A 472,092-nucleotide genomic window follows, 5' to 3' on the forward strand; every position below is an offset into this window, starting at 1 on the left:
TGCATCCCTTGATAAAACCTTCCATCTACAAAACAATCTCCGATCCAGCTCTCCAAAAAACAAACAACCTTGATCCTAAAAAGTACCACGGCAGAACGAACAAGACAAGGTGGCATTCCCCTTCCCCCCCAAATTAGCCAGTCAAAATATTTTTCTCTTTTTTTCAAATCCAGATTCTTGTAAAAATTCTTCAATAATTATTATTTTAATTATTATTTATAAAAATAGATTTTATTCTCTTTATTTTTCTTTTTTTCTAAACGCATTTTCAAGCAAAGAGATTTTCTCTTTGGCAACAGTGTTTTTTTTTTAAATCACTTAACGTGTCATCAGGAAAGCTAACCCATCCCTTCCCTCTCCCCTTCTCCCAATCCCCAGTGAGGAAAGACGTGTTTCGTTTGCAATACAAAACAAAAAGTGTTAGAAATTCTTTTTTTTCTGCATCAGAGAAAAAAGCTTTGTGTTATCCCTTCTACTTTAAATGGGGGTTTTAATATAAATTGGAAATGAATGAATGGTTACCTATTTTAAAAAGAGCCCCCTCCCTGTATTTGCCAGGGAGGCATTATTCTAAACGACAGTGGATCCGGATTTAAAAAAGAAATCCTAAAACAAGAAAAAAAAAATAGAATTTAAGAAAGGACAGTCTCTTCTTTGAAATAAGGGGGATTGGTTTTGCTACTGTTTACAGAGAAGAGAAAACAAAACAACAACAACAGTAACTAAAAAGATACACAACAGAAATCCTGCAATAATTACAGGGTTTCCAAATCATGTCATATTTTTTCTCTTTTTTCATTTTGTAATACTTAGGCAGCATTGGCTTATAGGTCCAAAGTTATATTATAAGCCATGTCCAGTCCTGTTTGTTTGTTTTTCTTTATGTTTGTTTTCCTGTTGCTGTTTTTGGGTGACTGTCGGGTGGTGGTTAGTAGTGAAAGGGGGTATTTTTTAGGGTGCGGGTAAGGATGTTCAGGACTTGTGGGTCTTGTTGGTTTTGAAGGAGACTTGCAAGACGCGGTCGCCCAGCCGGTACCCATTCAAGCTCGCGATGGCCATGGCCGCCTCGTCGTAGTTCGTCATGGTTACGAAGCCGAAGCCCTTGCACTTGTTGGTGTTGAAGTCGCGGATGACCTTGACGTTGTTGACCGCGCCGAAGGGCCCGAACAGCTGCCAGAGCACGCTCTCGTCCGAGTCTGGGGACAGGTTGTAGACGAAGATGCACCAGCCAGTGCCTGTGTGGCCCGGGATGTTCATGCCGACCAGACTGGTCATGCTGTCAATGGTTATGGGGGAGAACCTAAAAAACAGGGGAGAGCAAGAAGAGAAAGAGAGAGAGGGAGAGGGAAAGAGAGAGGAAAAGAGAGAGGAAAAGGAAGTGAAAGAGAAAGAGAAAGGGAGAAAGAGAGAGATCTCAGTTAAAGCTAAACCAAACCACTGGAGAGGCCCACTACTAGGCAGCTGTTAAAACAGACAAAGTTCCCACCTGGGTTTGCTTTGTGCTTGGACACATGCCTTCACACATTGCTTTTGCATTCTGAAAACACATCCAGTGCACTGGACATCTAATGTTCGCCTTTACCTTACTATGAGCTTGTGCTCCGTTGACATTTTTGGCAGACGTCAAACAACATTACCTCCCGACTGAGTCAGAGTCATGTTTTCTCATTTCTCGTATCATATCATTTTAGAAGAAAAAAAAACAAACCCATTTGCTATTAATGATATGATTAAAATCTGACAAAGCTGAATGTGTTAGGCATTGGCGAAAAATAGCAACAGTGGTTCTGCTGATAGCTTCACTACAGGTCTTTTGGTGTTTTAATTTCAACAATCATGTGAGACCCAGCATCATTGGTCGATGTTATCAGATGTGCATGCGATTTAATAGTCGCCTGAGTCTGAAAGGCATTAAACTGCTGCTCTTCCACCGCTCCTTTGCCATACGAAATGAAGACACTAAACTGGTGCTGACTACATGGGGATTGTCATAAAATCCCATAAAGCAAGTTTTTAGCTCTCCTCCCACTTCCTTTCTAAGTGTATTATAAGTGAACTAAATTACAAGAACTTGCTGAATTAAAACATTTAAAATTAATCAGAGATTTTGCATGCACCAAATAAATTTTTATTATTCTCGTAATCTTTTCTTCTTTTTTTTTTAGTGATACATAAGATTTGAATGCTCAGTTGACTTCACTTAATTGCCTTTCCGCTTAAAAGAAATTTCCACTTTAAATAAAAGGTAAATTGCATAAAACGTTCATTTCTTATGCCACCTCTGTGGGAATGACTATAGGCATTATTAGATATCCTGTAAATGAGATTTCCGCTTTGCTGAAGATATCTCTGAAGAACTCTCTCTCTATACCCCTTACAGAGACTTAATGGAAAGTGCACTTTACATTTCCGCAGCAGAAGGAACTCTGGATTCCACCCACTCCTGCAGTCATCTGTTCTGTGACGGCCTGACACTGATCAATAGTTCTGCACAGACCAACAGGACCGGCCAAATCTCTGGCTCTCTTTATGCCCACCGGTATTCCAGACTCCTCATCTGCGCCTTGGCCAGCCCTCGAGCTTCACCTCACAAAGTTGGGGAAAACCTTGCAAAATGTTGTGCACCCCCTGCCACCCTATTCCTCACAGAAATCTTCTCTCCACTCCTGGGCATAAACGCACACCTTCACAACAATTTGCCTGCTCTTGTCCAGTTTTGGCTCGTGTATAATAATCCAATGCTGTGATTTGTAAAGAGGTAGTACCAAGGTGTGTTTTAGTTATGTTCACGTTCAAGTTATGCCCTCATTGGTCAAACAGATGCACACACATGGCACTGAGAGAGGGCGAGAGAGAGAAAGAGAGAGAGAGAGAGAGGGGCTGAACTCACAGACAATGTCTGAGGTATCTAACAGGCCAGGACCAAACACAGTCTGTTTCTCCTCCACAGAGAATAGGGAGGCAAAGAGTTGCATAGCAACAAGCAAGCTGACCTACAGCCGCCGCCTCCTCCCCCCCCCCCAACTCCCACCTCCACCTTGTGATGCTCACTTCTTCGGCACACTGACTGGAAACTTGCCTTTGTTCATTAATTATGTTCAGCAACGTGCCCAGCAAGCGAGAAGCCTTTTAACAGAAGGCTGGCTCGTGTGATTGCAATATTTGACTCGCTAACAGTCTGATGGCAGATCACAATGAATAAATAATCTGAGCTCCTTGTCTTTTATGTATGTATATGTATATGTCCACTTTTTTTAAAAAATACACATCATAGCTGGGAGGGGTATAGGAGGAAGCGCAAGTGGATTTTAGTTTATTGTGCTTAGAGTTCAGTCTTCTACAGATTTGACATTTTCTCTGTTGGATCATTTGCATTTCCATTTCCGTTGGAGTGAATAAATTATTATATTTTCAATATATAATTCATGTTGCCTTGACAGAGTGCACTGGACAAATGAGCTTCTGGGACAATGAGGGAGATCTAGGTATGTAAGAACCTTTAACATGCATCACAGCATTCTGCAAGGCAGGAAACGCAGCTAATCAGTGTTACCAAAACCAATGAATTTAAATGATTTGTTCTTTTCGAGGCGCTATCTGTTTGTTCAGTTCGTTTGAAAAATAAAATGCAACGCTTCTCTTTCCTCTTTCCACAGATCTGCTTCGTCACAGACTGTCCAGTGTTTTATGTGGACATCTGAGGAACTCACAAAGAACAATACACAACAAAATGTCATACACTGTTGCACTCGTCTGAAAACCCAATGTTCCCCCCTCCCCATCAGATTATATAACATCAACAATAGCCCAAAAAAAAAGAAAAAAGAAAAGGAAAAACATGAGAAAAAACCAAGTGACCAGAGGCTTCTCTGCCTGCAGTGAAACACAACATTTCCTGCAGGGATCCAGGTGTCTCAAGCCTCGCCCCTCCGACCTCTGACCTGGCGACCCGGCCCCGGCTCCCTCCTCCCCAAGAGAACATTAGGACGGCTATGTCTGTCCCCAAGCAGGGAAATTTATCATTTCTGGTCCAAAGCAAGCTCTCGCTTGTGATTGAGGGATCTCTGCAATCACTGAAGGACTGAGAGATGCGGCAATGTACACAGGCTCGCTGATGTGACGCACAGGCCTTATGAAACGCTTCGGCGTAAAGCTGCGTCTCAGGGCAGATATGCAACAGTCTGACTGAGGGCATGACAGCAGGGTTCGGCTTAGAGCACCTGAATCCAGTGAACAACAAAGCCTGCAAACAAGAGCTACGCACAAGAAAAAACAAACATACACACAAATCCAAACGAGTCAAATCCAAAAAAATAAAGTCAGCAGTCATCAAACAACGCAAAATTCAACGTCTGAAAAATAAAAGGCGATTTGATTTTTTTTTTTTCCTGTTTGTTTGGTGGTTGGTGGTTTTAAAATGAAACAGAACCAACAAAATAATAATAATAAAAAAAGAATCAAGGAGAAACCTTGAACTGAATCCAATGCAGGTGACTTTCAAAAAATAAATAAAAAGAGGATAGAAATAATTTTGTCAACATGGACATCTGGCATTCGGTGAAGTTTTAATTACCTCTTTACGCCATAGGCCATATTAAGCAAATTGTCCAGCCTGTAAAGAGAAGGAGGGTTCTGGGGTTAATGCCAGGCAGATGGTCGACTCACTCAATGGAACTAATGCTACATCCCTGCCTCATTCAAGAAAGAAACACATCCAGAATCCCATTACACTGAGGAGCCCCACCAGACTGGGGGTGAGAGTCATTCACATGGCAGCGAGAGGCAGCAGGCCGGAGCGGAGCTTAGCACAGGCCGCTCACTCCACACACTGCAGCCTGCACACCTTTTAGCACATATTTCCAGTGTGTAATTCTGCACTAGTGTGGGCGAGCATCATCTGAAGGATCCTGCCACTTTTTTTTAGGTTTTCTTTTTCTAATTATTATTGTTAGATATGATTATTGATTTTGTTTGTAGGGGTGTTTTTCTTCAAGTCTGTGTGAATAATTATTGACGATTTAACAGAATGGTAAATGACACAGTTAATATTGATTCTGAAAAAAATAAGGATTAAGGAACAAATCATAAAGCAAGTATTTCTTTAAGAAAAATGAGTTGCACCATATTAAACACACAACTCTGATTGTTCCTTTGGGTGACAGAGTGGTTGCGTAGAACTTCAGGAGAAAATAAAAACTTTATACTTGGCTGTTTTTAATTAATAACCAGCAGAATTGCTCACCACATAGGGTTCTGTCAGTGTAATGGTTTTGCACTTGAAGGAGATGAACAGAATGAGTGCTTTAAGGAGGAGATAATGGCGTATCAGTTTACAGTGTTTTGTGAAAAAAGGGAAACAAAAAAAAAACAACTCATAGTTCTGATGGATTATTTTGACACGTATATTGATACACCTAGATACATGTATACTTTAGTACCAACGCATTTTGTCTAATAAATCTGTGACATTTAAAAAACATTTTAGACTTTACTAGGCTTCCATGCGATCTGATTTACAATGATATTGAGACAGTTTAAACAAAATGAGGTAAAATATAAAATTGAAGTGCGTTTTTTTTTCTGTGCCTGTCCTGCTGGCCAGGGCAGGGTGCTCCTGCAGTCTGTACTATTAGCAGCACCAGCCCAGTGGGCCAGGGAAACCACTCATCCGCACAAATCAGACTCTGTTTGGATCCGGTCTGCTTGGCGCCTCAACGACCTTCATTTCTCACAGGCTCTTCGCTGTCTCACGTCTTATTAAGTTCTCTGAAGATGGTGGTGTGTGTGGGGGGGGGGGGGGGGGGGGGGGGGGGGGGGGGGGGGTGGGGCGGGGTGATTGAGGTTTTTAGGCTTTTTAATATAACTTTTTTTTTCCACCCGTGAACACACACAAAAAAAAAGTAGTCGGCACTACAGGTCAACAGTCGGCAGAAGGAACATCTGTGAACTTGACAAAACAAAGCAAAACAAAGCATAACAAAACAAAGGAAGGGAAAAAAAAAAAACGGCAAATCATTAAAGCGGCAATTACCCTATTATCTGGGCAGGGACTGAACAATCTGCTTTGTGGGTAAATGAGTAAATTGGAGTGGAGGCGCAGAGGAGCCTCTGCAGGCCGCTGTGCAGGAGACATCTGCTGATCTGCTGGAACCAACCTGGCTTCAGCACTGCCTCTCCACACACTCTCTCCAAACCCCCCCCCCCCCCCCCGGCACACAATGGAGCCTTTGTGCCGCACTTTAATGCATGCAGATGGGAGACTTCCCTTTTTCAAATCAGTTCAATTATTACAAGTCCTGGCCCGGACAATAATAATGCACGTTTGGTAATGGTCATTATTGGCTATACTAAAACCTACATGAAATGTACTTTTTTTTTTTTTGCTTAGCAGGTGCTAGACTTTAGAGGTAAACAGAACACTACAGGCCAACGAGCAATTGATACGAACATTAAAAAAAAAAAAAAAGTAACGTGGGAAGCTTGTCAATGCACCGTGTCAGCTTTGTCAGCACTGAGTGTTTTTCAATGTTGTTCAGGTTTAGATAATGTTTTATCCTGTGGTTTATAGTTGCAGGGAAGGCAATATTCCCTGGCTGTAGACAGTGTTCCTGCCGAGGTTGAAATGGGCTATGTGCATTTGTGTTGCAATAGTGCCTCTGCCGGGTTTTATGGACAAGCTGTTCCAGCAATACTTTCTTCTCCCGCTAATTTCGTTGTGGTATTTGTATAAGCCACTACAAAATGGTCATGTGCGTTAGTTTGTGTTCACAAGTATTAGGTCATCATGAGTTGGAATCAAGAGAACTGAAGATCATTCGTTCTATTTTTTCTTTACATTAAAATTTAAATCAGGAATACTAGGTTATATTTCATCATTATCCTTTACAGCACTGACACAGACAAAGAAAATCTACAATCATACAATCACTCGATATCTATTCTTATTGGGGAAACACACACAACGCCACAAATCACATCAGAGAACTGTGCAACCGCGGTGCAAGTGGGGTGTGTGCTCAAAACCGCACACAAGACAGAAATGATGTTGCTTCACTAGTTTATTGAGCTTAACTGTTCTGTGACGAGTATGTGTTTAATTACGGTACGGGCTCCACCATTAAAATGCGGGGCTGAGAATGAGATGGACGTATGGGCATGGGAAGGAAATGAAATGGGGCTCCATGGAATTCCAGTGAAGCTGCTGTGGGCGACAGAACCCTGCTGTCTCTTGTGTACGGCACCTCCCTCACATTTATGGAGCTGGGAAAAAAAACCCAAGCTTTCCGTGTCTGACACCACACTCTTCTCTTGTATAAACAGGGCTTTGAAATGCACTGGGGACCTAAGATGATATTTTTTGCCATCCCTCATGGCCTGCTGGATAAACCACAGGGGCACAGCTGGGAGAGAACTCTTTTTCCTGACAGGACATCTAGAAGCTTGAATAAGACATCATAATCCTGTACTTGACATTACAGGTGACTAATTGTCACATCACGTTTTAAGCCCTGTAATTATATTTGTGAAAAGCCCTGTTATCCGCAGAACGCCCGGTTGTTATTGTTGTAAGGCATGTAACAGTCCACAGCTGTGGCTCCCGTCTCCCAGGGTATTTACCTGAACCTCTGGGCCTGGTGGTGCAGGGGGCCTGGGTATCGGCGATTCGGGGACTGGTAGAGCTGGGAGAGGAGGGCCTGGCTGGTCTTCTGGCTGGGGTTGTTAGCGAACTTGACGGTGATGGGCTCGGCAGCGCCCGAGGGCTTCTGGCCGTTCAGGCCCTTGATGGCCTCCTCTGCCTCTATCCTCTTATCAAAGCGGATGAACCCCACGCCCCGCGAGCCACCTGAGGGGCCAGCACAGCAGAAACAGGAGAGGGATACGTTCACTTCACCACGCTCCAAATGGGCAAGCAGCACACACACACACACACATATATACACACACACATCCCCACACGCATGCATGCACACACACACACACACATATATACACACACACATCCCCACACGCATGCATGCACACACACATATGCACATACACGCACAGACACCCACAAACCCACACACACATACACACATAGGTACATCAGAAACGCATACAAAAACAGTATTTGGATGAGCTATATCAGCCACATGTACAAAGTTGATTATCACAAACCAAGTACCATTTTGTTTTGGATGTTATATTAAAAATTATTTGGTTATTGTTACATAACAACATTTAATGACATTTCAGCACTTCCTTTGCGATTTACCTAATTTAGTGGCTTGATGAAAAGAAAATGAGAAATGAGAAAACTGAATCATACAAAGAGGAGTCTAAATAAATTAAAAGCACAACAAGCAACCCCAACAAAAAAAAATCAGGATCCAGCATCCTGAACATCTCTTCTGTTTAGAGAAAACACCGAGAGGGGAGGAACAGCAAGAGCTGGTGTGTGCTGAGCAGGGCCTGAGCGTGCTTTGGAGTGTGTAATGTGTAGCTGTTCCACTGCGTGTAGATGCGTGATGTGCTGGCTGTGATGATAGCTATTGCTGTGGGCCACATGCCTCCCCCCATTCCCATGTCACGTGATATGAGGAGCGACATTTGAGTGAGTTCCGAATGACTGTTTCTAACTGCCACCTGAAAGTAACATTTAAAAGCGGGACTGCCCGGGAGGTCTTTTGTTGGTCCGCATAAATGCGAGAGGCTTGGTTTTAATGAGGCTGCTCCACTGGCCCTGGGGAGGCACATTAGATGACAGCACACTGGGAGAGTTATTTGCATAACACTGTGCACGGACTGGCATCTCCACGAGCGCAGAGAAACATTTCTTATTGTCGTCTCCCTCTCTCTCTCCTCTCACCATGCTGCTTTTGCTTATTGATGTTTTATCTTCCGCTGTCTTATTGTCTATTCAAATCAGGCTCTTTTGATACGCGCGGCCCCCGAACAAACATTTGCACACAATCTTTTCAATGCAGAGCGCTTTCATTCACCCAAACGCTGCGGCATTCGAGCATACAGCATGCGCCGCTCTTGACAGTTATTCATGTGGTTCCATCTTCCCTTCCCGCACCTGTAGTTTTTAATTATGCCTGCAGCAGTTTTTTTTTCCCCAGAGTATATGCATACATTGAATCAAAAGCATTTGAGGACCCTATTGATGGCTGCTTTCAGGGTGAAAGTTGGGTCAGTGTGGATGTGCCAGTAAATGGAGCAAGCTTAGGGAGCTGCACCCGGATCGCACTTTGTCCATCCTGCACCGCATGCTGAGCCACACCCTGTGCCACACGGTGGCATCGGAGAAACAAACATTACACAGTAACGCTGGGGATGCCATGTGTTCTGCTGTATGGGAGACATCTTAAAAGATGATAAAATAGAGAGCTAACAGTGTGGGAGTTTAGATATGCTATCCCTAATACATGTGGTATGTCAAGTATATGAATGTCATACTGACACAGACATACAGTGTGCTAACGGTTGCGTTCCTACTTCTGAAGTTTTCAATTTGTTACCTTTCTGGTGTACTTAAAGATGAACTCATATGATGATTAGCATATAGGCTATTTTTGCGCGCATTTTAATCTGCTATCTACTTGTAATATGGATGTTATGCAAAAAAAGGCTTGGGGAAGTATAAATATTTTTAGATGAAAGGTGTCTGTTTATCAGAGGCTGGACACACGCCTTCCCTGCTGGTCTCCCCGGGGACTCTCCGGCGCATGAGTGGGCAGAGAGGCGGCTCTGCTCCTCACAGGCTCAAGGGCAGTGGCGGCGGGCTGCGCAGGTGCTTTTTAATCAGTGAGGAAAAACACTCCGAGCCTAAACTCCGGTAATGACTTGAAGAGGGAAATCGCAACCTTGAGGCTGGGAGTTAGATGTGGAGGGCCCCTGCGCGCTCCCTGTGGAGTTTTCGCCGTCTGCGTGGAGGGGATGAAAACGCACCCTGCTCTAGTCAAAGGATGGCCTTCGACCAGTCGCTGCGCAAACCTGACGCTGTATGTCAAAGTCGGTGACGCAGTTATGTCTGGGTGTGTGCGCGCACGGGGCAGCGGATCGAACAGACAGACGGGGGGCAGATCCTCGGGCTAAAAGGAGAAAAAGGGACGCTAAGCTCGTGACTGAAAAAAACGCATCGCGATCTGTTGTTTTTCCCAGAGATGTGCTGACAACTCTCATTTCCAAAAGGGGAGCTTGTTCGGGGGGCCGCCTATCTGTCGCCGCATCCCTGTCAGGCTGAACAGTAATGAAAGCAGAGAACAGTCGAGCCTGAAAATGCAAGTTTGAGCCTTCTACTTTGTAGCGGAGAGGGAAAATGGAAATGGCTGTCTTAATGTTGACTGTGGTATTTATTTATTTTTTTCCCCACACGCTTTTCCCACATTAACATAATGAGCTCCCAGCTGTTTTTTTCTTAACAGCTAAACAAAACAAAGAAAAGAAGCCGGGTACACTGGTAGACCCTGGCAGCCTCAGCTGGTTTCAGCACTTATCACAGCCAGCCAGTGCAGCATTAGGCTGCAGTGTGCTCCCGCTAAAGGCACTTTCCTACGCTGTAATCACTCGTAGCTTACGTAACTCCACCTGTACTTATCTCGGCCCACCACACATGTACATCGAGAATAGCCGGTTTATTAATAATCTGGGAGAACGAGTGAAGACGGGCGGCGAGGATGCCGACGGTGCCCCGGCGACGTTTTTTCCCGCACGCCCACCGCGCCGCTCCCTCAGCACTTACGGTGAAAATGAAAACATTCCTCTGGGAAATCTGGAAAGATCTCAGAGAGAGCCCGGGATGTTAATGAAAGCCTTCTCTCTCGCTCTCTCAAAAACCCGAGCGCTCTAATGTCACTCCTCATTTTCACTCTTTCATCCGGCTGTGCCAACAGTGCACAGCGTTTATTGGACCTGCGCATTAAATACATTACAAAAAAAAAAAAACCAAAAAACCCAGAAACCAACTCCAGGTTTTGCCTCCTCCTAGTCAGATTACAAAAAAACTTCCTTGTTTTATGTAACTTAGTTTGTGCTGATGCAGATGGTCTTTGAAAAGTCGTGGGAGGGAAGTCTTTGTAGAAGAGAGGTGCAATAAGGAGGGTTTTTATAAATGCGCAGTGAAAAACCATCTGGTTGCTTATTTTGGGAACTCAAGGCCAAGGGGACTGTGTCATGTACTGTATGTTTTGTTGTGATGTTGGTCATAGCAGAACGCCTTTGGCAGAAAGAACAGAAAGAACACCTTCAGCGTCATGGATGGAAGACACCCTTGTGGTGAAAGCCATGAGGGATTATGTGCTACATTTATAAATTACAGTGCAGAAAAATGCAAGAAAATGCATTCACACCTGTGATAAATAAAGATCTCTTGTTATTTGATTAATCTATTCCCTGTACCAAACCGTTTATGAGGAGTTTAAGTACTATATTAGGTACTACCCTAAGTACTTGGGTCTGTATCTTTATACATCCTGCATCTACACGTGTGTGTGTGCATGTGTGCGTGTATGCGTGTCTTGTGCTTGTGATTTTCAGAGCACAGGTGTGCTTGTTAATATGTGTGTGCTTGTATTATGTGTGACTGTAATTCTCTCTCTGTGGCATGTGTGCATTCATGCTGCCTCTCTCTCAACCTCTCTTGCTTTCTGCGTATACTGTGTTTGTGTTATGTACCATTGTGTGTGTATGTGTGTGTGCGCGCGTGTGTGTATGTGTGTGTGGGTGTGTGTATTTGTGTCTTAGCGATGTGTGCGACTCCTCTGAAAAAGGTTTTGCAGGGACAGCCCTTGGGAGCTGCGGAGAAGCAGTCATTTTTCACTTATGAAGAGCAGCTTGTAAAAGGCAGCTCTGTGGATCAATTGTATTTGCTCTCATTGATGAGAGGCATATTGACTGCTATGCGCAGGGCCCTGCAGAGCTGCTCTGAATATTTTACTATTGATCAAAGCCTAACAGATATTATATTTTCATTCCCACTGATGTTAGTTTAAACTGGCTGCTTCTATTGAACCTCATGATCTAAAAATGCTCCCTAAAGGTTAGACACTGATCTAATATAAAAATGCTGCTCTTTGGTGTTTGGTCATGTCCACCCATTCAAGAGGTACAGAAACGTGTGCTGGTGTTCTGACCAAATCAATGGAAAAAAGAGAGCGGTACAAAAAGGAGAGCGGTCTCTCAGTGACTAAACTGCTCCTCCTTTGTCACCAATAAAATGTCTTGCAGATTTCCAGCAAATAATGAAAAGAAACTTTATGATTATGTTGCCACCGAGGCAACAGAAAAGAGCCTTACAACAATTAAACGTAATCATTCTGTTATTCTCTTGCATGTTTCACTGGGGGTGGCATGTACATCATACCTCTTCAGATTATTTCAACTCAGAACAACTAATCAAAATGACTCATTACGATCTTTGTAAATGTTCATGTCACGTTAGCTGGTGTGACTTTAAATTCTGGAAAGCTTTTCTCGGGTGTTCTAATATCCACCCCCGAATTCCCAATAGTCTTTGTATGACATTGAGATGCGCAGCACTTCGTGTTCACTTTCATTAACAGATCTAGACATTTCAGGCATTCAAAAATAGCCAAACCCTTTCGCTGTGAAGGACAAAGGTAAACCTTTTACACTAAAGTGTGTGAAAGACAGAGAGCAGAAAAGTGCTTACTGTCTCTCTCTCTCTCTCCCCCTCCCTTGCTCTTTCTTTCCCTCTCTCCAGCAAATCGCTTGAGAGTTTTAATTTTCGGTCCATTTCTCTTTATTGCAGCATGAACTGAAAAGATCTGCCAGCTCTGAGCTCTCTGGGTCCTCTAAAATCCTCCTTGTTTCTTAATCACCGGCAACTAAAATTTAATTAGTCATTAAAATTCCTCCAGCGGATCCCCCTGCCTCCAGGGAGGCGTCTCTGGGCTGGGCAGGGGCTGGCTGTGTCAGGGGGAGGAGGAGCACACAAGCAAAGAGCGCTCCCTCACACTGCGGTGCCGTCCTGCCACTGCTGCTGGCCCTGCCAGCTGTTGTGAATTACGCTGTGGTTGGGCTGTGCAGGGGGACACAACTCAAAGGCGTGTCAGCTTGTGAAAAAGCCGTGTTGCTCTAATAAATACCTGCGGAAATGTTCAAAATCTGAGAAGAGTGATATGGTTCGAAAACAAAGGGATCTCTTGAATTATTGAAATGTTTTGAACAGATTGCTCCGCTGAATGCATCAGCAATTCCATTCTATGACTAGATAAGCTCGGGTGGGGTTTATTTATTGATGACCGCGGTTTGGAACAAGGTTAAAGGAGCATCCAGCTGTTATCAGTGTGCATATTTTTCTTTGCCTTTGACTTTTGGTCTGTTTGTTTCTCCCCATGTGCCACGCACCAGCTCATGTAGACACAAAAAAACACTAAACGTCCTTAAAGCTCGATCCGTTTCTCCTTCTAAAGGACCGGTTACCAGGAGAAGACTGAATCTGCATAGGCAAATGAATGTGGATTTAAAGTGGCATACAATGCGCTGTTTCCTTTCTGCTTCATCAGTGCACATTACACATTACACTGGAGCCTGCCACAGGGGGAGAAATCCTCTGAAATGGATCTAAGCACTGTGGGACAGGACTCAGCTGCCATGGAAATGGTGCATCCTTCTGCGTGTGTGTTTAGTGTGTCACTGTGCTTGCTTGAAGGGATGTGTGCATTTGCGTGCATTCAAATCTTGAAGGGATGTGTGTGTGTGTATATATGTGTGTGCATTCATGCTTGAGTGCTCGTCCCCCTGCTTGCCTTTCTGTGTGTGTGTGTGTGTGTGTGTGTGTGTGTGTGTGTGTGTGTGTAAGAGTGTGATTTTGCGTGTATGTGTGTGTACGAGAGTATGAATTTGTGTGCGTGTGTCTGTGTGCATATGCGTCTGTCTGTGTGCGTGTACATTTTTCTGTTGTTTTAATTGAAAAGCTATTCCATGGATACCTGTGATCTGGTCCACCTATGTGTGTGTGTGCGTGTGTGTGTGTGTATGTGCGTATGCATTTTTCCTTGGTTCTAAATGAAAAGCTATCCCATGGATACCTGTGACCTGGTCCACCAGGATGCGTGAGGTGATGATGCGGCCATACTGGGAGAAAAGCTGCTCCAGCTCCTTCTGGGTCATGGTCTTGGGCAGGCCACTGACATACAGGTTAGCGTCTCGAATGGAGGCCGAGCTGGGCCGTGCATACGACACCTGGGCAGGACAGGTGAGAGGGGAACAGAGAAATACAGTATTCACATGTGAACACAAGCTAATGACATTCCCAACCTTCTGTGGCAGTTTCTGCCAATATCCTGAAACATTAAGCAGACAACATTACATTACCATCATTTAGCAGACGCTCTTGTTCAGAACAACTTCCAGCACAATAGAGAGCGACTTCCAGCACAATGCACAAGCAACAGACACAGCAATAGGCAAGCAACATTTCTAGTTACAATTAAAAAGGTGGAAAAAAGAAGAGCACTGAATATTGACCTTTTAGATCATGTTTACGTATCCTAGTAGAACATATGCTCTCTAATGTATGTGACAGAAATATGTTTTTTTTTTCAAAAGCGGATATATTACTGAGAGCTTGTTATGAGGAGCTTGATGTAAGTGAACTTGCAACAGTCAGCAGCAATCATGTTCAAGCCTCTGCATCTTTTGCATAGTTTTGTGGCACACGCTCCTGCCACTCATTATACATGTGCATAATGAGTGTTATTAGGTCTGACACAGACGTTTTGCTTTTCACTTGCATTTATTCATGTGACTCCCGTGTGCTTGTCGTTAGTCTGTCTGAGTGTAGGATGTGCGAAGCAAGCCATAACAATCAACAGACGCACAAATGCAATGTGTGTGTACATGTGAAAGTTCCTGTGAAAATATGCCTGCATATGGGTGTGCGTGAGTGTAAGTATAATATGTGTGTATGTGTGTGTGTGTTTGTGAATGTGAGAGAGCATAAGAATGTACAGTCAGGGTGTGAGCTCTTCCAGATCTCCCTGTCTGAATCACGCAGGAAACCTTCTGCTTGTGGTCCTAGCTGTGAGAGCTGAGTGAGAGTGCCGTCTGCACAGAGGCCACAGTCAGTCATTATACCAGCTGCCCCTTTACAGCTCCCACAGCCTGCTGCACTCTTCAGAACCATGGACAGTGCCGGCACACACTCTCTCTCCCCAATCCTCCCCCTCTCTCTGTTCCACCCTTTCTCTCTCCTTCTTTCCCACTCTCTCCATCTCACTCCCTCCCTCTGTCTGTATCACTCTCTCTCTCTCTCTCTCTCAGTCCCACTCCTTTCCTCTCTTCTTCTCTCTCCTTCTCTCTCTCCCTTTCTTTCTCAGTCCCCCCCACATCTTTCTCTCACTCTCTTTGTCTCTCTCTCCTTCTCTCTTGCCTTGCTCTCTCTCTCTCTCTCTTTCTCTCTCTCTCTCTCTCGCTCTCTCTCTCTCACTTTTCCTGTTTTCTTTAAATTCCATCTCCCAAGTGATTCTAGTGTATAATTAGAACAATTATTTGACTGGGATGTATCTTTATCAGCAGTATTTGGATGTTTTTTTTATGTCAGAGTGACGACTTGTTGTTTTGGTTGTATTCAATTCAGTATAATGGGTTGGTGGAGAATTTGTCCTAGGTATTGGTTACTACATCATTGTTGAAGACTGATCTAGTTTTCCTTTTACTAGTTCATCTTCACTACAGCTCATCTACCACTGCATACTCATGGAGAGATTTGTCCTTGTATTTGCATTTTTTTGTCTTTTTTTTGGCATTTGAACCCATCAACTGTTAATACTGCAAAACACTAATACATCAAACAACCCACGATTCTGGTTACAAATAAAAAGACGAAAAAAGAAGAGTGCCGCTTGTGTCCTCCACTCCTCGTCCTTCTTTTACTTTCTCATTTTACTTTCTCTTTTCTGACTTTCCCCTCCCTCCCCTCCTCTCCCTCTTTTTCTGTCCTTGTCATCCAGCTCCAGATGTCTGATCCATCAACACCTCATCTGGCTGTGAGGAGCGCGTGTTGCCCCTCCCTGCGTGGGGGCTCCGCTCTTCTCACCTCCAGCGGCTCCTTCCTGCCACACCTCGCAGGATATCAGCGGGAAAATCGAGACGGGAAACTGAGAAGCGCCGCGGAGGCGGAATCCACGAGAATAAAAAAAGGAGAGACGCCACCTGCGTGTGTGAAAGCTGGAGATCGGGGGGGTGAAATACTTCTCTCCTTTATTTTTAACCCGGTGTGAAAGAGTGCTGTTGGTGGAGGGGAGGTGCTGTAGCCATAGCTGCCTGCTCTCGGTGAGTTCTCCCGAGTCTGTGGGGCGGGTGCCGTGGCGACAGCCTCTCAGCTCCCTGCCACCAGGGTCCCTGTCACCTCACTCACCCTCTGAGATCCACACTGACAGCACTCAGCCAGCACCCCACTGTCACTGCCACTAACGTGTCACACACACACAGACACACACACACACGCACACACACACACAGACACACACAATCACACACGCACACACACACACACACACACACACACACAAACACACACGCAAGGACACACTCACACATGCTAACAACACACCCACATGCTCTGTCTCTCATACACAACTCAAACTGGGAGAAAGTGTTTCGACTCCCTAAACATTTCAAACTTTCCTTTTTTTCCTGTGTGAGGATCTGAGTGTATCAGTGCATGGAGAGCACTTCAGTGATACCAAAAGCTAGCACTCTGCCCTTTCCACAAGAGAGCCCCACACAGGGCTGCAAGACAGAGCTGTCTGCTGTTATTAGGGAGTCTGTCTTCATTTTCATGGCTGCTTAAGATAACCTCTGGTGCAGAAAGAAAGGCCTGTGGCAGTGAATGGATATTTCGAGACAATAATGACCTTGAACACAGTTATTAGAAGTTGTAAAAGGTTTTTTTTGTCAGTATTTGGGGGAGATGCTTTATTTAAATCGATTTAAAATTGTATTTTACATTACACTGAGAATTAAAGGGAGCAAACACAAATCAATAGGACAGTTATGATGATAGGTCTTTGTTTTTCACACAGGGTGCGACTCTGTCACTATCTTTGAAGTGGATATCACATTGAGCTGAAGCCAGTGGCCACGGTGAACTGGACGGTGTGGGCCACGTGTAGGAGGAGGAAAGGACTGCAGACAGTGCGTGCGAGGAGAACAGACACCGCTCGCTGGTGTGACGCTCCGCACACCACACGTACGAGCAGGGCAGACACGGAAGATTGCCCCCGCTTCATTACACACAAGCTGGAGAGCGAGGAAAGGGAAAAAAACCCACACTGTGCGAATCAAGAAAGCGCAGGAGCCCTTAACGTTCTCGGTTTTGACAGCGGCGTTCAGAAAACAACCGTCGTGCTTAACTCTGCCCCCGGGGAGCGGCGGCCGTGGTCCGCTGATCCTCTGCGCGTGTCACACGCCCACTGTGTGCCCCCCGCCCTCCTCACGCTGCAGGTTTGGGCCTTGCCGCTATGTCACCTTGATTCCCCCTACCCCGGCCCTCTTCGCTCGGGAACGCACAGGAGGGCCCGAAATGGGAGGGGCAGTGCTGACAGAACTGTGACAGCGTGACTCATTTTGTTTGGTGCGAGTTAGCGGTAGTTAGCGAAAGCGTGGATGAGGTAAGCGCGGGTCCTGCAGATTGCCGCTGTGGCTGTCTCCTACGCTCTTCAAACCCAACTTGAGCACAGGCTTCAAAGAGCCCGAGTTGATTTAAAAACAGCTCTGGCTGTTTTATTTATTTTTTTTTTCCTCAAATGCTTCCCTTCACCGGGTCGACTTGTCATGTTCAGGACTGTCGAGGGACTGGGACTGTTTCCACCTTGTCAGGCGAAATTCAGCACGATTATATTTAGAACAATAAAGCCGAGATCATTATTATAGAAAACAAGGGCAGGCGTGGTTTATTGTAAGACAAGAAGCGCAGAGCTCATACAAAACTGCGCCACAGAGTATCATGATGCAACGTGATTGTATGAGAGTTGCTCCAGAGAAGAGCGATAGCTGTTTCCATGCAGAGACAATAACTTTCAGGACTGTGGGAAAGGTGTTACGAGCCATTACAAGATGACATGGCTCTCTCCCTGTTTCCTGTTGCCTGTCCCCATCTCAGCAAAACCCCAAGCAAAAGCTCTTTGCTCCTTTGTGACCCCTGTTCCTACGAACAGAATTTAATTAGAGTTTGTCGTTATTTGGCAGGCTTCTTTTCAAACTTTATTACTTTCACAATATCACCTTTATATTTTGACATTTGGAAGTTCGTTAGCGTATCCCCCCCCCCCCCCCATATTGCTTCATCCAGTATTTCATTTCCATATCCGTCCATATGTAAATCAGTGATTCTCCTCTCCACTTGTTCAATCGCTCTTTCCACACATCTGACCGAGCGCAACCACAGAGAATGTACAAACGGATGTACAATGGGACTGTATTGACAGGAAGTATCTGTTGGTCTAATATTTGTTGTAGTTTGGAAATAAATCACTGTGTCACTGTGGAAGCCAGCAGCGCGTGAGATTAGCGCCGATTCCCTTATCCCCCCGGCTCCCCTCACCCGGCCAGTTCAGATAGCTCTCAGATTTCGGGGGTTTGTTTACCCTGCTGCACTATGTCTGCGAAAGCCTTGTGCGGTTATTCGTTTTTGCTCAGTCTACCTGAACGTGTGTGATTAGAGGGATGAAAGCATTGAGGTCCATTGGTGTTTTTCTCCTCATGTACCACGGCAAGTGTGGTTTTCTTTTCCCAGTGAACATGGGAGCCCTTTGGACTCACGAGAGGAGAGGTTTCCCTCATGCTTACCTTGATAGTTTTGGTTTGAAGTCTGAGACCGTTTAACGTGTTGATGGCTTTCTCTGCATCCTTTGGGTCAATGTAGTTAACAAAGCCATAACCCAAACTCTGTCCTGAAAACAAGAAAAAAAGAGAGAGGGGGGGATGTCACAAAGCTGAAGAGCATGAGCCTTTCTTACATCTCACTTGAATGACAGAATGAAGGTACTTATGACTATCCAATAGTAATATTTTCTAACAGTATCTGTCTCTTTCTGTCCCTCAATTCTTCACTCACATATGTCTTGACATTGTGGCTCAGTATCAGTGAGAGCTCTGCTTGAGAACCCAAATAGTAGTAAAAGTATGGCTGTAAGATTGAAGGTTCTAGGAGTCTTGCCACACAAGTGCCTGGTTACTCCTAGTGGAGCGGCACAGTTATCCCTGTTAATTGAAACAGACAGCAGAAAGTCCACAGTGTAAAGACAAAGTGAATCACAAATGTGGAACAGCACTACTCCACCAAATAAACACAATCCGAGCTGCAGCTTTGGGCCAAAAGGGAGCTGTATTCCTCACATCAAACACGGAAGCTTCTCCCTCACTTTCACTGGATTACCCCGGATTATCATCTCCCATTGTTAATTAAAAACCTCCTGTCCTGAAGAGAATCTTTCCCCTTCAACTCTATTTTTACACTTGTCTCTCTGACACTGATCTGACAGCTGTGCTCCAAAGTAACGTTTCAAAAAAAGGAATACAAAAATATCAACGGGCCTACATGGATATATTTAATATCAAAATGTCTTGTGAGAGACTTCACTCCTCACACTCGGTATATAGATGATAATTAGCCCAAACAGAGTACACTGCACCTCTGTCATCCTCCCGCTGCAGGCTCACGGAGCACAGCTTACAAAAAGTTAGCTGCAGTGAAGTGTGCTTCCAGAGAGCACTCATGCACAGCACTCTAGATGTGCTGGGTGGTGTGTTAATGACACAGTCATGTAGCACCCAGAGATCCAGTCAAACCACACCACCACTACCCCCTCCACACTGGGGCTGACAGTAAGCAGGGACCCTCAGCAGTCACCTTCCCCCATGTGCATGCCCCTGTCCTGCATGAAGCACGTACCCCTGAGCGCTGTCACCTGATTGGCTCTGATTTCCACCAAACAAATTCTGACACGCGCTCTTGCCAGAACGTTGTCCGCCACACGCGCGGCACTCCTGCCGCACACGACGTTGGTGAATTTGCCCCCCGCACACACGCCCCGCTCTCTGAGGCCTGGCACCCGTCCCTCCCGCCCCCAACCGCACCTTGGCGTAGCTGGCAGGGAGAGCTCGCTTCCTCCTGCCTGGCATCTCTCCCCAGGTGAACAGAGAAGTAGGACGGAGCAGCTGTTTCCAGGCAGGGATTCCGCCCGGCAGTGGCCAGAACCAGCAGCGTCGCGCGCGGGCGGGGGAGGGGGCTGGGGGTGGGGGGCGGCTGCTTCTAAGAGACACACCGGCAGCTGACACGCACACCGGAGAGCTCCCCTCCACACGCTACCTGCGTGGGGGACTCTCCCGGTGTTTAACATTTCTGGCGAATCAATTTCTCAACACAATTATAAAGCCGACCATTTCAAGTGTGACTTGTAAAACTGTAATTATTCGATTAGATTCATTATGAAATGAAATGTTTTACATTCTACTCCATGGCAATGTGTGCTCACAGGACTACGAAGTGAAGACGGTAACGTCAGCAGTGAAGCGCCCCCCCCCCCCCCCCCCTTCTCCCTGCCCACTCCCGCGGTAACAGCCCCTTCCCCCCCATGCGCGCTGACGTGGGCAGAGAGCTGCGGCACAGACTGTGGGCCAACACAGGCAGGCAGGCTTGGCACAGCCTGTCATAACAACGGCTCACTGCGTGTGTACACAGCTCAGCAGGTCCGGCCTGCCTCGCTGTGAGCCTGAAATAACCAGTGCAGCACAGGTGCGTCAGCTGCAGTCTCACGCTCCCCCCAGCCTGGGGGGGGGGACCAAGGGTGGGTAGAACAAACACCCAGTACCTGCGAGTATACACACCACCAATGAAACAACACCACAGGTGACACAACAACATATCAGGTCTGAGACGCTTAAAGTCCATGTTTATCTATGGTCACTGCTGTGTAATTGACGACTGAGTGTTTTGTTTCGAGCGTGTCACCACAACTAGCTGGTACATTTATTCATTCTTCTTGGCTGATGGGAAAAACCCTCCATCTTAGCTTACAGTGGAGCATGGTTTCCTTTGCTGTCTGTGTAATTCTTGGAACTTTCTTTCAATCTGCATAGTGGGAAAAGCGAGGGTACTGGTCCAATTTATGACTGCTAAACAACCTGTTAAAAAGATGGAGCACCCATCCAAGATACCAGCCAAATACCATTAAAATGACCCAAAGCAACAAATATGTAAAAAAGATTTAAAGAAAACCAAGAAAAGCCATTAAAATAACAGAATAAATACACCCTAATGGGGGAGCAAAAACAGAAAATTAGCCCTATGCAGTTTAATTATACTAATGGTTACATTTACTTATATTTTTTAATTGTCAATTAAAATTGCAAACAGAAATGATGCATTGCTGTTTTAACGAGCTTTTAATGAGGGTAGATCTTTATTTTCCTTCCTTTCAATTCCCAAGCATGGTTGTGAAAGTCCCAAAATCTGAAAGCATTTGAAAGGCATTTATAAGGGCAATACTTAACAGCAATTAAAATGAAATTATAGACAAAAACAGATTACAAATATTAATACAAGTAATTTGACAGGCAATTTATAGAGACCAGGTTAGTTAGCTCCACAAAGCCTATTTTCACAGTGATTCTGCATGACTCCACTTCTTCCTCTTTGTGACCTTTGGCGCACAGTGTGAAGGTCATTGATCTTATTAGCCGTGACATTACTACTGTTGCATAATAATATACTTTATAATAGCTGTCCCTTTCAACCAGCTCCTACTATATCTGACAGATTTTGGCAGTGACTGAGTGAAGTCGCAGGGACTTGAATATTCCTTCTGTGATTCAAAACATCAAATTCCTGAGAAAAAAATATCCACCAAATGCATTTTCCCAGCAATTCGTGTTATTTGCAGTGAGTGGCCACACTTGGAGGTGCTATGACTAAGCCATTAGTTGTTTCCTGAAAAGCAGCAGGGTCTTGAATGTGTGAGAGGAGAAAATGAGTGTGTTTGCATTGAGTGTCCTGCTGCTCACAGTGTGGACACTCTGCTCCATGCATATATATATATACACACACACACACACACACACACACAAATGCACACAGGGGGAAGGGGACTCTCCCCCCCCCCCCAACACCCCCTGAGGGGCTTTGGGTACTTCGGCATCCTTGCCATTCCTTTCCCCATCTCTCTGCCTTTGTGGCTAAATATGCGTGCTCCAATTTAACGTTCCATTCTAATCACACACGGTTTGGCTCAGTGCTTTTATACACGGCTGTGCATATTTGTAAAGGCATCTGAATGACTACAATCTGTGACAAAGTCGCAGGGCTCTTTTTTCTGGATGGACGAGAAACAAAAATTCCTCCAAATAATAAAATAGTTGCCATCAGCGCCATGTACCACTGGGCTCTTCCTCATTACTGACAACACATCACTTTCTATTCCTTTTGGTTCACTTTCATCTATGGCCTATTATCATTCACAGGGCAAGAAGTCAATGCTGTTGCCTGGAGAGAGGAGAGGTAAGGAAAAGCCCTCAACTGTAGGCCAAGTCAGATGGCCGCGCTGAGAACAGCTGATGATAACATACCTTGATGGTATGAAGCTCCTGTGCCACAAGCAGGCAAATCTGTTTGGTCAGTCTTAAATTTCATCACATTGAATTTAAAAAGAAAGAAAGGAAAATACTTTTCAGTTTGTCACAACAAATGTATTCTGCTCTGACATTTTGCCCCTGCTGCAATAGCAGCTAGGGACATGCTGCTGCTCTGTGGAACCGAGGTGCACTTTGTGAAACACGTGGAAAAAAACAGTATTCAGACAGCAAGGCATCAGTATGACTAGTTGCAAACAGACCCTGCAGAAAAATCTGTTCAGTGGGAGCTGTTATAGTTATGGGCATAATTGAAAAATAAGATACCTATCAATAATTCAGGACTGTTTTGAATCCACATCGTAGTTAAAGTCGTAAAATGATATGTGGATTCCTTGCTATATGTACACGGCTGGATTCACAGAGGTGTGATAAAGCCCCATACAGGTTGTTAGAGGAGGAAGGAACTGGAACATTGAATTTTCACAGACAAGGGGATGCCTTCACCTTCGGTAAGCATTAACAACACTGTACAACACGGTATTGACATTAACAACACTGATGTAAAATAAAACAGCATTTTGTAGACTGCGTCTTAATACCATGGAAGGGTAAGGTACTATAAATGTAACCGTACAGTTGTAAATAATACCAATATGACCATTCAATCATTTATGATTAGGTTTTATGATTGAGGAACACAAACTATTTTCTCAAATGGCATACTTTGAAATTTAACTGAAAAACACTTCACTTCACTACAATATTTTATGTATCTAATACAAAATACCTCAAAACCTATACAGTACATATACAGTACACGTGCTAGTGAATTAACGGGTGAGAATATGGGGATCCATGGGTGGTGTAGAGATTGACAGTGAGAGTGAAAGAGTTTGAATTAGAAATCTGTCCTAAACTAGGCTGAAGCTATAGCCTAAGGCAAATCTGTATGTAACATTGTAACATTTGGCAACATAATTTCTTTTACAGAAGAAATTCAAATAAAAATTGTATAAAAATGTAACTTAGCAATTAAACTAAAATGATAAAATGTTAAATAAGTACATACAGTACATATGATTATGAAAATGTTTGTCTTTTATGAAGCAAAAAGGAAAATATATGTTTCAGCAATGGATTTGTTATGATTAAAACATTTTATTTGTTTGAATGCAAGGTATGTAATAATTATAATCACATACCATTAAGTAGAAATATTGAAACATGTAACGGCAGAGATTAGTTAAATGTTTACCTTCCCTGAGAATACTTGAGTATTTTCTGGTTCTGCTGGAAAACTCCATGCAGAAGCTGTGCATTTACGTCATGAAATTTAGCATTCATCTCTGGAATCATTCGTTCACTATCTATTCTGCGAAGAATAGGAGAGTAATGCAGCTCATTATTCATGACATGTTTTTTTCGATCTTAAAAATAGTGTGCGTCCTTCCATACACAGGGAGCTGAGAGGTAAAAGAGACAAGGGAGTCACATTTGCTCTAATGTGTTGTGTCAGTTAAAGCAAGCTCATGGCTTTTGTTTACAGACGATGTGGGCTCAAAGCGGGATGCTTTATTGAACTTTTAAATGTAATGCATTATCTGTTTAGTCACTGCCATTCTGTCTGCTTTATTAGAATTTATGTTGAATAATTATGGGGAAATGACCTTAAATAGATAAAAAATTAATGATTTGAACACACATAACAACACTGGTAATTGTGGCATTAGTGTTACTGAAATTCTACGACCGTTTTAACCTGCATATGACCTCAGATTAAAGGCTGTCACTTGACTTCAGGGGCCTCCCCGCATTCAGGGATTGTACGCTAGATTTGGTCGAATTAGGATTCAGACATTCACAGGCTGGGGCAAGGTGTTACAATATCCTTGGGTGAGAGGTATTATTGCTGGTGGGCTGCACACCTTGGCTGTCATATCAATGCAAGGATAATGTTGAGGGAAATTATTAGGTCTAAAAGAAAATAAAATAGTACACATAGTTTTACGTTCCAGCTCCTGAAATCCTTCAGTAAAATCATCTCTTTTCAATTACCAGCCTTTACTAAACATGGTGCTAAGAAAATAAAAATAAAGTCGATAAAATGCCATGAATCATCTTATAATCATTTAAAGGCTTGCTGTGTATCCAATGCCTGATCAAATTATTCCGTATGTAACAGTCACGGAACTTGGTGTGAATGAGAAAAATAGAACGACTAATTCAAGACGACGTTTGGCAACATTTTACAGGCATTTCAAGGCTTCTGTGTATCCTAACATATGTCTAACCGAATTTCCTCCGGTATAACATTCAAGTAATGAAGAAGATTTCAAAAATGTCTTAGTTTCTACGCAGAAATAAAATATTTCAGTGAGTATGATACGGACAGGTTTCTCTGCAGTCACCGGGGTAGTGCCAACTGTACTACGCTGGAGCTTCCCACCCCCGGTCCCTCCTCCTGCGTGAGGTGGTTGCTGCCGGAGGCAAATTGGACAGGAGCCCGAAATGTGTGGGTTGTCTGTGAGGATTGTGGGAAAAGGAGCCCCGGCGTATCTGGGACACCCCGACTACGTCAGGCCTAGAAATGACAACACTGACGGCAAGCAGGAGCCCTGCTGGGAACCCGCAGCTCCTAGGCCCTCCCGGTCCTTAAGATCCAGGGCCAAACTGCAGCTCAGACAGGTGCAGCGCATCGGATCAGAGCAAAGGTAGAACAAAAAAGTGTGTATGCGCTTGAAACTAGGAAATGTCTGTCTCCTGTTGAACGAGGTGTTTTTTCCCCGACTTCCGTAGCTATAACAGGCCTGTCTTTTGATATCCAGCTTGAGGGAACATTTTAATGTTATATTTGTCCTGTCACACGTCAGCCGCAATTGTCTCTTTTTATACTTTATGTAATTTCTATTGTATTCTAACGTATAGTGCAGGTTCAACAAGATGTCTATGCACTGTAATAAAGCTCAATGTAATAAACCTAGGTGGCTGGCATGACTGGCAGTATTTTGCAGACTGCACTGACTGTAATGTGTTTTTTTTTGCTTATGCAGTTTGCCAGGCCCAAAAGAGCGCTGCTCAACTTTGCTGTCACACAGGGCAAAGCGGTTTACAATGTTACAAATTGGAACTGAAATTATTCAAAGATTATGCGCTCTCTGTGCTCAATTTTTCACTGAGGGAGCGATTTTATGCATCTTTGCATTGTATTAATTGCCATACAAAACAGCGAGATGCATCGTTTCCAATGGGGAAGGGAGAATTCCACAATGCTTTCCTTTATCAGCGCACAGGCTTTTATTTATGAGTCTAAATTCAGGAGGGAGCACAAAAGAGAAGATTGATTATGCAACAGGAATTAATTGTTACAGTGAAAGAGCCGCTTAAATGTATCCAATTCCATTGCTTGCTTCATTTTACTTTTAACTTGTGCTCAGTCAAGTAAATGCAAGGCTGAGGTTGCAGTATTTATGCATAAATGTGGGTTATTAATTCTGATACAAAGTCAATGACAGGAAATTATTTAGGATTTTAACTAAAACTAATGCTGGCAGTGTTATACACAGGCAGAGAGAGTGCAAGTACATTTCCACCCATTCTGCGGCTGATCACTCTAATTTAAATGCATAAAATCACACACTTGCAATCAATTGCTCTTGTCTTTAAAAGGCGTTCCATTAAAACAGCCAATGTTTTCCAAATGCTATTCTCAATCAACTGAGCTTAGCATTGCTGAATTGTTGCCATCAGTAAAAGCTGAAAATGCTATGGGCTACCTCGTCAACTTAGCTGATGTGTTATGATTCGCCTCATTTCTACAATGTTTACTACTAAAATTCAGACAATAGTGATCAATTTACAGTAGGCTTTGCCTATGATAACACACTGACAAGCTGCATCTTAAGAAATACTCATAAGTAATGTAGACAATAATGCCTCTAGATAAATGGCATAGAAGAGGTTACAGACAGCTAAGACAATTAAAACACTTCCTCCGAATAAAATGGTTTTCACTTGGCAAAACTGGAACGCACATATTATCATTTATGCAACTGCTCATTTGTAAAGACAATATGTCTCCATTTTTACAGCATTACACACACAACAAGTAAAACGTATTAAAAAGGAGCTTTGATTAAACAGGCAAATTATTCCAAAGCCATTAATGACAGATTTGCATATATTGTACCTAATGCCAAAGTGTTTATCTTTTTATGTTAAGCCTTATTTGAATAAACAACAATAATAATCAAAATAATTACTTCAATGACTGTCAGAAAAAAAAACAATTAATTTAAAATTGAAAACATCAGCATTAGAAAAATAATTAAGTTCCTTTAAAAGCAGTTTACAGACTTCACCTAGAACAGAAAACATTTGTTGATATGTATCTGCTACGTTGAATAAGTCACACATTTCCAGCACAGGACTGTATAATAAAATCTCCTTCCATTAACAGGGGTTCAAGTCACACCAGGTTTTCCCCACGCTGAGAGTTTCTCGGAGGGGAAGCCACAACACGTGGCGAGGTATTTCAGGCATCAATCATGATTAATATTTCATAGCCTACATCTGTTCATTGTTCATTGTTTTTTTGCTTTGTCAGTGTATCGTGTTTGAGAGACAGCACGGTTGGTGCAACCTTAGGAGATGGACTGTGCCGGACTCCCCCATCTCTGGCCACTCCGTGTGGCCACCCCTCGCGGGGGTGGGGGGAGAGAACACGAGAGCAGATGGGCAGAAAGAGCCACACGCGATGTGTGTGATGTGTACCTGAAGAAATCGCACCGTGATACGGGGGGGATTCATGAATCTTTCAGCGCCAAAAGAGGCAAAAATAGAGGAGCTACCTGACAGAGCAACCAGTGCCGTAAGAGCAGAGCGGCAGGGGGGGGGGGGGGGGATAAATGGGAGTGGTAGGCGAAGCCCTCATTGACAGACTGGTAAGTAATTAGCAAAAATAAGGATAGGCACACTTGCTTCTTCACCCTGGGCTTCCCATCATAGAGCAATTGTCAATCTGCATTTACAACACAAGAAAATGAAGGGAAGGGAAAGGAAACAATGAAGACAGAGGAAGACTGCTACAGCTCCTGCTAGGCTTTCCAGTGCTGACCTGGGACAGTGAAACATACTAAGATTTCTACATTTCTACATATTGCTAATAATAATCTGGGAAGTGATGATCAACTGAGCGCTGCATTTGAGCAGATGATTATGTAGAGATCTCTATCAGCCAAAAAAAAAAACATCCCAGATGCAATCTACTCATGTTCCTGCATGCAAGTGTTATTCTCTTTTTTCTGCCATGTCATTATAAATACAAATGCATTCATTTTCCTGGAGAAATGCAGTCGGAGGCAAAACATGATCCAGAATAACTGGGTAACTGACAAGGATCCAATTCTTGCCCAGCTGGCGCTTGATCAGTCATTTCCATTTTCTGTGTGCTGAGGGCCAGAAGCACTAACACTTTCTTAATGTATTCCATTAAAAGTTTTCATTCAAGATGTTGCCTGGCTCACAAGAAAATCACTACCTCTCCCCAAGGGCTATATGTTTATTTATGTTATTAGTGGCTAACAGAGGCATTTCGGTGGCAGAGCTGGCTCGAGATGCATAAATATGACCATGGATTTTCAGCTTTCTTCATGCCTTTTAAGATACACACAGAGTCTGCCGCAGAACCATCTGCTTTGTCCCTAGCCTCGAACGCAGCCTGTCCAGAATTTTTCAGTGACGTTTATAACTAGCGTTTTCCTTCACAAAGCAGAGATGCCCATGTTTGCGCAAACAAATATGCTGCTTTTAACATACATGTTACCTATACAAAAAAATTATATCGTGAGAATATTTATTAAAAAATAAATTTTCTGGTTCAATGAACATATTTAAAATATGTAAATTATTGCTCCTGTGGTACGTTGCAATATATTTCTGCTTCGCATTGGGCTGAACAACATGCTTCTCAATATATATTTATATATTTCATTTAATCAGGTATGGACAGCACTATCTTTTATTATTATTATTACTATTTTTTTTTTACAGAAAAAACAAACATGTTTTTCCCCTTTTATTTATGCCACAGAGTAAAATCAAGTGGTGATTTGCCAGCCGATGGATCATATGCGCAAGCTTGCTCTGGGGCGTGCACCTTTGCATTAAATAAAAGATTAACCTGTGGGTCCCTGGCATATTACGCGCATAGTGGGAAGGCTGGGGGAGCAGTGTAAACAATCGGCGGTGGCACTTCAACTGCACCGAACACAGCGGCGCTGACAAGACAAGCGCGCGCGGTCGCCAGCGCCGGCTGGTACCTGAGATGGCTTTCACTTCATCAAAGCTGACAGGATCGAGTCAAAAGAGGGAGAGACCCATTTATTAGAACGCAAAGGCCTAGATGTTCGCACCCATGTCAACGCTGACATCTCCCTCTCTTATGAACCTGTTTGTAAGGGAATTTCGCGCACATCTAAATGCTGTCAGAGAGCCGGTTTGAGGGGAAATAATGGGTTGGATTCTGTAGCAGAGCTTCGTGCACTACTCACAGCCTTGTATCTAAAAGCAGGGTGTAGCAGAGTCATTAGTCATTGGAATTCTGGGTGAGATTCTGCGCTGGAGCTTACTGCGCTTCCAAACAACCATTAAGTCACGGATTGTAAATATCTTACATGTAGCGTAAAACATATAAAATTAGAGATCGGCACTCGGCTTTAAAAATAACTCAGGGGAAAGGAGGAGGTAGCTGGATGCTATTCCTGTCATATAAACACATTATTTCCCCAGGTATTTTGTGCCCATTATTGGAAAAGCTACCCTGTACTTATATCTGACTGCTTGCTGCCTGATCTATAGCCTGCATGCTGTGGTCAAGAGTCAATGTTACCCACGAATGCTGGCGGCTCAGTGCTCTTTCCGTTAAAATCACCGGCTTTAGCCTGGCCCTTTTTAATGAGATTATCAAGAGCGAAGTGTCACTAAGTAGGATATAAAATGGAAGCCATTATCTGGCATTATCTCAGAGCAGCCTCCCCATCCATCTGCTTGCCACCCACACAGCCACTAGTCCAGGATTAGAGGCGTGATTAGCTGGGGAGCGCTGCTTAAACACCTCTGCTCCGCGTCCCGCTCCACGGCTCACCGGCCAGCTGAAGCCTCCTGCTCTGCAGTAATGAGCTGGAGCTCCGCCCGGGAGAGCAGGCCACCAAGTGCCACGCCCGCCAAATCCCGGTGCGTTCCGAGCCGCCTGCCTGCTGGCCGCGCAGAGGGTATTTCCTTAGAGGTCGAGCCCGACGTCACGGAGGTTCTGACCGGATCAATAACACATTAGATTCCGAGTCGCTCGGCCGTAAAGCGTTCGCATTCTGATAAATGATATCCTGAAAAACTGACTAACGGCCGCTGATCCGTGCCGCAGGTGTCTTACCTGTGATCTTGTCCCGCACCAGCTTGCAGGACTCGATCTCGCCGATGCTGCCGAAGAGGCTGCGGAACTCCTCCTGGGTCATGTTCTGCGGCAGGTAGTTGACTATGAGGTTGGTCTTGCTGTCGTCGGTGGAGCTGCCGGTCTGCATGGGCGAGGGGCAGCTCCGGCTGTTGCTGGAGGGTCCGTTGGCCGTGGTTGCGTTCGGCCCATTTGTGACCTGAGGCTCCATGTTGCTGATTATCTGCGGGGGGGGGGGAGGGTGGGGAAAGAGAGCAGAAGAGGGCCTCTCAATCTATGGAACTGGAGGACAATGCGGATGATTAGGTGTTTTAACCTAAGAGGTTACACTCCAGCTGCCTGCCAACACCAAGGGACAAATATGCAAAAGCAGCCTACAAAATTAAATAACACGATAATTTCTGAATATATATTAAACATCCAGGCACTGGCAGCTTTTAAAACATTATTTTTTTTCTCCTTTCAGATATATTTGAATTCCTCTTTCTGCTTTGATAGTTGGCACATTCGGGGAAGGTAAAAAACGTGAGCCCTTCAGCGTGGCACTGCTGTCGTGGGGAACAATATTTGCAGCTCGTTTAGCAATGCGGTTGAAGAGCAGGTGTTTGAAGTAGAGCTTGCTGGCCCTGGGGGAAGAGGAGCAGAGCAGAGGAAGACAGAGTCTGCTGTGCTTATCTACCAGCAAAGACTTATTTTAAGATTCCAACTGCCACCAAATGTATTCAGTCATTAGCATAAAATGTGTGTTTAATTTAATAATTTGCCTCTTCGTTACAGTCAGTTGATTTCCATCATCCACTTACTGAGATTGTGGAAGCTAAAGAGGTTTACGCCATTACGCCGGGGTGTGTGTCGTATTTTTTTGTTTTGAAATCTGCAGACAGGGCACAGTCCTCAGGGTGCCTGCTGTTAAAAGCTCCTCTGCTGTCAACCTCGTACATGGGGGGTGGGGGGCTTGGGGGGGAGAACCACGAAACTAGAGCGAGAGGAGCCCCTTGAAAGGTGCTTGATGTGTTCTAATACAAAGCAGTGGAAAGGAGGGCCTCTCAGAGTGAGGCTGAGCCCGTGCGCCCAGTGCATCAGAGCCCTGACAATTTTCTCGGTTTACTGCGCTTAAATTCGGCTAGGGCAGGGGTAGCTTATGAGGGAGGTTTCTCAACGGTGCCTATAAATTCTGTAGATGTACAAACTGGGGGAACTGTCAAGCCATTATATAAAAAACAGCCTTTGAAAAAGTAAGCACAGGCATTAGCAGTGAAATATGGACTGATTTAGTTTCTCAGCACTGTAATGGTGACCTCTAATGACATCGTTTAATATTCCACTCAGGCTAATGTACTGTGAGGTTATTTTGACTTAAGATCTAAAAGATTAAGAAATGGCTCATGTTTTCTGCTGATAGATTCAAAAGCATAGAATAATATAGCAGGGGGTGAAAAAGGAAAGATCTTAGCTGAAAATTCAGAGACAACATTTATTTTTAGCTTTTCAAAAATATATTCAGCTTGTATAAGAAAAAACACACATCCCAAAAATAAAATCTCCCTCCAGACACATTAGAAATGATAATATAGCAAACTATATTATTCCCTCCCAATTTGATTTGCACATTTGACATGTGCATATAATATTGTATACATATCGTATACACACATGTACAGAAAAGCAAAGTACATGCAATTGACTTATTCAGTACTGGCAATTTAACTGCTACCCACTCCACCCCACTGCTTCTGCTCCCAGATATTCTACAAGTGATAAATTGTTGTTGAAAAATAACAACAATAATATGAGTAAAGTTAAGAGGAGCCATAAAGCCTGATTCTAAAACACAGGCAATATATATGAAGAAAGGAATATTTTTTGTGCTTTTAACATTGTGCTGTCAAAAATTTCTGAGGAGACACCAATGTAGGAACACAAGGTCACTCGAGGATAAAACCACTGGGCAATAAAGAAAAAGTTGATTAACTTTATTATGAAGCCTTTCTTCAGACCTTATTAAATCTGTTTACAGTACCTGCTGAGCACCATTCTGTCAAATATACTTTCAACTCAACTGGAGGTGAACATTAGGGTTGCTAAAAAATACAAGAAAACAACACATCTCACACTTTTAATTACAACAGACCTGTCAAGTCACATCTGCCAGTTATGATTTTTCACTCCCTGCCACCGCGATCAGTCTGAAATAACTTCCTGTTATACGCTAAGATTTCACTTCTCTGCAGCCCAGCTGTGTTCCAGTGCTGAAGAAGGCAATGTCTGCATCCTGCAAGTCAAGTGTGGTAAACACATCCCTCATCTGTCCTGATTGAGGTACTGTAGCATGGAGGCAGACCTATCAGTGGGCCTGTAACATTATCCTAAGGAGAGACACAGCTCTTACTGATTCAACACAACTGCAGCTGTTGGATTATACTTTAACTATCTGAATTTATGGTCACTCAATGCTGGATTTGTTGGCATTTTTAATGTGTCTAGGCAGGCTGCGTGGGTCGAATTTGTCTTTGTTTTTGCAGTTTAAATACAGCTTCAAAACATGTCATCATTCAAAAAAAATCTACAGATCTACTGTCATAAATTGAATTTCTCTGAGTCACGTAGGAAGAGAGCAGAATTGTTTCTGGAGGCTTCGTGTCTGTGGGAGGCGGTGCAAGGGGGAATCTGGGTTCGCAGGGAATGGCTGGGAATCAGGTGGGATTCGCCCTGCATTTGTGTCCACAGAAGTCTTCATGAAGGGCCTTTCTTTCATACTGCTGTGGCTGAACTTTAGGCATGTATACATAATGGTGAACTCTGACTCTTACATCACTGTCTCAGGTAGAATAAAATCAGGAACTCAGACTTGTATCTGATGTGCTTTGTCTGCATAGAAACTTCAGGGCACATAACCCTTAAAAAAGCAGGTAAAAAGAGTATGAAAGAGAGACCAAAACAAGAAAAAATGGAAATCAACAAAACTGTCCAAAAATAAATAAAAAACAATAAAAATCAAATACAAAACAATACATGAGCATTTATGTTTTAAAATATTTTTCCACTGCGTTTTGCTTTAAATAAGATACTGCAAAGCCACATTTGTATCTCTTAAAAAAAAAAAAAAGCTGAAAAAATTTCGTCAACTGCAATCATAATCGCATGTCCAGAACAGGCTGTGTGCAAAAATTAAGAGTGTGAGCAGTGCCACAGCGTTAGGGCAGCCCCTCCCCCATCAGCTCAGCAGACAGCCCCCGTTCCCTCGGCAGCACTGTCATCAGCATTGTTAATGTCGGGTAAAAGGCCATTTGTGGCTGTCTCCTTACCATCTTTGGCTGTGTCAGCAATCCCTTCTCTGCCCAGCCCTGTAGCTGCGGGAGTTCTGCCTGACGCCACTGTGTCTCTGTCGATCCCTAGGAGGTTTCAGGGTCAAGATTTAACATGCTGATCTCTACAAGGCCTTACGGTCACCAGTCACACTAAAACACGCAGGTGGCTCTCCTCTCAGGTTGGTTCATCAATTTAAAATCTGGAGTCATCCTGAATGGATGAATATCAATTAATCGTATATATAATCATGTTTGGGATTGTACAGAATTAGGTAGTTAGTTAGGGAAAATTAGTTAGGGAAAATAAAAAATATAGACACTAGTGACCTGTGTAGAGTTAATACCATGGGTTCTAGGCTCTGCTAGCTTGGTAAACAAGGCCTTTGACAAAGACAGCTCCTCAGATCAGCAAATATGGGCTGTTGCATTCAGAGAAGAATTGAGCTAAAGCTGTACAGCTGTAGCTAAAACAGCCAATTTAGGAGAAATGGGAGACTATGAGGATGACCTTTTCCTTCATTTACTCTTGCAGACAGATAAAATGGTAGAGGAATGCAATGTGAGGCATCCAGGACTAGATGATGGAGGAGAAACTTCACCATCAGAGAGGGGGAGGGACACAAAGTCGCCCATGTCTCTTTAAACATTAGGAGGATGCTCATTTACCATGGCGTCTCTAATGGAAACAGACTCTCAGCCGGAGTAGGGAGGGGGAAAAGGGAGCTTTGTCTACCTACAGGTCTGAGAGAAGCAACATTTTGGTCTATATTCTAGGTAATGAAAGCAGGCCAGAAATTGTGGGGGACCTTTTGTTTACCAGATGCCACCTTTGTTTTAGTTTCAGTGAGGACCGAAGGTTATAACATCACAGTCTTATTACTATAAAATGTAAATACATTGTACACATACATTTTTAAGGGGAGGGATGGTCAAGTGAATCTGCATTTGATTTCTTGTGAGATAATGAGAGACATTTAAAGCTATGAGGGATCAACGAAGCTGCTCAAATGAACTAACACAGATACCAGTACTGCACATGCACCTGTTCCAGCAAGGGGACTGCAAGTATGATGCAGTCTGCAGCTCTCCTCTTGTGCAGTTCACCATATACCGCACAGGCATGGGGCTCTCAGTTTATATCAGCAAACAACATGAATCCACCTCTTAGACAGCCTCAATGTCCCTTTCAGGGGGGAAATGAGAAAGCATTTAAGTGGCCCCACCCTCCATTTTCTGAGGTCAAATGACTTTCAATACAGCTGAATATTTAATGGGTAACAAACACGGGCCAGAGCAGATGTGACTTTTTCAAGAACGTTTTGACCCCATCTGGTACTGGTGCCTCAGTAGTAACGATTCTAAAGGAGCAGTTCTCTGGAGACAAACACACTGGTCCATTCAAGCATTTTAAAATGGCACTCCAGAATGTGCTATTATACAAAAGCAGCAAGGCGTGTTAGAGCATATGGAGGAGCTAAGATGTAGGCACTGGTGATTAATAATCAGTCATATGATCTCCACGTCTCCATCCACAAAATACTGTATGAGGAAGAATCTCATATTCTTGAGGGAGAGGCAGTGGGGACAAAATGGGGCATTATAGCACATCATTCTGTGTCTGCTAGCACATATTCATGGCAGGTAAGTGCCTAATCTGTGATGTCTAAAAAGGGTCAAATGTACTGGTCAGGTGGGCAAAAGATATTTTCTAATGCGGAAAACCCTGCATAGCAATGAATATGAACGCTACAGACTGAAAGCAACACATGCTAACTGAGAAGATTTTTTTTTCTAAAGCATTTGCTCAAAAAGCTTGGCGTTAGCAGGATGCAAGCATGGCGTTGATGGTGCAGCGGGTAAGACACATTGTTATATATTACAACCATATACATGCTGCTCATAATCTTAAAAGAGAAACAAACGGACAATTCCTCAAAGACATTTTGCCATATAATTTCTCTCACTCCGGCACTCACTCACTCACACACGCAGACATATGTGCTCACACACATCATTCACACACAGCAGAGGCTTGGAAAAAAAAACAAAAGAATAAAATTACAATACTTGATTGACATAACTACAAAATAGGCAAAACGGTTCTTCTTAATGTGCCTCCAATGCCGACTGTAAACATTCTACATCATGACATCAAGATATTACATGTGGACTGATCAACATTCGTGCTCTCACCAAGGTTGAAATGTGTCGGTAATAAAACAAAATACGTTATTAGTGTAAATGGCATCTGTGAATAACATTTTAGGATTGTATTGGTATCTGTATTCTGTCACAATGGTAACAGGAGGACGATGCCCTTTGCCTGGGCCTGAAACCACTACCCCTGCAGTCCCTTGTGTGTGAGCGAGCAGCATTTCCTGCAGGGCAGTGATACAGGACACGGGTCAAAAACACCCAAGGAGGTAGACATTATCTCCCTCTGCAGCCTGCGTCATCGAGCGAGCCTCGCGCGGCCAGATGCCTCTCCCCTCTGCTGCGTTGACACTGTAAAAACCGCCTTTTTACTGCAAGCAAAAACCCTCGCCGACCCAAACGAGCTTAGACAATCAATTTCCCGTGACTTTGCCGGGATAGATGAGGCGACACTGCAGTGGATCAGGGATGCGGCAGTATCGTTTAACTGATAGCACCTGGCACAAAATGGAGGTCATCTTTGCAGTGCTTGTTTGTGATTTAAACATCTCTCCAGATTTTCCGCCTTTTCTTTGTGTGGGTTGAGATCCACTAAAAGGCTGATGTTATTCACGTCCCTGAGGAGGATGAATGCAGCATCATGGAATGTCTGAACATTTTTCCTCCATTTGAATTTTGGCTTCTGCTCTGATGTGCTTGTTGACATCATTGTTTTTTTAGAGGGCTACGTACAGAGACATGATTCATAAATAAATCACTGGAACTGTGTCCTCAATAGGCAGTAAGCAATAACGGAAATTAACAATGATAACAGAAATTTAAAAACATTTGAAAATGTCATTACATATATCTTCTATAGCATTACCCCTACATTTTAAAGGGGATGCCCTGTCCAAGGGAATCAAATCCCCCCAAATATCACTAGTCTGCACCCAAGTCAGTGGTAGGACCGTATCTGTGTCTACTCAAGCAAATAGCTTTAGGTACTAAAACCATTCGGACACCAGGAATTACATGTTTGTTCTCTTTACACTGGGTCAGTAAACTTCCCTTTTTGACATTGATTTTTATTTTTCAAATTTTTTTTATCTCTCTCTCTCTCTCCATCAGACAGGCCGCATCTCCTACAGATCCTGCAGGTCAGGCGGAAGCAGCAGCAGATCAATCAGGAAAGTAATCTGGGACACCTCTCACCACAGCCGCCTGCCCGCACTCCCATCGATCCGCATCTGCTTTGCCAAATGGATTTTTTTGTGACTCAGAATAATAAATGTTTCAGTATGTAAGCAATTTTTCATTTAACTTTGCTTTACTTTCTTCCCTATGAACTCCGGTGTTTCTCTCGATCGATATATTCTCTTTTTTTTCAGACCCTCTTTTCTTCTCTGCTCTCTGGAAACAATGCAGCCTTTACTGGGTCAAAGGTCAGTAGATGGGAGAGCATCAACACTGGGGTACGTAGATTACATGATAGACATCAGTGGTCACAGGTTAGAAGCCACTATGGATGCAAGCAATTTTATCAGACAATATTTTTCATATTGTCTCTCCATGACTCTGTTTTTAATACAGTACAGGAATAAATAAAACACTTTTAACAATAACATTTTTGATTGCATTTACTCTTTTGATCACATTTTCAAACACTATGCTCGAAAAATAACATTTTCCAGCTACTCACATGTTGGAGTAACATGCCTAAGAATTATTGTTTATTTCCATTCAAATAATTGCTAATACAATAATTCAGGTCAAGATCTGAACCCCTTTTCAAAAGGTCATGCTTCCAGAACATAATTTCATGAACAGAAATGATTTTTCACTAAGTCACTAATCTCAACTATATGCAACTACAGCAGTTCAATCTTAAGTATGTCTGTTTCTAATCTTTTTTGTTTTTGGAATGCTATACCACAGTTTAAAGCTGTAATAATTTTTCATGAAGCAAATTGACCACAATATGTTCTGAACCGGAAGATTTGGTCTTTGTCTTCAAAAAAGGGATAAAAAGCACACTACATAGGTGCTCCTCTGATTGCATTCAGCCTGCGATTACTGCGGCCCAGTGAATGACCTGACGCCTGAACTGTTCTTCCTGAGAGCTCCCTATCAGCCAATACACTGCATGCGAGCTGCTTCGTCCTTCTGTTCTACCTCACCAGACTGCAACGGTCTTCTCTCACAGTGACTGTCTTCAGTTCCTTGACCTTAATATCAACCATTGCAAACAGAAATATCTTTGTACTTTAGACACACATTTTCATAAAAGACCAATGTGAAACCACAAAAAAGCTATCAGACCAGACTCTCCCTGGAAAAGAGTGCTTTGCTTCCTTTTCAGAAAAGAGATGTGATTAACATCCAGACACCAATTTTGTTTTCAAGTTGCAGAGAAAGTTTTAAATAAATAGGCCACTGGGTAACTTTAAAGCCCAGTGCTGAGCACAGCTTGGTTTAAAGAGTTTATTTACAACAGAGTCTACCACCTCGGCAGACTTCTTATACACCCAAATGCAAATCTCTTTGCTAGGAAACAAATAAAAAAATCAGTGCTTCTTCATTCCCTCTTTCAAATGCAGAACTAAATTTGTACTGGTGCTGTATATCCACAGAATTATAACAGACATCTTTCAGTGCTGTGTGCATATTTTTATGCAATAGACTTACACAAGTCTCAATTTCTTTGTTGTCTGCCCTCAACTGAAAGAAGCAACCTCCACTTAGTCCAACAAATAAGACGAGCCTGGACAATGACATCCTAAAGAGTTAAAGTCTCATGCCACAGTCAAACCTAACTGCAAGGACAACCTAAACCACTTGCACACTGGCTCCACCTCACATTCTACACCAAAGAAAATTGGTGCTTGGTTTAAATTTACTTGTGGTACCCTATCTTCCTGCAGAAAGGTGAAATTTCCTGGATCCCAGCCTGACAGCTTGTCTGTGCTCTGGCCCTCCCATCCCGCACTGACCCTGGAGTTCCTGTCCTTCAGACAGCATGGGACATGCTTCCTGCACTCCACAGGCTCCAGCTACCTGCTGGGTCTGAGCTCTGCAGACAGCGCCACTCACAGCATGCTTCTCATTACTAGATCCGCACCACTATGGAAAAGAACCTCCTTTGACTACTGCATGTAAATGCTGTGTATAATTGCATGTATGTGTATGTATGTGTTGGAGTTCTTGCCTCTAAGTTTCTTATAAAGGCACTTTTATAACTGATGTTGAAGTACTGACTGTTACAACAAAATAAATTTTTAAATCAAATATTATATAGCCTGATTCATATAGTATAGTCCCTGATAAGCTGATTCATTCGTTTATATGGGGTTCACTTCTGCCGCATTGTTGTATTTCAGTCCATGAAATTCAATACACTGTTCACTGCTCACTGCGATGCATATTTGCATTTCATAATTTGAATGTAGATTGGACACAAAATCTGTAAAGTAAAACCAGGGTTCTTCTAAAGGAGGAACTGTGGGTGGTAGTTCCTGTGCAGGATGAGATGTGTTTGAGATCATTGGCTGAGAGACACTGAGTGCTGCCCTTGTCTGTCAGGCAGCCTGGCCCTCTCACTGATTCACTGTGACAGGCTCACAGGCGCTCTGCCGCCTTACACACCATCACACTGAAGCCGGACTCGAAGCCGGAGCTGGAGCCGGAGCAAGAGCTTGAGCTAGGGCTAAATTCAGAGCCAGAGCTGGAGCTACAGCTGGAGCCTGACCCAAAGCCAGAGCTAGAACCGGACATGGACCCAAAGTTAGAGCTAGAGCCAGAGCTGAGAGCTGCGCACATTCTCCCCTCAGCTGCACACGCCCACACGGGACTCTTCTCATTTTGAATAAAGGTGACCTTGCCTTGGAAGATCCAGGCACTCTCTACACTGAAAGGGAGGCCTTGGTGTGTATTACGTTCGGTTCCAGCGCATGACAGGGAGAAAATAGGCATTTTGTTGTTGTTTTTAGCAAGCGCGGATCGTTCCACTGCGTCAGCACCAGGTGTCGTGAGGACATCCCTACAGGTAGCTGGCAGGCTGTGTATCGGTGCACCTGTGCAGGCCACGGTGTTTCCAACCGTCAGCTACTTTCTCAGCTGATGAATTCAGACCTACTGTGCTCCACGCTGGAGTGTGTGATGTGCTGGCTATTAACGTCACTCAAATGATGGAAAACTTTTTTTTTTTCACAAAACAAAAGCATGCAGCCTCATAAACTAAGCCCTTTCAGTGAGATTACATGAGGTCTTCACGAATGAAATTATTATTTGTTGTTTTGTTTTGTGTATATAGTCCATTCTCTAAAGTCAAAAATCAATTCTGATATCCACAAACCAAACTAGGGCTAGAATGTGTAGGTCATAATATGTGCTCCTTGATAGTTTGTTGCTTTGATGGAAGATTTGGCTTGTCACTGAACAACATTCCTATGAAGTGACAGATTGAGGCCCTATGCTAACATGACATTGACTTGATTTGTATTTCAACAGATTCTGAAGGAAGCAAGTGGATGCATTGCCTGTGAGATACACTCCCAACTGAACACAAATTTTAGCGACAGAATCCAACTGAAATTAGGTGTTTGAGAAAATGGCCTATGTCGACACTTTTAGGATGTAGTTCTGGCTGTTCTTAATTAATTCACAACAGATGACAGAGAATATATACTATTTTCTAAATACAAAATATATTTAATACTATATAGAAGATATGGTCGTTTCACCAAGAAGCCATAATTCATTTTGCTAGAAAAACAACAGAATTCTTTCATTTTAAGGTCACAGATAAGAATTTGTTTTCAGGTGTCGATTGATAAAAGTCTAATGCACATCCATAATCCAACTTTAAGAGAAGTGGTCCCCCTGTCTATTTATTCAGTAGACCAACTGACGAAAAATACCTGTCATTTGGTGCACAAAGTGCATGAACTGCATTGAAGACAAGACAGTAAATTGACTCATTAGCATTAAGACTTGCATGTGTGTATGAAAGAAGAGAGATGTACAAAGAGACAAGGAGATATGACATCATACTATTGACAGTTAAGACAGGCCAGCATTATTCTGTATAAAGAAGATATGGGTTCTGAAATGTAGTGCTGAATAACATATTTGAGTTATGATGTTAATATTTAGCCTATTTTATTATTCAAAACTATGTTTCCTTTCCATACATAATTTTAAAGAAATGAGAGTTCAGACACTAAAAAAACTTTAAATTCTGACATCCAAATAAATTACATTGTTTGATGTTATTCACACAAGCTAAGACTGACCTTTCTTGTTTACGCTGTGCATTAAATGATATTATTTTCCATAAATACATTGCTCTATATTAGTGTCTACTCATAAAGAAGCAAAATAAGCGTTATACTTATTAATAAAAGTGCAGTGTCAGTGTTAAAGAGCCTGTTATAATAAACAATGCAGATTGCACAGTTAGTGGCCATCAATCATGTGTAAATATGGATGCAAAACAAGGAGGCTCACACATTCGTGCGAACACACATACACACATGAACATGTTAGCATACACACACACACACACACACACACATATTCAGACACACACAAAAATATACACAAACCTACACACACGTACACATGCTTAAAACTGCAAAAGCCTGTATTTTCTAATGATCTACCTGAAGAATCTCCAGAAAGTAAAAGCACTCTACCAGGAGTACGTGAAGCAGGGATTTCTCTTGCACGGTAAACAATATGTGTGTGGAATGTGAAGTCTGTCTTTTGCTTCTGGGTCACACTCTGCACTTAATGAACGACGATCGAATATAAAATAGCCCCAGCAGAAAAAAAAAAAACACCAGGAAAATTAATGTTTCAATTGATCAATGGAGTTTCAAGGATTTGCTTGGAGGTCAAACTGTGTTTTTCTTTTCCCAGGAGGCTTGCTCCATGCAACATCTACACACTCCCAATCACCACCAAGCAGACAAAGCCCATCAATAAGACCAAAAAAAAAAAGTAATTTATACACACAGCGAGAGTATAATGCCCTGCCAGGACATCAACCAAAGCATAAAATGTGAAATGCATTCACAATACAAGATTAATTTCCAACAGTACCTTGTGGGTATTGTCTTAATTGAAAAAGCTCACGGGGGACTCTCTGTCTTCATATTATAGGTTGCAGAAGATATACTGCAGGGTGATCCCCATGAAAAATTCGGGGATGGAATTTTAGTTCAATGCTCTATGATGCAAAATACACACACATTTGAAGGGGGTTGCATGCATCTTCCTCTCTTGATAACAACACAATTGTTTGGTGTATAATGTGACAATATTCCATTTACAATCCTGTATAATTACAATGCATACAATATGCTTGTTCTTTTTTTGTTTTGGGAAAATAGAGAAAAAACAACATGTTTGGAATCATTAAAAAGCTGAACAAGTCAATTACATTTCCATGCATTCTATCAGTTTTTTAATCTATTTTTGAAGCAGGGGACAGTAAGACCCCTTGCAGATATGTATTTTCCCCATTTTTCTGTCTTCTCCAGCTGAGACAAGCTCTCCAGGCAGTGATTAAATGTGCCCACAAAATTCCACCTCATTCTGCATTATGCAGCTCTCGTCAGAGAGAAAGACAGCCCCAAAAGTCAAGGCGGAGGTTATTGTATTTCCTTTATATGTGATGTGAACAACAAAGACATTTTCTCTTACATGGTCTGATGTACACAAAAAAGGTTTTTGCATCCATAGCTGTCACACCCAATCTGCCAAATCTACCATTTTAAGATGCCCGAAAATCCTCCCTCTCCCCTCTTTCTGTTATGAGCTGTGAAAGCTGCTGTCAGCTGTGGAGCCATGACCCCTGACCTCTGTGCGCTTTCTACACCCAGGCTTGGTTTGCAGATCTGCCGATCAAATGTGTTCTCTCCCCATCTCCCTTTCTTCACCTCTCCTTCCTCTGCCATCTTTTTCTTCCTCTCTCGCGCCCCCTTCGGTGCAAATGAGTGTGAATTTTATTTCTTTTTCTCCCCTCAAGAGGATTTTTTTTCCCTAGAATTTGACGAGGTAGCTTTCGCAAAAGACACATCAACCGATATTTTTCGTTCTCCAAGTAATGTTTTATGCAGTCAAACCAGCGGTGTCATTTTGCAGTATGTTACGTTGCATGTTTAATGTATAATTCATCCTGCAACAGAAATATAAATGTTTAATTTCTTTGATGCTGTTGTGCGAGTGACCTTGAAACGTCCTCGAACATCACAGCACCAGACCACTTTACTAGCATTTAAACACGACACACTAACCGCTAATGATACTGAGCCCACTGCTGCCGCCGCCGCTGCTGCTGCTTTTTTCTTGTTCTTGGGCAAAATGTAGATCAGAGGAGCATGCAGCCTGTGCACAGTCTCCAGAGGAGCTGCCACTCAAACCCAAATGTCTGTGTGAATATCACAACACAGGGGACAGAGTGGTGGAAGAGGATGGGGAAACAGACAAAACGAGAGAGCTGGGAAGACACAATGAGAAATGCTACTTTCTCCTGAGTTCAAAATAATGTGTAATATATGACCAGCAATTTAAAAAATACACATCTAAAGAAAGTCTCGCTAGTGTCTGCTGGCTGGTGGGGTATGTAGAAAATCCGTCTTGTTATCATCTTGGGAGTTTTGTGATGAAATTCTTTAGGATGTCCCTGCATATTGACCTCTTTATTTTGTTTCGATTTATTCCGTACCATTTCTTTTAAAATATTTATCTAAAAATGTGACAGTGAGCAGTGGGAGCATAGCCCTGTGTTTATTAGCAGGTTGTGTATGATAAGCATTTCCAGCTGATTATCGTCTGTCTGTGGCACTTTGAATTACCACCAAAGGAATTAGGCTTGCATTTGCAAAGCTAGTTCCCCCTTACAGCAGAATCTCTTCATTTCAGCTTTCTGAAGAAAAAGAAGGAATATAAATAAATAAATAAAAAATCACTCTAGAAGCCTATTAAATTATTAACTAAAATGTTTCTTTGATACTCATGTATATTTAGCCTTCACACAAAAGGAACACTTAAAATAAGACAGCTCGTAATTGAGACAATGGTTTGAGAGCAGCTTATTTAAATACTATTAGCTAGTAAACCCGTTTTTACCCCAGGTATGGTATCTAGATGAAATACTTACAAAACTACTGTATTGAGATATGAAAATCAATTTCAGTATTGTTTACGGTATCAGTGTTGTTGTACTTATTCATTACATTTATGAGGACATGGAAAACTACTGATATCTTATGAAGCTTACAATACCTTACCATAACAGGTCTCCTCAAATATGGCAATACAAGAGGTATTAAATTTTTTTTATCAGTGGGAAAACAATCTGTTTTATATGTTTAACAATGTAAAGCACATATTGAGGGCTAATGCAAAATGTGCATTATGAGCAATTCTCATAATCAATTATGCTTTGTGATTACCCATAAGCTATATATACGTTTGTAGATATAAATGGGTGTTGCATCTACCAGAGAAGTCTTCCCTTAAAAAAAAAAAAACTATAGTAATGGCAACACAAAGCCATTAAATGGCACTATCAAAGCCATTAAATTAGATTGTTTCCAGAGATGCAGCACACAAACATTATTTTGATTTTAAGGATATAGATTATTTTAAAGTACTCCTGACTTCTAATTCTGACACAGATGGCAACCCTATGGTGTCAGACTCGAGAAAGTGCCTGGGAGTAAACTCCGACACCATATGCTGGCAATGCATAGTCAGGAAACAGACACCCAGGTATCCAGCTATCCATTGTTTTTCAACAGTGACCTTCTTAAGTGCTGAACAGTGAGGCTGGAGACCATGCTGCAACCACAGCACAGTAATCACCAACACATTCTGTTTAAATAAAACACTGAGGAACAGAAATGTCTTTTCTGACACGTGTAGAGTGGCGCATAATTCAACTTTACATCAGTGACAATTAAAAATCGGAGGTAGAAAGGGTGACTGTGGGAGACTGCTTATATAATGTGGTAGCTGGGATGTTTCTGTGAATAGTAAGATCCAGCTGTGTCCATCATGGAAAGCTGAAAGGCCCCTGGTATGACAAAGAAATGCTGTACAGCATCATGGCTCCACTGTCTACTCCAGTCAGCCTCGCTCCTCGATTCATTTGTCTAACTCTTAATCTGGCTCCCATTCGCCTTGTCTCTCTACATCCGGCCACTTGTCAGTTATTTCCATGTCGCTGTCCACTACCACATCTCCAGCGTAACAATGGGTGAAACACATGAGAAACAGCAGCAATGAGAAGGAAGCTATGACTTCAAACACACACACACACAGTCAAAACAGCCATTTGTTCTTGAGTAATTTGTCAACTGTTTCTTATCTATTCTGATTATTAAATTAAGCTAATCTAAACGAGACAACAGCATTTATAACTGTTAATTGTTTTGTTAAAACAACAAGCAGGAAATGTATGATCACTTCTTTATACGTGTGTGTGTGTATATTGAATATTACCTCTGCTACACGGAGAATTTCAACATTTGAATAATTTCAAATTTCGAATATTCACGACTTCATACTTGAGAAAAGGAAAACGGTAAATATCTTGAAGTGGAGACTGCAAACCCATAACGGGAAAAGCCAAAATTACAGGCCCGTTTTGTTTCCAGCATGTTCTAGCTGGGTGAGAAAAGCATGCACGAACCATCACAAATAAAACCTGCGCAGCGACAACCAATGTTGGGCTGTGCTATTCATTCCCATCGAAGCCCACCTGCGCCGCCACCAGATGCAGATTAAATTTCGAACGGCAAGGACAGTTAAATAAATTGCCGTGTTCCTGTTGTGCATCAAGATGCCATATAGCTGTGACGTTCCCCTGAGACTCTGCCTGCTTAACTGGAAACCAGACCGGCGGAAAAGCGCTGAGACAGTTCCTGGAAGACAGCGCTCTTCCCAGCACCTGATACCCTGGCGCTGAAAGCAAACACCAAACCAATACCCCTCTTCCTCTTTGAGACAGCGAGGCTGTGCTTTCCATTTGCCTATCTCTTTTTTTCTCTTCGCTCTCCCCGCTAACCCTCTCTCTCTCGCTCGTGGTCTTGAGTTGACACGGCCTCAGTGTCACTCTCGTGCCAAGTCTGTTCACACCGCAGTGAGAGGTGCAAACCCCGCCACCCTCGGATCACGCACCTCACAGCTCTTTTCTCACCCCTCCCTTTTTGCATTTCAACCTTCCGCCGCACGCTCTGCACTCTCTGCACCTGCCTCCTGCTACCCCTCCACCTGCTGGCCTTTCCTTTAATATTAAACTTCTGCATCTTGACTTATTAGCATTAATACATCACCCTGGCCCGGAAGGTCAACAACGAACCATGAGGTTCTTCTCTTCCTCCTTTAGGAGTAAGTCAGCCCCTGAACGCAGCTCACTGCCCACTGCCTCAGTCAGGCAGCTCTGACAGGCAGCAGTGCAGGCGTGTGATGACTGTGCAGATGGGGTGGGGGGGGGGGGGGGTGTGGGGCTACCGAGGAAGGCTGAACGCATGCAGTTCCGCACCATAAACATTGCATCTCTCTCTCGCCCTTCCTCTCACTTTAACTCCCCCCTCTCTCTGGGGCTGAGTGACAGGCAAGCCCCTCTCCTGCAAAGCTGCAGCATCAGTAAGTGGTAGAAGGTGCCTTCGGTCTTCTGCACAGAGAATATTTCTATTGCTTTTGACGGGGTTTTACGTTCTTTTAAAATACCATTTTGATTAAATAGAAAGACATCTTGCAAACAGAAATACGGATTATGCTTCCCACTTCTTTGGAGGCAATAGGTCCCCTCCATGAATGAAATGCCTTTCCAAATCCATCAGAGCAAACACCCTGAGAAATGTTTGCCTTTTACAATGAATATTCAAAACGCTTGGCCTGAATGAACAATTGCGTAGATTTTTGCAACGCTTGACCACAGCCGAACCCCTTCCGGTCACTGCGACGGGCGAGAGGGTTTTCTGATACGGCGTACTCGCCCTGGTGTTCGCCTGCCCCGCCGCTTGGTCCCCCCCGCTCTTGATGGACGTGAGTTTAACTCAGCCCCTGGCAGGCACTGCCTCCCACCAGTCCGGTGACAGCTGGGCGAAGCTGCGACTCTGAGCCCACAGTCAACAATGAATGCACGTCTCAGAGAGAGAGGAGAGCGAGAGTAGAGAAACATGCCTCGCATGCAGAGGAGAGGCTTCCATTACCACAGGAGTCCGAGAGCTGCGCCGAGATGTTTGGAAAACATTTTAGTACGAGTACACACACACACGCACACACACACACACACACACAAGCATGCTCGCTCAGACACACACAGCTAATATTCTACTGTATCATTTTCGCAGTTCACCTATTTGTAACACATTATAGAAAATGCAAAATAAATAAACACACATGTGTTCAGAAAGGAAAGAGGATATTAAAGATGAAATACGTAAAATATCTAGAAAATTGAGTCAGACCTCACCACAACAAATAGCAAATAAAATCCATCTATACATGCTGGCACCAGATGTGATATGAATACTTAACAAAGACATGCAATAAGCCTGAAATACTGCTTCTGCGTGTCAGCCATAAATGGGTGTTCAGCCCCGACTTCTCCCTCCACTGCCTCTGGCCTCCATGCCCACTCTTCCATAGCACTCCCCAGAATCTCAAACAAAAAAGCCCCACACCTATACCCTCCTATCCCCCAGAATTTTTCATAAATCACGCCCATCAATCTAAAGAGAGAAGGAGAAAGCACAGTGAGAGTGAGACAGAGTGCTGCTGCCGCCGCTGCTGCTGCTGCTGCAGGCTGTCAGATGCAAGGGCATAACAAACGGGCTGCTGCCTCCTTACCATTTTAAACCCATTCCACTCCATTTGTGAGCCGGCAGCCGTTTTCTCTCCCACCCGAGCAAATTTTCCCCCACTTGGAGCCCTCTCTCAGTGACCGGGAGACAGAAGGCGGCTTGTGAAAGCAGGCATTCCTCCTTCCAGAGAGGCTGGGCGAGAATGCACAGGCTTCGGCATGAGCGGTGCACTGCAGCCCACTCCCAGTCTCCTCCTCATCTGTGAGGTCAGAACTGCCCCCTCTTTGGAGGAGCGCGCTGCAGTGCTCTCACTGGCTCCCGCAGCCATCCATCCCCCTGCTCTGGAAAATTAACACCTTCGCTCAGGCAGGGGCGCAGATGCACAACTGTTTGGCGAGGGGAAGATTGTGGTGCCAGCGAGCAATCAATCGCTGCTGAGCTCTTCGCTTGAGTGAGCGCAAAAGCTGATGGTTTCATAGTCACTGATGGTAACACAATGCTGGCACACCGCTGTGTAGGTAAACTAAGTGCACATGCTTTCATATTAAATTCCAACAGAAATGTACACGCATGCATGTTACTATTGACTGTGCTTTACTTGTTTCGGTGAGAGGTTCGTTTATCATTTATTTTTTACTAGTTTTTAACACACACGTTTAAAAGGGCACTACACCATTTGATCACAAACGGTTAAAAATACAAAAGGTGGATGCAATCCTTGCTCATTGTTCATTCAATGGATTTCGCTTGTGTGTGGGTTGAAATAGGTCAGTTATACCTCAATTTTAACATTCAGAAGATTTCTCTCACTGTGTAACCCATTACCCATTTAATACTTCGCTAAGAATAGCTACTCGTGTTTAATAGTGGTAATACGGAGAAAATGTGCATATTATCAGATACGCATGCCTCTCTCCTGCGCTAGGTATGCTGTTTACTGATTTTAAATCTTGCACAAATCAATGCATAGTAGAACCACGAGCGCGCGTTTCGCCTAATACTCGGTCCGTCAGTTGCATCTGATGGTATTCGCACCTTATCTTTTATACCGGCCACGGACGACGACTTGGAACCGAACAACGTGAGATTCACGCGCGTGCGTGTTTAAACACACACACACACACACACACACACGGACCCCACTATTGCAACGCGCTGCTCACCTGCAGGATCCAAACGCCAGAATCCAAAGTACATTTAACCTCTCAATAGGCAATGCGCAACCAGTAAATTACGTGAGGAAACCATTCCTACTTTTAGCATTTTAATATTGCCAAGCACAGACACTTACATTATTATTATCATCGACACAAAGTAGATATTTATAAATAACAATTATTCATTCGGAATGGAAAGGTAATTTGTAGTTTTGCGGGAGGCAAACATAAGCTTAAGTAGAATAGTACTCACCATGACCATTCTTGTTCAGCGACGTTGGAAGATGAAAAATAAAAACGAGTGGAAAAGCTTGCGGATCTTCGTTGTAGGATGAGAAATAAAGGATATGGGTACGGGGGTGGCAATCAGACCGCTGACGGAGCGCTCGATGTCCCGAGGACAGTCGGGTGTAGAGAGAGCGAATGTGAGTGAATGAACGAGAGCATGCGGCGTGTGCCCCTTCTAAGAAGCTGAGTCGTGGGTGGAATATCTCGTCCCACCTCTATTTAGGGGCTTTGCGGGAAAGAAATGGTACAAAATAAAACAAAAAAACAAAAAGGAGGAACCCTCACTGAAACGGAATTGCAAGTGCTAGCGTCCCTTTTTTCTACACCCCATTTATGGACCCATCTGTCAGTTGGGTGTAGAATCTCATTGGCTGCTCCAAAGCGGAGTAGGGGAGGTGCGCTCGTGTATGTTTTGGAGGAGGGGAGAAAAAGAGCAGGGAGAAGGGGATGCTGCGGGGGCTGAAGGGGAGGGGAGGGGGGTGATGCCGATGGGACGACTAAACCTCAGGTGCCATTGATACTTGCCGCTACAGATTGACAATGTTAATTTGACCTTTTTCTACCGACGTAAGGAGAAGGGGAGCAGCAGAGCGCTTCGCTCCCTCCGTTGAAGGCTGTGTAATGAGGATAAAACTATCATCACGGTATCCACGCGGCGAGCGCGTGGTAGCCTTATGCAAGCACACGCGAAAAAGTGGCGTGGAAACTTGAATTTTGCTCTTAAAACCTGAGCGTGACCGCCGTGTTCTTCTCTGACTGCTAGGCACCACTGCGCAATATGCACTAATTTAACCTTGATTTGAAACGATTTAATTATATCAAAACTGAAAGACATTGGATATCAATATTCTCAAACGACGCGTTAACGGACTGTGTGATATATTTAACTGCGTAAATGTACATCATTTGATGTCGGGCTGATTACTGACACCTCTGCTTCAAGGCCTGAGTTCCCTGATGATCAGAAGTACTCCGAGATTCAAAGAAACGCATTCTACAAATAAACCCTGGCTCCTACTGACTGCGGACGCATCTTCCCTTCGCTGCGAGTTTTACCATCCATCAGACGTGGGCGATGAGATGTTGCTCATGTTGCAGCGTAACCCCCTCTCCTTCTGCTCCGTTCCCCACTCCCTCCTGTCTGTTCCGTACGCTTCAACCACATTTGCTCTCCATCGCAGCTGCACGCAAGCAGCATCAATAATTAACACGCAGCCCCAGAGCTCCCACCACTGACAAAACCCATTTCGCGTCTCTGGCGGTCAGGGCTGAGGATGTTTTTTTTTTTTTTTTTTTTTTTGAGGGGGGATTAGGAGGGGTTGGAAGGATAACAGATCTCCTTTACGTTGATTCGGAAATCATCCCCGGCCCTAGCATATCTTCCTATTAGCTTTACGTCTGTAATCCTGGTGCACGCAGTACCTCTCACCACATGCTTTACTGAAGTTTCTTCTCTGTGGATAATATATTATCATTGGGGGAGGTGAGGGGATGTGGGATGATTTATCCTTTGCCTTTTTGTTAGCATTATTGTGATCGTTTATGCATATATGAATCATTTATGCATCATTTAGCTTTAAGATTAATTTGAAAGAAAAAAAAAAACTGGTGGCTTGTTTTGGTGGAAATATAGATATTTAAGTTTTTCAATTAGAAGACCACCCACTCATGCAGTTGTAAAGAAACAAATACAAAAATCTACACCATTTTTTTACACAGACAGTAATATAAAGGTTTGTTTTAGTCTCTTTTTCAATCACAATTTACTTTTAAAATCTATCTCATAAACCTTTTTTTGTCAATCATTAGCCATAATGTCCCTCCCAGGTGGCTTGATAAGAATGGCTTTTGGCATGAGAGAGCTGCAGTGACCAAGAAAGTCATAAAATATGAAGCAGATGCACCTTGTCTGGTTCCAGGCCCAGAGCGGGACAGGGCGGGTGAGCTCCAGCACGGCCTAATTCAATAACTTGGTCTGCTACATCAGCTTGGGCCTAATGCAGTCTTTTATGCAGCAGGGGCACATTTAGAGGTGTCTTACAGCAAATAATAGTGGTAACAAAAGTGTACTAAAAATGGGTGTTTTGTAAGAAAAGAAAACATGCAAAAATAATCTTATAGATTTTTCATTTTGATGTAAAACCCTGTTTGAATAATTTTTCTTAAGAAGTGTGGCCATCCGTATTCACAATAAAGTTACTCATTGTACTTAACTGATTCAATTGCTTAAAAGCCTTTAGGTCCCCATTTCTCAGTGTATTTTGCTTGTTGCAAATTCTACCACTGATACTGAAATTCATCAGCTAGTTTATTTTTTTATTCATTCAGTTTTTTTCCCTGTCCCAGACAGTTAAGACAGGGAGAAACTAGTTAGCTTCCTGATATCCATGCAGGTATTTTTTTTTTTTTTTTCAATTACAGGGCGATACTCATCGCATGCAGAAACTTGAGTCAGTCCATTAACCCCGGTGCGAGTTCAACAAACTCCAGTTTAACAAGCACTTATGGAAAATATTATAGCACTCTTCACAGCCTCCAAACTCTCCAGCACTGTTAACCCAAACCTTAATGAGCCGCAATGTTCTCAGCAGCAGCGCGTTCTGAAGCATGCATTTAATGACCGCCACAGATTTTCAATTTTTCTATTCCAATATGTATTTGGACACCGGGACCGCTCCGACACCCTTTTGCTAGGGACTAAGTACACCCAACCCTTGCTTGCACAAAAAAATGTAACTATACTGAACTGCTCTGAAGTACTCCATTCTCCACACTTCACCTCTGGCCCCTCCACCTTATTGAGTACTAAAGCCTTTCAAAACAATGTGCTTGAAATATTAACGAGCACTAAAACGGCCGCCAAAGCCTTGCTACACCCTCAATTAAAAAACAAAAGCTATGGTGTTTTCAAACCTGGAAATGCATCTGCCGGGTGACTTTTTTTTTTTTTTTTTTAGAAAAGAATTAAGAAAAGAATAAAATTTCTAATCCTATTTCTTTTTTTTTACATGGGCTACAAGAGACAAAGGACTGGAATTTTCAGTGTCACTTAGAGTTAATAATCCTGGGCCAGCTCCTTGTTCCACCTGCTATTGAACAAGGAGGGGAAAAAGCAGCCAGCTACAACCATTGAGTGCTGAGGATTTCAATTTGCCATGGTGCCATGAATGTCATGCTGCAGTTTAGTTTTAATATCCCTTTTCTCCTCCAAAGAATACACTTATTCCAACCAATAGGTAAAGATGAAATGAAGTTGTACCATGTGCAAGCAGGAAAAAATATTGCCATTTATCTGAAGTTGACTGAATTTAATGTTCTGTCTAGCTCATATTTTATGACTGCTTTTCTAATGCCTTACAGAAAATAATAACAGACAATAGAACATGAATGCTACTTTTTCATACTTCTGGATCTAGGTACCCATTGAAACAGCAAGCAGTAAATTAAAGAGGAGATTGAATCACTGTATTGCACTACAATGGCATCTACCTCCTCTGCCTCTCACAGTAGTTGAGGCCCTTACACAAGGATTCAGAAGAAGTAAATATGCTAATATAATGGAAGTTTTTGTACCACAGTTTCATGTGTGACAATAACAAATTGTCAGACACCAGAGATATAACGTACCACCTTCTGGTATTCAATGTTATTGTTATTTATCAATGACTGAGTGATATTTAGCTAGTACAGATTTTTTAAATAAATGGTTTCAAACAGTGAATTAAAAACTGCTAAATACATTATTGATGTTTTTTTGAAGATGTTTTGAAAGTTTTTTTTTTTTTTTTTGTCAGTTTTTATTGCCTCTTTCAACTAACTCTTCCAGTGCACCTGTGCAGTACTTGAATTAACCAGGTACTGCTATTGTTCCTTACGGAGAAGAAAATCAAAAGTAAATTAAATGAGAGAAATTAACAAAAGGGAAAAAAAGAATAATAAAATACCAGAAACATATTTTTTGTTATTATTTTTGTTTATATCTATGTTTTAAGTATGCCTATGATATATTATTATTTACACACATTTATTTTGTATTGATTTATCTGTTGTTATATTATAATGTTATATTATAGGGCTCAGTATATATATTGTGTTTTATAGGACTTTAATATTGGCTATTAAGAACTACAGGCCAAGTGCAAAGAGTCATATTCAGCTTTTTAGAAGGCTTTTGTGTACGTGTGTGTATGTGTATGTGTGTGGCGGATCTTTCCTCATTGGCGACTCAGACTGGATTGAAAGATTTCAATAGGCAGTCCACCCATGCGGGGACATTTTTGCTTGGGTCACCAGAAGTGCTGAGCAAGACGATCTGTGCAGTTCTAGTTTCCCATGGGGATCTTCTCCTCTGAAAACACACTCAATCACCTCTGCTTGAGACAGCGCAGGAAAAATACTCTTGATACTGAACTGCAAGGTTGGGTAGCATCCCATGGATGCAAACAAGACAAAGGCCCAATGCCATAATGTGCGAAATGAAATTTGTAAAACTAAGCATTATTTATAAATGCAACAAAAATGATTTTGTGGTTTATTTTCCCCAGACCTAGTCTGCGTCTGCTCCTTAATCACATCTTTCTGCAAATCAGTCATTTCCTGGATGATCTTGCTTCATGTTTCTTACTTCCTGTTTCTGAATCTGATGAGACACACTTGGGAAGGCTAGTTTGCTACAATAGAATAGAATAGAGTAGAACTGAAAAACATGCCTTTATTGTAACTGTTGTTTTCATCTATTTTTTCATGAAACAATTGTATTTCATTCAATATAAATAAAAGCATGCCTTTATTTAAAATAAATAAAAACATCAATGTGAAAATAGTAGTCATGGTAAAGTCACCATTATATCAATAACAGACTGGCTGACCAGCACTGTATCATTGATACAGTATATTGAGTGCAACTGAAAAAAATACAATTTGATTTAAACCATTTAAACCAATCCAATGTTTGCTTTCAGTGTATTTTATTGTATTATTAATGTATTATGGCCTCTAGAAAAAGTCAACAAATATTGAGAAATTAAAGCTAGGACTAGGCAATATCAAACATCGGAGGTGCTGTATAGAGCCTTCATGAATTCCATGTTCCAATAAGACATATACGATCAAAGGTCATTGCAAGGGCAGCTATTTTCAGAAAGGCCTTTAATCTCTCAAGCATCCTATTTTTCGATAAGTTTAAATGTTTCTGTGGGATGCACCTCAGGAGGTTGACCATCTGCGTTTTTTGCTGCCTGCAAACGTCAATGTAAACACCTTTTCATCGATTGCTCCTGCAAGGATAGGTGCAGATACCCTGTCTCTCAACCACACATGCCTTATTGCTGATATAGCTCTCATCTGATACATTCTCTGTCCTTGGTAAGATCCCTTCTAGCATGGATCTCACATCCATTTAGATCTTAGCATTTTTACCTGAATCTGGCTAATTTCTCTCAACTTTTTCTTGCCTATGTTCACTTGCATGTACAAAACAAATTCCCTTTTAAGGGTGAGTTTAAGGATGTATGTGTACATATGTATCTATCTGTGTATCTGTCTGTCTGTCTCCCCACATTTTAGTCAGCAATATATTTTACAGAATCCCCAGACACAGATTATTGATGAGGAATTTGCTGTCAATCCTGAGTCCAACACTCCATTTTAGCATGTTGCTGCAAAAGCAGTGAACCAATCACAGCAGAGAATGCTTTGTTGAGGCAGAAATTAGATTATTGAAATCAGTAAATCTATTTGCAAATATAATATTTTATAAATTGTATGTAACTTTTAAAACATAAGAGGTGTCTTTACTTGTTCAGAGCTTATGTACACATGAAAGAATTCCATGATAAGTTAAAATAACTGATGTGATTTGGAATCAACAGAGATAAGAAAAAAAAAACATATTTTTTCCATCTCCTTTTCACTTTCTGTCTGGTGTGTTTAAACACACAGGAGGCACAATGATAATGTTTAAAGTCTATAATTTAGTGTGGCATTACCCTTGGATGCAGTGTGTATGCACCTGTTTAATTATTCACTCTGAATCATCACAGGCTTATAAAAAGCTAGAGAAGTGTAGATTCAAAGCAAGCTGTGATCAGAAATGTATGAAGATCATGTCTTTTACTATTCATCTAAACTGAATAGCAATCAAATACTTCATAACATTTAGGATGACGTTTGATTTAAAAGTGTTTGTTTACGGACATGACTGATCCATACCATGCTCTTAATTGCACAAGTCATAAACAGTGTGAAAGTGTGGCTACGAACATTTTAATAATTAGCCTTGATTTAAAGCTTGAAATATAGATTGCAGTGGAATTCATGTGTACGTACGTAGAATAGCTAGGGACAAAAGGTTGATTTTCTTAAATCAAAATGTTTAATCCATTGAAATAACTGACAACGCAAAGTTACCAAAGCATCCAAAAGACAGCCAAAATCCAACGACAGACACAAATTAATGCTGAGTAGCCTCCTAATGTCCAGGCTGGGTTTGGATCCTTCCAGCTTTGTCTCTTTTCAGAGAATGAAAAACACACAGGACCTCTCCTGCTTCACCTCTGTATACATGCTGTGACATTTCTTATGATGAACACTAACCGGATTGGAAGTGTCATATGCCACCTGCTTTCCTGGCCCGCTCGGTCCAGAGCCCGCAGTGGCACCGACGCTTCCACTGCAATCTGTTCACCACTCACTTCCTCCCCCTGCACTTAACCATAGAATTATAGTCTGCCAGCAGAAAAGTACAGTATGTCCTCTGTTTCGAAACAAACAAATAAACAGGGCTGACAGGAACAAATAGAGTACAGCGCTCGTGAAATAAACATTAGCAGCTGATATTAATATTAAAGATTAGGTCAAACCACTGTGTTGATCTCGTCTGCTGGGCTGCACACAGAGAGAAAGCTTGTGTGCTACGCTTTGTTCTCTGACACAGACCTCTGGCAGGCCCCTTGCAGGATCAATTCTCTTTTTGAGGGATACGATTTGGAGGTACTTGGTGGCGCAATGTAGATTGACCGTCATCAGCGCACTGGCATATGTCCATTCTCCACAAGTACACAATCAATACACTGGTGTCAAAGACAGGCCATTTCTCTTAGTGCCTCTGGACAGCCAGATTACTGCATCCTCAGACAAATCAGAAAAGAGATCCAGAGCTGTACTGCAGGGACAGGGGTCCCTTCAGCTTGCCTTGCAATTTAACAGTTGTCTTAAGACCACAACCAACCATTTCAAAATCCTTATGACTTTCTGGAAGAACTGCAGAGTAAAGTTTTGTCCTCTACATGCACATCTTTTTTTGTCAGAGGACATGAATCACAACCATTTGAACTCATGTTCTTGTCATCACCTAGAGAAGCCCTTCAACAAGACATGAATACTTCATGGTGACTTCAGGACAAGGCAATGCTACATTTGTCACAGACACGTGTCATCCCCTTTAACTCAGAGCCATTTTCTACAGAGATTCTGTTTAGATCTGAGATGCGGCATGGGCTTGTCAACGAACTCAAGCCATTTTGTCTGTTGGGCAAAATTTTAGAAAAATAAAACCTGTGCAACAACAAGTAAAGATACCTCTCTGTACATGTGTATTCCATTGTTCTTTAAAAAGTGAGGCCTATTTGTAAGAAATAAACATTACTTTCTTTACTTTAATATTTGAAATGAAATTGCCTGGTCTTAACAGTGTTAGCTGGTGTGGTGCATCTACATACACAAGTTACTTCGGACTTTAATTTTTATATTTTTTACAGCACTGAAATATGAAGCCATTATGATCTAAAGTATGAATCAAAGAGAGGTAGCTGTGCATTGCTGATATGAACCCTGGCCCTGAGGTGACAGGCACAGCAAGCATTTTGGATTTGTGCTCCTTTGAGGAACAGAGGAAGCCATGCGACCTGGTATATATTACAACACAAACACCATGTTTGTTTTTGTTCTTTGTTCTTCTTCTGTTCTTCTTATTCTTTATTAATAAAAATCAGAATTATTCACATTCTCGTCTTCATTCTCTCTTATCAGGGTCAGAATGGCAGTGTTGTGGTATGCTGCAGAGAAGCCTGCTCAGTGTTTGATCCTAGCCGGAACCCCTCCATGCTCTTAGGCTGACCGCTGCGGCCCATCTGGCCAAGGGTTTAGTCTGGGGTTACTGTGGTTCCCCCTGGAGCAGGGAATTCACACTCCCTCCCAGACTGGATTGGAACAGGAGGGAAGTTTTAATCAGGAGCTGGCAGAACAGAACACTGTACCCCACTCAGGGCCTGGTCACATGGGTACCAAGAAGGAAGGGGAGGAGTCTAAGCAAAGAAGACGCCCGATTGGTGAGGTGTTATTTATCAGGCAGGGAAAGCAAAATCCCCTGAAATTGTGCTGCTATGAGAAATTATGAACCTGAAATAATGCACCCGGAAAGACCACTGTTAGTCAGCTTAATCATGATGTGAAATGATAATTGTATTTTTGGTATTGATGCTATATTGTTCCAGAGTATCAGGGTGTCAGGTTGCAGCAGAGTTGTAGTGTCCCTCCCTGGAAACTTTGGTTACGTTGGTGTGACAGTGGTAACATACTTATTTCTTTTTTCTATATGTCTTCTCTCACTCTCGCACCTCTCTCTCCCCCCTCTCTCTTTGGCTCAGGGTTGTAACTACAGCTGGTGTTGCCAGCCCCTTATGTTATTTGCCCTAACTTCCCTCCTACCGATCCAGGAAACCATGCCAGCCACCCCCCTGCACGCACATACAGACTTCTCTATGTGTGTCGAAGGGATGGGGTGGGGAGAGAGACAGAAGCCTTAATGCCTCAAGGAATAATTACCATACATAAATGCATTTTTCCCCTTCTTTAAATTGGGTTATTTCAGAAACTTGCCATTGATGTCCCAGGCAGGCTCTATGGCAGACCATTTAAACCTGAATGCCGCTGTTAGAATGGATGAATTATTTATGGCTCAGAAAACTGGTGGGGATGGTGCTTTCCCAGGGCTGTAGAAAGAAGTGTTGTGCCTCCAAGAAGTAACACTGCACTGCTGGGGACTTTCTCAATGATGCCTACAAGTAAAGGTTATACTGTATAATTAATTTATGGCAACATGTACTTTCCTGAAATATCACAAATAAATAAGTAAATTTCCAAGGATTGACAAAGGCAATTTTCGTCAGTCGGTGATAGTTTTCTCCAGTCTGTCTATCGAAATAACATGATATTTTGTGCTTTTAAGCATGACAATCCATTCCAAGATATTATTGCCCTCGTCGAAGGAAACATGGAGTGAGGCCTTGGACCCAGGCCTGACACTCACTGGAGATGAATTCCTTCCTAAAGTTAGTTCCTAAATTACCTTTTGGCTAAATGTTTCACATCTATTATACAGATCTAAGCTGAATACTGTAATTCATTGGGTTGTTTTTATTGAAGTCATGTACCTAAAGCAGTTGAGAAAATTCTAGAAAGTGTGTTGGAAGTGCCAGTATTGGAGGGTTTCCTGGAAGCTTTAATATGGAGCTAATAAAGAGATTACTTTGGGACTGCCCCAGTCAGGGTATGGCTAAGAACTACTAATGTCCCTACTGTTAGTTCTGGTCTGACTCCTGTTTGTCGGATAGGGTTTGTGCAGTGTGCATGTGTGTGTGTGTGTGTGTGCGTGTGTGTGTGTGTGTGTGTGTGCGCGTGCGTGTCATGCATGTCTGTGTGTGAGCAGTATAAACTGTGGCTCATTCCCTTAGTGCCCTTTCTCAGTTCCACTCTAATTAACAAAAATATGGCACTTATGCAGACAAGACTAAACCTTGCTGTTAGGCATCCATAAAATCAACATAACTCAGTTTTTTAAAAAAAAAATCCACATTCCTTTTTAATTACTCTGCTAACAACCGTAAAACAATTCTGAACGAATTTAAACAATAACCAAAATAATACAATTGTTTCCCACTCAGATTAACTGCACTTGAATTTTCTTAGAAATAAAAATATTAATGCTTTTATTAGTGCAGTGGTGTTTCTCCAGCTAATTTATTCAAAATCTAAAAGAAAAACACAGAAACGAAAAGGGAATCACATCTGTTAAATGTACCCGCACATGTGTCTGTTGGATAGACATCATTCACACAGCACGCAGCTTGAATTCTACCCTTGAAATGATTTCCAGAACGAACACCTAAATACATTAATCATGTAAATGTGCTGGCCGACGTGAAAGGCTATTCACCAAGAGCAACGCAGCTTGCCATTCACCTCTTTGCAGGGAGAAAGCAATGGCTGTTACTTCCAGGTCAGGGTATGCATATCCAGATGGTTGACCCTTGTCTGAGCCAGGGTTTTAGCTATTTCTCTACTACTGGCTCACAACCATCTCATTTTATATAACCATCCCCACAGGAGCACAGAGAAACACTGAAGGCCTCGTTGCACCTTTTTATGGCCGAGTTCAAGAAAGGACCACAACAAATAATTAAATGTATAATGCCAAAGTGTGACAGCCGAGTTACGTGTGCACCGCAACAGAGGGCTGTAGGGTTCCTGCTTTTAGAAGGCCTGCGCGGTGACGTGATCTCACTTCAGTCCTCCCGCCGGTAGATTATTTTAAAAAAAGCCATGCTGAGGGCCCCTGGAGGGAGCGCTGTAAAGCGTGTCTGCGGAGAGAGGGCCACCTGCCCTCCCTGGGCACAGAGCGTACCGGCCAGCCCGGTCCTCTCCTGGCTTTGGGAGGCTCTTTGCCTGGCTGGAGACACCTGCTCCTCTCAGCGGTGAGGGCTCCCCGCGGGACTCTGGCTCAGCTGTTCACAAGGCCTCCTGCAGCACCAGACCTTTTTCGCAGCGCGGCTGCCAGCTTGCCCTCGCAGCCGCCTGACGGAGATACCCATCAGTGAAATGCTGCAACAAAGAGAGGTGGGGGGGGGATTTGGAAACTATCTGGATCTCCCCTCCTCAGCCTTTTGGGGCGCAGCCAATTACGGCGTCATGTGTCAGTCAGCATCAGCGAAGGCAGCTGTTGCTGTGTCATATTTGATTGTGTGCGACGCATAAGATTCGCAGTTGTGGTAAACGGCATAAAGAAGCATAGTCTAGTTATCTTGCTCTGATTATTTCCCTGATTATCCAGCTCTTCTACAAGCTCTGCGTCAGAGTAACGTGATGTCTCGGGAATAAAACGGAGGTGACAATGACAGATTTACCGCACAATGCCGTTCAAGATGACTGTCTTTTGGGCATGTTTTGTTTTTTTGTCTCACTAATTTGGTGGGTTGCCTAATTTAAAGTGATGGTTCTTTTAAAGTAGATACTTGGCTATGTTTTGTTTGTTGCCAGCTCCATTCAGGTCAAAGAAAGGACCCCATTCATGTCTAGTCTAACAAACACAAATTGATCTAGAACTCAGTGTTCTTTTGTTCTGTGTAATTGAAAATGGAAGAATTAAATTACCATCAAGTTGACAGCATTGTCTCAGGTGATGTTAGTGACATGACATAGGCGTAGAGACAATGTCGCCATTGGATCATTATTTATTTCTTTACATGATGTAAACAAAGCTTATCGAACCTTACAGGCAACCTGACAGCTATTGCTTTCCAATAAGTGAAGTAAGCACTATCTTCTTTCCTCTTTTTCAACCACTCAGACCCAGCCCAACAGCATCATCACAACACCATCATTAGGCAACTTCAAACAAAAGCAGAAAAAAACATTATAAACACTGTTCTGCATTTAGACAATTTCTGTAGTTTACTGATGGCCTAAAAAGGGAATACGAACTTTTATGAGATGAGGAGCACAAATTAATTATAGTGTGGATTTATGGGAAGAACGCAACCTCTAACTCTTCTTCTAAATCTAGTAAAAGACTGCTAAAAGTACACATAATATCTACTCAACAGTGAGATACAGTGACCAGAAAATTAGGCTTAGAGTTTCACACAATGAATGAAACAGAAATTGTTATTTTGAATAGCTTATATTCTGCATTGTGGATTGCTGTTAAAAGAAGAGAAAAGGCAGTGGTACAGTTCACATGTACAACGCTAATGGCAAAAGTGTTTCTCGTCTCTACTTCTTTTTTTTTTTAGCTTGTAGAGGCACACGTTTCACTGCAGTTGGAGATATGCTCTCGCAGCTGTGTGGAGGTGACCGCTGATTGACCTGCAGGATAAATAGCACTTTCATATGCGGCCCTACCAAAATTGAAGATCGCTCTGCCAAAGAGCATTACCCCAGCCACAGATGACTGAGCAAGGTTTCACAACCTCTGCTGTGGGAGGGACTGCTTTATTTTCCGAGTAGTGAGATGCACCAAATGGAGACTGTATCTCCTTGCTACGGGTATAGTTTAAGAGCCTCTTCATACACTCTGTTAAATGCATGACATTGCTAAAATTGGTGATGCTATCCAATATTAATTTGATTGAAATTAAGGCATTACTCAAAAATTGGATAATTATACTGGGCTTTATCTGAGGGCTAGTTGCAAAGGTGCACTGAAAGGGTGCACTTAGCTTATTTTTCATATTGCAGAAGTGTATCAAACCAAATATATTCTTATATTATTATTTTGTCCTGCACACCCATCACGACACCCAGTATGTGGTCTTGCTTTCCAGATCTTTTAGTCTTTTTTATAGGATTTTTCCTTTCTTGCATACTGTACTTCCTCTCTCACATAAATGACAGCCTCTCAGTCTCTCTTTGTGCTGAGGAGAATGCTGCACCTGTTTGTGCAGCTTCGAGGCAGGGGTTGCGCAGCACAAATGAACTAATTTCCTGGGGTACATTAACCAGAGAAACACCGCAATCAAGAATGGAGGAAACGATGGAAACGGCAGATGGAAAGAGCTAATCATTGTTGTGAAATAGAGATGACCCTTGCAATCTCTGGAACGACAATAGGCGTTTGCCAGTCGCTAGACTATTCCCTCTCCTGTCTCCGTGTGCCGTGCTTGTTGTTGTGACGCTTCAAATGAGTTTGCGGGAAACTTTAACCCTTTTGTAATGACTGGGGAGAAAGTTAGCAAAACAGACCATAATATGACAAACAACAGCTGTATTAAAACAGACAGTCATGAAACCTGGATGGAAAACAAGAGTTTGCTTAGGGTTTTTTTCAGTTTCATTATTAGAATATTTTTTAGCAAATAATTATTTGTTATTTATCAGACTGGGTTGTGCAGTTCTGTTATACACTCATTTCCAGCTGTACTGCAGCTGTTAGCAGGAATTGAACACAGTGGCTGCTCATCTCTTCTGCAGTGGAGTGTCACTAAGCATTGATACAGAGCTAATGTCTTATAATTGCGGCTGAAGATAATTTCAAAACAATAACAGTGGGCAAAAAAGGCCACACGACTATAAAAAAACACACAAAAGAGTATCCTTGGATTTACTGAATGTCTTCGTTCCTCTTCTGAATTACAGAAAATGACTTGACTACCTGCGTCACAACAGGTACAATGCATTTACTCAATTATGGTCTTCCTTGGGCAGCTCCACCATGGTCTCCTAAATTAAAACTGGTGTGACTTAAGGTTGTATGCACATGCCACAATGGTACCTAAGAGAGACAACACTTCAGATCATTATAAACATAATGTGCAGCAGCTCTCCGACATGCGGCCGATGCACAAACTGCCATTATAGGGACATCAGTATTGGTCTGCGTGGTCCCAAACTGTGTTGCAAGTCCATTTTTTTTGATAATTTTAAAAGAAAGATAAAATCTGCCCCTCTTTGCTAGGCTTGTGAAAATTTTGTTTGTTGCCCTAGTTAAACTAGCTAGCTGAACAAGACATTCACTAAATAGGGAAATATATAGTTTGTTTTTTTTAAAACATTAATATATGGCATACACATCTGTGCGGAAAGAACTCGAAAGCTGGTCATTGTCACAGGTACCAATGTATTTTACATACTGTGTAGAGACAGAAGTCAACAGAAAGTCAGCAGCTACAGCTCCCTGAGCTACCGGTTATAGATGTTCAAAACAGAGGGCCCCTCACATCCCCAAGTAATATGCGTATGCAATGCATACAGGGGTGGGCTCCTGCCCTCCTCTGGCACAGAGCTAATATATGCAAATGATCTAGCTTTGGCTAATGCTGCACCATTAATCATAGTTGCAATGGTCTGTTCCTACTTGGTTAATCACAGTCAGTGCCACACATGCATACTGGGTTATATAAAACTCATATCTGCTGTGTTCAGTATGAAATTGAAAAGTGACACTCTGCAGTTTATCAATTTTGGGAATGAAATATGACACTGAGTGAAAACGTAACACCCTGCAGTTGTTCTTTTACAGTACTGATCATGATTCCTCCACAGCCGATGTTGTGTTGGGACACATTTACCATGGTAAAATAATGCAAAGTCATATAACCCTGTGATATAATGATCACCTGCAGCTTACAGGAAAGGTCTCACCAGTTTGATTGTGAAAGGAGCAAAGCAAAAGATCCTACCAAACAAACTGTGATCTCCATGATAATTATTACAGTGCGTCATTCCATTGTCCTTTGATATACCAATCTCAGTTCATTCCTAGTAACATCCAAATAATCAGCCGCCCCCGACACCAACATACTCCGTAACCTGGATCAATTGGAACGAACAAAGCAAGTTCTTTTATTAGCTAATGATCCCATTGATATGTTTAAAGTAGGTCCATTCTACTCTATCACCTTCTCATCCTGTGAGTCAGAAAAATTAATAAAATTCGCAATGGCTGTCAACATAAACCTAACAGGGTGTTATTGGGACTGATTGTCCTTTACACTAAGAAGCAGTTAGGTTTGTAGACCCATAATGAAATATTATCGCCAACCAGGTAACATACCATTCCTTTACCAAACATTAAAGTTTTACATATTTCTATTAAACTGGCATTCTGGCCCAAATGTATATTTTACTTTAATACTGTGGGAAGTGAGTTCCCTCTCACAGTGATAATGAGCAGCAACAACAAAATGCATGGTGGTTCACTGTTTCACAATCGTCATCTCAGTTCTTTCTGGTTGACTTCATCCTTTGGCAAACTGACTTTCAGAAAAAGGCTCGCCTTTTGATAGCCATGAAACGTATAAAGATGCTGGCTGCCAATATGGGATCTTTTCAGTAGAGAGGTATACACCTTGTGTTCTACAACCGTTGGCAATATCAGGCAAATGATCACATAAATTGTTCATGCTGTATTTAATCAGATAAGGAAGTTGGAAGTTGCATTTTGGGGAAAAATTTAAGAGACAAAAGAGAGACAAATGAATACTGCGCACAGCGGACTTCAAAAAGAGAGACCTCTCTGCACTCCTTTTGAATTTTTGGTCTCTAAGCAGAGGACAATGAATGACGGCTTTTAGAGGCTATTAGGGAGGGTTCTGTTCATTTGACCAGATTAAGCCACCTGCTGCAGTCCCATCTGCATACCGTGCGCAGTGGCCACTTCACTACTGTCAGCATAACAGTGATTTTTAAAAAAAAAATAAAAAAAAGTCAGAGAGCTCCAAAGCTTGGAAGCCGAAGCAGTTTGAATGCAAGCCGAATGAGAAACCATCACAGATTAGACACCCACAGTTTCATGTCAATTTAATGCACCAAGTGAGGGATTTTCCCTCCGTGTTTTCCAGGGAGGGTTTCCCCTTTCCGCTCCCAGCTTCAACGGCACTCTACATTATCAATGGCACATATATTCACACGGATGCGCTATAAACGAGGAAAGCATTTGAATTAATTATTTCGGCATCCAGCCCCCACAACTGCCACAATGTAAACACAGCGGCACTGCCTCCACCTACCCATCCGCATGAATACGGCTCCTCTCAAAGCTAAAGCCAGTTAGAGTGAAACCTCCAGCCCGTTTCGGCTGGAGTGAATGATCTGATCAGGATAACTGCAGAGAAAATGATCAGGGAATGGTTTCTTTTCTCTTGAAGCCAGCGACCGTTAGATCGAAACAAGTACAATTTAAAACTTTTCACACCTTGTTGTCTTTTCATTTGCATTATTTTCAGCTTCCCCAAGTGTCATTTCTTTTGAAAATCCTGACTGACAACTGCCCGTCAACGCTAAACAGTTTCACTTCAATCATATAACCTCTGTCTCATCACCCACTGCCACTGACAAACCGAAAATACACAAAGGTAACTTTTGAAACCAAACATGTGCAAATGCGTACATTATATGGTCTGATACACACAGTGCCCTTCACAATGTCTCAGGTGCTACCGTGTTTTTAGGTTGTCAGCGTGCTAGGATGGTGTTTGGTTCACTGAAGATGGAAGTATTGCAGCATACCCAAGGTCACACCACACCCACAGACATACAGACAGACACACAAAAACACACACACGCACACACACACACACACGCACACACACATACATATGTGCTGTACACACAAGGGAAGGCTTTAAAGAAACTGCACTTAACGCAAACTTGACAACTCCTTGCCTCTTTTCCCCTTCCGCTGACGAACGACATGGCCAAGTGCACAGGCACGGTAGGTGGAACATCACATGCGCAATCATGTAATTAACTGATTGGATTAAGATTACCCCGAGTTACGGGAATTCCTCCAACTTTTGGCACTTGTTTTCTCATTTTACTTATGAAATGCACACTCATCCACCTTCTCCTCTTACCAAAAGTGACCTGGCTCCCGGCTGGGTGGCTGGGAGATCCCTGGGAAAGAGCTGCGATCGCACCTCAGGCATGGAGCCTTGGGCAGGGGCTAGTCCCATGTGCTGGGGGTACCTCATCATCATCTCGAGATGCTGCCCACAGGCTCCTCGCTCACACACAGACAGAGAGAGAGAGAGAGAGAGAGAGAGAGAGAGAGAGAGAGAGAGAGAGAGAGAGAGAGAGAGAGAGATGGAACAGTAAAGGACGCAGGGAGAGTGAGAGAGTGAGTGGGATAGATAGAAAGAGATAGGAGAGGGTAGAAAGAGAGAGGAGGTAGAGAGAGCGATATACACGCAAATACTGCTCCGTGCACACGCACACACGTACTCGCGCACCAACACACACACACACACACACACACACACACACAGGCACGCTCACACTTAGAGCCCCAGATGGGCGATTCCTCAAGCAAGCTAAGCGTTAATAGCCACCTTGCTTTGAATAAATGAGGGGAAATAAAACAGTTGTGGCACAAAAAACAGACAGTCGCCCTGCCTCTCATATATTACTGTGAGCAAGGGTGAATGGAAAGAGAAGTAGCCCCCTTTCAACTATAACCATCGAGATCAGCTGAAAAATTCAGCATTTTTCATAACTCAGCACCCCCCCCCATTCCTCCATCTTCTGCCCATCCTACAATCATGCACACATAAACACAAACACAAGACAGGATGATAAGCAGCACATACACCAAAGAAAAAAAATCAAATCCATTTTCTTTACCTCATTGCTCAACAAAGCAGCGTTGAGTGTTCGGCTGATTTCGAACATCTTGTAGTCGATGCTTTTCTTGTCCCTGTCTTTTTCTTAAGGTTCCCCTTCTATGGATCTCTCCTTCTCTCTGATGGAAATGGGAGTCAGTCCCAGCAAAAAAAGAAAAAAATAATAGATAAAAAAATAAAAAATCCTCTATTATTGTTGCTTTGTTTTGGTTTTCTGTCCCCCTTTTTTATCTTTTTTTTTTTTGGTGCACCTCTGTTAGATGTGGCGCTTGTGCCCAGGGTCTCGGCACACGACTGAAGAGTCAATATTTTTTTTATCTCCCCAGAGTCACCACATTAAAACAAGCAGTCGGGCTGGCGGGCTGGTTCCCTTATCTGTCCCCCGCACACACGCTCACACAATGCGCTCCGATCCTCACACTGCTCTCTGGCAGATTAGCTTGTCCCAAAACATAGCTCTTAGTTTAAACTCTCTCTCTCTCTCCCTTCCTCTCTCATTCCTTCTCTCTCTCTGCCTCTCTCTCTCTCCCTCTCCCTCTCTCTCCCTCTCTCTCTCTTTCACTCAAGCAGCTACAGTTCACAGTATTACCACAAGGTGGGAAGGCTGTGCTAACAACAATGGCACGTCCACATCTGCCATCCTCCTCTTTCATTCTCACTCCTTTCCTTTCCTTATCTTTACATCCTTTTCACACGTGAGCTGCAGGACATGGCTGATTCTTTTCTGTTCTTCTGTGTCCCCTCACTATACATCAAGCTGTTCTGAGGTGAGTAGGCCTGATTTGTGTGTAGATGATTGAGCTTTGCCATTAATAAATTAGTAAGTTCCAAAATTCCTAATAAAAAGGAAATTTCCCATCATCACTCTATTTGAGGTGTTAAAAAAGTTAACTAATCCCTATCTGTTTTCTTTCATCATGTTTCATAAAATACTAAAATGTGTTCAATTGTGATGGTCAATGTGCTGACTTAATGTCTAAAAATACTGTGATTTAACCATACTCACTGGTGTGTTTGTTGTTTATTTAGCCTGTTAGTTATCTACCAGTGGAAATGGGAACACATTGCACAATGTTTGCATTCCTTAGCCTAATTTTAATTTTTATGCAGTTGGACCAAATATGCAAGCACATCTTTGACTTTAGATGGAAACCAGAATTTTCCTGTCTTCATATGAAGTAATGTCTTGAGTGATATACTGAACAGAATGATTGACTTATGTTTTCAAGGTCTTTGAGCAAGCCTGTGGAGATCAGATTCAAGCTCAAGTCTTGGTCCTTTGGATTGCTATGCCTTAGCCTTAATAGAGCCTCAACTATTATTAAATAATCTGCTCTACAACAACTGGATCACAGATATATGTCCTAGCCTGACTGAGCAAGAGTTGCAATGACTGAAAAGTTCTAGCTGCTAGTGAACTCTAAGTGAGCTCAGAAGGACAAAAAGGTACAGCATGACTCTTCTTGGTGATTCTCAGCAACTGAAGGTTGTCATCCACAAGGACGCATTTGTTCTACCATAGATATAATGGTTACTGACATTGAACTTGATTTAGCAAGCTGATATTTAGTTAGAAGAGGTGTGCCCTCATGACTGGGAGAAGACAGTATTTGCCACACTTCTGGGGCTGTTTGAATTTAAGAGACTGCCTTTTAGCCATTTAGCCATTGTTACTTCTGGAAGTTACCTTCCAGAAGTTGTTAAAGCAAGTGCCCAGAGGAAAGGTAGCTGATTCCATCTTCATTTATTTGGATGAAATTATTGTCTATTTCACAGTTTTCAACACCCTCCTGAGGCATCTGGAAGTGGTGTTCAAGCAGTTCTGGGGCCATAGGTTGAAGCTGTAGCCCTGGAAGTGCAGATTGCTTCAGTGAGAGGCGAATTATGGGGAACACTGAGTCAGTGCTGATGGGGTAGCCTCTGACCAAGAGAAGGTGAGCTTTTCAGTTAATGGCCTAGCCCTTCTTCTGTCCACCTTATGCAGTTCTTTTTTGGCTTGAAGGTTAACCGATTTTTCCATGCAGCATCTCCTGGCAGCGCATGGGTATTGATGGACTGTCTCCAACTTTTTTTGTTTTGTGCTGTTTGATTTTCTATGCCTTTTTAAATTTAAGATTTAGAACTTATGGCTGGAGTTCTCAATAAACACACAATGGTGGGTCTATCTAATCTATATAAACTGCGAGATATGCGCTGGCATTTCCCTTCTTGATTTGTATGAAGGACAAGGAACAGGGGGTTGCTCTCATGGATGATGGCTGTCTTAGTTGCACTAAGCTTGCATGATTCTACTGAAGATGCAAGCCTTTATCCATAAAACATTCCTGCACAAATATTATACGCAGATATGCCCAATGTGTGTAGTTACAGTACTGTGGAAAGAAGAATGTAATAAGTTAGGGTTACGACCTACCTCACACACCTACACTACATCCCCTTTAGGGTTTCTTTTTTCTTTTCCTTTGGCACAGGCTCCTTCCCACCTAGAGGGGGCGGCCTCACTTCCCAGTAACACAGGTTAAAGGGGTTAAAGGATGTGACCTCACCTGGGTCAGAGGAGGTAGGAGTTCCTGTTGATACTGGAAAATGTTGCAGTAGTTGTTTTTGGTCCAGCAGAGGAATTGATATTATTTTGTTGCCAACTCTTCGGTTTTGGAGACAGTGTTGTTCTCTTCTGTGAGTGTTTTGCTCTTTTCATAACCATGAAATTTGTATACTGTACATTTATTTGCTATTATTCTTGGCACTGGAGTTTCTTTTTTTTTGGGGGGGGGGGGGGGGGGGGGGTCATGATGTAACCTAACCCTAACTGAACAAAAAAAAAAAAACAGATCTGGTATCAGCCTGAGGGGCTAGACAGAGCTTCCCACTTCAGTGGGTTGCCAGCAACTGGCCCTCCAAAAGTGGTCTCCTAAAGGCTCCACTTCCTAGGCGAATCCCTTGTTAACCTGTTGTGTCACTTCAGGATTGTGAGCTCTCTACCTCGGAGCAGTGCCTTTTTTTTTTTTTTTTTTTTTGCTTATATCTTATATTTTACACATTCACACACTGACACGTACACCACACCTTGTTAGAATGTATATCTAGCATAGGTGAAGCCAGGTTAAATGGCTTCCATACCTCAGGAGGATCAGTTGCTCAGTTGATCCATTAACCACAACACCATTATCCTTGCACCAGCTTCCAGCTTACATGTGAGTAAAACTGAATTCAAATTTTGAAACAAGCATTTAATTTCTGTGTACTTTTAATTTTGTAATTAATGTCAATAATTGAATTCTTAACAAACAAAACTGGGTTTTGAACAATTCCAGTATATTTTCAACAACAAGAGGTGGCTGCGCTTTCAGGGAACAGCAACTCAAAAGAAAGGCTTACAGAGACTGAGTGCTAGCTGAATAAACATTACATATAAAATCAAGATTGAGTGGAAATTTGGACAGAGAACTTTCCATTTTGTCTGACAGGATATCAGGAACATGGTTGCTGTTAACATGATTTTGGATCAGAGGAGATCAGCCAAAAAGGAGGTGCTGCCTATGAAACTTGTAAATGTGATATAAAAATTACACAACTGGTCATATATCTGTTTTAAATTGATCACTTGCATCGGAAAATACACAGAAAGTTTAGTGAGGTGTTTGCAAATCTTCTGGTCCAGATATTGTCTATGACAGGATGACAGAGGTCACTGTTTAGGCTTCTCAGTCATACAAGTTTTTTTTTTCAGAATCACCAGTTGGATATATTATGTTCATATCACTTCAACATCCACTATACTCATGCAGGAGTGCTAGGGTGTAGCAAATGCTCTTATACACCCACGCACCAACCACAACTATTTTTTCATGCTTGCAAGTCATTGGCTGATGACATGGCTGGGATCAAACCTGGTCCAGAGAACTCAGCATGTGCTTAAGGTGAGCACCTTAGAAGAATTTTGAATTGTCGTGCAGCTGTGAAATTTTCTTGAAGAACAGTTTAAATTCTTTGTAGTTCTTTATGAGATTGTTTTGATTTTCTTTTTTCCTCTTTAGAATGGGGAGAAAACACCTCAGATCCAAGCCTCCACTACTCCCAGTAAATGTGATAAGTTGCAGGCCAAAAGAGGATATAAAATATCATTGTCTGTTGCTGTCTATGCATACCTAGATAGCACTAGCACAGGGACACACAAATATAACATTATAATCACATTCTTTTTTTGTTTTAACAGGGGTTCAAGCACCACTGATTCTTGTGCACTCTATTGTTTTTTTTTAATGTACTTAGAATGTGAACAAAATACAGGTAGAATTTGATCAGAATCCACTTATTGTAGTGAAATTATAGTGAAAACTGTGCAAAGTGCAAAATATGTGATTAGAAAATGGTTAAGAATTCCAAGCATTGATGGTACATTGATGGTACCTATATGTTTTTTTTAATGTAGTTCAAATGTAATTTGAAGACTTTAACATACACCCACAGGACATGTATGTGCACCTGTTTATGAGGAGGCACATCTGATGAAATCCAGTCAAAGTGGAGGCATTCCATATCTAACTCTTTGCAAAGGGTGGATTAGCGAATTCTGTAGCAGCAACATCTTGCACAGGAAATAGGTTGTATTGCTTATGACGGGCAGTGAATTGCATTTGGCAAACTCCAATGACTCTATTAAAGGACACTTTCTGTAGCTACTTGAGCACCACACCCTCAAGGTTTCACTGCTCCTCTCTCCTCTCTTTAATTTCTTAATAATAATGTGTTGCTATATAGGCCCCTTTAGATATCACCCTTACAGTTTTCACACCTGTACAGATTTATGATAAACCTTATGTATGTAAGGGAGCGCTCTCATACATGCACATACAGAGCGCTCACACACATTTATATATGTTCACTTCATAAATCTCTTCTTCTTATTCCCTGTTGCATGGGTTTTATTTTTAATGTGATATTGTCAGTACTCCCGCCTCCTAGCCCTGCGCTTTTGGTTTTTTTTTTCCTTTTTCCCTTGTTTCTGCCTGGCCCCTTTCTCCGCCCCGTCTCCACCTGATTACCTGCGCACCTGCATCTCATCCCCTCGTCGGTCTGTCCCTTTATATGCCCTGCTCGCTGTTTAGTCTTTGCTAGTTCGTCTCAGTGTTTTTTGCCTGTTTCGTCCCCGCGTTTTCTTTGCTTGCTAGTTTTGTGATTTACGACCTGCCTGTTTCTGACTCCGTTTTTGCCTGCCGCTTTGATTCGTTTGCCTGATCGTGCCTTCCCGTTTTCCGACCCTGCCTGTTCTGACTTTCCCGTTTTGGATTTGCCCTCGGACTGCCTCTCTGGTATTGACCCTGCCTGCATACTCGTTTTTGATTCTGCCGTGCGTTTCTCTGCCCTCGCGTTTTTTTGGGTCTGCGACTGTGTCCTAACCTGTGCTGCCTGACAGTACGAACTAGCCAGTATGGACCCAGCAGACCTACCTCACCTGAAGGCTGCACTGGAGCTGCAAGGTGCGTTGTTGGGGGGGCATCAGAACCAGTTGGACGCCATCGGTCGATCCCTGGAAAGCTTCGCGACCAACCTAGCTGGCGTCACTGCACAGCTGCAGCAGCTGCAGCTCAACCTGGGTAGCCGCTCCTCTTCCCCTCCGTCCACAGCAGCCGCCCCGCCTGTCCTGCCCGCACCTCCGAGCCGGGAGCCCCGATTGCCACCTCCGCAGTCGTACGCAGGTGATCCGGGAACCTGTCGATCGTTTCTGTCTCAGTGCTCCTTGGTCTTCGAGCTCCAGCCCTCCACGTTCCCTACAGACCGAGCGAGGATCGCGTACGTCATCACCTTGTTGACGGGCCGAGCCAGGGAGTGGGGCACTGCGGTCTGGGACGCCGATGCCCCCTTCTGCCACGTCTACACCGCCTTCGCCGAGGAGATGAAGAAGGTGTTCGACCGCTCCAGGCACGGGCGCGAGGCCGCCAGGGAGATGCTGCTGATCCGCCAGGGGCGCCGGTCGGTGTCGGACTATGCCATCGATTTCCGCACCCTGGCTGCCACCAGCGGTTGGAACACCGAGGCTCAATACGACGCCTTCCTCCACGGTCTTGCTGAGACCATCAAGGATGAGCTGGCCACCCGGGAGCTACCCCCCAGCTTCGACGCTTTGGTGGAACTGGCCGTTCGTGTGGACCAGCGCCTGACGCAGCGACGAAAGGAGAGAGCTGTCGGTGGACTGCCTGGTCCCTCTCGAGCCCTTCCGTTAGCGCTCGCAGCACCGAGCCCCACGCCTCCGCTTCCTGCCTCACCGGAGCCGATGCAGGTCGACCGCACTCGTCTGTCCCCAGCCGAACGTCAGAGGAGGCTCAGCACCAGGTCGTGCCTGTACTGCGGGCAGGCTGGTCACTTTGTGGCGACCTGTCCGGTAAAAGCCGGCGCTCACCCGTAGCGAGGGGATTACAGGTGAGCGTTACCCCTATCTGCCAGTCCCCTGAAATCCGCCCCCTGTTCTCTGCCTCCCTGCTCGTCGGGGATCAGCCTCATGCGGTCTCTGTTTTGATCGATTCAGGGGCCGATGGGAGCTTCATTGACGCTGACCTGGCGGCCCGCCTGCGTCTCCCCCGCATCCCGCTGCATTCACCTCTGGAGGCCCACGCCATCACCGGAGCCCCGCTGATTCGCATCACCCACGCCACTCCCCCGGTGAATTTCCTCATTTCTGGCAACCACCACGAGGCGATCGTGCTGCACATCATTGACTCCCCCCAAGCTCCCGTGGTTCTGGGTTACCCATGGCTGGCCCAGCACAACCCCCACATCGACTGGGAGGGAAACAAGATCCTGGGCTGGAGTCAATTCTGCCACTCCAACTGCCTTCGCGACGCTCTGGTCCCTGTATCGCCGGTTGCCCCAGCCCCTGAGGAGTTCCCGGACCTGTCGGCTGTGCCGCCGGAATACATGGATCTCAAACCGGTCTTCAGCAAGTCCCGCGCTACCTCGCTGCCCCCACATCGCCCTTACGACTGCGCCATTAACCTCCTGCCCGGTTCGTCACCTCCTAGGGGCCGCCTGTATTCCCTGTCTGCACCGGAAACCGAGGCGATGAATAAATACATCCGGGAATCCCTCGCCGCCGGCATTATTCGTCCGTCCTCCTCACCCGCCGGGGCCGGGTTTTTCTTTGTGGGCAAGAAAGACGGCTCCCTCCGTCCCTGCATTGATTATCGGGGCCTCAACGCCATTACGGAGAGGAACCGCTATCCCCTGCCGCTTTTGACTTCTGCATTTGAATCGTTGCAGGGGGCTACCGTTTTTACGAAGCTGGATCTACGCAGCGCCTACCATCTGGTTAGGATCCGAGAGGGGGATGAGTGGAAAACGGCTTTCAACACTCCATCCGGGCACTATGAATATCTCGTTATGCCATTCGGTTTAACTAATGCCCCTGCCGTGTTCCAGTCCCTGGTGAACGACGTCCTTCGCGACATGCTCAACAGGTTCGTGTTCGTTTACCTGGACGACATCCTCGTTTTTTCCCGCTCCCTGTCAGAACATGTCCAGCATGTCCGTCGTGTTCTCCAGCGCCTGCTGGAGAACCACCTGTACGTCAAGGCGGAGAAGTGCGAATTCGCCCGTAGCACCATCTCCTTCCTGGGTTTCATCGTCACGGCAGGGAGCATGCGGATGGACCGGCAGAAGGTCCAGGCTGTGGAGGAGTGGCCTCGCCCCGCCTCCCGTCGGGAGCTGCAACGCTTTCTGGGATTCGCGAACTTTTATCGACGCTTTATTCGCGACTACAGCACGGTGGCAGCTCCCCTCACGGCTCTAACATCTGTCAACAGAGCGTTCGCCTGGTCCCCGGAAGCTGAAAGGGCGTTTCGTAATCTAAAGACCCGTTTTACCTCGGCGCCCATCCTGACTCAGCCTGACCCTGCCCGGCAGTTTTTGGTGGAGGTGGACGCTTCGGATGTGGGTGTGGGAGCAGTCTTGTCGCAACGCTCATCGGCTGACAACAAGCTCCACCCCTGCGCCTACTACTCCCACCGCCTTTCGCCCACGGAGCGTAATTACGACATCGGCGACCGGGAGTTGTTGGCTATCAAGCTGGCGCTGGAGGAGTGGAGGCACTGGCTAGAGGGGGCGAACCTGCCGTTCCTGGTGTGGACGGATCACAAAAACCTTGAGTACATCAGGACGGCTAAGCGCCTTAACCCTCGACAAGCCCGCTGGTCACTGTTTTTCTCCCGATTCCACTTCACCCTGTCTTACCGCCCGGGAGCCAAGAACCGTAAGCCAGACGCTCTTTCCCGTCATTTCACCCCTGCAGATGAGACTCAGGAGCCCGGCACCATCCTGCCCGCCCGATGTATCGTCGGGGCGGCGCATTGGGACATAGAGACCACCGTGCGCACCGCTCTCCAGACCGAACCGGGTCCCAGCTCCTGTCCCCCTAACTGTCTTTTTGTTCCCCAGCCAGTTCGTTCTCAGGTCCTGCAGTGGGGGCACTCCTCGAGACTCGCCTGCCATCCCGGTGCTCGTCGCACCGCGGCATTCATCAGTCAACGATTCTGGTGGCCCACCATGGCTAAAGACATCCGGGACTTCGTAGCCGCCTGCTCGGTCTGTGCCCGGAATAAGACTACCACCCGACCACCCGCCGGCCTGCTGCAACCCCTGCCTGTACCCAGACGACCCTGGTCTCACATCGCCCTCAACTTCGTTACCGGTTTGCCCCTGTCTGACGGTAACACCACCATCCTCACAGTCGTCGACCGTTTTTCCAAGGCTGTTCACCTTATTCCGCTGCCCAAACTACCCTCCGCCAAGGAGACGGCCCAGCTAATGGTGAACCATGTATTCCGTTTACACGGTCTGCCCACCGACGTCGTGTCTGACCGGGGTCCCCAGTTTACTTCTCATTTCTGGAGGGCGTTTTGCAGGCTACTGGGCGCCACTGTCAGCCTGTCGTCCGGCTTCCACCCCCAGTCTAACGGCCAGACCGAGCGGGCAAATCAACAAATGGAGACGGTGCTGCGTTGTCTGACATCCCAGGAGCCCACGACGTGGAGCCAACACCTTTCTTGGGTGGAGTACGCCATAAACTCCCTACCCTCTGCATCCACGGGTCTGTCCCCCTTTCAGTGCTGTGTTGGCTACCAGCCGCCCCTGTTTCCGGCCCAGGAGGAGGAGGTCGGCGTACCCTCGGCGGCGGCGCTGATACGACGCTGCCGCCGTACCTGGAGACGCGCTCGGCTCGCGCTGCTCCGTTCCACAGCCCGGATTAAGCGGTTTGCCGATCGTCACCGCTCCAAAGCCCCTCGCTATCGCCAGGGCCAACGAGTGTGGCTCTCCACACGGGACCTTCCCTTGAAGGTGGACTCCCGAAAGCTGGCTCCTCGTTTTATCGGCCCCTTCCCTATCGCCAAGGTTATTGGTCCTGCAGCGGTCCGGCTCAGGCTCCCGCTCTCGCTCCGTCGCATCCATCCCACGTTCCACGTCTCCAAGATCAAGCCCGTCATCCGCAGTCCTCTCTGCCCTGCTCCCCGGGCTCCGCCGCCACCTCGCCTGATCGACGGAGCGGAGGCGTACACTGTGCGCCGTCTGCTTAAGGTTCGGCGCCGGGGACGTGGATTCCAATACCTGGTGGACTGGGAGGGCTACGGCCCCGAAGAGAGATGTTGGGTCCCCGCCAGAGACATCCTGGACCCCGCCCTCATCCGGGACTTCCACCGCCGACACCCTGGTGCTCCTGCTGTTACGCCTGGTGGCGTTCGTAGGGGGGGGGGGTACTGTCAGTACTCCCGCCTCCTAGCCCTGCGCTTTTGGTTTTTTTTTTCCTTTTTCCCTTGTTTCTGCCCGGCCCCTTTCTCCGCCCCGTCTCCACCTGATTACCTGCGCACCTGCATCTCATCCCCTCGTCGGTCTGTCCCTTTATATGCCCTGCTCGCTGTTTAGTCTTTGCTAGTTCGTCTCAGTGTTTTTTGCCTGTTTCGTCCCCGCGTTTTCTTTGCTTGCTAGTTTTGTGATTTACGACCTGCCTGTTTCTGACTCCGTTTTTGCCTGCCGCTTTGATTCGTTTGCCTGATCGTGCCTTCCCGTTTTCCGACCCTGCCTGTTCTGACTTTCCCGTTTTGGATTTGCCCTCGGACTGCCTCTCTGGTATTGACCCTGCCTGCATACTCGTTTTTGATTCTGCCGTGCGTTTCTCTGCCCTCGCGTTTTTTTGGGTCTGCGACTGTGTCCTAACCTGTGCTGCCTGACAGATATGCCTTATATGTTTCTCTTTATGTACACAAAATTAGATATAATAGTTTAATAATAATTTTTCCGCCATTTTTTAGTATTAAGTGCATGTAAGACGATGGGTTGATCAGGAAACGAGGGATGAAAGGGGAGTTACAGTTAATCTTCCTTGGCAAGAATGTAAGCAGCATCCAGGCATATCTGGAGCCATGCTTTTCTGGATTTTAGCATAATTTTTCTCAGTTCAGACAAATGGCTATTCAAGTTCTATCTGTGAAATCACACTTACACAAAACACCAAGACTGTGGACTGAAAAGAGATCTTGATGGCCAATATCTGTGTCAGTTATGCAGCTGAGTTACATTGACATTAGTGCTTGCAGAGGAGGTGCATGGCATGGTGCATGGTCTTTGCTGCCCAGGCCCAAGTGCAGCACAGGCAGCACAGGCAAATTTTTATCATTTTTAACGTATTGTGGTAGTGCTAACATTATGCGTGCAATCACAAAAATGTTTCAATGCAAATTTTTATTTTTTCACACTACCAGTTCCACAGCGCACTAAAATAAAATAAATGCTGATTTTGATGATAGGTGCAGCTTCACTGATGTTGGCTGATTGGTAGCTGATGAGTTGCAAAATGCCTATGAATGGGTGCTTGGAAAAATGTTACTGAACTAGTGGTGTAATATCATGTCAACAATTGTACACTATTTCTCAAAAATTGAAGTTACCTCTCTAAATCTACCAAGATAGAGGATGAAATAGACATAGAATATACAACATAGAGTATACAGCGTAGAAAATACAACACAATTTTATAGCAATCCTAATAACATGGCAATGCCCTCTAAAACAACAGAGGTACTGGTTGGCTATGGTGTTTGCTATAAGAAAGGGTGAAGACACAAAGAAAGACACAAACAAAGTTAGCGAGTAGCTAACCATATATATATGCTATATGGACAATATATACTGTATATATATATATATATATAAGTTTACATATACTAATATGAACATATTAACACTACTATTAATATACTTAATCATATACCTATTTTTTTGCTGGTTAAAAGTTTCAAATGTTTTTTGTTCAGTCAAATGTCATAGCCTTGTGACATTAAACAAGGTGATACTAACTAAATGAATAAGTATATGTAAAATTCTCTCTTCCACATTAGTGGGTAGGTGGAGGCTGGGCAGACTTATCACAGTGACATCATTAAGGACTAAACCCTCCAAGTCGTCAGAAGGAAACACATTAGTTAAATACACAAAAAGAATATATATTCATATAGCCTCCTTGTCAGTATGGTTGTCAGTACTCCCGCCTCCTAGCCCTGCGCTTTTGGTTTTTTTTTTCCTTTTTTTTTCTCCTTGTGTTTCTGCCCGGCCCTTCTCTCCGCCCTGTCTCCGCCTTATTACCTGCGCACCTGCATCTCATCCCCTCGTCGGTCTGCCCTTATTTATACCCTGCTCGCTGTGCAGTCAGTGCTAGTTCGTCTCAGTGTTTTTTGCCTGTTTCGTCCCCGCGTTTTCTTTACCTCGCTATTCTTGTGATTTTCGACCTGCCCGTTTTTGACTCCGTTGTTTGCCTGCCGCTTTTGCTTAGTTTGCTCGATCGTGCCTTCCTGTTGTCTGACCCTGCCCGTTCTGACTATCCCGCTTTGGATTTGCCCACGGACTGCTTCCCTGGTTTTTGACCCTGCCTGTATTCTGGTTTTTTGATTCTGCCGTGTGTTTTTTCTCTGCCCTCGCGTCTTTTGGGGTCTGCGACTGTGTCCTACCCTGTGCTGCCTGACAGTACGAACTAGCCATCATGGACCCAGCAGACCTACCTCACCTGAAGGCTGCACTGGAGCTGCAAGGTGCGTTGTTGGGGGGGCATCAGAACCAATTGGACGCCATCGGTCGATCCCTGGAGAGCTTCGCGACCAACCTAGCGGGCGTCACTGCACAGCTGCAGCAGCTGCAGCTCAACCTGGGCAGCCGCTCCCCTTCCCCCCCGTCCGCAGCAGCCTCCCTACCTGTCCTGCCCGTGCCCCCGAGCCGGGAGCCCCGATTGCCACCTCCGGAGTCGTACGCAGGCGATCCGGGAACCTGTCGATCGTTTCTGTCCCAGTGCTCCTTGGTCTTCGAGCTCCAGCCCTCCACGTTCCCTACTGACCGTGCGAGGATCGCGTACGTCATCACCTTGTTGACGGGCCGAGCCAGGGAGTGGGGGACTGCGGTCTGGGACGCCGATGCCCCCTTCTGCCACGTCTACACCGCCTTTGCCGAGGAGATGAAGAAGGTGTTCGACCGCTCCAGGCACGGGCGCGAGGCCGCTAGGGAGATGCTGCTGATCCGCCAGGGGCGCCGGTCGGTGTCGGACTACGCAATCGATTTCCGCACCCTGGCTGCTACCAGCGGTTGGAACACCGAGGCTCAGTATGACGCCTTCCTCCACGGTCTTGCAGAGACCATCAAGGATGAGCTGGCCACCCGGGAGCTACCCCCCAGCTTCGACGCTTTGGTGGAGCTGGCCGTTCGTGTGGACCAGCGCCTGTCGCAGCGGCGAAAGGAGAGAGCTGTCGGTGGACTGCCTGGTTCCTCTCGAGCCTTTCCGCTAGCGCTCGCATCACCGAGCCCCACGCCCCCGCTTCCTGCCTCCCCGGAGCCGATGCAGGTCGACCGCACTCGCCTGTCCCCCGCCGAACGTCAGAGGAGACTCAGCACCAGGTCGTGCCTGTACTGCGGGCAGACTGGTCACTTTGTGGCGACCTGTCCGGTAAAAGCCGGCGCTCACCCGTAGCGAGGGGATTACAGGTGAGCGTTACCCCTATCTGCCAGTCCCCTGAAATCCGCCCCTTGTTCTCTGCCTCCCTGCTCGTCGGGGATCGGCCTCATGCGGTCTCTGTTTTGATCGATTCAGGGGCCGATGGGAGCTTCATTGACGCCGACCTGGCGGCCCGCCTGCGTCTCCCCCGCATCCCGCTGCATTCACCTCTGGAGGCCCACGCCATCACCGGAGCCCCGCTGATTCGCATCACCCACGCCACTCCCCCGGTGAATTTCCTCATTTCTGGCAACCACCGCGAGGCGATCGTGCTGCACATCATCGACTCCCCTCAAGCTCCCGTGGTTCTGGGTTACCCATGGCTGGCCCAGCACAACCCCCACATCGACTGGGAGGGAAACAAGATCCTGGGCTGGAGTCAATTCTGCCACTCCAGCTGCCTTCGCGACGCTCTGGTCCCTGTATCGCTGGTTGCCCCAGCCCCTGAGGAGTTCCCGGACCTGTCGGCTGTGCCGCCGGAATACATGGATCTCAAACCGGTCTTCAGCAAGTCCCGCGCTACCTCGCTGCCCCCGCATCGCCCTTACGACTGCGCCATTAACCTCCTGCCCGGTTCATCTCCTCCTAGGGGCCGCCTGTATTCCCTGTCTGCACCGGAGACCGAGGCAATGAATAAATACATCCGGGAATCCCTCGCCGCCGGCATTATTCGTCCGTCCTCCTCACCCGCCGGGGCCGGGTTTTTCTTTGTGGGCAAGAAAGACGGCTCCCTCCGTCCCTGCATTGATTATCGGGGCCTCAACGCCATTACGGAGAGGAACCGCTATCCTCTGCCGCTTCTGACATCTGCATTTGAATCGTTACAGGGGGCTACCGTTTTCACGAAACTGGATCTTCGTAGCGCCTACCATCTGGTTAGGATCCGAGAGGGGGATGAGTGGAAAACGGCATTCAACACTCCATCTGGGCACTATGAATATCTCGTTATGCCATTCGGTTTAACTAATGCCCCTGCCGTGTTCCAGTCCCTGGTAAACGACGTCCTTCGCGACATGCTTAATAGGTTCGTGTTCGTTTACCTGGACGACATCCTCGTTTTTTCCCGTTCCCCGTCAGAACATGTCCAGCATGTCCGTCGTGTTCTCCAGCGCCTGCTGGAGAACCACCTGTACGTCAAGGCGGAGAAGTGCGAATTTACCCGTAGCACTATCTCCTTCCTGGGTTTCATCGTCACGGCAGGGAGCATACAGATGGACCGGCAGAAGGTCCAGGCAGTGGAGGAGTGGCCTCGCCCCGCCTCCCGTCGGGAGCTGCAACGCTTCCTGGGATTCGCGAACTTTTATCGACGCTTTATTCGCGACTACAGCACGGTGGCAGCTCCCCTCACGGCTCTAACATCGGTCAACAGAGCGTTCGCCTGGTCCCCGGAAGCTGAAGGGGCGTTCTGCAATCTAAAGACCCGTTTTACCTCGGCGCCCATTCTGACTCAGCCTGACCCTGCCCGGCAGTTTTTGGTGGAGGTGGACGCTTCGGATGTGGGTGTGGGAGCAGTCTTGTCGCAACGCTCATCGGCTGACAACAAGCTCCACCCCTGCGCCTACTACTCCCATCGCCTTTCGCCCACGGAGCGTAATTACGACATCGGCGACCGGGAGTTGTTGGCTATCAAGCTGGCGCTGGAGGAGTGGAGGCATTGGCTAGAGGGGGCGAATCTGCCGTTCCTGGTGTGGACAGATCACAAAAACCTAGAGTACATCAGGACGGCTAAGCGCCTTAACCCTCGACAAGCCCGCTGGTCCCTGTTTTTCTCCCGATTCCACTTCACCCTGTCGTACCGCCCGGGAGCCAAGAACCGTAAGCCAGACGCTCTTTCCCGTCATTTCACCCCTGCAGATGAAACCCAGGAGCCCGGCACCATCTTGCCCGCCCGATGTATCGTCGGGGCGGCGCATTGGGACATAGAGACCACCGTGCGCACCGCTCTCCAGACTGAACCGGGTCCCAGCTCCGGTCCCCCTAACTGTCTTTTTGTTCCCCAGCCAGTTCGTTCTCAGGTCCTGCAGTGGGGGCACTCCTCGAGACTCGCCTGCCATCCCGGTGCTCGTCGCACCGCGGCATTCATCAGTCAACGATTCTGGTGGCCCACCATGGCTAAAGACATCCGGGACTTCGTAGCCGCCTGCTCGGTCTGTGCCCAGAATAAGACTACCACCCGACCACCCGCCGGCCTGCTGCAACCCCTGCCTGTACCCAGACGACCCTGGTCTCACATCGCCCTCGACTTCGTTACCGGTTTGCCCCTGTCTGACGGTAACACCACCATCCTCACAGTCGTCGACCGTTTTTCCAAGGCTGTTCACCTTATTCCGCTGCCCAAACTACCCTCCGCCAAGGAGACGGCCCAGCTAATGGTGAACCATGTATTCCGTTTGCACGGTCTGCCCACCGACGTCGTGTCTGACCGGGGTCCCCAGTTTACTTCTCATTTCTGGAGGGCGTTTTGCAGGCTACTGGGCGCCACTGTCAGCCTGTCGTCCGGCTTCCACCCCCAGTCTAACGGCCAGACCGAGCGGGCGAATCAACAAATGGAGACGTGCTCGGCTCGCGCTGCTCCGTTCCACGGCCCGGATCAAGCAGTTTGCTGATCGTCACCGCTCCAAAGCCCCTCGCTATCGCCAGGGCCAACGAGTGTGGCTCTCCACACGGGACCTTCCCTTGAAGGTGGACTCCCGAAAGCTGGCTCCTCGTTTTATCGGCCCCTTCCCTATCGCCAAGGTTATTGGTCCTGCAGCGGTCCGGCTCAGGCTCCCGCTCTCCCTCCGTCGCATCCATCCCACGTTCCACGTCTCCAAGATCAAGCCCGTCATCCGCAGTCCTCTCTGCCCTGCTCCCCGGGCTCCGCCGCCACCTCGCCTGATCGACGGAGCGGAGGCGTACACTGTGCGCCGTCTGCTTAAGGTTCGGCGCCGGGGACGTGGATTCCAATACCTGGTGGACTGGGAGGGCTACGGCCCTGAAGAGAGATGTTGGGTCCCCGCCAGAGACATCCTGGACCCTGCCCTCATCCGGGACTTCCACCGCCGGCACCCTGGTGCACCTGCTGTTACGCCTGGTGGCGTTCGTAGGGGGGGGGGTACTGTCAGTACTCCCGCCTCCTAGCCCTGCGCTTTTGGTTTTTTTTTCCTTTTTTTTTCTCCTTGTGTTTCTGCCCGGCCCTTCTCTCCGCCCTGTCTCCGCCTTATTACCTGCGCACCTGCATCTCATCCCCTCGTCGGTCTGCCCTTATTTATACCCTGCTCGCTGTGCAGTCAGTGCTAGTTCGTCTCAGTGTTTTTTGCCTGTTTCGTCCCCGCGTTTTCTTTACCTCGCTATTCTTGTGATTTTCGACCTGCCCGTTTTTGACTCCGTTGTTTGCCTGCCGCTTTTGCTTAGTTTGCTCGATCGTGCCTTCCTGTTGTCTGACCCTGCCCGTTCTGACTATCCCGCTTTGGATTTGCCCACGGACTGCTTCCCTGGTTTTTGACCCTGCCTGTATTCTGGTTTTTTGATTCTGCCGTGTGTTTTTTCTCTGCCCTCGCGTCTTTTGGGGTCTGCGACTGTGTCCTACCCTGTGCTGCCTGACAATGGTTATAATAACTGCATGCTGCAACAAACCAAGATACCTAAAAGCAGACCACTGAGAGACACTTGCTAGTTAAACTGCATTCATAATACATTAAATTGGTTTGCTCTGGGTGAATTTTCTCAAAAGAAAAATATCTGGCGCAGTTATAATATGTAATATTAGGCAGAAGGTTGAACTGTTCTAATATTATAATGTATTAGTTAATGATTAAAAGGGTCAAGTGATTAAAACCACTAAAACACATACAAATAATGATTTGCTTATCAGATGAAGTTCTTTCATTTGGTTTCTCTTCCATATCCCAAAAACAAGGTGATATGTCAAAACCACTCCTCATGAGTAACTGGTCTCCTGCTTGGCGGTAAGGGGGGGGGGGGGGGGGGGGGGGGCGGTTGGAGGGGTAGATGGATGTCTGAAGGTTGGATGTCTATATTATATGAATGGGAGAAGTATGTAGCTTGAGTGAACATACATTTTAACGAGTATGCCTAGACCCAACGTAAAGGTCAAGATAGAATATTGCCCACTGGAAACAATAAGATGCTGTGAATAGTAACTGAAGAGCATACTGGGGGTCAACACCATGCCCTCTCCCTCTACTTTAATTCCCATGGATCACTCCCCCTAAGCCCCAGACTCCTGTAGATTCAAGCTTTTGCCAATTGCTAATTCTTCAACCAGGGACTTCAAGTGGAATATTTGCATGTTTGGAATTACTTCACATCTTTTACGGCAGCAAAGACAGTAATTACCAATTGTAAAACTAAATGAATTTCAAACACCTCAAATGACATATGTAAAAGTTCCACTGTTCTCTTGGTGCCTTTTTCTGAGGTCAGAGAATAAGTTTTCAGTTTTTTTCCCAATTGGTCCTTGATTTTCTGTTTTTTCTTTTGGAAAATGCTACATCTTCATTGGCTTGTGACAATGTTGATTGTAAAATGATATTTTTTGGTTTATTGATTGATTGATTGATTGAAAATGCACTTAAAGTGCGGTAAATTAAGTACTACATGTAGTTTCAGAATATGAGTTTAGAAGGGAAAATTCTCAAAATGTGATTAGAATGGCTATAACAGTGAAGATGTCACAATCAGAATTTTTTTCCCCTCTTTTTTCTCTAGCTTCTCATGGAAAAAAAGGTACTCCCTGGCTATGTCCTAGATAGACACTGCTTCTGAGGAGCACTCCCACTCAGCAACTCCCCCATTTAAAATCACGTCCCAAACAACAAAAACATGGAATTTTGAGAAACCCCACCTGGAGCGAATTAGAAGAATATAACCTTTGTATCCTTCTCTGAATGGCCAGTCAGTTCATGGCTGTCATTGTTCCTCTCCGTCTAGGAACATGACACACAGTGAAACTAAACTCATCTATGATTGAAGAGTTGGGAACAAATATGGGCAATCGGCCCAAAAGCTGTTTATCAGGTTTTGAGAATTTTAATATCTGGAGGTATCCAGACAGTCATTTTCGATTTGTTCTTTGCTAAATGATTATGCACCCGCTGTCACTGATACTGACCAGACTTTTAAGTGTGTCCTAAATTTGCCTTCTTTTAGATGGCTGCTCAGTTAGTGGTCCCTAGGAAGGAGCCAAGCAGCAGGCAGCATCCTTTCATTTGAAAAGCCCCTGTCTACAAAAGGACTGGTAAGTCTATTGCCTTTCATCTCCTTGTCTCACCTCTTAAAAGATTACATTTGTGTTTTACCTTTATAATTACCCTTTTATTCACACTTCAGTTAATAACATAAATTCATGTTCATGAATGTATCTTTCTGATAACTGCATTTCCCCCTAAAAAATCTGCTTATTTTTCATGTGAAATGTATTAGGTCTTTGCACATTAATTGCATTTCTATCTTGTGTGTGTTTTAGGTTTCTGCTAGGGTCAATAAATTGCAAGACACTGTACTATAATTATCTCATGAAGATGTTAAACTATATGACTCAATACAATTTATACCACTACTACTACTACTAATAATAATAATAATAGTAAAAAGAAGAAGAAAATGGAGAATACTGGAGAGGAGGAGAAAATATACCCTTGAGTAGGCTGCGGCTTGTGTTCAGACTATAGCCTGTTTGGGAAATGATATGTCCTGTAAATGTGAATGTACTTTATTGGGCTGTTGACAGGGGGAGAAAATGTATTATGTTTCAGATAAAATGCCTGCCCATGCAATTTTTAAACACTTAAATTGAAATTACTATGAATTGCTTCGGACAGATTCTGGGCTCTTAAGCTTGCTAGGGTAAATTTTAACTGTGAAAATAAATCAGCACATGTTGAACCAAACTCCACTGCTGGTTGGTTGTTTTTGGTGGTTCAGTAGCACCTTACATTGAAGCTGCAAAGGGAAACTCATGGTTTATTGCAAATTCATTTTGAGAGAAAAGATGTGCTCGCGAGAATTTGGTTTGGATACTGACATAATCACATCCCATTGTCATGGTCTGCGTGAACTCACAAAATGAATTATACTTTTTCCACTATGTATTCCTCTGTTTACCTGAAAACTTGGGTTGTGCTCACAAATGCATCTTTGCTTCCAAGGGAACTTTGATTGACCCCTTTTCTTCAGACTCAGTGGCACATGTGACCAACAACCACAGTTTGCTTTAAAGGAGCAGGGAGGGAATGGGGCGAATATCTTGATGCGAAAGCTGTTTTTCAATTCAGACACAATTAAGTTACTCTCCCCCACCGCTTGTTTCACCAGGTCAAGACTGAGAGCCCAAGGTTTCAAAAAATCAAATGAAAATGTGAGCTTTGTGTTTATTCGTGCTTTGCCATAAAGACGGAATTATACTGATTCAGTTTTACTCCATTTCCCTTCGCTGTCAAGAGCAGTAAAAAATGCTGAATACAATCAACTTCAGGCTATAGTGCATCTTATTGAGCTGTATGATACAGTAACATAAATAAATAGATGGTCAGTCATTTCTTACTCTGGAAAGGATAGGTGAGACCACTGCACTGAATGTAAACATTATCTAATTGTCTGAATTCAAGTCATTTTTTGGAATATTGTAGAATCTCTAGTTTATAACAAGTGACAAGTTATAATAGACAAAAGCCTATCTATTTTACAACAAAGCTAATAAACATTTAATACTTTTACTCATAAATGGAAAATAAACTGATAGAAACGCAAGTTTTAAGAGCCATAATTAATATGAAAAAAACCCAAACAATCAACTGATTTCAAGTTCTCAAAAGCAACACAACAATTTAGCAGGACACTGCGTGTGCTACATGGATATAACAAGCATAAAGCAATGCTTTGTCCTTTTGTGAAAGTCAACAGAAAGGTTAAACCTATTATGTTGTCCATGGTGATGTCTATGGCATTGACATATTTGTCTGTGGTCTAGCCTGCCTGAGTAATGTTACAGAGTTAGGCTCATTCAGCATTCTGTTTATTCACAGTCACAACATGAAATGGTGGTGACATGTTATGAATTGTAACATGATGAATACTTGATACTAAAAGCTTCATGCCCTGCTCTCCTTGACCATAAGTTAAATGACTTGTGGTTTTCTTATTTCTTCAGTTTGCATTGATGACAGTCTGCCTTGTTTTTCCTTTTGAATGTAGACATTGCCTGTTTTGTCACAACAGACATTAAACTGACTCAAACAAGGCATTTGTTGAAGCAGTGATGTCTGTTATGTTGGTCATTTGTAGTGATTGTTGTGCATTCACATTCTGGCCACAGGCGACCAGAGCAAGTGCCCTAGGCATTTAAGCATTGATTCACTGGAACAGGTTCTATGAGGGTCTTCTCTATATTAGCTACAGACATCAAGCTACAAAGCTACATTTAGCTACAAATCTTTTTGAATAAAAATTAATATAAAGGATAGGAATAATAGTGTACGCTACCACTACCACCACTACCAATACCTCCAACATAATCAGTTTTGTGAGGGGTCATTTCATCACACATTTTATATTCATATTTTTTATAATGTCAGTTAATGTAAAAATATCATAGCAGTCCTATTTCACATTCTGGCTAGATGGCTAGGTATAGTATAGCAACAAATCCTGCTACATTACATTGAACAAATTGAACTGTACAGGAAAAACTCATAATGTTGTCTAAATTTGCGCAACTTGTACAAATGTATTAAAAAGCACATTGCTTTTTAATGGAATGTGGGCCACTCAATCCCTCAATGAAATTTTGAAATGTGTTTTTCCATCACAGCTAATGGATTGGTGGTTTTATTCATGCATATCAGGCTGCTGTAGCTTCAGCCAGGTTCACTGATAACGTTTATCCAATTTCTCCCTCTCTTTGACCCCAAACATAACTAGAGTAGTAAATCAATCAGATCATGATGAACAGCTTTGACCAGTGGGACACTAATCTGGTAGGGAATACAAAAAATTCATCAATACATCAAAAGACAGGTATCTGGAGTGGTATGAGCCATTCATTAAGAATAATTTTCAAATGAATAAATATAAATGTAAATAATTCCATAAATGATCAATAGATTTAGTGCTAATATGATCATACTGCCCAAATAGCTGGTGTTTCTGCCTAAGATAAAATTACCTTTAAACACTGTTCAGCAATAGATTTTGATCTTTCTGTAAATTTGATTATTGTTTATTTCTGATAAGGAGAATGATCACATCTGCAATGATGGATGCACCTACTCAACACTAAACACTAAACTTTATTTCTCACAATGAAAATATTTATACATGTCATAATGATTTGAATTTAAGCACATTCACCTGAATATCAATTAAAGACATAGAATCAAATTTTTATAGAACACATTCAGAATGGTTTCCATGACTATTTTAGTATGATGTATCCACTGAAAACAAGACAAAAACACTCATTATTCATTCCAAAAACCATAATATTTACAGGACTACTTCAAATCCTTACCTTTTTCATCATCTCATGTTGCAAAAAGACACACCTGAAAGGGCCATTTACAACCTTCTTCTGTGGTTTTTACCTGGGTCACTAGATCAGTATGTAAAAGACATATATTGAGAGGTCTGTTGGTAACATTAATGAATGTGTCTTGAAATGAATATTCTGCGTGTTGGGAGCAAAATGGTTCTCACAAGCAATCGCAATGTAAAAGGTATTTTGAGATTTCTGTGTTGACAGTGTATTATAAATATAGTGTACTATACTGAAATGGCTGAGTGTAAATATACAAAAGGTGCCATTACCCTTACTATGCCAGGATGAGGTCCTTCTTTGACACACTGTACTGTACTGTATGTGCCTCCTTTCTGACCCCAGGGGGGAGAGTGGCCAGTTAATAGCAGCCTATTGACACTGAACCATCTGCTGGAGTGGACCACAGCCAGCAGGGAGGAGAGTGAGAGTCACTACAATATCCCCTTCACACTGCTGGTGCTCTCTCTTTTTCTCTCGCTCTGTCAGAGAAAGACACAGAAAGAGGGAGAGGGAGAGGAGCAATGTGTAGGCCTGATGCCTCCTCTGTGTATTACGGTTAAAGGGTAACTTTCACTGAAAAGATTCCACTTCATGTTGTTCCCTTCCTTACAAGTTTAGTGTGGTGGCATACTGAAAGGCAAAGAACCCATTTCGCAGTGGACTTTTTGCAATTTTTCACAGTCTAACATCAGTACACGACATTTCCCCATCTCTAATGCATGAGTGATGAATGGACATTTGATGTATGATTCCCTGAAACAAGTCAGTTTTTTTATAAATTCATATTAGCCTTCAAAGTATGTAAAAGTGGTTGTTCAGTATTTAAAAAACCTGGCGCAGTATTTAAGAAATGTTTTTAAAAATCTAACTAACATATGTATTTTAATTGGTTTCAACCAAATGTGCTCCATCTAACTTTGTTCCTCTCTAACAAGTATAGGGTGCATTGAAGCTAAATGCACCCTATAGTTGTTAACACAGAGAACTAGCACACTGCTGTAATGGATGCTAATTCAAATTAAACAGCTAGGGAGTATTATTTTGTGTATTTTAGCATATTTATCATAACATTTATGTGTTTGATAATAGTTGCTATGCTAAATGAATACTATGAGAATAGTACTGGTAAATCTGAATATGAAAAAAGTCACACAGTAAAAAAAAGCATGCTTGACGGGAACTGTTTTCCTCACATACGTTTCTTATATCTATAGTGACTAATCCAGTCATTAAAACATAGCTAAACATTATTTCAGTTCTCAACATGCTTAACATTGGCGGTGACTCATTCCCCACCAATTTGCAGCAGCCACTTGGGTGAAGCATGGCAGCCATTTTACACTGCATCTCGACTCACATATCAGTTGCAGCGGAGAGGTAATCAATTTTCTTTGCTACTGAATGATGCTCATAGAACTTCTGCGATACAATACTTTTACACTTTTTAAAACATAAATATTCCCCACTGATTCCAAAAAAATGTTCAAGATTTGTTCTTAACTTGAACTGAGACAGGTCTTCGATACATAGAGATGAACTGTCACTGGAATCGTTGAGTCTGTAGGGTGATCTCTTTGTCAGCTGCCCCTCACCCCCCTCTCTGGCCTCTTAATCCCACAAGTCTCCTGATTGCTGTCGCCATAGTGACTCTGTACCTTCCTTCATGCAGCCTCCTCTGTACTGGTCCCCTGCGTCCTGTCTTTTCACTGCATGACCTCCCATTCATTGATGGTGGTTTATGTATGGAGGTCCAACATAGTCAAACTGAAAAGGATTTCCCTGTAAACACACACACACACACACACACAGAATAAAGTGCTTTGAACCAAAGTGTAATAGGAGACATCTTCATCTACCACTGAACAGTTTTATAAAAAACAGTTTTCTGCACTAAAATTTTCATAGGTAAACAGCTCTGTCAGTAATCAGAAACGGTTGTAGCTTTCACGTTTGGAAATAAGACAGAGACGGAATGCAACTGAAATTTGCATAGATAAATAACAATAATTATCTTTTAAACTCTATTAGGAATTCAAGCATAAATACTGTCTGTTTCATTCCATTTATGTCACATATTTGTGTACAGTCTGCACGATGGGAATTATGCTTAGGTAAAACTTGTTTTGAGGGAAAATAATAGTATCTCATGGGAGGCAATTAAAAACTGAGGATCAAGAACTGGACTGTATTTTTCTTTTGTTTTCTGTGATTGATGTATTCATTAAATCATCTGTTCCGTTCTGCAGCAAGGATGACAAGAGCTGGGCAGTATACAGATGTGCAGAATTTTTGTGGATGGAGACAAATATTGTCAGAGGAGTTTGCAGCCAGACTGAATGTCCACTAACATCTTTTTACATCACTCCTCTATAACAAAGAGCTGGAGTAACAGCAACACAGGCACAGCATACACAGTGTGTAGTTCAAATTAGCCTAGCCCAAAACAAGCCTATAGGCATGTTTATTCCACCAAAAATTAACAAAAAAAGAAAAACACAGGTATGTGAAAAACGAACAAGATCAGCAGTGGATACTGAGGTTATTGTGTTACATCCCCCCCCCCCCCCCCCCCAAAGGAAAAAAAAAAAAAACAGGAAGCAGTTAATTTGTCAAGGTTAGAAATTATATGACAGCAAGGACAGCTATTCAATTTTCAATTGTAAGAAAGTATTGGCCATCACAATGTCTCATCATTTACAACATAATCATGCAGCCCTAGCCCCAGCTTGGTATCAAATATGGTCAACGAAAAAAAGGGCAATCTTATTAAAGAGGACCCCCTCCCTACTCTCATTCATCTGTTCCTGGCTTGTAAGCATATAACCTGAAAATTAGCAGCACAAAGTCTATATGCAGCTGTCCCTAGCTTCCAAGTCATATGGCCATTCATTTGATGCAGCTAATCAGGTGCCTTGCTAATAATGGCAAACAAATTGAGCTGGCCTTGATTGTGCCTGATGACATATGTTCAGATTGTCCAGAAATCCACACACTTTAATCAGTCTGTGGAAAATTGAGACACTTTCTATTGTGAGACAGTAATTTCAAAATACAATGTACTTCAGAGGAGCAGTTAATGTCAGCCACTTGCATGTTCTCATGTTATTGTACTTTCGGGCAGACCGTGTGCCCCTTCCTTTTAAAGAAGAAGTTCAGAGTACTTCTTACAGAAAGACAGCAAGAAAATCACTGCCACAATAAACTAAATTTTTAATTTTAACAACATTGTAATTCATAGCCTGTCTTTGTGAATTAGCAAAACAAATGTGTTAAATTCAGTCAACTAAATTATGTTTGTTGCAACACATTTTAAACATAGTGCATTGCCTTACAGGAATTGAAAAACCTGAAAATCAAGGATCAATTAGGAAAAAACTGGAAAATTATTCATTGACCCTGACAAAAGGTGGTTAAGAGACATATTAAAATTGATTATATTAAATAACTGTCACTACTACAATACCACAAAAATAACAGTATAATGTTATAATAATAATAACATTATTAACATAAATAACATTATTAACATTATAAAAGTTAGTGATTTTAGTATGTGTGGGAAAGCTCAGTGATGCATAAAAAACAGTTCTGTGCTCAAAAACTTTTGCCCCTTTTACATACTGTAATTCAGAAAAAGTCTCAGTCTATTTGGATGACATGCATTTCCGTTAGCAAGCAGCCCTGATGAGCAGAAACACACTAAAATTTCTGGCCCCATCACGTCAGATATTATCAATATTATCTGGGACTGAGACCATAACCATAGTTGTTGCAGTAGGTACAATGTAATGATACTCTTGCAAGTCAACAAATCAACCACGTGTGTTGGAAACCTAGTTTGATGTTGACCTTCACTGTAATTGAAAACACTAGTTTTCTCTGCATAATGTACAAAAGTACAGTACATGTTCTTCCATATGATATAAGAACGTACATATCCATATTGTGTATAAACTATTATTCCCAGGAAAGGGAAAAGTCCAGGGTTGTAATGAAATGTCACCTTACTATTAGAGGTAAGCTTCTGTGTTTCTGTTTCTTTTTGCCATGTGTCGTGTCCTGTCCATTGTTAATATTTCCTCAGAAAAAATCACGGCCTCTTCAGTAGTCCTGCTGACCACAGAATAGGCTATGTCTTTACAGGTTGACCACTTAAAGTCAGGGGTCAGTATAACAGCATTTATTGTACAGCTTGTATAATATATGATTATTCAGAAATAGTGTTATTTGTAACCAGTATGACAAAGGAACCACTGCTATCACAGGGGGTTTTTGAAAAGTTCTCCATGACCAATTACAGTTAGCCATTTTGGTGTTGTACACTTATTGAGTAGTACTCAAAAGATAATGAGATCACACTTCATTGACAACGGTTAATCAGTCACTTCAGCTACACATCCTTTGGTGAGAATACTATATGATTGCATTATTACCATCTGTTTTAGCAGCCTGGCCACATTCAACGCCCCTCCTGCTGAATAGTGCTGACTATAGTATTTAAAAGGGCAACTGCAAAAATACCAACGTGCTAATCTGCTGTGGGATTGACCAATTAACCATTGTTAAAATAATGTCATAAAGACTACCCGAGTCCTGTCAGCAAAAGTGGAAACTACAATTAGTGATGCATGTAATGTTTTTTTTTTTGTCTTACAATATTTGTCATTACTATTATGCATTGCATTCCACTAACTAAGTTTGAGATGTTTCCAACCACAATACTTAACAGTCACATATTCTCTCCAATTATTTTTGCCTTTTTGCCTCCTGCGTAAACTCCTGTGTAACCTGTGGACCTCAAATGATGCAACAGGAAAAACAATGTGCCATTTGCTCCACCTTTTTGAGCGTCGGTGTTTCACTATGCTATGCACCTGCAGCTGTACCGCGTCCAAGGAACAAGTCACGTGATTTTATCCGGGGGCACGGCCTCTCCCCTCCTTGGTCACGTTGCGTTACCGTGGCAACATACAGTTAGCGTCGCGTGCTAGTGTTGTGGGCAAGATGGAAAGGAAGATGGAGGAGAACGTCAGAGACCCCGAAACTGGTGTGTAAATACAATGAAATGTTGCATTTACGCTGTATTTCCGGACAATATGGAACGCATTTAAGCATGTAGTGAGCCAATACTGAGACGCCTTCATGAGCTGCTGTTCCTGGCTAAATTAGCTAGATAATTGTATTGCATGTTCAGCTCAGTGTTGTAATTCACAGAGACTGACACTGCCAGCTAACAGTTAGCTGACTAGTCTAAACAGCATTTGTAAACACTGTTGCTAGCTAGGTAGCTGGCTAACTGCCCCCTTAAATCCATAAACATAATATTAATTAAAAATAACTTACATGTCAATAATAGTCTTAGCTAGCTGCTAATTGCCTAATGACTAGCTACTTAGCTAACGGTAGCTAGCTAAGCATTCTTCGTAGCTAACCTAGTCTACGTAAGTCACAGAGCATGTTTACATTTTTCTGACTGTCCATCTAACTGGCCAGCTAACAAGAAATTGGATCAATTGGGGCAAGATCTTAAACCCCACCGACACTCATACAGAACACGTAAAGCTCATCTTGTTTAATAATATTTGTAGCTAACGTTACACAATACTCATGACCATTTGTGTTCCAATGTACATTTAGAATCAAATCTGATGCTGATGATACCGCGTTTGAAAACAGATAAGACTTAGTACTATGTATCTTGGCAGCGAGCAAATTACTGTGTACTGCATATTAAAATCATATATTTTCATTATGATTCTAACAGCTCAATGAAAACATGATACGTGTCTGGTAGCTTGCTAGTTGAGCTCACATTCTAGGTATTGAGCGAGCTAGCATATCTGCTAATTACACAGGTGGACTTTTCCACGATATCTCCAGTTGTTTAAGGCCAGTTTTACAGAATGGTCTGTCAGTCTTGTCGATGTCGATTGAGGCTGTTTTCTCAATTGCCATTTTACCTGGTCTGTCTTCAGAGTTACGGGCAGCATCCCTCTCTCTTCGAGCTCCTAAAAAAAGTCTTTTCCTAACAGGTCATTTAAGTACTTCTTTTCTGTAGACCTCCTCTACTGACCCGTGTTAAACACAGGTCTGGTGCCGGAAACTTAGGAATTCTCCTCCCCGAGCATAAACTGGTGTAGTCTGAGGACAACCTCCCTGGTTTAACGTGCTGAGACACCTGCCAAGATTTTGTGCGACAGGAAATATCTCGTTGTCGTGACTCTGAGACCTTCTTTCTGCGGCAGAAAGGAGACAAAGTGCAGTTGTTTTCAAAATTATGAAGAGACAGCTGCCAGGCTCCTCTTCTGAAGCAGGTCTGATGTTTGAAAATGTAAATTGGTAGTGTAAGAACTTGACTACTATTACTCTCTATGTAATGACAAACTGGCCCTTATTATTGAACTACTTGCAATTACTTGCAAGTCAACACAACGACATGCTAATTGTGGGTTAATATTCTTCTTTGCATTTGTTGCATGCGCACATGCATTCTAAACTGGCTAATTAATGATGGATTATTATAAATTTAGCAGCATCGACTGTATTGGACCACCTTCGCAGTAATATTCGACAGTCATACAACGTCTGGATTTACTAAAAAACGCCATTTTGACTGGATGCTCAATTCGGCATTTAAAATAGCAGCGGCAGCGCTTTTAAAATAATATTGTTTTTTTTTTTTTTTAAGTGGCGCACTTTTTAAGTTGGTCCTCTTTTGACGTTATTTAGCCTTTCTCTATGCCAATATATGGTCAGATAAGTAGGCCTACCAGGTATTTAATGTACGTTATAATATAATACGGGCATTACTATTTATTACTTGTATTATTGTTTATTTATTACATTTACTGTCTTAACTATTGCCACTTTAGTATATATACCTTTTAAATATATTGTTTATGTCATTTTAGATTTTTGTGAATTACAGAATAAAATACAGAACATGTATGGAAGTAGCAGCAATCACGAACAATCTTGACTTTTGTTTAATATACATTGTCGTTGTTCTGGAATTCTTTCCCCATAAAATTGAATAAATTTTTGCAGTTATTGGCTACCTCTGAAACACATGGAGGGAACTTTTCTTTCGCAGAGAAAACAGTAGTTCTGATCCTGACCACAAAATCAGTTGGAAAAGACATCACAAAACCTTTAAGTTATAACAAAAGAGTACATCTGAGTACGGTAATAACTTCATGCACTGTGACCATATAAATAATGTATTTTAGTCCCTCTGAACAATGACTATAATTGTTCTAAACCAATATTGTTTGAATTTGTCATAAATCAGCCACCTGCAGTATCTGCTGTGCTACTGGCCTACTCTACATGGCACGTGTCGACACACTTTACTTTGTTGTATGGAGCACCAGAGAGGACATGGTTGAAAAATAATTCTTTATTAATTTGTACCCATAATTTAGCCATTTGTACCTTCAAATTAACAGGAATTCTAGGTAAGACAGACTCAGTGCAAGACAACAACAGTGTTGTTGCCAACAGAAGATCCCCGTAAGAGCTGATCTAGGACTAGATTCCCCAACTCAAATTCTGTCTGTCACAATTTTAAACTAAACAGCATGATTTGTCCTTGGTCAGAATTTGCGGGCAAGTTCTGCTTGGAGCCCTCCATGTTTTATAACAACAAAGCATGTTGTTATTCGCTCCAAAACTCATTACATTACATTTACATTTAGGTCATTTGGCAGACGCTTTTATCCAAAGTGACTTACAAGTGAGGAACAGCAAGCAAGCTACAGTAGTGTAGGAGACCTTGGAGTGAGCTCCTAGCCAATCCATAGCCACAGTTTAGTAAATCATGCCCTTTGTTTACCAGTTCAGTCCTACATGTTGGATTGTTTTATGGCATGTGTTATGAGGATGCTGGACGAGAACAGAGACTTTAACTCAATTAACTGAATTTATTTTAATGTAGGGATAAAATAGAAATACAGTGCTTATGTGTGATGAGCACAGACAATTTCTCTTGTCAACAACACAGTTACAAACTAGTTTAAACTGTGAGTCTGCCTTATTCAGAATTTCTGTTAATCTGAGGGGACACATTACTAAAATTATGGGTATGGATCGGTAAATTTATTCTGTTTCTTATTTCTGTTTCATTTTTGATGCTAGGTCATTTGCTGTATTCTTATTCTGTCACAACAGGGACCACAGCTTTATGGAAACAGATGTTTTGGCATAATACTGATGTTAAGCTGTGGAATGCTAAATATTTACAAAATGCTGCTGTTGGTTGCTCTTCAGCGGAGTGAAGTGTCACTTTTAATTGCAATATTTTGAAGCCCCAATAGCAAGTTTTTCAGAAGGAAAAAATATTACTTTCAGTATCAGTGTTCCCAGAATTACTGCTGTTTTTAAAGATGATACATGGCATTGTATTTGAAAACTACTGGAGGTGACTCCAAGCATTAAAAAACAACCGGACAACAAAAACACGCAAAGCGATGACAGTGACAAATTATCACTTTGAAAACAACCTGGATATCCTATGCATGCATGAACTATAATGGTATCTACTGGTAAAGATGTGTATTTGTGGAATCAGGGAATTCAGTAACAAAATGCTGGGGGGTGAGGGTCATGCAATATCATAATGCTTCATACTCATACATGTATGTGCATTGTGTGCACCTCTAATAGCAGTCGCTGAAAGATATTTGAGGGGTTTGAGGGGTTCTGGAGCATAGTTGAGCACAATGTAAAGAACACATGTGGAGTTATAGAGTAAATTTAGATGCTGTGTTTTCCAAGCTTCCTCAGATAGGATCAACCTTACATTATGAGGAACCTTAGTGATTAAGAGGTAGGCCCAGGTTCACAATATAGCTTGTAAAGCAGAACAGACTAAAGTCACTTTATTAAATCATTTTTGATTCGGACGTCTGTGGGTTCTGAGTGGCTCGCCAACTAATATTTTTATTTTACAGGCAGTGAGGCTGGAGGAGATGACGCTTTAGTAGGCAACGTTAACAAGCTGCTGGTCACCCCGCCAGGGTACACGGGTGTTCCCCGAAAGGGTCACCTCATATTTGACGCCTGCTTCGAGAGCGGTAAGTGGAAACGGCATGGATGAGTAAAGTGTACAAGCTAAATAAAGCATACCTCAGCATTTTTCCTTTTGTTGTATCCCCTCACCTTCCTCAAGTCGAAAAGCAGGGATGAATCAGTGCAGCCTCCGACACCAAACTATTTTCAAACACAGTGACGTAAAAAATGAACAGGAAATGTCTTTGTTTCAGGGGGTCATTGTGCTAACTGCTAGTGCCATATACTATATACAGAGGATTAAAATAGCTGGATAACCTGTGTGAGGCTTTATCAATAACTCTTGTCAGTATATAACTATATTACTCGTCAATGATACAGAAGAGGAAAAACAACAGAAAAAAGTGCACTCTGTTTTTGCAGAACCAAATGCTAGAACATTTGTAGCCTGTGCTAATATTTTGTGGACTAACAACATATTGGAGTAAGACAACTAAAACTAAAGTTGTTTCTTAATTTACAAATAAGATTAAATACAAATAAAATGCACTGCAAAAAACTGTCTGACAGGTAGCGAGTTTTCCCTTGCATTTCTCTGTTTCTCCTCTCCTGTGAATCAGAAGTGAGTGCATTCTTGAATTCAGACTTTGTGCAAAAATACTTTATTTTTGTAATATCTGTATGGATCTTCACAGCATGTGGCTGTCCTGGACAAATTTAAGCTATGGCTAGGCAACCGTTTAATGCTCAGTTTTATTTGAAATTTGTATGTAATTTATGTACATTACCTAGACAGCTAGCATGCTAATTGTTATAACAAGCAGTTGTCTGATACTTGGTCGACAGTAAAGATAGATAATTTTAGTTCTTTATGCTGGCCATTACAAAACCAGACAAAATTCCTCCAGAGCATTAAACCATTTCATCTAACTAGCATGGGCTGCCTTTGGTCTATTCCATTCATTCATCTTTGAATAAAACTGTGATGCAGTAATGACCCTCTATCTGTGGAATGCTGCTTTGCAGTATTGGGGGGGGGGGGGGGGGGGGGGGGGGGGCTCTAGTGATGTATACTCTTTACCAGCGTGTTTATGTCTAGAATTTAAATGTCAAATCATGATATGATATACACCTGTTATTACTGTGTATCCAGATATTTTCCCATTACATTACAAAGTGTTTGCATCTGTCTGATCCTATTAAAAATGAGTATCATTGACTGAATGCTGGCTCAGTCTACAATCAGAACATTTAATGTGCACAGGTCTCCTTTAGTTTTAATGTGTTTGGATGCCTTTTTCATTTGTCACTAAGTTGAATGATTTTTTAAAATAGTGAAATACTGAAACTTTTTTTTTTAATCTGAGTGTGGTTTAAAGGATCAATGTGGCAGAAATGTATTTACAAGTTTCTTTTGTAATTCAGGACCCAGTTGGTTTCTATATTACTTTTTTCTAATTCATGAAGCAGTAGTTCCTTAAAATCACTCTCACCAGATGAAGTGCAGTGCATTCATCTGAAAATGGTTGGGTATATTTTCACTCTGTGATCCTGTCATTGTGTTATACATGAGAATTATTACAAGTTTCCCCCCTTGTTCTTTTCTTCAAAGTGAGTCTTCTATGTTTTATTTTCTTGGCTAGTGGGCAGTATCATATCAAAGGCAATCAGGCAACATTAAAAAGATGCTATGTTTGGTCTTGTCAGCGGTGAGGAAAAAACCAATATTATTCCATCTAGTGACAGAACTAGAACCTAGAGCATTGTGACTGTAAATGTGGCTTTTAATGGCTAATTATCTGCTATTAAAATTGAAATGCTTCATGTGATTGACTGCTCTGTTACCTTGTCAGTTTCCCTCGTTGAAAACTGCAATTAAAAAGAGTTAATGTTTTGACAAATGCCTTGTAAATGGCCTTTGTTTAGCACTTTTCAACAGATTGAATCTAGCTGTAATGAAAATAAAGTGTGCGTTTTTTTTCTTGGGTTGAGGGTAAGTGGGCACCCTAAGGAAGGTCTGGGGTGGAGTGACAGTGAATCATTGTGGTTCTGGAACCTTCACAGTGTTGTTCTCTGCTCGGAGGTTAGAGATCGGGGTCTTCGACAGATGACACACAGGTGTCATTATTATGATGTGCAACTGATCCAGACTGCAGTGCTGAAGCTCATTTCTGATTCACGGAGAGCTGTCAGTTGATTAGGCTATATTATTAAACTGATAAATATTAGGGTGTGAGTTACTTCATCTTTGGATTAAGCTGATCAACTGTTCACACAAACAGAGTTAGCCTTTGTCTTATTCATGAATTAATTTATACATATAGTACAACTGTAAACAGTTGTATTGCACATATTGCCATATTAAGGCTCGTAGCAATTGTAATAGGGCATGGCTTATTTAGGTAAGTATTTCAATTGCATGGATATTGCACAGAGCATTTTGTTTACTGGAGAAGTGGTGAGAGGAGGCGGAGCAAAGAAGCATATTTTTGGACATCGCTATGGACAGTGTAGGTATCTTGTGCCAGGGTCATAATTAAGAATCTAATTCAGACAAAAACCTGTCACTGTTTTAGGGAGGCAAGGGTAGGATACAGGAAAGCAGGGAAGGGTATATAAACATATGTTTAGAGGTGAAATATAAATAAATAATCAGGAGGTTTTATTTTTTATAAGTTTCCCTATTTTCCCAGATGACATGCACTGAGGCCTCAGACATTGATTAATGGGCGCTGGGCTCCCAGACTGAGATCAGCTAACATATATGACATTACCCCGATGTCTCTAGGTCCGGAAATTCTCGTGAATGATTTATGGAATTGATATTAATCTCTTTCCAGTAAATGCATTACCGAAGTTGGAAACGGAGGGGAATTGATGTTACTGCGTTAATGTCAAATTAATGTCCTGTTGCTGTTTCAGCAAAGCAACACTGTGGCTAAATGTTTTTAACCACTTATAGGCTGACGGGGGTTTTGTGAGGACTGCAGGGAGAAAAGTCATTTTTCACTTTATTGCTCGTGGGTTTCTGGAGACCTACCAATAAGTTACAGGTAGAGGGCTGTGTCATAGGAGGGCGCGTTACCCAGGCACCGGGAGAGCAAAGCTGCTGTGGAAATACTCTGAGGAGTTAAGCCATAGTCTGCTCTTTTTCCTAACATTGCCACTCCTGTTGGTGAGATTCAGCCTAGCTTCTCTGCTGCTTGAGCATGTCATTTGACAGTGCCTTAAGTGTAATGTAAGCATATTCCCCCTAAGCCTTGTTGTATTGGTGGATTTGAATAACAGAAACTTTTCATTTTGTTTTAATGGATGGCATGTAATACCTGAAAAAAATATGCGTGAAATGCAATATGTGGTATTATTGAAGGAATTGAGGGTACTGTTGATAGACCATGTGATGGAGGTTGCTCTTTGTACAGAAAATGATAATATTCTTAAGAGCAACACCTGTGTATTTTGTGAGTTTTTTGTGGCCCAGAAGGAGTGATGGTACTTAATATTTTAAATAGGTACTTCACAGAGGCACCTATTTTAAGGCACATCTCAGAGTTGATAATTTATTTTTATATATTTTATGTATAGACAGACTGTGATGGAGTTATACAGAAGTATAGACTTACGCATTATCTTGCTGGAGACTGTTGCTTTTTGGATCTGAAACATATATTCCATGTATTCAAAAGCAAGAAGCAATATTTCAAGTGATCATTGACCATTCGTCAAAAAGAAACGCAATGGCATAATTTACAGGGATAGAATTTAAAACACCATGTCAGTTCTGACGTCTTTCTAATGCAGAATGATGTTGGTAAGGAAGTCAAACACGGAAATAGTGTCACACCAGAAGACAGCAGAGGGTTTATACGGTACATTGTAGGAACTTAATCAAGCTGTCTGAAGTGCATGAAAAGGAAAAAAAGACATGGACAAAAGAAAATGAATTCCTTTGAATGCACACCTGTCGTATGACCATAAAACCATTGAAATTGAATCAGTTATTCTTCTCCATTTTGTCTTATTTCCACATGGAGATTTGCATTCCCAGTTTAATATTTAGACTTTTTTCTATGAACACAATACTTACAGAAATTTGTATGGTGATTTTTTTCCATGAGAGAATTTGCTTTTGAAATAAAATTGTCTCACTTTTTAAGTCACTTGTGTAAAAATGTGTCAGTTGTTGTTGGAAATAATATGATTTAAAGTGGTTGTACTGTTTCCATGTGAGCCGTAATTAGCAAACATCAGCTTTGTTGAATACTTTTTTATTTGCAAGCGGCAAAGACCTCTCTCCTATATGATCTGACCCTCAGTGAACAGTGTTTTAATGACCTTACACTACAATAAAGCATGTTGTTTTTTTCCTTGTAAACCCAGTTTATAGACAAAACAGAGAGAATTTAAGCAGATTACTGTAATTGTATTTACACAGTGGTGCCACATGGCAGTGTTCTTGCTGTAAACGCAATTGCTATTTCAGGACAACTGTCAATGTTTTTCATACATATGTGATTCAGAGAAAGAGAAGTTGACATCTTGAGGTAACTGCCATGATAAAAAATGAAATCAGTAGGTATGTAAGCTGTTTACTCAAAATATCTAATTTACATTTAAATTAGATTTAACTGATTCAGTACATTGTCAGCAGTGTGTGGATTGGGTCAGTATATCCTTTCATATGCATTTCTGCCTACAGGTTTTCGAGTAGCTCTGAACAGCTTCCCCCCTCCCCCTATTTAAGATAACTTAAGAAAATGACCTCCATTATGCAGAGTTTGATCGTACAGAAACATAATGAATATTTCTTCCAGGCGTCATTAAAACCTCACTGATGGTTCTGGAGATTTAGGGGTATAAGAAATGGAATGTAAATTTCCATAACATCTTGTATGCAAATGAGCTTTAATGGTTATAATTATCACTCTGGCCTTTGAATCTCACCATGGCCATGGTTGTTTATTAATTTAAGCTTTTTTTTAATTGTGAAGAAAAAAAACTTTGCATTGATCAGTAATTTGACATCCATAAGCAGTGATTTTAATCTATTTTTTCCATTCAATGAATAATGCAAATAGAGCAGTGCTGTATTGTAAGTTTTTTTTTTTTGTTTAAAAATTTGAACAGGAACAGTAAGATGAGCCATAAAATAGATTCACATAATGCAAATATAACTGCACACAGTATGAATAGATTTTCAAATGCAACTGCTGTAAATATTAATCTGAAGTCAGACTTCTGCTTGGACAGCTGCAGTCACTGTTGAGTGCCAGAAAGTTATGATATTTAAAAAATTTTGACAGATGTCAATACTACATGATCAGGTCTGTATGTGGTTATTACAGGTAGTATAAGGAACACACAAAGTTACCATGTCTGATACAGCATCCAAACTAGTACCTACACAGGCCATCACTTAACTAAACCAAGAGATTATATATCCCAAATATCATTCCGCTTCAAAATGTGCGTCTAACTACAACCAAAGGCTAGCTGTAAAGCTTAACATATACCTAGCCATCTATGTATGGTGGAGTGGAATAGAAATGGCTATATGCAAGTGACTGATTATATTGTTAATTGTCACTTTATTAACTCATAAATTGTTTTCAAGCAGTGCCTTACTTTCTTGTTCTGTGTAGCAACAGTCCATGTCTTAAATGCTATCACATATTAATGAAAATTACATTTTCCTTTCTGTACCAAAACATTTTGAAAACATATTACTCATATAGCTATGCTATATTTGTTTTCTCAAACTCAAGAAAGTTAATTACCTCCCATTTTGTTAAAAATTGTTTCTACAAATATCATTTGTTTTTCATTGGCTTTTCCTGTCTTTTCTTTTTGTGCATAGGATTGACAATACATTTAGTTACTAAGCAGTAACTTTGCTATCTATATATCTGTCTTGCTACCACTAATCATAAGTTGAAAATTGAGAACATCAACCAGAAACTTATTTGAGATGTGGGGTTTGCTAATAATCAACTGTCTTATTGTATGCTTAATATATTTGGAACAATTTGTACTGAAATAGGGAATGGTGTAGTGTTTGCTTATACCTGTATCATTTGTATCAAAGGGTATAGAACACGTTTTCAGCATGTTAGGATACAAATAGTTTACTTTCATTATAGCCTTGGGTTTTTGTCAGAAGGCTTTCTTTCAAATTAAGGAGCACACCAAGGTAAAACTAATAAATGCAGGAATTAGTTAATTCTACAGTGTAAATATGATTGCAGTTAACTATCAGGTGATGTGACAGCACTCATACATCACAGAGGTTAATCATTACTGCACAGCCTTAGCCTTACGAAGACTTGAAATATCGTAAAACAAGCGCTTGAGCCTTTAGAAATGTCTTGTTTGCCCAAAATATACCGATTTAGTGTTTCAGTATATACGTTCAAAAATACTGGTCCTGTGTTTGTGATGTGCACTTACTGATTTATGGGTGAGATGCTGAAAGATCTGGATATGAGATAGATATTACCATCATGTGTTGTCCACTCTGGCCATGGTACCTTAGGTCTGCATAACCTGGTACAGATTAGGTAGTAATAATGAAGTGCACCTACCACACTGTCCTAGCATGTCTGTTTTTTAACAATTAACTATGGTGAGAATTAGCAAGAGTAGGGAGCTTAGGGCAGCAGTGTAGTGTAGTGGCAAGGAGTAAGGCTTGTAACCCAAAAGGTTGCTAGTTCAACTCCCAGGTGTGCCATTGCTGTTGGACCCTTGGGCAAAGTACTTAACCTGAAGTGTCTTAGTAACATACTCAGGTGTATATTGGCTGGATAACATTTAGAAATTGTAAGCTATGTAGCTGTGGATTAAAGCTTCTACTAGCCAGAAGTAATGTAATGTAGAGTTTAGTATGCAATTGTTTGACGCATATGACAGTTGCTGTGTGGTGTGTCCATGTAAGGCCCTGTGGAGGTTATAGAGCTCTCACTGTGGTTGGTTGCCTGCACTGAAGCAATACACTGTAGCATCTTCTGAAGTGTCTGCAGTAATCATTCTACATCACCATTTGTTTGGGGCCAGTGTGATGTGATTTTTCTTTGAAGAACACCAGGTTAAGTACAAAACGAGAAAAGTCATTACTGTTGAACAGAAGGCTGTTGTCTGATATCACAGTGTTCAAAATGCTATAGGCAGAGAAGAGTGGTTATCAGTCACCACAAGTAAGTATTCCCTATTTGGCAGAGAGTGAAAGAACTCATCACTTATTTTTGGCATAGCTGATAGAGGACTAATTTTCATTTGACAATAGGCAATATTGTTGGTTATATGAAGACTTGCAAGGATGATCTGATGCAGTCTTCTCTGTGTTAGTCAGTACTTTTTCGCACCTTGGTCTACACAATGCCCTGCCCTCAGTAGTGATATCTACATTATGAAAATGTGTGTAGTGTGGCAGGGAAGATGAGTTTTGTTTCATCACTTTTGTAAATACGATTTTGTATTGTAAAAACAGTGCAGAGGTACCTACTATGTTGGTGAATACTTCTCTTTTCAAGAAAATAAGGGCATTGTCTTGACAAAGTCGAGCACTAGCTGGAGGCATGGATCTGATGACGGTTCTCATGCATCTTGTTCTGCGTCATTGCAGGAGGGATTTGGGGGTTTACAACGAAGCAAAAATTTTTACCAAAGCAGAAGTATGATCACCGAATTGTCTGACAGGAGACGGGTTATCTGGAACAATAATCAGCAGGGTTCCCAGCATCACCTTTGTAGACAACATTGAAGTCTTGAAGCTTTAGCACCCACTACTCAATCATCAGCAATGTTGTAGATGAAGGTTAGTTTAAAATTGGTACCGGTGTTTTGTGATCAGTGACAAATGTAAAATTAACTGACAAATGTAAAGGTTAAGACATTGTAGATGACAGCCTGTGCTTCTCATGGGGTTTCTTAGGCCTCAGTACACGCCCATTAAAACACTTCGAAAGCATACTTTTTGCTACATACCTGTAAAAATAAAACATTTCAAGAATGATACCCATCTTAACTACATGTCATTTCAAGGTGGTTTAGTTTGCAGTGTTCTTGAAACATTTTAGATGTGCACAACAGCATTTTGCTGTTTTTGAAATGTTTTAGCTTAAAGTGTGTACAAGGCTTTTATGTCTTGGGAGCTCCACAGGAGATAGCAGTTTGTTGAAATCTGCAAGGATGTGCACTTTGCTGCCCAAACTGGGCCAGTGCAGCTCCTGTATCCACCAACCAGTTTCTTTCAGTGGACTGACGTAGGCCATCACTGTGTTACATATTGGCTCACACGTTTGACAGTCAGATGCTAATTAAAAGTGGTCTAAGTTCATACCTAGTCTTTCTAAGCCCCCTCTGGAGTTGTTTCACACAGTCAGGGGTGAATCCACAGTACATTGCAAGGCCGAAAAAACCTGTGGTTATTTGATGGCAGAGGTATTTGGGTCTGGTGGATTGGGGTGGAGATCTTACTGATAGTAACCAGACTCTAGGTCAAGCTTTTTTCAGGTTGTCTTGGTTTAGGAACAGTGGCAATGGTTAATATCCAAGGGTTCCCTCAACAATCTCTGCCATGTCTGTTTCACCAGCTCCCTCTCCACAGGCTTGTATATTAGATCTGTGAGGCTGACCTGTTAGTTGAAAAGAGGTATCAGTGTGTAGCTTTACCTGGTGATCTTTCAGCTTTCCAATACCTCAAAAAATGTTTGTGTATTTCTCGTAAGATTTTCCCCACTGCATATCATTCTGCATGTACCAGATCAAAGATCTCTGCAGCATGTTAGCCAAAGTAATAGCCTAATAGTTCTCAGTTATTGTTTTAGAAGAGTAATGAAGATGCATTTAGAATTTTCTTCAGATTGGCGTGTAGATGAACTACAAGAATACATTTCAAATGATGTCCATTCCAGCAGTAGAGACATATTTAAATGTGTATACTTAACAAGTTCACTAGCAGTTGATTTGTATTAGGTGCACTCTCAAATGTTTTTTTTTTTTTTTTTTAAATTTAGGTGTATTTTGCTTTGACCAGGAAATGGGGAGGAACTTCAGTACATTAACAAAAATAAAGTTAGTGTGTTGAGTCAAAGTCATACTGCATGCACTCAGTTCTATTTTTGGATGCATGGTGCTACTTTTGAGTTGAGCTCAGTTTGTTTGCTCTTTACCTGAAGCAGCAGTTTGTATAGACACAGAGGGAGTGTAGACTGTACAGTATAATGAAGAATACAGATACCATGCAAACTGTACTCCTGCTTTTCTTGCATGTTGTTTGGTGTTTCACCGATTTACCCACAGTAGGAAAGAACCCATGTGTTCTTATGGAAAAAAGCAATGCACAAGACATGCCTGTGAAGGGTAGCAAATACTTCACTACCCTAGACTATAGTTTTGTGCCCTTTTTGAGCAGTTGCTTTCCACTTGGACAGAAATGCATTTGCTGTCATCCTGCACACAGTTGCAGTGGGCTGTAATTAGAAACTGTAATTATTTGTTGAGTATAACCCATAATGGTCTGAGACCACCCCTCTGTGGTGGTCTTGGTTCGATTGTTTTACTGTGCATCCTGTAATAGCTATGAACCATGCTTGTGTACAAATCCAAGTAAAATGAACTTGGTGTAAAGGCACCCTGAGACAATTTTTAGGGAATGATATCAGGAGAAGTGGCAGGATTTATGAGGATGAAGATGGAAGTATTGCCTTAATCTTCTGAACAGTATTAATATCTTTAACCCTTGTTTTATCAGTGTCACTTGTTAAGGCCTGCACATTGGTGTGGATTTGCAAAACCCTGGCAAAATTACTTCTTTTTCCACAGTATGGGAAGAAGCATCTTTTGTAGCAGACCAAGTTATGACTGCTACCATAGTTGAAATATGTGTTTGGACAGCATGTTACATTTGGAGTCTGTCTGGGTTATTGTCAAATAATTTTTCCTTTTCAAATGCTGGAATTTCAGATGTATCACTAACTTGAACCATGCCAATCAGTTTTGCTCAGGTCATTTTTAAATTTAGTTGTTTTGGTAAACCTTGCCTTAGTGTGTTAGATGAACAGCTGTGTCCATTAACTCTTCTCTAACCTGTATGTCAGCATGAGCAAACTGTCAGGATGCATCAAGTGTGTGCAGGCAGACAATATTCATCCACATTTTCTGTTTCGAACTGAGTGGCTTGTCTGAGTTTGAAACCTTCAGAGTCTTTGTTTTGGAAGGAACATAGTTGGTCAGTGCTCGCTTAGCTGTATAGCGTTGGTTGTCTCCTGTGTCTGGCAATGTCACAAAGACACCTGCTCACCTGCATACTGTAGCAGCAACACAAGCCTTCTCATGTCATGTTTAATAACCAGAGCTGCCAGAAAAAACTCAGAACACTTAAGCCATTTTCCCATCTTTTTGCTTGTGAGCTATGCAACTCCAGGCAACTAAAAACCAAGTAATATATCTTCTGTAGTGGGAGTTTATTTGTTGCAGGGAAAGGGCTCTGTGAAACTAAATACTAATGTCTTTTGTGTTGTTTTCTGGTATGTTCTCCTTTACAATTTAATAAACACTTAGGTGCACCTTATTAAATGGATTTGCATTTGAGTTTACAAAGGTTTATATGGGTACAACCCAGAGCATGGTTACAGAGCATTTGTGAAACTATTTAGCTACATAGCTACACATATTCACCATTAGTTTAGGATATCCTTCATAAAAGTCCTTGTCGCCATTTTGGTAATCACTTCAAAAACAATTCCTCAGCTAAGCAGAAAATACTTGAAATACTTGAATACTTGAAGATACTTGAAAATGAGACACTTTGTTTCTTTTATTGATATATATCCAAAAAAAATCATCACATTCCTGATGCTAACCATTAAATTTGCAGAGCAGTAATCTGTAGCCATTTTACCGCATCCTGTTTCCAAGCACTGCATCCAGTGTCACTTAGTAACACAAGATATTAGTGAACACTACAGATAGACAGTGCTGTGCTTTAATTAAAGGCATAGATTTGGAACCTCTTACATTTTGTAAAGCTCTTTAACAGTTGAAAGTGAGTGGTTTGATAGTGTATATAGTGGTATTGTATATTACTGTGGTATAGATATAGCCTAATGCAGTATGCTCCATAGTGTGTATTTACAAGTGTATTGGTTAGTGCTGTTCCTGAAAATGAGTTCTTTGATATCTTTTTTTCCAATTAAAATGGGTCAGTGGACACAAAACCACAGGGCAAATAAAGGAAACGCCAAGATAAAGTGTCTTAATAGGAAATTGGGCCACCACAAGCCACTAGAACAAAAGGTAATGAAATATGGCTTTCAGATAATTTAGATTAAAATGATGATTCTTTGTAACATCACTATGTCTAAAATGTATAACTTTGATAGGTGGTTATCCCGTATTCCATATTGGGAATCAGCCCTCTCTGATTCTCAGTCATGGTTGTTTATAATGTAGTGTTTTTTTTTAAGAATGGTGCTGACAGGGCTGAGACACTGTAGTTTTACCTGGAAGCAGTTCTGCACTTTGAGTTATCTGTTGTTATTGCACTTAATAATAATACTTAACAAAGCAAAATTCACTTTCAGCGTTCAACTGCACGCCAAGTAAAGAAGCCATAGATGTTTAATCCACTTCACTGACAATTCTACTGAGAGGATGAAACAATACATGTTGTCCATTCATGTTCCAAAATCTCTGATTGCACCCTGTGTGACATTGTATTCTGTATCAGTTCTATATCATTTGAAATAAGTCTTCTGTGCCAATTCTGTTTTATTGTAACATTTTCAAGAATAGGGCAGCAGCCAGTGCTGTGTGAAAAAGGAAAACCTTGCATGTTTAATTTTAAACACACAAATGATCTTCGGCAGCATTTTTAATCTGTGATCTGTAAAATGAACCAGGATCGGTGATGCATCCCCATGAGAACAGCAACCCAAATACACTATATGGCCAGAAGTATGTGGACACCCCTCCTAATTGTTGAGTTCAGTTGTTTCAGCCACACCGATTGTTAACAGGTGCATAAAATCAAGCACATAGCCATGCAATCTCCATAGACAAACCTTGGAATTAGAATGGGTCGTACTGGAGAGCTCAGTGACTTTAAATGTGGCACTGTCATAGGATGCCATCTTTGCCACAAATCACTTCACGAAATATCTGCCCTGCTAGATCTGCCCCGGTCAACTGTAAGTGCTATTATTGTCAAGTGGAAGCGTCTAGGAGCAACAACAGCTCAGCCATGAAGCGGTAGACCACGCAAACTTACAGAGCGGGGCCGCCAAGTGCTGAAGCGTGTAGCATGTAAAAACCACCTATCCTCTGTTGAATCACTCACTACAGAGTTCCAAACTGTGTCTGGCTGCACCATCAGCACAAGAACAGTGCATTGGGAGCTTCATGAAATGGGTTTCCATGGCCAAGCAGCTGCACACAAGCCCAACATCACTATGTGCAATGCCGAGCGATGGCTGGAGTGGTGCAAAGCACATCGCCACTGGACTCTGGAGCAGTGGAAACGTGTTCTCTGGAGTGATGAATAACGCTTCACTATCTGGCAGTCTGATGGACGAATGTGGGTTTGGCGGATGCCAGGAGAGAGCTACCTACCGGAATGCACAGTGCCTACTATGAAGTTTGGTGGAGGAGGGATAATGGTCTGGGGCTGTTTTTCAGGGGCTAGGCCCCTTAGTGCCAGTGAAGGGTAACATTAATGCTACAGCATACAAAGACATTTTAGACAATTCTATGCTTCCAACTTTGTGGCAACAGGTTGAGGAAGGCCCTTTCCTGTTCCAGCATGACTGTGCCCCTGTGCACAAAGCAACATCTATAAAGACATGGTTTGGCGAGTTTGGTGTGGAGGAACTCCAGTGGCCTGCACAGAGCCCTAACCTCAACCCCACTGAACACCTTTGGGATGAATTAGAATGCCGATTGCGAGCCAGGCCTTCTTGTCCAGCATCAGTTTCTGACCTCACAAATGCTCATTTGGCTGAATGGGCACAAATTCCCACAGACACACTCCAAAATCTTGTGGAAAGCCGTTCCAGAAGAGTGGATGTTAAAGAGTGGCTTTTATAGCTGCAAAGGGGTGGGGGGGGGGCTAACTCCATATTATTGCCTATGGTTTTGGAATGGGATGTTCAATAAGCTCATATAGGTGTGACGGTCAGGTGTCCACATACTTTTGGCCATTTAGTGTTTATTTTATACAATGAAAACAAAAAGCAATGAAATAACAATACAGATAAAACTGTTTCACATTGGGTAAAAATTTTGTTAATATATTTGGTGCCGACATCTGTTCTGTTAGTTCAGTTGTCCTCAGTAAGCACAGTTTAGATCTCCATTATTGTCCTCTTTTATCACATGAGCTGAGATGCAATATTATTAATATGGGGGAATTCATTGAAGAAATAGAGACAGCACAAAAGCTAAGTTGCTGGCATCCCAGAGATGGCTCAAAAGGAGAGGAAGACAAGCATGTTTCCCGGCGAGACAATTTTTTTTAATTTGGCTTCAACGGCGTTGCTGTGTTAGTGGAGCTCAGGTATGGTTGTGTGTAGTTTTGTATTTGCTATGCAGATAACTTGTCTTCTCCCACAGTCCTTGCTGCCGTAGGATGCCATTTCCCTTCACACTTCATCAAATGTCTTACCTACATGCTCTGTCTTCTACCACTTGCAATAGTAATTTTCATGCAACAATGACTTGCTGTACCCCATCTCAGCTGTGCTGGGTGGGTGGGGATGTCTGTGCCTGACTATCAGAAAGGGTGGAGTGGCAGTCATCCTTTTCACTGTGTTTTTTTTCTGCTGAGACATTGTTAAAACCTTTGGGGGAGGGGAGTGCATTGACCATACTGGTAGTTTCTACATCTGGACTATGGTCCATGTGTGCTGTGCTGTTATGCATAGATTTGTTCTGTACTTTTCTGGTGCAGTGGTGCAAAAATTTTGGTGCCCATACAAAACCCTGAAACTTCAATATATGGTGGCTGCCCATGTTTTCAGGCTTCTTGTATCTATTTAAAATATAATACTCCCCTCTCTCCATATTGCTGAACTCCATATGGAAAATGTTTCTTTTTTTTTTATCTTGTTGGATTTGTTGAAGAATGTGGCAAAGTCTTTGGCCACCTGTTGTGGAGAAAGTAACAGCAGTAATGGGCTACAGCTTAAATTCTAATGTGCTTTGTTGTGCTTCTAAATTCTAATTGTAATGTGCTTCTAAATGTTTGTCTTATTTGGCTTATGATAAGGCAGAAAGAAAAACAAAACATCAGCTGAAAGCTGCAGAATAACTGAAGACTGATACAGACTTAATATGAACAATGAATTGATTGATTTATCGATAGGTTAGACTTAAGCAGTAACACTGGTTTCAAAACTGGGAGTGTTTGTAGGTATATTCCAGTGGCTTTTCCATGTAGCTTTAAATGGCTCTTGAGCTTAAACAGAGGCTTAGTTTTACCAAAATGTTTTTTTTTCCTTTTTCTCCCCAATTTGGAATGGCCAGTTCCCCAAATTCTGGAATGTCCAATTTGTTATCATTCGGTCTCATTGCACAGCCCCCACTGTCAATCCGGGAGAGCGTGGACAAGCACGTGCTCTCCTCCAAGCCACGTAATGTCAGCCGCTGCTTCTTTTCGCACTGCAGTCCACAAGCTAAGCTAGCACAGAGGTGAGTCGGAGGAAGACATTTGCAGCTTTGGAGGAAGGAAGACATATGCAGCTTTGGCACGTGGACCACAGGCGCCTGATCGAACAGCAGGGGTTGCTCTTGCTAATGGGACTGAAGCCCCTGCCGACATACCCACCCCTATCCCCGGCAGAGCAAAGCCAATGTGTTCCCCTGTGAGCTCCCGGTCACTGTTGGCTAGTGACACGGTAGGGTTCAAACCCGGGCCGTAGCGTTCAGTCTACACTCAGAACGAGTGCTTTTACCAACTGAGCCACTCGGGAGCCCCTGTTTTACTCTTCCAATTTTCTTCCATCCTCTAATACCAATATTTAGTACATAGTAGTTTTAAAGTATAATACATTTTCCACAGTAATTATTGAGTTTAAAATGAATGTGTGCACCAGTGCCATTTGGGGAAATATGGATGATATGAGGCATATTATGGATTTTCTTTGTGTGTTTTAAATTATGAACAGTAATGATAATAACGACAAAATCTTTTCAAATTTGGTGAATAAGAACGCCCTGAAAAGGATGTGAAACGATTCTGCAGAAAGATTGCAAATGAGGATAAACACTGTGGAAAAGTCTGCTGCCATTTAATGCTGATGAAGGTTTAATTGTTTTGCGCTGCACAATTCTCTGAATCTATCTTGCCTTATCTGAATGTTCATGTTGCAATTGTGGAGACCATCCTCAGGATGAGTGATTGTAGTTAGTACCAAAGCAAAATTTAGCAAAAAAGAAATAGCATGAAGGCTGTGATAAGGAAGAAGCAGCCGAGCTTGTCAGAAGATATTTATATACTCTCGAGCACCCATGAATCAAGACAGTTGGGTCTTCATTGATTAAAGAAGAGGGGAACGTTTTAACAATCAAGCAAGGTGCTTAGTACAAGTGGCTCTAGTCAACATCAACTTTTCGAGTGGCGTGAACTGCATTGTTCCCATTGTTCCCTGGTATTGTGTTATTTCCTGTCTAGGACAAAAAGGTGATAGCAAAAGATAAATGATTTGAGGCACAGGGAGATCATTTTTATTTTTATTTTTCAACCAGCAACTGAAATGTTTAATGCGGTTGCCCTGAGATTAGGTGAGTAAGACCAGTACTTGTTGTTTAAATTAGAGGTGTGCCAATGGAGATTTTCGGGACTTGTACCAATATCAGATGCTTGCACATCAATATCAGTGAATTCCAACGCTGTTTCAGGAAATTTGTTTCTGATGCAAGTGTAGTGAAGATTAACGTTCCCTGATAGCAGTGCCCCCTGTCCTCTGTAGTGTCCATCTCATTAAAGTGCCATTTCATTAAAGTTGATACACTGGTGAAATAAAAGAAAGCAGAAATCAAACATAAGGAAAATACACTATCAACAAATAATTTGAAAGAATAATGAAGATTTAATTAACATTTTATACTTAAAAGCTCAATATAATTGGACATTCCCTTAGCAATTTACTATTTCAGTGAATTTATCATTTTGGGAAATGTGGCTGTAGTGGCTCTGGCTCCGTGTGAGCTGCTGAACTCCAGGGTGTGTAAACTTTCCTTTGCCTTTTTAAACCTGTATCAGTCCACTTTGTGGTTACATTTAACAAAGACGTACCCAAAGATGGGTCTGAGCTCCCAATATAATAACATGAGAACCCAAAATGCCATTTTGCACTTTTCAGCTATTTTTGAACAGGCATGATTTTCAGATGCCTGCAAATCTTACTTGAGCTCAAGCTCAAAAACCTGTGTACACTATGAGGCATCCAAACTATTTTAAAATTGTGCTGATAAGTCTTGTGATTTTTCCAGAATAATAAGCTCTAAATTTATTGAAACTTCATGAGAATAATTATCTCATTTTCAACAAAAATTGCAACAAGGATTAGTGACATAGGTTGCATGATTTAGCAGCCAGCTTGAATTAGCTGTGAAAAGGGAGGTAAGGTTTGCTTAGGATTCTATTGGACAGGGACACTGATTCCAGGGACAGAACCTCTGAATACAGGCAGAGTCTCCCAAACTGTGGGATCTTAATCAAATTTCATATACCACATGTTGAAGCTGAAGAATGCTTTATTGTAAGAGTTTCATGGTTAAACTAATGTCTTCTTTGTGTTCCATATAGATTTTCTTTGATGTTGCTGACATTGAAAGATGGGTTTTCTTGAGGAAAAGCCTGTTGCGTCGGTAGTTACACTTGTGAGCCTGATATATAGAGAGAAGCCCTGGCCTCTCTATCTTTCTCACTTGTCCTTGGCACCATTGCAACTTCACTGCCCAGGAACAGTAAATGGCTTTTTTGTTTTTCCTTTTTGTGTTCCCTTTTTTCTCTTTCATGTGGTAGACAATATGGAGATAAATTTGGGCTGTCAAGTAAGAATAGGCCAGACTGTTCCTTTTGATTTATTGGATTTTGCAGGCATTTATAACTAAAAGAGTTTATTTTTTATTATTATTGTATTTTTTTGTCTTGGATGCGTTCTTTCTCACCCTCACAATATCATTTTTATTTCCTTTTACATCTTCTCTGATACTCTGAGTTTAATAATGCCATACTGCTTAAGGAAGCAAATTGAAGTCTGAGGTTATTACCTTACTATTTCCACTAACAAGTACTGCTTTACCCTTCTCACACGCATATTAAACTATTTCTTGTCACACAGCATCGTTTTAACCTTGCAAACAGCAGTTTGTCTTTCTGTTGAACTTTTTTATCCATGTGCAAGTAGACAGAAGCAAAAAAATGGATTAGATAGAGAACGAGCCTCATTGCAGAACCAGATTCAGTAAATCTGTGCTGTAATATATGCTAACTACAGTACTTTCAATTATCATGTGTGTCTCTGACCACACTGCTGAACAAGGCAGGGGAGGTGATATCTGGTGTGAGGAAAAGCAGAGCAAATGAAACTGGCGATAATCCTGTCTGACATTCTCACCGATGCACTTGGTTACATCTAATCAGAGAAGGAACACAGGGGCCCGTTTGCTCTAGTGTGAACCACTTTTCCTTGCATTAGTAGTACAAACACCCAGAATATTTTGGAAACTAATTGTTGATTGCTGAGATACATACATGCATAATAATATAAAGTTGAGCCTTTTATTCTCCAAAAGATAATGAAATAATACACTTGGTTGCAATACGGGGTAGAAATTGTTTTGTAGAAGAAAAGAGCTTTACTTACGTTATTATAATGACATGTAACCTAAAATATTCATTTTATTATGCTGTTGAATGTGATGGAATTAAAAGTGTTGTCAGGCCAGTTCTCATGGTCTTACCTTACATTGCAATTACTGATTGTAATTGATTGAACGCCACTTGTAATTGGTCTTGTGTATGTGTATATGTATACATATACAAAAAGGTAAAATCTTACCACCAAGACAATATACATAGCTCAATTCAGTGTCAGAACATACTGTAATACATAGAACACTTCAAAGCAAGGCTTATCCATTGAAAGAGTTGAGGAGCACTCTAAGAAGATTAGATTCGATTACATTTCTTTATTGCCTGTTGTGCACAGACATGTGGTCTACATCAGACTTGCTCCTCCATGTAGTAGCCTATCACCATTAAAACAACATGCAAGAACATCCACATACAAACATACAAAAACTTAAGCCGGTGGTAATATTGTAAATAACTACTGAAAGGAAAGAAATACCCAAAAAAGCATTCAAAGAGAAATAGCCACACCATGCAACAATGGTTCTACACAAGATGGTAAGTGCTTGACCATAGTTTCACATTTTACGTTGCCCCTGGCTTGCACTTTTTTGATCGGTATCAATTGTTACGCAATGCAACTGCGCACAGGAAAGTTCACGGAGCTTTTATAGCGCTTCTGTTTACGCATAGGAAGGGTCTGTTTGATGGAAGATGTTGATACTCTGAATTTAATACTTGGGTAAGGTCAGGGGAGATCTTGAGGGCCAACTTCTGCATGCTCTTATAAATATCGATAAAGACCCACTCAATAGGCAGAGCTAGTATATTGGAAACAGTTCTCAGAAGGGTCAACATAAGATAAAAAATGCTAGTTCTTTTGCTGTACTGTACGCACCTACGTCCTTTGTGTACAGCAAGTATTTAAGAGGAAAAGGAACACAGCTGAGTTACGATTTCCATTATGTCTTAAATCTTAAAGGCACTGCAGATTGATTAGCTTGATTAGCCCGTTGATAGTCAAACTTTATTCATACATTCGTTATATCTCCTAGTTTTGTAGCAGTGTCCAACCCCTTTTTACTGTGTGATTTTGCTTTTGTGTTTTTCCTGTGAAAATGGGCCCTTCAAAGAATGGGACAACTGTGCAACTTGTTCCTGTGTTACCAACACGCTGTACTCTTAGGAACCTGTGATTATACAGTCTAAAAAAGAATGTGTTATTTGTTAAAGGTGATGCCCTTTTAAAAACGGTTCCATAGATACAGAATGATAATAATATTGTAGGCTGAATGCAAAATATAATCATTTATCCACAGACCTCTAGCCTGTCTTGAGCTAAATTATGCCTTTCACTTGAATATCAGCAAAGGAGTACAGTCAAACTTGGTGTATATGTACATGCAGTTGAGTGTTCGCTGTTTAGGAATTTTAACTACCCATTCAACCCTACCGTACCCTGACCTCACAGTAGTGGAGATGTTGGTAATATTGCCCAGAGAGGGAGTGTAAACACAGGACTGATGGTGTGCATGGTCCGTGGGGCCCAGGGGCCATTCCCAAAGCCAAGCCCCGCTCTCCCTTCTTTGAGTGATAAAAAGGCACTATAACTGAAAATGACTGCAACAAGCCTCTATTGCTTTAAAGTGGTATGTGCACACAGCTCCAATGATGGAGTAATTCATTTCCAAGCAATCCTGATGCCATAAACACAGTTTCAAGGCAGGCATGTCATTTTTCATCTTGGCAAAGAGGTGAAGTTTGGGAAAATGGCAAGGATTTGTAACGCTTTACCAGTTCATGTTTTTTAAGCTGCCTCTGTTTATTTTTCTGATTTATTTAAGATGTGTTCCTTGAGGTGAAGTTCATTGATATGTCACATTTTGTTTGATATCACATATTTATGCAGACAATATGTTGTGAGAATAAAGTGATGTGCAAAACTGGGGAGTAACAAGAATTTTAATAGTTTGGTTTCAGTATGACAGACAGCTGCATTGCACTGTTCAGAATAAACAAAATTGAAATGTGCTTCATATATTTTGAGGGTTTCGGGCTGTTAATGTTTTCATTCCTTGTATGTGTTGATATTGCAAAGGAGTGTATTTTTCTCTGGCTAGGAGAATGCTGTTTGCTTGAGGGCTAGAATGAGACAGCTGGCTGCACTGGTGAAAAAGATGCTTCTGTTAAACAAATGCTGTTGCCAATGCTCTGCGTTCTTCAGTAACGACAAATTGTTGCGGTGCAGAGCTAATGCCAGATACAGTGGGACTCCCCGCTAAGATAACGTCTGAGACTGGTTCCCATTGGATTGCATTCTGACAGCCACATCTTCCACTCCTCCTGGCATTGAGAGTTATGAATCTGTTATTGTGATTACAATATTAGAGCAGATGTCCTAATATTTGTATTTTGTAAATGTACCATTATGGAATAATAATCAAAGACTTAATTCCAATGGACCTACAATATAAGTATACCTATTTGTATTGTTTATTTAAAGAAACATCCACCTGTAACTGTTATGTCCACACAAGCTGTATTTTTTTCCATGAAAAGCATATTTTTTTGCATCTCTACAGAATGTTCAAATAAAAGGCACAAGTACTGTAGTTGTGAGTTGTAAAATGATCAATTATATATAAGGTGTCTGACATGTTTAAAGATAATTTAAACAAAAATGACAAAAATGTATGTATCCTAAAAAACAAACAAATCACGCACATAACTTTAGAAGTCACTGGGGGGAGAAAAATTGTCTTCTTGTGTTCACTTGTATGCTTTTTAATACACCGGTTCCAAAATGCACAACAGGAGAGACAACACTGAAGTCAGAAACAGATGATATTAAGCTAGCTACATTGTATGTAGAAACTGGGATTCTGTGCCCAAGACCCATACTCCTTTTGACAAATATTTACAAAGCAGGAATACACTAAAAGAAACTTACATTGAAATGTGGAATTTTTTTGGTGACAATTTAAAAGTTTCTGTTGCCCATGTGAGCTGCTCATAATGCAACATTGAGTGGCATTGCCTCTTGAAGGTATATTTGTCTCACCTGAAAACTTACACGGATATTCAACAGAACACAGCATTTCCAAAAAAAAGAGGATGCCCGCTGCCCATGAATGAGGGCCATTTCAGCATTTGAGTAACTGAGTGGGGTGCTTTCCTTCTAATGAGAGGGAAACTTTGCGGCTGCCCTTTGAAGAATGTTCTATCTGTGCCATGCTCTTGGCAACCCCTGCTGGGTCCTGCACTTCCTGCAGCGATAAAGACTTCTCAGCCAAAATGGCCCTGTGTGCTTTTTGAATAAAAGATTTTGTTTGAGTAAATTAATATGTCAAATGATGGATCTGAGTCTCACACACTTAACACATTTAACAGGGATTAGAACGTCTATGGAGGGATTTGCTTTTTTGGTGTTTTTAAAATTCTCTCTATTTTTTCTTCCTCTTTGTGTGGCTTGACTTTGTTATATATATTTATTGCTCTGTTGCTTAATTTCGCTTAAGTAATTGCACCATGGTTGGGTGCAGCTTGCCAGAGCGACTGCAAAAGCTGATGCACTGCCAAAGCTTTTGAATGGCTTTTAGAAGAGCTTTTTTCATCCTCTCTTTCATTTTTTTTTTGGAAAGCTGGCAGTGCATTGACAGTAGCAGCACTTTGTGTAATTCCCCAGATTGAAAAGCTGTTTCACAATGAGAGATTTCCTCCACGTCGCCGCCGACTGCCGAAAAACCACACTACCTCTGCGCTGGGATTTGCAGTCTGCCTTTTCTGCGGTGGCTAAACTCTCAGGCTCACTCTGCTGTTATCACGTCAGCCTAACCCTAAATATGGACAAGATCCGATTATCTTACAATAGAGGAGCTGCGAAGCAAACAAAGGAGATGTGTTTATGAAAGGGAGTCGGCTTGGTGCTGACCTCTGACCCCTGTGGCGTTGTTGCGTTTGAGTTGGGCTTGACACTTAGAGTCCTCAGTTTATTGTCTACGTGAGCTTGGGCGCGTCCTCCCGTTGTCACACAAGTCAAGAGTTACATAGAGTGACTGTTGTGCCGTACACAGATAAGATCCTTCAATCTGCAACAGGAGAGATGTGTTTGCATTTAAATATGAGGGTGTGTGCTGAGAATCGTCCAGGCAGTTCGCTCTGTTTCTTTCTCGCTCGCATTTTCAAAAGAAAGCTGTCTTTTGCTGACCTATCGGCGTACCAGTAAGATTGTCATGCTCCCTTGTTTCTCTCTTTCTCTTTCTTTCACTCCCTCTGTTCCTGAACTCATTACAGAGCAATCAGCCCCAAGCGCTGAAGTGTGCACCCAGAGGGAGCAATAACTGTAAATAACCAGGACTGCAGGCTCCCAGATAACATGTTACCAAGATGATAACAGCCCTTCTTAGCAGTCCTGTTGACCTTCTCCTTGCCTCAGGCTCGCCAAGGACCCTTCAGCTCCCTCTGTTTTTATCTTCAAACCCTCGGCAGGAAACGTTATTCTGTTGCATTACAAGAGGGAGAGGGGGAAAGAGAGGGAATATATCTGCAAGAGAAAATTATACAAAACCAAAGACAAAGCAATAACAAAATGAGCCCAAGCTGTGGTCCTACCGGAACTACCTCCCAACCTCTTTTCAGTTTTCCTCATAATTAACACATAAACAGACAGCATGAAACAAGAACAAACTGGGATTTGCTTGCTGAAGAGACCACAGTGGAAGAATCTCTGAAATAATAGTACTACTATTACTACTACTACTGATACTACAACCAATAATAATAATAACAAAAACATTTCAAAGATCAGTCAGTTACAGTACCTTTAATTCATCTGGTAAAGCTCTAACCTTTAACTCCTCAGAGTTGATAAAGGCTAAGCTTGCAATTTTGGATGTGCCTCCACAGGGCCTTGTCAAAGGCTGCCTGGAAGTGTCCAGAGGTTTACTACAAAAGCCTTTGCACAGCTGAGATCGATAGTACAATTTAGTAAATTTCACTGTAAATGCTTCACTGTGACCTATAACCAAGTGTTATGGAACAGACTTGCTTAGGGCTTTGTTTTTTAGAACTATAATAAAAGGGCACTGAGAAAATGTGAACTTTTAAAATTTGCAAGCTTCTAGATCATTGGTGCCAAGCGTGTAGGCTGCATATCACACTGGTAGCCTCAGGGTTTGTTTTCCAGCCATTATTGTCTGAAAGTGATTCAGTTAAGACATGTTGTAGGTATATCACTACACAGTATCATGATGACAATGCTGTTGTCATTTCCATCTTCACAAATTTAAATTTCACTGTTGTGATGGGAAAACTGTATTTATAACCTTATACCTTTTATTGTTTAAATACAATGCAGCATTTGTGCACTATACATCATTGCAGAATGCGTCATGGTATGGATTGGTAAGCACGTCAGTTTTAATTCCTACTGTAGAGTTTAATGAAAGTTGAAGGTCATTGCCTTAATCTTTGTATAGATCTGATGATAACAAAAAAAAAATTAAGAAAGTAATGTGGCAGTGAGTGATGTGGCCTTACTGACAACTTGCCTTTAGACACCAGAGGAAAACTGCAAGGACAGACTTGTGCTTGAGGTCTAAACTGAAACACCATTCCTTAGGTTTAAATCAATTCCGTCTTGAGGTGAATCTTTATCAGTTGTCTGTGTCCTGGAATTTTCACCCCGGGGAAGCTGATGTGTTTTCCAATAATGAAATGGAGCAGATTGCAAAAATAAGTTTAGGAGGTGCCCACTCTCCTGAGTCCCTTTTAATTTACAATGCTGTTTGTAACACAGGAGGAAATCTAGAGTTTTAAGGATTGCCTGACAAGCATGGAGATGTCAGTGTTCATAGATTTGTCGAATGTTGAGTGTGGTTCGGTGTTTTTGTGAAGAAAACTCAACACTTGACCTTAAATGTCGGTGAAGTAGAATAGAAAAATCATGATTCTCTTCTTTTCAGTTGTTTATCTAAGGTAATAAGTGTGTTCTTACTGATAACATCTGCAGTTGATTGTCATAGTCACAATGAATTACAGCAATTTTAATCAAATCTCCAAACCATCTGCACCATCAATACCTTATAAATAATTGATGGTGAAAGCTCATAAACACTGTGTCAAATCAATGCATGATTAATCACTGGAGTTAGTATTCATAGTTAGTATTCAATTATCAACCAGCAAGTTCACAATGATTGTCAGCAGGATGCTCTGCTGTCTTAAAGGCCAACGGCCCAAATTTGGTCTCACAGTGATGCGGTGAATGTGCAGAGACGTTTTTGCCACCATGACACCAGCACTGAAAATGGGTTTGCCCAGCATTGGAGAGGAACAGGAGATGGTTCACTATCACTTTGAGGCTGAAGATGTACAACAATGTTAATAGTTTGAATCTGATGCAAATATTTGTGTTAAGGGCTAATATGTACTGTTGAGTCTGCTCTGAGAAAGATGTTCTCAGGTATCTGCTGTGGTAGTAAACCCTGAATATTTAACCAGAAGTATTCAAATAATAAAAGGAAAGTATTGAAGTTAGTCTAATCCAGCTGTAAATATGTGTGTGTGTTGTTGATTCCACCAAAATAAATTCTCAAAATTTGAAGGCTACACATCCAGCATATCATATCTGAATACAAGCAAATAAAAAAAAATCAGTATTGTATCAGCGTTAAATCAGTATTAAATCTCTGCATTGATTGAAAGTTAATGTCGACCACAGCTGTCAGGGAATGTACGTAGAATTTTTTGTTTTATTAAATCTTAGAAGCATAAATATAGGTTAATTGATACAAAGAAAAGAAGTTATAATTTGGTACCTTGGTTAATTTGGAATTTGATATTATTTTTATGTCTGTATTAGTACAGTAATTCACCCAAACTAACTCTATTTAGCTACAGTCCTTGTCTTGGCCAGTGTTACCAAACAGAAATGGCCAGAACACACACATCTGCCTTTCTACCGCCCCAAGGATTTTGCCATTCCATTATTTTATCTACAATATAATAATGTGTTATTGTTATGATTGTGAAAAAACACTAGAGAAAAACAGATATTGTTTAATTTCTTTTTCCCTAGGACACTGTGTGTTAATTTTACTCATCAGTAGCTAAAACTGTATTACATTTATTACTACTGTGTACTGAAGTACAGGTCATCACATGTAGTTACACCACTGAAAATAGCACCATTATCGTGTGAAATAATATTGCATACATTATATACAACTGAGGCAGCCACCGCATAAAAAGCAGACTGATTATTATGGTATGTTGAAAAAAGGCAATATCAAAATACATGGCAAATACCAAATATGGAGGAAACGTAGAGGAAGGTCATGTTTCTGTCGTGCTCTGTTCTATGTGTCTGAGAGAGCATGGTAATTACTAGATCATGTTATACAGTATCTTTGTAGTTGCCAAGGCTAAATGTAGGGAAGTATAATTCAGTAGTGAATAAGTGAGTCAGTAGTGAGTAATTATAACTGTCGTTGTACCTTTTTAAATTAATAAATGAAACATTATACATTGTAAAACAACCATAGAATGGTAATATTAGTAATGTAGTCAAAGTAATGATATCACTGTGAAATTGCATGCCTCCAATAATGGCACGACACAAAGAAGTGACTAAAATGCTTTCTGAATGAAAAACTGGTCATGGTAGTTATTGACTAAAATGTGATGGTGATTGTCTGATTTAGCTGATGAAGTCAGCTGACTCCACAAAATGTATTGATTTTTGTTTATGAACAACAGTTTAATTCTAGTTTTGTTAATAGTTAATCGACCACAATTAGTGAAAAATGAAAGATAAAAATTCATCTTGATACATGTCACCTGTCTTTTACTTCACTTTTGCTCAACTGAATTTACAGTTTTACTGTAGTTTTTTAATTTCATTTTTTCCCCAGTACATTTTTTCCCCAGTGCTGTTTCTATACAAGCAAATGACTAGGGAGTTACATTTGGTTATGGTTACTATAGGAGCCATCATAGTCAAGACACTGCTTTCTTGAATGATGGGTAGAAAAGAAAAGATGTAATTGTGTCGTAGTTTTTAATATGTCACACTGACAGATATATATGAAAAGCTGCAGTGGGTACTGCAATGGCAATAAAAATTGCAACAATATACATACATTTACGACAGCACATTAATAATGCTGTACTCCAAACTGTGAACTGCATTTAGTGTGTTCAGTTAATACAATATTTTTAGCATCACAGACGTGTGTAAATAGTCAATGAAATAAAAAAAAAATCCAATGAAGTGAAGCATACAGTAGGTTAATAAATAAAATCAGATTTAGGAAACATTGACATGTCCGTGTGCTAGGAAGTGTGGCTCGCAATGGCTAAGCCTTGCAATATGTGGCTGTGGGATGTTACTGCATACCACACACAGTGTAGCGTCCTCCTCTGAACTTTTTAATTGTAGGGTTTAGTCTGTCAGGTTTTTTTTTTTTAATAATCATTTAAATAATTGATACAGAGGGAACCAGAGTTTTAAAGTACATATGTGGTATACTTAATGTAAATACAATTTCATTTTATGGTAAGAGCTGAAGTAGTCAGAGCTGCCTTTTTGCAAATGGTAACTGAACAGAACAGCTGGAGGAAATAAAGAATGTATTTAACCCGAGGAGAACACAGACCATAAACAAGGATTATTATTCGACTTGAAAATGAGGCTGAAAAATTGATTCACACCATATAGTCCCTTTGTCTTTTTATTTATATAATGGAGATAACTGCATAAAAACATAAGATTTTGGTCCATCAAACCTCCCACGCTCTTTACTGAATTTCCAGGCTTTTTTTGTAGCCAGTAAGGACAAAGTGAAATGAACTTCCTACAGATGCAAATGAGATACTGACTGAGGGCCTTAAGTCATAATTCTGTTGACAAAGTGAAAAATCACAGCAGCACTCTTGTCTGTGTTCCCACATTACCCAAACCAGGCTGACATTGGATGCATTTATTTATTGAACTCAAATCCTGCAGCGTTCTGAATATGGCATGTAATGTTTCCCTGGTGATTGATTATTAACACAGTATAGCATGTGAGTATTATCTCTCTCACCTTCTCTCACTCTGCCCCTGCTTAGTATGCTAGCTCGCTGTACACAAGCCCGCTGTGTGTTTCATGGATACAGACACAGCTGTAGCTTAGCATGGTAGAATTCTTCACGCAGTTGTTCATTATTGTTTCGCCATGTGCGGCATTTGAAATAGGTTTTTGACATTGATACTTGGCTGATGAGTAAAGATTAATAATAACTGCAATTCTGATTAAAATGGTTTTGATCGCCTTATAGAAATGGGCCCAATCTTCCTGGTCTGAAGGTCTTAAAGTAATGTTTTCTTTTTTACTTCTCCTTTTTAAATTCTTCTTACTTTTTCACCTGACTTTTTGTAACTGTAACAATTGTATGCTAGGTGTAATGAAAGAGTCAGAAGACCCAAGTGCAGAGCTCCAGTACTTTAATAAAGAGTCCAACAAATCCAAATCAGAATCCTCAAGAATGGTCAAAAACACAAGCCAGGGTCAAAAAGCATGGAGAGCAAAACAGGAGTCCGACTAAACAATCCAAATCACCAGACAAAGAGCAGGGTCAAATAGACAGGCAAACAGGTCAAAAAACAGGAACTGGGTAAAGTACAAACACCAATGAACCGGCTCAGTATAGCAAGCGCAATACCTCACAAAGAGGTGCCTGAAACTACCTTAAATCCCCCAGTGGTGATTAGGTGAATTTGCTGCAGGTGTGGTTAAAACTCAGGCGACTCAGAGTATGGGTGTGGCTGAACAGGGAGTTGGCTGAAGGCAGGTCTGACACTAGGCTTGTCTCACTGTGACAACCTCCACACTTGTGCTGGAACGCAGGGCATAGCAAATGCAATCGTGTAACACATGCACACCAACTGTGACTCTTTTTCACACCGCAACCCCCGCGGTGCACCAGGAAGCAATCGCTTAACTGAGGGACAGGCCTCACTGCTTCCAGGGTGCCAAGTCACATGGTGCCAAAAGCGACAAAGGAACCCTGGCTGACATACCCACTCCTACCCCACCAGAACAAAGCCGGTGTGTTCCACCATTACTCCCGGTTGTAGACAGCAGATGACATGACAGGGCTCGAACCTGGGCCGTAGGGCCCAACCTGCACTCAGAACAAGGAACATAACTGACTGAGCCAACTTGGAGCCCAGCAAAAAGTATGGCAAGGGTGAGAATGCACTTTCTATGACATTATCGCGATGATGTTAGATGGAAGAGGAGTAACAGTCACAGAACCATACAGATATTATCTTTTTATTTATTTTTCCTCCAGAAAGGGTTGTGTCTCCTTAAGAAGGCAAGGACTCGCTAAGTCCTTAAAGAAAACAGACTCAAAGCAAAGCAAATGGGGCACGTGTGAAGTGGTGATTTGCAAATAAATCATCATCATGCATTTATAACATATCGAAAGGGATTAAAAATGCAGCAAGACAATTGATATTAAAACAAGTAAAACAAATTGAAAAAAGCATGGATATTTTCATTTATCATGCAAAATGTATAGGCTCTGTATGATTCATGGGGAATTTTTCAAGACAGAGGTTTATTTTTACTGTCCCTAAACAAAAGCTTCAATAGTGATGGCCTCCATATTTTTAAATTACATTTTCAATACCTTGTGTCCTCCCCTAACACTCAGCAGTCTTATTACCCAACTGGGCATAGAAGACACAGGGACATTTATCTGCCTCTGCTGAATCACAATAAACAGTTTCATTGTTACATATCTACAGTGTGCAGTTCTGCATGTGTCCCACTCTTTTGCACACATTATCTGGCACACAAGCTCATCCAGAAAGTCCCAGGTTAAATCTATTTTGTGCATAGTGCATTTGTAGATGTGATATACTCACCCATTGCATACCAAAAAGTGCCTGACAACCCTTTTAATGAATGTTTCTGCCATGTACAAGCCTTTGGCCAGTTCCTGTTCATTTCCAGGAGTAGGTGTTTTGGTTTATGTGTCCAGATTGAAAGGTTTTTTTTGTACCCGTGGTAAGCAATGCATTACCAATTGTGAAAACATGTGACAAATTCAACATGTGGGGGCCTAAGGGACTACATCAATGTAAGGATTTTTTTGTGAAATTTTGCAAATTTGCAAAAGAGTATCTATGACTACTTTGTGTACTCAAAATTTTTACATTTGTATAGCATGTACCACAACTTTATATGGGAAAAGTACAAGTCAAGTTCTGTTGCTATTTTTTCACTTTTTGCATGTAGAGTATATTGTGAATATCTGCATGTACGCACTAAGGCAACATCCATAAATGTGTTTCCCCATAAGAGTTTTAATTTTAAGAATTATTTAATGAGATATTAGTCACCCTTGTTACATTATATTATCATTTGGAATTGGCCTTTGGATATATTAGGCTATTCTCACTGCGACACCACTCAACTCATGCACAAGTGCTGGGACATAGAGAATGTCTTACGACACACTAGTTACGACTAATTTTTACGCTACAAGTTACCAAGCACTAGTGAGCTGAGCGCCTGTTGGAGGATAGGTGTGGCTTCACTGATGTCATCCAAGAGACCTGCCGGTGCTTGATGTGTCACAGGGCGCCTGAGAGCAGCGAGACCAGCAACTTGTACTGACATACCCACCCCTATCCCTGGTGGAAGAAAACCAGTTTCGTCTGTAGCTGCTGTAGGCTCATGGTCATTGTTAGCTGATGACATGGCTGGGATTGAACCTGGGCTGTAGAGAAAAGCGCCTTAACGATTGAGCTACTCAGGATCTCCAAAGTTCCTCCCATTGTTATGTAACAGCTGTTGACAGGACTCATCTAATAATGTTTATGGGATGTGATTGACAGTAACTTTCGCACATAATTGAAAGTATAGAGAATTTGTGATACTGTAAGATTTTGTAGTGAATTTGTGGTGGTTCTGACTACACATCAATGCTAGTTTCTCTTAAACGTATATAATTATGCTGTTAGAATTCATCTAGGAGAAATGTGGAAAGAACAAGTGTAGCAATGCAGAAATAATCATTTATATGTATTAATATTTGACATCTGATTAAAACCTCTGCATACAGTAGGCACTTTAAACTGTTAATATGCAGGTGTGTGAGATGATTGATTACCCAGCACATCTGGTTGGAACAGGTGCGCATCACATATTCAGACCATCCTATTTGCAGCTGTTTTTGTTTCGACTAATTCATGTTGTAAAAAGCTTTATCTGCTGTGAATGGCTCTCGATTGCACTTGCAGTGGCTAACCTTGCAGTTGATAATTTCTCTGTCTGCATGGAGTTTTAAATCCATTATTATAGTTTGGCTATGTAAAAACAGATGTCTCTTTGGTTTGAAGCATGTTTGCCTTGATTCTCTTTAACTATCAAGTGCAGCCATATGCTAAGGTATGTGTTGCATAATATATGCAGATCTTCATTTGTCATTTGCATCCAAAGATAGAACTGTGTCTCTGTAAGCCAAAGTGGCAGAGACATGTTTTTCTTTCTGCATTGTTCTCACTCTGTTGTTGTCTTATTTTTCTGCTGTCACAGAAAAAGACAGTTCCCTATGAGAATGTGTCTTTATTTGAATTTTTTTATAAAACGAATCCAACATGTTTGATCGGTTTCCGGTTCACAGGCTATTCAAATATGTTCAATTCACCTGGACATAATAAAGGTCAGCTTCTGACCTTTATAAGTGTCTTATAATCTACAATCTGTCTGTCTGCAGCCCTCAGTACATCTTATCCCAATTCATATTCCTGCTAATATTCCATTGTGTGCATGAGAATTACAGTCATGTTCTAATCAGCCAAAGTGCCAATATTCATTTTGTGTGGAGAGAATTTCCATTTTGCAACCAATATGTTAGAGTGAAATGCCAGCACTCATTAGTGCAGCAGGGCAGCTGCTAGAGAATGGTAGAAAAATAAATAGAGAATCATCCACTGTAGAACACACATACAGGCTTAAATATACAGACATAAAATGGCAGGATATTGAAGAACTGATGTTTTCCTTGGAAATTGAAAAATGATGTAAGGATATTTCCTTAGCACAGTGGTCTCTGGTCTTAGATCTTACAAAATCTCTGAAAGAATAGGTTCTACTCTTATAGGTTCAAATTGTAAACTGTACTACAAGACATGGCCTAAAGTTGTAGAATTTGCCCAGTTTCTCGAATGTAGATGTTAAACCAGAAAAGTGGTCAAGCTTTTGAATGATAGCAGTTTTCCTATGAGACCTGGAACCTAGTGTTTCAGGACAGAACAGTTGCTCTGTGCCATTATATAATGAAGGTGTGCGGGCAGCCTCAGGCAGGAAAGAGTTAAAACTGTTGGAGGAAAGGATTTTCACGAAGCTGGTGGATTAGCCATTTTTGATGGCAGAAGGGGAGCGATCTGCTCTGACAGTGTGCTGGTTACCCCATCTGTCAATAATTAGCTCTGTGCTACCTGGCACCTGGTGGTCGGTTCCACACTCCTTCCACACCACATGGGCCGGGCTGGGGGGGAGCGGAGGAGGCTCTCCCGCTGCCTGGAGAGTTAACTCTCTGGGATCCGCAGGAAGTGCCGGGATGTCACGCCTGGCCATACTCAGCAGGGCGCTGCGGTTAATTAATCTGTTTGTTTCGGGATCCTGGAACTTTACTGGTCCCGCGGTATTGCAAGAAGGCTCTCTGTTAGCTGAATTTTATTGCTCTTTGTGCTTATCTCGAAAGTCCATTTACCACACTGCTCCGGGGGAAAAGCACTGCGAACGGCATGTTTCTGAGGAAGACCGCGGCGATAACGGGAGGCAGTGTGCTGCTGTTACGTTTCAGTGACTGACACTGAAAGTTTTTTTTACCCAAAGTCCTCTCAGTCATCACCTGCGCAGTTGCCAGGTTTCTTTCATATCCTCCCACCTACTGTCTTGGCTCTGCCTGCAGGGAACAACTGCATGAAGGGACAGACAGGGTAGCTCTTCCAACTGCGTCTGAGCGTCAGCACGCTGCATACATATCTGTGTTTCTCTCGTGAGTTAACAGGAATTTAAATCAGTCAGATGGGAAGTCTCTCACAGTAGTCCCTTACTCTATGTATAAGCTTTGTAAAACCATAACAGGTAGATGAGCAAATAAAAATAAATGTGAAATAAAATGTTAGAATAAATTAGTCTTTATACAGAAGACAGATACCACACATACTGTGATGGCAATTATCAGAATGTGCACATTGTGTGTGGCTCTAGAAATTTCAACAGTGCACCATACATTTCCGGTGACTGACTTGCTGGTTCATAACTTGAAGTAAGTATACTCGATTGACTTATCGTGTGTGCCTTCTCTCTGCCCAGGTAATCTTGGTCGTGTGGACTACATCAGCGAGTTTGAATTCGACCTGTTCATCAGGCCAGACACCTGTAACCCACGCTTCAGAGTATGGTTCAACTTCACTGTGGAGAATGTTCGAGAGACACAGGTGAGTCCCAATACACAGACCGGTGAACACTCACACATATGCCTGTTTACCAACACATAAGCAGGTGTACACAGACCTGGATACACTCCAAGGGGAACACTCACGTGTCTTTTTTCATGAGCTGTTTTGGTGCCATGAACACTCTGCGTGGCTTTGTTTTTGGCCATGGACACATTTCTCTCCTAATATTCACACCACAAAATTAAAGGTCGAAACCAATATTGTCTGTCATATTTTATTTGAGCAGAATCATTAGCATTTCAGAAGGAAAGAGGAAATATTGCTCTTACCTTTTCTTTACAGCTATTATATATTCTTTAAATGTAACATATTTACTGCAAATTGTTAAACTACATTGTGTCTTCGGAACATATCTCAAAAGCATATGAATGACTGCTGGGCAGTCTTCTATAAAACACTTGTTTGGAATAATAATGTCTGGGAGTGAAACTTGTAGATGCTCTTAATGAAAAGGTTTATGCTGTCGATATTTCGGCTTAGTGCCTGACACACAGAACATGGAATGCACCTACAGATGCTTAATTGCACAGTGTGTTTATGTGCGAAATTGTGTGCTGTTTAAAGTTTCTGTTTAAACACTGTCGAAAACGCATTGCCAACATATATCAGTATTCGCTAACATGATTCCTGATAATTCACACACACAGAGGCACACATAAACATGTGCATACCCGTGCACGCACACACACATAGACACTCATTATATCATTGGAATGAAATGGTCCTTCGGGTCAGACAGTGCCCTGCTGTTATTAAATTACTGTATGGTTTCCTTACACAAATATATTGCTTTAATTTGGGGATCATAAAGAAAGGAACCAGAGATTGAAGTCATTGATATTATTAGTATAAGTCAACACAATAGGTAGAAATTGTGTTCTCAAACTAGACAGCTGGGTGCTTAAAGCAGAGGTTGATTTGAGGTATTTCAATACTTTAAGGTGAAAGGTCACAGCATTTCAGTTTTGTATGAAGGCATTTAAAATTTCTTTTAGCATTTGTGTCTGTGTGTATACATGTATGTGTACGTATTTATATATTATATATTCATGTACATTATATTAAGTTATATTTATTGATTGTAGTTTGGTTTAACCTAATAACATCATTTAATAAGAGGAAGCGCAGTTTTCAATACACCCAGGGCCTAGAATGCAAAACTGGCCTGCTTTGTATAGGAAAAGGAAAGGAATGTCGACTATACCTATAGATCTTGTGATGTGCAATATCATATGGATATGATGTGATATGTGACATGTGGGTCCTGTTACATACATTTCTTCTCCTGTTGCTAGAGGAGAATATTAAGGCAGACCAAAGGTCCATGTATGCAATCAGTGTGCTTATAGTGTTTTGAAAGGTATGGTGTGTGTCCGTTCAATTAGCTAAAAATAATAGAAATACATGTTTTTGTTTCTAGGTAGTGTTAAAAGAAAGGTTTACTTTTGTCATTCATTGTATTTCTCTAAATGTGAATATCACAATATGTCAAGAGAAATGATAATCAGTTTGCATTGAAAATATTCCAATATGTTGGGACTGTAGCCCCCAACAACAGGTAAGAGTAGAAACAGTTTAATGATGAGAACAAGCCAGTCTGCCTAGCTAGGTTTGTCAGAGACTTAATAATGACACAAATTCCACCTTTGGTCATACCTCTATTACGGTGCTCTAAATGAACAAAAATTCTGCGTTGTCATTGTAAACCATTTCTTGTGTTTGCACAGAGACACATCATCCCCTCGTACACCCAGAGCCCTGTGATTGGGAGAAAAGTGGTCATGTGACACAGAGATATGCCGGAGCAGTGTGTCTGCTAGCCATCCGAGCTGCAGCCAGTGCATTCGATTAGTTTTATTAACACAGACTGCAGCTTCATCAGGACTGTCATTTCAGTTTAATGGACAGAAGAAAACACAGAAAAGACAGGAAGCAGTCCGCAGCTGTGCGGTGCCTGCACTCCCGCTATGTAATGCGTATATACACAGGCGTGGCTCAGGAGATGAGTGGGGGGAAAAAACAAAAGGAAAGAGAGCAGGGAAAAGTAAGCTTGGAGGAAAATGTGGGATGCTGCTGCTGTATCCTGCAGCCTGGCTCTATCGGACCATCTCCCTGCAGTGCTGTAGTCAGCGCTAATCAAATTTTATGGCCAAGAGATGAATGGGAGCCCTTCGCCAGGAGCCTTATCGATTGTAGGGCCAGATACGGCCCACCATCCTGCGCCAACAGGATATTTGCTGTTGTGGCAAAAAAAAGGAAAAGGAGGGGAAAAAGAAATACCCCCCCCCACATACACACACACACACACACACACATACACTGACACGCACATGTATACACATACACGCACCCACAGGTGGTAAAAGAGCAACATTTGCACTGTTAGCTTCTGAGCTGCTGGTGGATGCCTGCTCCCACCACCCTTCTCTCTCCTCCCCTAATCTTTTTTCTATCTATCCAATTTCCGTTCAAAATGAGGACTAGTGTGAATTTAATCTACTTCAGTAGGAGGAGGTGAAAGGAACTGGTTGCTCTGCCGTTTGGTAAGGCGCGCGTGTGTGTGTGTGTTTGTGTATGTGTATGTATGTGCGTGTGTTTGTGTGTGTGTGTTTGCATGCCTGTTTGTGATGTGAGTTTGGTGGGGAGGCTGGCCTGTAAAATAAAAATGAAAATAAAAAGAATAATAAAGTCAGTAAATAAATAAATGCAGCTATCTGGGAGCTGTGCTATAGAGATATCAGCACATTCACAGGGAACTCGGTTGGAGTGTTTTATCCCACTAAGCCTGCCAACTCTCAGTCGCGAAGAGGGAAATTGGAAACAGTAAAAGCCCATGATATTGGAACTGAGATGGCCATTTTGAAGGAATGTAAGCCGGTGAAACAGATTCGGTTGGCCTCAATCAGCTTAGCAGCTTTGTGGAAATTGGTTGTGCCATGGTGTGGTGGTGGATGGATGTCTTTTTCTCCTCTACCCCTTACCCCAAAACTCCAACCCCCTTTTGGTATGGTGACACTGGTAGTGGAATAATCACAATACGATGGGGATGGAATAAACACACACAGGTGTGTAGAACTGGGAAAGACAGGCTGTAATGCAAATCAAAGACTAGTACTTACACCCATCACAACTGTAGTAAAATATTTAGCAATACTACTATAGCTACTGATACTAGTAATACCACTACTACTAAAAATAATATATGAATGCACTGATATTGAACTGACCCTTGTTCCCAAAGCTGCACAGGGGTGTAGCTTCAGGATTACACAGGATATTATTTCAGTGGGCTGAGGAATGTTATGATTATATTTGAGGAAGCTCAGGCTGCATGTAACTGCTATTGTTTTTGTAGATGTGGCAGAATTATCTGTATCACAAATGCATGCTGTATGCATAGCTGAATCATTTTTGGAAATACAACATTGATGTTGCACTAGCACATGCTTTAATCAGCTGGTCTGTGAGTGCTGCAACACAAAATGGCTGCCAGATGGTTGATACACATTGGTTGATGTTGAGGTGTGTTATCCTTTCTCTGTAAAGATTCGTGAAAGTTACTATATAAATGCAATCCATTAATTTTGAGGCAGCAGTGATTGTAAACCATGCTTTAAACTGCAGAGACGTCCATTTATAATAATATGACTTTTTGTCCAGCCTGTTTACTCCTCACATATACAACATTTAAAACTCAATTTTTCTTGAAATAAGAATTGATTTTCATAGGAACAGTAAAATACAGCCCTGGTTGGCTGTCTATAAGTAAGTCTAATAGATATTGTGCAGGACTGTTGTTTGACGTCAAGCTGTGTAAAATGCAGGGTTGTGAGATATTATCTCAGAAATCTATGGGGGTCGATACTTTAAAGCAATAAAGTAACTGCCTTTAGCTACTGAAATTCACGTGTACTGTTTGCTAGCTACATTTCTCATAAATTGCTTAATATAAACTCTCTCTCCTCATAAGTGCAAAAGAATAATATTTATGAGGGCAATCCAAAGCAATATATATCCATACAGTGAACTGAAGAAATGTATCCCTCAAGGACAATATTTTTTTATGTAGAAGAGCACAATTCTCATTTTCTTTTATATTAATATGTTCAAAACAGGAATGTATGTATGTACGTCGCTTAAACGGCAGTGCTGTGGTAGCACACACGTGTACAAGTTAAATTATAAGTTGTCCTCATAATGATCAGCTTCATACTCATAAGAGCTCAAAACCAGGTAGCAGAATGTTACCTGAAGTCAAGGGTGGTCAGCCTAGAGATAGCAGGTGTGGAAAGTGACCGCTTCTGTCCAAAGAGTTTTTGCCTCTCTTCAGCTTTATGAATGTTGTTTTAACACTTTAATACAATCCAATACACTATATAATATTTTACATTGCATATATATAACTTTGTAATGTTATATATATAAGACTGGTACTGTATTATATAGTATCCTTTAAAAATTGTTGCCCTTTACTGTAAGCATAGTCCATGATCACTTTCATACATCTCACACTTTCAAGCATGCAAGTCATGTTACTGTCCCATAAAAAGGCTGCTTTTGTGTTATTTGAATAGTCCAAACCCTAACGTCTAAAGTGTTGTACAGTGTGGATCATATAACCAAAGCAGAATTCACATCACTCTCCCATTACACAGCTCTTTATTATGTCATACCTTAACAAATAGTTCACACATTCATTATCTCAAATTAGTTATCGGATCACTTTATTTATGTGTACAACTATTTAATATGAAATGATTGATTATCAATTTTAATTTCTTTGGATAATAGGGATAGACAGTGTGGCGAATGGGCAAAAGAATTTCCTCTTGTGGTAGAGTTTATGATCAGGTCTGGGTAACAGGTGAAAGCAACCTAGGGCAAACACTTAAGCAATATCCCCCTTTTGATCAATCCAGTTTTCTTAGCTGTAGGGTCTTGTGTTTACTAGTATTCAATTCTACCCCTTCTGTGCCCCTTTAATAATAAATCAGTATCCTTCTCAGGCTCCGAGTCTGGCTTTGGGTATTGAAGTGCCATTAGCAGTGTCATTCTCCTATCACGTCATATTGAAGTCAGCAATGCAAATATGCTGACGTCCCATGGCATTAGGCACAAGGGGAAAAAAATGCTTCATAGTCTTAAGTCCCTGACTTGACCGTGAGCACGGTAATGGATGTGATGCATATCGATTCCCGGCGGGGGGAACGGTAGTTACGAGAATTTGCCTTCCTGTTTTTTTTTTCCTCTCTTTCCCACAAATAGAACAGAGGCTTCTCTGTTTCTCGGAAATAGTCTGCTCATTGCGCTGCGTAATATCAGATTTTCGCCAGAGCCTAGCCTCCCGGACGCTGCATAGCGGTGGTTTATCTGTGCAGGCAGGTTTGACCTGACACTCTGTGGCCTGTGTTTCTGGCTGTTTAACCCACCTCCTCCTTCCCCCCCGATTTCCTTCCCTATTGATGGGGACAGGCAGGGCGCGGGCCCCTGAGTCTCCCCCAGGACTGCCTGCGGATCGGTGTAATCATCCTGGGCGCGGTGCGGAGCGTGGCGGCGCGGAGCGTGGCGGCGCGGAGCGTGGCGGCGCGGAGCGTGGCGGCGCTGCTGGCGGGGCAGCGCTGTGTGCAGCATGCCTGTGGGAGGGCTTAGGGTACTGAGCTCCTGGATTAGAGGCTGAGACAGAGTTTATCAGGTCTACCCACACTGGCACCCCCCCTGCCAGCCCCCCCCCCCCCCCCCCCCCCCCTACATCTGGCAACAGGTTTCATCTTCCGTGTACTCTGCATTACGAAAAAAAAAAGATGCAAAACAGAAATACTGTTTTCTTTCTTTTTCTTCCTCTTTTTCCTCCACACACAGTTTGCAAGTCGATCTCTGTGATCCGCTCAGGGGATCACTGTTGGTTTTCGCTGCCTTTTACTTTAGCTGTCCCTGATGAAAGGTGTGCTACGCAGATCCGGAGTGGGGGGTTGCAGGTTCAAGCCTGTGTTAGTATACACTGGGGAGCCCTACTTTTTGAAAAGGAAAGACCTACGAGTCATGATACTGTATGTGACCTTTGTCTCACGTTGGGAAGCATATAGGTCTGACCCATTTTTTTTGAAAACCTGACTAATTATTCCATTCTCTTGCTTGAATCCACAGTCTATGGTAATACTGTAGATAAAAGAATAAATAAAAATGTACGTACATTACATTCGTTATTTTAGAAGATATAGTAAACTTTTTCTCAATCGGATATTAAAAAAACAATTGTTTACATTTATCTGGGGGCCTATACATAGGTGCCTGTAGTCATTCGGTGCTTACTATTGTAATTGTAGTTTTAGGCTTATAGGTATTCAATGACAAGGAATCTCACACGTTAAATAGAGGAACCTTGTAGAGCTTAAAGGTAAAGAGAACACAGATGATGTACTCAGTCTGTCTTTGTTGTGTTACGCTATCTGCAGTTAACATCAGACCATTACCATGCAGGGTATGTGAGGTATTGTGGCGTTATCTTCTCCTTTATGGATCTAAAGATGTATAAAGATGTAAATGCTCAGAGTGCAGTGTGTAGTGTGGAGTGTTCCATGCCTGCTTCATTACACAGTGCTCATCAGTGTTTGTTTTCTGACTGTGGGTGGGAATGCAGGGGATAACACTGCATGGAAAGCCCTCACACTCAGTGGCTCCTCCATTATCACAAAACCACCGTGAAAAAAACCAAACCCATGTAGCAGTCTTACCGTAAATATCACACAGGCACACCAAATCAAATTTTTAAACATTGGAAGGGTGCAGTATCTTGTGTTTTGACTTTTGATGTTGATGCGTTTCAGAATCTCACCGGCACTGGTGCTGGGGTGCCTTGAAGGTCCTCCGAGCTCCTAAAAGCCTGAAATTGCCTGAGCAGCAGTGCTGAGCACGGCGTGTGTGCAGAGCTGGTGTAAGGGAATCGCGGGGGCCATGTGGAGCGCTCTGCATCTGCATGAAATTATCAGTGCAGAGTCAGGACATGGATCATCCTTTACAGAGTGTAATGAATACAGATTGTGCACCGGATAGAGATGCTCTGCAATCTGCTGTGCCGCAAATGAAACAACTGCTGTTCTAATCAAATAGTCTTTTCATGCCAGCGCAGCCTTAAGTTGGGCTAAATTCAATTCCAGATTCTGGGTTATAAATGTTGTAATTAGGCTATTGTTTAAAAAGTGTGCCTGTGCCGGCTTTCTCCGCGCGGGAGCGGTCTCTCGGCTGCTGCCGTAACCCCTTGGTTTCCAGATAGCTTGACAAGCGGGCGCAATAGCGGCATCGCAAAGCCCGACAACCGTTGAGCTGCAGACAGATTCATTACACCAACAAGTGGCCTGGGAACTCGCATTTCGCTGTATTTATTAAACAGCAAGGAGCTTCTAAACAACGCTGTGGTGCCACTTTGCTGCTGCTTTTGTTTCTATTTACGTGGTTAATTTAATCAGCAACGTCCTCTTTGCACCGTTTGCTCATTGCAACTAATTGCTCTGCAAATTGTTCTCTTGATGTTATATCTGTGTTTATTTTCTGTTGGGGGTGCAGTGTGTGTGTGTGTGTGGGGGGGGGGTGGATGGCTGTAATTAAGGAAAGTGGTGAAGTGCTACTCTGTGCTTTTGTCAGACATTCTTAGAACAGTGGTGTTCAGGGGTTCCAACATGAGTGTTTACCCCTCTCTGTAGACCTGCCTACATGTGTACTAGCATTTCCGTGTCTGTTTTTTTTACATGCTGTACATAAGTACTTCATGAATTTCTAATAGCATCACGATAGAAAGTCTTGCACTAATAGTGCAATTTCATTGAGATGATTTCTGTTATGTTTGAAATATATTGAACAGTAATAGATTGCAATGCCTTGCACAGTTTGCAATATTCAAAACAGGACAGCAATTTATCACGTCTCAAGTCTTGTTAGGTAAGCATTATCAACAACATGTTGTTGTAATGACAAGAATCAATTTTCATGAGGATTTAAGAATTTTCTCTATTTTCTAAAGAAACAAGCAGAATGAGAATGTAGTGGTATAATTAATGTCTCAGCCACACACTCAGAACCACTTCAAGAGTGAGGTTCAGTGTCTCTATATTAAACTGGGATAAAAGGCCTGGGAAGAAGATTACAAAATAAATTCAAACGGTTACATGCATGTCTTAATGTACTCTGATTTCAGACGTAGAGAGCCAAGATGTCTTTAAATCCAAGCAGAGGTTTCTCTTATTTTGAAACACGTTCCAAGGCAGTGCATTTGCATTTTCATTCTATTCAGTGACGTTCACTTATTACTCTAAAATTGTTTCTGAATCTCTAATTCCCAGGGCATCTGGCTATATTGAATGCTATTTGCTTTGTATTATTTGATACAGGGGCTTCAGTGAGAGTTGCTGTCAATCTGTGTTGGCGACTAATGTTGTTAACTAAAGGCAATATTGCTGTTATCACTGTATGCTGTCATAAGCATTCGGCACTTTGCCTGGTTAAGATGTGGGAGACTGTGGGCTGGGAAGGCAGGAGCATGACATAGGGGTTGATCTGAAAAGCCTTAACCTAAAACATCCATGGCATCTGTTCCCAGAACCACCAAACTCAAATGCTCTCTGTAATAGTACTAATAATAATAATAATAATAATAATAATAATAATAATGATATGTATTGTATACTGATTACAACTTTCACTATGTTTTGGTACAACTTATTTCCTAGCATTTGCTACTAACTTGCATTGGTGTGTGTGGAAGAAGGCCTAACTCTACAAAACTCACAACTCAGGCAGGTGGTTCCCTGTAGTTTTGCTTATGGGCTGAGATGGGGGCAGTGTGCGGCAGTTAGATATGGCATAACTTGATGCCATGGCCTTGGAGGTGAAGCATGTGACAAGCTGAGGTTTATAGGGTTTGGGGAGATGGGCTTCTGTGATGGGCATTGCTCCACGCAGGATTTTATCTCCCAGCAGCACCTTGGGGTCCGCGCCGCCTGAACTCTGCAGCTCTATAAATCAGAGCTGGGGGCTTGACAATGTGTATTCTCCCTGTCATGGCTGCAGGTAGATCCAGGGAGGCAGGATGTCAATGAAACAAAGCAGCACTTATTCACGCTATGGCGATTCAGCACAGCTCAGTGCCCCTAGGGGATTTTTCATTGTCCCTTTTTTCTCATGCTCCTGTAAGGTGCCTTGGCCATATCCTAAAGTAAATGAATTTTTCATGACTTTGCTTACCCAGGTCTGACTCCTCTCCAGAAATACACACACATACACACACACACACACACACACACACACACACACGCGCACACACAGACAAATGGCAGTTGTACCTTGAACATACTGTGCACATAATAACATGAATTGATGTGCGCTCAACTCACCAAAGTGTGCATATATACATAAACAAATTCACTCAAACACGCATACCGGCATTGAGTACTATGGTTTACAGTAAGTATATGTATAGTCCTCTCAGAAAACAATGGAATTGCCATAATCAATGTGTGAAGTATATGAAGGCTAGAGAAAAGGGCAGATAAGACAATCATAACACTGTTGATGTTGTTCAGATGTGGGTTAGTTGGAGTGACAACAATGTTTGGGTAACATAACTGAAGTGGTATGAACATTTTAGGGAGCCAATCACTTTTGAGAAATGGCAGTGAAACCCAAAAAATTAATTGAAAACTTGTGAGTTTGTAGATTTGGAGAAGGTAGGCTTTTATGTACCAAAACATGGCTGCTATAAGCTCATCAGTTTGTATTGTTTCTATGTAATAGAGGTCGACTGGTACACCAGCCAGGCTGATGTATTGGGAGAATATTTGTGTTTTTCACCATATCACTATTGGCAAGTAAGTATTTCCAGTATTTCAGGTAGTTATTTTTTATTTTAATGGGTGCTTCCAGCGCTCACTATCATGTCACTATCATGCTTCTTCCTGCTGCAGAAGACAACTCAGATCATGTAGCCATTGCCTAATCAGAATTATATCAGAGCTACATCAGAAAACTTTATCAGAAAGCCTTAAAAGTGAGGTCAGTGTAATACTTCCCCACAATTTGCTGCATGTAGTCTACTTCAAATAAAATCATACCTTATATTTCTTTCATGTAAAATAAGGTCGCTCCCATTAGATACAGTATAGTAGCTACTTGGATAATTGATATAATTATATATAATAATTGATCATTTTTATTCATAGATGAACGTAAGACAGACAGTGTCCCAAACCAAATGTAGTGCACGTTTTTCTCCAGCACCAAAAGTTGAATCAGATATTTATTTTAATTTAATTCAGTTTTCTTTATTTGATCTGATCCAGTCTAAACCTCCGTCATTGTAGTTCAAGTAAACTGTACTTGTTTTGTGAAAGAATGTTGTTGGTGAAGTTTTATCTAGTTCTTGAATGTTGATGATGAAAAGTTCAATTATTTGAACTTAGAAAGGTAAATAATTATCTCATTTTTCATATGTGTATACCATATGCATAAAAAAGTGATTTCCATTTGTTCCATTACTCTTAAATAAATAATTTCAGAAGCACACACTGCATGAGCATGGATAATGGCAGCATTTAAAGTAAAAATGATCAAGGCCTAATTTTAAAATTTATGTACAAAAATGAAAAAGTATATTGGCAGATACCAGCCTGTCGGACCTCATAATAAGCACACATCATATTGGTCAAACGTGGATGCCACAGATCTTCAGCAGTTTTTTTTTTCATCTTTTAAAATAATACTTAAAAATATTCTTCTCATGAAGCATACCTCTGATTGACTTCATTTTGTAGGACCTTCAGAGCTGCTCGCACTAAACTCGAGGGAAAACCCAGTGCGTCCAAAAATATGAGAGCTACTTGTCATTCAAATTGCAGAAGTATTGAAATGTGTGCTTTTTTCCACTTCTAAGGAGACATGATATTTAGAGAGTTATTAGTCCTACACAGTTTATCAAAAATGTAAGTATCTTGTGGAACTCTGTTGGAGCTCTCCTTAATATTCAGATTTTGTGCATAGGTCAATGTGGTTTGGCTGCCGAAGTAGACTTTGTCTCCCATTTTCAAGGTGTTCTTGTTTCAAATCAGAAGGTTATTAAGATATTAAACTTGATTTGTACATATCTCTTCTTAACAACCATAAATCCATTAAACATGAGACATGTCACATTATTTGCTGTTCAATTTGATTTTACTGGCAGATACTTAAATGTCAGTTTGTGACCTCTTTAGCCAGTCACTACAGTTTCGCATTCTTACTCCTTGTACCAACCTCTGTCTCAGTTTTGAGGGAATAGCTGCAACGTGAAAAAGAAAGCATGGCTTCCACAAGCTGATGAATTTGATAAAATGTTTGTTAGACATATATCATATGCTCAGAAAATATAAGAAGCTGAAAGAAACAATGGCATTCATTGAGGAATATCATGTCATGCCTGGTTTATGCAGTCACAGGACCAAAACAATTAAGTAATATAGTTGTAATATGTCTTTCTTCTTCATTATTTTAGTAATTGTATTGATTTCTTACTGAACAGTGTTTGAAATTGATGAAACCTGACATTTTTATACAAGCTTATGGAATGCGTCATGATACCAGATTTCGTTATTGTTCACATGATACAGATGCAGTCTTGTCTTGTGTTTTTTCCTCAGTGTGTTTCATTTTTAAAAAATCCCACATTCAAGCCATGAAACCTGCAAAACATTTTCAGCTATGACACTATCACACCAGTCATGACTAGAAGCAACAATTTTGTGCTTGGGGTCAGGTCGTTGCTGTTACACAAATTTTCTTACACATTCAGCACATCCATTAATTACACTGCTTAAGATTTACACATCTTAGAGAAAGCACATGTTCATTTATTTTATTTTCCTTCATTTATGTATATTTAAAAATAAACCCTTAACTGTCCATTTCACCTACTTACAGAGGGTTGTAAGTCAATATCGTAAATACACAAATCTAATAAAGTAATCAGGGTGCAGGTCATTATGTCCTCCAGTTCATCTCATTTTTAACATGGCCATTATAATGCAACCTTTACAATACCCCAATGGTTTTAGAACCATTGACATGGACTGTGTCCAAACCTTGTGGATAGTAAATAAATAAGTAAATAAATAATTGCATGTAGCGTGTGGATTGTGTGTGTAGATTGTGTTTCATAGACGATCTGGCAACTTGGAGAACGTAAGACAAACATACAAAACTTATGGATCCATGTATGACGATTATTCATAATAAAGTTTGCCATGCAAATTACGGGAGTTTCCCGGGAGAAACAACAAAATGGGAGGGCGCTGGGAGATGGCTTTTGACCACAACTTTTGAATCATTGCAATGAAAAGCAAATACATTACTTTGTGTTTATTTTTTATACAAAGTGGAAGGTAATGTCAGACCTGTGTTGGAGACAATGCAGAAATTTGCTGTGATTTCAAAACCGGATTACTTGACAATGGAAAACCGGATTTCTTAACAGAGAAACAAGTAGTATCATCTAGTATATCAACTAGTATTTTGATATGCGGTACGTTGTGAAGCGATAGGGACTTCGTGGCTTAACCAAGAAGCAGAAGAAGAAGAGTGTGAAAATGGGTGAAGAAATTAGTAAGGATAATACTTTGCAGAAGTTTGATCCGTCTTCATAACATGATTACTTCAAGTATGTACAAGTATGTGACTAGCATCATTACAGAGCTCTAGTTCTGCTCTTTCTTGTGACATGTGTTTCATATCTATGCAATTACGAGTTCATGCGTAATTCAAACAAGAGTAACGGGTGTGGAGATGGACGCAGAGCTGTATGCAGATAGTAACTATGATTAAATTTGATGTAAATTCAAAACTATTTTTCTCACCAACACTTCGTCGCATAGACAAGCAACTAGCATCATTAGCGATGAATACTTCATGAGCAATTCAACCAAGAAGAAGGGATGTGAATTTGGACGCAGGCTGTGTCTGTCGGGCTTTAAGAGTTAAAAGTCATTTTTAGTGACAACTGCAAGTGACAAATAATTTTGAGACCCCCCAAAATTTTGCTGTTGAGGCTTTCAGGTGGTCTCAAGTGTTGAGACCCCCCCCCCCCCCCCGTATTTCGCACCCTGGGTTTATGAATTCAGTGAGGTTTTCAGCCTCCTTCTCAATGATGCTTTTGAAATGGCAAAGGAATTCAAGCTTGGAGCAGATATTTTTGAATGTGACTTTGTTGGTGATCTGTACCCAACAGCAATAACAGGAGAGAGCAGAGATAATGGCTTTCTCCCTTCAATATTTATCCACTTTGTGCGCCAGCTCACTTAAGTGGAAAATGGAGGCTAATTCTAAATTTTATGTTTGTTTGTTTCTTTAGTATAACCCACAGCTGTTCTAGGAAGGCATTTTGCTTATGTTGATACGCTGCGCTTAGGGACAACCTGGAAGTCAAACCAAAACATCAAGTATCAGTGAAGTTTTTAATAATTTGTTTGTATTAATAAACATGTAATATAGCAGCGTATTTTCATTGTCTTGTCAAGAAATGCAAAATGCAGTAATTATGGTAACAACCAAAACCTACTCCCTTTGATCTGTGACTGAAGGAGGAGGCAACATGCCATGCTGCTCATAGTTTGACGCTGAATGTTGTTGAATGTTTTGGTTGTTGTTGAATCTTTTGGTAAATTACAGCTCCTACTACTACTGGAGAGTAACAAATATTTCAGCATTTGTAGTGTCTTTTGTTTTAGCAATCATTAAGATAGGAAATGGGTGACCAGTCTGAATACAACAGATATTACATGCAATTAATTGATCTAAAATTGAGACCGGTTAAATTTTTTGTGGGATACATGAAAACTTAAGTGACTTTTACTTAACAATTCACATACTTTTCCATCTGTTCTTTTTGTTGCATCTTTATTAATGAAGAATAAAGTGTTGTAAAACACAAACAAGAATGCACTTCCTGTCAGTCTCGATTATTTAATTTTGTATTCTGAACTGGATTTTAGGTTCAACAGATTGCAGTGGTCAATATTAGAACAATGATGTGCCACACCAGTGTATTTATACTGTGTGTGTCCCAGTGTTTTGATAGAGACTGGGTTAATATACCAATTATTTTTCTCTGTACAGATCAAGGCTGGTAAATAATGTTTTTTTCTGTATCAGTGTAAACAGTATATACATTATATTTTTGCTTAGCAGGCACTCCTATCTAGAGTGACTTAGTATAGAATTTGTACATGTTTTCCATTTACTGAGACAATTCAGGGTAAGTACCTAAGGCTACAACAGTGGCACACCTTGGAATGGAACTGGAAACCTTTTGGGTTACAAGCCCTGCCCTTTGCCACTTTACCACAATACTGACAATATATTCTAGTTTATTTGCCACTGTGAAATGCTCCACATTTGCATTTTTTCTACACTTACAAACTTCTACACAAATGTATTGAGTGTAAAAATTACATTTACATGCATAGCACATAAGATTACAAATGTCAAAGCACAGAAACCGGGAGATTTATCATGCTTGGATTCCACCTGCTTACATAAATACAGGGAAATTGTCTTAATTCTGCTCTTTCACACTCTGATGACAACATTGATGTAAACCGTGCTGCATGTATAACACTCAGAACGACATACATTTTACCTTTACCTAAATATTAACAAAGCTTTGCTCCCAGCGTTTTACCGTTCCCCAATTAAAAATACCGGTACTCAGCTAGACAGCACTAGTATTGACACTGTTTTAGCAAATAATTATAATGCTAAAATATTACTACTAATAATAATGAAGCATTGACTTTTCCCAGGTCCAACAGTCACCAATACCCCAAAATCAACAGCTCAGGGTAAATACTTTGAAAATCAAGAAGTTACATCTGTTTTTTCTTTTCTTTTCTTGGAGTGTTTCTTCATGATGACAATGGATTTGTTCTGACATGTTTCCAGTGTACTTATGTTGGTAAGGAGTGAAGAGAGAACATTTTTTAATTAATTAATTGATTTGCAGACATAACAATTGGTCAGCTGCCTTTATATAGTCAAGTCGATCACTAGATGGCACTGATCTGGGAGAAAGAAAGGAAGGTGGAATTATTATTATTGTTATATAAATCGTTATATTTATTTGCTTCCAGCCATGCCTTGCTGACTTGCACCATTTTTGTCTCATTTTATATTACTGACCATAGTTATTGTAGGGCATTGAGAACTATGTTAGTTACATAAAATACACACAGACATGCACAATCTTAGATAAATACTAAAAACATTAAAAATTAACTCAGTTTTTTTTTAATAAAGCTTGTCTTTCATTAATAAAATAGGCTTTAAAAAGGCATCCAGGATTGTCTTCCAAATTTCTGAAATATGGATTATGTTATATTTAAGGTAACTTCCTTCATAAAGCATAAGTAAAACCATTGTAGGAACTGTGTTACTCCTTTATAAAGCATTAATAAACAACTACTTTGTTTCATGGTGTCTAATACAGAGTAAGATAATACTGTGTAAAATAAACTGTGCAAGCGAATAAGTGTTATATCACTCCCAGCTGTTATAAAATACATTTTCTTATAATGGCTTCATATAGATGTTATACATGTTTGGTGAAAGCTTCATGAAGTAGCAATTTATATGAAATGTGACTGAAATATAAATATAATAAATATAAGTATATTGTCCGTGTTTGAGATAAACTGATATATAACATCTTAAATAAATGTAGATTTGACATTTGCAAATGTCATTCATTCAGTGCAACTGATGACAGGAGAAATAAAAAGGGTTTTGGCTGACATTAAGTATTGGAATTGAAAGAAGATGCCGAACTGAATATGCCATCTCAGCACAATGTTAGTGAAACCACACCTCAAGGAACAATATAGAATCTTCCGTTGCCACTAACACATAATACAAAATGCAGTGCTATGCTATGCAAGATGAGGCTGTGCATAAAAAAAAAACAAACAGAAATTTGGTGTTGACAGCATTATTCATTAATATTAATATTTGTGTGTTTGTGAGTGTTATTGGATCGGGAACCTACAGAGCAACGAAAGCTTAGTACTTCTCAGCTTAGTGACTGTTCTTCGTCCAGCATACTTTGTAGCGGAACTGCAAATTGTGGTTTTGTTAGACAAGAGAGGGGAATTAGTTGTGAAAGGTAATTCTCATGGTGTGCTGGGGGCAGGAGGTCTTCTTTTTGGCTTGATGGAAACAGATACATAGCCTATTTGATAAGTACATGAAGTACTCTTTCAATGAGTTGTGAAAACTGATTTGTGTGCTGAGCCGAGTTGTTATAGGTTGGAAGGACAGTTCTTAATTATATGCTTGTGAATGTATTGGTACTGTTGAAATGAATATACTACCAAATTTATATACATTTTTTTAATTTTACATTTAACTGAGAGGGAAACCACATTTTAAACCAAATGTATACAGGAGTGGTTTGAAAAAGTAGTCACCACAAAGCTTCTTCAGGCACACAATGCCACAAAAGGAAATTCCAGAACAGCTGAGAAAAAAAGAGTTGTTGAGATGTGTCAGTCTGGAAAGGGTTACAAAGCCATTTCTAAGGTCCTTGGACTCCACCGAACCACAGTGCGAGTCACTGTCTCCAAATGGAGAAGACTTGTGGAGTCGTGGTGAATATTCCCAGGTGTGGCCAACCTGCTGATATGGGTGTATGTTAACTATTTTCACAAAATAAATATTAATAGATACTGCGTTTTGTGTTTACTCAGGTTCCCTTTGTAAAATATTACATTTTGTTTGAAATGTGTATTGATGTGTATGTATATATAGTATATATGTATTATATTTATATAGTACTATATATTATGTATATGTGTAATATATATGCATATTTTGTTCCTAATTCAAAAGAAATAACCACTGGATGAAATTACTCAGCCAACGAGCGAAGAGGTAGATATCAAAATCTAATCTAAGTAAGCCATTACTGTTCGTGGTTTATGATTGTGTCAAGTACTGGTCTCCAGAGTTGTTCCTGGTGCCACAACTGAGTTTGTCTTAACCTTCAGCCTAAATCACCTAAGTGGTGCCACCAATTGATTAATGCCAATTAAGCCGGTCACTTGATAAAGAAAGCTAGGATGAGGTATAATTTTAATCACAGAACCTGAGTCACATTCAGACATCAATCACTCTAGCAAGTGACTGGCTTAATTTTCAGCGATTATCAGGTAGCCCGTTCATTCAGAAACAGATGATTTCTCATGACGTTTAAGATAAACTGGGTTGTGGCTCTCCACAGTCAGGATTGGAAAGATTCAGCTCTGTCACAATGAACTAGATAACCAGCCACCTATGCAGCATATTTTCAATAACTGTTTGTGTTATGTTAAATTTATGGTGCTAGAAAGCTATCTGACTTGTTAAATAGTTGGTAGCCTATGTTTTGAGGAAGGCTGTTAGTGAGCAGAGGTACAGATACTGTCATTGTACATACAGTACTGTCCAAAATAAATACTTCATGAGGATAGCATGCCCATCTTAATCAAAAGTGCAACCAGTAGGACTAGCACTATTTCATATTAACAGATGAGATGTTAATCATTTTGAAATGATTTTGAGCTGGCCAGTGAAATCTGACTCAGACAAATATTGAATATTAAATATGGTGACGCAGTGTAAAATTAGCTTATAGCTAGCTAACTAGTTATGCTTTGTTTGCTAGCTTGGGGGCCAACATCAGATGATAAACCTTAATTCAGTGTTGCAGATCAGTGAATTTGTGGACCTTTTTTGTTGCTTTATACATTTTGGCCAGTATTTCCTTGGCTATACACAATAAGTTAGTAAGTAAGTAAGTAAATGAATAAATAATGCTGTCAGATGGTTTAGTGATAATTGTGTATTAACTATAAGTACAAATAATAATAAGTACAAATATAAATAGTCTGTTAAACTGTTTTTTTTTTTGTAAAATTGCTGAATCCGGTGGACATGTTCATTCTGAATAGAAGATTATCTTCTACCTTTAGGACTGATTCCAATAAGTTAGTTTGTCAAAAGCTAAATATATTACATATGAAAATATATTCCACTATTCACATTATGACAGTGTGCAGTTGTGATGGGAGGCCATGCAAGACTACAGCATAGTATGTTGGACATAAATAGAACGCTTCTCCCCTTAAATGTCTATTCTTTGTTTGCCAACTTCAATTCTGACAGGCTATCAATGCTGTCAGACAGTTTGTCCCTGAGGATTGCCACTGTGGGCGGCTGGTGTTGAATACATAGGGCTGCTTAGTTGAAGAGCAAAGATATTGAAGACATAAGGGCGAAAAAAAGGCAAATGATGAGGAAAAGACACACTTAAAAGGCAACAAAGTAAAAGTTGGGAATATAATGAGCTGGTGGAATGTGGATTTTGCTGAATTAATCAGTCAGAGGAGTGCTATTAAATACATAAAATGTAGGCTGAATGCTTTTGCTGTGACAAATGTGTAATTAAGAATGATTTTATACTCCCTGTATTCATAGATTCAGAGAAAGGGGACAAAGAACTTTCATCCGCCTCTGTGTTTGACGAGATGCAGTTTTAATTACACCCCCATTACAATGACACTGTTTCCCATTCAGAACTTAAATTTGAGCGTCATACTTTAATGTTGTGATGTTAAAAAAGGAGTTTCTTTTGAGCCTGCTGTGCTGGCTGTCTTTGACACAAGACTCTCTTCATAACAAGAACTTCCTGAATTTAACTTGTCACACATAATGTATCTTAGTTCCTTCAACCAACAAGTGTTGCCTACAGCCAACATTTTCATCTATCAATCGCTTGGAGGGAGGCTAAATTGAATCTACTTATTATGTCTGAAATCTACAAAATTGTATCATAGTTCAAAGGGCAGAGCTTATTTTTCCTTACGTATTAAATATATGCATGCATGTGTATATACAGTGCCTTGCAAAAATATTCAGATCCTTGACCAATTCTCACATTTTCCTGAATTACAGATGATATATTGAAATTTCTGTGAGATATTTTAAGGTGACATTGGTTCATGGTTTTAAGATCATTGGTCAGGCTGTGAATCTGAAGGAAAGGTGTGAAAATGAAGATTAAAGAGCATTCTATAGAAGTTAGAGATTAAGTTGTACAAATGCATGAATTTCCATTTGTTTGGATATCCCAGTGAGCACTGCTGGATCAATAATCAGGAAGTAGAATCTGCATCACAATGGCCAGGCACTGCATAGAAAAGGCCGTCCCTCTAAACTTAGCAACCAAGGTAGAAGGAGACCTGTGAGAGAAGCAATGGAGAGGCAACTATCACTTTTAAAAAGATACAGAGTTCAGTGGCTAAAAGTGGAGTGAAAGTGCACTAGTCAACAATATCAAAATATTCACATGAAACTGTATAGGAATGTATAGGAGAGTGGCAAGAAAGAAGCCATTAGTCAAAGTACATCTGGAGTTTGCTAGAAACAGGAGAGTGACCTAGTTAAGATGTGGGAAAATGTTTTGTAACCAGATGAGACTAAGAACTTTTTGGCCAAAATTCAAAGCGTTATGTGTGGTGCAAACCTAACACTGCCTACTGTATGCCTCAAGAATCACCATTCCTGCAGTGAAGTATGAAGTCGGGGTTGCACAGCCTAGGCGAGTAGTCAACTAGTCGACTGTACTGCTCTGCGATGGCACTTTAAGCTTGACGTCGTCTAGTCGCTTATCACGTGATTATGACGCTAACAACATGGATGCCTCAGAGAAGACAACAGGCGAGGAGCCTGGTGGGTCATTGCAGCAAACCAGCAGCGGTGCATCAAGTGTGTGGAAATACTTCGCTAAAGATGAGATGGTTAATCAATGCATTAAGTTTTGCGAATACAGATTGTCGTTTGTTGCAAAGCATTCCCTTCTCCTGTGGTTTTATTAATGGCGTCGTGAGCGATTAGTCGGCGTCGACTCGACTTTCATCACGTAACCGTCGACTTTAAAAAATCTGAAGTCGTGCAACCCCTAGTATGATGGTGGCACCACCATGCTGTGGGGATGCTTTTCATCTTCAGGGGCTGGGCATCTTGTTAAAACTGAAGGAAAAATGCATGGAGAAACATGCAGGGGAGTACTGCAAGAGAACCTGCCTCAGTCTGCCAAAAAAAAAAAAACTGAAGCCTGGGAGAAAGTTCACCTTTCAACAGGACAGTGATCCCAAGCACAAGGCCAAAGCAACACTGGAGTGGCTCAAGAACAAAAAGGTGAATATCGTTCAGTGGCCCAGTTAAGTTCTTGATCTCAAGCCCAGTGGGAATCTGAGACACTATTTGAAAATTTCAGTCCACTAGTGTCATCCAACAAGCCTGAACAACCTGGAGCAAATCTGCCAAGAATATCACTTCCAGACAGTGTTCAAAGCTGGTAGATACTTACCCCACAAGACTTAAAGCTGTTATTGCAACAGAAGGTGGCTCTACCAAATATTAATGTGTGGGGGTTGAATACTTATGCAAACAGCACATTTCAGTTTTTCATTTTTCTTATAAATATTTTCTAACATAAAACCAGCGTGTGGAGAAGCTGGCCGACACTTCCCACAAAAATGAGCAGAAAGAGCAAATGTTCAAAAAACCTCCCAATAATTTATTTTAAAAACCACCAAACAAACCAGCCTGAGCACACAGTCAGCTGAAAGAAAGTGAGTCCCCTGCTTTCTAGCCATACACTGGTATGGAATATGCCTTTAATTAGGCAGTTGTGGCTTGTTAACCAATAGCCGGTTCACCCAGACAAAGACAATTATCAACTGAAACAATCTGTATAGAATGAAACTGATGGTACATTGGAAAATATGGTACATTGGAAAACAGATCCTTAAAAAATTACCAATACAACACATGACTACACCACATTACACATACACACACTCACACACTCACACACACACACACACACACACACACACACACTCACACACGTGTGTGTGTGTGTGTTTACACACACCAGTGGTAACATTAACAGAGCATATCTACCTCTGCTCTGTAGTGGAGGGCAGTTCCACTGAGAATGATGGAGTGAGAGTATTATAGAGACAGACAGCAGCACTGGTTGGCTGCCATCTGCGATCATCCTGTTCAGCATGCCACGCTGATGGGCAGAGGACATGGTGCTCTGCAGGTATGTTAGAGGTGTAGTGAGCTGTTGGAAGATTATAACTATGATCAGCGATATAATGATCTTTTGGTCTAGCCGATACACAGAAATGTTAATTCCTTTCAGCCTTCTCTCATCTGTTGCATGGAATAATTTGAGAATTTGTGCAGAATTTATTAGGCGCCAGGTGTTTTTTTTTATTTCACAAAAGTTAATTTTCAGTTTTATTGCTTATTGTTTATTTTTTCTCAGAGATTCTACAGTTTAGCCAGGTTTGTCAAGCAGGACAGTATACATATCTATTCTGTCTAACCTTTCCAAACATTTTCACCCAATGCTAAGAAATGATGCGACAAAACGTTAAGTCCTGTTCTGTGTGCCAGCAGGTGGTACTGCACGTATGATATTGCATAGGCATTTAACTATGCCATTCACACACAATTTAATGAACTGTTACTTCAGTGTAGAAAAAATCAGAATTATATATATATGTAAAAAAAGAAAGCAGTATCATCATCATATAATAAAATTATAATAATTATTCTGTGTACCAAAATGTAAACATTTCCAAACATTTCCAAATCACTTGTTTTACTGTATAGGAACTTGCTTATGCAGGCAAAAATGTACAGAACATCTCAGTATTTAAAATTTCTAAATCATCTACGGTTGTGTTTCTAAAACTGGCTAACAGCTGTTTTATTTAATGAGTTTGCTAGTACCCGTGTGGTTATTATGTGATATTTCATAAAATGTCTGTGGAATATTTAAATGGGAAGAGGGCAGAGTGGTACATGAAGTTCAAATGCCTGTATTATGAGAGACTCATGCAAGACTGCTGCCTGTGTTGTAGTGTGCGAAAGCTAAATTTTCTGAGGAAACCTTTCATGCTGTCAACCCAATGTCTTGTTTCACCGAAGTTTCATACAGAGTGTTGTAGCTTTATTTATTCTGTATAGTCTATGATTAGCTGGCTAACCAATTGGTCTAAACCACTTTCCAATGGGTCACTTCTGTCAGCTCTGCTGTGCCTGTCATTGTTCTCTACTGGCAAAATAGTAATACACATTTGCAGCTACAGATCATCCTTTTTTGATCGTCAGTATATAGGCGTATAGCAGTTCGGTAAGTGGTCCACCATGACTTCCAAGTGTTGTGCCTTTCTCCCATGTCCCTCGGGGAAATCTGTCCATCAGGCACACAGAGGATTATGATAGGCCCATTAAAAGATGCTGCAAATGATAAACGTTAAAAGTACCTGCTGGACAGGGCATGGTTCAGCAAAGAAGCAGAGCTAAAGCAACTGTCCTAGAACCTTCTGAAAATGTGTAGAAGCACATCGCTAACAGGCTAGCTAGTGGCTAGAGACACTAACTGGTTAGCTCTAGTCTAGTCTAGACAGGACTAAGCCTGACAGGACAGGGCCATGGAATGTTACTCTACGGCAAATGGATTTTGAGATCATTACACCCTATTAGTAGGGCTCCTTGTCTCTGGCATTCTAGTTTTCAGAATAATTTTGCTTAGTAAATTGGATGGGTAGGCACAGAAAAAGAGGAAGAATGTATACAGTTCAAAACAGTTTTACTATTTTCAGCCAGTTATTTAACACATTTTGGAAAGGAACAGAAAAGCCTCAGGACTACCCATTATGTTGACTACTATTTATAAGCTATTTGTTATAGGTCATTTTAAAATGATAAATTTTGTGTTTTTGTAGAGGAATGTAGCTATATACTATTCATATTCCCCACAGAAGAGCAGATGTTCTACACATTTTAAATAGCATTGCAATTATTTTACAAAAATTCTCTTTAAAAACTGACAGTGTGTTGTAGCTAGCTACATTAGCTGCATCCATGAGTCAATAAAGTCCATGCCTGAAAATTACAAGGTTTCGACACAAACTGAAATTCCTATAAAATGCAAGTCAGTGTTAAATAGAGCCATGCTAAATTTTAAACAACATACTTATCTGAATTTTAGTGCAAACACAACATAAGTATCTATATGCAAAGTACAAGAATATACATATAACAGGTGAGGACAGTGTACTTATGTATCAAAGCATATATGCACTATATACCTTAGTACTGTTTCGGGCTGGTGCATGCTTGAATGTGGTCAGTAGTTTATTTTATTTATAGTGTCAGTTATGTATTTGCTTGCTAGTGTTTTGTGCCAATTTATTATATGCCCTTTGTATTTTGACTTTGTAATTTTCTGTCCACTAAAAGGCAGCATGTATCTTTAATGTAAATGCAACATTAATATTGTTGACACAGCTTCATAGCCCTAGGCATCAGGGAAGCTAACTTGTTAGCAATGTCAGCTTTTTTGGTTAGCAGTACTTATGAAGGCATTTAATAACACACATTTTATTTAGAATCTATGCAAAATTCCCTGGTGGTCTTGGATATGTGATAAATTAGTTATTACCTATTAATATTCGATCTGATGACTTAGAAACCCATGTTCTGTCCATCCACAGTTTTTGAGTTCATCCGTGTCTCACTATTTTGAAACTGTCAACTACTTAATGTTCTGGAGCCACATTTGACCACTTCATTAAAAAAAAAAAAAAATACAAAGTACAGACTTGCATACATACATACATGCATACAAGTATGAGTAACTAGAATAAGAATACAATAATAAATATAAGTAGTAAAGTAATATATTGAAAATTTACGTTTTCAATTAGCTAAGTCTTACATTGTGGTACAATCAGAATCTTGTTTACTTTATGTACTGTATGGTATGACGTGGGATAAATAAGAAAGAATTTAGCTTAAAATGGATTGAAATCTGAAACCTTTGCTCACATACAGTAGAAATCCAAGCCTTGAACTGAAGTGAACTAAAACAAAATGTATTTTTATTAATAATTATAAAAAGGGAAAGTTAGATTCAGATACATATTTTTAAAAATCTCATTTGCATTGTGAGAGAAATCTTTGTGATTTGTTATAAAACATAAATATAATTTAAGCAGGAAATATAAATGCTGTAATGAAAATCTGAAGAGAAAGGCAAATTGCTTTATTCAAGGAATAAATCCAAAACGAAAACAAGTCAAACAAATCACTACTCACAAAATTGTGTAGAAAATTAATTGGAGGGCACTGTTATAATAAGATTGGCCTCAAACACAGGTTGTATTTTTAATTTGGTTTACATTTCTTGAGTTCCAGTGGCAGAAACAGCCATCAACACAAACTGAATTAACCTCTGCAGACGTGCCTATGAGGCCCATACCTCAACTTCTTTTTCATCATCACGAGTTTTGTTAAATAACCCCCCGTGCTAAGGGCTCGCTGACAGGCACCGTATTTAATGGGATATTTGCTGTTTAATAGCTATAGTGCAGCTGGACAGCAATTAATATTGAAAGCTGTCATCACAGGAAGGAGTTGGGTCTCCTGATATTGCCAGGCCTGAATGCACACATGAAGTCACACAAACACACACACACACACACACACATACACACACACACACCCTAGAGATCACTGCTTTTTTAACATAAAGCATTAGTACACCTAGTCTAATGTAAAGCTGATAAGGTAATGGCTACCCTTCCTGACTCATGGAATTCTAGACATGTTTGTCAGTTATCTAAAGATGTTAAGTCTTCTAATGTCTTTTTTGTTATTTACATGATAGGGGGCAGGGGCTACAGTCCATTTATCAGTTTTGACAAATCTATCATCTATTTTGTCCTTTTCTGGAAATTCCCTTTTTCTGCAAACTATAGATCTTAACCACTTCTATGCATGGACTGTTCCAAAATTGGAATTTTATCTAAGATAAATAGTTTCCAAAGTGAAAGAACAGTTAATGAATTAACCTGCGGTGTATATGAATATGTTTTCTTCATAAAGAATTGGTACAATTTCACATGCCCTATACTAATACATAGTATATAGCATGTAAAACTGTGGATATCACATTTTGATATTGTTAGTTTAAATCCTTATTTCTGAGCACATCCAGATGTGTTAATGCATGCAGAAAGCAATGTACAATAATTAATATACTGAAAATGTTACAGTATTGACTATGGAGTCAGATCCATGCCAGTAGAGACTTGAATTTCAACTGAACTGCTTTTGTGCTGCTTAAATAAATTTCACCATTCTAAGGATAGCAATTTAATGATTGAAATTGAATATAATGTTTGAATGTCACAACATGCATAGGGTTTTATCGGATTTTATGTTTGAAATTCTATTAAAATGTAAGTTATATTCAACTTTTCAACTGCTTTCAACCTCTCAAGTGCATTCACTTCCATAAATTAAAATTCAAACCGTGAAATTTCTGATCCAAATGTACAAATGACATACTCAGAGTGGTAGTGGTAGAACACTTATTGTGAGTATAGTCATAGCTAACGGGTTTTCTCTAGCACAGTGTGCTCCAAAAAAGTTATTTTAATAGGTATTTATGAGATGTCATAATTCTGACAAAAGATACACTCCCTGAACAGAACAAAAAAAGAAGTGATAAATGGTTGTGTTGCAATGTAAAATGCTACACAGTGGAGTTAACTAACTAGGTAATGTTGGTCATGTCCTGAGTGATCTACCTGGGTATGAGGCAGTTATTTGTTGATAATATTATATAAGTAAAACGCAATATACAGGGTTTTTATACAGCCATAGTGCTGTTTTTATAGTATTTATTAATTTAATTTAGACAGAACTTGGGATATAATGTTCTAAGTGGCCTTCAACACATCCATAATTGATAACAATAGGGAGAAAAGTGGATAACTTGACAGGGCCACAATGTTGAATGAAACTGGAAAGTAGACATTGGCAAAACAGAAAAATGCAAGTTAACTAGCTAGCTATGTAGTTATATGTAATGACAGAATCATTAGCTAAATAGCTAGATTGCTAGTTATTGTATTTTCCAACAACAGTTGGAAAACAAGTTTAACATTCAGTTCCTAACTTGTCCCAATAAATCTCATCTGGTCTAATGAATTGACAGGTAGCTACATAGCTATAACATTAAATAGCTAAGTTATAAATACCAACAGAGTAATTTCCTTGCTATGTGTTACCAAGGATTTGCAATACAGCAGGCATTACCACATATAACATTAGGTATGAATCACTGCCTCACACCCTGATGCAAAAATTATCCAGTGCCACTTTAGTGACAAGGTAAATTTTGTTTGTGAGGGGGCAAAACTCCTTACAGAGCTAATACTAATGGAAGTAAATTTTGAGTGATGTTGAGTGATGCTGAGACCACCAGAGCTGCACCAGTTGATGGGGTTGAGCAAAAAGTTCTTTCTTTCTTTCACATGGAAATGTCTAAATATAAATAAATAGCATATCTATCAGCTAGCTTTACAGGTTTGGAGTAACATTACTGTAGATCACCCAAGGTATGACAAGCATTAGCTAGCTAACTCCACTGTGTGGTGTGTTCTTTTGCATAGCAACCATTTATCATTTCTTTCTATCTTTGCACAGGGAATATATCCATTAATGGAATGAGGACATGTAATAGATGTACTGATTAACGTACCTTTTTTAAAAAAAATGCATTGTGCCATAGAACACCCTTTAGCTGTGTATATATTCATGACAAACCATGGCCTTCATGCCTTATAGCTTTATTCTTGCTTGAAGCTAGCTAACATTATCACATTACATCATTAGTTGGTAGGACTTCTGTGTTCTACTATGTTTCCTGAGTACCCCGTATGTAACTTGCAAGTTTTGAATCTGAATTTCCAGGTTTTTTTATGGAATTGAATGCTTTGTGACCAGTCAAGATGTTGAATAGTCAATTTAAGTCAATTTAATATACTATAGTTTCAAATATAAAATCCAGTTTCAATCATTTAATTAAATTCAGTATCAATCATTAAAATTGCTCTACTTACTAGTCAAATTCAGATTTGGTCATCAGTACAAATTCAAATCAGTTCATTTCAAATTCAGTTCTCCAATGACATGGATCTAGCTCCCTAACTGACTTGCCAATATCATGTGTAAAATATATGAATTATTGTATGTATGGTGTATTAAATATATTGAAATATTTTAGGTGCTAACAGAGCATTCTTATTCCCTCTAAGATCCTGCATTAATAAAAATAACATTGTATACAGAAGTGTGTATTCTCTCTGAAATTGACACTTAAATATCAGTTTATGCAGAATGTTTTTATTTCATATTTTCACTTTTATTTAGTATACATGCATATGTGATCGATACATAAATACAAACATATATTCATGCATACATGGGCACGTGCACGGACATACTGTATATGTTTTAATAGCTTCATATTTGGTGAATGGTTATTTGGCAGAGCTTGCATTCATTATTTCCTGGTTTGATTTTGTCGCTTGTAAAAGGTCAATTGAAAAAACCTGCAATGTTTTCCCTCAAATATTTTTGGACATTTTCAGATCTAGGTTTACTCTATTATCTCAATATACAATCACCCCCTCCTACTCTCCTTTTTCTCTCTCCCCTCTTTCTCCCTCTCTCGCCTTGTGAATACCATCGCTCAAGCAGTGAGGTGTTGCAGGCACTTTGTTGCTGACCATGGTGAAGCCTCCTGCCTTCAAATTGCCAGAGTGTTCATTTCATGGTTCATATACCCCGGTCTCCATTTGTCAGGGTGCCGTTAGCGTGGGTGCTTATTTCTTTAACCCCTTCCCTTACAAATGATAACAAATCAAACACACATTTGTTTCGGCTCATGGGGACGTCTTGCTCCCAACTGCCTCTATTTCAATTAAGGGGGCGGGCATGTGTTGAATAGAGAGGTTATTGAAACAGTACAGGCCTCTTGACCATTGTGCTTTTCATATTTGAATTTCTCTTTATGGAGGGAGAGTCACTCTGGTCTGAAAGCAGAAATGAGCACTATACAAATCTCTTCATCAGAGTGGAGCGGTGACTTTCAATTTTTGTTTAGTAGGGTTGGGGCGGGGGGGTGGGGGGTGGGGGCGCTTCTGGTTTCTCATTACGTTGCCCTGCTGCATGTTGCAGATGTTTTTTTAAGAATTCATCCTTAAGTTTGGTTTTCCTGTGTCATCAGTCTACTCTCTCCTCAGGGCAGAGATCCAAGGACTAACACCCTTGGCTTTGCTGTGTGACAAGAGGCCCTGTAGTGACATACAAGGCCTTTTCCAAGAAAAGCCAAAAGTAGCAGCTTAAATGCATCCGACTAAATGTCATAAGGCATAAACCATTTAAGAACTTGATGCTGTGGCTTTGCTGTTTTAAATGTGAAGGTTATGTGACACCCTTGTCCTTTTCATTGGTAGCCAGGGCTTCCGAACAATGAGGAACTTGACCTCTAGCCCTATTAAAGGTTGGTTTATATGCCATGGAAACCGCAGGAGATGAATTGTCATTATAGGCTGCGCTAAAGACATGAACAGATCTGCAAGAGGAGAAAATAAAGCAAGTTTTCCCACCAAAGCTGCCCTCACACGTCCCCACCAGCTTCCTTCCCGGTGTCCTTGATTCACAGTGCGGCTTTTCAGAGGTAAAATTTGTCCTTCATGCCAAGCTGGATTTGTGAGCTCTATGCCATGCGCTAAGTAAATGTGTTTTTCAACCTATCATTGCCCCCCCCCCCCCCCAAATCAAACACCTAGACCTCCTGTGTATCTCCTGCTTTGCTTTCTTTCCTTCTTTCCTTCTTACACCGTCACTCCTCGCAGGCCTCAATAAATAACTGCGCAACCTCGCCCCTGAGCCCAGCTGAATCACATTTGTTAAAACATCACCTGCAGCGGGGGAATTTGTGCTCTTGCTATTTGCTCTCGGGGATTGAGTTTGAAAACACTACATGCCAGCAGGCTTTGCCTCTGTCCTGAAATGTGAGACCTGGGATATTCGCACCATGAAATTTTATTGTTCTCTAAAATAATAATTACATTGCTGGGATTTCCCTGATAAGCAATGTGTCGCAGCTCAAGGAAAAAAAAAAGATCTTGCATTAAAAAAGTAAAGATTTGTTGGGAAAACATTTAACAAATAGGGCCATTTAAGTTGCTGATTTTTTTGTTGCATAGGAATTAGTATTGAGCGAGCCTCCGCACACCCAGTGAAGAATATGCTGAAGTTGTGCTGGAAAAAAGGAAGTTCATTAAAAATGAAAAACAGTTTCTTTTTCAGTTCTACTCCACTGCTCTGAAGTCTGGTACAATGAAAAATCCCAGATGACCAGGTAGAAATCTTCTCCCTGAAATTGCCATTATCCAGATGGCACCATTAACAATAAAGCCAGGACATTTTCCTTTTATAATTGACTCCATAGGCTATTAAGCAGGTTGGCACAAGGTTGGGTCTGTGAAACTTGTCCAGATGTTCTCCCGCAGACAGCCGTGCGTCAAACGGAAGATTTATTTCTAGGAGTGCAGGTTGTTGTTTTGGATGCGTGTGGTGTGTCCAGGGCTGTGTGCAGATGGACTGTGGGGTGGGTGGTGGAAGAAGTCAGACTCAATTAAATCAATGTCTCTATCAGTCCGTCTGCCCTTTTTCCTTCCTTTTTTGTAACTTCAGGAAATAAGAGCTTAGAGCTCTCGCTCTTTCTCTCTCTTCCCCCTCTCTCTTTCCATCCATCAGTCTTTTTTTGTTTATTGGCTTATTGATATACAGTAGCCTTTTAGTTCCCCCTCCAAATTCCTCAGATCCATGGGCTTCTCATATTCTCCTGGGGTCATTGATCCGAACACTGATGTAATTTACATTAAATGCAATACTGTTATGTCAAAGTGCTTCTTCGTACTATGCATGGTTTATTTTGTAAAAAGAAATAGAAGCAGTCAAATGAACAGAGAAATCTTAATTTGATGGTATCTGGGTTTCTCTGATAGGAATGTTAAAGATATAATCCATACACAACAGTTGCACTTCCTTCCAGAACATAGCAGTTAAATACATATTTAATCAATGTAAACAAAGAAACCCTGTACTCTCTTAAACTGAAGCTGTTGTTTTCAGTATGAATAAAAAATTGGTTTTCCTTTCATGGTCTGAGAAAAACACGTATAGTTATGCTTCTTTACCTCTACTTCTGTGGAGCGTTCACTTTACTTTTTTACTTCAATCACAGAGATGAGTGACACTCATTATCAGCATGTTCTCCTCAGATGGAAACTTGGCCCACTTTTAGTCTTTAGTCTTCATTTCACAATACTATCTTCTTTGAAAGTAACATATACTGTGTGCAAGACCATACCAGGTATTGGTCAAAGGCATCTACAACTTGGAGACTCTACTGAGCAGTATTTTTTAAACCCCCATCTGTTTTCAGTTGAGCTTCTGTTCTGTGTATAAGAGTGTCATCGGTGTTTATCCCAAATGTTTTTATTAGGGCTGTCAACGTTAACGCGTTAACGCTCGTTCGCAATTAATCGCAAAACTTTAACGCGTTAATGTTTTAACGCAAATTAATCATATTATCAAGTTTGACTGCAACTTCCCTCCGTAATTCCAGCGCGGATATTTACTTGGCTGTACTGAAAGGCGTGGCAAACGCAGATATGCTGAACGACAAATTACAAACCAGGCTGTTGGTGTGACACCAAGCAAAAGCTTGTCCAAAATTAAAACTGAATGTATATTTGCCAACTAAAAACATTTGCATTTTCTCAGGTTCCAAATGGATAATCCTTAGAAACTTTAATTTTACTATTATATTGGAGGTGAAACATTGGCTTTGTATAACCTTGTATTTAGTAGTATCTGAATAGGGAGTGCAGTATGAACAATCTTAATGCCAAACCTCTGACAGGACACTGTGGTTTTCACAGAGACACGGAAGGTACAGTACCTTGCAGATACATTGCAGTTTTGTTAGAAGGTTTTTTCTCATGCATTCAGTATATCACAGAAGCAGGCACAGCAATCTCTTCGTAACAAAGAGGGACAAAAAAGCTATTGATTATTCAATACTCAGACTGGTTTGAAAGCTCAGAGCCAGTCTGCCATTTCCATCCGCTATTAGTAAACAAATCAATGTGGCAGCCTTAGCTCGTAGTCAGTTCATGCCTGTCAGACCTTACCTGACTTGCTTTGTGGGTCAGTGAAACAGTTAAATTGTTCAGGCTGTTGTTATAGTGCTTGTCATGTGAGTACTGAGTATATATAGTACATGTGAGTACAGGTGTATATACACTGATGAGCCAAAACATTATGACCACTCACAGGTGAAGCGAATAACGTTGATCATCTCCAAACAAGGGCACATGTCAAGGTCTGGGTAGATTAGAAGGTAAGCGAACAATCAGTTCTCGTAGTCAACGTGTTGGATGCAGGAGAAATGGGCAGGAGTAAAGACCTGAGCAACTTTGACAAGGGCCAAATTGTTATGGCCAGACGATTGGGTCAGAGCATCTCTGAAACGGCAAGGCTTGTGGGGTGCTTCCTGGTCAGCAGGGGTGAGTACCTACCGACAGTGGTCCGTGGAGGGACAAACCACAAACCATTGACAGGGTGTTGGGCGCCCAAGGCTCATCGATGCGCAAGGGCAATGAAGGCTATCCCGTCTGGTCCGAACCGACAGAAGGTCTACTGTGGCACAAGTCACAGAAAATTTTAATGATGGTTACGGGCGGCAGTGTAGCATAGTGGTTAAGGAGCAGGACTTGTGACCGAAAGGCTCGATTCCCCATTGGGGCACTTCTGCTGTACCCTTGGGCAAGGTACTTAACCCACAATTGCCTCAGTAAAATATCCAGCTGTATAAATGGATACCATTGTTATTCGCTCTGGATAAGAGCGTCTGATAAATTCCAAAAATGTAAATGTAAATGTAAAATGGGAGGAATGTGTCACAGCACACAGTTCATCACACCCTGCCGTGTATGGGGCTGTGTAGCTGCAGATCGGTCAGAGTGCCCATGATGACCCCTGTCCACCGTTGAAAGCACCTACAATGAGCACGCAAGTGTTGGAACTAGATCTTGGAGCAGTGGAAGAAGGTCGCCTGGTCCAATGAGTCCCGTTTTCTTTTAGCCCGTGTAAGTGTGCGCTGTTCACCTAGGGAACTGATAGCACCAGGATGCACTGTGGGAAAACGACAAGCCAGTGGAGGGAGTGTGATGCTCTGGGCAATGTTCTGCCGGGAAACCCTGGGTCTGGCCATTCATGTGGATACCAATTTGACACGTGCCACCTACCTAAACATTGTTGCAGACCAGGTAGACCCCTTCATGGGAATGGTATTCCCTGATGGCAGTGGCCTCTTTCAGCAGGATAATGCGCCCTGCCACACTGCACACAGCCGCAGACCGGTCAGAGTGCCCATGATGCCCCCTGTCCACCGTTGAAAGCGCCTACAATGGGCACACAAGCGTCGGAACTGGACCTTGGAGCAGCGGAAGAAGGTTGCCTGGTCACACTGCACACATTGTTCGGGAATGGTTTGAGGAACATGATGAAGTGTTCAAGGTGTTGCCCTGGCCTCCAAATTTTCCAGATCTCAATCTGATTGAGCATCTGTGGGATGTGCTGTACCGACAAGTTCGATCCACGGCGGCTCCACCTCACAACTTACAGGACTTGAAGGATCTGCTGCTAATGTTTTGATGCCAGATACCACAGGACACCTTCAGGGGTCTTGTAGAGTCCATGCCTCGGTGGGTTGGCGCTGTTTGGGCTGCAGCACACGGAGGACCAACAGCATATTAGGCAGGTGGTCATAATGTTTCGGCTCATCAGTGTATGTACTACGGTATAGAGTAGTTCATTGAATAAAGTATTACAAAAAAATGAAAACAAGCACACTTTTGTAAATCCCCTTTGGTTCTGCCTGTTATTGAAACATTGATGATTTCAGTAAGATTAGGCAGGCAATGTTTTTGATGAAGACCAGCCATACTGCTGTATTTATAGAAGTTTTCAGACAAACTGTTTTGACTGTATGCAGAAACAACATTATATGTAATAAATCTGATTTGATATTTTTAAGAAAGCCCTAGCCAACTTGATATGGTTATTGTCCAGCATTAGCCCTGAAACTGGCTGAAATTTTTCTGTGATGCCAGCAAATCAGTTTGTTCTCCATATCCTGTTTCTATCACAAAAACAGAAGGTTATTATCGGATATTATGGTCAATATACTGTACATTTTACCGTGTTGTTTTCCTCCCGACATATGTTAAAACTGGCCCTTGTTTGTTTACTTGTGACATTGCAAGCATTGAAATTGACATTGAGGCACAGGGAACAATTTGAAGCAGAACTCAAAGGGAAGTAGCCGCCGCCTCATCTAATGGAACAGCGTCTTGTCTGCTTTCCAAGTTACGGGCTGTATTTCTTTCCATTAGGCACCCATCCAGAGATAACCCATTAGAGAGAGTGATTTAAACCAAACAGGAGACGAAATCAGGCATCACAAGATACTGCAACAGTGAAACCTGTTTTTAAACACTGTTTTAAAAATGTTGTGGGCAGGTTTTCCCTTCTTTGTATTTATTTGGTGTTTGTTACTGCAAGATCATCATGCTTTCAGGATCACTTATGACTGGAAAACACGACACATGAATGGATATACTGTACATATATACAGTATATACATTTGCCGTGTTAAAGGGACTGGGTGACTTAAACAGATTCCTCAGAAGTATTACCTCCCCAGTGATGAAGACTTAGGGCTGCGGAAACGGCTTTTAATGTCTGGCAGTGCAGCGGCCCTCGCTGATCGATAGGCGATGTGAAGCTGAAGCTGGAGCAGTACTTAAGACAGATTGGTTACTCCAGGCGGAGGCTTGCCTTATTTCTCTCTTTATTCTTTCTTCTGCTTGCAGTTCTTTCTCTTCTTCAGTCATTCAGTCAGCCCTGAATTATTGAGCTATTTTGGACAAGGTGGAGAGGGCATAAGGCATTTAATTTGCACCCGTTACACTCAAGGAAATATTTTATTTTTTCTTCCTCTGCTCGTCTTGTTCCTCTTGTTTCTCCTCCTCTGCTTGACATTCCAATAAGGTCAGCGTTTGATTGGTCCTGATGGGAGTCTCCTTTGACTAGGATTCCTTTTTATACAAGCATGAGGTCCTGCCATGATTTTATCAAAATGTAATATAAAATAAATCCTCCCAGTTCACATTTTTTTTTCCATATCACTGCAGCCAAGTAATCAAAGCCGAGTGTGCAGTGTGCCTTTATTACCTGGGATAAGCTAATGTCAAGAAAATCAATAGAGCTTTCCACATTAACATTGTGACGAAAGAGCATGACTGTGTGTGCGCATGTGCATGTGTGTTTGTGCACATGCGTGCGTGTGTGTGTGTGTGTTGTGTGAGTAGAAGAGAGAGTAAGAGGAGTGTATGTCAGTGGAGTGCTGGGATTTGAAATGAGGGAATTGAAGAAAGAGAGGGCTGGGGGGAAACATGTTTCTGTTTGTTCGATCGCTTTATGAACGTCAGCTGCTGTTTGTTCACATCTTTTTACACTCTCTCTTCGTGCACACGAGCTGCCTCCACAGATTAAAGTGGACCCCGTTTATTTATTTTTGTTTGTTTTTCCTATCCCCACACATTTTGCTGTTTGGAGGGTCATATGGCTCACAGTGAATATATGATGGATCTCATTCGCGAATAATTGGATTGGAGGGAGTGCAGGTCCTCTGGGCTGTGGAGACCTGTATTCGTAGCCTGATAAGATTCTCACTTGTGGTGAAAGATGCCATGTTGTGGTGGTGCCCTGGAGACTGCAGGGCGCTGCAGTGTTGGGGGTTCTCAAATCTTCACGAGAACAATGCATTACCTCTGTTTCTCATGCATGCACAGTATTTAATGTTGTCAGGCATCACTTTCGTAAATTGCTTTTGTTGGCACCATCAGTATTTCTCACTATTTCCTCCGGTCAATACTGTAGTTGTACAGATTGCTTCCCATTTCGAGGAAGGGAGTACAGCCATCCTGGTATAACTCCTTACAGTGATGGAATGGTATGAAGGAAGGGGAAAGAAATCATTCCAAGCCTCAGAGAAGTGAAAGCTATTCAACAGGGATGCCCATGGAACCAGAGCCATTTCTAATAATGTCCTTTTTCTGCTGCAGCAGCGTGCTTAGCCCCGGTGGCTTCAGTTAGCTCCTATTTTTCATTCCTCCTCTCCCCTGTTCGTATTTTCAGTGGAAATGGAAATCTGCCTGTATTTTTTCTATGCATCTCATCGCATGCTGTAAAATCCATTTTTCCTCTCTGAATATTGCCCCTCGTGCAGCCAGGCTCTTGAACAGTCATTTGCCATTGTTATTGTGATTTGTATCATCAAAAGATACAATTATTTTTGTTGTTTTACAGTGGAGCATGCTGTGTTGTTTCGTTTTCAGCGTGTTGCCGTTCATTTGAAATGCCATAAACCATCACGACTTGGATTTAAACACCCAGGCCATGTTGGATCTGTCTTTTGTTTGGCTTCCTTTCCTGTTCACTTTGCTTCCCATCTCTCCTTCATTCCCTTAAATTCCATTCTTCCCTCCTTCCCTCTCGCTAATCTCCTTCCCGTCCCCCCTGTCTGTGCTCCGTGTAACTTTGTCTGGAAGTGATTTATCTGTGACAGTCACTTGGGTCCCAGTGCAGTCTCCCACACACACACACACAGGTAAATCTGCAGCTGTGATATATTATAATTACAGATTTAGTCAGAAGTAATTAAGGTTTTATATCAGGGGGGACGGCTCAATGCCCCCTCCCCCCACCACCATCACCTCTCATCTCCTTTAGCATGGCTCTTTCTGCTTAATTTGAGATTGCATGAACCATTTTCAATTTTTTTCAGCCATTAAAAATGCCTTTACCTTTTTTAGGGGTTTATGGGTATCAATGTGGAGTATATGAGTTCCTCCTTGTCCCACGTAGGGCAATTGTGAGAAAATGGCCGAGGCTTGCCCTGCTCCATCTGCAGCCTATCTGGAAAGAGCCAGCATTGAAAAAAGAGAAAAGGCTCTCAGATGGCTTTGTAGTTCATCAAATTCTTAGTGTGTTCCTGATCCCCATTGCTGTGCAGTTAAAATTTGGATTCATTAAATGGGTGGTATGGGTTAATTGTTTTATTAATTACTCAAATAAATGTCCTTGTTGTTCTTTGCATAAATACTGAATCAAGTGAACACATGCTGCTTAACTATATAAGGCATTATTCAAAAGGCAACATGGAATTTCTCCTGTTTCATAACTTCGGTTGAAAACGTGAAATGTTGGGCATTTTTCATGAATGGTATATTTCTGCTTAAAGAAGTGAAATGTGTTCAATTCTGAAACAGCTGCACACAGGCTTTCAAAGGTCTTCCACCGTGTTATTTGATGTGTTAATAATTTAAGTAGTCAATTCTTGAATTTTACAATGATATTTACAATATGACTATTTATGATATGACTTTACTCATTGTTTTAGATGTTTGTCCACCATTGCCTTCTCAGCAACCGAATAAGGCTGTTTACCAAGGAAGCAGCGTATGACAGTAAATAAGATACAGTATTTGAATAGTATAGTATAGTATTTGAATAGCTGTTAACTTGGTTCATTTGCGTCTAAACTAGTATGAAAAGGAAGAATGGCTGATATGGAGCTTTTCAGGGTTTTGGATTTTTGTATGTGTTCTGCCTGTGGCTCATAAAGCAAATTTAAGCAGGAAATTGAGAATATAATCTATATTTGGGAACAGAAAGATAGTGCCCTTTGGGAATAGTAATATCATTTTTTGAGGCATTGTTTTATTTTTATTTTATTTTTTTGCTATTTTTTATACATAAAGAAAAAAAAAACAGAACACCAGTGATAATGACAGTAATAGTGGGGATAAGGAAAACAATACAGAAACCGGGCCATTACAGTGAGACTGCTGATAAAAAAAGGAGAATAAAAAGGAGAAAATGTTGAGGTGAGGAAAAGATGGCACACTGCATGTGACACAGATGGAATGACTTCTCTGGGATTACAGTGTTGCTGGGGGAGGAGAGAGGTGGTAATTGCATTTTAATTACAGTGTTGATGGTTTTGCGCTCTGCCAGATGGAAGGTTCTTTACAGATATGCACAAAATAAATCAACCCTTTGCAGCAACCCTCCCCTCCGCCTCTATTTCATCATTCGAATAACGGCCTGGTCTGATTCCCAACCATCTCTGCGTTGCCTTTTGCAACGTATCCAGTACTAGGATGCCTTCAGTCTCCAAGGTGCTCTCATCCTCTCATGGTACTGCTATTAAGGCAGATCAAAACTGTGTGCAAGGAGAAACTATGGACAGACTATCACCTCACTGGGTTGGGAAAAAATAATAACAATACTTGTATAGCGTATTATAGGATTTTGCACTCCTGGACTTTAGGGAATTTAAGCTGCTGCATATCATATGAATAAATGGATATTTGTATGTACATTTTAGTGAAGACCTTTTAATTTTGATGTTAGTCCAGACTGCAGTTTTGTTGAATGTACATAACATTCTCACAAATTTTTCTCCTGGCATACTCTGTTTATTTTCTTTGTTATTCTCGTATTTTTACATTATGGTTTTTTGAAGCAGTATCAAGAGTTCTGTCAAATCTCTGTTTGTGGCTATTAAATGCAATAAAAATGGAAGCCATCAATTTTCATAGTGTTTGAGGGTTCAGTTGACTTCCTGACACCATCAAGGTGGGACCTTTAGCTTTCACTTTGAGGGGTGATTTCCAAACATGGCAAGGATTCCTCTGGGTGGGTGACCTGTAGTTCCACATTGCCCCCAGTCTGTACACTTTGCTAACTGTCAGAAAGAGATAAGCACTTACTGATAAGCTGGCTGGCATTAAATGGTCTCACACATCCATAGAGGTGTACCTTAGAGGGAAATGTATTTATATATCACAGACTCACACGGATTGTGGAGGGGCGATAGCAACTTAATAGGTTTATGATACAGGAGAGAAAATGCCTCCTGTCTTACTGCTTTAGCTTAATGCCCAGGATTGCAGCTTGAGAGATGTAGAGAGAGGGAGACATCTTTTCAAAATATTTCTTCAGTACCATAGTTCCTATAAGATGCAACCCCTTCACACACACCCCCCCCCCTAAAAAAAAACAAGGAAGTCACAGCTGAAGAGTTGTGATTCCTGGGTATAGGATGAGGTCAATCTAATCTCAACATGAGCTTATCTGAATACCGCAACCATTAACTTAGGTAAGAAACCCCTGCCTAATTTTCACCCTTCAATTAATGTTCCCAAACACATTCAAACTTCAGAGGAGATATGTGCACTTGTGTGTGGCTGCAGGTTTACAGGCTTAATGGTGTTGGTGTTAAGGTCATTTTAATAAACTCTTCAATTTTAACACCATTCATTTAATCAAGCCAAGAGCTAAGCCACAACGTGGTGAAATTTTGGAGGAAATTACAGTTGCAGCTCTTTCCTCGCTCTAAAAACGGAAAGGGTAATTTGCTCAGAAATTACTTATGTTGCCTTGTAATGTTACCTGGCCTATGCAATCCTAAAATGTACTGACATTTCCGCCCTGTTCCAGTCTTTATCTATTCATAGCACTGTCGATGTGAAGGTAGGCTCAGAAGTGCAATTTTCTCCTTGTTGAATAACAGCCTGTGTCTTGGCATATCCTCATGTTGCCTCTAGAGCCTGGCATTAAATCCTTGCAGTTTGCAGTAGGATTCATGCTTTGGTGGCACTGACATACCTGACACGCTATCACAGTGCCAAATGGCAGGGAGGGCATTTATCATCTGTTGCCTCATATTTTCGAGACCAGTGTTTGAACAAATATTTTGAGTGCAGCCTTACTAGTTAATCTCCCTCTGCAATGAGGGATGGTTTATCAGAAGTCACTGGAACAGAGGTGGAAGAGTGGACCTAACACTGAGAGAATTTTGATAAAATCACCAGACTGTGGTGCCGTATGATCAGGGTTTGATCCTTAATGTCCTTTAACATTTTTGTTAAAAATGTATATATTCATGTCAAATAACTAAACAACAGCAACAAAAGCAAATAAAAATAACATAAGAATGAAATGAGGCACAAAGACACATTTTCATATTCTTTTCATTTTCAAGCAAAAAATCATCTCAGTCACAATTCCAGCCTTGAATTTCAGCACGATTCCATGTATTTTCATTCTGCTGTAATATTATTTATTATTACCTCTGCAATCTTCCATCTCTGGCCTTGATATTAGCAGGTACTTTTCTGTGGGAGTGCTGAGAAAATACATGTTTTCATACCCAATTTCCTAGCTGTGTATTCTTCCTGTGACCTTCCTCAAATCCTGCACACACACTGTAGTGGTCTAGTTTTAATAAAATTATATTGTTTATATAAACCCATCATTTGGATGTGTGAGTATTTTGTCTTCTCACTATTGGCAATTGTCATTATATTGGGAGTTCATGTTATCTAAAATCAATTAAATACATGCTAAATAAATACAAACGCATACAGTTGTAAGGATGCTGAAGATCACCAATTCTCAAAATTCACGCTGACATTGATGTCAAATACTATTAAGGTTATGAAATTAATCAATGGTGCCAATATTTTTTGGTCATGAGACAGTTATTGAGTGTAGATCTGAAGGCCCTACTTTTACCAATACCTATTGGGTGAAGACATGTACAAAACCTGTGTGTTTTCAGTGTTGCATGCAGTGTTGCATGTTTAAAAAAAGCTATTCATGTTTTGTTTTCCACGTTTTGTGCCTTCACATGTTGCTTTGGCAGGAGGTGTTGTGTATAGTTGGATTAAACCTGATTTTTCTTCCTATGGTGTCTGGCAACACAGAGCTGAGCCTAATCTGCTTACTATCGACTGGGTTTTCAATAATCCTTTTCTATGACAGGGAAAACACTGCCTGTTATCGAGCTACAACATTGGTTTAGCTGACTTTTCCTCTGTCCCTCCATTGAAGCAGAATACTGGTTGTCTGTAGAAATCTAAAGTAAAATTCACCTTTTCTTTCATTTTTCTATTTCCTCCCCAATTTGGAATGGCCAATTCCCCGAATTCTGGAATGTCCAATTTGTCATAATCGATGTTCGGTCCCATTGCACAACCCCCACTGTCAATCCGGGAGAGCGTGGACAAGCACATGTCGTCTTCTGAGACACGTGATGTCAGCCGCTGCTTCTTTTCGCACCGCGTTCCACAAGCTAAGCTAGCACAGAGATGAGTCGGAGGAAGACATTTCATATGCATCTTTTGGCATGTGGACCACAGGCGCCCGATCGACCAGCAGGGGTTGCTGTTGCTAATGGGACCGAAGCCCCTGCCGATGTACCCACCCCTATCTCCGGTTGAACAAGGCCAACGTGTTCCGCCTGTGAGCTCCCAGTAACTGTCGGCTAGTGAGACGGTCGAGTTTTAACCCGGGCCATAGCGTTCAGTCTGCACTCAGGACGAGTGCTTTTACCGACTGAGCCACTCAGGAGCCCCCCAGTAAAATTCACCTTGTGCTGCTAAGTAATGGGACTGTCCTTATAAAACATAGACACAGATAATAAAACAGAATCTCTCGTACTGTCTTACAAGTGATACACAGTGATACACAATAATCACTATTGAGAACTGTTTCATATGTTATCCATGCTAGCCCTGAAAACATCAATAAGAACAGATGATTTGATGCTCATAAAATTTGATTGTTTTCTGGAGGCAATACAATAATGGAGGCAAATCCAAGGTTTGGTTGATGACAACAAGGAGGTCAGCAGTACCATCACAGTCACATAAAATGGTTGTGCAATTGATGAAATTTTTCCTCATCTATGGGTCAGAGCTTTGTTAAATCTTCCAGATGTGTTCCCTGCTTTTCACTACTGGAATTTTACAGTACCACGAAACATGTCTATAAAACAAATATCTCTGGTGAGTTCCCCAGTGAAATGCGTAGCATAGATTTTTCCCACCAGGCGATGTAAGAATGCAAAATGTTCATTTAGGGCTGAAACTGCTCAAGCCGCTCTCGTTACCAACACATTTTTATTAAAGATTCTACAAATCGTTCTCTCATGGCCCTCTTCTTCTCACCCTCCCTCCTCTCTGATCTGCCAACGTTTGTAGATAATGAGATTCCGACAAGATGGGAATTCCAGAGAGACACGTGGCTCGCTTTAAACACTGTTGTCTTCCAGATCCTACAGCCGCTAAGACGCACACAGAGAGGGAATAAAGGAAAGGGGAAAGCAGAAACATAAAAATACAGAATTAGAAAATGCCAATAGAAGAATCCATGCGTGCTGAAGGCATCGTTGAAAAATGAGTATTGTGATGGGTGTTAGAGGGGCAATTTTGAAAAATATGGGTTTTAAAAATGTGAGATTTTAATTTACATTTCTGTTTATTGCCAGGTTTAAAATGCAGTATAGGTATTGTGTTTTTTTTTTGGATCAGGCACCACCATGCATTACATGCTTCAGTAAATAAGTGCCAAGACAAATTATACCCAGATGTCCTTGAGTGGATGTCCACAGCCTTGCCAGTGAAGAGAAGTGTTACAGTAGATTCTTAAGATTGCTTTTCAGATAGTTATGCTTTTCCTGACATATACTCCAGTGCCTGTGTTTTATATTTAATGGAATACCATATAACAGTCAATTCAATTCAACATTCAATAACAGTCAGCATTCAAGCTGTTGTGAATGGTATATGTTGTGCATTAAATATCCAGTTAATAAAAGTAAATATGTGATGCCCACATCCTGTCTACCATTTGTAGACAGAAGTGTTCACACACTGATTACTAAAGAAATGCCACAAATCTCAGCTCAATACGTTTGTCTCCAAAGGTTAGTGAACTCAAACAGCGGTGTTTTCTTTTTTAGTGCTAAAACTATTACTTGGATAGGATTCATGCATGCTACACTGAGAGTTCCCGAATTTCTGCACCAAAATATAGGTGCGAAAAGAAAGAAAAAAGAAGCGATCCTTACCAAGGATTACAAGTCCTATAAGCCATAAGTATTAGATTTATCATAAGAAAAGTACAAATAAATAATACTCTGTTTCAACTGTTTCAAAGTATTTATTTGAATGAAATTTTTATAGTAGCCTTTTTGATGAACAGGCAGTTTAACTTACAGCTGGGAAAAATACAAGAAACAAATTAAATGGTAATAAGGTTGCTTTTTTGCGTACTATATGTGCATACAAAAAAAAATGTACGGACAAGGTTGTCCTCGATTTTTAGCTAGCTGGCAAAGCTATCTGATACATTGATTTGATGCTTGATGTCAGATGCATGCGCAACTGTGGTTTTTTGTGTGCTTGGGTTATTATATTTTTATGCAGCAAAAATCAGAACAGCCAAAAAATATGCCATGGTGAAAATGAGGAATACACAAAAATGTACCGCTGTGCTGTCTCAGAATCGTACCACTTGCTATTTCGGAATACCAGCACTATCCTACGACACACCCACATCATTTTTCATCTTTTTCAGTCTTTTTCTCACTCTCGCACTTTTTTCCCTCTCTTTGGGGTCCCAGTGTACTGCGGGGTAATTGAGTGTGTTGTGAAAGCCCGTCAGCATGTCCCTGCGTTGTCATCTTTGTGTGTGCCGCATGAGAACCTGGTACGTGGGGCCAGCTTGTTGCGTGCATGTTAAAGACGTGGCAGAAGTTGATGAACTGCGGTGTGTCACTGAGGATGAGCGTATTTAATTTCCTGTCACCACAGTCGGACTGCATTTTTATTTTCCACTGGTCTGCCCGTTAAAGCACAATGCGGCAAGGCCTGTCACCATTTTTCATCTCCTTAGTTCGTCTTATTCTTTGTTTTTCACTTTCTACAACATCTTCATTTAAAGTATTACAAAGATACGTGCAGACGTGTTGATTTCCACGCTTCGTTTGCAATATAGTCCCTGATGTTTGACTTATCACCTGTGTTTTACGGTGTGTAATGTCTTAAGTTCTTTCTCCTTGATCTGAATTACAAGTGAATGAGTTTTAAGTCTTCTGTAATCCTGGCCAAATGAAAAGCACAATCGATGTGTAATCCATCGTGCTTGATTGTTCCTTCCTGCTGAACAAATAAGACATGAACAAACCCTTATCTGCTATGGATTTACCTTACAGCTCAAGTCTGTTGCTCTAAGGGAAAGAGGACTACTGATTGGTCACTGTGCCCTCAATAATTTGTCATACACAATTGTACTATTGACGTTGAAGAAAAAGTCAGGAAAAAAATGATTTTTTTTTTTTTTATTCTTCAGACCTCTTCTGTGGATGTTTTTCTGCCAAAGATGTACATCTTTTCTGCCAAAGATGTACATCTTGACATGACATCTCATGAAAGGCAGACCATGAAGCAAAAACACAAGGAGTAATGACAGTACACTACCAGTAGTGGCTGCTCAGAGGAGGCAAGCCTCCTCTAAAAATTAATCGAAGGTTCAAGTCAAAATTGAAAAAGTTTTTTTTTTTTTTAATGTTTCACCTTGCATGTGCTTATGTATGTAACATATTTAGTGAAATAATGCCATATTGCACATCTTAAAAAACCCTCATGTCTAGTAAAAGTCGGCCCATGGAATTCAGGCTTCCTATTGAAAACTCCGTAAAAAATGCATTTCAGTTGGTCAGTGAGATGCTTTGTCTGCCTCTGATTGGATGGTGGATTTAGCACCTCCCAGAAGCCCGGCTACATATCCACTTGAACAGAGCTGTAACTTCATCCTGCTAGGGCATTAACACAGGACCCTGTTATAACCAGTGGCCCATTCGGACACCTTATAGACAACCAATCATTTATGCTGCCTCCATCACATAACCCCCAGTGCCTTGTGTATGTATAGTGAATTGAGAAAACCACTGGAAGTTGGAGCATGAGAATAATTAATCTACAGAGTGGAGGTTAAATAATACAGTTGTATTTAGCTTGCTAACTTAACTGCTGACTTAACTGCTTACTTCTAGCTAGCTAGCTAGCTATTTTGTCAAGCAGATTAATGATAGTTAGCAAGATGCTTATGTAGCTGTAAACAGAGAGCAACATTTTGTATTAGATTTGGATGCGACTTGTTTTAATTCATTAGATATGAAAAAAAAATCTTAATAAATCAGAGCATACAGCAAAACGTGCTATTTATTTGGTTCAAAATTTGGGATGTAGAAGTCCTTTTATTATATAAGGTAGGGTGGCTTGCGGATACCATGTTCGCTAAGGGAATGTATTCTGGCTGAATCTGCTGACGGGATTTGGTCTCTATAATTTTGACAGAGATTGCAAGAGCCATGAGAACTCAAAAGCGGAGTAGTCGATTAAGTCTACTTGCCCATATATAGCAGTAGGGAATGAGCATGCAGTAAATGAAAGCGGCCATCTCCAAGGGGCAAAGCAGTACCAAAATGGTGAGGGGAAAGATTCTGATAATAAGGGCAGCTACAGGGAATGTGTCAAAATAATTATGTTGAGTTTATGGTTGGACATTTTGAATCCTCAAATGTGTTTACGGTATGTCAAAAACAGCCGAGAGTGAACTAATTGTCTTCATTTTGCGACGGTGCCTGCCACAGCTAGGTCTTAATTATCCTTTGGTATATAGATTTTACAGCAATGTTTCACTGGTGTTCTGACGTTTTAGATGGTTGCAATGCTCAGTCAGTGTTTAGTTTTGTAGATGCCAGGTTTGTTTTCATACCTTATATGCAGTACTTGTTTTCATTGGTAAGCAGTTTGCAGTGACGGCAGCATTCAGTGGAGGAGAGACATTGCACAAGCACATGACACAGGCACTTACTCCATATCCTGAACGGGATATAGGGAATTCCCAAAAGCTGCACTGTCCGTAAATGGTAAATACTTTGAATGCTTATCAAGTTGTCATATTGCAATGGTTAAGGAGTTTGAGATGTGAAGGTGTTTTTCCTTGTTTTGGGTCTTGTTTTAACCACCCAACACACCCCACCCCACCCCCCGATAACACACACACACAGACACAAACACACACACACACACACAAACCAACCCCCCATTGGCCTCCCAAGTTTGTATCCCTTCTGTCACTAAACAGGTGAAATATACATGGTGGACTCCTTGTCTGTCAGAGAGCCTGTCCTCTCACACCGGTCTCCTATGAAGTCACATGGATTCTCTCGGAGAAACCATCCCCACCATCCTCTGTGTCGCAGGGTCTGGCTTAATAGCTGTGTCATCCACATTGTATTCTGTTGAGAAGGCCACTTTATCAGTCACCTTTTTGGGTGAGGGATTCAGTGCCGCAGTCATACTTACGCAGCATAGTAATCTGTGGCATCAGTCGCCTTACACAATATTAATCTATTTACACTTTTCATATTCATTAGAATGCATGTGATTTGATTCCTGGTGTACGTAGCGCGTCGCCTGGGGAGCAGGCTGGAGTTTGTGCCTGCATATTGAAGCGCTCTGCTTTCAGCTGATGATTTATTGCCTCTTTTTAGAGGACCTGCCTGGCGTTTAGTGGAGTCACATTCAAAAACACAAGCCACCAAAATAGGTTTTGACATTGACGTCTTTTAGGCAAGGATTCTGGGAATGGGATTTGTGTATATGTGTGTATGGGTGTTGAGGGGGGGAATGCTGTACAGTATGTGGCTTTGTTTGTCAGTGTAAATGGACAGGTGGACTTTCAACTACAGGTTTAACTGTTTTCCTGGAACTATAATTTGCTAATGAGCAAATTTTTTGACAAGAGGTGCTTGCACCCACCCACCCCCCGTATAATACAAGCAAGTTCAGCAGCACTTTCACTAAAAAATGTATACTGTACAGCATAGATGAAGCCTCACCAGCAAAGAATCTACTTTATACAGTATAATGCAGACTTGGATTTATTACTACAGGGAAAAATAGGCTATTGATAATAACTGAACGGCAAGAAAAGAAAACAAAAATGCCATACAGCAGGTGCAGTAGTCCATTTCAAGTGTGGCAAGGGTCACAGTCAATTTCAAAAGGAGCAGTCCCTCTGTATTAGAGTCCAGACCTTCACGCTCTCAATCATAAAATCCCTCTGCAAGTGCAGGGTGAGATTTTATCAATACAGGCCCAGTATAATCCCCTGCTGGACTTTGTTTTCTAAACGGGGTGTCCCCATTCCATGAACTAATACGCTCTACATTTTGTTTTGGTGTTCTGTACTCTTGAGGTTCTCACTGCATCAGAGGGGAATTAGAAACACAATAGGGTGCATGTGACTGTACCTGCAAAAAGATGAAATCAGCTGAATATATCTGTAGGAGTATTTCTTGCACAGCAGTGAGGAAAAAAAAAAACAGAGCTTTCACTTTTATGTAATCACAGGCATGTCCTTCATTGTTTTTCCAATGTGCCTTTGCAATTGAAAAATGTAATGAATAGTGGCATAGCAGGCAGTCATGTCTACCATTCTTCAGGATATGTTCCATTTGGGGCGCAGCTGAACAACTTTTATTTTTAACACCCATCTCCCCTGTGACACTGATTAGACAGAGAGATAAATATCTGTTAGCAGGGTGCAGCACATGAGCCAGGCTGGCTGCCTCTCCACCCTGCCTCGCCTTTGCAATACATCAGTCCCTACCCTGGCACTTTGTGGTAAACAGGGTCCAGAAGAGTGTGTGATAGAGCTCAGCTAATCTGTGGAGTTGACAGCTCCTTCCCTGAACACACACATATACACATACACACACACACACACACACACGCTGCCTCTGCTAACCATCAGCCCCTGCCCTGCCCTCACCCCATTTGCGTTTCCCCCTGCTATCCGTGGTGACAGCTGTCCTTTCTGCTGCACTGAGACAGACGGCACTGTCTTGGTTACAAGGAGCCTGAGGACTCCCGCATTAGCCATCAGTTATAAAGCTTAATTCAGTCCATTCCTCTGGGGTCTTTTGGCACTCTCCTTGATGAACCACGAGTCGCCACTAGCCGTACCCTTTCAGCTGACTTTGTTTGCTTTGGTGTTCACCTTGCTGGTACAGTGCCCATAGTGAGACTGTGTTTATGTGGTGTGTGTTGTAAAGTATTTGTTTGTATGCAGATGTCTGTTCTTATCATTTCTCTCTAGCTCATTAAACCCCCCCATGTTGAAAACCAAGGTAGACAGGGTGGTAGAGACAGGGTGGTAGAGACTGGGTGGTAGAGACTGGGGGGGGGGGAGGGAGGGTTGTTGCAATGTAGCCACCATACTTCTTGTGCAATTTGCTTGTCTGTTGAGGGAAAATAAAAACAACAACAATGACAACAACAACAGAAATGCATAAATGTTAATCCCTGGCTTGTCTGGGTAATGGAAACCAGCGAGAGAGGTCTGCTAATTGACGTGAGTGGTGCTGACATCCTGGGTAATACACTGTGCAGGTTTATTCTCAGCTGCGACAGAGCTGCCCATCATTGCCAGTTATTAACTACCTTGTGCTCGGTTGCACTGGCTCGGTGGGAGGCTCTGGTGTAGGAAACACCAGACCTCCAATGACTAGAGAGGTAATGCATTAGCTTTCCCATCCAACAACTTCATAACAGGTCAGGCCAGGACTTTCCGAGCACTCTCGTCTGTTTTTCTTTTTTTGTGGTGCTGCTCCTCAACAGAAGCAATGTGTAGCCTGTCTCTTCCTATTAAAAAGCCATTTCCCTCAAGCACAAAGATTCAAGCCTTCACATAGCCTGAGGATTTCAGAAATAAAATCTGCCACACTGAGCTCAGACACATCAAATTTTTTGTTTGTTTCTGGACCTGGTTTATGCTAGTGTTTGCCCCTTGTCTGCCCAAAGATGCAATTCTGACAGGAGCTTTTTTCTTTTTGCCTTTTATTTGTAATTGCTGTAGTTTTGAGATGTCTGGGTCTGCACTCAACTGCATCACTCAAAGCTATACATTTTCCCATTTATTAATGTGCATAGATATCTTGTCATTCTAAATGAATACCGTGAGAACAAAAACAAACTGATAATTTGCTGAATCGTATAGGCTAAATCTCACTCTTCAGATCCTTCAGGATTGAAAAAGAAAACATTACAACAGGACTAAATAACAAATGGCTTATTCCACACATTTATGATGATAGACATTCCCATTAAACTTAGTTTGTTCACAATTCCCAAAATATATTAACCCGTTTCTAATGTAGATTTTAGACCTGCTGGAATAAGGCCAGCTACACTACAGCTACACAACACTACAGCCGTTTGAAATTCTAATGTCATACATGATGATAGCATGTATTATTATATGTTAAGCTCCTACAGCTATTGAAAAATGTGATGATGATGGATCATCATCATTTTACGTAATTTATGTATAAATAAATTACTGACTTAACCTTCTCATCTTGAAAAAGAGGATTATCCTCTCATTTATGTATTATTCAGTAGTATGCACCATACTGCTGTATAGATGTCCATCTGACTGCCATGTGCACATGTTGAGAATGACATGTCCCTGAACGTGTATTGTTCCTCTGGGCCTCAGTGGCCTCTTCACATGCCCTGTTAGACTTAGTCTAATGTCACTCTGATGAGCCCTGTCCATCAGCGCTATCCCCTCATCCAGTCAGACTCCAAATAAGACCTGTCATGGGTTTGGCAGTGTTCCTTACACTGAGGTTAGCAGGTGTGATTTTGCACAAGTGGTTCCATAATCTTGCGAATGGCTCATTTGGAGGTGACGTTTTAGCCTTTTAATTCTTCCCCACCTTGGAAATTTTGGATCAAAATTCAAAAGTAGATTTTGGAGCCTACAGAAACATTACACAGTTCCAGCCTGAAAGTAATTTATGGTCCACTCTAGCTAGTAACTAGCAACTAGTGTATTATAAGCTGACTAGTTACTTGTCCACACTCTCTGCCCTCAGCGTTTTGGTATTATGATGTTTGCTAGAATACTGATGGTTACGGGAGGAATGTGTCACAACACACAGTGCATCGCACCCTGCCGCGTATGGGGCTGTGTAGCCGCAGATCGGTCAGAGTGCCCATGATGACCCCTGTCCACCGTTGAAAGCGCCTACAATGGGCACACGAGCATCGGAACTGGACGTTGGAGCAGTGGAAGAAGGTTGCCTGGTCACACTGCACACATTGTTCGGGAGGAACATGATGAAGTGTTCAAGGTGTTGCCCTGGCCTCCAAATTCTCCAGATCTCAAACCGATTGAGCATCTGTGGGATGTGCTGTACCGACAAGTCCGATCCGCAGCGGCTCCACCTCACAACTTACAGGACTTGAAGGATCTGCTGCTAATGTTTTGATGCCAGATACCACAGGACACCTTCAGGGGTCTTGTAGAGTCCATGCCCCGGCGGGTCGGCGCTGTTTGGGCGGCGGCACACGGAGGACCAACAGCATATTAGGCAGGTGGTCATAATGTTTTGTCTCATCAGTGTATGCTTGTAATTGAAAGATTGGTTTTGACGGCTCAGAAACATGGGGACACTTAGAGTTTTTTGTTAAAGGTTGACCCCTTTAAATGAACACTGATAAAGCCCCAACACTCTCTGGTTCGTTTGAAGTGCATGTGCGAACCAGCAGCTGCTAAGCACAGCGCTCTGAGTGAGCCACGCTCTGAGAGACTCCTGCCACTTCACCTGCATCTGTGCTTTGTGTCTCACTGTAAGTTCTCAGGGAGATCGGGAAGTGCTCCTTTTGAACATACTTGGAGATTCTCAGTCTTGGCTTCTGCGGAGGCTGCGCACCGCCACGCGTTTGTGCAGACAGCCGACTTGGCTCCTGCCTTTGATGCAATTCCAAGTCCTGTCAATCAGACTTCATCTCTCGCACGGCTTAGAAGAAAGACAGTTGAACAGCAGATACTGCTGTCTTCTGCAGCACTGATGAAGGCAATAAGTGCCAAAACATATCAAAGAAAATATCTTGAATGAGCATTTTTTTTCCTTCCTTTTATTATTATTATTAGCTTAGTGCCCCCTCTGAGGCTTTCATTTCTGTAATATAAGCTGAGATGTAGAGATTTTTCAGCATCAGTGAAAGCAGCCACACACATCACTGGTGTGTCAATAAACACTGGCTGAAGGTTGATCTGTGTTCCCACTTCTTTATACTGGTCAGTTTCAAGTTTCTATTTCAGTGAATAGATTGTCAGTGAATAGCACTTAACATGCTATTCAGCTGCTTGTCCAGTGAATAGCCTGAATTATGAAGGTTATAGGCCTACACGTGGACAGCTTCCAGCATAAGAGGAATCTTACAATGTTTTCAAGTTTTCCATTCATGACATTCATGAATGGATGTATGGCCATTGCTTTAAAGTGTTACTCTCTTATTTGGACAGCATGTTAGCGGAAAGCACATAGCCAGTATAATCAGTTGTTAAATATTGAAGAGTGTAGAGTTCAGAGGTCATTTTAACACAGTGTGTAGCCTATATCATCCTGCCTGTTGTGTATTTCTGTCTCCAAAAAATAGTAGTGATAGTATTTATTCAGTATTAAGATTGTTGTGGTCTTGGCAGTATATCATCACTATAGAGAAATGGGATCGATCCACCTGTCTAATTATAATTGTTGCTAATGTTACAGTGAGGAAATGCAACACTATGCTTCACCTACCTTTCCAACACAATAAATTTCCCTTTTCATGGACATTTGCAGATTAAACTGTAAAAGGAAAATGCTATACAACTACCAAAGTGTTAAAACCTTTTTTATTTTATTCGGTGTCCTCTTTTTCACTGTAAATTCATAATCAGAAATATCCTTTTCTGTGTGTAGACAAAGTCGTAATTTACTCTACATGTTCTCTCTGGCATGATGTTGTGAATGCAACATTGTCTCACTATGAATATCCAGGACTATATTTTGGTAGGTACTTATCTAAATTGAATATCTGCCTTGTTTTTTGGTTATAATGAGAATGACACAGTGAACATGGGGGTCCCTCTATGACTCACGGCTCCGTTCTTTGAAAAGGTGACAGATAACAAAAATATGATTCATGAAAGCACTTGACAATCCGCTGCAGGAAGAGTCTGCTTCAACAATGCCTTAATAAAGGAAACAGCATGGGTTTATGATTAAAGTCATTGGCATTTTAGTATAGTCTCCAGGCTTCTCGGTGCATTTCTGTGTCTGCTCTGAATGTAGGAGGTGACTCTCACACATCACTTTTAACAGAGTGGTATGGTCAGAGGCAGTATTCATAAATGTCTTTGTTGATTTTTCTGAATACTCACAAACTCTTAGGTGGGGTTGTGCTGTATAACCCCTCAAAGCATTTGTATCGTGGAAGGTGGACGGTTAAGAGGTCAGAGACATGAACAAACAAGAGGTTAGAAATGGATTTTATTAAATTTATCGATGGACCTCCAAATTCAAACAGTGATCCCTAAAAAAATATGTATTTTCTCTGCATGCCATTATTTAAGTCTTGTTGCACCCTTGCTTCCACAGTATGACATTAGAGATGTTTGGTATATCACTGTGTGAGAAATGTCTGGGCCAACATTGTGCAGTGTTGTATCTTCCACTTTGCAGTAATAACAGTAATAATTGGCTCCGTAAAAATAAGCAATTTTGCCAAAATGCATACATTATGTATGTATTTTATGTTAGGAATTGTGTTTACTTTCAAAACATAAAAGAGTGATACATTTGTGCCATATATTCAGAAGCTGAATCTCAAGTCATTGTGAAATTCATCTAAGGCCGTTTCTTTGCATGTGATTTTTAGAAAGAATCCTGACTACAGTAACTTGTACACTGTCACAATAAGCTTGCACTGGCATAAAGAATGTGCATTTTCATTGTCCCATTTCTCTTGGGCTATGGAATTTCAAGAAGTCAAAGTTGTCAGATTTAAATGTGATTCACAGCCATTTCCATTGTGTTTGTCCCATCTTTTACCCTGACTCTCAAGACTCGACTTCAACACCTCTAATGGAAACATCTCAGTGACTCTCATCTCTTTCATCCCAGCTACGGCGTACTAAGAAAATAATGATATTGCGTAAGAGATAATGCACTCAGAGGTTGTTTCGGCTGGCTTTTTGTTCTTGCAATAAGATAGTGGGGCTGGAATGGTTATTGAATTGGGTTGCTCCTTGAACCTCTTCTTTTGATAATGTCATTTTTAAAAGGAAATTAAAGTTGGTGAAAGGGCGATTGAGACGTGAGAACAATGGTAGTACCAGATAGTATCCAGGTGATGTTATTCTCTCTTTTGTTGTCACCTGTTTTTCCGTATTGGTTGTCCCCATTCTTGAAAAGAAATGATAGTCTGTGTGTGTGTGTGTGTGTGTGTGTGTGTGTGTGTGTGTGTGTGTGTGTGCAGCATATGTGTTTTTCTGCATAAAAGACACTCCTGTAATTAGTATATTATAGATCCTCTTATATTACTTACTACCTAAAGATTAATCTCTTTATACCTGGATTCTCCGGGTTTAGATCTGCAAATTAGTGATAGGTGGTAAATGATGATGGATGAACTACTGTCTTGTCCCTAGTGGGTATCGTATTCCACTATTTGGGGTAGGAGTCTGAGAAGTTGGTCCTCATCCTGCAGCACAAGCCACAGGCTGGCCTATAAGGGGAGGTGATTCACCTTAACACTTTAAGTTTTGACTTGGATACAGGCTACAGTTGGTAACCACTGGAGATGAAGAAGATGTGACTTGAGAGTAGGTGATGACACAGAAGTCAGAGTTCTACAGTGGTGGGATGACATTGGATTGGAAGCCTACTGAGGGAGGAGTTGCAGTAATCCAGGAGAGACAGCACTAGGGCCTGGACCAGTAATTGTGTAGAGTACTTATGAGGAATGGATACTGTATATTGTTCTTATGTTTGGCATGAAGAATCAGCAGATATGAGGTAGCAATTGCATCGCTCTGGGAAAGGGTGAGGGTTTTGGTAATCATCATCATGGTGGGGATCAATATAGTGCTCTCTAGGGAGAGGCTGAAGGTCACAACTGGTTATAACAGTAAGGAAGTAAAGCATGTCTGACTTGGCTTTTAGTGTATGGGCAGTCATCCAGGAGTGGACTTCTGCAAGGCACACCAGTATTCATGCAGACCTCAGAAAAAAAGGGAAGAAAACAAATGAGTGTTATCTGTATGGCAGAAGTAAACTCAGACTTTATCAGATTTTATAAGTGGTGTTAGTGATTTAGTACAGGAGGGAAAAAAGTAATAGACCAAGGACTGACACTTGAGATACTGTCATAAGAGGTTGGGGGGAGGAGAAGAAGAACATGGTATTGTGTAAAATTCCTAGCCCAATAAGTGTAGACTGGAGGATCAGATGATCTTCCATTTCAAAGGCAGCAGACAGATCAAGGAGAGAGACACCCAATGACAGTGAGGCTAGATTTACAGTATTACTTTCTTTTAGCAGATGCTCTTATCCAGAGTGACTTCCAGCACAATAGAACCCATGTATGGTAGGCATCACTCACATGGCATAGAGGTTGTCCTTGTAGAGGACCTGGCATGGAATCCATACAAGTGAGGGTCCAGGCTGTCTTCAAGAAGCAACAATACCTCTGAACTACTATTATCAAATTGTTTGAATTCATATCTGTGTGAAATGTATTTAAATATTTTATCAGAATACACAGAAAACTACATTTATCTGTTAGGCAGAGGTTAGTTCAGCATGAGAAATAAGGCCGTTATTCACTGGGAAACATGACATTAGGTTAATGTTTATTATAGGATGAGTACTGTAAAGAGTCAAAAATAATAAGTGACATAAATCCTCAAATGTAAAAAAAAAAAAACATGATTTTAGGTCAGATTTAAGCATGTGAAGAAGGCTGTGAATGACAGGCAGGAAAACAGACGAGAGACCTTAGCACTCAGGAGACTGGAGTGATGCCAGAGCAAGCTCTATCGCTGTCATAGCACACGCCATGGCATCTCTCAACACAACATGCACCCTCACACAAAGAGAGTGAGAGAGGAGCCTCGCAGGTTTGTCCAACACCTACTGCTCCTGCTTTTCATGCACAACCTCTGCCAGTTTTGCATTTAAGAGGGCAGATTTGGCCTCTTTCTCCCTGATAAGGGGAGACTGTTCTGTCTGTCATTGATGGAACACTGTATCAGCATGGCGCAGGTTTCTTGAGGTAGCCATTTTCATTTTAATGTAGATTAATTAAAAAATAATCCGTCCTGGCTGAGCACCCATTTGCTTTTTAAAAGCCCACCCAAGTTAATTATTTTTAGTTGTTAGTTATTATATGGGGAAAATGTGATATATTTCTCTAAATGAAACCTTGAAAGATTATCGCCTTATTGTTTGGAGAAATGCACTTGACTTCCTGTTAGCAGGCTTGCTAATTTACGCTAGATAACAGAAACGAGGTGAGACAGTGAGCAGGAATAAACGAGTTAGTTTTTCCTCACAGCTGTTTTGAGAGCTCTGATAAGAGACATTATATATGTCTCTATAAGTAACTTTTGATGACACTTTCATGGTGGCTTCCTACAGTACCAGTCAAAAGTTTGGAGACACCTGATTAAGATAATGGGAAACATGCCTTTCAGAGACATTTTGATCTAAGGACTTATGCTTAAATTCTTGAAATTTGTTTCTTAGACAAATATAAATTGTGAAGTTGATGCCTATGTATACATTTCTTTCCCAAAAATTTTTAATTTTAAAAAATATTTTTTGGCTATTTTGAAGAATCTAAAATATAAGATAGTTCTGATTTGTTTCTAACACGATTTGGTCACTGTATAATTCTATTTGTGTTATTTCATAGTTTTGATGCCTTTACTATTCAAAAATGTGGAAAATAATAAAAATAAGGGAAGAAAAGTGTGTCCAAACTTTTGACTGGTACTGTATGTAGCATCAATTATCTCTGCTGAGCTATGTGCACCCGAGCCACGCCCTTAGTCTCTTGCGATGCTTTCTCCTCCACACATTATTTACATCCTCCTGCATTAGTCATCACCCCCTGCCCCTCTGTGCTCGAGGGCAGGTGAATTTGGGACTTATCTGAGGAGCTTGCTGGCAGCTGCTTGTTGGCTGCGCTCTCTATCAAACGTACTCCCAGCATGTGCTCTCAACCTGCTTTGGAAACAAACTTGCTTCCGCAAAGGGGTGACCTTTGAGATTTAAAAAAAAAAAAGTAAAGAGGAGAAGTGAAGATAAAAGAGGCAGGGTGGAGCAGGGAGGGTTGGGAGGCAAAATAGATCAGCCTTCAGAGAGAACTATTAGAGCTAAAGATTGCTTGGGCAGCCTCTAGGTTTATGCCTTTTAAAAGGCTGAAATTGGTCTTAATGGCTCCATTATCAGCAATTGCCATTGTTTGTTTGTTTTTAATGTAACATGAGCCCATGGTGCTGTTAAGGCCCCTTTTTACGGCTCGATACGCGGTTATTGCCAGGTTCCATTCTGCAGAGCCGTGCGCTGACACCCCTCTCAACCCCCACTCAGCGAAAGCGTTTGGATGGGAGGGTGCACTGACTCTGAAAGCTTTGAGATTAAGTGACTGAGTGATGAAACTCACTGGCTTTACCCACTGCATTGTTTTGTGGCGGAAGCTTCCGATGACATACAGCAGAGAAAAAGGGAAAAACAAAATGGGGGCACGTGCAGTACTTCAGTTGATTATTCCACACTGCACTCTTATACATGATGCCTGATGACTGTTAGCTTAGGAACCAATTAGGAACCATTCTGTAGGAATCGCTCGTGTTTTATTGAGGTGAACGGGAGTATCCAGTCATGTTGTGGGTTAGCAGGGATACTCCCAACCTTTACAGCACCTGGAGTTAGGCCATTTTCATGGTTTCCTGTAGAAATGGCCTTAATTCGGCCATAAAATTCATTTATTTTTGTACCCTTGAATTGCACCTCCCTACGCAGAATTTAAACACAACTTCGTAAGGCCACACCATTACTGTGCAGACTTTGACCTTTTTGCAATGTCTTCCTTATCTTCTTAACCTCCTTTATGCTAATTCCTCTGCCCGTTTTATCATGTCAAATCCTCCAGTACCCCTGATAATACCTCTCAGTATTGATCTCTCCGGCATAGATATGTACATACCTATGACTGGAACGAGGACAGCACCTGTGTGCAAGTGCAGAAAATACTCTTATCTCAGATGGTGCAAGAGTTATGAGATGAGAGGCATTCATTAAAGTCGGGATAGGCTTCGTAAATGGAGAATACTGTTTTATTTTGCACATGCAAGCAGGGCAAGCAGAAATAATAACAATAATCAAAATAAACAGAAACACCTGTAGCTCAGTTCTAACACTGTCATTATCTTAAGAGCAGAAAGTGGGACTTGCAACCGTATTTACTGTTGGTGCTGTGAATAAGGCCAAGGAGAATCTTATCACTTAACACTGTAATGCTTCCATGTGTACAACCAAAGGAGATGTACATGTGATGCTACTTGAGCCTCTCAGATGCATAAAAACAGATGGCAGCCATCTTTGTTGTGTAGGAAAGATTTGTTAATAATTAATATTTATTAATAATTGACTAGGTTTCATTATTTTGATACAGTTTATAACATGTCTCATGTAGTTAGTGAAGAAAACTAGCAGGTGGATAGTCATGGCAGTTTCGTTCAAAATTGCACTGAAGTAACTGCCCTACAGTTATTATTAATTTTATATACAGACATTCGCCTTGTAACTAGCTATGATGCTGTCATTGACAGGCAAACCCAGCTAACAAGATACATGTCAGTAATGTGTATTTTAACATTAAAGAATACTGTGCTAAACTGTAAAATGATACAATTAGCTGTATTGGAGGTAAACTATTATTACAGATTGAGGTTGTAAAACATTTATGTACAAATGTACTTCATTTCTCAATGTGACTCTTGAAACCCTTATAGCCATATGGTTTTCATTGTATTTCTGGGTATGCATCATGACTGCCATTGGTGAAATTAGCATTCATGACAAAATTACTGAAAATTAGACATACATTTGGCAAGGGACTGCTGTTCATTTGCTTATTATTAACTGGAATAATATAAAATAAATGCTGAAGGTAGGCTACTGAATTTGTGAAGCTACCTATCGAGCACAGTTGTTAAACAGTGTTTACTATTTTTTTATGTAATTTGGCTCTGTGATTTTTAGTGTTTTTTTTTGGCTGACAATTAACCTAACGTACAGGCCTGATATGCAGTATGCATGACATGCCATTTATGAGTAATTGATTGATGTAGCCAGTCAGAAAACACACCAAAATTTACTTAAGACTGATCAGTGATTTAAGTAGATTTCTGGCAGAGAGACAGCAGCTTGTCCTGTGCTTTCACTGTAGACATGGCAAATGGGGGCAGGGTGAAAGTACACTCTGTTCTATCATGTGAATAACTGGTGGTAATATTTTGCAACGCGATGACGCTATTGTAAAAATCAAAATAACGTAATTGGCTAATGAGTTCATCAATTTTTAAAAGAATTGATGAAATTGAAATTAAGTCCGCGATTGAGTCAAAACCACAAAGCCATCTTAACGGAAGATCAGTTCAGTTCAAAATTAATAATGATATGTTTAGCTGCAGTCAATCAAATCAACCTTATCCACATGAGGATCAGCCTTATGGTTAAAATGGTTCATAAGCACTCAAAATCCAGGAAATGGGAAGAGGAGTGTCCTGAAATTGAGCATGGTCAGGCTGGAGGGAGGAGTTTTCTTTAAAGAACAAGTGATAGCTTCTGACCAAAGAATCTGTTCATCTGTGTCCGAGTTTACATTCCCCAGTCTTTCAGATAAAGCGGCTAAAAGACTTGACTGGAATGCAAGTCACATTAGAATTTTTATTTAAAGGTAGCTGGTCTCTTGACAGAGTTACAGACTTAAAATGTACTGGTGCTCAGTAATTAGTTCAACCTCCCACATTCTGAAGTGTAAAACATCAGTTGTGCCGGAAATGATGTCTTTAGTAAATATTTAGATTTCATTACAATAGTGGAGTTTCCCAACAAAGCATTTCTTTGCATGGCAGAAATGAGGGGGTGGAGGGTGAGTTGTAGCTTGAGTAGAGAGCCCTTGCAGAGCCCTCTCAGTGAAATCCACAGGATGAAATGGTTCCAGGGGGCGGTGAGGTGGTGCAGTGAGGAGGAAACACTCCATAGCTTCTCTTCCCCAGAGGCAACCTCAATTACCCTGCTGGCTCCAGAGTCGCACTGGGCCTTCTCTTCCTCTTCTGTAAGGAAGATATTTCAGCTGAGGTTCCCTAGTCTGCTTTTCATTTTTTTAGACCCTGAAGAGAAACTCATTGATTCTTTTATGCAAAGGTTAGTGGAATATCTACTTTTTTACTCAGTCTGATGGGTAATAAATAATTAAATGGGATATACCTTGGATTTCAATCTCTGAGATGCGTATTAAAGAGTCAAGAGTCTGTGTTGCACACCTCCCCCACCTTTTACAAAATGTTTCTGGCAGCCCTTCAGAAGGTCATTTCTGGAATTGGAAAGTGTGCTTTGTGAACAGATCTGATACATAGCACAGATACTGCTGTGGCTATCTAATCTTGTATCAGTCACTGTAATGAAGAACAAACAAAGTCCTGTGATCATGCGGACACTCAGAGGCTTCAAGGACTAGGTGTATACGGTAGGGGCTGTCTGCGGAGTTGCATTTGCTTTACCCCAGTAGTTCACAGAAAATGTTCCTTTAGAGTGACCCCCACCCCCTTTCTTCTCTGCCTGTATTGGCTTGCCTTGACTCTCTGATTCCCCTCCCTGATTTTCCCCCTGTTAAGCAAATGAGTGCTTCAGAAATTGACTGCAATTTCCCCTGGTTGCTGGGGACCCTGAGTAATTGTCTGGGAGCTGAAGCAGGGCCTAGACTCGGGGCTGAATAATGATAGCCGTACATTGACTGAGGTCTTAAATTAAGGGTACTTATCTTAATTGAACATCTGAAATAATGTTTTATTTACAACAAAGGGAAGGTGCAGGAGGAATGAACCGATTGCTAGTGCTGTCAGACACTTGCCTTTCTCTTGCACTCGCTCTCTTTCTCTCTCCCTGGCAAAGCTACAGTATCTTGCTTTAGAATTGGCTCGCATTCTCACCCGTTCTGAGATGTCAAGGTCATTATGGAAAGCCCACATGCAAAAAAAAAAAAACCCCAAAACAAACAAACAGAAAATTTCTTGTGTCAAACCTAGTTAACCAAATGTCATTTTTGGTTAACTAGGAAATAACCTGGTTACATCTACATGGTGCTGTTATTAATACTGAGAGTAGATTAGGTCTGATTCTGAAGTAAAATACAGATCCAGTAACATTATTGCTATAGTCTCGATGAAGCTGAGCTGATCAGGGCAGTAGAAATTATTTTAAAATATCGCCAGTTTTTTTTTTCAGTGGCGTCTCCTCATATTTCTTGTAGATGTTTTAATCTCCATTTCCAATTCTTTGTTTTCATTCATTTCACAATATCACCAAAGACATTCCCAAGCTTGCACCTGGAGCTTGGATGGGGTTAAATCTGAGCCCCTTTCTTTCTGCAATGGAGTCAGTGTTAGCTGTTGCCAAACGTGGAGAAAACAATGTGTGAAATATTTAGGTGCAGTGGAAAAACACATCGGAAATTGCCCTGACTTAAATTGTTTCAGCTTGATTACAATGCTGCTGTTTCCCCCCAGAACTAATCAGCTCTATTGTACTGCAGTCAATATGATTGTGCTAATTAAGCCACAAAATGTCATATCCACCCCTCTATAACGCCTTCTGTGTAGTAATGTATGTGAGAAGAGATATTTGAATAACACCAGTGGACATTTTTAACAGCAGTAATTATCTTGAATTGCCAGTTTGGAGAACTTGCTGAAGGTAGTGTTGAACAGACAAAAATAGCTATGATGCTGATTGAAATGCCAAGCAGCTAAGCCTATTTAGATGCTCTTCGCTATGTATCCTGTGTGCCATTTCTGTGTTGCTTTTTTCTCTCGCGGTGTTTGTCTGAAGTTCTCTGAAGTAATACTGAAAATGCTGGGTCTTCTCCACTCTTCAGAGCAGTAGATGGAGAAGACAGTGGAGGGACATGCTTCTGTTTTGTGGCATGTCAGAGAAGAAGGGTTAAGTGTGATACATTGAAGCCCAAATCACAGCGTGTACCTGAAAGAAAGCATGTTTTGTGGTGGACAGTAATCTGTTAAAGGATGTAGCACGTGGACGTTGACCACTAATTTCCTTTGCTTTCTCTTATTTATATTTCATGAAATAGCTATTCAGCAGGTAGAGAAAGACAGCAGGGTCCTGTGTGGGTAGAGATGTGTTCCCTTGAAGGTGTCAACCTGATATCCTGTTATCACGAGCTATAGAGTATACATGGTATGGTATGGTTCATGGCTGCCAAGGTGGTCTCTGCGTGAGAACTGCATGGAGCCGTGGCCTGTGAGGGGAGCAGCAGCATAGCGTGAAATACAAGTTTATAGCTAATGAGAATGCACTAAGCTTGTTCGATTGTGGAATTAAAGTGGAAAGGTTTTGTTCTCCCTCAGTAATTCCAGCAGAGTGTAATTTATTGTTTGAGTTTGCGTGACAGTGCCTCACTTTCCCACACTGACCTGCCTGTGCTGAAATGGGCCCATTATTATTGTCATGAAAATTATTATGGCTATTATTGTCTGTATTACCATACTGTATTGTTCTCCATTATATTACTCTTGTCTTAAATGTGTGTCTTACTCTTTCTTGCAGTTTCATGTTATGAAGTTTGTGGAAGTAAGAATTAGTACAGATTTAGATTGTCACAGGTGTAGATGTTTAATGTAATACACCCTAAGCTTTCGCAAAAGTCTTTACTGATTCCAGAGCTGAAGCTATGGATGCCTATTCACACCAATGAATCTATGGCCCTCTTGTATTTCACAGCACGTTCAACACCTTTCTTTTGAATGTTCATATTTACTTTCCATTTGTCTTACTATTTCTCTTTAATCTTCCTCTAAAGAAAATGTTGGTGCCTGAGAGTTTGTTTTTGGTAATATTGTTACAGAAAACAAACAACAGCTAAATAGGCCATTCAGAAACCATAGAACTTATTAGAAATTAGGTGTATTATTAATATAGATTATCAAAAAAGATTATCAAAAGTTCACTAGATTTTCCTACACAAATTGAGCAGTGCAGTCTTACAAAAAAAAAAAACAGCAGCTAAATTCTAATAATAATAATGATCATAACACAGAGTGAAGTGTTTTTTCCCCTTATGTGGAAGCTGGCAGATATAGTGATGGATGTGTGTCCTGCTCTGTGCAGATGTGTGAGGGAGGGGGTGAGGTGTGAGCTCCCCGAGACCTCCCCCTACCAGCACAGATAACAAACCCCTTCAGGTCAGGGATTATCCTCCCAGAGAGGATTGGCGGGGGGGGGAAGACTCGCTGCACCTCCTCTATATGCACCCTGATAAGTACAGGTGGCAGGATTTCGCACTACAATTCTCTCCCCTCTCCAGACCAATTTTGGATTACAACCAAAAAGTTGTAAAACTTATTCAGATTTCTTAGGCTTCTTATGTGCCGTGCACTCTCAAGCAGCGCAGTGCCGCGGGGAACGGCGGGGACTGAGCTGTGAAGTTTATATCATTTACTTACTTTTTTTTCCCGATAACTAGCTGTCAGGCCAGGGAATCTCACTTTGTTTCTCCGTACAGTTCTCAGCGGTTCCTCTTCCCCCAGCCCCTCACTCCACCAAGCCAGGCCCGACAGTAGCACCGCATGGCCACTCCCGACTCCCGCGTCCTCCTTTCTCTTCCCACGGTTTCTTCCTGTGTTTGCAGGGCTCTCACGGTGACAAATGGAACATCTCTAGCACCGCGTTTGACTCCAGGTGGATATTTCTTCATTCTCTGTCAGCCCGGGCTGCAGCAATACTTCTTTAAACTTACCAGCTAATGAAGTAGCAGATGCTTGGAGTTTTTTTTTTTTTTTTCCCTTTCTCTCCCCGTGGCTGCGAGCTCCCAGCTCGGCACTACCTCCCAACTGCCTATTTGTTCCACCTGAACCAAATGAAATCAGGTGGAACTGGCAGAGAGTGATGGCACACCTGAGCAGGGGACCCCGCAGCACAGGAGAGATGGAGCTGGAGGCGCGGGGCCGCAGACTGCCACCGAAAAACACCATCTAAAATGACAACAGCTGAAAAACAACAACAAAGAAACAGATAAAAGGCTGACAGTATTTTTCTCTTTTGATTTATTTGTTTTCTATTATTATTATTTTTTGTTCCTCCTCCTCGCCTCCACCATTTTACATAATGTCGATTTCCACAGTCCGAATGTAGTGCCTTTCTTTTGTTCGTTTGTTTGTTTCGCTGTTATGATGGATCACGTAATGGAGTCGAGACACTGACTTTTCTCTGCCTGTTATCCGGACTCTGTCCCAAAAAGATCCAGAGCTCTGAGCACCTCTAATTGACATCCCTACCTGCACTGCTGCCTTCAGCAATTTAGACACGGCTTGTCAAGCTTGGCTTCAAATCACTGCGTCAAATCTTTCTTTTTCCCCCCTCATGTTAATTATCTTATCGAGCTGAGAAATCTTAGAATGATTAATGTCAGATCTTTACTTTATTAAGGAAGGAATGCGAGTAGAAAGGTTGGGAGGGTGGAGGAGGGATATAATTATTTCTGATACGTATCGATTTTTTTTTTCCTATTGAGTTACTGGTCTGCAGTGCTTAAGTAATTTGTAATGGGCATTCACCGCAGTTACAGTAGAGAAATCCTATTTTGTGATGGCTGGATAATGTGATCAGGAGCATTTTAAGCTGCTGTTTTTGGTCCTCTGAAATTACATCTCCCTCAGAACCCTCCTTCCCGTTTGATTTGATTAGAGCAGTGAACAGCCCTGTTGGTTTTGTTCGCTTCCTGCCGCAGACAGTCGACCTTGACATCACAGACTCGTCCTAAAAGTCCCATCTTAAAAATAAATGGCCTTCTCTGATTCAGTTTGCTATGGAAAACAAACACACATCATCAATCTAACATCCATAGTTAACATTATTTTCATATAATTTATGTTATTACTGCAGTTGTTTTTTGTTTTTGCTGTTGCTGTTTATGTTATTTTAAGTGGCTCCCAAAGTGAAGCAAAAAACCCTGTTTGATAAAATTGTTGGTTGTGGTTGGAGTATTGTCAGTACCAAGAAACACAGCGTTTATTTTAAATCAGTCCTCAGATATTGACATTTTTGCAAAGGAGCAGTAATAGTAGTGATAGTTTTACTTGTTTCACTAATAACATTTTTAAAAAACACTGCAGTTATAGATTGTCATTGATTATAGATAACAGCATATGATGAGCACAAAATGTAATATGCAAAGGCATTAATGTTGCCCGACTGTGAGAAAAACCAAATAGCACAGCATATTGTATAAATACACTCAAACTTACAGCTCACAGATGCTGCTGCCAAACTTTGTAACACTCAGTGCCGTGTGAATTCTGTCAGAAACCCCCGCCACGGAGCAACATATTTATTTCCCTTCCGCTTCTCGTCTCGGGGGAACTGTTTAGTGTGAAGGCAGTGATTTGTATGAGTGAGGGTTGTGCACATTTTCAGATGTATAAGCGCGCGCGCGCTGCGTGTGTGTTCGGGGGCGGCGCGAGAGCGAGCGGGCTCCTCTACGGCAGAGCCGAGCCGGGCGGGCCCGGGCCGCAGGAGAAGGAGGTGACAGCTGAGTGCTCGCCCTTGGGCTCCCCAGACGCCGCGGCTGCGGAGGGGGAAGAGCTGCTGCTCGGATTCTGCTGAAACAGCAGCCGCCGCTCCAGCTCTCCTGCGCTTTATGGTGGAGCAGGCAGGTCACCTTCTCAGCTGTTAAATTTAATACCGGGGGTGGGGGGGGAGGGGGGGGTGAAAGAAAAAGCAGGGGCAGTAAGTCTGATTTTGTGTGGGGTTCATTTTCAGTGTGGGGCCTAGAGACAGCGGCGCACAGAGACAGCTGGAGAGGACAGTGGGACACAGCAGTCCCTGTGACAAAACAGTTTCTATTTAATACAGCATGCTTAATAACTGTTACCCACAGACAAAGAAATAAATATGCTCTGGCACTTACGGCTCATTAGCAAACGGGTCACCTTTTTCTGGCTGTGAGTATAATTCATGTAGATAAGAATGATAATAAAGAGAAGATAGCAGCTAGCAGCAATAATGGGAGCCAAAGAGGATAGGCATAGCACAGATTATCCATGAAATTTAACAATGAACCACTCTACTACATGGCAGTAGCCATGCTTCACGAGGTGTTGACATTGTAGTGTTATACTGTACACAACATCCAACATGGTCAGCATGGTGGATTGCAGATGACATCAGTAGAGAGGAATGTTTCGTGTTTCAAGCACATTAGCAGTAGTATGTTAGTATCTGTATTTTTGTAACCATTGTACTTTGGTATTTTGTTGAAAATCCAGTATCAATGATGTAGTGTGATCTCTAAATGTCAGCAAGACTTTTCTGAGAAATTGTATAGGTTGATGGACATTTTTGTCTAAAACTGGAACATATTCATTATTTCCAGTAATTTACTTTCTGGACTTTTTCATTTTCATTTAAGGTGCTTGACACCTTGAAAACAAGTAGAAAATTACAAATTAGAAAAATCACTAGTATGTGATATCAACAGAATACTACATTTGTTCACATTAACATATCAGTGGAGTGTCTGTGTTCCTTTAAAAAAGTAGGCAAGTGCTTTTTTTCAGAAACTCTGTGTTTTTGTTATGTAATACATTTGCTGTCATGTTGTTTGAAGCAACTATTTCAGTCTCATTTCCGTGACTGGCGTTTTAGCATGGTCTGCATGCTGGAGGTCTCTGAGGAGTAGTATGACAGTCTGTGTGTGGCAGCCAGGGGGGAGCGGTGTAAGAGAGAGAGAGAGAGAGAGGAGGGCTGCTGGCACTTTGAGATCCTCTATTTAGCTATAGCCAGCAGCCCAAGATGTGGCCCTCTGAGTCTGCCCCTGGCCATGTTCCTCAGGGAGCAACCCTGGGCTGTTTGTGATATTTAAAGTGACACTATCATGACAGTCAAACCCTCCATAAACAATTTTTATGTTGACAAATATATTAATATGTACATGTAACTTATGACATCATGAAATAGACGTTTAATGATCACAGCTACACCAACAGTCACTAAACGTTTATCTGTAATTGTTTCCTGTACACCTTGTAACTTTTTTGATCATGCTCTTCGGAGGCCTGCAAGTAAAAGTGTCCTGAGGTGATAAAAATGGGCCCGTGTTGAAATGCATACCATCTCTTTGAGGTGCAGACAGTTAAAAAAGCGCATATCTCTGTGCTTCCTTTCCAAAGCTGCTTCTGAAAGAATGTGAGTCAGTCAGGTCTGCTGGGCGACTGCAGCCGAGCAGGCTGAATGCCCAGTCCACGGTCCACACAGGGCACACATATGGCGTGCGCTAAGCTCCTCTGCCAAAACTCTTGAGTTGCAAGAGGGAAATCAGAGGCATGCATTGTGCTGGTTGCAGCTGGCCCTTTTGAAAAGCAGGCAGTGCTTCCCATTTAATCTTGGTACTGTTGAACTCAGGGTTGCCATCATTGTGAACGCCATTCAGTCTGAATCTGTTCAAGTTGATGCCCAAGGTAGACCTCATTCTATCTGCAATATGTCAGTCGTGTCGTGTTTAACACATTGGTTGTCATTTTTCTATTTTGGTTTCAGTGTAAAAGGTCTACACCAATTATGTTAATGCTCAATGTTTCTGATAAAATAACAAATGACAGTCTGAGCCCCATTTTGGGAAAATGTCCATGAAAGAGGTGGAAAGACAAACACTAATGTCATGGCACAGATGTTAGGGGTGGAGTGCACAGGAGCGATTTTGTCATACGTAACACTGGAGGATCAATGAAATTAGGCTGCATATCACTGCCAAACCTGCCGCTGAGGAGGGGGTGGGGAAATATTCTGCTCTGTTATATGTGGAGAAAGTGGGAATAAATGACTAATTAGATACTGAGAAAAAATATTAATCCTCTTCTAAAAATCGGAGCATGGTGTAAAAAGTATTTACAATTTAACAATCGATAGGATATATGCTTGTGTTATGAGGAGGTCAAGAAATGGAGGCACTCATGCACCATTTTTCATTAGAATTATGATTGTTATCATTCCGTCATGCTCCAAACAAATACTTGTTCAATTTTGATTGATTAAATCTTCAAATTGAATAGCATGGCTACCATATTGCCTTGTGTAGCATGTGAAGGGGGGGAGTTCCTCAGAATTCAAACAATCAGCAAAAAAACTTTTGAAAGTTGTACACTGCTGCAAGTCATCCATTTATGTGTTATACCAACATGAGTAATTATTGTGAGCTCAGGGCTGATCAGCATGAAATTTTCTTTATCTGAATATTTTACGCTCCCTCATGCTAAATGTAATGGGAACGTCCCAAATGAGAACATGCGATAGGTACGGGGCTATTCTCAGGCAACATACATGGATGAGGGGCAACTGAAGAACATCTGTAACGTGAATAAAAACTGCAGCGCTTGTGTAAGTTCATAAAAATGATGTTTGGCCATCCTTTTACACTGAGAGCTCTCCCTGATGAAAACTAATAGGGTAGCTGGAATGCTAGCTTATGAAAAGCTTATGAAATACCATTAAATATTTTATGGCCTAATTTTATTCACAACTGTTGTGCATTTGCTCATGTTTGCTACAGACAGGACAGTTTCAATTTATGAGTGCCCTTTCCCGTGTCCCAACGGAGGAATGAATGGATGCTATTTGTCCCAATATTCAGGTAATGATGAAAGCATTTTTGAAATGTAAATCATGTTCTTACTAAATGCTCAGACTTTTTAACCTACTGTTCTCAGTCTGTTTGGTGTGGAGTCTTTTCCAGAGAGACAGACTTTGGGTGGGTTGGGTGACGCTGTTTATTTATTAATTTTTCTATTTACAGATCCATGCTGTTTATGAAAAACTACAAGCCACCACACACCGCATGTAGGGTTAGCTCCAACATCTTTTCCAGCCAAGAATACTGTCTTACCTACCTAGGGTATATACAAGCTGAGTTGCACCCTCCATCAGAAAAAATGTACAGTGTAAATACCAAAATGAATGAAGAAAAGTGCAACACTTGGATTCGTGTTTCCTATGATAGTCCAATGAAAGTATTTTATTCCGCACTCTATAGAAAAGATTTTCTCATGGTGGTGAGGCTGACGTGAAACACCATGCAATGATGAAATAATATGAACTAACTTTAAACATCCGCAAAACACTAGTGAAGTTTAATTCAAGTTAACTTCACAAATGTCCGCTATCAATTTATGAGCATGCTTCTTATTTTTTTCATGTTGTGTTACATATGCATTCTTGTACACAGCGAATTGATTTATTGGATGATTGATATCACCCATGTGTTTTTAATCCTGTTCTCTATAACATTGTTTAAGGTTCATACTGTTTGCTTTTTACTTAAAGTAATTTAACAAATCTATTTGGCTAATGCTGCTTTAGACAGGCAATCGTTCCTCCTTCCTCCTGGCAGATGATTATTTCACTGCAAAGGAATAAACATTGACTTAAACTTTGAAAGCACTCAGCATGAAAATAGTAAATACTGTATAGTTATCAGAATGTCTTCCTTTTACATCAATGGCATTACACATTAAATTGCTTTTCATTGCAAAAGCTACATCAATTCAAAATATGGATGTGTCACAGATAAACATTTGACTGTAATCATTTGTTTCAGTTGCCTAAGATACATCATTTTACTGCATTATTATACAGACAAGCTGAATATTGAAGTGGAAAAAGAAAGAATTCATGAATGCAACTGAAAGCTGGTATTAACTTACTGTAAAGCTAGTGAAGTAGACTATTAGTAATAGGCACACACACCTGTTTCTGTGTTTTTGGGAAGGTATTGTTCTCTATCCACCTCTGTCTGTGTCACTTGATAGGGCAGCCACTTTACCACTTTCACACTTGAAAACAAGTGTATTTTAATGTGAGCTTTGCATGATATAAGTGGTTGATGAAGAGGCATATAAAATGTTAAAACAAAGCATTTCATTTTTTGTAAAAATATTATGGAAATTGGGAGCCATCTTAGTAAATCTGTGTTGTCAGGAGGCAGCAGAGGGGTGGCAGAGCCGCAGTGTTCAGAGTGCTGATCTGTGGCAGTCTGCACACTGCTTGCATGTTTTTCCTGTGGTCACATGGATTTCCTCTGAGAACTCTGGTTTCTACCCATGGTGCAACAAAAAAACAAATACATGCCTGCACTGTCAGGTAACATTAAAATGACTTCGCAACGCAACAGAAAAAGCTACACCTACCCCTTAACACAAAGCAGGCTTTGAGAAGCTCATTCCAAAATTGGCATGTTGAAAATAGGAAAAAGTGTGTTTACACCTGGTTTAACACCAAGGACTACAACAGATGTAATAATGAAACAAGATTCAGTGTGAGTCACAGTGTTCCACCTGACTGGAAATATTCAATATGATGAAGTCCTACACCCACCTGTACAGAAAGTGCAGCATGGGAAATTTGGAGAATATTAAATATTCACCCAATGGAGTGAAGGCTAAAGGGAGTGGAAAATAGGACACCTGTGTCTTTGCTGGCACTGAGGTGGTTTTCTGTATTCAGAAGTTGCGAGAATCAATAATGGACAAGCATGGATATTGGCTGAATTATAACCTCATTTATGCAAGTTATAAAAACTTGGAAAAACTTGCAAATGAGAAATTTATCTGACTTGTTTGACCATTTGTGGATCAGTTGATTTCCTGGAGAAGAGCAAGGGGGAGGTTTGTGTATTCTTCTTAAATACATGCACCTAGACTAGAATTTTGAGGGCCTGGTTTAGCAGCCTCTATGACTGTGAACTTTGACCCTGTGACTTGAACATCAGTAGGATTCTGGTGAACAGGGACAATGGATGATCAGGGAGGATTTATGTGGAGCTGAATCAAATGCATGAATAAATTCTGAAGCTTCGGGTGAGAATGTGAAAATCTATCAGGAGCCTCATGTGAACTTGATCTTTTGTCATTGCAGTCTGAAAGTAAATTGAGTTCTGGATAACGTTTCTTAAATTGATTGTAATTGACTAAGTCACGCATCAGATAAAAGAGACAGACATACCTCTATGACCCTGAATTTTATGACCCGAAAATCAACATAGCTCTGGGAAACAGTGAGCGTAACATTTATGTCAAGGTTAATTAAAAAACAACCATGAATAACTCACTATCTAAGAGACCAGAACCTACTACCATGATGGAAAGTAGTAGGACTCCCTGTAAACACAATGCTCTTTTTGCTGGCGTTGCTGATGAGGCATTTAGTGCTTTATACCCATGCCTACCCCTGGGAAGCCATGCTGTTTATGAGAAAAAAATGAAAACTTATTCCGTATCACACAGTTACAGCCCTCCATGTCGTGTCCTCTGTGGGATTTTATTTTGAAAATGAATTTTATGTAAAATATATTAACAATTAGCAGTGCAATGCATCATCTTATTCACTTTCTCCAAACCTGATGATCACTTGAACATAACCCATCTCCCTTTGGTGGAAAAAAGGAAAAGGTCTGCCCTGAGCAGAGTGTACATGGAGTGGAGAGATGGGGTAAGCGGCAAAGTGGAGAGCACACAGCACGCCCTCCCCTCAGCCACTCCACCCCAGCGTGAACATGGCATAAGCGCACCATGAGAGCGCAGGCCTAAAACACACACTTTGCTCCATTACAGCTGTAATGTGAACTTATGAACATCAACGGCTCCCCCTGTGGCAACATGTTTGAGCTGCTTGCTAATTTACTTTGTGTGTGATGGGAGCATGGCATCTGTTTTATTTTTCAGTTTCAGAATATAGTGTGAATATTCTCAGTGAAAGTGATAACATTTTCTGGAGGTAATTTATTAACTGCATGGTGACTCACAGAATTTTTTTGAATCACCCAATCCTCAAAAAGTCATTGTGACCTAAACAGGAAATGAGTGTAGCAGTTTGTTAGTACTCTTGATGCCCTGTCCAGCAATAGTAATTAACTGTGGTTTCCCTGTATTGCCTTCTACAGGGACTTCCATACCTAGAAAATATCAAATTTCTCAAGTTTCTATATTGCTCAGGAGGGAATCATAATTTCTGTCTGTTCAACAGTCTTTTTCTGAAATTCCATTAGATAACAGCAAGCGGGTTTTTTGTTCGTATTACTTTAATTTTGTGAATACAGACAGCTCCACTTAAACTGATATAAATGCCATGTTTTATAAACAGCACCACCTGAGCCTCATAGCTTAATATCTCCCTCCTCCTTTCTCTTCCCCTCAGACATTACTGTGCATTTTAGTAATTATTACTTGAAACAGAGAGAAAATGGCCCTGTATACCCGTTCTAAAAAACTTGCATCAGTCTGTCTTAGTGCCTTATCTGAACCCAAAACAACATTATCTCCAGATCATGAGGAAATCAGAATTTAAATGCCTACACACTCTGTAGATAAATAAAGTTAGTGGAGGAGCAAACTAAATATGTGCGACTCATCTCCCACCAAGCACTTAGACCGGGGGGTCCGGGGATGGTGTCCGTGTGTGTGTGTGTGGGGTGGGGGGTGGGGGGATGAGGGGGTTGTAGTGGTGATGTGGCTTCAGAGTTGACTAAATATAGATTACAGTAATTTACTTTCAAACAACTCATTTTCTGTGTTTGACATGTCCATTAACCCTGGCTAGAAAAATCATTAATTTTTCACCAATGAAGACATTACTCATTTGAGTGACTTTCATTAGTGTCTGCTGTGCAGGCGGAAGGGACCCGGATCCCGCTGCCCGTAGCTAGCCCCAGACACACAGAGCTTTCCTGCCTTCTCTAAGTAGCGTGGCTTATCAGGGGCTTTATTGTTCTGCACAATGCAGGGTAATTAGGCATCTACTGCTATGCCTGGCACTCTCTCTCTCCCCCTCTCTCTCCTCTCTTTTTAAAGAGAGAAATAGACCTGTCAGTATTTGGGCACAAGAAAATTTAACAAATGGTAAGCAGTAATGGCCTTCTTTGTATCCTGGTGAAGCTTCACACTGACAGGGATACTTAAAAATAGACCTTTTTTTCTTAGCTTTCTTTTCATTTGCCAGCTACCTCCAAATGCACGTTTGCCATTGTGGTGGAGCTGTTGAAGTTACTTGAGTTGGTGGGGGAGCTTGTTGTAGTGTGGGTAATTTGGCTTTAAAGCCATGTTTTTATAATGCAACTGAAAGCAGTTTAATAGTTACAAGTAGAGCGGCACTGGTAGCCTCATGGTATTGACCACAAAGGTATTGATATTGGATGTATACTCGATATACAAACCACTGGCTTGTGTTAAATCTTAGAACCTCAGTGTTGTACACAGTGGCAGCCCAGTACCAGAGATGTTAAACGAGCTTTAAAAAAAGACAACATGTCCTTGTATATTTCAAGGACACTTCCTCAGTGTGACATGGAGGAGAAATCCCTTCAGGTTAATCCTTAGGCTTCTGACCTGTCAGTGGGATGTCAAATAAAACCAGGAAGGCAGGAGGGGGTGATATAACACTCAGCAGAGAGCCCATTCACTCTGCTCTGTTGTCCAATACACTCATATCCCATCCTGAACAATCAGCCCAAAATAACAAACAAATAATCAGCCCAGACAGACTAACAAACAAGTAACCGATAGGCACCAACAGCCCGTCTGCCACCCCAAACAGTCCACACAGACCTACAAATAACCAACCCACACAAGAAAACAATTTATCTCCCACCCCAACCAATCCACATAAGGCAGCAAAAAGCATAAATCCACACAAACCAACAATCAGTCTGTCCCTCATTCCAGCCACTCCACACAACCCACCAAACAAACCCCATCCTCAAAAGGTAACTACCAGATAACTACTAGTCTAAAAAACAAACAACCTGTCTGCCATGCCAACTAATACACACAAGCTAACAACCCATCTCCTAATACAACTGACTGAAAAGAAAACCAACAGTAAAATTACACAGAATACCAGCAGAAAAAAATCCTTAATTCAGACAAACAAATAACCAACCCGCACAAACAAACAAGTAGTGGATCTGGTCAGTGTTGACTGAAAACCTATTAGCTGTGGCTGCAGTGTTTAGACAGCACTGCAGTGGAGTCGAAGGCTCTCGCAGGCTAAGGACATTCTGTGTACGATGCTGCTGTCGTTGATGGGTGGGTCTCTGTTTGCTGTCATGCCTGGCAGATCTATTTCCCTACCTGTCAAAGGCAGAGGGGAAAAAGTGAAGCGCGACTTCCACTCTTTCTTCTCTGGCTCCTGACACTCCAAGGTGACTTGGGATGGAAATCTGACAGTGGCCCCATTCATGAAGTGATTTCAGGGCAGTGTTTAAAATTCAAAAAAAACACAAAAGGTTCAAAATGGCAAACACAGCACACTGTCTGGTGGTTACATTAAGAAAGTTGTAAGAAAGTAATAAAGAGCAGGAAAAAAAAGCTTTACCTTGAGTTTCTTTTCTTTGGAATACTTGCTGGAATAAATGCTGTCCTACAGTCATGAGACAGGGTCACAGTATTGCCTTAATCCTTTTAAAGGAAGAAAAGTGTGCGATACACATGTAAGTCAGACATCCTACCAACCTTATGTCTTTCCTTGCATTGATAGCAACTTTAGCACTCTGTAATCTTACTTAAACAAATACGCATTTTTTTTCAATTATGAAGATGCACTCAAAAGAGCTGAATTATTTTTCATGTAGCTTATCTTGGAGTCCATGGAACTCACAACTTTCCCATTGTAAATACAAACAGAAGTGTTAATATTAGTTGCATTTATACTTGTCATCTCTATACCATTTTGCAACAAAGATCTGCAAAATGGACCGAACTGGTCCTCATCCTGTTGAGAGGACTTTTGAAAATTGTGGATAAAAGTTACACAGAGATGGTTGTACAGCCTAGGCACATGTAAACTAGTCTGAATCTGGGAAAAAATAAATGCATTAAGGTCAACTATATAAATAGAATAGATAATGGATAGGAATGAGATATTATATTTATCCTAGTCAATAAAGCAAGACGAGAGAGATTAGTCTACCCTGACTCACAGAGATAATGGTATCTGGCTCCAGCCCATTACAGACTGCGGCTCTCTATAAAAATATACAGGGCAGTATAGAGGGATGCTGTGAGCAGGCTCCTGTGGCCTGCCTAAGCCAAGGACTGCTTGTGTCAGCCCTCTGCTGTTCCATGAAAGTCACCTTTCCCCACGCTGCCTCACATAAGGGGCAGAGCGCGGGGAAGGGAGGGAGAAAATCGTGCTTCTCCAGGAGTCCAGAGGCCAGGTGGGCTCGTTATTCATGTCAAATCGATGTCGTGAGGAAAATGACAGGCCTCACTACTGGTAGCTGCCATTAGATTAATTCCGCCCTATTAGCGTAACGAGAACAGCTCATTTCAAATCACATTAAAACACTGCAGATCAATTAGCCAGGAAAGGTGTAACCTTGGCCCAGGGAATGTGAGAAAGAAAACTCTGTTCCCGCGCCTGAATCACTGGGCCGATTCCGAAGAGCCCTGTCTGGCTTCCGTTTGCCCACTCCCAGCTCACATGTAATCCTCACAAACCCATTTAGAAATGGCTGCTTCCACCTGGCACACTGAGTCTGTCTATGCTAATCATTTAATGCTGTCATATCTCAGTTGCTTTCTGCACTGTGCTCACAAACAAAGAATTTGTTCATAAAGCTGGGGATGAATAGATTGCCATCAGGAGGGGTGTGGGTCTGGAGTTAAAGAATGTGTTTGTTTTTCTGTGTCCCATATTGGTATTACTGTGAGGTCTCTGTATCCTTTAAGCAAGAGAGTAACACACATACTTTGTTTCAAGTGGGTTTAACTTGCAACCAGACTCATAGTTTTTATATACTGTACTTTCTTACTTGCAGGGCTTCACCTAGCCGCTTATCTTACTGACTTTGAGTGAATTTATCCACATAAATGTGGACAATTTTGATCTAACTTACAGTGAAAAAAGACTAATTTCTGTCAGGTGGCTGAATTATGATTTTTTAAAAAATCCTTAGAAGGTGAACTCATTTTAAACTTTCTGCGATTCCCAAGTGGCTCAGTTGGTTAAGGCACTTGTTCTGAGCACAGGTTGAGTCCTACAGCTCTGACCCAGCTCCGACTCTGAGCTGTGACATTTGCTAACAACGAGCAGCAGTCAGTAGCAGATGATTACTTTTGTTCTGCTGGGGTAGGGTGTGTTTCGCTGGCAAGAGTCCACTCAGCTTTTTGCTTTGACACCTTACAGAGGCTTTTGAGGTGCTTGCAAGCCAGTCGGATGGTGTCAGTGGAGATGGGCCTATCCTCTAATCTGTGTTTGCTTCACTGTGGTGCACTTAAGGACTTATAATTTGAAAAACAGCTGTTGGCTATGTGTGATTCTATTGAAGGAATGCATTTGTGGGAGTCCAGCTTGATGTAGGACAATTTATAATTCCAAAAAAGAAGGAAAAGGACTGATTCTGATGTTAATGTCAGCTGTAACATCATTTCAAAAAACTGGATAACTGTCTGCCACCTGGACTGGGTGAAAACACAAATCCTTTTTACTGAAGTATTTACTTACAAAAGACATCCCTGACTGTGTTGCTGCTACTCTGCCCCTAGATACATACTCCAGTACAGAGGATTCCTGATTGCCCCCATAGATCAACCAAGGTTGTCCTAAGACCCAGTGGGAGGACATAACAGTGTGCTAGTTGTGATGGGAGCCTCCATTTTATCCCAGGCCTCACAGGGGGTGGTAGGGAAGGAGGTGGCGCTACGATGTCAAACACATGGTGACCTGGCTCTGCAGTCTCTTTCCTGACCCTGGAGGAGCTTGTGAACTGTCTTGGCAGAGTGCAGTGCCATGTGTAATCTGGAGTAATGCCACCTAACCCTGTTTCCAAAACAGTGTTAAAATACTGTACACACATTTTTGTTATTATTTATTTAGCAAGAGCGCCTTCAAGAGAATTAGAAAAAATTAATTATTTGGTTTAACCCTTACAACGACACTGTAGTGTTAATCTTTACATTGGAAGTATAAAATAAACACCGTACAGGTGCCTTCACTTGCATCTTAGTTTTAATTTTCACAACACAGCGCTAACACAACAACAAATGTATGTGTAGGTGCTATACCAATGCCCTGGATGTATGTTTAGTGCTACTGAAGGTTTCGTAAATCCAACACTTTGATTGAACATGAGGGATGGATATCGCCTGCCATGTACAATCACAAAGGAACAGGATCAAAAAGTAAACTCTTTAACACTGTAAATGTTAACAGTGATTTGAACGCTCACAGATTTACTGTGTGCAGTTGATTCAGTAAAGTCGTGTTAATCAAGACTTCATACAGATATGATTTGGGTCCCTGCGGTTCCACAGATCTGAGAGTCAGCGCAGCAACGGCTCACCTCTCTGGGCCTTCTCTCAGCCCCTTCTCTGTGATTACTATAAGAATACCTGTGATTGGATTGTCACTGATTAAAATGATGTGGGACTGTAAAAGTGACTGCCTACATCCCACAGAACAATGGGGGATTTTTACACATTTCAAAAACATATGTATTACATACAGTGCTATTTCAGACAAGATACTTGTTTTTTTTGCAGCTTTAGTTACTCATAGATACAGTGAAGAGTGTAATAAACCACATTTTCTCCAGAGCTTATGGTTTAATAAATAGAATGCAAGATCATCTGTTTTGTTCATAATAAATTGTTAAAAACAATAATGTTTGTTTCTGGGTGAGGATGACAATTACTGCATGTTCTGTTGGTTCTTTGTTCATCTGTTCCTGTGGTAATTGGTTGAGGAAACAGGAAATATGAAGTTTATGTGTGCTTATTAACCAATTTAATGTGATACTTTCTCTGCCTTCAAAGGCACCTTGTGTGGTTCTTTGAGACGGGAACATGTTTGGCTGGACAAACTACGCAACTTATAAATCGGCTTTGCACAGGCCTTTGACTCGGTGTGTGCTTGATATGTCGAGGTAAACATTTTCCCATATTTCAAATACTTGGTGAATTTTTCAGGAAAAAAAATGAAATTAGTGTGAAGGTCCAGTGAGTCCATATGATATATGCCCTTTCAGAGCAAACGCAATCAGGTCTATCATTTTACCATAAACATAGAGGGTTTTAGTAAATGTCTGTAAAATTCTCTCTCCCTCCCATTCTTACTCTCATCACAGGGATGTGATAACTATGTACAACGGATAGCTAAATAAATAAGATTTACAAAATGGGATTGCTACCAAGCCAGCAACAGTAAATGAATTATTGTAGCCATTTGAAGGCATGCTCTGCTTAACAATCAGATGAGAGAATCTGCCCACAGTGTTGGCACTGAATACGGAGGGGCATAGAAATCCATCCTGCATTATGCAGATGTTTATTTTACATTTCAGGTCAAAGGTCCAATGCGGCGGTGGTGAGGAGTGGATGACACTGACCCCCTGATTATATCAGAGCACAATGTCACCTTTCTCACAATGCAGTTACCTGAAATGGAATACTGCTAACAACATAATTCTCTTCGGTGCCATACTCATGACATTGTAGGTCGCAGTTTTCAAAGATTTATACATCCTCATTAGAATCATTCAGATGAAGACATATCGTCACAGACATTTTTAAAATCCCACAGGATAACAGTAAAAAAATCCCCAAAGTAAGGACATAGAGAGAAAATGTTGGAAGGCATCAGTTTAAACCTAGAGCCCAAATCTGCCATGAAAAATAGTAATTGTATCACTGTAAAGAAATCATTCTCTTCTGAACCGTTGCTAACAGTGTCCTCCATCGATCTGTCTTTCCTAATGAAACTGAAGTGGTTCAGTAAAGGCTCGTTTCAGTGGCAGAGATTGGTGCTGCCCTTGTCTGTGATCTTGTTTTGACTTCTGTGTTGCGGGGTATAGCAGCCATTTGTGTTTGCTGTTGATATAGTGGTGACTTTTTGGGGCTCACAGGCACATTTCCTCTCCTTTTCTATTTTTTTTGTTACTTCCCAGAGGTTCCTTTGAAGGTGTTTTCATTTAATCTTTTCTTAAAAAGATTTCAGCACGAGGTCACAGATCACATCAGGGCTGTTTTCCGACTCAGTGACCATTTAATCAAGCTAAAGTCCATTCACAGTGCTCCTTGTTGGCCTCTTTTGTTCACAGTGTGCAAAGGTGTTGTCAGTCAACACAGACCTGAGAATCCCATTCTCCCAAGATGCAGGGGTTGAGTGGGTGACTTACATTCCCTAAAACACTTATGTTCTGCCTTTGCATATGCAGTCTTTCTACCTGTTATGCAAATTGTCTCGCCTGTCTCTCCTATCGAAAGTATTCACATCTAAGGGCAAGATTAGGTAAACTCAAAATAATGACATAATGACAAACATGAAAACGTTTCAAACCCTTGCTTTTTATATTTTGTTAAAGATTTTTTGCAGTTTTGCAAGATGCTTAAGACCAACATGGCTGTTAGTATCTGAAGTGGTTATAATGCTCCAAATTTTTTCTTACCACCAATTTTATTGTAAACTGTCAATCAGTTACACTGCTGTGTGGCTAATTCAGCTATCAATAAGTGAGCTTACGTTTAATGATAAAGCAACAGCTGCATATTGTACTATTATATTGTATTATTGTAATGCTTGATGTAGGACTTGATGTTGTAACAGTGGCCATACTACAATAATCTGTTTATATTAGTTTTTTAGTTAAGTAAAGTCTTAGAATGTAGCTTTGTTGACCCAAATTTAAGAAGGAGTTTTTGATTAATGAAATAATATGCAATTGTGTAACATGTAATATGTTTATTAACATAGATGCATCTGATTCATATCTTTAAATCCACAGATTTCAATGAGGTGACTGTATAATTTTGGTAGTAAATAGAAGGTTGATGTGTAAGTCTATTTCATGTCAAGGACAATTGGGTGCCTGACTCTGCTTACAATGGAGGTCTGTTTTGAATTACCCAGCACAAGAGTACTGCAATTTCAAGAAGTATCTCGCTGAAGGTGCTGCTTTTCATCAATCTGTGTGAGCTCCTTCATAGCCAGATGCGCCACACTACCTGCAGAAGAGATCATCCAGAGAACCACCAGGCGTCATTAGCTGTTAGTTACTAAGAGCTGCCATTGTGGTATTTTTTGTTCAGAATATCTGGGTTACAGAATCAATAAAGAAGTTAGATGGAAAGCACGTGGCTTTCCATTTTGCATGAACCTTTTCACCTTATTATGTGGTGAAAATATTGCATATACACAGGAATATCGTAGATTTTGTAGAATAACAAGTAATACATTTTCCCCAAACCTTTGGAGAAAAAAATGAAGGTTTCTTGGTGAAAGGCTTTTGAATTATTTCCACATCTCATTACTGCTCTGGTAGTAAATGTACTGAACCACATTTTGTCTGACATGAAGCCATGTGTGTTAGGAAACCTTGTCGTGATCTTGATCAAGAAGGAGGACTGTGGTGTTCTTACTTAAAATTTTCCTTTTTTTAAGAGGGGTTTCACTCTCACCTAAAATGGACTTGTTATTTGGTGTTTATTTATTTTACTGAGTTTTACATGCTCAAGACTGGGCCCCTGTGTGGCTCAGCCAGTTAAGGCACTTATTCAGTGCGGGCTGGGTCCTGAGGCTCAAACCCAGAGCCCGGCTCTGCTTATCTCGACACTGGAACACCCTCCAGTGGCACGCAACATGCCTGCAAGATGACATCAGTGGAGATGCTCCTATCCTCCAGTCAGCCTAGTCCATTTCTCCATGGTGGACTGTGGAAATTGTTGTTGGGATAACGACTGTGTTGAGCGTATAGGAGGATTGCATTTTTCTCCTTTCAGTGCTCCTGTGTAGACATAGTGAGTGTTGTGGACAGGCAAGTTTAATATATTAATTAGCTCTTTCAAACTGGGTGAAAAAAAAGTGAAAAAACTTAAAGAAAATACTGAAAAAATGCTCAGCATTAAGTTAACGAGTAATATTATCACAATATTGCATGCAGAGAAATATTCCATTTGAAATGAAGGCAGTCTGAATCTGAAGGCAGTCTTATTTATACACGTTACAATAAATAAATTACTAAGTAGGGACTGAAAATAAAATCCAACCTTGAAATACCAAAACAAATTGACATAATATAATAATACAAAATATTTTTGATTTTATCAGAGATGTTCAAATGAAATATTGGGATTTATAAATTTAGTGTGGAATTCATTACAGATTTTTTTCCAAATCGTCAGTCAGTTTAATGTACCATGATGGGATCTTTAATAATTCAAATTAAACCAAATAAAACTGTTTCAATAGGTGTTTCAGGAGCACTGTGGAAGAAATGGCTGCTGATGTATTCCCACAGAGTTGTGCTAGAATAGCACTGAGCTGCCTTAGCCAGCGGTTCTGCATATAAACGCAGATTTCATCGTTAATGCCATTAATGCCTCTATATCTCACCAGGACCTCAACACAGAAGATCATCAGTGGCGCTGCACCGAGCTGGCAGTCAGATGCGTCGGTTGATGTTGAAAACCTCATGATTTGTTTATGTTCATTGTTCACGAAATAGCAGCTGTATCCATATAACAACATAATAGAAATAAATCCAATAGCAAAAATTCACTCTGATCTCAACATTTTATTCATAGAGCTTCAGTGTTATGAGAACAGCTCTGCCTTTACAAGAACACATCATCCACAGAAGTGCTCTGAATGCAGATTATATTACTTTGAAATTTTGTACACTTGTGTAAATAGTGTCAGTAGAGCTAAGGTTGATGTATCTAAATCCGACTGAAATTGAGTGGGAAAGACAATGATTCATATTTTAAAACAATGTTGTTTTCCCATTATTTGTTGTAGTATATGTACTTATCTGTGTTGCCTGGTGAGCAAGTTATTTTGAACTAGAAGCAGTGCAACTATAGGATGCACACCTATGTTTCTGCTGGTGCACACTGTTGGTTATGTATAAGTGACACCAGGAGATGCAGCCTGCAACCTGCATCAGAGGGATCGGAGAGTCAGCTCTTCTGTAAATCCCCTTAAAGCAGATGGCGAGTGAAACCAGTCGAACCAGTCAGATGTTCTGAAGTCAGCACCTTCGTTCTGCTTTGTTTTTGAATTGTTCGCTTTGTTATTTAGTAGCACAGTAGTGAGTTTTCAAGGGAGTTTTCAGCCAGCCCAGTTCTTATTTACGAAGGCAAAGAGCTGTGACTGATGCAATTGCACACAGATTCAGAATCTGTTCGGTATTCCAGCCATAGATTGCCACTTCAATACTGCAGAATTTGTCACTGTATGTGCTGTGTTGTCTGTCTACTGCAAATGTACACTTTTAAATAGTAGTAATGTAATGTAAGTAATTAGTATGGTAAGGCTGAAGCTGTATGCTAGTGTAAGGGGCCGCTCAATAAGCATACAAGTATTTTTGTGGTGTGCAGATGATGCATAGGGACTGGCACAAAAATGATCAGTCTGGCCCCTCATTGGCCTTTCAGTGCCACATCATGGCAAAATGAGGCAATGGAACATTTGTTCCCTGAAGGAAAACCAGAGGAAGAAAGACCTCCCCCCATTAGGAGAAACATAGTTTATTGTACATATAAGACAAGAAATATGCAATGGCTTTAATATCAAGTCGTTTAAGTGTTTAGGCCCTTTCTCTGAAGCACATTTTCATTAAAATCTCTTTGTAACTTAATAGAAGAAATCTGTTGACTACAGAAATGCACTACATTTTTGATCAAAATAGTTTTGTTTCTAAAAGCAATCTGTGAAAAAAAATATGCTGAGCACTCATTCCAGGTTCAAGAATGTTAGCACAGTCTTACAAAGGTTACATTTTTTTGAGTGCAATTCACAGCCCTTGTACAGATGGCCTGCTGGACCCCTGCTCTACTGTAGACATATATTGCTGACTTGTGCATATGGTCACATCAAAAATAGGTCTATCCCATAGGTCTCCCCTTGTGAGTTTGTACACAGTGGAGAATGACAGCCCTCTAATCCAGGTTAGATTTGTTTGTTCCACATTTAGAAGACTCAGAACATTATTGTGTCTGTTGTGTACGCTGTTGCTGTAGTGACGTTTAATACATACTGTAGAGAATCACAGTGTTTTTCTGAGATCTTTCTGAAAATAGTTGTATCCTTAGAGATGTCCCTGAGTTTAAGATAGCATTAATATTCATAAGGCTTCAAACCATCTGAGAGATGTGTCAGAGGTTGGTCTTTCTTAGCCCTGTGCCTTCTGATTGCCTCTCATCCTTGTGTTCTTTGTTAATTAGGGCAGGTGCACAGCCCATAACTCCATATCATATTCCACCATGGCAACACGTCCCTGTGGCAACACTTGCAAGAAAAAAATTTGCTCAAAATGTTAATATTTTGATGTTAAAACATAATTTTACTTTTGAAAACATGCCATTTCTATATTGTGCCCTCCCAAGCTTGTGCATTCATTCTTTTAAAGTTTTTTTCCCCTTTTTTATCCACTTCTGGTTTATCAGTGGTGTGCCAGGTGGTGGACTCCTTAATTTGATCTTCTGGAATGATATCCTCTGTATCTCCTTTATAGGTTTTTCTGCAGCATTTGAATTGGCTTTTCTTTTATACTGAGAGCTGATGGAGGAAAAGAGTGTTAGTGTATTTAGCAAAGCAGAAGTCCATTTGGATATGTAACTTTTCTGCTTCTTTAATTGTGCTCTTTGAAGAGCATCACTAATGTGAATTTTAGGTTTAAGTAAAAGTTATGATTTTTCTTTGACTGAGTTTACGTGAATTTGCATGATATGTCAGACACATTTTGTTTTTCTCAGGGCTACTTAAATAGTGCTTTTTAACTCTAATTGTAATGTTGTCTCCTCATATTTTTGAGTAAAAAATTTAGGAAAACATTATCTGTGGTTTCTTTCCCAGCTTAATTTCATGTTTTGTAAGAAACAACCAAAAAACATGTACTTAGATGTTGCCGTATGACAAAGCCCTTCACAATTAGATTCACTCTGGACCTCAGTGTAACATTGGAAGATAAGAATTAGGAGGTAGGATAACATGGACAGCAAATACTTTGCTTTTGTACAGCAGAGAATTGCTTAATATGCTTTTGCACACTTCAGATATGTGTATGTGTTCAGACAGCTGATAAATAGCCTCACATCAGAGTATTGAGATCAGAACGTGGAGGTTGTTGAGATTATGATCATGCAGGTCTGTGTGTGGGTGACTTTCATCCTTGTACATATTTAAATAGCTGCTCCTCGGCACTGGTACAAGGTTGTTACTGTCTAAAACAACCCTTACTGCACTGGCAGTAATGCATTTACCCACAGATTATTTGTGCACTAGATAATCAAGCTCACACAAACTTTAATATATATTTTTTGTCAATTATTCCTACCTGCATACATGCCCCTAATATTTAAAAAATGTCCTGAAAGGCCAGGTATGTTCAGTGGTCAGACTCTGTTTTCCTACAGTATACACCCTTTTAAATCTCCTTGTCCTTCATCTTCTGCCACCTACTTTATCAAATACTAAAGATCAGCCTTTAATTACAACATAGATGAACCAGTAAATAGAAGAGTATTTCACTGAATTTCAACTGCTTCTGCTTAAGAAAACTGTCGAATTTTCAGGGATTACTGTTGTAGCTTTGCGCTGAAGAACACACTGGTGGATTCGTCTGTGCATAAATGCTTATTACATCAGATTCTAAATGCCAACAGTGCAGTGTATTTTCACAGCTACACCTTTAAATGTTAAATTCCTTCTGGTCCCCTCCTGCTCCTGGCTAAGCGCTAGATTGATCTGGACAAAAATTGCTATTTCAGCAAGTGTGATTTTTGCCAGCTGAGTTCTTGGTAGCATAATCTATGGTGCCACTTGCGATGTGCGATTTTGCAATCAAATTGAGCCCCGAGACTAATAATAGAGTTCATCATAGTCATTCAGTCCAACTTTAAGAATGAGTCCACAACAGTTTTGAGGGCGTTTACATATTGCAGCATATTATAGTAATAGCAATAAGGTAGCATTAATTATAGTGTTAGTATAGTATGGTATTTTTGCAGATTTGACTGGGAAATAGAAACGTTTTGGTACATATGTGTATTGCATCATTTTGTAGATTTTATTTTTTTTTTTAATAATAACAAGGTTTCATGATGATGATTTTGCAGTCGCTGCACAGCCATCAGTAACAAACTAGTAGCAACAGTCAGTTTTGCAGTACATGCAATAAGTTATCATCATAATGACATCAAAGATGACAGTCATCTCTGTTGCAACAAATCTGAAGACACCTTCTGAGCAAGCAAGAGCAAAGGGTTAAGGAATAATGTCTTTGGCCTCAAGCACCACTCAAACAAGGAACTCTGAAGTATTTAAAGAAGACAATACGTTTCTATAAGTGGGTATTGCATATGGTAGTGTAGTTGAGTGTGTGTTTGTGAGAGTGGATGTGTACACTGGTGTCTGTGTCACGTGTCATACAGGTGATTCTCTGGATGTGTGTGCTCACTGATGCAGAGAGGGCCCAGTTGGCCTGCATCATCGAGACATGGCTGACGAGTCTGCTGGTGGGGGAGCTGGTGACAGAGCTGGTGATGGAGTCCTAACTGGGTGCCTATGGATCCCTCTTCAGCTTAAGGCATGATAACGCTGTACAGGCTGTGTGTATTATTAATATTATTATTATCATTATTTATTATTAGTCATTCATAGAGGGACATTTTGTACAGACATAGTGCTGTGAAAGAAAGTCAGCCGTACTACTTCTCAGGCCATTTTAAGCCTTCCCCAGATTTGTATGTGTTAGTGCTCGAAACAATTGCATTAGTAAAACCATGCCAATTAAATGTATAAATTAATGAAATGAAGACACACTTGAAAATTGGTTACAATTATAAAATAGCAGCATTTGGCAGTGACATATATATTAGCTTGCAGCTTCAAATAGCTTGTTTCAGCCTCTGAATACAAATGAGAATTTCTGCAGCATACCAACAACTTTATTTTCAGTGTTTTTGGGACGGTTTTCAAAAAAAAAAAACCCCATTCATGCAGAACAAGGCATCAAGGTACAATAGAAGAGTCAGAAGAGTCAGTTTAAGATGCATACATTGAGATATGTTTGTTATGAAGGGTATTGTGAGTGACTTAATGAAAATATTCAGAACAACTAGACATTCAGATATACAGCTCCTGTACATCCGCGCTTACATGCTTATACCATGTGTTTTGAGGGTGATGTCAGCTTGACTGTTGAGATGTTTGTGAAGTATTTCATACACAGTTGATATTGAGGCTCTTTCTCTCTCCCCCACTCCCTTTCTGTCTCTGTCTCCCCCTCTCTGTCTTTCTGTGAGAATGTGTACAAATGTATTTCAGAGGCTCTGTGAATTCATTTGTCCAGACCCCATCTTCCCCCAGCCCAGGCTGTATGAGAGCACATTCTTGCAGGGACATACCCCATCAATCATAGGCTTGCTGATTTAAATATCTCATTTGATTGGGCCATAATGTGCAAAGTATTGTGATGCATAAATAAACAGCAAATGGACAGAGACATTTGAGAAAACAAAATTAAACCAATACGAGACCAGCAGTAGAGAACTGTTTCCTTGATTTAACTTTATTTCATTTTCAAATTAGTTTTGTTTTCTGTGAAGTTGCTCCTTTCTTCACACAATAGGGCTGAATTTTTTAAATGTTGTTTATGGAAGACTTGCCTTTTCCCTAAGTACCTAATGTAATGGTGCTCACTATTTTTATTTTCAGGGATGTTACTGTGCGTTTGTTTGGAAAAGATTCAGGAGCCACAGTACTTAAAAACCGTCATTCTCAGTGATGTGTGGTGAAAGAAGTACCCAAATCCACTACTGCTGATATTCATGTTTCCCTGTGATTCTAGTTTCATCCCTGTTCCAAGCTGTAAGTGTAGGCTAATTGTAATATATGTAACAGTATTTATATATTCGTTCTTCAGAACATTTATATCTGTCCCATGGTCAGTGCAACTGCAAAATAAGAATATACTGTAATGTACTATATGTATAATGACAATAAAAAAACAAGTCACCATGGTATATATGGAAATTTCCCATACAAAGTGACTTCTCTAGACCCTAATAAATGGAAACATAACAAAGATGAATGCTGGCTGTGTAATGCATGAAGAATCTCTGATGATTACCCATACTGGCAACTAAATGAAAGGCCAAACATCTTTTTTATCCTTTTTTTGTTTTCTGTACTTCATCCAAAGACAGATTTGTGTGTTGATCAGTTAAGTGTATTGGGTGCATGTTTTGTGTATTTTAGGATTGTGTAGTGTGTGTGTGTGTGTTTGTGAAGGTGTGTGTATGTGTTTATTGATTTGTTTTCCTCAGAATCAATGAAGGGTGTGGTATTTTCCACGGTTATCAGAGTTTAATCAGTCAACTGCAGAATACCATCACTTTTTGTTACGCGTGATTTTCCAAAGGTTACTCTGTGCATTAATGCAATCATGCATTCAATAAATAGCAAGGTATTTTATGAATTGTGATCCATAGCAAAGTAAGAATAGCATTAAGGCATCACAAAAAGCCATTAGATACTTGATCTTTCCCCCCCTTTCTTCGATTCCCTTCTTTCTGGTTCGATTGTTTCCAAAGTCGTTTTTTCAAGTGGTGGTGGCTGAGCCTGTTATCCTCCTTCTCATCCGTCCGCACTCTGAGCTTTCTCTCTCTTTCCCCTGCCGTTGACAGGAGCAGATGCAGCAGAATTGTCCATTTCTGCCCTTTTTCATCATCGGCAGACAAAGAGACCCTCGGAGCTGAAATCAGCGTGGCTCCATAATAAACTACATGCCATGTTTTAACAGTCTCCCTCGGCGGTGTGTGGGCAGGCGTGCCGTGTGCATGTAGATGAGCCCCCAGTCTAGGAGATTGCTTTTTTACAGCCTCTCAATCAAAGCCAGAGTGCCTACACTGCAGCAACAGATGGGAACAGAGCTTCCCTCGTGCATTACAACACTCTTCAGCCCATTGTTGGTGCTGGAGTGTGCGGGGGACACGGAAGAGTTAAAAGGGGAAGGAAAAAAAGCAAGAGCAGACCCTTGCTCACTGCTGATTAATTAATGAGGCTGTTACCTCACGGGTGTGAGGAGTGCGCAGGAGCCAGATTGATATTCTTCAGAGGCGTTAAGCCACTCACATTGAGCTTTCTCAGCAGCCACTGCTGATCCTGCAAGGCTGTTGGGGTCGAAGTCCCCCGGGGACCACTCTGAATTAAAAACGTTGACCTGTGACATCACTTCCTGCCAACGCAGCACTGCTGTCAGGGCTGTGATGTCCTTGGAACCCCTTGTTGTTGGAACTGTTGACCCCGGTTTGTTCTTTTCTCACTCAAACCGGCCTTTGTTTTTGGGGGTCGGCAATTAGTAAGGTGTTTGACAAAGCAAAGAGATGGAAATGTGCTGCGCTAACCAGGCTGGCTGCTCGTTAACCTCATTCTCTCCCCTCCATCAGCATGTCCCCGACACACCGGTCTCCAGAATGTCACTGGCAATAAAAGCCGCGCCACCTCGGTTTTCTGACATAATTCCGACTCTCGCTGTTGCAGCGAACAGCTGCAGGAAGGGAAGGGCATATTTATCCTCTTCTACCTCAAAGTGGAGGGGGTCAAAAGCCATCAGGTACTATCACAGGAAACCCCCGATGTTTTTATTTATCTGCCTTTTCTCAGTTATGCATATTCATGTGAACAGTAAAAAGATGAGAGAGCACCTGCTGGCTGTAGTTGGCTGAACTGTTCTGGAAGTGTTATTTATAGCCAGGATCCTGGGTTCAGGCTCAGATGTTGGCACTTACCCTCTAGACAGTGATGCATTATTAATCTCAAAATGACTCATATTTTGCCCCGTGGGTTTTGGCAGCGTGTCAAGCTTGACCAAGGGGTGTATTGTAATTAATGCAGATCGGGGGAAAAGCAAAATAACATATTTACTTTCATGCTTGCTGTTACTCGTGTGTTGGCTGAAACTCTGCCAGTGGCTAAATCAAAAAGCACTTGACACAACCCGCATGCCCGACAACAGGTTCGGAGAGCGAGGCCAGATTGGCCCTCTCCAGTGCCCATCTGCCACACCGCAGTATCATTGGCCGCTTTCACAGAGGTCGATGGGTTTTGAAGTTTTTCATATATGTCGTAGGCTGAAGGCTGAAATCGTTGGCAGCAGTTTTCTGCAAGACCAGAGTTTTGATGCATTCAGTCTGTTATTTCCCCCATCGCTGGCCAATGCAAACCAGCCCCAGAAGAGCCTTCGTCTGACAGCCAGTGGATTCAATGTGAGAGCGGTTAAAAATAACTGAAGAAACCATTTAGCTGCTACTTTTCAGCTTGTGTCTGTGCTAAGCCCCAGTGATGGTGTGTTTCAGCCCTTGCGCAAGTCTAAATTTGCTCATTGCGCTGCCGGTGTGTTAGATAATCACACTCAATCTTCACTTCACTGTAAAAATAGACCATACAAAAAACTCAAATAAATATGGCTTGTTCCATCACAGCAAAGGTATTCCAGTTTCTCAGAAACTAGAATTCTCCAAATATTACATTACAATTTATGGAGCCAGTATGAAAGAAACTGAGCATATATATACCCGAGCAGAGAATAAAGTGGGGGAAGAGCTAGACTGATAGGGAATTGCGTAATTCCCCAGAAATCCTAATGATGTTTTCAGCCAATTTCAGTGGTAGGAGCTGTCTCAAATGATTGACAAGCCCAGTCACAGTACACAGTGCGCTGTCAGCGTATTTAGGCTCCAGTCTTAATAATGCAGTTACTTAATTTTTATGGTTTTGTGTTATAGGATGTCAGTGTGTTCATTTTACAACAGCACTGCACAATTTGATTCTTGCAATTTCTGCAATTCTAAGCAAATCATAAAAATAACTTCCAATTTATTGACAGATTGTGCTTAGTTTTTAAACATCTATACTTAATTATAACTATGTTATTAATAACTAATTATTACAGTGGTTGGTACATTTACCCGTTAGTTCACCACAGGTGTTCACCACCTTCACCATTGTTATGAAAATATGTGGATATGTGATGATCACCTTACAGTGCAGGAATGTGTTCACAGTGTTAATTTGTAAATTTAGAAAATGGTATATGAAATGTGAAGGGTTTTTGTGAATGTACTTACAACTCTGCATCTATTTAGACTGTGACCCCCCCATGGGGAAAGTAGTTAACCCTTGCCTCTCTGTTTCATAAGCGATTGGTACTCACACAAATCCTGCAAGAAGTTAGATCTCAAAACAGTTTCACATGCTCTGGATACACTGAGCAGACGCTGATCAACATGTCCTCTGGATGTCTCGCGTCTCCTCAGACTTACTCTGGCCCATAGGACTGTGCAGATTGAAAGATGACTGTTTAAGGAATTGGCCATGCAAAATACCCTCAATTAGAAGGGGAAGAATAATAATACAACCATTTAATTGCATTAACATAATGCCTTCTAACGATCATTATGTGCACCAAAATAGTCATGATAATAAAGCAATTACTATTTTGAGAGCACAATTAGCCCAGCACCTTTTTGATGCTATAATTACAACACACTGAAGGATATTTGCAGAGATTTGGCCTGTGGAGAAGTTGTGTGTTGGGGGGGGACTGTTGGTAAAAAGTCATTTTTCATTGTGGGGAAATGTTACAGCATAGTCCATTAGCTGGGTCTTTTACCTTACATTTACCTGCATGTTTGTGCGCACGCGTGTCTGTGTTCGTGTTGTATACATGACAGTTATTACAAGTGTTCTGGAGCTACAGCTCCAGTCTGGAGGAAAATGGAGGGGCAGAAACAAAGGGAGAGTGTAGGAAAATAGAGGGAGAGATACTATTGGAATGAGAGAGAGCGAGAGACAGAGAGAGGTAGAGAAAGAGAGAGGGAGGGAGGGAGAGAGAGAGAGAGAGAGAGAGAGAGAGAGAGAGGGGAGGGAGAAAGAGAGCGAAAGATTGGTTTTCATGCCTGGTAGTCAGCGGGCCTGTAAATCTCCCAGGAGCGGGCCGGAAGACAGCAGAAGGTTGATAGTCATCCATCACTCGTGACAATTTCACCGCTCCAGAGTGGCTTGACGGGGTACCCCGAGCAAAAAATGCTGCAAGAGATAGAGAGAGCTGCTAGACTGAGCAAATTAACTCTGCAATGTTTAAAGCAGGGGGCTCTTGAAGAAGGTTCTGAATTTGGTTTATTCATACGCACACACACACACACACACACACACACACATATGTATTTTTTTTTAAAACACTTGTGCTTAATTCAGCAGTGCACTAGTACTGCTGTACGCAGCTGTACGCTGTCATACTCCGGCCGTATGAGGTGAGAGGACCTGTTGAAGTCAGAGCCCTTTTAAATCATAGAAAAGGAAAGGGGGAAACTGTGGAGCTGTGGCTCTAAAATGATTCACTGGTTTAAAAAATAAAAGGCAGGCCTTCTCTGGAGACCGGAGATTGTACTTTATATTTAGAGCACGGGCTTTTTTTGCTGCCAAGGTGAATATTAAAAGCAATGGCTGTCAGTGTGCATCACTCATCTCTTTATTTGTGTAGATGAGGGAGAAGATACATGTGTGAGACAGCAGAGGTCTACATGTGAGCAGGGCTACACTGCATGTACATCAATATTTTTCATATTTATCGGTCTGGGTTAAAATTCTGTAGGAGAGAAGTGGAGCCCAGACTAATAAAGAGACTGCCACCCGCCCAGCGAGCTAAAGAACTGTATGTGTCTTATTGCCCAGAGGCTGTTGAGACGCTCCATATATTAACGGGTTGGCAGAAGAGCTTTTGCATATGTGAAGCTGTAAAGCAGCACGGCAAGCTGATAGCAATTGCACGCACACACATAAACAAATTCTCACATGTTGAATATATACACAGAGAACACAATCTCCCACATTGAATATATACATACACACAGAGAAGTATTCTCACACACTGAGTATTTGCACACAGTGGACACATTCTTTTACATTGAATGTATACATACACACAGAGAAATATTCTCACACACTGAGTATTTGCACAGAGAGACACATTCTCGCACACTGAATATATACACACAGTGGACACATTCTTTTACATTGAATATATACATACACGCTCAGAGACACATATTCTCACACACTGAGTATATGCACATAGAGACACATTCTCACTCAGAGTATATACACAGAAACACGTTCTCACCCACTGAATATATACACACAGAGGACATATTCTCACACACTCAATACACACAATATATACTACAATATATAGATAGACACATTATTGAACATATGAATATATGCGCACAGACAGACACATTCTCATACATTGAATGTATACAAATATATACACTGACATACGCACAGACACAGTGGGCAAGTGCGTACATTTATTCATCGTGCACATCCAAAACTGCCTTAGTGTTATCTGTTTACAGACATGTTGAAGATCCTCAGTATTTAAACTTTTTTCGTCTTAACTTGCCGTTGAAATCTTTTCAGTTGTGTAATGGAATTCTTTTACATTTCAGAGTGTATTATTGTCTCCCTGTGTTTGACCCCTCGCATTGTCTCAAGGATATTTCACTTGACTGTCAGTCAGTCAAAGGGAAAGGCATAATTAAACTCTGTAAAATTGTGCATAGCCATACAATGGAGTAATAAATTGCCCTTCATGAAACACCTGAAAGCGCTGCACTTCTAGCGGTCTAATGGAATAAAAGATGGATACAAAAGACTGCGAATGCCTCTCCAAACAAAAGGTCTCAGGGCAGCTCTAAAAGAGCCTGTCACCTTCTCCTGGAATCTGATATCTCTGCATTATCTTGCTTTCTTTGTTAATAAATAAATGTTTGAATAAATATTTGTTTTGGGTGGAATTAGAAACTGACTGCTTAGAAAGCAGCGATCAGTGATAGGTACGCACTTAATTTTGTTAATTCAGATTTTCATGTTGTGAAAATAATAAACCTTTTTGTACAGAATGCATTTTAGATGGCTACAAAAAAGAACAGGTAGGCAGAGTCTTAGTGATGTAATAGGTTTTGCCTGCTGTCATACACTCCTGGGGCCTTGACTCAACATTGGCAGCTTGCAACCACACTGTCAGGTCCTGCACATAGGAAATCACTCCTCTTCCTGTAAAGCCAGCTCCCTTTGGACCCAACCTTGTCCTCAGCATCTACAAGTCATGGTCCCTTTATAGTCATCCAGTGTCACATCGAATGTGTGATCAACGGAGGTTAACTGTAGGTCATGGATGTGTTGCCATGGAACAACAGTTTGTGTAAGACAATCGCTTGATTGTTTGTTGAAAAACATCTGGGGAGTCCATACCAAACGCCCAGAGCAGGTACACTTTACATTGTGGATCAGTGAGAAATGAATCGACGTCTCCCTAATATTGCAATAGAAGTATAGTGCTGAATGGGTGGCTGTGCTCTTTTCCTCTGCTTTGCTTTGCTTTCCTCCTTGCCGTTTGGGGCCACGTCAGTCAGTGTGAATCTGTTGTTGGTCTGGTTTGTGATGCTTTGCAAGGCATCAAGTGATCAAAGCCTTCCGGAGAGGAACAGAAGAGCTGCCATTAACAATACGGGCAGGTGTCTGTGGCGGTGAAGGGGGCTCTCTGTGGTACCGGAGCGATAAGAGGCAGCCACTCCTCCCTTGCTCTCCCTGTACCACGGAAGGGCAGAGGGGCTTGTTCATTCCACAGTCCCCCTCAACCCCCCACTAGCCTGTGACCCTTCACTGTGAATACTACCACCGGTGTATTTCAACTTCATAAGAATTCTTGCGCATCACAAAAAACAATGTGTATCATTGATGAGTCTCATTTCTGTCTATATCCATGTGCATTTACATACGTGTGATTTTAAATAGTTTTTTTTAAATGAATTGTACTGTTTATATTCTTTTGATTTTACATTTTTTTCTTAAAAAATTTATCTCTAACCTCTCCTGAGTGGGAATGACTGCAGATCGATGAGTATCAAGAGCAGCCATTGGCCCCAGAACAGTGGTTACAGAGAGCTATTTCTGTAGGGTAGCTGGGTCTAGGTTATCTGAGACTGTGAGCCCTGAGTGCTTTTCTGTGTGGAGGTCAGTGGTAGGGCAAAGGCAAAGACACTATACTTTCACATTTTTAGACTCTAGCTTCTCAAAAGTGAGTCTAGTGTACAGCGAAAGACAGTGGAGTATAAATACAATGTTTTCTGCAAGACTCAATGGCTTTTTTAAGATTGATGTACTGAAAATGATGTGAAATGATATATTCCCTTCATTTCAAAAGGTATGAAAAAACAACATTGAATTATACGGTTTGTAGGTGCTAAAACGATGCTGCGTTGTTCTTTGACACTTGGTTCTGTTGTTGAATGAACAGTGATTGAGAAGGGGGGGAAGTTGACACGTTTCGTCAAAATGACGTCTTTGACAGGCTCAATGTTAATACGTTGTAACGGTTCTGTCTGTAATTAAATTTCCAGGACAGCGCTCACTGTGCTCCGGCTAGGAGTCCCAAATGGGTACTCTGTGTAAACACAGCCTTTTAACAAGAACGGGAGGCCCCACAGCAGCAGCGAGCTGACGTGTGAAGAGGGGGCTGCGGGCTGTGCACACCACACACCCCCAGTTAATGAGCACGAGATAAGTGCTCACCAGTTTGCCTTTTTCTCTCCCTCGCACCTCTGTTTAATCCTCCCTATTTGCACAGATGATGATGTCAGTAGATCTTCAGAGTGGTAGGAATCAGTTGGGGGGAAAAAAAAAACTCCTGCTGACGTGTTTGACTTGTGTCAGATTACTTACAGTTGAACGGCATGATGTTAAGCTTAGAAAAGTCATTATGCACCAAAGAAGGCAATAGCTACTAGTACCGGCCTGACGAAACACAAGACAGGAATTTTTATCAGGTATGATGAACTGCTCACGAGCAACTTGATGGACGGAAATTGGATTACTGTATGATGACCCTCCAGTGCAGCTCCATCAACCTCTCACCGTCATTGTTCTGAGCGAATTTGAGTGATAGCTTATGGTTGTGAATGATTGATCAATGGTTACGCTTATGGCAACACGGTCACATTCACACTAAGTAGTGACTGGAGTGTCTTGACTGACTGTTGTCAAATAACCATATCATATATTCTCGAATGTTGTCATTTTTGTATGTCTTAATTTTATTTTAGGAATTTCATGTTTTCGTTCAATGTAATGAGGAAAATGTATGTTTTTGTAACACATTAACATATTCAGAGAACATTTTCATCAGCTAGTCTCCCCATAAACTCCCGTCGTTCCTTCCTCCTTTTCTGCATACAGTCCTATCATACCGGCCAGCACTTTTTTCGATGTGTTATCGGCCCCAGGACAAGGATGCTGGTTAGAGGACCTATTATTAATCACCTAAGCCTGGCAGAAACACAAGGACTCCTGCAGCCCGCTCGCCGTGGTGTGGAGCACAGTACCCCCACAGAGTTTAACACGCTTAACAAATAGATTACAGGCATGGGACACAGCCACTAAATAAGACAATCTGAATTTCTGAAAAAGAAGAAAGAAGGCTGATGTAAGGCAGAGAATAAGGACGTATTTGCTTGAGGAAAAGCTGAAAGTAGGCTGGCAACAGATGTGCAGGGCAGTAAAGTGTAATTGAAATGCCAGCAGCGATGGTCTTATCTCCACGGTACAGGAGCCTGCTGCCAGTCTGAACATCAGTTAAATGTCATTTTACCTAGGTCTGAATCAGGCCGCCACAATCCTTGCTCCTGTGAGGGGGGGTAATAGGATTTCAGCAGCACACAGTTAACTTCCACCACCTGGAGTTAGTTGGTAATTTGATATGGTCTATCAATAGGAGTCATTTACTGCATGGTGATATTATTATCATCATTATTTATATATTTATTTATTTCTGTCCGTCTTTTTTCCCCCCGATTCTAATCTGGTTCCTGGAGGAAGGGGGTCTCTGTGCATTTAACGGGAAAGCGTGAAATATTACTCACCCAGCCGTGAACGTGTCTTTTAAAGCCAAAGCTGGCCCACTGGTGGCTTGTCCGCTCCAGCACGCTCATCTGTTAGGCTACCGTTTCTGCAGGAACAGAAATGATATCTGTGTCTGCAGATACGTCCTGTCTAAAGGTGATTTCTTTTCATTTTTGCCTTTATCCAGCTATGCATCCACTATGTTGAAACTGACTTGCTTATCGTTATTCACTACGAGAGGAGTTACACCATTATGCTTTAAGCCTGTCTCTCGTGGTGAGCCGAGTTAATAATCTGTCACAGTAACATTACAAGCTCGTTGCTTTAAAGTCAGATTGAGTCTATGTGGCACAGTTTGAAATTTTAAAGTTTTTTCTATGTACTGAGTTTAATTGGGTCAGATTGGACATTTCTTTCTTTTTCAAAAAAACATCTTGTATTTTACAGGCATTTGAGAACTCCTTTTTATGTTTTGTTTTGTTTTTTCTAGTCGATTGAAAATCTTTCTTTGATTTTTGAGGAGCACGCTGGTTACTGACCAATCTATTAGCTTGTAACTAGCTTTAACATCACTGCAGGTGCATCGCATAACTGTAATTTGTCATATACAGGACACATTACTGTTGACAAAATTAATTGTAACCAATTGCAGTACACGTTTTTCTCAGATGTATTTTAGTAGGTGCATTATCACCAAACCAAGCCACATGAAATATAATTGAGTAGTAAAAAGCAGGAAGAGTGTTTAAAACACACCACTAGTACTAGAGATAACAAACCTAGTGAAAGGTGCATCATAAAGAAATATTTAGATACACAGAACAGATGTTTAGTTACAGAACAGGATCCATCTTCGTATTATAAACTCAGATCAGCTAGACTAAGCATAAGAATGCTTTTATTGAATCTTTTCAATTAATATTATCAAACATAGTAAATAATGCAGTAATGAATATATAAATAAAATTATGTTATGTTATGTTAATTATGTTAACATTAAAAATGAAATAAATATAGATTAAATTATATACATTTGTAAATAAGTGATTCAAATATATTAGTTTTTGTTGTTTTTAATTAATGTTATGTTTTAACTGTAATATTTACAGTGTGCCAAAGTTCACCCCCTTTCTGACAAATCCAAAACAATGAACGTTATATTAGCTCTTTACTAGCTACCTGCCTGCAGTATATGTAACAGTTTTTGTAGCAGTACTTACCACTTGCAATCAATTTATCATACATATGACATGTTGCTGAACTGCGTTGAACAACATGCCATATTTTTGAAATAGATGGTTGTTGTTGTATTATGAATTTATTTTAACAACATATAAAGTGTATAAGTGAAATAAAGTTTAGAATGTCTAGCACAGTATTTAGAAAGCAAGAAACGTGGATATTACAAAAACAGGAGGCCCATGGTAATTGAAATTAGCCTTATAATAAAAATCTGACTCTGCAGATATTAGAATGCTTGTTTGAATTTTACGTTGTGCCCTTGCAACACTCATTAGAGCAACACACATTTGATCTCAAAGGCTGTCTTATCTGTAGAAGGTGTTTGTTGACCCAACAGAACTAATCCAAACTAATTAAGATCCTTTTTTGATATACCATTTGAGCAATTAGTCTCTGTTATTCTGTTGTGTTTTCAACACAATCTATAGAATAAACACATGTTATATTGTCAGAGAGTTATTCTACCTCAGCATGTGCTGTTATTGGAAATAGACTTTAAAATAATAGCTACTTTTGCAGAAGGTTTACTTTACAAAAAAAGATGTGTGTATGTGTGTGTGTGCTAGATCACTACAATAACTGCACTTAAGAGACCTGATTCATATCATTTGTCAAAGGCTGCCAAACACTATACAGCATACATTGTTGCACTAAGTTACGTTGACTCAGATACATCCAAACTGACTTGAGAAACAGGAGATAAGCATGGGATTCCTACACTGGAGTATATTGGTGTACACTACAACATACATGAATTCAAGTGGAGAGGTGTTTCTGTCAACCATGAACAACTTAGTCCAGTGTAATGCGATGATGCTGTTGTCTTCCAGAGGGTGATCTTCAACATAGTCAACTTCAGCAAGACCAAAAGCCTGTATAGGGATGGGATGTCTCCAGTGGTGAAGTCCACAAGCCGGCCCAAATGGTAAGCTCACTTTGCGCACGCTTTGCAAGCACCATCACCATCACCATTTAAAACCGTCACGTTTTCATACCAAACTGCAACCTTGATAACAATTTTTTATTTTGATAGAGTAACCAAAAATACTTTTTCAGAGCTATCCCTAGGACATGGTGCCTATCACTTGCAAAGTTTATCCAAATGTAAAGTGTTATTTAATCTTTCCGAATATATATTTTTCAACATATAGCTCAGCTCAGTGCCCATCACACCCGATTTTCTTTTGTTTCTCCTCTACATTTCTGTGCTACTTCTGCTCTTATGTTTGTATCCCAGGTGATTATAGATTGTATTTTATCTATGTGCGTTTTTTCGAAAACTAATGGATGCTGGATGGGAATCGTGCCTTCTTTAAGCTTTTTCAACTAGCTACTTCTTACTTTTTTCTGCTCTCGGGACTTGCCAGAACATTTTAAATTCCATCACAAGGAGCCATGCTGCCGGAGATATTTTGTTTCCATGACAATGGTGGCATGGATGTGAGAGGGGCAGGGACAGAGATGTTGATTAGGGCTTCATCTCCTGATGGAGAGAATGCACAACTCTTTGTTCTAAATACAGACATATACCTCGGGCTGCAGTGGGTGAGTTTCCAGTTTGTACCGTGACGAAAAATGGAGCTCTGTGTGTGTCGTTTGCCTCTCTGTAGCACAGCACACCAGGAAACCAGAGGTGCTCTCACTTAATCTGTCTGTCCAGTCACTGTGGAGTTTATATACATAAAAGTTAATTGTGAGAACATACCTGACAGACACTGAGATACTGTTGTTAGCAGTGGATTAAAGTGTGTTCCAGGAGGTTTTCCACACTGCCATTAGATGTAATATAACATGTCATTAAATTCATATACAAGGCCATTGCCATTGTTTGGCATTTACATACTCAATAACACTGGATGAAACAGGGATATTTTTTGGTTTCCATAATGGTACTACGTTTTTAATGGCATTCTGTAAATAGACATTTTGAGAGTTCCAGCACAGATACCAATTTAGAGCATGTGCTTCTCAGATACTTTTCGTCATCATGTTAAATGGATGTGTTACTGTTAATGTAAACATCTATATCCACTACCAGCCCATCCCAATGGTATGAAGATCAGCTCATATGCATACACTCTGTTCTGAACTGATGCTTCTGAGCAATAAGGAAAAAACAAAAATGCAAGAGAAATTATAATTGATTACTAATGTAGGGCACTCCAAAGCAGTCCCTGAGTCCTTTGAATAGAAGAAAACAGAGGTATGATGAAGTTGTCGACTCAAAACACAAACATAAACATTTAAACACATAAACACATATTTTGGTAGGACAGAGATTCTGCTCATGAAAAAATAGAGAAGGAGCAGTCTCACCTTGGTGCAAACAACAGAATTGTAAGACTTATGACTCTTCTACGTGAATAATCCCTTGGAATATCCAGGTACACTGGACACACACAGTCTTGCATGAGAAGTACAGCTGGCGCATAAAAGTATGGAAGTGAAAACTTGATATGAGAAGTATACCCACTGGTCATAAAGGATGAATATTGATTGATGTATTTATGTTACAAATTTGTCTTATTGCTGGGTATGATTAATTGTCTGATACATATTTTAATGAATTTGGCCTATGTCTGGTTTTTGGGTTGTCCGTTGTCAGTTGCGTTTTATTCTAATCATTTCAATGTGTAGTTTTTCCGGTGCGAGCGAAGACAATATCTATGTGGAACAGTCAATCAGTGTTGCTCCCGGAGACACCGTTTAACTTTGAAAAAAGGGAGTGGGTTTTGTCCTCCAAGCTATCCCGGTGCATTAGAATTCAAACGGCGATAAGGCTTTGTGCATTTGCATGTGAAACGCAGAGTGCTTATGTGATGGCTGTCGGAGGTAATAGCTGGAGACTGACGGATGCGGAGGTGGGGTGGTGTCGTAGGGGCCGGGCAGGTCTGCCAGACGCGGAGCACGGGGCTGATGTGTGCGAAACAGGGACGCGTGATCGAGTGTGCCCGTTCAACAGGAGCCTTGACATCTGTCATAAGTCTATCAAGGGCAGCCATTGAAACGCCAGGCATCTGCCACAGGAAATTGTCAAAGTCTGCCAACCACTGGTCACAGGCTAATGGGAATAGACAATTAGATGGAATCGCTAGCAAAGTACAATAGACTGCACAGCATTTCAGAGTCTGATTCCTTTCTCTGTGTACTCGGTATTTGGGCAGGTTTGGTTTGGTCTGTGTGGTGTGGTCTGCACATAGTAGTCCATTTTGGCACAAGTAGCACACTCAGATAGCCGTTTCATGTTTTACTAGTTTTACTCAACTGACTTTTTATGTCAGTAATATCTGATCTGAAGATGGTGGGATAGTTAGGGCATTGTAAAATGTAAAAAAAAAAAACAACAAAGTTTGAAAATGCTCATTGTTTGGAAGAAAATAACAAAAATTAAAATTAGAATTGTTGTACAGTAACAGTGCCACAGTGCCATAGTTGTCTCTCTCTCTCTCTCTCTCTCTCTGTTTTTCTTTCCAAATATGATTTCTGGGTTAACAAAGAGGCCAAAGATAAATTTTGAAAGCTTTTTGTTACAGGGTTCACAATGAAAAATATAATTAAAAAAAATAAATAATACTATTAATAAATGAAAGGACAATTGAGACTGTAATTCTGATTTTGACGGCTCTGTTTGGATATTTACTGCTACGTCTAGCGCTGACCCTCCTTTCAAGGGAGAAGGTCCTGTCTGAGGGGCTGTATGTTGCATGGAAATGAGCCTGTTACATTTCTGAAACGGGGAGAGATTCGACAGTGCACACTTCTGCCTACAAATGCCACAGTCTGTCATCAAAGGGCTGTGCCGGGATGGCTAATCAAACAGTGGCATGCCCCCTGCCACGCCGGCACCCACAGCGGTGACCCCAATGAAAGGCAGCGGCAGCGTAGGAGGGCAGGGACTTGAAAGCCCGTGTGAAAGGCAACGCTTTTCGCAGTCCATGTTTCTGGAGCATCGCTGAATGGTGGGGGCCAAAGTGCGGATCTTTTTTCTGTTCTTGTGCAATTACAGAGGTGTGAAGAACGTCAAGAGGCCCTCCTTCATACGGATAATTGCTGGAGGACATTGTGCGTGAAAAGAGTAAAGTGTCCTTTAATTAAACTGTGTGTGAAAAAGATGGTGAACCCCGGCCAGAATGAATCTCATCGTACCGTTTAAGCGACATAGGTCACGGCGAAGCTAATGTGGTCATGAACCGCTTTTCGCAAACGTGATAAACACAAAACATCTCTGTTGATAAGCAAATGCAGTAATCATCAGCAGTATCAGAGTCATTCAGTTAAATGCTGAGAGTAATCATAATTTCAGAACTGCAGAAATACTTTTGAGCATCAAATGCCATGCCACACAATTTAAGGCTAATAGAATCTTAGAAAATTTCCTTTTTACCTAATGTTAAAGTGACCTATGCCTAATGTTTTCTTTCAAGTAACTAATACATACATAAGCTGCTTAATATTAGTCATTCAACAGCTGTCTTTCTGAGTCCTAACAGTAAAATGTCAAACACTGGAGCTTTCAGTAGCTGTAATTCTAATTATCATGCTGTTCTAATCCACCACAGAATCACTCCTTCGGATTTAAAGGTATTTTTACCCAGCTCATGGGAAAAAGCATAATTCAATCAGCTCATTTTAGCCAATCATTAGTGAATTATGCAGCAGCAAGTGGTCAAGCGGATTCAGAAACTATGTTTCCATTTTCTCTCTAACACTGCAACAAAGCGCAGCCAGCTCTCAACAAGTAATCTCTCTCCGACTACTACGGATATAAAATAAATAGGGCAAAGAGTTCTGACTGCCTGATCAAACCATGTATGCAGGGAAGGATACAGAGGAAAAAAGATTCGGAAGGAAGGGAAAGACAGTAAAAAAGAGAGAGTAGATTGCCATTGCCGTATTTATCAGTGGAAAAGTGAGTTTTAACCCAGAAGTTGAAACCTTTATCTATATCTGCAGAAAATGTTATTCCTTTGGCCCCAGATTTCATACTAGGGGTAAGGTTCTGTTCCCCTGTGAGAGACAGCGATCAGATTAAAACACATTGCCAAGTGCAGGGATCCATTGTTGCCCTGGAGGTGCTGTAATTAGAGGAGATAGAGTGCTGTATTTACACTGAATTACAGAAAGCAGGTTATGCCAGGTGATAAATGCTCTGGCGAGGGGAGCTGACATAGCTGTTGCGCTGTGTGCATGAGGATGCTTTGACATTCTTCATCGGCATTTAAGTCGGAGCAAAGCGGGCAAAGCGGACTGTGTGTTTGGTAGATGTCAGCACTTGAGTTCATGTAATGGGAATTTCTCCTGGCCGTTGGTATCCAAACTGGACTTGGAAGCTGCCTTCGTGGATATACCTCCCAAGTGGTCTTGAGTGGTCCTTAGTTAAACGGATCAAAGCCAAAATGTGTGGGTGTGATGTACGGTAGGCCACGTCTTGGGGTTTTTAACATTCCATTCATCCACCCCCTAGCTGCATGAAGAAATGCTTGCAGACATTCTCTGAACATATGTGCTTCTGGTCTGCTCAGTTTTCTCTGAGGACCTGTTGTTTTTTGGTCATTCTGCGTTGCAACTCAGTGCATTCTTTCAACACTGTATGTTTCCAATGGAGGTGGTCTGGCTCCTCTACTGCATCTGAAAAGCCTCCATTGACACCCTACACCTGACACAGCAAATAATTGTACTTCAGTTTCCAGCAATCATTTTTTCTTCAGATTCTTATTACTGCTTGCTGCAGTGCCATATGTTTCCTCATGAGGCATTAATTACCTACTTTTTTTACAAAAAATATAAATAAAGCTCTTATGAGAGATGGTGTTTCTGTTTGTCTCATCGGCAGAGTTTTATGCCTCAGTACTTATGGACACAATCGGAGATAAAGTTCATCAGCATTTTCCTCTGCTGTTCTTTTACAAGGTGGCGACCTTTTGGACAGCAGGATGAGCCAACATGGCCCCCTGCGCTTGCTTATTTGTTAGATTGATAGAGCGAAGCATTACCAAGCAGCTTTTTCCTCCTAAACAAATTAAAAAATCAGTGTGCGTAATGCAATTCAGCTTGTGGCGTCCTGGGTTTTTATAGTATTACATTGCACCATATCTGTGGGGAACAAGCAGTATGGCTGAACTGACAGATGCTGCTAGGGGCTCCCGTGTTGAGGGTAAGGGAAGGAGAGGAATGGACAAGCTGCCTCAGTGTTTAAAAACGACAATTCTGTATATCTCTATACAGTGAGGATGGTTAGGGGGGAATTTTGAAAACATTTTTTATTTTTTGTTTTGTAGTCCTCCATACTACTTTGTTGCAGTATACTTCATATTTCTATATGAGTCGGTGAGTCTTAATTTTTACAACTCTTTAATAAGCCTTCCACTGAATGTTACACAAATATGTAAGGTTTTTGTATATGGACAAGTTTTTTGTTTCTGTAAGGCACTTGGGAATGTTTGAGCAATATCACCCACAGCCAAATGTCTCAATTTTTCTACTTAAAGCAAAGCAAATAAGAGAAACCACGAAAGGACTTATGTTGTTTCCCAAAGGAGGACAAGAGCTATATTGACAACACTGCATCATAAAATAACTTCAGCAAGACTTGGATGAAACTAACCTTGGACAAGGGTAAATGTTCCTTTTTTAAATAAAAAATACACAGAAGTGTTTCACAAACAGCGATGCTCTGCTTTGAGTCAGTCTGGCAATTTTGCTTTTGTACAAAATCCTTCCTGTAACTGACTGATGCAACAAAATAGTGAAATTCTATTTGGGGACGTCTGCAGCTCCATCAGAGCCCATGTTAGCGGTAATTGCTCTGTCAATCACGCCAGGCCCTGCTGCTATCCTGACTCGTTAAGCCCGGGGTATGGGAGGCTTGCCTCAGCGGGGGGAGATGCTGCCCAGGTTTGACTCTGTGCCTCTCCCCAAACCTCTAAACCTGCGCTCCTCCCTAACATTGCAGGGACCCAGGCCGGCCCAGAATCCCCAGCATTGGGGTGGTATTAGTAAGTCATGTTCATTCCATCCCTCTATATGCATGTGACATTTCAGAGGAGGTTTTAGAGGTATGGACCATACACTGTATGATGCCTGGGGGATGAAAGAAGGGAGCTGGGGAAAAAAAAAAAAGCCATTATAGCCACTGCCACATGACCGTGCTCTCTCAACAAAGGAAGCCAGGATCAATTACCTCAAACAATTACAGGCAAAGCTGGAAACAGCTAGCTGCCTATACCCTAAAGTGATGAGTTCCTTGCCTGGCAGTTTAGACTGTGATTATAGCACCTGCTCTTGTTCATTCAGGATGGGTTTTCACTCCCTCTAAAATTCTTCTACCTTGTCATTACCATCGGTTGATGGTGACATTTTAAATGAATATTTTACAGCATGGAGCAAATGGACAGATGCCAGGAAAGTTTCAGAGGCCAAGATGTATACGCATATAACTGGTATGATGACCTGAAGGAATCAGATTAGGGAAAAATGATCAAGGTCTTCACAGGTTATGACTGTTGAGGGTTTTACTGGCTGTGGTGGGGTTTACGCTCAGGAACTCATGCATAGGAAGAGTGGTTGGATTGAAAATTCTGACACAGAGGGAGGAACGGTCATAGTGTAACAGTTTCCTAGTCTAAGGATTATAGTTAGGGTTATCATGTCCTGTACAGTAGATTTTTAGATTTTCATCTTCCTGCTCTTTTCATAGTAGCAAGTAGACCCTTTTCATTGTGTGTTAGAGACATAACTACTCCCCTGTTACATAAATTTTGTAAAAAGAAAAGGCTAGTGCATTGGTCAGGGCTTTTAGGGAGTGATCAGAATGTTAGGAAATAGAGACTGCAGAAGTCGATATTGAAAAAGAACTTGGCTCAGGCCCCCAGGCCTCATTCCGTAATGGCTTGCATTGGTCTTTGATTACACTGAGAAGGGCCATATGAATTCTTAATGGAAATGCATTTGTGATGTAAAAGGATGCATTAGCCTGATTGATCTTATTCCTGTATTACTAAATCTTTTGAAAGAGCACACCGTTCTGGTATAAAAGTACAGTCTTACAAAACTGCAAATTCATTGTTTGATATTTTGTACTTCGTTCACATTTTATTTAGATATACCTGTTCATATTAAATGTTGCATCTGGTAGCTGTAATGAGCAGTTAGCAAGCAGCTAGTGTGAAGTAAACCACACCTGGAAATGATTGGTGCAGTGAAAATTTTGGTTGCAGGTCTGGAGTACCAGTTAATCCGTATTTAATTCATAGGAAAGAGTCAGCTAAATGTTGAGCTGGTGATGTTGTTACGGTTGTGCAAAATCTGTTCTTTTTAAGGGAATTAAGCAAAGAGTAGAAGCTAACTGTGTCATTAACAGTGCACTTCATCAATAGTTAATGAAGTGTCCAGTTATCATGTAGAGGATGAGGTGAAGGCCTCTCTGTCTGATGTCACTGAGAGCTCCAGTGAAAGACAGGGGCTCTGCCGGGAGGAACGGAGCTGCAGTCATTATCTTGCAGCGCTCCACCACTAAAAACACAGGGGAGGAAAGCGTCAGCATCTTACCACACATCGCAGAGGTTCAAGACTCTAAACCGCAATAACGCAGGACACGACTTTTAATGCTGTAATGAGAGTCGAACGATTTTTAATGAATTCAAGTCTAGCAATCAATTTGGGAACAGTAGGTGGTAACAGTGCTTATGCAAAGTTTATGCAAACTGCAAAGTACAGAAGGGAAGGAGTGGGAACTGCAGAACTTTTCTCAGAGTCATGAAAATGTTGCCGAAATCCCCTGCCTTGACTCCCGGCCTCGCAAGTCCTGGCAATCTCTTTGCTTGCCGCACTGATGAGCCACTCGCACAATTAACCGTGTGGCATGCTTTTAATAATAGGGCTTTTAATTGTCTACAAATGAAGAGTGATGTAAAATAGCTAATAGCTTGTGCTAATTAATAGGGGAATTGAATGCTTGTTAATTAAGGGCAAACAGGACATGGACCGTCTCTGGTAATTTGAGCAATAAACCCGGGCCTAACGGCTCGTTTCCAAACGGACGTGATTCATAAAAACGTCAAGCCCCTGTCAGTCTTTGATCAACCCTCCACCACCTTCCCCATCCCCCTCCCTCATCATAACACGCATACGTACACACACACGGGCATGCAGGCATGTGTCGGCTGTGTGCGATGTTCTCTTTCCCTGCTAAGGTAAATAGAGAGCACTAAGAATGCTCAGTCTATGGAATGCTCATTGGTGAGAATGCTACAGTCAGAAGGTGACAATGATCCTCTGATACTGTGGAACCGTACCCTAAATATAAATGTTCTACTCTGTACGCCTGAATATAGATTGCTGACGGAAAGACATCTTAAGTTGATTTACTATTTAAGTGGCTTATATTCGGGGTGGCAATGTAGCGTAGTGGAAAGGAGCAGAGCTTGTAACCAAAAGGTTGCTAGTTCCATTCCTCACTGGGGCACTGCTGCTGTACCCATGGGCATGGTAGTTAACTTAGAATTGCCTCAGTAAATATCCAGCTGTAAAATTCGATAACATGTAAAAACTGTAACCTATGGAAGTCGCTCTGGATAAGAGCCTCTGCTAAATGACAATAATGTAATGTATTCCTTCATTTTGCTCAGATGAAAAAGTTGACACCAGAGGAAAAATGCATTCAGTAAAACAAAATGTGTTGTTATGTCTGGAGATCTGCTGGCATGGTAGAAATGCCTTAAACAGGGATGTTAATTAAAAACAAAAACAAAAACTCAACAAAGACAATTAACTTGTGTTTCTACAGCATCAGCCAATCTTACAGAAAAGCAAAAATATCTGCTGTCAACAGGTGTTCTAAAACAAGGCTAGGAAAAGGCTCATTTCCCTTCCCAAATTTCACTTTGACCTGAAGAGGGCAGAGATTACACTGTCTCACTCCTTATTTGACCTTTTATCTTTCTTGCTGATTATCTTATCAACACTAACATCAACATTATTAGCATCTGAGCATTATGGCAGTCATTAATGCCCTCTTTAATTTATCATTTACAATAGGCACAAGTTTTCAGCTGCCCCAGTTGGTATGCTTGACCCTTTGAGGTGCTGTTGTTAATGTATGGTATACTATTCTATATGTTTTTGTCCATTGACATCAGCTTTAGTGCAGCTTTAATGTCTCTTATGAGAAGGGGCCACATGGCTGTTGGATGGTTCTGATGGTTCTTATGTGGGCACTCTGTAGTGTGCTGAATATATATGGGTGAACATGGCTGAACTGGATTCTCTTAGTATGCTTTAACAGCACACTCAAGCTAAACAGGTAGCACTATCCCTGTAATGGATGCATTACCAGTATAATTTGATGTCTTATCATTTCTTCAACTAACCATGTACTGCACATACTCTGCAGCAAGTAGACATTTATTTAAATAATTTTGTGTAATTCTCTTTTTTTCCCATTCAGCGTGCTGCTCTTTTTATTCTGGCTGTATTATCTGAATTCCCTGATATTTCACAGATCCTTTTGGTGTGTTTTACATTAAAGAGATGGGAGGTGTGATGCTTAGAGTCAGGATGAGCTGTTTGACAGGGGATATAGACAGAATCTTCCAATGAAAAGAGAAGAAGGGGAAATGCAGGTGAGAGCGAAGAGCTGGCATCCAATTTTGTGCCACATGTTCACTGAAGGAAATTGGACAAGGCCATAAATCTGAGAAAGAATAAAAAAAAAATCAATTTGATGTGCCAATATAAGAGTTCATTGGTGCAACCTAAAATGTGCATTATAAGTACTGGTCATGTACCAGGGCAATTTATTATACTGCAGCTGGGTTCCAGCAGACTCGGGGCTTTGTGAAATAGAAAGTAATTACGGAATTAGATATATTAGATAAACCGGCACCTCACTTCATTTTCACCTTCCAATTTCAGCTAGAGAGATCCATTCACATGTGGATTGCATTAGGAAAAGAATCAGGGAAAAGAAAGGAAGTTGGAGTGCCAATCTGAATGCTCTGTGGGTTTCTGTTGTTCAAGGCTGCTCATTAGCATGCATGGAGAAAAGTACAAGCAAGCAGGATTGTTTGAGAAATGGTTGGAGAAAATGTAACAAATAGATTAATAACCACCCAATAATGAAGAGTGTGTGTATTTGTGTGTGTGTATATTTGAGGGATAGAGAAGTGAGAGAGAGAGGGGGCTGGGGGTGGCATAGAGAGACTGCTAGCTCCTGGCTCTCTATTCAACCCGTAAATGACTTACCTGGACATTTTTATGTTTGCCTGGAGGAGAATTAAAACTGATTTCATTTTCAGGTTTTAGTGTGTATAGCTGTTCATGCCACCACAGTCCTTCCTGAAAGCAGTCTAATCTAAATGCTTTTGTCAGGGGAGATTTTGTAGATTGCAGCAGCCAGAGCTACAAATTGGTTGTGTCATCGTATAATGAACTATGTGAGCATTACCGCTTCTGCAGCCAACAGTCCCATGATTACTGTAAGTCAGGCCTCCATTTAGCACTTGCCGTACCTGTTTTCTTCCCAGTATATTGTTCCTGCAGCCCACCATAATAAGTAGTGTATAATGTTGTGAAAGTGAGCTACTCTGGCACAGGCTGCATTATACAAACGTTAGCTCGTCAAAAATATTATACGCTTGCCTTTTGAGCCTTGCAGGATTTGCATTGCTTTTCTGCCCAACTCTGCATGTTGAGCTGAATTGAAGCGCATTTGGTGTTGATATGCGTTGTGCCGTACGGAGGTTTATTGGCCGTGCTCAGCACAGTTGCAAGGTGACCCTTGACCCCAGCAGGGAGATTATGGGTATCTCAGCGATTCCACAAAGCGCTCTTGTCAGGCGCTGACGGGACACATTAGGACACTCAGAGGGCCTTGTTGATATCTGCATGCTTTTTCTGCAAAGAGTAACTGTATTGCTCTGCAGCCTATAAGAGCCCGTGGCAAATTCAAACAGCTCTGCTAAGTCAACAGTCTGACTGGAGGAGCATTTACAGATACCATTCCATGTATCTGCGCTGAGCAGGCCTGGAAACCATTTCCCTCCCTTTTGAAGATGTCATCCTTGAAGAAATCCTCCCTGTTCTAATTGCGCTCCCTCTCCCCTTCTCACCCCCTCTACCATCGACTAAAGAGTGCCCCTTCAGACCACAGGCCTTACTGAGCACTTTACTCATCATTTTTAATTACCTGTCATCCCCAGAGCTTTGGGTGGGGTGGGGGGGGGGGGGGGGGCGACAGAAATCCATTTGATCTCAAAATCTTAAAATCTATAAATAAATAAATAATGTGCGTGCATGTGTATTTGTGTCTTTTTGAAGCAACAGTGATTTCATTCACATGCTCACAATTTTGTATTTAAATTGATAATTTGGTCTTGCTCTGGTGACTCTCTGTCAGAAATGTGAATTAATAAATGGAGTGTGAAGTGTTGGAGATTGGACTCTCATAAAAATCTGCGCTCTGATTTAATTAATGCAGCAGAGAAAGGATCAAATTTAGTCTCATAAAATTGTGATTATTTATTTATAGACAGCACAGTTTGTTGTCCATATAGGGCCCTCCCACAGTTTGTTCTCTCTCAGGGCAATTATTATGATAGTGACCATTCCTCCATAAAAGTGCCTGAACATTTAACAAGGACATTTTTCACTTCTGCATGTATGATAATGGTGACATAGCTACCAACAAAGTGTTTCAAGCATGAAGCTTGAAATGAAAAAATACCTCATTGATCTATTCCCCTATTTTCATTAGGAAAATATTTGGTAACATGTGATAGCGGGGCTAGGGGGGCTTGAGCCTCTGCCTTCTTGGTGCTGAAATAAAAAGTGCCCTTTCCTGCCAGTTGGCACAGGTATTATGGATATTACCTTTCAGCTTTTTCTGTGGTTTTGGATTCCCATGATTTTAATAGTCTCTGAACAATTATGCATTTTAGCATGTTTTTGAGAAGTGTATTTCAAGTGTAAACCGCAGCACGTTTTATATGTATTTTGACCTAATCCTGACTCCATACATCGTTTCACTGTTGGTGATTCACTGAACTAGCTAGCAAGCATAGTCAAAATTTTGTTCTTCTGCATATGGATGTACAGATGTAACATTTTAACTGACAAGTGGCACCCCATCAAGCTGACCAACCTGGCAATGTACAACTTCTGTATTACAACAGGTTGTAAAATAAGCAGCCACACAAAGGCTGAATGCAGGCAACATCACTTTTCTTTTTAATATTCCAAGGACTTTAATGCGGCAAATTTGTGCTAAGATTAACAGACTGTTTGAGGTTATTGAGTAATTGTTGAAAATATAACATAAATGTCATAAATGCTTCATGCATTTTCTTGCAATACATTTTAAAATGTTTATAGTTTAAATATTACCTCTTGTCAGTTGTTACAACTGCGTGCATGAGATACTGCTTTGGTTTAGCCTTTTTTTTTTTGTTTTCCTCCCCATGACTTTTGCCCTTTATTGGTCTGATTTCCGTGATTGTCAGCAAAAATCTATGTCTCCTCCATGACTTTCAGCATTATTTTCCATGACAAATACCCAGCCCTAACCATTGCTAAGCAATGCCCTTTTTTAAATTGCCCTTTGCACTCCAAAAAGTCTGTGCACATTCCTGTGTGATAGCATTAGGATTTTATAGAAGCCACACTTGTGAATGAAGGTCATGGTCATGTCATGTTTCATGGCCTGGTGTAAGCAGCTGTATATGTACAGTTCACTGTATTTGTATTTGTTACCAATCTAAAGCTCAGAATCTAATATTGAGCCCAAATAATAACAGTATGTTATGTGTGTGAGTCCTGTGGTTTAGATTTTCATACACTGTACCCATCCTGATTTAACCATATTCACAAAATGCTAGGAGAAAACTTATTATTAGCAAAACTAAGCTGCTTCAATTAAACCTACAGGTACAACCCAACTCAAAATCCACATTCCTTAACAAATCAAAACATGATTACATTGTCAAGAGAATATACATTTAAATGGGTATGGTATATTTATTTTGAGCTCACGTGAAGGGGCTAACAGGTCCTTTAGGGCTTGGTAGGGGGTATGGATCTTTATCTGGGCTGAACACAGTGATAAAATGTAGTCATTTGCAGAAGCTCTCTTCTGAAATGTTCTCACAACACCAATTACATAAAATCAAGTTTTATTTGATACAGTGATCTTTACAATTAGCACAACCCATTTCACAAAATGCAGATGTCTGGTATTCTAAGACATTAAACCCAAGGTGCAGATTGCCTAAAGCATAAAGTATGTATTGGCCTTCAAAACTGTGCATGGAATTTACTAACCAATTTTAGTACAATATTAATTTATTTATTATTTACTTACTTACAGGGCCATTCCACTTGACCATTTCTGATCATTCTTTCATTGTGTATTTCAGTAGTATAAAGAACACATTTGAAACACTCCTCTCAGTGTGTTCATGATTTTGATGCTGTGGGGTAAGAGGTTGTGCAAAACATTCACGTTCATTCACATTCAGTAGCAAATCCATTTACGCAACTTTGTGTTTCTTGTATCAGATTTTAGTTCTTATTTTCCACTTGATGTTTTCCATTGCCTTACATCAGAAGTTCCAGTGCAAAGACACTAATATAATTTGTATGAGGAAAACAATGTAAGCAATATATTTGACTGTGGTGGCATAACATGAAAGCAGAGTTTGATCCCTTTAGTGTCATATTTTTACATTTCAAGAAGTCAATAGAATGTCAGGGAGCCCCAAGTCAGAGAGCAGTTAGTCAGAGAATGTAGTACAACAGCGTAGATTATTATGGTTCTAAGGAAATTGCTAATCTGAATATAGATTGGTCCCATCTGGTTTGGGTTGGCAAGACTCTTCTGTAATTTGGTAAACATCTAACATCTGGGGCTGTTAATGAAACAAAAGGCACAGGAGTGAGAGAGAGTTCATCAGCATTTGCCAGGAAGAAGAAGGCGGAGGATGAATATTTCATGAATATGAGCTTAGAGGAGTCTGAGAGGGACGTCTCTCTGTGGGGTCAGGGGTCAGAGCGTGCCAATACAATAACGTTCCTGCCTTGCTTTAGTTCTCTGTGTACACACATACGTATGTAAAAGTAATTATGCATTTTTGCATTGTAGAACTCATCAGCCTGGAATTCTCTGAGACAGAGGTGTCTTTAAATGCCCGAGATGCTTCAGTAACATAAGTACTTGATCATATGAAATCACAACATATTAAATCATCTCCTGTGTGTACCAAGCTGCCTGGATATTTCTTTTTTCCTTTTGTATTCCATTGTTTGTCACAGTTGCTGGGTCTCTGTAGATGGATCAAAATAAACACTCGTGTTCTTGCCAGAGCTCAATAAGCTCCTGTGTTATTGCTTCTGTGTAACGTGTGGGTTTTGTCTGAGTGCACCGTTCTTGTTGCCATTTTGTCTTTTTTCCTCCATGGCTCTCATCCTGCTTCTTACTAGAAACAGCTGCTGTTACATTATGTTGTTGAATAGACGTTTTTTTTCCATTGGATGTTGGCAGTTCTCCTCATCAGCTCAGCTCAGTGACAGGAATAAACTCATAATGGCTAATATCAGGGCTGAAGCCGGGCTAAAACTGTACTGTGCATTGCAGTCTTTACTGTTAAATTTTTTTGAAACATTGGATGTGTTTGCTGTTTGTCATTTGTTTCTCCCTAGAAGCCAATCTCTTCAAGAGGGTTGAAGTTGAATCTATAGTTTACTTTTAAATGTAGTTTTCATTGTGCTCTTGTGGTGTTTTTTTCTGTTCTAATCGTCACTTTATGACTGATACCAAATTCAGTTATTTTTAAATAAATATCATGCAGTAGTATTTCTGATAGCAAGCATTTTAAATTTAGCAGAAATACAGGTAAATTGGTGCTAAATACCAGAATGTCAGGGATCTCCCCCCTAGATCCACATTTCTCCAGACTGACTTCAGAAGGCTTGCAAGATGAACCAATCTGAGTTCCCTGCTCAGCTCCCATTCCCTCTGTCCAACACAATGTCACCACTGTGAAGAATAGCAGGCTCTTTTTTTGCCAAAACAAACATTATTACGGTCTTCACAATGCCACTTTTGAAATGAATAAGTATTAAATTTGGGTGACCCTCATGTTGCTGTTGGATTACAGAAGGAATGAAAAGCTACAGGACCCTCTTAAACTTTATTATTGTATTCCATTTATTTCTCCCAACAGATTTCCCAGTGGAAATGAAATGAAAAAGCAATCGCTTTCCTTTTTATTACTGTCTCTTTGTTTTGAGCTTGTGAAGTAAATTGCCCAGCTTTCATATGACATAAGTTGTACTTTTGTTCCATTGAAGTTGGGAAACAGCAACAACAAAAAGCACATAAAGCTGTTTCCAGCCCTCAGAAAGCCCTGCGAAGTCAAAGACGTAAGTTTGTGGAAGGAGAGGGCAACACTGGAGGAGGAATGTCCTCGTCGTTGTTTAGGCAAAACCTTTGATTTCTTAATTGATTCAATCATTTGGCTTCTTTTTTTTCAAAATCTGATTTTTTAGTGGGACTCAGCAGCTGAGGGTTTAAAACGATCAGGAAAAAAATCTGCAAAATCGCCACTTTCTAGAAAGTTCTTTGGGTCGCTGCCGTGATTAAGAAAGTACAAAGGCTTGCGGAACTTCTCGATTATCTATGCATGGCCTTAATTGGAATTACTTTAAGGATGTACTCATGACAGCAGACCAGTCTGTAAATTATAGTTGTTCACATTTGTTGGTAACAAATGGTTGTAAATGGTTTTATGATAAGTTACGCCATGCTGTTGATTTGTCAGGTTGATCTTTTGTACTAAACTGCCTAATTGTATTCCTAGTTTTCACTTTCATTTTCATCACAAATACACAGAAAAGTATCAAAAAACAGAAACTAAAAATATGGAAATTGAGCTTTATCAGTGTCTCTTAGACCACTGTTTACATAATTATATATGCACACTTTGAAGTATAATTAAATAGGTGGAGAAAGACACAGATTCTTTAATTTATTGCACGATACAATGCAATTTTCTCATGTTGATTTTCCACTGCAAATTGCTTGCTGTCATGATAATGCAATCAGGCTGCTGGGGGAGAGATTTTAAGAAAACATGACATTTCTTCACAAATGTAGAGATCTGAAAAAAAAAGAAAAGCTGATTATTAACCTAAGCTGCTAGATTTGTAGGGAGACAGCAACAAACTTCAGTGTGTGATATATTACAGTGTGAAGCTAAAGATGCAGCTTCTGTGTCTGATATTGTTGTGACTGGCTTACAGCTGACATTAGCGTCTTTGTGTTTTACACAGTTATATAAAGCGTAGTCAACCAAAATGCTAGCTGAGTATACCCCTTGCCAATCAGCATTCGAGCTGGGATTGCTCTAGAGACTCCTCTTCAGTTCTTTAATGATGAGGCCTGGCAGGATATCTTTAACATTAAACTCTGTTTGCCAAACCCTTCTTGGGAAATAACAAGGGTGCAGTAAACAAAAAGACATTGTAGCAATACTGTGTCAAAAGTGTTATTCTTGTTTTTTGCTCTTACAATCTTACATTTAGTGTCATGGTAATAGTTTTTTAAACCACTGTCACATTGTTGTGACAGAACATAATGAGGAGGCTGATGAATGTGGCACACGTTCTTGCCATGATAAAGTTTGACTGAAAATGTGTGGATTGTCTGATACTTAGGTACTCATATACTCATGTAGCGAAATGTTTTCTATTTATTTTTATAACTGTTGCCAGTATATACCGTTACAAACCATATCAGTTGCAGTACATTTGTCATTTCAGTTTCATTTACCGTTGTCCAGCCTCAACAATCTGAACAACCCGCTTTTCGAGGTGGTCTTCCATCCAGTCATTAGCCACACTAGGTCTTTACTGATTACATAATGATGAGAGTGACCTGATGTCTTGACTTGACTATTTATCAAGACTGCATAATCACTGCTCTCCTAAACAACCAAGATTGCTTATGAGGGAACTTGGCAAGGTGGAGTGTAACATTAGGAAGGGCAAAGTGGTGCATGAGACATGAATTTGATGCGGTCTAACAGAGTTCTGTTCAGCTGCCACTGGCAGCACAAAATGGCTACACTCTCTGCATTTTATCAGAATTACCACAACTTGGTGTTGAATTTAACCAGAGAAAAGAGCACATTTTGGAAGACTTCTGTTCACATCAGAATGAGCAAGTCTCTTCCATTTTATACCTTAACATAAATGTCTACAGGCAACTTTGGGGACCAATTTCAAGACTTAAACCAGTTGAACTCCCAATATCAATACAGGTTAGCTGACCAAATATGCCTTTACATTGAGGAAAGATATAGAAACCAATCAAAATTGGTACTTTTTCCAATAAATTCTGATCAACTCTGACCACCACCAGCCTTACATACTTGAAGTATTGTAGAGTGGAATCCCTTGGTATTCCAATGGTCAGACACTCCTATGACTGCCAAAAAATGGTGCTATCTTCAGAATTCTAAACAGCTCTTTTTAATGGAAAAGCTTCTGTGTGCAAGGACTTTGTTTTTGAAATATAGCCCATGGCTATAGCAGTTAAGGTGTTGATTGAATCAAGAAATAAACTAAAGCTTTAATTCACAGTTATAATTTGTGGTCAAAATTGATCTGGTTTAAGTTAAATATTGAAACCCCCTCTTCACATGTTTACACCACTGAGTAGGACTCATAGTATCTGCCCATTTTAACTGTCAGTGTAAGTAGAAAGAAACTTGTAGTGACAGCCCTTTTCAAGATTTTTTAAAGATGTTTTTGTTCACTAAGTAGTAGTTTGGGTCACAAGCCTTATTTAAATGGTGTGAATGAGTGAATGTAACTTTTTTTAATTGAGTAACCTCCCTATTTACATGTTATGGTTACAGGTTACAGTCAGGTTGCTGTTACCTATTGCTTGCGAAAAACAGGTTATAGAAAGATTCTTAGTTTTGGTTATAGCAATTTCAAGAAACACAACAAGAATACCAAAACTATTTATTCATATGATTCAGAAATGAAAGAATAATAAATGGATAAAGGTGTTAAATAGTAATACAGGCATGAAATGATCTACAGCATGATTTAGTGAGCATGTGAGACCATTTTGGCCCATGGTTGTAATTGTATAACTAAATAATCCTGTAAAACAATGTCTATCCAATATTACAGAATCTATTTGTATGAGGGACCCACTTGTCACTGTAATTGAGTACTTGTTAGTAATGAATTCAATGTTGCTGAGATAGACATGCTCCTGACTTTATGTGCCAGCAAAAAAAAGGTTGGTGAATCAATTGACTTGTCATTTTTTGCATCAAGGCTGCTATCACAGAAAGCTTTGTGAGTATCAGGCTCTTGTGCTTTCTGTTCATTCTTAGCGATTGTGAATTTTTTTTTTTTTTTTGTTGCTTCACTGATATTGTAAAGATAAACTGTAAATTGTAAATATTGTAAATCTAAAGGAAATTTTCACATAATTTTATATTGTTTAATTATTGCTCACACATCTTTTCATTTTTTTCTCTTGTCATGTCCATACTCACAGTATGTGTTGGTTTGCCTCACAGAATAGGAAATGGAAATGTTGATGCTTTTTATTCCGGTTTCATTCCAATGAAAATGTGGATGTGAGAGCTTGCTTGGCTTAGGACAATCACAGGGGCACAGACGCAGTTTGCATAGATGTCATGCTGTCACCAAAAAGTTAGCTGACTGTGGGTTTCATTGCATCAACAACAGATTCATCACCTCCACAGTAATGTGTTCATTGCTTTAAATTAGATAAAAGAAAACACATCCATTTTGTATGACGTTGAGACAATCATATCATCCTGATCTTATTTTGTATTTATTTTTTACTTTTTTCACACATCTTTTGTTGTGGTCGTCAGGTCTTTCCCCTGGTAACACACCGCACATGGTTATGAAAACTGATTGAAAACAAAATTTAGCCAACCACACACTTTACAGATCAAGCAAAATGACACAGTGTATTATACAATGGTTTCACAAATACAGTGTAGCTCTGTGGCTACATCAACAAATACACTGTATGACCTCTTCGCTAATTGTCTGTCTCTCTAGACTCCACTCCATTCCAAACAGAGGACAATGTGGTTAAAATTAAAAGTTTAAGGGGCTATAAACCTAATTTTATCAAAAAAATGATTGGTTTCACACAAGTTAAGGATAGTATAGTAGGCATATTAAGTTATTTTAATGTGGCTTCAAAGCTGTAGGAGAAGTAGTGTTTTAGTTTTTTTTATTATTTTATTATCATTATTTTTCAATTTTTTTACTTAATAAATTTTTATATAGGAAACCATAGCTGTAACTATTATAAATGTAGGTAATCTTTAACAGTAGTCTAGGCATGTTTCACATGTAGACCAATAAGGAAATAATAAAAAATGTAATTAATAAATAAAAGTAGCCGCATAAGCATAGTTTAATCCATTTATGTATTTGTTACATTTGTTAAGGTATTTAGGTTAATATTTACAGTTATTTATACAGCTGTTATTAAACAATGTTGTACATTATCAATTAATTGTGATTAAGCTCTTGGGGTGACTTAATCATAGTGTGCATCCTCACAATGTCTAAATAATAAAAGACATGTATCAGGACCAAACCAAAACGCTTGTGATATGTTGTGGTTACATAATTTACTACATTGAGACAGAGTGTCAGGGATTGCTCTGTATATTCCTTGACACAGTGTCAGAAGAAGCTGGAGTAAGGTCGAGGAGGGTTCACAGAACATTGTGACAGCAGACTCTCTCTTAACATGATCACTATGCCAACTGGCACAGATAGTACCAATTTGCTGAACTGATCAGGAAGTTGTCAACAGTTGGAAAGGAACCAGTACAGAGTCTGGAGACAGGTCGTTCAGGAACAATGGCAGCAGGCAGGAAGATGCCATGTTACAGAATTTTATGGCAATAACCTGACAAAGCAGGTGCATAACGAGGTTTTTTTTTTTTTTACAATAATGTTTAAGCAGAAAATATATCAGTGTTTTCTCAAGAAAATCTATCATTGCAAAAAACAAAGGCGAACCAAACAATTGTGTCAGACAGAGGATGCACATACATGTTCTGTATGCACACAACATGTTCTGTATGCACACAATAAAGCAACTATAATTGACTATAGAATGTTTTGTTGTCTTATATGACATTTTTTTGAGTGTGTTCAGGCTGCAGTGCGTATTACTAGACATAAAGTGAAAATAAATGCAACCGAGTGATGATACAGGGATGATTCCAAAAGATTTGATAGAATTTAAAGGTCTGTTGCTTTGGTTCTGTTCATTTTTTTCTTTCTTTTTTCCACCAGCTGCCTCCCTCCTGCCATATTAGCAGATCGCTCTTTCTGATGTCTTTGCTAAAGGACGCACTGTTTGACTGGCTCCATTAAAGCGATCAGTGGGCCATTGAATTCTGAGGGAGCGCTCAATCAGGGAGATACAAATTAACCCATTATGGTGGCGCGGAGCTCCTGGAGAGTGTGTTTGAGCAGAGTACAGTGGGCTCGTCGCAGCCCGTGCCCCGGCCCCCTAACGACATCTCTAATGATGTGTCCCTCACAGAAGGCACAGGCACAGTGGGCAGCCAATTGCCTTCTGCGCCGCGTCCTCCGCCTCGCTTTCCATCAGACCCTTGCTCTGTCACACCGCACACAGACTCGCCTGGAGCAGCGGGTTTGTTTCCGAGAGTCCGAGGTACTAAAATTCTGTCTGGGTGATCATTTTCCAGCCAATTAATATTCTGAATTTTTTTTTTTAGTTTGTTTTTTAGCTCAACAGATATTGGAGTGTGGTTTCTTGGTCCGAGGATGTTAATACAGGTAGTCCTGTTTACAAAAGGGACGTGCTCCTAAAAAACAATTTTGACAAATTGTGAAATAGTACTAATCCCACCTATTTACAAGTGCAAGTGAGGGTTATGTAATCATAACCTGAGATTAATACATTTTAGTAATTGTACTCTCCATAGAGAAATTACAAAAAATATATGTTTTATTGTAATTGCTATTATTTAAAATAATTATTACTCATTATAGGAATATATATTAAGAGTTCATTGTATTTGTCTGCTTTTAACTTTATCTTATTTCAAGATGTAAAATAACAAAGTCCGTCAGGATAATCCAATTATACTACTACAGCAGAGAGGTGAGCGAAGGAGGACACATGTAGTAACTGCCTGTACCTTTTCATGTTCCCTTTTACAATGCCCAGCTTAGCAATGCTCAAACTAATTGTGCTGGAGGACAGCAGAGATGTATTGAATTAAAACTCAGAGTAATCAACAATATTGTATAGGAATACACTAAGGAGCACATCAGAATCAATTGCCATATTTGCACTAGCTCAGATTCAACTATACCACAGCATTACTAGGGGGTTTTATTGCATTGGCATCACTTCCAGGTATAGCTTGGCCCAGGCCAGAGCCAGGATCTTTCAGCCCACTTTATACTGGCTAAATGGAAGCAGCCATGTGCATTGCAATGTTGTGGAATGAAGAATCAGAATGTTTTCCTTAGCGAACGGTGGCTCAGGCTTTTTACCCATGTAAACAAAGCAGCAAAGAAAGCTATTCGTCTTTAGGGTTAGGGTTAAGGAGTGTTGGATCAACACACAGCTGACTTTGTCATGGTGTGAGCTTTGCTATGATGCTGGATATAGAGTATGGATAAAAGAGGATAAAAGTCAAGATGAAAAGTCAGAGGTTAGAGGTTAGGCCACTGTAAGTTGAGTCAAATTATTCTCTCATGTTCTCGTATTACATAATAATATTATTGTACACGAGACTTGAACTAGAAAATGGAGGGGAGAGCTTCCTGGCTTGTTGAGTAGTCTTATACATTTGATCCATGTAGTAACAGCTGACTGCCAAAATAAAGGAAACACCAACATAATGTATCTTAACAGGGTGTTGGGCCACCATGAGCCACCAGAAAAGCTTTTATGTGCCTTCTTGAAGCGTCTGGAAGTCAATTTGAGAGTTGCAACACCATTCTTCCATGAGAAATTCTATCATTTGGTGTTTTGTTGATAGTGGTGGAAAACATTGTCTCAGGCACTGCTCCGGAATCTCCTGTAAGTGTTCAACTGGTCTGAGATGTGTTGACAGAGATGTCCATGGCATATATAGTTTGCATCGTTTTAATGCACATCAAACCATTCATTGACCTCTCATGCCCTGTGCATAGGGGCATTGTCAGCCTGGAAGAGACCACTCCTATCAGGATAGGAGTGCTTCACCATAGGATGAAGGTGATTGCTCAGAATGGCTTTGTATTTGTTGGTATTTGCCTTGCCCTATGGACATAAACAATGCCAGGAGAATGCAACCCCACACCACAGAAGAGCTGCCAGAACCATTTACTGTGGGAAACAAGCACTTGAGACTGTAGGTTTCATTTGGCATGTGCCACACATGTACTCATCCCCTTTTTGAGAAGACGGTAAAGGATGACTTATCTGACCATGACTTTTTTCACTGCTCAGTAGACTACTGCCTGTGTTCTTTGCACAACATTACCCCTGCATTTTAGGTGTATTAAGAGGTTTATGCACTGCAACCTGACCATAGTATCCTTCTCTTGGAAATGCTTGACAAACTATTCTTGATTAAACTGCCTGCTCACGCACTAGATTGATATTTGCAGTCAATTGATTCAGAGTTGCTCGTCTGTTTTTCCTTGCATCTAGAATCAATGCGCAGACATCGTGGTTCAGGAGTATTCAGTTGCCCCTAGTTGATGATGTCTTTCCCTCAGATTTTCATGCCAGCATTGCCTTAGCCACTGCTCCTCATGAAACGTCAGCAAGTTGAGCAGACTTAGTCAATGAAGCTTCTGCCAAACATGCCCCACAATCACCCCTCTTTCAAACTCACTGAGATCTTTATAGCCATGGTAGCCAAAATAGTGGGCAGCTGGGCCTGACCAGCATTTTTATACATGACGCTAAGCATAAACTCAGGAACGATTCCTGTGTGAAAGCACCTGCATTCAGTGTACTTTGTATCCCTCTTTTATTCATGTGTTTCCTTTATTTTGGCAATTTCCTTTCTGGTGTGTCTTTAAAAAGGCTGTATTTGTAATGGCATGTGTGTGGGTCTCAAGCACCAAGCACAAGGGGATGACACTCACACTCTGAATAAAGTGACCTACCCCTGAGTTCCATCTACATTCGCCCTTATGTTTGACTGAAAATTCAATGCCAGTGTCACCTCCTTTTTTCTTGTCTTTCTTTTCTGGTAATTCAGCAATCAACAAAAGAGGTAGGGAATTGTTGGTATTGAAAAAACTAACATTTGCATTTAATCTTGAATCAGATTTAAGGACAAATGTTGAATGAATCTAAGGGGCAGGTTGAGCAGGTATAATACATCTTTATTTTATCATTGAGACGAGAAACATTTCATCATGGCCATTAGATGATGGAAACATTTTTTTTTCCTTTGCCTGTCTCACTATTTAGAAGTGATGTGAAGGGTCTTAGGCTTTTGTGTGTCAATTTTAATGGAAAAATGGAAATCGTCTGCACCATTCGACATGAGTAAGATTTGATCCTTCTTTGGTCATGCTAACAAAACAAATAATGTGCTTGGGCTAGGTGCGCTTCAGTGGCACGATAAAGAGGGTGGACACTGGCGAGAAATAAACTAACATGGACGGATACTGATGAGCTGACTCAGAGGAGACGCCACAGACAGGCTGTCACTAACAGGGCTCTGCTAAGCTTGGTTGAAGAGTGCTGTATGCTGTTGAAATTCAGGATGATTTAAGTAAATGTGCCATTAAGAAGGACGAGTGATGAAGCATTCAGTATCAGCATCAAATTTTCAGTTCAAGATACTGGATGTAAAGCTTGATACATGTCTTTGGAGGTGCACTGCCTCACTCATGGTGTTAAAGTCAAACTTCTCTTTTGTACCACCATTATGCTATCAAAATCTGTTATCTATATTATCAGTGATGTGGTCATGGAAACTCCTTTCGTTAGCATGATGATGAGGATAACAACAGCTGCAATATTTTCAGAGATTAATGGAAACAACCACATTATTTTCTTTATGTACAAGCTGTTTGTCTTTATATGCTCCATATTGTATAGAGACCTTGCTAATATTCATATTACTATTGGTTTTCTTCAGAGTTGTAGAAGGAATGGCAATATTTTCCTTTTTTTGGTGTGTTCATGATTATCTTGTTCTCTTTAATGTGTTGCTCAGTTTGGTAGATTTGATCAGCTATAATTAGAGGAAAACAGTGCCCATAAATGGTTCTGTCCTCTTTTTTGACACGAAATCCGGGAAATAAATGGTGTGGGGTGCACTGGCCTGTTTGCCTGGTCGGGCCTGGTTCCTGATGTGGACTTGCTCAGAGGAGGAGAAGGGATGATGCGACTGCTGATTACTGCTGTAGAGCGCAGCACAGAGGGGGTCAAGTCAAGTTCGTTTGAGAGAGTCCTCTCTTAAAGTCCCTTGATGAGACAGGAAATCAAATCTTCACCTCTCGGTAGCGTGAGTAATGTCGGAGGTGTCTGTGCATTCTTCTCTCCCTCCCCCCCGTTGAGCCGTTTATCATCAGCTTTACAGTGCAAGAGGGACAGAACAGAATATACAACACCAGGCAATGGGAGAACGTGCTTTGTATATAAAGGAATGCATTTTCTCCCGTCTGCGTTTATCCGGTTTAATTTCTCTCTCGTCGCTTGTCTTTCCCAGATGCCCTAATGGTAAGAATAGCGATCCTAAAAACATTGCAATGAATCAATCCATCAATGAATCAAAGACCCTGTTTAGAACATTTGTTATGGGTGAGCACAGATTACGCTTTGAGGTGAAACAGAGAAAAAAGAAACCTTTTTTTGGTGAGGGTTACAATTCATCTTGTCACTTTCATAATAGGAGAAATGCTTAATACATTAAAATCAGTTGAAGGTCAAAAATAAGTAACAGCTTTGAGAGCAGTCCACCACAGTTAGTTTTGCCTCTCGTTGTGATGGTTAATTTTGTGTTTCTCACTAAAAGGAACTGTGGAAAGTTGGTTTCCTTTCACCTTCCACCAACTGGCATTGGTGTAAGAAAGATTTCATGTCTTTCTCTCCAGGTTTTCTGACTGCCTGCGTGGTTGGTGCTTTGATGTGACAACATTCTGAAGGGGTGTCTCTTTTCCCTTTTCCCTTCCTCTGTTTCTGTAGCGCAGACACGAGGTGCGCTTGTCTACCGGTGATCAGTGCTGGGGTGTAGCCCCCTGGCTGGCTGCATGGAAGGATATATGATGTCATAGCCTGAGGGCACCAAGTTCTCCACCAGCCTGGCTGACAGCTCTTGGCCTGTCTGAGGATGGACTCTCGTTTGGGTTCGGGCTGAGAATGAGCTGTTTAACTTTAACTGGGCCTCATTTGTCTGGAGCTGTCAGTGCTACAGATGGCTGTATTTCAGCCGTGTCTCTGGGATGCGCTCCTCCGGGGTGTTTTCAGAGCTCAGTCAGGAGAGGCCCTGGCTGTGCCTTAGAGTGTAGCCTTCAGGCATTGCGGAGAGGTGAGCAACTCTACATTCATCGTTGTGTTTAACCACGCTGTTCTCAGGGGATACGTACAGGGACTGCGGAGTTAGGGGGCTTCAGGGCTCCATTTGAACAGCTGGAGAGTCAAACTGCCAGCGCATCAAGCTACTTTATCATTGCATACCAAATTCAACGGGCTGTGTCAACCAGGCGCTGCCAACTGCATATGCAGCAAGCAAGACCAATAGAATGTGCAAGATTAAACCTAGATTGTATTTAAATGCTGCTTAACTATGCCCACATTCTTATTGTGTCCTGAAATGATGTCACAATAAAGAGAAAGTGAACATATTAATAACATGTCAACCAACCAGCTATGTAACTTCTCACTTCACAAGTGGCCTATAGATAAAAAGTAGCATTTTCCAGTGACAGTATGAAATAAACAGAAGACATGACAGTTCTGCACAATATTGCCACATATTTTCAGAGTCCCCTGCTGGAGATAATGGAGAGGAAAAGCAGGACAGTCATGTGCTGGCAGTAGGTGTTTGGAGGTGTAATCCGGCAGTGGGCTGTTCTGTGGTGTGACACGTGGCAGGGGGTTAGCTATTAAAAACTGCTTGTTTTTGAGGCAGTATACTGGGCACAGATGATCAGGAGGGCCTTATCTGAATATCCTCCCATTGACACTTTGGAATCACTTTAACCTTCCTCCCTATTGTTTCACTGCAAATGTCCATTAGGCGAACAGCAGTAATCTGTAATAGACCTCTCTTCTCCTGCTGGGCTAATATCTTCTCTGACACTTTCTCCATTTAAGTTAGCCAGGGCAAGTCCTAGGAACTGTCAATGTTTGGTATCTCGCAAATATGTTATATAACTTATATAAACAAGCTGAGACGCATAAATGACTTTCAGAGCTGTTTACACCAACACCCTCCCTCGCCCCCCCACCCCCACCCCCTAAGATTCTCCCCTGGAACAGGAGAGAGACAGTGAAATGAGTGTGTGAAAATATTCATTGGCAAGATTCCTTTGTGCAGCTTCCTTGCCTCCGCTTCGTGCAAAGGCAAACAAAATATTGGTTTAGATAGGAAAGCCGCAGCGGGTTGCTTTCAGCAGGCGAGCTCATGTGAATTTGGCATTCCATGCACGGCTGTTTATACCTGTGCAGGTTGTGTGTATCCCTGTCCTCACCCTTCACGGCTTCAGCTGTTTACTGCTGACCTGTCCAGCAAGGCCATTATTAGTGTGTTTTCATATTTCAAAAACCAAAAGGCGACAATGCGTGTGAAGCACACTTGTATGTTACTGGCTTGGACATACGCTGCTTTCAGAAATCAGCACTTTAGGCATTACATATTCTACCCATGGCAAGATATGCGGCAGGTACTGGATCTCTGTTGAGGCAGTGTGGGAATGACCTGGCAGAGCACCTAGGTGTTACTCTGGCATGTGCAGGAGTGGAAGACACTGTGGTGCTCCAGGGACAAGGGGAGTGAAGATACAAAACCTGCTTTCTTCCAGTTTTTTAAGAAAAACAACTCCCCCAATGATCCTCTTGCTAGATTCACTGATTTGAGTTATTGAAGTCCCCTGATTTATTTTATGGATTATATACCCGATCTCTTAAGGTTTTTTCTCAGCAATGTAAAAGTTTATAACAGGAGCAAGATGGTAGTAGAAGGAGGTTTGTCCAAACAACTCACCACCTGTTTGTTTTAATACGAGAAAAAGGAAATATAGAGTGACTCTACTATATGTTTTATTCTTATGAAATGCCAGCAGTTGCAGGGGTTTTAAGAGGATGGAGAGTTTCTTGTGTTTTTGGCTGTGCAGCGTCTGCTTTGCTTGAACATTCCCTTTTCTCAGCTTCCATATTACTCCGAAGATGCGGCTTTCATGGAATTTTGTCCGCTATGTAAAGTGAAAGGCGCATTAGGTTAAAAAATAAATAAATAATATAATAATAATATTGCAGTGTCACGTGTATAGATATATATATATTTATATATGGAAAGACATATACCTAATTTCACCACACAGAAGTAAAATCTATTTTATCTATCAAACTATATGTATACACATATATAGATATACAGTATAGATAGAGATAGATATAGATAGCATGATAGATAGAATAGATCTTACTTCTTGTGTGGTAAAATTCAGTATATGTCTCCAGATAACATTATCAGCATTCTTAACTATTACCATGACAAATGAGAGCTTTGATCCTGTTAGATAAGTGCTATATTCATTTGTTTAATTAAAACAGCCTGTCTCCTCATGGTGAGGGGTCATTTTAAAAATGTTAAAATTAAAGCACGTAATTAAGTAGAGCCCAGATAAGGACCACTATGTGGAAGTTGTTTCTGCCGGTGGGGAAGAGAAACCTAATTTATCCCCTGTGCAATCCAGCAAGGTCGTTCAGTTTATTAAAGTTAGCGGAGCGCCAGCGTGATAAAATATTTTATGTACTTGTTCGAAGGGAGGGATTGGATGAATCTGCGCCCAGTGCTGGCAGAGTCTATGGGATGGAGGCAATTAAGATGGCTTGTTATCGTGTCTTTGAGAACAGGAGAAGGACTTGTACAGCAACAAGCACCTTGACAAAGATATTTGTTTGGGCAATGGAGTGTAGCATTAATTATCACACTCTTTGATTAAATGCGTCGTCCTGGAATGAATGTCATTTGTCTTGCCTGGTTTTAACACACGAGCCAGAGAGGGTAATATTTTGGTTATCTAGCTGCTATTTTTGCACGCAGGTGTCACAAGAAGTTAAATCAGGGCTCATTCTCTGTGGCTCCTAAACCCAGTTTCTGTCTTTAATGGGGAGAAGCACTTTTAAGTATATAGTTTGTGAGGATGCAGTGTGATCCTACAAGGAGCACCTCCTGCAGCATCATCTCTGTCATGAAAATGATAATACCATTCAGTGGGGTTTCACAGCAAATTATACACCGTGTTCATTATATGCGCACCACACTGTTCACATTATGTTTAATAACCAGCCTACCTTTCAGATGTATCAAAAACAGAATACACTGCTAATTCAATTCCCACAATCGATAGCAATTGTATTGAATACGTGACTTTGTCTTTGTAGGAGGGTTTAGACGGCAATTCCTACATACGCTCAATATGATTAAGAGACTGCTGGAAGAAATTGTAACCCCATTTTCTATTTTACAGGGTTACAGAGGTCATGAGTGCTCTCTCACAATTTAGTTTAAACTTACTTAAATAAATGTGGGAAGGGAAGGCTTATAAACTGAAGTAACAAACCTGGCTTTCTGAAATGGAACGTATTGATAGACAGGAATTGTACAAATTTCCAGCAACTACAGGATGGATGTGGTAATGCACATATTTGTTTTCATATTCATGTCTTCCAGAGATTCAAACAAGATTTATGTGTTTTGTTTACTGTGAAAGTACTGCTATGTTTATGTAATTATAAGAGAACAATACCACTTTATGAAATTCACATTTGATCTTGCTTAATTGTCCAGCCTCTGTGAGAACATGAGAACTGAAGAACATTGTGATGATAAGAAAAGGACATTCAGCCAATCTTGGCTGGCCATTTCTGCTGTACCTAAGACAGACCGTTGACAGGCCCAGGTGGGGAAAACTAGATGATATGAAGAAGACGTGGAATCTTTTTCAAGGCAGCCATCAAGCTTTGTGGAAGGAGCATCCAATCAGTTTGTATTTGCAAGATCATATTTTTTTATTGCCACTCCAAATTCCATTTTATAGGCTATGCATTGACTCCTAGCTGTGGTTCTACTGAACACATAGTTCACCTCAAACAAAGCCCAGAATCCACTGATTCATTTCTTATTCTCTCTTGGCAAAATACAGTACATTTGCAAATTAGCTTGTTAGTCAAATACAAATACAAAGTACATTCTTTTTCTCAAATGTATTTTATAAATACAGACCCTGTTGCTTTGCTACAGTGATAGCTGCTCTGATCTAGGCTACTGTTGTAGTTGTAGAGTTGTAGTCTATGCTTTGCATGCTAAGATGGTTTGTTTTACTTTGAGTAACTTGAATTTACCCATTTTAGCAGATTGTTACCCGCCATGTAGATTTCTTTCCTCTTTCTTGCGTTTTTTTCTCTCCATTCTCTCAACAATGCAGACACTATATCTCTGAAAAAAGAAAACAAGAGAGAAGAAAAACTTGGTGGTACGTGTGGCAATGCTGGTTAAAATTCCCAGCACTGCTTTTTGTTTGGCTATATAAATCATAAGTTGGGTACCTGAAGCTATAAAGGTCACTTCAAATCCAAAATAAAATGGAGTGGAACCAAAGGGAGGGGGCCTCCCAGGCTGTGGACGGCTGATCCTGGCCTGTTGGCAGTGAGTAACTGGGGAATAAAAACTCTGCCTCCCGCCCCTAGGCTCAGCAAGCAGGAGTGTGGGCTGAAGCACCAGCTGATCTGTTGGGAGCTCAGTGTTAATATACGTGGCGCTCACACCGGGCCAGCCGTAATGCGCCACGATCAAAATGGTGCTGGAGTCCCCGCATTACGGTGTGGAGTGGGCTCAGATGGATATGTTCCAGTGCTTTGTCGGTGAATCGGCACGGGATGCTGACATCTCTCAACCCTGAGAAATCCTCAACGCCGCATGCTAGCATTTACCGGTAACCGGGGTGCCCGGCGTCGCTAACCGTGATTCAGTGGCGCTCCATGATTTGACTGCATGGTCTCAAGGCCAAGGAAACAAATATCCTGATTTTCCTATTTCATTGCGTGTCAGTGTGAAGAAGAAGGGTGACAGGTGTAATGCATAAAACAGCCCTGCAGCTCCATCAGACCACTGACAGCTTTATGGGGAGAGGAGGTGTTTCAATCACGCTGCAGCGCTGAGGCGCATCAATCTCCAGGTGCCCCACAAGGAGCCGTGTATCCGCACCGGCGCTGTGGGAGGGGGGGCAGAGCAAGAGGAAGAACACTGACAGCCATAGCATGAAGATTAAAAACCTTGCAGGTCACTCTGGCACTAACTCGGGTACAAGAGATAGCAGAAAAGACGGGAAGAAGAAAGTCCTCTGGGTAGGGATGTGTACAGTGTCTGTTCTGATCCCTGAGTCTAGGAGCTGTTCAAAGTTTGCATACACACGTAATGCAGGTTTTTGTTTATAACAAAACCAAACATGATTGGGGTGTTGCTGGTAGTGCTAGCATCACCTCATAGCAGCAGTATGAACAATATGTGGACTAGCGCCTCTGGAAGGCCTATTCAACTGAATGACCTCCCCTCTGTGATTTCCACAAATCACAGATTTTTGTGTGTATGTGTGCGTGTGTGTGTGTGTGTGTGTATGTGGGTGGGGGGGATGGGGTGGTGGTGGTGGGGGTTAAATGAAAGTCACTGAGCACACACTGAACGTCATAAGTAGACAGTGAAAAATGACTGTGGTGAAATTCTCCCGCAATTTCACAGTGAGAGTGCAAGCAGGAGAGCGTTCAGTCATAATCACCGGGCTGCAGTCGTGGACTGCTAATTCATCCTGGACCGTACTCAGCTGGGTCCATTGTCCAGTTCTGGTGCTCAGGTGCGGGTTATTGCATCTCTCTATGCGATTCTGGCTGTGTGTGACTGAGGCACCTGCTGTCCTGGAGGCATTGCTGTCTGCCTGCACTGAAGCCCAGGTGCTGCACAAGCGCATGATTCGAGGAGGGTGTTTAATGGAGAGGCAGATGTGAGTGAGCCTGATTGCTAATGATCTGGCTATGCACAGTCGGTCTTTTGGACTCTGGCCACGCTGCCAATCCCAACTGGATTAACCCCTTGCTTCCTTGAGCCAGCTCAGAATTCAACGCATACAGCAGGAGAGTGGGAATGTACACAAGCGGGGCAAAGTGCTTTGGAACTATTTTATTCCAGAATATTACGATACAAGTATTTTTTTTACCTAGTCAGCTGTTTGATCTGTTTGTATTTAATGAAATTCCCTCAGCCTTGACCCTGTGTTGTTTTTATTAACCACAGTCAACCCCATTACAGTTTAGCAGTGTGTTAAAAGATTTGTGTGGTATTAAAGTGTGGGCAGAAGGGATGCCCTTGTGGCAACAGTAATCTGCAGTCCGGCTCTCTGATCGCTCAGTAAATCCCACGCCACCTCCGCAGGAAAAATAAATAAGTTATATTTTCATTAATCCTCTCCCACCTTCAAAATAATAACCACGTTACTTCATAAAACATTGATAGGGATCTTGAATTATTCATCGCAGGGGTCCTGTTTTTTGTTCCTAAAAGGAAATGAAAGATGGGTGACAAGAAGTAAAAATGTCAGAGGGGAAGTACATGTGTGAGAGAGAGACGACGCCTGCCAGAGCGGCAGCTCGCGATATTTTTTATCTCCAGTCCTAGCCAAAGGCATATTTCCTGCTTGACTAACTTGTTTCAGGGCAATGTGACAAGCATGCCACACAGTAGTGTAAAAGACAAGCATACCTGCATTTCAGAACATCCGTTTTTTGGACATATCTTTCTCTTCTCATTACATGCAGACTTTGTTGTATTATATTACAGTCTCTTGGCCAGTATACACTCAACAGGAGACCAAAAAGTGGACATTAAATATACAATTATGTCTATTGTAATAATTTCTTTTTGCTTGTGCTTATACATCTGAAATTTGTGTACTGCGTTCTACATCATTGATGGATGTTATTACACACACATCCACAGTCATTCTAATTTGAATATATTTACCAGTACATGCCCATCCATAAAAAGGTCACATTGTTTTTCTTGCTCCCACAGCATTTCCCTAATTAAATCAAATCATGCAAGTCTTTAATATTGATTTTTTTTTCTCAAGGCCTTGTGAGCTTTGGTTAATAATGCTGGAGATAATGGCTGTATCTAGACATGTTAAATGGCTGATTGAAGTGGGTAAGTAACCTCCAGGTGTCATGGTTCTAAGGGATGGGAGATGTGGACTGATAGGTGGTGGGTGTGTTTGGTCTCAGTGAATGAAAATAAGATGCTTCACATATGTTATTATGATGAGGCGGAGTTTCCTAATGATGGTAAATTACATGGAGAGCATGCAATAAATCAGAAGCAGCACCTTTTTAAAGCAATAGCAGCAAAGTCTGACTGAGTTAATATTGCTGTTCAGTTGCACATTCCTTTTGGGTAAATAAATTTAAGCAACAGTGTGAGCTATGCATTCATAGCTCTTCACCAGTGCTCTATCCTACATACACATCCTTGCTTATTAAAATTAAGTTCATACCAGTTGCTCAGTTTGTTTCACCGTCCTTCAAAATCCTACGGGGGCGCGTTGTAGAATATCTGTTAAAGCCGAGCATTCCATTGCTGCTCAAGCTGCAGCTGGTATCGTAACACCACATAAACAGTTAGCAGCTCCTGAATATGTGGAAGATTCTGCTTTTAAGAATTCCACCTCAGCTGAATAAATACACATGACTGTTTTATAAATTGATAACGTGGCTGTAAATAACAAATAAATTTACTCTTATTACAGAATCAGCTGTATGAATTGCTGTTTAAAAAATAGAGAAACAGCATAAATATAGTATTTATTCTTTACACAGCTTTGCAAAACTCTGAGACATATTGCATTTTGATACTCTGTTGTAAGAGATAACTAAAACAGTGTGCCTATTTTTGTCTTTTTCTCCTTTCATAACAGGGGTGTTATTATCTTAACGTCCTGATTTCAAGGTTTGCTTTTGTGTTGCTAATGGATGGACAATGATAACTGAGCCCTCTGGCAGTTCTGCTGTCGGTTTAATGCTTCTCACCTTTCTGTTCCTTTAGGATACTGTCTTCAGGTATCGCTCATCCTTCTTCCTTAGGCAGCTATTTGGATCTTCTAGTCACAAATTCATAATTTACAGTGTATCTTCACAGACATCACACAATTAAGTGATGCCAGTTATTTCATTTAATATGTGTACTAATTTGAAAAACAAAGAGAAAAACAATTCTACAGAAATGTCAGTCTTCCACAAAAGTGTATCTTCAGTCTTATGAATTTGTCTACGACTTTGCCTTCCTCTTGAGAGTCAAAAGACAGAGTACAACATAGCACAAAACTAACTGAAATTGTTGATGTAGGAACCAGAGTATGGCTGTCCCTGTGTAGTTACTTGTTACCTTTTCTCAATGACTTAATTGTCAATCATATAAAAAAGGGGTCTTTATCAAGTTAAATTTGATAAAATCTTCTTTTTTGTGGATAATTATTGTTCTGACCTAAGACACATGTATATCATATCAGTTGACTGAGAGATTAGCAATGATTGCATGTGCAGAATTTTTTCATATATTTTGTTTATTCATTCCATTGGAATTAATTGGACATAAATTCTTAATGTTTCATGGCCTAGAGCTTTTCAACTAGCCAGTAAGCTCATTCATGTCACAGAAATTAGTTTTCAGTTGTTTGAAACATTCATGAAAATAGAGAGCTTCATATTATTTCAAGACATTTTTTACATTGCGAACCCTTTTGAAATGAATGGGATATATCAGCTATGGAACAATTAGAAGTCCTCACCCAGTCAAAAATGTATTTCAGGAACCTCATCAGAATACTGTGTTCTCAATATTATATATGAACAAATAAGCTTGTTGGTATGAGGCGGCATATGGTGCATAATTCAAACTTTAACTTGCACGCACATATGAAATGCCCGCAAACACATCAAACTCTTGCATGTGTGCCCACATTGTCGACTTGCACACAGGCACAGGAAACACTTGGATATGTTGATGTGAAATTCTACGAGCTTTTCAATAAGAGTGTGTGAGACATTTCATATGTATGCATGAGAGACACGATTTGCAAGTGAAGTCCTTTGCAGATTAACTGAAATCTTATCGCTGCATGCGATAAGATAGTAGCGGTGGGGTCAGAGCAGGGTGGTACAGAACAGTATTGGCAATGAGTGGGATTTTTTTTTGGCATGCATTTTGAAATTTAAGTTCAGCAATATTCCAACTTTATTCTCACAATAGTATTAGAAGAAAGCTGAAAGGGTGAAAGGTAGATGATTCCATCATTCCCAGCGCAACATACCCGCAGTCATCTCCTCACACATGCCAAGGGCAGAGACATGCCCCTTGGGAAGAGTAAAAAAAAAAAAAAAAGATGTAACTACTGTTGCTAGCTAGCTCAGTGATTGGGTTCCACCCTGGCCTGAATGTACCACTAATATCCGTGATTAGCCCAATTTATTGTACCTAGCTAGCTGGGTTAGCTATTAGTAAGATACTGTACCATGCTATTGCTAGCTAGCTACTTTGTAGAGATAAATACCATGTAAACATTCCTTCTCATAACACTTATTTTTGCCTTCATTGACATTCTTCAAGTTAACCACAGTCTAATGTAAATTAATTTAATTAATTAATGGATTAATTAATGTTAATGTAAATTCACCTCTTTTCCTGTCCCAAAAGAATGTGCAGTAATTATTTCCATTTGCTGCATGTTCAGAGACAATTGCAGTTTATTATTAATAAATAGTACTAAATATCTTTAAGTAATTAAATAATTACTGTATGTCATTTCTCCTTACGCAATCAACAGTCCTGTGAAATTCTACTGCATATAGTCATTTGATGTGAATTTGAAATTGGTATTCTTTTATTTAAAAAGTTCTTCATATGACAACTTATTTGCAAAATGACTGCAACAAATGTCACACGTAGACATTTATTTATATTTCCATGATATCATTTGTATTCTTAATGCAGATTAGTGAATTAGTGAATTGATTAGTGAAGCGAATAAACAAAAATGACTTTAAATACACTCTAAACAATCTATTTAAAGTGCAAAGTTACAAAAAGTGTGACATGAGTGTTTGTAAACTTACTTGGCCTGTTTGATAAGAGGCAGATAGCCTAACGACTATGCTAACATTTTGCACTTATTTTAATGAATGTAGGCCTACATGCTTTTTAGTTAGCTAGCTAACTGATTAACATGAAGGCACCACCAGTATCCAGGAAGATTAACCCAATTCATTGTACCTAGCTAGCTAGCAAACTAGGCCTGTTATTAGTAAACTAAATGATAGCTAAAGTAGCTAGCTTGCTGCTATTGCTAGCTAGCAACTGTGTTGAGATAAAGGGTTTCATGTAAGTGTGCAAGGTAAAGTTTAAGTTGTACCCAACATGGCACCATATACATCTGAGACCTTTTGCATGAGTCTTGGTCAGGTTTTGTTGCAGGCAAGATACCTAGATTAAATGGTCTTTTCCAGACTTAAAACGACTTATAAGTCAAAGATGTAGCTTGGCTAATACTTGAAACTGATGATGATTAGCGCTATGACCTGCATATGAAAACCTTAAAGTTAACATCATGTTATATAGTGTAGAAATGAGTATAGTGTGCACACCCAAAAATCCTATGCATATATTCTTCTGAAAGGGTTAATATACTAGAGAGGAATGTAGAAACTGTGTATTTACCATAACTTTATTATTGTATAACCAATATTATACCACATGTCTGTATATTTAACAGATGTGTGTGTGTGTGTGTGTGTGTGCTACTATCTGTATGCAGGCTTCCCTGCTGAGGGATTCCAAGTTACTCCCAGTCAACACAGCTCAGACCTACATACATACACACCAAGCAAGAGAAGGGAACCAAACTCATTTGCATATGAAAATGCTATATGTGGAAATGACATTCCAGGGGCTCCATCACGTTGAATGATTTACCTTTGTTGCATAATGGAGCAATTTCTTTTTTTTCTTTCTTTCTTTCTTTCCAATCTGCAGTAAAAATTCTCGCTTTGCTCGACGACAAGTCATCTGTCACTCTGCTCTCGGAGGGATGAGGAGTGAGTGACAAAGTGGCCCCGAGACCTACGTTTTTAATCTCCCGTTGAGAAATTAAAATAACTGTAAACATCAAACGGCCACCATTGGATTTCAGGGCTGGCATAAATGTAATTTAAAGGTATAGGACGACCGTTTCCAACAGAGTTGTGCTTTTTTCACAGTAACTCAGATATTGTCTAATAGCAGCAGTTATTTGGCAACTATCACATTTAGGTATGATTGCAGATGAGTTTTACAGAAGGACTGATTGATTGAACTTCAAGGTACCATGATATTCTGAGGAGGGTCAAAGATGTAATCACTTTTTTACGCCAGTAGTACATGTACATAGGGGTGGGTGGCATAAACGGTATAGAAAGTACACCGGTATGAATTTGCCCTACGGTATGGATTTTGACTATACCGTGCTAACCGGTAGAGCCCTTTCAGATCTAGGTGTAACTTCATCGAAAAGACACAATACTAAGCTTTATCTACATACACAAATCTTTGCTGACCTCACAGAGATTAATCTTTTCTGAAGCATTAAAATATTGCTGTCCGGGACACCGTGAGTTTGCGCTACTGTCAGACGCGCACCCATTCTCTCTCGCTCACACACACACACACACACACACACACACACACACAAAGCAGTAGCCTAACCTCACAAAGTGTAGCCTACATACAACGACGTGACAAAACCCTTCAAAACCCCTATGTCCCACTGTAATGGCCGCCCATTAAAAGTCTATCTACATGTTATTTTCTTTTAATAATAACGTGTTATTCTCTTTCCATTACTCTTGAATTATGCTGTGCATTGTGAGAGCTATCAGTTGATTATATTGTATAATGAAGATGGATAGGACATCCTCACAGGCCAAGTACTAGGGATGAGGGAAAATTAGTGTGCGCATGCATCTGAACACGGCGTCCGGGCTAACAATTCTTAGTTGCTGGAATAAACTTTCCTTGTGGACTATTCTTGGTTGGAAGATGTGTGTGGTTGCAAAAGGACTGCTTTTTTCCCGTTCGTTGGAGTGGTGAGATTGCAGGTTGCTCGTTTTTGAACCGCGGCTTCTCACTCCTTCTTCGTCACAAACTTTGACTTTGATTGCAATCTTGATTAACTTTATTCATATTTGAACTATTTCTATTGCTTGCTGGACATTAAGACTCTCATAATTTGGGGGTTTTGGGGTATTTTTTCACGTTTATAAATGTATATTTTGGTGTTAATCTAACTTTGGCTGGTGTGTAGACTAAAGTTGAATGTGCACACGTCCGCCAAGACATGACGCTGAGAATTGATTAGCCTACTTCAATACGCTGTGGGGCTATATTATCGTCTCCGATTGTTTCGATAAGCTATATATATATCCAAGTACATTGTATGCCTATACAAATCAGCTACCTATCATCTGGTAGCACGATTCCTAAGTCCTGTAACACCCCCCTCCCCTCACTTTTTTTCCCCCTCCTACACTGATCTCATACATGGCCTCTCTAGAATCCAGTTGACAGAAATCCGTCGTAGCGATGGACAACTTTAATATCCGAGTCTGTTTTTATTTTCACTTTGTGCAGCTTGATTTTATTGTATTTCATGAAAAAGTGTTTTTCAGAGATGGAAGTTACTTAATTGAGAAAAGGTTTTGTATTTTTTTTCCATTTATTATTGCTGTTTTGCACAATAAATGTTCTTAAAATACCTCTGCACTATGTGAAATATGTCCTAGTAATACAGTTAAGAGTACAGTAATAGCTGCCATGCAGTTGCCATGCCAATGCTTTACCCCTTCAGAAGCATTTATATTGAAATTTTAAGAAAAATGAATATACCGTGATATATACCATTACCGTCTGTGCTTCAAATTATACCGTGATATAAATTTTAGATCATACCGCCCAGCCCCACATGTACCCCCAACAGATGTAGCAGTTTGCATGTAAAGATTTCTACATTTCTTTGGTCCATTTTCGTGGGATTATAAATGTGCATTGATTACTGAATACTGTTACTTTGTGTTAGTCTCGAAACAGACAGGACTTTGTTAAAGATCATCATTACCGCACTGGTAAAAAAAAAACAAAAACAAAAAAACTCACATGACAACAAAAACCTAAGTGAAAATGAAAGATCTAAGTTTCTGAGTACTTAGTCAACAGCAAACCAAGATTGCTTTTGTTGTCAGTTTTGTATGTTGTGTTGCTTGCTTGTTGCTTTAATTCAACATGTGATGAAAAACAAGAAAATTGGTCATTTCTTTCAGCAATTGGGTACAGTACTGTGTTTATTGATACAGTAGCATTAGGCACATCAACCCATTTTGGTGATTGTTACATATAATAATTAAAATAATACAAAATAAATATGCAAAATAATATAATGTTTAAAAAAAGACTATACAAATTGTGTATAAAAAAATGTATGTAATCAGTTTATTTGTTGAATTTTTTTTTTTTGTTTTGCTCAACAAATGAGTAATTGTTAGAGCAGAGACACGTTGGCTGAACAAAGGTATTGGTAAAGAAACACCAAAACAGCTGATTGGTTTAACTAGTGAGCAAGGTCTTGAGTGGTCTTTGACTTAGATGGCCTGTCTTACTTGCTAGCTAACCACTTTCTCTAGGACCAAAATACAGTACGAGGTATGCAGTCTGCAGCAAAATGTTTTTATTACTATTATTTTGTTGTTGTTGTTAATAATAATAATAATAATAATAACAGTGTAATATAGCCATGCCACCAAATCCCTGAAATGTGCATATTCTGAAATAGTCTCACTTAAACATTTTCTATAGGAATTGTTATTGTTGCATACCAAAACATAATGAAAAGAGGAAGACAGTTGCATTACTTAAAGTCTTACTTCCTATAATAATGTAAAAAAAGGTATTGCATGACATTTCTCAGTTACTTCCATTATTTGTTTTTCTTTTACTTTTTTGTAAGAATGTGATACATTTTATTTGAGATTTAGTTCAGATTATAATGCAGATGGTTGAGATTGTAAAACTGGAGACAAACAAATAGATTTCTTGGACTGAACTGTGCCCTTTAAAGAAAGCTGCAGCTTCCTGCTTGGCCTTCCTAATTTTAGGCCGCAACATTTCTTGTTTCTTTGATTTTTGCACCCTTGTCAGCAAAAGCCTGAGCTGGTTGAATACAGCAAAGCTTTTTTTTATTGATTACCACTTTTCCTTAGAATGACTTCCCGGTTTTAAATTAATCCAAGCCTGAGTGTGTATTATACAATTAAGCAAGGCAGCAGAGGCTTGCAAAGATGCTCACAGGATTTACTAAGTGGTCATAATGGGAGAAATTTGCAATTAAGAGCTGCTTCCAGGGATAGTGTCCCTTTGTGCCTTTGCCCTCGATGCATAAGCAAATTTTCATATGCATATGCATTGTTGGGATGAATGTTATAAAACTGTGAGGGGATCCGGTAATTTAATTCATTAAGTATTCTGTTAATGCTTGCTTCTGGAGTACAGCATGTCATTGTACTGATCACAGCCAAGATGCTCAGTCTTAAATTTGGAAGTCTAATGCTGGTGTTGCGTAGGGATACTCAGTCTCAGCAGCACACTTTAATACTATTCAGTATATTTATCATTTGGGTAATAGATTGATATAGAAAGGAGAGAGGATGGTGCCTGCTGTCTACATTCTTTGTAGGCAGCATTCTATTTGGCAGCAGTAACTAGGCAACTACCTAAAGGAAAGCAACTTTCGGATGCACTGAGAAGTCTGTGGGTGCTTGGTCATTTAGCAAAGAACAGATACAAAACAGCAACAGACTGAGTGGCAATCTGGCTATCTTAACCTGAAGTTAATTAGCTAGCCAGTAAGGTTCCCATCTAACTAGCTATCTAATCACCCAGCTAGCTAAGAACGCAATGCTTCTTGCTCAAAATAAATTAATGAAAATAAATTTGTCTAACACACAGAAATAAATACACAACACTGAGAACCTGGATGTGATGGCCTTTTCTTGCTGAAAGACCTCTAATTTGGCAATGTTATGGTCACATGACTCCAGTGTTTCATCAGTTCTGTAGTCTTTTGTGATTATTCTCGCTTAAATTGATAATGACATTTTCCAGTTTACAAAGGGAAAGTTAAAGTCCACCTTTATTAATGTACCCCTTGTATTGTTTGAAAGATACTATTAGATCCAAGTGGCCTGTAGCATATGCCTGTCATAAGACCCTTCTCTTATTTCCTATGTAATTTCATTTCAACAATTTCCTGCTCATTTCTGTAAAGTAGAGGGATACTCCCTGCCCTCTCTTGTTTATCTAAACAATATATATGTATATCCACCTGTGTGGAATTCAGCCCGTCCCTGTTATTTAATCATATAGTACTTGTAAAATGTCATCCTCTAGAGGTATATTTTTTTATTCTAGCATTTAGATTAAAACACTTTGAAGTATTACTTACAATATCATTCCTGTCTTTCTCCCTTTACCCCACCCCCGATCACAACAAGCCACCCCAGACTGAATTATGTACTAGCTGACTTTATTTGAGATGCCCTCACTGTTATTGGGAATGCCCTTGATACTTGCAATCTGTGCAGTCTTTACTTCACTACCTTTAGCCTTCTTTGCCAAAGGTCCCTAGTTAAATTGCTTATGTTCTCTAAGCATATGCGTGCTTAGTGTATCTGTACCCCTCTGATTCAAGTGTAACCTGTCTTGTTGATGCGTGCATGCTGTATACTCCTGAGTCCTGTCTATCACTAATTTATTTTTTTTCTGGAAGAACTGCCCTCCTGGACGCCTGAGGCCTGGATCCTCCTGCTCAGAGTCTTTGGAACCAACTTTCCCATCATGCAGGAGTTGATAATTCATTGGAAACCACAATTTTTGAAGACGTTGCCCATGTCTGTTGTTCAGTCTGTATGTTATAGTAGTGTGGGGTGCTAACCAGACATTAAAGCAGAGGATGGTTCGCAAGAAATTAATCTCAGTTGTTAACGAAGGTTCAGCTGTGCAGAATACAAGCTTCATCACTTTTTTATGACAGCGTCATGCCTGTCACATCTCCTCCGTGGTGACAGTGCAGGTGAGGTCAGTGTAGAGTGCTGTGGACAGGACCGCAGAGGGTAGCAGCTGCCCTCTGTTTTCACACCGTTCCCCTGTCTTGGACCAGGGCTGTCAGTCACACAGAACACATTAAAAAGGTCTGTCTGTGCTGAGGGATTGCCTTTCAAGCCTGTCTTTGGTGCACAGGTTCTCTGCACGTCACTGTCATTATAAGCTCGTCTTTCCCAAGCTCACCGGTAAGAGACAGCAGCAGGGCTCCTACCACCACGAAGAGTTCCTCCTTCAAGGTCACTCATCCACTCTCCCCAACTTTTTTCAGCTGCCTCTGTCCATTGTTATGGCTCTGACTAAGTTATTACATAGAAGCAACATCCCTAAATATATAGATAGTATTTTCTAAAGCTTGGCAATGATTCATGACCTTGCTTTAAAATCAAAGTATTCTGCCAGACATTGGTCACTAGAGGTTTTACAGGAACTTTGCAAATAAAGGAAGAAAACAAAGAGCGCACACGGATGACTTTATTGTTACTGAAAGGACCAGGGGTAGGGGGTACGCGATATCCTTTTTGTCTAATTGAGATGTGCTCTCCGAGCCCCTATAGTGACATCTGTTACCCTGGGACAAAGTGAGGGAAAGTGACGGGATCGCGGCAAGTGGTCTGTGATGCGGTGACTCCAGTCAACCTCATAAGTGCTACGCCCATTCCCTCTTCCCCTTTCTGCGGGGCTTGTGGCGGGGAAGTTAATTGGCAGCATCTGCTGTCTGGGAGCCTGAGCGCCCAGCTTACCCCCCCCCCCGGCACCTGGAGCCACCAGTCTGGCTGTGGGCACCGAGCGGGGAGAGCAGAAACACACAGCTGCCATCAGTGCCAGGGGGGATGTGGTCAGACAGGCCGGCCGGCTGTGCCAGGCGCGGAGGCCCCCGGGGGACAGATGGTTTACAGAGCAGGGTGGGAGTGTGAATGAGAGAGGAGAGAGCGTCTCACCTGCCATGCCCTCGCAGATGCAAAGCTGTTCGTTTAGAGCGGGCAAAGAGTTTTACCTAATTTGGTATGGCTGCAATCATGTCTCTGAGTATGAGTCAAGAGTGCAATGTCATTAACAATCTCCCTTAGCAATTGCACCTCGACCAGGCTGGAAACCTGTGATACTGACAACAACAAATGCAGCAAACCATATGATATAATTCAGCTATACGTGTTGCCTTGAAATACACTATTTATTTCAATGTGTAATGTGTTGCATTTTGCAGTAATTTCACTCAAGGACATGATCTTTACCACTTCCATCAAAGTTTTTAAAAGAGAAAATATCTTTAAATTTAGGGTTAGATGTAAAATCTAAAGTGTATTTTTCAACCTGTGCATGCAATAAAGTATTGATGGATACTGTATTATGCTGCTGGTTACACACAGGGTAGGGAGTGTGTGTGTAAAAGTGACACAACTGAGTATTGTGGCACTTTTGTATAGGTCATACTCTCACTGCGCATGCATAATGAGTTATTGGTATGCTGATATCTTTATTATTATGATAAATAAAAGGAATAAAAAGAGCTCAGCCTTTAACATGGCTTGCTCATTCCAGCTGATATGATGAAGCCAGTAGAACACTGAGCGTTTGAATGGATTTAAAGTCAAGAATAAGAATCTATCGCAGAACTGTATAATGTGTGAAGATGGTGTCATGTGGGACCTGTCCCCATTAATACCGCTGACACAAGTAGCTTTTTCCCATTGGCAGGGACTTACCTCATTCTGAGTGCAAGTGCTGATGACATAAGGCAGCTATCATGTTTTCTGTTACGTAAGCAAGGATGAACTGAAGTAAATATTAAACTGTGAAAAGTCAGTGTACGGAAGGTTTTTTTTTATGCCACTCCCTCAAAGTTATGCTTCTGATAGGGGTCCAAGGTCAGTCGTTGTGAGTTGGTTTCATCTGAATCTGTTATCACACATTCCGACTCTGACTTAAGTAGGTGCGGTTATTCATGTTTACATTTTAGGGAGGCCTTACTGCGCATTGAGCGTACAAAAGCAGAAGGTGAGGTCTGGTCTCACTAGAGGGTAAAGTCATCAAAGTACAGTACTATTGCTAATGGAAGCAGCGAGTACAGTTGGAGCATCACCTGAAAAAACAGAAGTTAGCTTCAGGTTCTCATGGTTCTTGCATGAATTGATTTTCATTATTTAACTATGTGGTTCATGGCAATAGAGACTTATTCTAGCAACTTTCAATAAAATATGTTTGCTAGATTTTCAGGCACATATACTTGAAATAATTGTAGAATTATAGGGTTTTTGAACTTGACTAATTCTAGCTTTACCCAGCAGTTATCTTTAAAATTTGTAATAGCTTCAGAACTTATTCAAATAAATTACTTTTTGTGGAAGTTGCGTATTGTACACAATTATCTAACAAGGGTACATAATACACTGCACAATGAAAGTGACACTACACAGTTACCATATTGTATTTGTTAGTGTAACTGCACTGGAATAGTGCAACTTTTTGTAAAGTGTGACCACCACATCTGTTTGCCAGGCATGTGTGAGTATGACTGAACCAGCAAGGGTGTCTGTTCATTCACAGTAAGTAAATGGCTGTTATCTCCATACCTGTGACAAAAGCAAAAAAAACACATAATGACCTGAGACAAACTAAGAGAACTTTCAAGATGCTCCTCTATATAGTTTCTTGAATATTAATCATCTTTCAAAACCTGGGATAAGTCATGTTGCCCCTCTCTGTTGCCTCTACCTGAGCATTGTATAAATGTTTGTGTAGCACCCTTTGACTGATGCAATACACTATGTCTTGAAGTATACCCAGCATCCTGCCTTTGAAAGTACTTCAGTGTGATATCCAGTTCGGTGGTTGAATAGCTGAAAAGCTGTAGAATACCTTTGCAGGCTGGCCACTTTACTGTTTGCTTTGGCTCCATAGCACAATAAGTAACTTGCTTTTATTTGGACTAGATTGGCAGCAGTCTTATTTCAGGAAGTATTTCAATAAAATAACATTTTGTTCAAGGCCAAAAGTAAATAGTTAGGCACCTATACCTTCTTTCTAATTGTTTATTTTCAGATAGTTTTTATTACTATTTGTGGTGCCAGACAAACAGCATAATAACAACTTATGGGGCTATGACTCATTGTGTCATAGATGTAGTGTTTTAATGTTAGCTTAACAATTCTGGCTAACATTTTATGGGTTAACTGTTCGTTAACTCAGAATTAAATTCATTTAACCGCTTTGTGATAAAATATTAAGTCTACCAATTTTTAAATATTTTGTGCATGTATTTCAAATTTGTGATCAGACATTATATTGAGTGGATTCCACTCTGATTGTAGTCAGCTACAGTGACAGTGGGTGAAATGTATAGCTGCAGTATACAGTATATAGCTATACAGTATGTAAAAGTGTAAGCTATAGTATGTAAAATTTAACTCAACTGTGTAAGATGGAACAGGCTAGCATAATTATACTGACATGACAATCGCAAGATATAGCATACCAGTCTCTTCATACTTGTTAGTCATATTTACATAATTCTGATGAATATTTACAAGGCAGTTTCATGGAATTAGAGAACATTACAGATGTTGTTTGAAGTGCTCTTGCAGAGAGTACTGTACCGGTTAGAAAAGTAAAAATGAAAGAATCGTTAGGTCGTAGGTGAAGTAAGTAAAGAGCCGTAGTGCTCTTGTTTCGGTTTCCCATCCTGACTTTCTTTATTCTTATTCTCATACAAAGCATCGTTTTGTGGGAACGGGGGTTAGATATCGTAAAGTTGGCTTCAGCTTCCGGACCTGCACATCTAGAGCACACAGTAGCGCCAGTGTCTCTCTTCCCCAGCGCAACAGCGCGGCCCCGTGCGGTGCTGAGCTGATCACATCAGCCGCTGTGCAGCTAAGCGAGTGGCGCTACCCTCTCACAGAGGCGTGGCCCCGTCCTCAGCAGTGGGCGACTGGGGGTGGGGGCGTGGGGGGGTGGGGGGGTGCGTTGTTGTTGTTAGCCGAGCTGGCGCCAGGCTATCTCAGCGGGTATACCCCACCCACCCCGCTGATGAAGTCAGCCACCGCCTTCTCTGCTTCCCTTCGGATTCTGGGAGCGTGTCTCAGATCAGCTGCACCTGCTCTGGGGGAATCCTCTCTCTGCACCACCAGCCCCCTCCCATTTGCTTCTGTTTTTGTTTTAGAATCATCCGTAGTCTTTTAGGGGTGATTAGTTGTGATCATCCTGAAGCCTTTTAAAGAATATTAGCATCAGCATACAGTATGTAATGACAGTTGTTATCATAGCGATAAATCTGAGTGTGCCTCTGTTATATACAATGTTAAAATCCATTATAGCCTCTTATTGACTAGTTTTACACAGCCTTTGTCTAGGGAGGTTATGCTAATGTACTTCAGACAGGTGGAAAGTAGAGCATGAGTGCCTTCCAGAGCCCAACGGTTAGTCTAGGTACCGTAGTGAAGGGCATCATATGTTCTGCTGGGGTTAGAGGTTTCAACTCTGTGTGACAGACAGCTCTCTGGCTGTGTGTCGCTTGTGTGAACTATGACAGAACTCTGGGAGGGTGGCACTTCACGCTGAGAAGGGTGTGATGATGCAGACGCCTGGGGAGCTTGAGCTGTGTTTATGTGTGTTTTTGAGCCTCCCCCACCCTACGTGCACACACACACGCACACAGACACACACACGCCTTCTCACCCCAGTGCACAGACCTGACATCATCCTTACAGCCTGTTAGTGTCCCACTCAGACCCATGCGCACCTGCCCCCATGCCCCATGGGGGGGGGGGTGGTGGCGCCAGGCTGCCTGGAACGGGATGATCATCTGCTCCCGGCTAATTGCACCTTGGCCTCCAGCACAGTGGGACCTCTGGTCGCCACAGCATGGTGACACAGCGAGGTGGCGAAGGGGGGGGGGGGGGGGGGGGGGGGGGGTCGGGCAGTGGGTGGTGCCACTGTCAACACTCTGCCCTGCAAGGCCTTACACACTCAGTGCAGACCTTACACACTCATGTGCAGTACAGGTATTACACTCTCACATACACTACAGATACTACAGCACTCACAGACACCCATATACAGTACCACGAGCAGCATACAGCACTATGTAATGTATATCTTGTCATTGATAGAGAGAGGATTCCAAGAGGCTACAGTTGTGCAGCTTGATACAATCATACTGATTCTATTACACAGCACCTAATTTTATACAAATGGAATAGGCTTGATTTTCATGATGATTTAACTATATATTACACCCTTTCTTCTCTTCATTGTTATTGTAAATATTAACATGGGTGTCACAAACTGTTCTGTTTTGTAATACAAAACATAGGGGAAGGAACAACAGTGTAAAACCGAGTTTTGATAAAGCAATGGACACTGGTGGAATGGAGCTGGACATCTCTGTGCCCTTCCAAAATCCAAGAGGACAGTGTGACCATCTGCTGGCCAATCAGGGTGCAGCCACATTATCTTTTAAAAACAGTGCCAAGAATGGCAGACAGGGCATGAGGTGAATTCACACATTTAAGAATACTAGAAAGCTGAAGATAAGTACATTAATCTGCTTTAATTGATCGAGTGCAACCAATTTTAAAAAGCATGTCACAAAATCATGATCACGTTTCTTCTATGTAGAAATGCAGTTGTGGAGTCAGAGAGGGAGAAAGCACAGGGAAGAAAGTGGGGGATGAATCTGGGAAGCAGATAGGAAAATGTGATTATTGTAGTGTAGTACAGTATATCCGGTCTCTTTAGGCAATGAATGGAGAAAAAAATAGTAAAACAAGATCACAAAAGAAAGGAACATCTTCATTGCTGGCTGCCAATATGATAATGCAGTCAGAAAAGCATTGAAAATGGGAAAACACTGCTAACAGCATTCTGAATTAGCCCTGTTTCATATATATTGAAAATATGGAAATGTCTGTTATTCCCTGTATGTATGTGTTGCACCATAATGATCATCAAGCCCAATATATTTCTGTAAACTGAAAAGCAGAGTACACATTTGGGAAAGAAATGTTTTCTCTCAGCATAAGGAGCTTGGTAGCAGAACCCCTCTACAAGAAGAGGAGCTGCAGCTCCCTAACTCATACACAGTCATGACAAGTCTCTGTGCTTTACCATTGACCTCCCTGTGTGAACCCACTTTACATCACCGGCTCTCTCCATACCATCACTTCAGACATGAATAAATCTTGTCCTGTGCTTCAAAGACCTGACAGGAGTGCTGCAATTTATCGCCTCATAGCCTACTGGAGTAATTCTAATGGCATGCACAAACCACTTGTATTTTGATTACTTATTTTGATATATTTAATGACGCCATAAAACGAACGCCGAAGTTGAGTAGATGCCTCCTCCTGAATACTAAACTGGTGTGGCACTTGGTGGAGAGCATACCTCCGCACCCTTAACAGTTGTCTTTGTTATCCATTTGAAATGAAAGGGCCTCTTTTTGGTTTCAGATGAGATTGCCTGTTTGTAAAAAAAAATGTATATTGCATGGCCACCCTAATGTCTGATTGCTTTTTCCTAATCTCACAACACCTGTCATAAGAATTCTTACAAAACTTTATCACTTATTCTGTTCACAGACAGACAGACAGACAGAAAATTGAGACCGTAGAGGCAATCACATAACTTTCACTCCACCTGCTGATGGTGGAGGTAATTACCCTGCATCAAAGTCTGCTGAGAACATTGTCGTCCTTTAAACATGACATAGCAAGTAATGCTTTCTTCATTTGTTTGAAACGTGTAAGAAGCAACAAGCTAAAAAACCATGCCACACAGAGCTCTCATACCTACTGACGGAGCCCATTCTTATTATCCAGTCTCCCAGTGGTCCTCCTTCCTTTTTCATTTCCTTCGATTCATTTCTTTAATGAAGAAATACTCATAAAATGCACATTGCGGTGGCATATAATATGAAACCAGAGCAAAAACTAAACATAAACAAAAGGGTAATAAACATATGTTCTGGACAATGTGAGAAGAAAGGTATAGCAATATGTATGGCCCATCACTATCAGCGAATATCCCCCCAGTGTCTTGGACCTGACTCAGATTCCTGGAGTCTCCATTTCTGCATGCAAGCAGGAGTCATAAAAGCACTAGATTGGAATATATAACCCTGCGCATTTCCTCCAATTACTCTGGGGCTTTGAGTTTATGATTTCAGGTCTAATGATCCAATGATTTAAGGTCTGGGAGACTGCATGTTGGTGTTCACGAGGCACTTAGCTCTAATACAGCCATGTCCCAGAGCATTTATTGAGAGAATTGAAGCCACGGCCTCCATGTATAGGTAAAGGAGCAAACAGCACAGACCCGCAGCCTCTTCGCTGACACATTTTGTGTCATCTGTGCAGTAATAGATTTATTGCACTTTTAAAAGCGATTTCATTCAGTTCAGGTCTTAATAAAAATACACCGACCGAGCCCAGATGTACATACTGTTAATTCATTCCTTTTCAAGTACTATGAATTCATAGCTGACTCATCTTCTAATGTGATCTTTATAATGTTTTGGGGGGAGGTGGGGATTATTTATTTGATTCATTTATTTTGCCCTATGGGTGTACAGGAGGTATAAGGCTTCCTGAGTGAAGTATCTACTGAAAGCAGATTAGAGATAGTATAAGACAATAAAGTCATTCACTCAGGGGCAAAACAGCAAACAAACCTGGAGATTCTTAAGGGGTGAGGAAAAAAATGACATCTAGGTTTGATGCCTTTTATCGTCTTTTTGTTTGCTAAAATTCTGCAAAAAAGAAAAAGATAAAAAAAAAAAAGAAATGAAAGATTTCTCCTTTTTGACTTCTGACTTTAACACCTCAGAAAATGTGCTGCTGGCTTGTTTAAAAGCTCTCAATTTGTCATGGCTCCCTTTTCTTTTTGAAATGTCACTTAAATTCTTTATTGCTTGGTATTGTGATTTTTGACTGCAGGGAAGCCCCTGCTCACAATCTACAATGACTGGAAACAATTTAAGACCACATGCTCATAAGCCCTCATGTGTAGCCCCTTGCATTATTCAGTGAGTTAAAATAACAATTCAAATGCTACACAGCGTCCAAATGTACCATCACACATTGTCTGCAAAAAGACTAAAGAATGTGAGGTTGCTTAGTAACTGTGCTATCTCATGCCATCTCAGTATCTGAGTCTTTATCCAAATAAGAGGGATGTCAAACACAAGAGTTGAAGGAATGGTTGACTTTCTTCACATCATTCCCAGACTTTGTTATAAATGTTATTTGAAATAGTAAAAGTGTATCATGTTTGAATAAGAATGAAACAATGCACCGGTTTTAAGGGAACAAAAGTGATTCACATCAGAGTGCCACAGGCAAAGGTGGAGAAACACTGGCTCTGTAAAGCCTAGGGTATTTTTTAATAAAGAAAAGAAATTCAACATTCAACAAAAAAAATGTTATTTTTCTGAAACTGCTTCCATTTGTCATGAGTTGAGCTGACTTGTGACGAATGGCATCGTTTGACAGGTTTATGCACATATTCTAAACCATTTAACCTTCACGACGCTTAGCGCTTGACAGCCTCGGCTCTGAAAGGAACAGGAAGAAAGAGAAAAGTGTGACTGTGTTGACCTCTACGCTTGACTGATCTGAGAATATAGACAAGTTGTCCCTCGTATGAAAGCTACCAATTTTATCCCTTCACTTCTGAGACTGCAGAGGGGAACAGACAACATCAGAATCAAACTCCTTCTTGTATATTGGTAACAGAGTTAAGAAGCACGAAGAACAAGAGTGACACCTCGGCGGAGGACGTCTTTTAGGAGCATTTTCGCTTAGCGCCACCTGCGCAAACACATCCGCTGTATCACCAGCAGGAGACGGTTTCAGACCTCTGTCTGCAGATCGCCTGTTTTTGTGCAGAAGTTTTATTAACGCTTTTTCCAGTCTTCTCAGACAGGGTGACCTTGAGAGTAACCTTGTTTACCATAGAATTAGTTCACAGAAGCGCAAGTTGCACCGGGCTGTGTGCTTCCCATGTGGGGGGGGTGGGGGGGGTGCAGCAGAGCTGACTCGTAAAACCACGTGTGTGCACATTATCGTCCAGGGGCGGCTTTTCAGACACATGCCGCGATAAATCTGTTTGGGAACGGGGGCACTGTACCACATCCTGAAGTACGAGAGGCATGAGGCGGCATCATTTAGATAAAACAAATTGCCAGCAGCCGTTCGGGAGCAGCTACTGCAGAGATATAAAACAGAGGGACAGCAGCCTCTTCGTTCCTGCTCTCCAGAGGAAGACACAAAGCTATTTTCTTTGGCCAATAACAGTAAAGCAGTCCTGGGATGGAGAGCAGTAAATTCCTGTCGGGTAATTAAAATCAATAGTGGAGACTCGCTCAGTAGCCAACAAGGTCAAACGGTACAGAGCCGAGCCGCACAGCGGGATAATGCCAAACAGATAAATAAATAAAGAAATAAAGTGTCATCTTATTTCATTAACCCTGAGCTGCAAGGTGTGTGACTTGGTAATGTGGCCTCCTGTTCTGCGCTTCCTGGGCCTCTTGGGTGTATTGGTAACAGCCAGAGGTCCTGAACTCCACACTGTTCCACTCAGGTCAAATATCAGAGCAAGCAAAAAAAAACACCTGGTTCTGCATCGAACAGCAGTGTGGGCGTGTGTGTGTGTGTGTGTGGGTCTGTGTGTGTGTGTGTGGGTCTGTGTGTGTGTGTGTGTGTGTGTGTGTGTGTGTGTGTGTGTGGGTGTGTGTGTGTGTGTGGGTGTGTGTGTGTGTGTGTGTGTGTGTGTGTGGGTGTGTGTGTGTGTGTGTGTGGGTCTGTGTGTGTGTGTGTGTGTGTGTGTGTGTGTGTGTGTGTGTGTGTGTGTGTGTGTGTGTGTGTGTGTGTGTGTGTGTGTGTGTGTGCAGTGTGCGTTTGTGTCAGTGTTAATGCCTGTTTGGAAAGCCTTTTTTTGTTTGTGTTGGAGAACGTGTGATTGGGGGATATATTTTTGCTGTTGGTAATGTGTGTTTGTACAGCACATTTGTGTTCTTAAACAAAACCAAACAATATTGCTTTCTATATTTATAGTCACTCTAGCTTTCAAGGGAGAGCTGATGATGCTTTAGTAAAGCCGTAGGGGTTATATTTCATATTGACTGTTGTTTTGCTGTTGTGTAAAATTCACTTAGCGCAACTGAACAAATGGAAGTTATTTTAAGGATAAATTAAACGTGTTGGCAGACTGTTTTGCTGCACGATCACCTAAAGAATGTACCATCTTTTTTTACCCTGCAAAGGTAGTGTTTGCAATGTGAGGCATGTGGTTTGCTCTGCTACATGGACATTTAATTAACTAGAGGCAAATTAATTCTTCGGAGTATGAAAATCCTTATTACTTTTCATCCCCGCCACCCCCACCTCCGCCGCTGCAACGCCCGAGCAGCACGCCTGCATGTAGTGGCATTTTCCTGGGCCTGCAACCTGCTGGAGTGGAATAGCGTGCAGGAGCATTGTTGACTCATTAGCATCTTAATGCCCTGCAGGAGGCAGTGCGCTGAGACGGGGAGAGGTACCCACCCAGGCGGTGAGGCGTCGGGGTTCTGCAGATCCTGGATAAGAGCCTGCTCTGTAGTGGAGAGGTTTCTGGCAGCCTGGCGCGACTCGCCGCTGCTCTCTTCCTCCTGCAGCCGGGCATGCGTCGGGGCGGGGGGGCAGGGGGGGGTAGGTGGTGGTGGGGGGGGGGGGGCGCATTAGTATTCTGCTGAGACACGCACACTTGCACAGAGATAGGAACTGTTTCTCCTTTACCAGGGGAATAATCATCTTGGCCTTTTTTCCCCCTTCTTTCTTTCCCTTTTTCCTTACAAAGCTGGAGTAATTTCGTTTAATTTTAATTTTGTGTTTCATTTAGCAGCGGCAGCAGCAGCAGCGGCAGTGAGCTGAGGCGTGTTTTTCGTGTGCTTGTGTGCGTGTCCTTTTCACTCATAGCCCATCCCCTGTTTCCAGGGTTGGAGAGAAGAGAAAGGAGGGGATGGGTGGGTGGGGGGAGGGGGTCAGTGATGCCCAGGTTCATTTGAAACAACCCACTGCTTCCTGCTTATCAGCCAGCCTCGGGACAGGCGATACCATCTCCATCTGATCTCACTCCTACAGGAGAGATGCAAACCGCCTGCCATCGTAGCCTCTGATCTTCTTCGTCTTTCTCATCCTCGCCTTATCTACCTTCCCTCCCTTCCTCCTTCGCTCCCCTTCTCTCCGTCTGTGGCCCGTGTTCCTCATCTGTCTCTCGCCGCTGCCTTTTATGTTCCGGCGTTCGGCCTTTCTCTGTCCGTCTTGTCATGGCCTCCATCTTTCCTCCCCCTCTCACAGGGATCTGGCTTATTTACGCTTCTGCCACACCTCGTTCAGCGCTGCTCACTGTCCTCACACGACAGAACTTTCTGTCTTCTTTCAATGTATACGTTAGGCTTCCCTAGTCCATTGATAATATGTTTTGACAGACCCCTGAACAGACAGCATGGCTATTTTGAACACTTTTTACTCCTGATTGTTCTGTGGGTGTATATTATTCTGTTGCCATTATTATCTATGTGGATATATTCAAAAAGAGAGACACCCAGACACCCTATTCCAAACATGTGGTGAAGTAAGAGTCTGCATGGGATGGGAGTTCCCATTGATTGTAGCTGCATCTTTCCTGACCACCCCTTATAGCTGCCATTACAGACATTGCTGACCCCTGAAGGAGAGGCTATCTGCAGCGTTACGTGATGGCCTCTCACCTCTCTTGATGTCTTTGTAGACAAGCATCAGTAAACGGTATTGCTGTTATCACCAGAAATGGAAGTCGCAAACACAGCAGATGTCCAGTAAAGGATAAAAATCAGATACCAAATTTAAAATGCCACCGATGTGCGCTCAACACACAAACGCACAAACACACAAACACATTTCACAAAGGTTATTAGATGCTATTTTATCACAGCATATTATGGGTTGCATGTATCAATGAGTAGGTAGGAATTTCTACTTTCATGGCTTTTATGTGTTGACTCTCTCTCTCGAAGGCAAAGACTTCCAGCCAAAAACGTGTACTACTACCGCTGCCCTGATCACCGCAGAAATTACGTGATGTCCTACGCCTTCTGCTTCGACCGCGAGGACGACGTGTACCAGTTCGCCTACTGCTACCCCTACACCTACTCCCGCCTGCAGCACTACCTGGACAGCCTGGAGCGCAGGAACCTCGGCTACCTGCAGAGGGAGCAGCTGGGCCTCAGTGTGGTGAGCGTCTTGTTTTCTCTCCCGCAGAATTCCCTCTCTGACACGGAGCGGAGCTTCACCTCCGAAAACACCCTGACGCTCATGCGTCTTCCACGAGATTCCCCTTTTCTCCTCATTGTTAGCAGCTAAATGAATAATGTTATGTGAAATTTAAAATGAAAGGTAAACAAGAGCTGATACCGCGCGAGCCTCGCATTGGAGGCTGACGGGGTAAGGCAGCTTTGCTGTTCTTCCTCGGAGGGAGAACACTGATGCCTGTAATCAGGAGAACACTCACCTCTCTCTGGAGCAGGTATTGGATCGAGCACAGCGCCTCCAGTACTGTCTCTGCTCTTATCAAATAATTGTAGAAGAAAAACTCATTAGAAATGCTTGAAAGATTACGTTTTTTTTTTTCCCTTCAACATTTGTCAAGGAGAGCTAGCTGCAAGGAGCAATGATGAAAGTGCATTTATTGATAAGGAGCCGGGTCCAAATTTTAAAAAGATGTTTCATGGAATATGATTTGAAAGGGAAAATTATATATGAGCAAAATAATTTAAAATATATCTCTCAGGCAACAAGTCCTAAGAAAACAGCGACATATTGGATAACATTCCCCAATATTTCCATTGTACGTCCTCATTACACCAATCCAATGTAGCCCTCCTGTTCTGTGATGGCGTTGTGAGGGGCCTGAGAGAGCATTGCAGTTAGAGATAGCAATGTGGAAGATGGCACCCAGAGTATGAATTAGTATGCAGGGTCAGAGATGTTCTTTATGGCCTTATTTGTCTTTTTATTTCCTGTGTTCCTGGGTCTTTGACAGCCCAGCCCCCTCATTACAGCTTGCAATGAGTGAGGGATGAGGGGACCTTTACGTCTGGAGCTGTAAAGGGCTTTGTCCCTGCGCTGGCCTGAGAACGAGACATGCCACACTTTACAGCGGCACATATCGCTGGACTCTCATCCCGAGCACGTTCTCTCTCCCCCCCTCCCAATGTAATTATTTAATTTAATTACGTTTTAAACGTCAGGAGCACAGTTTCTTTTTTATTTCGCCAATAAGGGGGACTGCAGTACTGCGTTAATATCAAATGCTCCTAATCAAATTATGGGCAATAACAGGAGCTGCACTGTTTGGTGGAAACCAGCACTGTTGAACTTGCCAGATTCCAAGCCAGTCATGAAACAATTTCTTTATAACTCCTTTCTGAAATTTCGGTTGTTCGTTTTGAGGAGGCTTGTTGGATAGTACAGGACCGGTTATTCTGTTATGTTCTGTTCTAACACTGAAAGTAAAAACAAAACAAAACAGAAAAGCATTTTGGTTCATAGCAAGTACATCATTCTTGCTATGAAAGGCATGTCAGTAATCCTTAAAGTCCTTGGCAGTTGTTGGCCGTGCTGTCCAGTTTAAATATTTATTGAAAAGTATTGAAAAGACCATTCACAAAACAGAACACAGTAAATCCTCTGTGTCAGACCTCACCTCTGCATTTACCGAAAGACAGACTCCCGGTTTCGGATGGTTTAGAAAAAGGGTTCCACAAAGCAGCGCATAAACACGCCTCGGTGCCAAAGCTACAGGAGGTGTGGAGTCAACAGAGCGACCGGAGCGACAGACGGAGAGACAGGCAGACTAACAGAAGAAGGCCTCGGGGGCTACCGCTTCAGTGGCACTCTCAGACTGCCTTCTATAAACAGCAACGCAGGAAAAAAATCAGCTTTAATTGTGATGCCTCATTTCCAAAAAACACAAAGCGGGATCATAGCCGCGTCTGTGATGGGGGAGCTCTATTATAATTGCACTTCGGGGATAATAACAAATGCTTAAACTGCATATTGCCTTTCACCTTTCCTCCACCACCTCCTTACATCTCTCTCTGTCTCTCTCTCTCTCTCTCTTTCTCTCGCTCTCTCCATCTCTTTCCTATATTTTGTTTTTTCCATACTTATACCTACTGAAGGGAACAACAATAAAGAGCCATTTGATGGCTTATGTGGAGGACCAATAACCACATGACCTGCTACCATTCCTCTCTATTGTACGCATACGTAGCTCTTTTTATCGGTAGGTCTCTGTGCAGGATAGTGCGCTTCTTTCCTGTGAGTGGCCAGGTGTTTGCTGGGCAGGGAGAGAGAGGGAGGAGGATGAAAGGGGCTTTTTCATACTCTGTGATGAATGAAGAGAGGCTGTTCCATCAACAGCGGAGCAGGATCCCCAGTCAGGGTGTCCTTCAAGGGTTTCCCTGCTCTGCCGCTGTCTGGGTGGGGCTTCAGAGGCATAGCCAGTGTGTCCTGCGCCACTGGTTGAATGCATTCTTCTTATGCCGGTCTGCCAGTCTCCAGCTCTGATTCTATAAAGGGTTTATTCAGTTTTAGGTTTTGTCCCCAGAAGGGTTGCTCACTGATGTTTCCCTTCCCTCTGTCTGTGTGTGAACTCTCGGAGGCTTTTTTTTCTTAAACAAACAATCCTTGGCAGTCGTGTGAAAGGCTCCCTCTCTCTGGGCTGATTCCAGTCTGTGGAAACAGAATGAAGGCTTTGACTGACCATTTCACTTCAAACTCACAGTAGTTCCTCACACTCTCAGTCACTTTTTTTTTGTATCTCTGTTGACTACTGAAAGTGGTGGACGAGGTATTGCACTGAGAACACACCAAACCATTTTGTGTATGGTACATGAGTCAACAATGCTCTCTGTTTTGAGAGGTCAGTGCGAGAACAGCATTGTAATGTTGCAGTGCACTTTCAGCACTGATTCCCAGGTTGCAATGACTACCGAATGAGACAATTTTGGACAAGAGAGAAACAAAAATTAAAGGCATTTACAGACTGCAAATACAAATTACAGACTGCAAAGACTTGAAGGTATGTAATCAGAAATCAAAGTAAATGAGGCCACAAGCTCTTTAGAACTGCGCATTTCCTTCTCTGGAGGTTTTACACAATTGATCAAGTGTTAAGAGACCAGACTCCAAATGAAAAACACATCGAACCACAAAATAACTGGAAATGTATCAGGCTATCAAAGCAATTCTGATCTTTTCATCAGTGCTGACATCAGTAAATCACAGCAAAATCGCCTGTTTTATCACCTGTCCAGAAGTTGGGTTTTTTCCAAGACAATACAGAGAGAATATTGAACAACAATGCTTCATTGATCGTAGCAGAACTTGATTTACCAATAGAGAGATTTGCCAATAATGTCAGACTGCCTTTAAAAGTGACATTGTCTCTAGACCAGACCATGAAGGACAGCATAGTTCCAATAAGCTCGTGAGAGCAGAGTGCTTGCACATTCTTTCTAAAGGTGAATCATAATAGCGTGTGTAATACTATGTACTGTGACTTTACCAAGCTAATTATGTGATCAACATCTAAACCCAGATTGCATTAGTTAATTTAATTGTCCTTAAGTATCTATTGTGAATAAGGGTTTACCATCCATTACTGTAAAATATGTATTTAGGAGGAATTTTACTCCAGACTTATTTATTGTGTGGGACTTTCCATATGAACAAATGGCTCCCAAGAGATAAAAATATGAACATTCTTCTAGTTTAAGGCCACTATCTACACAGAAATGTGGTACTTGTGGTACATCTTTTGAATGCATTATTTAGATGATATCTACTTTGATGTACCCATGGGGCTGCTGAAATTTCCAGGATGATTTTTCATTCTTACCAGCACTGTGTAACATCAAGGGATTGTTTCACTTACACGATGCACTTGACACTCTGTGTTCACTTCCATACTCTGCCTCAAGCAAATGGCAGGAACAGCCTGGAACATGAGCTGTAGAAATTATCATCAAAATCATTCAATACAAGTGTAAAGGTAAGGAAGTCTTAATTTGGGTTACGGGGTCTCTGGGGCAGGGGGGGTGAAATTTGACCTCTTGTAAGTAAGTGGTGAGCATTACAACAGTTTTTCCCATGGGCTCACTCTCTTTTCCATGAAAAGAGATGAAAATTAAATTGGAAAACTATAACTTCAGATTTGTCATGTCTGATAAAAAGCAGAACACACGGATGTGAAAATGCATATTGTAGATGACATGTCAGTATGTTTTAGCACTTTTTTTCCATTGGGTAACCACTGAATACTTTACAAGTTCACTTTTATGCATCCAGGATATGCTGAACGCTCTGTAAGAAGGGGTTCAGCACCTGACGCGAGAAGGATTAACACAAAACTGCATTTGCAAGATTTAAAAAGTCCTCAGAGGGTATCATCTCTGTAGCGAGGAGCCTGCTGGAGTAATTACCTCAAGAGGTGTTCTGTGGACTTCACCTTGAAATGTACTGCACATGAACAGCTGGATCACACAGACTGGAGTCGAAAAAACACACAGAATGAAGCCCAGCGGCAAAGAAAGAGGGAAAACAAAAGCAGGGCCCCTGAAAGAGGGGTCACGAAGGAGCCACTGATGTGTAGAACATGGAAGGTTATTTTTTTGTGGTTCTAATGGTCAGAGGGTCTCCTGCAGACAGTCTGTAGGGGACCTTGTCCCGGTGCCTTTTAGTGGGAATAAATGATGAGAAGCCGCTGGCCGATGGAGCTGGCACTGCAGCTGTCTGCTGGGCTTATCGCTGTGTTTGTACACCGCGTGCCAAGATTTAATCAATAGCAGTTCTACCTTCAGTGAAGAGAGAAGGTCAAACCCAGACTGTTGGTGAGTTGCTGATGGTAGAGATCAGAGAGGAGGCACTGGGCTTGTCTCTGCCTTGTGCGGTGTGTTAAACAAGGATGGATAATTGCATGTGGTCCCCATCGTTTTGGGGTTTAACAGTCACGAGAGTGGCTCTCAGTGTCGTGGAAGCATAATGTTTTCATTTTGTTTCCCACTATTTAGAATCTCCATCAAAGTAAAAATTTTTACACACCTACCCCTTCATGGATGTCACTTTATAGCTTTGTAATTCCAGGACAACTCCTGGTAGTTGCCTGGCAGAGTGCACTCACCCCCAGGTCTTACAAAACAATCATCTACATCTCCTGCTGCCTCACAGTAGGTAGGAACAGCATCGGGCCATGAGACGAGCAAAGGGAAATTGAACATACGTGTTCCTTTGACAGAGAGATTGCAGATACAACTCAGCATGAGGGCTTTGGGGAAATAAATGCCTCCGCTCTTAACCTCATTATTTGAGTCAGGTAGCACAAAGGTAGTCAAGTCTCTGCCTACCTCCAAAGAGCCAGGAAGTTATTTCACATTTAACTTGAAGATAAAGAGGCTGATCTGACCTAGTGTTATTGAGCTGCTCTTTTATCTAGACCAATGAGTCCTCCAGGCTACAGTCAAGGTGCTTAACTGCATACTGAGACCTCTATATCAAAGACAAAGAGATCATCTGCCAAATGTGGTGTGAGGGAACGAGGCTGTGATGGAGTAGGGTCTTTGCAGCGTGATGAAGTAATGGTTAGCTGTGGAGGGAAAAATGCCCAGTTATTGTTCAGGGCCTTGAAGGGGAGAGCAGTATCCTGGGTCTCCGTTTGGAGTGATGACGGTAGGAAGGTGATACAGGCAGCACTCTTAAGGGTAATAGAATGAGACATGTTTAAGATGTCTGGGAACTTCAGCAAAAGTTAAAAAGTCATGTGCGGCTGTTTCTTTACCACTTGATAGGATTGGTGATTTTATAAGCCCTCCTTCTCCCCATTTGGTAGGTTTACAATACAGAAGTGATTATTGGTTGCCCAGTGCTGATACGATTTTAGTGTAGGGGCATATAGTGAGACCCTCAGAGCAGAAGTTATAATATTGTCAGAATATTGAGAACACTTATTATTCAGATTCGTAATATAATCATATATTTTTCAAAATACATAAAATGGTGTCTGAAATACCAATATTGATTGTAATGTGTGAAACAGTGCAAGTGTGCTTAAAGTTAGTCTATGTACAGTAAAGACACATGTCATTTAACAAATCCTTCCATAAGTAAAAGGACATAGCACTTTTTTCTGAATGGTCCTGGAAAATCATGGAAAGGTTTTGGAATTTTGTAGCAGTAAAATCATTCATACCCTATAAGGGGCTAAAATATATCTAGATTTAATTTATTTTTATGTCATTAAGACCCAGGACATTATAAATGAATCATGAATTTGTGATGCTCATTGATTTATGCCAGTATTCATGTGTTTGAGATAACATTCTGTTCAGACATTTAGTATTTGGTGAATTTGTGGAATTTCTGAGAGGTGTTGCTTTGTGTTAAAAGAGAAAGACCAGTAGTAGTAGGCAATTTGACAGGAGGATATCCCTCATCATGGCCCCCACATGCTGGCGTTGTGCTTTTTTTTGCCAGTACAACACATTGCCCCTGCCTCTACGTTTTACTCCCACAGCCTCTTGTGATGGAGATCTCCACTCATTCCTGGACATCTCATGAATTTCAGATGCAGGAAAAAACTGAGCATACTGTAGCTTACAACACAGGTCTGGACCATTTGCAAGGGAACTTGCGCTGCTCAGCACATGTTTAGGGCAGGGGATGCTGGCTCTGTCACAGGGGAGTCAAGAGGAGGTTTGCGGAGTACGTTATTGAGTGACAAAGAGAGAGGGATGTGTTCTGAAATGGAGGCAGTGCAGTAGTCAGCAGTCACGCTCTCTCTCAGAGAAATCTAATCCCAGCTGCAGAGCTCTGTAAAACCGTCTATCTCTCGCTGCCAATGAATATTTACAAACCGCTGGTTTCTAAATGACTACATGGATGGAGGACTCGCATGTAGAAGTCTCTGTTTCATTTCGGTGTCAGGCGCCTTCCTCCCAGGAGGGTTGGGTGAGCAAAAAATAAATAAATAAAATACAATAGTTTCGTGAGTACGTTCGGGTTTTTTAATAAGTCACAATACACTTTTCTGACAGCCTGATTGCTTTCCGTTGCTGGTCCTAAATTTAGGGCCCTGGAAAGAAGAGGAAAAAAAAGAGAAGGAAACACGCCATACAGTACATCATTTTGGAGGGAGAAAAGAATGAAAATGAATGAAAAGAGAGTTACTCAACCTCCAAATTCAGCCAGGCTTGAAATTCACTTTCAGGGAATCCTTAATTTGTCGTAAATGGGGGAGAAATATATTTTGGCATGGGAAAGAGAGGCCACTCTCCTCAGCAATGTTGGATGATACGCTCTGAATGCTTCCTCTGATAAGAGAAGCACATGCAGGACTTTCTTCATGACACTGGCCAGATCACATCAAGCCATCAGGATCATTATTTGCCTTCGCATTTTTAATTTAATTTTGATGTTTAATACTGTGCATACTTGGTCTTGCTAAGGATGGAACAGGGACTGATATGAAAAGACCAATGCTGATCTCTGTGGACCATCCAATCAAATTGAATATGTCAATCACACTGTGGACTATAATGTACAGTACATGATTTAACAATGGCAAGTTCACAATGGTGGAGTTAAAGGAAACATAAATTCTTGTATGAAATGGTATGGGTGTTTTGCATATCTCTATGGTAGTAATTGTAGCCATTATCTCAAAAGTACACAGCAATATGATCTTCATTTTACTTTATTAGTTGTCATTTTGCTGTAGTGATATTACAATTAAACAGTCATCTTGACAATCTAGTTAGCATTGCACATTTCATGTTTAAATGCATGTAATGATAACTTCTTCCCTTGACGCAAAACACTCTCCACTTGCTTAAGATAAAACATTCTCATTTTATTGATAATACCATTGCGGTGCTGGGTTATGTCCTTTTATGCATCACTTTAATGGCATGCAAATCAGGAACAAGGCATTTTTGTCAGAAGTGCATTTTCAGATATAACAAAAAGAGGCTGTGGTTTTATGATTGTATTCATCTCTAACCAATGGTATGTACATATCTGTCAGGTGGAGTGTCACAAGGAATGTTGCATAAACTCCAAACTTTACTTTTACTTTACTCCAGAACAATTTTCTGCACATTCATTATGATCGTACCTCAAGAAAATTTGAATGAACAGTATTACTATGACATGTTAGAGGACAGTGGGAGACCCTAAATAATGTGGTCAACAGTAAACAAACTGGCCATGTCCCATCAGGAGAAAATTGTACCTGTCTAACTCTGGTGGAGAAGATTACACCACTCCTCTACTGTAAAGATCAATACTGTTTTTTGCTTTGATCAGCTGGGTTCTGGGGAACAGAAATGCAGTTAAAGATCACATCCAGTGAAATCAGAACTGTCTTCCTGAACAGCATTACAAGTAGTAAACATAGGTTTGAGGAGCCGTTGATGCTCAGAATCAGAGGTTAGCATACAGCCCTTTGCCCTGTCATTCCGCATTCCCAGAGCACAGCAGCACAAAGAGCAGGACCTGTAGTGTACCCCACAGGTGCCTGAGGTGTTTCAGGGGAGATTTATTGCAGTTAAATTGAATCTGAAAATGAGGGGATTGAGTCAATGAGGAGGACTAGTCATTGTTCTGCTGTGCTGTAAACAAGTGCACTCCCACCCCTCCGAGGATTCTACAAGTCGGAAGTTCACTTCCATTGGTGAGCTCTCCTAGAAGAGTCAATTCAGTGGCGTCTTGATTGGACCTCTGGTCTCTGTGTCATAGTGAATGGAGCTTCAGGTGTCCCCTTGACTGTTAAAAATCATGTATCTCTGCACACTGTTGTTATAATATTAGGTACTCTGCAACCACACCTTGTCTTCTGAATAAGTGCTGAATACACGGTTTTGAAGAGTAAGTGAATTATTTTTATTCCGGAGTGAATTAAAGTTATTCCACAAATGACGTCAGTTGTTTCCACCAGCTTTTTGGGAGCAGAGGTGCCAGGGATGAAAAAGGTAAATAAGTCAAAATGTGGCCATATTAGTGGGACTCTCTGTGAAGTGAGAGAAGTGAGAGCATTGGGCTGAAGGCTGTCACAGCTGGATATGTCAGTGTGAGTGGGTTTCTGTGGTCCTGGTGTCCCCTACACTACCCTCCCACCCTGGACACCTGCCCTCTCTCCACCCCCTGCGAGCTCAACTCCACTGCCTCGGCCCATCGCCTTGACATGTGTAAGGACTGGAGACGACTGATAGCAAACATCTCCACTCATCCCGCTCAGCCTCTCACACCCACAGAGCCTGTTTTTTTTCCTCCCAGTGCAGATACTCTTGTCCATTCCAGACTTCTTTTTTTCACTCCGCTGTTGCACAAAATACATTTTTTCCCTTTATTCCAGCGCAGAAAATTGAAGGATGTGAAGGTCTCTCATTTTTCCTCCAGTTCTATTCTTTTCTTTCCTTTTTTCTTTTTTCCCCCCAACTCCTGCGAGCGTCTGCCTCTCTCCCGTAAACGAGCTGCTGCCTAAGAGATGGATGCCAGCTCGGCTCTCCGAAGGCACAATGTCTCTCCACTCCGGCACACCTGCACCTGCATATTGTGATATAGTGCCTCTATTCACTGAGTCGATTGCCTTTAACGGCACCCGGCCAGGCTGGGAAAATTGAAAGGGATTGCGGCCTGCTTTTCATTAGAGTGGGAGCGAAGCAGGCTGGAGGGTCTGGGGGCTCAGAGGGGGGGGGGGGGGAGGTGGTGATGTTGGGGGTGGGGTTGCAGGGGACTGACTGGAGAGGGGTAAGGGGACCATTTACATTCGTTTCAAGGTGGAGGCTTGACCTCAGTGTTCGTGCAGGTGGAGATTCATATCATTTCATTTACCTGCGTTTATAGTGTTCATGCCACCTTTAGATTTATTAATGTGCTTGTATTCTAAAGCAGTGGCTCCCAAACTGTGGGTGGGGACCCACCAGTGGGTTGCAGGGGTTGAGAAAAAACAAAAAGCAAATTGTATTATGCAACCTTCACAGAAATTAATCAAACACTACACTGGTTAGTGTGCATGCAGTTGTATTGACATACAGTATATTCAAAAACACTGAATGGGTCCTGGGCTCAGTTAGTTTGGAAACCCCTGTTTTGATGTATTCTGGAAGGATTTCATATGACAGTGACTTTTTCTGAAATACAACTTTAATAATATTAATAAAGATATAAACATACATATATGCTATTTTTCTTTTCCCACTGAGCTTTTTTATTATTCATCACCGCTGTTACTTTGAACATATTAGATTTGTACTGCTTTCTCATCTGTAGTCATTTCTCCTGAAAAAAAAATCCTCTTTGAATCTAATTACTGCGTTTTGTATGGAATTCCACTTCTTTTTAATGAGTTAGCAAGACGTTTCTGCTTGTTATTTCTCCGGGATGAGAGTGACAGATCGGCAGGAGCTACAGTATGCAAATGATGCTCCGGCTACGAGTGATGTAAAGGCAGAGGGGAAGAAAATACAGAAAACTGAAGAACAAAGAGTTATTTTTGGAGTGGAATTGCCAAGCGTTATTCATTTCAATAGGACTTAAGTGATCCCAATTAAAGTGACGGAGTATGGACAGCTCCGGTCTGCTCCTTGTGACAGTGATGGCTGGGTTCAAGATGAAAGCAGTCTTGGTCCAACCTTCTGCTTTTCTCATTGAGGTCAGCTGTCCAGAAATCACTGTCATAATACACATGTGAGGACTGCAGTGGTGGTGGAGCTGTGTGGAGAGGCAGAAGCCACAAAGTAAACCCATTGTAGCTGGAATAGGTCCATGTGAAACAGGAGCTATGGATTTAATCAGAACGCAAATGGACCAAGGTCCAAACTTCAGTTGAAAAGGCAGTTCATCAATTAAAAGAGTATGACTTCATGGAAAATATCATTTATCTATAGATTTTATTTATTTCTGTATTGAATAGTCCCTAACATGTTCTTGAACTGAGTGTCTGCGTGGTTCTCTTAAACTGTTGTTTACTTATCCTGTTTTTGGGGCTCCTGAGTACCTCAGTGATGAAGGCACTTGCTTTGAGTGCAAGCTTAGCTCTACGGCCTGGGTTCGATCCCAGCCTTGTCATCAGCGATGACCAAGAGCCCACAGTGACTGAACAAATTGGCTTTGTTCCCCTGGGGATAGAGGTGGGTGGGTCAGCCAGGCTTTCCTTGTTGTCCTGCTCTCAGACACCCTGCTATTCTCCAGGCACTTGTGAGCTGCTTGGATGACGTCAGCAGAGCGATGACTATCCTCAAATGAGCGTGCACTTCACTGTAGTACACTGGGTGACTTGTAGTGCAAAAAATAGCCATTAGCTACATTCAAGTGTATCAGAGGATTGCATTCGTCTCACTTAAGCGCTCCTGTGCAAGTGCAGTGGTGTTCTTGGTGAAATGAGGGCAATATACAAGATATTTTTACAAAATATATGTGGGTGCAAAAGGGGGAAAGCATAGAAAAAGTATAATTAAAAAAAAAAAACAATACTCTGTTTTTAGTGTACGGCTCTGTGCTTTTTACCCTGTGCCGGGCACAGATTTTGTTGTAATATTTTTTGACTTTGTTAAAGAAGTGAAATAATAAATGCCTTTTAAATGCACATTCTGGTATTTATTTAGTCTTTTTTCAGTGGATTTGAAACATCCAGTTATGTAAGGGTTTTAGCTTCTCTCAGATGTTTGTCTGTGTGTATGTTTTTTGGGGGAGAGGAAAAGCAGACAGACTGGCCAAAGTGGAGTGCCTCTTTGCCATGGTCCCTCCTCAGCTCCCTGCAAGCAGACACTTAATGATCTCTTTAGAATGTAATAATAAAAGATAAGTACATTAAGCCCCATTCCCATATAATTGGATTATGTTAAGATAAATTACTCGTGTCAGTTTCATGCCAGGCTGCGTTTGAAGTTTAGACCTGTCATACGTAATAAAGTTTATGCCACTCCAGAAAGATGTGTTTAAATATTAGGGATTTGTGGATGAGTAATGGTGACAGCCCTTCCCAATTCCTCCCTGGTTTCTATGGAAACACTGTAGAGACTGGTGGATTTTAGCTTGCTGTCACCTATTATTTCTGTTATGAATTGAAGACATTAAACTTTTGTCCCATAAAGACCTCTGTAAGAGATCAATCTTCACATTTTTCCCCTGCTGCTCACGATGAGCCTGGAGAGGAAATAAAACACACTCATCCACATACACAAAAAGCACTCTGTCATGAGAGGAATCTGATCTCTATTCAGTGTCTTACCTTCAGATGTACAATGACTTCTCCCCATTGATTTTAGGAAGGTGAAGAGGGAGAGGCTGAGGGAGAGAGGGATGGAGGGGGCACTTGAAAAGGAAATAACCTTTTTCTGATGGTGTGGATGTCAGATATAGCATCCCATTGCTGCCCATTGTGAAGCCGTCAAGCTGCCACGCTATGGCTTCAAACTTGCATTTCAGAGTTACAAAGAGCCTGCGCTGGGTTTCCAGCGACCGTTCCCTTTCACTGAGAGATCAATAGCTCCCTTTGTCTCCTCTACCTTCTTCCCACAGCCCTGCTTTTAAATGGGTGTTTATGCAAGGTTTGTTATTCATAAAAAAATCATTACTTCCTTATCTGAAAGAGAAATATAAAAAGTACATTCAAATACTAATCAATAATTTTGACTGGCATGCATGGCACTTTTTTATGCATTAAAATATGTGTTCTACCAATCTAATATAAATTCTGCATTAAATGTGCTTTAAACCTGGCAGCATATGTGAGTTTTTTGACATGCAGCAATTTCAAACCCTCTCTGGACCATTCATACTTTATTTGGAGGATGAAAATGGAATATATTACTTAGTACAGATTACTGGCTTGGTAGCACTATTCTGCTGTGCAATTTTTAGTCTCATAGTCTGACATTGTCATCAGAGCTGCAAGGGTTTTTACACTAATGATTCAGTACATTAATGAAGCTGATTAAGAGTGTTCCTTCCCTTTCAAACATACCAGTTATAAGTACCTTGCTCCCATGGGGATGGTGTGCATCTGATGACAGGTAAATATAGAGAGGTGGAAATGCAGCTCTCTTATCATTGCTGTGTGCCTCTGCAGAGAAGCCCTCTATAGGACTGGCACATGATTGTTCTGTTTTGTGTATGAAAATCAGATCTTTATCAACGTTTATAAAAGAACCTTTCCCCATCTTTCATACACCAATCCAAAAATGCAAAACTGAAAATATTCTTGAACGGGGTGTGGGAATACAACTCCCACATTAATCTTTGGGAGTGGTCCACTTTTCACCACGTTCTGTACCATATGGTCAGCCTGTTTGAGCTTACATTCATAGGTCTCCTGAACTGCAAAGGTACACCTTTTGAAATGTACGCCATGGCAGCTGTAAGGAATATATTGAGTTGATTAGATTTTATTTGTGTCTCATTCTGAAACGGTATTTTAAAGCAATGGTAACTCAGTGTGCTGCTTTTGGGTGCAAATGTAAGCGGGGAAAGCAGTTGGTATATCGACTTATTGATTCCCTGCTGAGAAAAGGAGGTGAGATTTTTGGGTCACAGCTTTACACAGTGAAGACTGGTTAGCTACCAACTACAAACTCCTGTCTTGCTTGCAAGGAATTTCCCTCTCATGTTTGTAATATTACTCATTATACAGCTAGTTAACTAAACATATCCATGACACCATTAGTAAGGCAATGTTACTTTGTGCTGATAGAACTTAGTAATGTTAATATTAGCCACTCCACTTTCCTACTATGGTTGTCACAATTGAAATAGCTTCAACTGACCTGAAAGTATTTTTACTGAATGCATTAAACTTTATTATTTCATTAAATGACATTAAAGTGTATTATTTCAGAGAACAACACATACAAACACTTAAACTATTTATGGGGGAGTTGTTCATATCCAGGTAGTACAGATCAGACATTTGTGATGCTCATACAGCAGTCAACAAATCTGGACAGTGGTTTTAAAGGCTGTAGGGATTGATACTTCTAGATCACAAACTGTTCTGCAGATATCATTCAGGCATCTGCAGAAGAGTTAAGATATTCCTTGCTCCATAATTAGGTAACCACATAGTCACAATGTCAATGAGTATGCCATTTTCCTTTTCACTTGATTGTTGCCCCACCCTCCAACATACAGTATAACAGGTGTTCGCTACCCAAACATAACTAGCTATAGCTAATTAGTTAGCATTATCTAACAAAGGACCATTGTGTTAATTATTGTTAGTTTGTGGTATGCTATGTTTGTTTCCAGTATGATGTTTTAGCTTTAGTGTTTACTTTCTGAGCAGTGGCCTCACACCACATCTGTGGGGATTCCTCAGTTGGTGCAGTAGGAGAAAGGTAGGAATGCTCTGGACCACATATTACATTTCCATGTCATCTGAACAACATAAACAATTTTTTCTTCTCAAAAAAGAAAAAACGGTTGCCATTGTCAATGGCTTGGATCCTTGTGAGGATGCACACAAGCGCTAGTCTTCGTTGTCCTCATACATATCGCCAATGAAATGGATTTATGCCTTTTCTTTCAGAGACACATAGAGCTGGTGTGACTGTAGGTTCCGATTAAGGCACCATCTGTATGTGAAATCAAAGCACTGTCATCAGAACGTTTAATTCTCTAATGAATGTTTTAAGTAGCTGGCAAATGTAACTAGATAGTTTTATAGATAACAAAGGTGCAATTAGATAACTGACAAAGTACCCTGCAAATTTGGATGGAAGGAGGATTAGTCAGTGTATGGTACAGACCAAGATTAGATAGCCCTGAGTTTTAATTAAAATTCGCATTTCCATTTAAGGTAGTAATTTCGATCTGAAAGAGGGAAAAAAAAGTTTGATGTTTTGCAGACAGCATGCTTTAGTCTGTTCACTTATGAGTCCCTCTCTTCCTCTTTCTTCCTCTGATTTGATCATAATCAATTCAATCTCTTCTGGCTGATAGCGCTCGCCTGCCCTTCTTCTGCTAGAAAGTCAAAATGTCTTGTAATTCAATTTACTGGAAAAACATCCCACTACCTCCACACAGACAGACATGCACAAGCACACATGCTTGCATGCACACTGTTCAGCTCAAATGCATATAGATTCATGACAGTGAAAGCAACTATGGGCATGCCTGCTTCTTGTATGGTTATTGTTCTCTTCCCAAATTTGGAATTATGTATTGAATTCTGCCTCATTTTTTGTGACCTTTGCATGCCATTTGATCCCTTTCAGTTTTAAATGAAAAGAGAGAAGAGAGAGAAATTTAGTTGACAAAAAGAAGCAACAAACAAACTGCTTACTACAGCTACTGGAATAAGAAAGACTTGACATTGAAGTGCTGCTTAGTTGTGAAGGGTGTGGGTGGTTGAAAGACAGATTGATTTGCATCCACATTAAGAAATTAACAATTAAACTAATGGAAGCAAGAGGGTGGCAATGTTGACCCAGATGTTCAATAACAGCCACAGCGTTAAAAAGGAGAGTGACCCACTCTCTCTCTGCTCAGCCCAATTAGACCAGGTAATTATTTCCCTGGAAAAACTCCTGCTTGTTTTGACGGAAAGGATGTTTACCTTTTTGCTTTAAAAGTTTTCTCCACCTAATAGTCTCAGGTCCCTTTCTCCTTTTTTTCCAGCTCATTAAGCCCAAACAATTATATTCCTGCAGAAAGCCTTGCAGACTGCTGTCCTTAATGAAAACAGTCAGAAGAGAAGCGAGGGACGAATCGCCGCGTGAAGTGAAAGTTATTATTACCTTGCCTGATTCAGATTCCTCTGTTTGCTCTATTTCACTGACACAGAAAGTTTTCAGACTCTGCCATACAAAACAGAGAATCCAAAGGAGCCAGTCTTTAAGGTGTAAGAACAATCAACACTGCAAAAGATTGTTTAGGCAACTCCTTTGCCTGAAGGCTGGTGCACATGTTTCAGTTTTAACTCTGGTTTACCTCTTTTACTTGTTTTTATTTGAGTTTTTCGTGCATTTCCCATGATTTTTGGAGAGATTTGGTGTTGTACCTCTTCTTAACACCTAAGATCATATGGTTATTAGAGTCCTTTCATGCATCGTACATACACTGTGAATGAGAATTAAGGACTTTTTGTATTTTAACAAATTCCTTTTCAGAACAGGGTTTCATGAGTAGTGAGGGGCCACCAGCAGCTAGTGAATATTAACCGCTCAATGATAAAATGTGGAAAAAATAAATAACATAGCTGCTTTCTGTAAGCTGTTATCATTTCCTGTAGAACTGCAGCATGAAGAAGCAAGAGAGCTGTGGAGTAAGAAAGATAAAATACAAAAGAGAAAGCATTAAGCTAAAAGTGCATGTGAAAGATGAGGAACTTATTGTGGTAGTACTAAAGTACAAACAAATGCATTTGTTTTTGACTCCAGTCCCCAGCATGCACTGTGATGTTGTTCCATTCAGAGAGATAGAAATGGCAAAAAGATGCATTCTGGGCTCTAGGGACAATAAGGGCTCTTCTGTGTGGATTCTGATCATAGGAATTGGAGGGGAATTATACTTGTGCCAAGAGCATGAGGGTATGTTTAATTTATCCACAAACAACTAGCTACCATTAAAACCAACAGAAGCAGGTTAATAGGGCAGGAAAAGCCAGGGAGTTTGAAAGCGTTAATAAAAAATCTGTCCTGGAGTCCTGGGTATAGGTTTAGGGGGGAACAGAGGGGACATGTCCACCTCAACACTGAGAAAATGTAATTAACTTACTACACTGTAAAGTAGCATTTATACTAATTGTAACAGCAGTGTCCTCTCCAATGGTCAGATGAACCCTACTCTCCTCCCTGGTGTTGTGGTATGTGTTGTTGCTCCATTATCATTGCTGAGCCCAGAGGTGGTGACACAGAATACAATGGTGTATCTACCTATTCATAATGTTTGTCAGATTAACTCACTAGTGATTTGTAATGGTGACTTTTCTACAAGCTTATAACTTGTAAACATGTGGTTAGCGTATAACTGCTGTGTTGATGCGTCTCAATTCAGTGTTACTTATGTGGGGCTTGAGCTTGACATTGACACCATACAGTACTTCAGTTTTGAGAATTCCTGGAGAGAAATACAGTTTATACATCTTTATGAGGTAAACGTTGCATGTACTTAATGAGCCTCCTTGGCTGTTCAGGGTTCTGTTACAGTATTGCTCATGCAGAAGACATCCGATCATTATACTACACAATGTATATAGCAAAGTCTCATCACTGCTTGTTTCTCATAAATTGAACCCAGCTTGCACTTTTGATATAGAATAGAGGCAGCAGCAAAACTCAAAACTCCTTATCCTAAATTGCCTGCGTTGATGATTGTTTTTCCTCTTCCCGTTGTTAAACAGAGAGAACTGTGAGAGGCTTGTGTGGACTCTAAGCCTCAGCCATAGTGCTATTGAAATGTCCCTTGAAGTGGAGCAGAGCACCTTTTTAAGTCACTGTATTGCTCTATCCAGAGTAGGGTTAATAAAAATGGCTGGAAGCCTCCTCAGCCACAGTCATTCTTTTGATCATGATCAGGAGTCCAGTAGCCTTCCCTGCCATTTAACACTTTTAAGCCACGTTTCCATTCAATGAAGTCTATCCGTCTCCAGAGTGTGCAGTGTAACAGATCTCACTTACACAGTACACAGTATGTGTGCAGTATTTAATGACATTATAATTCCACGTTACCACAGTTTCATGGAATTGTTACATTGTGACTGTAACTAAGCGTCATAAGCAGCCATGGAAACAGTCGAGTGCCACACAAACTCACTCACTCGCTGATCAACCCCTCATAGGTAATTACAGTCCCTTCAATTTACCACTAGTTGGCAGAAAGGCAGAAAGGTCAGGTCTGCACAGTGCCTGTTCTGTTGTTGTTAATTCAATTTCTATCTGTAACTAGCCACAGTATGTGTACTTGTATGTAGCACATTAATTTCAGTGAAAATCCTGACTATTGAAACATCACAGAAAATAAAAAGCACAGTAAATTTGTAATTCTAACTAGATAGCTACAGGTTGCCTGCACATTGAAAATAAAATCTTTGTCATTCAAAAAACTAGAAGTAAAAATGGTATTTAATTATTTTAATTATCCCGATTTTCATCAATAAAACCTATGTTTATTAATGACAAAGATGTATATAATATACATTTTAAATTACATTTTACAATTAAAAATGAATATCAATTTAAATCAAAGGTGCACAGTCCCATCTGTTCTGAATCTTTACTGCTGCTTTGAGCTGGAATAGATTGTGACATTTGGTGTATATTCAAGGTGTTTTGAGGGTGAGGAAAAAAGGAGGGGTGTCACATATTTTTTCTGAAATTGTTGTCTCAGAAAATGGACAATGACTTATATTCTGGTGTAACAAACAGAAGTGATTTTACCGTCAATCATAAATGCTTTGGCAACTGTGTACATTGGAAGTGTATAAATTGTGATATTTGGTCTGGCCCCATAACAACACTTGTTTCCTTTCCAGGGAGTCCAGAATAATGACATGTCCTGTAAATGCTTGATTGCATGTTTGCTTGTTTGTCTGTTTTGTATGCAGGAAGCTATTCCTTTGTGTTTTCCTTTCCAGTGTGAATGATTGACGTGTTCTAGTGTTTCTATAGGAATGGAAATCTTACCTTCAGTTGCACTGCAGGAATTACAGCGCTTTCTTTTGATCCAAACTGTACAAGAAAAAAAAAAGAAAAAAGAACACAAAGCTTCCTTGTGTAAAGGAAGAGTGCCTGGTGTAAATAACAAGCTAGCAAGGCGATTATAATAAGTGATGATATTAATCCTTAAACAGTAAACACCAGTGATTGCTTTGCCGATTTTAATCACTCACCTCTCCCTAATGACATCAATATTAAGACAATAATACATTTAAGAATAAAATAATACATTTATATTATTTCTTACATGCAGTATCTAGATAGCATATTTGAGGAATTTTGCAGTTTTGAGACCCATAACTCAACCTCTGATTGTCTGACAACTGTAGTTTAAAGTTTCTAAATCACTTTTCCTTTCATTCCTCCTTTCTTTTGTCCTTTCTTTTTAGCGCCCCGTTCTTTGTTCCTCCTCTCTGCTCCCCCAGTAGAACTCAGTGTCCTGAAACTGCAGAGAGAGGAGTAAATGCATTGTCAGGCTCAGGTTGTTGCAGAGGCCCTATCAATAGAGCAGGACTGCTTGTAATTAGCTGTATAATCACCTCTGTAATTTAAGCACTGCTCACTGTCATGCCCCGCTCTGCTGAGGAGAGGGGAGGCAGCACAGCGACATCAGAGCTCTCGGCACACTCAGCACTCCAGGACACCTGACTTCTCTGAACCGGGTTTATCTACTAACTTATTAGAATTTGGGGAATTTTTGCTCATTAAGTCCAAGGCCGTGTGACTGGAGGGTGGTTGAAAACAGGCTCTGTGAGTAAATTAGGTGTTTAAAGATTGATGTCAAAGTTGGTTAATTTCTGGAAAATGAAGCTGTGGGAAGGACGTGGGAATTTGTCTTCGCTGCCAACTGTTCGCTCAAAACCTCGGCGCTGCGGCCGTCTGAAATAGGCTGCTTCACTGTGCTGCACACCTTCACATCCTGCATGCTCTTCAGGGAGCATTAGCATCAATACCTCATCAGAGCACTTCTGCTTCTTGTCACAGTGCCTGGGAAGCAATGTCCATGTTCTTGTTTCATTATACCGTGCAGCATACGCCTTCCCCTTCTCTCCACTGCCCTTGTCTTCATCTCATACTAAAGTCCTCACATCATTGCGGTGTGTCTTCTGTAAAGGCTAAGCTGATTTGTACTGTGAGTGGATTGAGGGAGAAGCAGCAGGCTTGAGGAGACGTGGCGAAGATGCACAGCCTCAGTGGGACAGCCTGGCATGTGCTGCTTTCGCACTCCCCTCTAATATGATTTGTCCTGGCTATTGATACTCCGAACCCCCCCTTCCAATTTCCACACTAACTCAATTAGCATCTCGTCAATAATGCTCAGCATTTCATTTTGCTGCTTTAATTAACAAATTCAATTTGCTCGAACCGCTGTGAAAACAAATTAAAAGCGTGCAGAATTAAAGCCTGCAGCTCCAAGGATGTGGCTAAGGTGATTACAGATGCGTCAAATTACTGTTTTCTTGTTTATTTTATCTGGGGAAAGGAAAAAAAAGAAAACCTGCATAGATTCTGATGTTCTTTCGTGGAATGGCATGCGTGGGGAGAGGGTGGAGTCAAAGCTGAGGAACTCATGAGCTCCACCATCACGGGCACCAAAGCACTTCTCTTGAGACGTGTTCACCATGGGTCCACTCTACCCAGGCCTGTAAATAGCTATTGGCTCATTCTCACCCCCTTCAGCATATTGAAGACCTGATGCTTTCTAGTATTACCTTTGTCAAGGCCCTCCGGAAGAACATCCATCACAGTGATTTGCTGAGTGGTTTGTTGAACATGAAGGGACTTCAAGGGAGGATGGCCAATGTCAGGACCAGGGGGCGCTCATGCAGGTTTTATAGCCTCCTTTTAATTAGCAGCTGATTAAAGATCTCAGTAGAAACGCAGGGAATTCAACTGTCTTATTCAGGTTGTGACTCCCAATTAAGTAATTAGGACCTGGGGTGAAAGAAGACTTAGAAAACATATGGGCTTGGAATGACCATGCACTGTGTATTACAGGTTAATACAGCAGCAGTGCTTTGCTGGGTGTTGCAATGCAGAGATCCCAGGGCTGGGTTCCACCAGCTATACGTACATTCGGTCTTGCGTAATTTCTTGCACGAAGGCGCAACTAAATGCTTTGTAACGACTAGTTAGTTGATCACTAGCACTACCTCGGATCTTGGTATATCACACATATTTGTGGTCTAACATAACAATTACATAATAGTGTAAATGTAGTTAACAACAACAAGAATCCATTGCAGAGGATGACATTCCAGTACCCTGGCATCCAGTCAGCTGCTTCAGATTGATGATTGATATTTCAGAATCTAAAAAGTGCAGGTACAGAAATAACTGTAATACACCAATGACTACACTAATAACTATGCGTTTAATTTTGAGATGTGGCCAGCTCCTTAGCTGGCTGCTATTGCAGCTATGTAAATGTCCAGTGTTTTGGTAGTTTGTACCTCCCAATTAGCTAGCTAGAGTAGCTAACTACCCAGTTAACAAGCTGTAAATGTTCCATGTGATAGCTAGAACATGGCAAAATGGATAAACAGTTTAAAAATGGCACAATACTTGTTTATTAGCTATGGGGAGTTAGTTAGCTAGCAAACAAGCTGTATATAAATACACTGGTTGTTTGTAGCCTATGTGATTATTGGTTACAGCGATACTACAGACAGATACCTGAGTGCAGGGTAGTGTTTCACTTTTTTCAGGAAATAGAGGTTTATTGCAGAGTTTTATTTTGCTTTTCATGACAATAATAGATGTTCAATGAAATCACAACACCAAAATACTCCACAAGTGTCCCCTACATCCACATTTTCATTTTTGCTACCATCACTGGTTTCCTTTTCACTCCTGAATCTGAAATGTTTTGCTGTGGATAGCTACAAATACTGGTGTCAACACTACAAACTGTGGACAAACCATGTGACAGGTCAGTTGCAAGAAATTTTAAAAACAGTGCCATGTTCTGAAAGTTGACACGGATATTGGTGCCTTACAGTAATGTCCTCGCTATGCATTAAATGTGCCAGTCTCAGATGCATGGAAGTGTGGAAACTCAACCAGACCAGCGTGGATAATCCCTCTAAACTCTGTATGGCTGTCATGTAAATAATGCACGCTTTGTCCTTTTTATTCAGCGCTATACCTTACCAACTTACTAAGATCCAACAGTGTTAGTCAAAAGCCATGTGCAGTGGTGCACACATTGTTTCTTTGGTAGTTGCATTGATCTTGTGACAAATAAGCCAAAATATCGACAGGAGACCACCTTAAAGCTGCTGGTCCTATTACTCCCTGCTGCTGTTTTACACTGAAAATGCATTGAGACTACTGTCCCAATGCTGCCACATCTTTGCTAATCATGTCACTGTATAGAAAAGGACATGTTCCTTGGATACACAATTTGATTGAATGCTGTGAACAGCATCAGTGAAGCAGCTTAGTCGAATACTGTTAAAGATATTCAACTGACAAGTCTTATGCTGTCTGTTTTTCTGGTTATGATTAAAAGTTTTTTTTTTTTTTTGTCAATCACAATTTCCATCTGGGCAGCCAACCTGTCAACATCTGTGGGATTTCTTTAACCAGTGTGAAATGGTATGAAGAATTCCCAAATGTTTCATCCATCTTACGTTTCTTCTTGGCGAAGAAAAAACACTCTGTCATCTTGATATTATAGCAATTTTCAGCTTCTTTTCACATCTACATCTTCTTATTTTTATGTCCCTGGATTTTTTTCAGTTCACATCCATTAGTGTTTTTTTGTGCAGCCATCTGAATGAAGTGTAGGACTTATGGGATTGTAAACATGAATACTAGACTGTGAGCACGCTAATTATTGTCCTTTTTAATTACTGGCAGGAGCAGTGTAGAGCAACAATGAGCTATGCTTGGTTTAACATTAAACAAATGTATTCCCATACCTGAATGAGCCTGAGAAATTAAAAAAGTTTTCTTTAGGAAAATCACTTTACTGTTTCCAGTGTAGTTATTTAGTCAAATATTTCATGTTATCTTTCTGATGGGAGATACTGTCACTGAGGGACTGTGGAAAATGAATCAAAGCAAAGTAATGATAACACAAAAAGTCAACACACTGCCACCTATGGAAGACATACATCCAGTTTATCCATTTATACAACTGTTTTTTATTGAAGCAATTCTGGTTAGGGGTTCAACACCATTGCCTTCACTTGGGATTGAAACAAACAACTCTTGTTAACAAATCGATTTAACTAACCATTAAACTAAAACTCTGCCACAAGGGCTTCCAAAGCAACTGAAATCTAAGGTCATGAATGCATTCCCTTATACAGGCGACAGTTAAGGTGTGTGCATGTGTATGTCGCTCACATTCCACCAGAAGACAGTGACTGTTCCACTGCTCTCTCCCCTCTCAGTCCTTGTTTGCAGAGGCTCTCAGTGTTTCTATAAATGTCAGATTTGCCAGGGCCATCCTCCTCAATAAGTCTCCAGTGTGCCTCCCATCAGGCAGGAGTGGCGGGTGCGATAATTGTGTTGCCTTGTGCTGAGTAACTGCAGATCACCTGTGATTGATTAGCGATGTGCTCCCTCTGATTAGCAAATAGCTCCACTCCTCACTGTGTGCTGGTCTCCTAAGAGTCACAATCAAGCACTGGCCCAGACAGTCACAACACACACACTCCATAATTAAATCAAATCAAGAATGCTCCTTCCTCAAACCTTAACTGTCCTGCTGCAGAGATGTCTCACAGAAGATGAGACACGCGCACTTGCAAAGTCCTCTTTGGACACTGTTCATCTGCTCATGCCTAACTCTGCAGAGCAAACCACTGAGTCCTGTCTTGTTGCATGTGGCAAATCAATTTAGCAGAAGCCCCAAAAGAGTTTAGTTTTGCAAATCCAGAATCAGGAAACAAAGACATAAGGCCAAACTATTGATCCTGTACAACTCGTGAAAGTCCAGCAGCTCAGCAATCACTATGCCCTGTTTGCTCTTGTTGTTGCCTGCTCGTAATCCTTTTTTCAACACCCAAAGCCAAGACAATGAGCTTGTAGATGGCTGAGTGTGGCTCACAAAGCATGGCAGATTATTATACTGGATTACACAAGAGGAGGTAGGGATTCTAAAGTGTGCAAGCAGGGTGTCATTGATCCCTTCTTCTGGTAAATACTGGGTCATTTGTAGTGCACTTTATCGATAAAGGGTTGCTTAGATTCCAGCAGGCAAATAATTGGTGAGTCGGGGTATGCATTGAGCATGCTATCAGGCGCCTCAGGTCATTCATTCGTCATGAAGTCAGTATGGTGTCATTGATTCTCTTCCAGGTCAGTGGGGGGTCACTGCCAGTTCAGTGCTGAAAGGAAGGATTTGGGGGGGGGGGGGGGGGGGGGGGGGGCTACACAGGGTGTCATTTTGCAGTAATGACACCCTATATACCCTCTTCCAGTAAGAATCTAGTTGGTGGAGGAAGACAGTGTCCAGGCTGAAGTAGAGTCAATGTGAGCCAAAGTCATGCCCCTTGAGCAGTATAGTTCAGAATGCTGGATTGCATGTCATTGAATTTCTCAAAGTACTGTATGATTGCCATAGGAGAAGTGCCAAAAATATAGATTAGCTGATGTCCTGTTGTGGATATTATATTTCATTAATGTAAGCTGCCCACCTGGGCGAAAGATGATATTTTTCATTATACATGTTGAATTGAAATATATGTTTTTTCTAATGCCTACATTGATAACCTATGACCAAAGTGGGTCATAAGGTTTATTTTGCTGAAAAGTTGTCTTGCAGAACTGACCAATCAAATGAACTGCAGTTATGTTTGGTTTAGAGGTTTTCGGCAGGTAGCAAAACTTCTACTCGCATACTGTACTGTTATATTGAATTTTCAAGCATATGTGTTCCGAACTGAATATAATTTCTGATAGACATGCATTTCAAAAGAAGAGAAGTTATATTTAATTGCATTTTATTGAAAATTCCAAACAGTATCTGGAATTTTTGACAAGGGGATTAGAGTCCAAAAACACTTGTTAAACTGGTAAAATGCCAGTTGGGTTAGGAACAACCCTGTGGTTAATGTGCGGTTATTCTAACATGACCTACACTCACTAATAGCAAGCCAGTATCATTTGATATTTGATATTTGATGAGACAACTGAAAAATAAAAGGCAAATATGACTGAGTAAAGTAAGAAAATAACAACATGAATGAAAAAAATATGTAAGAACAACTGTAGTTTTGAAAATGCAGATAGTTGTAAGCCAAGAAGTGGAGAAGGAGTATAGCACACTTTGGCTGCCCTTAGTATTGGGTATTGCTGCAAAGCTGGGCCTATGTATCCTCAGTCGTGATGACACGTAGCTCTGATAAGGGGAAAGGTGTGCTCTGCAGGAAGGCAGTCCTCATCTATATGGCTGCTGGTGTGGGAATGAGACCACTGTCTCATTCACAAAGTTATGTTTTCAGTTATTGCAACATGTGCTTAAATTGAAATGATGTACTCTGCTACAGTTCTGGCGGACCCTATCAGTACATGTTGCCGTGTGTTCTCATTACCCAATACAGTTAGAAATCAGGGAATGATCTGATATTCTGTCTATTAGAAAACAGACAGATTTTTTGTCAAGGAATGACTCTTAACAGTATACGAAAACGGTTGTTAATGTTGCTGTTTTCTCACTGTCTTGCTTTTGGTGTGTGAGATGGAGCTGGTGCATTGGGAGATGGGGGAGGCAGTAGTCAGGGTCAAACATATGGACTCTCAGGGTCCTCTTTCAAACAGGGCCGTCTGATGGACTGCCCGTGACAGAATGATGGAAAGGGGTCCTCTCCGCCAGCTTAGCTGCCCTTCTAATTGGCCTTTATGAATATTTAATGAAATCAAGATGAAATTCAATCATGGCTTTTAACTGCTGAATCGGAGAGTGGTGTCTGTTGGGGAGGAGGGGGTGCATTATTAGATTTCTCTGGTCTAATGTGGACTGCAAGAGTGGGGTTTCAGTCGAACACAGGTGGCAGAGTTAGGCTTTTGGTCTGAGGGGACCTGGCTCTCTCTGAAGGAATTAATCTTTTATTTGTTTCGTTGTATTTTTAACCAAGGCTGCTGGTCACGCAACAAAGACTCCCCTGCTTGGACCTGATATTTTCTCTACCCCCCACCACCCCACACCCCCACCCCATGTTTAATTGCAAGCCCAATGAAATAAATACTTGAAATGGCTAATAATACACGTACAATAGTGCCAGTCTTTCTAATGGATAATATGCCTGTTGTGTTAAATTAACACTTTTGATGTGAATAAAGAGGGTATGAATTGAAAATTCAGATTTGTTGCTGCATGCTATATGATATTTCCTTGAAGAACAGTTTTTCCATGATGCTTTTATATGTCTGCTTAGTATGAATCTCTTTGTATATGACATTTCCACATGCACAATTTCACGCATCTTACTACAAATAAAGGGAAAGGTGGTACTTGCTATCTGTGAACTGGCAATAACCATTTTGTTAAAGGTACCTTCCTTAAGAAATGGCCATGAACTAGCTCTTTGTCTTTGGACAAATTTGGGAGCTCTTTGGAGTGAGCAAAGGTGCCTACATTTACACATACATAAACTCTGTGTAAACACAGGTTAGGACAAATAAAAAAGGGGTGCATCCATTACATGTAGCTGCATAGCACTTTGTTGTTCAAGTTGGAGTGGGTGGAGGGTGTATTTAAAGTGTAGAAGCAAGTCTAAATGTATGCATCCTTCACAAGTAGTGTTTAATTGCTTTAATTTATGAATTTAATGTGCTGTGCTCATACAAATCAGCCCACTGGAGCCACAAGCAAAATACACCAGGTCATTTTTGAGTGGGTGTATTTTACCATATCAGCAATGTGTTGAAATAAAAGAAAGAAAGCACTCACAAATGTGACACCAAAGAACCCCCCCCCCCCCCCCGCCCCACACACACACACACACACACACACACACACACACACACACACACACACACACACACACATACACACATACATGTACACTTTCTGACACACACTCATGCATATACACACACACACACACATACTTATGCACAAACACATGAACACAGAGACACACACACTCATGCATACACACCTAAACATAAACACACATACGTATACACACACACATGTGCGCGCACACACACACACAAACACACAAACACACAGATTGTTATGTCACTGTTTGTTGCATTAGTGATAAAAAGACAAAAAGGTCTACGGGTTCTGTGGTGGTAAAATGTGTCCAAGCTAGGTACAGGGAGCACAGAGAAGCACAGCAGTGATGAGTCACACAGCGGGGGGTGTTTCCGGGACGGGTGCTGTAGTAGTGCTCTCAGAGGTGAGGGCTGGAAGATGTGAGTCAGATTGTTGACTCACCCCCCACCACCAACACCCCCCCCCCGCCCACTGTGACCCAGGACCAGACAGCATCAGACAGGGAAGCCCCTTGGGACAACAGCAAGGACAATTAATCCTGGAGCAGAAACGGAAGCAGACGGTTTAAATAGCTCTCCGATAATTTCCCTTACCTCATCAGGAGCGGCGGGGTTTGGGAAGGGGACCAGAAGGGTCAATATTTAATGACCTCTACTCAAAAATCATATGGCAATATTGTGTAGATTTACTCACCCTGTATATTCACTGTGTATGTGCCCACAAGGCTGACTTTGTTACTCACTTGCTGTTATTACCTTACTAATTTTAAGACATTTTAATAATGTAATATTATTTGTCCAATATATGTCCATATGTGCAAACTTTAAAAAAAAAAAAACTCAGGTTAATCTTATAATATTGACCTTAAATGAATTTGAAATGAGCCACAAAATTGTGGTTGGGTTTTGAATAGACCTCGATTTTTTTCTCAACTGATAATCATCAGCAAATATGAAAAGTAAATTCAGGGGAAAATATTGCAAATGGGTTTTGGGTAGATTGTGCATGAATATTTAATTCAGTCATAAAAGTGTGGTTTAGTAAATGAATAGGTTTCTGCAGAGTCTTGGTAGATGAAGGTTTTATAGCTGTCTCCCTATCTACAGCCCTGCTTTGTTAATTACAGCCGTGCAAGGTTTCACCTGCCACAAATTACGCCCCAAATGGAAAGTTGGGACATCTAACAGATGAAATTAATGGAGAAAGTTTGGTCATTTTTATTCTGTTATTTTTTTTCAGGGAATAATTTGCACTGAAAAATAAAACAGAATTAAAGATACCCAAAGGAAAAAAAAAAGACTGATCAGAGTAATCATTAACTTTGGTCCCCATTTTTGATTATCATTTCTCTGATATTTTTTATTTTTAAGATTTTGCACATGGGTTGCAATTTGTTTGTACTGTAGTATTTCTGCCTGTGAAAATCTGAGGGCTGAGGTTTAACTGTGACAGCTGGTTAGGTGCGTTGGCAACTGCTGAGTCCCAAATTCCCAGCACTTTCAAACCTTTTCACTGCATGGAGACTCAGATGGTTCCTGGAGTCGTCAGCATTGTAAACCTAGAGCTCAGTTCATTGCACACACACAAACATGCACACACACACTCACACTCATATGCACATGCACGTACTCACGCACACACACGCACTCACTTAATAGTAGGTCCTGGTTCAACCCAGTGACTCGGAAGGGACACTGGACCCCGTCTGAGGGTCATGGCCCCTGGCTAGAAGAGGTTTTTGGGGTGGTGCGATTCCATAGCTCTTGGCTGTGTTCGATAAAGATTAATGCAATCCTATTTTCTGCCCAGGATTGCCTTTCCTAATGTGATTTCTCTCTCTTTCTCTCTCGCCCTCTTCCTGGGAAACACTAAGCACCTTATCCATGTAAGGAGTGACAATGAGAGTGTGAAGAGAGTGGTGTTAGCACGCTGTAATGCTCTAATTCACAGTAGATTAATTATCTCAGGATAAGCGGCATCAGGGTACAGGATTGGGGCAGGCTGAGACATGGTATTACAACTCAGTCTTTCCACCCTTGCCAGTGGCAGACATTTGCCCCTTGTTGCTGTGGCGAGGTGTGTGTGTGTTTGGGGGGGCATGTGTGATGGATCAGGTAGCATTTTATGCAAATGTGGATAAGATCAAAGTAGCATCAGAAACGCTTTATGGGGATGTGGTCTCATCTGTTTACACACTGAGATCTCTGCCCTTTATTTCATTGTGGAATAATTGCACTACATGTATTGTATGTTGCATAGATGTATATCGTAACTGAATATATATTGGATATCATTATTAGTATTGTTCATTTTTTTTCTTTGCTTGTAAAATACTGTGACTTCATATATGTAATTGGGAGCATTTGTATTCCTAAAAAGAAACATTCAAAAGAAAATATCTTAAATTATTTTATGTAGTTATATATTTGCAGGTAAGCTCATGTCTCTGTGTACATGCTGGTTTAGAGATGAACATGGCTTTTTGATTAAATAGACCCAAGGCATGTGCTGTGACACATGAAACAGAAGTGATTAGTATTATTTGTGCATACTTGCTCTAACCGGTGTGTCGCTAACAGTGTTTGTGGATGGGAGGCAGGCTGACTCGGTGTTTTCAGACTATTGTTTTCGTGCTGTTCTCCCTTTGGGCCGGGTTGACTGCAGTGTGGTGGGTCGTGTGTTTTCCGCTGCTCTACTGCAGTGACACACACCGCTCAGAACCCACCTGCTCTTTTCCTGTGAGATCTCACCTGCTGAAAGTGTTTTAAACACAACAGCTAGAGACTGGCCTGTGCTGCCGTATTTTCTTTAAAGTAGCCTTTGTGCCTTTGCGTTCCAAATAGAAAGATTTAAAATGGCCAGCAGAGGGTGCACTTAATGCCGTAATGGAAAAGCCTTATTTCTCAGTCTTGGAAACAGACAAAGGTGCCATTTGTTAAAAGAATCTTAAGCAATTGCAGAATGCTGAGAACGATGCAGTTAATAAAGAGAGGCCATGGGCTGACAACATAGCAAAGAAAATAATGTTGCAGGGGAGCTGCTACTCGACTCTACCCTATGAGACCAGCACCTGTTTAAATATAATACATGATCTATAAGGCAGGGGAAAATTATATGCAGTTTAGTTATGATTTCATAATTCTGTTTTTTTTTTTTTTTTTTTTAATCAGACCTGAAACCCCGAATCATTAATGTTCTTTAACATATCTCAGGGAGGAAGACATTCTTTTTTACTATGAGACAGATTTTGTGCAGGCCGCTCTTGAAAGCCATTCACTGACTGAGTGTCAGTGTATTGTGGTGAATGAACAACCTCAACAAGTGGTGCATTTGGGGCTTGTAGCTCTTGTGCTGTCACAGTGACCTCTGCTGCTCAGTCAGCATCTGTGAGATGGTGCACCAGGCAGTTCCCACTCCCCTCTGTAACACCCAGTATATCTATAAGTGCCTCTCCTGGTATCAGCCTGGGCCATCTGATGTGTCATGGTTCTGCTGCGATGGTAAGGGACAGTCAATCAAGTAAAAACATGGCCGATTCAGATGCATAATGAGTGCCTTTTGCTGTACTTTTGTCCACTTTGGTCTTCTGTCTGCATACATATACCTGTGCTTTTGTTCTATGACAACACGGCAGGGCAAAACATTTTGAGTGGTCATAATAGAAACAAAACACTCTGCAAGCATTTACCACACCAGAGCAGAGAGGGCTGTTTTTATCATAGCGGAGAGGCTTGGACCCACCCCTTCCTTCAGTGTCCGCTCTTGTAAACATGGTAAAAAGAGCTCGAGAAAGAGGACCTCAAGGACTGTTGGCTTTTGGAGAGGGACACTCAAGACATATTCTGAAGATGTGTATTTTTTCTATGACTCCTATTGAATCTCTGTGAAGTCAATGTCAGTCTGTGATTGCACACTTAGCAGCCATGATCCATGACCTGACTGAATGCATTCCCAGCAGCCCGGCCACTTACCAGGAAGCCAGATAATCAACTTTTATCAAAAAAAAACATACTGTGTGAATATTTTAAAGGAAGACGAAGAGAGAAGCTGGCTCTCTCCCTACAGTTAATGTGGTGCCTGGTCTGGTGTCTCAGACATACACAGATCAAGAGGGAGAAGGTGTTGATTAATGTAGCACTCGGGAGCCTGCGGCTTTGGCAGTGGGTTAAAGAGAGGGGTGAGGTAGCACTTCTCCTGGCCCCTAATCTAAATGGGAGACGTGAAGTGTAAAATCGGGCAGCCTCTCAAACACACTCCATCACAAAGTCTTCAGCCAAGCTGAATAAGCTAGGCATGTACACTGAAATTTAAGCAGCAGAGAAAAATAATGGGAAGTACATCAAAGGAAGTCTTTCCTCTCTGCAAAGACAGATAAACAAATGTAGAAAGACTTGGGACTGATATATTGACCCCATTGTTTCAATGCCCTAGAACACATTTTTCGATTTATTTGTATCCACAAATGCAGCAGGATGACCAACAGAGGAACCATTGTAAAAGTCAGAATTCATGAAGAAATTAAAGCTATTGCGTATCTTGGTGACAGACCTTTATAGGTGTGATACACTGATAAATGAATGGTGAATATACCCACCTGATATTGAATGTTTTTGTTGTTTTTCCACCTCAATCCCTGCCCCCTAACACCTGCTACCTCTAGTACTTGTTGTTTATTTTTCATGTACTTTTGCTATGTGGATTCTGTGTTTTAGTGACTTGGCTTCTGTTGCCTAGTCAGGTTGCACATGTTAACTTGTGGTAGGGCTTGAACAGTGTTATGCTCACACTCACTGGTCTGGGAATGGGATTAACCTGGTCTGACACTGTTGCTCATTTAAATATGATGCACTTATGTTATATTGTGCTGGAAGCCGCTCTGGATAACAGTGCCTGCTAAATAAATGTAATGTAATGTCATTAACACTGTTGTTTATGTTAGTCTCCCTTCCTTTTTCAGCAACAGCGCCGCCTGGACCTCCTGACCATCACCAACCCTGGTGAGTGTGCAGCATCTTCATGCTTTGCGGCTGGTTTTATCAGAATGACAGTTAACCACAGCCCCACGTGCTGGACGCCGATGCTCTGCCTGTCTGTGGTGGCCTGGGGGCCAGGGTCAGATTTCAAGGAAAGGTCACAGTTGGTGAGGTTTTATTCCTATGGTATCCACATAACAGTAATGCGTCAATTTGCTGGAATTTTGTGACCACTCTAGAAAGTGTCCCCAACAACATGGTGGCGTGATTCGGGGCATTTTAGCGGATGTAAATGATTTTTTTTTAATGTGGGCAAATGACTGTTGTGGCTGGGACAGCAGCCTGTGCTGCAGTGCGCTGGGTGTGGAGCTCCCAGTAGGAGAAAGGCTATAAAGCATCTCTGCTAGCGAAGGGGAACGCGGTGTCTTCTGCAAGCAGCTGGGTGATGGTGCAAATGGCAGGGATGGTGAGGAGAAACAGATGGGTGAGCCAGAAAGGATACCGTGCCCATATGTTTAAAATATCTGCATGGTCTAATATGCTTTGATTAAAATAATGTTTATGTGAAGCACGTGGCGCCTGCTAATTTCCCAGCTTTATTTGGCATCTGTTACCCAAGCACACGCAAGACAATCACTGACCTTCACAACTTCGGAAAAGGCAGGCAGAAAATTTGCTGCGTGTAAGCAGCACACAGAGTGTTTTTCGCTCCTCCCTGTTATTGGGTATTATCTCTCCTTGAAGTCTTGCGCTGCCTGATCAATGAGCAGCGTAACCCCATGGTTTGTGTGCATCATCTTGTTTTGCCGTTGACGCAGCTGGCGTTGTTAATGCTTTCATTTGTAACGTCATGGACATTTTAAGTCATGTGTGTCCTCGATACAATTTAACCTGAGTTTAGCCATCAGGAGTGGGTCTACTTGAGTGAAAAAGGCATTGCTCATTGCTCCCACGTGTGACACTTCAGTGAGCCTTCAGAATCTTCAGCAAGGTCATTTTTTTTTACAGCTGCATGGAGAACAGCCTGTGCTTTTTAGATGTATGAGGCTGATGCGGAGACAACAGACGGGACAGTCTCACCTTCTGCCATTAGATTAAGGGTGAATTTCTTCCCTTTTATTCCTGTGCACGTGTTCTTGTGTGTGTGTGTGTGTGTGTGTGTGTGAGGTGGGAATGGGGGGGTTGGGAGGGAGTGGGGGTGTAAAGGCAATGCTGGGTTGTGTGAAGACACTAATAAGAGCAAGCGGGGTTGAGCCCAGGGGTGTGGAGGGCCTCCTCAGGTGCTCCGGTGAGTCATGAAGTGGAAGCCCTTGTGCGGACCACAGGGCTCGTTTCACAGCGGCACAGAACCAGGAGAGCTCTGTGGAACGGCCGCACGGGTCCCAGTGTCCACGAGCTCTCATTAGCCCCGCTGTCTGAAGAGCGCTTCACCCAGAACCTCACTAGCCCCTCTTTAATTGGACACTTGAGCGGAGCGATGCGCATCTGGCTCTATTGAAGCCTGACATTTCAGACTGCTGACCTTTCTGGGCTCAGCACAACTAAATAATGATTAGTCCTGGCCATTGTTCCACCACAATAGTACACAGACACGCGGCAGTGTTCACAGGAAAAGAGAAGAAGGCAGCGAAGAGCGTGTGTGTGTGTGTGTGTGTGTGTGTGTGTGTGTGTGTGTGTGTGTGTGGTGTGGTGGTTTGGTACAAATGGTAAAAGAAACCATTTAGGAATCTTGGAGTAATCACAATGAGAAAATTGTATGCGGACATTCTTTTGAGGGCCTATTGTGGAACTATTGATTTGAATGCCCTTTTCATATCTCTGGACACCATGCAGTATTGTGCAGATCTAAATTAACTGTGGTTTGCTGTGTTTAGTCCTTTTTCCCCCCTTTACTTTGCCCATTTACAGAGAAAAAAAGGTCAATTACATTCATGAGACTGGGATAGATGTGTGAGCCCTGAGAGGAGCACTGAGATAATAGGCAACCTTCAGATCTCCTCTAATGACACGCCCATCTCTCTTCAAGTCTCTCAGCTCAGGGACACAAGACTCTCATGATCCTGCAGGTCCTACAGACCACACTAAGCAATCTATCTCTCAGAATCTTTTGGTCTGTAAAGTCAGACTGAGTACATACCTGTAGGTTCAGGGATGACCTGGTGTTTTTAAAGGAGATGTCACAGGTTCTAACTCACCTCCTCTTTAATGGATGTGTTAATAAGCATTTTTTGCCTGATACTAAATAGGGCCAAATACTTAAAAATGTTATTTTTTGGAAAAATCTGTTGGCGTTTTGCTGAATGGCATTCATTGCTTTTTTAAGCTATAAAAAATCTGCAGTATTATCTGTTTGTGTGTGGATGCAGGTGTTCAAATATGCTTTCTTGCAAATATTTCTGTGTGAGTGTCTGTGTGTCTACATTAAGGGAAAGCCAAAGCCGAACTTAAAATGTCAGAGTCATACATACAAGGCTATGATTTATTGTTTTCGGTTCACTGTGGCCTTACTGCTACCGTTTGAATGATTTTGTTGGCTGCAAACTGTTTCAAATGGTACAGCGTGTTGTATGTGTTGAAAGGCTGATGACAGAGGGTCAGGGGTATTCAGGTTCAAATTAAACTGAATCACATGTTACAGAGGTGTGTACTGTTTTGTGCAGGCAGCCTAGCCTGTCTCGGCTCATTGGTTAAAAGATCTCAAAGTGTTTGTCCTTGAGCCTCTCATGGTGAATCAGTGCCAGACACAGGTAAACATACTCATCTGGTGTTTATTCTTTTGCTTCATTTTTTTCTGCATTTGTTTTTGCATTTGTATTTTACACTTTCTCCATCAAGACAAGGCAAACCAAATAAAAAAAAGTCACCCGAGGTGTCTTTCAACCATCCAGCTCCTCCATGTTAAAGGCAGAGTTCCAAGAAAAGGCAGAAGACATTTATCATCTCCTCAGAAAAAAAAACAGCTGGTATTTGTCGCAGGATCTTACCTTGAGCTCTCCTCCTGGATTATTATGTGTTTTTCTCTCTGTCTCAGCTGGAGTGGTGAAATGCCGTCAGTGCCGCTGCCACCGGTGGACTTGCTTGATTTCCACTGGTCAGGCTCCCACCGCCTGAGCCGCTGGCCTGTATCCCCGAATCCAGCCAGGCGGCGTGGCCAATACCTGCGCTGGGGAGATGTGTCTTTAATGGAGTACAGGGACTTGGCTCCAAGCTGAGAGAGAGAGAGAGAGAGAGAGAGAGAGAGGGGGAGAGAGAGAGGAAGGGGTGGGGTGGGGGGGGGAGAGTGAGAGAGGACATTATTTATAAAACACTATCAGGGGTTTGTATAAACGAGCAGCTGTGAAAACAACACTTCCTATTATTACCCTAATTATATCCTTTCTCTGCGAATTTGCATATTTTATCTCCCCGCACTTCATTATTGGTGACTTTGTTATCATTGTAATGTAGAAAAAAAAGTCAACAGCAAAGTGAGTGTGAAAAAAGGGGCAAACTCTGCGGCTCTTCCTCAGGATGGTCTGTGTTGACTGTTTTCCAGCTGGTTTTAGAGACGTACACAGGAGCAGAGCTAAATAAGCAAGAACATGCTAATGAACAGAGAATAACCGTGATAATTCAGTGGGCTCGGAAAGGAGGAGAGGTACAATGGGAGAACATTTTTCTGTACAATATGTGTAATTAAACTATTATTTAAAAATATGTCTCTAGCCTACCCTGAAGCATTTCAATAACTAATGCCTAGAGTAAACATTCTCTGCCTTGCAAAAATAATAATTTCACGCACACTTCACATAATCAACTACGTGTTTCGCATTTGAGATGTGGAATAAAATAAACAAAAAGAGAAGATGCTAAATATAATCCATTTAATCGTTTACCTATTACCATGGGTATATCAGTCTTAATCCAGAAAATAGATATTAAATGATAAAAGAAGATTTTAATAGAATTTTTGAACTTTATACATGGAGAAAGCTGAGACTGCTTGTGTGTCCCCAGTCCCACTGCTGTTGTTAGACCCATGGTGAATACTAAAGGATAATAGCAAAACAAACACTTCCTGTCCAGCATTTAAGGTCACATTACTTTTAACGAGAATGTATAAGTAAGAGGTTAAAAAAAAAAAAAATCAGTACATGGACCACGTTGAGGGTGAGTGCTAATACAGTATCCCCAGTCCATAGAATACCCCCTTAACACCATTGTCCTAGGCTGCAGGTCACAGCCACCTGTACCCAGCCTATTGTAGTTCTCAGCAACTTCTTGTTAAATGTTCATATAGTTATGTGTTCATATGTGCTACGGAGTCTTGTTTACAAGGTCAGTGGATTCACCTCTCCATGCCTCTGTGTTGGACGTAACAGTACTTCCTGTGCTGACTTGGTAAGAGCTAGCTCAGCATGCACATACTGTCAGGGAGCACCCTGTTATGTGATCTGTGCATGCGTGCTTTCTCTTGAGAAGGCCACTTGCCATCGCTAATGGGCTATGACGAGTCTTGTTTTCTTTCCACGATGTGGAATCCGCCTATCTAGATGTGAGGAGGAAGTGATCTGCGTGCCTCTACGTAAAGGCTGTGTCAGGATCAATAAGGAGTTGGAATATCCCCCCCCCAGTTTTTGTGTCCGTTGTTTTACCGAGCTGAATAAAGTCAGAGCCCGGCTTTTTCAACTGACAAGTATCAGTTGTGAAATGTGTTGTCTCTCTGCTTTTGTTTTTGGTGCGCTTTGCTCCAGACCTTTTGTTACACTGATTTCGTCTGATAGGAAATGAAACAGAAAGGCGTCTCCGGCCGAGACAGCGGCTTCACAAACAGGCGTTATTGCTCTGATTAAGAATCGACCGCGTTGCTTTTAAACAAATGTGGGATCTCTGTTTGAGAAATGCGTTTTCATCAAGGTCACTCTCTTTTTTTCCCCCCGAGAACTTGGGAACAGTTTTGTTTCTCCTTCTTTCTTCTTCCTCCTCGGCTCGGGGCAGGAAGGTGCCCCTTCATGTGATCCTCAGCATCCCCTTTCACTTTTCCTTCCTGTTTTGACTCTGTCGTAGGTCACAGTTTAACAGACTTCAAAAATAACCTGGCTGCAAGAAAACCGTAATACTTATTCAGTGTATTGGAAATATATCATATTTTGAATTCATTTAAATTCCCTTAGAGGTAAACCAAGGTGGTTCTCTGAGAAAAAGAAAAATGTTTGTTTGGACAGCACCAACTGGTTTTTCCTGAAAATGTGAAATAAGCTTGATGCTTGGATCAGTACGGACATTATTATTTTAAATATCGATAGCAAGGTAAAGGTATGCATAGTTAAAGGTTGTGTGCTTTGCTTTTGTTGATTTGACAAGGCAGTGCACTGAGAGAAAGGCAGGAAGGAGGCTGGCCTCCACACATCACAGCACCGGGGCGTCTCACCACCAGCACAGCAGCCAGGCTGGCATTGGCCAGCTCCTGCTCTCTGCACTCACTGCTGTGTGGACATGGGCAGGGGACGCTATTCTGTGTCACGCATTGTACAACTGCTCCCACTGCAGGTTCATGTTTCCATCATAGAGGCAGCCAAGTGTGATCACCATGAGTTTTCCATGTTAAGCTCAACAAAGTCTCTTTACATTGTGTTACATTATTGTCATTTAGCAGATGCTCTTATCCAGAGCGACTTACGTAAGTTACGATTTTATCTATTTATGCAGCTTTATGTTTATTGAAGCAATTGTGGGTTAAGTACCTTGCCCAAGGGTACAACAGCAGTGCCCCAGTAGGGATTCGAACCAACAACCTTTCGGTTGCCAACCCCCCTCCCTACAACTACACCACACTACTTTAAGGTTCACTTTATTGATGAAAGATATAAAACAGATCCAAAGGAAAACTTTTGTGTTTCAAACATCATGAATTATGTGTAAATTTTTTCCCACCATTTTTCAAGTTCAGAGTAGCATTACAACAATGGGTGATGCTAAAAGGAATGTTGACCATTTTTTCCATCCTTTGCCCATTTGGTTCCTTGCGTAGCATCCATTATCAAATGTGTGTGTGGTATATATGAAATATATGTGTAATTAATAGTACCTTACTCTAAAACCCCTGAGAGTATCTTAAACATTATTCTCTCCTACTAGTGCTTTTTTAAATATTGACACAGACATAGTGATTTCGTTGAAGGAGAGCAAAGGAAGTAGAGTGCATAGAAATTATGGAGTCAGACTGTGCATACAACAGATGATTATTTCATCTTGTTTTGACGAATTTCAGAAAAATAGAGTCTGTTTAAGAAGTCATATGTTTGCAGGGCTAAACTCATTGTCTCTTTAATATATCCATTTACTTCTAAGAGAAGATGAAGTAAGTGTCCATTGTTTCCAAAGCCTTGGTACCATTTTATAGGAGAAGCAGCGGTGCCAGGTATTTCCGTATAATCCTCTGTATTAATACAGCCTGGAGAAATTATATTTGCAGAGGGGAATATATAATCTTGACCCTCAGAAATCGATACAATATGCCCTGGAGTAAGAGTGGCCCTAATGAACCTGATTGAACGGCCGTGAAATATGATCACTATTTCTGCAGTAGTCATTTGTTCTTTTAAGGAAAGATCAATGTCCCCTGCCGTATCACTGAAAATACACAGCAGGGTGGCAGGGGGAGCGATGATACCTCTCTAAATATTTGATGAGGGAGTTACACAATATAGTTTGCCGGTGCACTTGCTGTCAGTTTGGAAGTCTGTCATTGGGCCGAGCACATTAGTAATTAATGCCCCTCTGCCTGTTTGGGGGCCACTGTTCATTTCATGGGCTATCACTTTTTTATTGCCAACTGGGTACTTCATGGCTAATTAGTTATTTATGAAGTGCTAATTAAGAGACAAAATAAAGAAACACAATTAAGATGAGCAGATGTAGTTTTGGAGTCTGGCTTCTAAAAAGAAAAAAGTGATTACAGCTTATTGCTGTGTAGTCTATTGATCATCGCTATCACGGCTCCAAATTGCAATCTCTGAATGCCCGCCGTGTCCTCCCCTCCTCATTCCAGGGGTCCTTCCATCTTAAAACATGTTTGAGGTTCGCACGGTGAACAGCCCAGTTGTCCCTGCTGTTTTCTCACATCCCTGGCAGAGGCATCGGGCTGGAGCATGAGCGCCTGCTCTGGACCCTGCCAAGCCAGCAGACACACCTGTGCTCACGTCTGTCCATCTTAGCTTTTTGGCACAGGTGGCCCGTTTCATTTGGCCGACACTCACGGTAATGTATCCCCTTTTAAAATAACTCTTTAATTTACAAAAGCCCCACATTCACAGCCTTATCCCAGACAACAAGGCACAAAAAGAGCCTGGCAATCTTGTCGCTCTCACACTTTTTAGAATTCCAGTCACAAAGAAACGACACGCATCTCACCAGTCTACCCCATCATCAGCGTCATTATTGCCTTTTCTCCTTGTCTTTTTTATTAATACTGGGTAATGTGTCAGCTATAAAGATAAATGGGTAGGCACTGTGTTGCTAATTGGCGGTACATGATGTCTGACTCTGAAGAGACTGAGACGTCCACAGTGCCAAAGGCTTCCAGAGCTTTATGAAAACACATCCTGTTATGAGCCCTAAATGCTGCACTTATTCTGGCGCTCACATGTCCTTATATACACAATATAGCTTTTAACCACACTGATAATAGTACATTTTGTGGCCCTGTCATAGTCCTGTGATTTATTGTTTGACTTAAACCACGTGTTCGAGTTACTCGAAATTTCCCATTGCCATCTCTTTCTTATGTTTGACCAAATACAACTGCCATAAATTTCTACCATTAAATCTAGCAATAATAATTGTAGATTAGCTACCTTCAAAACTGACCTTAATTCGACTGGGTGTCAATTGTTAATCTTTACTGATGAAATAAGGACGTTACATTCATTGGTTGTGTACAGAAAATAAATGAAATAAAATATACACCACTTGCCTAACTTTGTTTTTCTGTGTCTACCCAATCTCTCCAGTACCCGCGCTGGAGTAAAGCATTATCGAAAATGTAATAATACAACTTAACACAAGCACGTAGTTCTCTTATGCTCTTTAAGAAGTACAAATAAAATATATCACTTCAAATTGTTTCGTAATAATCTATTCTTAAACCCCAATGGAATAATAGTCACAACATCAATTAAAGTTTTTCAAAGGAGAACTAGAATATTGCATTGAACTTCATGCCTGTTTAGTACTGGTTGTTGCAGTCACGTTGGGAAATGCATGAGGAGAGAGCTTGAACAGGAAGCGGGGCAAATGCTGGCTTAAGCCAGGTGACACATCGGTACACAAGCCTGAGGAATCCAGTTGCCATATTGGGCCAAGCCAGACAGGCATGAGGACAGGCTGGCCATCGACCCCTAGATTAGATCAGATTTACAGTAATCCTCCCTGCGTGCAGGTGGTTGGTGCTGAACAGTCCACCAGGGTTCTGGGTCCCCGCCGTCTTCTCAACCACTTCTTAGCTGGGCGGCTAAGTTGGTTTTAGCTGTTTTTCCTCAGCTCTGCTGCAGTCCCTCTGGCCTTGGCTCTCGGAGACTCTGTGTTCGGTTCTCCCAAGCACTGTATTCCTGAAGTAATCAACACTTGGATGATTAATCAGAGCTGCCCAGTGAGTCTTAGCAGCTTGGGTCCAGACCAGGCACTGGGCAGCCTTGGGTGGAACTGCTGCCTGACTGAAAAGCAGCATGTCACATGTGGACAATGTTGTGTGGTTGGAAGCAAATAAACACACCATACATCGATCTGTAAAACTAAAAGTATAATACTTTATCTGCAGTTTGAGTTAATGCAGTGCTTCACTGTCGCAGAATACATCAAGTTGTCAGATCATTGTTTTCATTGTCAGATCAAGTTGATGTGTTTATCTTTAATGTTATGTATTATTTTATATGCTGTGATTGTTAGGGTGGGTTACCAGATCAGCTTTCTAGTCACACAGCTTTAATTGTATCAGGGTGGATGCATTCATCAATTATTTGAGCTTCCACGTTCCTAATTGTTTTAGATAGTTTTATTGCCATGAGGCAGATCATAAATCATCTCTAGATCATTCTATATCTCAAAGTACCATATCAGTGCAAGCGCTAATGACAGTTCCATCTTTGGTTTGGTCTCAGTGCATTGTTCATGACCTCTCACACAAACACAAAAAAAAGTAAAAAATTTGACAAAATTTGTCATTAAACATAAACATACGTCTTTGATTGATGCCACATGAGATTTTATAAACAGTTCATAAAATTTTTGTACACAACACATGTTGATTCATGTTCACGTGTTTGTTCTGGCTAGCTACCTGTGACAAATGTAATGCATGCTAGAGGGAGGACACAATATCAACTACAGCAATGCAGAAGAAGTAGCCAGTTTAGAAACATTGGTGATTGGTGATCGTCATACTATTTATGGTGTGAGCTGGAATATTCTGATTGCAATAGTATTTTGGCACAACACATTTGGCATTTTCTTGTTTGTGCTGCCTAAAAGGTTGCAGAAATCCTGGTGTATGGTTTTCCCTGAACATTTGACAGGGTATGTTTTATTAAAAGTAAGTGGTAAACTATGACGGATGTAGGAAGCACATAACTGATGACACCAACATTGAATAAACAATTTTCGTCGTTTTTAAGAAGAAAATTGGTTGTTGCAAGTTCTGTTTAAAAATCAGCACAAAATGCCGCAGCTGATATTCTGAATCAAAAACAAGAATAGCTGTCTTGTGTGGTGCCATTGTCTGTTTACATAATTCAATCTTTCGTGTGACTGAAAATGATTAGCTTCTTGGTCGAATACTGAAATACTGACATCCAAGATAAGCATGGTTTTGGAAGACCTACCTGGAAACACAGAGAGAGAAGGAAAAACAACTGATGGAACCAAGCTAAACAAAGCTTGTCTGCAATAGATAACCAAGCAAGAATCATGTGTGACCTATGAAATGTCAGACAAGCATACTGTTTTAAATGATTTTCCTCTGAGTCTAGTATTTTTTTTTCATAGTGTAGCAGCCTCAGAAAGGTCTCCTTGTGGTTTTAGAGGTGGATCATCAACAGCACCTCTGCCTATCTAGGTGTGCAGAAGATCAGATCTGTCTCTACCATTTGCTCATCATGGATGTTAACACATGTTCCCACTGTCTCTACCCCCTACCTGTGGCTTTAGGGGTGACAGCAGCATGGTCCTTCTATGCCAATGGGTTATTCCAGTACACCATGGGTCTAATACTGGTGTTTTCCAAATGGCTGTCAGTTTTGCCCTACGTAAGGTCATGTCAACCTGGTCCAACACTTGAATGAGCATATGTTCTTTCCTTTGTCACCTGGTATGCCAGAATACACTAACCAGGACTTCATGGCCACGTTTGACCTCCATAATGTCTTAGGGAATCCATGTGCAGTTGCAACATCAGTCTACAGTACCATTTATGTCAGCTGCAAAGGGGTTCATTCAGTCAGCATCCCTGCAATTTGCAGTGTGAACCACATAGTACCAAGGTATGTGTGAACTTATGAACTAACTTAATCTTCCACACTTTCAGAGAGACTGGTGGAGAGAGCAGTCTCTTTGAATGGTATAGGCGGCTCACTCATGGAGACGCACCTTCACAAAGGAAGGTTGAGGTTTCCTTGTGTGCCATATCTGATACTGAGTTTGAACCTCACGCTGGATGAAATTAACCTCCTCCTGCATGAAACAGTTACAGTGAAGCTTGCCACTGTCACAGTTGTCCTTTCCTATGGAAAATGCCACTACGCAAGGGCAAACACACTTGATTGAGGAATACAGTCACAGCTTCTCCCACCTCCAGCTCATTAAAAAGTTTTTTGTTGCCTACCCCACTTACCACTTGCATTGTGTCAGGTTATCTGCATCATCAAAACACTATAATTGTGCTGCGCCACATTTTCTGATTTGTGTTGTGATGTGTGACAAATCCATTTGCAATGGGCAACTTCATCTAACCAGTCCGAATATTACCCTCATCATTACCAGTGTTAAAAACTGATCCATTGTGCAGACATGTTAACATGAGCATAAGTGTGGCATCATTAATAGTGGATTTTAGAGTACTCCTTGTCGGCGCAGAAGTGTGGAATGAATTTTGTTACAATGGAATCTGTTTACTTTGAACTAAAGTAAAAAAAAAAAATTGATCTGATTTTTAAGACTTAATCAATAGTGCTTCTTAGCTTGTTCAAACTTACGTAACACATAGAGTTTATGGGATTTGCAAGTAGTAAATGTAGCTTCTACAACCTTGCCTCAAGGTTGTTGTCTGATTCTGCTGCCTGCTAAATTAAGAATTATTATTACACTTTATCTCCTACTGCAAGAACATTACAGTAATGTGGAAAATTGATTGGATTCAAGAAATGAGAGCATGTATTCCTGACTTAAGTGTAGCTGTGTAAACTTATATTGCATTAATGCATGTAACAATTTGGATTGCACCATGTGTTCATGCTTCACTAAAAATAAAATTTGAGCGCACATATGGAAAAATAATCCAGAGAGTAAAACCACTTGAACTAGGTCCTTTCAGAAACATCTCAATTTCCTTGGAGGTCTCCTGTCCAGCCAAGGGCCAGGTCTGGATCTAATTAATTAGCCTCTCATATTTAACAACCAGTTGGTATGCATGCTGGTTGCTGACTATATGGCATATTTATACCACTTTATTTTCTTGTACTCATGTTGATGTACATTAAGGCCCTGTGGAATCCAATTTATGGTGAAAGTCAACAGAATCATGGAATCTAGACATTAAGACGCATTTGTGATAACTTTCACTGAGTTAAAAGTCCAGTGAAAATCAAACATCACACCATACATTTTTTCTTACAAAGTGCATATTGTATTGTAGTAAGCTGTGAACCATGTAAATGAAGTGATGTGTATTAAAGTAAAATTTTTAGCTCCTCTCAGCCATTACCTCTCACCTTGAAGAAGCTCAGTTGCAACTGAATGCTACCAAATATGGTGAATAATAATTTTCAATTACACACTTTTGTAGCGGAAAAGACCATCAATGAAGTACTCATGTATAGTGGTTACTACGCCTACATAAAGTACATTTGGATGAACTGTGGTTTTTGTGTACATTACTATATGTAGGCTATATATTTTTGAGTTAGCCTGAGATGATGTGTAGACTTCTCTTATCTGATGTAATTTAACAGTAGACCCTGCTTGTCTCCTCTTGGCAGTGTTATTTGACATAGGGAGTATACTATCTGTATTGTCTCCTGATAACAAAGCAAATAAATATTGACAGTTGATGAAGTGAGGTTGAACAGTTAAGAGAGTGGGAGAGTTGTCTTTTTGTGGACAACTACCACCATTACATCTCATAACAAAGCCAACAGGCCTCCCTGCCTCCAACCCCAACTCCTTAGGAGCCACTGAGAATCTCTATAGGAGTACAACACTGCCTGCACATCCCACTGAGTGTGTATCTCCAGGACATGGGGGGAACTCATCATTTCAATTACAGCAGCCCAGGCCCCTGGCCTAGATGGCTGATCTGAATCAAAAAATAAAATAAAATCATGGCAGAGAAAAAGCATCCAAAGTTCTGCATCAGTTACTTTTCAATTACGACAAGTGAAGCAGAACGAAATTGTTAGCGCCATTTATCGACTGTGCTACTCTCTATTAAAGTACAACTGAAGAAATCCATCCCATTGTGTAACAACCTGACTATTTTGTAATAACAAAGAGTTCCCTTTGTGTCAGATAGCCTTTGTCGTCTGGTGAGAAACAAGGCATAGAAGAAAAGGTACACCCTATGACACCGACACACACACACATGCACACACTCACACACACACCCACACAAATGCAATCAGACCAGATAATCATTTCTAAGAAGTGTTCCATCAGAGAGTCCCTCCTTTTTTCTCTTTTCTAAGTTTCATTCCAGGAGCTTTCAGATTCAATAAGACCTACTGAGGCAGAACAAAAGTAATAGGTGAACATATTGATTACAATAATGATCAGTTAGTGGAAACGGCTTTTCTGCTAAATGAAGGCAAGATGAGAGAAATTGGGAAAAGAGCCTTGTCTGACGTCTTGGTGCTGGGTCACTTGGCACCACTCTCTCTTCCTCTGTATTGGAAACCCTCCTTGGTGGGTTTCTTACAAGCTTTCATTCATTGCCAATTACATAGGGAAGTGTGAGCATAGAGCGGAGGATCAATGTTTACGAATCTTACAAAACGTACACCTTGCATTAAAATAAAGATTTTGCATCTGTACAAATATCTGACCTTAAGAAGAAGAAATCTGAATGCAATAATTGTAAAATACTATCCATCCAACGAATATTTGCATGGTGATCCTTGGAGCGTACACTAGTGGCTAGAATTTTTAGTATCTCTTCTCGCTCCAGTGTGCTGCTGTGTTTGGTCTTGTTTTTAGAATATAAATGTAAAATAGCAACAGGGTCATGCTTGATTTATCTTTAATAAAATAGCTGAGTGCAGACTGAACATGGTGGGTTTATCATAACCTCCACAATATGATAGATGCAACTGAATCAAACAAATATGGGTACCATGAAGCGTGCTTATGTAAAATGGCTTTTCTGGTGGAGCTGCACTGTTATTTGGCTTCTATAGTGTGAAGCTGATAGGCAAGAAATGTTATTCTTTCATTCATGTAAAATGGTCTGGATGCAAAATTCTCGTGTTTGTGTTCTTAAAAATTGTACATGACACCAGCAGAATGAAAGGAAATGATTATAAACAAAAATACATCATTTAACTGAGCTGAAAGCCAACAACCACAACTTTGCTGAGTTTCAGTATATACTGAGTTTTGTATATACCATTATAAGGTGGCACTTACTGGTACAGTAAAAAAAAAAAAACAACATATTGGGAATTTTTGTCATAAACTGAGGTCATACATTAAGCTGTCTCCCTAACTGTCTAACATCACAGATTCTTTCCAGTTCTCTGTAAGTCACAGCAAGTTTGCATTCAGCTAACACAACTGTAGTAAATAAGCAATCTAAAACATGTTTAAAAGCCTGCTGGCCAGCTTTATGACAGCTGTTGTATACTATTGTGGAGATGTGGATGGGGAGTACAGAACCTGGCTATCTGCCTCTTTTGGTATTGCAATTTACAAAAGCTTGACCAACTAGCACTCTCATATTCCTTTATGGTGATGAAAGAATGTGCAAATGTAGTCAGTTTATTGAAAAGAACAATAAGCTTCATTATCCAGCACATTACAGGTGATAGAGATATTAACTGGAGCTGGGCATGGTACAGCCATCAGCTTTGCAGTCACACATGCCACTGTTAGATTCTGTAACTAGCAACTCACAAGAGAAGACCACCTTCTACGTCACAATACTGGATTTTATGGATACTTAAACTCAAATTTCATTGATCAAACAGATGTCTCTATGACTCACACAAAGTGCATCTAATATTAATAATGTTACCTTCAATTCCCATCTTATAATATTCCTATATTATAAATGCTCAGTTTAGTTTAAAAATGCATAAGGAGGTGTAAGTGCAAATACATGCTGGCAAAAAAAAAACATAAACATTAATGTTAATGTGAATTCTACACATTTAAACAATTCTGAGAAAACATACATGTTGCAGACTGCTATGAGGCGACCTAGGCATGACACTGCATGTTATAATGTAATTTTATTATGTCTCATGGAAACATTCTGACAGTATTTACTATTTTGTGATAATCTGTGGGCAATCTCAGGAGATGAACTGCAGGAGATTTGGTCCAGAGTTGAGTTCCACAATTAATGCTTACTGTAAATTGCTGAAGAAAATGAGCAATTTGAATATATATTAAGGGCTTGACAGAACATTTTGCACCCACTCACTTGGCCAGGATATTTGAAAACGTAGTGGCCAACAAATGTGAAGTACTGACCAAAATCTAGATCTTTGTAAAGCGGTACAAACAGCTGTTATTTATGGGTTTGACCAGGTCTTGGGACTCCAAATAAGGTTCTGAATGTACAGAACCTGTAGAACCTGTACAGCACATGGCTAACTCAAAGTTATGTTGCTAACTACAAGTGCCGCTATGACCAAGCGCATATGAGAGAACCAGCACTCATACTATGTTAAAATATGTTATGTTATTTAATTCCATTGCAAACAAAGTCAGAAAACTACATTATATAGCCTACCAGACAGTTCAGTTTTGCACCTGAAACCTCACAGACCCATTTTGAATCCAAGCCAAGGGACTTGCCTGTTGGAGAGCTTTAAAATCTGTATTGACCTGCCTGTAGCATTGTGTTATTGTGACTCCTAAAACACTGCTGTGTCAATGACATTGTCAGTACTTTCAACACAAATGCAAGTGGAAAAGTTTGCCATAACAAATCTGTCTGATGGAGGAGTTATTGGTGGAAGAAACGTATTGAAAATTTACATAATAATAATAATAATAATAATATACAGTAAGATAAATGCCAAACAAAACCATGGGAAACAAGCAAAGACAATATCATATGCAAAATGATCAGTTAAAATATCTATAGCTTTTCTGGTGGAAAAGAGTCACTGCTGCTATTTGGCAGTACCGTAGCACCGAAGCTATACAGAGTTTTGAAACAATAATGTTGCATTCACCTGTGGCTGTCTATAGCATGAAATATATATTCACACTTAAAAACAATTTACTCGTCATGCCAGACGGTTCGCGTTTGGATGCTTTGACATTCTCGTTCAAACTACTGTAGGGTGATCTCTTGTGTTGATTATTCAAGTCTTATGTTGAGCGAAGGTGTGGGGGGGAGAAGCCGTTCATTTCCTGAAATGAGGTAGACCAGGCCAGAGTAGCCGAGCGCAGAGGCCTTCCCTATTCCCCTTTGTGTGTGTTTATATTTTTAAATTCTTATAGAGGGAAAACTATTTACCATATCTAAAGTGCAGGACCAAAGAAGAAATAATGTATGCTTTCGTGAGGTTCTTGGATGACGATATGTGCTACGCTCTGCCGGTTTCGAATGTGAAAGATTTTAGACCTCTGCACAAAACAGATTTTGATAATCAGAAGGTGTATCTGGTTCACAGAACTGAAGAGAATGGTACAGGCCAGCCTGGCAAAGCACAGATCCTTGCTCTTGCAGGTAAGTTTACCCTAGCATTTTCTCTGCCTGTTTTGTTGCATTAATATTTTTCAATAAATTGATTGTAAATATATGATGCACATATTGAAATGGACATATCAGAAAGAAAATTACAGTGTTGGTTTGATTATGAAAATAATATGAGGTTTTCGTAAAGAATTGGGCTAATGTGGAGGATTTTGATCGATCCAAGTCGTTTGAATCAGACTGACATGGTCCCGGGTTTTCACCTAACAATCGTACCTAGCTAGGTAATGCTGTCAACAAGCTAACTAGCTAGCCAGTGAGTTGACTAATTATATTCTAGGGAAAGTGTGTTAACGTTAGCTAGCTAGCTAACAACTTTCTCTGAAATCATGAGATGGCTAGCTAACTAGCTACTTGCATTACGTGCTAGCAAGCTGCTAGTTTGGTCAGATTCTGAGGATGTTTCTGGGCCTAAAAACACTCTAATGCTCGAATTCGGTATACCTAGTTTGTATTTAGAAGCCAGCTAACGTTAATTTAGCTGTTAGCTAGAAATGTAACCGACGCTTCCTAACCAAGTTAGACTTGCTAGATACATTAGTTATGTAGTCATCTAATGCTAACTAACATTAACTAGCAAGCTGGTTAGTTAGTCTAGCTAGCGGTAAAGCTAGTTTTAAAGCTTGAGGTTGAACGTGCCAAGGTTAGTCAGACTAGTTTGCTACCTGGTTGACCTAAATGTTCTGATTTATCTAATGTTAGTTGGCTAGCTAGAGCATTGTGCGGATCGTCTTAGCCAACTAGCTAGTTAGCCATCTACTATTCGCCTGGTTGGACAGCGCTAGCTAGCTGGTCTGCTAATATGGCAGCATGATTTTATTTTGGTCGCTAAAATTAATAGTTACAGAGGCGTAGGTTAACGAAATGGTTTCCGATCATCTCTTGTTAAACGAACACAGCATCGCTCATGCATTCTCGCACACCCAAGACAATGAAACTCATCTTTAGCCAGACTCAGGGCTGCTATAGAAAGGAAAGGGAACTTTCTGTGCGTGTATGGTTACAGTCTTATTTACTGTAAGCAATCTAATGTAACGTTTTGCTTGTTTTTGTTGCTTGCCTGCTACACATCAAGAAAACTGTTCCGTCAAACGGTGTCTTCGCTATCTGTTCCTGTCCACTTTCTTAGCTCAGGGTGCATTCTCATTGGTGTTTCCATAAATTACTTTCAAGAAAATGTAATTATTCGTTTTTGTAGTTGGTACTGCTCAGCATATCGATATCGGGTTTTTTTTTTTTCAAACTTCAAGTATGTTCGTGAAAATGTTTCACTTTACAGGGTTGTCATATAACACCAGTATTATGATACATATGATTAATTAATCTGTTTTCCCCAAGATATTTCGCTAACGTTGCCAGACCAAAAATGAGAGAAAAGGAAAATAAATCTTCATGGAGGAATAAGCCGTATTTCAGAAACACTCAAAGTGAGGAAGTGCTGCATGGCATATAGTTTATTTTAAATTCATGTTTTCAAAAGTAAGTCCGAGCTTAATATGTAATACCTACTCAGTGATAGTACAGAGCAGTGCAATGTTATAGGTGTTTTCAACAAAATTAACAATTCTTAAGTATCTTTGAAAAGTGGGAAGTGAGCACAAGTTTTTGATAGACTCTCTCTGAATGTAGAAACTGGCACCTGCTTCTCCATTCCTATAGCAACTATAGAAAAAGAATGTTGTATTAAAATCTCAAATACTCTTCTAGATTTCCATCTCAGGTTTTGATCAAAACATGCTGCACTCTAAAGTGACTGGTTTAACACTGTATGATTCCTAGTGCCTCTAGAATCAGATGATTTAAAGGTGTCTGGTAGAAAATAAATCTAGTTGTAGTAGCTGCCCAAGACCAGGCCAAGAGGCTACTGTGGTACAAAATCTTCTATTGAAGTCTATTAGTAATAATAATGTTCAATGATATAATGTGATAGTTTATTGAATTTGTCAGTTTTGGTGGTGTTCAGACTTGTAGGGAAGGAAATTTTCAGAATGAATTTTAACAATAGTCATGTGATGGGCAGAGGTGCAGGTATCATTACATACATTATTTCCAACACTGTACAAAACCTTCCATGAGATGGTTTTGCATCTCACTCTTTTTATAATGCCATGTATTTGTCTCAATCAAAATCTTTTGCCTTGCATTACCCTGGTATTTGCCAGTAAAATTGGCCAATTCCAAACTGAGCAAAAAATTACTTTGCGGAAAAGTGAAGGACAGTTGTTATTCAGTGTTCAAAAGAAATAACTTGCTGTTATGCAAATAGAGTACTGTCTCGTCTGTAGTACCAGGGGACATGATAGAAGCATAGCTTCTCAGAGGTCAGAGGCATTGTGGTACATTGTTGGAACAGTTACTTTCATGCAACCCTGCAGCAGTCTAAAGAACATATTAGCAAACAAAACCTAATTCTCTGCAATGTCCATCTATCCGTTTTCAGTTACGGCATTATCCTTTAGAGTGTCACGGTGAACAGAAGCCCAATCTGGCAGACACAGGGCACGAGGCAGGAGTACACACTGGATGGGACAGCACTCTGCTGCAGGCCACACATATACACACGCTCAACTCTGAGATGCATTGTCTCGTTGGAGTATGGGAGGACACAATTGCAGACACAAGGAGACCAGGCAGAGTCCACACAGGCAGAGCCAGGTTCGAACCCCAGTCCCACTGCACTACACATACATACACATTCATAGGTTAGTGTAGGTTGTAAATTCTCACCAAATCTCAAAGGTTGCTAATTTAATCGTGCAGGCAAAGAGCTTTATTATGACACCTAGATTGTCTGCGTCATTTCCAGACAAGAAGATGTTTCGTCTTAAATGAAATTTGGACAAACACCTGGCAAAACAGTTCAAACATTGTCACTTATATATCTAGCTAATACAGTTTTGAATAAATTAATTTGACATTACATATGTAATGTATATTTTCTTTCTGGTATGTCCATGTGAAAGAATCCTGACTATGTGACTGTTTGCAGTACTTGGATAACTGACATCCTCTTCTGTGCATTACAGAAAACATTGAAGAGTTTGAGCACAGTATTATGCAAAAGAAGATGAAAATTCCCAAGCTGTCCACTAAAGATGTGGGTAATTCAGTTGAGAACCACTTTGGGGAGGAACGACTGCCACTCAGACATAAAAAGGTACATTTCCTCTCAAAATGTAGACACTGCGCAAACCGAGTTACTTGTTGGAGAATTTAAATGTCCTGCACTCCATTTCAGAACTGTTCTCTGCCAGTATTTAGGATTAATAAGCTGGAACTACATACACAGATAAGGATTGACTTAATAAGGATTTTTTTGCATTCATTTAAAATGGTGCTTTCAGAGCAGATAACCTGAAAGTGCATTTACTGTTACTTGACATTAGATTAGATTCCCTACTTTATGAAATGTGGTACATTCACTTGAAATTTCTCATTTTACTGACTAAGGCCTCATTAAGGTTCTCAGATATTCACAAATTTGCATTGTCAGTATTAGGAGCTCTTCTGGACTTCCCTTTCAGTAGGATTAAGAGTACTCAGGCTAAGGGGAATTAGGGGTTCAGTTTTAGAGACCCCAGGTGTATGCTGCAACTTTCAAGCAGATAATGTCATGAGGTGAAAATAATGGCACAGCAGGGTTAGCTGGAGCTGTCTCGCCTTGTTATAACTTCTCCTAGCCAGCTGAGTTGTGAGAACAGTTTTCTCAACTGACCCCATTACTCTCATAAATGAGTGTCTTTACCGCAAAAAGCAGCAAAATGCCAATATATATGTATTGCCTGTTTTATTTTCCAATAATATTATTGCAGTCACAGATTGTGTTAGGACTGGGGTCGCAACAGATCACACACACTTTTTGTTCTGTTGCTTCAGATCTGCCTTGTGCTACTTTTGGGTTGGTTTATTTTTTTCTTTTCACACAACGCACAGTGATAATACAGTAGCTGTTCCTTTTGCAGCCATTTTGCATCATTCTGTTTTCAGTCAGGGAAGCTAGTCATAACAGTAACCTAGGATTAAATATTGTCTTTGAATGCAAATGTAGCAATACAGAGAATACAGTATTCATTTTGATAATTCTGATTGAGGCTTTGTAAGGAACAAAATGTAATAGTTTAGATAGTGGACAAGTTGGGAAGTGCAACTTCAGGTCAAATGGGTTATTAGTAGGGTTGCAGAATTTGGGCAATATTCAAAATGGGAAATTTTCCATAGGAATTTATGTAGATTTGGGAATTCGTTTTTTAAAATTTAATTACTTTAAATGTAAACTTAAAAAAAAATTAGGAATTTATGGAAATTAATAGGTTTCTTGCACAATGATGTTCATTTTGATGTACAATTTACATAAGATTTTACCTTATAGCAATGGTAAAAATAGAATTAAAAAGTGAAAGAATGTTAAAAATATATTCATTTTTTGAGGTGAATAGTAGTCACAGGTATACTTAGAAACTTTAGTGTGTAAACTTTGGTTTAGAGTGCATGTTACGAAAAAGCACTATCTATGCTCTATTGCTGTTGGAGGGGTGCCTGATTGCTCATCTGAGATGTCAGAACTCGGGACTTGTTTGTTCATGGACCTTTATAAGAATTTTAAAAAAGTTGCAGAGACAAAGTACCTACAGAATATTTAAATGGAAATTTTCAAAATTTACTGGAACCCCCCCCTCCTTCCCCCCTGCTATTTTGCAGCATTAGTTGTTAGAGATAGAAGAATCGAGTTATCTCTTGTTTGTAATTAATAGGGTTTTCTTTTACTGAGCAAAGGCTTCAAAAAAACTTGCATGAAAATGTTGTTTACAGCAGACTGGTATAATTTTATATTTTTCCTTTTATGCTTGGTTATTACACTAGGACTGTTTTAATATGATTCTACAAAGAAAAAATTATTGTGTAATTAAACCCAAACATAATTTGTCAAGTTATGCTGCATGCAGTCCCAGTTGCTTCTGAAAAAGGTACAAATCTTTTTCTTATAATATAGATCTTTTGTGCTTTATTGTCCTTATACTAAGGGTTGTATAACCCCAACATAGCATATAAATGTGACCCTGAAAGACATTTGAATCCTCTGTCATGTAATTTGTCCTGGACATAGCCCCTTAAAAAAAATTTTGGGAACAACTTTCTTAAATTTGAGATTCAAGTCAAGCGATCTCATGAGATGTCCTTTGAGACAATTGGTTGCGCAGTTGTCTTATGTATTATGTGTATGTTTTTATGTTTAATTAATATATGTTAATTAAATATATTAAGGTACTTACGTATATGCTGTAAAAAAGAAAAGTGGAACTGAAATTGAAGGGGTCAATAACTGTTAACAGGTGCTTTATTGAGGACTCTGTAAATAAGTACACTATATCAGTCTACAGTCAGTACCTCTGAAGGTGACATGAAACCCTAAGCAGTTTAAAGAACATATTAGCCGAAAAGGCTGAGAGGTTCTGATGTCTTTATTTTACCATGACTCAAAGTGACCCAAAGTGTGTACATTTATTTTTTGATTTCTTCAATTTACTGCCTGTGTTTGGTTTGGTCCTACATCAGGTTAAATCAAGATCTGCAAAGAATCTAATTGACGTAATGGCACAATACGTAAGATTTACTGTACTGAAATATTTAAGGTCTATCAAATGGATTCAGATATATGCATGGATTCTTTATAAACAACCTCAAGAATGACTATATATGATCACGATACTAGTGTAATGTGTTTATGTTAGAAAACTGGTTTGTTTTGGACTATAGTAAGGCCTAAGTATGGTGGTCCACAGGGACACAAGTGGGCGGTCAAAAAAGAAAATTAAATGAATACTGCCAAAACAAAAACCAATTTTTTACAGTGCAGTGGAGACTTTGGAAAGTGTGTCTGGATAACTACAGTGCACCTCGCTGGTGCTTTATAACTTCAAACCATTTTGATGGAATAATGAGAGTTCAGCACTCTGGACAGCTGCTCTGTAACGGCCGAGTGCGCTAAGCCACTCTGCGGCCTGACCCTCATCACACTTTGTTTTTCAGTGTCTAGTTTTAAGATTGAAATGGTAAATTACTGTAATTAAACATTTAGGATGTGAAAGAGCTCTATATGTGGAATCGATGTTTACAGTATTAAATCGGTTGATTTTCCCAGTTGGGCTTTTTGGCTGGGGAGAGGTGCCGTAAACAAAGGTGTCAGATATTCTGCCGGTATTTAGCAGTGAATAATACTTGGCTTTCTGCTGAGCAGGCATACAGATCTGTACAGAAATGTTTTTGAATTATGCTGGCATGTCATCCCTATAGACTCGTGAACTTTTATGTTTCTTTTGTTTGCTTTTTTTTTTTAGCATATTTTGTCTACATTCTTCTATCAAGTTAAAAAAAAAATCTGAGCATGTTAAAGTCACATTGAACGGGAAAAAGTCTATAGATGCACAGATGCTCCTCCACATAGATACTGAACATTGAGGCCCTCTGAGACATAGTGATATGCGCTGATGTGTCTGGGTGCTTCTCTAGGCCCAGCCGCAAGACCACGGGCGCCACAACGCCAACTCCTCCAAGAGCCTGGCGGCGGTGGTGGCGCGGCTCGAGCGCAACGCGGTGAGCCTGTGCGTGGAGGGTGACGAGGACATGGCGGAGGAGGAGGAGGAGGAGGAGGAGGAGGAGGAGGGAGACTCTGGGACGGAGGAGGCGGTGGTGCCCCGGGTGCTGTACGAGGAGCTGGTGCACAGCTACAGGCAGCAGGAGGAGGAGATGCGGCGGCTGCAGCAGGAGCTGGAGCGAACGCGCCGGCAGCTCGTGCAGCAGGCCAAGAAGCTGAAGGAGTATGGCAGCCTCCTGACCGAGGTGAAGGAGCTGCGCGACTTCAACAGGAGGCTGCAGGACGTCCTGCTCATGAGGCTGGGAAGCGGTAAGAGATGCGCTGGCACCTACCTACCGCTGAGACCTACCACCGTACCACTGTCTGTTTTTTGGAAAAGTCCACTCAAGATGGTTGTGTCCCTCACTGACTTATTCACTCACTCATTCAGTTGTTGCCTTTTAAGTGAACTGATGAAAACACAGCATAGTAGTCATTGAAGAGTAGTGGGTTAATTTTTGGCTTCTTTGTTTAAGAGACTTAAATGTTCAGTTAAAATTAGTTTTATATATATGTCTATGGCAGGGTACAGCAGATTAGGGTTCAACATGTAATAACACCTGCCACCACCATAATGGACTGCATACCGAGAATGGAATATTTTCACAACATGTACTGCTCTTTACAGTCAGTCAAGATTTTTGGAAAGGCAAAGCTCAAAATACTGATAAAGGTACATGAACTTGTGTGGGAAAAATTTTGTCATGTCTTTTCACAAATTTTTCTTCTATCACGTACATGTAGCCATGTTTTTAAGCAATGTGTCTTGCCAGTCTGCCCATTCAGAGCTAATGTCTGTTCTCAGTAATTATCAGGCTCCATAGCTGGCTAATTTTAGGTGTAGAACAAGGTGGTGTTTGGTTGTTTTTTCATTATTCATTGTTTGTATTTTCTTTTCTTAAAGACGAACTAGCTCCCAGTGACTTGATAAATGAATTGCTGTTGTACTAAGCTTGGTTTATACTCATGTATTGGTTTATACTCATACGCTCACTGACATGTGTCTGTAAAATTCTCAGAAGAGGACTATTACTCATCTACTTAGTACCTACTCAAACTATATTTAGTCAGAGTTACATATTTATCATGTCAGCTAGCTTTGGATAGTTTCTTTAGATTTCTAGGTATTATACCTAAATCCTAGCTGGGTAATTCACTAATTTGAATGTAGCTAAGTAGAGGGCTCATTGATTTCTGTAAAAAGCTGTTACTTGCTAGCAGTGTATATATACCAGATGCATTCTCCCATTTCCGAGGAAATGGTTCTGTTAACATGAAAAGCAATGTGGAGTTATTACATCATAGCTCTGTAAATTTACAGAATGTGTCTGTCTCTATGTCCAAAATTTATTTCCTTTGAAGCAATACAGAGATAACAGGTCATTGCTTATTTTGAACCAGGTACATTAGAAAACTTCTCGCCTTCCTTCATTGTTACGAAAGAGGGAAAACCATACATAACATGGCCTTGAATTAGTGCAGTATCCTGACAGCATTTATGTTAAACCATAAACAACAACATGTTTGTATAAGGTAATATGTGAATGTGCAGGATTGTGAAGGAATGGCTCTTGGACAGCTGCGTGTGTTTGCACAGACAGTACTCAGACTGGATGCAGAAGCCAAGCTGTCCAAAGGAGAAGGCTGCAGATTAGACTGCCCAGGGTGGTTTGGGGTCAGGAATGTTGTCTGCTGACCGATATTAAAACTCATCAGCTACATGGGAGCTTAGTGTGGCCCGCCACCAAGCCAGCTTACTGGGCTAAAATAACCCACTGTCTCGAAGGCACAGGGAAGCCTAACTGTAGCCTCTGCTCCAGTGCTAAAACTACTGCTCTGAAACAGTATCAAATCTGCTACGTGAATGTGGTACTTCAAGTCTGTCCAGTGCTTTTTAAAGTTGGTGTTTTTATAAGGCCGTAGCTCATTTCATACCACAACACGCAGACACAAGTTAAACTTCCTTTTCCCTTTTTGCCATCCGCAGAGCCTATGCATGACAATGGCACCCAGACAATCAAGGCAGAAGTGGTGGAGCCCATTATTGAGCCACAGGAAGTGTGCAGAGAGGAAGCCAATACCAGCTCTAGCCATTCGCCCTCCCCAAGAACTGTGTACACTTTCACAGACGGCAAGGTGAGCCCTGCCCTAGCGTTCTGTTCTTCCTCCACACATTCTGTCTGAGGTTACCCATTGGTTGCCTCCTTTTATTTGCCTGGCTTACATTGGGAAGCTTTGACGGTGGTGTCATTTATACTGGAGATATTTAAACCTCTGGGAAAAAGCCCTGCCTCCTAGGTTAGCCATCAGTACTGTTCATTTAATGCACTTCTCTTGGTTGTTGCTGAGCGTTGTACTGTATTATTCTGTCTGCTTCGCACGACATGGGGGAATTTGTGTTACAAGCGGAAAGGGTTCTCAGTTCAACCGTGAAGAACAAAAGCAAATTAGAACTCTCACACATTGCCCGGTACTAATTATTTATACCACAGGAATTTAAGTGACTGACAGGTAGCCCTAGAAAAAAAATCTACACCAACTTAAGAGCTGTGAAAAGCTTGTCTACTGGCCTGGGTCCTAAAGCACATTAGCTGGAATGGGAAAAGCCGCTGGGTAGAAGCCTTAAGACGTCTGACAGCGATGAAAGGAATACACCACACATGGTGGTTTTGTTATTCTTAGCTGGCCTGTCCACCCTTTTGCGGTTGGTAAATCACATTCGTGGTGGTGTAGTGGTGAGAGCTGGGTTACTTCATGTAGCAGCTGTTGCTGGGTGAAGTTGAAATGTGGCTTGTTTCAAAAAGGGGTCTCTGGAATGTGTGCTGCTGTTGCTGCAGGTGCACCTTGGTGGGGGAATCTGGGTGGAGGAGGAGAAATGGCACCAGCTACAGCGCACACAGGGGGACTCCAAGTTCACCAAGAACTTGGCAGTCATGATCTGGGGCACAGAGACACTGAAGAACAGGAGCGTCACAGGAGTGGCCACCAAGAAGAAGAAGGACGCTCTTCCTAAGCCCCCACTCTCCCCAAGCAAACTCAAAATTGTCAGAGGTAAACACCGCTTGCAGAAAATTCCCAAGGGGATACAAGTCAGCAAAACTAAAATGTGTTTCTACCTCATATTTCTCTCTCACTTTCCCTTTTTCTCCCTTTCTGTCTTTCTCTCTGTCTCTCATTATCTCTGAAAGTGAAATCCCAGAAAGTTATTTTCCTCAAGATTTTTTAGTCAGAATATTGGCACATTTAATCTATTTCTCATACGAAGTAGTCTGTGACCACAAATGTGTTTTGAGCAAAAATGACTTAAACTAAATGGAAATATATTTCAGTATGGATTCAACAGAGAGCGCCTCATTTTAAATCTCAATTTCTTTTCAGAATGTCTGTATGACAGAGTATCGCAAGAAACGGCAGACAGCGCTGAGATCACACAGAGATTGTCCAAAGTGAACAAATACATATGTGAAAAGATAATGGATATCAACAAATCCATCAAGAACGAGGAGAGGCGGGAATCCAAGCTACTCATTAGACAGACAGTGAAGATGGAAAATTTCAACTATGATGGCATGTAGTGATTAAAAGTTGTCACCATAGCTCATTCTGCTCTTCTTGGACTGCCGAAAAAGGAAGAGGGTGGACAGGACCATCACTGCTGCCATTTGAGATTCTCACTGGAGCCCAAATGAGGCCTTTCAAACAACACTGCTGCCTATCAGACAGCTTTACTACTCAATGAGCGTAGTCAGTGGTTGGTATGAGTCATATGAGTAAGTGATTGGAGTTTATTTTTTACGTTTTGGGGGGAAGGGGAGGGGGGAGGGGGAATCAGGTGTGTGCAAGTCAGGAAAGATCCTTTCCATCCGGGTGTGAACGAATGTGGTGGTCCTTAAACAGGTGTTCTGTGTCAGAACATGGCATTGTGTCCTAATTTGTTGTGTAGCGGAAATATAGCATCGAAGAAAGAAAACGGAAATACACAAGAAAGTTTTCTGGTTTTAGGAAGACTTTGTGACAGAATTGATTCTGGTGAGTATTCGGCACACAGAGGACGCAGCTTTATTTTAGATTGCCACCTGTATGTAAGGTCTGTGAGTACTGTTCGTACTTTAAAGAGTGACTTAGAGACGCACTTTTCTCAACAGGGTTTTTTAACTCTGCATGTCTTAATGGATAGAGACGGTGAACTCGGTTGTTGATATCCTGTTGTCCTGAAGATTGTTGCTTTGTTGCTTTCTAATTGTCAACCATTTTAATCGGGAAGGGGGAATTGTGGCCTTCTGCCTCTTCACCGGTCCTAGTTTTATGGGGCTGAAAGACAAACCCCTGATCCAGCACATGTTTACTTTTGTGTATTTTGTCTCTATATTCTCTAGAGCAGCACTTAGCACTTGGTCTTGTAATAGTGTAATACAGAAAACCCTTTTCCCAGAACTGTCAGTATGCCTGCCAGCTAGGGGTGGTGTAGGCCCTTGTTTAAGGTTTTCCATGCTTTTATTGAGGTGCAGTCTTGATCAGGGGCTGACTTGGGATGCATATCACTTTTGAACTGTGAATTTCTTTGTGAGGGGAAAAACAAAAAACATACAACTGTGAAAACGTCCTTTCTATTTTTTTTTTCCTTGTCTCCGCCATCTTGCACATTTGCAGGTACATGTCCAAGTCGTGGTGTAGGCATAAAACTGAGCAGGGCCTTATAAACTTGGCAATCATGGAAGGGGTCTGTTCTCTGTTCTTAAAGCAAGCTGTGATTGTAATGTAAGCTGATATTGCTTAAACTGCACTTTGGTGTTTGCACGTTGAGTGTTCCTGGATTCTGTGATTAAATGCGTATAAAGCTGTCGACAGCAGTCGGGCTCAGATGCTCCGCTCCCCCTTCCAGGCCTAAAAAAATGGCAGAATTCCTGCCCTGCTCCAAACCTCTTCTGTCAGGCACACCAGTGGGAATGAAATAAGGTATAGTGACAACTTCCAACGAGACATGCCATCAGAACTTTTCAAGTGTTTTCTGTTTCTTTTTTTCCCAAAAGGTTTGTCAGGCTGTCTGCAGTAGAGAACTAAATGCTGCAGATTGAATTCTCAACTGTGACCATGTTTCAAACTGTGATTCACCTGCAGGTCTGCCTTTCAAGCAGAAAAGCTATTGTCTGTTTTTGTCTTTTGTTTTGTTTTGTTTTCACATTTCATCCAACTTCTTTTAAGCTATCATTTTTTCCAGGGTGTTTTGTTGTATGTAATTTATCTGATGTTTCCCCAAAGTAAGGACATTTTAGACTTTAGCCCAGGTTGTACCTTATCTTGTTAAGCTCCTGGTTTGTGTTTGACATGATTGGTAACTTTGTAATTTCATCTTTTAATAAGCTCTTTTTTGTTCATTTCATAGCTCCCTTGGTGGCTTTAAGCTTCTTTCACACATAGAAATATATATATGTATCTACACTGAGAGAAAAACAGTTCCCCTTTTATTGCAATTGCTATTGACCAATAACCCATAAGGACAACCATAATGTAAATTTATACTGTTTGTGTTTGGGATGCATATTAGCACTGCTGTAGAGTGCTGACGGTTTTTATTTGAAAGGTCCTATTTTCATCACTGTGTTTAACGTTATATTCAAGGTACCTTCTGGTAATGGCTAAATTCCATGCTGTACAATGGGTTGGATCCCGTAATTTATCCAAAAAAATATTTTAACATCTCAGTATTTGGATAAATTTGGATACACACCTCCATAATGCATACAATGCCCTGTTCATTTTAGATAAAATCGCAGATAAATTTCAGTTATGGTTTCCGTAAAGACAGAATTTTAGTTTGGAACTGTGCTTCTCTCAGATGCGGGAAATATTTGCTGTTTTGGGGGGGATGATTGTGTTTGTTTCCCCTCTCTTACTCACTCTATCTCTTTCCGATGAGCTCTCACCTTAGTACGTCCCTGTCACGCGTCTGCCATTCTGCAGTCATTGAAATGTTATCACCTATTCAAGCGTGCTTGAAATTGGATGCCACCATATTTGTTTTTAGAACACAGCTTACCTCCGACATGTATCAAAATTTAGCAAAGGCTATACAAACAAATAACTACCATTTTCCTCAAGTAATTTAGGTTATGTTAGTTGTGTTGTCCAGCTGTTTGGATGATGCTTTAAAGTGATAGTCACAGATGGCTGAGAACACTGGGTGGGTGGGAATTCTGGAGTTTGCATAGATGGAATGCCAAAGAAAACATGTATGTGTCTGGTCGCAAATGGATCTCTGACAATGTTCAGTTTACCTTTACAATATGCCTGGTAGCACACAAGCTCTACATGCTCATCTAGAAGCATGTTTTGCCCAGTTGGTTGTACAGGTGAGGATCATCACAGGGCCTAAGCTGTGCAAAAGCAGAATATAAGCTTTATCTTTTCCTTCATTCTGAATGTCATCCTCTCTGATGGCTTTTATGTTAATGTAATTAGTTGTCCTCACCATTTTCATGTAGCATCTCCAGGCATTTAGGCAGGTTTCAGGCCCATAGCCTCAGGTGGTCTGTGTAGCCAGTGAATCCATGAGAGTGGTTTGATATTTCACATCCATACACATGAATCATGTTATCAACCTTTTAGCAGTGACTGCCTTCTGATTATCATGGATTTCCTTGGACAGATGTTGGATCCATTTGTGTAGCTGGACAATTTGTGTTTTGGAGTGGCTGTAGAACATAGGTGGGCAGCTCTAATCCTCAAGGGTTTACGGGAGTAGCTACCTTTCAAGTAGGAAACCATTTACACCTGGGGAAATGGGCAATTCAGGATATGTATTGAATTATGCCTGGACTGTCCTGCCTAATCACTTGTGATTTATAAACCTGAAGCCCTGAGGAACAGAGATCTTCACCATTGCTGAAGTGTGTGTATTCCATAGTTTGTTGGTTTTAGATAACAGGGTGTTTATGGGGATAAAGAAAACTGCTAAGCCAAAGTGTGGGATATTGACATGAACTATTTGGGAGAAAGATGCTGATAAAATTGCTGGATATGAACTTGCACAAAAGTAGCCCTGCAGATTCCAGGGGTGTTTATCTAAGGACAGATACTCTATAGCTGTCACAGAGGCTAAAATATATATTTTGTGTTTTACTTTTTCTTGTTGTTGCTGTCATGCAATAATTTGCATAGAAATATGCAGGGCCCTGGAAGGCAATGTTTGTGGTACCATACGCCGAAAGCATTAAGGTTTATGGTGGCTGTGAATACGCTTCTGCTGCGTGAGCCCTGGAGATTTCCTGTAAATCACGGTGTTGGTTTTTGTTTACTTTTTTTTGCTTTTTTTCTTGATGCCAAAATGAAAGGGGAGGAGTGAAATTGCTATAGGTGCAGTTTGATATATTTGTATACTTGTATACAGCTGTGAGGAGGAGATGTTAGACTACATCACTTGAGATGCAGACCTGCTCAGATGTAGACTTCACAAACCACAGGCTGAGGACCAGTCCATGTGTCCCAAAACACCACAGCAACTGCCCAGTGTTCCTACCATCAGCTCCTACAAACACTTACATCCCTACCTTCAGTTGATCACCGGTATCACAGGAAGTTTTGCTCAAGTACAATGTAGTTATCGTTTGCCTTATTGTTTTAGTGAAATTAGTGAGTCAGTTTTTACATTAGGCACCTTTCAATGTTTGGTGTCCATAATGTGATCGAGCTCTCAAAGCTACTTTTATTAAAAAAAAAAAAAGTTTGCTGCTTTTCAATATGAGAGAGAAAAAGGCAATCAGAGATTAGGCAAATTTTGTGAAATCATAGCAGTTTCATGATATATTGATGAGTGTAAAAACAAGCTTCACCATCCTACCTCATTGCTCTACGTGTGTGCGCATACATTTTTAAAGCTTATGTAACACAACTACAAACATTAGTGCTCCTTTATACACTATACAAACCAGTGGCATGTACATAGGCAACTTCAAATTCAAGTAACTTCTTAATAAAAAAGTTTTTCTTAACTTCCTGATGAAAAAGATGCCATTGTTAGGCATGTCAAATAACCTTTTTTTCCATTTACTTTAGCAGTTTTCTAAGTGTATCCAATTAGAAAGCAAGTTAATGTATCTAGCTATGGTCATCACAGACAAGTGGTTGTTGGTGCTACAAGCAAACGTAGGTTACACTGTATCTCTTACCTCCAACGGTGCTAGCTTTTTCTGAAAATATTTTAATTTCTCTTCAACTGGTCAAGTTGTCTACATTTAAGTAAGTAATAACACTGAGGTTTTTCTGAATAAGAACACAGCTTTCTGGTATTAAAAGCCTTTAAACTTCAGTTGTAACCATAGATAAGATGATATGAGCTTTTTCTATATGTTAAGAAAGAATTCCGGGCTTGCCGCATGGACATGGTCAGTCCATTATCGTCCGCTCATCATTGTTTCATGTAGAGTAAAATTCACTAATGTGTATGTACGAGTTAAAAAGACACTTGCCAGTTTTTCATTCAAGTAGGTGAACATTTATTGTGTCAACCCTTTATCACACTGACACGACTGAAATGTATTAAGAGAAGTTATTGCAAAATACATGTAGATTTCAAAGAATCGTGGCTTTCTAGACTTGGTGAGCATGGACAGTTGAACCATCTGACGACAATGGCCAAATACTGCAGCAGTTGTGATGTAAATCAGTTACATTGACAGCTGTGTGAAAGCCTCATCTATAGTGCACATCTCTGGGCAGTCAGAGTGTAAATGAATATGGTCCTCAGCAAATATGGTTGATTGTCTGAACAAGGTCAGTACAGTGTCAGTACTAGACAGAAAGACTGTATGACGTGATTTGCTGAGAATTTGGGTCATGTTATTAGCCATGGTCAGCTGTAAAAGCTATGCTTGTGTTGGATCGGGAGGAAATGTGAGCACAGTACCAAAGGGGCTCTTTCTTGGGCATGGGTATGTCTTGTGTGATATTGGAGAAGAATTGGCTGCTCATGATTACTTTGTGATTAAAGGACATTACATGGAGTTCATCATGAATGTTTTTACACCGAAATTGGATGAGAATTTGACTGGAAGTATGTTAAATCACTTGCAAATAACACCAATTGTAGATTGTTTCCCACATGTTTAATCTGTGTCAACTCTTTTTTTTTTGCTGCTGACCAATTCAAACTAAATTTCTAGAAAAAAAAATTGTATGGACATTTTTAAAAATCCATTGGTGAAGAATGTCTTCTTGCAGTGCTGTGACCGTGTCGGGGGGGGGGGGGGGGGGGGGGTGTCACAGGAATAATCTATTTTCTTAGATCCAGCAAATGCTCCAGGATTAAAGATGGAGGGAGCCCACATCTGTGAACGTCGTGTTGGGGTGTGGCCGTGTCCCTGGGCCCAGAAAGCAGCCCTGGCAGGATGTGCTGGGAGACACTGAGCCAGTCTGTCTGTTTGGCACTTACCTGGAGCCATCAAATCAAAAGGAGGAAACGGTCCTAGCAAACACGTCGCATTTCTACCGTGTGATTGGTTTTGCCTCCTAGCATCATTTTCTGTGTGTTTGCTGCAGTCCAGGTACTCCTGTTAAATGTACAGATCTATGAAATAAATGCAGACTTTTATTCTAAGAAAATAAGCCCTGCTGGCTTGGCTCTGTGTTCTTTGTGTCTTTTGGTCCTTTGGTTTTCCTTTTTATTTCTGCTACGTACTACATACAGACAAATTCATCTTGTGTATTGTGCGGTGTGGTGTTGGCAGACATCCCTTTGTTCTAAAGGCTAACCTTCTGTGTTTGGCTGCCACTAATTTTTGACACAGTTTACTGAAATATTGCTGTATTGGTTGAATAATTGACACATAATGTAATGTTAGTGCATGTTTGCTCTTGTCCCCACCAATATTTGACTGGATCTGACTTGGAAGCAGGCAGAAAAGCATGCAGCCAAGTCCACATGCTCCATGGCCTTCTACTCTGTTTGCTACAGAGTGAAAAAAAGCATTTTTGTTGTGAGGTGGGGAAACTTCTTGTAGTGTGTATATGTGGATCTGACATAAGCCCCTTTATTTACTGTGTGTTGTGACAAAGATCCGCTTCAGTCCCCATGTCCCGCTGTGGCTGTGACTTTGGGGTGTGGGATGCAGGCGCACAAAGTGTGTGTGATGTGCCGCTTTCACACAAGGCCCGAGTGGGCCGGGGATTAAAAGGCAGATTGATCTCGGTGTCAGGCAGAGATAAGCGCACAGCGTTTTCTGATTTATTGGGAAGGCGGGAAGTTAATATTGGCCCACCAGCTGGAGAAGCAGACAGAAAGTGACTGTGGCAGTATTGTTGTTTTATAATGTATGGCGTTGTCAGAACCCCCATTGAAATATTAAATGAACAATCATATTAGGCTGATGGGGATGGAGAAGAGAGTTGTGGGCAGTGTGTGTGGAGGGGGGGGGGGGCATTGCACTGGTGAGGTCACTGCTCAATCCTCTGTGCCCATTTGTGTAATTGCTTATTAATTCTTATTATTCCAAGCAAAAATGCCTCTCCCCAGCACAGGGCAGCATGCGGCACTCACTCCCCGGTTTGACGTGCTATGCATTTCCATATATTATTGCCTAACTAAGCAAGAGTGGTGTGCATCCCACTTCCCCCCCCCCCCCCCCCCCGCCCCCCCCCCCCTCAGCTCAAGGGGACTGCTCAGTGTCATTAACACTAACAGTTGCCACATGCCTGTAATTCACTGCGGCATCCAGTATTGACAATAAGATGATTCACTGGGGTAATGATGGAGAAGGCGGGTAGGAGCTGTCTGGGCTTGGTCTTGCATTCTCTGAAAAACGCTTTGAGAGACTGTGTTCCATTAGATGCTGCTGTATTTGCAGTAAACTGAAGCACGTTGTACCTTTAAAAAAAACATCCATTCAGTGTTTTTTTTTTTTTTGCGCAGGAATACTAAATGTAAACATTACGAGCAGAGCATTCACAGTATTACCATACATCCTAATAGTGGTGTGTTCTGACGTGGTTCCATTAAATGTTGAATGCATGATATTGAGGAAATTGTACAGAATCGGTCGTACTGAAAGAAATGGCTAAATGACTAGCCGTGGTACTGAAGAATTCAGCTGAATTGTGCATATCTGCATTAACAGCTCCTCCCTCATTTATAGCACTAGCATTACTGGAGCTTACCTATATGTGGTCACTGAAACTGCTTTTTTTAATCAAAATATTTAACTGATACAATGAATAAAATGTACCCCATTCCCCTCACCTGCACGTGAATCTAATGCTGTTTCAGATCCTCTTAAACTGTAACCTCTAAAACGTCCTGTAAATTGTACCCATTTTTATGAATACGGTGCAGTACATATCCAAATATCCCACTTAAATCAGAAGTTGATGTCAGAAACATGGCCTTGGGTTACAGTGGTGCTGGAAATAGTGTTTAATGACTTTTTTTTTTCCATCAGTTCTTACATTGTTCAATTGCTGTGGAAATTATTGTTGCTAATTAAGTCAGAATACAGCCTCTATCAAAACTATCTCTGATGTTGCTATAGATTAATGAAGTCAACAAGACAACTGTTTATTCCACAGTAAATATCCCTGTGCCTATATATGATACAAGCTTCTCTAGAAATGAAATAGCTGGAGTGCTTGTAATGACGCCAGCCCAGCAAGCTGACTGATTCTTTTGCCTAACTTGTGTTGCATTCTGCTGGCTTCGAAAGTGTTACCTCGGAATGTCCCTTGAAGAGTTTGATTACTTACACACACATTCACATCAAACGAAATTCCTTTGAATACATTTTTTTGGGTGCTCTAATACAGGTGCTAAGTAATGAGATGGTCTGGACTTAAAACTGACTGCCGTTATCAAACAAATGGTTTTTGTTCTTTCGCTACCTGTGTCTGATGAAAGAAATGAAAACACATTTTAAAGCGGGCAGACTATGTTTTTGAAGATACTGTGGTTGAAAAAAAGCAGGCAGCTGTAGCTAATGACATTTACCATAGCGTTGTCTCTCACTGGGGCTGGGGCACAGAGGGAGACATTTTCCTGTCATTTAAGGGTTCTGCACATCAGAATTGCTCCCTCAAACAGCCAGGCATTAAGTGTAGTGCTCTAATCCCATCCGGCCCTAGAGTAAACTACTTTCTTGCAGACCATAAATTCGCAGGGTCCTCCCAGCTCAGCGCCTGAATCAACCTTAAGCTCCTAATCATTACAGCGAATTCTGGCCAGAAGTGCGTCCCCCATCATTACAGAGGGCCCGTGTTTTGGTTGCCACACTCTATTTCATCTCCACTTCCGGTAAAACCGCAGCACCTGGCATGAGACTCCACCGCCTTGACTTGTCAATTACGTTGTTTTAGGATAGAGAGAAGTAAAATGTGGTGTGGGGTGGGGCAGGGGGGCAAATGGCACCTCTAATCGTACGCTTGCTGTCACATCATCAAAAACCATGGTGACCCTGACCAGTGCTACACTCTTAACACTCAGGCTCCCAGTGGTGACGTTCAGGAGGAAGCCGGAGAGGTGTCAGTTCCAACATGGGCGGGTTTAATCAGCCCCAGCTTCTCAACTAACGTCCGTCAGGCCCTCATTGATGTGCTGTCAGAGAGGACCCGCTGCTCTCCCCGAACGGGGCCTCTCGCATTTCATCCCTACCTGGGAGTCTGTTTGATTGGACAGACTCCGGGACAAATGGTGCGGCCAGAGGCGAGCAAGAATTATGGAAGCAGAATGGAATGGAAAGTGCATTGAAATAAATAGTACTGCAGGCATCTATTTAGAATTCCGCCGGTGAAGATGCTCACATGATAAAGTGTTGGTACGTGATTGACTCGGTGCATAGCAGTGTGTGTGTGTGTGTTTGTGTGTGTTTGTGAGGAATTCAGTCAAGCACATAAGACAGTGTAGCACAGTGGAAGAGCGTTGCTGGCTACTCACACAGCAGTTGCCATGTGTTTGACATGCAAGAGTTTGCCCACACGAAAACTACAATAAATTACAGATCTATTCCATTTTAGGATCTTTACCATCAGTATCTTTCTCTGATAACTTTGATCACAAAGGTCACTAAAATTAGTCAGACATAGAGTTATATGTTGCAACATCAACTGAAAGACTTTCTGAAGCTAGCCATGAAGTAAATTACTTTATGGATCTGGGCAGTGTGTTGTTGCTTTGATTTTGACTTCGGTGAAAAAAGTATCCCTAGTTATTTTCAGAAGAAGGACTCGTGATGTGTCGCAGAATGATATTTTTGTTCCTGGTAATTTCTTTTTACACTGCTTCATTTTTCATGTCGGAAAATAGACTGCGGGGTTAAAAGACAATGAGGTTGTTATAATGAATTCAGCCTTTGGTCTTTAAAGTCATTAATTCACATGGTTAAAGACGCCAATCAAATAACCAGGCTTCAAACTCCACAAAGTGGTCACTTATTTATTTTTTACTTATTTATTTTTTGACCTGTCATTTTCTTGTGCAGTGGGCAGTGCTGTGGGACGAGGGTGTTTGGAGCCCAGTCTGTGCTGAGATCTTTGTGACAGCAGCCATTCCGCTTTGTAGTTGCTCCTACTTGTGCTTGTCTTTTCCTCGTCAGTTGATCTCATGCCTTATTGCATGAATGCAGCATGTTTATTTGTATGGCAGAATGAAAATGTGGAAGGTTGGTGGCACAAATACAGAGGCTGCTGGAAGTCTCTCAAGCCCTGGCTGTGAGCTCGTGTCAAGGAAGTCGCATGAAATTCCAGGCTCTGTGAGGGCCTTGCTGAAAAGAAAATGCTTTTGATGGCTGACGGACTCTTTCCTTTGTGTTTTGCTCTCTTTTTTTTTTTTCTGGCTGAAGGCTCTTTTAATGATTTCGATTAATGCAGAATGCTCCCTCAATTAAAAAAAATCCAAAGCGATCATGAATTTTTCATTCTCAGAGCATTTAAGCTAATTACCGCACAAATGAAGCACTTTATGGTGGAACGTCACAAAAGGGGCTGACATTGACGGCCAATGTCATTGTCACTGGGCCACTCTCTGCCACCTTGCTAATCACAGCAGCTGTTTAATATTCCTATTCCCTCTCTCTCTCTCACACTCGCACACACAATATCTCTCATTCATGTGCAGCTATATGCAGTACACTGTACATCAGATAGGGAAACATTTCAAATTTGGGGGGACCTTACCTGTTTTTTTTTTCTTTTGAATTATGTTTACATTCTACATTCTACATTCTACATTGTATGAAAAGATCTAATTCTCTGAACACTGAACCTCTTCTGCAACTTAGTGTTTTAAATGGTTATTTAAAGATACACTTCTTTACTCCTTCAGACTACCAAAAAAGAATGCTAGAGTAAAAAATGAGTCTGAAAAGTGATACAATTGAAGTTTTACTGTAGTATAATTATTGTTGAATGAGCTCTTTACCCAAGCTGTGAACTAGCATGTCTGTTTGCCTGTAGAAGAGGTGCCCAACAGACATCTGTCAGTTTATTTGCTTCACTGGGTGGTTATGACAGCCTAATAGATTTTATGAACCCGCAGATAGATGGCATTGATACCACAAAACTGTTGTCAGAATTTACCAGCAGATGTGCCTCATGCATGCACTCGAGTGCACATTGGAAAGCACTGCAAAAATTGTCATGGCATAATGTAATTTGTGGGGTTTTTTGCATTCCTTTTTTTAAGATTCCACAATTAAGAAATCCAGAAGACTGAATTCGTCTCCATTTGCTGTCATTCACAGATTAGGTTCAGAAATCAGGGAAAGCCATTTATGCAGCGTTTTACACTGTATTACTACGTATTATAAACAGTTGCAAAGCCATAAGCACATTACATGGATCACTTTCAGACAAATCATTTTTGCATATATTTGCTAGACGGTTTTGTGTAGCACAGAAATTGGCACCTCTGCGTCTGCGTTGTGATCAGCAGTTTAATCCGCTAGCATCATGACTATGAATCCTCTCTGCATAATCAGAACAGAAACGAAAAGGCGGAAGCAGTTCCGCCTGCATCATCAAGCACAAACCACCTGATTCACTAAGCTATCTGCCATATAGGATATAACCCAATGTAACGAAGGCTTTTGAGAGCAGACTGCATGCTTACAGGTTTCCATGCATATGCTGTTTTCCTTTGGCATGAGAAACCTTGTTGATTCAAAGGGATCATTTCTGGGCCATGTGAGCTTTTTTCTGCTCTGTCCCTTTCCTTACATTACATGCATTTAGCAGACACCCTTGACCAGAGTGACTTCCAGCACAACAGAACATAAGTGTACCCATTCAAGTTAAATGAGCAGCCCTACTGTGCTGAGTTACCCTACCGCAAAACTTTGCAATAGAGTAAAGAACAAGCCACTGTAACGTTACAAGCCTCCTGACACTGACGACTGTGAACCATTTCCCTATGCGCCATGCATGTGTGTACACCAGCACTGAGGAGGCCAGCCTCCGTCAAGGCAGTCTGTGTATGAATGCAAACGCACAGACTGGAGCTGTCTTTTTGAGGATGTCGGCTGTGTTGCAAAGGCATTATGTTAATGGCATTACTGGGTTTCTGGCAGCAATGCTGATTAAATATTCATCGACTTTGATTATCGTGAAATTAAGACTGAAGCCTGGTCTCAAATTGAGGGGAATAATGGCACAGTAAATAATGCATACTTTCTAAATTGAAAACACCAGATTCTACGCTCTTTCCCATTGTTTATTATTTTGCCGTTTTGTCTCTGGCAGCGATTAGATCACTGTGTACATATTTAGCTCTGACTGCAGACTAGCTGAGGGGGGAAGAGAGAGAAACAGGCAAAGGAATACAAAGGAGTGGCAGTAAAGCCCACACACACGAGGATGAAGAGCTGGGATGTGGCGAACGCTATCAGAGGGTCGGATCTAGCACAGACGTGGAGGAAGCTGACTAGACCGACAGCTCCTTCTCACAGGTTGCTGTCCAAGCTTCAGGTCAGTGATGTATTTCAACAGGGCGAGACACTGAGCCACCAGTTCAGCTGAGCTATTGTACTAAGATACGAGTGGGCTGTGCCGTAGGCTCAAAAGACACTCTAAATGTAAAAACTGCAGAGTGATTTCTTTTCTACTGTAGCTGCAGAGTAAGGGACATTGCAAAGTTCATTCCATCTCAGAACTGAGAGGCCATCAACACTGACACAATGTTTCAAACAGAAAATCCCTGCACTCTGTACAATGTGTGTTACTGTACATCATAGTGCTTCACGACACTGAAATTAGCATGAGATCAGTCTCTGTAACTCTCTCAACACCAACATGGCTTCCATTCTATACTTTGCTAGCTACTACTGAGTATCCATTCAATTCTCCCTCACATAACAATGGGAAGAAAATAATGCATATGTGTGTGTGTCCAGTGGTGATTTGAAAGAGCCAGAGGAAATGACACTGTATCCACCTGAAAACATATGGTAGCTCCTGAGTGGCTGATTTCTTCATCTTCACAGTGACAGACAGTGACCGTCAACCTCATCAACCTCAAACAGATTCGCTTGTGAGAGAGACTCGCCTAGGTGATGGCTTCGTCCTTTGAATGGCGGTTCACATCCTGGGGCTACCATTCACCTGACAGATACCTTCTGGGTCGAAAGGCACTCATTAATTTCACACACAATAAAAATAAACCTTAAAGGAATTGCTGCAGAATGCAGGTGCCATATCATCCTCACAGAACCATCCTTGTACCAGCAGAACTGGGGACATCTTAGATGTTATTGTTTTCTCACCAAATGTTTTTCCCCCATAATTAAATTCATTTTTAGGTGGTTAATAATCTTGCAATTCCGATCATGTCCTTGGATGCTTCGCACTTTACTGTAATGTTCCTTTTGCTTTGAACATCTGTTTTCCAGTTTTTTTTTTCCTTCCTCCCAGCTTTAGTGCAAATTGCAGTCTTTGAAATTTAAAGGTTGTCAGTAGAAAACATATAAATCTGTTTTTTTTTGTTGTTTATCTCACCCTTAATATCCAGTCTACTGGCTTGCAAATAAGCGAGCTGAGACATAAATACATAATAGCTGCCGAGAAGCCAGAATATATGCAGCAAAACAAAGGAATGTAAAGTGCATACTTTACATTCAAAGGCACATACAGCTTTATCGGTAAGGGAAGACTAGATTTACCTTTTAATTATAGATTACAAATTCATTTTGATTTATTTTCATTCCTGTGCCTACACTAACATCAACTGTTTTCTCATCAAAAACAAACAAAAAAGTATATTGAGGAGGTAGTGAGAAGAAAAAGGGAAAAACAATTTATTTTTTCTTTTAAATTTTCTGCAGCGGTTATTTAGCCGGCTTTTTATTTAAATGGTAATGTGCCGCAAGTTAAACATGCATGGCAAATCAAGTTGAGTAGAAAAAGGACTTCAAATAAGCAGTGGCAGGCAGCTTGTTTGAAAGAGGCTGCGTGAGTTATCTTTGTCCTTCTCCCCTTTTCAAGTGGGCTACAAAGTTGGGAGTTTTGCATGGAGCTAACATCTCCCCTGCGACTGTGAATAATTAATTAAGCAGGATAAATTATTCCATTCTCAACTGCCGACCCCCCCCCCAACCCAACCACCACCCACCCACACCATGCCCCTTTTCCGTCAGATGAGTATTAAAATTTCAGAAGCACCGTTATCTGTCTGCTCAGAGTCTGGTCGGAGCACGGAGAGCCATACAAGTAAGGGCTGGAGAGCATCAGCCGCAAGTCAGACAAGATTTACTATGATCTGACACTCCAGCAGTCCAAGATGATGGAGGGTATTTTTAGGGGTATAGAAACATGGAGCACAACAGTTAAGGGTTGGGGGAGGGGTAACGCCATTGTTTCGCCTTAGTGGGTGTGGCCGAGGATGAGAACTTGTGCGTTAAAACCCATTGGTACCCTTTGGCGTAGTACTCGTCACATTTCGTGTCCTGCTCGGCGCTTCATGTGATCCCTTGCAGAGATGTGTGAACGCCAGTCTGTTCAAGCTACCACACAGATGCTTTTGTTCCCACTGTCTCAGCCCAATCTCTGCCCACATGCTCCTCGGAGATGACTGTAAACACGTTGCATGTTGCACGGCCTTGGTCAGATCAGAGCATTATAGTCTCTGCATAGCTTTAGTCCTGCTTGAGGCATTAGCTGCTGGTGTAACCATAATGCTGTCATTACATGCGGGAATGGCTGAAAGCATTCACATTTCTGAATGCACTAGTGTTCTGATACTGCACTGGGTGACTGCACGAACGTGAGCGTCAGTACCTCCCGAAAATGTACAGCGTACAGAAGGGTGTCGAGCTTTGGTCCCGGAGAGAGGGGACCAGCGGCCCCTCCAGTTCTGAGCCCCAAGCTCCTGGCGCTCCCAGGGTGCCTTGCACCGCAGCACACAGAAACATGCTGCCATGTCCTCAGAGCCCGGGGGAGGCTGATCGATTACAGCACACCCTGCGACACCTCAGCACTTTCCCAGCTCAAGTGCCACTCACAAATTACTTTAAGATAATGTTATTTGTTGCAGCGAGAGAAAGTTTGGGGGGGGGTGCGATGAAGAAAAAGTGTGTGACTGGCCACTTGCTTCATCGCTGATAAATATTCTCTCAGGGGAGGAGAGCGAAAGTGCCTGTTGTGCACCAGTTTGAGGGAGTGGATGCTAAAGGCCAGCGGAGGGGGAGTTATCAATCAGCGTGTCTGCCAGCCGCGATTGATGGGAGCGCGCGTCAGGAGACAGAGGGATCTGAAAGAGAGGGCGTTCTGCTCGGCTGTGACTCCCGGGCTGCACTCCCGTTTGACTTCAGTTCAAACTGCACCGCAGTCTGGCAAACACGTTATCTTACTTCAGCACCTTGTTTTATTCTGATAGGTCTGGCATTCAGCATCCTGTACAAGTGATGATGAATTCTCCGGAGTCCACGGCAAATGGGGAGGAGTGGTGCTGGCATAGGAATGAATTCTGATGTTGGGATATCGTCCCTTCACCCTTCAGAAACCCACCACGCCCAGTGTTGCCTCTGTGAGACGTTAACCTCACGAATGTGTTCTGGAACCAAGCCGTGGCGAGGAATATCAGCCAAGTGGAAAAATGACCCCGCTTTGCTGTGAGGATCTCTGGCCCTCTCCCTCAGAGGGCGTAATAAGGGGACAAATGCTTTGCACCTCCAGATGCCCAGGAGGGCCCCCACAATTGACATCCTCTCACACTGTCAGTCAGGATTCAGAGAGAGAGCAGCGGAGTAAGTGACATTAACCTCCTGCCCCTCCCAGGCGTCTTTTCGGCTTTCATGTTAATTAGAGAGTCTGAGGCTGTCAGATGACCCAGAGCCATGCAAACACCACCTCTGTGTCCAGAAACAGGGGAGCAGACAGCCCTGGCCTCGCGCTTGCCAGTCCCAGATGGCACTCTGCCTTGAAAGACGGGAGGGAGGGGGGCAGAGAAGGTCCAAAAGATTTCCAAAAAAAAGTGTCATCAGTCAACATCAGTCGAAGCACTTCATACACCAGGAGGTGCTAGGGGCCAAAGAGTTGTTAATGGGGGCTCAGTCCTTCTATTATCCCATAAGTGAAAGCGGGTGTCTAACTCTGGGTGTGTGGGCACTGGAATTGTATAGTGTCCTGGAGAGAGGCACAAGGCTGCTAGTGTGGGGGGCCAGCGGCTTGGTTGGAGCAGTGCTGGGGGGGAGTGTTGATGAGTGCTGTCAAACGCTGCCCTCACTGTGAAGCTGCTCTGCATGAGATGAGTGCCAATAGAGAGAAGGCTTGCCAGAGCTGGCTGCCCCTGTCCCCCCAGTGCAATCTGCACTGTAAGATCCTGCTGGCTGCCTGGCTGTCTCTGCGAGCTGCCACTGTGGCCGGCTGCTGTCAGCTCCGCTCTGTGTTCTCAGTGTGGGACAGGCACGCTGCCTGTCAGCTCTGCGCTCATCTGTCTCCCCTCGCCGCCCTCTCTCTCTCTCTCTCTCTCACAGCTACCACGTCTTACCAACAGCCTCCCCAACTCAAACTGCGGTGGCCAGCTTTGCGCGCCCCGAATCGATGACAAAACAAAGCTGCGATGATGGGATGTATCTTTCCCCCCGTCTTTCTGATGCTGGTTTCTTCTTCTCCGAAGCACTTACTCTGATAGAGGAGCAAATACCCATGAGTCAGCAGCCAGTAGGTGTTTTTCTCATCTCGTCTGCCAGTAACAAGAGTCCCAAGGTTTCTTCCAAGGTTTCCTGGCCTGTAGGTCAAACGCTGTTGCTCCAAAGTGGCGGCTGACTGGCGTGTAGCATTACATTCCCTCTCCGGGAGCGTGACAGCGAGGGAGGCGCGGCTGGAGTCCCACTGAGATAGGACCGGCTGTGAAGGTGGCGAAAACTCACGCCGACAGTTAGCCAGCAGCTGTGCACCTGCACTCAGCAAGGTGTTGGGCCAGCTTTAGCGCGAGAGGCCCTCACCGGAGGTTAATACGAGCTGAGAGGGGTTGTCATGCGTTTAGCATTTCTGATTTTGTTGTTCTCCTTTTTTATATGAGAAGAGGAAAAAAAAAAGGGATGCAGCTGTGTGACAACAGAAAGAGGGGGAAACAGGCAATTGGATTTGACACATTATTTCTTCTTTAGCCCAAGGAGAGTTTCAAGTGCCAGGACTTAATTTGTTAGACTTTAGAAAATAGCGTTACACTGTGACGGCTCTACACTTAAAGAGCTATCTGTGCCATTGCCTCTGGATTGGTGCTGTTGAGGGCATAATTAATAAGAAGTGTTAAGAGCTGCTGGCTATGTCTTCCAAATGTCTGTTGCCTGCCTTTGTGTGTGTGTGTGTGTGTGTGTGTGTCACTGCAGAGTGTTTATGTATGCGTGTGCATGTGTGTGCATCTCTCTCCAGTGTAGGAGAAAGAGTATATGTGAACTTGTTCCTTTACCTGTACAGTATCTTGAGCAAGGGTATACCCTACAGCAATGTTGCTTTCAGACTATCACAATGTCACATTCTCTTCCATGACATGGATGTGACTCTTTCTCGCCTTAGCCCTGGACTCCTCCCAACGCTGTATGCCAGGCTATATTTTGTAGAATTGGCATAGCTGTAGTGATTTCCTCCCTTGTTCAGACAGGGTGGTCAGTTGTCCTTAACGTTTTGACCTCGGTCACCAATGTCTGAGCGATTTATTGTCAGTTTATTACATTTTTAGTTTTTCTCACCAGATTTGTCAAACAGTGAATTTGACGTCAAAGACATCAGAAGCAATACAGTTATACGCAAAACTCAGACCTCTCTTGCAAAACAATAGGCACATGTATTTGGCTCCAGGTCCAATTTTAAATATAGTTTTAATAAGTGTCTAGTGCAATAAATAAATCACTTTCTCAAAATTTACAGTTGTACTTAACTTTTTTTGCAACTGAGCAAAACCTACACTTATTGTATTGCAATGTCTTTGTTCTTCTATTCATCATATTATTTTCTCATGAATACAAGCAGCCCCACGCGCTCATAAATATGTATTGATAACACTAGAATGAAGTGATAAATGTTGGCTTGATGTGGATTAGATCTGCTCCCTGACATGGAAGGCAGTCTAGATTAATTTTTCAAACCAAAAAAAAATGACTTGAATCATAGAAGGACGCGTCCTTATAGACCTACAAGTGTGTCTGCGTGGCGCATTAAGTTGCTTCCAATACTGCATTCATTCATCCCGAAAAGAAAATAGGAAAGTGAACGCATTTTGCAGAGTAAACACTTCTATGCATGATAGCATCTTATTGTGCTATAGATCATTTTTTTCATTTTTCATGCAATTTCCATATCAACGTTTCTTCAGTTTCGAGACTTAGAAATAAACTTTATAGAAGCTGTTGTCAGCTCTCTGAGGAGTAAGTGGAAATACTTGTATGATTCAAAAACGAATACATTTTGACATTACTATAAAATTTAAGATCGGCAACAGACTAACTGTCTATTTAATTGGTTTGTTTTACAAAAATAAGCATGTGTTAATTCTTATTAAAGTGTTTACTGTGTAAGAAATATTTTTCTGTATTAAATATAGTAGTTATATGGCATTTTTATTCCGTGAAAACTACTAAAATTATGTGACCTCCTGACTACATGAAAAAGACAACATTGTTTCACATTGTATTCTGTAGAAACACCATGTTTAATGCCATATTTGATTTTTTCCACGTATATGGTATGAATTTCGGGATTCGGGAGCATTTTTTTTTTTCAATTTTCGCAAATTTAGTTGTGATTTAGCAAATGGTTTTAAAATTAAGAGAATGTGAAGTGCTGACTGTGAAGTGCCTGGGGCCCGTGCTCCTGGGCCAGCTCGTCCGTGACTCTGCTGTCAGCGCTGCAGTGGAGGTTACCCAGCTCCCAGACTGGTGTGAGACTCTGACCATGACTGCTGTTGCATGGCAGAGTATGAGTGCAGATCTAAGGCTATTGTGTGTCAGTGTGGAGGCAGTACCACGTCCCACCAGGGGACCATGGGAGGCGGCGTGTCAGGGGGCCATGTGCCTCGTCCCCCTGCCTGACAGCAAAGGTCACAGGCTTCTCCTGCCTGTCTCTCTCCATTGCTGACAGGCCTTCCTGTGGGACCAGGCCTGGCCCACACTCACCGACACACAGTGGCAACAATTAATATTTCATCACTGTTTTCCTTTTCTCTTTTAATCTCCCCTGTTAGCTTCTCGTATATTTGTGTGTGTGTGTGTGTGTGTGTGTGTGTGTGTGTGTGTGTATGTGTGTGTGTGTGTGTGTGTGTGTGTGTGTGTGTGTGTGTGTGTGTGTGTGTGTGTGTGTGTGTGTGTGTTGGAGGGTCCAGGAGAACAGCCCTCACTGGTGTGAGCTCTGGAGGAACTTGGCCTGTGAAGTTTGGATGTTCGGCATGTGGTAAATGCCTGAAACACATGACCAATGATTTGTGAGTCCTGACGTCATATTTACGACATGCAAGTTTATGAACAGAGAGGAAAGAAATACAAGTCCCACTGATGGTTTTCACATCAAACATGAGAAAGTCTATGGTAATTTTTCAGGTAAATACAGTTCCTGTAGGGAGCGTCAGTTGTAATTTGACCACCTCCTCCATTCTATTTATCTTCATTTCACACAAAGCCAGATGCTGGAGAACACCTGTGTGCTTTGGCAAGGGAGGTATTTTTATTTCTGTTTCAGTTAGCCTTTTTTTGTTCAGTTTTGTTTTGATTTTTTTTTTTTGTCACAGACGAGTTTTCGGGTAAGACACATGGCATCTTGAGGCTGGAGTGTCTGGCTGTAAAAAGATGATGAGTTTGTTGTAAGTAGAGCGTGTCCGTGGCCAGGGTGATTATATTAGACAGAGAGATTTTTGAACCATTAATAATACATTAGACTATCTGATGCTCCTAACACAGCAAGCCCTGTTCACTACCATGCTGCCAGTCTTGGCATGTGCCAGGCCTCGGGTATTCAAATTGCAGCAGCTCAAACCTCACAGAGACAGAGGGAGGGAGCAGATTAATTGCATTCTGGGAAATGGTCTGTAATGGTCCACTGATTGACAGGGAAGCGAAGTAAATCAGTGTCACCGAAACACATTTATGGAGATAAAATGGCAAATTATGTTTTCAGGCTTCAAAGACTAAATACCTCCCGTATTCCAGAGCACTGAATCTTAGTAATACAGTCCTCTGTGGTTACTCATCCTCTATTGGATTGTTAGTCTTTCTTGTTGAGTCTGAACCCAGATTGTCACAGTTGTCATGGCTCTCTGTGACATTTTGGTCTGAGGCTCAAAGATTGGCAGCCATGGCGACGACCTCCACCGGTGAAATGAATGCTTATCGGGTTACCTTATGTTGCAAGTAGACAAAACCCAGAAAAGGGAAACACTTGACCTTTTAGCGTGACTTGTCTTACCTTGGAGTGAGTAATGTGATTGCGCTCTGAGAATAACCACAGTGAAGCGCGGTAAAACCCGGGCTTGGGGAGGGTGGTGGGGGGGGGGGCGGAGCGGGGTGAGCATTTGTCTGAATCAGAGTCCCCGGGCCTTGTCCTGACTGCGGCGTGCTCTGCCAGGCGGTGATGGAGGAGCTCTGGGCCTGGGGACTGCTGAACGTGTCGCACCTACCCCCGCTAAAGCACTTGAGTCGCCCCCGAGCGAGGCCTAATGGTTTTACACACGCTCCCGGAGTGCTGCAGAGATTCACACGCGTGCCACCACAAAGGCAGCAGATCGCCACCACATTAAGATGGAGGAATGTCTTTCCTCGCGGAGAAAATGGAAGATTTCTTGGACTGGAAATGACACTGCGCTCTGTCACCTGACAAAGCTAAGAGCCTGAAATTATCGTCCCGGCGATGCAAAGGTGCAGGGGGAATCAAACGAGAAGAATGGTTGTTACGACACAGACAGGTAACATACCTTTCTGCCTTAAAATTCCTCTTCTTCACAGAAGTAGATTCTTTAATCAGTGGTTGTGCCCAATAGAGCATTTACCAAGGTCAGGTTTTGCTTGTTAAAATACCTTGCCTCTCGCCTTCAGAACTTCTGGCAAATCTTTTCTGCTGTTAATGAGCCTCACCTACTCTTCGGCAGAATGTAATGTCACATAAAAGCACAGCAATGAAAGCAGAAGAGCACCCGTCATGGGGGGTGGACTGAAATCCGCGCTGTTTACTTAAACACATCGGCACAGCCTTTTCCACGTTGTCAAGTGGAATGGCGTATTTTAGAATCCATATGACGTTGATTGTTTGCCTCGAGAAATACCTCACGTGTGTGTGTGTGTATGTGTATATATACATATTTATTTTCTTCATCATGACTGAAATTCTGCCTCTGCATAATTTTCAGCTGTTCTGGTCAAAGACCAAGCCAGTCCACGAAGGAGTCTCCAGTCACTGCCAGCAAACTGCCTTCCTGGCGCGGCTACTCTTGCCGTTTTTCCCCTCTTACTGCCTTCCTTAATCTACATAAAAAAGGGACTGATTATCAGCTGAGGAGCTGCCGGTCGTGGGTTTTAAAAGCTGCCTTCAAGACAGGACTATATTCCACAGATAACTAATCTCTCAGAAGTCCTGTTTGTTCTTGAGGTTTGCCCCCACTACAAACATTTTCTTGATCAAAGCTCTATGAAAGGGCTAGCCACTTCAAACAGAGGCCCCCATTCCGCTGCACAGGCCTGCCCGGCTCATCGCCATGGCAACCCCATAATCCCCACCCGCCATTGCAGGTAGCCAGGAGTGTGAAGGAGGCAAAGAAAAGGGCTCATTTGAATGAGCTCAACCTTTTTTTTTTTTTACAGTTTATTTCATTGATTTCAAAGGTGAGCGGTATGCAGTTGGAGCATGAGACACACACACACACACACATATACACACACATCCATCAAAGTTCTGGTCATTCCACCAGTGCTGGCTCTCCTCTCCTCATGAATGCTTTCAACAGTAATCTCCGTTTAAATTGAATGTATTTCCCAAACCGACACACTGCATTTTTAAGACTCTTTCACGGGACCCCAGATTCTCCTGACAAACACTGACATTGGATTGGTGTGCTTTACGTGTTGGTGTTTTTTGAATGGAGACTTTAACTGACTCGACATTCAGTCTGAGTCTGGATTGTGTGCCTTTAAATCCGATAGATACAGTAGGTGCTGCGTCTTGCAATCCAACAGACTTTGACAGCTGAATGAAGGGTACGTTGTAATAAATAATTATACTCTTTCCCTTGTCAATTAAAAAGCCCTTTAAGAGGTCCAAGAATGAAAACACGAGCTTAGCAAAATGATGCACTTTTTACAATTTTTTTTTTCTTTTTTGAGAAAGGAAAACAAGTTGAACCAATGAGTGTCTGTGATGTTCTAACTGGATGTCAACCTCCGGCAAAATCAATGAAGTAGCCTATGGCTTCCACATTTAACTATTAATCTATGAGACAATTCATTTTTTCCTTTTCCCTGCAAGGTGAGCAACTGAAATGCAAGTACCCTGAAATACAAATTCCGTGTACTGGGACTGATGTTGCCACAGAACACTTAGGCACGGAGCAAGCTGTCTAGTTGTCTCCTCTTATGGTACCAGGAGAAAAATATTTATGGTAGACAGAATTCACCTGTGAGTGCCACTGAGGTGTAAACTATTTACTTATTTATGTATGTAACAACTCATGTTTATATGTAGGGCACACAGATCATGGCTGTCTGTGGGTGAAACGCTTCTCTCACCCACACAAAGGGAAAAGAGAGCTTATTAAACGAAAAAAAAAAAAATTCTTAGCAAGCTAGCTGCATAGCCAAATACTTGAATGCTTGTAACACAATGTGCATTCAACATGCATTCTTCCATCTGGTGTTTATGGTGTTTAAATTGAGCATAAATTGAACATTTTATATAGCAACAAACCATTCATATGGCAATGCACAATCATTCACAACTCTTAGTGGTTCTGTGTTCATAACTGTTTCTGTTTTAATAACTCTTAGTTGTCATGACACTTTTAAATCGGCCTTTGATAGATTGTTTACAACTGTGCAATGCCTGGTAAGACCTTCATCCACGGGACAGTCCTTACACTGTTGATTTTGTGTTGCTTGTATATGAGTTTGTTTTTGTCCATTTTTGATGCGCCTACTTTCCATAAAAGGTTCACACAAGCTGTTTCAGAGTCACCAGCCAATTCTAATTTCAAAAACAACAGGCAGTTGGTATGCTGGATCAGTGTGCCAGCACCTTAAGAAGCCAGCTGAACAGTATTCATCGTCTACAAAGTATTGAGCAACAGTGTGTCTGTGTGTATGAGAGTGTATGCTACTTGTACATTTTTCATCATTACATGGGGGTGGATAAAAACACACAACAAAGTGGACAACAAAGAATGAAATTACTGAGGTCTGCAAAGTGAAGTTTATGCAAGGATGACAGGATGACGGCAAGGATGACAAATCCAGGGTCACTCAGGAAACACAAGGAAGCCAATACCATTTTGCCAGGCATTATGTATGGTAGCTAGCATGTTATTTGTAATTAATTCTTTGGAACAATTCAGATAGTGGCTTAGCTATTAATATCAAATGACAAAATGTTATTGTGTGTTGGGGGGAGGGGGGTTCTTCTGGATGTCAGGCACATTCAGTTGCATCACATGTTTGCAACTGTTTCCAAGACGTGGATGAATGAACGTTTAGACTTCATCTTAGCCTAACTTTTTAAGAAAGCAAGTGTTTTCAGTCAACAACATGTAGTAGTCAGTATCGTGCCACACCTTGTATGTTAACATTATTTTCAGGTGGATATGGTCTTGTTGTAAGGTTTTTATTTAAAAAAAAACTTTAAATTCTGTTTCTTTATAATATTGCTTCATCCTGCCTCTGTAGTTCACCTTTAGTCTCTGTCTTCAAAGCTTAAAAAAAAAAAAACATTAATTTTAATCTGTTGTCTGTGCGCCACGTGAATTTCAATTTCCAGCTGCCTCATTTATCATTATTAGGGCCTGCCCTAGTTTTTACACTCTTGTCTTAAAAATTAATTTGTCTTCTCTCCTTCTGAATTCTCTCCTCTTCCTCCTCTCCGATCGCCTCTATCAGCAAGTCCCGGAGACCGAAACAAAGGCTGCTCTCCTTAAAGCTGCAGGGGGAGGCTGCGAGATGCGGCGGCGCTGCGCCTCGGCCCGTGTAGATAGCACAGTGCGGTGGTGCTCTCCGCCGCGGTCACCCTGTGCCATCCGCCTGCGAGGCATTCCGAGAGCAGGAGAGGCGAGGAGAGGCGTGTGTAGTCTATAGCAAAAAAACCAGCGCTGTGTCACCTGTCAGTAAACTCGCCCCGGCCTTCCTCGCCTCTCCGGCGTGTGCAGCGCAAAGAGGTGACACAGCTGAGCTCCCCTTCGAGGAGCCAGGCGGAATTCCCCCGCACTTCCCTGACATTTCATTTCATTCCCCGTCAAACCCCTGCTGAACTTTTCCTTGATGACCTCTACTGCTAAGTAAGGCCTGCAAGGCAGTATTAACATTTACAATCTCATTAAAAATCCTATTGGACAAGTGCAGTCTACCTAATTCCTGTAACAAGTGATGCTTGTATTATTATTATTTTTTTATTTCAGGCACCTTTATAGGAATTTGACAGTGTAACATTATTGCTACTACTAGTTCCACTGCAACTGCTATTACTACCACTACTGCTGTTGCTACTGCTGCACTGTCATTGTTTGATTTGTTATCTGCCCCCACCCCCCAACTCCTGGTGACAGCAGAGGCTGTGTTGGATCCTTTGTGGGCAGAATTTGCGTAAAACAGTAAGTGGATGTTAATGACAGAAATTTGGCAGTGTTTTTAAATAGCAGCAGCCCATTAGTGTGTTATTAACAGGGTAATGGGCTGTTACTAAACTGCAGTGTGACATTGCTGCTGTTGCTGCCATTGCCGCTGCTGCGTGGCTCCATGCGGTTTCATCTCCGCCCTGCTCCCATGTGAAAGTGCATTAGAAATGCATTGGAGGCAGAGAGGTTACTCAAACATGTCCGGACAAAGAAGGGGGGACCGGAGCAGGAGCATCGCTGGCAAACAGGCTTCTTCCCCACAGAGAACAATATTTACCTCGGGGGCCAGTTTGAATGCGTCCCTCCTGCTTGGTTTGCGGAAGGAAATGGGGAGTTACGCAAATGAGGGTTTCTCTCCAGAGACACTGCAAGGTCTCTGTGTGCTGTCGGTTTAGCGCAGAGGTTCATGGTGCGCTGTATGGAAGCACACCTACCCTGTTAGCTTGCTTAGAACATGCTTTTTATGTCAGCAATGGGGTGAGTAGCGCGTCAAGGATGCCCGTATTTCAACTTTCGCTCTTTTTAAAAAATATCGACATCTCTAAAGCGTCAATGTTGAACCAGAGCTCACTGTGCAAGTGTTCTGACTTTACTGATTAATTAAAATGGATGGGATGCACACAATGGCTGCTCCTTTCAGTGCTTAATCAATATCCAACAGACAACTGGGCCTTGACAGGGAAAAAAGGCAGGGCTCTCGAGAAAGTAGCTTGCCATCTACACTGAAAGCCCTGGGCTAAAAGCAGGGGTTGCGTGTGAATATATTTTTAGAGAGTATGAGATAGAGATTGACAGAGAGAGAGGGAGCCTGTAAATTGAGTGCCAGGGATCTCACTCAATGTGTTGGAAAAAAAAGATGAGAGAAATTAAACCTTGGAGCTGTTACAGTGTAATAAACTTCAATGCAGCGAGAGAGGTTCCGTATCTGGCCTTTGTTGCTCTCAGAAATTATAACTCTGTAGGGAGAAGAACTCATAACATATATATTAAAAAAAAATGCTTTTCTTTTCCGTTCCGTTTACAGCCTGCTGTTCGTCGTATGTCTGTCCACAGAAATACCGCTGGTGCGGTCAGGTTTTGGTTTGTATTTCAGGGGATTTTAATACACTTCAGTGTTCAGCTGGAGTGACCTCAGCATCCTCAAATGTGCTTATTCCGCCTCAAATTTTCCGTATTGAGGGATGACGGGCCCTGGATGGAATGCCACAGGACTGAAACTTGACTGAACCAGGGCAGTGCTGCCGTGTGGGGTGTAGATCCGAAAACCCTAAAAATGTCCTCACACTGCCCCCCCCTCAAGGTGTGTCTCGCACACTCCTCAGAACCCTCAGCATTTCACGCCAGAGTGAGCATTCTGCGAGCGCTGGCGTTTGGGTTCAGGGCAGTCTCCACGGCAGCGGCATTGTCAAACAGCGGGTCCCACTCTGTGCCCCCCTCCCAATCAAGCCCGGGATAGAGCAGCGCAGCAGGGGGGCATATCCCTGGGAAATCATTTCTCCTTCTTCTTTCTTGTTATTTGTAACTTGTCCTTTCAAGCAAGACAGCCCTAAAGTTCAGTGACGCATTCTTCAAAAAAAGGCTATTATTACTTCCCTCTGATTCTGTATCATGCAGCCAACAGACCAGGCTCCTTTCTTTTTTCTTTTTCCCCTTTTTTTCCTGTCACATTTTTGAAGAGGAGGAGAGGAGTCAGAGTCTGGGGAAGGGACTATGACCAATGTTTCAAAGAGCAGGCCTCACCAGGAGGTCTGCGCAGGGGCAACCCATATTCGAACACAAAAGAGAACTAGAGTGGGCTCCCTGTTTGGTAAATTTCCAAATAACACTGGTGGTTGTCTGCACTGCCATGTTTAAAAACATCTTAATTTCTCAAACTGTGTAGTTGGCCAATGCTCTGATATGCACTGCTTGTTCATAATGTGGGGATAGTTTGTTGACTGTTAGGGGAAATGCAGTCTGTTGTTTTACAACAGGAAAGGCGTGCAAACTGCCACAGCTGTGTTGACCCCCACCAACAACTGCATGTGTTAGAGTAATCTGGCCCAAAAACGTCAAAGAACAGTGGGGCTGACACAATCAATTATCGCACCAGTGCCTTACCTCAGGTTTACTTCTCAGTATTTCCATAATTAGGAGCTCTTCAGCCCAGATATCTGTGATGGCACCTCCTCAAAAAAATCCCTCACTATCTCCCCCCCCACCCCCCACCCCTGTCCTCACTTTAGCTGTCACTTCCACTGCTCATGACCTCAGTTGTCATCTTGTCATCTCTTTTGCCCTTGAAGCAGAAAAATCTCTCAATTTCACAGGGACGAGACGTAAGGGCCTTGATTGCAGCAAATCGATCTCTAATCACACCGCTCTCAATGCCTTTATCCTGCGGGTTTCATCCGGACTTAAAAGGCTGGGGTTATATTTACATGCTGTGTTCTCAAGGGTTTCCTCTCTCACTGTGATTCTGATACGAGTGTCACAACATGCCATTTTAATCCTCTTTTTGGGCCATTTCTGACGCGAGGTCGCCCTGTAAAATCTCTGCCTGTGATTGCCCACTTCAGGTCCTCTCGACCGCCAAGTTACGATGGCGAAAAGGAGGTGGCCTTTTATTCAGAGTGGTCACTTGACCAAAGGGGACGTTTTTCTTTTTTTTGGTCGTACGGTCATTCCACACTTAAAATGTTGACAAGCTGCACCCCCCCAACCCCCGCCCCAGAATAGTCAACTAGCACGTAGCAATTTTCCCCAGTCAGGTTTGACCAGTTTCTCCATGCCGGAGGCCACTATTTCCAGGTGCCTCTGCTTTTTATTCGTCTTTGAGAAGACAAAGAAAAGGGGGGAAAAAACATTTTATGACATTCAATTTTGGGATGATGTCTTTTTTATGAGCGCTGCGGCATTTGTATTGCAGGGGAAGGCCTCGGTGGGAGCAGTAAAGTGTGAGCTCCGGAGCTAAAGGACAGCGGATGGTTTATGAGCGCGCCGAGAGCTCCTGGCGTCGACATGCTTCTCCAGAATGAGATGAGCTGAATAAATCTGGGGAGAGACCGGTGGCTCTGTGTTCCTTATTTTCTCTCATGCCCAGGCCTATACCTCGGAAACAAAACAGCGCCATAAAGCTCTATGGCTTTTAAAGCCATTTCTGTCCTTGAGGAATGGGGTTTGGGGGGGGGGTGGCAGGAGAGGCAGTGGGGGGGGTTGATGGTTGTTCACGCTCAGTAGCCCGGGCAGAGCGAACGGCGCGCATCTTATTCCGGGGCGCTGTATAAATTTAACGCGAGTGACAATTTACAGCTACTGCACGTCCCGAAGATGACGCGCGGAAAGGGGGGGGGGGGGCAGGGGGAGGGTGTCACACTGCCACCACTGCAAAGTGAAGCTAATTTATTACAGCATAAAAAGGCAGCTGCGGCACGCTTTCGGAGGAAGGCCTTGGCGAGGGCTGCAGGGGGCTAGGTGGCGCTCGGGGTTAATGAAGTCTTCGAGCCTGGACAGTCAGCTCCGGGAGCGAGGGAGGTGCCCTTTTTCCTCATCCCTGCCATCGGGACAGTTTGGTGACAAAGAGTCGCCACCTTCTGACATAACAACAGGGGCAGACTGCTCAGCCCTTCAACTCGTCTGCCCAGCCACCATTTAAATGGCATGCCAATCTTACACCAAGGGTGCCTGCCTCAGTAACGGCAAATCTTTTAAGGTATGACAAGACTGAGGTTTTTTTTCCCAACCTATGACACAAGATAAGTACATCACTAGTAGTACATTACATAGTTGATAAGGACAGACTTTTTTGACTCTAGAAAGAAGCAAGTGCTTTCTCGTGGATGAGGAGAAGAGTCTTCTTCTCAGAGAGCCGTGGAACAAACACCAGCCCTTTAAAAGCACGGCTGATTAAATAGGCGCTCCCTGATTGAATAGGGGAAAAGGATGCCGATTCTGCAAAACGTGCTATCCCCGCGAATCTGATTCCCTCAAACAATGACCTCAGTTAATTGTGTTATGTCAGAAATCTTTTCATGTCTTATCACGTCGAATTAAAAGTGGAGAGAGTAGCTTTACAAAAAGAGCTGAACTGCACAATCTCAGTAACCTTCAAATTCCATTAGATTTAGGTTGTTTGTCAAAGACACTTTTCTCCTTTGATGCAATTTACATATTTATCAAATCTGATCATAATGTGACGTCTTTTAATATTTTTATTTCCTTTCGGGTCCCCAGCAGAAATGTAGCGAATGTTACTTTCTCAGGTGAGGAATGTGCTGAGGTAGCAGACTGATGCGGGGGTGTGGGTTTAAAGCTCCAGCTCTATCTCCCTTACTCTGTCATACACACACACACACACACACACACAAACTTTCCACCTGAATTTCAGTTCTCTGTTTAGTTTATGTAATTCTCCCTGTCTCAGATGATGTCAGAGAGCCACGAAGTCTTCTGAAGTGATGAGAAGTTATGGTGAGATTTCCACTGCAATTCAGGTTGTGTGCTCTCTGACTCTCTCTGTGTGCTCTCTGTGGTGGTTACTACAATTATAAAAAACCCCACGAGAGGAAGTGAACTAGTGAGTCTTAATTACTAAAAAACAGCATGTTGTATGAGAATGGAAAAAGGAATGAACAAAAACGACATTACAAACTGCCGTGACTCTGATCTTTGGAACAGACTCTGGACTATTCTGTTCTGTTCTTTGAACTCTAATTAATGCTGTGTCTGACTTCAGAGGAGAGGTATTCCTGTTTCTACACTTTCCGACTTACTTTTGTGTGTCATATTCGCAGTGTCTGCCTTAGCTATTGTCTGAAAAGGGAGGCAGTGTGTGGGCGCCGATCACAGGGAATTGGACCGGACAGAACACATGCACAAATGCAGCAGGTTGTCTTTCAGATGCTGGGCGAAAATAAAGCGAGCCGGAATCACTGATGCAGCAAAAAAAAGAGGAAAAAAAAAAGTGAGTTTGGGCTCCAAAGCACATTTGTCTTCTTTTTAAAAGCTATTTTTTCTAGTCTCTTGTCTTCGTTGTTACTAAGCAGGTGGACACTGGAGACTAAGAGAGACCGGCCTGATCTTTAGCAGCACCTGCTGGTGAAGCCATGCCATTGCAGGTGTGAATTTGCAGGGACTGGCTGCCTTGGATGCTGCTGCTGCGCGCATTTGATGAGCTGAGGCAGGCAGGAAGGCTTCAGGGGAGTGCTTGGTCTGAGCACACAGCGGGGAACCAAACAACACTCCTGATACACTACACAAACACGCACGGCAGATCTATTCCGAGCACCGGGCCTTGTACAAACCGCGCTGATGAAGCCTAGGAGCAAATTAGCATTAAAAATATATCTACCTAAGCATCATTTTCAGACTCCACACGGATTTGTGCCAGGCGGTTTGTGGTGGCGGTATCAAGACTGTTGGTTTTAACGCGAAGGGGCCGTGTGTGGGTGTGTGTGTGTGTGTGTGTGTGTGTGTGTGTGTGTGTGTGTGTGTGTGTGTGTGTGTGTGTGTGTGCGTGCGTGTTTGATTCAGCCGGTCGTCCCTCAGTCTTCCGCCCGCCTGCAGCGGTACGCAGGCCGCAGCTCCATTGTTTTACACTGGGAGCCTTGTCGCGTCGGGTCGAGGCCAAGGTGGAATTTATAGCTAATGGAATTTCACACACAAGCGAGCGCCGGGCCCCGGCGAAACGCAAGCACTCACATTTACAGCAAAGTCCCCGGCCGCTCCTCGGAGACTCCTGAATGGCAAAGCCATTCGTCTCTGTGAAGGGCAGCGGAGAAAATAAAAAATAAAAACAGAGGCGAAAGCCATCTTTTTTTCTTTTCTTTTAGAAATTGAATAATGTTTTATGTTTACAGCCCCCCCTCCCTCATCCCCCCACACCCACACCAACATCCCATGTTTTTTTTAAAGGACTTAGGAAACAAAATTAGAATTAAAGGGAAAAGGGTGCCTATTGCCAATTAGCATTTTCCCAGCTCAGCACAAGCTGAAGCTCAGATCAATAAGATATTAAGCTTTTGTACATAGCAATGAAGTACACAATCACTTTGAGTCATTTAGGACATGGTGTGAGTGGAGAAACACCACTCGGGACATAAAATATTATTGACCTCCCACCGCTGCCTCACTCGTCTCCCAGGAGACAGCCAGGGCAGGGCCTTTGTGTTTGCGACTCCATACTACTGTCTTGCAGCTTCCCGATTCTGAAGTGGGAGCAGAGGGCCCCCATACGACAGACCACCAGCCAAGGGGTGATGGCCAGAATGATGGTCGCTTTCCCCTATCCCAAGGCCCAGCAATTTGGACCTGTGACACAGATTAGCCGCTGACTAGCAGATTGGAGCTCTTAAGGTTATAAAAAGTAACCAGAAGTCCGATTAGAAACAGCTCCAAGTGAAGATTTTCATTACCTAAGGATGTGAATCTGTAGATATGCCAGAGTGGTGAAGGCCTGCCAGTGATACTTGCTCATGGCCGGGCACTGTAATCAGCGCCTGCTACCAAAGGCCTGCAGTAGAAAGATTTCCATTCTTATCAATGTATCGTCTTACTCCAGGCTGCTGTTTAAAAGACTGGCTGTCTGTGGTGGGGGCGGTGACTTCTTTGAAAAAAAATATTCACTGATTTGCTGTGGTCTCAAAAATCCAAATGCAGGCTTGCCTTTGCCACCGGTGCTCCGTCTGAGGCTCTTTTTCTGAAAGGCCCCATCGGTCTCAAAGCTCCAGAACTTGATTTTATGATGAGGAAATGTCACCATTGTCACCGCCAGTCCTTAACACCTCATAACCCCCCCCCCCCCCACACCACCGCCTCCACCAGAGTCTTTCCCACAAGTCCCTGGCGTCTGTGTCCACCTCTGAGGACTGAGAGGAGAGACATAATGTATTAGGTCCTGCTTGTTTTTACAACCAGTGATAAATGTATGTATTATTCAAAATGGGAGATTAATAATGCATGTGGCTCTTTAATGTTTCATTCATGTGTGGGGTTGAGAGTGAGCGTGAACTCTGCACCGCTCGACCCAGGTAGCGGTGATATTCCTCCAGCCAAGGTGTCAGTCCTCCCCTCTTCTCCTCTGGTGTGCGGCGATGCTCCATCACTTATTCATCCGCTGGCGTCTCTCAGGACGCAAACGCATGATTTCTCTTTGTTAACAGCGTGGCCGAAGCTGTACATTTTTCATTTCAGAACATTATTCATGGCAGCATCCATGTAGACAAAAAGCCTACAGACACAGGTGTGAGGGCTGGTATCTAAGTAGCCATCGGGGTGCATTGCAAACGCGGGGCATGGCGGTCTGTTGCGGTAGAGGGTCCTGGCAGATGTAGACGCTGAGAGAGAGGGACTCTATCCCTTTTGGGCTGCGGTGGGGCTGCGAATAAGCCACTGCAGTCTATGTTCAGCCGTGTGGATCCTAATGAAACCGGCTCTCTCCCTTTGGAAATGAGGAGTGACACTCATGTTTCTGCGGTACATCCTGAACTGGATAACAAGGCGAACACTGTGATACCTGAACAAAGGCGGCCCGTTGTGGAGCTTGTATGTGACACGGAATACAGCGGAAAGCTGGAATAGGAATGAGCGGGATAGCAGGTAGAGAGGCCTTTTGTTCGGTGGCTCTGCTATTCATATCGGATTTGATTAGCTTGAATAGCATTCCTCACTCCTTGTGCGAGTTTGGTCCTTTCACCAAATAAATCAAGGCCGATTTGATTTATGATGCAGTAAATTCAGCGGCCTGTCATGGACATCATGTAAATTGTGACACACACCTTGAGCGGAATATCTCCCAAGTGGATCTTGAGGTCATTATTGCATGCTAGTAAAAAAAAAAAAAAAAAAAACACCTACGTTGAATTCAATTTTGGACCCTGCTTGTGCCCTAATCTTTGCACAACATCAGCATTTCCATATTATTGTGTATTTATTAACAGTGGGTTTCTTCTTGCAATCAGCATGTACAATGCCACACTGTATTTTTCTTACTCCATAATCTAGTTCTTTTGTATGAAATTCTCCAGCCGTGTGATTATGCAGTTCCCTGTTGAAAGCGCTGTGTGGAGTGCGCATCTAGAGAGCAGAGCTGCCAGGAATGTCTCTGCTCTGCAGGACACTCCGGCCTCCAACTGCATCACGCCATGATTGCTGAATCCTCCCTGCTAGCGAGGGCAGGTTTGGGATTCAAGGTGACGAGGGTCCCTGTTCACACTCAATTGTTTATGGCTGCTCATCACTCTCTGTTGGGCATACAGGGCAGAGTGACCCCTTAGTGTGAAAGATCCAAGGTCTTTTGTAACTGCAGGATAATCCTTCTATTTCGCCTAGGTGGACTCTCCACTGCACGACTTTAATATGTTTCTCTCTGTCTGTGGAATATGAGATACCCCTTCTCTCGTGCTTTGAGAGAAAGAGAGAGATGTTGTGTCATCAGCCATGCCAGTGTAAGCCATGCATTGGGCAGTCTAACAGCCAGGTGTTTCTAACATCAGACACGCATCTCTGTCTCCCCCCAGCCAACCTAAAGCCAGAGCGTGAGAAGAGGGTGGTGTTTCTGACCGCTCGCGTGCACCCTGGAGAGTCACCTGCCTCCTTCATCTGCCAAGGTGAGTCGTGACCCCCCCCCCCCCCGCACACCCCCGCACACCCCCGCACACCCCTGATGTATGCCTCCTCATCCCCCCGCCCTCTGAAAGCACCCCACCTGCGAGTTCCAAACACGCTGTGAGTGAGGCTTCTTCTTATATCATCCTGAAAGCTCATTAATCACTGATGGTATTACAGGAGGTTCAGGCGTGTGGAACTATTTCAATGGAGGCAGAAAGAATGAGAAGAAAATATGAGCAAGAAGAAAATTATAAAAACGCCACTTATCCTGCCTGCACTCCCCTCATAACATAACTTGTATTTTGACAGCAGCTCCACAAGAGCTATTATAAAGACACTGATGTGTCTAGTGATCGTGTCAAACTAAAAGCCTTTTATTCCATTTAAGGGTAACGTTGCTCGCGGAGACAGTCCCCCTCCTGTACAGCACAGACAGGACAGCGAAAGCAGGGAAAGTGAAGATGGTTCAAATGCGCTGGCTTATGTTATTCAGTCTGTTAGACAGAGATTCATTCATCAGAGAGAACACATCGGAAGGTTTCACCAACAATATCAAATATGGCGGCAGTGTAGCATAGTGGTAAGGAGCAGGACTTGTAACTGAAAAGTTGCTGGTTCAGTTCCCCGCAAGGGCACTGCTGTTGTACCCTTGGACAAGGTACAACCCAGAATTACTGGGTAACGTAAAAAATTTGTAAGTTGCGATAAGAGCATCTGCTAAATGCCAATAACGTAATGTAATTCCACTTCCTGTTGTTGGAAGTAGTGTGACGTTTTAAGCATGCCCACACCTTTCTACTGTGCAGCGTAAAGGGTGGGCTTATTGGTGCAGTTGTGTGTGAGCAGAGAGCTACTCTAGGCATAGAAAAATAGTGTATTGCTTTTGCTCCTTTTTTGTCACCCCACAGTTGCCTCCTTGTTGAGGTCAGCATAGAGGACAGATTAGTTCTGGCAATAAACAGATTTTATCACAGCCACCTGAGAAAATCCACTCAGTGTTCTCACTGCTCAGACCGCTAGCCCAACTGCAGCCCCTCAATAACCAGGCAACAGGCTGACCGTATACACCCTCTTTGTCTGCCGCTCTGTGTCTGTGGACATTCTAATCAGGTTTCGTGCGTGAGCTTGCCAACTTTAAATCATTTCATAAAATCGTCATCCTGGCAAACGGCTCGCGGCTCTGTCGCCCGTCAGGGGACAGGGGACGGTGTGACTTTGAGCTGGGCTCTGGACGAGGCCGGGCGGACTAGCAGCCGGCCAAACACAGATGTGCATGACTAAACCAGGGGAGCGAGCAGTCCCGAGCCTGCGCCCGCACTCCCGCACTCCCCCTGCCTAGCACATTGACTCAATTAGAGAGCTTTTTATGCCTCCATTAGTGATAATGAGCGGGACTGAGGGGGGGGGGGGGGGGGGGGGGGTGGGAGAGCAGGGCAGGAGGGAGGGAGGGGTGGAGTGGCTGTCTGCCCTCCTCTGTTTCCTGTTTACCTGTCAGTTCTGCTCCTTCAGTACAGGGCAGTGCGGGGCCTCAGGGCAGCCGGCACTGTTGACATCTCTTTCTCCCTCTCAGCTGAGACAGATAGCATTATCTCTCTCACTCACTATTTGGGCTCTTATAGGCTAATCAGGTCTGTGCTGTCTGTTTTTATCCCGCTGCCTGCTGTATTTCATTTGTATTGACTATGGGCGAATGTCTCAGATCTCCACTCTGATTTTGTATGCCTTCCCTTTTTTTGCCCTTTATTTTTACTCCTAGAAATTCAATTAACTGGAGCCTCTGTTTCAATTAAGTCAGGCTTACAACCATGGGTGGATTTGTGAGATTTTTTTTGCCGTACACAAAGACCAACAGAACCATTGAAATATGAAAAGCTCAGCTTAACTACAAATACTCACTAGTGATATAAGTCCACCTTGAGGCAGTTCTCTCAGTTGAACTTCAGAGATTATCCCGTTAAACTAGAAGTAGATGACCCATGTAATCAAGAGGAACAGATAGCAGGATGCTATGTTAAAAGGACATTAAATAACCCCAGAATTTTACAGGTGTGAACAAAACATATACAGTCTATATTTCATTTTTTTCACTTATTAACTATTAACTAAATAGAACACCTAACATCCATTAAAAACAAATATCCCAGTATTCAGTCATGTCGACGAATCCCCGGTATGCAGTAATACATAATTACAACTTTACAACAATATTCAATCCACATCACTAGCAGCATTTGGTTTAACTGTCCCATAAATTCTGTGCAATCATGACACACCACAGCATCCGCTGCCCATAATCTCTCTGATTGTCTCTCTGATGGTCATGTTTACACAGGCATAATAGACTTTCTGGTCAGCCAGCATCCGGCGGCACGAGTCCTGCGCGATCATTTGGTCTTTAAAATTGTTCCCATGCTCAATCCTGATGGCGTCTACTTGGGCAACTACAGGTAAGGCCACACATCGTCCTTCTGGGGCCTGGGATCAGACAGCCTGTGGTTATGAAGCCATGGTTAAACATTGCTGAGTATTAGTTTGTTGTAGAAGTGGCCCAGAATGCACTCTTGAAACTTAGAGAGGATCTAATACTCTTTAAATGTTTTTACCTTGGAGCCCTGCCTAGCCATACATTCATCTTTATGTAAGGATTTAATTTGTTTGCTTAGTTACGATAATTGGCCTTCTTGGCATATGTTTATTTTCTCTGTATCAACTGCTTACCCCCCCCCCCCCCCCCCCCCCCCCCCATCTGACATTTACTGCTAAAAACGAGATAGGTTTGATCCATTTAGAATTAAACGCCTGCAACCCGAAAACACATGCATAAATTGCTCTGCTTTAGAAAAAGAAGAAGAGGAATGAGAGTCATTATCTCTTCGGGCACACCTATTGCGTTCTGCTCTCATCTGAAGATTTATGGCCCAGTCACTCTTGCGTTATAGATTTGAATTAAGTTGAGGGGGCATGTATGGAAAGCAGTCGATGGGGGTATCTGCCCACTCATTCTCTATTCCTCCCTTTATTTCTGAACGCCAGCCTTGGGAGCTCAACTGCTGCTTTTTCTTCCTGCGTTTTATATATTTATTTATTTATTTATTTTTGTATTGGCACTTCAGCCGAGTGTAATTGCTGCAGCACTCCAGACTGTTGCAGATATTCTGAATCGATCCGGGGGCCGTATTCCCCGGTGCCCCTGGCCGGCCGGGTCCCTCGCCCACTGCACCTGCTCCTATGTTTACCTGATGAACATAGTCTTTGTTCGAAACCACCTGTCTTTGCCGCACGGCACGCTGTATCGAGACGTCCTGCGCCGGGGGTTTTGCCGTGTTTTGACGTCGCTCAGCGGCACCGCTGCGTCTGGGGATGTGCCACAGTCTGTGTTTATAACAAGTGGCACAGGCTCCATGGGCATCGTTTCCACTTCCCACTCCATAATTGCCTTTACTTAATGGGGTGGACATGAGGAATACCAATGCGCCGGAGTTGGCAAAACTGTGTTCGTTGCTGCCATCTAGTGTCGGCTCCTCTGCACCGCGCTCGGCCCCCTCCACAGTGCGAGAGGTGAGCTATCATGATGCAGGTTGCCGGTGACAGGGGTTAAAAACCGCTTGTTGGCACTGTTGACCTTCAAGCACCATTCTCATCAGCTCAGAGAAATGACACGGGTTTCAGTGAATGGTGATCAGCTCCATATTAATGTAAAGTAAATTAGGGGAGGTTTGGGCTGATTGGCCTTTCTGCCGGATCAGCAGCGGAGCGCGTCTGGAGTGAGGATCGAAGAGACGCAGGGAAAGGGATGGGAATCGATCAGCGCTGACCACAGATTAGTATTTCAAGCATGCCTCCTTACACGGTGGCATTGACAGAAGCCCCTGTGAAAGTCATGGATACTCAGTCAGCGGTCAATAGTGCTGAGGCCTCGGCAAGCCGACTGGATGCTGCTAAAGGTGCTGTCTGATGTCTTGTTGTTTCTCCCTTTTGATTCTGAGTTCAGCGTGTTTTCTGAACCAGGCTCAGGCTTCAGCGAGCCCTGGGTGGATGGGCTGACTGTGAGCTCCATGACAACACAAGCAGTGTGATGTTGACGACCCTTTAATTACAATCTGAACAGGGTGGTATTAAGTGAACTGGACCTAGCTGCAGTCTTTCCATGTAGTGACCAAATCTCTGGGAACCAGTGTAAACATTGAAATGTAAACATAAAAATTTTTCAGGGTATCATTTGCGCCAATCTGAACCAATGGTGTTTAAATAACATAGATGAAAATAGCATTATAGTAAATATTATATATATATATATATATATATATATATATATATATATATATATATACATATATAAAGCTGAGAAGTGATCAAAGTCTTGCTCAGTATCAAAGTAGTGCCCCATGCTCTTTGTGATTGTGTGCGCGGGTCTGTGGTGAGCGAAGGACCGGCTTGTCTTTTCCAGGTGTTCACTGATGGGCTTCGACCTGAACCGCCACTGGCAAGATCCCTCCCCCTGGGCTCACCCCACCCTGCACACGGTCAAGCAGCTGATCGTCCACATGAACCAAGACCCTGTGAGTGCCACCCACCATGCTGTCCTCACACTGTGTGTTTCTCGCAGAATGCACACTCCCTTTATTTACAGAGGCCACACACACTCCACATTACGTTATCACATGTGCATAACACACTCTTACTGTGTGTACCCACGGCAGGCCCTCCTTCCCCCATACACATGCTGTTTGTACTGAATGTCATTTACGCCTGCTATTTATTGCAGCTCTTTTTTCATTAACAGCTGTGATCAGAAAACGCACTCGACAGCTGTTTCTGCTCCACATTTGCATCTGAAGAATGTCTGTTCAGATATTGCGGTTATATTTCATACAACTCATACAAAACATTGCGATCGCTGTTTGATCCTCCGTTCTCAAAGCATTAGACATTAATGCATCTTGCGCCATATCAGTCACCGGGAGGAGCCCATCAAACTGAAAACCGTCTCGCCCCATACCAGACACATGGCTGACCAACGCGTTTCTCATCCACACTGTCGTCTAATTAAAGCTTAAATGTTTGGGATATTTTCCCGATTAGCCGAGTGCCAGAGGAACGCTCCTCAGCATGTGGCAGTATGAGGCGACAAAGAGAAGAGGCGCGTCTGCTGTAACATTCGGAGTCAGCAACTCCCCGCGTTTGTTTATCACTGGGAGTTTTAGAGGCCAGGTGTCCATATTGTCTATTCAGCCTACACTTTCTTTGTCGGAGAACTGCGCTTCGTTTTTTTTTCGCCTTCATGTTAATTATAAGTGGAAACGCAGGTTGTAGGATTACTGAAGGTCAGAGCCTGTCCTGGGAATCGTCTGCCCTTTCCTGCACTTTCAAATTCTGATAAGACCGGGGCCGTTGTGCTGAGCACAGGGGCACGGCTCCCAGCTTAACCTTTTCCCTGAGCGCTGACACGCTGATCGATGGGCTCCTTCATGGCAGAGTGATCTGCTCATGTCCCTTTCGCTCTCGCAAACACACACACGCGCGCACTTGCGCACACACTTGCGCACAAACGCGCACACAAACACACACGCACACCCTTTTTCACACAGGTTCTTATGCATGTGCACAAAAATACACACACATCTTATACACACACCTTCCTCACACACAAACACTTTGCCTCTAATGATTGTTCTTATAAATAGACAGACGCACATATCTGACACTGTCATAAATGCAGGCTTTTATTCCCTTTCTCACACACACCTATATTCCTCACATGCACAAACTCTCTCTCTCCTCTCTCTTATGCGTTCACCTTCAAAAAGACAAACGCACAAACACACACCTGCATGCAGATACAGGGTGCAAAGGAGGCACTCATCTACATACGACACCTGTATAAAGACAGTAGAACCATCAACGGGGTTGAATGTATACCAGGCAGTATTTGACCATCTGGAATATACCCTCATTTATGTGCTAGTGAGCAGTTGCTAGTCCAGTTAGCTCAGTGTGGGGGACTTCTGAATCTCATTCAGAGTGTGAAGAACTGTACTAATCAGGAACATGGGGGTGGAAGATGCTGGGGGCCCACCTCTCTGTGGAGTGCCTGCCCAGAAGGTTGGGCTCTCTTCTGGGCCTCTGCCACCTCGCTGCTGTGTGAATCCCCAAGGATCTCAACACGTCCCGTCTGTCCCGCCCAGGGAAAGCGTGCCAAAATATACCCCGCCCTCCCCTCTGCCCAGCCCGGCCTGGCCTGTCACAAAAAGCCTGGGCCTCCACATTTCAGCTAATCACATCAGACACAGCACTCAGATTTGGGACACTGAAACGCCAATCCCAGTGCCAGCTCCATGGCCACAGGCCTCGCCCTTCATCCGGTTTTGTCTCCAACTGTGCAGATGCACTAATGAGGGTACAAGGCCACGGTCTGAGGAAACAAGCGAGGATCATCGCTGGGGTAACATGCTGGACCTTATCTGTGTGTTTCCTCCTGCTGGCAGATGGTAGCAGACATTTAGGATTCCAAGCTGCCATCAGATATTTGACTCCTGAAGAATTTCAAGGCAAAGGCCTTTCGGGGACACAGAAAGGGCTCAATGGCATTCTGAAAGCCGTAGAAAAAATGCTCTTCTTCTGTGCCTCACGTATATCTGATGTTCTCTATAAGAAGTTATATGTCAGTCTTTGAATTTGATTTAATTCTGTCAGCTCTAATGATACCACAGGGGAAAAAATTATGAAAACTTGTTCACCAGACCACTACAGAACTGGTCTTTCTAATCGAGTCATACCTTTATCTTGATTTTCTGTGATATCTTTCAAAATGACTGACTTATGAGGGTGGGAAGATAAGCCTTCTCATTTGTACAATGTTATTTTCAGCTCAGTGCACCTCATCCGATAAATCTTGTAATATGTGTCTCATTTCTCAGGAAAAATTGCAGTTGATAGCACAAAAAATGATGCAAGAAAATCAGAGCGTTGTTTAAAAATGTGCCATCTTAATTCTGAAAGTGCATGTTGATATAAAATGAAAATGGGGAAAAAGTAAGCGAATCAAGTAAATATAGTCTGTTCTTAAGCTCTTTGTTTGTTTTGAAAAAAGAAAAGGAATTAAAAAAGAAACAAATGGACCCATCCCCCAAATAAAATAATGCTTTTCCACCCCATTTATCAGTGTGAAAGAAGGATTGTTTTTGATTGGCTGATTACTAAGAACATTCATCATGGCGAATGTATCCCCACCAATCTGACAACGCCATTTTGGATAATTTGTTAAGGATGACAAAAGGGCCCGTATTGCCATAGTTCATTTCTGACCTTTTTAATATTAGAAAATTAATTTTCCATATGAAACAAATGTATTAGATGCTGTCAGGCAGGCTAGATGGATATTGCACCTTGAATATCCCCTCCCCTGCTTTCTGTAATTTTTTTTTTTTTTTCTGGCTTTTGTCTTCAGTACGTATTCAGTGCACTGGGAACACGCAGCTAGCGTCTGTCTGCTGAGATGTCCTTTGGTGTCATCAGCCTATTTCTTGTACATTTCCGAGATTTACGGCCAATTTATCCTCATCATCACTCCCCCTTTTCCCACAAACATCTCCTCCAGTTCGAGGCAGAAATAGCTTGCCCTCGCAGCGCGGGGACTTTGTGGCCGCTCCTAAAGACGATTTTGTCACACAATGGAGCGAAGATCACCAACGGCGGGGCCGTAGATTCTGAGGGACACGGGAGTCAGTCGCACCGACTGCTTAGCCAGTTATTTTTGTGTTTTTCCTGGCACACGGGATCTCCAGACAGATGCGGCTGCTTATGAAGCCACCGACAGCCCGTAGCGGACTGCTGTCTGCCTGCCCGTTCGGCTTGATTACAAGTCACCTCTGTGTTAAAAAGGGCTAAATATGTCCATCAATTAGTCGGTGGCTGTGTGGGAATGAATGCTGAAAGGGATGAGCCCTGCAGCCGACTTCTGTCCCAGCCTCATCCCTGGGCTGACAGTGGAAATGTTCTGACAGCTAAATTAAATGTAACATTGGAGTTTATACATGGACCTCTTCACAGTGATATGCATGAACACAAAAATAATCATTTTTACATATTTTATATCTACTATTTTATATTTATTATATTAATAATTAAAATATGTAGCTAATATATGCTATATACCATCATTTAAATTATTTTACAATATATTGTATATATTTTCAAAGAGAATTGTCCTACAAAACAGAATCAAAAACAGCAGCATTAATATTTTGTTCTGATTGTTATTAGTCTGATGTGGTGCTAGGCAACAGTAGCTAATAAGGCACTCTACACTTGTTCTTAGCCCCCGCCTTTATAATGAGTTCACTGTATGTGAAAGTAAGGAGTCAAAATTAAAACAAAACATTTTGCAAGTTTTGACAAAAGATTTGAATTTGTTATTGATTTTTTAAAGGTATTGCCATGGCTAAAGGCTTTGTGGATTGAATCAACTCCTAAGTCTCTAATCCTGCTTAAATCAGCACCATTTTGCCGTGTAAAAGATAAGCGAAACATTTACGGCCCTTAAAGGCCTGGTCTAATTAATATGCAGCAGATAAGTACTCTCCAGACAAAATTAATTTGACCTTCCACTTAAAAGTAAACTGCTGCAACACCAGTTCAATAAAACTGAGCTAAAGACCTTCAATGGAATGGGAGGGTACAGTAGCTCGCTTAAACGTCCCTTTTAGATCCACGATAAACAGGTCTGAATCTCATTCCTTTTTATCTTTTCAAGTCAGGTATGGGATGCACCTGTGCATCTTCAGACAGTAAACTGGCTTCTGCTTTTCGCATTGGTGCCTAATTGCTTGATTGCTTTATTGAAGTGGTAATCAGAGGCACAAGTCAACTCGTCTGCTCACCCCAGGATTTAATCAGCTGTTAGCTGAACTGGATCAATTCAAATATGTGGAGACTGCTGGCTCACGCCATGCAGTGGGGGTCCCACGAACTGCGTCAGTCTGCTTCTGTCCTCTTTCACACCTTGGAAAGGAAAACACCACATAAGTAAGGAGAAGGAGCGTTTCTGTGTAATATTATCCTGGCCCACACAGCATGACCCTTCTATAATGTACAGGATCAAGCCACTGAAGTAAGGCCGTGCATATATTTCATCCTAAATATTAATTACACCGTTAACAAAGCAGGCTCAGCCAGAATAATTTAGTACCCAGTAAATATCCTAGCATTACACAGTGAGATCTGATTTAACAAGAGGAAGGGTCGGCATGAATGTGTGTGTGGAAAACAACCCAGCCTGTTGTCCCCACCATCCTCTATCCACCTCCTTTTAGCTGGGTTAGCACAGCCGATTAGAGAGCTTTTTGCCTCTATTAGACCCTGGGAACTCCTTCAAGTGGCTGATGGAGCTGCCTTAATGGCGGCTGCGTTTTGCTTTCTTTTTCTCTTTTTTTGTTGTTTCCCCCTCTTCCTCTTGGGCTCCATCCATCAGGCTGCCAGAGCCTGCTGCCGGCCCACTCCCAGCCACAATATTTCACAGCCAGCCATCAGAGGAGCTGACAGCGCGCCGCTCGCCAGGAAATTGCTTTGGCTGTGAGCAGAATTTCAAGCACCGCGTCGCCTGGGCTCCTCTCCACCCCCCCCCCCCTTCCCTCCCCCTGCCTGACGACCCCCGGGAGCCGAGTTGCGCCACAGAATGTGTAATGAGAGGAGAGAGGAGAGCGCTGGAGAGAGCGGGAGAAAGGCAGAAAAAGGAAGGAACGCTGTGTTGTGCTGTGCTGTGGTACACTGTGCGGTGCTGAGCTGTGCTGCGTTGTGCTGGAGAACAAGGGGTCAGGAGGAGTGAGAGGCAGCCTATCAGGCCCATTACTTCTGCATCACAGTTTGACAGTGTGTACATGACTTGGGAGAGAGCTGGAGTCCTTTACTGAGGCTATTGTAGCGTGGGAGCAGCTGGGAATTTAGACATTAGAGCGCTCCACCTCAAACCATCGCCCTTGAGGTGGAGCGCCTCCGTATGTCACGCCTGCCGTCGTGCTCACGGCTCCGGTTTAAGCTCTTGGCATACGGCGTCCCCTTCAGACACCCGTTACCTCGCCACAGTGTCAAACCAGCGCAAGCTGTGCCCACCTCCAAAGAAAACACACTCTGAGCCCCTAAGCACTGGCGCACAGGGTTAATGAACAAGGCACAGGAAGACCCCCGGAGCAGGTGCGCTTTGAGGAGTGCCGCAGGAAGGAGCGTGGCACTTCTTTCTACTCTATTCTTACATCTCGCAAGCGCTCCCAGAGCTGTGTGAGCAGCAGCCTGCCAGCCCATCCCTCAGTGGTGGTAAACCCCGCTACTACGTGGGCTGTGTGATTGCAGGCATGTCTGTAGGCTTCTCCCTGGGTTGCCTCCAGCTCTCGCCTGTGTGGGACGGACGGGGACGCTACCTGCTACGCTTTCTTTTCTGCGGATGAAAGCGAACCTCTCTCTTGTGGGAGCCGGGCCCGCTCCTCAGACTCTCTGCCTCCTCTCTGACACTGCTGAGAGAGAACTCTTTCAGGTGACAATCATATGCTGCTGTTGCCTTCCTCGGGGAGCTCCGAGACGTGAACAATTTGTATGACACGACTTATTTCTGTACAGCTTATTGTTTTGACTGGTTTTACAGTGAAGGGAATCTGTGTTGCAGCAGTTCTGGGAGAGTTGTGGGTCCAGGTAGGTAGGTAGTCTCAGTAGTTCTAGGGAAGTACCATTGACTAAAACAGGATTATGGGATTGCTTACATCGCAGCTAGGATTCTCCACGTATACCTAGCATCTAATATCAATCAAACCCTGTATTATACTAATATAATGATACAATTCTGAATTAAAGCAGCCACTCATGTGTAAACCATTCTCATCTTAAAAACCACTAGCAACATCTGTCTCATGAAAGACTTCCAATCAAGGGGCGATAATTTGCACAGTGTGGCACCTGTTTCTGGCGTGATTGAGCGTCAGCCTCTCGCTCTGCCCCGCAGAAAGTGAGCCTGGAGTTCTACATTGACGTGCACGCCCACTCCACCATGATGAATGGCTTCATGTACGGGAACGTGTTCGAGGAGGAGGAGCGCGTCCAGAGGCAGGCCGTCTTCCCCCGACTGCTGTGCAACAACGCGCCGGACTTCTCCTTCGTGAGTGCTCCACCTTAGTGCCGCCGCCGCCGCTGTCACTCCGCATTTGGAGAGCTCGCCGTGCGTTGCATGTCACACATTCAGGTGGAGAAGAAAGGGCTCTCTCTCTGTGGAGGAAATAAGAGGCAGGGTTTTGTGCAGGGTGCCAGGGTTATCACCCTGTGTCATTTAGGATGCATTCTGAGGGATCTTTATCAAGCCCGCTTGGGACGTCAGGAACCCTCATGACTGCACCTCTGATGCCACGGTACCTTATGTGCTGGGTTCGATTTTTGGTTGAGAGTGGCATGCCCTTCTCACAGGCCCCCTACAGCACGCTGCTGGGGCAGCAATAGTGGTAAGGAGCAGGACCGAAAGGTTGCTGGTTCAATTCACCACTGGGGCACTGCTGTTGTACCCTTGGGTATGGTACCTAACCCAGAATTGCCTAAGTATCCAGCTGTATAAATGGATAGCATATACAAATTGAAAACTATGTAAATTGCTCTGGAGAAGAGCGTCTGCTAAATGCCTGTAATGTAATGTAATGCTAACCTGAATTTCCTTAGATTCCTTGAAGTTCTCCTGTGCTATTGTAGCATAGTTCTGAAGTATAATTAAGCAGAAGAACATTTACTATTGAAGGTGTGTGATTAGTTTCCTTAGCTGAGGACCGTAGGCCTTAGCTTGGTAAGGTACTCATATCTCTTACTGTGCTGCACGGAGGCCAAGGCTTATGGTCTCCTGAGTTTAAAACACAGGAGTCACAATTTCCCCCTTTAAACGAAAAAGGAAAGTCAATGCCAGCTCATGAGCTTAAACAGAGGATGCAGAAATCTCATCTTTAAACTGATCACCAACCTGTTGTCATTTGTTTTCCCTGATTAGCAAGTGTGCCAATTAGCTAAATAATCCCTAACCAATTGGGCTTAGGGTTGCTGATTAGTTTTAAAATTATTTCAAGCTCCAGTTAGATATTTTTGTTTTCATGGTGGTGATTATGATAATATGACAATGGTTATATTGAATTAAATCATTTAGCATTTTTCAGAGAACAATACTCCGAAGTCTCAAAGGGTCACTTTTATGTTCAAAGACAGAAGTTGCATTGAATCCTGTTATTCAACTTCCCTGCTATTGGTTTAAGTGCTGAGGTGTGCAATGATCAAGGTTTAGTTAAAGCAATGTTATATATTTTAAAATTTCAACATAGTTTATAATGGGCCTTTTTGTTTAGAAAACTTCCACGTACACTATCAGAATTGAAATGGGCTTCCATATACTCTCTGAATGCAGATACTGGAGCTACTGTGAAACTCAAATTAATTGGAGGAATTCAACCTTTAGCCCCCACCTGAAGTGGTTGATAGGCAAATGGATTTTGTAAGAATCACATTCTGGTCAAGATGTACAGTAGTTCTGGTGTGATATAGGACTTCTTGTAGTAGGTAGTTGCACAGCCAGCTTTGGCCAATAACAATGTGTTGCTGTTAAAATGTTAAGTTTTGTGTTCTTAAAAAATTGTAATTGCTAAAATCTTCACTAAGATAACATGTATTGTTTTTTTATTATTCAAAGATTTAAAAAGGTACACGTTTATTTCTGATTGCACAATAATAAACTAGTTTACAGTCCATGATACTTATCATTAGTTGAATAGGTTTATGCTGGCCAACAGTTTTGGAGTTTTGGAGGTGTATATTTACATGGTGGGACATGTAGTTCAAAACAAACTGTGTTTCTTAAATCGAGGACAACATATGGATAGCATTTAACTAGTGTGAACCTAAACAAATCTCTCACTGCATTTTTTCACACCTAAGCGATAGGCTAGAATTACATTCACAAGAGGCCTCTAAAATGAGGAACTGATTTGGCTTCCACAGTTTTACTCAGGTTTATATTCTGTCCAATATAGCATTGGAGATGACAGCGTTCTGACTGGATGGCTGCAATGGGAGCTTGAGTGTCTTGCTGAGGTGAAAGCACGCTCGATAGTGGGAGCTCAGAGGCAGATGAGTAAAGCTCCCTGTGTTGGCGATGGCCTCAGGGCTCGGGTCCATCTCTCAGCCCTGTGCATGAGGTTATGACCCAGGGAACGGAGGAGAACAGGAATGTATTCTGCAGCACGGTAGTAGACCCAAAGTTTAGCTAAGACCATTTCTGTATCAACAGTGTAGTATAGTGGTAAGGAGCAGGACTCATAACCAAAAGGTTGCTGGTTCGATTCCCTGCTGGCGCTCTATCGCTGTACCCTTGGGCAAGAATTGCCTCAGTAAATACCCAGCTGTATAAATGGATAACATGTAAAAAGAAATTGTAACCTATGTAAGTTGCTCTGGATAAGAGTGTTTGCTAAATGACAATGTACTATAATCCTCCATCTCCCCACTGTTCCAGACTGTAAAAGAAAATGAAAATGAAGGGTAGAGAGTGTGCTGCCTCCTCAGCCTTCCTGGCCACACTTATGATGGAGGCAGTGGGGCCCCGTCTTGTGATTCATCTTCAGCAAATATGTTCGGAGGGACAGTTTGTTTTGGCTTCCAGATCTGCGCTTGCAGGATTGGATAAATCTTAGCACCAACAGCAGACACCCACTTGAGCAAAATGGAGAAGATCTTTGTCTTAGAATTATTCCACTTTTACCTTGTGCCAGCTCTGAGGAGTGTCACTCTCTACCGCTGTGCCTGCCCGAGAGTGTGTGTGTGTGTGTGTGTGTGTGTGTGTGTGTGTGTGTGTGTGCATGTGTGTGTTTGTGTGTGCCAAAGAGAGAGAGATGAAGAGTACACTCCGCATGGGGCTAACATTGCTGTCAATGTTAGGTCAGTATATCACTGTCAGGACAATAATTATTGCATGTTACAGGAAAGTACCATCAGCACACATAGCTTTTTAAAATAAACACCTTTCTGAGAGTAAATAAATGTATGTGTATATAAACCCCTCACCAGCTTCTTTTGATTAAAACGGATACAGAATTGAAAATATGATAATATTGGGACCTGATGTGCCCTTCATATCAAAGTCTAACTTTTCTGTCTAAATGCCTGCGATCCCCTCAGCTCTTGTGAGTAACACCCTGCTAAACTGACCTTCACCATCAAGCAAATGGGGTGTTCTGCGGCAGCGCTGGTTACACATAGCCAGAGGAATAACCTTTTCTGTGTGATGACATGCTCACAGCTCTCAGAATCATTTTAACATTACAAAAAGAGAGCCTTTCAGCACCTCAACAATATTTCACTTTTTATGAACAGAAAAAAAATGTCAGAAATTGTCCACAGGTTATTTAAGGTTTTTCTGACAGAGGAAAAAAAGAAAGAAAGAACAAACCTTTAATATGGAGCTGTTTTTTTCTGTGAGTGAGCTGTGTTTTGATTTTTTGTCCTGAGGAGTTATGAGACAACTGGGTGACAGGGAGACAGGGGTCGCACCGCTGAGTGACATGGCAGTCTCACGTCCGGCTCACGGTGACGGGGCACAGGGTTTCCCGTGCACACACACACACGTCACGACTGAGTCACGACAGAGGACGGCCAAAAGACTGTGGCACAATGACTGAGCACCGCAGCCAGCGCAGGCCAGAATTCAGCTGCTCGCAGTGGCTGTGCATCGGTGTGAAGGACATGAGGCTGTTCTGTGGTTGCAAGGACACTGTCGTGAGCCAAGCGATGGAAAACTACAAACACCAAAGTGCGCCAATCAGAATTATGATCAAAGCACACAGTTTTATCCCGAATGACTGTATCTGTGAAGTAAGCAAGGCCATTCGTATCTTCTGCCTTTAAAGTCTCTTTGTATTTATATCATTTCGGTGTGGAGACACTCATTTTGATAGGTGTTGTGGAGGTTGTTGAGTACTGATTCCTGTTTCCCTTGTAAAGACATGCCGTGTGGTTCTCTGTGCTGTTTTGTTTCCACAGTCCAGCACATCTTTTAACCGCGATGTGGTGAAGGCAGGAACAGGCCGGCGCTTCTTGGGCGGCCTGCTGGACGACACGTCCTACTGCTACACACTGGAGGTCTCCTTCTACAGCTACCTGGCTGCAGGCAGCAGTGCACCTGTGCCCTACACAGAGGACACCTGTATCCTTTCTGAGGAAGGCATAGACTTTACTTTACACTGGGAAGAATGTGCTTTCCCTCTAGACAGTTCTTCAGACACCGGAGAGTAACTTTTATTGCAGAACACCTTGTTTCCCCTGTCCACATTTATGCTATTTTTTGCTGCAGGCTTTGGCAGATGGATGGCAACACTGATACAAGTATACCACTCGCTAGAAAAGAGGCTCTCCATAGCCACCTGTGATTGTTGAAATGTAGCACTGATTGGTGTAAAACTGTAGAGGGACATCTTTTGCTTGACCGTGAGGGAAATGACACTGTGCAGATTGTGTGTGTGTATGTATATATGTGTGTGTGTGTGTGTGTGTGTGTGTTCTGCACTGTGGAGTGAACAAAGTCCCAGGGCACTAATCTAGTGCTTTTGTGGTACAAATCGTGACTGTTCTTGGTATAACTGTGAATACATAAATCTGTCAAGTGTCAAGTCAAAATTTCACTGGGAGCCCAGTTGCAAAGTAGCGATTGGATATCCTGGTTTGGATTGAATTTGTGTCCTCTTGAGAAAGATACGCTGGGCTACAAAAGGCCTGGTTTTCTAAATCAATGCTGCTCTGCTGTAGACAAAAGCCAGTACTGTGCGGCTGTCTGGGGCTCTGAAATTATCTTTCCCCAATGTCTGTACACCAGGCAACGTAACCCAGTGCTTTAGAGCTCAATAATGAGGGCCGAGGGTGATAATGTCAGCCTATTGTAGTCCCGCACCAGCTGCACACTGCCCGTACAGTAACAGCCTCTCATTTAGGAGGAGATGGTAGCTCATTGATTTCTTAATTATTCCAGGAGTCATTGTTGTGGCAGAGGCTCGATCAACAGAGAGGCCTGAAATGCAGGTTTATCGGGTCACTCCGATCCAGTCATACATGTTGTCCTTCTTTTGTTCACTCATGTAAAACTAGACATATAGTAACAGTTGGGGGAGGAGGGTACTGCACGATTGATTTTGTGCACAAAAGAGACAGGTTTTGCTTTTATCGTTGCCAGGAATGAAAGCACAATTGAAAGATAACTAGTTGGCAAATCAACTGCAATTTCATATCGTTTTGAAAAGGCTGGGTGTAAGAGAGTCTCCACATACTATGCAGAGGAAATAGAAAATAAAGGTACAAATTTCAAAAACAAACACCTACTTTCTGAGCTGGAAAAACAGAAAGTGCCTCAGATCCAGACCTCCGTAAAGAGGGTAGGGACGTAGATCCCTTAGCGCGCACAGTCTGACTGGAGACATGTGTAGTCCAAGTGCCCTCTAGTGGCAGGAAGGCCCAGCAACTACATGTGTCTCCCTGTATGTCTGGCCCTGGTGTCATTCTGTCAGACAGCCCGCTGCCAGCGGCTCTTATTTACAGGGCCCGCATTTATTTATTTATTTAGTATTTATATCAAAAGGGCAGTAAAGCCTCTGACTGATGCTGTAACTTTTCATTTCACTCAGTGTTTTTCCCACCCAGTGCTCCACTGAACTGTCAAGTCCAAGGCCTACTTGGCTTGCTCCCTATAATAAGAAACCCATCCATGTAGAATTACTCTGCAGCCAGGGGATTATTTTCAGTTAGCGCCGGAGTGCGGATGGCTACAAGAAAAAAAAAAGCAATTTACTGTGTGCCAAAAAGAGTCATAACTTACCTGTGATGTTCCTCTCCTTGAAAACATTGTTTTATTTGTTTCCTAGTTGTCTCACATATAAAAGAGCTGTGTTATACGGAAGAAAGTTCATGCACAGTCAAGCTGCACATGCACAGAGCAAGCCCTGGCACTGAACATGGCGTAGTCAGAAATGATGATGACAAGGGCTAGCCTCTCTTTAGACATCATCCTCAAGACAAATTTCTAACAAGCTCTGTCTGGATTTCTTGACACAGTACGTGTAGCGTTTTACGTGCAGTAATGAGAAGTCAGTGACACTAACATGGTAACCACCTTGTAGCGCCCCACCGCCATCCCTCTCTCTGTGTTTTCCGAACAGCTCTGTTTACCACCCTTTTTTCGGTTGCCTTTTGTTAAAGGCACCGTGGCAGAGAGGAAGATGGATGAGGTAAGGTATTAAACTAAATGGCACAACATTTTAATAGTTATTACACTGCAGTGCGAGCGCGGCTGGTGGCTGTCGGGCGAGCGGGGCGGGGGGGAGGAGGGGACCGAACCAACGGTGGAGGGAGGACTGCACCGCTGTTGAAGGTCAGGCTGAAACAGGCCCACAGGCTGTGTGGGGCCTGGCCCGGGAGGGGGAATGTCACAGCCGCACAGGAGGGAGACGGCGGGGGGACTCTGTGTAGCGCAGAGATTGGGGTCAGACGGGTCGAAGACGCTAGCCATGTCACTTTTTCCGCTCCAGTGACCGGGTCTATCGAGCGTGCAAATCATCAACGGAGACCTTTCCGCGTTGCACCCCCCCCCCCCCCCCCCCCCCACTCCAAAAAACAAATTCATGAAAAATAAATAATTACCTGGACTTGTTTATTAATTTCTCCCTTCTCCTCTGCTAAAGCTGCCGGCACCTTTCAAAATTGAAATCTTAACCTTTCTGGCTGCACAGTCCCTGATCACAGTGCACAGCGACTATGGGGGAGGAGAGGAGCTTTCAGAGAGCTGCACAGAGAGTTGCTCGATCACACCGTTCTTTCTTCAATGGGTATACTCCATAGCACTTAATGAATCCTTACCACCTGCACTTCAACACAGTGGAAGGGCCTAGTGGTGTATGCAGGCCTTTCACATAGTGCCTCCCTGTGTTCTGAAAGGGGTATGCATTGGAAAGATGGCCCAAAGATGTCACAACACGCGTTATCCTTTCCTCAGAGCAGATTCTCCAAGCTCTCTGTATTTGCCGGCATCAGCCATGGTGGTTTTTCTTCTGGCATAACCTAATAGCTGCCACTATTAGTGTATATTGTGTATTTACGTAAATATTGCTTATGTTTGAACTGAAGAAAGTCGTATGGACAGGAGCAATCAGGCTAGCTTTTGGTCTGGGTGCTCCTGTAGTCAATGCAGATCTGAATGTGTTCCACATTATGCACGGCAGCTATGGAGAATTAAAACTGAGCACCAACATGGTGTTGTACTCACAACATCCTGTTGCTTTCTGGGTATTTCTGATAGTAGGAATTAATGTTTAACTAGTATCAAAAACAGTTTGCTCCATAGTCCTCTACAGCACTGAATATATTTTCTTGAATTCTTTCTAGTAGAAATCTCAGCCACAGTCCCTCACATCTCTGGAAGTCTTCAGAGAATACGAGGAAGGGACCAGTACTTAGATCTTGTTGAGGAGCTGTGAGAAGGGGATTAGTAGGCTCCAATGCTGGCTTGCTGTGATGGCTCATAACAGTGCAGTGGGGAATTTGGTTTTTGGAAACACCCCCTAGGGTGTCCCAAGAAATTTTAAATGTGGAAGTTAAGTTTCATCTATTTATCGTTATTTAACTAGGTAGGTCAGATGAGTGTGTCTCTTGCCCTGAAAACCTGGGTTGACATTAGAAAGGCTTGTGTAGGGGATGAGGAGCTGGTCATTTTGAGAAGGCTAGATTTGGAGTTAAGTCAGGACATCACATTTAACACACTCCCAGCCAAATATAGAAATTTAAATGGACACAGTGAATCAGGACTTAGCTCAGGTGAACAATAGCATCTCCATGTCACTGCACTGGGTAAAGGGTTTGTTTTGTCAAGCCTGTTTCATCAACATTTCCCCTAGCAACATTATGTCTTTGTCATGTCTTGATTCTGATATCTACACAGGCCCAGTTGCAATATGGTGAACGCCTGAAAGCATCGAGAAGAGGTGTACAAATTGATATATCTATCATCAACAGGACACTCCCCCCCTTCTCTGTCAGCCACAGCAAAGGTTGATGGTACATGTTGTAGAGAGCCAAGTGGGGGTGGAGAATTCTTTATTTTGAGATTGTTCTATTTTCCTCTGTAAACTTTGACTTTTTAATGAGGAAGTATTTCCTGATGTCAGGACACCATTAATAGAGAGACAAGGTGAAGGCTGATAGATTGGGATCTTTTTTCAAAACCCAGCTTGACGCACTGATGGAGAAACGTACTTGATGACTTTCAAATCTTTCTAGCTGCGGCCTGCATTGAACATGTCTGCGTCTCATTCACTTTGATTTAAAGGAAGATTAGGGAAAAATAGGGCTTGAGCTGGCTGTGCTCTGATTGGGCGTTCAATTCTTTAGAATCGGCTCTGCAGTGCCCTTTCTACTCTGACAAGTTAACAAGTCCGCTGCTCCCCTCTGAGGGGCTGATGGGAGACAGCTCCATGTTATGGTTGCGTGCCATTTTCTCCTGTCCTTTAGGCTCCAGACGTCTACTGAAAGACCCATTATCCCCGTGTAGCAGTATAAAAGTATCTCACTCAATCAAGCCCAGCCATGTTGTCAAACCCTTAGCTTGGTATCGCCTCGCTGAAGTTTTGTGCTGTCCTGAAGATGTTCGGTACGCATAAAAGCAGGGAACAAGTGCACAAAGTGGAACCAGGCAGCACTGTGCTGCCTGCCAGCTTTTACATCAATCACAACCCCACCGGGCCACTGCTGAAGTACAGCACAGGCTAACAGCTGTCTGTAGGAAGAGTTTACCATGACAACATGTCATAGGTGTATGCAAAAATATTCTGAAAAATCTCATGCTGACATATCAGAATAGGAGAACTGCCCAGAAAACATGCTGGATGTTACAGGTCTGAGTTAGGTATTAATTGATAACAATGAGCGTGTAAACATTGGAGATTAGGCAAAAGTAGTGTCTGTTTTTTAATTAACCATTGTATAACTGCTATTGTTTTGTAATAGATTAGCAAGTATTTCAGATGTAGTTACTTAACATCAGCTGTAGACTCAATGAAATGCACCAACGAAATGAAACCATTTACAGATTAACTTTAATTATTGATTCACATAATTTTCATTGGTTGTGCAATAAAGTATTTCCTCTGGCATAGAAGAAGCATTAAAGTGCTTCTTGTAGTCAGCACTTGGCAGAAAAATAACTGGACAATACAAAAAAAGCAGATGAGTAACATTATCCTAGGAGTGTAATCCTGGGATTTTACTCACCTCATTAGCATGAAAGCTACAATGAGTAGGAATAGTAAGTATTTTATCCACAGAGTGTATCCTTAATCAGGGACTTGCTTGGATGACTGTTTTTCAGCATTGGAAATGTTTCTTATGAGTTCTCCTTCTTCCAAATTTAATAAGGAAACTCCCTACTCCTATGTAGAGATAGCATCAAATAAATGCGTGTTCCACATGTTGGTGAATGTAATCAAAGGCCCATTGAATATCTAGCATAACTGGATTTTGGGAATTATCTGACTTGTGATGCATGGGATCCCCCAAAATGGAATTATGGGAACCATATTTTCGCTTTCTATCTTAGGGCTTTGTTTTGTAGCAGGAAGCGGAGAGAAAGAGTATCTGAGAGCATCTGAGCACCCAAACAGCCGTCTTCTCTGAGAGGTTTATGACATGAAAATGACAGGATTGTTTATGTGTTGACTGTTCCATCCACCACCCACTACAGCCATCAGAGTGGTAAGGAGTGATCTCCTCTGCTCTACTGAGACAAGCTTCAGTCAGGCCTTCATTCTCCTTGCTGCTCCATGTCAGAGTAGGTGTCTGTGGGGCTGGTTGAATACACACGCTCATTTATAAGTAACATGTATCACCAGCTCACTAGCTGCCCCATTTGATTGTTTAATAAGGTCTGAGGTGTACATGCCTTCGTCTATGCATGATTGAGTGTGTGTAAATATAGGTATCTTGAAGAACATCCATGGCAGAAAGTCAAGTAAGAGGAGCAGTCTTTTGTTCAGCTCCTTGACGACTGCTGCATAGTTTTTCATGTGAATGTGTCTGTATTTTTAAAATGATATATTGAATCTTAAGTCTTGGAATATCTGAAAATGATTGATTGATTGTACATTAAAACTCGATACCAGTATGATTTTTGAAATGGTTTTGCCCGGTAACGTGTGGAAGGTGCTGTTTGCTCATGTCCTCCCTCCGATGTCAGGATCCATGTCAGAGGGCAGAGGGGCAGATGCAGCATCATTAGTGGCCCCCCAGCGTTTGAAGAGAACAGCTGTGTTCTCCCATAGTAGACTGATCAAGGAGACTCTGTTGCCTTCCTGCTTTGAGCTGCTTCATTCAACTCATTTTATGCTTCATTACACCTCCTCACAGTGCTTAGCTCTCGCTTAGCTACCTGTGGAAATTTCTAGGCTGTTCTGTGGAACCTTCAAGGGGAATGTAAGAAGTATTAAAAGTAGTTAAAAAGTTTTAATGATCCCCAAAGCAAGAAGTCACAGGAATAAAGTAGAACTACACATTTCCATTTGCTGTTGTTTTAACATTTGGTTAACATCAGCAGATTGCTTTAATTTGTCTAGTGGAGAAGGGACACAGGGTCTTTTTGTATATTTTGAGCTGGGGGGAGTGTGGTTTCAGGGGAAACATGGTCCCTTTGTGAATCACTGTTTACCGTTTTAATTAGCATTGTTAATTGGCTCTTGTGACACCCCGGTGGCAGGGCTGTCACTTGATGGTATTGATGGTGGCGATGTCCCCCAATTTGTCTGCTTGTTAGTGGACGGCCCGCTCAGGACCGCGGCGTCTTGTTCCCTGTCATTGGGGCATCATTGTCTGTCCGTCTGTTTGGATGGCGGGTATGACAGCGAAAGCAGATAAACATCCCCATAAACAAATCATCCGTCAAACGACAGGAACGTCTGTGTCCCTCTTGTCTCATCGCCTCATCGGCCCCACGGAGGCTTGTCCTTGAGTCACAACAGAGGCGGCTATCGATCGAGTGCGCGTGCTGACGAGATATTAAAACGCCTCACGCACCAATGACAGGGAGGCTTTACATCCTTTACCTTGGCGTCCCCCGGTATCAGAGAGACCTTGTTTTACTGTAGCCCTTAACCGTGGAAAATGCTCTGCTGATTGGAATGTGGAGCGTTCAGAAGTAAAATACAGCCTACTTTGGTCATTTCACTTTCAGCTTCAACTTTTAACTACTTGCATGGAATAAGCGGTAGCAAGCAACGCGCCTGCTGTTCCTTCCCAGCGATGAGAGCCGCCACTTACAGCGGCGTGCTCATTACAGCCTATCTCTGCCGCTCTGTACTCGAGGTGTCCCTCTGACCCTGTCTTTCCAACGCGTTAAGGACTTTTGAAGTCAACGTGCTCGGAATGAATGTGAATTTCGGTTGACCCCGCCGCCGTCGCTCGCCGTGGCGTGCGGGAGGCCCGCCGGCACAGAGCCCTGCAGTAGCGCCGTAGCGGCCGCGGCGTATAGCAGGAGAATAAACTGCTAATGAGTTTAGAGCCGGCTGTCTGGCGTCTGGTGATTTACTCTGATTTCCCCGGCCGCTCTCCGGAGAGGGGGCACGGGTGGAGGAATTAGCAGGAAAGGCGAGATTGTCTGCCTCGGCAGGAGAGGCCCCGCTGTGGTGGCTAATGCACTGCCTGCTCATATTGCGCAGCTGCTGGAGCTAGGCATGGCGGCGTGGAGGGCCACATTGTTCTTTTTATAGAGAGTGGGCATGAAAGGGAGGGGAGAGGGCTATGAGTCAGCATAAAGGTTATATCCAGTTAGAAGAAGTTTTTGAAGGGGAAATATGTCCTTGCTATGGCTTTGAATACTTGAACAGGGATGTAAACACATGTAGCCAGGTTGAATTTTGTATGTGACTGTGTCACTTGGATTCCTTATATAGAATTTGGTCATTTGAATTTGGTTACTGTGAAATTTGATGGCCTTTATTTTCTGTAAATAGTTTTGTGCTAAAATTTGTACATACTTATCATTTAAAATTTCAACCATTACATTACTATTTCTTAATGACCTTCAGTATAAAAGATAGGAGATGTTAGTTTGGTTCTCAGCATTGTGTACACAAATATATTTGTGTAGAACAGGAACAAGGTGAGATAAAGACATAAATAAAAACATGCTCACAAAAAAAGAGATAGAGTTAGCAGATAGAGAATAGCATTAACAACTATTCACAAGTTTTGTACAACTTTTTTAACTCTTCCAGGACAATGTAGCCATGCTTCACATTTTTGTCTTGGTGGGTCCGTGGAGAGAGAAGTGATGCCTTTCTCTTTTTCTCTGTGATTATCCAGTATTCACTACATTTGCAGAATTTACAGCTTGGTGTAGGGTTTGTTTTTTGGAAATTTCCAGCCTCCCTTTGCCCTCAGGCTGTGTTTTGGCAACATCTTTATTTCCTGCAGGTAGCATCCCCTTCAAGCAGCTTCGGTTGCTTTTGGCACTCAGCCAGCAGCCAATCAGAGAGCTGGAATATCCCGCGTGCAGCTGTGATGCAGATGAAGTCCTCTCCTTCAGAATGGGCCGTCCATCACCCACTTCCTGTAATAGATGTGAGATGTGACATCACAAGCTGAGAGGCCATCTGCACTCTACAGGAGTCTGGGCTATTTCTGTCGCCGCTCGGAGCATGCATGCTAGCCCACTGAGATTCTGTCGATGAGGAGGGGAAGCAAAAACTTTCCCCGGGTCATAGCAAAGGTGTCAACGATACAGCGGCACCTCGTTGACTTGTATTGGACTGTTTCACTGTCTTAGTATAAAAGCGAAGAGTATTAATCATGTCTCACTGAACTGTAAATCGGCAAACTACCTCAGGAAGTTGATATGGATTCAAAATAATAACAATAATAATAATAGATTTTTTGAGCACACATAATAATAATTAACAATAATAATTTACATAGGCATTGAAAAACATTATTATCTATAAAATCTAATTAATTGCTATCTACTGTATATGTATATTCTTCATCAAGAATGAAAACTATGGCTTTGAAGTTATGAATGAACTTCAAACAAGCTACCTATAACTTGAACAATTAAACAAGCTACCTATAACTTAAATGATCTTTCATTCTTCCAGCAGTACAACAGAATGTAGCCAGTTAAGTAAATTCTTAAGGCTGAATGCATTGTTTTGATGTCATTAGCGTTGAAGATGCATAGGCTGACATCGCTACAGACATTTCATCACCTATAGACCAATGTAGCCCACTAAACACACCGAGAGGCCTACATTATAAGAAAGCATTGCCAGTCTGATGTGGCAGCGGCCACAGTAAGCCACGTGTCCTGGTTTCCCATGTACGTGCATGACACTGCTGTAGTGGCCTCCCTGCTGTGGAAATTCAGATGGATATTTTACTGACACTGCCTCCAGTGCGTAAAGGGCTCAGGAAAGTGTGTGGCTCAGATGGACGAGTCGCCTGCCGCCTCTCCGAGTCTGAAGACTGCCGACGGAGGTGTCTGTTACAGATTAGGCTCAAAGCATTTATGACATCCGCTGCTGTCCCTACTTTTTTTTTTTTTTGCTTAGCAGGTACTGCAGTTTCATCCATGGGAAGTCACTGTGCTTATTAGTTTTACAGTGATATATCCTCTGAGGAAAACTGAAATATCGTGCAGTTGCCGTGGTTAACACATATATATAAGCTGATTGATCACCATGATCTTTGGTCTATACATGGAAGATTCTGTCACCACTGAAAAACCCCTAGTTGATGTTGCGCACAGTTTCCAACACAGTACTGCTGCAGAAGTCAGGAGGTACTTGGAGGAACACTTTGACGACTGAAAGACGCACGCGGGCGAAAACAGGAGCGGAGGGGGAACAGTGGTGCAGAAGGTGCAGAGTCAGACAGATGGGGTGTAAACACAGGAGTGGGGAGTCGTGGAGAGAGCGCCTGCCAGCCCCGGTGAGTGACGAATGGAGGCCCACGGAGACGCCACATTTCCAGGCCAAGGTGACTGACTGGCACCAGCAGGGTATGGGAGAGGCACAGACCTGCTGAGCATAAATGGGGTGGAGGAAGACGCCCTCCCTGCTTCATCTGGCATTCTGAGACAAGACTGGCACCCCCAGCTCAATTTTTCATATTTTCTTTGTTTGTATGATAGTTCTTGCTCATACTTTTACCACTCTATAAAGCCATTCTGGAGCTATCTCGTTAAAGCTGTGGAGATAATCAAGGTTTTCGTCTCTCAGGCTCTGTGATGCTGTGTGTGTGTTTGTGTGTGTGTACATAAATGCATATTTTTGTATTTGCATACATATGCTTGTGTGTATGTGTTTTCCTGTGCATGCGTGTGCATGTGCACAGTGCGTGCGCCCCAGCCTCCCTCCACCTGAGCACTCCATCACCCCCAAGGATGGATTGTTTATGAGTTAAGGGCTCCGGATAATAGGATTTCACCTATGGTCTTTGGATTTATGTTTCATGAGTAATTCTGACTGTTGGAAGAAATTGGAAAAATAAAAATAAAAAACGAGAGTATCACTCTCTCCTTTGTGTCTCTTCCTGGACACTTGTTTCAATCACAGCGCCCTGACAGACAGGGAGGATGGCTTTGAGGTCCAGCAAGGAAATGACAGGGAAGAATGAAAGATTGTCTCTTTATCATTCCATCAATTCCAACTGTCCAACAAAGAACATACTGTTAACTATGATGCAGTGTAATAGATAAACACTGGGCTCTGGGTGTGATGAGATATAGATTGTTCTAGTTTTTGTAGTTGACTGTCTCTGGCTAGGCCAAAGTAGTTATTACTTGTTGTTTGTTATAGACTGAGACTTTTTCCCTTAGCTTTGTTGTATTCTCAGTTCAGTGTATGTTCAGTGAATTTTCCTTCTGCTAAACAGACGGGGTCATTTGGTGTCTCTATTCATGGAGAAGTGAAGTTGAATGGTTTGCACACCTAGTCGGGTATAGCAACAGAAAGGCCTTCTGACAAGAGCATTTGGAAAGACCACACGATTTTATGATGGAGTGGCTGAAGTTATTGATGTGCTCAGTAATGGGATGGTGGTGGTGGAGGGGGGTCTTATGAATTTAAATAAAGCCCATGCTGTAAGTAATTGCTGCTAGGCGATGCCTTCCCCCAGCGTGTTTTTGGCTGACTTGACTGGAATGCAGTTGATTTACCCTCACTTAGTGCAGAAAGCAGTGTGTCGTACCCGGGTTATTTATTCGCCCTATTTCTGCACGGGGGATTGGCCAGTTATTTACTGCAAATGGTTGTATTAGTACTGTGAGGGGGGGAAATAGGGCTTTATTTATTTATTTTTTCAATTAAGGATAGCAGGTCATACCTGAAATTATAGAGCCTCAGTGAGACCTTAGCATTGTGACCACAGCAGGGACTCCAAGCCTGCATGGTTGCAGACCAAATGCAAATGGGTCTTTGGTTAAGGAAATCCTATTGAAAGGCCCCTAGGCTCAGGTGTTTTAAAATGTTTAAAATGTCATTTTTAAGTTCAACTGAGATATGGTTGGAGGGAAACCTGCATTTAAACTACTGCATGGTGTGATTTCCCAGTCGGCTTGTTTTAATTTAGGGTTGATTAGTGTTGATCAGTTGATCAGTGATCAGAATTTTGCTCAGTGTCCAATTAGTACATATCTCAGTATGTATAAAGATTGTATGTCATTTTCAGTTAACTGACACTAAATCCATTCACTTGTCTGCTATTAGGAAGTTCCCTTAACTTGCTCTCCTCAGACATGAAGCTGGGTAGAAATGTTGCACGTACCTTCCTGGACTACTACAGACTTAACAATCTGATAGATGACAATAAGCCGACAAATCACAGTAACAGGTCCTCATATCCTGTTTCTTCTAATGACATTATCACTGTGTGTATTGTAGGTTAATGGTCAAAGATTCCAACAGAAGTCTGTGTTTTCTTGTGTTCCAGCAGCTTGGAAGGACAATCCTATCGTCAGGGGAACAGCCATGGAAACGGAAGGAACCAGGAACTAGAAAAATCTGAGAGAAGAATCCAGGGGAGTAAAGGAGACTATTAAACTCACACCAGCATCAGCATCTACATCAATTCTCTGGCTGGCAAAACTTCTAAGACTGTGATAAATGGTTCCTTTTTGATAGACACCAATGGAGGCTTTCTGAAATTTGTAATGATTGACACCAACTGAGCCCTTATGAAATATGGAATGACAGACAATGGAAAGTGAAAGGACTTGAGGAAATGAAAGGCTGTAATCATCCAGTACCATTTGGATGCCATGTGCACTGTTTCGTTTTCTCTTTTCACTGCACAGCAAAACATCTGTAGAACAGACTTTAGCAAGCCAACTCTGACTTATATGATGTCAGGCATACTACTGGGATTCCATCCATGGTCTTCATTTTGTAGTGTTTCACGCTCCATAGCAGTGTGCTTACTTCTTCCTCAGGTGTTAGCTTCAATCAAAAGCCCTAGATGCGTTTGAGTTTTAATTATCATTTTGACAGCATGAATGCATGATTATACAAAAAAGTACTTATTTCATTTGTCGTGGATACCTTCCTCCCAAGGTTATTGGGCATTTTCTGGGAGCGCTGACTTGTGCGAGTTCTCATTTGAATTGCTTGTGGTAAAGAAAATCTCAAAAGTACCATAGATACAGGAAACATTGTAACTAAACCTGTAAAATTGTAACATTCTGACTTTTGTGAAAATTTTCCATGTTTTATTTAGTGTTTTGCTACTCTTGTTTTATTAAAGTTATTGGTCTGCTCGATTATGGTGGAATTGACTGTTATCTAGCCAATATGCTCAGCCGGACTGTTCTGCTTTTTCCGGATGTTCACAAACACACAAAAGATGACTGTCATAGACTCCTCTCTCCAGAGCACTTGTGCAAAATCAGGTTTGATGTCCATTTTCTGTCCTTGCTCCCAGCTTATGGGCTGTAAATGTCCATGCAGCCTTCCTGTACAGTAGATGCCATACCCTGCATAATATCCAATATGAGTCATGGGATTTGCTCTCCACAAAAGGAATTGGAAACAGGAGGGCGAGAGAGAGTAGCGCAGGCGATCAGTCAAGAGTGGCGTGAAGAACAACATGTATTTTTCAGGCCAGTCATTTGGAATAAGCGCAGCAATCAGTCAGAAACAACATAAACAGATGAGTTTTGCTTTTTACATGGTAGACGGAAAGATGGAAAGTGCTAATAAAAATGAGGAAGGACATCCATCTGTAGCCTCTTTGACTGGGCGTTTGTGTCAAAAGGGCTGGTTTTGCGCAGCGCGGCGTGTGTGGAAAACTTAGCACAGTTTAATGGCTGCTTCCCCCCACAGATCCAGCCTCTGCCGAGCCTCGCTCTCTGAGGATGGCGAACTGTGAAACACGGCACCTTGCAGGCAGTGGAAATGTCACACGGAACGCTTTCACGCCGTTCTCCTCCCCACTGTGCTGTCATTTTAACCTGCATCAAGACCCATTATTCTCTTTAGCTTGCTTCACTAGACCAGACACATTACATCCTAATTATGTGTATGCTGCTATGCATGCCTGGAGACATTTAAATTGTTAATATCATTTTTCTTCTACCAAGTGATGGTGAAAAAAGCTAACTTCATCTACATTGGCTTTGCTTTCTATTAGTTATGCATCAGCTTTTTTTTTTATCAGACCCCAGCCATCTTATGTACCCAAGAGGCTAGTTAATTGCACAGCAAACAACAAGCCAGTTCTTAGCCCCGCGGTAAGATTATGATGATCTACACCACACAAAGTGAAGAGGGACTGATGTGTTCATTAAATACTCAAACCCACAAAGGACAGGGCCTACCAGTTGTGAATGTGAAGGGATACAAATAGTAGAAATCAGTAGAAAGTAGCCAGACTTAAGCAGCAAGTAAATTATTCTCTGAGTGGTTAGTACGCTTTTCACACTTTTAATTCTTGTTGTGATTAATGTTGTATAACACAAAATAAGGATCTGAATAAAAATGAGATAATATGCAAATATTTGCTTCTAAAATAATTAATTCCACTACAACAGGAAAAAAAAGGAATGGATATGTTAAATTCTATTTATTAGTAAACAATGACTTTTTCATTTTCTATGCACCATCCTCTGCCACACAGCATTAACTCTGTACTGTTCTCTTAGGGCAATGGAGCTAAGCAGGCCAGTGTGAAAGATTTAGCGTCACCCACATATAGGGGTCGCTGCTCAAAATGACAAGATCCAGAAAAACTGGTGGGTGTATTTGTGTAAAATCTCAAGAATACATATTAAACAACATAATGAACAATCATACATTTGTTGCATTCTACAATGGTAGAATATTCTGTTTGATTCTGTTGATAGCTTTTATCAAAACGAGAACTTATCAAAACTTGCCTGAAGCTGCATCACTCCAGATATATTAAACTGTAATTTCTTGCACTGTTAGGTTGTGTCATCTTTTAATTCAACTTCTTTCTCTCTTTACTTGTTCAATCTAAAGAATGAAACAAAATGACTTTTGAGCGCTCTTAATAAATTTAAGTTTGCATTTTTGTTACTTAGCGTACGCTTTTATCCAGGAAATCTCAGGAAATGTTGCACAAATGAGACTCCTGATCCTAAGCATAGATGGTGTACCATCAAACCTGGAGTAGACACGCTTTGAAACAGTAATTTCTTAAACGTCGTCTACTGCACAACGTTGCCCACTGCATATTTCTCACTCATTTAACCTGCAGCCTCTTGGTAGCTGTTGTACCGAGAATAAAACAGCAATACTGGCATAAAAGAGTGTGAACATCACCGTTCTTACAACATGCTAGCTAACAGTAGCCACATCGTCTCCTTCCCCCTTTGACATTTTTGTTCACGCTGGCCTGTCCCGAAGATCCGTTTCTCTTAGGTCACATGACCCATTTCCTGTTTGCAATTACGGCGTCTCCAGCAGCTATGACAACAGAAGTTTTAATATGGGTGGGTTGACGCCTCAAAAGAAGAGGCATTCGACTTGTAAAATGCCCCAGAAAGGGCTGAAATGCACTGTGGAGGTCTATATTCAGGCCGTAAGTACAAATTCATGACTTAACTTTACGGTTGGAGCAAGCAATCTTTTCTATTTTCAGTTAGCTGGATAACTATTTTCGTAAGTTATCTAAATCCTGATGGCAAGCCTCAGATAGAAATCCTGTGTTTGGAAAAAAATATAGCTCTCGTTACCTAACGTTATCTTTATTAGAATGTTTGTTATCAATCTAGCTAGTCCATGCTGCAACTAGTTAGCTGGCCAACGTTAGCTAGCAGAGATCTTGCAGATCGTCTAAGTGTCGGTAGTAAAGTTAGCTCGCTCTCTAGCTGGTCGGCTAACAGGTCAAATTTCCACGAATTCAGTTGTTTTGGTTAAGGATAAGCATCACTTTCAACTGATACAACTTCTGATGAGCTGTCAAGAGAGTTAAACTAGCTTGCTAGCGAACTGCGTAAGGCCGTGCCGTGAAATCCTAAATATCACTATAACAGTCCTCTGAAACGTTGCAACAAAGCGTACCACATTCAAGAATACGAGGGATGCTGCGAAGCGGAGTTTCTTTAAATGACACACAGTGAGACCAATCAGCGCATTCAGCTGTCTCCATGGCGGCGTGAGTGGTTCGAATTTCCCCTGCTGTATCCAATGCCTGCTTACGGAAGCGGTGATTTGTCGTCACTTTACGTTTTGAACTTATTGGCTTGTGTTTGGGAGGAGTGGTGTGTCACGAAATCACAGTTTTTTTTTCTGTGGACGGGCTGTGTAATGTCTAGCGTTAGTGATTAGGGTGCATCATTATGAATAAAAAAGTAGTGCATCTAAGCAGTGTTCGTAAAATACAGCAAGGTCTAAGACAGCGTTTCCCAAACCTCTCCTGGAGGACCCCTTGTCCTGCATGTTTTAGATCTCTCCCTCCTCCAGCTGATTTAAATGATCCGTTTGTTAATTAAGCAGCTTCAGGAGTTCGTAACGAGTTGATCATAGCTGTCTAGATGGATGTCAAAACCTGGGCATGAGGTATCTGTTTCTTTAATGGAAGTTGGACTAATATAGGAATGCAGTAAGATGGCATTAAGTTATTGTACCAAGTAAGTCCTCGGTAACGATAACATTTCAGAGGCTGTGCCTGTTAGGGATGTATCTTGGCCTGAGTGTATTCACCATTCAGTTTGATTGGTCCGAAGACGCTTGGGAGACATCCATTAGTTGTAAGATTGGTTTGGCCTTTTTGCGTTAGGTGAAAATACTGTATTCAACTCTAGGCCAGTCATTCTGAATAGGTTCAGGCAGTGAATGTGTGTCTGATTTTAAGGCAATTATAGTGATAACTTAAAATTAGTTAATTATAGAAATAATTAAATAATCTGATCTTATACATTTTTAGCATTAAGGCATATTTGCACAATACTACTAACTACAATTAACTAAAACAAAGGCCCTCTTTCACTGATAATCAAACCACGCCCTGCATGACAACCCCAACACAAGGAGGCTGTGGCTGCAACTATATTGACCCAAGCATGTACACAGCATAACAATATTTAGAATGACGTGTTTATTGAACCCAGTCAGTTTTGATCCTATTGCCTAATTAGTTAATTACATGGTTTATAATCACTCTGATTAATCAGCTAATCACAACTGTGTTGGTTGTTGTTACAATCTCTGATTGTAAAAAAATATTTTTGTCCTGTGAAATGGTGTGTGTCACCATTGCAGGCTTACTGTCTTGTCCCATGTTGTATATAATGCTTGGTTTTTAGAAACCTACCTTTTGTAGTTAGTGCATTAAAGATGCAGTTATACACTAAATATCCAAGTTATTAAATATATCAGGGGTCTGTATGAAAATACAGTATGAGAATACTTTTCAGTGTAATTAAAAAAATGTACCTTATTAATGTGCATTTGATTTTTGTCAATGCTAGATCACCTGCCCGGGAGTTGTGCTCCCCAACCGACAGGATGTTTACCTAAGTGTTTGTGTCATGGGTCAGTACCAGAAGACTCTTTGTCTGCCTCCAGTTTTCCCTCTCTTATTTCATAAGAAGATGACCTTTGAAAAGGTAGGGTGGTGCACCGCATTACCATTGCACAAAATCACCTGTAATTCTTTTTTAAATGTGTGTAAAATGGCAACAGTGCACTTTCCATTTTACTTTATTTTTCGCAGAGCCATATAAAAAAAAAAACTGTTTTGTATTACAAAACTACAGTTTTAACTCAGACAGGCCTTTTGACAGTTCTAGATTTATTCCACACTCCATCGCTGTTTGAAATATTATAACCTTTTAAACCTCAATGTACAATAGAGGTCTTAGATCCATTTACTGCTGTAAAAAAGCAGTCTGCATTGCTGAAATGTGTGATTTCCCCCCACAAGGCCTTTTCAGAAGCCATTGACCCCAGTGACATTGCTGATCTCCTGGAGCGTAAGTGATCCCTTGCGGGATATTTGCCATTTTTAACCTTTTTAATATAATTCAACAATATAATAAATCTGCTGCCTCTCTCTCTGTGTTCTCCCTACAGATGACACAACCTCCTTTGAGCTGATTCAGCTTGTCCCCCCAGGTATACTGTGTTTTTAAATCTAAGTGACTCCACATCACTCACCATCCCACTGTGTTTACACCAAAATTTCTGTCGCACACGAGGGTGCTGACCTTCCGAGCGCTTGCAGAAAGTGTTGGCCTGAACCGAGGCATGTTTAACATAAAGACTGAGGATGGTATGTATCTGTAATGTGGACCAATGTTGGCTCTGACAGCTGTGTGCCTGTAACTGCAGAGGGAAACATCCTGGCCATTGTGGAAGAGAACACACGGGACTTTCTGTATCCGGGTCCCAGACTGACCCCAAGAGCATCTGGTCCGGAGAGAGAGCTGCTGATGAAAAGATCCATCTCTTTCCCCGTAGGTCCATGTCACAGATAGAGTTTGCCATGTCTGTAACAGATTGCTTAAGTCAGTTGTTACTTTCATTGCCACGATCTGGAGGAGTTACAGGTTGTTGATCGTTGTCGCTAATTCATCTGCCAAATGCCTTGCTATCTGCCAGCGCCCGCTGGTTTTGTTTTTTCTCCATTTGTAGGGCTTTCTTTTGTTGTCCTCCCCCAGGGAATTTCTCCCAAAGTGGAATTCTCGACAAATTCCATCATCGAAGAATGTGAATTGAAAGATAGCAAGCCTGCCGCCCCTGTAAGTTTGTTCTCTCTTTGGTGTTCTGATCAGCCTCCTTATCGTTTTTGCTGTTTTCATAATAATGTGTTCTGCTCTGAATGACTCAGGTGCTGTCCAGATGGAGGTGTGCGAGTAGTGTAATCTTGAAATTTTGAAGACAGTTAACTATTCACTGCAAGCCTAAAATCCAAATTTTAGGCTTGTAGTAGCTGAAAAATTACTGTTGGGTATTTAATGCACTGCACATTAAATCTGTAAAATGCAGTTGATTTTTTTTTACATAGGTCTAGGTAAAAGTTAGATAAAAAGCGTGCAATGTACACTTTAATCAAAGAAGTAGCCCTCAACAAGTCAAGCGGACACATTGTGTGTGTGTGTGTGTGTGTGTGTGTGTGTGTGTGTGAATGATTTTATTGAAGCACAAAAGAGAAGATTGATCATGTCACAGATAAGTACTCAGCTGCTCCGTCAATGTTTCCACAGCTGGATGTTGAGGAATTATCGCTAGACCAGTAAAGAATGGCACTGTCAACCAATTTAATTGCATTCTGCCACATACTATTTTCTTTGCATGGATTGTGACACACCAGTTGTTTGGAAAAACATTTTAGTGTATCCATCTCTTTTGAAGGGTATTTATAGAGAGCAGATCATTAGAATTGATATCCTCACCTGAAATCAGTGGTTAGGTTTTCAAGGCTCTTTGTCTGCGGGAACAGGCTGTTCGTTGTCCTGGCAATCAGTGTTCACCGAACAGACCTACACCCAGAGTTTCATGCCTTTTTAATAGATATTACCTGAATGTGTCTTTGGGTTTGAGAGGGGAATGTATAAAAATGTATTTTGCTTTGTTTCAGTTTTACAGTTTTTAACTACCATCCTCCTATCTCTGGTGTTTTACTCTTAACAAAGTACCTGGCAAACTAGCAGTGAGACAGTGAGGGCAAGCTGCAGTGATCATCTTTTTCAAAGCCTCAGCAGACCACAAAGACATATTGTTATGCTTTCCAAATCTGTTTTCCTTTTAAAAGAAGTATTATCTATCAAGCCGGTGCGGCGAGATCAGGGGCCATATTCCAGGCCTCGTTATAAGAGCCATTTATTTTAATGGAGATTATTGACAAAACGCCAGGTCTTGAAAGAGGCTGGATGTGCTGTAATGACCCACGAGGAGATCTGGATCAGCACAGAGATGGAGAGAAGCCTCGCCGCACTGCTGCCACTAGCCTAATGATGCTGATGGATACTCGGGAATTGCATTAAGCCGGCGGCTCCAACAATGCATGGAATCTCGTCCCTTTTTTTGTCTGCCGGGTTCATAACAAGCCCTTTCCTCAAAATGGCCCTCTCTGTGATGCAGTGCGTGTGTGTCTTCACATCTCTTACTGCTTAGTTGTTCAGGCCGCTGTTGAGTGCGTTTCCAGCGTTGTCAGTCTTATTTTTTTTGTGTTTTCACATCCCCTTTGCTAAGTCTCCTGGTTCGGACTTGACACTGCGTTCTTTTTAAATGGGTTTTCTATGCCTGATTTGCATGTGTTTGAACGAGCCTCGTTTCTTGTTTAATAAGCTACTTGTGGCTCTGGCTTTGTTGTTTCAAGGACACCCTGCTTTATCACCCGTTACCAATACCACCAGACCCACTAATCACATCAGACAAGCGCGACTCATGGTGGAAAATGGCTCCTTTGTGTCTCAACCAAAAAAAAAAAGGAAAAGAAAAGGACGAAGAAAAAAGAATTAAAGAAAAAAAACTACTTAGATTAATTTCATTAAATCTGTCTTCTTCAAATAGCAATCTCAATCAGGATTTATTTATTCCACTTTTAAAAATGAGTTAATATGCCAGGATGTTCCAATTAGCATTTAAATTATCTTTATTTTTACAGCCATGTAATGTCATTATCATATTAGTCTGAAGCTGGCCATCAGATGCAATTAACATTTTTTTAAACTTATTTATCCCTGCATTGCCTGCAGGAAAACTGTTATTGCAACTCAGAATTATGTTAGCTGCTATTAGAATTATTGAAGCCATTTGCCAGCAAAGGTGATATTAGAGTTGTACATGAGTGTGATGTTTTCTGCCGAATGCTTTTGTGGTGGGAATATAAAGTCATCGGAGAATCATTGTCCATGCAATCAGCCAGCTTGATTATTTTCAGAATCATCAGCATTGCAAAGTATAATGTTATTTTCAAGCTGTAGTGTTAGGCTATTTAGTCATCATTGCAAAAAATGAACTTTCTAATGTACAGTGCAATTATAATTTACTTCATATACATTATACAGTAGTTCAATATATGCAAACATAAATGTATCTAAATCAACCACTGGCAACATAGCCCCCTGTCTGATGTGCTCCTCTTTAAAAAGTACAGAATTCTGCCTGAGGACTATTGATTACCACAGACTCCCTGGCACAATACCTATATACCATAAACAGCATCTGCATACCAGTTTAATCCCAACGGCAACAATAAAATGTGTGGATTAGTGTGGACAACCAGCCTTTCTTGTTTTGGGTTTGTTCTGTCGCATGAATTTTTTTGTATTTATATAGCATTCTGTATATTCATTGATTATTATTGTGGATTGGCTGTTATAGTGGGATGAGGAAGTCCAATGAGCTATTCAGTGGATTTCAATATTAGTGAATCTCCACTACAAGAGTAAACTGAATGTGTTTTTGAATGGAAAGGCCATCCTCATCCTCCTCTTCATTCTCACCCAGGCATAGCAATCCTCAAAAGAATTACTAGCAGATAAGGCAGTGAAAGGCATTGACTTTTGCACATATACTAGCTATGGTCTCCCATCCTGGTGTGGAAGAGTGGTCTCCCAGTTATGTTTTGTATCACACTGTTTCATCTGATTCTGCAGAAGTGCCCCATGTTAAACAATGGCATTTAAAGCACTCGTTTGTCATTCTAGTCAAACCAGTCAATCACAGCCAGAATCCTGTTTTTTCACAGTTTTATTGACATTTGTATACATTTTAATTTCATTTTAAGCAAGAATAAAATACCAATGTTCTGTAAATATCTGAAAGTTACACTGCTATTGACAGCTAAAATGAAGCACTTTGAAATATGGCTGGGTTCAGCGTCTACTGATGGATCACTCTGATGTTTTTGATTTTTGAGTAAGGCTTTGTTTTGTTTTATGATTTTTTTTTTTTTTTGCTTCAAACTTTCATCTAACCCATGAAGAAATCACTACATGGAGTAGGACACAAGTAACAAACATAAGATTACCCTACAACAATAAATCTGAACTTGACATCAAGTATGATCAGTAAATCAAAGTCAGACTTTGGAATACAGTCAGATTAGGACACGTAAGAATTAGTAAGAAGTTGGCTTATAGTAGACTTCAGTTTGTCAGACTTGAAGATGGGCTGAAGTTGCACTGAACCATGTCTCTCCATTCTCAGCCGGGCTGTCCGTCTCCAGCAAAACCTCGCTCTAGCGTACGAAACAGCAGGAGCCCAGTATCTGCAGGGAAAAGGAAACAGCAGAACGTTGCGTCCAGTAGCTACGAACAGCCCACCGTGGCCTCTCAGACGCGCTCCCCCTCGCCCTACACCCACCGCCGCATGTGCCAACTGTCGGAGGACGCCAGGCAGCGGCTCAGCCACCTCCAGCTGGGGCCTTACAGGTTCAAGAAGGAGTCGGAGAGCCATCCTCCCTTCGTGGTGCGTTTCCTGCCTTCTGCCCTACTGCGTGTTTCTGTGTCCTTTGCATCGCACAGGCCTACAGTCTTTGTTTTTGTCTGGTATTCTGTCCCCCTGGTCGTGTGATTCTTTACCTCTGGTCTCTGTCACTCTCTCTTGTTTTTCTGTCTGGCCCTCCAGCTCCTTCACTAGCTTGTGTCCTCATTTTTAATGATCCAGGAAGGGTATTATCAGAGTGTTTATTACAGCAGAGGACATTTAATCATTTAGAATTAAGAATGAAAATGAATTGTAAGATGAAATCATTCTTTTCACATTGCTCTCTGTAGCGTCTGCTAATCTTGATTAACACTGTTGATATTCTGATCTTGTAAAGGGGACCTCCAGAAATAATACACACAAATCCATAAAATTGTTTCCCTGATGTTAGATCACCAGGGACTGTTCTTTTTGTATTTTCTGTGATTTTAAATGTAATAAAATTCTAGGTATTCTATTACGTCACAACAGGCCACATTCAAGGTGCCACCCCTGAGCTTTCTATTGTGGAAAAACCCGAAATATGTCAAGACGTTGTTAGTATGACTTAGCTGGCTGTGTCAGTACTCAACGTGAGGTGCCTCATTAGCTAGTATGCCTAATGATAGCTAGAAACCTAAAATTTTCCCCAGTTTTAGAATTACACAGTGCACCCTGTGTGAATCACACCCATCCACATCCAGTCTGACACGTAAGTGGTTGATTCTTAAAAGCAAATTTCCAAATGAAAGAGTAAAATGGATGTTTGTGTTGTAAACCATGTTTTCCTCTGACGTAGTTGACTGATGTTCTTAGCTAAGTACTTCAAACATGGCTATCTTTTATTAATTAAAACATGACTCAGTTTCATTATTTGAATCTGGCCATGAGAACTGCTGGGATTCTGTGAGCTACAATGGCATAGCATAGTCAAATGCCTTGACTTGATTAAAACTTAAAATAATAATTTGACTCAAATTGATTATTTTTGAGTGTCTTCATGACAGTGCTGTGGCGCCAACGCCTTTTCACATTAATTTTAATTCTGTGACAACTTCATTCTTCATAGAATCTTAGACAATGCAGTCTGTGAAATGTCCAGTTTGTCAGCTGCATGGTGATGGTTTTAAGACTGTGGGGAGACTCAAGAAGGAATCTCTTAATAGTTTGGCAGGCTGGGTAACATTTTAATCTACCTATTTTGTGACCTGTTAGCTTGTCCACAAGCTGTGTACTAAATGCCATGTATGTCATACTGGAATCTGTTATCAACTGATCCCTTCATCTGGGATGGCAGTGTAGCATAGTGGTAAGGAGCAGGGCTTGTAGCCAAAAGGTTGCTGGTTCGATTCCTTAGTGGGGCTCTGCTGCTGTATAAATTGATAATGTAGAAATTGTAACATATGTAAGTCGCTCTGGATAGGAACGTCTGCTAAATGACAATAATGTAATGCAATCTGAACTAAATGATTCCCACTAGACTTAAATGTCTTTACCATTGATCATTGCATGTCATCACTGTTGTCATTAATTGGTATGTATTCCCAGTTCCATCAAATATATAGGGTGTGTCCTATTAAGGAGTTTGTACCACTAAAGTCAGAGTAGAATATTTGCCTGTTGTTTCTTGCAAATGCACAACATCTGAGCATTTGGTGCTACTTCAGTTGAAAGGAGAAAACATTGAATACCTGTATATATTCAGCAGAGGTCCTTTTAAAATTACTGAGATCAATAGGCAATAAATGGAGTCCTTTCTGTTAGTTCCTTTTGTTTCTGTTTAAGAGATTATTTTACGTGCTCATTGAAATGACATGAAGTCCTGAGGTGTAAATATCAAACTGGCCGTGTTATTAAAGCTGGGATGTGGATTTGGCTGTGATATCAGCATGGCATTTTCTAGAATGTGGCCTTTAAAAAGGGAACATTTTACAGAATGATTCCCGGGGCCACAATTAACCTGGGTAATTAAGAGTCAAACCGTGATTAACAAATACTTTCCTACTGAAGGAGCTTAGCCCACTGAACACATTATCAATGTGTGTTTAAAGTCTGCACGCTTGTTTATGTGGAGGCAAACAGCTCATTTCATTGGTGAGAGGGGTAATATTGCTGTTTAATTGAGGTGCCACCATTTTAATTGAAGTCTGTGGAAGTTCAGTTGTACAGGCACCTGAGTGGAACAGAAGAAAAGAGAGGCTGCTCTCCCCCCCCCCAAAACTTTTCTCTCTTTGGTTTAACCTTTTTTCATTCTTTCCGGAAAGTGATTAAAGCTGAAATGAAAGGCAAATATAGATGATTAATTGAGGATTCTGTGTCTGTGTGTGAGGATTCTTGTTTGTTTATTGAAGTTCAGTCTACCCCAGCAGTTAAATAAAGTTGACTGGATGATAGTTCTTCCTCACGCGTAGCAAAGTGATGGCTGTGCCCTCGCTGCAGGTTCCCCGATCGCTGAGCAGCTCCCTGAACGAGTCCGCTTCGTCCCACCGCGCCACTCCTTCCAAGGGAAGCCTCCGTCACAGCTGGTCTGCCGGACGCGCTGCAGAGAGCATGCAAGGTCTCGCACAAGGCCATTGATTCTTCATGTATTTAGTGAAGCATAAGTATTTCAGCTGTGTGTTTTCTCAGCTGTTCTCCCTGATTTTATATTTACTTACTGTATTTCCATTTTTTTTTAATTTTTTATTCTAGATGCCTCCCTTCTTGGCAGCTACAGACCGAAGTCTGCAAAAGGAGGAGCTCAATCAAAGGCTAAGGTTGAATTCTTAAAAATGGCATTCTGAGCTTGTACTGAATTCACAGTAATGCTGGTCTGTCCATGTTCTCTGTCTGTGAGCATGGACTGTGCTGAAGAAGTGCATTGCTAGTACAATGCTGCCCCCCTTCCCTTACGGAAAGCAGTGCTCTGTCACCCACAGTAGCTAGAACAGAGCAGCACACTTAGCCTGGTCTCTCAGGGACGAATCAGGTGACTGGAGACCACGCCCACGTTTCAGCTGCTTGAGTTCTGCGTTCCTACAGGTGAACAGCAGCTCTGTGAAGGTGCAGAGGTCCCCAGGGGAGGTGTTGGGACAGAGGTGCACCAGCACCCCCAGCAGGAGGGCAATGGAAGTGCAGTCAACCCCAGCATCCTGCAAGAGGATCCCCCAGAGTCCTGTGCTGAGTCACTCTTCCCTGCGGGAGAGGTACCCTTCTGTTGTTCACACAGGGCTGTTTCTTTGGGCGTCTTTGGATTTTTGGGTTTTCAAGGCTCAATCTTTGACTAACACCTCAATATTCAGTCTGTCAAACAGCCTTCCTTTTCAGGGGCAGTTACATGCCATAATGGAGAGTAATTCAAATGTCTGCATTTTTTTTTCTGCTTTTTCTGTCTTGCTGTTTCCAGCTGGTCTTCTGAGATGAAAAGGTCTTAAGTTTTCTGTGGATTGAAATCGATACCTTTCTTTTTTCTCACCAGGTCAAAAGGCATAAATGATTTTTCTAAGAATTTGTTTGGAATTCGTCATTCTGGGGCTGAAACTATTTCCATTTGCTTGGTTGATGAAAGGAGAGAGAAGGAAAGGGAAAAAAAGCACATAGCCTCTCCCATATGAATTTCCAATTATATAGTATTGACCAAAGTGTGAGCCTCATGAGAGTGCGGCCAAATACAACAGGCTGTATGCGGCTAATCTTTATTGTGATCACACTCGGCAGCCAAGATGAATTTCCCCCCTTCTTCAAATTACAGGATCTGATGTCTTGTCATGTTTGTTCATTGCTTAAAAGAAAAGAAAAAAACCCTGCGAAAACACGGCAAGAATGGTATTGATTGTGTTTCAGCGAAACTGAACGCATTTGACCCGATGCACAGTTTAATAAATTCTGAGAGACCCTGTCATTGATCTGAACAGCTGCAAGCTAAACCAGCAAATGTTTGTTTGTTTGGTTTTCTGCCTCCTTTCTCTGTTCATAGTAAACATCAAAATCAATAGACAATTTTAAACTGGAAAATAAATTGTGAGAAATGTATGATGCTTCTCTCTCAATTGAAAACGCTGCAAAAGTCATAAAGCCGGAGATTAAGCTAGGCAGCGCAGATTCCCACGACAAGGCAGGAGGCACGTTTTTCGGAACTCTTTGATGGGAAGACAAATGGCAGATGCTTAACTGAAGTGTGCCATCCAGCCTGTCTGTTCAGGATCTGACCATGTGTCCTTTTCAACCATCTGAAGCATCGGTGGCTCTGAGCCCATTTAAAAACTAAAACCAGTTCAAACATCAGAGAAGTATGTGTGCAGGCACATACTGGGTTTCAGCACCATTCTTACAAGAGAAACAGTGCAGAGGGTTGTCGGCGCCTACCGAAATTACAGTAGAAATTCAGAATAAATGTTAAGAAAAGTATTACTTTAAATTTGAGTACTTGACATCAGTAACTGTTAGCTTGGCTGAAAATGCTAGCTCAGTGGACTCAGTAGTTGCAGAGAAGAGCACATTACTTCGGAAGACTTCGGAGAAAGAAAGAAATTGCACCTAGAATGAGACCCACATCTTATAATCATGGAATGAATATTTCCTTTTGAATGAAGTTGAGCATCCATATGTTTAGTTTAAATTTATATCCATTTGTTTACATATCTTGACTATCCAACAGTCTGGTATTATCCATAGCAGCCTTTTAAATGCTTAGTGCCCATGTTCCAAATCATTCCTTGATTTAGAGCACAGACTAGTGGCCAAAATGGGTACCTCCCTAATGACTGTGTGCAAAGAGGTAGGGCTGCAGTAATCATGTGAGGATTTTTATGAATTGAACATATTAAATAGTAATTATTATTATCCATCCTCTGCTCTCCTCCACTACTACTGAACTTAGTAGTGTTTCAGTCAGTAGTGGGTAATGTGGAAGCTGTACACATGCAGCAGATGATCAGATGTTATGAGCTTTTCTGTTCCATTTTACAGCTGTCATCCCAACTGTGATAGCAGTGTGAGTCACAGTGACAACATTTCACCAGCCAAAAACAGATAACGTGGTGAAAAGTGGGCAGAGCGCAACAGCTAATGACATTTACACCACCGCACAATTGCTTCACTGGGCCCTTTCGGGTCTTTTCCTTTAATTTCCCTCAGTGGATTTAATTTACCCGGTTTAGAAATAAAGAAGGGGTGCAGCTGTTCTGAGTTCAGTTAAACATGGATGATGTGGGATGGCACATTAATGTCACCGTTAATGTGCCAGGTTTCAAAGTGATTCGTCAAGCCCAGGCCAGTGGGAGGAGATCCACAGACGTGTTCAGAGAATCCTAAGGACCCACGGCCTTCAGAGCAAAAGCATCGCTGTGAGTAAAACCCCACCTTTTCTAGCGGAACAGTGCAAAACACTAAGAAGTATGCATTGTTTTACAGAGACTAGAGAGGAAGGAGGCTTTGAACACCTGACCCACTCGCTTATTGGTTTACACAGATAATTCACACGGTCATTGCCGCATCAGTATCAAACCACACCTGTGTCTGCGAGTGCTTCCCTTTGATTCACCACTCTGTTTGTGAGTGAATGGAATAAACTGTCTGGCTGTACTCTTTTTTTCTTTTCATTTCTTTTTAAACCCCCTTGAATTACCTGTGAAGTTGTGAAGCCTCGAATCGGGGGAACTCGAGAACTGGCAGGTGTTGTGTTAAAAAGCATCACCTCCCACGCGTTTCTGCTGGAATATCCTGATGGCAGAACCAAGCGACATCTCGCTAATTACTCTAAAGCTCCAAATCCTCTCTCAATGAGAAAGAGGCAGTGTTCTGTGGGAGGGAGATCTTCAGGCACAAAGCTGCTGTTAAGGGCTCATCTTCTTGACACAAAAAGAAGGAAGTAGGTACAAGTGGTGCCTCAGCCAGCTGAAGCTGGGCTTTAAAAGAAAAACGTGTAATTCCTACATAATTAAAAGGAGAAAAAATGGAGGGGATTTTTGTGGAGAGCATTAAATCATCTAACTGACAGAACCTGACAGCCTTTGATTAACACTGTTTTAATTACGACAGAAAAGAGTATTTCAAACAGATTTGTGCAATTCCACTGTTAATTGAATTAACAAAATTATATTACATATATTTAGCTTCAGTGTTTATTTCCATGATGATGTCACAAAACCAGGCCCAGAGAAAACTCTTACCTTTCCCCTTACCTTGTGCAAAATTTTTATTTAAAAAACTCTAAGTGAATCTTTAAATGAACAGCAGTATGTTCATTTCATGCAAGAAGAAACTAGAGCAACATTTATAAAATGTCATTTTTTAATTACAGGAGCACATAATCAGTTTGGTTATGATTGACTTCAGTTGACTGAAAATAATAACACATGCTCCATGCTCTCATAGGTTCCTTTTTTATTTAGGATTTTACGTTGCAAGAGTCAGTAATTATAGGAGTGTTTATGATATCTGTAAATTGTATATGCATTCATGCATTCTGATTAAAGATATATCCATTATATTACATTAATTTCATTTAGCAGATGTTCTTATCCCTAGCACTGATACTCCTTCATGATTTTGTTAGTGGGGTGCTCATTTTGGTTTTGTGTGAAATAAGTGTGTTGTGTTTTTAAGCTTTTTACTCTCGGTTATTCTTAAGGTCTCTTGTATGGCTCTTGTTATGGGTGACAGCCTGTAACTATGTCTATGAGCATTTTTTGGTTTTCTTTTACCTTTTAGTGCCACATATCAAAACAAACACCATTCCAACATCAACAAGTTTCGGGCGTAATTTCACAGTGGCCACACTGTTTATGTTTAGTTTTTTATTACTGGAAAAAAAAATTCAGTTGGAATTTTCTGAAGGTGATATTTATTGATTAGGTCCAATTCAGCAAACCTAATTATAATTCAGTAATCTGGGTACTATGTTATCATTGCTAATAAAAGTGCCACTGTGTCTGAAATGTCAGTAATAAATATCTGTTTGTGTTCAGCAACAGTTCTTTGCCCAAAAAAAATGCATTTGTTGGCAGCATGTTATTTTACCCATGACTCCTTGCTTTGATGGCCCGGGTGATTTTCTCAGGATGACGAGCGCGCAGAGGGATGTTCGGCCGAGCGCAGGCTGGTGGTTGCCGGCTATGACAGTGACAGCCCCGCTCTCCGGGACAGGTAAACACTTTATCCTTGTCACAGTGCCACCTCAGCACTGACACTGTAATTCTGTAATCGCAAGAAACTGGATGCCTGTTTTTCTGGTGATGGGGCTTAATGGCCACCATCTCTCCTTTTGCTGTGACAGGGGCTTTTAGTGCTGCCATTAGATTCAAATTGCCATTCTTTTATTCATTTCAGATCCTTTTATGATCCGTGTATATGAATTTGTTTGGGTTTTCTACGCTTGGAACGCAATGACAGACTAAATAATAATGGATGTATTTAAAGAAAAATCTCTTGGTTGAGCGCACACTGTAAAATTGTTCCCTCAACTCACCGAGAACTTTCTAAAACGTTCTGTGTATTTTATTTTATTTAATGAAGTAGTTATTTAGAATGGGAGAGAAAATAAAAACATTTCAGCGGCCTCGGCTCTGTCAAGTCTTGGCCTGTCCTGTCAGTGCAAGTTTACGGACTTGGTGAAAGAACAAAAGAAAGAAAACCACCACAATCTCACTCAGACTAAATAAGGCGAACATACAGACATAGACACAAACCGTCACAATGTTTGTCAGTGTTGTCTCTCACAAGTACATTTCATTGTCAGTTTCATGTGAAGCCACTGAACATAAATGAATGGGACTTGTCCGTACAGCAATATGTGCAAATGTTGAGAGTACTCAAAACAGTGGACATAGATTTTACTTCAAAAGTGGGGCAAGTGGGGCTTGGTATCTGTGGATGGGGATAAGGAATCCAATGTATTTGATGCCCCAAAAACAATACATTCAATATAATTCAAGTCATCAAATGACCAAAGATATTTCTGTCCATATGAAAAGGCATGAGACCAAACTGCAAAGCCAAATGTCCACAGCAGTCATTGTGTTTTACCTGCAGCACGGTGATCCCTGGGGCTTCTGTCCACTTGGGCAGTGGGGCATTCTGGACCAGCCGAGCTGCCCAGTACACAGGGAAGCCCCACAGAGCTGTGTTTGAGGACAGCCTTGGTAAGATCTACAAGAGCCTCTACAAGAATGCCTCCAGCACCAGCTAAGAATCACGTCCCAAAAGGAGCATCCACATGAGCTGGGCTGTCCCACCTCTCTGTGAGCCTGGCAGGAACTTTGACCTGGATAACAGTCATTCCAATAGTGAAATGTCAGAGGAAGTGATTAATGACTACAGATTTTGTCATGTTCACACAATTTTTTTCATGTTACTCATAGCATGTAATCATTTGGCACTGAAATTTTAATGTTTGCTGAAGTAAACATTGTGTGGATTGCAATCTGTGCATTACCTATTTAAATTTTAATTCATGTACAGCTTGAATTTATCAGTGGAAAAACAAGTTATTCCTAATAAACATTTAATTTTTTTTACTCTTAAACAGATTTTATTAATTTACAATAAAAAATGCTTGCTACCAATGGACATTTTTATGGTGATATTATGTATCCAACAATGTTTCTGCTGGAACCCTGTGTTTCAAAATAGTGGAATTTTTTTTATTTAAAAATCCCTGTCACCTTCCCCTGTTGGCCTACGTTTTTTTCCTACCTTCTACAGTAACTTGTACTTCTGCTGGCTTCATTTTGTGCACTGCACTGCTCAGCACTCCTGTTCTCCATGCCACTGACCTTCTCTAACTTCGTTTCACATCCCCACCTGAGCTGAATCTCTTGGATCATCTCAAACCCGGAAGCGCCCCTGGAGCAGATACATGCAGTAGGATGATTCTCCGGGGGTGTCCTCAGATCAGGTAAACTCCATGTACTCTTCACATGACAGGGGTGTTATTTGTGAAGACTGCTGCAGTGCCCTCTGCACAGCATACTGTGAGGGAGGAGGAGACCCTAGGGCCTAGGCCATAGTGCAGCACTCCGTCCTAGTATTATACACAGGTCATATACCTTTCGCTACAGCATTTTCCAGTGCATTCTCACCTTGTTTTGCCAACACAAATAAAAACATTGAAATGGGTCCAGATTACTCACATTCTCAACTTCAGTGCAGTTGTGGATTTCTCTAGGTACTTCAGTGTTTTCATTCCATTTACTTGTGATGTTTTAGCGTTAGCTAATTTGTTCTATTTCATTTTTGATTCAAATTCAACATTTTTTAGTCTTGCAGAGACTTTGTTTCAAACTATTCTTTTTGGTTGAAACAAGGGAAAACTGACATAAGCACAACGGCAAAAATCTTACAAAAAATAGCCTTTCCACAAATGATAAATGCTATAATACAGATGTGTTTTATACAATACTAGATTAAGATGGCTAGGGATTACCAACCAAGTAGAGAGCACAGCTCTCAGAAGCCCATCCCTTCAGCATGTCTTCATTTTTTTACTTTGTTCACTTGTAACCTAATTTGTCACAGCTTGTACTGTTGACTTGGTTTATTACTAAAATGGCTCTAATTTTAAATGAGCAGTGCCTTTTCAAGCAACATGTTAATGGAGTGTAATCTATAAAATGGATCTTTTATAACAATGCTAGGTAAATTTGTATTGTCTTTTTTATACCTCTGTTTCTGTTAAGGCATTTTTGTAGGTACTCCCAGTTATGAAACTTAGATTAACCTTTAAATACAGCAGCTAGCAGTGCAAGCTGGTCTGGTCACTTTTTCCAATGCTCTCAACTGAGTACCTTAAAAAAAACTAAGCTAAGAAAGCAGTCTGTTCTGGTGTGGTGGACAAGCTGTTTACCCCCTTTATTTTTGAAGGCGAGGGGGCACCGACAAGAAGGGGCTTGAGCACCAGTTCTCAGGTGTCAGTCTCTCCCTCAGGGCTGTCAGGCACACTGATAAGATCAGGCCTGCTTGCATGGAGTCAGCGGGATCCTGGCATCACCAGGGTGAGCCAGCCTGCTCTGGGTAGGACTGGGTGAAGAGATGTTTATTCATTTGATCTCTTTGTTGTGTGGGTTTGCACCGGTAGAGAAGGGGGAGCTGTTTGATGTAAGAGCAAACAGACAGAGTTAATGAGACTGGTTACACAGTGGAGCGCTGCTGTAAAAATAAATCCTGGATTAACAGCACAGTGCAGCCAGGTCATCCTAAATCAACGGCCATATTTTGGATTTTAATCTCTCAGAGCAACCGTTAAACTTGACCACTGCAGAAAAATAGAGAGAGAAAAGAAAGGACCAACATGTGACTTGATGCAATTTATTACAATTGACTGAGCGGAACTGTTTCTGTGTGTGTGATCTAACAAAATATTTGTACCAGGCGTGTTCTGTTAAAATACGGTTTCCAAAGTTTTTCAAACCAGTCTTTAAAAGGTCTTCCAAGTCTTTTAAAAATCAGTACGACTGAGCTGCAAGACGTTCCTATTGCAAAAAATATACTTTAAAATGTATTTATATCCAGCAGTCGGTAGTGATGGATCTTAAAAACAAGGCACGCATTCAAAATTATATTTATGGCATAATTCAGTTATGTCATGAGTCCAATTATGTATGTCTTCGACCATTACTAATGATACATGTATTCATACACAGTTTAATACATTTTCTTTAAACACTTCTGGAAATTCACTTCATTTGGACAGTAAAAAAATTACAGCCAGACAATTATTTTTATTCTGTGAAATGCTCCGCCCCCTCAAGATGGCAACTTTAGGTTAAACTGCCTGCTTCTTTTGGAATTTATTCTTCTTCCGGTTCTTCCGGCCAGCTGCAAGAGCTGCTTTTTCTGTCATGATTTGCTTGTATTTCTTCTTGTTTTGACTGAAACGGGTAGAGGGAAATGCAGTGAATGAGGACAGTACTGGTACGTTTTATCAAGAAATCACATCCTGTTTAAATTTCTTTCCAGCAACACAAAAATGTGTGGGTACGCTACACATTTACAGACCTATACTGGGAATAGGCCTATACTGGGATACTGTATATATAGCATGTCTGATTATGTACAAATATAAACACCAGATATGAAGTACTAAATATAGTGAACGTGCCCTCAAATGCTGAATCTTTACAAAAATTATGGGCTGTTTAAGCAACTGCAAACAACAATTACCAGACAAAAACTGTAACATACCTTCTAAACTCTGCATCTGCAAGCAACTCCTCCACCATGGTTCTCTTCCTCTGTTTCTTTGGGATCCGGGAATGGTAGAAGTCCACAGGACTGTCCACAACTGTGCCAACCTAATGCAGGCATTTGAAAGATAGACGATTTGTTTAAATGTTTTGAGCTCAACTGCAAAGACATAGAACACATGGATTTGTTTAGACCAGAGCTAATGGTGGGCATGTCCTTCAGATATCAAATGATACAAGGAAATGCTGTCAAGCGTGCCACTGTCTGCAGACCTGGAAGTACTTGGGGAACCCATCTCGGTCATTCTTCTTGTAAAACCGTTTGGGATCCATCGCTGCCCTCATTTTAAGCACTTTAAGGTCATTTTTCAATTCCTCTGTCAATTCAGGAGCCTTCATGTTAAACCAGCCATCCCCTGATGTCTTCTCCCTCTCCTCCTGAGAATGTAAAAGGGAATACATCAAAATTCTATGCAGATGTATAAAACCAATGGCAGTTGTGTTACTGAAGCAGGTTTGTGAAATTAATACTAATTTTATAGGCATTTTGAGGTCATGAATTTATTTCTGTTATAGAAGTACATTTGTAACAAAGTCAAAGGCTAAATTTGGGAAACTACTATAGTATTTAAAAATTGTAATACTGTAAAATGTCTACACAAAACTGTACACACTTTACGCTTTAGTTTCTTTGCCTGCTTGGACTCCTTGTAGGGAGGCACAGAGTCTTTCTTCTCAAAGTCTGGACCAATTACACTCTTCTTCAACAGCTGGAAACACAGAGGACATCCAAATGAGTATTAGCATGGAATAGCACTGTACACCTTCTTCAAACAAAGACTATCCAAAAAGGTCCCAAATCTCATCATGAAACACTGTCATTGTTGAGTTTACACAACCATTAGGTTCACAAGATTATTTACTTCCTCATTCTTTCATGAGGATATTTTTTAAACAACAGAGGGGTCCAGAGTGGCCCAGTCAGCAAGGTGTTCACTTTGAGTGCGGACTGAGCTCTATAGCATGGGTTTGAAGGTGGCTCTCAAACACCCTGTGTGTCATCAGGAACCTGAGTTGCTCAAATGATGAGTGGAGTAGTGCCCATACTCTAATGAGCGGGCACTTCAGCATAGTTAGCTGTGGGACCTGTAGTGCAAAAAATATTTGGCTATGTGCGAGTGTGTCAAGGACCGCATTTGTCTCCCTTTGGCACACCTACGAAAACTCTGGTAGTCGCAGTGAGACAAACCGAATAAATAATTGAAAAAATGGCTGCATTAAGAGTTATTTACCTCATCTTGGTTCTTCTGGTCCCTCAGTTTTTTCAGGGCATTGGAGACAGTCTTTGATTTGCTGCCATCAACATCAATGTATAATCCCCCAACATCCTTCACTTTCAGTCCTGGATCAATACTGCTGGACAATGATATCCTGAAACAGATCATTAATTGTAATTGGTAAAAAAACAAGAAGACTAAAAGTGGGATAATTGTATGCACTTGACTTTTTGTATGCACTTGAATGTATACAATGCATTACATCAAATCATTAAAGTGATTTGGCACACTGGCAATAAAAGACTATCTCCCATCAGTCAAAAAACTGAATACTTACAGAGCTGGCTTTCTGCTTTTGAAGAGGATTGCATCTTCTGCACTGTCATCATCCTCATCTCCCTCTTCATCAACAAAGTCTTCATCCTCCTCTTCCTCTTTATCACTGTATTCCTCTCTGTCTGTTTCCTTGTCCTCACTCTTTTGCTCACCATCTATATAGTACTTTTGATCTGACTGTAAGCCAGGCTTAGTGTCTATGACAAACAGGCCATCATTCATTGCTGACCATGACTTTGCCTTGGGTTTTGATGGACCTGCCTGGTTCTCATCTGTACGTATTATTTCGTCCTCAGAATCAGACCCTTCACCACTGAGCTCATCCCCCTCCTCCTCTTCTGAATGCCCGCCATTGCTGGTGTCGCCTTCCTCATCACTGCTCTCCAACAGACTGCAGCCATCTGGTCTTTGTTCGTGTGGTCTTGTGTGCTGCTCAGTGTTCTCTGGCACACTTGGGCTAGCACCTTCAACCTCTACAGTCACAGTCTCATCCTTCTCACTCCCTCCCTCTGACCTCTGACACTCTGTGGCCACAGTGGAGACCACGTCCATGGTAATTTCTTCTTCCACCACCTTCTCCTCAGTCCCAGCAGCATCAGACACCATAACCTTAATGGTTTCACTAGGACCAACTTCTTCCTCCTCTGCCCCATGGAGTTCTTCGTCCTGCTCAATATTCTCTTCGACCTTCAAAGGGGCGCTTGTGTCCTCCTTGCTGGCCAGTGTCATAGTCTCCTGGCTCTCTTCTGTTGGTGCATCTTGATCCAGAGATAGATCTACATCCATGGCTTTGGCCTCCTCCTCAACCACAGCACTTGGACACAGTGTCACCGTTACAGTCTTGCCTGGAGAAGGTGATGCTTCCTGTATGATCTGGGGCTCAGCATCCTCTTCCACTGTTACATTAGAAGTCACACCACTCTCATCAGCAATCAGCGTTTTCTCTTCCTCACTCACCTCTTCTATTAGGGGACACTCTGGACTTAAATGTGCATCTTTGTGCTCTATCACTTTGTTTTCTTCAGCCTCTACTGGCTCAGTTACAATTACCTTTGCAGACTGGCATGTGACATCTGGGGGACTTACTTTCTGTTCATCAGAGGGAAGTGGACCCAAGCGGGATGGAGAGACACTGGCCTCCTGTTCCTGTAGGACATTCAGAGCCTTCGCTGTGGCCTGTGAGAGCGAAAGTGCCCGGACGCTACTTCCTGACCCCGTACGGCTACTACAGGGGGTGCCCTTACCTCTTAAGGAACTCGGGCTTCCGAGAGGGCTGTACACATCTGTCATCTCAGAATCCGAGTCAGACAGAACAAGAATTGTACCTTGTCTGAAACGTGTGACTCTCCTCGGAGTCATGCTTGGCCCAGATTCAAACCCTTCGGAGTCATGGGACTGGGGCTCACTAGCAGCCTTTTGTGTAGTTCTTCTGCCTCGTGTTTGCTTGCTGGGCAGGGGAGAGTTGTCTTCACTCTCCTCTATGTGCATGGGAATAGGCTCCACAGCCCTCCCTCTCCTGCCTCGTGTTGTTCTACGGACAGTGGAGTCCCGCAGGCCAGAGACACTGGAGGAGCAGGAGTCTGCCTCAGAGATTTCGGTGTCCTCCGTGCGCGATTTGGAGGAGGCCCTAGAGAGAGCATTCCTTTTCTGGCTCCTGGTCAGCCTCTGTGTGCCCACTGCTCTACCTCCAGAAACGACAGAACTGCAGGACTCCACCTCAGAGCGCTCATTGTCAGCGTTTTGCTGTTTGGGAGGTTGATCTTCGGCCGGCACGCTCCTCTGCTGACTCCTGGTGGTTCTACGAGTGTTTGATCCTCGTCTGTTGGACGCAGAGGAGCAGGCAGACTCTGCCTCTGAGGGCACATCCTCCTCTCTCCTGGAGGCAGGCTTCTGCTGGGCGGAGGTACGCCGTCTCCCGCTGCGGGTCACGCGCACATCGTGTGCGGCCTGCAGATCGGACACCGTGGAGCAGCAGGACTCTGACTCGGAAACGTCTGCTTCGTGTGTGGAGTCCGGCTGGGCTTCGCTGCGCGTCTGCCGCTTCGACGGCCTCGGCTTCCTCTTCACAGTGGAGCTTTTTTCCACGGGGGAGGAAGAGACAACCCCCTCCTCCCCTTCATCATGTTGCGAGTCACTGGTCACCTCAGACTGGGTCTGAGGCTCCTCCCGCACTGCTTTTCTCCGACTTCTTCTGGTGGCAGGGGTGGCCTCCTGCAACAAGAGTACATCAATGGAAGCATGTATCAACAGTTCTAGTAAAATTCTGTAATGATCTGATCACTTTGTTTAATAGTAGGTTTACAATGCTACACTTGTTAGACATTTTTATAAACAAACATAAATAACAGTAATTTTCTTATTTACTTAACCTTATTTATTTAACCAGGATGATCAATCAATAAATCAAATCTCTTTTCCACTGACAACATGGAAAAATCAAAGTGAGTGTAAAATCCAAGGCACTGCTTTACCAAACGACTGAAAGGGTGATGATGGGTTTGCCAGATGTTCATTCCCAGCAATTCTGGGAATATTCCATGGGATCTTTAATGAGCACAATGAGTCAGGGCCTTAGATTAATGCCTAATTCAAAGGACTACACTTTCTACAACATAATAGCCCATCACTGTACTGGAGCACAGCATTTCACTTAACCAAGAGCTGGTTTAAATGATCAGTTTGTTATTAAGCAGCTTCAGGAGTTCATAACAAGTTGATCATTTGAGTCAGCTGTGTTGGAGCTGGGAGAGATCTAAAACATGCAGGACAAGGGGTCCTCCAGGAGAGGTTTGGGAAATGCTGTCCACTCTTCTGGCCTCCTCACTGAAGGGTTAATGTACTTTACCTAAAACCTGAACATCTGCTGACGAAGCAACTATGAATTCCCAAGCCAGCACGTTTAAAACTTCCATAGACCATAGGCAGACAATTGAGTTAGACCAAATGAAACACATTAATCGGGGTTTTTTTAAGACTAAGATACGCACAAAAGTAAAGCGCACCTTTCACCCATGTATCTCAAAATGCACACAAAAGGGTATTTAAATTAACGTGCAACTAACTCGCCAGTAAAAAGCACCGTAATATGTGCAGTTAAGATGAAAAACACAACGTGCTGCATCTCTTCGCAAGTGGGCCAGGGAACTGCTTTCATCACATGGACTTAGGATGTTTTAAGCACCTCGTCATTTTTACTGACACTTAGCCGTAAGATATCATACACTTTTAATTTAATTTACCATACACAATAATTGCAAAGATGTGCTGCCATCACTTTAACATTAAGACAAAGTATTTTGACAAGCCATACAGTTTAGCTAGCTATAACTGTTTAATCCAACAGTTAGTTAAGTAGCCAAACTACTCATTTCGTTACCAAGCAGACGGTACACGTCAACTGGTTAGTTAGTCTAGCTAATTTAACTAACGTTAAACTGCAAGCAAGTAGGGTTGACCTTCTTGATATATTTTAAATTATTTCTGTATTAGCTAGTACACATTGGTTTTGCACTGGCTACATCGGATGGGTAGTTATGCAGCAAAGCATAAATAAGATGAGAATACTACGCTACATTTATTTAATTTAGCTGGTGCCTTGCCGTTAACATTAAACACGCGACTTGTGTTTTGCTGCTACTATAATGCTTCTGTAAACTACCTAGTTAACCAATCTTGGGGTAATCGCGAGCAAGCATTCACAATGTCCTGAAAACTACTACGGTCAGAAAATATATTATGCATACCACGTTGCCAGAAGACTCATCGTTGACTCTATTTGGAGAGCTCACGCGTACTCCTCTCCTGGTGGCCACCATTGCTGTCTCTCAGTCGCTTCCGGTACACACACGTGCTTCTCAGTGCATAGGCAGACTCGACCAATCCATCCGGATGCAGGGGAAGCGAATGGAAAAGAACCCAATCACGTACATTACAGTAGGCGTTGGGCAGAGCCGCTTTCATCGACAAGATGCTAGTAGATAGCGTTTATAAAATGGAGGCATCTGTGTAAGATCGTGAGTGGTGAATCTGCCTACCGTGAAGACAGTGAGCCAGCATCCTGATTAGAAACTGGGTAGATTCACGGGTGCATAACGGAATAAAACGAAGAGTTGTATCAATAGACTGAATTAAATACATGAAATAGTCATTCTGCCGACAACACAAACGTCAGTTCGTTGCGGTCATTTGCAAATTGAAAAGATTACGTCAACACGGACCGCCTTGACACTGCTTCCATGTATTTTCAATCCACATTCACAGAGCGCGAAAATGCCATTGCGAGTCACGTCTGCTTTTCAGGTGGTGCATTTACATTTAGTTGTTTGGCAGACGTCAGTTCGACAGAGGTCACAATTCTTAGACGCTATGCATTTAAAAAAGGATATTTATTTGGGCAAATGCGGGTTAAGTCCCTTGCCCATGGATACAAGCAGTGCCCCATTGGGGAATCGAACTGGAAATCTGTGGGTTACGCCCCTGCTCGTCTTTTGAACTGCATTCTGTGCTAATTAGTCCATGTGGTCTTTAAGCAGAGTTACCTAAATTAGTTGCAGTTTCTCCACAGGCAACATCAGAAGTGATATAGAACGAACGCATTTCCTGGTATAGAATAGATCACTGCCTAAATAAGTTTATTTTTATCAGTCTCTTCTGTGATGGATTACATAAGCAAAATAACATTATACATTATGCTAGTTTCTAACCTGCAACAATTACAGAATCCACAGTGGTCATTCAAAAAAGTCAAAATTAGGATACAAAAATAATTCTCCAATACTACTTTGTGAACTGATAAGAAAAGCATATACCAGGTGGGATCAACATGATGATGCTACTTGTTGAACTGTTCTCTGTTGGATGCGTACAGATAATAATAGGAAAGTTTGGATCTCTGTGGGTGATGACATGCTGGCATGTGTTTTATACAGTAGACACTTTCATTTCAACACTGCTGTCATCACTGTCACACCGGCTATCCTCAAGTCATGCCTTTAAGCTGGTATACATTTTGCTACTCTGAAAGCAACAACTATTATTGCCTCCTATTCTCATCTATCAAGTGTGTTATTACCTGACACACCTTTCTAGGGGCTTCAAATAAGGTGTGAACACACCAAACACACATACCATGCTAAACACACACGCACGCACACACATAGACTGCTGGTTCACTCAGTGAATGGACTGTGGTTAGAATGTGATACAAATGTACTCAGACATACCCTGTGAAACCTACTCAAGCAGTGCAATGGCTAACTTCAGCAGTGAACCAGTCAAACCAACAATCACTGAATCATACAATTTCTCAAAACAGAGATAAAAGCCATACTGGCTTTATGCTTAGATGAATGCCTCCTGTTTGATCATGTAACTACACTACATATGTGGTTCACAACAACATTGTCATTTTATGATGCAAGTAGCAACAGACATGATTTAAATACTTTAAGGAGCACAAGCAGTCCACTTCTTTCCCCATTTAATAACACCATTCAAAAACTTGATATACAGATAAGGGGTACAATTCATATATTAACTTTACAGTACTGAGGATAGATTTACCTTTCAGAAATGACATGCCCTTCCTGACATTTTATCCATGGTGAATAAATAATAAAGGCAAAATTTCAAATAGACCACAACCTGATTACAAGTTTGTGATTAGTCTTCATCCAGTTTAGAATTTGTCAGCTACTATATTTACAATCATTTAGGAGACATGTGGCTTTGCCAAGACCCATGCATGTACACTGCAGTCCATATCACATGATTTTCATGACATAATATTATATTTTTTATATTAGCATTTCTGGTGAAGAGGAGAGCATATTATAAAGGGCTGTTCTCACATCAGAATCTGAAATGACTAGTCAGGACAAGGGACAGTATAAGTCCAAATGAACTCTCAAGACATGTCAGATTAAAAAAATACATTAATGAGGGGTCATTACATTTTTGACTGTTAAAAAATTAAATAAATTATATTAAAAATGAGTAAATATTACTGAACATGAACCTCTGAAACTCACTTGGCCCTCCAAAAGTTCTGAGAAGGGTCAGCCTGTTGCCTGGTTACCTGCATAGTAGTGGGTGCGTCAGTAAACTGTGACTCTCTCCAAGGCAACCCAAGGCTGAGTTAACACAGTTTTGGACTTGGCCCCGATAACAATACTGCAGACCTCAATGACTATAAATAACAGCCTATCAAAAGTACACTTCTGCCTTAACCCCTGTTCCATTCAAATTTTCTCATCTATTACATGAGAAGACATGAATTACTAATTTATCTACATGAATCTGTGGCTGTCCTCCTTTTTAGGAAAAAAAAAAACGCTCCCAAGTAATTATGTCTAACAATTATAACAAATGTTACATTGCAAACATATAGACATGACTTGGTCTGCAACAACTTTATGAATTCATGCTTCATAGGAGTAATAACTTTTAGCTATAAAGGTCAAATGAAACAAGAAACAGAAACAAAGTAGAAGTGTACAAGCAAAACTGTCAAGACAAAGAGAGGCACTTCACATTTTGATGTGGGCTTTTAATCATGCTTCCTAGCATTATTAAGATACCGCCGTCTCTGCCAGACCATGAACAATGCCCCCACGGCAGTTGAAGAGGATAGGTTAAATATTCATCTGGATTCACTGGTCATGGGTAACACACTGAGAGCAGACTTCCAGTGAAGATGCTACAGGTTTCTCCTTTTGGCCTGAACAAGGTAGCCCTTTGATTTGATGATCCCTCTACTTTTTACTATAACAGAGTAGCGCAGAACCCACTCCAGACTCCAGTCCGCCACCTGCTGGTCCTGAGTGCTCTCCTGCACTGCCTCCTGGAAACTTGTGGATGAAATCAGTTCTGAAACAACAGAAGGACACAACACAGTGTCAACAGCAGCAATGTTTCATTTAATCATTGTAGGCATCCTGACAGATGTAGCACTTGTAGAACAAGAGTGATTTCTACCCGGCATAAGAATGAGTGGAAGAAATCAGCCAACACCAATCAAGCTTCCCTGAGAAAGGTCTTCTATTGCCCCAGGAGGACTAATTACCTCACCTTTTGGGTCGTTGTGAGTGAGCAGCTGGATGTCAAACTCTTTGGCAAATGCAGTCAAGTCAGGTGGCATCACACAGCAGGAGGCCAGATTAACCTGGTTACTGCTGGGTTTCACCTAAGCACATCAGAGCAGAACCACACACATTACAATGAATTAATCAAAGTCCACAGAGAAAAGCAATTATGGAAATGCACAGATAATTCTAAAGCGGTGGGGGGGGGGGGGGGGTTCAAGCAAGCACTTTGTGTGACCACCAAACAATCCTGTGTCACCATGTACCATTCAAACATTCCAGAGCATAAGTACCATTCCCCAATACCTGAGCCCAGTTGTAGAGCTGCTCCAGAAGAGACTTGTCCAGATCAGAGGTGCCAATGGCAGCAATCTTGAGGCTCTGTACTAGGCTTTCCAGCTCTGTCCATAGGGGCTGCAGGTGCTCTAGTGTCAGAGTCTCTCCTTCAGGCAGCGGAGGGGGTGCAATTATCACTGAGTCCAGCTGGGACACACCCAGGGACAGACAAGCTGTCAACCAAATAATCGGAGATCACATGACCATGACCATCCACAAAACACCATTATTCATTCATTCCCATTTACTACCAAGTAGGCCAGGACACCACAGAGAGTCAGGGTAACTGAGCAGCATTCAGAAAAAGGCAGTGTAGTTACATATATTTTCTTTCTAAAATCAGATAAATTCCCTCTTTTTAATGTATTACTGATGTCCTTCCAAGTTCAACAACAGCAAGCATGCACACTAATTGGAGGCTGTGACTTTCCTAGTTAGTGCCTTTTTGCACTCTAGTAGTAAAATCAAGGCACTACAATCACTTTGGGTGCCTCTCTGTCAATCAGTGAGGGACACTACTGTTTCTAGAGCAGCTCAGTCCACGGTAGGACAATCTATACTCACCCAGATCTACTGCATTTCTGATGGAAGAGCAGTCTGATCCACTGAGGAAGACCTTCACTGTGAGAGAAAGCAAAATGAACATAAAACCCATGGAACCTTGTATTTGTCACACTGTTTAACTAATTAATACATTATAAAAAGAAGATTCAACCAACACATCTGTACAACCTGTACATGGAGTGAATTGGAAAAAAAACTTAAAATAAGATCACTTTTGTAGGCTATACTGGCAACTTGCTGTCAGTCTATATTAACTATTACGGTAACTGATAAAGGGGGCAAAGTGTATGTCACAAAATTTACCTGTAATAATGTACAAAATGTACATTATTTTTTCTTTTTTGTTCCTCGCATAGACATAATATCTGCATGTGACAAATGTCAGGTCAAAAGGAAGGCACTGCTTGAATGATTATGGTTTAATTATTATTACAATCATACAATTTGTCTTCTGTTCACAATAATTCATTTATACAATTTTGTAACATATGTCACACATAAAATGGAACAATGGATACAAAATACACTGGTTTTTGCCAAAAAGTACATGATCACTGCATCTTGTACTCCAATGCTTACCCAGGGTAACGGAATGTGCAGAACAAAGAAAATAATCATCTGTTCACCTGTACTATAAAAATCCTTTTATTTGATAGTGGTAGCATTTTGTGTAGGTTTGCATCGTATACATTCTGTAACCAATTTCTGCAGCTTAACCTGATGATCTGTAACTCCCAGTGATGATTCAGATCTGTGTCTCTCAGTTTTGGCGTTTACAGCTCCAACCCCTAAGCAATCCCTGATCCAATCCAATCATTGAATTTAAAACAATGATAAAAATTTACATCTTAGATCTGCTCTCTGCAAGGGCCCTATATCATTAAGCCAACTTGTTCCAACTTGACCAGCCATTGTAACTAGGTAGAAGGAACTGAACGACAGGACCCATCTTGCCACAGTTAAACATGTGGAATTCTGACCATTTGTAAGGCATGCCTGAGATGCTCAGAACTGGAAGGGGCACATGAATCACCAATGTACTGTGCAGTGGTGGTGTTGGGGGGATTCTAACTTCCCCACTGGAAGAGAACATAGCAGCACTGCAGTAACAAATTTGCTTCACTAAGTCCTTAATCTTTTTGATAAAAAAAAAAAAAAAAAAAAATATTTGAACATAGGGCTGTGCGATATGACCAAACATATCAAGATATAGCACATTTTCTGTAAATTCAATGAACAAATAGTTTATATAAAATGATGACATGGAAGGGCTATTTCTTATTACATTTTAAATTATATACTCGACAAATAAAAGGTACTTACTCATATTTGATTGTTTTTCTCCTTTTATTTAGAACCTTTGTGCAAATTTTCAATTAAACCTTTTCGCGCGTACGGTCACACCGGTGTGATTAGCTGTTTAGCACGTATGCTAAAACCGGTGCGATTAAAACACTAGATTGGAAAAATTCTAGCAAATTTTAGCTTTGAGGAAACAGCGAGTTAACGTTAAAAAATATAGCAAATGCTAACTGAAAACTATGAGAAGCTTAATAACGCTAATGAAAACATAACAAACCATGTAACACGCGCATGTGCGGGTTAAGCATGTAACAAAATCTAAAATATTAATGTAGAAAATATAAAAAGGTAAATAGAAAACACTTTTCAACGATATTTCTGTCACGTTCACTCTCGTCCATGTTTGTGTTGCCTTCATGCTCATTTTCTGCCTGCATCCGTGCCGTGTGGAAGAACGCAAAGCGTCGTCCAAGTGACGAAAAATATTACTGTAAAATGTGAGATTTGCGACACAACGAAATAAACGATAGAGCATAATATGAAACGATAGATGTTTTTCTATCGTCACATGATATATATCGTCATATCGCACAGCCCTATTTGAACAGATCAAAAATAAGAAGACAATCTGAAAGAGGAAAACAGTATTGTACAACATGATGCAAAAGGTCATATGTGAGGGATTGCAGAATGTCTTGGAATTCGTGGTGTCCACTAGTTGGCCTGACGTAACAGAGCCCTTAAATACCATGCAAAATATCAGGGTAACAAATCCTCTGGCAATTTCAGCTGGACCACCCCCTTGTGTGCTTTGATCAGCTACTTTTGTGTACAGCTTTCCTACCCTTCTCAAGTTGACAAGTGTCATTGCTCACAAAATCACTGAGGGGGTAATTACCAAAACTGCCCCTAAAACACTCACCTGAAACCTTCAGCTCCTCTCGCTCTTCAGGTGTGATTTCATCTGTAGCTTGAGCAATGCAACAGTCAAGTGTACTGGGTAGTTCCTGAAAGGCAGGTTTATGTTTTAGTCAGTTCTTACTCAGCATGGTGCACTTAGAGGTTAATGTAAATTCTGTGAACTGCAAATAAAAAAAACCAGTAACATAACCAGTGCCTTTGAAATGCAAACAGGGACCCCTTGTCATTTTTATCTCCCCTTGGGCCGCTGTACAAAGTCATGCTTTCTGAATCACAATCTTGTTATAGGATTTTCATGAGAGGGATGCTCCAATAAGCTTTTGCTTTGTGTGTGTAAGGCCCCCTCTGTAGTGACTGAGCTTACTGAAGCAGATTAGCTGACGACAGCAGAACTGAGGCCGGCCACAGCTACTCCAGGCTCAAAGCAGAAACACATGTAGTAACCTTTCACAGCCAACTTTCCATGAACGATCACTATGACAGTTCCCTTTCATGACAAGAGAGAGATTCTTTGCGGTCAATAAACAGCCCCCATTTTGTTTTCCTTCTGTTGCTTGGAGCCCGACATGTCTGTATGAAAACTATTCAGTTTTAAATATTCAAATCATTCAGGAGTGCCATAAAGGATCAGCAACACACCTATTTTTCTTTGCATACGCTATGCTTAAGTGTGCTTAGTGCACAGGCTTCAAAAGACACATTTCCTAATGGCTCATAAAAAGTCCACCAGATCAACCATTACAAATTAAAGGACTTCATAAAGGCAAAGAGATTAGCTTCTGTACTCCGGTTTATTGATACCCTCTGTGTTACTGTGCTTCAGAGTGATGACCTTATGACAATCACCTAAAACTTCAATGGAGCAATTCTGGCAAGACTAAATAAAGACAAAATGGTGACATCAGTTCAACCTTTGTAAGAACTACATAGCACTACATAAACCTTTACACTGTACACAGCCATAGATGCACACGACACAAAATGGCACCCCACAGTGCATAAAATGAACATGCTGCAGCTCTAACCTTTCCCGTGGAGAAAAGAAAAAACACATTTGAACATATTGTAACGCTCACCTTTCCTGCAGTTGAAGCTGTTGTGGTGGACCATTCACTGAGCGTGGCTCGAATACAGTCTTGAAGCTGAAACAGTACAGCACCGTGCATTAAAGACATAATAATGTAAACAGATCATTGCAGCGTTTACCTTTACAAGACACACTATGCCAACGCTGAGGCACGTGAAACAGATGCGCCAAAGCGAGCAGACCCGCTTGTAACGATCACTACACTTCTTTGATACATGCACATTAAATATTGGCAACCAGCTAGCTAACCATTTGTTATCTTACAAACTATGATGTGCGAGGGTCCGATAAAAAGCGAATACCACTGGGTGCTACCTAGCTAATGGGTTTCACTGAGGAAATTGCCTGCTTTCAAGCTAGCTGGTTGGCTAATTTTCATTGACGACAGGTTTCTTCCTGGAATGTTGTTGGAACAGGTCCTACGCCTCGGCTAGTTAGTTAGCCATCTCTGTTACTTACAGTTCTACCCATGACACATACTGTCCAAGCGTGATTTTAGCAAGTTGGTTGTTCACAGGGACAAGTTTATATGAGTTGCCAGGTTCTGTTGCGTCTCATGTCATATGGATAGGCTAAAAGCGGACCGATATGACTCTTAACAATGCATCCATGCACCACAGTGATCAAATGATCTGCGCAGCGCCTGATGCAAGCAGGCAGGAACTGCTAGCTAGCAAAACAGTGACGTAGAAACACCTTATTCCATGACTGGAGGCCCACATCATTTTGATAAACGTAGGTCTGCGTTGCTAATGGTAACAAAATAATACACGAATACTCTCCTTTAGCGAGGTACATTGAAACAAAGCCATCTAGGAGGCCAACTTACCTCCTCACTAGGTGAGGAAGGGCATTTTTTCTTCAGGCGGCTTCGGTTCACCAAATTCCCCGTGTGCAAATTCAGAGTCGTAGCATGGTTGAGCAGCAACTTTGCTTTGGTGTTCTGAGTATCCATATGGCGGGATGAAACAAAGTCGTACAACAGACAGCCGGTCACCGTAGCAGATTCCTGTGTATGACTACACCACTCGTTGCTCAGGTTTAACTAGGAACTGGCATGACTTTGCGCTGTAGTTTGTGTAGGGAGAGGGAGCGAGGTAGCGGCAGACTATCGACACGCCCAGACAGGAGGTTAGCATGAAAATGTGGCGTGAGTGTTCCTGGATCGGGCAACCGTACACACAGCTAGTAGCCGGTTGCCTGGCTATTGCACTGCCCTACAATACTATAATAAAATTCAGCGTCACAGGGAAAAGTCATTTGTAATCATGACGCAGCACTTTTACGTTTCGTGTTTGATTAATTAAAATCATGATGACTATAATGAAATGTTTGCGATAAGATTCGGCCTACGCTAGACCCACCTTGTTTACGTATGCATCAGAGGGGCCGGGCTCAGCAAACACGTTTTATCAATCCGCTTTCTTAAGCAAATAATTTTACAAATATTTGTTGGGGAAATCTGAAGGTTTTTGTTTTAAATGCACACTTGGTGTTAAAGATAAGAGAAAATGTGAAAACAACACCACAGAAACGACCGCAAAAGGTGTAAATGCACCACAAATACTCTATTATAATGAAAAAAACAGTTTCTGTTTTTGGGGTTTGACTGACCACATTTGGCGCTGGTACTGGCACTGACGATAAACATCAAGAAAAGGTTTAAGAATTCCATTTTAATATCGCGCAAACTATATCACAGAATTGAAAAATAAAACAAATAACAATAATCCAGAAGATCAAACAAAAAAAAACTAAGGTAAACTTAATTATATATTTTCCAGAATTTGTATGTAGCCTAAAACTATCGAGATTCCCTCTAAATGGATCACAATAATAATAAAAAAAACTCCCATATATTACATTCGTTTTTATATCTATTCTATGACAAGCACACACAATAAAAATCTTAGATTAAAATTAAAATTTGGCGGTGTGAAACAATCAAGCCCATCGTTCAGCCAAAACAAAAGGCACATTAAATATACAGGTTTTACAGCCTCATTCTAGTACAACTTGATGTTAATCAGGCTAGGAAATGTCACTTAAATGTGTTGGCTTAGGCAAAGTAACCCCATAAGAAGACATTGACAGTAAGCAATAGAAGGGCATTGATGTTGCAGACATTGCGCCAAACAGGTTCCTCTTCAATGCTGGTCAGTTTCTTTTCCAGAGCTTGCCTTTGCTCGGGGCTAAGCTCTGCCTGTGCTGCTCCAGTCAGCCCACATAACCACATTCCGAGCCTCTTCCAGCAGGGCGCCCTTTCTGCCGGGGACTCCGAAGGTCCTTCGCTGACGCGGTCAGCCGTCGCTGAGGAAGACCAAGGGTCATCGAGATCTATGCGCTCTGCCTGGCTGTGCCTCGTCCACCACGTCAAGCGAACAAGCTGCAGGAAAATAAAACGGCATATTTATGATATTCATGAATGTGTATTACTTCATTCTGATCATTTTGGAATTTAGTAGGTTTTTAATCTGACACACTGTATAGAAGTATATAATATTAATTTGTTGTAATTTTTCATTGATTATTTATTATAAAGTGCCATTCATGTACAAAAGCAATATCAAGGAACATCATGTCAAAGTGAGAGCTCTCTCATGGCATGGCAGATGGATGCAGTGAAAGGTGTGAGATCTGTGTTCATATACAAGAAGACATGCTTACATGTTGGCCAGGGATGGCAGGCGTGCACAAGCTGATCACAGCAATGACCAGACCAGTGAGACCCAGCAGGATGAGGGCAAAATACAGGTAGTGAACATCCTTCAGAATCCCAGGGCGTGTATCCACTTCTCCACAAGACAGTGTGCCATATACAAACTCCATGATCATTCTAACAAAGCCCACAGCCAAACCCACCATCAGCCCCCAGAAGGCCCCCTGCAGTGACAGATAGACATGCACATGTGTGCTCCAAAACTCACCACAGAATGCACATAGCTGGGAGAGACAAATTAAAACATATGTGCTGTCCCATTTCTGGACACTGACCAGGGTTATGGACAGGATTCCAAACAACTAATTTTACTAGAAGAATTATATATCCAAGATAACACTCATTTCTTTTACAGATTTTCAATTAATAGCAAATGTTCCAGTTAAAGCAAAAAGGAAACAGTCATATAATGAAGGACTGCACAATGATCACATCACATACAGACATGGATCAGGTATCAGTAATGGAAACTATGGCTCACCTGCTCATTGATCCGCTCCCAAAAGATGGCCATGAGGAAGACAGCGGTTATTGGTGGAGCCAGGTAGCTTGTGATGGCTTGGATGTAGTCAAAGAGCTGCCCACTGTTGGCTGACTGAATGATAGGGATCCACAGGATACTTAGGACCACCAGCACCAAGATGAACAGCCTGCAGGGGCACATCCGAAGCCAGGCCATGTCCCACATCAGTGAACAAAATACGACACTTATGTCCTTACTATTTTTCTTTGATAATGCAATGCTTTGCAAAGACAGTAAAAGATACACTTTAAGGTTGGGAGAAAAGAAAATGCAACTGAAAGAGCACAGAAATGATTGCATTTAAATGAAATAAGATCAGTAGAGTTGCACAGTAATCGCAGCACTGGAATCAGGACCTGAGAGCTGTGGGTTTCAGTCACGGGCAGAACACTGCTGTTATGACCTTGAAAAAAGTACCTGGTCAAAAATATCTCATTTAAAATGGTACAGGTCATTTTTAGAATGTGAAAGTAAAATCTGTTCTACTATGCTTCTTTCTTTGTCTTCTCTATCTGTGCTTTTAGGATTCCACAGAAAGACAAACAAGTACTGTTAGGGCGTTTTCATATTAGGTACGATTGCTTCATACCATGCCTGAGTACGATTGCCCCCCACTCCCCCGCCAGTCAGCTTTCACATTAGTAATGTTGTTGCGTACCCGAGTACACTTGCGTATCTACACACTCCGATGCAGCACCCAGCTGGTTTGCGATCCACCAATAAACACAAAGAAGAAGAAGAGTACACTTCACATTCACATTCTAAATAGCAGTCCACTTCCGTGTTTTGGTGCAGTTGGTTTTCACACCTGCTGCGAACTGTACCCAAGAACACATGAACCGTACTCAAGACCACCTTTTCAAGTGGACCTGGGCACAGTTCGTTGATCCATGCCTGGGTACGGTACACAGTGTTCACACTAATCAAACGAACTGGACTTTGGGGTCAAGTGTACTCGGATCTGGGTCTGGGTCCCTGATGTGAAAGCCCCCTCAGACACACAAGCCCAGCATTTAACAGACAGATACCAAAAAAGCATTCTTCAGACTCTTCATGACCTCTTGTTAATCTTGTTCAGTTCAGTATTTAGTTTGGTTTGATTCTTTTTTAAATGTTACTCTAATCATAACAGATTTTCAATACCAAAGGAGAGTAGAGAAGTATGAACGGTGGAGTTACCTGCCAACAACCATGAGTTCCCGCTCTGTGGCCTGGCGACGGACTCGCTGCCATATGTCCATGGTGAAGAGTGTGCTACTGCTGTTGAAGATGGAGGTCAGGGAGGACATGAGGGCTGCCATCATCACAGCAATCATCAGCCCCCGCATTCCTGGCAGAAGCAAAGAGGTGAGAAGGAGAAGACACAGAGGTTCACATGGACTCAGGAACAATTCCTGTAATAATAAGTTAGAAGGATCAGAGAGAGGAGCAGAGTATGAGTGGGCAGTTATTAAACAATAGAACCCTAGCGATAGTACCAGATCAAAGGGTTTAAGTAGAGGTGCACTATATAAGCAAGAAAAGAACATTCCACATGAGTAGTTTGTGGATGCCTTACCTACTGGCATTAGCTCGACCACAAGTTTGGGGTAGGCAATGTTGGAGCAACCTACTGCAGCCTCACAAATCCTCTGACACTCTTCAGGAACCACACAGCCAACCTCATCTGAGGACATTGCACATCATGAACCAGAGAAATACCAAATATTCACTGTTTATTTGTCTAAAACATTAAATATCTGTCCTTCTTATAGTCATTTTAGAGCTATTCCTGTCACAGAGGGTGAAAGCACGATCTGGCTTGAAGGACAACTGAACGCACGATCCGCCTCGAAGGACCACTAAAACTGAGGGGGCAGTTTCACCTGTGAACTAGGTTCAGACTAATGTTGCTGTGACAGTGGTGTGTCAGTCAGGACACCGGAGTCAGGTTCTGGGTTCAGAATTTTATTGAGGGATTTTTGTGGTGTGGAGTATGTGCAGTATGTGTGGATCCACCTTACAGAGTGTTTGGTTGTATTTGGTTGTGTATTGTGTGTGTGTGTGTTTTCTTAGGCACACACACACACAATAACAACACAATACTCTGTCCCCAAGGGTTTGGTCTCCCCACTTCTTCACCCCACAGGTATTGGTGCAGTACTGAGGTGGAGGAGGTCACCACTACTTTCATATTGTCCCATACCCTTGGCCCTGTTGGGATCTGTGAGAGGTGGGGGTTGTGTGCACAACAGAGGGAAATTGTTAATTGTTGCACTTATTTTAAAGCAGTTATTTTACTGGGAAATAGGAAACAGGAAAATTCCATTCAACAGTTCAACTAAATAAACAGTCATTTTTGGGGGACATGTCATTTAAGTGACAATACATTCTTTCTGTCTAAATTAATTAATTAATCCTTCATTCAAGCACAATATGTTCGGTAGCCTTAAGATATTAATTCCCTTTGTGCATATGTCGTTCATTGAACGAGCCCAGATTTTAGACAGCAGTGCATTCAAAACCTAACCTCCAGAAACACTGAGCCGGCCTAACCTGACCCAAACCAAAGCTGAATGCTATAACGCAATTACAGGCTGGAACTGGTCATTAAGTATCCTTGGATTTGGATGGGGTTGGAGGTCTTCAGTTTACAGTAGTGGGAATATGTAGGTATCATGCAATATGGTCCAATCACCACCCAGATAGGTCTGGGAGCTACAGGTAAGCCTATGACACCCACCTGGGAAGAGTGCTCGACTTATCATGCCTGGCATCACAATGAAGAACATGGGTAGGACCTTCAGGTATCCCCCCAACACAGATCCTCCCTTGGCATGGGACAGGTTCTTGGCAGAGAGAGACCTCTGTACTATTACCTGGCACCATCAGAACACAGGCATCAAATTAAGGGGGTCCAGTATTTCGGTACTTTGGTTTCACCATTGATATAATAATAATATTTAAGTCAAAAATAATGGCAATAGATTATTACTGAGTCAAAATGGCAAATATGACTACATTATTAAGCTGCTTCCATTACTCACAAGATAAAAGCAGGCCCCAAGGCCTGTAAAGAAGTGACTGAAATGTGGGAGGAGTTTTGAAAGGTACCAATTCACCGATATGTCTTGTCAGTTTACCCATCCATCACTCCCGTGGCACAGTGAAGTGTGTGTGAGGATGAGTGTGGCACCGCGGCTGACCTGGTCGGCACACCACACCCAGGTGGCCAGCACCGTGAGGCCGAACACCAGGCCAGGCCACGGAAGGTCCCCAGTCAGTGGGTCTCTGAAGATGTGGAAGGCATCAGAGCGGGGCAAGTGACACGTTGTGTTGGCCACTGTTAGGGAGGGCACAGCCACCTTGTACTGCTCCAGCAATCCCTCATACCAGCCCACTTTGTCAAAAGCTGCAAGGAAGGAGCCAAGTTACACTACAGCCATATCCATGTGAAAGGCATTTCCAGCTCTAACATTTTTTCCCAATAACAAAAATTATCTCAAATATGATAGTTTGTTGCTTAGATAGAAAACTGAGGATCTACAATGTTCTTATTATTATTATTATTTGTAGAAGAGATTTAGATGACTATACCTATGAACATAAGCACAAGTGCTCCTACCACCATGATGACAGTCTGCAGGGCATCTGTGTAAATCACTGCAGTTAGTCCACCTGAGGCCATAGAGACAGTAGCAGGCACATTAACATTCACACAAGGCATTGTGGGACAACTCAATAAGCATGAGTAATTCTAGTGTAATTGATGCACTACTTTCACTGATTCCCAGAATGAATACTTGTACAGAGTGAACTTGTGGTCACTACCGGCTATGGTGTAGACTGCAGTCACAGCAAGCAGCACCACAGTGGAGAGATACAGGTCCCAGCCCAGAGACACCTGAATGAACAAGGCTCCTGAGAAGATGTCTGTCTGAGAGGAGACAATATATTTCCTAATTAATATATTTTTAATGAGTAATTTCTTATTGATATGGTATATACTATCTATATATCTATATCTATATATATTAAATCATCCAGTGTCAAATTGCATTTATAATGAATCCGTTATTTTCATGCCCTTTCTAACCAATGCTATTAGAACAAGTACAGCAGGAGCAAGAGTAAAAGTCTACAGTGCGTTTAGTTGGTAAAGGTTGTGTTTTTGTTGAAAGAAAACAAACCTACAGCAGGTGCCACTTTGCAGCCTTACCGATATCTTGGTGAAAATGTAGAGGATCAGAGAAAGGACGGACATGTAGATTCGTATTCGCTGGCCTCCAAACCTCTTTCTCAGGTACTCTGGCATGGTGACCACCCCAGCAGAGATGTACACTGGCACAAAGATCCAGCCCAGGGCAATGAGAACCCAGGCTGCCTGAGAGATGACAGACCGTCACTTACTCAGCCCACAAACATGACCATCCATCACTAATGCTCCCTCTTCTATTTAATGTCATAACAAGGTTGTGCACTCCACATTTATGCACTGAAACAATGTATTGGGTGTCTCAGTACTGGCTACTCTGTCATACATGTATGTCGTACACTGCTATAAACATTTTGAGTATCAAAATCAAAACAAAGTACTCCCCTGCGATGAAGTGGACATTTTGAAAATCTCTTTTGTAGCATATGCACTGACGTTATCTTTAAATGCATTATATAGGCAACTTTATTACAGCCATTAACATTTGTGATCAGCAGTATTAATCACCAGGATTCCACTGTGAGAGTCCCAGACTATTAGCATGCATAGCTGCTACTGGACACACTGCAACGTGTTTATCTGCGATGCATACTTTGCGCAGACTGCAGATGCTTTCTTGTGGGATTATTTTCCATTGCTCTTGTAGAACCTGGACAGCCATGTGCACCGTTCACTTGTCCGAGTCCTATAAGCCAGTTCACCACACAAATATACCACATTGGGCAACACTGAGAGGTTTCATCCTTGATCACTCCATATTTAAGAAATGCAACACTGATTAAGTGCTATTCTTTGGTGTGGTAAAGTATGTATTTCTACATCTCTGCATTTGCATACAGTACACCTTTCTGTTTTTTTTTAGATACATAAAACAGTATCCATTTATAAACTCTATCTATCTGAAGAAGAAATAAGAAATACACAATTATACATACATTCCACTCAAATCCCCCAACAGCAATGCCTCCTGCTGCCCCAGTGCCCGCTAGACCAATGAACAGGCCGCTGCCCACATTACTGGACATCAGTGAGGCACCAATCTGGGTAGAGAAGATATCAATGCTACAGAATGTACTGTATGAAAGATGAAAATGCATAGAAAACTGTTTATATGTTGTCATGTTTAATGCCAGGTCACTGAAAAAGCGTATCAGCAACTAGAGCTATGTTGCCTATAACTGAGCATGCTTCCTTAGACTGAATTTGTTATCTTTTCCTGCTGTTGAAAGGTTTACCGACAAATACTTCAAAAACATAATGCGTTGAGAACTTCCATTTCCTTATTACCAGACATGATGTTTTTGGTGGTTCTGGCTCTGAATTCACTTATAATTACAAGTTATGAGACAGAAAATCTATCATTTAAATGCTAATAAAAATATTTATCAATTCATTATAGTGTAAAACTGTAATTTTAATGGCAGTACTAACTATGCACTTAACATCTGGCTTTGCATCATGAATGAGAGACTTACAGGCCACCATGTCATGGATCTTCCAGCCAAAAAGTATCCCCCCACAGTCCCACGATTTGCTCTGACAGAAGACTAGAGTAAGGCAGAGGCAGCAGGAAACAGGTTTTACACTTTCACCATGCATTAAGCCACCTTCATCACTGTGATGTCCACAAAGCTAATCATTAAAGGATAGCACCCTTGAGTCATGGTATATCTCACATATTACATTTTACAAATCATATCCTTCTAATCAGCATAACCCACTGATCATACAGATGCTCATTTACACTCAAACCACTGTATCCTTAGGCAGTGGAGTGAGATGCAATTACATTTTGCAATCTCACATATGATACAAGGCAATTCAGCTTTCATTCAAGTCTTAAAGTGTGTGCTCAGCAATCCTCCTGACAAGTTGAATAGACTGCCAGAATCACTCACCCATATTCCCACAGCCAGGACAAAGATGAAATACACCACAATGACTATGATGTCTGGAACCTCCAAGGCAAACTTCCGATTTGCCTCAGGGGAAGGAGTAGTTTTTGGAAGACCGGTCGCTGGAATCATTTTAACACTGAGTGTAATGTTTGTGAACTTTGAGGCAAGCTCCAAGTCAGTTAATAATTACTTGGGTCCTTATCAAAACTGTGGAGAATACACTTTATAGCTCATGTATAAACCGGAAATGTTTACTTTAAAAATACCTTAACACCTTAAGATGGCTACAAAACACTGGTAGGTGTATATAGAAGTAAATATCAATGGTGGGGCAGGAGTGACATTCACTGTGTAACATTTGGTTCCCTTAACTTTAAGCAAGTAATTAACTGAAGTTTTCATTTTCATTCCTGCAGAGTGTATTTGACGAATTTCTGTGACAGCACTCATAATGATGTGAAAGATAGGAAGAAATGGCAACTGTTTTTTTTTTTTTTTTTTTTTTTTTTAAACAACAGGTCAGTAGGTAAACTGCATGTCCTGCATGCAGATGTGGTTTTACTTTGGTCACTTGTAAATATGCTACCTGTAAAAGAACCATTAAAAAGACAGAACAATATCCTTGAAAGATAACGACACAAGCATTAAATTAGTTCATGCTCATTTTATTAATACATGCCAAGTAACGTATACATACTCATCAATCTGCATGTGTAAATACAGAACATGGAACGCAGAAAAAAATCCGTATGTTTTGATTGAGAAGTTCAGCAGCTACAGCTGTCACTTTTTCCAGAACTTGCTGTAATCGTCAACTTTGAAATCGTCCTCGAACTCATCCTTTACCCTGGTGACTGTCCTTTTCGGATCCCGTTTCCGTAACCTAGCTTTCCTTTCTTCCTCTGAGAGCATAGTGATGTCAACTGGCATCTGTCAGGGGTAATCGCATTACAATCAGAAGCGTAGAAAGTAGACTATTTGTGAACATTTCAACGTTCTCTGACTTTTCAGAGTTATTCACAGACAGTCGGTAATGCTGAAATTTGTTCAAGAAACATACAAATACGAACAACAATAACATACAAGTATCTGGTCTTGCCAGGAAAACGTTCTAAATGAAATAGGTATCCAGCTATAAATCCTTGCAATTTTGTCTTCTTTTATCTAATGTAGGTGACTCACCGTAAGTATCCTCCTGGGCTCGTTGTACCTGATGTTAATGGTGGAGCCGTCGGGACGCACGAGTAAAACTGGATACATTCTCCCATATTTCTGTCTGCCACAGCGCACTATCGATGTCCTATTCGAGTTGTGCTGACACGCTGATGAGTGAAACGCAGACGCTGCCGGCAAACACCTTTGCATGACGTGTTGGTGAAGAAATCTGTGAAGAAAATATCGAGGCTCTGAATAGCAGTAGTTGGTTGATGTACTCAGCTATGCATGAATCAGGAAAATATTTATCACGTTAGCTAGCTACAATATTTTTGCTGACTAACAACCACCTGTCATGGTACCATTTTGCTATTTTCCCCATGTTAGCCATGTCAGTAGAAGCTACCTAGCTGCTTTAATGAATAATCATCCCGCTACTGGTCACAGGGAAGAAAAGTAATTCAAGTTTGGATAAAATCGCGCACGTTAACCCGTAATAAACGCGACTACTTTTGAATATTCCGACCTGTTTAACTAACGTTAGCTAACGTGAACTTCCGTAATGCTGCTCAAATTTTTACACGGATTTCGTTATCAAGCTAGTTACTTACCCGTAAATGCAACTCTTTGATGCCCATATTTTGAGTGAAGCCATACCTGAAACAAATGAGTCGCTAACTAGCTACATAAATAAACGTGTTTGACTCAAAATAATTGCAACCACATAACCCAACAACCAGTAACCTGTGTAGACACTCATGAGGTCATCGGCCTGGTACGTCTTTGTAGTGGCGTACGGAAAGCAACACTGTGTAATAATCGTTCCGACAAAGGGTTCCGCCGCACCATTTCATACCATAATGTTATTTGCGATGCTCAGATTGTTTTGCTGTAGAATCCACTTGTCAGCTCTGTTTAAAAGGTCTATACCGATCCGACTGCGTCTTATCACACTGCATACCCAGACATTTACTACAATATTTACGTTATTTGCGACAATACATGGAAACACACGTATTTGTTTATTCAAGAATATTCATTTGGAATCCTAACAATCCTGTTTTCCTTTAAGGAAAGAGTATGTGCTCTGATTCTTGAAACATATCAGAGTATATATTTTGATATGGCCCAACAATATTAACCAAAATAGACAGAAGTCCACCCTCAGGTTAAGGCTTTTTCTATTTGTGTGTTTCATAATTTCAAATGTTTTGGGCTACTCCTTTATTAATTATTGCAATTAAATGTTTTGGGCTACTCATTTACTAATTATTGAAATTATTTCATACATAACAGCACAGTACATAACAGCAAAATTTTCAAGAGAATCATGAAATGCCACTGACTTTCCCAAAGACTCTCAGCAAGGCCAAGTGTTTACACATATGGTTGCGACATGCCTGTGGAAATACTGTCTAGCTTGTTTTTCTTGTCTGTTTCTTCATGGTGATGATCTTATAGAGGAGAAATTGCATACAAGATTTACGATACAACAGATGCATTTTAAAAAGAATAAACTGAAAATAGTACATACAGTACTAGTTGAACGTTTGGGCACACCTAAATGAGATAATGGGAAATATATATTCAAAGACATTTTGATCTAAACATGTATGCTTAAATGCTTTACATTTTTTTCTTAGATAACTGTGAATAGTGAAGTTAATGCCTACGCATGATTTTCCACAAAAATTTACTTACAATTTTTTTTTTTTTTGCTACTTTGAAGAATCCAAAGATGACTTGTTTAACACTTGTTTAGGTTAATGCATGATTCCATTTGTGTTATTTCATAGTTTTGATGTTTTTACTATTATTCTAAAATGTGGAAAGTAGTAGAAATAAAGAAAAACCCTTCTATGAGTAGGTGTGTCCAAACTTTTGACTGGTACTGTATCTATACCCCCTTACCACTGTACTAGTCAGGAAAAAGAGACTAACAACAAACCAAGCACAGGCAGAAATATCATCAAAAACTTTTATTTAGAAAATTCATGCATGCACAGAAGGCAAGAGAGGGGTTATTTATGGGGCAAGTAAACAAGCTCATGCAATGATGCAGTTTGCTACCTGTAGCCAGCCCAGCAGTTTAACTCTATCATAAAACTCTAAAGACAAACACGTCAAAAATTCCAAGTGACATATGACATACATATAAAATAATCATATCAGGATAATATGCATGGCTTATAGAAGGCAGGGAATTGCATATTTCACTTATATGTCATCATAATGAACTTCAATAACGAATGACCTCTTCTTCTCATCATAGAGCTAGAGGAAAGTGTAGCACGCAGATGTATTACCTCTTAGCGTAATGGGACCACACACACCCCTTCTCAAATGACCTGCCATGGACCATCCAATCCCAAAATGCCTTATTACAGCAAAATTATCAAACACAAACCAGCACAAGGGTGGATAGGTGGTCACAGAGAAAGATATAAACAGATATAATTGGGGAAAAAATCCATAAAAATAGATAGGAAACACTAGTGAAACTACCAAATCAGTACTGATTCTGCTACACCTACATCCACCACGGGTGGCATTGAGGGATGTTAAACAACCCATTTCATACTTAATATAAGAGTAAATTACAGGCTGACTAAGCAAGTCAGGGTAATTCCATATAATCAGTCACCCCTTAGTGCAGCAACTATGGCATTTCTTGACACACCATGACTACCTGTGACAAATACGGTATTATGCATAGCCCCTTCTTATGCACTCAGGCACGCACACGCACAAAAAATATTTCAAAATGCGTGGTGTCCTGCTATCATTTGTCTTTCCCTGCCTCCTGTTCATTGGATACATCACCATTTTATAAGGTAAGACTCGGTAATCGCAAAATCAGCACATTCCAATGACATTCCTTACGCAGATTACTGCTTTACAGTATGGCCAGAGTAAGCATGCATGGCTTGACTGACCAGATAGCAGAACAAATTCAAAATAATACACTCACTCTCACTAGCCCCAATCCCCAGATATTACCACATTTATATATTTGCACATATAAATATCAATGGTCAGTTTGCATTGAAAGCTGATTTTTATATATATATATATAGTATCAGTAGTAAGTAGTAGTAAATAGTAAGTTTATAAGTTATATACAATACGTAAGTATAAGAAAAACGCAGAAATGTCTCATTTCAAGCTCTCCTTAACATTTGAAATATATCAAATACCTAACTTACATTTGTGCTTTAGCAGTCAGTAGATAGGTGATTAACAGTTATGGAATTGCCATACAGATGTATTTGTACGCACAGTTCAAGATTTTAACTGGCTTTAAAAGTGTTTTTTAAGTGCCTTTACATACAGGAATACTTACACGCAACACCATTTGCAGCACATCAATCGAAAGCTTACCCTGACTGTTTTTTTTTTCATTATCAACACATTAATTCTGATGGCTGGAGATAATTTTCTCATTTGTTTTGACACCCACAACAAAGAAACTAAGAAAAGTGGACTTGAGCTGAAGTGTGATCCATCTATCCAGCAAACACATATAGGATGCTGCTTGAGCTGTCTATGAGTATAATTCAGGACTCTGAGGACTCAGGACTCTGAGGTACAGATTTTTGATAGTGTTGTGCAAGTCTCTCTGCCTCCCTCTGGCCAGACAGCAGGGCCCCTTGTACAGTGCTGTACATTTCCTTCAGTGTCCCTTCCCCTGCAAACAGCACCCGGAGATCCTAAAAAACAGGCAGAATTTACAGTCATTGCATAGATATTTAGTAAAAACATCACAACGTGGTGTGATAAAGTATATCAGAGTCAAACATGGGAAAGCTTAAGCATGCTGACATAATTCAGTGTTGGTTTGCTATATAAATCCAAGGAGTTCATACATGCTGTTCATGCAGGAGTAACAATAGTGACAGGCGATGAATGAAGCTATCATGTGCATTTAATCACTGGCTTTTATGTGCCAATCAAAAGACTTTTACATTACATTATTGTCACTTAGCAGACACTTTTGTCCAGAGACACTTACATAGATTACAAATTTTTATATGTTATCCATTTATACAGCTGGATATTTACTGAGGCAATTCTGGGTTAAATGCCTTGCCCAAGGGTACAGTAGCAGTGCCCTAGCAGGGAATTGAACCTTTTGGTTACCAACGCTGTTTCTTATCACTATGTTACACTGCCGCCACTTTGCTCTCAATAGCAAAATATTATGATTGGTTCAAATTGATGATTCGCTATGGGTACACCCATTTTTGGCTTTATGAAGCCTCCATCGTCTGCCATCAGGTATTGGATATAAATGGTGATTATTTTAAAAGCTTTATACAGTGTGCATTTAAACAGTATTGTTCAAAACGGAGTGAGTTATCTCTGCTTTCGGATCTTACCTTGTTAGCGCCCTCTGTGCCAGACAGGGGTACTGCCAACGTGTCCATTATTTTCCCATCTATTCCAGCAGGGAGGAAGGTATATGCTCCCTGAGTGAAGTGGTTTTTGTGCCACTGTGTGCGTAGCACTGTCTTAGGGGCAGGCAGTGACTGGTTCTCTGTACAAGAAGAGCTAGTGATTATACAAAGTCAGTTTGTTGATATTCTTTCCTCACCCAAAGACAGATCTCATTGCTTGCTGCTTTATCTGTTGGCCTCTTACTGGTAAAGGTTCGGAGGTGTTCAGTGATGGCTGCAGAGAGATTCTCCTCTGTCATGTCCTCTATCAGCTTTGCCACACGTCCTGTGCACCAGCCAATCAGGATATTTCCAAACCTGGGGAGGCATTTACTGTCAGACACTGACTCTCTTGCTCCCTCCTTAACATGTACGCAACCACAATCACAATAAAAAGGGACTATGATTTCTATCCTATCTCTATCATATTGTTTGTTTGTGTGTGTATGTGTGTGTGTGTGTGTGTGTACCAGTCAAAAGTTTATTTTTACCATTTTCCACATTTTAGAATAATAATAAAGACATCAAAACTATGAAAGAACACAAATGGAATTATGCAGTGACCCAAAAAGTGTTATAAACAAATCAAAAATATCTTGTATTTTAGATTCTTCAAAATAGTCAGAATATTTTTTAAAATTAATTTTTTTGAAAGAAATTCATAAATAGGCATCAACTTCATGATTTATATTTGACTAAGAAAAAAACTGAAGAATTTAAAAAAGTCTTTAGAACAAAATGTCTCTGAATGCACATTTCCCATTATCTTAATCAGGTGTGTCCAAGCTTTTGACTGGTGCTGTATATTGTTCCTGATTAAATACAAGTATTGGGGACACTGCACATGTAATACTAGAGAATATAAAATCTGATTGACATTAGTCAATCCCTCCTTAACAAACAAACAAGCAAACAAAACAGAAAAAATGAATATCTACTTCTCCTGTGGCCTTATCACAGTGAAGAGGTGCAGGTATTTCCGCCAATTATCAGGGTCTGTCTTCACAGACCTGGGAGACTCCTCCTCCCACAACAGACTGATCACGCTGACACCGCTTTCCCAAAAGGGTTCCTCATACTCCAGGAAGATCTTGTTGACAGTGCCAAAGCCTAGGTCATTAATCGCCTTGACCTTGTCTTCAGGGAGCTGGGGACTGAAGAGCGAGGATGCCTGTGCTTTCAGACAGCCTGTGAAAACATTACAGAAATGCTGCATAGGCCATGTTTCCTTAAACACTTCCCGCAGTGCACTGCCTGACAAAGGTAAGACCCTCCAGCGTGAAAATGTTACATGAAATTCTGCTCAGAACTTTACCTGTGAAAAACTGGAAACATACTCTGGAAATATGGAAATGTATGTCCATATATGGACTTACCCACTGATATGGTGACCACAACATGATCTGCAAGCATCTTTTCTCCATCTTCAAACACCAAGCACACTGGATACTGCGTTCCATCCACAGAGCTAAAGGAGCCATCCCATTCAATCTTACTCACAGGCCTGTTTAGAAGCAGAGTCTCCTTGGGGAAGTCTTCAAGTAGTTTCTCTACCAACTGAAACATTTTTCTAAAGCATAAGGGAAAATAGATGCATTATGCTGGCATTCTGCCATTTGACATTATTAGATGAATCAGCATTCGCATAAAAGTAACTTTATATTAGTCAACCAAAAAAGTTCAAATACCCTGAAATATTGAGATCCTCTCCCATATTTTTTGGAAAATACTGCCATGAGTACAGAGACACGTTGTTGAGATCCGTGGCACCAATGTCTATAAGAAAGTCTTTTCCCACCATACTGAGGATACCCTGTAGCTGCTTCGTTTCCTTTTCATTGACATTCCAAGTGTCTGCCAGCCCCTGAGCCTTTTCAGCAAAATAGTTCCCTATGCTGTTCCCCTCACTGTCATGGAACCTCTTCCTGATGAAGTGTTCCCCTGCTTCATACACGTGCTCAGCAAATGTCATATCGATTTTGCTGCCTGTGTTACTGAAGATGCTCCAGCTGCCTTCCTCTTCTGGCACGTCATCGAGGAGTCCATACTTTTTGCAAAGCGAGTACACAGGGTTTGCTTCTGTGGCTCCATGGATGTACTGGGCTCCCGTGTCAATCCACGACTTTCCTGTTGAGACATCATAAATAGTCATACATTTGTGACAATGTTATGAATAGGCTCACACAGAGGGTTTTGTTTCTTTGAGCTGGCACCTGACTGTGGGGAGTGAAGTTATTTTTCCATCCCTTATTAGCTCCCTCCACCTGACCTTCAAGGCCTGAAAGGGGTGGGAGGGATCAGGGGAAGAAATGGGAGCCGCTGCAATCAGACACTGAAACCAAATGGCAAATGGTTTCTTGTTTAATTAGAGTTTTGTTTTTCACATATTGGAAGGCCAACTGCAGTGTTATTCGGTTCCAGTTCACTGACCCTTAATACACAAGAACACTGACCTGGGTGGTGCCTTGTAGCTCTAGTATATTACTGAAACCCACATAATGTCTTTGTCTGGATTACTCTTATGAAATATTTTAATGACCAAAGTCAAAAACTCAGACAGCACATGGGCCAATGCCAGGTATGGGCTGGCCCTGACACACCATCCAAGTTGAGCCAGTTCAATCAGCTATCACCACCGAGTCCCTGTTTCCTGTCTGAGGGGTTTTGGGGGGTGACTGGGACCACCTCTTCAGACTTTTCACACATTTTCCCACAACACTAAGTTACATTACAGTCTTTTCCCCCAGCTGGTATTCAGACAAGTTAAAGGATAAATATATAAATAATGAACACTTGTGAGGACCACAACCAAGCACAATATTTATATAGGCCTATCTCAGTGCAGTAACACCTTTCAATTAGTCTGGATCCCTACATCTTAAGCAGTTCGCTTCAGTTGCAACTGTGAGGGAAGTGCTATTTTGACATTATGTTGTACATAATAATCTTTGGCCTATGAGTCACATGCCTTGCTTACATTGATAAACACCACATAGAAGTCAAAATTAACCAAATAAAGCTGGCAGTACAGCCAGTAATGTTTTCATAAGCAGTATCACTTCCCACTTCTCTGTGCAGTTTCAAGATCATTTCAAATATCTAACAAAGTTCCTTCTTTTTCACAACAGCAACACAACGAAACATCATGAGACATATTCACCCAGCTGAGCTTTGGCGATTCTCCCTCCTGGGACCCCCGAAGCTTCCAGGAGAGTCACATCGCTGAACCCCAGCTCACGAAGTTTAGTGGCAGCCCCAATGCCAGCCATTCCTGCCCCAACCACCACAATCTTTGGATTTGCAGGATTCCTGTAATACAAGACTCCATGTATGCCTTCTGTTGTACTTTATAAAATAGATACATACATTTAAGAAATGTTGCATAACTGCATTACTCAAAACATCTTCTCAAGACCAGGATGCAAAAGAGAAAACATTCAATTTGGGGCTGCTGTACTTTACAAGTAAGTCATCACAAACTGTGCAACCCTGTAATCGTCTACCTGCTTCATATCCAGTTACACCCTCTGCCTTCTCTCTTTCTGAGGGGATCGTTTTACTGTTTGGATGAATTTGCCGGTTACATTCAACCTTAAGCAACAAGTTAAAGAATGACCTAAGCTACACTTCAGTAATTTCTGTTTAGAAAAGCGCCCCTCAGAAGATTGTCAACTTGTTTAACGATGTGATATTCAGCGAAACCGTTACAAACTTATTTTATACGGTTGATTTACATTTTTTTATGGCGTTATTAAAAGTACATAACTTTACACATCTCTAGCGCACATTTACTAAATCCTAATTGTACGTTGAATACACTGGCATTCGCGATGTCATGAGAGTAACAGGTCAAATATGCACTTACATTGTGGCTCTGTGGATGTGTGGATCTGCACTTTGCTGAGAAGAGAGAGTTTCTGCAAACGTTCGCATGTGGACATCTGTACTCTTGTAGGACACTTCTTGTAGGGAGAGTGTATCAGCCCTAAACGCGTGGGAGGAGGAAATATTCCAATGAAAAGCAAGTGGAACACTGGAGTAATTGTTTAATCCCAGTATTACTCATTGTCTAGGTCTCTCGCAAAAAATTTAGGACTATGACATCAAAACTTGGTGGATGATTGTTTTGTTTTCTTCAGCAAAAATATTTTCTCAAGAAGTCCGTGGGCCAGCTCGCAGCAACTGTTCCTGTGTATCAACTGGAGTAAGGGGACCGAATATAACACCCGCTATGAGATTACCTAAACAACTCTCCAGACCAGTGAATTCCTGAATAGACGTACGCTACAAATTTATAGATGAACAGTTAAAAAATGACACCAACAAGAATAATGATAACTAATAGCTGCATAACTGACATAAGACAAAAGAAATCTATGATAATACCGCTTACTGCTTTCGTTCCCAGAACTGTCACGGACATTACAATATGTTTAGTTCTAAAATGAAACCGTCTTAATTAACTGCATGTCTGCACTGACTTTCAGGCGGAACGGTACAACAAAATTTCCATTAGCCTACCTCGCAGGCGTGGGCTACGTTAATCGCCGCACGTAGACAACAATTCTCTCAAGTGGCAGTGAGCACTCGCCGTAAGCAGCTTCTATAACAAAGTTCGCTATACGAGACCGCGGTCTGCGCACTCAAAGGTAGACCCAAGTTTGGCATACCACCAGTTTGATCTGATGCAATATAAAGTAATACCTAGCTTCCAGCTGATATAAAGACCTCAAGCAACAAACGTCACAGATCAGACCGGTTACACTAATGTAAGCTAAATGAAAGACCTGTGGTTAGTATCAGATTATGTTTGTTCAAATTTTAACAAAGTAGCTAGCAATACAGGATCTACAAGGCACGCTTCTGCTTTCCTCCATTGTATGTCACGAGAGTGTACGCATACTCGTCGGATAATAATTAAATATGCTTGGGAGGTATATCAACTCATTGACACCAAGTTTCAGTTTGTAGTTTGAAATATCACTCATTTGATGGCCCTTGCCAGCTCTGCATTGGACCTGCGCTCCTTTGCCCTCCTAAAGCTTGATAAGTTGTCGTCCAACATATTAAACTTTGTCCTCTCTTCCTAGTTTATTTCAATAACCTGACTCTATCTAATTATGCGAGTACAGGAATCAAACTTCAAGTCTGAAATGTGGCACACCTGTGATAAACGCAAGAAAATAGCAAAAGTATGTCGTAAATATTAAAATTTCTCTCTTTGTTTATAATATGGATGGAGGCTCCTCCCTTGTTTATAATATGGAGAAACATCGAAGAATTTATGCAATTTGAATTTTACTCATTCAAAAACATTATTGGTTAGTCATATGTCGTATTATACGTTGTAATATTAGAATTTACCACTAGAGGGTGTCCAAAACAACGGCACGGTGGTCTGCAAATGCATTCAGTCTCCTGACAAGCGAATTGTTTGCGCAATCACCATTTCTGTTTGTGTAATAATGAAAATGAAAAATGAAATAAAAAATATGTAAACGTTCAAAACATCCATAATGGCACAGCGCGAGCTTTACAAATCAAGTTTAAAACACACACATACACACTGTAGTTCAATTCAGTCTCTAAAGGGGATTTAAAGAGATCTTCCTTCATAACAGTTAGTAGGTTAGTTAGTAGGTTCATAGCAAGTTAGTAGACACATTAACCATCAGATGTCCCTGACGAATTAATTTTTTTTTTTTTTTTTATCAGATTGAGGTCTAGTCCAGAACATGTCGATTTTGTGTTTACATAACCATTCATTTTTAGACTTTGGTGCATACTTATTTTCATTTTTATGCTAGAAAGTCTATTCTGATGTAAAATCTTGAACCAATCTCTCCCTGTATTCTGACAAGAATTCCAGGGTTGGAACAGATACTCCTCTATATTTAACAGAGGAGCTGCTGTTTTCAACATGAATCCACCTACGCTGTGACAGACATATGCATCTGTCTGTTAAAGTTAATTTTTAACAGATTTAATCACAAAGCCTGAGAAAACATAGTGTCTTTAGTGTGCATGTTGAACCATTTCTGGTGTGTCTTAAGATTAGGCATCTTCTATTCAGCTCTGATTCAGCTCTGCTATGAATATCAGATTAATCTGGCCCAACAAGGGCAAAGGACAAATTAAATTAATAAGCACACTAAAATATGAAGGACACATTAAAAATGAAACAAAAACTAATGAGCAAAACACATTGTAGAATATTTTTGCAGGTGTACACTGAGTGGCCATTTTAATAGGCATACCTGCCCTTTCTGTGAAACAGACTGCTCAATCAGTGACAACACCACATGTTCAGACCATGCTATTGAAAGCAGGTAGGTAGGTACCTACAGATTGTGTGTGTGCAATTTAGAGGGAGAATGGGCGCCTCTGTCTTCGAACACGGCATGGTAGTGGGCGCCAGAGGCACCGGGATGAGTATATCAGAAACAGCAACCCTGCTGGGGTTTTCACACACAGCAGTCTCATGATTGTATTGATAATAGTCCACTATCAGAAAAACATTCAGCCAACAGCGGCCCTTTGATCGGAGACCATCGATTAAAGAGGCCGACGGAGGCTGACATGACTTGAAAACAGATGGAACAGATGGGCTACAGTCAGTCAACTAACAGCTGAATCCAACAGTGGTGCCAAAAGGGGCATATCAGAATGCACAACTCATCATACCTTGTCACAGATGGGGTATTGCAGCCAACAACCTAACACAGTCCCACTTCAGCAAAAATCAAGAAGTTGTGATTACAGTAGGCTAAGGAAGACAAACGCTGGACGGTGGAGGGGTGGAAAACATTGCCTGATCTGATGAATCCTGGTTCCTGCTATTTCTTGCAGATGGGGGGACCAGTATATAGCAAAAACCAGATGAGTCTATGGATCCATCCTGCCAGGTGTCAACAATGCTGGTGGTGGCAGTGTGTGGGGTGTGTTTTCATTGCACACATTGTGTCCCTGAGCAATGTGTGAGTGCCACATCTGAAAGATCCGAACATTGTTGTCTCTCAGGCACATCCCTCCATGGCAATAGTGTATCCATCTGTGGATGGACTTTTTCAGCAGGAAATATAATATTGAATAGTGAATATAATAATAGTGAATATAAATTACTGCAGAGGCCCACCCAGTCACCAGGTCTCACTCCATAAGAGCACCTGTGGGATGGGATGGGACAAGGCATTTAGAGTAGAGATCCAACACCAACCAATTTGCTACAGCTATGGGGAGCACTGGAGTTGACACGGGCCAGTGACCCTGTGCTGCACTTTCAACCCCTTGTTGAGTCCATGCCCTAACAAAATCAGGCTGTTCTGAGGAAAAAAGGAGGACCAGCTCACTATTAGGTACAGATACCTAGAAAGTGGCCACTCAGTGTATATGTACAAGCCTTTGTTTTGTATGGTCTGTGATCTTCAAGTTAGAGCATGGTTTGGTGCCTGACTGTACTTATAAAAATCTTTTTGCATGTCCTGGGTGTGTGCAGGTGTTGGAGACTGTTTCAACTGTTTCATAGCCCTCTATTGGCTTCTGGAGAATGTCATTTCCATTGTTGTGTTTTTTGAAAAGCACATAATTTGTAGAACATGCTGTGACTCTCTGAAGTATTTTTATTTATGCAAAAATACTGCTCATGCCCTTTACCTCTGTTAGATCATTTTCTGTTAAAGTTTATCAGGGGTATGAATGCATTTGGAGGCAAGAATATAAGGGGGCCACAGTGGGGAATCTTATTTCATAGCTTCTACAAGCTGCATATTTTATTACAAAATCTGGACCTGTGCCTTCTTTTACTTCTACTATTTTGGGTGCAACATCCTCATTTTGAGCATTAAATCATATCTGAATCAGCATTAGAAGTACATGGAGGAAATTGGCAACACAAATTTCTTCAGTTTCTTCTGACTCACCACTGATTCTTTCAATTTCTTCAGAATCAGTGGTGAGTCAGGTGTTTTAGGGTGTTGTCTGAAGATCATGAGAGATTCTGAAGTTATGACAACAGCAAGAAGTTCATTCCACTAATGGTTGCCAAACCTTCAGTTCAATAGAGTTATTCCCAACCCATAGGCTGCTTGGACCATGAGCACTATCACTGTCTAAATACCAAAATTGTTTTGGAATTGCTTTTTCGATTTCGCAGCTTGAATCTCGAGTGTGCACTGAAAAGCTGCGTTTGCATTGCCTAAATAGGACTCAGTTATAATACGTTCCAATACTTCATCTGTTCTGCTGAGTCCCTCTCTGTCTTCAAGAAACATCTGAGGACACAGCTCTTCCACTCTCACCTGAGCACCTGAAACTCTGCCCCCTAAAGGACTTTCCCATGTCTCAAAACTGTTTTCTACTAATCTATAAAATAAAAAATATATAATCGAATAGTTTAAAGCACTCGTTAGTACTACCAGCTAGCTTGTACCTTGTTTGGCCAACCATTGAAATCTAGACATGCAATGCTTCTAATATTGTTGACTCCTTATGGTTTTTGCTTGTGTTATACTATACCTTACTTGTAAGTTGCTTTGGATAAAAGCGACTGCTAAATGAATAAATATAAATGTAAATGTAAACGCAATGCTAAAAGAAACCACTAGAGGGTAGACGCCTAAAAGCTATAAGGGCAAATGGCAAAATGAGCAATACTCAAGTACTTTGGAGGTCATGGCAACAAACTTGACTCTCGACCTACCAAAAAAAAAATAAAACCTGCAAATTTGCATTAATGCCTGCCTCAAGATCAGATATTATTGTACAGACTGATTCCAATTTGCCACATCTGAATTGAAGTTAATATGTAATTGTGGCAGTATAGCAGTGGCATTATAAGCTGTTGCATTAGTGAAACACCTCGTTTGTAAACATACAGTGGTAAACACATTGCAGTGACACAAGCTTGGTGGCTGGAAATTGGCTGAAAAGGGTTGCACCTATTCTCTGCACTTATTGTTTGTGACAGTGTTTCCCACATACATCCCACCATATTTTACAGATGGAACTAACAATTACCTATCTATACAACTACTTGCCTTATCCTATTGATAACCCATTTTGTAAGTCACTTTGGACAACAGCATCCTCCAAATTAATACTTGTAAATGTAAATGCACTGTGTTAGATCTAAGTTCCTTTCTTTTGCCTTCTTTTTGGATTTGCTAAATCAGATTGCTTTTAATGCCAGGCAATTATCTCATGAGGCAGTAAGGGGTTTTATCTTTTCAAAATGATTGGAAGTGCATTTTTGTTTCTACCCAGAATACACTCGTTTGGCTTCATACAATGCCAAAGGCAGGGACAAAATCTGGAGGCAAGATCCTGCTTTTGTGCCAAGACCAGTGAGTCACCTAAAAATGTGTACTTGGTGATGTAGTATATAATATTACCATAGGGTGAAGGGGCTGTAGTTGGTTAATCAGCAATTGCTGCATATGTTAATTTTTGATTAATCCTTGAAGCACCTGCAAGGGGATAATGAATGTAGAATAAAATGTGTTCTGCACTGCACTGTGAGCATAGAAGCTAGTTAAAATGTTATTCTGTGCATACATGCATGTGTGTGTATATATATATAGTGTGTGTGTGTGTGTGTGTGTGTACAAAATACACGTTCATCCCCCTGCAGGCCAGCTGAACATATAGAACACCTAACGGCACCATAGCACCTTCACACTCACAGTTTCTTTTTCATAACCGGAATCAATTTATCACATGAACAAAAGGTGATGAAACATACGACAGCCATAATTGAATTTCCACAATGACGGTGGCTGATTCCCAAGGGTGTGCAGTTTCTCCCCTGAGTGGGAATACCATTTTCTTTAATTACATTCTTCCCTGCAGCTTTGCAATGACTGTCAGCACAGATATTTTGGGCTCATATATTTTGCTGCAGAAATACACCAGTTGCCTTTCTGTCTGATGTTATCAACGATAGCACTATAGAAATAGTCAAGATTTCTGCTGGATAAGAAAGATAAAAATCTAGTGTAAAACAGATTAATTTTAATTGCAAACTAAGATTTTTTTGTTGTTTTTAGAAAATTATAATAGACCTAGACCAGTCTCTGAGCTTATTATATTTATTATATATATATATATATATATATATATATATATATATATATATATATATAATGTGCAGTCCTGAAAAAAAATCCTCTTAAGCTCTCTAAAGAGAGTTGTCTGCGCCTAATCACTATGTATAGCCACACCTTTTCAACACATATTGCCAGAGCATTGGAAAACAGGTCATTCACTTTCATCACAATAAGAGCTTGCCCTTTGTTCCCCTGGCCTGGTGAATCAATGATATTATTGTGGGATTAATTTGCCATTGGTATAATTTATCATCATTCCGCGTTATTGTGCATGGGCTCGATTTCCGATGTGTTGAGTTCTTTCCTTCAAAGCTGGGCTCAGATCTGTGTTTCAGCTGGAGACAGGTGAGTGTGGGTGATAAATGATGTCTATGGGAGAGAAAAGGCAGGCCTTGTACACCACAGATGGCACAAGAATACAAGGACAGCAGGCCTCTTCTTCCAGAAGGGGGGCTGCCACTGGGGACAATGCCTGTTGCTGTCCTCATTCTTCCTACATAGAGGGACAAACAATAAAATATTAAACACCATGGGAGTACTTCATTCTCACTTCTCTCTGTGTATTCACACTCCCATTGGAAAAAAAAAATCCTTGCAAATTAAAACAGATTTTTGAAAAGATGCGTAGAAAAAGCTCTGTAGATACCTCACACAACCAGAGCCTCTAGAAGAGGTACTTATGGACATATAGTTCTGCCCTTTGAAAAACATCAGTTGATTGCCTTACAATTACCTAATTTGACCTTGAGAGGAATTTTATGGTTTTCTGGGGGAAGAAAAGTATTTCAAAATGACCACCAGAAAATGTGTTTAGTTAGTCGCACCAAGAATACACCAAGTCAATTGCCCTTCCAACACTTATTTACAAATGTTTTATCAGGTACAATTTAACTCTCCCTGGATTTCAGTTACAGAACCACTCTAGGCATCCCGTAAATCACCACAGTTGGCAGCTGAAAAAGATGCACGTTTCAAGAATGGATTTCACTGCTAAGGGACCAATTACTGATAATGGCTGTTTTTTTGGATAGTGCGAGTATGTAGTGATTGGAACAGTGCTGATCAGCCCTGGTTTCTCAGGTGGGCTGTTTTCACCCTGTAAGGCATTGACATGTCAGGACAGGTCTATCCAGGGGCAACAGAGCAGCTCATATCTGTGAGACTGCAGCAGCTGTTCCTGCTCACGGAACCAGATTGGATAAGGTGTGCCTGATGGGTCTCCATTCCCTCCTCTGACAGAGGACTGATGGGAACTCACTGAGAAGTCCAAGGTTTGCCTATAAGAGGAAACCGCGAGGCAGAAAACAACACCGGATGTAATCCTCAGCTGATGCTATATAACAAGTGCTTGGAGGGGAAACAAAGTCCACTGTACCACTCAGCTCTGCACTTTGTGAGACATGAATTTACAGGTTCTCATGGAGTATTCATATGCTGTGTGTATGTGTGTGTGTGCATGAGAAAGATTTATTTATATGAAGCATGATTTATATGAAGACAAAGATTTTAAACTGTGGCATAACATGAAAATGGGGCTTGTTGTTCACTAGGTTGATGCATGATAGCTCCAAGTGTGAACTAACAGGGCACTGGCACCTTGGGGTGCAGTGGGAGATGATAGACGTTGCTGAACGTCTTGAGCCCTGTGGCATGCTGGGCCCCCGCGGGGCCTATCGCTCCCACTCATGTAAACAAAAATGTGACACAAACAATGCGTGTCTTGTTATGTGTGTTTCAGAGACCTTATTGTGTTTTCTATCGTAGGCATTTTTCCTGGCTCCCTGGAGAAGTCGTATTGCCCGCTTTTCGCAATGATCATCCAGCCGAGTTTTGTGCCAGGCCTGTCATCTGCTGTAGCTACCAACTATCCAAATTGACATGCAAATATTTGTAGCCACAATTACTGTAGCACACAGAGAGAAGCATGATTGTCAGCCTGCCCTGAAACTAATTATGCGTCAATGTGGGTCTCTGTCTGGCACTCCTCCTGCAATCAAAGGGAAACCAGAGACAGTGTGCCCAATGCGGAGTCTCATCTTCTCGGAGGAAAGGGTATTAAACTATGATAACAGACTGCATCTGTCACCAGTCTCTTCAAAACCTTCACTTGAATCAAAAGCATGCTTTTCAACTAATGTAATTGGTCCCTTTTTATTGGTCTGCTCTAAATACAGACACCAGTTCATATTTCCCCAGATTTTCTGATTATTAGTCATAGTTGACAAATATCAGCACATTGGTTTGTCTCTGAGCTTTTCAACAGAGCCTTTTCATAAACCTTACACTTCTCATCTCAGATTGTCTCATATTTCTTTTTCATTTTATATCAGTGCGTACATATTGTAAAGTGTTGCAAGCAGACTAAAATTTGAGAGTGCAGGAGACTGTGGGAGAGCTCCAGGAAGCCTATGTGAGGTGTTGTGGTGTGAAGCAGGGCTTGTAACCCAGAGGTTGCTGGTGTGATTCCAAGGTGGGGGCACTGCTGCTGTTACCCTTGGGAAAGGTATTTACCTTTAATTGCCTCATTAAACATCCAGCTGTGTAAATGGATGAAATGAAAACTATGTAAGTGGGTCCGATTAAGAGTGTCTGATAAGCATGATCAATGTGAACATTATCAAGAACGCAGCAAGTATAGTGATTCACAGGAGTGTGCTTCTGAAGCAAGGAGAAGAAGCATTCTCCTGTATTTGCTGCTGGAGAGAGTCCATTTGAAGTATGTGATTATCGACAAGGATTCTACTCAAGACAAAGGAGGAAATGATAACCCAAGGTCGTTTCTACTCAAGAACAATGGTCAGCAGTGCAGCTGAGTTATTTTTGGCAGCTTGCCCAGGGAAAAGTCTAATTTTCTAAATATTGGTGGTCCACAAGACCGCCTGGCATGAAGAAAAAAGAACAAAGGTCAGGAGGTGTGAAGGTAGAATTTAGTTCAAATTTGCATACCGAAATCCTTCATCTTCTATTGTTCTTTAACCTTGATATCCATGGAAACCTATGGCCTCCTTCAAAAATGAAAGACAAAAATGAAAATGTTTAGCAATTGCTCACTAGGTGGTTTATTTTCAGAAACAGACAAAAAGTTTGTGCAGGTTTTAAACTAAGAATAAAAGGCGTTCTATAAGCACAAATAAGGACAGCAGCGTTGGTATAAAGAAGGGAAGGCAAGCTGTAAATAAGGAGTGGTCTCTTGGTGTAGGCTTTTTTAATATATACTGATAAAACTGGTGACCTTTTTGAAAAAAAAAAAAAACTCCTGTCTTCTTTTAAACATCCCATCTGCATGGGCACGTTCAGTGCAGTATGAGAGGAATGCGTAGCAGAGCCGGGGAAGCAACAGCTCACCACATTCCATCCAAAAGAGCTCTGCTGCGAAAGCGCGAGCGAGCCTCAAGCACCGCATTCGCATCCTTGACGCAGGGCAGCGGCGACTCACGGGCTGTCAGCATGTCCATTTGCAGAGGCTTGTGATGCGCGCATCTCAAGGTGTGTCCTGGACTCTTCAGTGGCACCACACATGTTCGAATCCTCTGTGTTTTCCAGTTAGGCTGGATGCTCAGTGCAAATGAACATGGACAAGACGAAGCAAACTCTTCCACCTTTCAACTGCCGTGTGGTCAGCAACTCAGTTTAAATTAGGTTTCGTTTTGGATTATTGCCCTCCTTCTTATGCCGTTCAGAATACTTCTGTACACAACGATAAAGGTAGGTTTTGATAATATATACATATATATGTATATAGGTTATAGACGTAGGTTTGTGTGCTGTGTTTTTGTTGTATGTATATGCTTTGTTTGAGCTTCACTGAATGACTTGTTTGTGCAAATACGTGTATGTTTGGTGCCGATATTTGACATTCACTAGTATTTTACCTAAAACATGTGTACAACATGTAATTCACCCTTGAATATTTTACGGTGCGATAGGTGGCAAGAGGCTAAATTCTATCAAAATTAATTAATTGTGGGGTTTTCATGCATCGCGGAAACAAAAATGCTACTTTAGAGAGGGATTCGGTACATGACAGGAGAGAGGGAATACCCCCATTTGAGGGAAAGCCCATACATTTTGCAGTGACTGGTGCATATGTGGTAAGTTTGTCTGAATGGTTTTGAACTGAGCAGGCTGTATAACGAGGACTCAAGGCGCATCTGGCAGTCAGTGTCCCGGCAACTGTTTTGAGCATTCAAAGTTCATTTCTGCGGGGCACGTTGGAACAGAGAGGGAAATGCTGTCACATGCACTGACAACGACCATCTCACCAACTCAGTCCTGCGCAGCATCGCTGAGCTTGTAACCAGCAGTATGTGTGTTGCACGCGTTTAAAAGCCCTCTGTGCTCCGCGGGCTCTCATTGGTTCTCAGGAACTTAAGTTCTTAGCGTGTGGGCTGCTTCTTGTGGTTCAGCGGGGAAGCCCGTTTGGACTTATTATACTAATCAGATTTGTTTCAAGAAATATTTTTGCGCTGGAATGCAAAAATGTGAGAATACAGGGAGCCAGTGGCGGTTTATTACCGTCTTGGATGAGGTTTCAGAGAGAGAGAGAGAGGCAGAGACCTGAATGCCTTCTGGCAGTGTTTATGTGAGACCGCACCATAGCGCTGCAGCATGTTCACAGCTCTTCATGTGGTTCCCTTCATCGTGCTGTGTACGCAGAGGCGGAGCAGATCCCGTGGTGTCTTTCTCACTGATCAGTCAGAGTTGGTCTATTAGATTATTTTATGTGTAAAGAAGCACGGATTATACACATTTCACAACAGTTGATGTGAGGATTCCCCTCTGGTCGAATGTTTTATATAACTGCTGCTGCTACATGAATGAGCATGAGGGGAAGCACTAGGTCATTGTGTGTAACTGAATCCTGTGCTGAATAGCCCAGCACAATGATACAGGCCTTCCTAGAAAGATCAAAGGCAAAACCATAAATATTGCACATAGAATTGGTACTAATGTCAATCAAGGTTAATTACATGTATGCATGCATTCAATTTCAATTAATGTCCCATTGCCATAGAGATAAACATGGTCAACAGAGTGACTTGGAGGAATTAATGACTTATTGCATTGATTGAGACTGCTCATTTATTTACCCCTGGTTTGGGAATTACCAGAGAAAATCATCTAGGCACAGAAAGGACACCCTTGCCATTTTGTTCAAACTGAATTCAATTTGTAAAAATTGATGACCCTGCATTTTGGTATCTGGGAGAGAGGGATCAATACCAAATAAGATATATATGCAGTTTGTTGTGACAGTATATTCTTAGTAATGCAATGTCTTATGATGTGCTACCATGTACATTCAGCAGCCTTGCAGTGACCCTGACTGTGATTTTACAACACTGATTCACATTGCTGGCAGAATGTTGGGTTGATTCTTAGGGCCAGTAAGTGGCTTAATGCAGCATCTGAAGGCTGTTAAATTATCCACGAGCGCCAAGTTGGTTGAAATGCTTTACCACATATACAGTTCCATGGTCAGGTCTGAGCTGTAGTGAGAAGCTGTTATGGAGAACATTTACATGTTCTCCCGTTAGATGTCGGGGGACTCCTTAAAATCGGCTCTAAAAATGCATTCCAAAGCCGAGCCTCCACCCCCAGCCTCCCTGAAAAAGGTTAGGACTGAAATAGGAGTCATCTGGTCCCGGAGCCAACAAATCTTAGAAATGAGAAATTCCTCTGTGTGGGCAGAGCCCTGTGAGTGTACTGAGATCAGTGAGTGGAGGGATCTCTGTGGAGGGGAGTGCTGTGGAGACATTTGATTGATAGTGGGACCTTGGTGAGACTTACAGGCAGGATGCTGATTCACATGGAGATTTACACAGCAACTTTTCATCTTCCTACCTGTAGAGGAGATTACCAAGGTTCAGTAATATTTTCACATGAGTGAGGCAGATTCCCAACATGCTGAATCACTCTAGCACCCATCCACGGTAAGGCAACAAATTGTTTCTGACACAGGATTGATACCTTTAAATAATTCTGAGTCTTGATTAATCATAAGGTTCAGTCAGAGTATGTCCACATAACAATTTTATTTTCCCATGGATGTTCCCTCAATATTATCATGGAAATCATAATCTGTTTATAACCCTGGCCTCACTTGATTCCAGGAAGAACCACAGAAGAGAGCTGTTACTTTAATCAGTTTAAGGTATGGTGAGATGCCTGCTGTATATTGTAGCTGTTGGGAGTCCTTTGCAAAAAGTCAAGAACAAAAAAAAAACGAGAGATGCAATAAAGAATGGGCACTCCTCTATGAAAGAAATCCAACAAAAAGTTCAACAGATAGTTCTTGTTGTTTCAAGGCTAACATAAATGATTACTATCCTGCTGGGATGTTTCCAGACACCTCTGTCCAACTCCCCAGCCTTTTCAACCTGCCTCTATCAAACAAGTACATACCTGATTAGCTCCAATTTTTCACCTGTCCAGTAAAAAAAATAAGATGTGAGTCAGCGTCTCTGACACCTCCTTTATTCTCCTTCATACACCTCAGCACATTGTAAAGTGAGGACTGATGTGTTCTCCACTGGCCACTGTGTCTCAATGACTGATCGATGGTCACAGCTCGGTCAGGATACACAGCAGGGCTTTCAGTTAAGAGAGTTTCAGTTCAGAGAAACCCCAATTAAGAAGGGGGAAGATTGAAAAGAGTGAACTGGGGAAGGGATGATGATGATGATGAGGGAAGAAGGGGCTGCTGATGAACCTACAAATATATAATACATATACAGTGACGTAATGACGTGGCTCTATGGTGGCTGTCTAGCCCGTGGAAAAGCAAACCGGTTATTAGAAGGTTTGCAAGTTGAACCGACTCTAAACCGGCACTAGCACCAGCCCAGAGCTAGCACCTAGTTCGCCTTGGTGGAAAAGGGGTATATGTGACTTAGGACTGGGTTGCAAGGCCATGTCCTCGAGTACAGATAAAAAGTTTTCCTGTTCAGAGGATGGACCCGGACACACAATGAAAATGAAAACAGCATGTCAGTGTTTTGAAAATCAAGGAAAATGCATGTTTTTTGACCCAGGTTAGCTTGATATTTAATGCATTGTGCTACAGTACAGCCACTGTAGCTACCGTATGCAGTCAGTTCTTGAAGAAATGACTTGATTCTGTAAATAAGCATTGTATTTTGATGTTTTCACCATTGACACCATCTTCCTCCAGCACATATTTCTATACCCATGGTTCACATTATTTTTGAAGAACCTGAAGTGGGACAGTTGAGGGAAATATTCTGTTTCCATACCAAAGTTCATAAAGCACTTTACTTAAGGTGTGTAGGGTGTCAGTGGTCTGTATTCTTCCTTTCCACATTCCTGTCAGTTTATGTGCCTGACACATTACTGTATGCTAATGTGTAGTTTTTTTAATGTGAATGGCTTTGTTACATGAAGGAAAGGGGGACATGTTAACTATTGTCATGTAGAATTAGCCTGTTTGGAGTTACACAGGTTTCTCATTTATCATTAGTCCTGTGTTGTTTGAAACACTTGACAGTGTCAACAGCAGTTCCTTTAATGTGACGAAGTATTGGTGGGTAAAGTGACCACCACCTTGATACTGTACTGCTCCAGTATTATCACGTTCAAAATGTGTTTGAAAGTGATAATACTGTCCAAACACTTGCCCTATGAAGAATCCTATGCAGTATGATCAAAATATTCAGAGGTCTGGCCTTCGGTCTTAAAACCAGTTTAAAAATAATCAGCTTTCCTTAAATTTGTCCATTGCTTTTGAAATAAAACTTGAAATAAATCTGTGATTCCTCTAGATAAAAAGGCAGCAATAAACCTTTTTTTAATGGGGTCAGGAAAAGGACATCTTTAATTTAGTTTATCCTTCCTGTTCCACTCCCACATAGAGTATCTCCTTTTCTGTAAATATACTGGATGTAATTATGATTCCTGACCACTGACTGTTTGGATTGCATTATTTACATTGCATTATTTGTTAAGATTTAAAATAAATTGGAAATATATAAGCATTGTATTCACATTTTCTAGGATGTTGTTTGCATTGTGTTATTTAAGCGCTTTTCATTTCTACTAATACTTTTAATAAATAGTCCAGCTTAAAGGAGACATATTCTGCCAGATAAACAAATTAATAAATTAATAAATTAACAGATGAATAATACTTCTGCAATTACTACTACTTCCACTGCTATTGCTGATCCTGTACTTGCAATAATACCAATAGTGCTGCTAATTACTATTGCTAGAGATTCAGGGTTTTGCTGAACTAATTCTGACATTGCTATGAGATTCCTGTAGACTATACTAACTCTGTTTTTAGCTTGTAAGACCTGTGGAAAAAACACAGCACAACACATTCAGTGTAATGGAAAGTATGAGAAACTCTTTAAACAGGAGCTTTGAAGGATTGTTTATGGTACACTCAACGGTTGTCTAAAATACCAGCTTTATCTGATAGTACTGAAATGGATGAGTCAATACTGGCATGGGGTTTAATGAGCATTCTTGGCCTGGATGGGATAGCTCAAGCACTGCAGGTATGTGGTGATTCAGCATGGTATTCCAGGGAGGTAAACCCCCCCCCCCCCGAAATCATTTCACAACCCAGGTCTTCTACTGTATCACTGTTAGACCAGCCTCTTCCATAGACCTCTCAGGACACAGGGCAAGGTCAGAGCTTTGGACTGTATGTCAGTGTGTGGCCTGCTGTGCTCCAGGTCTGGGTCAGGTTTCTGTTCTGACATGACTGCTTTTTTAAAGCTTGGCTTTTTCCAGTGTCTGATTAGAGTCTTATACTTTGACCTATTTAATGAGCTAAATAGGTGGCCATTGTCAATTAAAAGGGTGATGTCACCATTGCTTAAAGGTCTTGGTTTAGCATACCCTCTTCAGTCTAAATTGAAAGACAAATGTAACTTAGAAACTCAGGTGATCATATTTGTTGTTGATACACCTTAGTTTTGAGGTATGCTTTGCCATGTATGAAATCTACAGTTTCAACAGAAGAAACGTTTTTTCACGTAGACATATGTGACTTCAACTGATTGATGAAGGTATGGATTCTTCTTAAAGCTTTTGTATACTGAAGTACATGCCTTTGACTAATGAATGCTCATATTACAGTTTCATTTAGGAAACAGCTGAACTTCATTGATATTGCAAAATTAATCTGGAAATGATTTCACTGAAATATAATATTCTTACCAAATACACAACTTAGCTAAACCGGCACATTTTCAGTCCTTTTATATGGTGCAGATGGTGCCTTTGTAGTTACATCCCACTGTAACTCTGGCCTACTAGCAATTTGATGTTTCATGTAATTTCAGCAATGAAGTTATTCATTCACCTTGGAAGTACTCCTCAGAACCTCATTAGTTTTGTGTGAGGACACCTCTTGATTGGCATTTCAGGAAGTGCCACTCTTTGGCTTCCCCAAACCAGCTTGACACAATTTAGTTTTTTAGTAGTCTTAGTGGGCTGTTGTCTTCTTTTTAATGCCCAGACAAAGTTGATACATGTACTATCAATCACAAATGGGTCAGTTTTATCTCTCCTCTCTTTATCCATGCTAGATTGAGTTAAGGAGTGCTATAGCCTAGCCTGTCACAAGGCCATTGAAGTTTCTGTGTTTTTTTTTTCACAGCTAGATGCTATTCTACCAGGCACATAGCACTTACAAATAAAGGTCTCTAAATGGTTTTACAGAACTGTTTTGGGTACTGGCTCCAAAGAAGCAAATATTATGCCCAGTCACCCTTAATTTACTGTATATTGAAGTATACACAGTGTAGCTCTGGGAAGCCAAACCCATGTCCATTTGAATATTTGTGGGGTGAATTTTGACCATGTCAGTTGGTGTGGAATTCCATGTTTGCTCAGCCTTTGCTGTGATTTTATTTAAAGAACCACTGAGTAAGACTATTTTGAATCCATTACTGCTGTGGTAGTTACAGGTTATGGGCACAGACATACACTTGCACACTCACAAGCATTGGACTGGCTGTGGAGATGAAGAGTAAACTGTGGAATACCTGCCCACGCCAACATTCTTCATCTCTGTTCAAACACATGCAGACTGTTTTCTTTCTCAGAAATGCCTTTGTCTCAATGGAGGCTAAGAACTCAAAGCTGTATACATCACCATCCACATCTCATTCGTGTTCATTAGCATACTCATTAGCACACACACTCACACGCATGTGCAGTGCTGCGGTATATCAGAAAGCTTCTGCTGCTCCTCTGCTCAGTGCTGTTCATCACCACAGTGCATGCTTGCCCAGCATGCCTTCCTAATGTGGTTCACAGAACACATGAGTTTGGAGTGATGACATCACTGCCAGGACCCAGAGAGGCCATTAAACAAACTCCCTTGAACCCTCTCAAAGTACACATAATAAAGCTTTTCTGAATTGTTGCGTAATGTGTGGAGTTAAAGGCTATATGTTTTCCCCATTTAAGGCTGAGGAGACTTGTCATGTTGATATATTTTCAGAACCATACCTGTGCAAAAATATGATGCATTTACACAGTGGTGGCTGTAGGTTTTGTATGCACCTCTCTGTCTGATGTGAGAGGATGTTGCAGGTAGAGGTGAGGGCCCCTCTCAGAGGTGAAAAAGGCTCCTGTAAGGGTGACTGGAGGCTGTGCTGCTCAAAATCAGCCTGGTAGTACTGCTGGCCGTCACGCAAAGGTACCCCCAAACTCAGCACCACTGAGCGGCAAACCACTGAGGCAGGATCTAAACAAAACCAGCTGGGGAAAAGATAATCGGCCTGTATGAGAAGGGTTTGCATGTGTAGATTTCATGTGGTTTTAATTTTTTGGAAGGAATTGAGGAACTCACAGAAAGATGCAATTGATTCGATTGGCGTCACTATAGACAGTTGAAACACCAGGAAAAAAAAAACCTGATTGACAAGAAGAATAAGAAGCCATTAAAAATCAACCAGGCTTTTAAAAGATTTGTCAGGCCTCTTTAATAATTGATTAATTTAAAACCCATTAGAAATGTGGCTAGCCAGTTTAAGTGGATTGTGGATATAATCATAAATGATAAGGTGATGGTCTGATCAAAAAGTCTTTGCTGGCAAAAGATCCCAAAGGACAAATGAATTCCTCTAGCTTCCTTGTGGTAGTCCCCAAAGCCTCATCTTTAGAGCCACATCTAAAACAGGAAACAGGCTGCTGTATTGACCTAAACAGGATACATTGTGGAGGGGGGGGGAGTTCCCACAGAGATTGTTGACTAAAATATACTACTTCATTCCTGTGTCAAAGCCTTTATGTGGTTTGATTGTGGCTTGATTCTATTCTAAATGATGGACCTCCTGAAGGTGTGCAAAGGTCATCAAAGTGTTTTGGATGAAACATTGAAATAATTTTCACATTGCTTTGAGGAATTCCGTCACCCATTATAACTTGTCTATTCTATTTGTGTCAAGTGTTCTCTGTGCAGACACAGATACAGGATTCCTATGGAATATTTGCTGATGGGGGAGGACGTGTTGCAGAGTTGCGTCCTTCTGCCGGTGTCCACCATGCAGCATGGATGTCGGTTTTGACAGAATATATTACAGTCTGATCAAATGTGAAGTTCAAGGTTGAGGTTAGAGCCACATAATCAATTATGAACTCAACTAGACAGACCGTACTTCATTCTGTCAGGGCCTGAGCCATGGATGCAGATATGTGGAACACACAGATAATTGATGACTGCTTGAGAGATGGGAGCCCCTGTATTTTGAGTTTAATGACCTTGGTCAGGATTTGAGGACCCTGTACGACATTGTGCTTAATGGAATTGAAGGAGCAGTAGAGTCCCGGTCATGCACACACAGAACCAGTGAGCTCAGCAGCTCTCAGTGAAATTGGATTATGCATATTTTGAATGCACTGCACCATGCAGGTTGCATGAGCTGAGAATCTATCAGATCTCCCTACCTTATTAGCATGTATGTTACTGTTCCCAGAACAGGGCTTTGCTAATCAGGCTGAATCAGGTACAGGTGATGGGTTACTCTGATTAAATCCCACTGTCTCACAACCTCAAAGGGTGGCAAAGTAGCATTGTGGTAAGGAGCAGGACTTGTACTCAAAACGATTCTCCACTGGGGCACTGTTTCTGTACCATTAGGCAAGGTATTTAACCCAGAGCTGCCTTAGTAAATAATAATGCTGTATAAATGGATAACATGTAAAAACTGTAACCAATGTAAGTCACTCTGGATAAGACCGTCTGCTAAATGCTGAGAATATAATGTATACAAATAGAAATGCCCCATAAGAGCTGTCTGAATGCATCAAGATGATTGCCTTTCCACCTGAAATGAAATCAATGCAAACTGTGCAAACAGGCAGGCCTGTAACAATGAGGAGAGTGTCAATAATGAGAGCAGTCGGATGTGGAGCAGTGCCACGCTTCCTGTGTGTCCGCCTGGGGAGGGGATCTCTGGGAGCAAACAATGGGGGGAAGAGCCCACCTTGCTTCTGGAGAGGAGAGGTGGAGAGGCGGCCCGTCGAAACAATGCGACGGGCGGGGCAGTGACACGCACGGCGGGAGCGGGTTTTGTCCCCTCGCCGGCTTTACAGCACGGCCCTGATTGCTGCACCCCAGGAGCACGTTTACAGACGGCTAACGCAGCTGGCACGGCCACGCAGCTACAGCTTTACAGCCGCATTGTTCCCTCCAGGGTTTACAGCCCGCCGTTTGCGCCGACGGCACCGCTTTTACAGGCCATTGTTTGGAAATGTATTAGGGGTTATTGCAGTGAAGGGGGAGCTCGTCCTGGAAGTGGTTTGGCAGATGTTTACATTAGGAAAATGAGGGATGCTGTAATTAATTTTGGCCAGAAGAGTGCTGGGAGGAAACGGCACTCTATTACTCCTTGGACTGCACGCTCTCTCTGACTTCAGACCAAGCAGACAAACAGCAGGAAAATCTCGATGAAGATTGGTTATCTTCATAACTGGTTTAAGCATAGTGTGTTGATGGATTTGCACAAAGGTTCAACCAATGAGCTCTGGGGTTCATGTTTCACTCTTTGGCAACTTTTAAGTATTGCCCAGGGGTACACAAGTACTGCTGCACCTGGGACATATAGGAAAACTTGGTAAAATACCTGAATGAAAAAAAACAAAGACCCTTCAGTCCTATTATACTGTTCTAGTATTGCAATATTTTCATAAGCAGTATGTGATGCTCTCGTTGTAGTTGACTTAAAAACACATTCCAACAGGTTTTGATGACAGTGAGGGGGCATTAACATCACCGAAAAGTGAAAGAATGTGGAGGCTTACCCATCTCCATTTCTCCCAAAAAGTCTAGCCTGAACACAAACAAACACACAGTCAAAGATCCCTCTCCTCTCACCGTGCATAAATGGGTGCAGTCTGAGGAGAAACGAAAGCTGTTGGCCAGGTCCAGAAACTCCCCCTCGCAACACTGCACCCCCCCCCCCCTTTGTGCACTGTGAACCTGACACTGCTGCTGGTGAAAGAACACTTGACAAAGCACTTCAGTCTGACAAGTGACGACAGGCAGTGGCCTTTACCTGGCTGGGCCTGTAAGTGGGCTGGGGGACTCTCACTGTGGCGTTGCATGTGTTTTGCTCTGCCTCCTCTGTGACATTATTGGTAAATTAAGGGCGTAGAATTTGTAGCGCTGTGTTTCTGCAACATTTGTTTTTTTTTTTCATATTCCAGTCCAACTAATGGTGGTGCATATTTTAGCAATCTGAATTTTGAGGAGACATACTATGCGTGGCAGGAGCATATTTTACATCCCCTTTTAGGCAAAACTGCTTAAACTGAATAAATTATTCAATTGTCTGAGTGAAACAGGTTTGCGCTGCAAATTAAGGTTCCAGAGGTCACAGTGGGAGTAATTGGCCCAGCCTGGGGATAAATTTGATCTGACTCAGGTGTAAGTCAGTTGCGAATCATCTACTGACTTCTCAGTCCTGTATCGGAGCCTTTGAATGTGAGTGCTGTGTATGCCACTGGGTTCTGCAGAGCAAACAGCAGTGCAAATGACAGTGTAGCATTGTGGTAAGGAGCAGGACTCATAAACAAAAGGCTGCTAGTTTGATTCCCAGCTGGCGTACTGCTGTTGTGCCCTTGGGCAAGGTACTTAACCCAGAATTGCCTCTTTAAGTGTCCAGCTGTATAAATGAATAACATAGATATAAATGGATAACATGTAAAAAAACTGTAACCTGTGCAAGTTGCTCTGGATAGGAGTGTCTGCAAAATTCCAATTAAAGTGCCCTACTCTAATTGTCTTATGTTGCGCCTACTGCCACCAGCATTTCAGTTTTGATTTGTATCATACATTTCTTTTAGATTTCAACCAAGAACTGTAAGCCTGTCCCCTGAGCCTCCCTCTAAAAGGCCTGGCTTCCCGGAGAGGGTGCAGAGCTCACACCATGAAACACCTGGCTATCTCAAAATGGCTGACCCAGCTGGGCCTGCCTGAGTACTGCGCAGTGTTCGATGATGAGTACGACGGAGTGGAGGTAAGGACCTGATTCATGTCACACACCGCACAGGTCAGCCAACCACATGCCTGACACATAGCAGCAACTCTGCAGATTCCACTGCTTGTTTGAAAAGGGTGTTTACTATATGCAGTTGTAGAATAAGCAACAGAAAACAAACACATTTTTAAAACACACTTAATCCAGACCTTAAAATTGAGCTTGAAATTACTCCCTGTTTGGGTCTTTTTTTTACTGGTGAATTTGAACAGATGAAAATTGCCCCGATAAAGTTACTTCTGAGTTCTGAAATCTTGACATTTTCTCTAATGCTGGGTGATCCAGGGAGTGTGATTACAGCCAGCAGTGTCTGTCTCAAAGTGGGAAAACCGTGGAAAATCAATCACTGGAATATATGTGTCTTTCCCTGAGTCTTAAATGATCCATATTCAGTTTTTGCCCAGGCAGAAGTGAAATGTAATTCTTTCCCACCCTGAACGAATGCAAATTTTAAGCGTGCCGTACGATATGTGAAGCGTTCCTCTCGGTGCCCCTGTGTCCTCATCTGGTCTCCTCCAAAGGCAGGCTCATGCCAGCGATGGAGGAGTTCTGTGGCTGTGAACAGCAACGGCCTCACGGTCATTCCTCCCACAAACCGCTTTCCTGCTCCCTGCAGGACACCACTCATCACAGTGCTCCCTCCTGCATTATTCAGGCCCTGACTGAAGTGGGATTTATCGTACCTACTTAGCACTCCCTCTGCTGTTTCACACAACTTGATGCCAAGACAAAAGGGTGAGCAACTCAGAGCGGCCAAAGCAGACCAGGACCAGAGTGCTTCTGCAATACTCAAGTTATTTGCTCTTCAGTGACATAAAGCTAGAAAGATGCTTTCAACTGATGGCACCATCACTGTTTTAGGAACAGAAAAGCAGTATTTTTACCATCTCTCACCCTACAGTGGACAGTGGACACCCTACAGTAAATATCCAGGTGAATAAGTGGGTAAAAAACTGTAACATATGTAAGTCGCTCTGGATGAGAGTGCCTGCTAAATTCCAGTAAGGTATAATGTAATGTATAATGTTTAAAGAAAGATGTAAACATAATATCTCACTTTGCCCCTCTTGCCACTGCTCTTGATAATCCTTTGAACTGTTTGCTAACAGCAAAATCAGGGCTCTCAGATCCAAACCATCCAACAGTTTTTAAAAGTTAGTTCACCAAGAGTCTTCCTTGGATGTTGGAAATGAGGCACAGAAAAACGTTATGAGCCCCCAGTGCTTCTTATGGAAGAACCT

The 472,092-nt window shown here is 41.5% G+C and overlaps 9 protein-coding genes across 17 annotated transcripts; 3 read left to right on the forward strand and 6 right to left on the reverse strand.

The window, feature by feature from the left end:
- Positions 1 to 323: 323 nt before the first annotated feature.
- Positions 324 to 66,288, reverse strand: elavl4 (ELAV like neuron-specific RNA binding protein 4). Of its 7 annotated transcripts, none has more exons than XM_036520945.1 (8): positions 66,128 to 66,288; positions 33,331 to 33,417; positions 30,008 to 30,248; positions 18,799 to 18,902; positions 14,037 to 14,190; positions 7,618 to 7,843; positions 4,574 to 4,612; positions 324 to 1,300 (listed from the first exon to the last, which is right to left on the reverse strand). In XM_036520945.1, exons 1-8 carry the CDS (start codon positions 66,173 to 66,175, stop codon positions 973 to 975), a joined length of 1,227 nt encoding a protein of 408 aa, XP_036376838.1. In that variant the 5' UTR covers positions 66,176 to 66,288; the 3' UTR covers positions 324 to 972. The 7 variants fall into 7 exon arrangements, with proteins under 7 accessions (XP_036376838.1, XP_036376837.1, XP_036376840.1 ...); XM_036520944.1 differs by having other exon boundaries at positions 7,618 to 7,852; XM_036520947.1 differs by lacking the exon at positions 66,128 to 66,288 and adding an exon at positions 48,699 to 49,142 and having other exon boundaries at positions 7,618 to 7,852.
- Positions 66,289 to 92,674: 26,386 nt separating this feature from the next.
- On the forward strand, positions 92,675 to 397,413 carry agbl4 (ATP/GTP binding protein-like 4). 2 transcript variants are annotated; one of them, XM_036521635.1, is made up of 13 exons: positions 92,675 to 92,730; positions 96,635 to 96,757; positions 128,925 to 129,049; positions 225,284 to 225,378; positions 278,997 to 279,213; positions 310,610 to 310,649; positions 370,187 to 370,276; positions 372,610 to 372,724; positions 374,725 to 374,836; positions 381,265 to 381,417; positions 385,320 to 385,482; positions 397,094 to 397,190; positions 397,290 to 397,413. In XM_036521635.1, exons 1-13 carry the CDS (start codon positions 92,688 to 92,690, stop codon positions 397,396 to 397,398), a joined length of 1,482 nt encoding a protein of 493 aa, XP_036377528.1. In that variant the 5' UTR covers positions 92,675 to 92,687; the 3' UTR covers positions 397,399 to 397,413. The 2 variants fall into 2 exon arrangements, with proteins under 2 accessions (XP_036377528.1, XP_036377529.1); XM_036521636.1 differs by having other exon boundaries at positions 397,293 to 397,413.
- On the forward strand, positions 326,513 to 337,196 carry bend5 (BEN domain containing 5). The gene is made up of 6 exons (XM_036521637.1): positions 326,513 to 326,772; positions 329,826 to 329,956; positions 333,307 to 333,700; positions 335,418 to 335,566; positions 336,268 to 336,481; positions 336,809 to 337,196. The coding sequence occupies exons 1-6, from the start codon at positions 326,592 to 326,594 to the stop codon at positions 337,003 to 337,005; spliced, it is 1,266 nt and encodes a 421-aa protein (XP_036377530.1). The 5' UTR covers positions 326,513 to 326,591; the 3' UTR covers positions 337,006 to 337,196.
- A 2,844-nt stretch (positions 397,414 to 400,257) lies between the features above and the next one.
- Positions 400,258 to 415,454, forward strand: spata6 (spermatogenesis associated 6). The gene is made up of 12 exons (XM_036519535.1): positions 400,258 to 400,397; positions 402,289 to 402,426; positions 402,744 to 402,792; positions 402,893 to 402,934; positions 403,151 to 403,275; positions 403,480 to 403,560; positions 406,976 to 407,236; positions 409,673 to 409,790; positions 410,178 to 410,418; positions 412,458 to 412,557; positions 414,273 to 414,358; positions 415,244 to 415,454. Exons 1-12 carry the CDS (start codon positions 400,305 to 400,307, stop codon positions 415,398 to 415,400), a joined length of 1,491 nt encoding a protein of 496 aa, XP_036375428.1. The 5' UTR covers positions 400,258 to 400,304; the 3' UTR covers positions 415,401 to 415,454.
- Positions 415,455 to 417,540: 2,086 nt separating this feature from the next.
- On the reverse strand, positions 417,541 to 423,823 carry dnttip2 (deoxynucleotidyltransferase, terminal, interacting protein 2). The gene is made up of 7 exons (XM_036521328.1): positions 423,752 to 423,823; positions 420,010 to 422,219; positions 419,688 to 419,826; positions 419,070 to 419,165; positions 418,669 to 418,833; positions 418,394 to 418,503; positions 417,541 to 418,080 (listed from the first exon to the last, which is right to left on the reverse strand). The coding sequence occupies exons 1-7, from the start codon at positions 423,821 to 423,823 to the stop codon at positions 417,975 to 417,977; spliced, it is 2,898 nt and encodes a 965-aa protein (XP_036377221.1). The 3' UTR covers positions 417,541 to 417,974.
- A 1,629-nt stretch (positions 423,824 to 425,452) lies between these two features.
- gclm (glutamate-cysteine ligase, modifier subunit) lies at positions 425,453 to 432,425 on the reverse strand. 2 transcript variants are annotated; one of them, XM_036521799.1, is made up of 7 exons: positions 431,760 to 431,913; positions 431,290 to 431,355; positions 430,215 to 430,299; positions 427,991 to 428,047; positions 427,397 to 427,599; positions 427,077 to 427,191; positions 425,453 to 426,875 (listed from the first exon to the last, which is right to left on the reverse strand). In XM_036521799.1, exons 1-7 carry the CDS (start codon positions 431,769 to 431,771, stop codon positions 426,706 to 426,708), a joined length of 708 nt encoding a protein of 235 aa, XP_036377692.1. In that variant the 5' UTR covers positions 431,772 to 431,913; the 3' UTR covers positions 425,453 to 426,705. The 2 variants fall into 2 exon arrangements, with proteins under 2 accessions (XP_036377692.1, XP_036377691.1); XM_036521798.1 differs by lacking the exon at positions 431,760 to 431,913 and adding an exon at positions 432,130 to 432,425 and having other exon boundaries at positions 425,454 to 426,875.
- Positions 432,426 to 433,236: 811 nt separating this feature from the next.
- slc5a9 (solute carrier family 5 member 9) lies at positions 433,237 to 440,242 on the reverse strand. The gene is made up of 12 exons (XM_036521219.1): positions 440,213 to 440,242; positions 439,673 to 439,777; positions 438,741 to 438,905; positions 438,353 to 438,458; positions 438,119 to 438,199; positions 437,728 to 437,933; positions 437,265 to 437,400; positions 436,101 to 436,208; positions 435,722 to 435,872; positions 434,501 to 434,669; positions 433,968 to 434,183; positions 433,237 to 433,686 (listed from the first exon to the last, which is right to left on the reverse strand). The coding sequence occupies exons 1-12, from the start codon at positions 440,225 to 440,227 to the stop codon at positions 433,360 to 433,362; spliced, it is 1,785 nt and encodes a 594-aa protein (XP_036377112.1). The 5' UTR covers positions 440,228 to 440,242; the 3' UTR covers positions 433,237 to 433,359.
- Positions 440,243 to 441,323: 1,081 nt separating this feature from the next.
- Positions 441,324 to 442,575, reverse strand: mrpl55 (mitochondrial ribosomal protein L55). The gene is made up of 3 exons (XM_036521220.1): positions 442,402 to 442,575; positions 441,818 to 442,019; positions 441,324 to 441,565 (listed from the first exon to the last, which is right to left on the reverse strand). Exons 1-3 carry the CDS (start codon positions 442,443 to 442,445, stop codon positions 441,419 to 441,421), a joined length of 393 nt encoding a protein of 130 aa, XP_036377113.1. The 5' UTR covers positions 442,446 to 442,575; the 3' UTR covers positions 441,324 to 441,418.
- Positions 442,576 to 445,153: 2,578 nt separating this feature from the next.
- paox1 (polyamine oxidase (exo-N4-amino) 1) lies at positions 445,154 to 450,869 on the reverse strand. The gene is made up of 9 exons (XM_036521218.1): positions 450,748 to 450,869; positions 450,092 to 450,211; positions 449,387 to 449,535; positions 447,915 to 448,353; positions 447,603 to 447,796; positions 447,165 to 447,414; positions 446,432 to 446,544; positions 446,170 to 446,327; positions 445,154 to 445,500 (listed from the first exon to the last, which is right to left on the reverse strand). Exons 2-9 carry the CDS (start codon positions 450,157 to 450,159, stop codon positions 445,348 to 445,350), a joined length of 1,524 nt encoding a protein of 507 aa, XP_036377111.1. The 5' UTR covers positions 450,160 to 450,211; positions 450,748 to 450,869; the 3' UTR covers positions 445,154 to 445,347.
- Positions 450,870 to 472,092: the final 21,223 nt, after the last annotated feature.

This window comes from Megalops cyprinoides, chromosome 2 (assembly GCF_013368585.1).
Source record: "Megalops cyprinoides isolate fMegCyp1 chromosome 2, fMegCyp1.pri, whole genome shotgun sequence".
NCBI classification, from domain to species: Eukaryota; Metazoa; Chordata; class Actinopteri; order Elopiformes; family Megalopidae; genus Megalops; species Megalops cyprinoides.

Bases quoted from the DNA above. Each gene is read 5' to 3' on its own strand.
- elavl4 (XM_036520944.1), bottom strand. From the start codon at position 66,175: ATGTTCGAAATCAGCCGAACACTCAACGCTGCTTTGTTGAGCAATGAG. The intron at 33,418-66,127 runs GTAAAGAAAATG...GAAACCTCCTAG, and splicing joins CTGCTTTGTTGAGCAATGAG to GGATCGACAGAGACACAGTG. The intron at 30,249-33,330 runs GTAAGGAGACAG...CCCCCCCCGCAG, and splicing joins TGCTGACACAGCCAAAGATG to ATAATCAGCAACATGGAGCC.
- agbl4 (XM_036521635.1), top strand. From the start codon at position 92,688: ATGGAAAGGAAGATGGAGGAGAACGTCAGAGACCCCGAAACTG. The intron at 129,050-225,283 runs GTGAGTCCCAAT...GTTGTCTTCCAG, and splicing joins AGAATGTTCGAGAGACACAG to AGGGTGATCTTCAACATAGT. The intron at 385,483-397,093 runs GTATCCTTTCTG...TGCTCTCCTCAG, and splicing joins GCCCTACACAGAGGACACCT to ACATGAAGCTGGGTAGAAAT.
- bend5 (XM_036521637.1), top strand. From the start codon at position 326,592: ATGTATGCTTTCGTGAGGTTCTTGGATGACGATATGTGCTACGCTCTG. The intron at 326,773-329,825 runs GTAAGTTTACCC...TGTGCATTACAG, and splicing joins ACAGATCCTTGCTCTTGCAG to AAAACATTGAAGAGTTTGAG. The intron at 335,567-336,267 runs GTGAGCCCTGCC...CTGTTGCTGCAG, and splicing joins ACACTTTCACAGACGGCAAG to GTGCACCTTGGTGGGGGAAT.
- spata6 (XM_036519535.1), top strand. From the start codon at position 400,305: ATGGGTGGGTTGACGCCTCAAAAGAAGAGGCATTCGACTTGTAAAATG. The intron at 400,398-402,288 runs GTAAGTACAAAT...TGTCAATGCTAG, and splicing joins TGGAGGTCTATATTCAGGCC to ATCACCTGCCCGGGAGTTGT. The intron at 410,419-412,457 runs GTACCCTTCTGT...TTAATGTGCCAG, and splicing joins CACTCTTCCCTGCGGGAGAG to GTTTCAAAGTGATTCGTCAA.
- dnttip2 (XM_036521328.1), bottom strand. From the start codon at position 423,823: ATGGTGGCCACCAGGAGAGGAGTACGCGTGAGCTCTCCAAATAGAGTC. The intron at 418,504-418,668 runs GTCTGCAGACAG...TGCCTGCATTAG, and splicing joins GGTTCCCCAAGTACTTCCAG to GTTGGCACAGTTGTGGACAG. The intron at 418,081-418,393 runs GTATGTTACAGT...TACCCGTTTCAG, and splicing joins GCAGATGCAGAGTTTAGAAG to TCAAAACAAGAAGAAATACA.
- gclm (XM_036521798.1), bottom strand. From the start codon at position 432,255: ATGGATACTCAGAACACCAAAGCAAAGTTGCTGCTCAACCATGCTACG. The intron at 430,300-431,289 runs GTGAGCGTTACA...CCTGCCTTTCAG, and splicing joins CAGCTTCAACTGCAGGAAAG to GAACTACCCAGTACACTTGA. The intron at 426,876-427,076 runs GTGAGGTAATTA...CTGTTGTTTCAG, and splicing joins CACTCACAACGACCCAAAAG to AACTGATTTCATCCACAAGT.
- slc5a9 (XM_036521219.1), bottom strand. The intron at 437,934-438,118 runs GTATAGTCATCT...CCTTCCTTGCAG, and splicing joins ACTTGTGCTTATGTTCATAG to CTTTTGACAAAGTGGGCTGG. The intron at 435,873-436,100 runs GTAAGGCATCCA...TGCTTCTGCCAG, and splicing joins GGTCGAGCTAATGCCAGTAG to GAATGCGGGGGCTGATGATT.
- mrpl55 (XM_036521220.1), bottom strand. From the start codon at position 442,445: ATGGCTTCACTCAAAATATGGGCATCAAAGAGTTGCATTTACGG. The intron at 442,020-442,401 runs GTAAGTAACTAG...TTTTCTTCACAG, and splicing joins TCAAAGAGTTGCATTTACGG to ATTTCTTCACCAACACGTCA. The intron at 441,566-441,817 runs GTGAGTCACCTA...TACCCCTGACAG, and splicing joins AGCCCAGGAGGATACTTACG to ATGCCAGTTGACATCACTAT.
- paox1 (XM_036521218.1), bottom strand. From the start codon at position 450,159: ATGCGAACGTTTGCAGAAACTCTCTCTTCTCAGCAAAGTGCAGATCCA. The intron at 447,797-447,914 runs GTATTTGAACTT...CTTATGCTTTAG, and splicing joins GAGGATCTCAATATTTCAGG to AAAAATGTTTCAGTTGGTAG. The intron at 447,415-447,602 runs GTAAGTCCATAT...ATGTTTTCACAG, and splicing joins TGTGGTCACCATATCAGTGG to GCTGTCTGAAAGCACAGGCA.